Raw genomic sequence first — 487500 nt, forward strand, 5'->3', positions numbered from 1 at the left:
TGCAGGTCTCTTGAAATGCTGGCTTTTCGACTAATAAACAGTATAAAACAGCATTTTTTTTTTTTTACTTTACTTTACTGAGAGTATTAGGGACACATTTGAGAATAAAATGGTAAATTTATGAGAAACAAAGTTGTACATTTAAGACTTTGTTGTAATGCCTTTTATTACTAATACTAAAAAATGTTATTAATTATCACAAAGTATTAGGGCCACATTGGAAAACAAAAATATGAGATTTTGAGAATACAGTTGTAAGTTTACGAAAAAATAAACTTGTAATATTACAAGAATAAAGTCATACATTACAGTCATACAGTCTTACACTTATGACATATAATGTTACATATTATTCGCCTAAACTTACGACCTTATTTTTGTAATTTTATGTCTTTATTCGTGTAAATGTTCAACGTTTTTGCACGTAAATTTACGTCTTTATTTTTGTAATGTTGTGACTTTTTTGTGTGTAAATTTACGACTTAGTTCTTGTAAATTACATTTAAAAAAAAAAACTTAATTCTGGTAAATTTCCGAGTATTCTTGTAATTTTATGACTTTTTTTGTGAATTTATGACATTATTCTCAGAAATTATGAGTTTATTCTAGTAGATGTACAACTTTTTTCTCATAAATTTACAGCTTTATTTTCGTAAATTACGTTTTTTTGCTGGTAAATTTACAACTTTATTCTTGTAATTTTATGACATTTTTCACGTAAATTTATGACTTTCTCATAATTTTAGAACTTTGTCATATTATGATTTTATTCTCGTAAATTTACGACTTTGTTCTTGTAATACTATGACTTTTTTCGTGTAAATGTATGACTTTTCTTGTAAATGTAAAACTTTTTTGCTTGTAAACTCATGATTTTATTCTTATATTATTACTTTTTTGCACATACATTTTTTACATTTTTTATGTAAATTCACAACTTTATTCTTATAATTTTATGGCTTTTTCTGGTAAATTGATGACTTTACTCTTGTTAATTTACAATTTTTTTCTTGTCAATTTAGGCCTGTTTTAATTTACTACTTTAATCTCATGACTTTATTATTGAAAATGTTTTTCCATTTGTTTTTGTGTCAATGTGGCCCGCATTTCAACTGGACACCCCCCCACACTAATGCAAAGGTTAAGACTGCAAAAAGTGAAATGTAAGCAACATCGCACACCTGAAATCAAGGTTAAAAAGACTTATTTTTGACTTACGTTATTTTTTTTCTTATTATAACATTGCATGTTAAGCAATTATATTAAGTAATATCTACTAAAACCTGAGTTAGACTATTAAAATAGCAGGCAGACGGATTATTTCACCTAAAGTGACTTTTTAATGACGTTCTAACAGTGAAATGTTAGAGTCCGTAAGAAAAAGGCTCCACTTATGCAAAAGTATAAGTACTAAGGAAAGGGGCTGTAAAAAGTGTACCAAGTACACAATAGCACTTTTAGGGCATTGAACATACATCTGCTGTCGAAATGTCATCAATCACGGCTAGATTTTTGGCACTTTAGGTTATAGAAGTCAGATTCCAGGACATATATTACCGGTCTAGGATTAAAGTGACTGGTAATAAAAACCTTTTAGTCAAAAATGAACTTTTTTTTAAAAACCTTGATTTCAGGAATTTCAATTAGATTTGCACAAACTTACATACAAGTGAGAGTAACAGAGGAATATCGAGGGGAACATTCTTCAACGGACACAACAGGGAATATTTCAAGTGTTACACATTCTAGCTGGTGTATTCCGTAAAGGGGGACAGGGATCCGCTGAGGATGCCAGCTTTAGGAATATGGCTATGGTAGCCTCTGGCACTGCAGAGGACAAAGTGCATATACGGCTGTGTGACGTACCTCGCAGCGCTTTAAGCTTGAAGCATTCCTGCTCAGAAAGTGGGGGTCAGGGGGGAAAAAAGATCCCGTTTCCTGGGAGGGAGCGCGTACAGTATGTCGCCGTCCAGTTACAAACAGGCCTGAGCAAGATGGATTCATCAGGATGCTGGCAGGAGGTCACAAGGTGAGAAATCCAAGACAAAAGCCAATAAGAGGCAAAAGGATCAATAAGCAGAAGGAAATGGATATGGATGTTGGAAGCTGAGGCACATTGTGACATTTTGGAAAAGCACTGGCATAGAAATAGGAAACCATACTCGTTATGGGAAGAAGCATTGTCACACACACCTCTTTGAGTACTAAAAACAAAAACAAAAAAAGATTTAAGTCATACTGTATTAGACACACATGTTAAAGCTTGAGGTGGTGAGATGTTTGGGACTTCCAATGAAGCTGCCTTGCCGCTATCACAGTGTTCATATTAGATTTCTATTGCTTTCCTTTCAGCAATGATGATAACAGTCTGTTATGTTGCATACCCTATTTCCCATCGACAACACCTTTAAAAGTCACTTGGTCCAAAAATGAGATGGAAAAATGTGTTAAAACACTCATTTTGCTAACACAACAACAGTGTTTGTTGTCATCACCACAATGGATTTTAAATGAAATCACATTCTCATACAACGCGTATGGGTTTTCCTTCAGTATTGCGTATAATATACTTCCAACATTTCCGGTGTATAATATACATGGATAAATATAATAAAACAACACATAAAATGCAGTATTTGGATGTAAACAACCAGAAGTAGAGTGCAATGAAACACATTGCTAGCTAGCATAATGCTAGCATATTGCTTGCTAGCAACTACTTTTGTCTGTAAAAAGAAAACTTATAATAATAATTGATGGAACCAAAGAATAAAAAGATTTATACTATTTAATTAATGCCGTTTTGTGTGTGGGAGGTGAGCGACTTACACTATATTCCACCTGCGGTAGAAATCTTGTTGCCGAACGTTTTATACCGTAAATTAGCTCAACTGATGACGTAATTACACCTGCCTGACACGTGAGTGTCGATGTGTTCTGCACATGCGTAGAACCAATTGCATTTCCGGTACTGATTGCATACAGTGACAAGTGTCCATGTAGTTCACTGGAATGGCAAATGTGACCAGTAGATGGCGTTATATCCTCAGTTAATGTTGAGTAAACTTCTAAAGAAGAGATACAAGAGAAACATGGCGACACTTCCGGGCTGCAAAAAGTGTGACCCATAGTCTAGAAATTACGGTAATCTCTTTACCATGCTGTGGGAGAGCTAGAATTTTTTATTGGGGTGGCTAAGGTGAGACCATTCCTCACATAGGGGTGGCAATATGTTGATACCTGAATTGTTTGGATCCCCAGCAAGTAACAACTGGCCACCCACTAGCAGTAGCACTGAAGCACCTGAAGGGGGCGTACAAGTAAATCAGTACCGTATTAACCGAATATAAAACAAGTCTAGAAAAAGACAGGTGGGTTTATATTTGGTGTTTAGAGATTTATACCAACAGGTGGCGCCAAACACCCCTCGATCACATTGTAATTTATTTCAAATCCATTATGGTGATGTCAATTACTATTATGGTCGTTGTCTGTTGTCAAAAGAATTTAGTAGGATTTTGTACAAAAATTAAATATACTCTATTATTTCTTTATAATAATTTTTTTCCAAATAATTATACACCCTAACCACTAACCCTAACCAAGTTCACAGCAAAATATATATTTGAAGTTGGACTATAGTCCAATATGGGCTGGAATGCAGTGGAAACTTTAAATCTTTAAATCAAATCTTGGTTCAGGATTAACTGCATAGGTGTGTTTGTGGCTTTTTCTTTGGCTTTTTTTTAACGGGAAAGGTACCCGTGATGGTAGAGTGTGATGATAACCACAGAAACAGAAATACAATATGGCCAAAGAGGTGTACTGAGATGTTTACTTAATGTTTAGATACTTTTTAAACTCGTGTGACATCATGTTAAAAAGTTAATTCAAACGTTTCCTTATGATTTATATTTGTGTACTATATTATAAAAGGTTCTACTGCACGGTGCCCTTTTTTTATTTTGCACAATTTCCTACTACACCCTTGTGAAAACATATTAGGTGTGTCTGTGAAATGCTTTGACTCATAAGTACGTCCACAGCTCAAATAGAGATGCATCTCCGGTCGCTTCCCTCTTGTTTCATGAACGCTTTGGTCCATTTTGTACCGCTACAAAAAAACACTGCATGAGCAAAAGTCACAATAAGAATTGTAAAGCAACAAAACATAAAACATGAGCAGGTTATAAGCTCTATAAAAATACATACCATGGCTACTGTAAAAAGAACAGCCTTGGAGGCCTTTGAGGTTCTTCTCGATGGGGCTGGGGTGGGGTGGGGGGGCCGACATGTGCAGCATGGGGAGCCTCAAAAAGCAGAGGAAGTGGGCGGACCACCAGGGCTATACAGTCTCTTTGCTGCCTAGTGGATGGGGTTAATGTCTGTTCGGCTGTTGGCTTGTCCGTGCACATTGCTGCCCCCTACTGTTGTGGTGGAGGTGGTGATGGTGTTGTGCTGAATGACCTGCTGTTGCGTGCAAGCTGGAGATGGACTTCCTGCTGGACTGCTCTCAGGACCTGCGGAGGTGGAAGGGACATCATTAAAGAAACACTTGTGCTCTACCAGAGTTTGTTTATTTATTATTATAATTTTTTTTTACTTTTATTTTTTATTTAGCTTCTTTTTTTACTCTCTTGTCTCGTAGCTGTGTGGCCTGGGCGCTAACCACTTGTTCACCGTGCAACCTTCTTAAATGCTAATACAAATTTTTTTATAAATTTTATTTACAAGTTCTAGATGCCACTGGCCCAATGGTGGAATCAAACTCGGGTCTCCTAGCTGTGTGGCCTGCATGCTAACCACTCGCACACCGTGCATCCTTCTTAAATGCTAATACAAATTATTTTATAAACTTTATTTACAAGGTCTCGATGCCACTGGCCGAGGGTGGAATCGAACTTGAGTCTCATAGCTGTGTGGCCTGCACGCTAACCACTCACGCAGCATGCAGCCTTCCTAAATGTCAATACAAATTATTTAATAAACTTTATTTACAAGGTCTAGATGCCACTGGCCCGATGGTGGAATCGAACTCGGGTCTCCTAGCTGTGTGGCCTGCACACTAACCACTCGATCACTGTGCATCCTTCTTAAATGCTAATACAAATTATTTAATAAACTTTATTTACAAGGTCTCGATGCCACTGGCCGAGGGTGGAATCGAACTTAAGTCTCATAGATGTGTGGCCTGCATGCTAACCCATCGTCCACCGTGCAGCCTTGTAAATACAAATTATTTTATAAACTTTATTTTATAGAGTTTCTAGCGTGCCGTTAATATGTGACTGTGATGTTAGCATTGTTAGCATTGCACTGTGTTAGCATGTTAGCACTGTAGCACACATACAGCAGATATGCTCGTGTTGCATTATGCTGTGACAGTATGTGATACGTCTTAGAGTGTATATGTAAAAAGTGGATAAAGTGCACACAGTAAACACAGCTCATTTGCATTAAAGCTACACACACAGAAAAATACAGTAGTTACTTAGGAACTAGATAGACTACTGTGAGACCACTAAAACGTACTTCAAATAGTTGAAAATACTCTAATATTAGGGCGACCAGGCATCCTGCTGTCCCAGGACGTGTCCTATTTTCATGTCCTGTCCTGGCTGTCCTGTTATTTATTTTTTTTTTAATGATGAAAATGTCCTGGATGTCATTGTTTTTCATTGAGCCGTTAAATTGACCGCCGTCAAGTCGCATTAAGGCATGTGACAGAATCTCTTAGAGGATGCTGTGTGGGTGGCTTTTTGAATGAAAGGAAAACTGGACTTATGTGAGACATGAATATGTATTTCTCTTTTCTGTGCATTATAAAGATATAAAAACAGATAAAGAGACATGGGAAAGACATATTCCAATCCAAGGAAGAAAGTTCCGGTAATATATCAAAGTATTACATGTTATCATGAATGTACCTGTTAGTACTGTCTTCGGGCGAGAGGCGGGGTACACCCTGGACTGGTGGCCAGCCAATCACAGGGCACATATAGTCAATTCCTGTTTTGTAACATTATTAGAGCCCTGTAGATATGAAATAGCACCCCTATAGTAGCCTTTACACTTATATTACCCAATATAGTAGATATTATAGTAGATATATAGGGTGCTGGAGCCTATCCCAGCTGTCTTGGGGCGAGAGGCGGGGTACACCCTGGACTGGTGGCCAGCAAATCACAGGGCACATATAGTCAATTCCTGTTTTGTAACATTATTAGAGCCCTGTAGATATGAAATAGCACCCCTATAGTAGCCTTTACACTTATATTACCCAATATAGTAGATATTATAGAAGATATATAGGGTGCTGGAGCCTATCCCAGCTGTCTTGGGGCGACAGACGGGGTACACCCTGGACTGGTGGCCAGCCAATCACAGGGCACATATAGACAAACAACCATTCACACTCACATTCATACCAATGGACAATTTGGAGTGGCCAATTAACCTAGCATGTTTTTGGAATGTGGGAGGAAACCGGAGAAAACCCACGCAGAACATGCAAACTGGAATTGAACTCGGGTCTCTGAGCTGTGAGGTCCACCGTGCAGCCCGGATTAATGTGGGAGGAAACCAGAGTACCCAGAGAAAACACATGCATGCACGGGGAGAACATGCAAACTCCACACAGAGATCGCCGAGGGTAGAATCGAACCCTGGTCTCCTAGCTGTGAGGTCTGCGCGCTAACCACTCGACCGCCATGCCGCCCACAGCATGTATATAAAACCACAAAACCTTGTTGAAGGTTTTTGGAGGTGCTTTAATAGCGGTGCATTAATAAGCCGTGTCTTTTTTTTTTTTATCTGTTTTGATATCTTTAGAACACACAGAACAGAGAAACACATGTCTTCATGTCTCACATGGTCCATGTGTCATCATCCTTCTACAAAGTTGGGGCATCTGTTGTGTTTACATAGAAGATGGTAAGACTTTTACGCAGGACCACATGTGTGTCTTTTTTTTTTTTTTTTTTAACCAGACCATAAATTCACACCAAACATCCCACAGACCGTATCACCAACATGGAAAATAGAATCACTCAGCTCTGTAAACACACCTGACAGATTATGGTCACATTAAACTGGAAATGTGTACACAACCTAAGACTCATTGATGAATGTCTCGCCCAGTCTGGGACCCGCGGCTCCCTGCTTTATAAAAGAAACATTCAGCCAGGACGGATGTGAGCCTGATTTTCCTCGCTAAAGCCACACAGGGGAGGTTCCCTAATTCTAATTCAAATGTATCTGGTATCAAAGGGGTGGGGTCGTGATGTCATGGCTGACAGCAATCAGCAAGACGCAGGGTGTACGGACGCAGGCGTGCAACCTCATGACGTACTTCTCACGTCGTGTGTGTGTCTAGAAAACATCCCAGATGGGATTCAGACTACCGACTCCCAGCATGGGAGGAGTACTGCAGAGAAAATGTGGGAACTAGAGCGCAAAATCTCATCCTGTTTCAGTCTGTGGAGTTTTTTTTTTTTTTTTTTTCTGGCAAAACAATTACTCTGTAAGAATAAAGTGTTTGCGTGACTCACTGAGGTAACCTTGGGACTCTTTTTGCATAGTGGTGATGGGACAGTCCTTGTGTGTGAGGAGGAGCTGCTTGAGCTGGGTCACCTCGTTCTTTAGCATTGTCACTTCATTCTGAAATGAAAGAAAACAGAACCATAATTTAGCCTGACAGCTCAACTCACTGACAGATAGAGTTTCATTGAACACAATGCAAAGTACCGGTTTTCATGTATTATCCTTTATGGGGAATCATCTCTTTCCTTCTTAAATGCGAATACAAATTATTTTATAAACTTTATTTACAAGGTCTAGATGCCACTGGCCCGATGGTGGAATCGAACTCGGGTCTCCTGTACGCTAGCCACTCGAACACTGTGCAGCCTTCTTAAATGCTAATACAAATTATTTTATAAACTTTATTTACAAGGTCTAGATGCCACTGGCCCGATGGTGGAATCGAACTCGGGTCTCCTGCACGCTAACCACTCGAACAATGTGCAGCCTTCTTAAATGCTAATACAAATTATTTTATAAACTTTATTTACAAGGTCTAGATGCCACTGGCCCGATGGTGGAATCGAACTCGGGTCTCCTGCACGCTAACCACTCGAACAATGTGCAGCCTTCTTAAATGCTAATACAAATTATTTTATAAACTTTATTTACAAGGTCTAGATGCCACTGGCCCGATGGTGGAATCGAACTCGGGTCTCCTGCACGCTAACCACTCGAACACTGTGCAGCCTTCTTAAATGCTAATACAAATTATTTTATAAACTTTATTTACAAGGTCTAGATGCCACTGGCCCGATGGTGGAATCGAACTCGGGTCTCCTGCACGCTAACCACTCGAACAATGTGCAGCCTTCTTAAATGCTAATACAAATTATTTTATAAACTTTATTTAAAAGGACTGGATGCTGAGAGTGGAATCGAACTTGAGTCTCATAGGTGTGTGGCCTGCATGCTAACCCATCGTCTTTACTTTATTTTAGTTTGGAGTTTCTAGCGTGCCGTTAAGATGTGACTGTGATGTTAGCATTGTTAGCATTGCACTGTGTTAGCATGTTAGCACTGTAGCACACATACAGTCGATATGCTCGTGTTGTATTATGTTGCGACAGTATGTGATACGTGTATATGTAAAAAGTGGATAAAGTGCACACAGTAAACACGGCTCATTTGCATTAAAGCTACACACACAGAAAAATACAGTAGTTACTTCGGAAATTAGGAACTTAGGAACTGAGACCACTAAAACGTACTTCAAATAGTTGAAAATATTCTAATATTTCTTGTTGTCTTGTGTTGTCTTGTTTTAAAATAAACATTTTATTTTGAAGTTTGGACAACGACTCCACAAACGTAAACGGCAAAATTAGCACCAATGCTAATGCTAGTTTTGAAAGTGTGGGATGCCGTCAGAAAACACAAAAGCTATAATCCACCCAACATATACAGAAAGCATTGTAAAGATTACTACTATTAAAATTGTAGTGGTTCACATTAATGCGGGCTGCACGGCGGAAAAGTGGTTAGCGCACAGGCCTCACAGCTCAGAGACCCGAGTTCAATTCCAGTTTGCATGTTCTGCGTGGGCTTTCTCCGGGTACTCCGGTTTCCTCCCACATTCCAAAAACATGCTAGGTCACTTAGCGACTCCAAATTGTCCATAGGTATGAATGTGAGTGTGAATGGTTGTTTGTCTATATGTGCCCTGTGATTGGCTGGCCACCAGTCCAGGGTGTACCCCGCATCTCGCCCGAAGACAGCTGGGATAGGCTCCAGCACCCCCAACGACCCTCGTGAGGATAAGCAATAGAAAATGAATGAATGAATGTTGGTGTTCTGTAGTTGGCAACTGTTATTTTCCTGAAACTTACCAATGTTCAACTGCTCATTACTGAAGAACAAAAAAATGTGAAGACCAAAATTTTTTTTCTGATGATAGACAGGACTCTCATCTTTCTTTTGGTAGTTACCATGTTCTCTCCAAGTTTTCTCCGGTTTCCTCCCACATTCCAAAAACATGCTAGGTCACTTAGCGACTCCAAATTGTCCATAGGTATGAATGTGAGTGTGAATGGTTGTTTGTCTATATGTGCCCTGTGATTGGCTGGCCACCAGTCCAGGGTGTACCCCGCCTCTCGCCCGAAGACAGCTCCAGGATAGGCTCCAGCACCTTATATATCGACTATAATATCTACTATATTGGGTAATATAAGTGTAAATGTGACTATAGGGGTGCTATTTTATGTCTAGAGGGCTCTAATAATGTTACAAAACAGGAATTGACTCATCACGGGCCAGCTAGCTGTGATGAACTGTACATGTTTTATGATAAGTCTGAAACAGTTTGACACTGGAACTGACTATTTGTACTTCCAGTCCTCATAATGGAAAAAAATTACAAATTGGAGGATGACAACCGTAATTGGATGGATGTAATTAGACGTTTTTTTCAGATTTTTTACAATATTTTTTGTCAATTTTTCAACTCCTTTTGAGATTGGAGACCAGATCTTGTAGAAAATGAATGAATGAATAAGGCTGAATCCATCCATCTTTTTCAGCTTCTTGGAGGTCCAGGTCCACATCTGCACCGTGCATCACAAGGTGTTCCCAGGCCAACTGAGAGACATAGTCTCTCCAAAACGTCCTTGTCCCAACCAGCGTCCACGTATCATTCCATCGTGTACACGTAAGACACCCAAAGTGTACTTTTTGTACCTGAAGCTGCATGTTGGTCTGCGTGAGTTCTTCTGCTTTCTTCTCTAACGACATCACCCACACTTTCCTCTTCTGTCTGCATCGCGTCGCCGCCGCTCGGTTTCGTTCCAGAAACTTCCGCCGACGCTCATCCGGGTCTTCGTCCACTACCCTCCTACGTCGTCCGCCACTAGGGGGCGGGGACTGCAACGTCTGCGTGGGCTGCATCTGCTGTGTGGCTGGTGACATCTGAAACATAGCGAGAGAGGAGGCGTCGATTGGGTATGTCTAAAAAAGACGTTCCGTCTTGCCAACTTCCAACCGCATTTATAATCTCTGCGGCACACCTGGAAAACATCCATGCACCTGACTGCTCTCCGTACAAGGCTCCATACATTTGCCACCTAGAGCTATTTCAAGTGCTCCAACCGGTCTCAAAACAACATCTGCTTGAATGAGTGAGTGACTGGGCTGATTCACCAACCTGCCCACCTAGTTAAAGAGGTGTCGGGCACTTTTCCACCACCCATTTCCACTCAGACACAACTTTATGTGCACTGACAGATCTTGACACAGACTTGGCAAGGTCAAGTGTTTGCAGTTTGGACCATTACCATTTTTATGAGAAGCATGGAAAACACCGGCCGGCTTTAATGGACGCCGAGCATACGTACAGTGTGTTGTTTTTTTTTAATGCCTTAATGGTACGGTTGGAGCGCACAGTGACTTGTATCACTCCATCATCCAATAGGCTTATCAGAGTAAAGGACATCAGACAATGCAAGGACGAAGTGGTTGGCGTGGAGTTATTTTTAACGCTGTCAGGCGTAGTCAAACCAATTATGCAGTAGGGGCCCCCGTTTAAGTCAAGTCAAGGATTGGCTGGCGGAAGCGATTGTCGACATAACCGAAAAAAAATATTTACTTGTGACTTTCGCCAGAGACACAAAAGTTACGTTATTACGTTAACAATGCTACAACACATATCAACGTCAACTGTCAACATAAACAGCGTCGACTTAAACGGGTCCACTGTATTTGCAGTTATAGGTCGTAAAGAGCAGTGTCTAAAACAGCATGACGTAGTCAAACCAATTATGCAGTAGGGGCCCCCGTTTAAGTCAAGTCAAGGATTGGCTGGCGGAAGCGATTGTCGACATAACCGGAAAAAAAATTTACTTATGACTTTCGCCAGAGACACAAAGAGAAATTATTTCAACCTTGGTAGATTCTTCATAACCAGCAAATCTGCTTTTCCAAAAAAAAAAAAACAATTATGACGTTAACAATGCTACAACACATATCAACTGTCAACATAAACAGCATCGACTTAAACGGGTTCCACTGTATTTGCAGTTATAGGTCATAAAGAGCAGTGCCTAAAACAGCCTGATGTAGTCAAACCAATTATGCAGTTGGGGCCCCCGTTTAAGTCAAGTCAAGGATTGGATGGCTCACGTCGACGGAAGCGATTGTCGACATAACCGGGAAAAAAATTGACTTATGACTTTCGCCAGAGACACAAAGAGAAATTATTTCAACCTTGGTAGATTCATCATAACCAGCAAATCTGCTTTTCCAAAAAAAAAAATAATTATGGCGTTAACAATGCTACAACACATATCAACTGTCAACATAAACAGCGTCGACTTAAACGGGTTCCACTGTATTTGCAGTTATAGGTCGTAAAGAGCAGTGCCTAAAACAGCCTGACGTAGTCAAACCAATTATGCAGTTGGGGCCCCCGTTTAAGTCAAGTCAAAGATTCGATGGCTCACGTCGACAGAAGCGATTGTCGACATAACCGGAAAAAAAATTTACTTATGACTTTCGCCAGAGACACAAAGAGAAATTATTTCAACCTTGGTAGATTCATCATAACCAGCAAATCTGCTTCCCCCCCCAAAAAAAATAACTATGACGTTAACAATGCTACAACACATATCAACTGTCAACACAAACAGCGTCGACTTAAACGGGTTCCACTGTATTTGCAGTTATAGGTCGTAAAGCGCAGCATGACGACCACACTCTTTTTGCACCTGGGCCAGCCGAGCGGCGTAGACGGGCGTGGGGCATAGTTTCCAGAGGACAAGCCTTGAGGATCATTAAAAACAAAGCTCCAGACTTCTTCGCCGCAAAACAAGTTGACTGAGCTGCAGCTGACCAGCCTTAAAGGGATAGTTTGGATTTTTGAAGTTGTATGACACCCGGCCCCATAAGCAGTGGGTTCCGTGTCCTGAGAAGACTTCTGGTCGGATTCCGGTACCGAAAAAAGTAGTTCCAGCTAGTTAAAAGATTGCAAAACAATACATTTGCATCACAAGAAAATGTGTTACCTGTGAAGCAGAGTGCATTCCAGGATGTGGCGAGGTCTGGTGTGGGTGTCCAGGATGGAGGTGGGCATTGTGGGAGTTGTGATGGGGGTTGTGTCCCTGCGGGTGATGGTGGCCGCCCTGGTTGTGCCCCTGGCTTTGGTGGTGGTGGTGGTGGTGGCCGTGGTGCTGGTACGCGTGGGGAGGTGCTTGCATGTGCTGGTGCGGGTGCGAGTGCATGTGATGGTGGGTGCCTTGCTCTTGCCGCGACGACATCATCTCCATCATGTGGCCCATGGAGTTCATGTTCCCGTTGGCGATGGCACCCGGGTGGTGTGAAAGTGCAGCCTTCAGCCTCTGGGCGGAAAGAAGGACCAAAAGGTTTGTAAAATAACATTACTGTAACAAAAGTGGAGATAATGTGGAGATGGCAAGTGGTTAACGCACAGGCCTCACAGCTTGGAGACTCGAGTTCAATTCCACCCTCTGCCATTTCTGTGTGGAGTTTGCATGTTCTCCCTGTGCATGCGTGGGTTTTCTCCGGTTTTCTCAAAAACATGCTAACTTAATTAGCAACCCCAATTGGTCCATAGGTATGAATGTGAGTGTGAATGGTTGTTTGTCTATATGTGCCCTATGATTGGCTGACCACCAGTCCAGGGTGTACCCCACCTCTCCCCTGAAGACAGCTGGGATAGGCTCCAGCACCCTCTGCGACCCTGGTGAATGGTAAAAAATGAGTGAATGAACAAGTAAATTTACCTTAAATTACGTGACGTCTTTGAACGCAACCCCTCATTGCTTATAATAACACGTTTTAACGCGTGTTTCGAATCCATCCATCTATCCATTTCCTATGCCTCTTATCCTCACTAGGGTCACGGGTATGCTGGAGCCTATCCCAGCTGTCTTTGGGCAAGAGGCGGGGTACACCCTGGACTGGTGGCTAGCCAATCACAGGGCACATATAGACAAACAACCATTCACACTCACATTCATACCTATTGACAATTTGGAGTGGCCAATTAACCTAGCATGCTTTTGGAATGTGGGAGGAAACCAGCACCCCCCGCAACCCTCTTGAAGATAAGCGGTAGAAAATGAATGAATGAAAGTGTAAAAGTGACTCTAGGGGTGCTATTTCATGTCTAGAGGGCTCTAATAATGAAAAACAGGACCAGCTCGCTGTGATGAACTGTACATGATTCAAATCTTTTAGCTTGATTGACATATTCAGTTCATAATATACACATATATACACAATCCTGGCTTGTCGTTTATCTTTCTGTTCATTAAATACAGTAAAAAAAATGCATATTTCAAACACAATTGCTAAAGGTGATTAATTATGATTAATTAATTAAAAACTGTGATTAATCTGATTAAATTTTTTAATCATTTGACAGCCTCAGATAAAACAATTGTTGAGAAAAAAAAGTACTTTCCTCTGAAATAAACCCCAATACTATTCAGCAAGTAGAGTAAAACTCCAATGGACCAATTTTGCCTGTAGTCAGTGATGGAAATACATTTTCCATATTACAGATGCATATGACTTCCTATGTATGTTACAGCAGGCTGGTTAGCAGCATGGCTACATGCTCTGACTAGATGAGATGACGAAGAGCTCCAACAATCCATAAATCTGAGGAACAAATCAAAGCACTTAGTCCGTCCTCTGTCTCCCCTTCAGTTCTGTCTTTCTCCTCCTTTAAGTTCCCTCGTTCCCTCATCCCACGTCTTGCCTCTTCATATTCCTAATAACCTACCTACCTACCTACCGCTCATGTGTGTCTGGGTGTCTGCTTATAAGATGAGCCCTCTGGCAAGGGATTGACGCCGACGCTGTCCAACCAGTAGAAGGTTTGTTTCTTTAAGCGGTGGTCTACTTAGCCCTGACAGAGATGGTGGTTCTTTTTGGGACAGACCAGAAAAACACTCTCAATGTGTTCTCATGTTGTTTGTGTTTACCTACTTGAGTTTTCCTCAAGAGGTTGTATTTCTAGGCATGGCGTAAAGACAAGATAATACAAACACAAGTGGGCCACAGTGTGCAACAAGGGTTCTAATGTTGCAGTCAAACCCAGACATGAAAAGAAAGTCCTTGCTTCTTAATGCACAAGACACATAAACTAATAAACATGTCTAATAACCTCAGGTAGGGTTTAACAAGAAGATACTGATGTTTGGGTTGGTCACCTGTCCAGACACAGTCTCAACTTCTTGTTTTTTATTCATTTTCTACCGCTTTTCCTCACGAGGGTCGCGGGGGGTGCTGGAGCCTATCCCAGCTGTCTTTGAGCGAGAGGCGGGGTACACCCTGGACTGGTGGCCAGCCAATCACAGGGCACATATAGACAAACAACCATTCACACTCACATTCATACCTATGGACAATTTGGAGTCGCTAATTAACCTAGCATGTTTTTGGAATGTGGGAGGAAACCGGAGAAAACTTGGGGAGAACATGGAAACTACCAAAAGAAAGATTAGAGTTCTGTCTATCATTAGAAAAAAATTTTAGTCTTCACATTTTTTCGTTCTTCAGTAATGAGCAGTTGAACATTGGTAAGTTTCAGGAAAATAACAGTTGCCAACTACAGAACACCAACATTCATTCATTTTCTATTGCTTACCCTCACGAGGGTCGTTGGGAGTGCTGGAGCCTATCCCAGCTGTCTTTGAGCGAGAGGCGGGGTACACCCTGGACTGGTCACCAGCCAATCACAGGGCACATATAGACAAACAACCATTCACACTCACATTCATACCTATGGACAATTTGGAGTCGCCAATTAACCTAGCATGTTTTTGGAATGTGGGAGGAAACCGGAGTACCTGGAGAAAACCCACACATGCACGGGGAGAACATGCAAACTCCACACAATTGGAATTGAACCCTGGTCTCCTAGCCGTGCCGCCCCTGCACAAGATTAGACACATGCAATCCAGAAAATAAAAAAGTAAATGTCACAAAAAAGCGGGCTAATAAATTGACACACAAAGACTGCGGATTTCAGAAAATAACAGATAAAATGATACAGCACTCTACAAGAAGCAATGAAGTCTGTGAAATTAAATAATTAAAAATTAAAAAAATTAAAAAATTGTTAACTATAATGATGAAAATGGTAATATTAATGATGATTATAATGATGGTAATAATAAAGATTATAACAACAATAATAACAACAATAATAATAATAATAATAATAATAATAATAATAATAATAATAATAATAATAACAATAATAATAATAATAATATTACAATGGTGGCATGGTGGTCTAGTGGGTTTTCTCCGGGTACTCCGGTTTCCTCCCACATTCCAAAAAAAACATGCTAGGTTAATTAGCGACTCCAAATTGTCCATAGGTATGAATGTGAGTGTGAATGGTTGTTTGTCTATATGTGCCCTGTGATTGGCTGGCCACCAGTCCAGGGTGTACCCCGCCTCTCAGACAGCTGGGATAGGCTCCAGCATCCCCCGCGACCCTCGTGAGGATAAGCAATAGAAAATGAATGAATGAATGTTGGTGTTCTGTAGTTGGCAACAGTTATTTTCCTGAAACTTACCAATGTTCAACTGCTCATGACTGAAGAACAAAAAAATGTGAAGACCAAAATTTTTTTTCTGATGATAGACAGGACTCTCATCTTTCTTTTGGTAGTTTCCATGTTTTCCCCAAGGAAAAAGTGGTAGAAAATGAATGAATGAATGAATATTACAATGATAATAACTAATAATAAATAATAATAATAATTATTAAATAATGGAAAGTTATATTTTGATTGATGTAAGAAATGCACTGTAATGTTTCATATATTTGCCCAAATAAAGAAAAAAAAAAAGTCTGCACCTCATTCATCGGCACGAATAAGAGAGAATTTAGTTTAGTCTAAAGCGGCGCATAAATGCATTTAGATTGTGTCTGATTTACAACTTTTTTTTTTTTGTAAAAAATTCAATTCAAGGCTACTGCAGAATCCCACACTTTCATTCCTTCTCTGAACTCCCTTCCCCCTTCCTCCCAGCTGCTGTCCGTAAGTCCATGGAGCGTCCGGGGCTCCATATCTTTTAACAACCTCTGCATTCATGATTCCCACAGGGAACGTCATCCAGCTGGTCTGGATCACAATACTTTAGACGCGACCGGAGCACAACATCAGCTCGCCATCTCGTTTCTTTCACACACACACACACACACACACACACACACACACACACACACACACACACAGCAGCAGCCATAAGTGAAAAGCTTTTTTACCAGGAGTCTTTTCTACACGCGCTCAGTTCCTGCATCACGGCATGTTTGTCTATTTTAGAGAGACGGTTGCAAAACGTAATTGCGAAATGATGACCTTGCCGAGCTTGTTTTGGCTGAGTGCTTTCACTTTTGTCATACGAGAGATGCCTCACATTAGCCACATTTACATGAGGAGTTTTTTCTCTTTCCGAATGACCTTTCCGAAAGAAATGGTATACATGGAAAGGAATATTCCAATCGCGTGTCTACATGGGCCGCTATAATCAAATAGAATAGTCAATGGGGCATTTGCAGTAAAACGTAAACGCCAACATCACATGATATCCACTCTTTGAGTTTTTCTTTCACTTGTTGGAATAACTCCATATTGCCATTTTTTCGTTCGTCCAGTCTTGAAATTTAGTTTGAATCAAAAAAAAATTTCCGCAGCAGTCCAGTACCGATTGCTCGTCTCCATTTTTTAAAATTGAAGAAGCTGCGTGTTACATCATATCTCAGCATTCGCTGAAAGAACGCACCTGGGAACAGAAAAAAGATAGAGTTCAATCTTGCTAATATTTTATAATTGAACTCGGCACGGCGGCACGGTGACCTAGTGGTTAGCACGCAGACCTCACAGCTAGGAGACCAGGGTTCAATTCCACCCTCGGCCATCTCTGTGTGGAGTTTACATTCTCCGGGTACTCCGGTTTCCTCCCACATTCCAAAAACATGCTAGGTTAATTAGCGACTCCAAATTGTCCATAGGTATGAATGTGAGTGTGAATGGTTGTTTGTCTATATGTGCCCTGTGATTGGCTGGCGACCAGTCCAGGTTGTACCCCGCCTCTCGCCCAAAGACAGCTGGGATAGGCTCCAGCACCCCCCGTGACCCTCGTGAGGAAAAAGCGGTAGAAAATTAATGAATGAATGAATAAAACTGGACTTGTGAATGGCGTATGGAAGGGTTTAGTTTCTATTCCACAGATGGCGCTAATGCACACGAAAGCTGCTTGCCAACCGCCAATAAACAACAGAAGAAGAAAAACACCACGAAGAAGAACGCAGTCAACAACTTTCTGTTTGAGCGGGTACAAAATACCTCAATCGGATTAGGGAAAGGAATATTCCATCCCTGTGAATCCGATTATACAGTGAAGAAAATAAGTATTTGAACACCCTGCTATTTTGCTATTTCTCCCACTTAGAAATCATGGAGGGGTCTGAAATTTTCATCGTAGGTGCATGTCCACTGTGAGAGAGATAAACTAAAAAGAAAAATCCAGAAATCACAATGCATGATTTTTTAACAATTTATTTGTGTGATACAGCTGCAAATAAGTATTTGAACACCTGTGTATCATCTAGAATTCTGACCCTGAAAGACCTGTTAGTCTGCCCATTAGAAGTCCACCTGCACTCCATGTATCATCCTGAATCAGATGCACCTGTTTGAGGTCGTTAGCTGCATAAAGACACCTGTCCACCCCATACAATCAGTAAGACTTTAACTCGTAACATGGCGAAGACCAAAGAGCTGTCCAAAGACACCAGAGACAAAATTGTACACCTCCACAAGGCTGGAAAGGGCTACGGAGCAATTACCAAGCAGCTTGGTGAAAAAAGGTCCACTGTTGGAGCTATCATTAGAAAATGGAAGAAGCTAAACATGACGGTCAATCTCAATCGGAGTGGAGCCCCATGCAAGATATCACCTCGTGGGGTCTCAATGATTCTAAGAAAGGTGAGGAATCAGCCCAGAACTACACGACAGGACTTGGTCAATGACCTGAAAAGAGCTGGGACCACCGTTTCCAAGGTTACTGTAGGTAATACACTAAGACGTCATGATGTGAAATCATGCATGGCACGAAAGGTTCCCCTGCTTAAACCAGCACATGTCAAGGCCCGTCTTAAGTTTGCATATGACCATTTGGATGATACAGAGGAGTCATGGGAGAAAGTTTTATGGTCAGATGAGACCAAAATAGAACTTTTTGGTCATAATTCCAATAAGCGTGTTTGGAGGAAGAAGAATGAAGAGTACAATCCGAAGAACACCATCCCTACTGTGAAGCATGGGGGTGGTAGCATCATGCTTTGGGGGTGTTTTTCTGCACATGGGACAGGACGAGTGCACTGCATTAAAGAGAGGATGACTGGGGCCGTGTATTGTGAGATTTTGGGGAACAACCTCCTTCCCTCTGTCAGAGCATTGAAGATGGGTCGTGGCTGGGTCTTCCAACACGACAACGACCCGAAGCACACAGCCAGGAAAACCAAGGAGTGGCTCCGTAAGAAGCATATCAAGGTTCTAGCATGGCCCAGCCAGTCTCCAGACCTGAACCCAATCGAAAATCTTTGGAGGGAGCTCAAACTCCGTGTTTCTCAGCGACAGCCCAGAAACCTGACTGATCTAGAGAAGATCTGTGTGGAGGAGTGGGCCAAGATCCCTCCTGCAGTGTGTGCAAACCTGGTGAAAAACTACAGGAAACGTTTGACCTCTGTAATAGCAAACAAAGGCTACTGTACCAAATATTAACATTCATTTTCTCAGGTGTTCAAATACTTATTTGCAGCTGTATCACACAAATAAATTGTTAAAAAATCATGCATTGTGATTTCTGGATTTTTCTTTTTAGTTTATCTCTCTCACAGTGGACATGCACCTACGATGAAAATTTCAGACCCCTCCATGATTTCTAAGTGGGAGAAATAGCAAAATAGCAGGGTGTTCAAATACTTATTTTCTTCACTGTATATATTCATTCGGATTGGCATTTTTTTTCGGAATGAGGTGTATACGAAGGTTCAATTCTTTCTGTTTGAGCAAATAACCTGAATGGAATTGGAATATTTGTGTCCATGTATACGTGGCTAGTGTTATACACAGGATACATTGATTTTTACATGATGTCCCCCAATTAGATCCCATTCTAGACATCAGCCCCCTGGTAGCTGCTGTGACCACGGACCTCAACGGCTAAACTCCTCTGTGTCTTGACCACCGAGGGTTCAAATACCACAGAGGCCACACTAACACACAGCAGGCAGCCTCAGGCCTGCAGCTGTCTTGGTATTACACTCAGACACACACATCACACAAGGACATTATCCACAGTGAGATGAATAGCGATAAGGCAAATTCTTTTGGAAGAATCTAGACACGGTATTGAAATACCAACCCCCCCCCCCAAAAAAAAAATCAAATCGATCATGCTGCTAAGACAGAAAATGGATTAAATCGAGCTTACAGACATCCATCACGGTCACCGCTGTTGACGGGGAACTCGTCCGTGTATCACAGGATGAATTCTGAGGATGACAGCTCTCACAGAACACATTCCCATCAACCTTCAACTTGTCAGTCAGCACCAAGGGAGGTGAGTCCCGCCCCTCTTGTTAAAAAGGAAACCAATCAGACACCGGCTTTCTCGCAATCACAATAACAGCATGTGGAGTGGTTATCGCTTGCCAAACCGACATATATAACAGGATAGCAGAGTGGGAACCCACAGTTAGAATGGAGAGTGTGTGTGTTGGGGGGGGGGGGGGGGCTTTGACTCCTACTCTTTAAATGTTTATCAGTGTGTCTGAGAGGAGTCCAGCTGGCAGTGTGGTGCTGTCAGTTTCGTAATTGAATTATCCAATCCAAAACAGTCCCAGTGCAGGTCAAATAGTTGTTCGGATGCTGAGAGGTGATGATTAACGCCGGGATTACACTGACTACAGTGCAGCTCCGGTCCTGATCCGGTCCAGAAAGTGCCACTCACATTGGCTCCCGGTAGGAGCTCCGCTCAGGCTGCGGAAACCCACCCCAGATAGTTCAAACTCAAGCATATATGGCTTCCAAAAAAAAAACATTATCTGAGCCTACAACAGGGATTTCAATCTTACGGAATGCTTATTAGAGCTCTGTAGACATGAAATAACACCCCTATAGTCAACTCTACATTCTGTTATTCTTTGTTTACACTGCATTACTGCAGACACGAGTGCTTAGTGTTTCAAACAAAGTGGGGAAGAAGGACAAAGAAATAAGTCAAAAATGTACCACTTCCGCATGGTACAGGAGGAGACATTTTTTTCAGTCACTCCAGACATGACACGGTTGACTGCATGCAGTGTTAAGGTAATGCAGTCTGTGTCTTATCGATGTAACATTACTGATGCTGAGTGACTAGAGCGCTACATGTGATTTGTCTTGCAAAAAAATAAACAGTTTTGACTAATAACAGGCTACAGTCAACCACAAAACAGCAATCGTTTATTCAATAATTGATTTTTTGAAAAACCGCGAGAGAGAAAGGGAGCAATGTGGTGGGGTTCGACTGTACAGTCAACAGAGTTGCCGTGGTAATTTCGTTGTATGTCTTAACTATTCACTCATTCATTCATTCATTCATTTTCTACCGCTTATCCTCACAAGGGTCGCATGGGGTGCTGGAGCCTATCCCAGCTGTCTCCCAGCTGCGAGAGGCAAGGTACACTGGTGGCCAGCCAATCACAGGGCACATATAGACAAACAACCATTCACACTCACATTCATACTTATGGACAATTTGGAGTCGCTAATTAACCTAGCGAGAGGTGGGGCACACCCTGGAATGGTCGCCAGCCAGTTCTTGTCAGTTCCAGGGTCAAACTGTTTCAGACTGATTATAAAACATGTACAGTTCATCACAGCTAGCTGGTCCTGTTTTGTGACATTATTAGAGCCCTGTAGACATGAAATAGCACCCCTAGAGTCACCTTTACGGGAGATGTCTTCAAGCGAGAGGCGGGGTACACCCTGGACTGGTGGCCAGCCAATCACAGGGCGCATATAGACAAACAACCATTCACACTCACATTCATACCTATGGACAATTTGGAGTCGGCAATTAACCTAGCATGTTTTTGGAATGTGGGAGGAAACCGGAGTACCAGAAAATCCACAAATGGGCAGAATATACAAATTCCACACAGAGATGCCCAAAGCGAAGATTCGATTCGCCCTGAAGGTGCGATTTCTTGCAAAAATCTAATAACATTGCAAGTTTAAAGGGTCGTTATTATGCAAAATTGACTTTTTAATGATGCTCTAACAGTAATATGTGTTGTTTATGACCATACCGAATGTGACAAAAATGTATAATTTCCCTCACTTGGATGTATGAAAAATTATTGAAAAATTGCATAATATTTTACCAAGTGTAACTTTGCTCTCATCTGGGATTTACTTAAATGAACCATTATTTGTTTGACTTTTAAATCTTGTCTTCATTTCTACAGTAACATTTAAGCAATATCTATAAAAACCACAGAGAGCCATTAGGACTATTGATGTTCCATTGTTGAAACACTGATCCACCGTGCCAGACCATTCAGCCATCTTTTGTCCAGAGGGGAGCTGTCTAGTCTTGGACCTTTGTCCCCTGATCTCTCTACTCCCACTGCTTTTTTTTTTTTTTTAGTCCTTTCTCTTTTATGTGGTTCCAGCTGATCGGCCATTAATGATATTTATTAATGGCCACTTCCTGTCTGACACAGGAGGACTTGAGTGATGTCCTGAGAGTGCTCTGGGCTTCATTCTGAGGACACAAGCGGGTTTTTACACTCGACAAATGACTTCATATCTATTAACCCTGGGTGGAGTAACGGTGGAGAAGGTTTTGAGAGAGAGCACCAAGCCTGCCTCTGGGATGGTTAAATCAAGCCCAGTTAGGTCAAGGTAAGCACTTTTATTCCCCTTTCAAAGTGGAATAGTGTACACTATTATTTTGCTGCCCGTGGCCTTCTGGCGCCTCATCGTAGGATTCACCCAGACACGACATTGTATGGAGAGGGGAAAGTTAGCCATAGAAATAATTTAGATTGTTGCACGAGTGGTACAACTTGCAGTTCAATCGCTGGAAAAATAACTTCTCCTCCCATACCGTGTGGAAGTGGTACGTTTTTGGCTGTTGCTTCTTACTTGGTCCTGCTTCCCCACTGCGTTTGAAACACTTTCGACATTGTATGGAGAGGGGAAAGTTAGCCATAGAAATAATTTAGATTGTCGCACGAGTGGTACATCTTGCAGTTCAATCGCTGGAAAAATATGCCTCAAAAGTCAAACAAAATCAGGAATTCAAACCTCAACATCATCATGCCTGTCAAGGGAAGTACTGTTCAGTAGAAATGGACAAGTAAAGTCAGTCACGGCATGTCTGACATGACATAGTGAAAATACCTTCTCCTCCCATACTGTGTGGAAGTGGTACATTTTGGCTGTTGCTTCTTACTTGGTCCTTCTTCCCCACTGCGTTTGAGACACTTTCGACATTGTATGGCGAGGGGAAAGTTAGCCATAGAAATAATTTAGATTGTCGCACGAGTGGTACAGCTTGCAGTTCAATCGCTGGAAAAATATGCCTCAAAAGTCAAACAAAATCAGGAATTCAAACCTCAACATCATCATGCCTGTCAAGGGAAGTACTGTTCAGTAGAAATGGACAAGTAAAGTCAGTCACGGCATGTCTGACATGTGAAAATACCTTCTCCTCCCATACTGTGTGGAAGTGGTACATTTTGGCTGTTGCTTCTTACTTGGTCCTTCTTCCCCACTGCGTTTGAAACACTTTCGACATTGTATGGAGAGGGGAAAGTTAGCCATAGAAATAATTTAGATTGTCGCACGAGTGGTACAGCTTGCAGTTCAATCGCTGGAAAAATATGCCTCAAAAGTCAAACAAAATCCGGAATTCAAACCATCATCATGCCTGTCAAGGGAAGTACTGTTCAGTGGAAATGGACAAGTCAAGTCAGTCACGGCATGTCTGACATGACATAGTGAAAATAACTTCTCCTCCCATACCGTGTGGAAGTGGTAAGTTTTTGGCTGTTGCTTCTTACTTGGTCCTTCTTCCCCACTGCGTTTGAAACACTTTTGATACCGTAATGTGGTGTACACAAAGAATAAAAGAAGTGCGAAGGTGACTATAGGGGTGTTATTTCATGTCAACAAGGCTCTAACGATGGTAAAAATCAACAAACAGGTTTCTATGCTTTCAAAAATATTCTGGAAATGAATATTCAATTCCACTTTTCCAGAAATTCACTTATTGCAGTCGGCTCTGGAAGCAATTAACCGCAATAAACGAGGGACGACTATACAGTTAATTAATCATTAGTAATTCCAGCAATACTTAGCTACTCTCTGTTCTTTCGCTATTACTTGCTTAGATTTATTTGGGTTTATAATCCAGTGACTATTATACAGTGATTAACTTCTATTTACAGGCAATTTTAAATGATTAAATGTTCAGTTTGAGCTTGGAATTAATTAATTCTTTGGCTTGGAAATTACAAGAACTTGGAAGTCAACCAGTGTCCCGATTTGAAAAAAAAAAAAACAGTGTTCAACTTAAGAGGTTCCACTGCATTGCCTTCTGTTTATGACATACAGACTGCATAAGCGAGCACAACTTCCAGTGGTTATTTTTAATGTGAAAAGTGTCTTGAGTAATAATTTATCACAGTCATAACGTTTTTCCACAATATTTGTTCAGCCCAGTCCCCAAATTCAAACTCCGACCCCCACCACGGGTTCGCCATCTGCGGTTCAAAAGCAGGGAGTTTCTGTGTAGCTTTGCCAAGCGCTAAGAGGATCTAATTCCATCTCCATCACCCTCGCTACCCACTATGGGCCTGCCTGCAGAACCCACTCCACTCTCTGTCCCCTTAAACTCCACACCCCCCATTAGTTGAGTTTTATTAGATTTCCCTCTCGCCCAGAGAGGCAGTAACCCTCCACCTCCTCGCTCTCATACACCCTTCCTCCCCGGTCCTCTGCTTGCCAAGAACTGGGGACTGTTAAACTGATTTCCTCGGGGAATAGCGAGGCAGACAGTCTGATGGGAGAGCTGGGCCGTAATGTTGGGCCGTAATGTCGCCCCCTCTCTCTCTCTCTCGCTCGCTCTCTCGCTCTACTCTCGCGGGTCCTGAGCCAAGTCGATCATAGCCCACCCCTGGTTCACAGACACGGACAGAAAAAGGCTGGTCTATGGTGAAACTGGCAGGATGGCTAAGTCATATAGACTGTGATCCAAACACGGCTTCTCCACCCTGTCAACTTAATTGATGGGGCTTTTACGGGGTCTGTTCCGTGTCATGTAAAGCAGAGCGCTCAATAACCCTTCATGCTTATCACGACAACCACCAGCATAACAGAAGGGGCTAAGAATAACAAGGGTGTCTGATAATGAAACAACAAAAACGTATTATACAAACATTCATTCATTCATTTTCTACTGCTTTTTCCTTAAGAGGGTCGCGGGGGTGCCGGAGCCTATCCCAGCTGTCTTCGGGCGAGAGGCGGGGTACACCCTGGACTGGTCGCCAGCCAATCACAGTGCATATATAGACAAACAACCATTCACACTAACACATTCATAACCTATAGACAATTTGGAGTCGCTAATTAACCTAGCATGTTAGCCTAGAATGTTTTTGGAACCGCTTATCCTCATGTGGGTCCGGGCTCATGTTTTTGGAATGTGGGAGGAAAACCGTAGTACCCGGAAAAAACCCACGCATGCGCAGGGAGAACATGCAAACTCCACACAGAGATGGCCGAGGGTGGAATTGAACCCTAGTCCTAGCTGTGCGGTCCTAACCACTCGACCACCGCCTTATACAAACATACTTTTCCGTTTTTCTAACCTATAAATGTTGGTACAATGTTGTACTTGCGTACTCATACTGAGCATTTGTGCCATGGTACTTTAGATCGCTCAAAAACATACAGCGTTTTAGGTGTTAAGTGTGCCCGGGCACCGCGATTGGCCGAGTGTGAGTATGTCCTGACATCAGCATACATGTTTTGCGATGCGGGTTGGATGACAAATGTGCTGCAGTCAGCTCACTTAGAACTCTTGCTGGCCAGATAATACTGGTACCTGGTAGTACCTGCTATTGCTATGTACCATGAAGTAGAAGAGGTCTATTGGAGACCTCGAGGGGCATAAGATTCCTCGGAATCTCCAACATGGCAAAGTGACAAGAGAAGCAATCTATTCTTTCAACAAAATTGTTGTTCCGTGTAGAGAAAAACAAAGCGTGCCCACAGGGGATGGCCTGGTTGTCCATGTAGATTCGATATTGACCAAACTAGTCAATATTGACTGAACGTAATCAGAGTGAAATCTCTGCCCCAACAATCTTAATCCAATCACCTCTCCGGTGTTGGAGGGCTTACTGTGGAGTCCAGGGAATAACTCATTCAATGGTTAGTGTCTGGGGTGTGTTGGTTGTTGGTTCTCAGAGGGCGGGCGGGGTGGGGGTGGGGGGGCTCACGGACAGTGGGCCATGGGGTGATGGCAGCCGGTTTACCCAGGCTTGGCTTTGTCGGATCCCGTCCCATTGACAGGCCCTCAACCGTGACCAAATGGCCTTCGCATCATCAGCACAGCAAAAATCAACATGGAGCGACACTTTGCTACAAAACTGTCACCCCCCCCCATCCACACACTAACACTAATATTTCTATCTGTAAACATTCAAGTCACAAAAACTGATATTATGGGCATTTTGGGGGTGATTGGGACCACCCGCTTGTGATAAATACATAGAAAAATGTACAGTTAAGATAAGATAAGATATGCAGTTATTCGTCCCTCAGTGGGGAAATTTGCATTGCACAGCAGCAAGAGTCCAGAATCAGTTAAGCAGTACAAAATACACAATATAGAAAAATAATAAAATAAAAACAATAGGGAAGAACTACATTCGAACTAAATTTGAAACACTTAATGTACTGCAAAAAAAGGTCAGTAAGGATAATTCATAATGCCGCCTACAGAGAACATACTAAGTCCTTATTTCTAAAATCACAAATACTTCAACTTGATATAGTTCGTCTTCAAACAGCTAAAATAATGCATAAGGCTAAAAATAACCAATTAGCTAAAAATGTCATCCAATACTTCTTTACAAGAGAGGAGAAATATGACCTCAGGGAAGAACTACATTTGAAACACTTATATGCTAGGACTACGTTAAAAAGCCATAGCATTTCAGTATGTGGAATCAAACTATGGAACGGATTGAGTAAGGAACTCAAACAATGCACAACGATGAGCCAATTCAAGAAACAATACAAGCAGTTGATGTTTGCTAAATACAAGGATGAAGAGTCTTGAACCAGTCATGATGTGGTATATATATCACTATATTGACACTTACTATGGTACCCATTATGTTATTGTACGGTAATATCAACTTGTACTTTGGTATATGACAAAAATAACAATAAAAAAAATTTAAGAAATTAAAAAAAAAAAAAACTTAAACTATATTAGGAAAGCAGGAAGTGAACAAATGTAACAGTTACTGATTGTAAAAGTACCAGATGGAGGGGTAGGATTTAATAAGCTTTGCTTCTTCCTACTCCTTTTGGACATGTGGAACTGTGAACTGATTATGTGATGCATTCAATTGTAATCTGATGCATGTTCAAATGAAATAAAACCATTACCATTACCATTATATAAACAACCCAAGTATTAACAAATCAACAATTTTACCCACAGTTATACACAAATATAGTTTGCAGATAATATGAAATGAGATGAAATATATGACCAGTCTTAATACATGTGTTTGGTATCGTGTCTGTATCGGAAACGTGCATCTATATTGTTACCGAGATAAACTGGTAATCAAGGAGTGTCACCTCATCGTAAACACAACACAGTGCATCAATTTATCTTTTGACAAGTCCTAGAGACATCAAGTCTGGTGGTCTGAAAAAAAAAAACAACAACAACACAGTGGAAGCAGTGTGAGAAGGGGGGGGCCCCCCTCCTTGGTCGGAGTCCAGCACTGATAAACTCACAGCTCTTTCTCAATCTACCCACCTCCATGGTGAAACGGACAATTGCACATTCATCATCTGCATCTGCATGGCGGTGGTACATGTCGCCACGTGTCCCGTGTCGAGCTTTCATGTTCATACGATGTGCAAAAGTACACGCAAAGTGACCAAGTTGTATCGATGATTACATTTAAAATGATGCTTTGTTGTCGTCCGGTTCATCCACACAAATGTGTTTTGACTTCCAAGGACAATGCTGCCAATGGAATGAGTCATTTGCTACCACGTGCACCAACACACACACATGCTGACACAAATATATACAGTACACATACTCCGCCTGCAGATTCAGCTGTGCTCTTAGCTCACCGTCCCTCTTCGATGACATCACGCTCCGACAATGCTGTCATTCATACAGATGTTGCTTACAAAACCTGGAGTTCCACTTCTATTGTGAGTGTGCACTACTCCTCACAACAAGAGGCTTAGCCTGGTAGGCTCCACTAAAAAAAAATACCAATCTAATAGTTTAACGTCGCGGGGTACACCCTGGACCGGTGGCCAGCCAATCACAGGGCACATATAGACAAACAACCATTCACACTCACATTCATACCTATGGACAATTTGGAGTCGCTAATTAACCTAGCATGTTTTTTGGAATGTGGGAGGAAACCGGAGAAAACTTGGGGAGAACATGGAAACTACCAAAAGACAAGATTAGAGTCCTGTCTATCATCAGAAAAAAAATGTTGGTCTTCACGTTTTTTCGTTCTTCAGTAATGAGCAGTTGAACAAGTTTGGTAAGTTTCAGGAAAATAACAGTTGCCAACTACAGAACACCAACATTCATTCATTCATTCATTTTCTATTGCGTATCCTCACAAGGGTCGTTGGGGGTGCTGGAGCCTATCCCAGCTGTCTTCAGGCGAGAGGCGGGGTACACCCTGGACTGGTGGCCAGCCAATAACAGGGCACATATAGACAAACAACCATTCACACTCACAATCATACCTATGGACAATTTGGAGTCGCCAATTAACCTAGCATGTTTTTTTTTACCCGGAGAAAACCCACGCATGCACGGGAAAACATGCAAACTCCACACAGAGATGTCCAAGCTGAGAATCGAACCCAGGCTGTGTGGCCTACGTGCTAACAACTTTACTCGTCCACCGTGCGGCCAGTACTATGACACAAATATAAAAAATATATGACAATATTTGGCAATCTACTAATATCATTTCTACTATGTTACACTCCTCTGCACTCTGTGTGTATGCTAGCGGCCCCGTCTCCACCCACCCAGACAAAGAGACTGTATGACAAAAGGGCTCACTCCGGGCTCATGTTTTTGGAATGTGGGAGGAAACCGGAGTACCCGGAGAAAACCCACGCATGCACGGGGAGAACATGCAAACTCCACACAGAGATGGCCAAGGGTGGAATTGAACTCGGGTCTGCTAGCTGTGAGGCCTGCGTGCTAACCACTCTTCGCCGTGCAGCCGTAAAAAAAAGAAAAAAACTATAAAAAAAATTAACATAGAAAGTAGTCAATCGATTAAAATAATTAATTGTGAATAATTTCCCCCGTAGTTAACTCAATTAATTGCAGACAGACATTCATTCATTTTCTACCGCTTATCCTCATGTGGCTCATGTTTTTGGAATGTGGGCGGAAACTGGAGTACCCGGAGAAAACCCACGCATGCACGGGGAGAACATGCAAACTCCACACAGAGATGGCCGAGGGTGGAATTGAACCCTAGTCTTCGCTGTGTGGTCCTAACCACTCAACCACCGTGCAGCCCCCAGGTTTGACAATTGTTGCTGATAAACATATGATGCCCTCATACTTATTGCTAGTGTAAATACAATACAGAGTAAAATCACCTCAAATGACTATAGTATCGAGAGTATCGATATTTCAGTATCGGCCCGCACGTCACTAACCTTCATGCCCATAAAACCAAGTACCCTACAAAGGCTGTGTAAACAAAATTAAAGAAAAAGTACTTCAGCCCGTCAGAAAGCCTTTGATTATAGCTACTATGAAATATCTCTTTAAGAGAGGCAGTTTTTTCCCTCCGCTAAGTAAAAAAGGAGCACATTTAGAACATGCCAGGAATTATGTCATCGGCTCGTGGTGTGCCAGCTCCGCAGCCAAGAGCGCTGCAGTGGAGCAAACATATAGTATTGTTTACCTCATTAAACACTCAGCACCTAGCCTGATGCTTAGTGACACATTTATTGTCCTTAGTAACAATGTAAACAATATTTAATTGCATGCTAATAAATAACACATTTTCATGCGCCGGCACCAAAAAAAACATGAAAAAGACTTGGCTGTCTGAAATTGGCAGGCGTGCAGGATGTAGAAAAAGCCGAGAGCTCGTTTGAAAGGAACACAAAAAACAATGTCACCCACTTTGGAAACGGGCCCACCGACATGAGCTGAGTCATGTTGCACTCACATATGTTGTTTGGGACTAAGAGTGAACATCTACCTGTGAGTGTTTGTCACTGTGCAGAGATGATGAAACAGCACTGTGTGTATATGTGTGTGTATGTGTGTGTGTGTGCATATGTCTGTGAGTGCTCACGAGGCCCTGCGGAGAACCGGCTCCGAGCGGTGATGTAATGTATTGGCCGGCACGCTGTGGAACTTGGCCTCGTCTCTGTTTCCTTCACACTACCAGGGTCAACTATCCCACAACCTCTAGCCCACAACACGCACCATTCTGTTCCCTAGACCACAACAGAACAGGAACACAACCACACCCGGCACCACAAGCACCCGGTGCTTCACAGTAAAAAATCACTTGTACCAAAACTAATAAAAACAGTCGGATCTCAGCAAACCCTCCCAGACAACTAGAAGCAAAGACGGAAAACATACAAGTCCGGTGTCCCACTTAAACGCTGGTGACTTAGTGGCAAACAGTGGCGTCATTAGGCCTATTTTAGGGGGGCTTGAGTCCCCTAAAATGTTCTTAAGACCCCCTAAATAATTAGATATTTTTTCTTGATTTTTTTTCTTGATTTTTTTTTTACAAAAAAAATCTCTGACAAATTTCATATAATAGGGCAAAAGCAGGCTAATACTAGCCTACTACTAGCCTACTACTACTAGTAATAGTAGTAGTAGTAGTAGTAGGCTAGTATCCTGCTTATTGGCTTGCTTACTAGCCTGCTTTTGCCCTATTAGGGCAAAAAAAAAAAAACAAAAACAAAAACAAAAACAAAAAAAATAATATATATATATATATATACTACTATACTAATACTACTACTACTAGTAGTATTTTTGATTGAGTTTTTTTAATTGATTTTTTTTACTTTTTTATTTTTTTACTTTTTTCTACTACTAGTAGTAGTAGTAAATCAGAAAAATAATATTTAAATTATAATCATAATAATAAATAATAATAATTAATAATATTATTAAACATTATTAATAATATAAAAATAAAAAATAATATTTGTAATCATAATAATGATAGTAAAATAATAGGCTAATTAATAAAAATTTTTTTTTTTACTTTTTTTAACTTTTTTGTAAATCAGAAAAATAATATTTTAATTATAATCATCATAATAAATTATAATAATTAATAGTATTATTAAACATTATTAATAATATAAAAAATAATAATTATAATCGGAATAAAGGTATTATAATAATAGGCTAATTCATAAAATAATAATGATTATTATATAATTGATCACCGTCCACTGGACAGAATGGTTGCAGAGCTTAAGCAGTGGTTTTGCAGTGTAGATTGTGTGTACTTGTGTACATTTAAAGGTGGCCTAAAACAATTGAGTATCTCTACTAAATCTGTCCAAAAGTGGGAAAGTTATATCCCGGTTCTTGTTCCTTATTTGTGTTTTTGATATTTAGATTTTTTGGATTTTTTTAAATGTCTACTACATTCATTCATGTCGAGTCCTCAGAACCTAGTGACGCCCCTTATGGCAAAAAAGGGAGACATAAGAGAACAAAGATGGACACCGATGGAGAGATACAGTCTAGGGTCCACAAAGTCCAAAGAGAGAGGGTAGAGCAAGCTATGAGTCCCCGAGCGGCCACAACAGTCCTTGGGCTCATTAACTATTTACACCAGAGACAGGCCTCCCTGCTGCACTGGCCCACCACAAAATCAATTAGCCTTCATTAAGCCCAAGCTCTGGCCCCACACTGTGCTTTTTTTTCTGGCAGGGGGAGGGTTAAACCTGCAGAGGGTTACCACAAAATATCAAACAAAAGCAGAGTGGCGTAGGAAACTAGTTCTTTCAAGTGTTGAATTATACCAATTTCCCTTGTGTTTGGTGTCTGGGAATATCAGTGTCTCTCACTTGTCAACTCCCTGTCTATCTATTCCCCTCATGTCAGTCAAAGTCCCACTCAATCCCCCTTCCCCGGCTGCAACTATGTAAACTTTGGCGAGAGAGAGAGTGCACCCGGGTCCGTGCCTCAGGGGTGTGGGGTTACAGTGTGGAGATTTCCCATTGGCGGAACGTCAACATGGTTCGGGGTAATGCGATTAGAGCCGGATCGGGAGCGTCACAGGGGACACATGGGGCTGATCATGGTCCAAAGTTATACGATAGCGAAGCCGTATTTATCGACCCTGCCTGGGCGCGGATATTATGGAATTCAGACTCCTTTCTTTGCTTATGAAACACATACTTATATAAAGATGGCACCTTTGATAACACAATCGCCCCTACATAATTCTTTCTGTCTGTAATCGTGGAAGTCCATCAGTTGTGTTCCGACAATCCGAATCCAGCAGTTTGCTTTTTGGATGGCCGACTAAACCGGTGGCCTGTAGCCACTTAGTGACTGCATATGTTTATGGAAGGCCCAATGGAGCATTTACAATTCAATTACATAGATAGGAGGAGTACAAAAACGAGTAAGATGTGTCTGGACGAGGGCCAGAGGTAGAGATAAGCCTAATACGCCGATATTGTGTTACCCCCGCCACGTTACCATAGGAACCGTTGAGGAGATTCAAAAGACCACAAAGACGATCAATCTTGAGAGAGCGGGAGGAAGAGGCAGAATTAAATGCCCTGGGAATGCTCCCGCGCTCCTCTATCAGAGCAATAACTCTTCTAATGACCTCTACTACTCCTCTCTCTCTCTCTCTCTATCCTTCGCCCGCGTCCGCGTGATGTTTCTCGCCGACAAAGTCAACTATCAGCGAGTGTCTCCAACCCTTTCCATTACACCATTATCTTTCCCAAGTTGGAACGTTTTGCTCTTTGGATGGAGAACTTCCCGTTTTCGTTGTTACTCATCAAAATGTTGGATGACGATGAATGTTCCCACAGTATTAATCACGACATATCACTTCATGTGACACATTCGCATTAATCACAGTATGTCACCTCTCACATCTTACCAGGCTTTTTTTTTTATTATATATCTCCTCAAGGGACGCTATTATAGAATAGAAACTTGGATATGGCGCTTTTAGAGTTACCGTACACAACAGCTGGCAAAACAAGTGAGTACACGTCCAAAATGTGCCCCGAGTGACTTTACTTAATGACACCGGTTAGTTATCTGGCTTTGCCTTAATCCTCTTGGATATGAAGTTCACAAGAAATCCTCTTTTAGTCCTCAATGATGACATCGCTGATGGAGCTGAATGCCCCACAGATACAGTACTTCACCTGTTTCTGTTCATGAACCGCAGCTCCCCACTCATGCAGCCCCACACCATGAAGCTACGTACCGCCACGGAACTTTGGTATGGGCTTGTGTTGACTCTTTGTTGAGTTATTTTCACTCTTGGTAATGGTTTTATTTCATTTGAATATACATCAGATTACAATTGAATGCCTCACATAATCAGTTCCCAGTTCCACATGTCCGAAAGGAGTAGGAAGAAGCAAAGCTTATTAAATCCTACCCCTCCATCTGGTACTTTTACAATCAGTAAATGTTACATTTGTTCACTTCCTGCTTTTCTAATATAGTTTTTTGTTTTTATTTTATTAAATAAATTAATTAAACAATTATTATTATTATTAATTATTATAATATAATATAATATAATTTAATAATTTAATTTAATTTAATTTAATTTAATTTAATTTAATTTAATTTAATTTAATTTAATTTAATTTAATTTAATCACGTACCGAAGTATGATATGATATGACCATCCAATGACATAATGTGTACCATAGTAAGTGTCAATATAGTGATATATATAGTACATCATGACTGGTTCAAGACTCTTCATCCTTGTATTTAGCAAACATCAACTGCTTGTATTGTTTCTTGAATTGGCTCATCGTTGTGCATTGTTTGAGGGTCTTACTCAATCCATTCCATAGTTTGATTCCACATACTGAAATGCTATGGCTTTTTAACGTAGTCCTAGCATAGAAGTGTTTCAAATGTAGTTCTTCCCTGAGATCATATTTCTCCTCTCTTGTAGAGAAGTATTGGATGACATTTTTAGCTAATTTGTTATTTATAGCCTTATGCATTATTTTAGCTGTTTGAAGATGAAGTATTTGTGATTTTAGAAATAAGGAGTTAGTATGTTCTATGTAGGCGCCATTATGAATTATCCTTACTGACCTTTTTTGCAGTACATTTAGCGAGTGAAGATTGCTTTTATAGTTATTAGCCCATGTTTCCGCACAATAAGTAAGATATGGTAGAACCAGAGAGCAATAAAGAGTGTGGAGTGATTTCTGATTGAGAACAAATTTTGCTGCTATACAAGTTGTACACTGACTAATCTAAAGGATATTAAGTTTGATTTCTATAGTGAAAAGATGAACTGTGAGATACTGTGCAGGTTATTATTGTTCAATATTGTACAATTTTTTTTAATTTTGTAACTCCCCCCTCGCTCCATTTGTAAAGGATGACATCACTTGAGTTTTCCCTTCTTGTGCTGAACTAGTGCTAACAAGCTGCAGGACCTACAGAACATGTTCTGTACATTAAGATATACATCAGGCAGAGAGCGGGCAGCTGGGCCGCAACTACATAAAGACTTCTTTATTCCAGTCCCCCAGTGCTGCGCTGGCAAGTTGAGACGCAGCTTTGATTACGCACCCAATGATGAAATCCGCACAGGCCCAAGAGCGCGGGGCCGTGCTGGCAAAGCGCAGCGGAAAATAAAGCTGCTTTTAAGTTTGTGTATTCATAAATGAATATGTATGCATATACTCACCAGTTTGGCCTCTGAGTGCATGGAGGGAATGTGCGCGGAGGAACAGGGGCTGCTGTGGGTGGGACCTTGCATACCCATCATGTTGGCACCCATGGACATTTGTCTCTCCATCTGACGACACAACAACACGGCAACGGTTGTAAAAAAAAAAAACCAAGTGAGTCAATAAATCCAAAATATTTTAGCCAAAATGACATGAGCGAACACGAGAGTGTGATTTCACATGACAGGCCGCCCTGTGCACAGCTCTGTGTGATGATAACAGGAGCCGACCCCAAACAGGAAGCCGGTATGGAGAGACTTAACACAGGAAGCTGGTGAAACAGAGGTGTGTGTGTGTTTCTGACAGTTGCGTGGCGAGTGTCAGTCGCACTCACGCATCAAAACCGCAGGCCCCTCTTGGCTGCAGAATGCGCTCAGAAATTGAATGGACATATGCAAACATCGGGCGCTGGCGGGAACCACCTGCCGGCGAGCGACGCCGTTCGGTGTGGTCCTACGTGTTGAAATCAGCTGAGCGGGTGACAGGGGTGAAAGGTCAGCAGTACAGGAAAGAAGGAACCTTTGTGTGGGTACATGCGTGCATACATGCACCAATGCAAGCTGCTGCTGCTGCAGCTTCACAGCTGCTCAACTCTGGCTGGTGGTGCGTTGCGGCGGACCCCCCATCCCCCTTCCACTCCATATATGATCCCCATCCCCCCTTCACCCACAGAGAATTGTGGACTAGAACCTGACACACAGCCTTAATTGCGCTAAGTGTGTTTTGTGTCAAAATATCACCCTAACCTGCACCCCTTTCCTGAACCGTCAATCTTCCCGCAAAATGGCTTAGCTCTTAATTTAATAAATATGGGAGAGTTCTTTTTTTTTTTTCTCGTACCAAAAACACAAGCTGTGTCACGTTACAACCAGGACACATAATAAATGGACAAAAGTGTGGATATTGACGTGGATATTGAATTTATAAGACTGATAAAGGGGCTGCACGGCGGATAAGTGGTTAGCGCATAGGCCTCACAGCTAGGAGACCGGAGTTCAATTCCACCCTCGTCCATCTCTGTGTGGAGTTAGCATGTTCTTCACAAGTTCTCTCCGGTTTTCTCCCACATTCCAAAAACATGCTAGGTTAATTAGCGACTCCAAATTGTCCATAGGTATGAATGTGAGTGTGAATGGTTGTTTGTCTATATGTGCCCTGTGATTGGCTGGCCACCAGTCCAGGGTGTACTGCAGCACCCCCGCGAGCCTTGTGAGGATAAGCGGTAGAAAATGAATGAATGAAGGAAGCTGATCATTATATTAATTATTATTATTCCGGGCTGCACGACAAGTGGTTAGCGCGTAGGCCTCACAGCAAGGAGACCGGAGTTCAATTCCACCCTCGGCTATCTCTGTGTGGAGTTTTTGCATGTTCTCCCCGTGCATTTGTGAGTTTTCTCCGGGTACTCCGGTTTCCTCCCACATTCCAAAAACATGCTAGGTTAATTAGCGACTCCAAATTGTCCATAGGTATGAATGTGAGTGTGAATGGTTGTTTGTCTATATTTGCCCTGTGATTGGCTGGCGACCGGTTCAAGGTGTACCCCGCTTCTCGCGACCCTCGTGAGGATAAGCGGTAGAGAATGAATGAAGGAATATTTACTATATTGGTGTAATATAAGTGTAAAGGTGACTCTAGGGGTGCTATTTCATGTCTAGAGGGCTATAATAATGTTACAAAACAGCACCGGCTAGCTGTGATGAACTGTACATGTTTTATGATCAGTCTGAAACAGTTTGACCCTGGAACTGACTAGAACAGATTGGCTGGCGACCAGTCCACGGTGTACCCCTCTTGCCCGAAGACAGCTGGGATAGGCTCCAGCACCCCCGCGACCCTCGTGAGGATAAGCGGTAGAGAATGAAGCAATATTTACTATATTGGTGTAATATAAGTGTAAAGGTAACTCTAGGGGTGCTATTTCATGTCCAGAGGGCTCTAATAATGTTACAAAACAGCACCGGCTAGCTGTGATGAACTGTACATGTTTTATGATCAGTCTGAAACAGTTTGACCCTGGAACTGACTAGAACAGATTGGCTGGCGACCATTCCAGGGTGTACCCCTCTTGCCCGAAGACAGCTGGGATAGGCTCCAGCACCCCCGCGACCCTTGTTAGGATAAGCGGTATAAAATGAATGAATGAAGAATGACGGAGCTGGTCTATTATTTGCAGTATAATATTAACAAAGAGTTCACCCCCAAGGTCTTTCATGGGGTTTAGGTCATGACTCTTGGGTTTCTATACCAAACTCATCCATGCATGTTTTGTGCACTTCTGAAACATAATAGGAAGAAAAGAACTGTCCAATCCTCTAATCCTGGTGGACCATTCCACTCAGTAATGATGATTAAGAGGTATAACCAAAGACTATGTAAAGTAGTGAATTATTAGGGATCTCCAGAGGGATCTCTTCTTCTCCTTTTGGCATCATTTCAATACAATCTATATCTCACACCAAGATATGGATCTCCTCTTTTCTGCAGGAACCAACTTCCCTGTGCTGTGTCATTTTAATGGTGACAGAGAGCATCCCTGGGAGCACAATTTACGTGCAATGCAGGAGGCGCAAACGTATCCTACGCATAAATGTGAGCGAAGCACGACGTATGCGTGTCTATGAGTACGTGCATTGTGCTCCATTGTGTACTCACGGGCATCAACACAGCGGAGGAGCCGGGCATGGTGGGGTCTGGAAGCGTTCCAGGCATGGAGGCTGGCAGAGGCTGTCTCTGTCTGTTTCTTAGGTGCAACAATGAGGACAGAGAGCCAGGGACAGGCCTGTGAGAGGGACACACAAAGTAATTGTCAGGGAAGTAAATGAATAAATACATGGTGGGATCAATAAATACCACATCATGACTACTGAGATTTAGTGGATAAAACACTGTGAACGTATTTTTTCATTAATGAATGTTATGGAAATAATATGCCAAAACCCGCTATAACCACTTTTTTACGATTTCATGGCAATATGTCGCGTTTTCCACATGTTTGTGGAGTGAGTTGCAGCAGAACTTGCCAGGTTTTTTTTTTCCTTTTGTGGAGTCTGTCATTGAGAACGCACCGTGGAGCCTATGTTCATGGAAAAAAAATGATCCTTTCCGACTAAATTCCCATGAGAAGAGTAAAACAGTGGACAACATGATATCATAATAAAGTATGACAAGACAGTTCTTTAATACAGTATACAGTGGATCCCTGCACATTCATGATTCAGCGTTCAGAGCACTGAAAATGTGCACATTTAAGATCAAAAAAATATTTTTTTCATCAAAAATAGGACATTTTTTTTGCCACAGACGACACATCTCATTCACTCTAAGTCAATAAAAAATTATAAACACATGATAATACGGGCAGTAAAAATGGAACATACGGCAGAAACTGGTGAACAATGGCAGTTAAAGAGAGAAAGGGAGGGTTCTGTATAAAGACATTTCTGGGTGTATTCATTACTTGCAAATAACCCATTCAATCCCAACCCCTCCAGTACTGACAATTTTAGATGATTTTGACTGATCCTGCAAGACACATAAAGTATTGTATTTAAACATGGAACCTATCAAAAGAAAGATTAGAGTCCTGTCTATCATCAGAAAAAATTTTTGGTCTTCACTTTTTTTCGTTCTTTAGTAATGAGCAGTAGAACATTGGTAAGTTTCAGGAAAATAACAGTTTCAGACTACAGAACACCAACATTCATTCATTCATTTTTCTATCGCTTATCCTCACGAGGGTTGCGGGGGTGCTGGAGCCTATCCCAGCTGTCTTCAGGCGAGAGATGATTGGCCAGCCAATCACAGGGCACATATAGACAAACAACCATTCACACTCACATTCATACCTATGGACAATTTGGAGTCGCTAATTAACCTAGCATGTTTTTGGAATGTGGGGGGAAACCGGAGTACCTGGAGAAAACCCACGCATGCACGGGGAGAACATGCAAACTCCACACAGAGATGGCCGAGAGTGGAATCGAACACTCGAACACCGTGCAGCCCAGAACGCCAACATTTCATGCATAACTTTCACTATGTCGCAAATGTTTTTTTGCCTTTTTGACAGCTCTAATATGTCAACAACTATACCACAACATAAACAACGCAAAAAAATGTACCAATTTCTTTAATCAAAATAGCACCGTGAACTTTTTACAATTTTCACATTTGTTTGAACTGAGCCGTGTGTGTGCACGTGTTAAAAAAAATTTTTTCGTGTGGTAACAGCTGCCTTTATGCAAGTACTTCCTTCTCCTGGCCATTTTTCTGGCACTAAAATTGCTCTCAAGCCTTATCCATCGGTGAGGAGTTGCATCAGCACCTTCTTCAGCCTCCCGCAAAAACAAATATAAGACGCAGTACATATTGTATCATGCGTTCAGATTTATAAAAACATATATGTCTTTGTTTTTTGAATGAATGAATGAATTGCGTACAATTTTTCTACTGTATTGTATTAAACGTGAGTTCTAAAAGTGTAAAAAAACTACAATGACAGCTGGAGGTGAAGTGTGCGGCATGTGGTGCTTGATGGCTTTGGTGACCTTTTTAACTAACCGCATACTCAAAAGTGAGGCTGCCAAAGAGGTATTGATTGCCACATTCCTCAAGAATAAAGATTATGGACACGGGCTGCTAGTTTTTAAGGGAACAAAAGGAGAAAGCGGCGATTAGAATGGAACGGACAAATGGCTTTCAACACTGCGCCGCTCCACTTTTTTCCAGCACACAATTCATAACTCAGAAAGGAGTTATTTATTACACACAGCAGAGGAATAATCGAAAACATTTTTTATATTAGTCCGGAATGCGCCACGAGCCTAAGAATGAAGTTGTTAAAAAAGTGTGGTTATAACCCACAGAATATCATACTTTCTTTCTATGAGTAATTGCTCTATTTTATATTTTCAAAGCAAGAGTTTCTCTTGTGAGCGAGTCTGTTTTGAGATGTCAGAATGGAAAAGTCACGCCGCAAACGTTGAGGTATCAAAACATGGCTGACGGATGCGTTTAAAACATTCCACGCTTCATGCAAAATGACAGATACGCTGATGATGATAAAGGGATAGCCTTTATAAGAGTGATTCCCAATTCACAAACAGGAAAATCTGTGGGAAGAGAGTCACTGCTCCGGGTTCCTGTCACAGTCACTGGCTCGGATTTGCAGCAGCGCTAACACTCCGACGACTTCATCTAACACACACTGACATCATTTATACAGTCAACGAATCCACTGCTTGTGAGAGTAAAGATTCCCAGCTGCAGGGGTGCCGCTACGCACTGAATTACAGTAAAGTCTCGTTATATCGATATCGGTTATATCGATAGTACTGCTTATTACGATACTATTTTCATTTCCCAGCAAATTTCTAGTCATTTATGATATAATTGGTTCCGGTTAGTACGATACCCGGTTATTACGATAATCCAGTTACTACGATGCCCTTTTCATCTCCCGCCAGCCAATTTGGTCTGCTTATATCGATACAAAAGCAGCTTAAAGCTGAATCAATATTTGCTTAAGGATTTCAATACCACCATTAGCGAAATCTGTAAACGGCGTATTGTTTGATTTTCGGCTAACACCGTTTCGGCTTTTCCACCGACGGACGGTAATTAGAGGATTACAGGTAATTAATATGAGGTAAGTATTAAACAATCTTTTGAAGTAAAGGAGTAAATATTTGTATAATTTAGAGGGAAGATTCAGTGAATAGACTTAGTGTTTTCATGACGAGGATGACGAACCAACTGACATAGCATACACACCTATTCCAACAAAGACACAAGCGTACAAATACATGTATTTAATTGTGTTGTATTCAGACATCTTTTTATCGCTTGCAATAATCACTGTTTTTCATATGTACATGCTGGCGTTCGTGGTTTCTCTCATGTGTATAGAACAATGTCGAGTGCATTATTGCCCACTTTTAATGCAGTTCGGCACAGGATCGGATATATCGATAGTCCGGTTATATCGATATATTTTCCGACTCCCGAGAATATCGATATGACAAGACTTTACTGTAAGTCCTCGGTCCTTCAACCTAAAAAAGCACCATGATTCTTTAGGCGATCAATAATTGGATGCCGTCAGAATGAATGATGCCTGCCGTGCATCGATACAGCTCAATAGCTTTAAGCATTTAGGAATTAGGTCAAGTATTTAGCTTAGCTGTGTTCAGCAGGTTAATATAATCAATTGACCACATCATAGGCTGGTATTATGGTATCGGTGAGTCCTGTGGGGTGAGAGTGATGGTCGTTTAGAAGGGGCGGGGGGGGGCGAGGGGGGGTGCAGCAGCACGGCAAATGGTTCCGCACCTGAATAAATACCTGTATTTTTCCAAACCTTAAATATGTGCATTTACCTTCCAGACATTTTGGATTGCTCCGTACACACAGAACCATTACCATCCCCACCGACTGTGTGTCATTTCAGGCTAACACAACAATTTATCACAATCACACTCATTTAACGACGCATATGACACCTGAGCAGCGCTGCATATCCAAACATTTCCACATGGGGAAAAAAAAGTCATGAAAATACAATGAGGTAGGCAGTGTGCTTGTTGAACACAGGTTTCCCTTTTGCTAGTTGCCGTGAGCGTGAAATAACAAGGCAGTGGTAGGAACTACCTTTGGAGTTGATCTGGTGGATTTTTAGCATTTACAATTTATTGTAATGCATAAACATCTCAAATCAAAAATATCCATGTTTGTGTTTTATACTCAGTAGTTTGGAGTTTATCAGTCTCCGACGACGACCAAACATTCATTCACGCAAGGGAAGTGAAGAGTCTTCTTACCCAGGGACAACAACAAAAACAACAACCGCCAACCCAAACCGGTTTCTGGACGACCTGCTCTACCTCCACTGCCACCCAAGGGTCGCGGCTATGCTGGAGCCTATCCCAGCCTGGAGCCTATTTCTTTGGGCGAGAGATGGGGTACACGCTGGACTGATCGCCAGTCAATCACAGGGCACATATAGACAAACAACCATTCACACTCACATTCATACCTATGGACAATTTGGAGTCGCTAATTAACCTAGCATGTTTTTGGAATGTGGGAGGAAACCGGAGTACCCGGGGAAAACCCACGCATGCACGAGGAGAACATGCAAACTCCACACAGAGATGGCCGAGGGTGGAATCAAACTCCGATCTCCAAGCTGTGAGGCCTACACACTAACCACTCGACCATCGTGCAGCCCGGAATAATTCATTCATTGATTTTCTACCACTTTTTCCTCACGAGGGTCGCGGGGTTGCTGGAGCCTATCCCAGCTGTTCGGGCAAGAGGCGGGGTACACCCTGGACTGGTGGCCAGCCAATCACTGGGAACATATAGACAAACAACCATTCACACTCACATTCATACTTACAGACAATTAACCTAGCATGTTTTTGGAATGTGGGAGGAAACCGGTGTACCCGGAGAAAACCCACACATTCACGGGGAGAACATGCAAACTCCACACAGAGATGGCCGAGGGTGGAATCGAACTCCGGTCTCCTTGCTGTGAGGCCTGCACGCTAACCACTCACTAACCGCCCGAGTATGTCTTATATTTTCTTATTATGTCTGCTATATTGAGTAATATGAGTGTAAAGGTGACTGTAGGGGTGTTATTTCATGTTGAGAAGGCTCTAATAATGTTAAAAAAAACATATTCAGAGTGTTCTAAACAGGTTTTGTCGACATAAAACCAAAGACCAAATAGACAAAATATGAAAAACGGGTCCACTCATGTCAAAATGTGTTCATCCAAGTGACGTCATATTCAGTGCAAAGTAAGCTTCAGTATAAAAGCATGCTTGGATTCGACTACAGCACCGAACTAAAAGGCCTCAGCAGCTGTGTTAGATGAAATATATAAAAACAGAAGAATAAATGTTTCAGTTTTGGTTACTGTATGTCAATGACTGTCAGCCAATCAAAACGCGTGTCTACAGAAACAGGTTCCACTGTAATAATAAATGTTGTTATTTAGCACTTTGGCTTGAACAGGATTGTATATAAGACAGAAGCACTCTAAAGTGACGCTGTGGTGCCTTATGTGTTGTGTTCCTTTACATGTGTGTTTATGTGTGTGTAGCTGAGTGAATAATGATAGGCCGGGGCTCCTCTGAGGGGGATTGATAATAGCCTGGGCCAGGGGGGGGGGGCCCTGGGGAGTGCAGGTAGACACTCTACAGCCCTGCCTGACCCTGCACTCTCACATTACTGAGTGCTGGGCTCTCACCCTGGCTCTTTTCCATCCCAATCCCCACCCTGTGGAACCACAATCCCTCCACCCGCCACCCACCTTCAGTGCATCATGACATCACTGCTAGACCTTCTATCTTTATTATTTATTGTTCTTTATGAAAAATATTTAGGATTGATCCAAGTATCTTTGTGTTTCTTGTGGACCGCTTCGGCTCAGGAACGTCAAAATTGCAGAGTGCAGAGTCCCAACTCCAAGTGGAGAACAGTCAACTTCAACACAAGAGCCTTGGATGGAGTCCAAAAGGAGAGAGAGAAAGAGAGAGAGAGAGGCACAGGTCCACTGACTCATATCCTTCCCTCTCTGAGTCTACTCCAGCAATGATGTAATGCTTTTGGCTTTCCGCCCTCCCCCCACCCTGTGCCTGCCTACCCTAAGATTTGGTCCCTCCCACCTCGATTCCTCTCGCCAACCCCCACACCCCCACCCCAACATGCAGTATCATTGCGCGCTCGCCCGTGCTGGGGTGAAGTCACCGTACTTCTTGGGTTAGACATAGCAGCTAAAAACTTTTTCAAAACGTAACCAAAACATCCAACGTCCAAGTTCCAGACGCTCGAGAGAGACGGTGGTGCAGTCGCCATGGGAACAGAGGTAAACACAGAGAGAAACAAGGGCCTCAAACAGCTTACAGCTGCCTTGGCTCTCCGAGTAAACACTACACAGGACCTGCCCCTGATTTACCGCCTTTAATCACTGGTGGGAGGAGAGTGCCATGGGGTTTGGGCTTAGGAAATAAAAACCAATCTGATCAAATAAATCAAGCCCTAATGGGTTAAGACACAGGCTGACTTTTATTTGCTGGCTAGCGGAGGGATGGTGCTACGTTGTGAGAAAAGATGATTCTAGGATGGGGTGGGTGGGGGTGGTCTCAAGATGGTTGAGTGGTGAATGATAGTCTGCAATGAATTAGGGGATGGTGGCTCTATAATTCTACTAAATACGATGTGGCATTAGCTGACGACATCAAGGATTTGTCTTTTACTGTGAAAGAAAGCTTATGAAAGATTGTCAGTGGATTCCTCTTGCCGCTAAATCTACTGGCAACATTTGTGTCATCTTCATAAGAAACCCAATAAAGTGCAACTTGCAGTCCCGTTGCGTTGCATTTATAATACCTCCTATCCACTAACTGGTATGCTTTGGTTGTGTTAAGTGGTGGTGAAGTACAACTTTTATTGCATTTTTATTGCAAAGGTTCCACAATATCTGAACGGTTTCACTTTCAGTACCTCTTTGTCGGTCGGCATGGATGCTTCTATCCACTGATTGGCCAAATCAGTGACATTTAAAAGTAGATATTTACTTAATAATTACTTTTACTGACAGCATAACAGACCTCATAGACCCGGGTTCAATTCCACCCTCGGCCATCTCTGTGTGGATTTTCTCCGGGTACTCCGGTTTCCTCCCACATTCCAAAAACATGCTAGGTTAATTGGCGACTCCAAATTGTCCATTGTCCGTAGGTAAGGTTCTAGTAAAATTGCGTCTCTCAGCCAATCAGAGAACTTGGGTGGGCGAGTGTTTAGATCACATAAGCAATGAGGATTGGCTAAGGTTTTAGTAAAATTGCGTCTTCGGCCAATCAGAGAACTTGAGTGGGCGGGTGTTTAGAACCCATAAGCAACGAGGATTGGCTAAGGTTTAGTAAAATTGCGTTTTCAGCCAATCAGAGAACTTGGGTGAGCAAGTGTTTAGATTTCATAAGCAATGAGGATTGGCTAAGGTTTAGTAAAATTGCGTTTTCAGCCAATCAGAGAACTTGGGTGAGCAAGTGTTTAGATTTCATAAGCAATGACGATTGGCTAAGGTTTAGTAAAATTGTGTCTTCGGCCAATCAGAGAACTTGAGTGGGCAGGTGTTTAGATCACATAAGCAATGAGGATTGGCTAAGGTTTTAGTAAAATTGCTAATAGTTACTTTTACTGGTAACTAGTTACTTTTGTAGTGGAGTAACTCAGTTTGTAACTTGAGAAGTAACTAGTTACTATAAGTAATTACTTTTTTAAAGTCACATACCGGTCGAGTGGTTAGCGCGCAGACCTCACAGCTTGGAGACCAGGGTTCAATTTCACCCTCGGCCATCTCTGTGTGGAGTTTGCATGTTCTCCCCGTGCATGCGTGGGTTTTCTCCGGGTATTCCGGTTTCCTCCCACATTCCAAAAAACATGCTAGGTTAATTAGCGACTCCAAATTGTCCATAGGTATGAATGTGAGTGTGAATTGTTGTCTATATGTGCCCTGTGATTGGCTGGCCACCAGTCCAGGGTGTACCCCGCCTCTCGCCCCAAGACAGCTGGGATAGGCTCCAGCACCCCCCGCGACCCTTGTGAGGAAAAAGCGGTAGAAAATGAATGAATGAATGAAAGTCACGTACCCAACACTGCAGATAATCATGCACTTTCTTCTGTGTTACAATGGATTAGAACACAAAACCCTATTTAAAACAATACTGTGGACTAGAATGGAAGGAGAATTCAAAGCCACGGCACCGGCATCAAACTGCAATGTACTATGTTTAAATAATGGGAAAAGATATGTATAGTAAAATGTAATGTCACTCCCCCAACCTGCTGTGGAAACACAAGTCTTTTTTTGGGATCCAGAAACAAGCCTTTCAATTTTCTCCCACCAAATCTGACAGTTTATAGCTTTTGCACACTTGCCACCAGAATGATGATTCATCTTCACATTAATTTCCCAATCTGTCCCCAGTCTTTAATTCCTTTTTAAAACATGATCTTTCTTTTCCTTTTCCTTGTGCAAACAAATCTCTTATCCTCTCCTGCAAAACCCCACTCGCCGTCGTCCTGCTAAACCCATCCGATGCCTCCCCTCGCTGCTGAATCCTTCATTTCCTCTCCTCCATGCACCTCCTGCCCCCTCTTCCTCTCCTCCATCCACCTCTGATCCCTTTCTTCCTCCCCTCTGTCTATACCTCTGATCCCCCCCTCTTTTCCACACTTCCCCGTACCGTGATCCTCGCGAGGCGCGTCCCTGTGTGTGAGTTTTGCTTGTGCAGGAGGCTGCATGTGTGGTGGCCCCGGGGCAGGGATGACACAGCCCCGCTGGAATGAGAGGGAACAGAGACCGGGCGTTCCTCTGCAAACGCACTATTAAACGCAGCGCAGTACACAATGAGCTCATCTTAATTCAGGTCAGATGTACATCCCGCTTTCTTTTTTTTTCTCTCTTTTTCAACATGATTGCTTCTCCGGGACCTTTTAATTCATGCTCATGTTGAAGCTTAGCACCCCCCCCCCAACCCCAACAATCCCCCCTTGCCTAAAGTGTGTGTAGCTACAATGTATGGTTGACTTACGCTCATGTTCGCATGTGGAGAAGTGTGCCTGTCAAGTCGGGACATGAGGGGCCACCTCAGGCATTTTGTAGAGGTCTTGCTCCCCTGCACTCAGGAAAAGACCCCCCCCCTCTCTTTCTTATCTCTCCAAACCAATCATAAACAATAATAAAATGTGTTTTGTTTAAATTGTCAAGTCTATGAGGTTAAAGTTTATCTACAGAAACACAAAAAAGGCCAGTCTGGTGCGGAGGCTTTAAACTCCAGCATGTAGATATACGTATATAAATATATTTAAGGAACTCCAACAACACCAGACGCCCTCTGTGGGCACGGTCGTTTTATTGGAGGCATGGGGAAACGGTGTTCTGCAACGCATGAAAATGCACATTGCATAAACGATTAGAAATTAAAAGCCACGATACGGCGCCACTGTTGTAAAACTCGACACACTGACTTCAATTGTTGAGAAAGTGGCAGCCAATGTGAAGGAATTATCGGAGTCCCCCCCCCAAGGAAAAACTTAAACCCTGCATTATTTCGAGTAATATAAAATCGACACGGACGAAAGCTCGGAGCAAATGTGCAACCTTGCACATGTTTTGAATTAAAAGCAGCTTCTATTTCCTTTCAAAGGAAAGATAAGGACCGCAAATGGCTGGTGGCTCAAAGTTGTGAAAAATATTGAGCATTTCATGCAACAATGGAGAACAAACCACAAAATTGACTCGCTTTGGAGCTGTGATGTAACACACACGTTTGCACACAGTGAGGCATTGCTAAAGTCACCATTTTGTAACAATAATAATCAATCCCATTATTACAATTATTATTAGAGATGCTCCGATAGATCCACCGATTAGTATCATCCAAACATGTACAGTTCATCACAGCTAGCCGGTCCGTGATGAGTGAATTCCTGTTTTGTAACATTATTAGAGCCCTCTTGACATGAATTAGCACCCCTATAGTCACCTTTACACTTGTATTACTCAATATAGTAGATTTTCATTCATTCATTCTCTAACGCTTATCCTCACGAGGGTCACAGGGGGTGCTGGAGGCTATCTCAGCTGTCTTGGGGTGAGACGCGGGGCACACCCTGGACTGGTCACCAGCAAATCAGTTCTACTCAGTTCCAGGGTCAAACTGTTTCAGACTGATCATAAAATATGTACAGTTCATCACAGCTAGCTGGTCCGTGATGAGTGAATTCCTGTTTTGTAACATTATTAGAGTCCTCTAGACATGGAATAGCACCCCTACAGTCACCTTTACACTTATATTACACAATATAGTAGATATTCATTCATTCATTCTCTACCACTTATCCTCACAAGGGTCACAGGGGGTGCTGGAGCCTATCCCAGCTGTCTTGGGGCGAGAGGCGGGGCACGCCATGGACTGGTTGCCAGCCAATCAGTTCTAGTCAGTTCCAGGGTCAAACTGTTTCAGATTGATCATAAAATATGTACAGTTCATCACAGCTAGTTGGTCCTGTTTTGCAACATTATTAGAGCCCTCTAGACATGAAATAGCACCCCTATAGTCACCTTTACACTTATATTACTCAATATAGTAGATTTTCATTCATTCATTCTCTAACGCTTATCCTCACAAGGGTGCTGGAGCCTATCCCAGCTGTCTTGGGGCGAGACGCGGGGTACACCCTGGACTGGTCGCCAGCCAATCAGTTCTAGTCAGTTCCAGGGTCAAACTGTTTCAGACTGATCATAAAACATGTACAGTTCATCACAGCTAGCTGGTCCGTGATGAGTGAATTCCTGTTTTGTAACATTATTAGAGTCCTCTAGACATGGAATAGCACCCCTACAGTAACCTTTACACTTATATTACACAATATAGTAGATATTCATTCATTCATTCTCTAACGGTTATCTTCATTAGGGTCACTGGGGGTGCTGGAGCCTATCCCAGCTGTCTTGGGGTGAGAGACTGATCATAAAACATGTACAGTTTATCACAGTTTTATTATTAGAGCCCTCTAGACATGAAATAGCACCCCTAGAGTCACCTTTACACTTTCATTCATTCATTTTCTACCGCTTATCCTCACAACGGTCGCGGGGGTTGCTGGAGCCTATCCCAGCTGTCTTCGGGTGAGAGGCAGGGTACACCCTGGACTGGTGGCCATGCAGCCAATCACAGGGCACATATAAACAAACAACCATTCACACTCACGTTCATACCTATGGACAATTTGGAGTCGCTAATTAACCTAGCATGTTTTTTGGAATGTGGGAGGAAACCGGAGTACCCGGAAAAAACCCCATGTATGCACGGGGAGAACATGCAAACTCCACACAGAGATGGTCAAGGGTGGAATTGAACACAGGTCTCCTAGCTGTGAGGCATGCGTGCTAACCACTCGTCCACCGTGCATTTTTAAATTTGTATAAAAAGGTACTAGCATGGAATAAACAAATGAATATTCCGTCTAAGGGAATGCTGTAATACCAGGACAGGGGTGTGAAGTCATGCATCATCCGATTGGAGGATGTCATTTAATTGTGAGAACCCACAAAAATTTACAGTTACGGCTTTGATATGACTATTTTGCAGGACCATTGACTAAAACAAAAACAATAAAAACTCCAGTATGATATCATTGAAAGACACGCATATCTCTGACAAGGTGGAATATGGATCAGACATCTGTACTGTAATCACCACTGGCTTCCATTAAAGCTGATTGTACGATGTAATGGAAACAACTGGACGGAAATCCTCTCAGGAGTCGGAGCAGAATCATGTCATTTTTAATACTTTGTGCCCCCGCCCATGTCCGAGTGAAGAAAGTTGAGGTTGTATGCCATAGTTGACTAGTAACGTCCGATACGTTTAACTCTGACATAACTCAGATGTTTACAACTGGAAAATCAGAAAGTATTTAAATGTGTTTTTCTTTTGTACGATAATCACGGACGTGACTTTCAGATCTGTTGTTTTTTACTATGGGGTTTTTAACACTGGTTTGTGTCAGTGTCGCTCCCCGAAGACCATTTTTAGGGACACGGAGAAAGAGAAAGGCGAGGCAAAAGGAGGGAGCGGGAGAAAGAAGTCCTCGGGTTTCACAGCTGCAAGCGGCCCAGCTCAAGTCGAAAGTAAATGGACTTGAGGAAAGCCAATCCTAATTGATTCCAAGCCTCAAAGCTCTTTAGTAAACATTGTGGAGCAATGAAAATGACTTGTTATCCTAATTCATTGGATGCCCGCGTTGTGTGTTCCACAGGGTTGAGGAACAACAACAATAACAAAGCGAACGGCGCTGAGATTAAAATGATATTCTTTTTACCAATCATTTTACCAATGCAATCTCTGTGCGCCTATTGTTCCCATAAAGAATAAAAATTAATAAGTTTTACTAACTTCTAGACACATACCTCTCCATTCTAAATGAGGCTAGTTAGTTACAGTCTATAAAATTCTTTTAAATAAAGTTGCAGGGTTGAATACATTAACCTATCATCATAAACGTGCAAAATCCCCCCCAAAATATTCATTCATTTTCTACTGCTTTTCGTCACGAGGGTTGCGGGGGGTGCTGGAGCCTATCCCAGCTGTCTTCGGGCGAGAGGCGTGGTCCACCCTGGACTGGTGGCCAGCCAATCACAGGGCACATATAGACAAACAACCATTCACACTCACATTCATACCTATGGACAATTTGGAGTCGCTAATTAACCTAGCATGTTTTTGGAATGTGGGAGGAAACCGGAGTACCCGGAAAAAACCCACGCATGCACGGGGAGAACATGCAAACTCCACACAGAGATGGCCGAGGGTGGAATTGAACCCTCGTCTCCTAGCTGTAACAGTTGTAACATGTCTAGAGCCGTCTAGACATGAAATAGCACCCCTAGAGTCACCTTTACACTTTCATTCATTCATTTTCTACCGCTTGTCCTCACAAAGGTCGCGGCGGGGGAGGGGGTGCTGGAGCCTAGCCCAGCTGTCTTTGGGCGAGAGGGCCAGCCAATCATATAGACAAACAACCATTCACACTCACATTCATACCGATGGACAATTTGGAGTCGCTAATTAACCTAGCATGTTTTTGGAATGTGGGACAAACTCCACACAGAGATGGCCGAGGGTGGGACTTTCGTCATAAACGTGTTTATTTACAAACAACGAGAGTCGTTTTTAACAAAGACAACGTCGCAGGATATCAGTTCAGAACAACGGAATGAAAAGCTGATTTGCTAATTTCACTGTCAATCAAAAAGGGATTCCGCCTCAAACAGATCATCCATTCAACATGCAGAAGCCGAGCGTCCGGGCCAGCCCACTACTCCGTAGAACACCAGAGACGCTGAGCATCCGATGGGCGGGACAAAAATCAGCTTTTTTATCCAATGACCACCCAGACTTCTAGACACATACCTCTCCATTCTAAATGAGGCTAGTTAGTTACAGTCTATAAAGTTCTTTTAAATAAAGTTGCAGTGTTGAATACATTAACATAGTATTATCATACACGTGCAAAATACACCAGCAGTAATTACAAAAAGATGTGACCAAGGTCAAAATATGAATAGGACCTCCTGTAGGAAGTTCTAGTGTGAATGTTATAGGCCAGGGTTGTCCAAACTGCAGCCAGGGGGCCATTATTTATTGGTCCTCTGCATATTGTACAGATAAAATTAATTCATTATTAATGAGATATATTATTAAACATTTATTTTATGAGTATCATATATCTTATCATGTTCTCCCCGTGCATGCGTGGGTTTTCTCCGGGTACTCCGGTTTCCTCCCACATTCCAAAAACATGCTAGGTTAATTAGCGACTCCAAATGTGAGTGTGAATGGTTGTTTGTCACACAGTAGACTCTCAGTATCGGACTGTGCCTTAAAATTAAAATCGCCCTGTTACCTGTTTTAAGTAACCAATGGAGATGAAGTTATTTTGGATATTTGAGGTTGAAGCTAGCCAGTCTTAGAGCAACTGTCATTGGCTGAAGCTGGAGGATTAAACATTTCTTCACATCATCACATTTTTTTTTGCTATTTCTGCATCCTTAATTAAGTGATGCGTTCAGAAAGCATATTATGAATTTATGCTAGAAGTAACAGCACTAATGACACACAAGCTCATTATTATTAAGACAGCGAGAAGGTGAGGAGCTTTTAATGACAGGTAAACTCAGGTGAAGCAGGTCCGGCAAAGTTTCTGTTACTGGCCGTGATTGCGGCTGCTCCTCCAAAAGGAGATGAAATTCCATCCTTGTCCTTGACAAAGGGCCTGACAGGGTGTCACTCAGGCTTATAGTGATGGGCCTCCCATCCAATATTCACTAGCTTCTCAAGCTGTAAATCTACACAGGACAACCTCGACGCAGCACGCACCGATCCGCCGAGATGGGGCCGGTTTAAAGTAACACAGGCCTGGCACAAGTCTGCAGGTGGTTGAAGTTATAGGGATGAGGAAGCTAAGGAGGTCAGCGTAATACTAAGAGCGTGATGAGAAAAAACGGTACTTCCATGAAGATCTTTGTTCACGCACATTCAGCTCCAACACAGCTGAAAGATGTCAGTCTCGCTACATAAATTCCTTTATCCTTTTATGATGCGTGGAAGCGTATTTGGTAACTTAAGTGTTTAAAATAACCGCTACACTTTCATAGAAGTGCTGTAGAATATGCCGATTTCAGTCAACAAAAAATACAGAGTAGTTTTTTTCAAGAATAAAGTTGTAAACTTACGAGAGAAAACTTAATTTTAACACTTTGTCGTAACAGGCGTTGCCTGAGACAGCTATGAAAAGGGGACACTTATGTGACCTTTGGCATTGGGCAATAGTCTTGTAATGGACTTTATTTCTGATAAATACATTTTTTTATCAGAAAATTCACAACTTTATTCAAAAAAAATTTAACGGAAATGTACGACTTTATTCTCAAAATCTAGGATTATTTTAATACTAAGTTGTAACAGGCGTTGCCTGAGACAGCTACGTAAAAGGGAGACTGATGTGACCTTTGGCTTTGAGCAAAGATAATATTATGACTTTATTTCTCATAAATAAATTTTTTTTATCCAAAAATTTACAACTTTATTCTCAAAAAATTAAAAAAAATTTTTTTACGGAAATGTACGCCTTTATTCTCAAAATCTAGGATTATTTTAATACTAAGTCATAACAGGCATTGCCTGAGACAGCTATGAAAAGGGCAGACCTATGTTACCGTTGGCCTTGGGCAAAGATAATTACGACTTTATTTCTCATAAATAAAAATTTTTATCCAAAATTTATGACTTTATTCTCATAAAATTCACACTTTTTTCACATAAATGTTTGATTTTATTCTCAAAATCTAGGATTATTTTAACACTCCGTTGTAACAGGCATTGCTTGAGACATTGCTATGGCCTTGGGCAAAAATATTTATCATAATTCACCATTTTTTTCTCGTAAATTTACAACTTTATTTCACATAAATTCAATTTTTTATCTGAAAATTTACAACTTTATTCTTGTAAAATTCACACTTTTTTTCATAGAAATGTACAACTTTATTCTTAAAATCTCTGATTCTTTTAACACTCTGACGTAACAGGCATTGCCCGAGACAGCTATGAAAAGGGGAGACCTGCGTGACCGTTGGCCTTGGGCAAAGATATTACGACTTTATTTCTCAAAATTTTTTATTTTTTATCTGAAAATTTGGGACTTTATTCTCCTAAAATTCACCCTTTTTTCACGTAAATGTTTGATTTTATTCTCAAAATCTAGGATTATTTTAACACTCCATTGTAACAGGCATATTTATCATAATTCACCATTTTTTTCTCGTAAATTTACAACTTTATTCTAATAAATTTAAAACTTTTTTTCAAGTAAATTTTAAGACTTTATTCTCAAATCATGTGATTTTTTTACAATGTCAGTTGTATTATAGTATATGTATATATGTATAACAACAAAAAAAATATTTAAAAATATCTGAGGCAGGCCTTTTCAAAGAGAGGTACAGCGGCTTGAGAAAAATAAGGAAAGACATTTTTATTTTTACCGTCACTGAGTAAAAACAGTGTGGAGAAAAGTACTTATTTTTACACTTGTGAAATGTTAAAAATGCTTTACAGTTAATAAAAATTGCGACAGTTTAACCCTGAGCAGGATTAACTGTATTCCCTTTACTTCCAATGGGAATATTTGTTTTGTATTTGAACAAATTAGAGACGGACTAGCCTCCTGGGATGGAATGTGTTCCACCTTAGATGTTCCACTGTTGGTGGTGTTATTACACACCTGTGGAATGACTGAGAATCCCATCTCTACAGCTGTCATTCCCTCCGCAGTGAAAAGAGCAATATTAGAACATGAAATGTTAAACTATTGTTAAAGCCTCAGTCGTGTCTGCCGGGGCTTTAACAATGACTTCATCTTTGGTATGTTCCGCTCAGGGACAATGCCGAAACGAAGAGCAGAACGCAGACCCGGTTGCGTTGTGATGATATTTCAACTGGTGGTGAGTCACGTGATAATTCTTAATTAACTAAGAGATGATTGAATTCCTCTGGAAGTGTCAGCTACTCACCCAATCTGTCTGTTAGTGGATGGAGCCTGAGTGATGACGGAACTGGACTGGGGAGAGGGGAGGGCCTGCTGGATCACTATGCTGGTATCATGGTTGCCCATTCTTGAGTGGGACTGCTGGTGTTGGCCTTGGCCCGCCTGGCCGTGCAGAGAGATGTTCTGAAAAAGCAAAAATAAAAGAAAAAGAGAAAAAATATAGATATTTTTTTTTACTTTTAAAATTTTTTCTTATTAGTATTTTTTACTGTTATATATTTTTTTATACTTTTTCCACCAAGTGACACGAGAAAGCACAATGACACCATCCATCCGTTTTCTATGCCGCTTATCCTCACTAGTGTCTCGGGTATGCTGGAGCCTATCCCAGCTGTCTTCAGGCGAGAGAGGTGGGGTTACACCCTGCACTGGTGGCCAGCCAATCACAGAGCACATATAGGCAAACAACCATTCACACTCACATTCATACCTATGGACAATTTGGAGTTGCTAATTAACCTAGCATGTTTTTTTTTTTTACCTGGAGAAAACACACGCATGCACGAGGAGAACTTGCAAACTCCACACAGAGATGTGTCCAAGCGGAGAATCGAACCCAAGCTGTTTGGCCTACGTGCTAACCACTCGTCCACCGTGCGGCCAGTACAATGGCACAATATTTAGCAATCTACTAATATAATTTCTACTATGTTACACTCCTCTGCACTCTGTGTGTATGCTAGCGGCCCCGTCTCCACCCACCCAGACAAAGAGACTGTATGACTGACAGAAGTGCAAAAGGGCTCACTCCGTTCCTGCCATTGTTCAATGGAACAAAGGCGCCATGGTGCTGAAACCAATGCACAGAGTGAACCCTCTTCCTGAAAACAATTACTGTAATTAATTATTGTAATTTAATGTATTTACAAGTATTTATTTCATGTAATTTGTGACACTCTTACCGCATACAAAAAAACTAGATTTATTTGGCAAATATCTAACTTTTTTCACACATAATAAACAAATAGTTTTTTCTTTTCAGTATGTCCCTAAAAACTGTTCTGAAGTGATATATATATATCACAGATAAACATATAAAAATGAGCTGCGGGCTCCAAATGGCCCCCCGAGTCGCACTTTGGACACCCGTGTTTTCAACCGCTCACTTCTGTGTATTTTGCTACGAAGCCCCCCGAGAGTCTAGCTCTGTCTCACCTCCTGCTGACCGTGCACTGGCTGGCTCCCGTCATAAAGCACACAGACTGGGGAGGCTAGACGGGGTTGACCCGAGCACAGACAAGATCCAGAGTCAAAACACCTCCACAACATGCTTAGCAACAGCAGGTTTTCCAGACAGATTAGATAAGAGGTACCAATATGTCTTCTTCATCTGCCACATCTCCAAAGCCTTTTTGTATGATGATTGTTTTTCTCCAACGTACAAAGGAATCCCCCAAACAAAGTGTGCACTGTGTCTCCATGGCTTTTGTCAGCAGAAGCGTCCCGGGTGTTTTAACTTTTATTTGAAGTTACAAGCGGAGAACTGGATCTCTGGACTCATCTCCAGTAGTGATTGACAAATCTGCACCTGCTAGTCATGTCTGTCACTGTCAACAAACGTGAGAGGAGAAGGAAAACCGTTCATTTCAGTGAATTCAGTGATCATTCCGGTTCATTCAGTAAAAAGATCTGTTCATTTCGTTCATTTCATTCATTTCGTTCATTCCGTTCATTCTGTTCATTCCGTTCATTTCGATCAATTGGTCGTTAGCCTGTGATCTCCCCCCGTGCATCGACCCAGTCAGCCGTGTCGAGTCAGTCCGTTCACTCATGTTCACGTTCATTCCGACTCAACTGTCGGTCATGAATGAACGGCCGACGACTGCCGGTCAATCTCTTGGTTTCGGTCTGAACGGGTATTTTAGGGTATAGGGTATTTTCGTTCATGACCGACACACCACTAGAAGGAACGTATGTGAACTGAACAGTCGAGTCGAGTCAGTCCGTTCACCCATGTTCACGTTCATTCCGACTCAATTGTCGGTCATGAATGAACGGCCGACGAGTGCCGGTCAATCTCTTGGTCTCGGTCTTTCAGTAGGCTGAAAAAAATAACTAGTTCTTTTGACCCGTTCGTTCATGACCGACACACCACTAGAAGGAACATATGTGAACTGAAGAGCCGTGTCGAGTCAGTCCGTTCACTCATGTTCACGTTCATTCCGACTCAACTGCCAGCCAATAAAAAAAAGCATTTGCTACTGAACGGGTATTTTAGGGGCGGTGACCTTGTGCATTCCGTTCACAAAAAATAAGTAGTTCTTTTGACCCGTTCGTTCATGACAGACACACCACTAGAAGGAACGTATGTGAACTGAACAGCCGTGTTGAGTCAGTCCGTTCACTCATGTTCACCTTCATTCCGACTCAACTGCCGGTCATGAATGAACGGCCGACGAGTGCCGGCCACTCTCTTGGTTTCGGTCTGAACGGACTGAACCGGTATTTTAGGGGCGGTGACCTTGTTCATTCCGTTCACAAAAAATAAGTAGTTTTTTTGACCCGTTTGTTCATGACCGACACACCATTAGAAGGAACGTATGTGAACTGAAGAGCCGTGTTGAGTCAGTCCGTTCACTCATGTTCACGTTCATTCCGACTCAACTGTCAGCCATGGATGAACGGCCGACGAGTGCCAGTCAATCTCTTGGTTTCGGTCTTTTAGTTGGCTGAAAAAAATAACTAGCTCTTTTGACTCGTTCGTTCATGACCGACACATCACTAGAATGAACGTATGTGAACTGAACAGCTGTGTCGAGTCAGTCCGTTCACTCATGTTCACGTTCATTCCGAGCACGCAGATAGCCAATTTGACTCTCCAGCCAATCAAAAAAAAAGCATTTGCAACTGAACAGACTGAACGGGTATTTTAGTGGCGGTGACCTAGTTCATTCCGTTCACAAAAAATAAGTAGTTCTTTTGACCTGTTCGTTCATGACCGACACACCACTGGAAGGAACGTATTTGAACTGAACTGAACTCGGGTCTCCTCGCTGTGAGGCCTGCGTGCTCACCACTCGTCTTGCCCTTGCTATCTACTGCCTCATTCCTGTCAGTGCTGACGCGGCTGATTGCAGAAATAGCAAAATTTCCCGTTGAATTGGTCAGCACACATCACATGATTTATCAGACACAATTACTCAGAGCACACAAAGCAATCCCAGCATTGTAAACCTACCAAGACAAAGTGAACTAAACTCTCCCGCTCGCGGCAGAAAAGTGACATGATTGATGGCCAGAGGTCACCAGCACCTGACCTGACCTCTGTCGTGAGTGCATGTGTCCTTTGGGTTCACCTGTTTTAACCCGAGGCTTCTATTGGCGCAGTACCTGTTTGGAGTCCTCTTCTTCCTGGGCCTTGCAAAACTCCTGTTCAATGGAGCAGTCCAGCTCACTGAACAGTCCCACCTCCTCACAGTTCTTCAGGAAGCGCGTTGGCGTTGGCGTCTGGTCTGAGAATAAAGCAGAAGCAATAATAAGTACCGGCTTGGGTGTGATGCTAACGTCGAGCGTACGCGTTTGAGATGGACGGAATGAAAAACAAAAGCTTCATCGCTCGAATGTGGTTGCTATTATTTTTAAGAAAACATGACAATTTTCGATGGGATGGTGAGGGGGGGGGCAGTTGTGGGGGGGGGGGGGACTTCTTTTGACACGTCCGCTGCAGCTGATAAAGCACAGGACTCACCTACCATGCGGGAGTCTCATTTGTTGAGCTCACTCAAAGCTGTGGTATTCAACTTGGCTTTGTTGGGGGGGTGGAGGAGGGGGGGGGGGTGCACATGGCTCAGGTTTCAGACAGTCCAGGGTGATTTTCGGATCAGGGTTGTTTCAAAGGCTAAAAGCATAGCTCGGAGTTTGTTTATCTGCTTTCAGGAAGAGCAAGGCTCGTTTGACTCTGACTTGTATGTTGACCTATGAAGCCAAGATTCATATTTTTGGCATATTTTCATACTTACAAGTTGGGAAATTCAACGTGCTAACTGTATTTAGTTCATGGTAAACTCCTTGACGAAACAATTACAGGATATGGAAAAAATTAAGCAAAAAGTGAATGAAAGCAGGGCTGCACGGAGGTCGAGTGGTTAACGCACAGACCTCACAGCAAGGAGACCCGAGTTCAATCCCACCCTCTGTGTGGAGTTTGCATGTTCTCCCCGTGCATGCGTGGGTTTTCTCCAAGTTCTCCGGTTTCCTCCCACATTCCAAAAACATGTTAGGTTAATTAGCGACTCCAAATTGTCCATAGGTATGAATGTGAGTGTGAATGGTTGTTTGTCTATATGTGCCCTGTGATTGGCTGGCCACCAGTCGAGGGTGGACCCCGCCTCTCGCCCGAAGACAGCTGGGATAGGCTCCAGCACCCCCGTGACCCTCATGAGGAAAAAATGGTAGAAAATGAATGAATGAAAGCAAGAAGCTTCCATATGATAAAAAAAATATTAATTGTGTGTATGCTGGAGCCTACCCCAGCTGACTCCAGGCGAGTCTCCAGGTACACCTTGGACTGGTCGCCAGCCAATCACAGGGCACATATAGACAGTCTCTGTTCTCTTAATTAGTTGGAATTGTATAGTTAATTAATATGGCCAAGTAATGTAATCTAACTTTAATGGTGTATATTAAAAAAAACACAAAAAAACACTTACACATGATTGGCTCTGACAAGATCAGGGGTGTCTAAAGCTTTTTTAAACCCAAAAATTTTATATAAATTTTTACTAAAATATATATTTTTTATATTATTTTTTTAGAATATTTTTACTAAAAATAAAATGAAAAAATATTAATGAGATATATTATTACATGTTACACTAATTTGCTTTGTTACCTATACCACATAGCTAAGGTGTCAATTCATTCATTCATTCATTTTCTACTGCTTATCCTCACAAGAGTCGCGTTGGGTGCTGGAGCCTATCCCAGCTGTCTTCGAGCGAGAGGCGGGGCCCACCCTAGAATGGTGGCCAGCCAATCACAGGGCACATATAGACAAACAACCATTCACACTCACATTCATACCTATGGACAATTTGGAGTCTTTTTGGAATGTGTGAGGAAACCGAAGTACTCGGATAAAACCTATAATCAAAAGTTATCATTTTCATTTCTGTGCTCAGCAGATATGGTCCCATGTAAACTTGTTTTTATTTTATTAGCCATAGCAGTAGTCGTATTACTGTACGGTATTGTTAAACTAGCCGAGACTGCCCCAGAATTAGTCATCTGTGGCCTATTTTTCAATTTTCTTACGTCCCTCATGGGGTTAATAAAGCATAACTACAGTATTTACAGCTGCACTCCACATTATTCAACCCTCATTGCAAATGCCATTCATTTTCACAGTGACTGCAAGTTTGTAAACTTATAAATATAATTTACAAGTAGGGTAGAATCATCCAGAAGGCTACATAAACACCCAGGTATAAGATCAGCATTAATGATAGCCGAACCGCAAATCAAGCCAGTGTCAAAATATTCAATAAAGTTGGTTGTCTCAGTTGTATGTCAGCATGTCGCCGCCCCCCCCCCTGTGTGAGTCACATGACTGTAAACAAGACACACCGTGAAGATTACAGGCGACTGGCAAGCCGTAACTCACCTGATAACATGTTGTCGTTCTTTATGGAAGGAAACTTAAGGGTCATCTCATGTTTGTGTCGATGGATCATCAGATGGTCTTCGGTGGGAAAGCGCTTTTTTTTTGTGCATGATAAAGGAAAAACAAAGATGTGCAAGTATAGAAATTAATATCACGGCGAAAGCTTAGTTAGCTTCCTTTAGCTTTCTCCACAGACTCACCTGAGAACAGCCAGGAGCATTGCAAATGAACGGCCTTTCCAGGTCTGAGTTCATCACAACTTGTCATTAAACTGGAAAAAGGACAAAAAAAAGAAAGACAGGAAGTAAGTGGCGCATGTTTCCTCACCAGCATCCTTGAGGGGGAAAAAAAAAGTACATGTGACATAAAATTATATTGCACAGCTGCAAGGTAATTTCGATAATAAATGTTGTCTACTCACATTTCACTCTTTGTATTATATATTATATTAATTACAATTGGTCGGAGTTTTCAAGGACTGAAAATTACTGCTTCAGTAATGTCTCCTTGTGGGACACCTGACAGGTTAATGTGGAAACAAAGCTTATACGCAATCTGGGAGCGGAGCGCGACTGCTGGCCCGGGAAAATTGTTTTTCCTCTCAATTGTTTCGATAATTTGCCAGTTAGAGTGGAAAAGGGGGCAAATTGGCTAAGGCGGATAAATGTTACACTTAAATGTCGTTTTGGGGGTTTGGGGATTATGTGTTCAAGTTTCATCCACGAAGCGGTCATTTCACTGTCAAGTTCACTTAGTCGGTTCTAATGATGGCAGAAACATGAATGGCAAGTGACAACGCAACATCGCAAGGTACACTTTTGTTTTTAGTAAAACAACAATAAAAATTCGTTTTCTACTGCTTATCCTCACAAGGGTCAAACTAGCTGGTCCGTGATTAGTGAATTCCTGTTTTGTAACATTATTAGAGCACTCTAAACATTAAATAGCACCCCTATAGTCACCTTTACACTTATATTTCCCAATATAGTAGATATTCATTCATTCATTCTCTACCGCTTAATCTCACAAGGGTCGCAGGGGGTGCTGGAACCTATCCCAGCTGTCTTTGAGCGAGAGGCGGGGCACACCCTGGACTGGTCGCCAGCCAATCATTTCTAGTCAGTTCCTGGGTCAAACTGTTTCAGACTGATCATAAAACATGTACAGTTCATCACAGCTAGCTGGTCCTGTTTTGTAACATTATTAGAGCCCTCTAGACATGAAATAGCACCCCTATAGTCACCTTTAAACTTATATTACACAGTATAGTAGATATTCATTCATTCATTCATTCTCTACCGTTTAATCTCACGAGGGTCGCGGGGGTGCTGGAGCCTATCCCAGCTGCCTTCGGGCGAGAGGCGGGGTACACCCTGGACTGGTCGCCAGCCAATCCGATCTAGTCAGTTCCAGGGTCAAACTGTTTCAGACTGATCATAAAACATGTACAGTTCATCACAGCTAGCTGGTCCGTGATGAGTAAATTCCTGTTTTGTAACATTACTAGAGCCCTCTAGACATTAAATAGCACCCCTATAGTCACCTTTACACTTATATTACCCAATATAGTCGATATTCATTCATTCATTCTCTACAGCTTAATCTTACGAGGGTCGCGAGGGTGCTGGAACCTATCCCAGCTGTCTTTGATCGAGAGGCGGGGCACACCCTGGAATGGTCGCCAGCCAATCAGTTCTAGTCAGTTCCAGGGTGTCAGACATGTACAGTTCATCACAGCTAGCTGGTCCGTGATTAGTGAAGTCCTGTTTTGTAACATTATTAGAGCCCTCTAGGCATGAAATAGCACCCCTATATTCACAAATTTAGACTATTTTGACTGATCCTGCAAGACACATAGAGTGATAGTATGTGTAAAAGATTAGAGTGCAATACTACATTTTGTTTACTGAAATTCCACATTTGGTTACTGCAATTCTACATCTTGGTACTGTATATGTTATTGTGTTTTTGACTGTAATTCTACATTTTGTTACTGTATAGGTTATTGTTTTTACACTTATTTTGAACAGCACCTAGGGCGGCAAAGCGGTCCAGTGGTTAGCGCAGACCTCACAGCTAGGAGACAAGGGTTCAATTCCACCCTCTGCCATCTCTGTGTGGAGTTTGCATGTTTTCTCCGGGTACTCTGGTTTCCTCCCACAGGTTAATTGGCGACTCCAAATTGTCCATAGGTATGAATGTGAGTGTGAATGGTTGTTTGTCTATATGTGCCCTGTGATTGGCTGGCCACCAGTCCAGGGTGGACCCCGCCTCTTGCCCAAAGACAGCTGGGATAGGCTCCAGCAATCCCGTGACCCTCACGAGCATAAGCGGTAGAGAATGAATGAATGAATATCTACTATATTGGGTAATATAAGTGTAACGGTGACTATAGGGGTGCTATTTAATGTCTAGAGGGCTCTAATAATGTTACAAAACGGGACCAGCTAGCTGTGATGAACTGTACATGTTTTATGATCAGTCTGAAACAGTTTGACCCTGGAACTGACTAGAACTGATTGGCTGGCCACCAGTCAAGGGTGTACTCCGCCTCTCACCCAAAGACAGCTGGGATAGGCTCCAGCACCGCCCGCGACTTGTGAGGAAAAAGCGGCAGAAAATGAATGAATGAATGGACAGCACCTGCCACTTTTATATTTATATTGTTATTATTTATATTGTTATATTGTTATTTATATTCTTATTTTTACCTTCTACAAAATGCACCAAAGGGTTGCACTCAAATTTCGTTGTATGCAAGTCGATTCTGATTCTGATTCTGAAACGAGTAATTTGCCAAAAAAGTACTGAAATGAGTCTAACAAATCTGTGACAAAGGTTTTATAAACTCCTGTCCTTATGTTGTTGTACGATATATGGCATGTAAAAACAAAAAAAACAATAAATTATAGGTCTACAAATTCAGCGAATCTCTCATCCCTCTGTTCACTTACTGTAATTGAAATGTACACATGACCATCAGCACAAGAATACATTCTGCATTCAGCTAAAAATACATTTATGGCAGAGCATCAGAGGGAAAAACAGCACATGAAAACATTTTAACTGCTTCTCAAGATCAATCCAAGGCCGACATTGTGGCGTTTTTTAAAGGCTCAGAGGCCCCTGGCTGCGTTTAGGAAAAATACAACCTTGACTCGATGCTGCAAATGTGAAACAGCAAAACAGCAAACACGGACTTCTTGGGTAAAGCATCAGCCTTTTAATCTGAGGGTCAAGGGTTCAAGTACCCTGTTCGGGTGGTGTGTTTCAGGGTGGAAAGTGACTATCTCTGAGGATTTATACAAGATAATCTCTGCTTTGGATAAAAAAAAAATGAGGAAATGCTACAAAAGAAAAACAGTCAAATTTCTCCCTTGAGCAGGACTCTCAACTCCCCCAACTTCATGGGGACAAAAGATTGACCTGCCTGCCTTGTAAACACATTACAAAAAATAATTATGGAGGAAAATTCAAACTACTGCACAAAAGCTTCTTTCTTCGAGGACCCATTTCTAATTTCAACTCTTTCCGATCTGTAAAAAGGTTCCACCTGGGATTTTTAACAAGGAGTCTGCATGTATTATTGTACAACATTGGGACTATAGTTAAGTCGGGCTGCCTGAGGCTTCAATCAGGGTGTCAATCATTACAGCCGCAAAGTCATGTGTACTATGTGTAAAATATCAGCACTTTGGTAATGTGGTAATGGTAATGTAATTTTTTATTGTCTAATTTTATTGTTTTTGTATGAAGTCACACCCTGAAGTTTCATTGCTTTTGGGCTAATTTAGGGGCGAACTCAGCATCTGTTGATGGGCTCCCATTGTCAACTTGTTAAGAAGGCAAGGTGAGGAGCGGGGAGTAGCGAAGAGGAGACGTGAAAATAGGGGTGCTCTGCCACAATGTAATGAATTTCAATAAAAATACCTGTAAGTGAAGGCTTTCCTGAGCAATTTTTAGGTAAAATTAAAAAAGATGCACGGTGGTCGAGTGGTTAGCGCACATACCTCACAGCTAAGAGACAAGGGTTCAATTCCACCCTTGGCCATCTCTGTGTGGAGTTTGCATGTTCTCCCCGTGCATGCGTGGGTCCATAGCTATGAATGTGAGTGTGAATGGTTGTTTGCCTACATGTGCCCTGTGATTGGCTGGCCACCAGTCCAGGATGTACCCTGCCTCTTGCCCGAAGACAGCTGTGATAGGCTCCAGCACCCTCCGCAACCCTTGTGAGGATAAGCGGTAGAAAATGAATGAATGAATGAACATACAGGCTGCATGGCGGACGAGTGGTTAGCGCGCAGGCCTCACAGCTAGGAGACCCGAGTTCAATTCCACCCTCGGCTATCTCTGTGTGGAGTTTGCATGTTCTCCCCGTGCATGCGTGGGTTTTCTCCGCGTAATCCGGTTTCCTCCCACATTCCAAAAACATGCTAGGTTAATTAGCGACTCCAAATTGTCCATAGGTATGAATGTGAGTGTGAATGGTTGTTTGTCTATATGTGCCCTGTGATTGGCTGGCCACCACTGTGACAGCTGGGATAGGCTCCAGCACCCTCCGCGACCCTTGTGAGGAAAAGCGGTACAAAATGAATGAATACAAAAGATTAATTAGATCAATTAATTACAGATCATAGTTAATTCATGTCTAATCTCACTGTGCCGAACTAGGGTGTGATTTCCTTCTTTCTAGCTGAGCATTTGTGATGTAACCTGTTCTATGGTAGGATATCTCCACGGAGCCTGGGTAGCTCAGTCGGTAGAGCATCAGACTTTTAATCTGGGGGTCCCAGTTCAGGCAATATGACTTGTAAGGCAGTAGTAACCTCCCATGACCTGAACTGTGTCATTTAAGGGCGTAATCATAAGTAACAATAAAGTCCACCATGTTTGGTAGGTGTGAGGGTGCTGCCATTTTCTGAAGTTTGTTGACCTTTTCCTTTGGCGGAATTGGAAGAAGAGGCCATGGGACACGGCACGATTAGCCATGCACGCCCAACATAGACGAATCATTATTATAATGCAGTTCCTCCTTGTAAGGTCATGAGAAATAATGACAGATAAATAGAAAGACTGAAAATGGCACGTTCCCTCAGTGTACATTTCCTCTCACAAATAATTAATGACAGTCGCCACCTTGCTCAAGAGCAATTATCAGAACAACTCAAAACAATTTGAGGAAAATTGCAGTAATATAGCTTTGCATAATTGAGGCGTATGAAGACATAGACTTCAAACCTGTTGAGTTAATAAGAGTCAAAATACGTTCCGGAAAATCAACTGTATTGTATTCATTGTGCCGTACTTGAGAGCCGTTCGGTTCTCAGAGTGACCCCCCAGGGGTCCGAGAGCTACAGTTTGGGGTCTGCAGAATGTTTATTTTACACTAAATGAATTCAGTTATGGCATATTCTTAAAAAGGTGCATAGTAGCTATGAATAGGAACCACTAAGTTCGACCCTCTAAGGGGCTGCTTGGGAACTAAAGTCCCAAGTCTAAAGTCACATTCACACTAGGCCAACCTAAAGTCTGGCATGTTTGGCTCGTGTGTGAATCCGGGTTCTGATCATAAAAAGTCGTCCAACGCATGAATTGCGTGTTATTATTATTGTTGGTGCACTGAGTCGGATCTTTCAACTATATTAACAAGTATACGGAATATTATACAACACTGATAAATACATGTTTTATACAACCAACATTAATTCCACACAACACATTTATGATTATTTCACCAACACCAGATGTCACGTGTACGCTACTTAGCAAATATGCCTTTTTTTTTTAATGACTACAGACTATTTCCTCAAGCACAGTCAAAACACTCAAATATTGTGTTATGCTAAGCAGTGCTGTTTTTCCCCCAACAAGCTGTACTTCATGACCAAGCCTGCAGAACAGGGTCTGGACAGGGTCTCTCTGTCAGAGTACCAACTGGTCTCTCTTTCTGTCACTGGGTCGCCGTGGGCCCCCTGAAAAACTCAGCTGGTCCGACTTTGACACAACAAACAAACTGAGCTGAAGATGACAAGTTTCTGGTTTTTCCATTCTAACCTGTTTCTGCTTTTTGTCAAGCTCATTTGTCATATTAACTACTGTGGAAAACAAAACTAAAAAAAAAAAACGGGTATCTCGAGCTGAAACATTTGTCTTTCTGTATGTATTTCAAATAGACCTTTTGCACATTTGTTAGGAAATTCAAACCATATGAGGCTTAAAATGTGTAATCATTAATTCTGTATATTACCCAATGCCTCTCACACTCCACATAATCAGCGTTAAATATCCTTTGCTCAGAAAAAAAGCACTTGGCTCTAATTTGATATAGATGTTTGAATTTAGCAAAAGGAAATTTGGTTACACTTTGCATTAACTATAACCTGATGTCTGCACAAAAGGGGGAAGGATTAAGGGTCCCGAGTTCAATTTCAAGAAAAAGTAAAAGGAATGAATTCTCCGGGTTGAGCGCATATTTGAATTTCAACAGCACATCAAGGGAATGAGTGGCTGGGGTGCAAAAAAAAAAGGCGTACGGGGTTAAAGCAAGCAAAAACATGCACAGCAATTCAAACCCCCAGTTCCCCAACAGTCGGGGGCCTTTGACAGCACAGGTTCAAGGTAGGATCACAGAAATCCCCGAGGCGGGAAACGTGGTCTTCTTCGACAATGTCTGCCCGGAAACCTCAGTTCTCGGACTCAGACAAAGACAATGACTAAGTCTACACCTGAGTTTTTGGTGCCTTCTGGTCTTCTATACCGCCGACAACTGAATGTTTAAAACTATTGACTCAACTATGGGCTGATGACATTTGACCTCGCCCTACATTTAGGCCGTAATTAGGAGAGGATGGTTTTACATTAGACACATGTAACAACCATCAAGAAATAAGCGGACGGACTCAGGGTCACGTTTCAACCTGCAGCTGGACAATCATCAAGTTGATGACTTGACGTGAGAAGTATGCCAACAATTAGTTCTGCATTAAGAATAAGTGCGGTTTTCGATATGTAACAGTAGGTTGAATTTGTGGTATTTTACATATGGGGGAAATTGAAATGTTATTATTAAAAATACCACACTGAAATAAGATACTTAATTCATTCAAGAGCATGTGTTTTCCCAGGGTGAATATACGGGTGGTCTTATACTCGAGAGATTTATACATGCAAACCAGGGGGGGTAGCTCCAATGCAACTTCTCCCGGAGGGAGTCAGAGGTTTTTTTCCTGTCACTCACACATGGCAGGGACTTAAAGCCATGACCCGGCGACGTTAGGGTTGGAAGAGGAGGTTCTCAAAGGTTGTTAGCATGTTAGCAGAATCTGAGTTATGATGTGAATTTCAAAATAATGGTCGTCACTGAAATAGAGTCATTAAAGAACTGTTGAATTGTTCAGAATTTCGTATTGTTCCTAATGTGTTTGAATGGAGCATAAAACTAAGAAAATGACTTGTCTGTATTATATTATCTGACAGGAGGCCATACTTTGAAAACCTAGCGGGGGTAGACTTGGAAACACCCTGAAGAAGAGCCTGGATAGCTCAGTCGGTAGAGCATCAGACTTTTAATCTGAGGGTCCAGGGTTCAAGTCCCTGTTCAGGCGTGATGCTTTTAGTCGTGTAGTGACTTAGTAATCGATGGATTGTTGATGAATTGTTGTTCGCAAGGCATAATATGGCGAGGTTCAAGGTACTTAATTAACTAAATCAATCCCAGCCATTTTTCAAAAGTCGTCCCTCTCGGTGCCGACCATTTTTTTAAATGATTTTGACATATATTTCAAGGCACACAGACTATTGCGTTCTTGGGAAATATCAGTGCTTCTCAGTTATTTTCTGTCATGGCCCCTAAAGGACAGAATTATTTTCGCGCGGTCTAATTTGAAATAATGGAGAAACTGATCTTATTTATATTTGTTTATCTGTACTGTACAAACTGAACTTGAAAATGAAAGCAGGAAAATGCAACAAAATGGAGAGCATACAAGCGTATTCAAGAGTCAAACTGTATGTTGGGTACTTGTATGTATTTCAATGGCAAAGATGAATGCCAAGCTCATATCAAATCTTCTACTTCTACCAACTTTTGGTCATTTTTTCGGCTCAAAACTGCGCTCTTTGACTGTGGAGTTGCATCTTTGTGCCCTCTAGCGCTAAAAAAAAAAATGTATGAGCTGCTTACTGCTTTTTGATTTCTATTGAAATGCTACATAAATAATTTTTGCACAAAACATCAAAACAGAGCAGGCATATTGAGATATTTTGTAATAGTTTGTTGTAGCATTGCTGTCTTTGTATTAAAAATAACTGGAAATATTTTATACTAGATCCCACTTTTCGCGACTACCAGAATCCATAATTGAGATGACCATAAAAATTAAAAAAAAAATTAAAAATCCTCCAAACACACTTAATGTTAACATTCTCCTCCATCTACAGATCAACATTTGCAATAAAAGTGACAAATACACAGTGCTGAATCGTGAATACGTGGGCATCCACTGTACTTTAGGATGCTAACTCATGCTCAAAGGTACTCCAAAAGTACTGATTCAGACACAGTAATATTGTCCATCCATGCATCTTCTATACTGCTTATCCTCACTTGGGACGCAGGGGTCTCAGCTGACCGGATACACCTTGAAGTGGTCAACTTAGAGTTGCCAATTAACAGTAATATTGTAATATTAATCAAAAACACATTTAAATGACAGTTTTCAGTCACGGTTTTCCCTATAACACAGGACCAAACTCCCCCAACTGCTTGTCTGGAAATCAAGACAAAGTGAACACGTTTAGGTTGTGCACTTAAAGTAAACATAACAATAAATGGAGTACTAAGTCATGTTCTATAATAAATGACAATTAAATATATGACTCAGCAGCAGTTTTCTCTCATAAATGTGATTTTTTTTTTATAGGAGTATGCATCCCAGAAGCAAAGTCATCCATACGCTGCTCTCTCAAATGTAAGAAGTCTGCTAAGTGCTGAATAAATAATGGTGTCATCAAGCTTAAAGCTTTTATATGAGGCGTTTGATTACTATAAATAATTAAAAAGGGGACACACATATCCATCTATACAATCATTTATTACAGCAGCATGCACCGGGACACAAGTGCTTATTGATAGAGTGTCACATAAACGTAATGACACCGGGGAGTAATCAAATAATGTGTTTTATTATTTTTTTTTTGTTGTTGCTAAAACCTCCCTAGCACAACCTTGCTCAAAGTAAACCACCAACAACCTCAAATATCGACGGAGCTGCAGAATGACGTCATGATGTTCATAACGCTAATCAAAAGATAAAGAGGGCGTGTATTTATTGCAAAAAACAAGCATCGCTGTGTTTCTTTCGAAATGCTGGGAGTCCTTTAGTAGCGGACAAGAAGGTACGGGCCCCCCGGGAACCTACACCGGCTCTGCCTATCCCGAAACGGGACGGGCATGACAACGTCTACCGCGGCGTGAACAGTAAAGTATCCGATACAATAAAATACGTGCAATTATCTTTTTTTTTTTGCAAACTTAACAGTTAACAGACAGGACACCGGAGTCAGACGTCTGCAGCAAGTGACATTTAAATCCCAAGTAACGTGCATCAGTTAGAATAAAGCAACGAAAAGGAAACAAGCTGTTGCATTTTTTTTTAAAAAGTAGCCCGGGATGGCGCCCGGCTGCACGGCTGCATGCACTCTCTCCCCCCTGCCGAGGCTTTTTCAACTCACCAAACAAGTGTAGAAAATGTGAAGCAGCCTCTCGGAAGAAACCACGTTGGACTGAGGAAAGATTACAATACGTTCTATTTAGAGAAGCATCACGTCACCTCCCCGGGTGACGTCACGTGGGATTCCTGAAGTTCTAAATCATTGCGGTCCGCTAGGAGGCGGTGACATGGGCGGGGCTTGGAAAGTACACACACACACACACACACCCAGAGAGGGAGGGCCCCGAGACGGAGTGGGTGTGGTCCACGACTAGAGCTCCTGTACCAGCCAATTATGCATGATGCAAATAGTGGCACTGGAATTGGACTAAACTGTGTGGAATAGTTAGAATCACAGTCTCTGTTCTCTTAATTAGTTGGGATTGTATAGTTAATTAATATGGCCAAGTAATGTAATCTAACTTTAATGGTGTATATTAAAAAAAAAACAGCCTAATCCTAATGCCTCCTAGTCTTACACGTAATTGGCTCCAATAAGATCGGGATGTCCAAAGCCATTTTCAACCCAAAAAAATTATATTAATTTTTACTAATATATATATTTTTATATTATTTTTTTAGAATATTTTTACTAAAAATAAAATGAAAAATATTAATTATAACATATATTATTACATGTTACACTAATTTGTTTTGTTACCTATATCACATAGCTAAGGTGCCAATTCATTCATTCATTTTCTACCGCTTATCCTCACGAGGGTCGCAGGGGATGCTGGAGCCTATCCCAGCTGTCTTTGGGCAAGACCCTAGAATGGTGGCCAGCCAATCACAGGGCACATATAGACAAACAACCATTCACACTCATATTCATACCTATGGACAATTTGGAGTCGCTAATTAACCTAGCATGTTTATGGAATGTGGGAGGAAACCGGAGTACCCGGAGAAAACCCACGCATGCACGGGGAGAACATGCAAACTGGAATTGAACTCGGGTCTCCTAGCTGTGAGGCCTGCGTGCTAACCACTCCTCCGCCATGCAGCCGCTAAGGTGTCAATGTTTTTGCAAATATAGCTTAGCATACATTGGCTTACCTTGGACTTGGACTGGTTACAATATTCTTCAAGACCCAAGTGAACTCGAACCTATCCTAGCCGACTTTGGGCGAGAGACAGCGTACACCCTGGGCTGGTCACCTGTCAATCACACAACACATATAAACAAACATCAATATGGAAACAATAGTACCCAAAGAAAACCCATTCAGCAAGAACATGTAAACTCCACACAGGGTCCAATTAAAATTTTAACCAAATATTGCAATACTTGGAAGTACAACCCAATATTAGTGATGATGTCATGTGACACCTTAGCAGATCTTGTATGTTGAAGGGTGTGGATGAAGACACCAATGCCCTTAGCCATGCCTGTATGGAATACAACCAAATTAGCCTTTGGCCAAAAACATTGGCATCTCTGACATGCTAGTATGTTTGGCAATGACTTTAGATCTGTGACTGTCTGGCTAGGTTTTGGAACCCAACACTGGCACTAGAGTATTACTTTGACAATATTTTATGTACTGAAAACAAAGTGAAAACAGAGCTACATTTGTACCTCTACTTGGTACATTAGCTTTAGCAACATTCGACTGCACCTTAAAGGGGACCTGTTAAGCTAATTTTTTGGCCCTTTGTATTAAGTTGTGGACACCTATAGAGCAGCTCCACGCAATAAAAAATACCTAAAAAAAAACCTAGAAAGCTTTCTAGGTCTTCCAGAATCTGCACCTATTCCAGCTGTATTTCAAGTTGGCTTTCCAAAACATTCATTTTCTACCGCTTTTTCCTCACGAGGGTCGCGGGGGTGCTTGAGCCTATCCCAGCTGTCTTTGGGCAAGAGGCGGGGTACACCCTGGACTGGTGGCCAGCCAATCACAGGGCACATACAGACAAACAACCATTCACACTCACATTCATACCTATGGACAATTTGGAGTGGTCAATTAACCTAGCATGTTTTTGGAATGTGGGAGGAAACCGGAGTACCCGGAGAAAACCCACGCATGCACGGGGAGAACATGCAAACTCCACATGCTAACACAGTGAAATCGGGAATGCCCATATAAGGAAGTGCGACCACTGTGATGTCAAAGGGAGCTGGCGTTAGAAAAAACTCTTTGAAATGTAGCATTCAGAGCCAAGTGCTCACTTCCAAATGTGGACACCTCATTATGTGAAACTTTAGCATGGTTTAACTCGATAATACAACATTATAACAACATTTATAGGTCAGAATAAGTGAAAAAAAAAACATAATAGGTCCCCTTTAAGACGCTTAAATGGACGGAGTTGGTATGGTTGCTGCAGAGATGGCAGTTCAATTACCAAACCTATAATTCTTAAGATGATATAATAACACTACCTTTATATTACACAGTTGGATTACGCATTTATTTGAATAAAAACGTCTACAGACTTTTTCCATGTAATCACAGATTCTTCGCCTTGAAACCAAGTGCGGTTGCTCCACACCGTTTTAATGTGCGCCTTATGCAGCGCATAAGAAGAGATTTAAAGGGCTACTGAGTACCAGCCATTTATTTTGTCCCTGTGGTGCCAACTGGCTGTGATTTCTGGGGGTCCACAGACACTGCTAGCGAAGCCACAGCCCGGCTCCTGGGATTAATGACTCCTCACACACATTGAGAGATGTTTACCACTTGCCTGCGACCACTCGGCTAAGAGCACTGTCACCAAAACAATAACGCAGTCTGAAAAGCCCTCATAACTCAAGAGCTCCTCCGCCTGTGTCTTTTAACCAGAGCTTTAATCAACGTTTATGACATCCTTTTGTCTCTTTATTGCCAATATATTACCCAACCAGTCCAAACATTATGTTCTTAGAGAAGCAGACTATTAAGGCAGGAAAGCACCGATGCGGTTTGGGTCAGTGACCCACACTAAAGTCGATTTGATCTATATTATACTAAACCTTTTATTATTATGCCTTTGCGCAACACTTACGAGCATGTTCACCTTGGAAGGCATTGAGAGTGTTGCAGGAAGTGCAAAAGGTTAAGGGATCTATAAAGGCATTAAACATCAACAGTAGCTGTTGTAGATGATTCGATATTTGTGCTCGGACTTCAGCAGTGCAGGTTTTGTCTGAAGGGAAGGAAAATGTAACATGGAGCTGCCTGTCTTCATGGTTCTGTGGATTTATTTACGGTCCTATTCAATGTGCTTACCGCAGATCCATCCATGTTCAAGATCCGAAGCATTTCAGATGATTTTCTGAGCATTTTTAGGCATTTTATTGAGTATTGAGTTGAGTATTGAGTTGTAGACTCCTATAGAGCAGCTACACACAATAACCAGCACTGAAAGCTTTCTCGTTCTTCCATAATCTGCACCTATTCAGCTGTATTTTGTTGAATTTTGTGTATTTTCATCAAAGAACTTTTGCTAAAATTTTGGGCTCAGTTTTCGAGCAGCATTGCACGTAACAAAATCGCTAAATCCGAGTACCCAAATAAAGCGTCCTATGCGCTGCTGACTCACTAAATAACCCCCCACGGGGCCAAAGACAGCCGCATTGATAAAGAAGGTGAAAAGCACTACTGAATTCGATTTCCCCAGGGTGCACATGAAGTCAGTCTTTATTTTTCTACTTTGTTGTGGAAAAATGACTACTTTCTTTTACCAATATTTTGACTTCTTTGTCATAGATGAATATTTAATTATTGGTAAAATATTATAGTAATATAATAATAATTATACTCATACTGTCATACATACTGTCATATTATGACATATGACTTTATTTAGATTTTTGTTGTTTTCAGGGCTGCACGGCGGTCGAGTGGTTAGCGCGCAATCCTCACAGCTAGGAGACCCAAGTTCGATTCCAACCTCGGGCATGTCTGTGTGGAGTTTGCATGTCCTCCCTGTGCATGCGTGGGATTTCTCCGCGTATTCCGGTTTCCTCCCACATTCCAAAAACATGCTAGGTTAATTGGCGACTCCAAATTGTCCATAGGTATGAATGTGAGTGTGAATGGTTGTTTGTCTATATGTGCCCTGTGATTGGCTGCATGGCCACCAGTCCAGGGTGTACCCCGCCTCTCGCCTGAAGACAGCTGGGATAGGCTCCAGCACCCCCAAGACCCTTACTCTATTGACTAATATTGCTATAGAAATATTGCTATACTACTTTTGTGACAATTATATATAAACAGTTATGCCAATGTGAAAGTGAAGCTATTATACACTACAAATGTTATCCTTGACACTTTTAATGACTTTTATGAGCCCCTATTTTTCACCAGTTCCAACAGATATTGCAATGTAAGAGATTTATCAGTAATAGATTATTGCTATTGTGGGCGTTGTGACACCACCTCAAATGAAAGCCAATTTAATAACAAAACAGAGAAAATGATCACATATAAAACGATGAAATATGGATTGCCTTGCTTTTGTGTTTAATTGAAGTTCAAATAACCTATTCAAGTAAATCCCGTTTACTGGAAATAACAAATACATCTATTACCTCAGCTGCATTTATGAGCAAATTGAAAACCAGTGATTGGTTGCAGCGCTACTCAGCAGTAACAGCCATAAATAAATGATGCCAACATTACAACCAGAGGCTGTCAACCTTGAGTGCACAAAACAGCTTTCACCCAAGTGCTCAACAAGCCTAAAATGCATTCTACTGGCCCTCTGATGGCTTTCAGAAAACAAACAAAACTTCAGCGTCAAAATGTAAATTAGAACGAAGTCACGTTAAGCAGTTCAGTCGTGAAGCGTGGTTTTTACTTGCACGACACTGCCCCACTGTGGCTGTTGTTTTACATTGCATCCTTATTAGGTTCTCAACTCTAATCGAATACTTTTTTATAATTAGCTTAGACATGGTGATAGTAATGGTTTACTTTATTTCAAACATGCTTAACAAATTACAACAATAAGGATTATTTGCGTAATTCAAAATGCCTGAAACGAGTATATAATATATAAGTGTTTCAACATAAGTTTGTGATTTAAGTATGCTTTTATAATTATTTCCCCACGTCGCCACACATTGATGCAAAACTACTCTTGAGATTATTTTACTTGTTTCCGGACACCGCTTTTGTTGTGAAGGCTAGCCACTTTACTTCCGGTGTCGTTACCTGTCTCTGGCGAATTTGACGCTGCTTCGACCGCACACCGCCCCTCGCTTGCCTCTCCAGCTGTTCCCACCGCTGGTGCTCCTTCTGCCGTCAGCCCGCTGCTGTGCCGTGCCGTGCCGTGCGCCCGCATTTCCGATGCAGCAGCGACCATGACAGGCATCGCCGCTGCTTCTTTCTTCTCCAACGCTTGCAGGTTCGGCAGCTGCGGACTTCATTTCGACTCCCTGGCCGAGCTCATCGTGCACATCGAGGATAACCACATCGGTAAGAGCCGAACATGGGGAGCCACGGCCGAGCTAATTAGCCAGCTTGCCAGCTAGCACTAGCTGCTATGCTAGCGAGCTAGCCGGGTGGCTTCCTGCGCCTTGACAACCCTTGTTGCTAGGTGTGGTGTCAAGTGTTCGTGCGCTGCTACTGTACTTCCTGTCCATCACCCACGACGTTAACACTGTTTCCCCGTCCAGAAATATGTCGCGACGAGGCGACGACATCTTCACTCTTAACAGGAAGATGCCTTGTTGACGTTGCCCCCGCTGGCTCGTGCACATTATTGCGGCGCGAGGCCCTCTCGCCGAACTACCGGAAGTGTCTGTAGTTGACACGCAGAACATCACGCGGATTTAAACTTCTTGGGATTCCATTCGAAATAAAACTTTTAAACAATAAAGCACAAGTTAATGCCAAGATAATATCGCCGTATTTTGCAAAGTTATGATTTATTTATTTACCACATAGTATAGTGTAGTACTATCTTCAGGGATGTCCAAAGTGAGGGCCAGGGGCCATGTGTGGCCTGCTGCTTGTTTTTACTGGCACGCAGCACAAGAAAAATTAAGCAGTGAAACAAAATGTATAATGTAACTAGCAATTATATTACTACTAATACAAGTTATTAGTAATCACACTAATAAAAATCATCTAATAAGATGCTTTTACAGTGTACGCTATATATAATATACCTATTTTAAATTGTAAAATACATAATTTACCTGTCACTAATTAATGATAATAAAAGAAGAATAAGAACAGATGGAATTTGAATGGAATTGAAGTCAGTCTCCCCTTTAGCTTAGTTAGCGGGCTACTGCAGCAACCATGCTAGTGGTTGTACACTGTTATCACTAGTAGTCTGACATGATGCATGCATCCTTACAAACATATATTTAATATTTTTGGTCACCCTTGCTGAAATATTATATTAAATATTATTAATTAATTTTACCGCTTTTCTCACGAGGGTCGCGGGGGTGCTGGAGCCTATCCCAGCTGACTTCGGGCGAGAGGCGGGGTACACCCTGGACTGGTGGCCAGCCAATCACAGGGCACATATAGACAAACAACCATTCACACTCACATTCATACCTATGGACAATTTGGAGTCGCCAATTAACCTAGCATGTTTTTGGAATGTGGGAGGAAACCGGAGTTATTATATATTATATTATAATATATATATATTAGAAATATTTGAGGTCCCAGATTGTAAGAGTTGACTATCATCGCATATTTTTAAATTATTACTGACATACGGTGGATGACATGTCATTGTGAATCCACTTTGTGTAACTTCTTAGCATATCTACATTAGTTTTTTTGTGTGTTTATAAAATAAAAAACATCCTCTTCACCTTTTGATTTTTCAGTATGCGGCCCTGTATAGAAAACATATAGACACTCCTGGTGTACCGCAAGGCTAATATTGCCAGGGGGCCACATTTTCAGTGGAACTTCCACTATTACGCCTTTTGTGTATTTAATATTAATGCAATTTGACCTCACTAAACGTCTCATATAGTCATAAATGCTAAATATTCTACATGACAGGACCATTGTGCTGCAAAAATGTTAGCTAGTTTTTAATTGAACTTGTGGGCAAATCTGATGACATTTATGGACTGAATTTTCCGAATATTATTTCAAAATATATATTCACTGCAAACATCAAACCTGGGAAACTTGTTGCATGTGCTTCTACAAGACTGATATCAAAAAAAGCAATTAATAACGCAAGCCTTGATGAGGTTTACAGTATAATACTATATGTAGCGCCTACTGTTCTATGTTTCTATATGCCTGAATCGAATAAAGCTTAAAAAACACTCCAATGTCTTTTAGTTCCATGTAATGCGTAGAGTAAATTCCCTTGCTCACAGTTTAACAGCTAAGTTCCTACATCTGTTGCCTCCATCTAATATTTCAGTGTCGTTATTGAAGCTGACAAGGCCCCAGCTGCCTGTGTTGTTCTTGTTTGTTGCTTGAACGGCTTTAATATCCTTTCCCCTCTCACGGGGCGCTGTGTGCGTGTGTCTGAGGTGTTAGTCGCGGAGGGAAGAAAAACGCCTCAAAATGACTTATTGGGGAATAATGAGGCAATTAGTTTGCTCAAGAGTGGAAAAACTTTGCAAACCCAAAGTCCCCTTCCTTTGTGTGCTGGCCCTGTGTGCCCACTCGGAAGAAGTGCGAGATCTCGCGCACCGTGCCAAGTGCCTGTGAAGCGTAATTACAGACAGAGTGCCTGATTTGGCCGCTCTTCCTCCCTCATCTGGTGGCCTGCTGCATGAAGCACATTCCCCTTTGTAATTAGGTGCCTGGAAAACAAGCAATAACATTCTCCTTCCCAAGTTCCACGGCAACAAGACGGTCGGGTGAGGCTGACAGAACAATAGGTGGCGCTACCCTGCTGAGGTTGCTGCTCTCAGGAATATTGTACCCTAGCTTAACTTCAGTGTGAGTCAGTACTTTTGGACAATTTTATGCTTCCATTTTTTGGGAGAAACATTACAGTTTTCCATAACGTCCGCCCCATTACGCACCTTCGAGATAAACTAGAGGCACTTTCTGAGATCAAACATCAGCGATCTCTAACGTCAGAGATGTTCTTCTCAATAAATGGGCAAAATTTTCGATACTTTATATAATATACTTTAAGTAAGGATCGGGATCCAATGAGTAGCCTGTAGCCTTCGAGCCTGTAATGCCCCATTATATAATAATCATAATAATAATGTAATCTAATACATTTTCACGTCATTATGTAATGATGCTACATTTAAAAATTTAATTATTGAATGAATAATAAAATACATTTTACCGCATTTTATAATAACTTATTACTTATTGCAAAAGTTATTACAAAACATGTTGAAATGTACGCATTTTGTAACAAAGTCTACAATATGGCAGAAGTTATCACAAAATCTGTAAAAATTATGACAAAATATTTATGGGGTTGTGACATAATGACGTGAAAATTTGCAACATTATTATGTTGCAGAGCCACACTATAAGGGGACCAAAAAAATATGAAAAATTAATAAAATTTTATCAATTTATTATTGGCAGAATAAAGTAAAAAATAAATTATAATTGTAATTTTATGACAAGAAAATCAACAAAAAAGTAGTAATTAACGGGTACTGTCAAGCCATACAATATACCGCTCACTGTCATTTTAAGAATAGTGCGATTAATTAATTATGACCTGCAACTAATTGATCAAAGTCTCTTTTTTTTTTAATCTGACCTTATTTTGAAACATGGCTTTATAAAGTAATATGTTTTTAAACACAGTTGACCTTTGTATGATGTAATATAGCAGGATTCATTGTGGCTATATTAATAAATACTTATGAATTTCTATATTTTCAATTTTTTATTCCATAAAAGTTACTTAGTCTATTTGTTAAATAACAACAGTATCCCAGTATGGTGAGACCGGAAGCTGTGCGGGAAAAAAAAGAATCTGTCTATTTAATATTGTAAACATATTCACTCAGCTTAATCAAGTACTAACATTAAAGTATATCCTCATTGATCCAGTCATGTGATGCAGGAAAAACTTGATGGTGAAATATTTGCTTTGTTGCTAAGTAACCAGTCCTAAATTGACCAGAGGCACACTGCCAGTGTGTTTATTAAAGTGTGTGTGCGCGCTGTTGATGGCCTGCAGTGCCCAAAGCTTGGTCACAATCAGTCTGCTTGTTGCCAGTCGTCACTGCAGCCTCATTTAGAAGATTTTGCACTCCTTCACCCAAAAAAAAAAAACATGCGGAAGTAATAAATTTGAAAAGCACTAACTAGTTCCCTGATCTGTGCACCTGGTGGGCCTAATTACATTTCCCCATCCCCCGACACCACTGCTCCTGTTCCTGTGCACTGACTGTGAGACCGGAGGGGGGGGTCCAATGTCTGCCTTAACATATCACATATTGATAACACACGCTAGTTCATTGACTATTTTCATTGGTTCATTGGTTGAAACTAAAAAAGGAAGTAAAATTCATCCCTTAATCTACTTGAAATTCAGTTTTAGAATTAGAATTAATATTATGAACAGAACAGAAAAAAACTAATACTGCATGTAAAAAGTACTTAATACTTGCGTAAAGAGAGATAGATATTTTATCAACTCATTCAATCCCAGCCATATTTGATGATTGACTGATTTTTGACGGCACACAGAATATTGTGTTCTAGGGCTATATAGATATGGTATATAGGCTCTCATCTTTTATCAGAAGAAAAAGCTAGTTCATACATGTTTTTTCTTATTTAGTAATCAGCAGTAGAACGATGTTAAGGTTCAGCAAAATGTCCCAACAAAAGGGATAGAAACGGCTTTTTGTAAAAAGATACATTTCAAGGATAACTTTCAGTTTGACATAAATTTAGTCAAAATATATAAACAACTGTTCCTTCAATAACCCATACAAAAATGGTTGTTTTACATGAAAATAATAAAAATATTTCTATTTTATTTGGAACTAAACCGTGGGTGTGAATGCATTCAAATTTGAAATATTCAAATGGCAAAGTTGCAGACCGAGTTCTTATAAAATGCACTTCTGTCACCGCGTGGCTGTTTTCCCAGCTTAAAATTGCACCAAACATGCTTCTCTTCTCTGGTGGAGTTGCATAGACGTATCTATGGCAGAGATCGGACAGTTTAAAATAAAAAAATATATATATAAATATGAGCGAATGAGTTGATCTCCGAGACCTACTAACACCTACTATCTATAGCGATTGGTTGACCAACCTGGACACTTTTATAAAATGTATAGTGCCAGCCTCTGTGCTTGCATTGCTGTTCAAAGATAGTTCTAGCATATTTGCATGTACTTTAAAAGGGCTAATTTCTTTAGTTTCTGTGTCCTTTCTCCGTACCTAAAAGAATATTTTTGTCAAATAATTACATTTAACTACTGTGGAGGGAGCCTGGAGCATGTAGTATGAAAATGTCAAAATAAGTGCCTATATGAAAAATAATATCTTTGACGGATCATCTGACCTACCTCCTGTACATTCAGTAAGTTGCCAGACGGAGCTGGACTACTATGTTTCATTTCCTCCACATCATAATGAATGGCCTATGCCACCACTCCTGCTTGTGTCCCCCCCCTGCTGATCACAGCCGCCATAAACATGTCACCGTAATGCTCGCCACTCGCGCCCTACCCCACCGTGCATCTGGCCTTGAGGGTAGGATGGGGAGAGCCAGCCAGACGTTGCTGGAAATGAGAGGTGTGTGTTTGTCTGTGTGTGTGTGTGTGTTTGTGTGTGTGTGTGTGAGCGAGTAAGAGAGAGAGAGAGGGTATTGGATGCAAGGGTCGTGGAGGGCTTTGTTAGAGGCGTCACTTCCCCTCTGTTGCCATTGGTAGATTTGATGGCCACTTGGGTTCCTGTTGCACGCTGTCATAGGTGCACTAATGTGTGTGTGTCTCACACGCAAGCCCCGAGCCGCCATTTTAAAAAGTAACCTTGATACTACATTCATTCATTTTCTACCGCTTTTCCTCACGAGGGTTGCGATGGGTGCTGGAGTCGATCCCAGCTGTCTTCGGGCGTGAGGCTGGGTACACCCTGGACTGGTCGCCAGCCAATCACAGGGCACATATAGGCAAACAACCATTCACACTCTCATTCATATATATGGACAATGTGGAGTCACCAATTAACCTAGCATGTTTTTGGAATACTGTAGATTATTGGAGAAAATCAACCTAATTACAAGTCTGGAAATGATGGGGGCACCAAACTAAATCATTTCTATTAATTAATCAGTTATTTATATGCCAGTCACATGTGCTAACACGCTAACAAAATTTTGGCCACCAAGGTGGACCACCGATGGAGTTTGATTAAAGAGTTTCCCATCACGGCCTTCCTGGTCCTGCCGGTGGCGCCCCCAAAAGAATAGCAAAAGCTGTAGGGAATTGGTCCCCGCAGACCTTCCGTGTCCGCTGTGCCCAAGCGAGGTGTGTGTGATTTACGGTGTGTGGGAACAGATTGATCCACCGCTGTTGGGAGCGAGCTGACGTTACACTCACAGAGGCTCATTAGTGATCTTCTGGGGGGCTTGACACAACTATAACACGACTCCCTCGACCCGCCTCTAGCGTTTTGGCAGTCTTTTTCCATGACAGTGGATGGAAGGTGTCCTTCTCACGGCATGTGCAGCTAATGAAATGCATGCTTTGACGCTGTTCTCAGAGCTTTACCTGCCAGTGTCATAAAACTGTATGTTATCATCAGGGAATCAGTGCATGATGATGGGATGCTTCATTAGGTTCACAATACGTAGTCATTATAAAAGCTGCATTCACAAAGATGATAATGCAATGTTTTGAAATGATTACAAAAGTACATGTGCTACATGACCACTCCAGGGTGTACCCCGCCTCTCACCCAAAGTCAACTGGGATAGGCTCCAGCATATCCCCCACCCCATTTACCTACAGGTGTTGGGTTTAATTTCTTAAAACTTTGTGCTCTGTGGCTGCACGGCGGTCGTGTTGTTAGCATGCAGACCTTACAGCTAAGAGACCGGGGTTCAATTCCACCCTCGGCCATCTCTGTGTGGAGTTTGCATGTTCTCCCCGTGCATGTGTGGGTTTTCTCCGGTTTCCTCCCACATTCCAAAAACATGCTAGGTTAATTAGCGACTCCAAATTGTCCATAGGTATGAATGTGAGTGTGAATGGTTGTTTGTCTATATGTACCCTGTGATTGGCTGGCCACCAGTCCAGGGTGTACCCCGCCTCTCGCTTGAAGACAGCTGGGATAGGCTCCAGCTCCCCCTGCTACCATCGTGAAGATAAGCGGTAGAAAATGAATGAATGAATTGTGCAAGCGTGAAGAGACGTTAAATACAATCTAACGTACCCTGGGTTCCCAGCATGCCTTTATAAACAATAACTGTGTCATGTTTGTTGTTAGAGGTTCGTCAGTGTTACCCACATAGTATGTTAACTTATCTGTCCATTGTCATGATGTTTATTGTTTGTAAGCTAGTTGTTGGCTACTGCTTAAAAATGAAAGTACAGTGTTGTGTCTCTGACTATGCCGAGTTACGTTGCCATCTATTGGACGGTGTTGTAATGATAGTCCTAATATAATGTGACTGGGTCAGCAGATCTAAAATGGGAAACGCTGCGGTATATAAACCAAAAGCAACCTGCACTAGTTTCATCTCACAGCACTGATTTAGTTTTATCCAGAAAAGGTGGTATAAATGCAAAAAAAACAAGTGTCGTTCTACTCAAATTGACAGTTTAGCGAGGCGTTTGTAAGCTGCGGTGAGTAAACGAGCTAGCAGATGGATCCCAGCGTCGGCGTTCGACCACACGGGGGTAGCAGTCTTTCACGGGAGACGACGAGGCTGAGCTGCACACAGCAAAGCTTGAGTTTTTATGGGCCGTCTCTTCTCCCACGTGGACGCCGCTGTGAGGAGTGTTTGAAGTCAGGCCTGCTTCACCTCGGGGTGTGGAGATTGGCTATTGGCGCTTTTTTAGCACGGCTGGACGACGTTGGATGTCTGGCTCCTAGTGTACTGGACTCATGAATGAGCAATGCGGTGGCTGTGTTGAATAGTAGAACTGTTGTACAATACCTAACTAAAGGAAAACTCGCCTTAAGTGCGCTGCTGGGATAATTTCATGGTTTTGGTCTCAGACAAAATCACAGAAAATAAATTACTCAGTGTTATTGAGCCAAGGGACGTACAGTGTTTTTCGGTTAACAGAAAATTCATGCCATAATTTTGCCTCGAGTTATGTAGATTTTCCAGTTTGTGTCCAATATGAAGTGCATCTTGTTGTGTTGTTAATACGCTTCCTTATTAGCATCCTGTTAGCTTACCACCACATAGAAACAGAATTGATGAGACATGACATTATAATTATCATTACATGGCATGATAGAGTGAAAAACCCTCCCATTTGGTGTGGAAGTGGTCAGTTTCAACCCCCTTTCTTTAAGTTTAGTTCAGTTTGTTAGTTTAGTTAGCTGTAGGTTGCACATTGCCATTACATGGCATGATAGAGTGAAAAACCCTCCCATTTGGTGAGGAAGTGGTCAGTTTCAACCCTTTTCTTTAAGTTTAGTTTAGTTTGTTAGTTTAGTTAGCTGTAGGTTGCAAATTGCAATTGCGCAATGTGGTGTAAACAAAGAATAACAGGAGTGTGAAGGTAACTATAGGGGTGTTATTTCCTGTATGCAGGGCTCTACTAATGGTAAAAATATGCTAATTTTAGCTAGCATACCTGCATTTGCGCCGATAACTCCTCTCTACTCTGACACAAATAACTTGGTCTTGTCCAGAGAAACATCTACCAGGGTTCTGAAGCTAAACTCAACCTTCAAAACGACCCTTTCTACATTTCTGCTCGATTTTGTAGCCGTTTGTAGCTCTCTGGCATGATAGAGTGAAAAACCCTCCCATTTGGTGTGGAAGTGGTCAGTTTCAAACCCCTTTCTTTAAGTTTAGTTTGTTAGTTTAGTTAGCTGTAGGTTGCACATTGCAATTGTGCAATGTGGTGTAAACAAAGAATAACAGGAGTGTAAAGTTAACTATAGGGGTGTTATTTCATGTATGCAGGGCTCTACTAATAAAAATATCATAAACAGGATTTCTATGCTATAACTTATAAAAGTCGTCAGTTTAGTAATATGAATCTTACTCTGACTTACCGTGGTCAGGTCTGGAATCATTTCACTGCGATAAACACCACAACTCTATAACTTCTTAGCATATCTGCATGTGTTGGTTTACACAATATCAACATGGCCGTTGCATCCGCTCATTTGTGGAAAAAGTTTGGACTCGCCAGGGCTATACTATTAACTACATTGTTTTCTTCTCCTTGCTCAGACACAGACCCCCGCCTTCTGGAGAAGCAGGAGCAGCAGCAGCCCACCTATGTCGCCCTCAGTTATATTAACAGGTAAACAAATGCTATATATATGTATATATATAGTATATAAAATGTAAGCCATACAAAGGTTGTGTGTACATCAGTGTGTGTCTACCAGCATGTTTAGACGTCATCTGGCGAGTCGTAAAGAGGAGCCGCATCAGGATTCGGTAGCTGGTAGAGCCGGCAGTCAGCTTTGATAAGGAGTCTCACAGCCGCTACCTCCCAGCCTGCGTGAACACATGTTGGTGTGGTTATCACTTCATTTGAGGATTCCACTTTAGCTTTAACAATTTTTTTATGACAAGCATTTAAACCTACTGTCCATAAACCCCTTCTTGATGTCTTTTTTATGGGATTGGAGATGCTTTTTTTCCCCCCCAAAAAACCCTCAATGCACTAAAAACACATGTTAAAATTAGCGCTGTTAGTCAATTAAAAACATTTCATCCCAATTAATTGCATTTTGTCCATAGTTAACGCATATTTAATAATTTAATCATATAATAATAATAATTAATAATTCAATCATATGCAAATACGTCAAATTTTATGTAATGGGAAGTAAATCTTGGAAATATTTGCCATTATTTTAATCCCAACTAATATACACTTACACATTTTGAATGTGTAATGATAACGGCGATTTATCCAACTTTTTGACGGTGCTTGAACGCACCTTCGTTCTCTAACGCTGCCCATATGTCCTGCTATATTGTATTTAAGCCTGTTTCTTTCACCTTATATTTACTATATTTACTTTAAGTGCTGATACTATGTGGGAAATGCATAAAGGTAAGAGCTGATGACGGAATTCGGTGCTAATCTGCATATCTGTGGTACACAACCTCTCTGGAAAAAAAACAATGGCGGTTCTGTCTTCTATTAGTTGTTTGAATGTTTTAATATTCCGGTTATAGAGTTGCACAATCCATAATAATGAAAAATTAGACCGCTACAATGTACGTATGTTTTACTAACGTGTTGACTAGCTAGCTAGCGTACAAGCTAATGCTAATTAGCGCTATTGTCTTTGACATTAGCCTCCAAATAGCTGTCATCGGCTATGCTAATTTTAGCTAGCATACCTGCATTTGCGCCGGTAACTCCTCTCTACTCCCAGAAGCGACGTACTTCGTGACAGAAATAACTTACTCTTGTCCAGAGAAACATCTACCAGGGTTCTGAAGCTCAACTCAACCTTCAAAACGACCCTTTATATTCATTTCTGCTCAATATTTGTAGCCGTTTCTAGCTTTCTAACATCAGCTGCGGTTCCTTAAACTACGGCGTCTGCCGAGGGTCAAAACAGGATGTGCTCACGTTAATGGCGCGTCAAAAAATGGCGTCCTTAAAGGGAAATTGTTACCATTTATTGCGGCAAATTACACCAATTGTTTTGTTTGTGTGCATTTTCATGTCAAATGTCCAATTATGTAGCTGTAATTGTTGCAATTTCACTTTTTTGTTTGAATGAATGTATGAGAAACACTAGATGATGTGTCAAAATAGTCTTTTGTCAATATCATGTGAACATGGGATTTTTGGTCCCGCGTCTTTGCCTGCAGGTTCATGACTGAAGCTGCCAGGCGAGAGCATGAGGCTCTGAAGAAGAAGATGCTGCCCAAGTTGTCTCTATCTCTGACGGGCAGTCTGTGTCGCACCAGCGGAAACCTCACTCCCCCCGTCACACCTCCCATCACGCCTTCCTCATCCTTCCGCAGCAGTACACCCACAGGTGAAGCGTCCTTCTCCACACTGGCATTCATTCACACGAAGGCTTTTCTAATACACTCTCACCTTTTTCATTCCCCACACAGGTAGCGAGTGCGACGAAGAGGATGTAGACTTCGAGGAGTCCGACAGCGACGAGTCGTGGACCACAGAGAGCGCCATCAGCTCGGAATCCATCCTCAGCTCCATGTGCATGAACGGAGGGGACGAGAAACCCTTCGCCTGCCCCGTCCCTGGCTGTAAAAAGAGATACAAGGTTTGGGCTGTTGGTGTTCATTTTATTAGCATTAAGTCCTAATTAGCATAATGGAGTATATTCAACAAGAAAAAATTATGATAAGAAAAAATATATATAAAAAAAATAAAATCCTCAAAGCTATAAAGTGATTATTACAAAAATAAACTCATAATAATACAAGACATTTTGATGAAAAATAAAGTCATAACGAGAATAAAGTTGTATGGCTTCATTGTACAAAAATAAAATTATGATATTGCAATAATAAATTGGTAATATTACAAACAAATACATTGAAATATATAATAGAATAATGATTTTACAAATCCAAAAAAGCCTTATTTTACAAGACTACAGTCCTAATGTTTTTTTAGGTCGTAATATTAGTAGAAAAATTCCATAATTTAGTCCTCATTTTACAAGAATACATTCAAAATATTGCAAGAATAAAGTGGTAATATTGCAACAAAAATTTAATCTTTTTTGGACAAAATAAAGTAAAATAATAGCCAAAAAAATCATCATTATAGAAGAATAAAGATATGATATTTTGAGATTAAAGTCGTAATAGTACAAGAGTGGGAAAAGGCCTCATTGTACAAAAAGAAAGTTGTGATATTCTAAGAATATTTAGCAAGACTAAAGCCATAATATTAAAAAAATAATTAGTAGTAATATCAGGAGAAATATGTCACAATTTATCTAAAATAAAGTAATATTATTAGGGAAAAAATCTTCATTTTGCAAGAATAAAGTGGTAATATTAAGACAAAAATTTAATCTTTTTTTTTACAAAATAAAGTAAAATAATAGCAAAAAAAATCATCATTATAGAAGAATAAAGATATGATATTTTGAGATTAAAGTAGTAATAGTACAAGAGTGGGAAAAGGCCTCATTGTACAAAAAGAAAGTTGTGATATTCTAAGAATAAATTGGTAATATTACAACAAATTTATATCTTTACCAGAAAAAGAAGCCCTCATTTTGCAAGACTAAAGTCATAATATTATTTAAAAAAAATAATTAGTAGTAATATCAGGGGGGAAATGTCATAATTTATTTAAACTAAAGTAATATTATTAGGAAAAAAAGTCTTCTAAATAAATTAATAGTGTTGCAAGACTAAAATAGTAATATTACGACAAAAATGTCATCTTTTTTTGGGACAAAAAATACAAGAATAATGACATATTTTGAGATTAAAGTAGTAATTAAAGTAGTAATAGTACATTGTACAAAAAAAGTTGTGATATTCTAAGAATATTTAGTAAGATTGTCATAATATTATAAAAAATAATCAGTAGTAATATCAGGAGAAAAATGTCACAATTTATCTAAAATAAAGTAACATTATGAGGAAAAATTAATTTTACAATAATAAATTAATAGTGTTGCAAGAGTAAAGTGGTAATATTAGGACAAAAATAATTTAAATTTATATATTTTTTAAATTAATTATTATATTAAAATTACAGCCAAGTTGGTATTGCCAACTTGCTAATTGGTAATTTTTTTTAATTGGTAATAAATTTAATATAATTTTTTAAAATAAAAAGTGATGTACAGTCCTGATCAAAATTTGAAGACCTGTTGAAAAATTGCAAGATGCCCAAATGTTCTCAATTGGCTGTAGATGAAGAAAGTCTGCCTTTTGACGCCCCTGCACCAGACCACTTTGTATCCTAAGCACATGTCATCCACCGTGCTTCTTCCCAGAATGTCAACGGGATTAAATATCACGCCAAGAACGGCCACCGGACCCAGATTAGGGTCCGCAAACCCTTCAAGTGCCGCTGCGGGAAGAGCTACAAGACATCTCAGGGTCTCCGCCATCACACCATTAACTTCCACCCGCCCATCTCCACTGACATCATCCGTAAGATGCAGCAGTAGGGGGAACGAGGGAGCGCGCCCTTCTTCCTAAACGTCCACCATCACCAGCAGCAAACGCTGTTTCTTCTTCTCTTCACTTTGCTCCAACTGTGACACTAAGAGTCCATCATTATTTGCATGCTTTAAAACGCATACTATTTTTTTTGATGTTCTTAAAGTAGTCACAGTTTTGCGGTTTGCACATTTAAGCTATGAAAATGTAGAGTTTTTTTTTTTTTTTGTTTAAATAATTTTTTTGGACCTATGGTGCTTGTTGGCGAAAAGAAATCATGTCACGATGTTTTGCATTATTCAAACAAAGTGGATGTGCCAAAATCGGACCCCATTTGAAGGCAACATTAGCTACACCCGCACGATAACGATATAACTTATGCTGCACAACGCTGCCAACCACAATAACGAACATATTAATACACATGCCTAATAACGGGTGGCCATATTTTTATTTTTACATCACCCAACTCAGGTGACGTTTGCAAGCATTTCAGCAACGCGTTCTAACAGTGTTCAAACCCTCTTTTTTTTTTTTACATTCATTCCTAATACTGAAGTAGTTTTCTCCTGATTACTTTATAATGTGGGATTTTTAAGCACTTTTTTTTCTGTCTTAACAAGTTGCCAACAAATGAGCATTTTTGCCAAACTAACGTTCCTGGTGTATACGTATTATGTAAATAGAAAGTATACAAGATCTACTGTTAGGTGGTGTAGTCTTGTGATGTTTGTCCTTGCCTTGAATTATCAAATCATTCCAGATCATGACAGCGGAGGTAAATGGGTGTTAAGAGCAAGGGTGTCCAATATACGGATCTGGGAGCCTTACATCTTGCTAAAAAGGACTTTGTACAAGTTTATCATTCATTTTCTACCGCTTTTTCTCACAAGGGTGAAGGTGGGTTTCCTCACTTATGTTCATGAGCTTTGGGTCATACCGAAAGAATCGTAGCTGGACTCACCCTAAAAGATGAGTGAGGAGCCAAGTCATCCGGAAGGGGATCAGAGTAGAACCGCTTCTCCTTCACATCGAAAAGAGTCAGTTGAGGTGGCTCGGGTATCTCGTCCTCCCTGGTGAGGTGTTCCGGGCATGCCCAGCCGGGAAAAAAAGGCCACAGGGCAGACCTAGGACACGCTGAAGGGACTATGTCTCACAGCTGGCCTGGGAACACCTTGGTGTCCTCCCGGTGGAGCTGGGACCGGGAAGTCTGGGCTTCCCTACTGAGACTGCTGCCCCCGCAACCCGGACCCGGATAAGCGGAGGAAAATGGATGGATGGATGGGTGGCGGGGGGTGCTGGAGCCTATCCCAGCTGTCTTCTAGCGAGAGGTGGGGTACACCCTGGACTGGTGGCCAGCCAATCACAGGGCACATACAGTGAAGAAAATAAGTATTTGAACACCCTGCTATTTTGCTATTTCTCCCACTTAGAAATCATGGAGGGGTCTGAAATTTTCATCGTAGGTGCATGTCCACTGTGAGAGAGATAAACTAAAAAGAAAAATCCAGAAATCACAATGCATGATTTTTTAACAATTTATTTGTGTGATCCAGCTGCTAATAAGTATTTGAACACCTGAGAAAATGAATGTTAATATTTGGTACAGTAGCCTTTGTTTGCTATTACAGAGGTCAAACGTTTCCTGTAGTTTTTCACCAGGTTTGCACACACTGCAGGAGGGATCTTGGCCCACTCCTCCACACAGATCTTCTCTAGATCAGTCAGGTTTCTGGGCTGTCGCTGAGAAACACGGAGTTTGAGCTCCCTCCAAAGATTTTCGATTGGGTTCAGGTCTGGAGACTGGCTGGGCCATGCTAGAACCTTGATATGCTTCTTACGGAGCCACTCCTTGGTTTTCCTGGCTGTGTGCTTCGGGTCGTTGTCGTGTTGGAAGACCCAGCCACGACCCATCTTCAATGCTCTGACAGAGGGAAGGAGGTTGTTCCCCAAAATCTCACAATACACGGCCCCAGTCATCCTCTCTTTAATGCAGTGCACTCGTCCTGTCCCATGTGCAGAAAAACACCCCCAAAGCATGATGCTACCTCCCCCATGCTTCACAGTAGGGATGGTGTTCTTCGGATTGTACTCTTCATTCTTCTTCCTCCAAACACGCTTATTGGAATTATGACCAAAAAGTTCTATTTTGGTCTCATCTGACCATAAAACTTTCTCCCATGACTCCTCTGTATCATCCAAATGGTCATATGCAAACTTAAGACGGGCCTTGACATGTGCTGGTTTAAGCAGGGGAACCTTTCGTGCCATGCATGATTTCACATCATGACGTCTTAGTGTATTACCTACAGTAACCTTGGAAACGGTGGTCCCAGCTCTTTTCAGGTCATTGACCAAGTCCTGTCGTGTAGTTCTGGGCTGATTCCTCACCTTTCTTAGAATCATTGAGACCCCACGAGGTGATATCTTGCATGGGGCTCCACTCCGATTGAGATTGACCGTCATGTTTAGCTTCTTCCATTTTCTAATGATAGCTCCAACAGTGGACCTTTTTTCACCAAGCTGCTTGGTAATTGCTCCGTAGCCCTTTCCAGCCTTGTGGAGGTGTACAATTTTGTCTCTGGTGTCTTTGGACAGCTCTTTGGTCTTCGCCATGTTACAAGTTAAAGTCTTACTGATTGTATGGGGTGGACAGGTGTCTTTATGCAGCTAACGACCTCAAACAGGTGCATCTGATTCAGGATGATACATGGAGTGCAGGTGGACTTCTAATGGGCAGACTAACAGGTCTTTCAGGGTCAGAATTCTAGATGATACACAGGTGTTCAAATACTTATTAGCAGCTGTATCACACAAATAAATTGTTAAAAAATCATGCATTGTGATTTCTGGATTTTTCTTTTTAGTTTATCTCTCTCACAGTGGACATGCACCTACGATGAAAATTTCAGACCCCTCCATGATTTCTAAGTGGGAGAAATAGCAAAATAGCAGGGTGTTCAAATACTTATTTTCTTCACTGTATGGACAAACAACCATTCACACTCACATTCATACCTATGGACAATTTGGAGTCGCTAATTAACCTAGCATGTTTTTGGAATCTGGGAGGAAACCGAAGAAAACCCACGCATGCACGGGGAGAACATGCAAACTCCACAAAGAGATGGCAGAGGGTGGAATTGAACTCGGGTCTCCTAGCTGTGAGGCCTGCGCACTAACCACTCAACCACCATGCAGCCTCATACCTCATACATTCATTCATTTTCTACCCCTTATCCTCAAGAGGGTCGCGGGGGTGCTGGAGCCTATCCCAGCTGTCTTCGGGGCAAGAGGCGGGGTACACCCTGGACTGGTGGCCAGCCAATCACAGGGCACATATAGACAAACAACCATTCACACTCACATTCATACCTATGGACAATTTGGAGTCGCTAATTAACCTAGCATGTTTTTGGAATGTGGGAGAAAAACGGAATACCCGGAGAAAACCCACACATGCACGGGGAGAACATGCAAACTCCACACAGAGATAGCCGAGGGTGGAATTGAACTTGGGTCTCCTAGCTGTGAGGCCTCCGTGCTAACCACTTTACACCATGCAGCCGTTGTCAGTACATTCATTCATTTTCTACCGCTTATCCTCACAAGGGTCGTGGGGGTGCTGGAGCCTATCCCGGCTGTCTTCTGGCAAGAGGTGGGGTACACCCTGGACTGGTGGCCAGCCAATCACAGGGCACATATAGACAAACAACCATTCACACTCACATTCATACCTATGGACAATTTGGAGTCGCTAATTAACCTAGCATGTTTTTGGAATGTGGGAGGAAACCGGAGTACCCGGAGAAAACCCACGCATGCACGGGGAGAACATGCAAACTCCACACAGAGATGGCCGAGAGTGGAATTGAACCCTCGTGTCTAACCACTTCGTCACCGTGCAGCCCTTTTGCACAAGTTTTAATTGAAAAATCTTAACTTTCAAGTTGCCACCAATCATGTCTGAAAATGTATTTTCCACTGCATGGCATGGATGTTTGCATTTCAATGGAGAGTTGTGACAGTATTGTACTGCCAGATGTCTTTTAACAGTGTACAGTGAATGTATTACGCTTCAAGTGCATTAAAGTATATTTTCATATGTTTCTGGAGAGGAAAAAAAAAATTATGTAAAGGAGGTAAAATACTGACTGGTCTTGTATTTCCTCAAAAAAAAAAAGCTGCTTCATGTAAACTTTTGTTATGTTTGGAATAAAAACGTGTTCTCATGTTTCAAACTTTATTGGTTCACTTAACAGGTAAAACAAGTTGTGGCTAAAATAACTTAAGAGCCATAAAACCCGGCGAGGTGAGGGGAATTAACAGAAGCTATGAGCATGCAATGAATGAACGATGATAGATAGAAAAAGAATAAAGTCATACACCCGGCATCAAGGCATTGACAATAGAAATATTTTCGAAAATAAATTGTTTAGTAATGTTTTGCTGCACGCCGTTTTTCACGCGGCTTGTTTACTGATTACCGATTGCGTATTCTTGCAACGTACGCTAGATTAAATCATTTTTCTATGAAAGCGAGAATGGATTTTCACACCGGAGAAACATGCAAGGTGGGGAAAAAAGAGGATACAGGTACGGCGTCGGCTCTAATCGAAGCTGAGCATGTGGCCGTCAAAGTGGGTGAGCACGTGGTTCTCGAACGCCTTCTGGTCGCAGTCCAGCGGGAACTGCTCGCTGCACATGGGGCAGATTTTCCAGTGGCTCTCCACGTGCTCCTCGAACTTGGACTGGTCGTAGTTGGGCGGGAAGATGACCTCGCAGAGCGGGCATCGCTTCATGTCCATGCTACGCACACACACACACACAAAAAAAAAACACACACACACACACACACACACAAAAAAAACACACACACACACACACACACACAAAAAAAACACACACACACACACACGTTCGTTATTTAAAGGCTGTCTCGCAAGTGATGATGTGGGCAAAGCAGGAGCGCAAGCTAGTTAAAGCGCGTCTGTCTGATGCGACGTGGGTGGTCCCGCCGCTCTGCACAAAAGGCGAGTGGGGGTTTGTGCGTGTGCGGGCAGAACAAACACGTTACACATGTTACAATGCGTAGCTTATGGAAAAGGGGTGGGGCCGCGGGGTGTGGGGGGGTATTTATGACAGCGGGAGCGTGTTCTACCTGTGATCAAAGCAAAAAGGAGTCTGTCCGTCGTTCGCAAATGGGTTGGGGGGTTCCGTTGTGGTGGACTTTTCATTCACATTAACCTGAAAAGCAAAAAAAAAAAAATCATGAATAACTTAACACAATATCACAAATTTACTTTAGAGCAGGGGTCTCAAACACGCGGCCCGCGGGCCAAATGTGGCCCACAGGACACTAGTTTGAGGTCCCCGCCTTGATATGAAAGTTTAATGTTTGATATGGATGCTGTATGGTATCATGTACCCAGAAAAAAATATTACGCTTGATTAATGTTCATGTTAAAGGTTAAATAACTGTTAATAGTTATCCTCCCTATCCGTGTGGAAGTGGTAAGTTTTTGGCTATTTAAGTTTAAAGGAAATAACTTGAAGGCTACCGTTTAGGTCGCTAGCTCTCTAGTTTGCGAGTTAGCATGCGTCTCAAGACCCTGCAGTTGCGCAATATGTTGTAAATCAGGGGCCTCAAACACGCGGCCCGCGGGCCAAATGTGGCCCGCAGGACACTAGTTTGAGGCCCCCGCCTTGATATGAAAGTTTATTGTTAGTGCGGCCCGCGCAAGTTTGATATGGATGCTGTATGGTATCATGTACCCAGAAGAAATTATTACGTTTGATTAATGTTCATATTAAAGGTTAAATAACTCTTAATAGTTATCCTCCCTATCCGTGTGGAAGTGGTAAGTTTTTGGCTATTTAAGTTTAAAGGACATAACTTGAAAGCTACCATTTAGGTCGCTAGCTCTCCAGTTTGCGAGTTAGCATGTGTCTCAAGACCCTGCAATTGCGCAATATGTTGTAAATAAAAAAAGTATAAATGTGACTATAGTCGTGTTTTGTCATGTCTACAGGGTTCTAATAATGCTTTGTTCATTTTAATCTGAAAAAAATATTTTGTCTACCCACTAACTGTATGTGGTTTCTTAAGTTTTTATTATTTGCCGTTTTATTATTATTATTATATTTATTTATTACTGATTGATTGATTTTCTTTATTCTTGATTTGTTTATTTTTCATCTTATTTTGTGCAGAAAAATAAAATTAAGATATTTGAGAACAGTGAAATGTTTTATCAGAGCTTTTATTGTAGAAAATCGGAACCAAATCACTGAAATAGTTTGTATATAAATGCGTTTTTTTGTTTTTTTTTTGGAAAACCTGATGCGGCCCAGCCTCTCCCAGACCCTAGCTCCAGTGGCCCCCAGGTAAATTGAGTTTGAGACCCCTGCTTTAGAGTAGTCAGTGTACAGCCTGTATAGTACTATCCACAGCCATTATTGTCTAAATAAGTGAGCACTAAGATAATAATGGGTCTTATGAGGCATCATGAGACTGAGGCTGCATGAGTACTGCCAGCGCCGGGAAGTTGCGGTTCAATCGTGGGGAAGCATGAACCCTAACATGTACAGTAATAATGGCTACTACATGCGACGTAGTACTTGAATATCTAACTTCAAATACATGCGGACGGGTTGTTACGTTGTTGTTGTTGTTGTTGCTCGGTTTCTCCTCAGAGTCCTCGCGGCCTTCGGGCCGGGCCTGGTTGCGGGCGGGCTGGATACACACCACGTTGCTGTCCCAGGAGGGTGGGCCCACAGGGGGGAGACGAAGCAGCTGCTCAACTGAGTCATCCTCATCGTCGTCCTCGTCGTCGTCGTTGTCTGTGGGGGGAGCACATTCAGAGACGTAGCGTCAGAAGAAAGATCCTTGCTATAGTGTTCCATTTTGTCCAGTAGACAGTGATCAATTATAAAATAATCATTATTATATTATTAATTAGTTTAATTGATTATTATTACCATCATCTTTATTCTTCTTCTGATTATTACTACTACTAATAGTAGTAGTAGACTAGTATTAGCCTGCTTTTTGGCTTGCTTATTAGCCTGCTTTTGCTCTATTATATGAAATTTGTCAGATTTTGTTTTGTAAAAAAAATGTTCATTTTAATTTTAAAGTTAAAATGTTAGTGAATTTTAATTTTAAAGTTAAAATGTTAATGAATTTTAAAGTTAAAATGTTAAAGTTAAAATGTTAATGAATTTTAATTTTAAAGTTAAAATGTTAATGAATTTTAATTTTAAAGTTAAAATGTTAATGAATTTTAATTTTAAAGTTAAAATTTCATATGAATTTTCCTTTAAAGTTAAAATTTTATATGAATTTTAAAAATTTTAATGAATTTTACTTTTAAAGTTAAAATTTTAATTAATTTTACTTTTAAAGTTAAAATTTTAATTAATTTTACTTACATTAAAAAATTAAAATTAAAATTAAAATTAAAATTAAAATTAAAATTAAAATTAAAATTAAAATTAAAATTAAAATTAAAATTAAAATTAAAATTAAAATTCATTTTCTACCGCTTTTGCGGGGGATGCTGGAGCCTATCCCAGCGGTCTTCGGGCGAGAGGCGGGGTACACCCTGGACTGGTGGCCAGCCAATCACAGGGCACATATAGACAAAAACTAAAATTAATTAGGGGGGCTTAAGAACATTTTAGGGGAGCTGAAGCCCCCCCCTAAAATAGGCCTAATGACACCACTGCTTTAACTACACTTACCTGGGCTTAATGTTGTATTGGCACTCTCGCCACTCTACTGTACAAGGTGGTTTTATTCAGCTGTAGAAGTATTTTTTCCCCTTTAAAATGTAGTCATATTCAACTCTCACTTGTCTAACACTTTTCTATGCTATTATTTCATTGGCTCCCTGAGGATCGAACCAGCAACCATCAGGTCGGGAGACGACCTGTGTGACGTCTGCGTCTTTTTTTTGTCTCGTGCAAATGACATGAACAAACCTTTTGAGTCGGAGATGGTGTAAGGGTTCCCGAAGTGCAGCTTTGAGGGGCTCTGAGACACCAACAGAGGGGTGGGGGCATCCTGGGCATACGGGACGGGGTACTGCAGGAATAAAGGCACACTGGACTGAACATTCTCCAGACTGGTTTTCCCGCTGGCCCCCTGCTCTCCCTTCTTGGTGTTCTTCTGAAGCTCCTGGGGACACAAAGTGTTGTATTCAACAACACCCAAGACAGGGTGCACCACTGGATGTTATCCGATCTACCCTCGCGTATATTTCAGAATTTCAGAAACCATCAGTAAAAACGTTGAAAGTCGCAAACGAACAAAGGTAGTGCTACACAAGATGGCGGACTCGCGGCGACAAAAACATACGGCTCATGAGTTTTCGTAATGTAGTTCAGTGCTTTTAACGCGTGCACATACATAGTTCAGTTCCTAATGTGAAAATTGTTGGTATTGGGCTGCACGGCGGATGAGTGGCTAACGCGCAGGCCACACAGCTAGGAGACCAGAGTTCGATTCCACCCTCGGGTATCTCTGTGTGGCGTTTGCATGTTCTCCCCGTGCATGCGTGGGTTTTCCTCCCACATTCCAAAAACATGCTAGGTTAATTGGCGACTCCAAATTGTCCATAGGTATGAATGTGAGTGTGAATGGTTGTTTGTCTATATGTGCCCTGTGATTGGCTGGCCACCAGTCCAGGGTGTACCCCGCCTCTCTCGCCCCAAGACAGCTGGGATAGGCTCCAGCACCCTGCGACCCTTAGCTATGTGGTATAGGTAACAAAGCAAATTAGTGTAACATGTAATAATATATCTCATTAATATTTTTTCATTTTATTTGTAGTAAAAATATTCTAAAAAATATATATAAAATTATATATTTTAGTAAAAAGTAATATAAAATTTTTGGGTTGAAAATGGCTTTGGACACCCCTGATCTTATCGGAGCCAATCATGTGTAAGACGAGGAGGCATTATGATTAGGCTGTTTTTTTTTATATACAACATTAAAGTTAGATTACATTACTTGGCCATATTAATTAACTATACAATTCCAACTAATTAAGAGAAGGGAGACTGTGATTCTAACTATTCCACACAGTTTAGTCCAATTCCAGTGCCGCTATATGCATCATGCTGTGATTGGCTGGCGACCAGTCCAGGGTGTACCCTGCCTCTCGCCCGAAGACAGCTGGGATAGGCTCCAGCACGGCCGCGACCGTCGTGAGGATAAGCGGTAGAAAATGAATGAATGAATGTTGATATTAGCAAAAACTAAGCTGGTTTCCTGCACTTTCTAACTTGTCCATGGACTACTACTGATTACTAAAAAACGAAAAAAGGCGGCAGTCTTTATAAACAAACACAAGTCTGGGTTTTTTGTTTTGTAGTGTGAAAGAACACATAAAACATCAGATTTGAACAAAAAAAAAAATCCAACCCGGCCATCATACCCTGCAGTGTGAACGTAGCCTAAGAGACAGAACCGGTCTCTTTCTAAAGGAACGGGGGACATTTTAGTTTTATTTGCTCGTAGCAGACGCCAGTTGAATTTGCAGTCTCAACCTCAAATTGGGTCTTTCTGCTCCTTCAAGCTGCACCAGCATTATCTCCAAACTAGTCCTTGCTGTGGTCCAAACTAATGGAATGGAAAATAAGAACACGTTGACTTGGCTTTTACAATTAGGAGACATTTCACACTCGGGACCAGGCACTGGAAAGAGTCTATAAAGCAGAAAATGAAAGCGCTCACAAACCTCCAGTTTTTCCTTCTCTCTCACAACGAGCGCTAGTGTGTCCTTCAGGTCCTTCACCTCCCGCCCCTTCTCGGCTACCTGGCTCTGCGGTAAACAAAGAATAAACAATTCTTCTCCTTTAAATGCCATGTGGTGCTCATAGAAGACGACGCCGTTGAAATGTGTGCGTGTGTGTGTGACATGAACTCATTTGCACTACAAAAGATTCCTCTTTGCACAGCGTAGATTTATGTCGGGTCCCGCTCTTGAGTTAAACAACATGTTTGAGTTCCTCAGAGACACCATGGCAAATATCCGCCCGCCCCGAGCCAAGCGAAGCATTAGGCCGGCAACTGGAGAGGACGTGCGCGAGCCAAGCTTCACTTGTCTCCAGCGGGCGGATATAAACAGCCGTAAAGTGTTGTCTCGCAGACGGGGGGGCCGCTCAGAAACAACACTGTCACAAAGGCTCGGCTTACATTAGCCATACATTGAGGACACGACCGTCACATGACCCCGTGAAGCTAAGGACACGTGCGTTACTTTGTACTTATGTGCGCATAATGAGAATAAATATAGAGAATATTGTTTGAATAGTTTGGGTGTGGAAAAAGGCGACAAATATTTGTCTTTACCGTCGCACCCACCTTGCAGCGGTCTTCCTCAGACGCCAGCTGCAGCTTCAGGTTGTCGTTAGCCTTCAGTTGCTCCTTCAGTTTCAGCTCCATCTTGGAAAGCTCATCGGCAAACATGCAGCTCCGCTCCTTCTCCTCCTTAAAAAGCAATGACACATGAATTTGAAATATTGCGTAGATAACAGAAAAAAAATGATGTTTGTTTTTTTTTACCATTAACATCTGCTTGTATTTCCTGCATTTATCATTCCTGTCAGAGGCTTCTCTGCTGAGGCCTTTGAGCTTCTCCTGGATGATGGCCTCCAGCATGGGATCTGCAGAACCAGGACTCCCTAAGACGACCATAAAAGCTCATATCATAATCAAGTGTATCATACTACAGCAAGTACACTCCTTCAAATACCTGGCACTGACGTGTCTGGACTCACTGATGGCGGTACCGTCATCAGCTCTTGTGTTGAGCCCCTCTTCTGCTCCTAAACAGAAAAATCAAACATCAAAGCTCTGTGTTCATTCCCAGCGCCGTGCAATGTCGTGTTGGTGGACGGACCCCTTGCTGCTCAGACAGTTTCAGCACTTGCTTTTGCAGCCGCGTACAGTCCTTGTATTTCTCCTTGTAGTGCTCGGCGGCCATGTGCAGCCGCAGCTTAAGGTCCTCCACCTCTCTCTGCAGTTCTGCCACGAGAGCATGGTCTGTGCTGCACATATCTTCCTCTGCTTTGGCCTGTCAAGGTCAGACAAAAGAGATTGTTTCAAAATGATATTAATCAATTGAATAGTAGTAGTTGTACTTGAGAGCACAGAAAACCTGTCTATGACTTTCTAAATATGGATTTTCACACTATTAGAGCCCTGTAGACCTGAAATAACACCCCTATAGTAACTTTTACATTGTATTATTCACTGTTTATATCACATTACGCAGGCAAGGGATCACGGCATGGACAAAAGATGGTTGCCAATAGTATAACAATTAGATGACTAGTGAGCAGAACACTACATATAACTTGTCAACTAATAGTATAGTATAGTATAATACTATAGTATAACTTGTTCAACTAATAGTAGGCCATAGTTAACCACGAAACAGCTAGCATTTGTTTAAAAATAAATAAATAAAATACGGAAAACCTGTCTATGGCTTTCTAAATATGGATTTTCACACTATTAGAGCCCTGTAGACATGAAATAACACCCCTATAGTAACTTTTACATTCTATTATTCACTGTTTACATCACATAGTGCAGGCTAAGAGATTACTGCATGGACAAAAGACCAATAATATAGCAATTAGATGACTAGTGAGCAGAACACTACATATAACTTGACTTTCAATATTTTTCAGCTAATAGTAGGCCATAGTCAACCACGAAGCAGCGACCATTTGTTTAAAAATAAATAAATAAAATACGGAAAACCTGTCTATGACTTTCTAAATATGGATTTTCACACTATTAGAGCCCTGTAGACATGAAATAACACCCCTATAGTAACTTTTACATTCTATTATTCACTGTTTACATCACATTGTGCAGGCGAGCATGTGTTTAAAGAATATAATAATACAGAAAACCTGTCTATGACTTTCTAAATATGGATTTTCACACTATTAGAGCCCCGTAGACATGAAATAACACCCCTATAGTAACTTTTACATTCTATTATTCACTGCTTACATCACATTCTGCAGGCTAAGAGATTGCTACATGGACAAAAGACCAATAATATAGCAATTAGATGACTAGTGAGCTACATATAACTTGACTTTCAATATTTTTCAGCTACTTACAGCCTCTTGTTTGGCCTCCGCCCTCATCTGCTCCACCAGGCTCTCCAGGAGAGCGCAGTGAGCCTGAGCCTCGGCTTTGGCCTGTCGTAGGGCATCAGCCTCCAGCTTCATATGGTACAGCTCGGACATGGTGCGGTCGCGGGTGCTCGACGCGTCCCTCAGCTCGGCGGCCAGCAGGGAGGACTGCTGCTGGTTGGCCTGGAGCTGCTCCTCTTTCTGCCGCAGTTGCTCCTTCAGTGCCTTCAGATCTCCCTGTCAGATCAATGAACACGTTCTAGGCATAAAAAAATAATTCTCGAGTGTCATTTCTGGCTTGATTAAGTGTGTACCAAGGGGGAAACTTTGGCCATGATTTCTCTGTACTGCTTCTCCTTCTCTGTAAGGCACATCTGCAGGCGTCCCACCTCCTCTTTAAACTGAGCGATAGTGTTGTCTTTGTTTACATCCACCGACTTCAGCACCTGCAGCTCCGCACTTAGCTTGGTGTTCTCCAACTCACGGTTTTTCAGGTGAATCTGATGCACACGCACACACAAGGGAGAGCTGATTAATCAATATAAAAGGCGTTTGCCATAATTATTTAGCATGTGACAATCAGAATAACTGTACTGTGACTTTAATGACTACAACAAATAATTTGAGAAAGGACCAGCCAGCGCGCAAAGTGTTTTTTTTTTTTTTGTTTTTACATTTCCGTGGTGACTGTGTAGTTTGTGGCACTCCCATTTCCTGCGCCGTGCCCACCACAACAAAGATTCAGAAACACCAGACACAGCAGAAGACTACTCAATAAGGCAAGCCCACTTTCAACTGTATGTTTGGGAAAAAGTGTGCAAAATAATCACAGTAATAAAAAAAAAAAAAGGTTCAAAAACAGAAACAGGAAAACCCGATAAAGTGGACCTCCCTAACATTAGAACAAAAGCTGCCACTGAACATAGTTGTCAAGGAAACGGCTGCCAGTGACACATCTTGAAACCTTGCCATTGCAATGCTGCTTTTAATCTTTGGTGTAATGACACTGGTATCTGTAAAGCAGCCATCTTGATCCCAACATACCACACAACACTAGCGCCACATACGGTATTACCTTGTACAATTCCTTCTCATCTCTCTCGTTGTTGACTTGGGACTCAAGGGTTTCCTTCTCTGCAGTGAGTTTCTTCATTCTATCCTTCAGGCTATAAAACACAAAACCAAAACAGTTACCATATGACCTATATTTACATGGAAATGTTTTGGGTTTTTTTACCGCCAGTTGAAAACAAGCAAGCAAGCGCTGGTGGAATGTTTACAGCGACAGAAACTTTTTTTTATTAGAAGGTTCAAGACCCATTAAATAGTGTCCATAAGATGTAATATATATTAGCCACAACAGAAAAAGCCCATCTGTATTGCATTCATTCATTCATTCATTCATTTTCTACCACTTATCCTCATGAGGGTCGTGGGGGTTGCTGGAGCCTATCCCAGCTGTCTTCTGGGGTTGCTGGAGCCTATCCCAGCTGTCTTCTGGGGTTGCTGGAGCCTATCCCAGCAGTCTTCTGGGGTTGCTGGAGCCTATCCCAGCTGTCTTCGGGGGTTGCTGGAGCCTATCCCAGCTGTCTTCGGGGTTGCTGGAGCCTATCCCAGCTGTCTTCGGGGTTGCTGGAGCCTATCCCAGCTGTCTTCGGGGGTTGCTGGAGCCTATCCCAGCTGTCTTCGGGGGTTGCTGGAGCCTATCCCAGCTGTCTTCAGGGTTGCTGGAGCCTATCCTAGCTGTCTTCAGGGTTGCTGGAGCCTATCCCAGCTGTCTTTGGGGGTTACTAGAGCCTATCCCAGCTGTCTTCAGGGCTTACTAGAGCCTATCCCAGCTGTCTTCAGGGCAAGATGCGGGGTATACCCTGGACTGGTGGCCAGCCAATCACAGGGCACATATAGACAAACAACCATTCACACTCACATTCATACCTATGGACAATTTGGAGTCGCCAATTAACCTAGCATGTTTTTGGAATGTGGGAGGAACCCGGAGAAAACCCACACATGCACAGGGAGAACGTGCAAACTCCACACAGAGATGGCCGAGGGTGGAATTGAAATCGGGTCTTCTAGCTGTGAGGCCTGTGCGCAACCCACTCACTACTGTGCAGCCAATTTGTATTTCATTCACTAACAATGTTATAAAGTAACTAATAAAGTTGCAGGTGCTTACCAGTCGAGCTCAGTTTCCTTTTGCAGGCCTCTCTGGGTGACTCCAATGAGGTCTTCCTCCAATTGTAACACCCTGGATGTGGCCTCCTCAAGCCTCCTCTTCACTTCCTCCTTCTCCTCTTGCAGGGCCTTGGCAGAACTCTGCACCTCCTGGAAAGCATCAGATGTAGTCTGACGTTATTCGTCTTAATTCTTACGAACTGTGTCAAGATTATTGAATTATAAATAAAACCAGCTTCTAAGTATACATTAAAAATGTAATAAAGTAAAATCCCTATAATCATATTGTCAATATTGTTCATTTTTTTAATTTATATTCACATCACATAAAAAAACAGCCAGAAAATCAGCCATCACTCCCTCTTATGAATGCTGTTTTGAAACAAGGAAGATTTACGGCAGAAGACATCCAAATGAATTATTACTTTAAAGTACTTTAAGCGTGTGCTATAAAAATGTTGGATAGCGACACTGATAATACAGAGATACATATTTGTCTTGTCAAAAGTGCGATTTATGACGCCATTGGGGAGGCACACGTTTAAACAGGGCTGGATGTCTTTCACTAGGGGGTGCAAAGATACTGTTTGGCTCTGTGGAGTTTCCCCTCATTGTAAACAAAATAAGAAGAAATCACATGGAACCTTGTTTTTTGTTGTTTTCATTCATTCATTTTATACCGCTTTTTTTCCTCACGAGGGTTGCGGGGGTGCTGGAGCCTAACCCAGCTGTCTTCAGGCGAGAGGCGGGGTACACCCTGTACACTGGTCGCCAGCCAATCACAGGGCACATATAGACAAACAACCATTCACACTCACATTCATACCTATGGACAATTTGGAGTCGCCAATTAACCTAGCATGTTTTTGGAATGTGGGAGGAAACCGGAGTACCCGAACATGCAAACTCCACACAGAGATGGCCGAGGGTGGAATTGAACCCTGGTCTCCTAGCTGTGAGGTCTGCGTGCTAACCACTAGACCACCGTGCCGCCCTTTTTGTTGTTTTTTTCAACAGAAATTATTGCCACAAATATGTCTGGGTTTCTATACACCCAGATTGGTTGTATTGGTTGTCATAAGCACTGCACCGAACAATAATGAGTTGTTCAAACGCACTGCGTATGAGTATCTGTGCTTTTTGAATTCGGACAACTGCAAAAACAAATTCTGAGTGCTATAACTTTAAAAAAGATATCAAAGAAAGAAGTCGTAGCAAAATTCGCAAGTCGGGAAAAAAAGTGACATTTGTAACAGACTAGAATGAAACGTCCGTGTTGCTCGTCCATGCGTTCTCTTCGTCCCGCCACTCATCTGTGTTAAAGCTGAAAGTCATGTTTAATGTTCATTTCACTATTTGTAACGCGTCCATCCTTTTGGTACAAAATTAATGGCGAAAACCGTAAAAGCTCGACCGCCACCTGCATTGGAATCTTACCTGATTCTGTCGTTTGAGCATGGCACAGTTCTCCTTCTCCTGCTCACACTCTTTCTGCAGGCTCTCCTTGGCCGCTTCCAACTGCACCATCTCCTGCTGCAGCAGAGCCACCTTTTTGACCAGCTCGTCTTTGTCTCTCTGGGCTTCTTCCACTTTTTGCTGCACAGAGAATTTCACTTCTTGAGAAGCATTGTCGTTTTTTTCCCCAACGCTCACTGTGAAGCATGGTGGGTACAACATGGTGCTTTTGATGAGTTTAGTTTTATTGTGCATCACGCTTATTTTGGCTAAAAGATGCTGCAAGTCCATGTAAAGCAGGGGTCTCAAACACGCGGCCCGGTTTAATGTTAGTGCGGCCCACTCAAGTTTGATATGGATGCTGTATGGTATCATGTACCCAGAAAAAATTATTACGTTTGATTAATGTTCATGTTAAAGGTTAAATAACTTAATAGTTATCCTCCCTATCCGTGTGGAAGTGGTAAGTTTTTGGCTATTTAAGTTTAAAGGAAATAACTTGAAGGCTACCGTTTAGGTCGCTGGCTCTCTAGTTTGCGAGTTAGCATGTGTCTCAAGACCCTGCAGTTGCGCAATATGTTGTAAATAAAAAGAGTATAAATGTGACTATAGTCGTGTTTTGTCATGTCTACAGGGCTCTAATAATGCTTTGTTCATTTTAATCTGAAAAAAATAATTTGTCTACTCACCAACTATATGTGGTTTCTTAAGTTTTTATTATTTGCCGTTTTATTATTATTATTATATTTATTTATTACTGATTGATTTTCTTTATTCTTGATTTGTTTATTTATTTTTCATCTTATTTTGTGCAGAAAAATAAAAATTAAGACATTTGAGAACAGTGGAATGTTTTATCAGAGCTTTTATTGTAGAAAATAAAAGTTTGTATATTTTTCTGTTTTTTGTTTTTTGTTTTGGAAAACCTGATGCGGCCCAGCCTTGCCCAAACTCTAGCCCCAGTGGCCCCCAGGTAAATTGAGTTTGAGACCCCTGATGTAAAGGGATAAATAAGCCGTTTAACTGTTAAGCTATGTGTTTAAATACTTTTCCATAAGGTTTCATATTGAGATACAATATGGTTTAAGTGGACATGTCTTACGTCAGCGCCCGCAATTTAAGCATGCCGCATGATGGCGGCGTTACCTCTAGAAAGCCAGCCTTGGTGGTGACCACCAGGATGTCGGAGTTGCATTCGTCCTCCACAGTCAGCAGCTCTTCCTCTGAGGGGCTCTTGGCACGAAACAGGAAAGGTGTGCTGGCTCCCCGAATCTCCCCTTTGTGGGTCACATAGCAGAACTGGTAGAACTCGCCGTCATCATTGGGGACATAGTATCCTAGGAAAGGATGTGTGTTATGATTCAACACAAACTTATCAACTTGCCTTTTATCATTTTGTACTTTTTTTGTACTAAACAGTTAAACGGTCATCCATTATGTGGTTTATTAAAAGATATCAAATGGTGTAACGCTATAATCTTACCCTGAAAGACCACTGTTCTGTTGACTGCGGTGCCGTCCACATAGTTCTCAGGGAGGGGGGACCACAGGAATGTGTAATAGTCCCTTGCGGTACTCCAGCCGACCTGTGTGTGAGACATTGCGGGAAATCCAATCAACCAGACGTCCTCACCACATCAGTATAATATAATAACAATGGAGACGTCAAAAAAGGGAGACTCCCAAGTAGTTGCACACAGGAATCCTGCATTTGCTGAGGTGATAGTGTAACGAATATAGCAACTTTTGTGAAGAATTCTAACAAATAGAATTCTAATGATGCATCAACTCACGTTTAACTAACTAAAAATAGGGCAAAGTCTTGTACAATGGCGACCTGGAAATGCTTCAAGTGTATGCATTTTATGTGTTGGTAACTGATCTTGTTGGGAACGTCTGCCTGCCGCCATAAAACTGTCAAGATGAAGAGTCACATGTAGCGAACAGCCTTTAATGCACACCCTCTCACGTGCATCCGAAAACAAACCCCGCTTTCCATCCCACACTTTGTGACAAACAAGCGGCAAATGCGTCACTTTGCGGCATTTATCTGAGGACATATTGCCTGTGTTGTTTTTCTCACCCGTGTCCCAAAAGCCCGGAGCTACAATACAGCGATTATTTTCATCAGAGCCAGAGATAGAAGGCCCCGGTTGCGGCAAAACCCCCAGTTGTTAACCGGTGCAGTTCCAGCCTCCAGCAGTAAAGAACAGGAAGCAATTAAAACATGCACATAGTGAGTTTATGTCATTACTGAAGGCAAGCCCCCGCCAGTCCACTCATTAGTGGCGGTGGGTGAAAACTCCTGAGAGCAACTCTTTCACTTGCCTCAGACATGCCTACAATGCATATATACTATACTATACTACAATAATAATATATTTTAGTTATTTAGCTACATGAGAGAGTCAACAAAAGGTTTTAAGTACGATGCGGATCAGGCAGTGTTATCGACATGTTAAAACAAAAGCCAACAGGAGGCCGTCCAAGTGCCAGTCAGGCTGAACACACGCAGGAAGTGTTCATGAATCACATACTGAGTGAGACACGTTAATTACAAAGCTGTGCTAGCTTTCTCCAGTAACTCCCCCTGACAACCTGCCCAAACCCCAATCCTCCAGGAGCCTCGGAGCAACTTCTAGTCACCAAAGGCTGCATTCGCTAACGTGACAAGAACAACAAAATGTCTTGTATAAATTGAGATTTATGGTTGATATGATTTATGATGGTTCCTGATTCAACATTTTCACCTCAGATATGATTCTGATATTGCAGTCTTGATTTGATATCAGCACGAATCATACATTACTAGTGGTGCCACCGATCGGGATGGCCGTATAAAACTTTAAACGGAATATACCTAATACATACTTTTTGTTTCAAAGCATGACCCATTTACATTTTGGTGTATAGTTTTATCCACAATAGGCCTAATGTAGAGAGGCTAAAAGGTGCTCAATAAGGGATTTAAACCCGACATTACTCACCTCCAACACGGTCTGGCTCAAATAAGTTTTTGCCACAACGCGGGAGTTTCTCACGCTTTGCAAATTTGTTTCAGAAAGCTGCAAAAATCTTGTTCCAAATACGCAACGACATTGATCGGATTCAATTTCCCCGGTTCAAGTTTGGACATGACAGGCTTTGGACTAAACTGCATGTCTTTTTTAAGACTTTAAAGGGATAGTTGAGGATGTATGACATAACAGTGACTTTTCCCATCTGAACCTATTGTGAAGCACTTTGAAAATGTCTTCCAACATCAAGGCTAGATTTTGGGCAATATATTTTATTTACACTACTCAGAGACATCTGAGACTTATGTAAATTTGTTGACAAATACTATAATACGCGTGCTTTAATGGCATCATTCACTGTTACTGTGTAGTATATCAACAAGACACAATATCACCTCATTATTCATTCATTCTTGTACAAAGCAAAAATACTTTGATGGTTTCTCTTATATTGTAATACAGTGGACCTGAATTAGAGTCCGCCCTTATGAGCGCATTTTTTGGGTAATGTCAAAAAGTCACACAACAATTGCGTACACTCTCCAGTCATATAGGTATTTTATTATGTATTCTGTATATAAAACAGTCAATTTGTTCATAAACAAGCAGTGTCAATAAATGCTGAACATGGTTATTTACCTTGAAAATGCCAACCCAGTCCTTTGCGTGTGGTTTGATGAACTGTGTGAGGGTATAGTGACACTCCAGGGCAGCGTGAGGCAGGTAGCTCTTCCATACATTCTGGAAGATGACGTGAGCAAAGTTTGACATGTCCATGTTGTTGTCTAGTAAATGTCCGTCCCCAATCAGCGCCATGAATCAGTCAGCATCGGACAAAACTGAAATGACAAAATATTATCTGTAAGATTGGATCAATGGTACCTTAAAAAAAACATGCTATGTTAATTGGCGACTCCAAATTGTCCATAGGTATGAATGTGAGTGTGAATGGTTGTTTGTCGATATGTGCCCTGTGATTGGCTGGCGACCAGTCCAGGCTGTACCCTTTGTTATAGGCTTCAATGTTAATAACTTTGATATTTTTGTACTTGGAGCATAGAACATCTGTTTATAACTTACTAAATACATTTTTAACAGTATTAGAGCCCGAAATATATTAAGTAACACCCCTATAGTCACCTTTAGACTCCTATCTTTTACATCACAATACCATGCTGCAGGACTCGAGACGGGCGCTAGCTAGCAGGCTAAAAAGCTAGCAAGCTATACAGTTAGCCTTTGATCTTTTTCTTCTAAACTTAAAAAGCCAACTTACCACTTCCACATGGGATCGGGGGATAACTTTTTTTCCCACTTCATCATGTCAGACATGACATGGCTGACTTTGTGCGGTGTTTGTCCTAATGTTTTGTGGCATTACTATAGCCTTGTGACCAGAATGCTGCATAGCACTCGCATTTCAGTATGTTTTGACATTTATTACAATTACATAATTTTTAAAAGAACTGCAAGATTCCGAGGGACAACTGTATTGTGATACAAGCACTAATGTTTTTTTAACAGGCTCGCACCTTCATCTCCAAACCTTTCATCATTTTTAAGTAAATATGAGCAATTATATATTACTTCCTTGTAGCTAGTCGATAACAGTTGTGAAAACAGTGCCTCTGGCGTTTTAGTGGAGAATTGCAAGTCAAGCCGAAGAGCCGAATTGAATCCAAACTCCCTCTGAATGGCAGGCGTAGTGTCTACACTGTAGCATTGCCAAGCCTTGGGAGTTTCACGTTGCGTTGATGTCTTGGTAACTCATCCCTGTGAATATGGGTCAGGGTTCAGGAAAAGCAATCCTGTGAGAGGTGTTGCGTCTCAAATGTCAACAATTTTTCTCCAAGCCAACATTCAAACCAAACTCAAAACATGCACTGTCATTGTAAAAGTACACGTCTTTGCAACTCTTGTTACTCCTTGTTATGTAATGTTTGCTATTCAACAGGCTGTCAAGGACAACAACATGAAAAACGGTTATCACATTAAACAGTGTTTAAAACTGTTACGATTTCATCAAAGTGTATTTGTAGAGCTACTACATACTTGAACGTTAATGCAGTTAATGACGCAACGTATTTTTACACTTCAAGGCGACGCCTTATTACGTTTTGATCATTAAAGGAAAACTTATGAGGTTCAGAGTTTGCAAACACTCTTCTTTCTACCCAATTCAGTTGGTCCTCCAGTAGCTGACTTTTGTAAAAACATGATAGCTAAAGCTCAAAGTGTAAAAAGTGCCTCAAAGACGAAACTATCATCTGTCATGTACTGCACTTAACTGCAGGGTGAGGCCTACAGAGATTAGACTGTCAGCTATGGCTAACGCTAGCCATATGTTTTACCAAGGCAGGAGTACGCTTTCAATTTATACAATAACACAACTATTCAACGAAAACGTTACTCTACTACCGATTAAAGTACATTGTAGTAGCACAACAGTTTAACACAAAACTCATCGTCGGCACTGCAACGACTTACCTGCCAGTAGGAGGAGGACGGTTAGCTTAACGTCAACAGTTAGCAAACGCCGACTCCCGAGTTAGCTCTTCAAAGCCATATTTAACACAGCACATTTCAACAAAAAAACGCATTGCTCACAAAATAACTGAGAAAAAAAACCCTGCATACATACCCAGTTGCCATGTTTGAGCGGAGACTAAAATCCAAATTTATCATAAAAAGGAATGTTGACGCAGTTCAGTGCTTTCCCGTGTCCTCTTCCTGGAATAACAACAACACTGCGTCATTTCCGGGATAGGCAGCCACTTGGGAATCCCACCCATGTCAAAAAAAAACATGAAAAATATATTAGTAAGAAAAATGCCTTCATAGAATAAAACAAGTCGTATCAGTATGTTTAATCAATGATGAAAATATAATCAATGAAAATAATCAACGCGTATAAAATACAAGGCGTTCACATTCTGTTCGTGAGGAACTTATGACTTAACTAATATTTAGTGTAACTATATATTTGAGATGTGACTGTTTTGTAGACTGTAAACAAAAACAAAACAAAAAACAAAAATCTTGATTAATAATATTTTCAAAATAAATACAATTATTTGCAGCTAATTGTGCTTTGATCCTCCTACCAACCTCCACCCCACACAAAATAATACGGAAAAGATTACTGACACGCCCCTGCCACTCATTGGCTGAATGCGGGGGCCGTGCAGGGTTGGAACGCTTATTTGATTGGCTAAGGAATCTGTCATTGAAGAATGTAACATTACGTCAGCAGACAGAGTAAAGGGGAGACAAATATGGCGGCTGTGCTGAGGGGGACTCGGTACATGCTCAGTAGTCGGTGCAAGAATGTTGACTTTGCGATTGGTAAGGTTTTCTAACTTTACAGGTGTCGCATTTACTTGTTGGTTTTTAAACTTATTTGCTCATATAGGGCCCATTATTGCGAAAAATTGTTAAAGCGAAGTTTCAGTACATTTTTGACACACAGTTTAGCTAGTTTGGGGGTGATTCTGTTGTCATTCGGACATTTGTATGAGCTGTTTCCGTCTCAGTTTAAACTCGTTTGTAACCCAATGGTAGTTTCTCGAACCTATTCGAATGAACAGTGAACTAGACCAGCTATGGTAATGTTTTCAACTATTAAATGGCTAATGTGTGCTCTTGTCTGGTACTGCTGGTCTTGTGTTTCAGCAACATTATGTAATAACTGCACTCACTGTCGTAGGACTTTGCCCTCAGTGGCCTCTTCAGAAGGCCTGACGATTTGAGCGGGAAAACGTTTATCTACGCTTAAATGATTAAACACTTTTCTACCTGTTTACTGTTGTCGTCTGTTTATATATTCATTATTTTCATAACAAAGTAGGCAAGTTGTCTTTTAATTACAACTTATGTGTTATACTATTAACTGTATGACTGCATTAACTGCATGCTAGCTTAAATGCATAGTAGTATTTAGCCATGTTAGCTAATGATACAGAGCTAAGGTTTATGCTTTGTTCAATGAATTTGCAAAACAAATCTAGTATCCTGGCTTTATAATAAGTATTCACCCATTTTGTAAAAGCCTCCAAGAGGTCTATGGCCTCCAAGACACAGGTGGGCTTTATTGGCCTTGGCAATATGGGAAACCCAATGGCCAAGAATTTGCTGAAGCACGGCTACCCAGTCATTGCCACCGATGTCTTCCCCGAGTCCTGCAAGGAAGTTCAAGATCTGGGTGCCCAGGTGAGATAGTCAAAGATACAATCAAGCTTAATTTTTTTTACATTTTAAACTGTCTCCAACTTCTTGTTTGTGCGTTTCCACAGATTGTTGATAATCCTGCAGAGGTAGCAGATAAGGCTGACCGCATTATCACAATGCTTCCCTCAAATCCCAATGTAATTGAGGTGTATACTGGATCCAATGGTATTCTCAAGTATGCATTTCATTTGCTATATATTTGCACAAATAATTAAATTACAGTTTCCGGATTGCATTGTAACAATCTTTTTTTTTTTAACAGGAATGTGAAAAAGGGCTCCCTGCTCATTGACTCTAGTACAATTGATCCAGCTGTTTCAAAAGAGATGGCTGCAGCTGCTGAGAAGATGGGAGCAGTTTTTATGGACGCACCTGTGTCAGGAGGTGAGTTTTTTTTTTATATTCGTATTTGAACTTTAGGTAAAGTATACTATTCGATGTACAAACCCTAAGGTGCCTTTTAGGTCAGAATTTCATCTTCCCACTGAGCAACATGGTGTTTATTCTACATTATGGACATTTTTGAGGATGTGGTTTGGCTTGCTGCTGTGTTGTTATACAGTATAGGGTGGGTGGTCTAAAACTGCAGAGTTTAAATGTTTGTATTCTTTTTTTCATGTCATGGTCATATGACTGCCATTTTTGTAATATATAATTCTTCTGGGGTATGGCACACTATTGTCTCAATATTTAGCACATAAACATGTTGCATTTATAACCACAATACCTGTGTAATTGAAAGTATTCCAGTATATACATCATTATTATAGAGGATTATAACAGTGTTTTTTTGTTTTTGACTTAGACACAGGTTATTTCACTATAAGTAGAACAATATGGTTGAAGGAATGATTACACAATAAAACAATTCCATATGTGATATAGTGCAAAGTATTGCCTCACTACAAAAATAGTGGAAGTTTGTACACTTCTGGGTCAATTGAGGTCTGTGTAGATACTGGATGGTTTGATATGTCAAAAAATGTGCTTTGTAGAAGGGTTATGGGTTTTTGCCACAGTTGGACCCCACCTATACCATGAGGTAAGTTGCCATACGCTACAGCAAATGAATGGCACTTTGGTGCTAGGTGCAGAGATGTATAGTGAGGAAAAATAAGTATTTCATCCCCTGCATGGATTTCACTCTGGAGTTCTGATCTGAACTCATGGTCCCCCTGCTCAAGAAGGCAAATATGCAGTCCTGTCTGAAGTTTGCCGCTGAGGACCGTAACGCCAACCTTCCTGCAAACATTGAGGTGGAAGCGTTCTGTTTATTTATTTATTTTTTTATATTTTAAATCAAACTCCCTCCTGAAATCTGTGCAACCCTGGTGACCAATGACAAGAAACATCTGCAATCTAATTTGCCACTTAATCAGATTAATTTATAACCTTTTTTTTATTTTGTACACATATAATTCATCAAATCCCCTTTGCCAAGACTATGTCGGCCTGTTATGATCATCTATTTTCCCCACAGTCCTTGACCCAATAAAAACTGACCGGACCCTTTTGGAGACATTTGGGGAATGTTGCACTCTACTGAGCAGAAATTATATGAACTGTAAGACTATATTGCTTGAATAATATAGTCTTGTGCTTTTTTTGTTTGTTTTTTTTACAATTTATTATTTTTCATTACTAGCTTGTGACCGCTGTACTATGTAAAGTTGAAGTCCTATGTTGTTGCTTTAACTAGCATCTACGACTAACTAAAGTCATGGGACTTATTGACAAAGATGGCGACGAGGCAAGGGCCAGAGGAGGGACCTCCTTTTGTGTTTTGCTATGAGTGATTTCTTGAATTCAGTATTTTCTCATCCTTTTTAATTACTTTTGACACTTTCTTTGTATGTTATTTTGCAGCTGAAGATCAGAGACTTGGTTAGCATAGAGCTAGAGTCAACCGGTGATGACATCAAGACAAGTCGGGCCGAAAATGTGGGTTACGGTTTTTATCTTGCGACCATGCTAACGATGTGTCATTAAAAATGGTAATGGTTTTATTTAATTTGAACATGCATCAGATTATAATCAGTTCACAGTTCCACATGTCCAAAAGGACTAGGAAGAAGCAAAGCTTATTAAATCCTACCCCTCCATCTGGTACTTTTACAATCAGTAACTGTTACATTTGTTCACTTCCTGCTTTCCATAATACAGTTTAAGGGTTTTTTTTGTTTTTAATAATGCACCTCGTGCCGAAGTACGAGGCCATATGAAAAATGTTGCGAACAAAATAAAACTGAAAGAATTGCAATTCAAACTGAAAAATACGCACTCTGTGCTTTTCGCTAACTGATGTTCCACTTGCTTGAAATGTTGTACGTTAACCGGAGCGCTGTTTCTCGGGAGGTCCACGCAGAACAGAAGGTCTCTTCATCTCTTATCTCCTCAAATTAAAAGTTTGCCACGGCCTCACTAAAAGCGCACATAGTTTGAAGTGCGTCAGTGTCGTGTGACATAAGACTGAAATGTGCGTCTGACTTCAATCGCCAAGCTGTAGATCATAGGAGGGGAAACTTTTTTTTTTTTCGAGCAGCAATCAAAAGAAGTACAGTGGCTGGCAATTCCTGTATAATCTTGTATGGTTGAATCATAAACTTTAAAAGCGCACATGGTGTTGGGAACCTAATTGAGTCAGCATGTGTCTTATAGTTGATTCTTCATGTGAAATAATGTAAGGACCCGCCTAGTTTCAGCGGTTGTGATATCCCATTGACTGTATTTGACTTTTGATGTATAGGCTAATTCATTGATGAGTGTTGCCTTTCTGAAGTTTCAATCCCCATTGGCTTTTTTGGGGGGAATCTTCTAAAGCGATGATGTTTAAATGAGGTTATACATCTTCACCTAGAACCAAATTATATAGTGCCAGATTGCTCACAAGACCAAAGAACTGGGAAACCTTATGGAAATGTTGGCTTCTTTCCATTAGCTTCCTGTAAACGTTGATGACTGATTCCAACATTTCCTGGTACTCCTGTGGCTCGGGTTTTAACCCCGTATTAACCAGCATGATTCTGTCAATTTAGACACTTCGAAGTTTGCGTTCAAGTCTGTTTGTCGTAGATTTATGCTCCTTTTTATCGTTGAGCTTCTCTTTTGACTTGAAATTGATACCGTATGCCGTGATAACAGATAACTATCTGTTTTTTGGTTCCACTGTGAGTAAGACGTGAGCATGAGCCCACATGGCAGTTTTATGATCTGATTTTCCTCTGACTGCTTTTCATCCAGCCATGCATCAAAACTCTAAAGAACAATATTAAGCTCGGAGCAAACCATGACTGTCACATGATTTCCATTGTAGGTGTGGGCGCTGCCAATTCGGGAAAATTGACTTTTATGGTGGGAGGAGCCGAGGAAGAATTTACTGCTGCCAAAGAGTTACTCAGCTGCATGGGGGCCAACGTGATCTACTGTGGTCAAGTTGGAACTGGACAGGTATGAACTGACAAGTCTGTCTGGGACAAAAGAAAGCAATTTCTTTGCCTGTTTGCTGAACTTGTGTGCCAAGTTAAGATGTATAAACTTACGTCAAAGTTATTTTTACTCTTTTTTTCTGGATTCTAGGCTGCCAAAATCTGCAACAACATGCTCCTCGCTATTGGAATGATTGGGACATCCGAAACGATGAATTTGGGGATCAGGTAACACAATCTTGTAACAGGAAATTGATCATAAATGTAAAGGAATCAAATCACGGCGGCAAATGCATTCGTTTTCCTTTTACTCCCAGACTTGGTCTTGATCCCAAACTGTTGGCCCAGATCCTAAACATGAGTTCGGGGCGTTGCTGGTCCAGTGACACCTACAATCCTGTGCCTGGAGTGATGGAGGGGGTACCCTCAGCAAATAACTACCAGGGAGGCTTTGGCACCCAGCTCATGGCTAAGGTCTGTGTGTTCATTTCTCCTAATGTAACGTCCCATATACTGTTGGTTTGCCGTCTCCATGCATGCCCATAACAAACGGCAACACACGTCTTTCTTTGATTTTTTTTTATTATTTTTTTTACACTTTTGATCGCAGTCAAGTGGTTAGCGCACAGACCTCACAGCTAGGAGACCCGAGTTCAATCCCAGCCTTGGAAATCTCTGTGTGGAGTTTGCATGTTCTCCCCGTGCATGCGTGGGTTTTCTCCGGGTACTCCGGTTTCCTCCCACATTCCAAAAACATGCTAGGTTAATCGGCGACTCCAAATTGTCCATAGTTATGAATGTGAGTGTGAATGGTTGTTTGTCTATATGTGCCCTGTGATTGGCTGGCCACCAGTCCAGGGTGTACCCCGCCTCTCGCCCGAAGGAGGGAAATTTTTTACTCTAAATACTCTAAATTGAGTATTTTGAAGCATAAAAATATCGAAGCAAACTAAAATACATTCAAATTGTGAATGTAGTATTCTATATTGGTCACTAGGTGTCAGTGATTGGTTCGGTGAGATGAGCACCTGACTCGATCGCCAGAACAACAGGCTTTTATTGCAGCTCAAAAAACATGAATTTAATAATCATAATAATAACACAGGCTGCATGGTAGACGAGTGGTCAGTGTGCAGGCCTCACAGCTTCTCACCCGAACACAACTGGGATAGGCCCCAGCACCCCCGACCCTCGTGAGGATAAGCAGTAGAAAATGAATGATCAAAGCACCTTAGCTGAAATAGTTTAGTTAGACTGCGCATCTCCAAGTGTGTTCGATTTTTTTCCCCATAATTTAAGATACAATTTGGGAACCTATTTAACAATGAAAACATTTAAGGCGAAAGAAATCGGACCATTTTCTTGTAATAACAAGAAATTGTACACAATGTTATGGCGTATAATGACATGAAGGCTGTGAGTCAGTGTTTCTTTTAAGTTGTGATCTTTTCATTTCCAGGATCTCGGGCTGGCCCAGAACACAGCCACCAACACCAAGACCCCTGTGCCGCTCGGCTCTTTAGCCCATCAGATATACCGGATGATGTGCGCCCGCGGTTACGCCGCCAAAGATTTCTCCTCTGTATTCCAGTTCTTGCGTGAGGAGGAGGAGGGGGGACAGTAACGTGTGCCTCCTCCATCAGACAAAGCCTTACTAATACAGCAGGGCCTGCTGCCATAGCGGAGCGAAGGGGGTGCAGTTGTCGCCCCGCAAATGTGTCAAAAGACAAGAGTTACATGAGGTCCCTTCCCAATCAATCAACAGGTCAGGTCTTCTGGGCACTTTTTTTCCCCTTTTCATATTTGCTGAAAATGCAACACTCCTTCCACTTTCAGAGGCTACATAATCCAACATGCAGAGCATTGAAGACCGCCACAACAATGACACTTAAACACGAAATGAGCCAGGTGGGAATTTTACTAGTTACAAGAATGGGACTGTATTTACTGTTATCGCTTTTTTTCGTCATCATTTTTATGTTAGGATTTTCTCTGTTTATTGGGAATGATTTCTGAAGATTGGAAATGTGACTTTGGCCTAAAGGTGTCATCTTGCAAAGAAATAAAGACTATGTCTTCGACTTTGTTAACTTCATTAAACCTACACTACTAATTAACGTCCTATGGCGTCATAACTAAGTTTAATTTAGCTTTAGACATTAAGTTTCCGCTGCTAAGTTTATACAGCATCACTCATTCAGTAGTAAGCTAAGAAATAATCACCCAAGACCCAAACCAGGTTTGCAAATAATCCCCATTGGTACACAATAAACTTGATGCATTTTTCCCCAGAACATTTTTGGACCAGGATCTGTGGTCTTTTCATCCCCGCTTTTGGCTCGGGCATGTTTCTGATCTACTTCTCCAAAGAGCCACTGAGGGGCCAAGGTGCCACGGGTCATGCGATCACAAGACAACCCCATAAAAAGTCCATTAAGCACTGAAGGCTGAGAGGTTGTGTTGTCATCTGCTTGATAGGTACTGCAAACACAGCAGTACTTTGCTCTCAGGCCTGCATGGAAAACTGTCACGCCAACTCGCACCCGTTTTTGCTCAAAATGTTTCAACCATTCTAACAATACTTTTTCATGTATTTCGTTTTTGATGTAACATCGGTTGTAGACTAAGCTTTATCCTGTTAATCCAAATTAACAAAAAAATTTGACCATTTTAAGATTTTTAAATTAAATCATATCTCTTGAAAATTAATACATGTCTACAGACCAAAAAAAGATGGTGTTTAACTAATTTTTTATACATAAAGTCAGGCCTAAATGGATTTTTTATATTAAAGAATGTATTAAAATGGCAGAAAAATATCAACTGACACAAATTTTGTTTCCCCTTAACCTCTTAATAACATTCATTTTGATTCTAATTACTTTTTTTTTATATAAGAAAATACATTTGGTCATATTAACCCATTACAAGAATAATCACACAAAGTTAATCTATCGAGTTATTTTCCCCCTGAAATGTGCTCCGGCACTTCCCTGTACAAGCTATGAAGTCGCTCCATAAAAATTTATTGCCTCCAAAAGGTGGGAAAATTCTATTAAAATATATAAAAGGGTCCCCGATTTAGGTTAACATATATTCCTTATTGAGTCTGCAGAGTTGACTTCCTAAAACACAGAATGTTGTTTAAAAATTCAACCATAAACAGCTTTTTTTTAAGTTTATTTCACTATAACCTTGAAAGCTTGTATATATCATTTCCACACATATATATTACATTTGGAGAGAATACTTTTCTTGTACTGAAAAGGTCAATTATGCAGGATATTAAACTATTGTGCAGGTTTCAATGTGGATATTTAATGTTTTTTTTAAGATTTTGTTTTTTTGTGAAGCTTTTTCTTGCCATTTAACTGTGTCTTCTCTTCTGGCCTCTTGAGGGTCTTTTGTCTTTCAACTTGACTTTGGACTCCAGCCGCGTCCTGACCCCCCCCCCCCACCGCACCCCTACCCCTGTCTGTGGTGGACTGCAGCCAAATGCTGGTATGTTATTGCCCTTTTTATTATTATTATTATTTTGTGTGTGTTTGTATGCTTAAAGTATTTGTGGCCCCAAATTATGAATGCTGGTTTGATTGAATGTTGGGTTCAATTCACAAAATTAGGGTGATTGGATTATACCAACCATTTTAAAAGGGGTAAAATTTGTTCTACTTTTTGCTTTTGAAGCCATTAAAGCACCCCTGCAAAAAAATATAGTTGACATAAATAAATGGGTGCATAAAATGGCATCTTATTAGCAGTTTTGAGGCTATTTAATGAGAAATAGTATGTGCGGACAAGCTGCATTATCTCCTGCGCAGACCTTTATCATCTCCTTTGCATGTCACGTGTTTGGCCCGGGCCAATAACGTCGCTACGCTTCCGTCTACTGTGGTGGTATCGTTACCCTGCCACAGAGTCGGTGTCTGGGTTGCGTTCAGTCGTGCAGGGGGGGTGTTTCGGGGAAAAGAGCCGGATTCCGTGCATGTGGCGGGACATGCTATGACCGCGTCACTGCTGCTGCACTCGCACTGGGCCGATCCGGTGATGTTCGTGTATGACAGCAGCCTGGAGGAGCGCGGCAAGAACATGGACGGCTTCCCCGGGGGCAACTTTGCGCCAAGCCAGTGCAGGAATTTGTTGGCGCATCCCACCTCGTTGGCTCCGAGCACCGCCTACGCCAGCAGCGACGTGCCCGTGTCCGGTGTAGGGGAGCCGGGGAAACAATGCAGCCCGTGTTCCGCCACGCAGAGCTCCCCCAACGCGTCACTCCCTTATGGATACTTTGGCAGCGGTTACTACCCGTGCAGGATGCCCCACGGCGGCGTCAAGGCCTGCGCTCAGCCCCCGTCCTTCGGTGACAAGTACGTGGAGTCCTCCGTGCCCGGCGAGGACTTCTCCAACCGGGCCAAAGAGTTTACATTTTACCAGGGCTACTCCCCGGCTCCGTACCAGGGAGGGTACTTGGACATGCCCGTGGTCCCCGCGTTGAGTGCGCCATCTGAGCCGAGACACGACCCCCTCCTGCCCATGGAGCCCTACCAGCCTTGGTCCATCACCACCAACGGATGGACTGGCCAGGTTTACTGCAGCAAGGAGCAGTCCCAGGCCCCCCTGTGGAAGTCCTCTTTGCAAGGTAGACTATTTTTGTTTTGATTGTTTTACATTAATAAGCCGATATAGAGCCTATAATATATATATATATATATAATATATATATAATATGTTATTGAATATTCGGATATTTATTCTTAAATTGCAACAATAAGCAAGTTTTTTTTTATTAATTTACGTTTGTTTAGCACCACAATAATGCAAAATAATATTGCTATAATATATAAATAAATAAATAATATATAATATATATATAATATATAAATAAATAATATTGCTAATATATGCTTTTGTCAATTTTAGTGAAAATAGATGATTTATAAAATATGTAATAATGTACACCTTTCATCTGCAAGTAATTCAGGAAAAAATAAGAAGATATTTCAGTGTTTGCCTTTTTCGAACATACAAATTGTCTAGACTGACTTATTTTATGAAACTTTTTTTTAATTTGGGGGGGGGTGAAAAAAATATTGTGCAATAATTTAGGGATAATTTAGGAAAAAATAAGAAAATGATTCGTATCGAAAATGCTCATATTTTAAGTGCATCTCCGTGCAGAAATACACATATAAAATAAATACAATGTAGCCTTGATATAATATAATACAATATTAACAATTTTATGCGTGATATTTAGTTTTTCCCGTTTACAATAATGAATAATTTTCACAAACTGTATTTACTTGATTTGTTTCACAACGTCAAAAACGTTTACCCACATTATATCATATATTCATGTTTTTATTCAGCTTTAAATAAGATTAGTTTAAAAGTAATTAATACTAGTACAGTAGTACAATTTTCAGTAGGAAAGAAACATTTTGAAATGACCCCTCCAATTAAATACCAGCTGTGATTAAATGTGCCAACATGATACTTTATGATATTTGAGAAATATACGAATAAAAAAAAAGCACTGTAGGCCATTTCAGATATTTAATTAAATGTTTCTCATTCAATAAAATAGCATTTTTGGTTAAATTAATTAATTAAGAATGTTTTGTGTGTTCCAGCAGGTCGTTATAGTGTATAGCATTAATATTTGTGTTGCATTATTTGACTGTTTTAAGTTTCTATCCAATTACATTCATTTTTTTATGCTTTTTAATGCTTTTTACGCACATTATTTTGATTAAATGTGACTATTTTCGGCCAATAATGTACAATAAACGTACGCACGAATGAAATAATTTAGTATAATAGCTCAATGGGGATTTATAATGTATGTTTTTATTGTATTTCTGTGCGTAAAAAGGCTCAAACTAACGTTTCTCCAACGTTTACAGACAACACATCTGGAGGATGTGGAGATTCCCAAGTGCGCCGTGGAAGGAAGAAGCGTGTTCCATACACCAAAGTGCAGCTGAAGGAACTGGAAAGGGAGTACGCCACCAATAAATTCATCACCAAGGACAAAAGGAGGAGAATTTCCGCCCAAACCAACCTGACGGAGAGACAAGTGACAATCTGGTTTCAGAACCGGCGCGTAAAGGAGAAAAAAGTGGTCAATAAATTCAAAAGCTCCTGTTAGCTGCTCGTCGAGTTTGGACACGGACGTGCCTTGATCACAAATAAACTGACTTATAATTTATTACCTTAAATTGTGTCGCCAGTGTGCCTCCTTTTCCACCCCCTCCACCCCCCCCCCCCCCCTACCACTCTGGTTCTCTCCATTGCGCGTTTTAATTGGAAGCAGTCCACGGGGAGCGTTGACAGAAGCTCGGAACTTTGAGTTCAGCCGAGCCAGCATAAACTTCCACTTTTTCATCGAAATCACTGCCTTGTCACGCACGACATCTTTTACTGGTCTTTTAATTCAATCCCATTGGTTGCATGAATGTCACCGGAAATGTGGCTAAGTTGTATTTCAATCAACAAACATGTCACAAACAGGCCTTTGAGATAAATTTATATTTAGTTAGCAAAGAAACAGGCTGAAAAAAAATCATATTAATTCCCATTTTATCAACAGTCTCTTCTTATTGATTTGTATTTCTTTCGTTTGTCACTTCATGTCATTTTTTTTAAATAATGAATATCCTGGTTTTATTTAAATTGTAAATATTACAATTCCCTATTTGACTGCAATTACCAAAGTGTTTTTTTTTCAATAAATGTGTTAGAGCCTTTGACGTTTTCATAATTGATTAATTATTACTCCAGGTAAGTAATTCCATAAAGTTGTTTCCTAGTTTGGTTGTATTGAATGTTGTTGTTAGTGTTTGTAGCCATCTAGTGGCCACAGTGTGTAAGTACAGTCAATGCTTTCTTAATGGTGTGTATTCTTCTTTAACAGGTGACTTCATTCATTTTCTAGGCTTATCTTCACGATGGGTGCTGGAACCTATCCCAGCTGAGGTAGGGTACACCCTGGACTGGTGGCCATGCAGCCAATCACAGGGCACATATAGACAAACAACCATTCACACTCACATTCATACCTATATGGACAATTTGGAGTCGCTAATTAACCTAGCATGTTTTTGGAATGTGGGAGGAAATCGGAGCATGCAAATTCCAGACAGAGATGGCCGAGGGTGGAATTGAACTTGGGTCTGTGCACTAACCATGTGCACCAAATTCATGTTTTTGAGCTGCAATAAAGGCCTGTTGTTCTGGCGATCAAGTCAGGTGCTCATCTCACCGAACAATCACTGACACCTAGTGACCAATATAGAATACTACATTCACAATTTGAATGTATTTTAGTTTGCTTCAACATTTGTATGCTTCAAAATACTCAATTTAGGCCAGAAAAATGCCACAAAAATGCAGTTTTTAAATGACACCTTTTATGAAGGTACAATTACTGTAGAAAAACAACTGCAATCAAGTATTTTCGATAACTTGCAATGAGTCTCTTACAGCGCTGTGGAGGAATTTGGACCCACTCATCTTTGCAGAATTGTTGTCATTCGGCCACAATGGAGGCTTTTCCAGCATGAAGCGCCATCTTAAGGTCATGCCACAGCATCTCAATCGGATTCAGGTCAGGACTTAGACTAGGACTCTCCATTGTTTTCATTTGGTTTTTCTTCAGCCATTCAGAGGTGGACTTGCTGGTGCGTTTTGGATCATTGTCCTGCTGCAGAACTCAAGTCGGTTTCCGTTTGAGGTCACCAACAGGATTTTTGGGTAGACAGCAGAATTCATGCTTCTTCCAGGTCCCCAAGCAGCAAAACCGCCCCAGACCATCACACTACCTCCACCATATTTTACTGTCGGTATGATGTTCTTGATCATTTGTCTCGCAAGTATTTTCTCGAATATCTTGGAGAGCATCAAGATGTTTTCTGGCAAAATTGAGACAAGCCTTAACATTTTTGTTCAGCGGTGGTTTTGGTTTTTTGGTTTTGGAGCTGTAGTCATGAACACCGACCTTAAGTGAAACCTATAGTTCTTTGAATGTTGTTGTGGGGTCTTTTGTGACTTCTTGGATGAGTCATCGCAGCGACAGGGTTCACCACTGTTTCATGTTTTTGCCATTTGTGGATGCAGTCTCTCACTGTGGTTTGCTGGAGTCCCAAAGCTTTAGAAATGGCTTTATAACCTTTTCCACACTGATAGATGTTAATTAATCTCAGGTAAGTTGCTTTTTGGGGGCGGAGGCAGGGGGGGGGGGCTTCACATCTTTACACAGGTACTTATGTAGGTTTGGACTTAAGTGGAAAGTTTGACTTAAAAATTACATTTTGTGTTCAGTTGTGTTATCATTGATATATATATAATATAATATTTACAGTATTTATAGTATAATATTTAAATTTGTTTGATGATCTGAAACATTGCAGTGTGACAAACGTGAAAAAAATCAAGAAGGCGGCAAACACTTTCACACCACTATGTATGTATATATATATATATATACATATATATATATGTATGATATATATGCACCTAATATTGATATGCTTGATTCTAATTGATTCCATTTTCCTTTGCTATACAGTATTTCCAGGAGGCTCATGAAAAGGTAAGCTAAATGTTTCTTTACATAATTTTGGGAAATTACTTTGTTGTTGTTGATTATTATTATTATTAACCCTAGGGTTAATAACCCTAACCCTATTAATATATATCACTATGTAATATTCTATGATATATAATATATCAAAATATATTATTATTATTATTATTATTGATTATATTTATGTTTTATCGTTGTGATTTCCCTGGTTTACACACTAAATTATTATTCATACCATATTTCTATCAAGTTGTCTGGTTAGATACACTGCCTCGTTTCTTAGTTGTTGTTATGTCGCCCTCTATCGGCTGAGTAAGCGAATTGTTTGTGTGTTGCTATATAGTATGTAAGAGTAGAAGTTAAGTAGTATTTTTGCACAGAAAAAAAATATCAATGTTCCAGTTAAAATTTTTAAAAGAAAGTATTTGGAAACTATTACTTCAAACTCGAAAGCCATCGAAGACATTGTGAAGTTTTATAAAATGTTGTTTGCAGCTGGCGCTTTACTCCATGTAAAGACTTACAAAGGTCACATAGGTGAGGGATAAAAACCATTCCACTCTTTTATATATTTAGAGAAAAAACATATTCAGGCTTAGTAGTATTATCATATCAACATTATCAACTGCCTTTTTAAATACATTTCCCCAGTTATGGACTGTAAATGTCGCTGGGGCCGCACTTTAGACACCCCTGCTGTACACTAAACCCAAGAAAAAATTAGTTAGGGTTAGCAAAATAAAACAATCTGCATGCAACAAGCGACTAAAACGATGTCGTGAATATTCCAGCTGTTTCCTTGTCGATTTTTGGTCATCATTTGAAGTCCAAAGGTGTGGTTCTTACTTTACAACAGCCATGTTTGTTATGACTTCCATCCCAAATGAAAGCACCTCTCTGGGATTCATGGAATAACACGCATTATGAGGCTACGGTTAACCCAAAATATTTATTTGAAAACCTCTTTGGTGGGCGAAACGTGCCAAAAACTAGACCGCTCTAGAGGCTGAAACGGTTCACTAAAGAATGTAAAAGAACATTTCATTATAGGACTATAAGATTAGAAGATTCTTTCATGACTCAATTCATGTGTTTGCAGTCAATTGGGGACTATATTTAAATACAAATATTTTTACATTTGGACTTACTTATTAGATATAGTACTAACATATACAGGGGATGAAACTATTGACAATTTGTTATGAATTATTTGCATATACTTCAATACATTATTTTCTCCAACAATGATATAAGCTTATAAATATTTTTTAATTTTTGATTAATTAAATAGTAATTTAATTAGTATTTTAAATAATTAAAATATATAGTTGCATAGGTTAATTAATTAATTAATTAATTTTAAAAATAAATAATACTTATTATAAATAAATTAAATAAATAAATAATAAATATTTAAAAATATATAATATGCCCCATATATCAAACTTGGACATCCTTTTTTAATCATGCTATTATATTATTATATTTGTATTATCATTACATCACATTTTACCTAATTTTTTACTTAAATTATTATATAATTTCATCTTAAAAATTCTTTTTTGTTAATATTGGATAATTTAACAATACATAAACACAACAAGATCTCCCATTAGTTTTTCAACAATATAACTTTATTAACACATTTTGGAAAAACAGACAGGAAGTGATATATAGCGATCTTATCATGCTAGTATTGATCCTATACTGGTACTACACTTACGTAGTATCGCTGCTATCTTATATTTAATATTTGGATCTACCCCCCAAACCCCCCCTCATTCCCTGCCTTGTACCCCGCCTCTTCCTGCTTTGAATACATAAGCTACGCCGACATAACACACTCATTAGTTATCTTTATCACCGGCTAATGATAGCAATTTGGCTAAGTTTAGCTACGTCATAATAACCACACAATGACACTAAATTGTCATTGTTGGTTCTCTGCTGGTTTTGTGTATACTGCAGTACTTATTGAATAGTGTGTGTCTGTGGTGGTAATGCAGACCTACCAACATGTACACAATTATAGTACTCAACATGCAATTTGTAATATTATCAATTTGCCTTGTATTTCTAATCTGGACGGGTGGGGGGGTTATGTGTGTTCTTATAGGGAGGGGGGGCATGACAAAATAACGGCAAAGCATCGGCAGACAATAACATTTGCTAAGCAATCGCATACAGTCCCCTTTAACATAAGAGGTGTTATTGGTTGTTGCCCCCGTTGCCTTGGTAACCTCATCTTTAGAGCTCAACCTTTGCAGTGTGTCAGCTGCAGAGAATGCATTAAAGCAGGGTGCGGTTGGACTCTCAACCTGCAAAACACCACATGTCATTTAGGTTGCAGTGTTCTTCAGCCAAGGTCAGAAGCGGGACTTTGGCGTGGAGAAAAAGGAAAGAAGTCATATAAGTCGTGGAGTTAAGGTGTGTACTTCCTTGGGTGGGGGGGGTTCTACTCAAACTCACCTCTTTTAGAACAAAAACTGGACACAAGAGTCGGTTTAAGTACTAATGTGTACTAATGTGATGCTTTTATTTTGAAATTTTGTTTGTGATGCGCTCCACTCCATCCAAATTAATGACCTCTCTTTTCCTTTTTTGTTTTCCACGCTGCACTTTATGACAGTTCTGTCGTGATTTATTTTGGTCTTTAGGTCTCACATTACAGGACGGATCCACTTGGAAGCCTTTTTCAAAGTGGGGTGGTGTGTGTGTGTGGGGGGGGGGGGGGGGGTATGCACCTGTTTTACAATTGTCCTTTTGACAATTTAGATGTCGTGGTGTACATAAAGTTTTATTTTGTATACTTTCCCAACCACAATTAGTCCAAAGTGACAGTATCTGTTACTTAATGCCGCAGTATTGCGGTGATTTATGTTGGCGCATAAAATACAATACACACTAATACAAAGTAGCGTTAGAAAGTTGTAATAAATGTCAAGTAATACTCCCTGTTTAGTATTTAGTACTTATTCATGATCTTTAATCCTATATAGTAAAAAAAAAGGAGCGTGTGTACTTTAAGGACCTTATCCTGCGTAGGACTTTAGTATTATTACATACAGTGCCCTGCTAATTATGTTTATTAAAATTTATTTTGATATTTACATTTATTTTTGTTTATCTTAATTGTAGATTAAGCATACTTTTGTATAATTATAATACATGTTACTATAATAGTTCATGTTTTCGAGATAAGCTAACCGAACTTTGAAAAAGTAAACAGGGTCTCTTTTTAAAAGAAAACAGTGTTTTTCAACGAATTTTGACAATTTACTGTAAGAATAATGCAAAATAACGCCCTGCTAATATAAATATACTTAAATGTGAAGGCAGACGTTCATATGACACATATAACAATAATAATAATGCTATTTAAATATTACCTTTCAGTACAAACTCGGGGGTAAAAAACCGATATGTGACGCCCAAAACCATGAAAAACGTCCTTTATCATGCTAAGTCGGTTAAAGTTTCCAAACAGACGAACGAACAAAAAGCCTCACAGTAATAACTCAAAGCGTGGGAGTGTTTCAAGATGAGAAAAAGCTTCCAAAAACGGATCGAAATGATGCAAAATGTATTTTTCCTCCTGCCTTTGCAGCCAAGAGGGCGGCCATTGAGTCATGGGCCCCACACTAAAGGGCGATATGTCATGCTCGTGCCAGTGGTCACATGACTCCCGGACCCGACATGGCTCCTCACGTCAGCCTAAGGAGCAAAAGCGCTCAGAGATTCCGCCTCATTAAAGTCACTGCAGCCCAACCCGGCACAGCAGCGATGTGAGGATTATTAAGGAACGGAATATGGATTTGGATGCTTCGAATATGTATTTACCGAGCTGTACTTACTACGACTTCACGGGTCTGCCTCACTATCTCACGCAGGGGCAGTCCTCCTCTTGCCCGGTGGCTTACTCCTACCAGTCGGCGTTGCCTCAGGTTCCTTCCGTGAGAGATGTTGCGTTCAGGGACTACGGCATCGATAGTGCAGCTAAGTGGCACCACGGTAGAGGGAGTCTACCTCACTGCTACGCTGACGACGCCTGGACAAACGGGACCCCCAGAGGCGGGGATGTTCCCGGGAAAGGCGGGGGTGTCCACACCGGCTCAGGGGGCTTCCACAGCGGCGTGGGGAGAAACGGAGTCTTACCGCAGGCTTTTGATCAGTTTTTCGACTCGGCTTATGCGGGAGCTGAGCACGGAGTCACGCCGACTCAGCACGCGACACACTCGGATAGACAACAACTCGTAGTCGGCAAGACGAGCCCAGCTCCGGATCCTCCGGCACCGGGCTCCGTGACCGCGGACAGCTGCAGCCCCAAATCGTCACCCGAGCTCGGCGAGGAGGCGAGCAGCAAGGGAGGCAGTGAGTATACTACTGGAGGGACTCGAACAGCTTTTCCTCTTATAAAGACTTTTATATGCAATTTTATACCCTCCTAAGCTTTATGGTTACTTTTAACACACTGAAAACTATTTTTACAAATTCCACCACACCATGTGATTGGCGTGAAATTAGCCGTGAAATTATTATTATTATCTTAAAATCCTACTTTTTAGCCCTTTTTTAATCAGCAAAACTCCACTTTTTATTCAATTTTATTTATTTTTTCTGCCTTTTTTTGCTATAAATATCAACAAAGCAGTTAATCATTGACTTTAACTGCACAATATTCAAACAAGAACATTTTCTCACACTTTTTGTGATGTTTAACAGTTTAAAAGAGCAGTTCTAAGCATCATTAAGCGACTTAAACGTGAACTTTAACTAGGCTGGGCTCTTATTAACACTTTCTACCATACCTTGAACAACTTTACGCACCAAAAAATGCAAATAAGCACATTTTCTTACACTTTTTTTGTAATTGCGAGCCATTTAAAAGAATCACAGACTGAACATGAACTTTGTGTTCCTATCAACACTTTCTGCAATACAATCAACAACTTAACCGCAAAAAAAATACGCAAATAAGCACATTTTCTCACACCTCACAATGATTGAGCCTTAAAAAACAGCACTTATCCTCACATCCTAACAATAACCAGCGACTTAAAATGCAACTATTGGTGTTTTATTGTGTAATGAACAACTTTAACTTGCGGGAAAAGTGCAAATTAGCGCATTTGATTGCATTTTTTTTAGGCTCCCCTTTAAACTCTTGTAACTCCTAACGTGTTCTATAATATAATAATGTAATGTAATGACCAACCTCAGCTGAGAAAAACGTAAATATAAATATAAATATAAATATAAATATAAATATAAATATAAATATAAATATAAATATAAATATAAATATAAATATAAATATAAATATAAATAATGTAATGTAATTTAATAAAATTTTATAAAATATAATATAATATAATAAAATTTTATAAAATATAATATAATATAATATATATCTAATATGTAAATAATATAAATAAATATATATGTATAAATCTGCATCTTAGTCATACTTTTGTCATTATTAAAGGGCATGCACGGCCACGTGCATCACCTCAACATTAACTATTGATGTCCTGTAATATAATAAACATCAACCGTTATGAATATCATTCCAGATGATCATTTATCTCACGTTTCCACCATTTTTACGTGTTTTTTTTTTGTGTGTGTGTGCAAAAACTCCAACCCCACGCACGACTATATAGCCGGGCCTTTAATCCAGCTGTCAAGTGTTTGGGTTTTAAGAGCTGCTTATAATTTTAATGAGCAATATGTGTACAAATTTACTGGTTTTGCGGGGATTTAATATACCCACGCAGCTGCTAGAAGAAACCCTTTTTACGCACAGCCAAGTGAAAACCAAAACTGGACTATTTATTCATGTCTGACTCCGATTTTGATATCCATTTCAACCCCCTGAGACCACCTCAGTTTATGTAACAGTCACATCCTAGTCTTATGATATTATGATATTGTGTTTTTTTTATTTTATTTTAATTACAGGTGCGCAAAGGACTCGCAAAAAGAGATGTCCTTACTCCAAGTATCAAATCAGGGAGCTGGAGAGAGAGTTCTTCTTCAGCGTTTACATCAACAAAGAGAAACGTCTTCAGCTTTCCAGGATGCTCAACTTGACTGATCGACAGGTGAAAATCTGGTTTCAGAACAGGAGGATGAAGGAGAAGAAACTGAGCAGGGACCGTTTACAGTACTACACCAGCAACCCCCTCTTGTAAAAAAAAATGGACGCTTCCACATCACAACACATGGACCCCCAATGGGATTGCATTGTTATTCTTTCTTGCTTTATTATTATTATTATTATTATTATTATTATTATTATTTTATGCTAATATAATTATTTCCATGCTCACATTTACACGCACAAACAAAACTACCAACTGGAATCAGTTTATTTGTACAATACTTCATTTAATTATAGCGTGAAGAAAAGAAAAAAAGGGTTATTTTGTTTTCTTATTGACCTTTTTTTTCCAGTGATGCCACGCCCACTTTATGTCTGTTTTTAAACAGGCATAAAAGTTGTATTTATATTTTTTAAAGCACTCTGAATCCCCTCCAATGAAACATCATATATAAATATAAATATAAATATAAATATAAATATAAATATAAATATAAATATAAATATAAATATAAATATAAATATAAATATAAATATAAATATAAATATAAATATAAATATAAATATAAATATATGTAATGTAATTTAATAAAAATTGATAAAATATAATATAATTTAATAAAAATTGATAAAATATAATATAATATAATAAAATTTGATATAATATAATATAATATAATATAATATAATATAATATAATATAATATAATATAATATAATATAATATAATATAATATAATATAATATAATATAATATAATATAATATAATATAATATAATATAATATAATATAATATAATATAATATTAAAAATGGACGCTTCCACATCACAACACATGGACCCCAATGGGATTGCATTGTTATTCTTTCTTGCTTTATTATTATTATTATTATTATTATTATTATTATTATTATTATTATATGCTAATATAATTATTTCCATGCTCACATTTACACTACAAACAAAAACACCAACTAGAATCCGTTTATTTGTACAATACTTCATTTAATTATAGCGTGAAGAAGAGAAAAAAAGGGTTATTTTGTTTTCTTATTGACCTTTTTTTGCAGTGATGCCACGCCCACTTTATGTCTGTTTTTAAACAGGCATAAAAGTTGTATTTATATTTTTTAAAAGCACCCTGAATCCCCTTCCAATGAAACACTATCCCTTATTTTTATTTTTATATTGCAGCAACATGCCTGATATTATAACATACCCCCCCCTTCACCCCCCCCCCCCTCCAAGCAGACTCAGTAATAGGATCTGCTGCAGCTTTTAATTTGATATCCATTACAAAAGAGCTCAAGTCGTTTCCTGCAGGCTGAATTCTGACCTAACGTGCCTGTTATGGGATTTTTTTTAGTTGGGGGGGGGGGGGGGGTGCAATCTTTTTTTGGTCCCTTTGCACTTATGTGTTTTTAGCAAGTTTTTTTTTTTTTTTAAAGTATATTTGAGCACCTGAATGCTTCATTTTGGAGCTAAAAGCAGGCCTCTTTGAATGACCCCTGCAATAAGATCGTACGACTTCCTTATATCGTACATCCTGTGAGACTCCCCCTGGAATTCCGCTTTGATTGTTGCACATCCTCCCAGTTGCTCCAGTAACTTGGCCATAAAAAGGGCGGATTCGTCTGGAGCGTTTGGAGTGGAGTGCAATAAAGCGTCTGAGAACCAAGGTTATTAACTACGACGCCTGCGACAAACAAGAGAGCTGTTGCGCCATATCGGAGCATTCGGGCTGCAGCGTCAGCACGCAAAACTCGCAGGAATATTCCGGATTGTGTATATATATATATATATATGTGTGTGTGTTTGGTGTGTGTGTGTGTGTGTGTGTCATGGTGCAATGTAGGCCTGCAGCTTTTTCTCCCCACTGGAGGGCGCTAAACCGATCAATGTCATTGCCGTGAATCCCGTGGAAGAAGTTGTCTTTCAGATTTTAAAGATGTGACTCCACTGCACGATTTCAGCCTTCAAGGTAAGCACGACGATTTTCCAACAACTATTAATATCGAGTATTATGGAGTATTATTGAGATATAATAACAACAACAACAAAAGTCTTAAAAGGTCTATGTTATCTATCTGGTGACGTTTATTTGCGGCTTAAATCAGCGTCAATTCGTGTAGTAAAGTCAAACATGACAGCAAACGCATCCATCACGCACGTGGCATTAATATTCATAATATTCACCCAGCTGCAAATCATTACAATACATTCAAATGAGGCTGCATACTTTTTTTTGGTTTCAAACAACCATTCTCGATGGTATCATAAATAGGATTTGTTACTTAATACTTAATATATATATGTATATATAATCTATATGCTGTTGAATGGGAATAAAAAGCTTCTATTAGCAGGCGTAAAAACATATTTTTTAATATTTTTTCTGCAGTTTTTTTAACCTGTCTTAATTAATTTAGTGACATAAGTTGCAGTTTTAAAAATAGAGCAAATACTAACTGGTTATGTTTATGAAAGGACGTTATTAGGTTGTATTCTTTAAAAAATGTGGAGATTATTAATGAGTAAATGTAAAATAAATTAATAAAATATTTTTTAAAAATGTATAATTGCTTAAATATTTTCTAATGAATTAATTAAACCCACTCTGGTTAAATTTCTCAATAGAATGTTTTTTTTAAAAATGTAAACAGTTTTAATTTTAGGATTTTGCAAGTGATTGTCTTCTGAATTAATTATACGTATTTTAAAATTTGTTTTTTTTATTAAAAAAGTAAGCCAGTAACTGTAAAAAAATATTTAATTAAATTCATACATTGCTTAAAATAAATTACAACCTTCTAATATATTTAGTAGAACCTTAAAATACATATTTAAAAAAATGCAATAAAATCATTTTAACAATTAATTCTTCAATATTTTATTTCCATAATAATGCATTAAAAATATTATAATGATATGCCCATATTATGAAAAATAACAGATTTTCAAACTACTTTTCATTTCAAATATTTTTGAGCATTTTGGTCTTTTAAATTGCATTTTTAATGCATTTCCATGCATTCCAATTGCACGCCTCTAAACATTAGAAATAATGACAGAGCCCCCACTCCCACCCAAAAAAGGAGGTCAAGAAAGAAAGAAAGACCCCCCCGAGGAAGACCTTTTGGACGTATGATGCACCTTTACTGCTCCTCATTTTTTACAATGCTTGTAAAAGCGGCCATAAAGCAAAAGCATCGTCCAGGCAGGCGTGAGCCCCACTCGCTTAAAACTCTTGCTTCGGTTTGCAACAATGACGCGTTCACGTACGTGTGCTCCAATGATATTTTACCCACAATCCCCCAATCCGGAGGTGCGAACCTTTCTCTCCTTGCACTTTTTCCTCGACTTAACCTAAAAGAAAATATACGACGGTTGGAGCAGCGGGCTGGTCCGGGCTGGGAGGAGCCTGCAGCCCGCCTGCTGTTTTAATTGGCTGCGGGGGCTGCACGGAGAAGCGTGAGTATCGGTTAATTATTCCGCAATGTTTTGCACAAGAAATGTCGGCCAGAAAGGGCGATCTTCAGCCGTCGTCCGATTTTAGCACAGCCATGACATGCCCCAACAACCAGGCTGCGAATTCTTTTTTTGTGGACTCCCTAATAAACGTGAGGGGCGACGGGGGGGCTTACTACCACAGCAACGGGGTGTATCTACCACCGGAATACTCGTACGGACTCCCTGCCGGATCGTCCTGTTTCCCGGGAATCGGCAAGCGCACAGAGGGGACTTCTCAGAGTGGCATGCCGCCTTCCGCGCCCTACGCTCCGGGGATGGAGACCTGGCTTGAGGCGTCTCGGTCCTGCAGAGTGGAGCAGCCGAGCGGCCAACACATGACCCAGCAGTGCTCCTTCTCCGCCGCCATCAAAGAAGAGAACGCTTATTGCCTTTACGAGGCGGATAAATGCCCCAAAGGAGCCACAGTGGAGGACATCTCCTTCTCCGGTGTGTCTTGCCCCGTCACAGGCGGCGGCACCGTACCGGTTCCGGGCTACTTCCGCCTCTCCCAGACGTACACATCCTCCAGGCTTTACCACCACGACGTCCAGCCGAGCGTGAACACCTTCCCGCCGCAGAGACCACCTCGTGTGGATACCCAGCCCTCTCTCACCGCTCCTGCACCTTCCAGCGTAGCGGAGCCGGGACTCCGGGAGAGCAGGGAAGAAGCTCCCGCGTCTGAGCCCTGCATCCCGGCCAGAGACGAGGACAGCCGGCTCTCATCCGAAGGCTCCTCCTCATCCTCTCCGGAGCTTGTGGAGGCATGCCGTGTGGAGTCTGCAGAAAAGCCCATAAAAGGTTGAAAACTTGTTGTGTATTTTACTGCAATGACACGTAAACATCACATGTGTTTCTAGTATTTTTACGCGTCTCTATCATACCGAAATAGACAATCTTTGATCACAATCGCAAAGTCTGATTGTATGCTTGTTTGCCTTCTGTTCTCTGTCCCAGATTCCTCATTTCCTTCATCACATGCAGGCCTGCCTTGTAAATTTAATGTTTTATGTCTTAATAGGAGTGCAGTTGACATGGTTTTGAATAATATATGCGCAGAAATACACGCAGAGTGGAAGTAAACACAAACAAGATACTATTAGACACGTTGAAGCCATGTATGTATGTGTGGTAAGGGCATATCAGTCAATTAATATTTATCTCATACGAGTAAAATGTAAATATCTAGCATCTAATATCAGAAAAAATAAAAAATATTTTTAAAAAAGTAATTAAAAATTATGAATATAATAATAATAACTTAATAAAAAATAAAACATGTAAATGTGACACCTAAGTAAGCGTAGTGTTAAGTATACTGTACAAATAAAAGCAAAAATGAAATCGACAAAAGTTGACAATCCCTAAATTAAAGCACAATCCGTTGACAACGACTTTACATTGAAAAATCCGGCATTTTCATCTTTGCATCCACTCACCTGCCCCCACCTGTTGCCTCACGCCTCACCGTGTCTTTCCCCTTGCAGAAGACGTCAAAACTGAGAGTCCGGCTAACTGGTTGACTGCCAAAAGCGGCAGGAAGAAACGCTGCCCTTACACCAAGCACCAGACTCTGGAGCTGGAGAAGGAGTTCCTATTCAACATGTACTTGACAAGGGAGCGTCGCTTGGAGATCAGCCGCAGCGTGCACCTCACCGACAGGCAAGTGAAAATCTGGTTCCAGAACAGGAGGATGAAACTGAAAAAAATGAGCCGGGAAAACCGGATCCGGGAGCTGTCCGGCAGCTACGGTTTCTCCTGAGACTTTTTTTTTTTTTTTTGACCCGTTCCATCCCACTCACCCACCCACGGCTCGCCCTTATACAGTACAAACTGTGACCACCAACAGGACTCTATACTGCTAACTTATTCTTAAATGTTGATTTATTTTCAGCTTTTATTCGTCGTGGAAAATGTGTATTTATAAAGTGCAATTTGTAGCCATTTTTGTTGGAAAATGTACACCATGTGACTACACTTATAGTGAAAACCGTTACTATATGTGCATGCATGTTACCCTGAGGTGTTACATTTACATTCATAATCCCAGATTTCATGAATATTTGCACACTTTTGCTGGTCAAATTTAATAAAAGCAATCATGGACGTATTTTGTTTTTATTCCCATGCACTGCAAGATGTGTTAGTCATTATATTATTTATTTGTGTGCACCGTATTTTGGGTTAAAAGCTGCACAAAACCATTGCGCATGCTCAGAGCAAGCACACTTGCATTAATGCATCAAGATTTAATAAAGAGTCGCCCACTTTTGCTGGTGAAATACATACAAATCAACCCATATAAATGCAAACACCTTACTTCATTGACAATATAGAGATTTCTTAATTCCCTCTACAGGATGATAATTTTTTAATAATTTTTGGATGTGTGCAGTACAAATATAATGACAGTTGGGTTGGATCTTTGTATCGGCTTTGCACAAAAAGTGCAACCCAGAAGAGGAGAGAAGCTGTGGAGTGGTTTAGGTAGTCTCATGTTGTTGGGCTGTGTGACTTGTCCCACAACAGGAAACTGCCTTGATTACCTCAGTAAAAAGTCGTCGCATTGTGAAAAGTGACCATTTGCACGTATCAATAATGTGCTTGGTAGCGAATTAAAGGCGCCGAGTTGTGTTTTATTGTTGTGCGTAAAAGCAACCCTGGATATGGTGACGAAGTTCGTCCATTTAAGGCCATATTTAACTATTTTTGGTATAAATGCCTGTAATTTAGCCGGAGTTTTGTATGGGGTGGAGGAGAGCACAGACAAGGCCTCGGTTATGATCATTGCAGTCTGCCAGTTGCCTCGCCGTATAGGAAAACGCCGGATGCGTCTGCTTTGAGCCTCAGAAAAGACACAAAGGCCCGGCTTTATTGGAGGGGGGGATATTTAGCTTAGACAGCCAGGTTGTAACTTGAAGAAAAACAACCCCAATTGCCCCCCTGATAAAAGGGGCCGTTATGGCACCCAAATAACCTCGCCCTGCTCTGCTTTGCTCTGCTGAGTGAAGCCTCGTCTTGGATGAGTCCAACAAGCAGCAGTGGGGGGGGGGGGGGGGGGGACATCTTTGGAAACTGGACCCAAACGTGTTTTAGTAGCTTGAATCCAAAACAAAAGCCATTAAAAAAAACACTCTTTATTATCTTTATTCCAGTGTTTTAATACAATTTTAAAATAATAAATGTACAGTAAAGGTACACGTCTGAACGTATACAAATACTTTTTGCATTTTTTTTGTGTGTTTACAAATGAAAACCACAATAAAATACTACGTGTTTTGTGTTTTCTTAGAAATTTAAATACAAATACACAAAATATGAAAAATATATAAATATAAATACACTAAATATTGACAATTTTATTAAAGTTTTAATCTAATTTTGTTTGGAATTTAGGCCTATTTAAAAAAATTCGTTATTTTGTAATAATAATTATTAATAATTTTGTAATAATGTAATATATTTTTTAGATTTGTTATACTAAGAAAATAATTTTAAAAATAATAGTTTAAATTTAGTTTTTTTTAGTATTTATTTAGTATTTTTATATCGCTTGATAGAATATAGAAAATGTTTTTTTTGCAAAAAAAAATTAAAAAACATTAAATTACACAATTTAAACAATTTGTTTCATTAAAATTAATTTAAAAAATATATAATTTAATTTTTATAATAATGATAATTGTATACATGTCCATAATTGGAAAACAATTTATTTAAAAAAAAGCATTGCAAAACAGTATTATTAATACAGTTTATATTTCAATAAAATAAAATAAATATATAACAAAGTGATACAAAAGTGTAATATAAATATTCAGATATTTTTTTTTAAATTGTAGTTATTTTCTTGTCAAATATCCACCCTTAAAAAGCCTTTTTTGGTGTTTAAGTGAGGCCAATTAATAATCCCATTAGATGTTAATGAACACCAAATACGCCGGCCACGTCTCTCTTAGGAAGCTTAAAGCATCAACAAGCATTAATAAATAAGATCTCTCGACGAAAATCATGAGTTTTATTGCTTATAAAAGCGAAGTGCTGCTTGCAATAAAGAGGAAGGGGAATTTGCTATTAAAATATGGCGCTGAAAAACGGTGGCCATTGAGTTGAGCAGCAGCAGCAGCAGCAACAGCAGCAACAGTGGAGGGCTGATTTATTATTTATTGTTCTGTCCCACGGTGACGTGTTCAGGGCGCCCTATCCAATCTTGGACAATGTTCAACTTGCAGTGAGCGGCGAGGCTGCTGCAGGAAGAGGCGCAATACCACGCAATGAGACGCCTTTTGCGCCACTTTGCAGGATTCTAATATTAAAGCATTGTTTTTTATTTTATTTTATTATTATTATTTTTAAAAAAAAATCTCTTTGTAATGTCGACGCTGAGCTACTACGCGGACTCGGGTGTTGTCCCCGATCAGGAGGATGTACCATCGAGGTTCCCATCAGCTGCAGGGGTGGAGCAGGCGATGCTAAGCGAATATGGCGGACAGGAAGCTTGCCCTTTGCAGAAATCGGCTATTTTCGGCGCGTCCTGGGGTCCCATGGCGGTGCACCCTCCCAATCCTTCCACGCCGACTTACATCCACCAGCACTACGCCACCAGCGGGGACGGCGATGGCATGTTTGCGCGCTCCTGGACCCTGGAGTCCGTGTCTGCGCCCCTGTGCCTGACGGGACTACCGTCGACAGCCGTGCATTACGAGATCAAACCCGAGCCCCTGATTGGGAGTGGCGAGTGCACGACTTTGGAGACGCACACTCCTCTTTTGTCTGACGCAGAGAGCACCAGCACCGCGGCCCTGGCGGAGGTCCCCAGCGAGAGAACATCCACGTCCAAGCCGACTGAGGAGAGCCCTTCAACCGGGGAGAGGAGGGAAGTGGACGCGAGTAAGAAACGCCTTCTTTTGCGTTATAATGGCGGAATCGACACTTTGACGCAGACCACTGCAACCATGCACAAACAACAGTTCTATAATTTCCGATTTTTTTCTCCTTTATTGAATGATCTTATGTATATGTGTGTGTGTGTGTGTGTGTGCAGACAACCCGTCATCCAACTGGCTCCACGCAAAGCCCACCAGAAAGAAGCGCTGCCCTTACACAAAGCACCAAATCCTGGAACTGGAAAAGGAGTTTCTGTACAACATGTACCTCCCACGTGATCGGAGATACGAAGTGGCCAGAGTCCTGAATCTGACCGAGAGACAGGTTAAAATCTGGTTTCAGAACCGCAGGATGAAGATGAAGAAAGACAACAAAGACCGCAGGAGAGACAGTTAAGTGGCATTAAATCGTCACCTCGTGTGGTGCGTTAGAGTCTATAGGAAACCGGAGTTGAGTTCCTTGGGAGGGTTTTTTTTTTTCCAGCAAGGGGGGGGGGGGGGGGTGTATACTTATTATCCAGACCTGTTGTTGTGTCTAGTTTGTGTTGTCGAAGCAATGTTGTGTGTTTTTGTGAATTGTATTTTACGTTTTTCGTTTCGATGCATGAAATAATCCTCGACTACCTGAATGTCTTTCAGCTACCTATTTGCAACGTTTACATTCATTCTTATCACTATTATTATTATTATTATTATTTTTTAGGACTGTTTTGTACATGCTTTTTAGGTGTCTTATTGTAGTAAAAATGCACATTTAAAACATTTAGAATAATTTAATGGATTTAATGATCATGTTTAACGTAATGCTGTTTTTAATTATTATTTTTTAGAAAATCCAGTTGACCAAAATCGACTTCTCATTTCATGTTGTAACATTATGTTCGCCCCAAAGACGTGTTTTAATTATTTTTATCAACAATTACGTGACTGAACTAAGAAAAAAATGATGTATTAAAAGGAGTTTTAAAATAAAAAGAAAATAGGCTACTTTGATTTATTTTAATACTAGAAATAGAAACATTGTTTTTATTTGACTCTAAAAATTATTTTCTTTTCTAATTATTGTCGAAATGAAATAATATATTCAATTCTACACGTTTTGAAATTCATTGCATTGTTTTGTATTTATTTTCGGCCTTAGTAATCAGTCGTCTGGGCCTTTGAACGCCTCACGAAGACACAGATAAAGGCCAAAAACTCAGTCAGGACTGTTTTATAAAGTTTGTGACAGCAGTAAAGCAATATTTCTAATGAAATATTTAAGATTGTTGCAAGATAGGCCTTGAGGACTGGGGGAACACACACACACACACACACACACACACATACACATGGGGGGGGGGGGGTCAGTGGAGCCGTCTAATTACTTTACAACCATCTTCTAACAATTAGATAGTCGCAGTGCAGTAACATCCTTTCATTGGTTTTGTTTTGTTGTTGTTGTTTTGTTGCCACAGTGATTTCAACTGCACACCTCTAAAAAAAAAAATCTGCAAACACTTAATACATGACTAAACGCTTAAAGATATATTACACAAAATTATACACTATTAATAAATATTTTTTTTCAAGTAAAAGTTTTACAGTTAAATGTTTAGTTACAAACGACAAGAAAAAAAACGTTACTTGTCTTGGTTTTCTGTAGAGTTGATTGATGTTGCGCACAAAAGTGCCGGCAGGTGGCAGCAGCGGCTCGTCTGCTTAGATAATACGTGAGCAAGATGGATGGTACGTTCAGTGACATCAAGGAATTGACTCTGATACTTCACGGTGCCCCCAAACAACCTTTAAAAAAATCTAAATAGAATTGAAACCATTAAAAATATAAATATGTATATTATTATTAAGAATGAGTGCATTCAGTGACATAAGCATCTTTATTTAGTGTGTCACTACCCCCACCAACATTTTTTTTAATCGGAGTGTGCATATTTGTGCTTATTTATGCCTGTTATAATATTTACTTTTCGATAGTTCGCAGATATACGACTATGGTTGTTGCCTAATTGTTCGTTTCGATAAATTAATTGATGCTAGTCACTGCTCTCAATGTCGGGGGAAAAGCGACACAATTTTCTATCAACACAAAAACATCACAAATGTAAATGAGATGTCTGACCCGGAAGTGTTTGCATTTGTACTAGGCGTTTCCTAGCATACTTTGTTGTAGTGAAAATGCTCACTTTTGATTTTCGTATCACATTTTAAGGTGTTATTTTGTACGGATTGGGTGTATTAGATACATTTTTGTTGGGTTTTAGTCGTGTACCGTTGTATTATTCAGATTTAGAATTTGATTATAGCACCCTTATTTAAAATAGTAGAGCATATTGTGCCATATATACTAGTTGATTACCAGAAGCTATACGGTGTGAATTAAATTGGGAAGAAAATCAAGCCAACTAGTACGCAGTTTATACAGGCAACTAGGTAAGTAATCTTTTTGTTTCTAATGCAAATGTGATGCAATTTGACACCTATCCAATATAACGAGATGCCATGAAATATACAGTATTTTTTCTTTTCAATCAAACCACCAACAAATGTGTTTCTATTATTTGGTAACAACAACAACAACAACAAAGTTGCTAAGGCTAAGTCTCTTGGGTACAGGATAACCATTAGACCGTGCACGTGTTGTAGCAGCTGAGTGTAATTTCATTTCCTTGGGAATCAATCAAGCACACTGACACTTGCATGTAATGAACTTGAATTCTTAAAATGCCATCACTACCAACACACACACACACACACAGCCTCCCTGTTCCCTCCCCCTAAACCACACATGTATTGCTCATTAGCGTCCACACTGTATCTTATCAAACCAGGATGAAATTACCATTACTTTTTTTGATTGAGTATCAAGTATCCCGTCCTTCCAAAGCCGATCTGTATGCATGCATGCAAACAGAAAGTTCCTTTTAAATGTTGTTTGCATTGACCTCCGTGACCCCCCTACTCAATTCATCAGACCAGGTGACAACCAGTGCTGAGAGAGCCTACACGTGAACTCTGCAGAAGAAGTTCAGGGGAGTAGAGTCTTGAACATATGTAGTCCATTCGTCTACTGTACGATCCTTCCTGTCGGGGGCTGATGACATCCAAATGTGGACATTGAGGTTCCCTCCTGGACTTATAAGGTGTTTTCTCACATTTGTCGTACTGCCAGCTTTCACAGATTTTGTGTAAATCGGCAAATCTGAGGAGAGAAGTAGAGTAAAACACGACCTGTGAGGGTTGCTTGGCTGCACAACAAATAGCATAGCATTGGTCATCACCTTTTACTATCACTATGTGTGGTTTGTGTCATTAAACTTGGTGCAGTGACGAGCCCATTAACTTCTGTGATGAATGCAAATTAGCCCCCATCCCCAAAATTGGCATTTTTGGCCACTTTCAGGTATAATCTACCATTAGTATCACATAGATTCATGTTGCATTTAATGCACATTTACAATGATTTTCATCCATTGTGTAGAATTTCTCTTGAACGTCAGCATTTTTTCCCCTGTGTGATGCCACTTCAGCACTGAAGAATACTAGTGATGATAACCATAGAACATGGATTAAACATGGGAAAGTGGTAAACAGCAGATATGACTATCTGCTATTTACTGCATGCTACTATATATTGTATTTTGTGATTGTCCAAAGGAAACCATATTATGTACACTAACTGCTTAGGTACAGTAATCCCTCGTTTTCTTGGTTCATTGTTCCCAGCAGACCTGACCGTGATAAGTGAATTTATGTGAAATAAATGTAATATATTCACAGTTACAGCTAAAAAAAACCCTGTTTTTGTGACCTTCTAAATACAGTTTTTAACATTATTGGAGCCCTATATACGTGAAATAACACCCCTATATTCAAATATCAAAATTTAAGCAAAAACATGGGCATTTTTTTTACTAAAAAAGGCTGGAAATAAACAGAAAAACATAATTTTGTCACACATATATTACATAAATGTAATATATTCACAGTTAGAGCTAGGAAAACCTGTTTTTGTGACCTTCTAAATACAATTTTTAACATTATTAGAGCCCTATAGACGTGAAATAACACCCCTATATTCAAATATCAAAATTTTGGCAAAAACATGGACATTTTTTTACTAAAAATAGTCTGGAAATAAACAGAAAACATGATTTTGTCACACATATATTACATAAATGTAATATATTCACAGTTAGAGCTAGGAAAACCTGTTTTTGTGACCTTCTAAATACAGTTTTTAACATTAGAGCCCTGTATATGTGAAATAACACCCCTATATTCAAATATCTAAATGTAGGCAAAAACTTGGCAATTTTTTTTATTAATAATAGGCTGGGAAAAACAGAAAAACATGATTTTGTCACACATATATTACATAAATGTAATATATTCACAGTTAGAGCTAGGAAAACCTGTTTTTGTGACCTTCTAAATACAGTTTTTAACATTATTAGAGCCCTATATACGTGAAATAACACCCCTATATTCAAATATCAAAATTTTGGCAAAAACATGGACATTTTTTTTACTAAAAATAGTCTGGAAATAAACAGAAAACATGATTTTGTCACACATATATTACATAAATGTAATATATTCACAGTTAGAGCTAGGAAAACATGTTTTTGTGACCTTCTAAATACAGTTTTTAACATTATTAGAGCCCTATAGACGTGGAATAACACCCCTATATTCAAATATCAAAATCTAAGCAAAAAAATTGACATTTTGTGACCTTCTAAATACAGTTTTTAACATTATTAGAGCCCTATATACGTGAAACAACACCCCTATATTCAAATATCAAAATTTAGGCAAAAACATCGACATTTTTTTAACTAAAATAGGCTGGAAATAAACAGAAAACATGATTTTGTGACATTTTGGCATGTTGGTGTTGTGGTGCTACCCCAGGATGCAGAGACTAAGGCCTAAAAAGGCAACATAACAAGATTTATTTCATGTATTTTTTGGGGAAAAAAACACAATGAAACTGCAAAATTCTAACTGCAAAGTGACGAGGGGTGACTGCAGATAATTTGTCACTTCTTTTTACTCTTACATAGCAGTTAAAGCGGACCTATTATGCTCATTTTCATCTCTTTGTATTGAGTTGTGGACTCCTATAGAGGAGCTACACACAATAACCCGCATGGAAGGCTTTCTAGATCTTCCAGAAGCTGGATTTACAATTTTTCCATTTGTTTGACTCCAATCACACTCACTCTTATGTGATTGGTGACGGGGTGCACGCCCATATAAGGACGTCCCTCTGATTGTGACATCACAGGGAGACAGTTTTAGAAAAAACTCTCTGAAACCGAGCGTTTTTCAGGCCTTATTATCTGAAACTTTGGCATCGTTTAACAAGATAATACAACATTTGTAAGTCAGTAAAGCTAGCTCCCTAGCTACCATAGAATATGCTAATCCTATTATTAAAGTAATGCAGCCAATCACAGGGCACATATAGACAAACAACCATTCACACTCACATTCATACCTATGGACAATTTGGAGTCGCTAATTAACCTAGCATGTTTTTGGAATGTGGGAGGAAACCGGAGTACCCAGAAAAAAAAAACCCACGAGGGAGAACATGCAAACTCCACACAGAGATGGCCCAGGGTGGAATCGAACTCGGGATCGTCTCCTAGTTATTTCAACTAACAGCCTCACAATAAACAAACCTGTAAGTCATCGAACAAATCAAACACTCCCATCAACTTTTTCCACATTGTTTATTCCCCACATGAATATTGAAATATAGAACTACAATATTTTATATATACATATCCATACATAATCCACACGACTCAAGTCGGCCTTCTGGAATTCCCAGATGTCTCCATGTTGTTTGTGAGCAGACGGGAAAAATGTGTCATCCAGGCTGTATTTGCTGCCAACAATGCGGTGAAATATTCATAAAAAACATCATAAAAACACATTTATGAGTTTATATTAGAGTTTCCGGTGCAGGTGCTTGAATATGTGAATGAAATATTTCATTTGTATTTTTTTTGATGCTTTATATTAAATGAATTGGCATTTATATAGTCATTTATGATGATATAAAATATTATTAAAACTAAATAGTTTGGCTTCAATAATCAATTTAATATATAATTCCATAATTGAGAGTGCAAATATAATTAATAGGAGCAGTCTAGTTGGGTTTAATGTAGATTATTTTAGATTTGGCTCAGAGAAAATGGGATAAAAAAATAGAGAGAATGGGAATGGGAATGGGAATGCCCCCCCCCCACACACTCACCTCAACAAACAACACTAGAGCTGCTCCATTCGTTAAACAAACACAAAAATAATATTAAAAAATAAGTCCGTATTTCTTTGTCTTTGTAGTCCTCTTTAGAAAGGATTAATTAGCAAGAAAAACCACGTGATGCTAGAATTTCCCTCCATGCCGACTAGAGAGCAGCGGTCGTCCTCTCGTCTTCTTTCTCCTCTGGCCACCATCTGATGGAGGGAAACGTTAGATGCTTTAAATGTGTTCTCGGGGCAGGGAGCTGTCAAGAGCGTCGGCCGAGAAAGATTGATCACATGCAGGATGGCCGCAGGGCTCTTTGTTTATAGAGCCGTGCAATAAACAAGCCTTCACATCCTTCCTGCACCTTTTCGCCCAGCTTTCCACAGCCTCGCTCGGCATTTTTACGACACGTCGTGAAGATGCTGTTATTACTCTTTACTGCAGAAAACAATGCACCGGAATTGGGGGGGGGAAGTAGGCTCACTAAACAAGCCTATGTTAATAATAAAAATAATAAAAATAATAAAAATAATAAAAATAATAAAAAATAATAAAAATAATAAAAATAATAAAATATAAAATATAATAAAATAATAATTAAAATAATTAAAAATAATTCTAAAATAATAATAATAACAATTGTGCATATATTTATACCTTTCTCTGTATGTGTTGGGGGAGGGGTAGTCACGTGACACATGGTGCAACCCTGCAAGAAGGACTACATATAGGATGTAATAATAAGGACTGTGAAGTTGTATATATATATTATACCTATATATATTTTTTTTTACATATTTATTTACATTGAACACAATTTTTCTGTCTATGATTTTACTTTCGTAACACAACTTTTCTTGTTTACATTAAACTAAGATTTTGCTTTCATAATTGTCAGATCATTTTGTTTTTTTTTACAATTTTATAAATTGTATAAACTTTTATACATTTTATTATATATTCAAAGAATATTACGAATGTGTTATTTTATATAGGAAAATATATGCGGTTGTGTGTATATGTGTATATATTAGGCTGTCAAAAATGGCGGGAACTAATTAGTTCATGAATTACGTAACATTTCTTTGTGTAATTGACGCATGCGCACCACAGCAAGCACTGTGGAGTTTCCCCACGCAGCCACACAAGGTCTGACTCTCTTTTCTGACTTAATTCTAACCTGAACACATGAACAGCAGTACGAATACAACATCTTATAACTTATGTGTCACCAATCACACACGTCACTTCATCCTGGGAGCTACGCTTCCTCATTCTCATTACAAGCACGTGAGATGCATTCAGGGGCGCTTCGAACATCACAAAAACGACTTTAGCGTGTGTAATTAAACAGGAAAGATAAAGAAAAACATGTAGTGGATATTCTTATCACTCGTTTTAACTCTTAAATCGGATGTATAATTAGCTGTCTTATAATTAGCACCGTAAAAAAGTCAATGCACCTTAAATTGCTTCAAAAATATTGAACATTTTGAGTGAATTACTCCATAAATATGTTGTGTAAAATTAATATTTATAAGATAACATTGAGACAATTTACGGCAACAGCAAATGTATTTTTTGTTTTGTGTGAAAGAAAATATCACTAAAATATTATTGTGTAATCTGTTAAAACATTATTTTGGAGTTCTGTGAGTTTATCATGGTTTACAGTGTAATAATAATAATAATATATATATGTATGTATATATACTTTTGAGTATATTTTTGAGTTCTGTGAGCTTATCAGGATTTACATTGAACATTGATGTTTCATCTAATTACACAATAATATTTTAGTGATAGTGTACAGTGTTTACAGTGTAATATATATATATATATTACACTGTAAACACTGTATATATATATATATATACATATACTATATATATACATATATATATGTGTGTTAATTAGAACATCATAAATGACCCCCTTCCCCAACACACACACACACACACACTTTAACAACTGATGTGTTTATATATAAAGATATCCTAATAATTGTACTTGCATTCCCTCCCTTATCTGTGTGTTGGGGGAGGGGGTTTACTACAGCCACATGACATCACATGGTCGGAAATGTCTGTCTATTGACTGTCTATTGTACATTGTAATAATAATACGTATTATTTCATAGCATACACGTGTCCAAAGCATACCACATCACGTGATATAGTAAGTCACGAGACAGTAAGGGACAGTGTGTAAATAGACGATACAAGGAGGCGTTAACTCTCTGATTTCGATCAATCAGGATCGTGTGAAGAAAAGGGGGGTTGGGGTGGGGGGTGGGGGGGTAGTGTCCTCTTTTGATAAAAGCGCCAAACTGTCATTGGGCAGATGCAATCATGTGACAAGCTGCCACCCTATAGCTCTAATGTCTTCCTGAAAGCAACAGTTCCTGCAGCTTAGAGGTCCCCTAGCGACCATATCCACTTTAACAAGCCGATTATTCAACTTCAAATGCCTCACCTCCTAAAAACAGCTTATCTGAAACCAACGAGGACGAGATGAATTACGAATTCGGCCTCGAAAGCGGTTTTATCAACAGTCGACCGTCACTCGCCGAGTGCCTGACATCCCTCCCTCACCACCACCGCCGCCATGCCTTCCGAAGCGCATCCATTAAGACCTCAACGCTGGCTCGTCCTCCTTCTCCTCCGGCTGCGGATCTCCACGGTGGATCCGAGCCACAGCTGCCCGTCACCGGCTGCGGTAGCCCCGCTCACGGAGCAGCACCTTCCCCTGCCAGGGAGTACCCTTGGATGAAGGAGAAGAAAAGCACCAGGAGGCACCAGGCGGCTCCTGAAGGCTCCTCTGCACTGAACGCCTCCCCTCAAGGTAAGACAGCATGATTGATGACTTCCATGTTAATAACTTCCATATTCGTAATAACTTTCATGATGTTATCTGCATCTTTTTGACACTCGTCGGATTTTTGATTGAAATCCTCTTCATAGCCGACAATGCAGTGATGGATTGTGCATGTGGCGTTCATATTCAGCTCGTAAATCTCATCTTTACATTATATTTCTCCTTTTTTTCCTTCCACTGTAGCTTCACCGGAAATACACACATCAGATAGTGGATCCTGTGGTGGAACGGCGTCCAAGAGACCGAGGACGGCGTACACAAACACGCAACTTTTAGAACTGGAGAAGGAGTTCCACTTTAACAAATACCTGGGCAGACCCAGGCGAGTGGAGATAGCGTCCCTGTTGGATTTAAGCGAGAAGCAGGTCAAGGTGTGGTTTCAGAACCGCAGGATGAAGCACAAACGGCAGACGAACCGGGACGGTGGGGGTAAATGTGTGGAACATCTTCCGAGTCAAGAGGAGAGGTATTTCCAAACAAATTCTTTAAATTCGCAGCACAATGAGGTCAGTGAAGTGTCTTTGTGTGAAAATGAGAAAAATTCCAAACATTCCCACATGGATTCGTCTCCTACGGCTTCCGTGTGCGGGACCACAATAGGCCCAGACAATGATCTCTCCCCGGGCTTGCACAGTCATCTCTCCCCGGGTGCGGACGTCTCTTCCCGGGACTTCCATGTTTACTCACCGGCCTCTTCATTCTCAAGCCCAAGTCCGCTGCTTTTATCTCCACAAAGTTTGGACCTTTTCTCAGAAACGCTAACAACAATGGACATGCGCAGTTTAAGCTATTAAAAATAAGTTTATTATTACAATTAAGGTAAGTTAAAATAAAAAAAACACATTATATTTAGCTTATATATGGACCTTGGGCACTACATTTTTTTTTTCTATTTTCATTTTGTGTCAGAATTATATTTTCCTGCTAATAATAAATCTTTATATGGATTATAATCCATTTAATTGTCTTTTTTTATTTTTATTTTTTTATAAAAGATACAGCCAATGTAATGCAATAACTATTTGTCATATCTTCGCAAGTACATTTTTCTTGCTTTACTTTTAATGTTTAAACAAAAGCGGTTCGATTCCCCCTGTTTGGAGTCAAGACTTTTCTTGGCTTTGTAATTAAATTTTATTGGCAATAAAGCTCTCACCAGTGAGGGTGCTTGTTTACTGCCTCTTTGGAGATGAAATGGCTTCCTTGAATTACCAATCCTTGCTCCGGATTGTACTTCTTCAAACTTTTAATGAGCTACGGTATAGTTTGGAATGAATTAAATGTGCTGCTGCTATATATTATAAAATAGAAAGAAATATTTTCCTATGTTTAATTTGTATTTGTATAAATATTTACAATTTTTCAACATTTTATTTTTTTCTTATGAATGTTGTTTTTGTGCAGAATTTTGTTTCGACAATAAAAACGACTAATGGGTACCCCTGACCTTTAGTACATATCAAATTCCCATATTGTCCTAAATATTTCAGGTTGCAGTAGCAATAAATAGTAAAACCTTGGTTAGAGTACGCCCTTGTTAGCCTGTTTTTTGGTTAACATTCAACCAAATTTTGCCCTCAGCGTACAATGACTTGTTTTTGTTATTAATACACATTTTTAATCACAAAATGTCCATGTTAGCAGCTTGCTGTATGAAAACAGGAACCGGAAGTCCGCTCTGTTCTACGCCTATGATGTCATCAAACCTTGATTCTGTTGTTCCTTGCTAAATGTTAACACCAAACACGTTTTTAGAAGTTTACCATGAGGGTTTTACATGCGTGAAACAATTCAAAATGCATATGAATTCCAAATAAAAGGGTTTCTTTGACCTTCACTGAAGATGCATTGTTGCCAAAGACAACAATGCGGCAGCCATATGAATACAGACACCTCCTTCTTGTTTTGCCATGATATAATTTTTCAATCTAATAATGTTTCTCACCTTCTTTGGCATAATTTTGGCTTACTTTGCAGCCGTGATTAAAAAAAAAAAATCAGACATTTGAGGTGAGAAACACTTTCGAATTCAAGAAATAACTCATGGCAAAACAGGAAGGTGGTGTCTGTGTTGACCTCGCTGCCACATCACATCTTCAATGACGGTAAAAGTACTTACATTTTCAGTTGTGGCTTTCATTCATCATTTATATGCATTTTGAATAGTTTTCTGCATATAATGACATAATTGTAAAAGTATAGAAATTTGTTTTTTGGCTTCCTGGAATATAATAATAGATTTACATGAATCTGGATCGGAATCATGATGCTAACATATAGTTACAATATATACAATATATATTGTATATAATATAAATATTGAAACCTGCATACTGTTGAGCTATTTGTTGAAATTTTATCATAAGGAAGGATAATTTTTTTTAACAAAACAAAGAGTATGTCGATGGACTCATGCAGACACACACACACACACACACACGCGGTTCAAAGGTCAAGCTGGCTCTCCTTTCCTTCCAAACTGGGAGGAAGGGAGGAACTACTGCCAGGTCAGGAGGGGGTCACGGTTTAAATGGACGCAGAGGATTTGAGGATGAATGTAAACCTTATGCGACATTGGATAGTGTTTGGGATGCTAATGCATTTTAACACAAATAAGAACATGAACGAGCTGTATCGATGTCCTTGTAGAGGAGCGCTGACATTTGGACCTCATCGCAGCCCGGTAGTCTGGGGTCTCTTCATGCGGGGTCTCTTCACCTGGACTGTGGAATGCTGCCTGTCAAAAGATGAATAATGCGTGAGTGACATTTGGAGCAACAATGAGGCGGCGAGCTGCGTTCTTCGGTTGCGACAGGACAAATGTGTGTGACCTTTAAAGAAAGCCATCACAGGGTTAGTTTTCATGCGTATGCGTACTGTTTACATTTCAGATGCAAACATAGGATTTTGGGGTGGATGACAGTTGCCGAAAGGTGTGACACTATATTGGGTATTATGCTAGCCAATGTGTCATGTGACCCAACACAATAGCATTTAAAACATTTAAAACATTAAAAAAAATTCTACTTCCTGTCCTCCTTTTGGCCTTCTTCCAGTGATGGCTACATAGTGATAAATGGAAGGATGGAAGGGCAATTTGATATTTTAGCTATGCTAAAATGTTAACTATATTTAATTATTTCAATATATTTTTGCTGTTGTTTTTTTTTAAAAGATTTTCCAAATATTTTAAATAATCTTTATTCCTCTAGTATCATGACTTCATGCTAGGGGTTTCACTGGACTGCACACAAGATCGGGTCTATACGAGAATGAGATTTTAATTTTAATTTTATTTAATATTTTAACAAAAAAACAACTTTTTTCTCATAATATTATGTGTTTATTTTTGTAAAATTGTGACTTTTTTACTCTTAATTTTGACTTTATTCTTGTCAAATTAGAGCTATTTTTCAATTTCTGCTGTTGTTTTTTTAATTTCAATTTCCAACTATTTCAACTTTATTTTTGTGACATTATTCCCCAAATATTTTGACTTTATTAATTATTATCTTTATTTATTTTTATTAAATTTTTATCTTATATTAAATTTTTTATTGAATTTTATTTAATTATTATCTTTTACATTATTCTTGATTATTCATTTTTCTTGTAATGGCAGCCTTTAGTTTTGCTTTCTTGTTAAATTGTATTCTTACAATAAAAACGACAAAAAATATGTCAAATGGCCCTCGGGCCACACTTTGGACACCCCTGGGTTAGAATGTCTTCTTCACAGGTAGGAAATCCAGGTTCGCGTCACCCTTTGGAACATCTATATGTAGTTTTGTTGGTGATAACTGTAGATTTGACAGATTCTGTGTGAATAGATTGGATTTATAATGTTTACATACTGTAATTAAAATTCCCATGACCCCCTTTCAATATTATGTGTGACACAATGTGCAATGCATACACTAGATATGAGCAAGAATGAATGTAAAATATGACGATGGTATTGTGCCGCATGACTTTATTAGTGCGTCAAGCCCCATTAAAACATCAAGCCGTCAGCAGCTGTCTCATATATCCTAAGCATGCATACAAAGGTCCACTAGTAAATAATCACAGAATTAACTTCCGCGTCTCTGTGCGCGCGAGGCTGCCGCTACTTCCGCATCACGTGATTACTCTCCTCTCTGGACTGTGCTTGCCTGAACAAAATAGCCATGCGAGCTCTTCCCGACGAATTAACTACACTTCTGTCAGGTAAAACATTCTTTTAAACTACTTAACTATCCATAGTTGTTGTCTTTGTGACCCGGGGCTCAGACGCAGTCTTTTTTTTCGGACTACAGTTCGAAAAAGAGGAAGGAAAGAACCGACTGTTACTTTTAAGGTCCACGTACTTACATACACCTGCGTTTATTAGCATTGTTTATATTTCCTGTGTAAAATCAACCATTTACAAGGCGTGAAATGACACTTACTACCACTAATTATGTACTATTTTATTTCTATTTTTATTTTCAGACCTGGAGGCTTTCCTCTGTGATGGCCTGAAAGGTGAAATTCTGAGCAAGAAGGCTAAAGATAAGAGAGAAGCCTTCATTAAACGGATTAAAGAGGTTAAATTGGGGTATGCTAGCTATCAGTCCATTCGCTGATCTCCCTGTCAATCAACTTATTTTTAGCCTCAGTTATCATCTGTCTGATACTAATAGAGATCTACCCTCTCCAAAACAGATTCCCACATGATTTCAAGGATAAAAGTGAGTTTGAACATTTGTGCTCCAAATATCAAGAAATGATGTTCACACATTACATTTTTCTTCCACATTTGTCACTATATCCACTTATAATAATGATAATGTCAATAATACATGTTTGTCAATGTAAAAACATCCTCTGTTACATGTTGTCCTGCAATAAATAGGAAGTGTGTATATGTAAATGCAGCTTCTGTTGTGCTATCTATCACAGGGTAGTTCAACTGGTGGCCCACGAGCCAAAAATTGGCCTTTGAATGCCACCAGATTGCACATTTTGCAGCAGATTCCTAAAAACAACAGAGTACTCTTGTCTTGCAAAGGATGCCTTACTATCGTTTTTGCAGTAGTACCTTAAAAACCAAAACACTCTTGTCATATAAAGGATGTGTATACAGGATGTTTGACCAGTGTTACCATATTGATTTCGTTTTACTACTGCTTTAGGTCTATCTTAGTTGTTGTACATCGCTCTCCCAACAGGCGGAGATGACACAGGTGACGACGAGGACGAGGTGGACAGCAGCAACAACAACGATGGAGGCTCCCTGCAGTCTGAGCGCACAGACAGGGAAGAAGAGACGTCTGAGGGTAAACAAGCTGTAAAATGTCATTTCATGGAGTTTTCCTTTTTAAACAAAGAGTGACTCGGTGTGTCGTTGTGAAAGAGACATTCCGATTGTAACTTAGCAACACACATTGGGAGCGTCGCCGCTATTCCCCCGTCACCCGTTTTTACTGCACAAGTGTGTTTTATGGTTCAGAGATACTCTGACGTACTTTTCACAAAGTCTCCGAAAAATGAGCTGCACCTAAAAACAAAAGTATTAATGTTAAATTATGTTAATTAATATGGTTGGAGGGTGTAGTGTGAGGTAGATGTTATTGTCCCTTTAGGCTGCCGTCACAATATCATACAGACATAAAAATATAAAAGGCAGCACATTGCAAGCAAATAAAGCAAGAGAGTACACATCTGGTATAGCAATTATATAGCCGTGCATTAAAAAGAGCATCAATTTTACTTAGGAAAGTAAAATTTTAGAATTACACATAAAATTTATCCTGCTTTACATCAAAAGTAGTTTCGGAATTATCAAGTTATCATAAAGTGAAATCAGCAGTGGGTCGTACATTTAGTACCCGAGCCTTCATGGGGACTTAGTCCACTTTTAATACCATCAATCTCACATCTTAATTATACAATATAATATACAAAAATGCAATATAACAAGGTGTGGCAATTTTGAGAGGCATTTTGCGTATATTTGGAAATGGATACCGTTATTGAATAAAACCAAAACCAGTTAAATCTTTATCTTTGACTATGTTGTTGCGACACATCTGATTAACTGATTAATCTGATTAGCAAGGAAGCTGCCTGAAAATTTGTAAATGTATCTCTCGAGCATTCATTCATTCATTTTCAACCGCTTATCCTCACGATGGTCGCAAGGGGTGCTGGAGACTATCCCAGCTGTCTTCGGGCGAGAGGCCCATTCACACTCACATTCATACCTATGGACAATTTGGAGTCGCTAATTAACCTAGCATGTTTTTGGAATGTGGGAGGAAACCGGAGTACCCGGGAAAAAAAACACACATGCACAGGGAGAACATGCAAACTCCACACAGAGATGGCCGAGGGTGGAATCGAACTGGAATCTGCACGCTAACCACTCGATTATTTGTCATACATATACAGATTCAGATACAATGCTATGTTATGTTATTGTGGGCCAGCAATGTGGCCCTGTGAGGCCAATCTGAAATCTAAAAAAAACGCCCCTTTTTGCTAATATAATTTACTGTATGTCACACATAAGGCCCTGGGCAAAATACATTGACACGGCAACACATCTGATTGGACAAAAACTATACATTGTAAATGTAGGTCAGTGTTTCAAATGGTGTTCAGGCCGGCAGAGAAGGCCTTGCTGAAAGTAAAATCACCGCTGAGTAAAGAAAAGTAAGAGCGAGACACATTCATTCATAAGTCCAGAATATCTTTGTAATACTTTACCAATGAAAACAAAATGACAAAAAAAAAATCTTTCATGATGGGATTAATATGGTTTTCTAATGCTTTCCTTATTTAGCCAGGAGATGAGAAAAATAATACAGACTTACACACTTGGTTGATATAGCGTACTTGTGCTTAATGTTGTGGCTGGTGAGTGTACGGGCCGATATATTCCCATGTCAGGGAAGTCAAAGTAAAGCGGTGATTTGAGGTTGTGGGGGTTTACGGCCTGTAAGCAGCTGCCAATTTTATGGCGTCTCTTTCACACAAAGCAACTTTGACACAGCATTGAAGTTGCACAGGGCCGGGACGTCGGTGCACACGCCGCAACTTTTTCACAACCGTCATCTGGCTGAATGTTATGTCAGAACTCATTTGTCTGATTTTTTTCATGTGAAAACTCATAACACGTTGAACAGCAGCACGTTTGTGTTTTTGTACAAGGCACTAATTTCCCATAATGCTCTTTCAGGATGTCATCAGTCTCCACCGGTGGCGGCGCAAGACCTGCAGTCTGTCCTTATGTCAGGATACCTTGAGAAACGCAGGAAGGGTGTGTGGTCTCTAATAGGATACACATGGTACTTGTAAAATGTAGTGATGTCCAAGAAGACCCGTATCAGAAAATCTGTTCTTAATTTGCATGCTTAATTTTGGTTAAGACTGTCAGAGAAGTATTCACTTAACAATGTGTTGTCTGCCTTTACAATAAGGTACACAAAAGTACAGTAGTGACTGAGGAACTAATTAGTAGAGTGGATACTGAGGAACTAAGGAATATACATTTACAGTAGTTACTGGGGAACTAATGAACTGAGAAACTAATGAGTAGAGTAGTTACTGAGGAACTAAGACACATAAAGTTAGAGTAGTTACAGAGGAACCAATATGGTACTAAGGTAGATATAGAGTAGTTACTGAGGAACTAATGAAGTAATGAGTAACGAATGACTAAGGCACATACATTTAGAGTAGTTACAGAGGAACCAATATGGTACTAAGGTAGATATAGAGTAGTTACTGAGGAACTAATGAAGTAATGAGTAACTAATGACTAAGCCACATACATTTAGAGTAGTTACAGAGGAACTAATGAACTGAGGAACTAATGAGTGGAGTAGTTACTGAGGAACTAAGGCACATAAAGTTAGAGTAGCTACTGAGGAACTAATGGGGTATTAAGGTAGATAAATATAGAGTAGTTACTGAGGCACTAATGACTAAGGCACATACGTACTGAGGAATTAAGGCACATAACGTTAGAGTAGTTACCGAGGAACTAATGGGGTACTAAGGTAGATACATATAGAGTAGTTACTGAGGAACTAATGTGGTACTCGGGTAGATAAATATAGAGTAGTTACTGAGGAACTAATGTGGTACTCGGGTGGATAAATATAGAGTAGTTACTGAGGAACTAATAGAATACTAAGGTAGATAAATATAGAGTAGTTACTGAGGAACTAATGAAGTAATTAGGAACTAAGGTAGTCAATTTAGAGTAGTTACTGAGGAACTAACGGGGTACTCGGGTAGATAAATATAGACTAGTTACTGAGGAACTATTGGAATACTAAGGTAGATAAATATAGAGTAGTTACTGAGGAATTAATGAAGTAATTAGGAACTAAGGTAGATACATTTAGAGTGGTTACTGAGGAACTAATGATGTAATGAGGAACTAATGAGTAGTTACTGAGGAACTAATGACTAAGGCGCAAAAAATTTGTGTAGTTACTGAGGAACTAATGAACTGTGGAACTAATGAGTAGAGTAGGTACTGGGGAACTAAGGCACATAAATCTAGAGTAGTTACTGAGGAAGTAATGACTAATGCACATACATTTAGAGTAGTTACTGAGGAACTACTGAAGAACTAATAAGTAGAGTAGTTACTAAGGAACCAATGAGTAGTGTTTAGGGTTAGGTAGGTTCTGTCCACTTTAACTATTGTAATTACTGTAAATGTCACCCAATGTATTTATTATTCTGACTGTACTCTGCAGTGATCCAATACCGAGAGGTGTTTTAATAGAAGGTCATCAAAATGTCAGACAGGCCACCTCTTGTGTTGGAATTTTTCCTTAGATTTCACTTTCACTTTTCATTCACTTACACTTTTTCACCAGACAAAGTCTGTATGTTGTTTGAAGTTTGATGTTTCTTCTCCTCAACAGACCACAGTTTTTTCGGTCAGGAGTGGCAGAAGAGATGGTGCGCCCTAAGCTATCGCACCTTCTACTATTATGGCCACGAGAAAGGTATTGGTGTTTTTTTTTTCCCCCCACACTTTTGTCCAATTAAGAGCGACGCTGATGTTGACAGTGACATTGTTACCGTGTGACAGACAAGCAGCAGAAAGGTGAGTTCAGCATCGATGGCTACAATGTCAAAATGAACAACGGCTTGCGCAAAGACTCCAAGAAGGACTTCTGTTTTGAAATCTCAGCTCCGGACAAGCGAGACTATCAGGTATGTTTGACGTGCTTTTGTTTTTGGCAATATGGCGAACTTGGCAAAATGTGTGTTTTTCTTTGGAAAATATGTGTACATATTTGACACTGCTGCCTTTTCAATGTCAGCCTGTCAAGCATATTTAATTTTTTTTTTTTACCTTGCTTGTGGAACATTTTTCAGATTCATAAATGCAATATTTGTTTATGTTAATTGATACATGAATAATTTAGCTGTGGCTGTCCTATTCATATCTGTTCTTTCAATAGTTCTGTGCGTCATCAGCCAAAGAGGCAAAAGAGTGGGTCAAATGCATAGACCTCATTTTAAAAGGTTTGGATTATTAGAAGAACTTTATTAATAAGCAGAATTCACATTGGATCCAAATTTAAGTCTGATTATTTTAACGTGTGTGCAGACATGTCTGGTATCATCCAAGAAGAGGAGGAGGAAGAATATGATGTGGAAAAGGATGAGGAACAACTCATGTATGATGATGTTGGACTTGCACCTGATACAGATATCTATGAGGTGCTCCCAGGTATAAATACACACACAAAGATAGTATAACACTTTCTAAAGTATAGTACTAATAGTGGCTAGTATTTGCTATAATTAGGGAAGTGTATGCTTGTAGCTGTTTGGCCGGGGGTGGAGTAGATAACACAGACAGGCAGGAAACCCAAGGAAACATTGCTGGAAGAGGCGGCAGAGTCCGGAAGATCTAGAAAGCTTTCTGTGCGGGTTATTGTGTGTCGCTGCTCTATACTGTAGATGTCCATTGTCCCAAAAAGGAGTATAATAGGTCTCCTTTAAGCAGCAGAAGAAGAGTTACGCCGCCATGTCTCATTATCATGTGTTTATGAGCGAGGATGGACAAATGTATTTGTTGCGGGCTGCTTGAAATTCATTCATTCATTTTCTACCGCTTATCCTCACGAGAGTCGCGGAGGGGGTGCTGGAGCCTATCCCAGCTGTCTTCGGGGCGAGACTGGTGGCCAGCCAATCACAGGGCACATATAGACAAACAACCATTCACACTCACATTCATACCTATGGACAATTTGGAGTCGCTAATTAACCTAGCATGTTTTTGGAATGTGGGAGAAAACCCACGCATGCACGGGGAGAACATGCAAACTCCACACAGAGATAACCGAGGGTGGAATTGAACTATGAGGTCTGCACGCTAACCACTCAACCGCCGTGCAGCCCGCCTTTTCATTTCGAATAAAAATTTAAATTCTACTTTCTCTTCCAACAGCAGTGCAGATTCCTCACATAAAAGAAATAATTCCAATAGCTCCGATTTCTTTTCCCGCTCATGCCAGAACGTGCGGCCCACATTTTGAGCCCCAAATAATGTAAAAATCTGTATAAGCAAAAATAAAAACAGATCAGATATCAGATCACAATTTTTTCGGGCAGGAGTGGCAGAAGAGATGGTGCGCCCTAAGCTATCGCACCTTCTACTATTATGGCCACGAGAAAGGTATTGGTGTTTTTCAGCGACACACAATAACCCGCACAGAAAGCTTTCTAGATCTTCCAGCAATGTTTCCTGCCTGTCTGTGTAATTTACTCCACCCCCGGCCAAACAGCTACAAGCATACACTTCCCTTTTTCAGATAAAAACAGATATTACATCTCCAATTGTTAATACACTCCTCATGATTTAACTAGCCACTGCTCTGTATTAAACATAAAATGCAATACAGTTAGAAACCAAGAAAACAGTGCCGCCTAGTGGCCCCTGTACTAATGCAGTCACCCTGCATCAACACTTTTCGTAATTGACCACAAAGTGCAAGAAAGAAGAAGTGACATTTGCAGGGGAAGTTCCTAACGTGTGCAACGAATAGAAGTGAATGTGAAACTATAAATAGATTACGGCAATGTTAACCAAATTCCTTGAAGTAAATCAGATAGATTTACTGTCCAAATAAAACACCTCCTATGTTATCACGCTTTGTACAGATGCAAACACAGACTACCAGAACTACTACCAAGGCTTATGGGACTGTGTAGGCGACCACCCGGATGAACTGTCCTTCAAGCGCGGGGACACCATTTATATACTGAGCAAGGTAATCGCAACCTACTTTGTTTTATAAAAAGAGAATGTCGATATTTTTTTTTTAAATGCACAAACTCAACAGCAATGCAAGCTGTTGAGTGAGGACCACCTAAAGGGAGTTATTCCGAGGTCCTTGGAGGAACAGGCTGTTCGTATCCTTTACTGGCAGCACCTGGCCCAGCGCCTGGAGCTGCATGGCTGAAGGCTGGCTCGAGGCCGACTGGGCTCGAGTCTGCCTCTGGCTCTCTGATGGGGGATTAAATGTGTCACGACGGAAACCGTTTTAGTGCTGTTGGCTCGCCGCGTCGTTCCATCACGTCCATGTGGGGCGTCTCGCCGTGCTTCCGCCGCCTCCGCCGCCGCCGCCGTCTTCCAGCCCACACACCTATCAGACGTCTCCCTCACCTCGCCAAATAGGAATGTGTGTTCTCAGGAAACCCAGGCTCAGTCCGACACGCTATTCAGAGAGGGGCGAGGACGTGTAGTGGACGTCCAATTTCCGAGACTTGTCAGCTACACTGAGGGGACCTTCTTTGCTTTAATTATACAACCAAACAGGGGTGTTTTGTTCATAACCAGTCCATGTGAAAAAAGGACTTGGACCTGCTCATGCTACATTCAACACACTCATACTCCTGCACATTGCAGGACGAATGTGGAAAGTCAGGGATATGTTTGCACGTCAGTGGTTTGAGTTAAGCGTGTGAAATGTGCACCGCAGAGACGGGGATGGATCTTTGAGACATGTTGTCAACCACACTGGCTGACAACACGCCAGGGTCCTTTTCATAGTCTAGTCTGCCATCTAGTGGCGTTCACATGCAATCATTTAAAAAAAGAGATGCCAGGATAGTGAAATAGTTCATCAACAAAGTTTTTAATTAAATAATAACCTAAATCAATATCAAAATACACATGTGCAGTCTAATTAAGTCAGACAATAATAATAAATTTAGCCTTTACAGAGATAATAATGCTGAGTTTTGATGACACTGCTGAGAGGTATTAATGTCAGGATTGGTTTATCAAACTCAATTTACTTGGGGGGCCACTGGAGCTCAGGTCTGGGCGAGACTGGGCCGCATCAGGTTTTCCAAAAAAAAAACAAAAAACGCATTTATTAAAAACAGAAAAATGAATAAACTTTTTCTAAAAGAAAAGCTCTGATAAAACATTCCACTGTTCTCAAATATCTTAATTTTTATTTTTCTGCACAAAATAAGATGAAAAATAAACAAACAAATCAAGAATAAAGAAAATCAATCCATCAGTAATAAATAAATATAATAATAATAATAATAAAACGGCAAATAATAAAAACTTAAGAAACCACATATAGTTGGTGGGTAGGCAAATTATTTTTTCAAATTAAAATTAACAAAGCATTATTATTATTATAGTCTACATCTATACTTTTTTTATTTACATATTTCGCAACTGCAGGGTCTTGAGACACATGCTAACTCGCAAACTAGAGAGCTAGCCACCTAAACGGTAGCCTCCAAGTTATTTCCTTTAAACTTAAAAAGCCAAAAACTTACCACTTCCACACGGATAGGGAGGATAACTATTAACAGTTATTTAACCTTTAACATGAACATTAATCAAACGTAATATTTTTTTCTGGGTACATGATACCATACAGCATCCATATCAAACTTGCGCGGGGCCGCACTAACATTAAACTTTCATATCAAGGCGGGGGCCTCAAACTAGTGTCCTGCGGGCCACAGGTTGTTTGAGACCCCTGGTTTATTATTTGTGGTTGTAGTTTGCAGTGGTGTACTGTACGCAGGCGCACTGCATCGAAATGACCGATTTACCCTCATGTTCATAAAGGTAGGAGCTCCGTTGTATACCCCAATAATAATTACAGAGACTTATAAATTATATAACAATATATAGTGTAACATTTTTTGTAAATGATGCTTTTTTTTAATTCAAAATGAAGCACATCAAAACCTTACATAAGTGTTACTTTTGTTGCTCTACGGCAGTGTGAATCATTTCCGCCGATCAAGTCATTGAAGAATGCCCATTTCAGTGGTGTGAAGCAGCAAAACGAGACAAAGCAGACAGACGTTCCACTGCTCAATGGCCAAATGCTTGTTTATGACTCCTCTCTTTGTGTGTGGGGAAAAAAAAAGGGCCAAGAATCAAGTTGCCCTTTCACTCGGACTACGAGCGCCATTAGCTGGAACCTTGGTGTTGGGGGTTGCGGCCCGCTGCGAGGGCAATGACCATAAAACCTGTCTGGGCTGCAGCAGGAGGGACAGCCGACTCCTTGCTTCACTAACCACTCCCTCCTCCTCCCTTTTTCGTCCCTCCCCCATTCCACAGCTCAGAAATAGCTGTAGTGTTACAGCTGCGGGACACCCCCCTTTTACCCCCCCAGTCGGCCCTGAGTGTTGATTATAGGGCCCGAGGAGTGCAGGGCGGGGGTGCTTTGTCCAGATATGCTGCACCGACCCGCCTCCCCCCCTTCCCTCCTCCCCGGTTCAAGTCACAGCACATAAAACTAATGGAGAAAAGTAACGTCTCACTTCCTTTAAGTGGCTGGAATGGTTGATAAAATGTAAACACTGTCCCAACATAATGCTTCTTAGCGCGGGGTGTTACCATGACTTATATTCATCTCCCCGCTTAACACATGTTGTACAATTGCTGCTAGTAAACACATTGTTTCTCTTGATGGAGGTATTAAAGCGACAGGGCAGCGTTACTTGCTGACCGAGGCTACTGTGTGCTAAAGTGTGTGTAGTCAGTAAAGGGTGCCATTAGTTCCGTGCAGCTGTGTGTGTGTATGTGTGTGTGTGTTTGTGCTCTTGTGTTGTGTCCCACACCCACTCAAGAACAACTTATTTGTCAGCCAGAACTGCACAATGAGGTGTTGCCTTTTTTCAAAGGCTGGCGGCAGGAAGTTGTGTTGTGTATGCACACACACACACACACAGGTCTGTTATTACAAAGAAGCATGTGATATCATGTGACAGGCTTATTTAGTGGATGTGGCATTGAGCGGTGTTTCATTTGCAAGTGGTACAGGAAATGGATGGAAAAAAGAACGACAAATAGCCTTTTCCCGCAGAAATTGGGACTGAATACTAAGAGATGCTGTCATGGAGTAAAACTGTAGTTGACGCCTGCAATGCTTCTTATTGCATCACCGCAATTCCTAGTTACCGTGCCCCCTTATTGGGTGTGAGATGACACGCTTTCTGGTAAAAACATGACATACTTTTCATGTCCTTGCAGGAAAAAAATCCCATAATTTTGGATAGCGAGCAAAAACACAGGAAAAATAGTCATAAAATGTTTTGTTTCTTGGACTCAACCACTACATTGGTGTGACTGCTTGATTGTCAGCAGTAAGTGGACACAGATGCGTGTTTTTTTTAAACACTGTGCAGGTTCCTGCTCCTCACTTGATTCATGTCCCGTGAAGACTTTGATGTGAGGTCATGCTCTTGGTCAAAGAGAGAGTCTTACACGTCTCCTCAGTGTCCTAACATTTTTGCATCGCTTACAGCCACTCTGAGAGGAGCTTTAACTTTACTCTGTTGTGATTTATACTTGATGGTTTGGATGTGTACGCAATCGGGCAGTGAGGAGGAAACGTGAAGTTGATGATGAATGAGCAGAAAACATTGCAATGTGCTATTAAAAATGATCAAATACAGTGGAATCTTTAAGGTGGAACTGCAATCTGTTCAGGGACGCTGGTTAATCACAGATTTGTTGCATTTGGAAGCATTTCTTCCTCATAGGAAATAATAGCGTTAAAAAGGATCAGTTCCAGTGTCAAACTGTCTCGTCATAATATTTTTATTAACTGCTCAGGCAGTATTTAACATTGAAATTAATATTTAACAACTCACCCTAGCATTATATTAGGAGGCGGGGGCGGCCCCAAATCCCCCCCCCCTCCCAAGAAGGTCAAGTTATTTTGATTTTTATTTTGTTTTGTTAGAACCGACTAGAATTACACGATAGAAGTACTGTAGACTTAGACAGTACACTGTTATTTGAATTTGCAGGTTGCCTGGCAACCTTATCAGACACCCTTGATTGACACGAGCTTGGGGCAGTTAAATGCTACCACAGTCTGACACGCCGATCCACTGAGGAGAGAGTAACACGTTACATTTGTGGGCGGGACTCAAGCATAGCATAACCTAATAGGGACTTCCTAGTTCAGGTCTTCCTGGTTCAAACTTTGAGAGCAGAGGTCTGGTATGCTTTACTTTGTTCCTCACAAAGATTGAAAAGACAGAACTGTGTGTCAAAAAATATTTGTGTCAAAGTGAAACAAAAAGCTGGTTTTCTCCCTTTTCTAGTAGGGAACTGATATTTCCCTGAAACTTACCTTTTTGTTCTTCTGCTGATTACTGAAGAACTGAAAAAGGTAGACGAAAAGACGAAAGCGAGGTGGGGCTGCGCAGACCTCACAGCTAGGAGAACAGAGTTCAATCCCACTCTCGGCCATCTCTGTGTGGAGTTTGCATGTTCTCCCTGTGCATGCGTGGGTTTTCTCCGGGTACTCCGGTTTCCTCCCACTATTCCAAAAACATGCTAGGTTAATTGGCGACTCCAAATTGTCCATAGGTATGAATGTGAGTGTGAATGGTTGTTTGTCTATATGTGCCCTGTGATTGGCTGGTGACTGTTGCTTTTTATTATGAATGTGGATTGGAGATTGCAGGTGCAGGCAATCACTGCTACTGTAGTATAAATGATTTCAATCTCTTCTCATGTTCTTTACTTCATACCTTGTTGAGGTTTGTCCTTCTTTTGGATTAAGTGCAAACAAGTCCAAAAAAAAGCCAAACACATGCAAGTTAATCCTTTGAGGCTCAAGGAACTAAGCTCTCCTAACGTCTAGTCTGGCGTCACGCATGACAACGGCTCCAATTCCGAAGTTTTGTGTTATTTGATAGGCATATCCGTCCTAACAATTATTGGTAGAATTCCAAATTGTTTGACCTTAGGCCTTGAACTGGAGAACGGGGTGTCTAAAGTGCGGAGTGCGGGCCATTTGCCGCCCATGACTGCTCTTTTATTGGCCCTCACAAAAAAAAATGGGGAAAAAAGAGCAGCATGTTAGAATAAAGTCAAAATATGAATATACACATTTTTAACATTAAGACAAAAAATGTTACAAGTATAAAGTCAGAATACTATGAAGAAAATTGTTTTTTTTCTTGGCCTCTTTCCATCATACATCACCCTCAATGATTTTTTTTGCATCTGTCTTTCTCCAGGCATACCAGAACTATGGTTGGTGGGTCGGAGAGAAGAATGGAAATATCGGAATTGTGCCCAAAGACTACCTGCTGGAGCTCTATGCTTTATAAATGCATTCTATAATGGTAATAATCATTTTTTTCCACCGTTTGTTCAGTTCAAAAACATACTCATTAGCGACCTGACATGCGTTCCTTCTCATACTATCCACCATGGATTGAATTTGTGTTTAAAAATAAATATGTCGTTTGCATTATATATAAAATGAAGCCACAAGGTGGTAATAGTAAATGTCATGTCGCTGACATACATAAGTAACCTTTGCCCTTTTTTTTATCTAGCAGTCGAACACAATAGTACAATTGTCAATATCAGATGTTTTGAGTCAGTTTTCCGATACATTTGAATGTCTTATTGGTAAAAAAAAAAAATGATTCAATTCATGTGGTCAGCACTTTCAAAGGGGTCTGAGCGTATTTTATAATGCCTGTGAGACTTTGCCGGGCAGAGGATCACAGATGGTTGGCTGGGCTCTGTGCCTGAGGTGCACTAATAAGGCAGACAGCCACTCTGATAGCACAGATCCTTATCGCCCTCCGAGGGGCCGTTTGACAGCAGGCGAGGCAGCGTTTGCTCGGTGCGCGCTCTGCCGAGGTTACACACACACTGTACGTATCGTTTTACAGCCTTTCTCGGCTCAAATACCAAAGTTATACCACAGTGTTCTGGCAGGCAAAAGAAGCCCGCTCAAGGTTTTCTCAAGGTTGTGACACACGGCGGGAAGGAAAATGGACGTATTGTTCCTTCTTTTTTTTTTTTTTTTTTTTTTTGCGCCAGCATCTGGGGTTTGTGCCTCATGAGTGATGAGAGAGTCTTGTGTCCTCTGGGTGACATTCAAAGGCGACATAAATCCTGCTCTTTACAGTATGGCACAAGGCCGTAAAGCCTCTCTGCTAATTGGAGATCTAATGAATTACCATAATTAGTTATTGAATATGCTGCGTTGGATGACGACAGCAAATGCTTTGTTTTTAGGGCAGGAAATGGCCGCATCATTCGGTGACATATGTGTGACAACAATATGTCATCCAATCATTTTACATTTTATCTTTTGAGACTAACATTCCAGCAACAATGTGTCTACACAATCCTCCATTCACTGTCCGAGTATAGGCTAGGTAGCCAAAGGCAAGCAAGGCTAAATATTGCCTTACATTTTTATGTGACAATAATGGATTTCCTTAATGGATGTCAACTGTAGCCCCCATCCGTTTAGATGTAGACTGCCATATTCTGGGGATATACAGGTCCTTTTATTGCGATTTAACATGAAGATAAAAATGTTTCCCAGATAAATGCCAACCCACCATTAATCCACAGACCACTAAATTACACTAATGATACCACAATATCGCCATTTAATACTTGGAACCGCTAAGTTGCTCCGAGATAGACTACAATATGTCCAGAGTACTAGATAAACAAGCTTTACGGAGTAAGATGACTGAAGTATGAATTCATTTTTTCAAGCTAAGATGCTAAAGCTAATAGTAGTAGTATTGCTTTGGTAAAGTTTATATCACTGTCAAAAATAACATGGCTGAAATGTTAAACACATTTAACTAACTTTAAGCTAAGATGCTAATGCTAGTGTAGTATTACTTTTGTAAAGTTTCTATCACTGTCAAAAATAACATGGCTGAAATGTTAAACATATTTCACTAACTTTAAGCTAAGATGCTAATGCTAGTAGTATCACTTTTGTAATGTGTCTATCACCATCAAAAATAACGTGGCTTAAATGTTAAACACATTTCACTAACTTGAAGCTAAGATGCTAATGCTAGGGTTGTATGACTTTTGTCAAGTGTCTATCACCATCAAAAATAACATGGCTTAAATGTTAAACACATTTCACTAACTTGAAGCTAAGATGCTAATGCTAGGGTTGTATGACTTTTGTCAAGTGTCTATCACCATCAAAAATAACATGGCTTAAATGTTAAACATATTTCACTAACTTTAAGCTAAGATGCTAATGCTAGTGTAGTATTGCTTTGGTAAAATTTCTATCACTAGGCTCAAATACATTTAACTGACTTTAAGCTAACATGCTAATGCCAGCATATTTCTTTTAAAACTGTTGAATGCCCCTTAAAGCTGACATACTTATTTATTTTTCTATGAAAAATATAGTGTATATGAATGAGAAAATGTGAAACACTTTAGAATAACCTAAAGCTAACATGCTAATGCTAGCTTAATGTGTTAGCTGTTTTTTGCCATCAAAAATATGATATGACTTAAATATGACATACATATATGTGTCACAAATTATATTTAAATAATGTAAGGCAATCATGCTAATGCAAAAACAATAATTGCCATAGATTTTAATTTCATATAACAATATTTTTAGATACTCAAATGCCGTCAATTTAAATAATATTATATAAATTATAAATAATGTAGCATTCTATTTATTCTTCAGTATGTTGGCCGGCCATGTTTGTGCAGGAGGTTCTCTGCAGGGGTTTGCCCAGTAGTGGATTATCGTGTTACAGTAAAATAAGACCTTTGAGACGACTTCCACATAGCGATACGTGCTCACCATAGTCTAGGAATGTCTCGTCTATGCATCCTCATGTCCTATTATAAACCCCAGAGCCTTGCGCTTAAGTCTGAAGTCTTGATGTACGCCACGACGGAGACTTCATCTTGATCAAGCTGTCAGCTGTTCGTGCTGTACTTTCACCAGGTCGTTGTGACATAGATCAGCACGCGGCGTCGTGGAGAGTTTCTGTCAGGAATAGCACAGCCTTATTTATGTGCCATCGCCTGGGATTTCACAGCAAATGTATTATTGCCTCTCCAACTTGGCCTTTTGTCAGCATTCCATTAAAGCCTTCCTTGCTGCTCCACATCCTTAAATGTCCACGTAGGCCATTTTCAAAAGCAAGTCCATCTTAATTGAGGTCATCTCACGTTAATGTAACTCACAGAAGATGACAAATAAAGGTTTGGGTTACAAAGTTGGCTGATGACACCGTGTGTAGGTAGAATTAAAACCCTATTATGTAATGATCTGAGTCATATATACTGTAGTGGTCTACAATATAATGTACAATGTATGTGGTACAGTGATGTTCTGGTCGGATTTCCGTGCTTAGGAAAGTAGTCAGGCTAGTTGCTGGAGACAGTTGGCTTCTCGAAATAATATACGTTAAAAGCATCGTAAATTTGCATCACAAAATTGCCGACTGGAAAAAAATCAGACTTATTATGCCCTTTTGTATTGAGTTGTGGACTCCTATAGAGCAGCTACACACAAAAGCTTTCCAGATCTTCCAGAATCTGCACCTTTTCTATCATTTTCCAGAACTGGTTGTATCTAGGCTGCACGGCTTGTCGAGTGGTTAGCGCGCAGACCTCACAGCTAGGAGACCCGAGTTCAATTCCACCCTCGGCCATCTCTGTGTGACGTTTACATGTTCTCCCTGTGCATGCGTGGGTTTTCTCCGGGTACTCCGGTTTCCACCGACATTCCAAAAACATGCTAGGTTAATTGGCGACTCGAAATTGTCCATAGGTATGAATGTGAGTGTGAATGGTTGTTTGCCTATATGTGCTCTGTGATTGGCTGCATTACTTTAACAATAGGATTAGCATATTCTATAGTAGCTAGGGACCTAGCTTTACTGACTTACAAATGTTGTATTATGAATTAATGAATATCGATATAGTTGTTTAGATTTGTCGCAAAAGCAAAAAATATTTGTGTCAAAGTGAAACAAGCCGGTTTTCTCTCTTTTCTAGTAGGGAACTGATATTTCCCTGAAACGTAGCTTTTTGTTCTTCTGCTGATTACTAAAGAACGGCAAAAAGTAGACACTAACTTGTTTTTTTTTCTGATGAAAGGCAGGTGGGGCTGCACGGTGGGCGAGTGGTTAGCACGCAGACCTCACAGCTAGGAGAACCGAGTTCAATCCCACCCTCGGCCATCTCTGTGTGGAGTTTGCATGTTCTCCGGGCACTCCGGTTTCCTCCCACATTCCAAAAACATGCTAGGTTAATTATCGACTCCAAATTGTCCATAGGTATGAATGTGAGTGTGAATGGTTGTTTGTCTATATGTGCTCTGTGATTGGCTGCATTACTTTAACAATAGGATTAGCATATTCTATAGTAGCTAGGGACCTAGCTTTACTGACTTACAAATGTTGTATTATCGTGTTAAACGATGCCAAAGTTTCAGATAATAAGGCCTGAAAAAAGTTTAGCATGGCTCTGAACGCTCGGTTTCAGAGAGTTTTTTCTAAAACTGACTCTCTGTGATGTCACAATGAGAGAGACGTCCTTATAAGGGCGTGCACCCCGTGACCAATCACATAGGAGTGAGCGTGCCTGGAGTCGGACAATGGTTGTTTGTCTATATATGCCCTGTGATTGGCTGGCCACCAGTTCAGGGTGACCGAAGACAGCTGGGATAGGCTCCAGCACCCCCTGTGACCCTTGTGAGGATAAGTGGCAGAAAATGAATGAATGAATGAATGAATGAATAAGCATTGTGTTAGCATATCTTACACCTATTCAGCTTATGTTAGAACTTGCCTTCCAAGATGACGTAATGTCTGTTTTGGTCAAGTAGTTTGTAAAATAAATTACCCGCAAAAAATGCAACTTATACTCCAGTGCGACTTATAGTCCAGAAAATACGGTAACCGCAAAAAAAAAAAAAATCAAAGCAAGCAATTGGTGATGGTTGATGCGCTCTCATTTGTGTTCAAATTCTGATTCGGCCAACCTTTTTTAGAGGTTCGACTGTACTGTTTGTCCCTGTCAGGTTGTCATGCTCAGTTGAGCTATGTGCTGACGTGCCGCGACGGATAAATCAGTCTTATCGGCGTGACAGGTGTTTGTCCACCTGCTATAAACATCTCCCACGCCTGGCCCCCCCCCGCTCCATCTCCTAGCTGTTATTTACTGGGCTCCAGCCTCCATATTTTGGCTGTGTTTACTCTCTGCCTGGGGCTCTAATATGAGGTCAGAGCTCTGATTTACTCTACTAGTTAGTGAGCTGAGTAACGACCCCCCGAGCCGGATAGTTTACAGTGTGTGGCCGAGGCCGGTGATGCGGCGGATGCTCGAAGTGTAATTACACGCCGGTGGGCACGGTGCGAGCTTACACCTCACTGCAGCTGACCGCCCTGCCACTCTCCGACACTCTAAACACTCCATTCTTTTCTTTCCTCCTCCTTACTCCTTACTCCACTACATAGTGACACCTCCCCCTGCTTGTGGTGACCTCACATTCCAGGTGAAGTCCCATTTCAATGTCAGATCTTTATATAGACGCGGCCTACAACGGAGCAAGGGAAGGTATACGGGATCGAGTTGCAAGGCCCGCTAAAAAGCAGATTGCCGCCATTAATCTCATTTAGTGTTCGCTTTGGTATGTATGCAAACACGGTGGTGCCCCGGGTTTAATTTAGTGCGCCGCTTACACATGGAGGTTCACGCAGTGACCCCGCATGTATGACTAGAAGATTCAATACATAACTTTAAACCAGCACCACACAGGCTCATATGTATAAAGATGGATGACAAGGAGCAGGGCCGTGTCATGGGCCCCCCCTCCACCGACAATGGTTCTCAACTGGTTTAGCTGCAGGACTCACCATTGACAAGGAGTGACTGGGGAGTTGAATCAGCGCAACCTGGATGAGTCCAGTCCATATTTAAATATACAAATATTTAAATATGCAAATATAACTTAGCAGGTAAGCTTCATAATAATAACATCCAGGCTCATTTCTTTCCATAGACCATAACCCTGGCCTGGGCAAACTGGGAATGGAACCGACATGTCCTCTTTCTCATCATACCTCAGAGTCTTAATTCTGGGCGTAATTAACCCCATTTAACACATCATAAGCTGCAGCACGGGACGCTATCCCAATCTCTACGGACACGCTGTTCTCCCGCAGATATCTGCAGCTGTGTGTCTCGCCATTTCCTGCCCCACGAACAACATGTTAAGTCAGAGGTATCCAAAGTGTGGCACGGGAGCCATTTTCAGCCCTGTATTTTTTTTTATTACATTCTACAAATGTAATTTCGCAACAAAACTAAAAAACAGCAATAGAGGAAAATGAAAAATTGTGTAAGAATAAAGTCAAAATATTAAATGAAAAAACTTGTAATATAACAGATTTTTTAAAAATAATTTTCAAAGAATAATGTCATAATATGAGGGAAAATAAAGACATTTTAGTAGCATAATGTTAAAGCATTAAAGAAATATACTATTTTTTGTTGTTTTTTGTTGTTTAAGTTGTAATATTAAAAATAAAACAACAAATAAAGGTGGTGGAAAAAGTTCCAATTTTAAAAGAATATAGTCCAAATTTTATTTGAACAGAGAAAGAAAATTTACAAGATGTAAAAAAACAGCTGTAACTTTACAAGAATAAAGTCAAAATAAGAGAAAAAGTTGTATACTAAAGCAATAAATGAGTGGAATTTACGGTTACACTTATAATATAAAGAAAAATGATATAATTTAAGCAACATAGAGTTTAAATATGAAATAATGTGTTTTTAAGTTGTAATATTATGAGACACAAAACAAAATAGCATCAAGTATGAGCTTATGTAAAGCTTATGATGCTCATTTTGGGCCCTTTGTATTGAGTCGAGGACTCCTATAGAGCAGCTACACACAATAACCCGCACAGAAAGCTTCTTAGATCTTCCAGAAGCTGCACCTATTCCAGCTGTGTTTCCTTGGGAAATACAGGAACACCAGAAAAGGATGGATCGTGGTTAAGGGGGGGTCTCTTTATGCTCTAGTAAGATTCCAATGTTCCCAGTTCGTCCAGAGTAAACTCGATTTTCCAGAAGAGTCTTGTTTGTCGTTCAGCATCACGGTACAGTACAAACATGTGGAATGGAATGTGATGCAGGCCCATTAAGTTTCCATTACTGATAATCCTGTGAATTTAGGATGGTCATTAGGTCATGTGTGTTGCATGAAGAGCAGGTGGGTAATGGCAGTAATTTGTGGTTATGCGGAAGGTGGCATGATGAATGGGCTCTGGCGAAGACAAGCTGAGCTGGCCACTGGATCTACTGCAGAGTAAGGAGAATTTAGGCTCACCATAAAAGATTTCTCCTTGCCCCTTATTTCACTCGGACATTTTTATGTTTTTTTTATTTTCTACCTCATTGCAGCCGTGAGCCGCTTTTCTGATTTACGCACGTTGGCAGCCGAGCGCCGAGGCCTCCAGAGACGGTGCCCTCTCACACCTCCATCCTCCGCTCGCCATTCTGCAGCTTCGCCCGTCCTCTCGTTGTCTCAACATTTACTGAAGTGGGTCCGACCCCAAAGAGCTCCACCTCTATCCTCGTTCCTCATCTCTAACAAGACATTAGCCGAGAGGCGGTGTTATTCACAGCGAGAGGGGATGTTCCCCTGTGTCAAGACACAAATAAGGATGAATAGAAGCCGTCACAGACACTGATGCTATTTTACAATGCTCATGTTTCATAGCACGGCTTCAAGTGCTGTTTGTACCGTTTTATTGCACTGCCAACGCTGAGAGATGAGCATTCACGCTAATGCTATTCTTCTCTTTGTCTATTCTTATACCCAATAAATGACAGGAATAGAAATTAGTTTAGACCTTGAGCAATGACTTAAGATGGCTTTTATTTCATCCAAAGGAAGCATAATAAAAAAAAAGTTTTGCAATCACTCAGAATGCAAATGGTATGGCCCGTCTCCATGAACCAGGAAGTAGCTTGTGAACTAACATGGATAAATATTTTTGTTATAAAATTATGTTATGTTATATTTTCTTGTTATTTGAGTCTTAATAAATCAGTTTCCACCCACAACAAAACCCTAAATGGTCTGTTCCTAATCGTCCCCTGTGAACCAGGAAGTAGCCTGCTAGCTAACATACAGATGGAGAAACAAGTAAAAATACGCTTACTGCATTTAATAATCTTTTATACTTCCGTCTTACTTTAGCTTATACTTATATGTTGTAATATTATGAGTTACAATTTACCTGTTCCTCTGACTTAAAAATGGTACACTCCTGTCCTGACACCTTGCATCGTTCTCAAAACAGGAAGTAGCTTGCTAGCTAACAACTAGACAGGCAAACAAACACAAATATTACACTTTTAACACATTTTCTTTTTAAGGTTGGATTTATTTTCATATTTTACCATTTGAATTGCAATAAAACCATTCCCGCTTGTCTTTTGTTTTTTTTACATTCCAAACAAGAAGTCATGAAAATGTTTGTTCGACCGTCCTTGAACGCACCACTGCCCGTAAGATAACTTCCTCCCAAGCTGAACACATACTTCCATACTGGATTTTTACGTTTTTTATTTCCCTTCATATTTGGTCTCAAAGGCTGATACTATGTGGGAATGCATGAAGGTAAGATTGGTTAACAATATTGAATGCTAATGTGCATATTTGTTGGTGTACAACCTGAAGTTAGTTCATGCTAGCACACTTTTCACCAATCACATCAAACAGCCACGTAATGATCTTCTTTCTGAAAAACAAACTCCAGGCTCGACTTGGCCGTATTCATTTAGAATGATATAGATCACCCATAGACTTAGATATACGCCGCATGGAGTGGGTTTGTCCACTACTGCGATACGTCAACATCGCCGCCATATTAGATATGCCCAGGCTGCGCTGTATGTGAGTCAATATACTTACTTTCATAAAGCGCCTTTATACAAAGAAATTTTATTTCTCTCGTTTATACATTCACACAAGCACTAATATACTTGGGAAACAGACACAGGCAAAAACAGTTACAAGAACATTGTTTTTGGTGTGTTAGTATTCATTTAAGCAGCCTTGACACATCCAATATGGCGACCTTCCAGGAACCAGGAAGTGGTTTGCTAGCACACCCGGACAAACCAAAACAAATGCAGAGCTGTATGATATTTCTTAACTTTTGTTCACAACTTTGTTGAACACATTTGTGTTCATTGAATTGAAGTCCAATTCAAGCGTATTAAAGTAGCATAATAACTTTTTGTCCAATTTCCGACTAAAGACGTCGCTACACATTGCTAGCTTGCATGGAACACTAATATCTATCTCTCTGGACTGCCTTGTCATGCCGATTTTGCGGCCCGCTGCAAGTCAAAGGTCAGCTTTGGCATGAAAAGCGAGATAGCGTGGAAAAAATACTGGCGAGAGGAGGCGAGTATAATTAACAATTTAATTAATCCAAGGCTTCCACACCATTTAGCTTGCTCCCGTGGTCCGTCCCGCTTGAATGAGGCTGTACGGCTGTATAACAAAGCAACACATCAGTTTCGCTAGCCTTGGCCATTATCGTTTTTCGACCGCTATAGCGGTCTCATCCTCGCAACGTTCCTTCACTCTCATCACCTATCAATTGGCACATATCGACTGTTTCCACAGAGTTTCAGTCACAGAGATTTAGTACGGCAATTCTTGCCGAACTTCTATTGCTACTAATGGCTTCTGTATAATGTGGCACTTAAAATGCATGAGCAGCCACTGATTTATCTGTAATTTGCCTCCGGTGGAGCGCATCTCCCTCAGTACTTCCATTTGTTCTTGGAGATTTTTTTTTTTTACGTTTTTGAGTTTGAACACACAACATAAAAATGGCTTTTGGCCTTGATAGAAGTTAGACAGGCAGCAAATGACAGACTTGAGGTTTGAGCCGCCAAGCCCTAAGAGATGTGCGGTTTCGCTCTGAGGCAGATGGACCCCCACTTCCCCCAAAGGTTCCATTCACCTTTTGTTTTTTCTTTGCTGTAAACCCATGAGCATGTTAATTACCGTTTACAGAGCTGCAGTGATAAAAATATGATTTTTTATATCCTGTTTGAATAGTTGCAGTCTTCGCCAGCTGCAGTGACATTGAGCTCCCGCCCACCTTGACCTCACAAGAGAGCGGGAGGGCCGGGGAGCGGGGCGGGGGTCACGCAACATGAAGCAAGGAGCTGTTAGCAGATCGATGTGATGGGTTTAAAGGTGTCTGTGTTGTCATGGCAGCGGGCTAAGCCACCTCAGCTCAAGGTTAACAGCCGAGGGGGCGGGGGCCACTGTCGTAGACCATTAAAGGAAGTGGTCGATGCAGCCGGACAGGTCAGACTGACACCGGTAACGTTTTAATCGTGGCGACTTTAAGTAAAGAAACAAGCTTTTAATGCTGCAGAGATTTATAGGCTGTTGCCGAGCTATATGTGGCGAACTATAGAGTCATCTTTGCGTGATTTACTTAACCTAACCTTACGTTATGTTTTTAATTGCTGGCTACAAAGTGCGATATGATGACAACGTGAAAGAAACGTGACACCACAATGCATTAGCACTACCGTCTTTTAAGAATATATATGGCCTTTCAACAGCCATGAAATTCCAATCAAAAACGATACAATAATAATTCTTATTCTTATATTGTTGTTCTTTTAACCTCAGGTCAAATTATGGACCTAATTATGCATTTTTAGCAACTTATAGTCCAGAAAATACGGTAATTAGGTAGAAAAAAACATACATAAGCCGCACTAGAGTATAAGTCGCATTTTTTTGCAGGTAATTTATTTTAACTACTTGACCAAAACAGACATTACGTCCTCTTGGAAGGCAAGTTCTAACATTAATAAAAGAAAAGAGAACAGGCTGAATAGGTGTAAGATATGCTAACACAATGGTTATTAGCTACACAAAAAATAAACATGAACAGAAAAGGTGTCCGGTGTTTATGTAACATAAACACTTTTTTCATTTATAAGTCGCAGGAACAGCCAACCTATGAAAAAAAGTGCGACTTATAGTCCGGAAAATACGGTATATTATTTTATATTATTTTAGCTTTATGGAACCCATTATGTCATTGTATGGTCATATCACCTTGTACTTTGGTATGTGAGAAAAAATAAATAAATAAACTACAATTTTTTTTAAATTATACAGTAAAGTCTTGTTATATCGATATTTTCGGGAGTCAGAAAAAATATCGATATAACCGGACTATCGATATGTCCGATCTTTAAGCTTTAAGCTGCTTTTGTATCGATATAAGCAGACCAAATTGGCTGGCGGGAGATGAAAAGGGCATCGTAGTAACCGGATTATCGTAATAACCGGGTATCGTACTAACCGGAACTAATTATATCATAAAAGACTAGAAATTTGCCGGGAAATGAAAATAGTATCGTGATAAGCAGTACTATCGATATAACCGATATCAATATAACGAGACTTTACTGTATTAGGAAAGCAGGAAGTGAACAAATGTAACAGTTACTGATTGTAAAAGTACCAAATGGAGGTGTAGGATTTAATAAGCTTTGCTTCTTCCTACTCCTTTCAACAGCCTTGAAATTCCAATCAAAAACAATACAATAATAATTCTTATTCCTATGTTGTTGTTCTTTTAACCTCAGGTCAAATTATGGACCTAGCCTGACCAGGCCTAATCATGCATTTTTAGCGACTTATACTCCGGAGCGACTTACGGTTATGTCATTGTATGGTCATATCACCTTGTACTTCGGTATGTGACAAAAAATAAATAAATAAACTACAAAAAAATACAATAAAAAAAAAATTATATTAGGAAAGCAGGAAGTGAACAAATGTAACAGGTACTGATTGTAAAAGTGGAGGGGTAGAATTTAATAAGCTTTGCTTCTTCCTACTCCTTTGTGGAACTGTGAACTGATTATGTGATGCATTCAATTGTAATCTGATGCATGTTCAAATGAAATAAAACCATTACTATTTATTATAATACCAATATACAGTACACATTGAATTAGAACAGTATATCTAACAGAAAGAATCGTTATCATAAGAGCATGAAATGAATTTAATACACATTGTGACACGTACATACAAGTAACACTTCCCTTCACATATCAAACATCAACATAAGTGGATGCTTGAAGACACTTTACACCCGCACATCCTTCGCCCCAATTTGAGTTTTTGAGGTGACGATGCCATAGCTGTCCACCCACTCCGCTTCCTTTGTGTCTCCTCCTGCTCTGAATGCATAATGAGCTCATGTCATTATCTGTACAGATATGTCACAGCGCTGTCATTCTGTTTAGTGGCCATTACCTCTGCATGAGCACCTGCAAGCACTCACATGCATGCACAGCAAAGAGAGGAGATTAGGGGGGGGTTCATGCAAATGTTTAGAGGAGACAGGTAGCGGGAGGTGACTTGTCGGTGGAGCCGCAGGCCAGTCTTGATCCTGGCCTTTGAAGACGTGTTAAAAAATAATAATAATTCAGCAGAGACTTTATTACACGACAAGCGTCCCACACCTTATTAATAAAGACAGTCACTTGACTGTGTAATGTAGGCTACATTGGTTTATCTAAATTATTTGTACAAATGACTGTTTACGCTGTACATTGTTCATATTTGATGTAATTTATTTATTATTTATTATTTATTATTTATTATTTATTATTTATTATTTATTATTTATTATTTATTATTTATTATTTATTATTTATTATTTATTATTTATTATTTATTATTTATTATTTATTATTTATTATTTATTATTTATTATTTATTATTTATCTGGCGATGCTCTGGTGGCAGCTTGCGACAGCAGCTCTCGCTCATACAAATTTTCCCACTGAGGGACGAATAAAGGCATATCTTAATCTTATTTAAATATTTATTATTTATTATTTATTATTTGTTTATTGTTTATTGTTTATTGTTTATTGTTTATTGTTTATTATTTATTATTTATTATTTTACTGCTGTGTTATTGTGCAATGACAATAAAGAAAGTCTGTCTGTCTATTACAGTATGGCCATTAGATAGCTGTTACAACACTGCCACCTACTGGCTACAGCATACATTTTCCCCCATTTTCAAGCCGCCTCCGGGTTCCAGGCCTGTCGGATACACTTTTAAATTTCCCCCGTTGGGACTTTGTCATTTTTTCCACACTTTTCTTTATACATAGGGTACTCTACTGGAGCTTCTAGCGGCATTTTCCCCCATTTTCAAGCCGACTCGGGGCTCCAGGGCTTCGGCCTCACTTTTAAACTTCCCCCTGTTGGGACTTTTGGGGAATTTTTTCACACTTTTTTTATACTAAATATTTTAGTATAAAATATGTGAAGAATACAAGTGCAAAGATGCTAAAACCAATCAAATATAAACCAATATATCTCAGCCAGCCACAAGTCAAGTCTTTATTATGCTTCTGCGTCACGTCGCCATCCCCTCGGACGATGTCTTGACCCTGTTATAGCTATTCATCGGGGGGGTTGAGTGCATGTGCAAATATTGATCCTTAATTGGAGGAGAAGGCAGTTTACGAAGGTGAACGAGTTGTATACCCACAGGAAATAATGTGAGAAAGACGATCAATCACAGATTTTACAACCCTGGTGCCTTGACATGGGAGCACAGTCCAGGTTTTAGTTTTGTGTTACAGGTGACACACAGCAAATGACTGTAATATTTAATATTATATCTCATTATTCATTTCAGGGGCCCCTGGACCAGACTTTGGACACCCTTGCTTTCAAAGGGAACACATTACACATACAGTATATGCAGGCACTGATTCTTATTACATTTGACTTTGCATGCTTTACACAGGAATAACAATACTACAATACAGTATAAAGTTCACTGGGTAACAGTTTCCTAAATTCTCCCTACAGTTCCACTCGTGATGATGACGGGCAGACGCTCTCCTCGTGCTTGGTTCCCAAGTGATCCGATGAGGCTTTGGTTATATGGCGTCCCGCATCTCTGCACTCGGAGCTGGAAGCATAAACAGGTAAGACTACACTTCAATTTTTTAGATAGTGGAAATTAGGTTAGAACTATAAAGCTTTGTGTGTTGGTTATTGTGTGTAGCTGCTCTATAGGAGTCGATGACTCAATACAAAGGGCCGAAAAATATAACCTTACTTGTATGTTCATTAATTCATTCATATTCTACCGCTTTTTCCTCACAAGGGTCGCGGGGATGCTGGAGCCTATCCCAGTACACCCTGGACTGGTGGCCAGCCAATCACAGGGCACATATAGACAAACAACCATTCACACTCACATTCATACCTATGGACAATTTGGAGTCGCTAATTAACCTAGCATGTTTTTGGAATGTGGGAGGAAACCGGAGTACCCGGAGAAAACCCACGCATGCAAACTCCATCTCTGTGTGGAGGGTGGAATTGAACTTGGGTCTCCTAGCTGTGAGGTCTGCGTGCTAACCACTCCTCCACCGTACAGGACTCTGGAACATTCATTCATTCATTTTCTACCGCTTTTTCCTCATAAGGGTTGCGGGGGGTGCTGTAGCCTATCCCAGCTGTCTTGCGGCGAAAGGCGGGGTACACCCTGGACTGGTGGCCAGCCAATCACAGGGCACATATAGACAAACAACCATTCACACTCACATTCATACCTATGGACAATTTGGAGTCGCCAATTAACCTAGCATGTTTTTGGAATGTGGGAGAACATGCAAACTCCACACAGAGATGTCCGAGGGTGGAATTGAACCCTGGTCTCCTAGCTTTGAGGTCTGCGCGCTAACCACTTGACCACCGTGCCGCCCCCTTACTAGTTTTTGAAATGTTTTATGATGGAAACTGTTTGACTCTGGAACAGATGACTTCTATTTCGGTTATTTTACACCATATGGGGAAATAGATTCTACATAAAAAAATCTACTGAGGTTGACCAACATCCTGGAAAAAATTGTGTTTAAAATTGGAGATTCCACTCTAGCTTCACGGAGAACAAAAATCTGAGCCACAAAAATCCCCAGATGGGAGAAGTGGAAATGTTTCAACCTGCAAGTGGAAAAAGGAGCGCTGTGGAGTGTGACCAAAGTACATTGGAGCGATACCTGTCTGAATCTGAGTCAGCAGACATGCTGAAGTCCTTCTGCAGGGCCTCTTGTGATAGAAACCTCCTGAGGCCGCAGCACTGGACCGCCTGGGCCACGGAGTAATGTGTCCTTCCCGCGGCACAGTCCTCCATCTTGGCCACGCTGAGCTGGGACTGCAGGAAAAGGTGCAAGCAGCTGTCAGACAGCAGCAGGGGACTCTGCAGGATCCTGGATGGCGGGATGGTAAAACATGAACCAATGGAAAACATTCAGCTTATTCGTCTGTGAGTCTTACTCACTGTTCCAAGAACCTCTGGAGACCCGTCATGCGCTCTGAGATCTGTTGGGCGTTGTTCAAGCTGAAGAAGGGGTTCTTTGGTGGTAGGTTCGGTAGCTGCGCCCTGTTTGAGACAATTAAAAATGAGCGCAGAGAGCATGAAAAACTGACAATTTTTCACTGTTTCCACTCACATCAGCATGGAGTTGGCTTGCAGTCTTTGTCTGAGCCACACAAACTCGCTGAACCTCCGTCGTACTCTTGATATCTTCTTGGTGAAGAACACACTGTCTGTCTAAAAGACGTCAAGAAGTCAATTTTATAGCTGCTCAAGGAAGCTTAGGAATTAACAGCGGTAACAAAAATAGAAAAATTCTGAAACATTTCATATATTAAAACAAATTTTAGACTGCACGATGGTTGAGTGGTTAGCACGCACGCCTCACAGCTAGAAAACCGGGGTTCAATTCCACCCTCGGCCATCTCTGTGTGGAGTTTGCATGTTCTCCCCGTGCATGCGTGCTCAGCTTTGTGATCTAGGGGACCTATTATGCTAATTTTTGGCCCTTTGTATTGAGTTGTGGACTCCTATAGAGCAGCTACACACAAAGGCTTTCCAGATCTTCCAGAATCTGCACCTTTTACAAATGTATTTATTTCATTTTCCAGAACTGGTCGTATCTAGGCTGCACGGCGGTCGAGTGGTCCAAAAACATGCTAGGTTAATTAGCGACTCCAAATTGTCCATAGTTATGAATGTGAGTGTGAATGGTTGTTTGTCTATATGTGCCCTGTGATTGGCTGCATGGCCACCAGTACAGGGTGTACCCCGCCTCTCGCCCGAAAACAGCTGGGATAGGCTCCAGCACCCCCGTGACCCTTGTGAGGAAAAGCGGTAGAAAATGAATGAAAACAAATTTTAGACTGCACGGTGTGCGAGTGAATAGCACGCAGACCTCACAGCTAGGAAACCGGAGTTCAATTCCACCCTCGGCCATCTCTGTGTGGAGTTTGCATGTTCTCCCCGTGCATGCGTGTTTTTTTTTTTTCCCGGGTACTCCGGTTTCCTCCCACATTCCAAAAACATGCTAGGTTAATTAGCGACTCCAAATTGTCCATAGGTATGAATGTGAGTGTGAATGGTTGTTTGTCTATATGTGCCCTGTGATTGGCTGCATGGCCACCACAGTGTATAGTGCACAGGTACCTCAAATTAAAACATATGACGCAAAATAGCTGGTGAACGTTTGGTGCTAATAATTCAAGGAATTAATTATTTGAAAAAAATATTTTTAAAAATATTTTTAAAAATATTTAAAATATATTATTAAACGTATTTCAAGTCCTAACTTTTTTCCTAGTGCAAATAACAAAACTGCTAAAATGTTGATGCCTTCGGATGACCAGCCTTTTAGTATTTTTGAAGGTACCGGCTTGTATTGGCTATTAAACGCTTTGTCACCACGTTTTGTACTTCTGTACTATAAAAAAGTTTCTGTTCTGACGCTATTTTTTTTTTAGGCTATTATTTTAAAGCGCTTTACTCACGTGCAAACAAATTTCATAGTCCATGTATGCATGCCAATAGTCGTTCTTCTGGATGCGCGGGTCTCGAACCCACACACTGATGACTTGCTGCATGGAGGACTGAAGCTGCTGTCAAAACTGAAGAAAACAGGAAGCCTTCTTTAAAAAAAAAAAAAAAAAAAACATAAGGAGAAGTGACGACAGAAAAAAAAAATATATCTGGAAAATCCAGATTGTTTATTGCTCAAGCCCAGAAGGTCACAGTTAAATGTCACCAGGATGCCAGATCCTTCCCTCGTATGCCAGCTTTCTGTTTCTCTAACGTGGCTGATTGTGCTACACTTTACAATAGACTGGAGCCTTTTATTTACTATAAGTGCAAAAAAAAAAAAAGGTGCAAAGGTTTCAAAATATAGTCACAAGACTCCCCTGTGGCTCCTCCTATTTGCCCCTCCAAGTCTTGCATCAAATTGTTGAGTGTAGTTTGCCAATGTGGAGCTTTCATTTGTTCTGCAAGTGTATATAACATTTTGTCATTACAGAGGAGACGAAACAAAAGTAAAAGCAAAGTTAAGTTCCCGCTACTCAAAATAAAGTAAGCAAAATAGCCTCTTAACGTCCGTAGTGCTATCTAACCGCTCACGAACGGCTTTGTCAGCTTTTCCCAAGCTCGTGCTCGGGAACGTGGGGAGAAAAGAATACACGGTCAAGAGTAAAAGGTTGCACAATAACGGCTTTATTCACATATCTCTACAGTGTCTACGCACGAGTACAGTAAACAGCCGCTCAGTAGTCCAGGAGGTGTGTTTTTATTAGGAGGTTTAAGGTCGAGCGCCCATCCCATAACAGGATACGTCCCTTCCACGTGAGGAAGAACCGACAGCTGATAACATCTAAAGTGCTACATTAACATCTTTTCAAACAGCGTGCATGATTTTTTTTTCTTTTGTTCAGTTTTAATGTCAATATCTTCAAAAATGGCAACAAAAAAAAAAACAATATGCTGGGCTACAATTTGAAACGCCACACACAACTAATGAAGTAACTAAATACATATACTCAAGTACTTCAAATTTGACGCTGCGACGCTACTTCATTCCTCAACTGCCCACAGTGTGGTTTAATTTACCGTATACTACTATATGGTAAATATTAATATTAATCTTGAAGTGCTTGAATGATTAATGTAGCCTGTAAAAGTAAATAAAACAAGTACATATAAAACACACACACAAAGCAGTCAGGGGCACAAAGGTGAGATTCAAATATAACTCATAATACCCTAAATACAGCATCATACAGTACTGTATTAACTCGAATATGAAATATTTTAATGCAGAAAAAAGTCAAAAAGCTTTTCTTGTACAGTGGACCCCTTCATTTAGCACTTTGTAAATACTTTTGGGAAAACTCACCCATTCATGTTTTTTCTCTCCAAAATAGGCTGTTTTTTCATCCTAAGTCTGTAGTAATTTAGAGGGAGGAGGAGGAGGAGGAGGCGGAGGAGGAGGCGGAGGAGGTGCTACAGCAGACGGGAGCATGACAACCAGGCTAAAGGTGAGACAGTGCCTCCGATTCCATGTGTTATTTAGGGATCTCCATATCTCCTGGGGTGTTGTGTTCATGATCGTGGGGAAAAAAAATCAGATACAGATATCAACCAATATTGCATTTGAATGCTGATATTTAATAATTATTATTATATTTAATAATCATATTATTATTAAATATAATAGACATAATTATATATAATATATACTATTATATTTATATATAATTATTAAATATCAGAATTAAAATGCGATATTGGTTGACATCTGTATCTGATTTTTTTCCCCCGATCATGAACACAACACCACTGCTGATATTTAATAATAATTATTATATTTGTATTAAATATAATAAAAAACAATTATATATAATTATATATTATAATTATATATGTAATTATTAAATATCAGCATTAAAATGTGATATTGGTTTATCTGTATCTGATTTTTTTCCCCGATCATGAACACACCACAGCTGATTTTTTAATTATTATATTTAATAATTATATTATATAAATATATAATAATTATATTATATATATATTATAATATATATATTATTATAATAATATATATAATTATATATGTAATTGGTTGATATCGGTATCTGATTTTTTCCCCTGATCATGAACACAACAACACTGCTGACATTTAATAATTATTATATTTAATAATTATATTATTAAATATAATAATATAAATATTATATATATATATATAATTATTATATATTATAATAATATATGTAATTATTAAATATCAGCATTAAAATGTGATATTGGTTGATATCTGTATCTGATTTTTTCCCCCCGATCATGAACACAACACCACAGGAGATATGTCATATTACGCATATCAGTATTGTGGCGTACAGCTACCACAGGAATTGTAGTATTTACACTGCTGCATGTACTGGTATTGCGTAACACTTCTTGCACCCATACCTGAAGGTGCAGGGATGTTAGTAATGCTAAATTGTGCTACAACCCGCACACCGGAGGAGGAAAACGGTAAAAAAAAAGGAGTAAATAGTGAAATAACTACTGATAAAGACGCAGTCCACAGTGATTGTGTGCTACATGATGATGTAAAAAAAAGGCTACAGGTTCGTCAGCATCATTCTCCATCTTGACAGCAGCTGAGCGACGGCGCTCAAAAAGGAGGTAAGACGTACGTTCACCTCGGCCAACGTGATCGCACACGTCACTGCTCGTCGTCGCCGCCGCAGTGCCAGGTCAGCTTCTGCTCGTAGAATTCAATCACCGCTTGAGGACACCTGGCGCTCGCCTCGTGGGCCGACAGCAGTGCGACGTCGCCAGAGTTCTTCCTGTGGAAGAAAATAATATAATAATATGTATTAAAACGTCAAATTCTTTGCTTCATCAAAGCGACACCAAATTCCCCTTAAAAGGAGGAAGCAGTGAAGTTACCATTTGACTAAAAACATGAGCTCTCCCTTTCTGTCTGCGGAGCCGATGATGCATTCAGGCTGGGGGTAAGCGCTGTAGTCGGTGGGTGAATCTGGATCACCCACAATGTCGCCACCGCAGTCCTGATTGTGCCTCTGTGACCGGGAGAAAAGTACCATCAGTACACATGTACTCGTATATAGAGCGGTTGCTGAATTTTCCTAATTTAAGACCAAAAATATATAGAGCTTTTCTTCCTGTCACTCACACACAGGATGAGGGTGTGTGGGTCTTGTTGTACATTATGTTAATATGTAATTTTTGTAGATTTGATAATGGGAACCTAAATTAAGGTATTTTGTCGTCCGCTCACTCACAAATTCCATCTCCTCTCTCATTTCCTCTTTAGGAACAAACTCCTGCTCTTCTTCCTCATTGTCTTCTGAGAAACGGTTTCTCAGGAAGTCCTCGATCAGTTCCGGACAGTCCAGGTTGTCTTCAGGCTCCCATGTGTTGTCTGCACTGTAACCACAATAAACAAAAGGAGAGATGGAGCGCATTTACACACAGTGATAATAGGTAAGTCATGTGACATTGACATTTCCTTTCATGCTAAGTGATGCGATCACTATGCTTCATATAGCAATAGTGGCATCATTAAGCCTATTTTAAAATGTTCCTCAGCCCCCCTAAATAATTTTTTATTTTTTATAGATGTTTGTAAATATTTTATAGATTTTTATAAAATTTTTTTAGAGATTTTTAAAATTTTTTTGTATTTTTTTTTACAAAAAAAATCTCTGACAAATTTCATATAATAGGGCAAAAGCAGGCTAATACTAGCCTACTAATCAGAAGAATAATCATGATGATAGTAATAAGAGGCTAATTATTAATATAATAATGATTATTATATAATTGATCACTGTTCACTGGACAGAATGGTTGCAGAGCTTGATCAGTGGTTTTGCAGTATAGATTGTGTGTACTTGTGTACATTTAATTGTGTGTATCTACTAAATCTGTCCAAAAGTGGGAAAGTTCCTTATTTGTTTTTTGGATTTGTTTTTAATGTCTACTACATTCATTCATATCCTCTATATGCAGTATTACAGTATTTGTATTTTTTGTCCATGATTATGCCATAGATGCACAGAAAAATCCCACTATTTTGCAATCAGTCAGCATTAGAGCTGGGGAAAGTATTAAAGTACCTTCACATTGTGTTCTTTAATATTTAAATCCTTTGAGTGACAGTGTCACTATTGAGTCACGTGGTAAGGTTGGGGAAAAGATGACTCTTATTGTATATATGCGTTATAGAGAAGTAATACTCGGGGTCTAGAGGGATCAAACACCCCATACGAGTAACAGTAATAAATAGTAATAACCTGTAATAAATAGTACATTGTTGGTTTTGCCTGAATGCTTGACTTTTACTCACTCGGTGAAGCCTTTCCACTTAAGGAAGTACTCCACTTTCCCATTGGCGATTCTACGTCGAGTGATTTTCTCCACCACAAACTCCTGCACAACATCGGGAGTCTCTTCGGTTTTCCTCTGCTTGACGGTCTGCTTCTTCCGCATCCTGTCTGCAACAAGACGACACACAATGGAAGTGTTGTTTACAGGCGATTCTAATGTGCCCTTCACGCCGACATCGGCGCCACCTGCAGGATTATGGCGTTTTCCTACCCCGGAAAACAACACACTAGCATACAAACATGCTAGTGTCGTGTTAGCAACGTTTATGTCTTCGGGGTTGACTCGTGGTGAAAACATGAACGTACGCTTTCCGTGCTAACGCGTTAGTCCGCTTCGGTTCTGTTCGGGGGTTCGTGTCCGGAAATAAGTCACCCACACGCGGCGTTCTCCTCTGTTCGGCTTCGAGTAGCCAAGCTAGCCACTCTGGCGCGTTTCCATGAGAAGAATAACTTTTTTTTAGTGCGATTAAAGATGGCCGTTGGATGCTCGGAGGAAGGAAGTGGTTGCCAAGGGAAAAGGTCATGCCAGGAAAACCGGGAGGAGGCAGTCGTGCACGCGCACGGCAGTCGACCAATCAGAGGGCAGTCCGTCTCGGTCACGCAGTGGCAGGTCGCTGATCCGGAAGTAGCTCCGCCACCCATGGGTGTCACCTGGCTATGACACACACAACCGATATTGCATTTATATAACAATAATTTTTTATTTTTATTTTATATTATTACTAATATTCATATTTTTATGTAATTCTCAACGCCTCCCTTTTGTCGCCAGATGCGTTACAACAGAGGAACGATGTGCACTCTTCAACCGCCAAAACATCTCTGAAGACCCCCGAGAGGACAAGCCGGTAAGCTTTTTGATTGACAGCTCAATCACAGCCAATTGGAAAGTAGAACGCTTCTAATTGGCCAATGTAGAACTACGTCGCTTCCCACTTATTTAGAATATTTCCTCCACCGGTTTTAAGAGCAACCACTAGAGGGCAATGTCTGACCGAATCATCACTTCAATGGTTGGATAATACATGAAAAGATCGCTAGGGAGATATTGTAGATAGTTGCAATAAATCTTGAGAAATATAAGTATATATATATATATATGTTATATAAGTATATAATATAGAAGTATGTACTGTATTTTCCGATTTTCAGCCATTCGCAGTGAAATTCCACTAGGGAAGCCCAAGGGATGTGATTAAAAGTGTTTTTCATGACAAGCCTCCAAAGGAAGATGAATGATATGAGAGTACTATTCTCTGTAGAAAAAAAAATATTGATCACATTCATTCTCAGAGGGAATTCTCACATTCTCAAGCTTCCATACGTGAATCAATTGGTAGCTATACAATACTGGTCAAGTTCGGTTCTCATTGCAGGATGGATTTTAAATGACACACACTTAATAAATGTCTTTATTGAAGGTGGAAAGGTGATCTTTTCCTCCGTGTCCTGAAACTCATATTTCAAGTCACGCTAGAAAGTGTGATGACAACCACAGAACCAGAAATGGACATTTCAGCGATGTTATAAAGGGTCTGGCTGCTTGGTACAATGTGATTAATGCAATTAATTAAACATCAACACCATGCACAAATGAATTTAATGCAAACAAAACTACAACCAAGGTCAATATGTATTTTTACACACACATGCTTACTAATTCTCGACTAGGGCGACAGTAGTGCTCTGCAAAAACTTTCCTGTTAGAATGACTGAGTAGTTTTACTTTATTTTAGTTTTATTCAACAGTGGTTTAAACCCTGTAACAAATAACAACTTGGAAGTAAAGTGTTTTAAAAATCATATTTTTCTATCCAGTCCAGGAGGATTATTACAACCCCATACTTGTAAACATCTTAGCCTTCATCAGCATGACTAAATCATTGCATTATTTATGATATGTCTCAATAAACAAACATCAGTCAAACCCAATCATGACAAGTATACATTATATCTTTATCTACATTGTGCACAGATGTGCCTTCCCTGTGAGTTGTAGTGTCGGGTGTCCGCCGTGTGACCTTTGATCCCAGCTTGTCGCTTTTCTGGCATTTTAGCTGTCGTTGCCATAGTAACTCGGCAGCTATAGGCTTGAGTTGTCGCTGCAGGCGCTGGAATGGCAGCAAATGCATCCAGTAAGGTTGGATTTACTGGATTTACTGCTGCTGCAGCATGGCTACCTTTGGGTTCTCGAGATAAAAACACAGATATTTGTGAAAATAAACATTGATTACAACTGAAAAAAAGTTAATCTCATAATGCTAGTATTGATCCAATACCGATATTACCTTTGTTATCAATAGTATTGATAGTTAGACCCGCCCACCCTTAATAAATACATCAGGGGTCTCAAACTCAATTTACCTGGGGGCCACTGGAGCTAGGGTCTGGGCAAGGCTGGGTCGCATCAGGTTTTCCAAAAAAAAAAAAAAACGCATTTATTAAAAACAGAAAAATATACAAACTTTTTCAGTGCTTTGGTTCCGATTTTCTACAATAAAAGCTCTGATAGAACATTCCACTGTTCTCAAATATCTTAATTTTTATTTTTCTGCACAAAATAAGATGAAAAATAAATAAACAAATCAAGAATAAAGAAAATCAATCAATCAGTAATAAATAAATATAATAATATAATAATAATAAAACGACAAATAATAAAAACTTAAGAAACCATATATAGTTGGTGGGTAGACATCATTTTTTTCAGATTAAAATGAACAAAGCATTATTAGAGCCCTGTAGACATGACAAAACACGACTATAGTCACATTTATACTTTTTTTATTTACAACATATTGCGCAACTGCAGGGTCTTGAGACACATGCTAACTCGCAAACTGGAGAGCTTCCGACCGAAACGGTAGCCTTCAAGTTATTTCCTTTAAACTTAAATAGCCAAAAACTTACCACTTCCACACGGATAGGGAGGATAACTATTAACAGTTATTTAACCTTTAACATGAACATTAATCAAACGTAATAATTTTTTCTGGGTACATGATACCATACAGCATCCATATCAAACTTGCGCGGGCCGCACTAACATCAAACTTTCATATCAAGGCGGGGGGCCTCAAACTAGTGTCTTGCGGGCCGCGTGTTTGAGACCCCTGATTTACAACATATTGTGCAACTGCAGGGTCTTGAGACACATGCTAACTCGCAAACTAGAGAGCTAGCGACCTAAACGGTAGCCTTCAAGTTATTTCCTTTTAAACTTAAATAGCCAAAAACGTACCACTTCCACACGGATAGGGAGGATAACTATTAACAGTTATTTAACCTTTAACATGAACATTAATCAAACGTAATATTTTTTTCTGGGTACATGATACCATACAGCATCCATATCAAACTTGCGCGGGCTGCACTAACATTAAACTTTCATATCAAGGAGGGGGGCCTCAAACTAGTGTCCCGCGGGCCGCGTGTTTGAGACCCCTGATTTACAACATATTGTGCAACTGCAGGGTTTCGAGACACATGCTAACTCGCAAACTAGAGAGCTAGCGACCTAAACGGTAGCCTTCAAGTTATTTCCTTTAAACTTAAATAGCCAAAAACTTACCACTTCCACACGGATAGGGAGGATAACTATGAACAGTTATTTAACCTTTAACATGAACATTAATCAAACGTAATAATTTTTTCTGGGTACATGATACCATACAGCATCCATATCAAACTTGCGCGGGGCCGCACTAACATTAAACTTTCATATCAAGGCGGGGGGCCTCAAACTAGTGTCCTGCGGGCCACATTTGGCCCGCGGGCCGCGTGTTTGAGACCGCTGGTCGACATCATTTGCAGCCTTCCTCATTCAATAATAGTGCGGACTGAGGTTCTTTTTGTCTGAAGCCAAATGGAATTGAACCCGAGACCAGAGCACTAAAAATGAAATATATAGCTGTTGATGAAATGACACGGTAAAAAGATATATCACGGCCCCTTAAATCTGCCCCCCCCCTCCCCCCACACACATTCCTTTGGCGCTTTGTGAATATAACCCTCATATAGACGGACCCTGGGAGCCGCTGTCAGAGTAGAAGCAAGCCAAATAGATCCCGCTGCGAAGTTTAACTCGGGGGGTCTAAGTCTTGACTCAGCCCCCCCCCCCTCACGTTACAGAATGTAGTCTTGTAAATCGCTCCTCCAGCTCCTGCGACACAGGAGGGTTAATCTGCTTGAAAAAAGAGCAGCATTCACATCTCCTACAGTTTATTGACGGGGAAGTGATTAACGCGTACTCATTACGACGCCATTGATCCAGCAAATATTTACAAGGCACCTTTCCTTGTTGAACATTCCCAAATGAAATGCAGACATACAGTGTTTGGAGTGGAATCAATCCCGGACTACTCTAACCTGCCTTTAGTCCACTTTGTGTTGTTGTATGAATGATGCATTCATGACAGAAATTACATTATTATTATTATTAAAAGTTCTTTGAAAATCCCAACCCAAATAAGGGCGGCACGGCGGTCTAGTGGTTAGCGAGCAGACCTCACAGCTAGGAGACCAGGGTTCAATTCCACCCTCGGCTGTCTCTGTGTGGAGTTTTTATGTTCTCCCCGTGCATGCGTGGGTTTTTTTTCTCCGGGTACTCCGGTTTCTTCCCACATTCCAAAAACATGCTAGGTTAATTAGCGACTCCAAATTGTCCATAGGTATGAATGTGAGTGTGAATGGTTGTTTGTCTATATGTGCCCTGTGATTGGCTGGCGACCAGTCCAGGGTGTACCCCGCCTCTCGCCTGAAGACAGCTGGGATAGGCTCCAGCACCCCCGCGACTTCGAGTGAGAGGCGGGGTACACCCTGGACTGGTCGCCAGCCATTCCCAGGGCACGTAAAGACAAACAACCATTCACACTCACATTCATACCTATGGACAATTTGGAGTCGCTAATTAACTTAGCATGTTTTTGGAATGTGGGAGGAAACCGGAGTACCCGGAGAAAACCCACGCATGCACGGGGAGAACATGCAAACTCCACACAGAGATGGCCGATGGTAGAATTGAACTCGGGTTTCCTCGCTGTGTGGCCTACACCCTAACCACTTGTCCGCCGTGCAGCCTGTATGTTCATTCATTCATTCATTTTCTACTGCTTATCCTCACAAGTGTTGCGTGGGGTGCTGGAGTCTATCCCAGCTGTCTTCGGGCGAGAGGCGGGGTACACATTGGACTGGTGGCCATGCAGCCAATCACAGGGCACATATAGACAAACAACCATTCACACTCACATTCATACCTATGGACAATTTAGAGTCGCTAATTAACCTAGCATGTTTTTGGAATGTGGAAGGAAACCCACGCATGCACGGGGAGAACGTGCAAACTCCACACAGACATGGCCGAGGGTGGAATCGAACTCGGGGTGTTCTAGCTGTGAGACCTGCGTGCTAACCACTTGTCCGTCAGTGGAACTGGTTAAAAATAATCGGGTATAAAAAGAGTGTTAGCGTTTTTGTGTGCATTGCACAAATAGTGTTGTTGTACAGTAATTGTAAACAAACATGAACAAGCTGTTGTAACATTGATGTCATACTTGCAGCGCAGTGCAGTCACACTCCAGCACCGCAGGACGCTTGACTGAGCACGAATCCATTATTCATCTCCGTGTCATAACAATGAGGAGGCTTTGATTGTGATGGACGTGCCGACAATGGCGTGGAAACGGCAAGGAGAAAAACACGAAGCCATCCTCAGTCTCCGCATCGCTCCACGCCACCAACGGAGCTTTTCTCCAAAAAAAAAGCCCGAGGCACTTCTCTACAGAGTCCAAGTAAGTCCGCCAACTATGTTCGATGCCGTGGTTTCTCAGTCTCAGTCTTACTTTTGTGTGACTGACTACAGGTGGGGTCAAAGGTTAAACTCTACATCACCCTTTGATTTTGCTGTCATGATAACTGGGACTCAAACATCCAAACAACTTTATCTCCTGACCCAATGCCGCAGCTTCAAAGGTGTCTTTTAAAGGTGATGCTGAACATCCCTGTTCGGTCAATCATCAATCAGCATGTGGCTAGCCTCCTCCGCGTTTGAACGTCATGCACTATAAATAACAGTTCGAACTCGGGTCTCCTAGCTGTGAGGTCTGCGCGCTAACCACTCTTCCGCCGTGCAGCCCACTAACAGGTTATATATATATATATATATAGTATATAAAATGATTGAGGGGACCTATTATGCTCATTTTTGGGCCTTTGTATTGAGTTGTGGACTCCTATAGAGCAGCTACACACAAAAGCTTTCCAGATCTTCCAGAATCTGCACCTTTTCCAAATGTATTTATTTCATTTTCCAGAACTGGTTGTATCTAGGCTGCACGGCGGTCGAGTGGTTAGCGACCCGAGTTCGATCCCACCCTCCGTGGGTTTTCCTCCCACATTTCCAAAAACATGCTAGGTTAATTAGCGACTCCAAATTGTCCATAGGTATAAATGTGAGTGTGAATGGTTGTTTGTCTATATGTGCCCTGTGATTGGCTGGCCACCGGTCCAGGGTGTACCCCGCCTCTTGTCCGAAGACAGCTGGGATAGGCTCCAGCATACCTATGACTTTAGTGAGGATAAGTGGCATAGAAAATGGATTGATGGATAGTAATCAGCAGTAGAACAGAGGTAAGTTTCAGGAAAATATCAGTTCCTGACTAAAAAAAAAAGGAGAAAAAACGCTTTTTATGAAAAGATTTCAGCCATTATTTTCATTTGGACACAAATATTTTTATCTTTTGTGGAAATAGCTCAAATGTCTAAATCGCTATACCAACATAAACAACAACAAAAGGTGTTGTTTTACATCAAAATAATAATCTTCTGTGATTTGTCTGTTAACATGATCCAAATTAGCAAATACACGTCATTTTTTATGGCTTAAAAGTGCTCCGAAGTGAAATGCATTAGTGTAGAGTTGCATCATCACCTCTATTTCTACTTTATTCCCGTAACATTACTCATCTCTTTTTATTTTTCGCGCTGTCGTTAGTTTTCTTGTTTTTTTGTATTTTTAAACTGTACTGAAGGCCGATGAAAAATCATCCATGTGTCACAAATGACCCCCGGGCCACATTTTGGAGACCCCTGGATAATAGCAATAACATAGCATGTTTTTCCCTGTGCTGGATTATGTAGCTCAGTTGCTCATTTTACACTATGTAGTTTTACACAATGTAATTGTTCCACACCATGGGTCACAAATGCCCCCCGGGCCACATTTTGGAGACCCCTGGATTATAGCAATAAGATAGCATGTTTTCCCCTGTACTGGATTATGTAGCTCAGTTGCTCATTTTACAGTATGTAGTTTTCTACAATGTAATTGTTCCACACCATGGGTCACAAATGACCCCCGGGCCACATTTTGGAGACCCCTGAATTATAGCAATAAGATAGCATGTTTTCCCCTGTACTGGATTATGTAGCTCAGTTGCTCATTTTACACTATGTAGTTTTACACAATGTAATTGTTCCGCACCATGGGTCACAAATGACCCCCGGGCCACATTTTGGAGACCCCTGAATTATAGCAATAAGATAGCATGTTTTCCCCTGTACTGGATTATGTAGCTCAGTTGCTCATTTTACACTATGTAGTTTTCTACAATGTAATTGTTCCACACCATGTGTCACAAATGACCCCCGGGCCACATTTTGGAGACCCCTGGATTATAGCAATAAGATAGCATGTTTTCCCCTGTACTGGATTATGTAGCTCAGTTGCTCATTTTACACTATGTAGTTTTTTACAATGTAATTGTTCCACACCATGTGTCACAAATGACCCCCAGGCCACATTTTGGAGACCCCTGGATTATAGCAATAAGATAGCATGTTTTCCCCTGTACTGGATTATGTAGCTCAGTTGCTCATTTTACAGTATGTAGTTTTACACAATGTAATTGTTCCACACCATGGGTCACAAATGACCCCCGGGCCACACTTTGGAGACCCCTGAATTATAGCAATAAGATAGCATGTTTTCCCCTGTACTGGATTATGTAGCTCAGTTGCTCATTTTACACTATGTAGTTTTACACAATGTAATTGTTCTACACCATGGGTCACAAATGACCCCCGGGCCACACTTTGGAGACCCCTGAATTATAGCAATAAGATAGCATGTTTTCCCCTGTACTGGATTATGTAGCTCAGTTGCTCATTTTACAGTATGTAGTTTTCTACAATGTAATTGTTCCACACCATGGGTCACAAATGACCCCCGGGCCACACTTTGGAGCCCAGCTAAGCCATTAATTACCTTAACTATTGAGAGTACGTATGAATATTTAAAGCCTACCCAATATCACATTTGTATGGTGTTGTTGTTTAATAATAGATATAGGACATCGGTCCCTAATAGGCAGTAAATGGTGACTTCATTAGAGCATGCTTCACATCCACACCGGGGGGGGGGGGGTAAAAACATCAGAGGAAATAAATAACATTGAGGTTATTTTAATGTTGCATCATCTCTCCTTGAGGTGCTCACGCTGTCATGTGATGCAACGCTATGATAATGACTTGAATAGAAGTAAAATACTTCCTCTGTGGGAACCGGTGGAAGAAGAGATGGAGAGATGAAAGTCCATGAGGTTGGAAGTCTCTCTCTCTCTCTCTCTCTCTCCCTCTCTCTCTCTCTCTCTCTCTGGTGATGGTCGACCCCGTGAAGAATCAACTCAATCCGTGTTAAATTATAGATTAAGGCTCAGCTCTGGCTGGCTGGGTCCAGGCAGCTCCATGTTGTGCTAGAAACGGGCTTTACAGTGCGGCCTCACCTCCATGCCTTATTAACATCAACATCAAACAGCGCTCACAGATGAAGAAGAGACTCTAAAAGAGACTACGTGATGACGGACGGGCGCGATCTCGCTGTAATATGCTCTCTGTACGCCTCTTTCTTTACATTCATATGTAAGAGTTAGAACTAAGTTGAATGGGTCATTTGAATGTATTTTTTTTTCATGTACTTTATATTCACACAAAAAAGGTTTTCATGGCAAATACATCACTAGTTTGACCCCGTAAGTCTTCTTCTCATTGACTTGTAATTTCTCACACAGCCGTACAAAACACCCACTCTAACTTAACAACAATTCAATACAAAATTTGGTACCTGTAGGGCAGATTTCCGTTATTTTCTTTTCAAATACAAATGTTAGGCTACAGTGGAACCTTTGTTAGCGTAAACCTTGAAGATTGTTGTCATGGTTTTAATTCATTCAATCCCAACAAGCGACCATTTTAGAACATTTTGACTGTTCTTTCAAGGCGGATAGAATGTTGTGTTCTATGGTTATATGAAAATAGAACCTAGCAACAGAAAGATTAGACTCGAATCTTTTATCTGAAAAAAAAAAGTTTTTTTATACCTTTTGTTGTTCTTTAGTAATCAGCAGTAGAACATAAGCCAGTTTCAGGAAAATATCAGTTCCTGACTAAAAAAAAAAAAAAAAAAGGGAAAGACGCATTTCGAACATAACTTTTACTTTGACACAAATATTTTTTGCTTTTGTGACAGACAGTTCAAATATTTTAATAACTATGCCAATATAAACAACACAAAAAATTTTGTTTTTTTCATCAAAATTTTCACATTTGGAACTGAAATATGCATGTGAATGTTTTAATATTTTTATTTGTGCTCAGTGCGTGTTTGACGCCATATTAGTCTACTTCCATGCAAAAAAGTAGCAATCCCAAACGGTGTATTTTACACAAGACGAACAAATAAATTACTTATTAGTAGTAACTTAGTAGTAACCTTAAATGTTCATTATCCCGTGCATATGCACTCTAATAAAAATGTGCTTTGTGGTAAGTCCCACCCGTTCCAAAAAGGTTTTACTTGTTGGCAACAGTAGCATCATTAGACCTTTTTTAGGGGGTCTTCAGCCCCCCTAAAACGTTCTTAAGCCCCCCTAAATAATTTGATATTTTTTATAGATTTTTTTTTTTACAAAAAAATTTTTTGTACATTTTTTTTTACCCAAAAAAATCTGACAAATTTCATAAAATAGGGCAAAAGCAAGCTAATAAGCAAGCCAATAAGCAGGCTAATACTAGCCTACTACTACTACTACTACTAGTAGTAGTAGTAATAATCAGAAGAAGAATAATGATGATAGTAATAATAATAGGCTAATTAATAATATAATAATGATTATTCTATAATTAATGACTGTCCATTGGACAGAATGGTTGCAGAGCTTGAGCAGCGGTTTTGCAGTGTCGATTGTGTGTACTTGTATAAATTCAGTATTGAGTATCTCTACTAAATCTGTCCAAAAGTAGGAAAGTTATATCTCGTTTTTTGTTTGTTATTTGTTTTTTGGATTTTTTTGAATGTCTACTACATTCATTCATATCCTGTGCATCTCCAGGGGGCTCAGCCCCCCCCTGTACTTAGAACCTAGTGACGCCCCTGGTCGGCAGGCAGGTTTTGGTCAGAGAATGAAAGAAATATCACTTCTCAAGTATATGCCAATCTCAAGTATTTTATTTCCAATTGCCACATTGACACCAATCAGAAAAATATAGCATCCAGCGGAAGAAAATTTTATAAATTTAGTAATTATAGTGTAAAATATATATGTTTGTTATTAAAAAAAAATCTATTCTCAACACCAAGCAGCAGAAATATTGTCATCCTTGAGGGAAATGTCATGCAAAGCCAAATCTCATCAGGCAGTTAAAGGCATCAAGTCCGGTATCAAACAAGAATCAGCATGCAGTGCACTGACTAAATACAGAAAACAACTCTACTTTTTTGTTACAGAGACGGTTTTCAAGGAAAAACAGCACATATTCAAATAAGTCACCTTTCTCATTTATACAACGTTTTCAGCTTGAAGCAACACTCACAGTGGTTGAGGAAAAAGAAAACAACCTTGAGATCTACAGTACATAAAAAAAAAACATAATGTGGTCCATTGTGTTAATTCTTTATGCAGCTTACATACATGCCTCACAGTTCTAGAGCTGATTGAAGAACATGCTGTTTACACAATAGCCAAAGGCTCAGTTAAGCTGCAGATATTCCCAGCAAGGCCATGCAGCAAAAGGTAAGAAAGCAAGGCAACAAATTCATCACATTCAGGAACAAGATCTATACATTCGGGATGGGGGAAAAAAAAACCCCCAACACAGTCGATCAGGGGTGTCCAAACTTTTCCAGCGACGGACACATTGTGAAAAATGATAGGCTGCAAGGATCACTTTCATTGGTAAAGGAAAACATGAAGATATGCTAACAGGTTATTCAATTATTCATTCATTTTCTACTGCTTATCCTCACGAGGTTCGTGGGGGGGGGGGGGGTGCTGGAGCCTATCCCAGCTGTCTTGGAGAGAGAGGCTGAAGTCTTTTCATAAAAAGCGTTTTTTCTTTTTTTTTTTTTAGTCAGGAACTGATATTTTCCTGAAACTTACCTCTGTTCTACTGCTGATTACTATCCATCAATCCATTTTCTATGCCGCTTATCCTCACTAAGGTCGCAGGTAGGCTGGAGCCTATCCCAGCTGTCTTTGGTCGAGAGGCAGGGTACGCCCTGGACTGGTGGCCAGCCAATCACAGGGCACATATAGACAAACAACCATTCACACTCACATTCATACCTATGGACAATTTGGAGTCGCTAATTAACTTAGCATGTTTTTGGAATGTGGGAGGAAATCGGAGTACCCGGAGAAAACATGCAAACTCCACACAGAGATGGCCGAGGTTGGGGTTGAACTCGAGTCTCTCAGCTGTGAGGTCTGTGCGCTAACCACTCGACCGCCGTGCAGCATGCTAAAAACAACGCATCTCAGCTTTGTGATCTAGGGGACCTATTATGCTAATTTTTGGCCCTTTGTATTGAGTTGTGGACTCCTATAGAGCAGCTACACACAAAAGCTTTCCAGATCTTCCAGAATCTGCACCTTTTCCAAATGTATTTCCTTCATTTTCCAGAACTGGTTGTATCTAGGCTGCGCGACGGTCGAGTGGTTAGCGCGTAGAGTACCCGGAGAAAACCCACGCATGCACGGAACGTGCAAACTCCACACAGAGATGGCCGAGGGTGGAATTGAACCCTGGTCTCCTAGCTGTGAGGTCTGCGCGCTAACCACTCGATCGCCGTGCCGCCCTTTCTACCGCTTTGACTATCTTTAAGCTAGCCTAGATGTTCTTCATGGGCGTGTGGCTGAGCTCCCACATAAGTCGAACTGTGCTTTCGTTTTACTTTGAAAATCGATATCAAGCATGCAGGAAACGATTAGACCCACCTGCAACTTTTTAAAAATAATTTCAGTAATACCAAACCTAACATTCCTCCTTTGCTCCAGCTGTGTTGTGTGGCTCCAAATTCCACACCTGATGACCCTTTGACCCCAACTTGGTGTTTTCCGCTTGTTTGACAGTAGACTCCTTCCTGGCTTCCACAGCCTCGGGGTTCTGACCGTGTTCATTGCTCTCATTGTTCACCGAGGCGTCACGTGGGCGCTCGTTAGACGAGCACAGCTCCTGCCACCTCTTTCGGTTGGCGTCGATCCCTTCCACCATTGGCTGCAATTTCCTGTTAAGCTTCAGCAGTGACTGAGGGGAAAAATACATTTGAATTTGACTAGCTATGTTAATAAAACAATAAAATGCGTGATGCCTTATGTGTAAAATACCTGATAAAGAGGTTTACAGATGCCATCTATCCAGTCTAACTGCAGGGCAGGTAACTCATCTTTGCGATTGCGGTCAAATATGGCCTACAAATGCACATCAGTTGAACAATTTTTGGTCCCGGTATTGACCCCTGGGGTACTCCGCACGTAATATATGAACTTCTCCTAGCTTTGCGTATTGCTTCCTGTCATGATTGATTGTAGCAAAGGCTTTTGTCAGATCCATGAATACTGCGGCTTCACACTTTCTATGATCTATAGCATTAGCGATTTCCTCCGTAATTTTGATTGGCGGTATGGAGAAATATTAACTCTGTATCCATACTGACTTTCTTATAGTAATTTGTTTGTATTAATAAATTTATCCAGCCTATTGTTGAATAGCTTTTGTAGAAGTGTTGTAGTAAGGAGAATGAAATAAATATAAATAAATACATAATGTAAGTATACAAACAATATAAATATTGGTGTCAGATTTTTACAATTTATATAATTGTACAATTAATATATTCAATAATAATTGCGTCATGGCTCAAAAAAAAGTAACAACAAACTTGAGTGAGGAGTGGGTGTTCTTACCGCTGGGGTCAATTTCAGCTCTGACCTCTCCCTGTCACCTTGTTCAAAAAATTCACTTGTCACCAGCTCGGCAACCTGAATGGACACGTTACATAAGTGCAACAAAATATACACTTAAAGACGTCAATAATATTTCATTGGTACATATCAGGCATAATTACATGCATATATGGATTTGCTGTATCGCAGATTTTTAAAATGCAAATGTTTGTTCTGCGTCCTTGTGGTGTATTAGAGCGATATATTTGTGCTGTTTACTACTGCTATCAGCAGAGGGTGTCTCAGTATGTGTTTATGTGCATGTACGAACCACAACAGTCCTGATTGGCTAAGGGAGAACCCACCCATTGTCAATCAATCTCCTTCATGCCACTTCCTGTTTTGCGGTCAATGGTTGCTAGTAAACTGTGTGAGCCATAGTCGTGAGTTGCTTGCTAACCGCCAATAAACAATAGAAGAAGAAGCTAACTAGACTAAGGTTAGCTTCTTCTAACTTTAACAAGGATACAAAAATGCTACAGCCGAATGGTGCCTCAGGGAGAACCCACCCATTGTGTTCTGCGTCCTAATTGGCTGTAGATCATTGTCAATCAATCTCCTTCATGCCACTTCCTGTTGCGGTCAGTGGTTGCTAGTAAACTGTGTGAGCCATAGTCGTGAGTTGCTTGCTAACCGCCAATAAACAATAGAAGAAGAAGCTAACTAGCCTAATGTTAGCTTCTTCTAACTTTAACAAGGATACAAAAATGCTACAGCTGAATGGTGCATCAGGGAGAACCCACCCATTGTGTTCTGCGTCCTGATTGGCTGTAGACCATTGTCAATCAATCTCCTTCATGCCACTTCCTGTTGCGGTCAGTGGTTGCTAGTAAACTGTGTGAGCCATAGTCGTGAGTTGCTTGCTAACCGCCAATAAACAATAGAAGAAGAAGCTAACTAGCCTAATGTTAGCTTCTTCTAACTTTAACAAGGATACAAAAATGCTACAGCTGAATGGTGCATCAGGGAGAACCCACCCATTGTGTTCTGCGTCCTGATTGGCTGTAGACCATTGTCAATCAATCTCCTTCATGCCACTTCCTGTTGCGGTCAGTGGTCGCTAGTAAACTGTGTGAGCCATAGTCGTGAGTTGCTTGCTAACCGCCAATAAACAATAGAAGAAGAAGCTAACTAGCCTAAGGTTAGTTTCTTCTAACTTTAACAAGGATACAAAAATGCTACAGCCGAATGGCGCCTCAGGGAGAACCTACCCATTGTGTTCTGCGTCCTGATTGGCTGTAGATCATTGTCAATCAATCTCCTTCATGCCACTTCCTGTTGCGGTCAATGGTCGCTAGCAAACTGTGTGAGCCATAGTCGTGAGTTGCTTGCTAACCGCCAATAAACAATAGAAGAAGCTAACTAGACTAAGGTTAGTTTCTTCTAACTTTAACAAGGATACAAAAATGCTACAGCCGAATGGCGCCTCAGGGAGAACCTACCCATTGTGCTCTGCGTCCTGATTGGCTGTAGATCATTGTCAATCAATCTCCTTCATGCCACTTCCTGTTGCGGTCAGTGGTTGCTAGTAAACTGTGTGAGCCATAGTCGTGAGTTGCTTGCTAACCGCCAATAAACAATAGAAGAAGAAGCTAACTTGACTAAGGTTAGCTTTTTCTAACTTTAACAAGGACATAAAAATGCTACAGCTGAATGTTGCCAGGACGAGACACAGTCAGAGGTGTGAAATATGTGTGACTCACTTAATAATTTCTTGTGTCCAATTAATTTATAATTAAAATTCAAAAGAAATTTGAACTTTGAGAGTGTTTAAATAAGAGAAATGTGAGATAATGTTAATGCTAGTCTAGGAAAAGTATGATATGGTGAGTATGGTGATTGGTTTTACAGCCTTCAGACATATATAATATTTTTAAAAATTGGGAATTATTTTGGGAACCTATCGGCCGCGATAAATTACCGCAACCAAAACCATGCAAAGTAGTGAAGTATTTTGTAAAAAAAAAACGGAACTAAGCAACATGATTGAGTCTCTAACCTGTTTGGATATCTCCCAAGGCCGAGTGACCGCACCCAAATCGCAAGCCGTCATCAACATGGATCTGCCAAAGACCAACAAAACTCATTCAAACTATTGATTTCTACTCATTACATACTTTTACTTTCTACAAAATACCTGAGCACCTCTCTGTGTTTTTCATCCGTCCAGCTGAATTTTCCAGCAAGAACACATTCAAAGAACTTGCTCCTACGCCTTTCAAATCGGAGAAAGACAGTCAAGGATGTTGGGGGGGGGGGAATAAAAAAGCAGCAAGACTTTTTACATAAACATGTGGAATAAAAGAAGTGAATAGATAACTCAATCTTTCCCGCTTTGGCTTGTGAATGCCCTGAAAGGACTACTTACTCAAAGTGCAAAGTGAGGTCTGTGGAGAGAATGGCCTGCTTTAATAGTTGCATCATGTTGCTGTATTCTTTGGAGCAGAGGTTGGCAAAGATATTGTGACCCTGAAACATCAATTATGGAAAAAAAAATAAAATAAATCCTATCGCAGGCAAGGATGAGTAATAGCAGCTAAAATGTCCAGTGTATCGGCTAAAGTCATCGCTCACTGTCTCATCAACTTGTCATTAGCGATAGTTAATTAGCAACATGTGTATGTGCTATGGTCAGATGAATCCATAGAGAAGGCTGCTCTTGATAATGGACAAAGAGACTCTTGTTTATAAGAAGTCAAATGCACCTCAACCTCTATTAGATAACCAATCACTGTCAGGAATTGAGTACATTGGGAGTCAATTTGTGTTGCTTCGGGTTCAGTCCGCACTAATATACCCCATAGGACCAATTAATGAACTCCGAGGTTACAGTATTAGTTTGACCTCTGAGGAAAAAGTCATTGTACTTCGAAAAGTCTATTCATAGTGAATATGAGTTAATCGCTAGATTAACTATTCTAAAACAGAAGAATAACTCTTAGTAGAGTGCACAAGGAGTTTGCATTTTCACATGGTTTGGGCTGAGATTATTTTAATTACCGGTTAATCGTCGGGCTGCACGGCGGTCGAGTGGTTAGCGCAGACTTCACAGCTAGGAGACCGGGGCTCAATTCCACCCTCGGCCATCTCTGTGTAGGTTTGCATGTTCACTATACACTATCATGCTCGGTGTTAGCATTGGTAGCATGTTAATATTAGCATAGTAGCATTTTTTGGCATTTTCATGGGTAGACACATATGACCACTTAGCACTATACTGCTAGGTGTCAGCATGCCAACATTAGCATGTTAGCATTGCTAGCATGTTAATATTAGCATAGTAGTATTTTTTTGGCATTTTCATGGGTGGACACATATGACCACTTAGCACTATACTGCTAGGTGTCAGCATGCCAACATTAGCATGTTAGCATTGCTAGCATGTTAATATTAGCATAGTAGCATGCAATGCTATTTTCATGGGTGGACACATATGACCACTTAGCACTATACTGCTAGGTGTCAGCATGCCAACATTAGCATGTTAGCATTGCTATCATTTTTAGCCATTTTCATAAAGAGACACTACTATGCTAGGTGTGGCTGCATGGCGGTCGAGGGGTTAGCGCGCAGACTTCACAGCTAGGAGACCAGGGTTCAATTTCACCCTCGGCCATCTCTGTGTAGGTTTGCATGTTCACTATACACTATTATGCTCGGTGTTAGCATGTTAGCATTGCTAGCATGTTAATATTAGCATAGTAGTATTTTTTTGGCATTTTCATAGGTAGACACATATGACCACTTAGCACTATACTGCTAGGTGTCAGCATGCCAACATTAGCATGTTAGCATTGCTAGCATGTTAATATTAGCATAGTAATATTTTTTTGGCATTTTCATGGGTAGACACATATGACCACTTAGCACTATACTGCTAGGTGTCAGCATGCCAACATTAGCATGTTAGCATTGCTATCATTTTTAGCCATTTTCATAAAGAGACACTAGTATGCTAGGTGTGGCTGCATGGCGGTTGAGGGGTTAGCGCGCAGACTTCACAGCTAGGAGACCAGGGTTCAATTTCACCCTCGGCCATCTCTGTGTAGGTTTGCATGTTCACTATACACTATTATGCTCGGTGTTAGCATTGCTAGCATGTTAATATTAGCATAGTAGTATTTTTTTGGCATTTTCATGGGTAGACACATATGACCACTTAGCACTATACTGCTAGGTGTCAGCATGCCAACATTAGCATGTTAGCATTGCTAGCATGTTAATATTAGCATAGTAATATTTTTTTGGCATTTTCATGGGTAGACACATATGACCACTTAGCACTATACTGCTAGGTGTCAGCATGCCAACATTAGCATGTTAGCATTGCTAGCATGTTAATATTGGCATAGTAGCATTTTTTGGCATTTTCATGGGTAGACGCATATGACCACTTAGCACTATACTGCTAGGTGTCAGCATGTCAACATTAGCATGTTAGCATTGCTATCATTTTTAGCCATTTTCATAAATAGACACTAGTATACTAGGTGTGGCTGCATGGCGGTCGAGGGGTTAGCGTGCAGACTTCACAGCTAGGAGACCAGGGTTCAATTTCACCCTTGGCAATCTCTGTAGGTTTGCATGTTCACTATACACTGTCATGCTCGGTGTTAGCATGTTAGCATTGCTAGCATGTTAATATTAGCATAGTAGTATTTTTTTGGCATTTTCATGGGTAGACACATATGACCACTTAGCACTATACTGCTAGGTGTCAGCATGCCAACATTAGCATGTTAGCATTGCTAGCATGTTAATATTGGCATAGTAGCATTTTTTGGCATTTTCATGGGTAGACGCATATGACCACTTAGCACTATACTGCGAGGTGTTAGCATGCCAACATTAGCATGTTAGCATTGCTATCATTTTTAGCCATTTTCATAAATAGACACATCCAGAAACACATATATACATACAACACATTTAGAAAACATCACCCTTTTGCCTTGTGTTTAGTTATTATTATTTATATTATTATTATTCATTCTCATTGCTCATATTAGACACATTGGCCTCACCTCGCTTTGCAGGATCATGACCGCATGATTGAAGTGATGGTGTTCCAGTGTTGCTGACGTCCCGTAGAGCAAGGCCAAAGCGGAACCCGTTCTAAAGGAACAGCAGCGTCATTAAAATTGCACTTTTTAAAAAATAGCATCAACGTTGTAAGACTCAGGTCTTACTTGGCTTGAAATGCATTATTGGTGCCACGATGGTCCAGATCATGGCACAGACAGCCAACCATCAAAGCCAGAATCTCAGCTTCGGATAAAACGTCCTGGAAGCTGGCGGACTATGAACAAATAGAAGTAATGGAGGCATTAAGATCTAAAATAATACTGATCAAAATTTTAAGACCGGTTGAAAAAATTGCAAAAAGGTACAAGTCTTAAGGTCTTAGATCTTAACTTTTTTTTTTTCAACCCGGCCACTTGCTCCCAGGTAAAAGACCTGTAAGGTGTCTTTGTGTTAAACTACACACTCTCAGATATTTGTCTTCTTGCACAGTTGTCTGCGTCGTTTTTCTGTCCTTGTTAGACCCAGTTTGTGCTGCTCTCTGAAGGGAGTAGTTAACAGCATGGTAAGAGATTTTAGTTTTAGTTAAGATTTTTTAGATGGGCTTTCTTATAATCTATAATTTTATAATCTTATAATTTATTAATTGGTAATGGTAATGGTAATGGTTTTATTTCATTTGAACATGCATCAGATTACAATTGAATGCATCACATAATCAGTTCACAGTTCCACATGTCCAAAAGGAGTAGGAAGAAGCAAAGCTTATTAAATCCTACCCCTACATCTGGTACTTTTACAATCAGTAACTGTTACATTTGTTCACTTCCTGCTTTCCATAATACAGTTTAAGGTTTTTTTGTTTTTTTTTTTAATAATGCACCTCATACCAAAGTATGAGGTGATATGACCATACAATGACATATAATGGGTAACCATAGTAACTGTCAATATAGTGATATGTATAGCACATCATGACTGGTTCAAGACTCTTCATCCTTGTATTTAGCAAACATCAACTGCTTGTATTGTTTCTTGAATTGGCTCATCGTTGTGCATTGTTTGAGGGTCTTACTCAATCCATTCCATAGTTTGATTCCACATACTGAAAAAACTGATAAAAATGTTACAGAAATGGAAAAAAATTGTTTGTGAAATGCATGAAAATTTGTTTTTCTTTGCAAAACAAAGAAATTTGCAAGTGAGCGGTTGTATTGTTATACATATATATATTTTTTTTTTGAACAAGAGGCACAGAGAGGTGATGATGCAACTCCACAAATTAGGAGCTCACACTTGGTGCATTCACAGTCACATTCATATCTACAGGCAATTAACCTAGCATTTTTTTGTACTGTAGGGAAAAAAACACACATGCACTGGGAGAACATGCAAGATTGCAGATTATAAAATGTAATAAAAATTTTCATCAGAGGTATATGTCCACATATTTTTGCTGCTTTGTGTGTAATATGACCTAAACTGTTGAAAGAACACCAATGGGGCATAAGAAAGAGACCACAAGCAATAACAAACGAGATGGGGGGCAGTCGGGCAAATATCTCATGGGTCAGCTCAAGGGAAGCTAGACGCTGGAAGGGCGCATAAATCCTAAAATACAGCGGTTTGTTTTGAGAGCATTTATGACTCACCGGTGAACGGGTCACATGACTTCACGTGTTAATTGATTAGGACAACACAAATAAACCGTTGAGGGTTGACGGCCATGTTGCAGGGGGAACTTACTGTGATCATAGCGAACATGCACTGGGAGACGTTGAAGGCGTGCCTCCAGTTGTGATAGGCCACAGTTCTGTAGTTCTTTCTCACTGTGAGAAGCCAGCGGCACAAAACCTGATAAAAGACAGGTCAGATCCACGATAAGTCAAAAATATGATTATGATTTGAATTCAGAACACCTTTAAAAATCATTTTGACGGTGTTGTCATGTTCTGAGGGGCCTTATTTACTCTTATTATGTCTACTATATTGGGTAATATGAGTGTAAATGTGACTATAGGGGTGTTATTTCATGCCTAGAGGGCTCTAATGTAATACTTTTTTTAAAAAAAGTAATAGTAAGAGCTAATCAAATCTAAGTTTGAAGCATCTTTGGATTTATAAAATGGCTGTGAAAAAAACCAATACTATTTGTAAGCTAAATGTAATATCTGGAGTATTTTGATATAGGGGTACTATTTCATGCCTAGAGGGCTCTAATGTAATAAAAATTTTTTTAAAAAGTAATAATAAGAGCTAATCAAATCTAAGTTTGAAGCATCTTTGGATTTATAAAATGGCCGTAAAAAAAACAATACCATTTGTAAGCTAAATGTAATATCTGGAGTATTTTGATATAGGGGTACTATTTCATGCCTAGAGGGCTCTAATGTAATAAATTTTTTTTAAAAAGTAATAATAAGAGCTAATCAAATCTAAGTTTGAAGCATCTTTGGATTTATTAAATGGCCGTAAAAAACCAATACTATTTGTAAGCTAAATGTAATATCTGGAGTATTTTGATATAGGGGTACTATTTCATGCCTAGAGGGCTCTAATGTAATAAAAAAAATTAAAAAAGTAATAATAAGAGCTAATCAAATCTAAGTTTGAAGCATCTTTGGATTTATAAAATGGCCGTAAAAAAAACCAATACCATTTGTAAGCTAAATGTAATATCTGGAGTATTTTGATATAGGGGTACTATTTCATGCCTACAGGGCTCTAATGTAATACATTTTTTTTAAAAGTAATAGTAAGAGCTAATCAAATCTAAGTTTGAAGCATCTTTGGATTTATAAATTGGCCGTAAAAAAACAATACCATTTGTAGGCTAAATGTAATATCTGGAGTATTTTGATATAGGGGTACTATTTCATGCCTAGAGGGCTCTAATGTAATATTAAAAAAAAAAAAGTAATAATAAGAGCTAATCAAATCTAACTTTGAAGCATCTTTTGATTTTATAAATGGGCGGAAATTATAGTAGTATGTAGTAGTAGGAAATTGTAGTATTAAAAATACTACACTCAAGCTTACTATCGTGACGACAGTTTGAGAGTGGGGTTGTTTACTTTTCCGCGCTAACGGCTATTTCGCGCTATTTCTACTACAACAGACCCTCACCTCATAGTCTATTTTGAAAGTCTGGACCACCCCGAGTTCCAGGAACATCCTAAGCGAAGCTGTGATCATAGCATCGTTGTCCAAAGAGAAGTCGTTGAAATGAAGCTCATCGATACCCAATTCGCTGCTCAGGGGGATTTTAGCTGCCTTTTAAAAGGAGGGGAAAGATGGCTGTCAGTCACATGGTAGATGCCAAGAACGTTTGTTAACATTCAAATACGTCATGTCGTGTTGATTACCTTGAGACGGTCTACTTCTACCTTTGAGCAGGTAGCGTGGTAGGATAACATCTGGCAAAAAACAAATAATGTAAATGAATGCAAAGCACAATATCTATCTATCCATTCATCCATCCATCCATCCATTTCTCTCTCTCAATCTATCTCTTTCTATCTCTGAATCTATCTATCCATTCATCCATCCATCCATCTCTTTCTCTCTCTCTCTCCCTCTCTCTTTCTATCTATCCACCCATCCATCATCCATCCATCCATCTCTTTCTCTCTCAAGCTATCTCTTTCTATCTATCCACCCATCCATCCATCCATCATCCATCCATCTCTTTCTCTCTCAATCTATCTCTTTCTATCTATCCATCCATCCATCCATCCATCCATCTCTTTCTCTCTCTGAATCTATCTATCCATTCATCCATCCATCTCTTTCTCTCTCTCTCTCTCTCTTTCTATCTATCCACCCATCCATCATCCATCCATCCATCATCCATCCATCTCTTTCTCTCTCAATCTATCTCTTTCTATCTATCCATCCATCCATCCATCCATCCATCCATCTCTTTCTCTCTCTCTTTCTCAACCTATCTCTTTCTCTCTCTGAATCTATCTATCTATCCATTCATCCATCCATCCACCTCTTTCTCTCTTTCTCTCTCTCTCTCTCTCTCAATCTCTCTCTTTCTATCCATCCATCCATCCATCTCTTTCTCTCTCTCTCTCAATCTCTCTTTCTATCCATCCATCCATCCATCCATCTCTCTCTCTCTCTCTCTCTCTCTCTCTCTCTCTCTCTCTCTCTTGCTCTCTCTCAATCTATCGCTTTCTCTCTCTGAATCTATCTATCTATCCATCCATCCATCCATCCATTCCTCTCTCTCAATCTATCTCTTTCTATCTATCAATCCATCCACCCATCCATCTCTCTCTCTCTCTCTCTCTCTCAAGCTATCTCTTTCTCTCTCTGAATCCATCCATCCATCCATCATCCATCTCTTTCTCTCTCTCTCTCAATCTATCTCTTTCTATCTATCAATCCATCCACCCATCCATGTCTTTCTCTCTCTCTCTCTCTCAAGCTATCTCTTTCTCTCTCTGAATCTATCTATCTATCCATTCATCCATCCATCCACCTCTTTCTCTCTTTCTCTCTCTCTCTCTCTCTCAATCTCTCTCTTTCTATCCATCCATCCATCCATCTCTTTCTCTCTCTCTCTCAATCTCTCTTTCTATCCATCCATCCATCCATCTCTCTCTCTCTCTCTCTCTCTCTCTCTCTCTCTCTTGCTCTCTCTCAATCTATCGCTTTCTCTCTCTGAATCTATCTATCTATCCATCCATCCATCCATCCATTCCTCTCTCTCAATCTATCTCTTTCTATCTATCAATCCATCCACCCATCCATCTCTCTCTCTCTCTCTCTCTCTCAAGCTATCTCTTTCTCTCTCTGAATCCATCCATCCATCCATCATCCATCTCTTTCTCTCTCTCTCTCAATCTATCTCTTTCTATCTATCAATCCATCCACCCATCCATGTCTTTCTCTCTCTCTCTCTCTCAAGCTATCTCTTTCTCTCTCTGAATCTATCTATCTATCCATTCATCCATCCATCCACCTCTTTCTCTCTTTCTCTCTCTCTCTCTCTCTCAATCTCTCTCTTTCTATCCATCCATCCATCCATCTCTTTCTCTCTCTCTCTCAATCTCTCTTTCTATCCATCCATCCATCCATCTCTCTCTCTCTCTCTCTCTCTCTCTCTCTCTCTCTTGCTCTCTCTCAATCTATCGCTTTCTCTCTCTGAATCTATCTATCTATCCATCCATCCATCCATCCATTCCTCTCTCTCAATCTATCTCTTTCTATCTATCAATCCATCCACCCATCCATCTCTCTCTCTCTCTCTCTCTCTCAAGCTATCTCTTTCTCTCTCTGAATCCATCCATCCATCCATCATCCATCTCTTTCTCTCTCTCTCTCTCTCAATCTATCTCTTTCTATCTATCAATCCATCCACCCATCCATGTCTTTCTCTCTCTCTCTCTCTCTCAAGCTATCTCTTTCTCTCTCTGAATCTATCCATCCATCCATCATCCATCTCTTTCTCTCTCTCTCTCAATCTATCTCTTTCTATCAATCCATCCACCCATCCATCTCTTTCTCTCTCTCTCTCTCTCTCTCTCTCTCTCTCTCTCTCTCTCAAGCTATCTCTTTCTCTCTCTGAATCTATCCATCCATTCGTCTATCCATCTCTTTCTCTCTCTATCTCTCTCAATCTATCTCTTTCTATCTATCCATCCATCCATCCATCTCTCTCTCTTTCTCTCTCTATCTATCTATCTATCTATCTGTCTATCGAAATCATTTGAAAAAAATATTTTTATATTGTGGACTTATTTTTCCATTAGTGGGTCTTGAAATCTTTATGTTTGTGACCCAAACCAGACCTTTTTCTCTCCATAGTTTACTTTTCCTGCCATACGCTTGGTCATAAAATGGGCTTATTATGATTATGTAGCACCGTGGTGGTGGCCATGACATTATTGTGATTTATTTAACATTATGGCTATGTTTTGTTGCAGTTATTATCTTTCTGCAGTAACATAGCACAAAAAAATGTAAAGAAAATACTGGAAAAAGGAAATATCAATAAATCTTGCTCACATCCAGCGCTACCGACTGCTTGGCCCACGTCTTCTTCACTTGATTGTACATCATAGTGTTGTTGATGCCCAGTCCACAGAAAATCACAAACGCCTTCCAACAAAATGACAAAAAAAACAAAGAAAAATTAACAAAAAGATATATTTTGCATATCTGTAAGTGTTTAATCCAACATTAGGAGGCAGGTACACAGCTATATAGACAAACAACCATTCACACTCAATTTTATCAACCTCAATGTAAACAATACAGTATGCATTCAGTGTTTTGATTGATTTAATCAATGATTTGATTAAAAACCTCAAACAGTCTCTGATCTGCGTCATTGAAGGTCTTCCTGTCGAGGCGATTCAAAATTTGTGCAACCCCTGCAGAGGAAAATGAAATATGAATGAAATATAATTTGAATAGATAGATTCAACATGCTGTTGATCAACACCATGAGTTCAAGGGACTCAATTATAAATGCCACATTGACCGACCTTGGACAATTAATTAGAGACAATAATAATAATAAGAGACAAAATACATATTGTGGATATCTAAAAAAAACAGATCAGATGATTGCTTTATAAGAATTTCTTGAGTATATGGAATTTTGCCCTTTTTGCCCTGAATGGGATTCAACTGCTGACTTAATAATGAATTGCAACCAACTAACCAGGTAAGACCCACTAGTTTATATATATATAAATATACAAAAAAATGTAAAATAGTATATAATATATAGACTACCCCTACCAATAACAACATTTTTTACAATATATAATAATTCTGATCAAACCTACCAATAATCTGATGAGTTATATTCCAGATAGGCACACACAACACCGATCGGATATGAAATCCTGATGCTTGATCCGCCTAGAAGCAGAAAAAAAAGTGTGTGGATATGACGGTGACAGAAAGCAACAAACCAAATCATAACTAGAAAAGCACCTCAGACCTCAGACCATAAATATTGTTCCTACATTTATTTTATCTTCCGCACATATTTCGATTCCTTGATCATGAAAACATACCACGGAGGGGTTTGAATGACTTCAAGAATACTAACAACTCCAGCATGCCGATGTTAGCATGACAACATTTAGCATAATAGCGCTATGTGTTTGTATAAGGGCCTACTTCCGCAAATGCTAAAAATGTTAGTATATTTGTTAGCATGCTAACACCTAGCATGATAGGGACGAATGATAGCTATCATGATAGCATAGTAGTGAAGGTCATATTCATGAAAAATCGTAAAAAATGCTAGTATGGTCGTGTTAGCATGCAAGCTAACTAGCAAGCTTAGACCTAGCATTCATTCATTCATTTTCTACTGTTTATCCTCACGAGGGTCGCGGGGGTGCTGGAGCCTATCCCAGCTGTCTTCAGGCGAGAGGCGGGGTACACCCTGGACTGGTGGCCAGCCAATCACAGGGCACATATAGACAAACAACCATTCACACTCACATTCATACATATGGACAAATCTGGAGTCGCTAATTAACCTAGCATGTTTTTGGAATGTGGGAGGAAACCGGAGTACCCGGAGAAAACCGGGTACTCATGCACGAGGAGAACATGCAAACTTCACACAGAGTGTGGAATTGAACTCGGGTCTCCGAGCTGTAAGGTCTGCGCGCTAACCACTCGACCGCCGTGCAGCCACACCTGGCATACTAGTGTCTATTTTTGAAAATGGCTAAAAATGCTTCTATGCCGATATTAGCATGATAGCAATGCTAACATGCTAATGTTGCACTATACTATACACTATACTAACTTAGCACTATACTGCGAGGTGTCAGCATGCCAACATTAGCATGTTAGCATTGCTATCATGCTAATATCAACATGCTGACACCTAGCAGTATAGTGCTAAGTGGTCATATGTGTCTACCCATGAAAATGCCCAAAAAAATGCTACTATGCTAATATTAACATGCCAATGTTAGCATGCTAACACCGAGCATGATAGTGTATGTGTTTATTTGTGTCTACCCATTGAAATAGCAAAAGTATATAGCATCCTGGATTCAGACGGTGACTCAGATCACCCCCAAAAATTTAATCGGTTCTTCCATATCCCAATTCCAACATTTCCTGAAAATTCCACATAAATCCATTCTAAACGCTTGTCGTAATAACGAGAGAACTTCTAAAATAACCAACTTCTGAATCAAAGCGCGGGTCCTGGCACACGTCGCTGATGTTAACTGGGAGTCCCGTGGAGGCCACCAGTTCGGCGATGCTGTTATTGATCAGCCAATCAGAGCAAGACAGCTTCTCCATGCTGATATACGGATGAGGTGAGACAAATGAAACACTCGAGTCAGAATACAAATAATCACTGGAGGTTCCGTGGTCCTCCATTGTCATTCATCCATCACCTGATGTCACGATCCATATTACTCAAGGGGGACATCAGCTCAAACGTCTTGGAGAACTTCACAACCTAAAGAGAGAGACACAAAGGCATCATCATGGTAAGCAAACTGACCTTCTTATTTGGCTTTACTGGTGAGTTGATGTCCTCGAGGAGAAGCACAGAGCAGCGTTCGCACTGCAAGAGAGTGAGCGCTCGCTGCATGATCTTCCGCACGATCTTCTCCAAGTCGGTCTGCTCCTCAAACAGGTCGTTGACCACCTCCAGTAAAGCCTGAGAAAAAAACATGGACGATCTATAAGTCATCTCACATTCACATTCAATATATTCAATATATTATTGTTTAATCTCTCACCCGACTCCTTTCATACTCCTTGCGAGATTCAGAAAACAACTTGGCGTTTGATATGGATATTCCACAGAAGGGTAGATACATCTGCAGCACCTGATTGTCAATAAAAAAAAAGGCATTAAACATGTTAAAATACAAAATATATATATTTGGGTTATGGGTGTGGAACACTTAAACAGACTGAACCGACTCTTTACATCACTCAATGTGAAACACACTTCCTGATGCTGGAGCCTATCCCAGTTGTCTTCAGGCGAAAGGCGGGGTACACCCTGGACTGGTGGCCAGCCAATCACAGGGCACATATAGACAAACAACCATTCACACTCATTTAGAACACCTTTTGTGTTGTTTATGTTGGTATTGTTGTTTAGCCATTTGAGTTATTTGCACAAAAGATACAAATATTTGTGTCAAAGTGAAAATAATGGCTTTTCTCCCTTTTTTTTTTTTTAGTCAGGAACTGATATTTTCCTGAAACTTACCTCTGTTCTACTGCTGATTACTATCCATCAATTCATTTTCTATGCTGCTTATGCTGGAGCCTATCACAGGTGCATTTGGGCGAGAGGCGGGGTACACACAGGGCACATATAGACAAACAACCATTCACACTCACATTCATACCTATGGACAATTTGGAGTGGCTAATTAACCTAGCATGTTTTTTTTTTTGGAGTGTGGGAGGAAACCGGAGTACCCGGAGAAAACCCATGCATGCACGGGGAGAACATGTAAACTCCACACAGAGATGGACGAGGGTGGAATTGAACTCGTGTCTCCTTACTGTGCACTAACCACTTGAGCGCCGTGCAGCCCTCAACACAATACATACAATACACACTTACTAACTCATTTGTGACAGAGATTTGTGGAGATTCGAACCCCGATCTCCTGACTGTGGCCAACATGTCAACCACTCAACCACCGTGCAGCCTGTTTATTTAGCCGTAGTTTGTCTTGATCAGTGAAAATTGTCTAAAATTAACCTAGCATGTTTTTGGATTGTGGGAGGAAACCCACGCATGCATGGGGAGAACATGCAAACTCCACATAGAGAGGGCGGAATTGAACTCGGGTCTTCTAGCTGTGAGGCATGCGCGCTAACCACTCATCCACCGTGCAGCCCCATGGTAAAGTATTACTTATTTTCCTTCATGTTTACTTGTGTGAGAGAGAACTGAATAGCATCTTGTCTGCTGTCAGAACTCAGTCAGGATGCATTCATGGTCTCACAAAAAGTTGGATTTTTAAAACTCATTACAAAGACATGCATTTTCCCCACACAGGTGTTAAAATATTCAAACATTGCAAAGGGAGCCACAACAAAGAGGCTGAAAAGCCACATGCGGCGCTGGAGCCGCTGGTTGCTGACCCCCGGTATATACAGTACTGTATGTACTCGCTATATTACATCTCTATATTGATTTGGATAATAATGTAGGCTTCAAGGAGGTTTAAATGCCTGGTCTGGTCTAACCTTTCTACACAACTTCATTCTGCCACCTAGTGGACAAATGCTTGAACATCGCTGTGAGACCAGGGGTTCAACTTCCCAAAGGGTCTGGAGACAGTTGTGCAATATACAGAATGTAATATAGCGAGTACATACAGTACTGTATATACCAGGGGTCAGCAACCTGCGGCTCCAGAGCCGCATGTGGCTCTTCAGCTTCTTTGTTGTGGCTCCCTTTGCAATGTTTGAATATTTTTTAACACCCGAGTGGGGAAAATGCATGTCTTTGTAATGAGTTTAAAAAAATCCAACTTTGTGTGAGACCATGAATGCATCCTGACTGAGTTCGGACAGCAGACAGGATGCTATTCAGTTCTCTCTCACACAAGTAAACATGAAGGAAAATAAGTAATACTTTACCATGGGCTGCACGCCGTTCGAGTGGTTAGCGCGCAGGCCTCACAACTAGAAGACCCGAGTTCAATTCCACCCTGAGTTTGCATGTTCTCCCCGTGCATGTGTGGGTTTTTTTCCGGGTACTCCGGTTTCCTCCCATATTCCAAAAACATGCTAGGTTAATTAGCGACTCCAAATTGTCCATAGGTATGAATGTGAGTGTGAATGGTTGTTTGTCTATATGTGCCCTGTGATTGGCTGGGCACCACTGAATGGTGAAGTAATACTTTCCCAGAACTACTTGATAATTCCAAAAAATATATTAGAGATCATTTTTAAAAAAAACTGGTGGGAACTTGTTTGCGCCAGAGTAAGCAAATCAGGTAAGTTTACTGTACTTTACACATATATTTATGTAAGTTTATCTCCAATACTAGCAAGAGTACTCCAACTCGTCTTTTGTTATCTGAACTACTTTGATACTCCCTAATTGTTTTAAACATATGTTTTGCGGCTCCAGGTTATTTTTCTTTAGTGTGCAAGAGGGTAAAATGGCTCTTTTCATAGTAAAGGTTGCCGACCCCTGGTGACCCCGGAAGTACTGGAAGAGTGAGGTAAATTTCTTTACATTTGGGTGTTTTTTTGTTGCCTTGGTGTGTCCTATCACATGACTTATTCAATTTATAAATACCACTGAATGTCGACGTTCAGTTTTCGGATTGTTTAGGATCGGTTTTGTCTGTGTTGACCACATCTAGAAGCAAAAACTTCTAAAAAGAACTAAATTTGAAACACTTATATGCGAGGACTATGTTAAAAAGCCATAGCATTTTAGTTTGTGGAATCAAACTATGGAATGGATTGAGTAAGGAACTCAAACAATGCACAACGATGAGCCAATTCAAGAAACAATACAAGGATGAAGAGTCTTGAACCAGTCATGATGTGCTATATATATATCACTATATTGACACTTACTATGGTACCCATTATGTCATTGGATGGTCATATCACCTCCAAAAAAAATAAAAATAAATAAATTAAAAACAAAAACAAAAAAAACATAAAATAAAAAAAATGAAAATTAAATTAAAAATATAAAAATTAATAAAACAATAAAAAAAACTATATTAAAAAAAACAAGTTTTAAATTTTTTTTTACAAATTATATTAGGAAAGCAGGAAGTGAACAAATGTAACAGTTACTGATTGTAAAAGTACCAGATGGAAGGGGTAGGATTTAATAAGCTTTGCTTCTTCCTACTCCTTTTGGACATGTGGAACTGTGAACTCATTATGTGATGCGTTCAATTGTCATCTGATGCATGTTCAAATGAAATAAAACCATTACCGTTAAAAAACAACCAAAAACCAGAGAGCCGTCTATGCGGGAAAAACGAGTAATTGTGAATCTGACAGAAGATGGGAAGTCAATCAGAACCGTTTAGAATGTCCTGAAGAAGAAGAAATACATCGCTGTTTTACTAAATAAAATATATCAAAAAGGGAAACCGGTGAAAACATCAAAGCAGGTGATTACGGAACAATTGTGAGAGCTGTTAAAAAAAACAATTGTGCCATCATCAACAACCTGCAGAGGGTCAGGGTGAAGGTATCATTATCTGTTCATACAATGAACAAAAGTACAATAGCTATACAAACCACTCATTAGCAACAAGAATATGAATACCAGGATGGAATATACCAAGAAGTACACAGATGTGTTTTTCACGTTTTCCCCTCACCTTCTCATCGTCCTCAGTGAAAGGTGTTCCGGTGGGATTTTTATTGATTGCCTGTACGACGCCAATGACCTCTCCGTCACTATTACAGATAGCCATACAGAGAATGGACTGAGTCTTGTATCCTGTTAACTTGTCTATCTCGTCACTGAAGCGATGGTCCTGGGATGAAAGGCACACAGTTACATATATCATAAACCATTCATAACATTATCTTTGACCCGTGTTTTGTACACTGGCATTACACACAACAATGAGCACAGCTATTGAGCATGACATAATGTGTCATAATAATTACTTCAGTCATGTCAAAAATAAGGACACGACAGAAGAATAAGACTCTATACAGGGCTCACCAGTAAATAAAAGCCATGTACGTAGAGCAACATGTATGTGTATATAAAGATAAAGAAAAACAACAACCATCCATTATAAATACTAAAAACTCAAACAATGCACAACGATGAGCCAATTCAAGAAACAATACAAGCAGTTGATGTTTGCTAAATACAAGGATGAAGAGTCTTGAACCAGTCATGATGTGCTATATATATATCACTATATTGACACTTACTATGGTACACATTATGTCATTGGATGGTCATATCACCTCGTACTTCGGTACGGGACAAAAAAAAAAACAAAAAAAAAACCTTAAACTATATTAGGAAAGCAGGAAGTGAACAAATGTAACAGTTACTGATTGTAAAAGTACCAGATGGAGGGGTAGGATTTAATAAGCTTTGCTTCTTCCTTCGGTATGTGACAAAAAAATTAAAATTAAAATCAATATTACAATTAATATTAAAATTAACATTAAAATTAATATCGAAATTAATATTAAAATATTAAAATTAAAAAAATAATGTACAGTAAAAAAAGTAAAGCAAGTAAAAAAATACTTAAATTATATTAGGAAAGCAGGAAGTGAACAAATTCCTGTTACAGTTCCTACAGTAACTGATTATAAAAGTACCAGATGGAGGGGTAGGATTTAATAAGCTTTGCTTCTTCCTTCAGTATGTGACAAAAAAATTAAAATTAAAATTTAAATATTAAAATTAAAAAAATAATGTACAGTAAAGTAAAGTAAAGTATTATATTAGGAAAGCAGGAAGTGAACAAATTCCTGTTACAGTTCCTACAGTACCTGATTATAAAAGTACCAGATGGAGGGGTATGATTTAATAAGCTTTGCTTCTTCCTACTCTTTTCGGACATGTGGAACTGTGAACTGATTATGTGATGCATTCAATTGTAATCTGATGCATGTTCAAATGAAATAAAACCATTAGCATTACCATAAATACACTACATCCGACACAACCCATAATAAAGCCCTCTTTTGTGATTAAGGACAGTATAAATAAAGTTGCAAAATGCAAATTTGTTATAGTGACCATACAGATAATGGAAGGTAGTGGAGATGTCCAACAGGAAGCTGTAGTGTCTAATAAATACACATTATATAAAGTAAACAATATACAAAAACATGCAGAAACTGTATTTAACCTCCACATTTGCGTGACTTAAAGTATTTGCAAACAAAATGTGTTAAAATCTGCATAATAGTGCATATATTGTAATAATATAATACTCCATTGATTTGACAGATGATAACCAGGTACTGCAGTACTTCCAACTGGATGATACAATGGAAGTATTTTACCTCATAAGCGTTGGAGATGTTGACGGTCTCTCCATGCTCCGCCACGTATCCAATGATGCCCTTTCCCCAAGGCACCTGCACCTCGTTGGAGTTGAGGGTGCTGGATGAAGGTCTGACTGTGGTGCCCGAGTGCACGTCAAACAACTTGGACACCAGAGTCCTCTTGTGAGCAGGACCCTCCACTAGGAAGAGGGAGCACCTGTCCGCTTCCACTAGGATGCACACGTTGATCAGGATTTTATAGCTCAGGTTGGTCAAGTCCAGATCGTTGGAGATGTCCTTCACCAGCTCCAGGAAGAACTCCCTTTCATTGGTCTCTCTGAGTCGACACTTGTGGTCCGTGGCTGTGGATGCGTACTGGGGTACGCTGACTCTGGACTCCAGCAGGGCGCTGAGGATGTGCGCGGTGGTGGGAGGAAGGGAGCTGGCTTTACGCAGGAGCGCGCGTCGCCTCATGCTGGACTGGGGGTCCTGCTGGCTGAAGCTGGCGTGCTCGTCGTAGGTTCGGTGCGCCGTGGTGGCTTTGGACCGGGCGAAGTTGCGCCGAAGCTCCAAGTGAGACGATCTCCGACGGAGAGCGTCCGGATTGGCCGGCCAGAGAGTGGGGTCCTTCGCTGGGACGCGTCTCTCCTCGACTGTGGATACTTTAGGGGCTTGGTGCTCCCTCATCCACCTGCTAATGTGCTCGCACTTGGCTTTTCGAACCAGATACTCCTCAAAGAGGTCCGGGTGTCCGTCCAAGAACGCCTCGATGTCAGAGAAGTCAGAAGCCATCATGGTGGGAGATGCTGTGAGGAGCGAACGACGCGCTCGAATGCCGGAACATAACAGTGAAGCTGACGTAGGGGCTGACCTCCTAACGTGGATCCATTCATTACCAAGGTGATCGCCGTTTCATCAAGTAGCAGCTACAGGTGGCGAAAACGTTCAATTCCATCAATAACCAAATCTATCGATCGTTTCAAGTTACCTTCATCGGGTGGGTATAAGCGTATACAAAACTACTTCCAACAATTGCATTGTTGGAAACTTTTCAGTATGAAAAGTAGCTATTGGCTGTCGTAGACCTCGCTACATGACGTCATCTAATTTGCATATTTCATATGACGTTGTATAATGCTGTAGACAAAATGCGTTACAAAGTAAAGATGAGCGAGTACAGTATATCTAATCGGAGTGGGCGGGGCATAAACCGGAAGTCAGTGTTGTTTACCCGGAAATTGGGGCTTAAAACTGCATTATTTTATGTCTGAAATTAATTTGGATTAATCAAAAGTTGTAATATGTATCGTATATTATTCAGTGATCCTTGAGACTTTATTTATTTATTTACATATAATTATTATAGATATGAGCTGAGTTGGCGATTAATGCAAACATGGCAATAAACGTAACAATAACTATATTTTCCAACTGACTTTAAATCACCAGCCAAACCACCCGATGTTAAACAGGAAGTTGCTTTGTGTTTTTTTTTTTTCAAAGACGCATATATTCTTGAACAAATCGTTAAAAAAAAAATCCAGAAAATTGTCCCTTATATAACCCCGTTTACGGTACTTGATAATATGATATGGTGATAACCGCTTGTGGCTTCCCCGTGGGACAAAAATGAGCTCCAAACTAACCACATTGCTTGTTTGTTTGAAAACCAAAATGTCACTGTGTGTCACATTCGGAGTCTGAAGACCAGGTATTAGGTGGATAACTAGCTAGCTAGCTACAGTAGCGATAGCTTGGAAGGACCCAGATGCACTGACACTGGCTGAGTTTGTGCTCTTCCTAGCTGCAGTTAGCTAGCCAGCTGCCGCTAATGCAAAGTACAGCCAGTGACAGTTAGGCAGACGGTGTAAACAATGGTAATGGTAATGGTTTAATTTCATTTGAACAAAAAGGAGTAGGAAGAAGCAAAGCTTATTAAATCCTACCCCTCCATCTGGTACTTTTACAATCAGTAACTGTTAATTTGTTCACTTCCTGCTTTCTTAATATAATTTGTTTTTTAACGTTATTTTATTAATTTAATTTTTTTAATTATATATATATTTTTATTTTTATTTTTATTTTTATTTTTATTTTTATTTTTATTTTTATTTTTATTTTTATTTTTATTTTTATTTTTATTTTTATTTTTATATCACGTACCGAAGTACAAGGTTAAAGATGCAAGAATTGTGGAACGGCAGCAGGTTTTGGTCAGGGAGTGATCAAACACGCTGGCGTCGATTGGCGTGTGGGATGTCCGGTCGGTTTCTGTGATCGGCTTAGAAAGATGCAATCGCTCGATATTGATTGGCGGATGATCTATCAGAGCATCCCTGCTTTCTAGTGTGCATTACTACCGGTCAGGAGTGGAACACTTTAAAACCCACTTCTACTTGTAGTAAAGTAGATCGATTGATGCAATCAAGTAAAATGGCCAGCAGGAGACACTCTTCTTGTTTTATCTAGCACCTTTAATACCAGTCTAAGGAATCCAGATAATTAAAGCGAGATGAAAACAGTCAAATGTTATCATCAAATTACAAAGAGTGAATAAACAGGTTTATATATTGTCATCATTAATAATAGCATCATGTTTATGGTTGCCCTGCTGCACAGTACGATGTTAGTTGTTGCAAAATTACTTGCAATCAGTTTCTCATGTACTACATTAAACACAGCTAGACTCCCTTTATTGTCATTGCACAAAACACAGTAGTGAAATTGCCAACAAAATGTATAACATTATATATATATAAGTATAACAATCTCATGTCACGGTTCTATAGATAGATAAGACTATCACAAGTCCAATAATGAGGCGTTATCTTAAAAAAAAATACAAACATAACCCATAAGAGCTCATGTCAACAACACTGTCAATGTATGCATGATGTGCAGAAGCGGTGTCGTTCGTTTTTGATCCTCACTGAGCCTCAAGCTTCGCTTTAAGACGGTGAAAACATCTTTTCCAAGGCCAACTTTGGGAATTCCAGCAGTTAAATCCCAGTTTGCTTATACAACCAATCTTATAAAAGTAATCTTCACTGGCTAAATGTACTGCAAAAAAAAGGTCAGTAAGGATAATTCAGAATGCCGCCTATAGAGAACATACTAACTGCTTATTTCTAAAATCACAAATACTTAAACTTGCTGATATAGTTCATCTTCAAACAGCTAAAATAATGCATAAGGCTAAAAATAACCAATAAATTTTTTTTATAATAAAATAAAAAAAATACATAAATAAATACATAAATTAAAAAAATATAATAATAATAACATTAATTTAAAAAAATAATTAAAAAATAATTAATAAAATAAAGTAAAAAAAACTTATATTAGGAAAGCAGGAAGTGAACAAATGTAACAGTTACTTATTGTAAAAGTACCAGATGGAGGGGTAGGATTTAATAAGCTTTGCTTCTTCCTACTCCTTTTGGACATGTGGAACTGTGAACTGATTATGTGATGCATTCAATTGTAATCTGATGCATGTTCAAATGAAATAAAACCATTACCATTATTACCATTACCTCAAGATAATCCAAATTAAAAAGCAAAATGCAGCATAGCCTTTTGGAACAAAAACATGAAATTGCCAGAGATGTTTGTTAAATAAAGATGTTGAAATGTTTGTTTCTTAGTCACGGTGCAATGGAGACCGTGAAACCCTAACCATTGTAACCAAACCCTTACAAGGCAGTATCTGGTGTCAGGATGTGTCACCACAGACGGCATGAGCTTCACTCTGTCTTATATTGTGATTTCATCAATCTGTGGTGCTGCATTATTATTATTATTATTATTATTATTGTCAGTTTTTTTTTGACAGGCTGCTGTATTCTTTGGATGACCTTCAGGCCCCTGCTTGATGCCTCATGCTGCTCTCTTAAGGAAACACTATCCATTACGTGGACACACAAGGACTGAAGGTAAGTTGGAGTAACATTTATGGAATAGTTTTCATAAAAATGTCATAAAAATGGTATCCATCTCATGATGCATGACACTTTGTAAACATCCTATAGCCTTAAATGATGCAAAAATTGTTTCATTTTGAAAACTTACTGCGGTTAGCGCGCAGGCCACACAGCTAGGATACCCGAGTTCGATTCCACTCTCGGCCATCTCTGTGTTTGCATGTTCTCCCCGTGTTTCTCCGGTTCCTCCCACATTCCAAAAACATGCTAGGTTAATTAACGACTCCAAATTGTCCATAGGTATGAATGTGAGTGTGAATGGTTGTTTGTCTATATCTGCCCTGTGATTGGCTGACCACCAGTCCAGTGTGTATCGCGCCTCTCGCCACGAAGACAGCTGGGATAGGCTCCAGCACCCCCGTGACCCTCGTGAGGAGGATCATATAGAGGGCACATATAGTTTGTCAACACAACTGAACACAAAATATAGTTTTTAAATGGAGAAAAGAAATCTTTGGGACTCCAGCAAACCACAGTGAGAGCCATTATCCACAAATGGCGAAAACACGGAACAGTAGTGAACCTTCCCAGGAGTTACCGGCCAACCAGTATGACCCCAAGAGGTCACAAAAGACCCCACAATAACTGCAGCCCCAATTTTCCTCAGTTAAGGTTAGTGTGGGGGGGGGGGTGCAGCCTGCATGGCAGAGTTCCAAAAGACCTTTATACTCTGTGGTCTGATGAGACTTCATGCTAGGTGTGTCTCCCATTACAGCTGGTAAAAGTAACACCGGTAAAATATGGTGGTGGTAGTGTAGTGGTCTGGGACTTTTTTGTTGCTGGAGGCACTGGAAGACTTTCTGTGATAAATGTCACCAAAAAATCCCGAAGGAGAATATCCGGCCATCTGTTGGTGACCTCAAACTGAAACCAACTTGGGTTCTGCAGCAGGACAATGATCCTAAACACACCAGGAAGTCCACTTCTGATTGGCTGATGAAAATCAAAGTGAAGACTATGGAGTAGCTTAGTTAAAGTCCTGACCTGAATCCTATTGAGATGCTGTGGCATGGCAAAGATGAGTAGGCCAACATTCCTCTAAGAGACTCATTGCAAGTTATCACAAATGCTTGATTGCAGTTGTTGCTGCTTTCGGGGGCAATCACTATTTCACACATGGTAATAAATAATAATTCATTCATTCATTTTCTGCCGCTTTTCTTCACGAGGGTCGCGGGGGGTGCTGGAGCCTATCCCAGCTGTCTTCGGACGAGAGGCGGGGTACACCCTGGACTGGTGGCCATACAGCCAATCACAGGGCACATATAGACAAACAACCATTCACACTCACATTCATACCTATGGACAATTTAGAGTCGCTAATTAACCTAGCATGTTTTTGGAATGTGGGAGGAAGAAAACCCACGCATGCAAACTCCGCACAGAGATGCCAGAGGGTGGAATCAAACTCGGGTCTCCTAGCTGTGAGGCCTGTATTATTAATTAATTCATTCATTTTCTACTGCTTTTTCCTCACGAGGGGTGCTGGAGCCTATCCCAGCTGTCTTCGGACGAGAGGCGGGGTACACCCTGGACTGGTGGCCATGCAGCCAATCACAGGGCACATATAGACAAACAACCATTCACACTCACATTCATACCTATGGACAATTTAGAGTCGCTAATTAACCTAGCATGTTTTTTTTGGAATGTGGGAGGAAACCGGAGTACCCGGAAGAAAACCCATGCAAACTCCACACAGAGATGACCGAGGGTGGAATTGAACCCTGGTCTCCTAGCTCCTAACCACTATACCACCGTGCCGCCATGGTAATAAATAATAATTAATTGGAAATATCGGTTCTCCTGTTTTGATCTTCTTATCAGAGTCCCTGCAGCCAGATGGAGTCAACATGGTTAAACAACATCACGATACCGAAGTAAGCATATGGAAAAATCATCAGTGGATTCAAGTTATCCTAATTATGCATTTTTTTAGTCGCCATGACATCGCCGATGCCACAAAGAAAAGCGATGTGCGCCTCAACGATCAGCTGTGGGTAATCCTGTTTGCATCAACATCAGCGTCACCCTTGCAACAAGACAGCGACACGGAATGATGACCATGATGCGTCTTTTCACAGCATACCCAAACCCACCCATGTAAATTTAGTGTAAGTACGACTCCTTATATGGAAATGTTTGCAACTTGTATCCCGAATTTTTTTTTTTTTTTTCAAACACAGGGAGAAAATACTAAAGTTTCCAAGAACTCCAAAAGAACATCCGTATGCATCCCACATCTCCCGTTTTGCCATGTTCCCGACCTTTCGATCTTCAGGTAGTTCAGGAAAGCCTTTCCCTTTTATCAGCCCCATCGTTCCACCTCCACCGACAAATGTTATTCTGCGCAGTAAAACTAAAGGTACAGTGCAAATATTCAAAATAAAATGTCTCTGTAAATAAACTTTCATTCTTACATACAGGGGGTCCATACAGGCATGAGGTCTTGGAGATGCCATCAAGTGAGGATGCAGCCATAAGTACAGAAGACTACGGCTTCGTAGATGTGAATAAGTACAATATTCTGTGTACTTGTATCTACATGCACTTTTTTAACTTACGCTTACTGATTCCTTGCAGCTTCCGAAACCAGCAAAAGGAATAAAACATGCAATGTACCCGGCTCCCGTAAAGGCGGTGCTGCCCACCCCCAAAGTCGAAGGGGATTTGACGGTGTCTGAGCGATCGCACAACATGGCAAAAAGCTTTGAGAAGATGCACTGGATGACGTCTTACCAGATGCACTACAAAGGTAATAATCGCTTAATTAATGTTGCTTGTAAGAAGCTAAAATAGATACTGAATTGCAACGATTGCAACGTCACGGACCTCCATATGTTCAGAAGCACTACTGGTACTAACCAATACTCCCCAAAGCAGGGGTCTCAAACTCAATTTAATTGGGGGCCACTGGAGCTAGGGTCTGGGTGAGACTGGGCCGCATCAGGTTTTCCAAAAAAAAAATTTTCTACACAAAATAAGATGAAAAATAAATAAACAAATCAAGAATAAAGAAAATCAATCAGTAATAAATAAATGAATATAATAATAATAAAAACCACATATAGTTGGTGGGTAGACAAATTATTTTTTTCAGGTTAAAATGAACAAAGCATTATTAGAGCCCTGTAGACATGACAAAACACGACTATAGTCACATTTATACTTTTTTTATTTACAACATATTGCGCAACTGCAGGGTCTTGAGACACATGCTAACTCGCAAACTAGAGAGCTAGCGACCTAAACGGTAGCCTTCAAGTTATTTCCTTTAAACTTAAATAGCCAAAAACTTACCACTTCCACACGGATAGGGAGGATAACGATTAACAGTTATTTAACCTTTAACATGAACATTAATCAAACGTAATCATTTTTTCATATCAAACTTGCGCGGGCCGCACTAACATTAAACTTTCATATCAAGGCGGGGGCGTCAAACTAGTGTCCTGCGGGCCATACTTGGCCCGCGAGTCGCGTGTTTGAGACCCCTGCCCTAAAGCTAATAACTGCTTGAGCCACCCTGAACAACAACTGCAATCAAGAGTTTGCAATAACTTGCAATGAGTCTCTTGTGGAGGAATTTGTGCCCACTCATTTGTCATTCAGACCATCACACTACCACCACCGTATTGTACAGATAATATGATGTGGGGTCTTTTGTGACCTCTTGGTGGGTTCATCGCACTACCACCACCGTATTGTACAGATAATATGATGTGGGGTTCATCACACTACCACCACTGTATTGTACAAATAAGTATGATGTGGGGTCTTTTGTGACCTCTTGGTGGGTTCATCGCACTACCACCACCGTATTGTACAGATAATATGATGTGGGGTTCATCACACTACCACCACTGTATTGTACAGATAAGTATGATGTGGGGTCTTTTGTGACCTCTTGGTGGGTTCATCGCAGTACGACCACCGTATTGTACAGATAGTATGATGTGGGGTCGTTTGTGACCTCTTGGTGGGTTCATTGCACTACCACCACCATATTGTACAGATAGTATGATGTGGGGTTCATCGCACTACCACCACCGTGTTGTACAGATAGTATGATGTGGGGTCTTTTGTGACCTCTTGGTGGGTTCATCACACTACCACCATCATATTGTACGATAGTATGATGTGGGGTCTTTCGTGACCCCTTGGTGCGTTTGTCGCACTACCACCACCATATTGTACAGATAGTATGATGTGGGGGTCTTTTGTGACCTCTTGGTGGGTTCATTGCATTACCACCACCACCGTATTGTACAGATAGTATGTTGTGGGGTCTTTTGTGACCTCTTGGTGGGTTCATCACACTACCACCACCGCATTGTCCAGATAGTATGATGTGGGGTCTTTTGTGACCTCTCGGTGTGTTCATCGCACTACCACCACCGTATTGTGACCTCTTGGATGAGTCTGCGCTGTGCTTTGGGGTAATTTTGATTGGCCGGCCACTTCAGGGAAGGTTAACCATTTGTGGATAATGGCTCTTCCTGTGGTTGGCTGCAGTCCCAAAGCTTTATACCAGGGGTGGGCAAACTTTTTGACTCGTTGAGTTCACAAAATTGTCTGGGGGACCAGAACATATATTTAATACTGACGGTATAAAACTGGCGGGCCGGATTCAAATGCTTGGTGGGCCGCATGTGGCCCCCCGGGCCATAGTTTGCCCACCCCTGCTTTATACTTTTTTCCAGACAGATAGATCTCAATTACTTGCGGGGGCGGTTGAAGTTTTTATCTTTTATGCCTAATGCCTCATTTCTATCAAAAGGCCATACGGACGATGCCGCCACCACCCTGGATTACGAAGGATGGCAGCCAGATCGTCAACTTTTTAATCTTAAAATGAATAATATCATGGAAAACGCGCCCAACACTACCGGGAGACCTTCACAATCTGCACCACTGCGAACAGAGGTGAGCAAATAAATAACCACTTCCACATGAACGCCACTCCTCCTAATGATGGTGTTTCCTTGCAGAGAGACAGGAGCCTTTATGTGAGTCTTCCTTCCAAAGTGAGACAAGGAATCAAGAAAAGACAGGAGAAAAACACTCGGAACGCTTATGCCGATGTCTATTCAAACGCATCTCCAGCTCCGAAACAACGTTCCGCTAGAAGCCAGCAAAGTTCTCGCAAGATCGCGAGTGACCCCAAAGAAGCAACAGCTCCACAAATTGCCCCTCAAGTTCCCAGTGGACCAGAACGTGCTGAGTCTTCAGGCACAAGTCGAGTGGCGGGGAACATTTGTGGCGATTATGAGAGCAAAAAAGCAGCAAAGGTGCGTTTTAACGAAACCCAAACACGTGAACGAGAAACTGAACCGCCACAAATCCCGCCTCGGCCTCCTGTGCTGCCTGAAATTGCACCAGTCAGAAGAGCTGTTGGTAGTTCGGAAGGTGCAGCTGGTGACCTTCTGGGCCTGCAAGGTTCTTATACAAAAACAAAGGCCCATCAGGACTTCAACAGCTCTATTAATTATGATTCAGTCAACCTGAGGGACAATGTGGTGAGTGGCAAGAAACATAACTTCTATGGCATCAACTGTAACTACATACACGGATAATAAACTTTATTTATGATTGATAACATACACTACAAAAACACTTATTAATTAATCCAAAAAAATCAAACAATTCAAAATACCGTTATTGTATTTGTCAAATTTAATAGATTATGACATTTTTTAGGGCTGCACGGTGGTCATGTGGTTAGTGCGCAGAGCCTCACAGCTAAAAGACCCGGGTTCAATTCCACCCTCAGCTTGCATGTTCTCCCCGTGCATGCTTGGGTTTTCTCCGTGTAAAAAACATGCTAGCTTAATTAGCGACTCCAAATTGTCCATAGGTATGAATGTGAGTGTGAATGGTTGTTTGTCTATATGTGCCCTGTGATTGGCTGGCCACCAGTCCAGGGTGTACCCCGCCTCTCGCCCGAAGACAGCTGGGATAGGCTCCAGCACCCCTTGTGACCCTCGTGAGGAAAAGCGGTAGAAAATGAATGAATGATATAGTTAGGGCTGCACGGTGCTCATGTGGTTAGTGCGCAGAGCCTCACAGCTAGGAGACCCGGGTTCAGTTCCACCCTCAGCCATCTGTGTGTGGAGTTTGCATGTTCTACCCGTGCATGCGTGGGTTTTCTCCTGGTAAAAAACATGCTAGGTTAATTAGCGACTCCAAATTGTCCGTAGGTATGAATGTGAGTGTGAATGGTTGTTTGAACATAACATAACATAACAGTTCTGTGTCACCGACTCAGCTCTCCTGGTGTGTGAGTGACAGGAAGAAAAGCTCTGACAGCCTAGGAGAAAAGGTGTTTGGAACCACTGACTGGACCCTGAATCTTAGGGCGACTGACTTTTTTGTACAGAAAAAATGAGCGATGTCCGATATTGTCCAACTCTCAATTTTCGATACCGATATCAATCGATACCGATACCTGTAACATGTGGTGGAATGAACACAAATATGTTGTATACAGCATTTTTAAAATATTTTTTTCATGATCGGGGAAAAAAATCTGATACCGATATCGACTGATATCACATTTTGGTACTGATATCGGCCGATAATTACGGTTACCGATAATTGTTGCACATACCCATAAAAAAATATATAATATAGCGGTGTTTCGGAATTGAGTCAAGTGAGTCACAAAGCTGATTTCAGCTGGTCGCGAGGTCCCCACAAAAATTGTGTAATGCCCCGATGTCCATGAATGCACCTCGCGCTAGTGCTATTCACTTGGTAGTCACCACAAGATGTGTACAATATTTATGGGCAACTTACAGCGCTCACAAAAGTAAAGGCGCTGGCAACTATGCACAACAGGAAAAGGAAATACCAAAATAAGAGTCTCAAACAGGAAATCTATGAGAAATCCATTGGAAATACATTTAATGTCCAACGCCTCATCAAATCCAGTACATTTAATTTAATTTCATTTATGTGACTTTTACAAGTCCACATTAAAATTGACATTCAAGGTTCTAAAGATATTATATTCTTGTAATATTATTAAGGTTTATAATACCCAATATATTATATATTTGCGATATTTGGACGAAAATGAGTAGAACACAATCACTATCTTATATAAGGCTTGCAGTGTTTGTCTTTCTAAAACTTAACTCCTGCTGCAGTAACCTTGTATCTTAACACCGTGAAAAGGAAAGAAATGTTGTTTTTTTTCTGCTCACCGCACTCTAGAATCTTTTGCTTTCAAATCGTCGCCCTGTAAAACGATGCTTTTGACACAAAGTCCTTGAGGCCCCGCAGCCTCAGCTTTGAATGATGTAACATTCTTTCATTTATGCTTTCAGAACAAAAACAGCGGGCCCAAGGTTGCAACTTTTATATCTATAAGGCTTAACATTAAGACATCGGTTTGCTGGTTTTGCAGCTTAAATAAACTGTTGCCTCCATTGTACATTCATTTGTGCGTACCATTTTATTTTGCTGGAGGCAGGCCTATTGTTTAAACATGATAGAACTCATCTGCATCATGCTGAATGCTTTTTTAATATTTAGCTTGCCCTCTAGTGACAAAATAGTGCAATCACAATACTGTTAAATTATGCTTTTCTGACTGTTTCTATGAAAAAATGAACGTTATTATCTCTTGTATTGCATCCCATTAGGTCGCTAGTGTATACAACTGCTACAACTGCTACAACTCAAAATTATGAGATTAAAAAATCAAAATTATGAGATAAAAAGTCAAAATTATTAGATACAAAGTCATAATTATGAGATAAAAGTCATAATTATGGGATAAACTCAAAATTATGAGATAAAAAGTCAAAATTATTAGATACAAAGTCATAATTATGAGATAAAAAGTCATAATTATGGGATAAAAAGTCATAATTATGGGATAAACTCAAAATTATGAGATAAAAAATCAAAATTATTAGATACAAAGTCACAATTATGAGATAAAAAGTCATAATTATGGGATAAACTCAAAATTATGAGATTAAAAAGTCTAAATTATGAGATACAAAGTCAATTATGAGATAAAAAGTCAAAATTGTGAGATAAGAAAGTTGAAATTATGAGATAAAAAGTCACAATTATGAGATATTAAAATTATGAGATAAAAAGTCATAATTATGAGATAAAAAGTCATAATTATGGGATAAACCCAAAATTATGAGATTAAAAAGTCTAAATTATGAGATACAAAGTCAATTATGAGATAAAAAGTCATAATTGTGAGATAGGAAAGTTGAAATTATGAGATAAAAAGTCACATTTATGAGATATTAAAATTATGAGATAAAAAGTCATAATTATGGGATAAACTCAAAATTATGAGATTTAAAAAGTCAAAATTATAAGATAAAAAGTCAAAATTATTAGATACAAAGTCATAATTATGGGATAAACTCAAAATTATGAGATTAAAAAGTCTAAATTATGAGATACAAAGTCATAATTATGAGATAAAAAGTCAAAATTGTGAGATAAGAAAGTTGAAATTATGAGAACAAAAGTCACAATTATGAGATATTAAAATTATGAGATAAAAAGTCAAAATTATGAGATAAAAAGTTGGTTTATTTACTAAAATTACATTAGACTATCGTGTTATTTATTTTACCTACAAATCTGCAATTCCACAGTGTAGCCAGGAGGAGGCAGTATAACTTCATATTAGCTTTTCCCTTGCACGAGAGCCCTTTGCTCTCGTGCAGGGAAGCTAATATGAAGTTAGCTACTTGCTACTTTTTGTTACCCGTCTCTCCTCATTATCAAGCGAAAGTTGTATAAATAAATGAATAACATTAACATAAATATAACGAGCGACAGGTTTAGTTACTCTATATTAATTATGTCCGTCATCGGGGTCCCCTAAGGACGTCACGAAACTACACGAAGAGACCCATAAAGCCCCGCCCTCTCTCGCGTGACGTCAAGTGCTTCTTATCTCTAATTGGGTACTTTTTGGCTGAGTGACAAGTCTCCGCCTCCTGCACGCAGAGGTTTTTTTTTTTTTCATGAGTGGAATCTTAGCTTCATTTGTGTATGTCACGCTTCAGGAGTGAGTCGTTTTTTTAATTCTTCCATTCAATTTGTTCAGCCGGCAGTCATATATTCTTGTTATTCTACTAACTCCCGAAGCGTCATCACCTGAAAAAAAAATCACAACTGTAGCCGTTCAAGGTGAGTGTACTCCTTTAAATCAACATAAACATCAAGCCTCGTTGCTTCCTGTTTGAAAAGGCATAGTACAAAGTTGATTATGGTGCCGTTTTATTTGTAACAGTAACGCTGCGTGTTTTATTAAAAATACCAAACGATGTGATTTTAATTAAATAGAGTGCTCATCATCCGTGTAGAGATGTACAGGAAGTCACAAGGTGACACCAATGTACTGTAATTTCACATTTGACATTTCTTTGGACTAACACAAAAAGCTCAGTTGGTGTGGCTAGCTTTTTTTTCAGGGTGTAGAATCCCACAGAGAGGCCTTTCAGGTGCGGCTAGTCGGGCTATGTGGGCTAGACGTGGACAGGAGGCTCACTGTGGGTCACCTGGGATGTCACTTCCTGATTGATGTGTCAAGCCACAGTCAGATACTGAACTTATTTTGAAGGGTCTGACGGGAACCTACTGCGTTGAGTCCAAAGCAATTAATTCCAGCGGTGCTGTTTTTAACACTAGTTTTTGTTGTACTTTAATAATGATTTAGAGTGCATGAGAAAGTCAGACAGGAAACACAGCTCTCTGACCACATGGTGCTTTATTAACGGCTATATTGCATAACACAGCGTCAACAGAACCAATGCTATACCAATAGTGCAGGTAGCATTAATGAGCATGTGATTCAGCTGAGTAGCGCGCAAAGCTGCTGGATGCTAGTCATGATGCTGCCATCTTGTAGAGTTCATTAAAAAAAAACAGCTGTTTTGACACCGCCCCGTTCAGATACTTCCTATTGTATACCGGCATAGGACACTCGAGAGTGGGAGTGTTTAATTTCAGAATCAGAATCGCCTTTATTGTCAAAAAAAAAAAAATACACCAAAAAATTTTAAGTATAAGAATATAAATAAAAAAAATGTCAGGTGCTGTTCAGAATAAATGTAAATATATGTCATAATAATAATATATATCAAAAACAATAACCTATATTGTACCTGAATTTCACTTGAATTTCCAGTATTCTGACTTTTTTTTTACGGGAATATCTACAATTTTTTTTATATATTATACATATATAATATTTACAAAATTATTGGGTATTTTTATGCAACTAACTGAAAATTTTGTGGGGTTTCATCAACCCGAAAAAGGTCTAACTCGCTAAAAGTAGGGATGTTCTGATCGGGATCTTGTGGATCGGGATCTGCCGTATTTTGAAGATCTGATAAAAAGATCGGGCCGATTTGGTTGCGGTATAATGATCGTAACTCACCGCATCGCACTCCAATACGTTTGGCGTCGTAGCTACAGCCATAGTTCCCCCTCACTTTGAAAAAAAAAAATACACCAAAAAATTTTAAGTATAAGAATATAAATAAAAAAGTGTCAGGTTCTGTTCAGAATAAATGTAATAAATGTAAATATATGTCATAATAATATATATCAAAAACAATAACCTATACAATAACAAAATGTATTGCATATATTGTACCTGAATTTCCAGTATTCTGATTTTTTTTTTTAACGGGAATATCTATGTTTACAAAATTATTGGGTATTTTTATACAACTAACTGAAAATTTTGTGGGGTTTCATCAACCCGAAAAAGGTCTAACTCGCTAAAAGTCTGATCGGGATCTTGAGGATCGGGATTAGCTGCCAATCCGCTGTATTTTGAAGATCTGATCGGGCCGCAACTCACCGGCATCGGACTCCAATACGTTTGGCGTCTTAGCTACAGCCATAGTTCCCACTTCTCACTTTGCCCACACTGCTTTGTTATGATGCAGGGAGCTCACACAGGATTAGTCCTACCCTAAATAAGTAATTTGCACGGCCATTTTTTTTTTTTACAATTTTATTCTTTATTGCATCTTTTATTGGATTAGATAACCATAATCTTTATAAGCATATCCGATTTTGATAAGGATCGGTACCGGATCGGCAAGACTATAAAAAGCCAAAAAATGTGTCTCCCGACCCCAAATTCTTAAATGAATTCAATGTTTATGTTATTTGGTTCAATCCAGCCTTCAACCCTGTGGCCCTGAATATGCATGACAGCTCCAGCCGTGTATTGGTTTCCTTTTTAAAAAACCCATCAGCGCCCAAGCTGTCAAAATCAACCGTCCGTAGAGTTGACTGTATGTGCTCAAAGCAAATGGAGCTTAAAAGAGTACATTCTGGCAGAAATAGTGTATTTAGTCAGAGTGATATATTTGTACACATCATGCTTCATTTCCCTGGAGATTTACAATTCAAGTGATTTATCCACTGTGGGACCGTGCCAACACGCAGCTTCCTCCTTTTAATGCCCGGCCGGGCACGCCATTCTTCCACTAAGGTTCTCCTTTTATTTGGCACCAATTTCTGTTCCTAATGAAACCCATAAGGAGAATCAGTCCAAATCGGTCCATACGTTACGACTTGTTTTTCCGTTTGTGGATTTTACAGGCTTATCTTTGTTTTGATGCTACTTTAATGACATCATTCGTCACAGGGGGATGCAAGTGCTGGGAGACAATGAGACAACACAAAGAAGAAAGCTTTCCACAGAGCTTGGTGGCTGGGCTTGGGGTGACAACCAGGGGAGGAACTATGAAATTATGGTTCAATTCAACAGATTATATTTCAATGAATTGGTATGTTAGAAATGCTTTGGAAAAGGAATAAGTGGAATAAAATATAACAATTAAACAGTCAGTCAAAAAAAACAATTATGGGATATGAGATAAAAAGTCAGAATTATGAGATTTGAAAGTTGAAATTATGAGATGAAAAGTCAAAATTATGAGATAAAAAGTCAAAATTATTAGATACAAAGTCATAATTATGAGATAAAAAGTCATAATTATGGGATAAACTCAAAATTATGAGATTAAAAAGTCAAAATTATGAGATAAAAAGTCAAAATTATTAGATACAAAGTCATAATTATGAGATAAAAAGTCATAATTATGGGATAAACTCAAAATTATGAGATAAAAAGTCAAAATTATTAGATACAAAGTCATAATTATGAGATAAAAAGTCATAATTATGGGATAAACTCAAAATTATGAGATAAAAAGTCAAAATTATTAGATACAAAGTCATAATTATGAGATAAAAAGTCATAATTATGGGATAAACTCAAAATTATGAGATAAAAAGTCAAAATTATTAGATAAAAACTCCTAATTATGGGATAAACTCAAAATTATGAGATTAAAAAGTCTAAATTATGAGATTAAAAAGTCTAAATTATGAGATACAAAGTCATAATTACGAGATAAAAAGTCAAAATTGTGAGATAAGAAAGTTGAAATTATGAGATAAAAAGTCACAATTATGAGATATTAAAATTATGAGATAAAAAGTCAAAATTATGAGATAAAAAGTCGAAATTATGACATATAAAGTCATAATTATGTGATAAAAAGTCAAAATTATGACAAGAAAGTTGAAATTATGAGATAAAAAGTCATAATTATGGGATAAGAAAGTCGAAATTATCAGATAAAAAGTCATAATTATGAGATGAATAGTCAAAATGATGAGATAAGAAAGTTGAAATGATGGGATAAGAAAGTCAAAATTATGAGATAAAAAGTCATAATTATGGGACAACAAAGTCAAAATTATGAGAGGAAAAAGTTCAAATTATGACATACAAATTGATTTTGAGTTTTTATCACATAATTATGACAAAGAAATTATGAGCTAAAAAGTCATCATGACTTTACACAGCAGATTATTATAATCACCATTAAATGACGTACGTATTATGCCATTTTTAATTAATTTTTTTTATTTCTCAGCTAGCTCGTTATAGTGACATGCTGACATTTTTAATAGCAGCTTGCCGCGCCAGTCTGCAGCCACCTCCAGGCATCAGCGAGGCAGAGGGAGGCTCAAACGTACTCCAACAGAAACCGCCATGAATTTTTAACCCAGGCAACGCTCTCAGATCTTTTTCATGTAAAAAAAAAAAAAAAAAAAGCCAACAAAAATTGTACATGGAAAATGATTACTTACAGAATATTTATAGTTTTTATACCTGAATTATTTACAGCGTTCAGCATGTTTTTAAATGGCAGCACTCTAAAAAAAAAAGAGACTCTTTTATATATTCAGGTGCTTCAGCAATGGGGGTCGATTTATTACAGGAAATTTTATTTATTTGTTTTGCCATGTTAGCATGAAGCAGCTAACAATGCACTTAATGGGATTCGTCTAATTAGCCTACAAATTATTGTCAATAATCGATATTATGCCTGTGAAAATTTTCGAACGTTTGAAAATGTTCCCAAAAATTTTCAACGTAGCAAGCGACACTGCCTGTGAGCGCGCACCATTTTGCCGAAAAACACCCCGGTCGGTGTTGACTGTCAAAACGAAGGCTGTGTAGCACCCCCACACCGGGCTACGGCATTGGACTTAGAAATGGCTTTTGTTCCGTCATCCATTTTGGTGTTTGCTTGCTAACTTGCTAACTGCTAGCACTCTGTCTGTGTATCCAATCAGTAGTAGCCCCGCCTCCACATACTGGAACCACACTATAAAACCAGAGTGAACCCTCTTGTCATCCAGCCTGTGTGGTACAGAGTGACAAGGAGTGATCATTTTTTTAATTTGATTAATCGATTAATTCTGTGATTAATGCCTGCGTCTTTCAGCAAAATATTTCCCCATTGAGGAAGTAATTTCAGCATAGTCCTCAGGTTAAAAAAAAACGATCACCTCTAGTAGCTAACGCTACCTCTTGAGTCGCTACACCAGCAAAACAGAAAAGTAGTGTTAGCTGTGTTAGCGGTGTTAGCTCCTACAATAACGGTAGCTTGGTTAATATGCAGGTCATGTTATGTAAACAAAATATTGTTGCCATTTTTTTAGAGGGCTTCATTGTCAAAATACGTGCTTACCATTATGTGCATTGTTAGCTGTTAGCCTGTGCTAGCTAATGACGCGCAGAAAATGGAAAATAAATGTTTAATGTTTCAAATAAGAATTGTGAATTATGGGCAAAATTACAAAAAAGTGCAGTTTTACTTTAAAATGAATTTCAAACACAGAGATGTATTGTTATTCTTATGTAAGGGGACAAAATATTAGGTAAATATAAACGGTAATGCTATGAATGTAGGCTAGCTCTGTATGGCTAAACCCAGACAGCTAATTTGTATTTATAAGTAATCGCACAATATGTCTAAAAGTTTTACTTAAATGTTTACTGTAAAATAACATTAACACTGAGTAGTATTATTATTAAATTATTATAGTATTGAGCTAACAGTTTAGCACTATACCTGTCTGTACAGCATAAAAGTTAATCAGCTATGCTAATTGCTACAGTACAGTTGGCATTGTTTTATTAGATTACACATCATAACTAAATACAAAATAGAACAAAACACAGTAATTAAAGTCATCAGAGGGGTTCAAATCCCAATGTTGTCAGAAGAAAGACTTTGGTAATGTTTGGTAATGTAGGCTAGCTCTGTATGGCTAAACCCAGACAGCTAATTTGTATTTATAAGTAATAGCACAATATGTCTAAAAGTTTTACCTAAATATTTACTGTAAAATAACATTAAAATTGAGCAGTATTATTAAATTATTATAGTACATATTAGTATTATTATAGTATTGAGCTAATTGTTGCTAACTGTTTAGCACTATACCTGTCTGTACAGCATAAAAGCTAATCAGCTATGCTAATTGCTACAGTACAGTTGGCATTGTTTTATTAGATTACACATCATAACTAAATACAAAATAGAACAAAACACAGTAATTAAAGTCATCAGAGGGGTTCAAATCCCAATGTTGTCAGAAGGAAGACTTTGGTAATGTTTGGTAATGTAGGCTAGCTCTGTATGGCTAAACCCAGACAGCTAATTTGTATTTATAAGTAATAGCACAATATGTCTAAAAGTTTTACCTACATGTTTACTGTAAAATAACACTAACATTGAGCAGTATTATTATTAAATATTATAGTATATATTAGTATTATTATAGTATTGAGCTAATTGTTGCTAACTGTTTAGCACTATAGTTGTCTGTACAGCATAAAAGCTAATCAGCTATGCTAATTGTACAGTTGGCATTGTTTTATTAGATTACACATCATAACTAAATACAAAATAGAACAAAATACAGTAATTAAAGTCATGAGAAGGGTTCAAATCCCAATGTTGTCAGAAGGAAGACTTTGGTATCGTTCAGGCTAAAGTAAACAATTCCAAAGAGATGTTGATGATTTATTCATGATTGCACTTTAATGAAGGAGGAAGGCTTAGTTGATGCAGCTGTCAGAACTGAGGAATCAATAAAATGCCTCTCACCGTCGGGATTTATTCTGCTACTTTATCAGTGTTTGTGGAAGAAAGCGGAAGCAGATGTCTGTGTTGCCTTTACAAAGAAAATAACGCTCCGTTTTAGAGCGCTTAATGTCACAATATTGTGTTTAGCACCCTAAATTAGCACGCTTTCTAAGCAGCGTGAAAAAACAAAAACAAGGTAATTACAATGTAAAAACTAGCAAGCTAATTCTTGTTTTTTTTTTTTACAGATTATTATTAATTATTACGGATAAACCAATTATTTTTAGACAATTTTTTCATTAATAAAATGAAATAATTAATATTGTAAAATAATAAATAAATAAATAAAAATAATAACTAAAATAATAATAATACATAAAAATAATAAATTAAACAAAAAACTTTTATTGTGGCGCTCAACCGCACTAGCATGCTCTGCTAAACTAAGCTAACCCCGCAAGCTTTTGTTGCCGCCCCTTTTGACATGTTTGTGATGAGATTCCGCCACACCTGGAGTGGTCCGTCAGGGAAATACTTCCCCCACATCAATAGCTACGTATACATGGACTAGAAAATGAATGAATGTCATCTTTCGCTTTTCATTGGCATTTTTTACATGTTTTTTTTTCTTACAGGTAATTTGTAATGACTGTCAAACATTTGCAGCATTTCTGGAAATGTTTTTTTCCCCCTGCGACCCTTGTGAGGATAAGCGGTAGAAAATGAATGAATTCATGAATGAATTACCATCATAGGCCATTACACAACATTAAAATGTGCACACAGTGACTTCCTGTTCAGTGCAAAGTAAGGTTCAAAATGTCGTTGTGGTCAAGAAGAATGGCTAGTTTTGTTCTTGATTTTGGTTATGAATGGGTTGCACTGTATTGATGTGCAAATGTACCGAACGATTCTTTTTAACCACATTTACTCATAGAAGTGAACATTGTTATGATCCACATTTTGTATTGAACGTAAATCGTACTTAGAGTTGTTTGTCTGCGATTCAAGTCCATGAAAATGACTTGAAATGCGCCTTTCATGATATCTTATTCAGCAACAGCATCGTCCCTCCTCCGGGTCATCAGTAACGGTGGAGGTTGGCGGCACTCGAGCATTATTCTCTTGTATTTGGCTGGAAAAAAAAAAAGGAAACCGTGGCATTTCCAGCCGGGCACATAATGACAAGCACTTTGCACAAGCTCTGAGCTTTTGCCCACGAAGGTTCTGACTCCTCCTCAGCGTCTTAATGAGCTCCTGTTGAGCTACGAGGTCGTCACGGTCCCACACTCGTGCAGTACGTAAGAAAGACAATTGTGTGTGTGTGTGCGTGTGTGTCGTTTTAGAATCGTCAGGCTTCTTTTATACCGCTGAAATTGTACGATTCCAGAATTCGAGCAGCATAATCTGTTATTTGGATGGCCTCCCTATGACTTTGGCAGCACTAGACCGCCATGGCTTAAGCAGATCTTGGCGAGGCGTTTGAATCCGTGTGGCCTTTTCTTAGAAGGTACGATTGATGCACACTCAAGGATGGTCCTGAAGCCATCGTATCCGACTACAAGAGGGTCATACTGGATAAATATATATATTAAAAGCACATGAATTTGCAAAATGCTCAGGGACTCCATGGTATATCATTATATTCACTAATTGCCATGATTCATCGGAATAAATGTTATGTTACTTTCACAGACTTTCGAGGAAATGACTCATGAAAAGGTTACTGCCCACTGTGCTCGCCTTTTGATGGACAAAATGAAGAACACTAGTTGGATGCTTCCCTTAGTGCAGGGGTCTCAAACATGCGGCCCGCGGGCCATATGTGGCCCGCAGGACACTAGTTTGAGGTGCAAGTTTGATATGGATGCTGTATGGTATCATGTACTCAGAAAAAATTATTACGTTTGATTAATGTTCATGTTAAAGGTTAAATAACTGTTAATAGTTATCCTCCCTATCCGTGTGGAAGTGGTAAGTTTTTGGCTATTTAAGTTTAAAGGAAATAAGTTGAAGGCTCCCGTTTAGGTCCCTAGCTCTCAAGTTTGCGAGTTAGCATGTGTCTCAAGACCCTGCAGTTGCGCAATATGTTATAAATCAGGGGTCTCAAATACGCGGCCCGCGGGTGAAATGTGGCCCGCAGGACACTAGTTTGAGGCCCCCACCTTGTTATGAAAGTTTAATGTTAGTGCGGCCCGCGCAAAGTTTGATATGGATGCTGTATGGTATCATGTACCCAGAAAAAATTATTACGTTTGATTAATGTTCATGTTAAAGGTTAAATAACTGTTAATAGTTATCCTCCCTATCCGTGTGGAAGTGGTAAGTTTTTGGCTATTTAAGTTTAAGGGAAATAACTTGAAGGCTATCGTTTAGGTCGCTAGCTCTCTAGTTTGCGAGTTAGCATGTGTCTGAAGACCCTGCAGTTGCGCAATATGTTGTAAATAAAAAAAGTATAAATGTGACTATAGTCGTGTTTTGTCATGTCTACAGGGTTCTAATAATGCTTTGTTCATTTTAATCTGAAAAAAAAAATTGTCTACCCACCAACTATATGTGGTTTCTTAAGTTTTTATTATTATATTTATTTATTACTGATTGATTGATTTTCTTTATTCTTGATTTATTTATTTGTCATCTTATTTTGTGCAGAAAAATAAAAATTAATATATTTGAGAACAGTGGAATGTTTTATCAGAGCTTTTATTGTAGAAAATCGAAACCAAAGCATTGAAAAAGTTTATATTTTTCTGTTTTTAATAAATGCATTGAGTTTGAGACCCCTGCCTTAGCGGGATGACATAAGAGCTTCTGCAGTGGTGTGGTGGGCTTTCAATGCAACCTCATTAAGGTTATTTCTTTTTATTTGAATTTGAAGGGTGCTGAACTGGAGGTTGAAGTGTCTGATTTTTTTTTTTTTTAATAAAAAAGCGATGTAGCTTTGCTGAGTGCTTGACAGCTTTGCTTGCATATTAAAAGAAAAATGACTGTGAAGAAAAAAAGAGGAAGTGAAATATGTTGTGTCATGAAAAAAACAAACTATAATGATGACGCCAGATTATTTCTGTCAGACCGCTTTCTCTCTTCTTGGCTTGTGGTGTTTTCGGTCTTTTTTTGCTTGTGTCGCAGTGCCCTTGCGGAGAACTTTAAATTGTCTTCTAAAGTCACTGTACCATTATTCTTCGAGGAGGTTGCTTTTATTGAATGCGGGGAATTTACTATGGTGACTATCAGGGCGAGACTGTCCTTAAAGATTGCATAGCAGCGGCCTTAGGCAGGTCTTACAAAAGAAAAAGTCAAAGTCATTTAAGCTTCTGACCGATGCTTACCCAGATGGATGCATGGCCATCAGCGAAGTGAAGATGAACGACAATTAACAACAATAGGAGGAGCTTTGATAGTTGGAGATGACCCTCGTGCGTGCAGAGATAAGGCGTTCACACAACAAAGCCTCGCATTTATATCTGTCAAGCTTGATGCGATGAATCGGAGGTTTCAAGCAGTGTTGCCATGCATGGTAAATATAGATTAAATAGATTTTCTTTTCAGATATTATGTGGCATGTCTTAGGGATATGATTATATCATCAGAATCAAGGCTATTCTTTAATGAATACCAAGGAATCCTACGTTCTTTGGTGGGGTTTGAGTATTTAGAACAGTTGAACAGATTATCGGAATTATGGATGGAAATTTCACAATAATTCCTTTGAACAATTATTGGGAAAATAATTACCAATCCATTGATTATAACCCTGGGTGCCTAAAGAGTAAGGGATAAAGCCGGGATATCTTGGTTATCCTGGTTCAACTTATCGCTGATCCGCTTGCACAGATAGTGGAAAGTAGGTTTGTTCTAAGTTACCATGGAGATTTATTCTGTAGAGCTAGCTCTACCTTTAGATCCTTTATCACGAAAAGTAACCGTATTTAAAAAAAAAAACGATTTCCAGAGTGGGAATATCTGAAAATGCCGGCTTGCTGTTTCCGTATGGACTAGCAACAATTAAAAAACGATAATGTCACTGAAAGCGACAAGTAGGATTGGGTGATATATCGACATATTAAAAATATCTGTATTTCTTTTAAACACGATATAGAAAAACAACAATATCATTCATATGGATACAAACTGCTGCATTTTTTTGTTTAATATTCCTTTATTTATTACTTTCGTATTGTTTTTATGTGCCATACCGATCCCTTAAGCAAGTGTTTAGCTATGGATGTTCATCGTGTTTCGGTTTGTAGTCTGACGTTTACTCCATTATTTACACTCGGGAGCAACTGTTATCTTTGAGCACCCCTTTGCTGCGCGGAGCCATCGGAGATCCTAGCGACGATATGAAGGAGGAGAGGCTGCATAGCAGAAGTGAACATTTTAAAAAAATAGTATAAAGGTTGCGGTATAAAGACGGTATCAGCCATGTTTGGAAGCGCTAATGGCGCTAACCCGGCTGCAGAGAGACTACCGTGAGTGCACTTACAACTTTTATGTGTAGCCATGTCAATGTAATCTGCTTAGGGCTGTTTTTTTTTGACCAATCACATTTCACATTCACTCTGTATGTGTTATATGAAGAAATAAGTGAGTTTACATATGTAAGTACAGTATATTTTATATACGGTGGAGTATTTGTTAGCATCCGCTCCAAAATTTTGCCAGTTTATCACCAGTTTGGTGCTGATGTTGTCATGCATACGATCATCTAATGGCAGGATACAAGTGATAAAAGGCACGGGCAAATGAATGCTTTCTCTGTTGACACAGCTATGATTTCATAAGATCTCTATGAGAGGCTAATATGAGGAAATCCGGTCTGATTTATAAAGTACCCGAGTATTTGTGATGAATTATAGCGCATTGAGTGCTCGGAGGTGCCTACATGCTGTCATTTTTTTGCAAACATGACTCCCATTTCCTTATTGCAGGGCTTCATCCATGATGTGCTTAGTCTTGTGACTCAGATACTAATGATGCCTAAAAGCCTGTTGGATCTGTCAATCCCTTTGGTTAGACTCTGGAGACGGTACAAGGCAGAGAAACATCTGCAACATCAAGTGCAGAATGTAATAGAAGGGCTTTCAGCTTTTGTCGATCTAGTTAGCGCAGATTAAAAAGACATTATGTTATCTCAGCTGAGATCATTAGCTTGGGTAAGATCTGTTGAAAGGTCACAGAGCAACTGCAAGGAAATGACTTGAAGTCATTGAAATGTTTTTTTTTTATGTTATGTGTTTGGTGTTTCCATGGCGCCAAGAACTGCACGTGGTACCACGCATCATTCTCATGTCCTTGAGTGGAAGATCCCACGTCTGATTGGGCTGTCACCGTGATGAAAGCCCGGGAAGTGGCCATGTTGTTTGAGATGAAAGGGCTCCCTGAAGGGTGACGGCGTGACAGACCTGGCGCAGCACGGGTGTGATCAATGGAAAGTGGATGAATAAATCATAGGAGAAGTGGAGTGATGCGTGCTTTCGGACACTGTAAATGACGGTCAAGGCACTGGGTTACGGCTGAGACCTTGGCCAGACGGAGGTTTCAAATGACCGCGCTTTTGTTCATCATCAGACAGGAGCGGCTGGGGACATTATACAGTACGACCCTTGCAAATGCAGAGTAGGTAATGTCATTAATCTCCGTGCTAGAAAACTGCAAATATTGGGTATTGATTCTAAACCAGGTAAATACAGGGAAGTACTTCCGATACCGACACGATACCAATCCGTTTTACTGTACTTGACAGAAAAGAAACATAGAAGAGAACCAGAAAAAAAAAATGAGCTGCCATTGTTCAACTAGCTGGAACAAGTTGGAACTAGTTGGAACTAAAAGCCAGCATTTCCAGAAATGCTGCAAATGTTTGACAGTCATTACAAATTACCTGTAAGAAAAAAACATGTCAAATCGCCAATCTGTGCTGATAAAGAATTGAAGATAACGTTTAATAATGTTTCATAAAGGGCTGCACGGTTGTTGAGTGGTTAGCGCACAAGCCTCACAGCTAGGAGACCCGGGTTCAATTCCACCCTCGGCCATCTCTATGTGGGTTTTCTCCCACATTCCAAAAACATGCTACAAAATGTGCTAACATAGGAATGAATGTGAGTGTGAATGGTTGTTTGTCTATATGTGCCCTGTGATTGGCTGGCCACCAGTCCAGGGTGTACCCCGCCTCTCGCCCGAAGACAGCTGGGATAGGCTCCAGCACCCCCCATGACCCTTGTGAGGAAAAGCGGTAGAAAATGAATGAATGAATGAATAATGTTTCATACAGGGCTGCACGTCGGTTGAGTGGTTAGTGCACAAGCCTCACAGCTAGGAGACCCGGGTTCAATTCCACCCTCGGCCATCTCTGTGTGGGTTTTCTCCAGGGACTCCGGTTCCTCCCACATTCCAAAAACATGCTACAAAACATGCTAACTTCGGCGACTCCAAATTGTCCATAGGTATGAATGTGAGTATGAATGGTTGTTTGTCTATATGAATGAATGAATGTCAGCCAATCACAGGGGCACATATAGACAAACAACCATTCACACTCACATTCATACCTATGGACAATTTAGAGTCGCCAATTAACCTAGCATGTTTTTGGAATAGGGGGAAGAAAAACCCACTCATGCTCGGGCAGAACATGCAAACTCCACACAGAGATGGCACAGGATGGAATCGAACTCGGGTCCCCAAGCTGTGAGGCCTGCTTGCAAGCCACTCCTCCACCGTACAGCCTGGGATCACCATTACTGCTACAAAAAAACATATCAGTCAACTATGGACACAATCTAACATGACATTCTACTATGAAAATCCTTTGTCAAATACGGCCATGATTGACGCTTGATCTGCCCACCTCTACTCCATGTTGCTTCAAAGTGGTCCTCAACAAGTAGCCATTCGTCTATTGGAAGGAATATGAACAAGCCACTTTGATTCCTGTTAAGTGGGAGTACCATAACAGTAAGCTCAGTATCTTGTATTGCTTAGGCGGCTCCTCATATTCTTTTCCCCCCAAATGATCACTCCCAGTGGGCCAAACAGCTGTTAGCATACAAAGCAATTAATGCCCCGTTGTTCATGCGTCACCCACCCTTCCAATAACAAGCCACCACTGTGCCACTGACTGCATCAACAGAATGTGGTTTAATGTGTTGACATGATGAGCCACGCGAGCACATACTGTTAATGAGGCCGTGTGAAGTGGAGCACTTGACTGAAAGGCTCCCGTCTCCTGAAGAGGCCCAATTATTTTTACACTATGGTGAAGTGATGATGTGGTTTTTCTCTGTCGACGGCTCGCCTCACGACATCCATGTGACAATTTTTAGACTTTGAGGATACTGGGAAGCGTTTTAACCCAAAACGGTATTTTCATTGAATGTATGTAAATACATTTCTAGCTGGCTCAATTGAACAAATAAATGAAGGTTGACTGTTCTAATAATAAAATTCATTCATTCATTTTCTACCGCTTTTCCTCACGAGGGTCGTGGGGGGTGCTGGAGCCTAATAATAAAATTAAATATTTGTATAATTTTTTTTAAAATTCTAAACATCAAAGGACAGCTGGACAACCCGACTAAGACAAAAAAAATGAGCTGCCATTGTTCAACTAGCTGGAACAAGTTGGAACTATTGAAAAGCCAGCATTTCCAGAAATGCTGCAAATGTTTAACAGTCATTACAAATTATCCGGAAAGAAAAAAAAATGAGCTGCCATTGTTCAACTAGCTGGAACAAGTTGGAACTATTGAAAAGCCAGCATTTCCAGAAATGCTGCAAATGTTTGACAGTCATTACAAATTATCCGGAAAGAAAAAAAAATGAGCTGCCATTGTTCAACTAGCTGGAACAAGCTGGAACTATTGAAAAGCCAGCATTTCCAGAAATGCTGCAAATGTTTGACAGACATAACAAATTACCTGTAAGAAAAAAAACATGTCAAATCGCCAATGAAGAGCGAAAGATGACATTCATTCATTTTCTCAATTGAACAAATAAATGAAGGCTGACTGTTCCAATAACTAAAAATTAAATATTTGTATAATGTTTTTTTTTATTCTAAATATCGTAGGACAGCTGGACAACCTGACTAAGACAAAAAAAATGAGCTGCCATTGTTCAACTAGCTGGAACAAGCTGGAACTATTGAAAAGCCATAATTTCCAGAAATGCTGCAAATGTTTGACAGACATTACAAATTACCGGTAAGAAAAAAAAACATGTCAAATCGCCAATGAAGAGCGAAAGATGACATTCATTCATTTTCTCCATTGAACAAATAAATGAAGGCTGACTGTTGTAATAACTAAAAGTTAAATATTTGTATAATGTTTTTTTTTAATTCTAAATATCAAAGGACAGCTGGACAACCCGACTAAGACAAAAACAAGAGCATTTTCCATTGTTCAACTATACAAGCTGGAACTATTGAAAAGCCAGCATTTCCAGAAATGCTGCAAATGTTTGACAGTCATTACAAATTACCTGTAAGAAAAAAAACATGTCAAATCGCCAATGAAGAGCGAAAGATGACATTCATTCATTCATTTTCTAGCGCTTATTGGGTGCTGGAGCCTATCCCAGCTGTCTTTGGGCGAGAGGCGGGGTACACCCTGGACTGGTTGCCAGCCAATTGAAATATTGCATTGTTATGATTGTTATGTTCTATGACGCCTCTCCTCATTCGGGTTGCAGGAGTATGCTGGAGCCTATCCCAGCTAATTTTGGTTGCGAGGCAAACACAGGGCACATATTATTGTAATCATTTATTATCATAACAGTTTATTTTGGCTCAAATGTGCGGGACTTTTTACACAATTTAAAGTCTAATAATGCACATATAACATTGTACACACTTGAAAATACTATAAGCCAAGAAAATACTATAAAAGCCTCAGATATTTGGATTCTATCACGTTCTGTAAATGTGTCAATGAATTATTTAGAGTTCATTTAAATGCAGCTTTACGACCCGTCTTGTCTGTCAATTTCGTTTTTTCGAATTCTCATTGCGCCTCATATTAGGGATACAAAAACAAATCACTCTAAGTGACCTAATGTATTTTTCAGTGAGACTGAGCTGAAAAGCTTTTAGGGGCCCTCGACTATTAAAGCCATCTTTTTCCTCCACCTTCTCATAACCTCGTATCCATTTTTTGTTTTCTCACTAGACGACAGGAATGTTGCTGCAGTCACTCCAGTCACGGTGAATATTGAAATGGACTCGGAGGAGCGTACTTCAGCCATGTCGCAGAAGATTTTAACCTTGTCGCGCAGCAACAGCAGCTGCTCGTCCAAATTTGACAGCCGACAGGTAAATGCCAAGGACACTACCAAGCCTGGTTGGGCCCTTCTTTCTTTTTCTGGTGTGTTTGTGTGCTTCTTTTTATGTATGTGTGTACGTACTGTAACTCCTAGTTTCCTATACAAAAGACAACAATAATCATCATGTTTTTAAATTTTTTTTTTGAATTTCTGTAGTTTTACTACCACAAATTATTGAAAGTATGAATAAAATGTCTGGTAATTAAATGCAGATTTTAGGGATGCCCGATATCAGCATAAAAATACAATATCGGTTGATATCGGTATCAGAGTTTTTCCCGATTATTAAAAAATGCTGTATGTGTTCATTCCAACACAGGAGATATGTCATGTTAAACATGTCGATAAATTGAGAATTGGACAATATCGGCATATCGGTTTTCCGCAAAAAAGCCAATATCAGACATCCCTAGAAAAAGTCCTTGCATTTATTAATGCAGTACATTTTGCTTTTTTTTTAAAAAATGTATTTTATTTACTTATTTTACTTCTTTATTTTGAAGGCCTGACTTTCCAGGCTACAGGATGTAGTACAAGCGTCTTAAAACCTTTAACATCGAAACTAGGGAAGTCCGATAATTATCGGTATCAATAATTATGGGCATAAAAATGCAATATTGGTTGATATCAGGTATAAAAACACACACGTATGTGTTCATTCCACCACAGAAGATCAGTCATGTTACACATATCAGTATCGGCTAATATCGGTATCGGAAATTGAAAATTGGACAATATCGGCATATCGTTTTTTCGCAAAAAACCCAATATCAGACATCCCTAATGGAAACTGTAGCCAACAACATGACTTACAGTGCTATTATGGCACGCTTGAGCTGCCATAATAGCCGCAAGGCATGCTGGGTTGCCTGTGGTACTCTTTCTCCAAACATTTTATTGTGTTATATTGTGCATTTTTGCTCGATTACAAAATATATTGAGGAGCTCGTCAGATGCAGTATTCTTTGTAGTTCATATTGTCGTTGCGGCTGGACTACCCAGCATGCCTTGAGGGCGTTTGGGACAGTTTTAAGTTACATGTTATGTTTGATTTATGTGATGCATCAACTTGCTGTGGATGAGTTTTCGTGAGTTTTGTTGCACCGTGAGCAAGTATGCTGTTCTGTTCTGTTTGACGACACCTATACATGGACGGACCCTCCACCAATTTTGTTTAACCCAATGCAGTGGTAAAATTTTTTTGTTACACGCCCGTGATATAGTATGTCGATGTTGCCAGATTGTTGCTGAGCGGACCAGAAGCTATTTTTTAGGCAACAGTATGGTAGTTTACCCTTTTTTCTTTCGAAAATTACAACATTCTGTTATTCCCTGAACCCACCACTCATGTCCTTTCCTGGATATTGCTGTGTTTTGACACTAATCTACTCTTCATTTGTGAAACTAAGCGAAAATCGATATAAGTAATAACAACACTTTACAAAAAAGCATGGATTCAATGACCCCAAAACAACCTTTGCACCACTGAATGCACCAATGAATCATCTTCTCAATAATGTTTCATGTCGTATTACTCCATTAATGCTATTTCAATCCACATTCTCAACCTCATTTCTCATGTTTCTCCAGATGACTGAAGATTTCGGCATCACGAGACAGCTTTTATTGTCGTTGTGCCAACTCGCATGTCATTCATTTTTCATAACCCACAAAAGCTTTTTCCATTTGTAAATACGAGGAGTACAAGATTGCAACTGCCGTTCTGCCCACGTGTCACCCCACCAACGTAAGGTTTGGCTGTGGAGATTCTTAGTTATGAGGGTCATGGTTACCCATGGCAACTGGACTTTTCGTGTTTGCAGAAGACGTTTAACCTTTTAATCCGAGAGGCTTCCTATTCAATGTCTCTGGTGCGTCTGTGTGGTCACTCTGTACGTGGAATGAGACAATCTTTGGAGTGTTGGATAGGTCTTTGGTTCGGTTTTGGCTCCTTGTGCAAACCGAGCTAATTACCTAGCGCAGGGGTCTCAAACTCAATTTACCTGGTGGGCCACTGGAGCTAAGGTCTGGGCAAGGCTGGGCCGCATCAGGTTTTCCCAACAATAACAAAAAAACGCATTTATTAAAAACAGAAAAATATACAAACTTTTTCAGTGCTTTGGTTCCGATTTTCTACAATAAAATCTCTGATAAAACATTCCACTGTTCTCAAATATCTTAATTTTTATTTTTCTGCACAAAATAAGATGAAAAATAAATAAACAAATCAAGAATAAAGAAAATCAATCAATCAGTAATAAATAAATATAATAATAATAATAATAAAAATTAAGAAACCACATATAGTTGGTGGGTAGACAAATTATTTTTTTCAGATTAAAATGAACAAAGCATTATTAGAGCCCTGTAGACATGACAAAACACGACTATAGTCACATTTATACTTTTTTTTATTTACAACATATTGCGCAACTGCAGGGTCTTGAGACACATGCTAACTCGCAAACTAGAGAGCTAGCGACCTAAAAGGTAGCCTTCAAGTTATTTCCTTTAAACTGAAATAGCCAAAAACTTACCACTTCCACACGGATATGGAGGATAACTATTAACAGTTATTTAACCTTTAACATGAACATTAATCAAACGTAATAATTTTTTCTGGGTACATGATACCATACAGCATCCATATCAAACTTGTGTGGGCCGCACTAACATTAAACTTTCATATCAAGGCGAGGGGCCTCAAACTAGTGTCCTGTGGGCCACATTTGGCCCGCGGGCCGCATGTTTGAGACCCCTGACCTAGCGGGGGTCATCATTATGTAACCTGCATACGTCACAAGCTGGAGACGTCTATATGTGTAACTTTTTCTTCAATATACGTCACTGATGTCACTTTTGGCCTCGAAGACAAGTGACTCACGATGTAACTGTGTCACGGGGGTCATGTGACAAACCCTCAAACGGGTAAACACGCCTTTTTACTGCTTGGTTATTTTAGACAGATTGACCCCACTAGTCACTCTCAGTTTCTGGTGCTGATTTTTAGACACTGACTTTTAGACAGCCTTTGGCAATGTCATAATTTGTACATCATTTGCTTAAATTGCTTATATTTCTCACACAGGACAGCTGGGAAATTGTGGATGGTCTACGTGGAGGCTTCAGTAGCGCCCTGGAGCCCCAAAAACAGGAGGGTTATGTGTTAAAGAAGAGAAAGTGGCCCCTCAAGGGCTGGCATAAGGTATCTAACACCTGTCTGATGTTTAAATATGTACCTTGTAATATTTTTTTCCTCAAGGAAACCTTATATAAATATTGAGAGGAATTTTTAGTCTTTAGCTATTATTAGCCTGAATTTATTTATTTATTTATTTATTTTATTTTTTTTTTTTTTTCGTTTAATGGTTCACATGCAGTGTCACACTTAAAAGTCAATGACAACACAACTGAACACAAAATGCAGTTTTTAAATGAAACATTTATTATTAAGGGACAATAAGTGTGGAAAAAAAAGTGATTTCCCACTAAAGCTAATAACAGGTTGGGCCAACATTAGCAGCAACAACTGCAATCAAGCATTTGTGATAACTTGCAAGGAGTCTCTTACAGCGCTGTGGGGGAATTTTGACCCACTCATCTTTGCAGAATTGTTGTCATTCAGCCACATTGGAGGTTTTTGTGACCTCTTGGATGAGTCGTAGCTGCGCTCTTGGGGTCATTTTGTTTGGCTGGCCACCCTTGGAAAGGTTCAGCACAGGTTTTTGCCATTTCTGGCAAAAACAACCCCAGACCATCACACTACCTCCACCATATTTTTGGTGTGATTTTTTTGTTTCCTGCAAAAGTTCATCTTGAGTATTTTCCCAAAGGTCTTGGAGATCATCAAGTCATGGACACTGACCTTAACTGAGGCAAGTGAGTTCTTTGGATGTTGTTGTGGGGTCTTTTGTGACCTCTTGGATGAGTCGTCGCTGTGCTCTTGGGGTCATTTTGTTTGGCTGGCCACCCCATGGGAAGGTTCAGCACTGTTCCATGTTTTTGCCATTTCTGGATGGCTCTTACTGTGGTTTGCTGGAGCCCCTACAAATGTTTTTTTGATAGCTCCTATTATTTTCTTTGTTTCTGAATTTGTTTTGATCTCAGTTGAGAACGGGTGTAGCAGTAATCAGACCTGGGTGTGGCTACAGAAATTGAACTCAGGTGTGCTGGACACAGTTAAGTTATGCATTTTGTGTTCAGTTGTGTTGTCACTGACTAATATTTCAAATTTTTTGATGATCTGAAACATTTAAGTGTGACAAACATGCAAAAAAAAAATCAAAATATTACTTTACTATACATGGATATCATTTTCCAGGTCGCCTTTGAAGTAATAAATGAAGCTTACTCTATGCAGTTAATGATCCCACCCGCTGAAGACTTGCATGTGACCTGTTGATGTTCTTCCTCTGAGCTGCATCCTGGTGTTTCTTTCAGATGCATTAGCTGATGGCCTGCTGGTTAATAGAGCTGTATATATTTAGTATTGACATGCAGTCTCAGCCCATGTTGTTTTAGTGCTTCCGCTCGGCAAATGCATCAGCACCAACGGTCATGTGGAGGAAGTGATGCACAGACTTTTTTATAATAGCAGACGAGGGAGACTGTGTCTTACTACTGTATATTGTCCTTCTTTGTTTTGATAGAGATATTTTTCCCTGGACAAGGGCATCCTGAAGTATGGCAAGTGCAAAGCGGATGTGAGTGTCTGCAGTTTCATTGTGTTTTTTTACTTGTTAATCACATATAATATATAATCATATATTTAAATGTATGATCCAATGTCATGCAGATTGAGAAGGGGAAGCTTCACGGCTGCATTGATGTGGGTTTGTCTGTTATGGCCATTAAGAAGAAAGCCAAGTGCATCGATCTCGATGCTGAGGAGAACATCTATCACCTGAAGGTAAACCACTAAGCTAGTTAATAGCTTCCATTCAATGATTTATGGGAAATTAGCCACAAAAACATGCACTTATTCCCATTCTTTTCCTTGCTGGAAGCTATGTCCTAGTATGCTTAAATGAATTCCGAACGACCTTGTGTTGTGCGTTTGCGTGTGCGTGACAAGGCATTGTTTGTGCCGTCACCTTCACTTGTCCTTGTGCTGATCTGCCGTCCAGATCAAGTCACAGGAGCATTTTGATGAATGGGTGTCCAAACTACGTCACCATCGGCTCTATCGGCAAAATGAGATTGCCATGTGTCCCAGCGAGAAGCCCTTCCACTTCCCTCATTTCCCTTCCCCGACCTCTCCGAGTTTTGCTGACGCTGCTTCTGTTCGGAAGGTATACATACTTGAATTAATCTCACGGAGTTGAAGATAAAGACTGTGGAACATTGGAGGAATTGTTATTGGACTGACATTTTGGTTTCTTTGTGCAGTGTGTGCCGATACGCAGGCAGTCTACGGTGCATTCTGCATTCGGCTGCAATGGCCAAGCCAAGGTAGCGGCATGGCTGCAGTCGTCTGATGACATGGATAAGTGCTCCAAAGGTGACGGCCCGCCAAATGTCAATTTAAATCCTTTTTAAATATGTATTTGGGCGGCACGGCGGTCGAGTGGTTAGCGCGCAGACCTCACAGCTCGGAGACCAGGGTTCAATTCCACCCTCGGATATATCTGTGTGGAGTTTGCATGTTATCCCCGTGCATGCATGGGTTTTCTCCGGGTACAAAACATGCTAGGTTAATTGGCGACTCCAAATTGTCCATAGGTATGAATGTGAGTGTGAATGGTTGTTTGTCTATATGTGCCCTGTGATTGGCTGGGTCCAGGGTGTACCCCGCCTCTCGCCCGAAGACAGCTGGGATAGGCGCCTGCGTCCCTCATGAGGAAAAAGCGGTAGAAAATGAATGAATTAAATATGTATTTGTTAAGCGACAATATTATATTGCTATATATGCTAGGTTAATTAGCGACTCCAAATTGTCCATAGGTATGAATGTGAGTTTGAATGGTTGTTTGTCTATATGTGCCCTGTGATTGGCTGGCCACCAGTCCAGAATGTATCCCGCCTCTCGCCCGAAGACAGCTGGGATAGGCTCCAGCACCCCCGCGACCCTCATGAGGATAAGCGGTAGAAAATGAATGAATTAATGAATATGCTAGGTTAATTAGCGACTCCAAATTGTCCATAGGTATGAATGTGAGTGTGAATGGTTGTTTGTCTATATGTGCCCTGTGATTGGCTGGCCACCAGTCCAGGGTGTACCCCGCCTCTCGCCCGAAGACAGCTGGGATAGGCTCCAGCACCCCCCGCGACCCTCATGAGGATAAGCGGTAGAAAATGAATGAATGAATGAAATATGTATTTGTTAAGCAACAATATTATATTGCTATATATGCTAGGTTAATTAGCGACTCTAAATTGTGCATAGGTATGAATGTGAGTGTGAATGGTTGTTTGTCTATATGTGCCCTGCGATTGGCTGGCCACCAGCTGGGATAGGCTCCTGCTTGCACTATTATGATGGCTGAATGCTAAATGTCTTCCTTTGGACAGACTTATCGGTTTGTGAGGCGTATCTATTAGAGCTGAGCCACCTCCTTCAGAGTATGGAGGTCATCCATCGTACATATTCTGCTCCATCTATCCAGACTCTTCAGGTGCGTTGCTTGTTATATTTGATATTTAGCACTTTTAAATTGAGCGTTATTTCCTTCCAGTGTCAAATAAGTTGACTATGTTGTGCTCAAATCCCCAAGGCATCTACTTTTGACAGCCCTAAAAAGGAGAAGAGGCTTCAGAGAAAATGGCGTACAAAGAACTACAACAAAGACGCGAAAACAACACTGCAGGTAGGTACTGTATAATATAGATGCTTAATTGCTTTCTTTTAATAACCGTCTTACCAGGCTCCATTTTTGTTCTTCTGTAGGTTCCCAGCTGCATCTCCTCTAGTTCTATCCGCCTCCATGCCTCGAACCCCAACCTCTCCACTGCTGCACTGTGCAATGACAAAGTCGACCAGGAATCTGTGGAGTCTCCTTTTGACGTGGCCAAGCTGCAGGAGGATTTCTGCCGCGTCGCCACTAACCGTGAGTCAAAACATGACGACAACACTTGGATTTTCACATCACGGACAGTACTATAATAGTAATACTAATACTAGTATTAGTACTAGTACTAATACAAAGCTAGGCCTTGATTGATATTATAGTGTAGCTTTGACATATCGTTATGTATGATCTATATAGCCTAGCTAAAGCAACATCCATACATACATTTTCTGTACCGCTTATCCTCATATGGGTCGAGGGGGTGCTGGAGTCTATCCCAGCTGTCTTCGGGCGAGAGGCGTGGTAGACCCTGGACTGGTTTCTAGGTAATCACAGGGCACATATAGACAATTTGGAGTGGCCAATTAACCTAACAATGTGGGAGGAAATCCATGCACGGTGAGAACATGCAGTGGGGAATCGAACCCAGGTCTCCTAGCTGTGTAGAGCTAACCACTTGACCACCATAAATCAAACACTTAAAACACACTCTGTTTTTTGTCTCTTCTAGGTTGTATTTTATTCATTCATTTTCTACCGCTTATCCTGACAGGGGTCTCGGGCATGCTGGAGCCTATCCCAGTTGTCTTTGGCTGAGAGGCGTAGTACACCCTGGACTGGTTTCTAGCCAATCACAGGGCACATATAGACAAGTCGCCAATTAGTGTGGGAGGAAACCCATGCATGGGGAGAACATGCAGAGATGCCCGAGCGGGGAATCGAACGCAGGTCTCCTTCCTGTGTGGTGCTAACCACCGTAAATCAAACACTTCAAAGACACTCTCTGTTTATTGTCTCTTCAAGGTTATATTTTATTCATTCATTTTCTACCGCGAGGGTCCCGGGTATGCTGGAACCCGTGTGATCTAGCTGCGTGGCATGCTCGCTATCGCCACTTGTCCACCGTGAATCTTCTAGGTTGTATTTTATTCATTAATTCATTCATTTTCTAACGCTTATCCTCACGAGGGTCGCGGGTATGCTGGAGCCTATCCCAGCTGTCTTTGGGCGAGAGGTGGGGTACACCCTGGACTGGTGGCCAGCCAATCACAGGGCACATATAGATCATTTGGAGTCGCCAATAAGCCTAACCCCTGCAGAGATGCCCAAGCGGGGATTCGACCTAGCTGTGTTGCGCTCACTACTCCACCACCATAATCAAACACTTGTCACTGTTTTTTTTTTTTTGTCTCTTCTAGGTTGTATTTTAGCACTTAGAGACCCCCCCCCCCCTTGGGTCCCATTCTGTCAGGCACTCATGCTAAGTCATTGTTGTGAAAACGCTTCCAATTTCCAATCCCAGCTTGCTGTCTCCCCTCTGCAGTTCACACCACGATGAAGTCGGCTCTGAGCTCGCTCACGTCAGAGAGGGAGCGATTAAAACAATGCGTGGACCACGACACCTGTCCCCCTGCATCCCCGCAGGTGGTCGGTTTGAAGAATGCCCTGACAACGGTACGTGGGATCCATTACCGCCGTCAGACATTCCACTCCCTCTCACTCTTCTTAAGGGCTTTACCAACTGAGGGGCACCCGCCCACCTTCGTGGTGAGACCGTCGTCTCACCGACATTGATTCCCACTCAGGTTTTTGTCAGCGTTAACATCGACCGTCACGCTGATGACACAGTGGAAGTTCTCAGTTCACCACTCCAACGCATTTCTTCTGACAATAATAGCCTCCTGTCTGTTAGCTTTTCCTCCAGATGACTCAGTCTACCTACGCGACCACACAGACGGGCAATAATAGGCCACGGATGTCGTACAATGTGGGCTACTGTGGCTTCCAGTGAGAATATTTAGCACAAAATGAGCAACAAATTGTGTACATGGTAATGCATGTAACCATACGTTGTAACCAACCATGTAAAATAACCATTTTAATCACTAGGGCTCACTTTTTGGAGCCACTTCCTGCTTACGACTGAATTTTATCATTAACATGAAGGCACGAGGATGACGTAAAAAGTCATTTTTTATTCTACATACAGTGGAGGTTTCCACTGACGCCATCATGCAGGAGTGTCCCAACATCTTCCACAGAGGGCCACGGGTTGCAGGGCTCACTTTTATCACCTTTTCTTAGTTTAACATGCAAAGAGTAATACAATGTAGGTTGAAGTATGTTAGATAAATTAAATCAATTTAAACTGTAGAAATCCTCCTCCCTGAAGACTCTAAGTGGGTTTCGAATAGAGGATAATGGAATCTTAAAGAACCAGATTGTTTATTCCTGACAACAATACCTAATACAGACGTCCGGGCTTATCTGCAGTCCCTGTATGCCTACAAGTAAGCGTGTCTTATTACAGTGCAGCTGCAAAAAAAAGCACCCTTCCTTTCCCTGCCCGGTCTTTTATACACTCAAGGCTGGAGTCCTAAGGCTGGAGTCCTGGACCAATCAGCTTTCGCCAATGCCCTTGCCTGAACCGCTTTCATGGTGTTTCTCCTTTCCTTTGCAGGGGCATCGGGGCGTCTTTTCCTTTGTTGCAAAGACTGGTATTTCTTATTTTAGTGGTAAAAGCATCATACAATCTGCTGTATGTGATCCTGTCCCCTTTTTCAGGAGAGCTTTGCACAACAAAACAATGACAGACCACCTTGAAACCAAAATGAAATTTAATTTTAAATACCTATTGTGCTTATTTCCAGACCTTTGTGTTGAGTTGCGGACTCGCACACATAATAACCAGCACAGAAAGCTTTCTAGATCTTCCAGAATCTGCACCTATTCCAGCTAAATTTTCCTTTGATTTCCAAAACGGTCTGTTTTAATTTATTCCGCCCACGCCCACTCCACTGCGACTGGTTCTACTCAGCTGGTACAGCTTGTACCCAGGCACGCCCATATAAGGAAGTCAGTCTGAAAAGTGGAAAAAGCACAATAGGTCCCCTTTAAAGTTTACTCAATAAGACAGCGTTGTGTAATTTACAATATGAGCTCCGAACACTAAAACATTGACTATCAATAGAATGTGTGCCGTTTTTTTTTACTTCCAGGATGACCTCATGTTTTCTAATCAAGCCAAAACATCGCAAAAATGCAACATTTACTGAAAAAACAAAATACAAAACACCCAAATACCTGATAGAATATCACTTTTCTGCAACTTGGTCGAAGAAATCTTACGTCGATGTCCCTCTCCGTCACATCTGACACTGCCTGTTCAATGCTCAGATCCGTACCCACTCAAAGACTTCCTGGAGTAGCGAGGATGTAGACTAGGGGTGGGCAAATATTTTGACTCATGGGCCGCATTGAGTTAACAAATTTGTCCAGGGGGACCAGAACATACACATTATTTTATGCTTATAATTTTAATTGAATTATTTGTCTAATTTAATCTTTAAAAGTGTTATATTATCACATGTTCTCATGTTAAACTATCAAACTATGTCATTTAATTTTACAGTTATTTTGTTTTTTTTTTTTACTAAATAAGACATCCGACTTGCAAGTCAGGTTGCTAGTTTGTGTGTTAAAAGTTTAAATACTTAGAAAGCAACTGGCGGGCCGGAGTCAAACACTTGGTGGGCCGTATGTGGCCGCCGGGCCACAGTTTGCCCACCCCTGATGTATTGAGATGCTCTATATTGACTCAGCATGCTTTATGACGGGAAGATTTGAGTATTTGGCACCACGAGTAAAGTGGTTAGCTGGATCACGGCATATAAAAACAAATCAAAACATTCTAAATACTTAAGTTTTATTGGTAGTCGGTTTATGTGGTGAAGTTTTATTTTAAATACTTTCAAAGTATCTGACTGGACCTTAAGTTTGCCCACCCCTGATTTAGACACTACTGCCATTGTGACTCATATTGACTGTGGGATGGAAACAGGAAGTGAACGGGCGGGAATGAACCGCATGTGGTCCTCCCCCGTGGAAATGGTTTGGAACATCCCTGCTTTCCCACCATGTTGACGCTGCTTATTTTCTTCCAGGCTTTAGCCCAGAACTCAGAGCTGCGAGAGCGCCTGTGCAAGATTCATGCTGACTCCCACATCATAGAGCCCACACTCCTAAATCTCACTGCCCCTGTGCAGGTGGGTGTGGGAATGCAGCCCCTCCCTTACCCCCCCCCCTTCGTCAGTACCAGCATGACGATTATTAATTCCATCTTTATTTGCCTCCTACAGAATTATTTTTGTTCACACCATGTTGCTCTCCACCCGCCCACTCGCTAATGATAGCCAAAAAAAAAAACACATTGTGGATTACAGCGTTGTGAATCATTTGCATTGCCGCCATGTGTTTACACGGCAACGCCACATGGAAGCTCTCGGCTCATGTAATCAGATTTACTGGCCGCACGGTGTGAGCTAATCAAACTAATCATTTTCCCAGGAAATTTATTAAACACCCACAGAACCCCCCCCCCCCCCCCCCCCCCCCCGTCTAATGCACCGCCTCTGATTTATCTACTGGGAAATTAACAATACAAAGGCTTTGATTGCAATGACTCTTAATATGATACACTACTATTGTGATGTCTTATATGGCTGTTTTTACCATATTACAAAATACACTGATATCTATTGTTGGTCTATATATAGCTGGATATTAAAATAATACACTTATTATCCTTAGCTCCCACCACAGGGCCGTTATTGGCATCGTGTGATTGCGGTATTGTGACAAACATCGTCGTCGGCCACCGCTCCTGACAATGGTGATTGGACGCATTTCCCTTGTGTATTTATTTATAGACGTGAATGTTGTGTCTCCTAGAAACAGGAGTCTGCATCTGAATCCCGGCCGCTGGTGCATCAAGTGTCCAATGAGAGCAGGGCGTCAATTGCGGAGTCTCTGTCCGAGTTCTTTGACGCGCAGGAGGTTCTGCTGTCTAATAGTTCTTCAGAAAATGAGGTAAATTACGGGGATTCGGTTTTTAAAGCATCTTACAGTAAGGACATTTGTATTGACAATCAAGGCCAAATTGGTCAATTTGGTGTTTGGGTATGTTGACTAGAAATTACACAAGTGCTTGATTGTGGTAGAGTCACAAAATATACATACAGTACACCCTGAAATACCCTGCCGAGTGTGTGGAGTCGGTCCACAGTTCCACGACCGGGACCATTCAACTATCCGACGGATCCTTCTCTCCAGAGCCCAAAGCACACAATACACAAAATAACCCGCACAGAAGGCTTAGTCCTATTCCAGCTGTATTTCCTGAATTTAATTTCCTTACTTTATTACCCCATGGCCTGCCTCTTCTGGACATGCCACTCGGCTGTGATTGGTCCCACTCAGCTTGTACAGCTCACAGCTCAGAAATCGAACAGTCAGAACCATCCCAAACGTCTTTCAGGGTTCACTTCCAAATTCGGAAACCTCATTGTTTCCGAATTTGGCATTGTTTAACATGAGAATACAACATTCTAACAACAACATTATGTGGAATCAAACTATGGAATGGATTGGGTAAGAGCCTCAAACAATAAATAAAAAAAATAAAATAAATAAAATAAAATAAAATAATCAAATAATAATAAAATAAATTGATCAAATAATAATAAAAATAAATTGATCAAATAATAATAAAATAAATTGATCAAATAATAACAAAATTAATAAAAATAATTAAAAAAACTTGAATTATATTAGGAAAGCAGGAAGTGAACAAATGTAACAGTTACTGATTGTAAAAGTACCAGATGGAAGGGGTAGGATTTAATAAGCTTTGCTTCTTCCTACTCCTTTCGGACATGTGGAACTGTGAACTGATTATGTGATGCATTCAATTGTAATCTGATGCATGTTCAAATGAAATAAAACCATTACCATTACCATTCAGAAAAGTGGAAAAATGCATAACCAGTAGCATCAGAGCATCAGTATCACCCTGATAAACAATAATATAGCTGCGATATCAGTTTCTTCTTATTAACTCCTACCTTTTATACCATGTGTTTATAAAGTGCATTGAAACACACATTTTAACTCCTTTTGAAATGCTGCGTCACAAAACAAGGTTGCACTCTGCCGCTTCATTCGCTTTCCGTTTCATGTGGTTGATCAGATAGCGGCGGGAGCGGAAGCGATGTAAAAATGGAAGTTAATTACTTTTATCCAAAAATACAGCTGGAGCTCAGGTTTAATTTTGTTAGCGTGTCCTACGGGACATTCGTCTCGAAATAAAGTGACAGCTAAATAAAGATACCTGCTGTCACGTTTATTTCCTCTACTTGAGCTCTATTTGCTAAAAGTGCGTGTCTATTTTTAGGTATCAGAGGATGACTCCTACATCAGTGATATTAGTGACAACAATTCCATGGACAACTTCGGCAACGACACAGAAAGTGACAGGCAAAACTTAGGTAAAAAAAGTGATAAAACATGTCATTTATGTTTAAAAAAAAAAGGACCAACCCCCTTATGTGTGGTGTTGTCAGGTTTGGGAGAGAGCGGCGCTGTCCCCAGTCGACGTAGATCCCACCTATCTTCACCCAGCCCCAGCAGTAGCACCATCAGCCTGTGGAACATCCTCAGGAACAACATCGGCAAAGACTTGTCCAAAGTGGCCATGCCGGTGCATCTCAATGAGCCGCTGAATACCCTGCAGAGGCTGTGTGAGGAGCTGGAGTACAGCGAGCTGCTGGACCGGGCGGCGAACACGCACGATGCCTTTGAACGTATGGTGAGAGGACAGCGATACTTGGTGCTTGTGTGTTTTTTTTCCTTTCTGTTTGTATTTCATATTTAATACAGAGCAGTGTTTCTCACAGGTGAAAAAAACTGTGGGAAAAGACAGAAAGCAGAACTGGAGGTAGCAGAGATGAGGATGCTGAGGTTCTCATTGGGAGTGACCAGGATGGATAGGATTAGGAACGAGTAGTACATCAGAGGGTCATTACATGTTAGAGACCTTGGAGATCTCATCAGAGAGGCCAGACTGAGATAATTCGGACATGTCCAGAGGAGAGATACTGAATATATCGGTAGAAAGGTGCTGCGTTTAGAGCTGCCAGGTAGGAGGCGTAGAGGAAGACCCAAGAGGAGGTAAACAAACTGCATTGTTTGTTATCGGAATAGGCCAATCACATGTTTATCACGGATATCGGTGTCCGATCAATCAAAATAATCAGAAGCGGCCGGTAGTACTGAAAGAAACTTTTATACTTTGCACTTCACTTTGTCTTTTATATGGATGTTTGTGCAACATAAAAATGTGCAGCTTTCCCAATCGTATCAATAATGTTGATAGTCGGAGGACATGCTATAACGGTTAGCTCATTCATTCATTTTCTACCGCTTATTCTCACGAGGGTCACAGGGGGTGCTGGAGCCTATCCCAGCTGTCTTCATGGCGAGAGGCGGGGTACACCCTGGACTGGTGGCCAGCCAATCACAGGGCACATATAGACAAACAACCATTCACACTCACATTCATACCTATGGACAATTTGGAGTCACCAATTAACCTAGCATGTTTTTGGAACGTGAGGTCTGCGCGCTAACCACTCGACCGCCGTGCAGCCAAGCTTTGAATGTTATTACATAAAGACAGTGGAGCCGAAGTCAAGGCAACAGCCAATCACAGGGCACATATAGACAAACAACCATTCACACTCACATTCATACCTATGGACAATTTGGAGTCGCTAATTAACCTAGCATGTTTTTGGAATGTGGGAGGAAACCGCAGTAAACCCACGCATGCACAGGGAGAACATCCACACAGAGATGGCCGAGGGTGGAATTGAACTCATGTCTTCTAGCTGTGAGGCCTGCGTGCTAACCACTGAACCGCCGTGCAGCCCGGGAAAACGAGCATTACCATATTAAATTGACATTTAAAACATGAATACTGATGGTGTACTATTTTATTTATACGTTACTTTAGCTTTAATTCAATACTGAAAGTCTTGCAAAATATTTTCATGTGTTTCTCGTCTCCCACCTCCAAACAAGCAAGAAGAGGGTTCACTCTGTGCATTAGTTTCAGCACCTTAGATAGAGCATGTGTTCCATAGAACGGAATGAGTCATTGGCTTAACTTGTGTGTGTGTGTGTGTGTGTGTGTGTGTGTATAGGTCTACATGGCTACGTTTGTCGTATCAGGCTACGCATCCAGCTACTACAGAACTGGCGGGAAACCTTTCAACCCGGTTTTGGGAGAAACCTATGAATGTGACCGCCCAGATAAAGGTTTCCGGTTTGTTGCAGAGCAGGTACGGTTACATCAGCAAGTTTATTCACGACACAATAACGCAATGAAGTCTTTTGTGTTTGTTTTCACATTTAAAGGTTAGCCATCATCCGCCGATCTCGGCTTGCCATGCAGAGTCGAAAAACTTCATCTTCTGGCAAGGTGGGTGCTATAGCATACTCCTGTGTCGGGTTTAAAATAATCCATTTAAATTCATTTGTTTTACAGACGTGAGATGTAAGAACAAGTTTTGGGGGAAATCGATGGAGATCGTTCCTGTAGGCAGCACACACGTAACTCTGCCTGGGTAGGTTCTACGCTAATGCTCGGGACAAGAATGAAAGTAGTGTGATGATTTGGTAATGGTTTTATTTCGTTTGAACATGCATCAGATTACAATTGAATGCATCACATAATCAGTTCACAGTTCCACATGTCCAAAAGGAGTAGGAAGAAGCAAAGCTTATTAAATCCTACCCCTGCATCTGGTACTTTTACAATCAGTAACTGTTACATTTGTTCACTTCCTGCTTTCCATAATACAGTTTAAGGTTTTTTTTTGTTTTTTGTTTTAAATAATGCACCTCGTACCGAAGTACAAGGTGATATGACCATACAATGACATAAGTTTTTTTTTATTATTATTTTTTCAAACAAAATTTTTTTATTTATTTATTTTTTGTCATGTACAGAAGTACGTATTTGTTCACTTCCTGCTTTCCTAATATAGTTTGTTATTTTATTTAATTTTATTTAATTTTAGTATGTTTACAATCAGTAACTGTTACATTTGTTCACTTCCTGCTTTCCTAATATAATTTTAGTTTTTTAAAAATTATTATTTTTTAAAATTTATTTATTTATTTATTGTCATGTACCGAAGTACGTATTTGTTCACTTCCTGCTTTCCTAATATAATTTTAGTTTTTTTTAATTATTATTTTTTTTAATTAAATTTTTTTTTTATTTATTTTTTGTCATGTACCGAAGTATGTATTTGTTCACTTCCTGCTTTCCTAATTTCGTTTGTTATTTTATTTAATTTTAATTTTAATAGCACATCATGACTGGTTCAAGACTCTTCATCCTTGTATTTAGCAAACATCAACTGCTTGTATTGTTTCTTGAATTGGCTCATCGTTGTGCATTGTTTGAGTTCCTCACTCAATCCATTTGCTTTTACACCTGCAGGTTCGGAGACCACTACGAGTGGAACAAGGTGACGTCCTGCATTCACAACATCCTGAGCGGACAGCGCTGGATTGAGCACTACGGCGAGATCTCCATCAGAAACTCAAACAGCGACGCCTGTCAGTGCAAGATTACGTTTGTTAAGGTGGGAACTCACACTTTTTATGGATATATCAGAAATGTAAACTTAAACTTAAAGTGTGTTTTCTGGGCTGCATGGTGTACGAGTGGTTAGCACGCAGGCCTCACAGCTAGTACACCCGAGTTCAATTCCATTCTCTGCCATCTCTGTGTGGAGTTTCCATGTTCTGTGGGTTTTTTTCTGAGAAAAACTCTGGTTTTCTCCCACATTCCAAAAACATGCTAGGTTAATTAGCGACTCCAAATTGTCCATAGGTATGAATGTGAGTGTGAATGGTTGTTTGTCTATATGTGCCCTGTGATTGGCTGGCCACCAGTCCAGGGTGTACCCCGCCTCTCGCCACGAAGACAGCTGGGATAGGCTCCAGCACCCCCGCGACCCACATGAGGATAAGCGGTAGAAAATGTCTGTCTGCGATTAATTGAGTTAACTATGGGGGAAATTATTCACAATTAATTATTTTAATCAATTGACTAATTTCTATGTTATTTTTTTATTTTTTTATGGCTGCATGGCGTAGAGTGGTTAGCACACAGGCCTCACAGCTAGGAGACCCGAGTTCAATTCCATCCTCGGCCATCTCTGTGTGGAGTTTGCATGTTCTCCCCGTGCATGCGTGGGTTTTTTCCGGGTACTCCGGTTTCCTCCCACATTCCAAAAACATGCTAGGTTAATTAGCGACTCCAAATTGTCCATAGGTATGAATGTGAGTGTGAATGGTTGTTTGTCTATATGTGCCCTGTGATTGGCTGGCCACCAGTCCAGAGTGGACCCCACCTCTCACTTGAAGACAGCTGGGATAGGCTCCAGCACGCCTTCGAAAATGAACATCTATGAGATGTTTGTGTCTTCATATACAGTACATCACTGCCATATTAGTGCGTTTATTACTCAATGACCTTTGCACACGGTCGGTGTTCTTCACCTGCACGCCAGCAAGAAGCTCAGGTTTGATGTATGGAAACCTTTCCTGAGCCGAGAAGGTTAATTGCTTAAACAGTTCTCATTTCAAAGGTCTCTGCAAGCCGTGCAGGTTGCCGAGTCAAGGAATAAGTGATTTATATATCTTCACCTCCCATTAAACACACCATCCAAGCAAGAGAAAGCAAGCAGATGGTGGCAAGGACCAATATGAGCTCCTCTGTGATGAAGAACCATTCCAAATAATGTTCCGTCGTGATGATGGATGTTCTCCAATGTTTGTCACAGGCTAAATGGAACTCAAGTGCCAACGAGGTGGAAGGAACCATCATGGATCAGAAGGGAAACGTCATCCACAGGCTCTTCGGGAAGTGGCACGAGGCGGTTTTCTGCGGGGAACCGCCGTCGGCCACATGCGTGTGGAGAGCAAGTATGACCATTTCATTTTATTCACAGCGTTTGTTGCATAATTAGTTATGTCCGATGCTTGGCCGTGCAGATGCGATACCACTCGACCACGAGCAGTACTACGGTTTCACAAAGTTCGCCATTGAACTCAACGAGCTGGACACGCCCCTGAAACTGCTGCTGCCGCCCACTGACACCAGGCTACGTGTGGATCAACGGTGAGAGACTAAAGTCAACGCTAGAAACAATTACCAAACAATTAGTAAGTTAGTATGTACCTCATGAATGTGGTATCTACTTCCCTGGGACAAAAACGAGCTCCAAACTAACCGCATTGTTTGTTATCGGAATAGGCCGATCACATGTTTTTCACACATATTGGTGGCCGATCGATCAAAATAATCAGAAGAAACTTTTATACTTTGCAATTCACTTTGTCTTTTTATATGGATGTTTGTGCAACATAGAAATGTGCAGCTTTCCCAATCGTATCAGTGATGTTCATTCATTTTCTACCGCTTATTCTTATAAAAAAATTTAAAAAATTATTGATTATTGATTTAAAAAATTAACATAGAAATTAGTCAATCGATTAAAATAATTAATTGTGAATAATTTCCCCAACAGTTAACTCAATTAATTGCAGACAGACATTCATTCATTTTCTACCGTTTATCCTCATGTGGGTCGCGGGGGTGCTGGAGCCTATCCCAGCTGTCTTCGGGGTGAGAGGCGTGGTACACCCTGGACTGGTGGCCATGCAGCCAATCACAGGGCACATATAGACAAACAACCATTCACACTCACATTCATACCTATGGACAATTTGGAGTTGTTGATTAACCTAGCATGTTTGAGAGTGGAATTGAACACGGGTCTCCTACCTGCGAGACCTGCTCGCTAACCACTTGGGTGCCGTGCAGCATAACAGTTAACTCATTCATTCATTCATTTTCTACTGTTTTTTCCTCACAAGGGTCGCGGGGGTGCTGGAGCCTATCCCAGCTGTCTTCATGGCGAGAGGCGGGGTACACCCTGGACTGGTGGCCATGCAGCCAATCACAGGGCACATATAGACAAACAACCATTCACACTCACATTCATACCTATGGACAATTTGGAGTCGCCGATTAACCTAGCATGTTTGAGAGTGGAATTGAGCACGGGTCTCCTAGCTGCGAGGCCTGCTCGCTAACCACTTCCGCACCGTGAAGCATAACAGTTGGCTATTAATGACTATTTTGTAATTAGTACTATAACTTAACAACTATAATATTTCATATTGCCGTATTTGTGTTATTTTCCACAACCAATACATGCAGTGACATGATAGTGAAAGAATTGCACACCATGTGACCTGGCCTGGACAACATGGGTTTATTGGATATCGGTAAGAACGCCAATACCCATCAGCTCTAGTTAGAATGTTAGTTAAAACGTGATTTCCATTGGGAAATGACTTAAAAACCAATAACAACAGCGGATTGTACTCCGGTTTTGTGGAGTTATTTTTACACTGATTAGCTGTCAACGCTTAAAATTGTGTTGACCTCACTTGCTGTGTGCTTTTGACACTGCATTGCACGCTAATGATCAAACCTCTGAAGGCAGACGCAGCTAAAAATAGTCACTGCACAAATCGCTTCGGTACATTTCTCAAAGCTAATTTTAGCTCTTTTTGTAAGGTTTGTGCCTTCAATAGTCCAAATTTGGGGCATACTAAAATAGAACTTATATGAAATATTAAATGTTAATAGCAATGTGCAATACTGACTCATAGCAACAAGGGTAAACCAATGTATTAGTACATTATTTAGCATGTAAAAAGCCCAGAAAAGAAGCTGCACTCAAAAAATAAACGTTTCCATTAGTCTTTCTCAGTTATGACAACTTCATTTGAAATTGCTTTGAACCAACAAACAATATTGCGTTGCACAAATTAGCTTTTCCTCTTCACTCAAAGCTCATTTTAAATAATGCTTACTGAATAATTGTTTTCATAGGGACAATATTTTTGAAGTTTGTAACTCAAAAAAATATGTTAAGTCAACTGACTTAATCATTTTATTCAAAGTAGTTTAATTTGTTGTCTACTTAATTATAATAACAATGCACACAGCTTTTTAAGTAGCAGTAACTATATATATATATATATATATATATATATATATATATATATATATATATATATATGTGTGTATATTATGTTACCAAGCTAATTTTATTAAGTCATGGCAACTTGAATTGTGTTTTAAGCTCACCAACAATAAAATGTGAGTGTATATATTTATATATATATAAATATATATATATAAATATAAATATATATATATATATATAAATTAAGTTCATGTAATAGCCAACATTATTATTTGAACATAACTTAAAAAAATAAAGTTAGCAACTTAGAAAGTTTATCTAAATCAATTAATTACATTTATGTATTAAATCAAGTGGTGTCAACAGATTATGACTCTGAATGACTTTTTTTAGAGTGTGTTTATGTTTGTTTATGTTTTGTTTATGTGCTGCACATCCAGACTGCTGGAGGAGGGAAAGTTAGAGGCTGCCGAGGAGCAGAAGCAAAGGATTGAACAGCTGCAGAGAGAGAGAAGGCGAGTCCTTGAGGAGAGCAGCATCGCACATCAACCAAAATTCTTCAGGTAGCCTCCGTTATACAGTAGTTTGCGTATTCCGTATGGGATCCCAATGTGCAAAAAGTTGTATAAAAATGTCTTCCTTCGGTGTTATGATGCTCCATTTTTTCTTGTTGCATCCTTTAGCAAATCCAAGGATGATACGTGGGTGAGCAACAACACGTACTGGGACTTGAGGAAAGATCCAGGCTTTGCCCACATAGATTTCCCCACATTGTGGTGACCTGAACTCCCATCTCCGTCAACGCATTCGCAGTCTAAAACATCCACATTCGATGCCGACTTTCTGTATCACTGCCTTAACAAGTGCTTCTATAAGTTGTGTGAACATGTTATGCACTGCGAGAATATTGCTGTATTTAAGCCCATATTTTGGAGAAATGTGAAAAGGATGGCCTGTTCACATCATAACGAGCATCTTGAGTGTGAGCTCATCTTATCGGACAATGTCTACCTCAGATACAGTAGCCTTGATATGCCATTGATTAACATCTAGTATTTATTCTGCACATACCTGATGCCTTATCTGTAGTACTGTCATTTTATTTGTTGCGTATTTTAATGAATGTTACTTTTTTTTTTTAAACACAGATTATAACGGTGTGCTAATTAAAACTGTGTGAATGGTGCAAACATAAAGAGCTGTAGCAAAAGATCGTCCATCTTTTCAACCTCATCTGGTGTACCTTTGTTTACGCCTGCATCACGGTGCCACAATGTGCTCCCTCGGCTCCAATAAATGCTGCGATGCTGCCCTCTTGTGGGTGTCTTGTGTATATGCTCAAGTCGACTGAAAGAATTATATTCTAATTTAAACCGGTGATTTATGTAAAACTTCTATTTTAAACTTGCTTTCACAGAAACTTTGAATAATTTGATATTTTTTTGTCTTACTACCTACCAAAATAGTAATTAAGTAGTATGCAGTTTGTAACAATATTAACAATTTGGTTAATCAAGATGTTAACATGTTTTCATCCCAATTGATCAGTACCGTGGTAATATAGATAATTTTGGTCATAATTATAAACAGTAGTTTTTTTTAAGAAAAACGGTTTGTGTTAAATAAAAAAGTGAATTAATTTATAATTATATATTTTTGATAAAATAACAAAATATGTATTATTTAATATGCTAGTGATACGGAAATGCAAATACAGCATAGCAAACGAAATAATGTTATTGGCTGTGTTGTTGTTTGCTTCCGGAATGGGCGGGGCCAAAGTATGTCTTTTGTGACAGGAACCTTCTTGTTGCTGACTGTTGACCTCCGTGGTGAGTCCCTGTTGAGTCGTAATTTAGTCGTTGTAAGTCCGTCGTCCGGTTCACCGATACATCGACGAAAAGGTGTGAAAACGGTAACTTTCATATTTTCCTCGACATTTTCACGTCGGTCGCTAGTGATGCTGCTAGCTTGTTAGCCATTGTCCTCGTGCACGGTTGGTTATTATTGACGGGGACTTACTGCTTGTTTGCTGTCACGTGCTTGACACGGAATAATATATATACATATTTAATAGAATTTAATTTCCAAATGAAGGAGGAGTCTGACCTTCTCCAGTCGGGAGATGTTTGCTACAGCCACCAGAAACTTTGTTGAGGAGGTGGACCCAGGAGGTTTGTTGATCCCAGTGAGAAGCCTCAATGACGTCATCACTCTGCTCACTGTGGTGGTGAGACAGAAACGTTTCTGGTTCTGGCAGAAGCCCAAACATCTCCCAACTGACTTTACCCTCAACGACATCCTCACAGGTGACACTATAACCCCAGGTATGCTGTGCTAACATGCGTATTTATGTACATATTTGTTTACTTTGAAGCTGATATTTATTCCCGATCCGTAGGCGTAATCGAGACAGACTTCATCAAATACAATGGCACATACGGTGACAACATTCAAGGCACCATGGATGCCAATTTCATCCATTCCAACGTAAACATGGAAGGCAAAGAGTCTTCCAAACTCCAGTCGTCTTTCGGCAGTTTGAAGAAAGATGAAGTGGATGTCCGGAAGCTGCTCCAAGACTCCAAAAACAGGTTTGCTCCCCATCTATACATCTTAACACTCATAATGCAAAAAGTCGTCATAAAGAAAACATCCATGCTAATGTATGGCAAAGGTCTCCAAACAGAAGGATTGATCTTTGGACAACCATAAAGTTGCAGTGAAAACATAACACGGCAATTACATTTTCTTTACATAGTCACTTTGAAAACAAAAGTCGGTGTAAATAAATTAAATAATATCCATAATAATAATAATACATCCATACCTATACAGTCATACCTATTAAAAGTCAGTGTAAATAAATTAAATAACATCCATAATAATAATATATCCATACCATACCACATTTCATACAGTCATACTTATGGGTGATTTATATTCTCCAATTAACCTAATATAATTTTTAATATTAAATATTTAAGTCCATATTTCTCCTCTCTTGTTGAGAAGAATTGTATATTTTCCACTAATATTGAATGAATATGCATCCATTTTCTATATGCTAGCTGACTTCATACCAGGATATTTTGTGCTACACTTTCATTTTCCGCTATTATGTTTTTTTTCGTTGCTGCACGGAGTCCAAGTGGTTAGCACGCAGGCCTCACAGCTAGGAGACCTGAGTTCAATTCCACCTCTGTGTGGAGTTTGCATGTTCTCCCCATGCATGCTAGGTTAACTGGTGGCATACCAAATTGCCCATAGGTATGAATGTGAGTGTGAATGGTTGTTAACCTAGCATGTTTTTGGAATGTGGGAGGAAACCGGAGTACCTGGAGAAAACCCACTCATGCACGGGGAGAACATGCAAACTCCACACAGAGATCGCCGAGGGTGGAATCGAACTCGGGTCTCCTAGCTATGTAGCCTGTGAGCTAACCACTCCTATAGAGCAGCCTATAGTAGACATAATAAAAGTAAATTAGCCATTTAAGATGTAAATAAACCTCCTGCTCATGTGGGAGGAAACATGCAAACTCCACACAAAGATGGCCAAGGAGGGATTGAACTCGGGTCTCCTAGCTGTGAGGTCTGCGCTAACCACTGCCCCACCGTGCAGTTGTGGCAGTCCAAATGTATCAAAACACTTGATGCAGTTTCATGCTTTAATTTTCGTTTATAATGAATGTGATGTTTTTTTCGTATTTATTTTCCAATCCAATGTCCCACCAGGGTCCTGGACATGTCCCACTGTCTGATCCAGCAGACTCGAAAGAACCGTCAGGTGTTTAGTATCGTGAAGGAGCGCATTGTGACCTGCCAGCCTTGTTGTGTCATCGAGGAGGTGCAGCAGACAGGACAGTGTGCAGGGACGCTCAGCCTCTGTGGACCCAATAGTCCAAAGGTGCGACTGGAACACTCCCAAACATGTTTACTACTTAATGTAACCATATAGAGGGACGACTCGAAGACACGTCAAAATGGACTATTTAAAAAAAAAAAAGACACAACTTGACTTGTTTTGTTTGCAGCTTTCACTGAAAGACAACGGCAGCCTCAGCAAAGACAGCAACGTTACCATGGAGATTCCCACTAACACCACCCTGGCCTATGCCCTCATTGAGCTGGAGGTCAAGCATGATGGTCGCTATGGTAAGCGTAAAAAGAAACGACCTTCTGCTGTGTCGCAGACTTTGTGACATCTTGTCCCTTTTGAGCAGAGCTGTGCTTGATGTCAAACACCAAGGGGGGCTTCGAGGTGGACAGTCCGGCTGGACTACAAAGTGTCACCGATTTAGCATCTGTGCTGAAAAACCCTGAAATCAGCCGTCTGAGACAAGGTCAGTTGTTGTCAAGCCTTCCATATTTACCTTTACTTCACGCCTGTCAAAATAAAAGAACCTGTGACTCAAACGCTTTGTGGTTAAAATCCCATTAAATCCTGACGCAAGCTTGTATTGATGTTTGCCTAATACAAGGATGAAGAGTCTTGAACCAGTCATGATGTGCTATATATATCACTATATTGACACTTACTATGGTACCCATTATGTCATTGGATGTCATATCACCACGTACTTCGGTATGTGACAAAATTAAAATTAAAACTATATTAGGAAAGCAGGAGGTGAACAAATATGTACTTCGGTACATGACAAAAAATAAATAAATAACAAAAAATTAATAAAAAATAACCTTAAATTATATTAGGAAAGCAGGAAGTGAACAAATGTAACCGTTATTGATTGTAAAAGTACTAAAATTAAATAAAATAACAAACTATATTAGGAAAGCAGGAAGTGAACAAATACGTACTTCGGCACATGACAAAAATAAATAAATAAATAAAAATTAATTAAAAAAAATAATAATTAAAAAAAACCTTAAATTATATTAGGAAAGCAAGAAGTGAACAAATGTAACCGTTACTGATTGTAAAAGTACCAGATGGAGGGGGAAGGATTTAATAAGCTTTGCTTCTTCCTACTCCTTTTGGACATGTGGAACTGTGAACTGATTATGGGATGCATTCAATTGTAATCTGATGCATGTTCAAATGAAATAAAACCATTACCATTACCATTGCAACCTCTGTTGCCTTGGCAACCAATGTAAACATATGCTCGGCCACATTTGCAAATAAATTCTAATAAGTAGACACAAATACATAAAAACCTCGAACTGAGATTTTGAGTCAGCAGGCCTTTTTTTTTTTGAAGGTCCAAAGTCTGTGACCTCACTCCAAAATTGGTTCTAATTATGTTTCAGACAATTAGACACTTATTTTTATGAGTGTATATATATTATTGAGTCTTTTGAAGTGTCCCCCCCCTCTCCACACTGCAGAATTGGATGGGCTGCGTGCTCACTTCCAGCGACTTGCGACTCTTCCTTCCTCCATCAAGTCCTCCCTGCTGCAGGTCATCACGGCCGTGCTGGAGGACAGAACGGCTCTCGGCGCTCTTCAGAGCACGGTGAGACGTTGCCGACATGTCACACTTGCTCCTCGTCCTGCCGCTTGACTTCTTCATTCTTTCACTCTCACAGCTGGACCGCATGCTCCTGGATAAGAACGCCGACGTCGCCGATGTTCCGTTGGCACATAAAGAAAACATTCAGACTGTACTGGACGTTCTGGCGGAATCGGATAAAGGGTCAGAGGAGTCCGCAACAGTCCTCAGTGCGGTTCACCTTGTTACCAGTGCTTTGGACGGTGAGGAGGAATTGTGTTAATAATCTTGGATATTTTCCCCATCGGAAAACCTGTCATCCATGCTTGCTGTGGAGGAATATAAACTATTAATAAATTAACCTAATGATAAATTAATTCATTCATTCATTCATTTTCTACCGCTTATCCTCACGAGAGTTGTAGGGGTGCTGGAGCCTATCCCAGCTGTCTTCTACCCTAGACTGGTGGCCAGCCAATCTCAGGGCACATATAGACAAACAACCATTCACACTCACATTCATACCTATGGACAATTTGGAGTCGCTAATTAACCTAGCATGTTTTTGGAATGTGGGAGGAAACCGGAGAACCCGGAAAAAACCCACGCATGCATGGGGAGAACATAGAGATGACCGAGGCTGGAATTGAACTCGGGTCTCCTAGCTGTGTGGCCTGTGCGCTAACCACTCCCATTGAGCAGCCTATAGTAGACATAATAAAAGTATATTAGCCATTTAAGATGTAAATAAACCTCCTGTTCATGTGGGATGAAACATGCAAACTCCACACAGAGATGGCCAAGGGTGGAATCGAACTCAGGTCACCTAGCTGTGTGGCCTGTGCGCTAACCACTCCTATAGAGCAGCCTATAGTAGACATAAGTAGACGGCGCGCTCTATTATTAAAAAATATATTTTAATACACTGCTTGACGGCTGCACGGGCGTCCGAGTGGTTAGCACGTAGGCCTCTCAGCTAGGAGCCCCGAGTTCAATTCCACCCTCAGCCATCTCTGTGTGGAGTGTGCATGTGTGGGTTTTCCCGGGGTGCTCCGGTTTCCTTGGCAACTTCAAATTGTCCATAGGTATGAATGTGAGTGTGAATGGTTGTTTGTCTATATGTGCCCTGTGATTGGCTGGCCACCAGTCCAGCGTGTGCCCCGCCTCTCGCCCGAAGTCAGCTGGGATAGGCTCCAGCACCCCTCAGTAGAAAATGAATGAATTTTTTAATACAATGCTTGACATATAACCTGCACAAATCATCTGAAAACGTAAAAAATTGCACTAAAAAAAATGGACTTTCATACATTTCCATGTAGTTACGTTGTAAAATATGAAATGATTTCTCATCCATCCATTTTCTATGCCGCTTCTCTTAAGTGCATCTTTTATCCTTTCAGAACTAACAACTGATTGCCTTGCTGCACTGCGACTCTGCTGCAGTGCCGATGTGTTAAAAATCCTGGATCTTCTGGTTTGTCATCAAACATCAGCTCCACACTCCAGTGTGTGTGTGTGTGTGTGTGTGTGTGTGTGTGTGTATGTGTGTGTGTGACAATCACAAATTGTCGTCCTTTTACTTGTGCAGGTCAAATCTATAACAGCAAGCGAGGAGTCGCCAGCAAGTGGAGCGGACCCGGCTGCGCTGACGGAGGACATCTTGTCCAGCATCGAACATCTGTTGGCGTCCTCTAAAGTGACCCTGAGGAACGACGGTGACGCATTGAGGACGGAAATAAACCATAACCCGGGTAACCGTCCTCTTATTATGTGTATCGCTCTGAGAGGCCTTTATTCTTTGGCCCATTGTCTTTGACTCCCAGAGTCTTCTTTACTTTTAGAAGCTCAAACACTGCATGTACTTTTTATCATATTTGCAATGAAAAAACCCTAAATTTTGTGTTTTTTAGTAATCTTCAATAGAACAGGTAAGTTTCAGGAAAAATTCAATTCCAGCTTTTTTGCGAAAAGATACATTTCAAGCGTAGCTTTCACTTTAAGAGAAATATTTTTTGCTTTTGTGACAGCTCAAATATCGAAACAACTGTACCACAATATAAATAACACACAAAGGTTGTTTTACATAAGAATTATGTATTTACAAATCTAAACACTATTAACTAGCTACTAACTAACTAATTAACTATGAATGCTACACTCCCCCACGCTCGCTCACTTCCTACTTCCTGTCATGTGTGATTTTGTTTCCGTCCACATGATATCTTCTGCCACCTAGTGGTCGTTTCTATAGCTTAAAATTGCTCTGAGGTGAAATACATTAGTGAGGAGTTGCATCATCACCTCTTTTTGCCTTTTGAGCAAAACGTTTATAAAAATGTACTGTATGTCTTCGGTATTGAACGAGTTAAATGTTTTTTTTTACTAAAGCACTGAGGTTTATGTGTAAATGCACTTTGTAAAAGCCTTTTCTACATTCTAAATTAAGCACAATTTATTTTTACATTGGGGGCTTAAATCTTTGCCCGTTATATAGAAATGTAATGTTGCTTTTATTGTATTTCATTATGAATCTTATCTCTCGTCACTGATTGGCTGAGAGAAATCACATGGAAGCTTGAGACTACAAGGCTCATTTTGGAACACTTAACAAGCAAAAGAAATTGAACTGCATGCTTTATTCTTGGATGTGCATATAACATAATACCACTTCATCTTTTTACCTTCTCTACCCATCTTTGTATGTTATGAATTATGGGAAAATATGATTAAAAAAATACACGTTCCATTTTAAAACATTTGTCTCTTAATTCCAAATGTATTTTTTCCATACATATACATGTAAAAACAGCACAGTTCATTAGAAAGAAGAAAACAAAAAAATTGACATCTGAAAATACAGTTATTTGAAATATAAGTAAAATTCACTAAATATTTGAATTAAAAGTTTTAATCACATCAAACGGGACGGTTCATTGAGACGCAGCACCCTGTTTAATCCAAAACAATGGCGTGGAACGTTTTAAGGTCTTAAATGCAGCACTGCATGGAAGATCTGTACACACACAGGATCCGATGGAGAACAATGAAAACAGTGAATACGGTAGTTTCACTTCTTGTTCCCCCACTATGGCCACCAACCCACTGACACTTGGCAAAATGAGACGTGTGTAAACACACACACACACACACAGAGTGAGGTAATGAGCAAGCCCTCGTTAGCAGAATAAATACACAACCTAACTTGCATACGAATGTAATATTAAATAACAGGATATGGCAGCAATAGTTCCTTTTTTATTATTTTTTTCTTTTTTATTAAAACATCCTGACACTAAAATGCATGTGGTGACTAGATTAAAACAGTTCTGCCAATAAATAAGTACACTTCCTGTTTGTGCTGGCTTGCATAGTGTGTGCGATGCAGTTTTGAGTCCCCCCCCCCCCCCCGGGTGTCCCCTCTTTCTTCTTCTTCTGTTCACTTCACTGGCATAGCAGCTCAGGACAGTCCGATCCGTTATCAGTAGACCCAGCTGACCGGCACCCATTGGGGCTCCACGAATAGTCTCTCTACTGCCTCCTGCAGCTGATCGAAGGCCTTGTCCAGGTTGTTGTTGACAATGGTCAGGTCAAAGAAGTGGCTGTAGGCGCGGCGGATCTTGGCGCTCTCCTCCACCGTCTTTTTTAAGTCGTTTTCCTGTTGGGAGTTGCATCAAATGATGAGTCTCAGGTCAGTCGAGTGTTTTTTTTGTTCGATGTTATGAACTTACAGTTAGTAGTTTGGTTGTTAGCCCGGCATCTACGACAGCTTTGTGCATGTCTCGTAAGGTGTCCAGCTCTGGAGCCGCGATGAAGACCACGAAGGGCATGAACTCGGCAGTCTTCAGCACTTTCAGAGCCTAAAAAAAAAAACACACAGCGGTGTCAAAAACACATCCGGTTACTCCCACAGCAAGCGGTATTGTCACCTGAGGGTTGACGTCCAGGATGCACGTGCGGCCCGCCCCCACCACTTCGTGGATGGAGTCGATCTTGGTGCCGTAAAGGTTGCCGTCGTATTCTCCGTGCTCAAGGTAACGGCTATCTTTGATGTCCTGCTCCATCTGCTGACGCGTCACAAAACAGTAGTTCTGGCCGTCTCTTTCTTCTTCTCTGGGGCTGCGGGACGTGACTGGAATAGAACGGCATTGAATATGCTGTACTAATACTCAACTGCAGAGAGTCATCTGTTTAAACCACTTTTTAGTAGCTAAGAAATAGGATATATTTTGTACTGCCATCTTCAGCTACTTCACTGATACTACAAACATGATTTAAATATATAAAATAGATATAAGATAATATGTATTTATATTTATTTGTACACACAGTCAATGTATATTTTTTTGAAAAAGTGTCTGTAATAGACAAAAAATATGTTGTACAATGTGTATTTGAAGTGTTTCAAACAGATTGGTGAACAAGGACAAAATAAGAAGCCAAAACCTTACCACTTCCACACTGACTGGGAGGTGTATCGGAGACACTATGGCAAACTACACGCAATGTGAAGGTAATCTAACCTCAATTAACATAACTGACTAGCCAGAATACTACAATTAATACTACAAATCAATACTGCGAGGGTCACTTGTTGATTATTTGAGGCATGGCATCTATTGCTATTGAGTAAACGTAATGTGCTAAACGAGTTAGCTGACAGAAGTGAAACTCACTTACAGGGTACAGTGGTTCCATATCTCAGAGGATTCAAGACGACGAGTCTGTTCTTTAGGCTCCGCCTCCCAACACCCTGCGCGCCAATCAGAACCAGCGTTTTCCTCTGGAAGGGAGGCATCTTGGCCACCTCCTCGTAGATCTGAAGCTCATAGCGGTCAAATTCTGCAGGATAAGCACGGATCTTATCGTACTTTGTGTACGTGAAGAGTGGAAACCAGCCAAAGGTGACACACAAACACACACCTGCGTTCTTTGCAGTGAGATACATCATTTTTTTCTTCTTTTTTTTCGCCATCATGTTCCCACACAGCATCCCTGTGTCGTACACACATGGCGTCAGCGCAGTTTACACAGGTAAACATCTGATACAGCTACTGGTACTCACCTTTACCCGAAAGATCCCAGTCTTTTCTCACAAACGCTTTCCTCTTCTCCTCTAAGAACTGACTTGGAATGAGACCGGTCGCCCCGCCTACGACTTTGCGCGCCTATGAGGTAAAACATAGCATTGGAATGTCAACAGGTAAATACACAGGTTAATTATGTAGTACATTGTATGTTTGTACTTTGGCCAATAGGTGTCACTGTTTAGCGAGACAAGCAGAACAGGCATTTATTGCAGGTTTAAATGATCAATGATTTGTCCGCCTGGGGAACACATTTATAGTGACACACATAAGCAGGAGCTTTATTTACATCTTAAATGGCTAATTTACTCTTATTATGTTTACTATAGGCTGCTCTATAGGAGTCGTTAGCGCGCAGGCCACACAGCTAGGAGACCCGAGTTCGATTCCACCCTCGGCCATCTCTATGTGGGTTTTCTCCGGGTACTCCGGTTTCCTCCCACATTCCAAAAACATGCTAGGTTAATTGGCGACTCCAAATTGTCCATAGGTATGAATGTGAGTGTGAATGGTTGTTTGTCTATATGTGCCCTGTGATTGGCTGGCCACCAGTCCAGGGTAGAAGACAGCTGGGATAGACTCCAGCACCCCCTGCAACCCTCATGAGGATAAGCAATAGAAAATTCATTCATTCACGAGGGTCGCGGGGGTGCTGGAGCCTATCCCAGCTGTCTTTGGGCGAGAGGCGGGGTACACCCTGGACTGGTGGCCAGCCAGCCAATCACAGGGCACATATAGACAAACAACCATTCACACTCACATTCATACCTACGGACAATTTGGAATGGCCAATTAACCTAGCATGTTTTTGGAATGTGGGAGGAAACCGGAGTACCTGGAGAAAACCCACGCATGCACGGGGAGAACATGCAAACTCCGAGGGTGGAATTGAACCCTGGTCTCCTAGCTGTGAGGTCTGCGCGCTAACCACTCGACCGCCGTGCCGCCAGCAATAGAAAATGAATGATTTAATGTCTATACTCTATGAGTGTAAAGCCATAGAAAGCCACCATTCCAATACATTGTTAATACATTAGGTAATACACAATATAAAGCTGACTATTAGGATGTTTATTGTTTTCTATGCCATAACTATGAGAATATTCCACTTATTAATATAGAGTCCTACTTAGCGGAAATTAATTAAGTTTTAAAGAACACAAACACCTGTCAGTGTACATATCTGTTAGCAGTATATATATATATATTCACACTTGACCAAACAAACCGTACTACGAATGTCGAGCTTAGCTCTCGCCTTCATAGATCAGAATGTGTCACCTGCCACCAGTTGGGGTCCTCCTTGTTGACGATGTGCAGGATGTCTCCCTTAGAGAAGGCCAGGCCCGCCTCTTTACATGGAATCAGGTTGTCTGCGGCGGGGTTATAGTTGAAGTGTGGCTTCAGATAAACCTGCCGAGAATGACAGAAGATTTAAAGGGGAAGCAACTAATCACGTGAAGGCTAACAACTACTGAAAGCTAACATGTTCGCCGTTGTTTAAGATCCCCATTAGCAGATTAGCAAACTTTGATCATCTGATCCTTTGCCTCGCGAGAAGGTCATACGGTGACATGACGCTGCTGTTGGACCCTCAGCTGCCGTGCTGTTACAGTAAGGAGGAGATGGCGTGTTATTAATAGACCCCCGCTGAGCTCGGTTTACAGAGGTTTGGCATTCTGAGATCACACAGGTCAGGACTCTCTTCCAGAAATTATCAGGTACAGTACAGAATATTAAAAAAAAAAAAAAAGCAGCTTCACGTGCTCACCTGCGGAGGCGCTGGTGAGTCTCTGTAGCTTGGCAGCACCTTGAGGGTGACGCTGCCGCTGCAGTCCCTCAGCAGCTCCTGCAGCTCGAGCGGGTCGCTGCCCACTTGGCGCCCGTTCACCTCGCGGATAATGTCGCCGGTGTGCAGCATGCCCTGGCGGTCGATGAAGCTGTCGTGCAGGATTCGCGCGATCACCATCTCCCCGTGCTCCACGCGGAACGTCACTCCCTGGAAGAAGTCCTTTATTATTATCTGCGTCCGTCGCATGGTGGATGGCGAATGAACCAGGAACCAGGACACGGGAATTTGACTTACCAGCGGTTCTCCTGTTTTCTTCTGGATTCCGATCATTCTGATAGCATCGGCGGGCATCAGACAGCTGGCTAACGACGCAGTGCAGTCGTCAGAGGCGTTGGGCATCTCATAGCACTTAGCGGCCACTTTGTCATGAGCCTCTATCAAAGACTGCAGCAGATACAAGTCAGTTATAGGACATCTAGGTAATACTTCATCAAGCGACCTGTACCCAAATCTGATTAATCATGAATAACCTTCATGGTCTTACCCCAGCAGCCACTACAACATTGGTCCGAAGCTACAAACTGCATCAGCAACTCCGAAGATTTACTCACACTGGAGGTGAAATAGTGCTCGCCCCCTCTCTTTACCCACACAACTAGGCCTGCCATTGGCCCAAGGAACTACACCCCCCACCACCCCGCCACAGCGAATAAGCAGCAGAGAATGTAAGGAACCTGGCCTAACATGCATTTAGCTGGAGCAAAAAACGTTCTGACAAGCATTCCCATGTTCCCATGTGTTGAGAAACAAGTGGGAGTGTTGCCTCTCACTATTTATCTTTGTGTGTGTGTGAGGAAACGGAGACCTTAAAATGAGGCTCCTGAAGGATTCGGGTGAGCTCGGCAGTGGCAGGGTCTTTTTCAGGCAGGGCGTTGATAGAGTCCAGGATCTCTGAGATGAGCTGAACGTTGTCATCTCGCACCGCTTCTAACTTGACCTCCTCGAGGCGCTCGTGGGCCTATGAACAACGTCATTTGGAATAATATATAAGGGGTTCATTCTTCTTGGAATGGAATGGAATGGAATGGCCTTTCATTGTCATTATACAAGATGTTCAACAAGATTGGAGAGCTTCTCATTTCAGTGCAGTAGTCAAGTTTAAAAAAAAATAAAGTATATAAAAGTAGAGTAAAAAAGACAATTTAACAAGATATATACAAGATACACATAGAATTGCACAGGAGGACATGCAGGAGCAGACATATTGCAGATATATTAATTTTAGTGCAATGATAATGGGTCATAGTTCAAATAATGACTGGTGTATACTGGTGAATATGAGTGTATTGTATTGGGTTGTTAAATAAATAAATATATTTAACAACCAACAAATATATTCTTAATACATCATAAAGAGGACAAAAGCAGAATTAGCAGCGCAGATTCAAACATTTAAATAAATATACACCCTGCATACGTGCCACGATACCAGGAATGAAATGTTACATAAGCGCTTTTCTTATAAGTGGGGGGGGGGGGGCACGCTTTTCTTAGTGCAGCATGCTCCATTGTTCTATGAATAGATTCGGGTGGTTGAACGTGATGACCTGCAATCTGCATCAGATTTTTTTTTTATTTTTTATTAACAACGCCTTTTTATTAACAAGTGCGGTGCTCACATTTTTGAACACATATGTGTTACGGTTCTGTTACTAGGATGGTCTTCACAAACCATGAGCTGTTCTGTGTTACTCTAATCTACTTATAAAGAACTTTATTGTGTTTGATGATTTTGACTATTCCATTGAGAATCCATAAAGCTGTGAATTTCAGTATGTACTCTGTATGTGTCACCAGGGCCAAAGTGATGCAGTAACCAATCAGATCCAGAAGATGGCGCTACACCTACAGGGTTGCAGTGGAAGAGTATGGCTTTGGAACTTCACAAGGTACAAACATACACTTAAACACACCATCGGCTTTAGTGGAGGTCTGGATTCTACTTATTAATTTAGCACTGTGGTTTGTTGTTGTTTTGTTCATTTCCTGGTCATTTTCAAAGGTTATATGAATTTGTGGACTAGTTTTTTTTCTTTGCTAAACTAAATAAATAAATATACAGAATCAGTCACAACTTTAGACCTTGTTTAATAATAATGTTGATAGTATTAATACTAAGTGTAGTATCAATATTTGTCAATACTAATAATAAGGGCTGCACGGCGGTCGAGTGGTTAGCGCGCAGACCTCACAGTTAGGAGACCCGAGTTCAATCCCACCCTCGACCACTTTGCATGTTCTCGTGGGTTTTCTCCGGGTACTCTGGTTTCCTCCCACATTCCAAAAACATGCTAGGTTAATTGGCGACTCCAAATTGTCCATAGGTATGAATGTGAGTGTGAATGGTTGTTTGTCTATACTGTATGTGCCCTGTGATTGGCTACCCCGCCTCCAGCGGCCCTCGTGAGGATAAGCGTTAGAAAATGAATGAATAATCCTAATAAATTATTCCTGGGTTGTAGTATTAGTGGTACCTTGGCAAGGGAGCGAACGATGCGGCTCTCCATGACGCCACGGAGGAAGATGAGGTCAATGTCTTTGGCCCCCGTGCCAGTGGGCATGTCTTTCAGGTTGTCTAGAACCTGCTGCATGGCTGAAATGACACAAAAATAAACAGAGTATGAAGTTCCCGGCTAATCAAATGCTTTTGAGATGTAGTGTTTTTATGATTGGCGAGCCGATGAAAACAGTGGAACAATGTGGGACAGTCAATCAATCAATGGGGCTGGTTGGCGTTCCCTTGTGTCCTCGCACGCAGATTGACAGAGAGAGAAATGCCTTGTGGTGACAAAGCACACACAGGAAAGTCTTCTTTTGAATAAAAAAAAAAAAAACCTTGCAAAATTCAGGAACCTGTAAGCGGTTTCTTAACACTGAAAGGCTTTCAACAGTTGAACAGCTCAAGAATTCAATAATTTGCTTTTTTTTTTAATGTTTTATCTGCACTACTAATAGAAAACATCAAATCAAACACGCCAAACGAAAGGGTTTGTGTGAACTTTGGCTTACCTGAGCCTGATTTTGCATTGGCCACAGTCATGTTGTGCACTCTTTGAGTGTGTGTGATGGCGAAACCGTCTTTGCACAGTCAAACTCCGTCCAAATGCCCGCCTACAGTGACCAGAGCAACTGCGGGGCTAAAGAGAAGGCAGGAAAACCACTCAAGTCAGTCAATAATCGGACATTGTGACATAAATGTTTACTGTTACTCGAGTTTATGTCAGCACAGAAGAAAAGAGGACGTTTGACATTGTTGCTACACTAAAACGGCAGGGAGGACAAGGAGTGGTACCGGGTGACAAATGATGACTCTTTCTCCGGCTAAAGTTTACACACATGGAGGGAGAGAGGCTTCCTGGGGAAACGCTGCAAACAGAGTGAGCCAAACGCTGACCACCGAGGCCCAAGTGGGAGGGTGAATAAACACGAGTATGGATTCTTTTTAACCCCATGAACTTGGCTATTTGGCAAAGGAAATAGACATAACGTTTGTGCTAGTCAGCTTTTGGGCTAACAGTGTCACACCAGAAATACAGAGAGGGTGGAACAGTCACACATTAAGTTTCTATGCACTAATCTGATTTTTTTCTTTTAAGTCACTTTTAGGTTGTGCAAAAAGTACTGAAACATTCAACCGTTGGACATATGCATGCAAAAGCCGCAGGTAAAAGTTATTATAGTGTATTTAGCCTTGTCCTGAATACTTCTGTGTGTATTTAAAATGAAATCTCACCCACAAACTGTGTTCAGATCATCTGTGCAGCACCCCAACATGGAGCCTCACATCTTCTACACGCATCTGGAACGTCTACATGGCAGAAGGATGAATGCGATTATGATTAAGGTCAATAACAACATGTAAGACACTTTATTTTGTCGTTGTAGTTAAACAAGAAAAACATTCAGACCAGCAGCAATCAGGTTACACTAGCAGCGCTTCTCAAATAGTGGGACCGGGCCCCCCTCCCTGGGTGGAAGCGAGAGGCTTTCATTTTAACACAGACCTCCCAACATGCACAAATTTATAAGACTCAACGTGTAATTTGACTCTTGAATATTCCACTTTGTTGCATTTTCCTGGTTGCAGTTTCAATTAACTGAATAAATATCAGTTTCGCTTGTGGGGGGGGGGGCAAAAATATTTCTGTCCCACACAGAAAATAATTGAGAAGCACTGCACTACTAGTAATATAGAATAAATACCAAAATACTGCATAAACTTAGTGTGGCTCATTACAATAATAAGCGATTCCCATATTTCCACATTTGTGTCGGCCTGCCACAGATGTATTTGGACCACCACAAATAAATTTGGCGCTACGTGCTCACCCTCACTCATAAACATAAATTATAAAGCATCTTTTCTGCCAGAATAAGAACATGGAGCAAGAGGGACATTTCATGAAATAAATTGATTTTTCTTAATTTAAAGTACAAAAAGTAAAAGTAAACAAACTTTTTGGTGCAATTTGGACAAAAATGAAGCATAGTCAGAGGAGAAGTTGGGAGGATTTGGGCCCTACAGTTTGTCTTTTTTTCTAAGTAATATTCAAATGTGGGCTATTTTTAGGCCAGTTGTTTTCAAACTAGGGCTGTGTTGAGACAAGATGATACATGAGATTGGGATTGAGATTTTCCCAATGTTTTTTCAGTCCAATTATATTTTCTCTGAACAAGAAATCTTGTCACGTTTTAATCTCACGAGATCTTGTGCCACCCCCTCATTCAACCACACAGAACAATATGGAACTTGGTAAGGTAAATAGAGAAGTTTATCTAATATTAAGTCACGTAACTTGTATGAGCTCTTTACACCACTCAACAGACGTTTTAGTTCTTGAAATGTAAACTATTGAGTCGGTTTTGTACAAACATTCCAACACAGTAAACATGAATGAACTTTTTTCTACACGCCCGCCTCAGGCGGCAGTGAAGACGACGCGTAACAACCAGTTCATGGAGTCGACAGGGTTGTCGAATTAACTGTGGGGATAGGCGAAACTCTTACAATACTATGAAGATAAACAAAATGTACATTTAAATGATGTTCTACAAGCTCACTGCGCGCATATAAACGAGAGGCGGCGTGACCTCATCCAAACTCGCTGCTCGCCATTGATTATTATTATTCCCGTGAGAAGCACATCTGCCGCCATCACGAAACAACGCGACACTTTAAAAAGCATCTCGTAGTCAATGTTTATCCCGACATTGACTGTCTTTTGAATGAACCATTTCGGTTAGCAATTTGTTAGCTGTAACATGTTAGCGTTACCGAACGAACACTCACGTGTGTTGTCCACGCGTTTTGTATATCGCGTGTCCTAAATACGCCCTTACAATGTGTTGAATTAAATCACACGTCTGATAGAATTGCTCCTAAAAGTAGAGGTGAGTATATATGCTTTGCATTTAAGACATAAATTAGTTGCTAGCAAACCATTAGCTGAAGGCAAAGCGTGTGCGCGTGCTGGACTGGAAAGAAGCTAGCAGGACGATGCTAACATTGCTGTGAAATGAATGACACTACCTGGCGTCTTCACTGCAGTCCGCTTCTTCTATCCCTTTCACACAACATGTCCATTGCCGTGCGTTCGTGTAGTACTAGTTAAAGATGGGTACTTGTTAGTGTATTATGTTCGGTCAGTGTGCACGGCTGGCTGGCTGGCTGGCTTGGCTGGTTGCGCCCCGTCCCTCGGATAGTAGTCCTTACAGAGCTCCACTGTGGATGGCACACAATGCCATTCAAGATTCATTTCACTACTAACAATGAGTCAAAATATGAGAAAAACAAAAAAAAATTAAATTTACTGGTTACTATTAATAACTATACTGGAAATCCTAACTATACTCGTGGCCACGATAGCAAACATTGCTTGTGCTATATAAAATTATTATTATTATTATATATAATATTACTAATACCACATTAACTTTGTTGTCTGATGATGAATATCAGGGCCGCAAATAACATTTTTCATAACTGAATAATCAATCTATTATTTTTTGGATGAATCGGACTTAAAAAACATTTTTTAATGTCTGTTCAAGACAGTAAATAACTTAAAAAGACAAAAACACCTTAAACATGTTGGAATGAGCCATGAGGGGTTGCGTTCAAAGACGCCACGTTGTTCCGCGTCTCCAATTTACTTCATATCATGCCGGCAAGAAAAAAAGGAGCCAAACTTACCATCGGCCGCCGCTGTGCACGGTACAAACGTGCTGAAATACAGCTCCTATTTCTGATAAGTACAGATCAACTAAGGCACTTATATTTAGAGTAGTTACTGAGGAACTAATGAGTAGAGTAGTTACATAGGATCTAAGGCACATATTTAGAGCAGTTACTGAGGAACTAATGAGTAGAGTAGTTACAGAGGAACTTCGGCACATATATTTAGAGTAGTTACTGAGGAACTAATGAGTAAAGTAGTTACTGAAAAACTAAGGCACATATATTTAAAGTTGTTACTGAGGAGCTAATGAGTAGAGTAGTTACAGAGGATTTCAGGCACATGTATTTAGAGTAGTTACTGAGGAACTAATGAGTAGAGTAGTTACAGGGGAACTAAGGCACATATATTTAGAGTAGTTACTGAAGAACTAATGAGTAGAGTAGTTACTGAGGAACTAAGGCACATACATTTAGAGAAGTTACTGATGAACTAATGAGTAGAATAGTTAATGAGGAACTAAGGCACATACATTTAGAGTAGTTACTGAGGAACTAATGAGTAGAGTAGTTACAGAGGAACTAAGGCACATATATTTTGAGTTGTTACTGAGGAACTAATGACAAAGGCACAGTTACAAGTACTTTCTGAGGACCTAATGAAGAACTAATAAGTAGAGTAGTTACTGAGGAACTAATGAGCAGTGGCTATGGTTAGCTTAGCTCGTGAACAACTGTAATTTTGTGTATATATGTTTGCCTAAAACATTAAATGAGATTGATAAAACCAATTTTTGCTAACCTTTAAGTCCGTAATAGTATGATTGTAAGCTACTATTCTGTGTATGTTTGTGGGTGGTGGTGGTGGGGCAATAACTGGCTACCTTTTTTTTAGATTTTCAACTTTATTTAAACATGGAAACACACTGACAAAAACACTGAAGATGAACCAAACATCCAGGACATACACATGTTGACAGTTCTTCCAATTTTTTACAGATTCTTCACTGATTAATAAATCAGGTCTGAGCCATAATATGTATTAGCCATATAAAAATGAATACACTCAATTCTTACACAAAATATAGTTAATATATTGTATCCTATTCTACTCCCGCACAATACCAAAATAAGCTTTACATATGTTCCCCGCTAGAGAGCGCTGTTTAGTAAGAGACGCCACATACAGTAAGCAGAAGTGGGTAGGCATTTACAATACATTACATTGGTATGTCTTTACCTAAATAACACGGTATACAGTATACAGTCCATGCAACATAGGTCCGTTAGCTACACATGAAAAGGTAAGCCAACTCCGGCATCATCATCATCACCACACGGGCAGTTCATCATACCTACAACACATAAACACAGTACTGCATTGGGATGGGAAGCCATGACAATAGATTGAATACCAATAGAATAGAATAAAACAATTTTAGTAGATATTATAAAGCGGTACAGTACATGCCCACCAAAACAGCAGAAAATAGAAAACCTATGTACAATTAATACTAATACTACAACCAATAATGTATATATACATATGTGTCGCAGACTACAACACAGAAAAAAGTGAAAAATTATAAATAAATGATTAAATAATGATTAATAATGATTAAATTACACAGATGTTTCTGTTTGCTTGTAAATGTTTTTTAGAGTGACAACAAAAACAATATAGATGCATGCATTATAAGGTGATCTAGTATTGTTTTTTTAAAACATAATATGTGATTATTATTGTTATTATTGTTTATCATTGCTGTCATCCTGCTTTACTAACCATATAAATATTAGAAATAATCTCAGAAAGGGAAAAATAAAAGTACATTTCCCTCTATGGGATTAAAAAAATGTAAAAATAAATACCTAAGGAACCTATAAAGATGTTTGCACATAAGATACATAATATTGCAATAATTAGTATTTACAGCTAATCCGGAAATATGCGTTATTATAATGATGCTCTAATGTTGTAGTTGACTAACATCTAACATTCATCTTACATTCCTAAAAGAAATTCTTTCAAAGTTGTCTAAGCAATTATAAGAAATGTGAAAAGTCACTAATAAACTAATTTTGAATAAGTTAATAATAAATGACATAAGTTAGTAAACAGCCAATTAGAAAATGTATTCAAAAGTATGAAGGATTCTTACCTGACGTAATCAAATTCAGGAATCGTTTCCGTGCTCTCCTTGACAAAAACATCAGAAAACACCGTGTCTGGGCTGTCTCTTTTCCCGTACCTGCGCATGGAAAAGAGCCAATAGCGCGTCAATACCGTCAATAAAAAGAATAACCCGACAAATCTCACTCACCTCTGCCTCGTAATGAGATTGATGTAGTGTCTCAACGCAGAGTAGTATTTAGCCATCTCCTCAGGCGGCGCTCCTTCTTTGGGACTGGCGGGCTTACGTGGATATGCATGAATGCCCGAGTGGACACAAGCCAGCAGGCACAGAAGCACAACCAGAGACATCCCAGCTGAGAATCCTGGAAAAGCCAAAACCAAAGTTTTACGGTGCTGTAGCAGCAATTGATAATCACGCAATAGAAAGCAAAAAAAAGTAAGCAACGTACGTTGTTAAAGGCTGAAAACGCTGCTTGCTGGATGACTTCCACTCTGTTGAACGCTCCTCTGTCTGCCTTGTGTGTTTTATGCAGGGTGTGTCCAGCGGGGAAGGCAGCCTTTCACTTTTAAAGCTCCCCCGAGAAACATCCACCGCCTCATTTGATTAGTAATCTCTGGCAGTGATACAAATGATGCTATTTTATGACGCTTATGGCTAATGAATACATGCGTAAGCTACTAAATGAGGCAGAAACTAACTTTAGATGAAAAACCTCACATCCGTATACACACTCTACGCAATATGTCACGTCTGACTCACGGTTGTCATCGTCAGTTTCGGATGAAGACCAAGCAGGGGTGGGCTCGGGGGGAAGGGGGGGCATTCGGGACCGATATCACAACATTATCATGGAGGAAAAAGTGGAAAAAATTGGGGACTTGCATATTTCCGTAACCACTTCATCAGTATATAAGTTCAGAAATTAAAGTAGCCTGTGAATGGTGGTGGTGCATGAGTGCCGCCGACACTGTGGAGCCACGGTTCATTGAGGGAAACATGAATGCAGTGAAATGTGTACTCACATTTACTGTACTGTATACATTTTTTTGATCTATACATACTACCCTGTCACGTTCAGCTGTGTTTTTGCGTACAGTACAGTACAGATAGACTTTATATATATTAAATAAATAAATTAATATTAAATAAATAAATTATATATATTATATGACTTTATTGTCATTGCACAAAAACACAGCAGTGAAATTGCCAACAAAATGTTGTTGCCTGTGTCCCGTATAATAATAACAATAATGTGCAGAATAAATAGATATACAGTACAGGAATCCCTCGTTTATCACAATGATTTGGTTGTCAATTTCCACAAAATATTTCAAAAACAAAATTTCAACATTAATAAACTGAATATTTTTGTATTGAGACCATAGAAAACCTGTTTGTGACCATTATTAGAGCCCCCTAGACATGCTATAGCACCCCTATAGTCACCTTTATGTTCACATTACCCAATATTTTGTATATAATCTGAGAAAATAAGTAATTTAAGACATTGATAAGACTTGAATAAAAAAAAATTATTATTATATTATTATTTTGCCAGAGAAATAATAATATTGGAGATCCACTGTCGCTTATTACTAGTGACACCTAGTGGCCAGTATATATAATCAGAGAAAAAAAGTAATTTAAGCCAATAATGCGTAACATTGACTTAAATATGATGAATAATAGACTGTCGTTGAATTAAAAATAAATAACCTCACATGGAGCAGCAGGATACACTAAAAGTTAAAGTACGAAAATAATGAAAACAAGACCAATAGTTTACCCTTACTGTCCAAATACTTCTGCCCCTTTGTGTACAATGCAATAGAATAATATGCGGATACACTGCAGGGTATAAGTGCATTAGAGTGCAGCGTGCTTCAGTGATCAATACCTTTTCAATGTTGCAGTTTTACAACATGATGGGCTCCTTAGCAACCAGCGCCGACTTCCATTAAGACATTAAACTTCAATGAATTGCATAAACACTCACAGGCTGGCGTATCATTGATTGCAGTCTTTAAATAATAAATAAGAGCAGTCAGCGGAGAGATTCAATCGTTTTTAATGCCGACACGACGTACGTATATGTGTCAAGTAACATTTCAAACTCAAAACGGTGTTCGATAAATGCTGCCGAAATCACTCAAACCTTTCAACTTTTAGAGCTGTACTTCACAGACGGCTCCGAAATGGGGACGCTTTAACACCGCTTTCCCAGAATTGCAGTAGATTGGCGGGGAAAGTCTTTGAAGGATGTGGCAAAAAACACAATTTGTTATGAAATATCAAAATTAAAAGGACATTAAATGGCAAAAAACAAGAGAAGAATCTGTTAATGTAATGCTAAAACAACAAAAAGTAGGTTTGGTGATGCATTCATAAAACCAGAGTAAAACAGGATATTAGGGCCACATCGAGAAAAATAATAATGTGAGATTTTAAGAATGAAGTTGTTAAAAATGTATATGTTTTTGTTTTTTTTTCAACTTGCTTCTAATGAACTTTTCTGGTCAAAAACACAGGAAAAACCTCACACACACTCAACAGGGGCCCCAGAAGCACCCAAAAACGGCAGAAAATGGCAATGTTCGAGGACGATGATTTTTGACAAAAAACGTAAGAGGTTAGTATGTCGTTTTTTTGTTTTTTTCAACTTGCTTCTAATGAACTTTTCTGGTCAAAAACACAGGGGAAACCTCACACACACTCAACAGGGGCCCAAGAAGCACTCAAAAACGGCAGAAAATGCCAGTGTTCGAGGACGGTGATTTTTGACAAAAAACGTAAGAGGTTAGTATGTCGTTTTTTTTGTTTTGTTTCAACTTGCTTCTAATGAACTTTTTGGTCAAAAACACAGGAAAAACCTCACACACAGTCAACAGGGGCCCCAGAAGCACCCAAAAATGGCATAAAATGCCAAAATGTTCGGGCGTCGATTTTTGAAAAAAACGTAAGGGGTTAGTATGGCGTTTTTTTCTTTTTTTTCAACTTGCTTCTAATGAACTTTTCTGGTCAAAAAGACAGGGGGAACCTCACACACACTCAACAGGGGCCCCAGAAGCACCCAAAAATGGCATAAAATGCCAAAATTTTCGGGCGTCGATTTTTGAAAAAAACGTAAGGGGTTAGTATGGCGTTTTTTTCACTTTTTTCAACTTGCTTCTAATGCACATTTCTGGTCACAAAGACAGGGGGATCCTCACACACACTCAACAGGGGCCCCAGAAGCACCCAAAAATGGCATAAAATGCCAAAAGTTTCGGGCGTCGATTTTTGAAAAAAACGTAAGGGGTTAGTATGGCGTTTTTTTCATTTTTTTCAACTTGCTTCTAATGAACTTTTCTGGTGAAAAAACCACGGGAAACCTCCCTCACACGCATCGGGGGCCTCAGAAGCACCCAAAAATGGCATAAAAGGCCAGTGTTTGAATTTGGTGATTTTTGAAAAAAACGTAAGGGGTTAGTATGTCGTTTTTTTCATTTTTTTTCAACTTGTGTCTAATGAACTTTTCTGGTCAAAAACACAGGGGAAACCTCACACACAGTCAACAGGGGCCCGAGAAGCACTCAAAAACGGCAGAAAATGCCAATGTTCGAGGACGGGGATTTTTGACAAAAAAACGTAAGAGGTTAGTATGTCGTTTTTTTCATTTTTTTCAACTTGCTTCTAATGAACTTTTCTGGTCAAAAAGACAGGGGGAACCTCACACACACTCAACAGGGGCCCCAGAAGCACCCAAAAATGGCATAAAATGCCAAAATGTCCGGGCGTCGATTTTTGAAAAAAACGTAAGGGGTTAGTATGTCGTTTTTTTCATTTTTTTCAACTTGCTTCTAATGAACTTTTCTGGTGAAAAAACCACGGGAAACCTCCCTCACACGCATTGGGGGCCTCAGAAGCACCCAAAAATGGCATAAAATGCCAAAATGTTCGGGCGTCGATTTTTGAAAAAAACGTAAGGGGTTAGTATGTCGTTTTTTTCATTTTTTTCAACTTGTTTCTAATGAACTTTTCTGGTGAAAAAACCACGGGAAACCTCCCTCACACGCATCGGGGGCCTCAGAAGCACCCAAAAATGGCATAAAATGCCAAAATGTTCAGGCGTCGATTTTTGAAAAAAACGTAAGGGGTTAGTATGTCGTTTTTTTCATTTTTTTCAACTTGTTTCTAATGAACTTTTCTGGTGAAAAAACCACGGGAAACCTCCCTCACACGCACCGGGGGCCTCAGAAGCACCCAAAAATGGCATAAAATGCCAAAGTGTTCGGGCGTCGATTTTTGAAAAAAACGTAAGGGGTTAGTATGTCGTTTTTTTCATTTTTTTCAACTTGCTTCTAATGAACTTTTCTGGTGAAAAAACCACGGGAAACCTCCCTAACACGCATCGGGGGCCTCAGAAGCACCCAAAAATGGCATAAAATGCCAAAATGTTCGGGCGTCGATTTTTGAAAAAAACGTAAGGGGTTAGTATGGCGTTTTTTTTCATTTTTTTCAACTTGCTTCTAATGAACTTTTCTGGTGAAAAAACCACGGGAAACCTCCCTCACACGCATCGGGGGCCTCAGAAGCACCCAAAAATGGCATAAAAGGCCAGTGTTTGAATTTGGTGATTTTTGACAAAAAACGTAAGGGGTTAGTATGTCGTTTTTTTCATTTTTTTCAACTTGTGTCTAATGAACTTTTCTGGTCAAAAACACAGGGGAAACCTCACACACAGTCAACAGGGGCCCGAGAAGCACTCAAAAACGGCAGAAAATGCCAATGTTCGAGGACGGGGATTTTTGACAAAAAAAGTAAGAGGTTAGTATGGCGTTTTTTTCATTTTTTTCAACTTGCTTCTAATGAACTTTTCTGGTCAAAAAGACAGGGGGAACCTCACACACACTCAACAGGGGCCCCAGAAGCACCCAAAAATGGCATAAAATGCCAAAATATTCGGGCGTCGATTTTTGAAAAAAACGTAAGGGGTTAGTATGTCGTTTTTTTCATTTTTTTCAACTTGCTTCTAATGAACTTTTCTGGTGAAAAAACCACGGGAAACCTCCCTCACACGCATCGGGGGCCTCAGAAGCACCCAAAAATGGCATAAAATGCCAAAATGTTCGGGCGTCGATTTTTGAAAAAAACGTAAGGGGTTAGTATGTCGTTTTTTTCATTTTTTTCAACTTGCTTCTAATGAACTTTTCTGGTGAAAAAACCACGGGAAACCTCCCTCACACGCATCGGGGGCCTCAGAAGCACCCAAAAATGGCATAAAATGCCAAAATGTTCGGGCGTCGATTTTTGAAAAAAACGTAAGGGGTTAGTATGGCGTTTTTTTTCATTTTTTTCAACTTGCTTCTAATGAACTTTTCTGGTGAAAAAACCACGGGAAACCTCCCTCACACGCATCGGGGGCCTCAGAAGCACCCAAAAATTGCATAAAAGGCCAGTGTTTGAATTTGGTGATTTTTGACAAAAAACGTAAGGGGTTAGTATGTCGTTTTTTTCATTTTTTTCAACTTGTGTCTAATGAACTTTTCTGGTCAAAAACACAGGGGAAACCTCACACACAGTCAACAGGGGCCCGAGAAGCACTCAAAAACGGCAGAAAATGCCAATGTTCAAGGACGGGGATTTTTGACAAAAAACGTAAGAGGTTAGTATGGCGTTTTTTTCATTTTTTTCAACTTGCTTCTAATGAACTTTTCTGGTCAAAAAGACAGGGGGAACCTCACACACTCAACAGGGGCCCCAGAAGCACCCAAAAATGGCATAAAATGCCAAAATATTCGGGCGTCGATTTTTGAAAAAAACGTAAGGGGTTAGTATGGCGTTTTTTTCATTTTTTTCAACTTGCTTCTAATGAACTTTTCTGGTGAAAAAACCACGGGAAACCTCCCTCACACGCACCGGGGGCCTCAGAAGCACCCAAAAATGGCATAAAATGCCAAAATGTTCGGGCGTCGATTTTTGAAAAAAACGTAAGGGGTTAGTATGTCGTTTTTTTCATTTTTTTCAACTTGCTTCTAATGAACTTTTCTGGTGAAAAAACCACGGGAAACCTCCCTCACACGCATCGGGGGCCTCAGAAGCACCCAAAAATGGCATAAAAGGCCAGTGTTTGAATTTGGTGATTTTTGACAAAAAACGTAAGGGGTTAGTATGGCGTTTTTTTTCATTTTTTTCAACTTGCTTCTAATGAACTTTTCTGGTGAAAAAACCACGGGAAACCTCCCTCACACGCATCGGGGGCCTCAGAAGCACCCAAAAATTGCATAAAAGGCCAGTGTTTGAATTTGGTGATTTTTGACAAAAAACGTAAGGGGTTAGTATGGCGTTTTTTTCATTTTTTTCAACTTGCTTCTAATGAACTTTTCTGGTCAAAAAGACAGGGGGAACCTCACACACTCAACAGGGGCCCCAGAAGCACCCAAAAATGGCATAAAATGCCAAAATATTCGGGCGTCGATTTTTGAAAAAAACGTAAGGGGTTAGTATGGCGTTTTTTTCATTTTTTTCAACTTGCTTCTAATGAACTTTTCTGGTGAAAAAACCACGGGAAACCTCCCTCACACGCACCGGGGGCCTCAGAAGCACCCAAAAATGGCATAAAATGCCAAAATGTTCGGGCGTCGATTTTTGAAAAAAACGTAAGGGGTTAGTATGTCGTTTTTTTCATTTTTTTCAACTTGCTTCTAATGAACTTTTCTGGTGAAAAAACCACGGGAAACCTCCCTCACACGCATCGGGGGCCTCAGAAGCACCCAAAAATGGCATAAAAGGCCAGTGTTTGAATTTGGTGATTTTTGACAAAAAACGTAAGGGGTTAGTATGTCGTTTTTTTCATTTTTTTCAACTTGTGTCTAATGAACTTTTCTGGTCAAAAACACAGGGGAAACCTCACACACAGTCAACAGGGGCCCGAGAAGCACTCAAAAACGGCAGAAAATGCCAATGTTCGAGGACGGGGATTTTTGACAAAAAACGTAAGAGGTTAGTATGGGGTTTTTTTGTTTTTTTTTAACTTGCTTCTAATGAACTTTTCAATGTTTTGGTTACTTTGTGAAATGAATTAATGACGCTAACCAAGTTTCCATTGTATATTTAGATTGACCTTTGCACCCCTGGTGGCCAGTGAGTGTATTACAGTGGTTTGAGCTAAAAGTTAGTGAAGTTGTGACGTAGCATCCAGAGGGTAATGGAGTGTGGTGTCCAAAGTGAAGACAGCTGATGTGTCTTAGCAGGATGCTCATTAATGGTAAAATGACTACGCTACTGACAGCGTGAGCCACAGCAGAAGAAAAATGGCGTCCCATAATGACAAAATAGTATGTATAATGTATGCACCTGTTATTGTCCACTCATTTCTTTCCTTTTTGTCATCAGTCATCTTGACAAGCGGCATGGAGGCACGGACATGTAAACATGGCTTCCTAATCGCTTTCTTCATTATTTCTACATTTGGTTCACGTTGTGCTGTAGTGTGACGTACGGGGATGCTCAATGGCACGCAACGCTCACTTGCTAAGTCAAAGACCATTGGCGGCGTAGTAGGATGTTGTTAGATCCCCAAATAGGGAAATAAATAGTATTTTCTGTCTTAATATCACAAAACCATGCTAGCCTTTTGCTTGTGTTCAAACAGAACAACCTTCTCATGTCAGCCACCAAAGTCCCCACATCGCCGTGGTTGCCTAAATAGGTGTCGTCCATCCGCAGGGGCTTCATTGGGTCTGGAGGAGACGCCATCACCTTGATCATCTCGGAGGTGCGTTTGGGCTCGGCATCATGTTGGAAAGACCAATTTCTGCTTCGTAATGTCACAGAACATTTTGGACTTCATAGATGAACCACAGCTCCTCGGCGCCGGCAGCACTCATGCAGCCTCAGACCATGATGCTTAGAGTAGTTACTGAGCAACTGGCGTAAAACTAATGAGTACTTACCAAGGAACTAACGCACATACATTTAGAGTAGTTACTGAGGAACTAATAACACACATACATTTAGAATAGTTACTGAGCAACTGACGTAGAACTAAAGGGTACTTACAAGGAACTAAGGCACATACATTTAGAGTAGTTACCAAGGAACTAATGAATTGATGACTGAGGCACATCCACTTAAAGTAGTTACTGAGGAACTAATAACTAACACATACATTTAGAGTAGTTACTGAGCAACTGATGTAGAACTTGTGAGTACTTAGAAGGAACTATGGCCCATACATTTGGAGTAGTTACCAAGGCACTAATGAAGAACTGATGACTAAGGCAGATACATTTAGAGTAGTTACCAAGGAACTAATGAAGAACTGATGACTAAGGCAGATACATTTAGAGTAGTTACCAAGGAACTAATGAAGAACTGATGACTAAGGCAGATACATTTAGAGTAGTTACTGAGGAACTAATGACCATTTGTGACACATTTGTGCATGTGTTGCCATGGAGCGATATGTTCCGGGGTTGGGGACGGAAAAGGGGTGACGGACAGGAAGTGACGGAGGAAACCGCATGTCAAGTTGTAGCCCTTGTAGGAATTGTTGCTTCTTGGACCTTCATAAAAAATAAAAAAAACACAGAGTGTTACAATATTTGAGTCAATTTGACTGTACAGCACTGTACAAAAATATAACTTTATTCGAATAAGCGAACAGGAACAAAGATACATTAAGTTATAGGACAACAGAATGCCGGGTTAAGTCACGCTTTGGCGTCTTCAAGGTCATATATAAAATCTTCCGGGAGCTTCTCAGCAGGGATTCGGCTCAGTTGTTCATCGTGGGAGCGCAGAGTCCACAGTTTCTCCAGTTCGTACACTTCCCTGGTCTCCGGAAGCATGAAGTGAACCACCATATTCCCTGCAGGATAGACAGACACAGCTCATGTCTAAGCATGACATCCGATGCTTGTTTTACATACCAAAGTCAATACACAGCCAGTCTTCTGCAGTCTTTCCTTCAATCTTCACATGAGGATTGTGATCCCGTCTCACAAATTTGTACTAAACGGAGGACAGAAGCGATGGTTCAAGATAAAGAGCACAGGTTTTATGTGTCAGAGGAGGGGAAATTGCAGGTCATTTACCACTTTGACGGCGTAGAGGGCCATCGCACGGAGGTGTCTGGGTGATACGCCGCTGACGACGATGATGTACTGGGTGTATTTGATGTGCTCCGCTAATTTAATCACACAGATGTCGTCTGCGTTCTCCTGTCGCAGCAAAGACACCAAAACATCCAGGTTGAACGTCTCGGTCGACCCTGGAAATGAATTAAAAGATGTATCAACTAAATTATATATAGTATTTATTTCATAATACAGTACAGTTGCCATTGAACTTTTCTGGTGAAAAACACAGGGGAAACCTCACACACACACTCAACAGGGGCCCCAGAAGCACCCAAAAACGGCAGAAAATGCCAATGTTCGGGGGCAGTGATTTTTGACAAAAAACGTAAGAGGTTAGTATGTCATTTTTTTTCAACTTGCTTCTAATGAACCTTTCTGGTAAAAAAAAAAAAAACAGGGGAAACCTCACACACACTCAACAGGGGCCCCAGGGGCACCCAAAAATGGCATAAAATGCCAAAATTTTCGGGTGTCGATTTTTGAAAAAAACGTAAGGGGTTAGTATGTCGTTTTTATCATTTTTTTCAACTTGCTTCTAATGAACTTTTCTGGTCAAAAAGACAGGGGGAACCTCACACACACTCAACAGGGGCCCCAGAAGCACCCAAAAATGGCATAAAATGCCAAAATTTCCGGGCGTCGATTTTTGAAAAAAACATAAGGGGTTAGTATGTCGTTTTTTTCAACTTGCTTCTAATGAACTTTTCTGGTCAAAAAGACAGGGGAGACCTCACACACACTCAACAGGGGCCCCAGAAGCACCCAAAAATGGCATAAAATGCCAAAATTTTCGGGCGTCGATTTTTGAAAAAAACGTAAGGGGTTAGTATGGCGTTTTTTTCATTTTTTTCAACTTGCTTCTAATAACTTTTCTGGTCAAAAAACCAAGGGAAACCTCACACACACTCAACAGGGGCCCTAGAAGCATCCAAAAACGGCAGAACATGCCAATGTTCGAGGGCGGTGATTTTTGACAAAAAAACGTAAGAGGTTAGTATGTCATTTTTTTTCAACTTGCTTCTAATGAACCTTTCTGGTAAAAAAAAAAAAACAGGGGAAACCTCACACACACTCAACAGGGGCCCCAGGGGCACCCAAAAATGGCATAAAATGCAAAAATTTTCAGGTGTCGATTTTTGAAAAAAACGTAAGGGGTTAGTATGGCGTTTTTTTCATTTTTTTCAACTTGCTTCTAATGAACTTTCCTGGTCAAAAAGACAGGGGGAACCTCACACACACTCAACAGGGGCCCCAGAAGCACCCAAAAATGGCATAAAATGCCAAAATTTCCGGGCGTCGATTTTTGAAAAAAACATAAGGGGTTAGTATGTCGTTTTTTTCAACTTGCTTCTAATGAACTTTTCTGGTCAAAAAGACAGGGGGGACCTCACACACACTCAACAGGGGCCCCAGAAGCACCCAAAAATGGCATAAAATGCCAAAATTTTCGGGCGTCGATTTTTGAAAAAAACGTAAGGGGTTAGTATGGCGTTTTTTTCATTTTTTTCAACTTGCTTCTAATGAACTTTTCTGGTCAAAAACACAGGGGAAACCTCACACACACTCAACAGGGGCCACAGAAGCACCCCAAAACGGCAGAAAATGCCAATGTTCGAGTACAGAAATGTACACTGCAAATACGTCATAGTACTTGTGTTATTTCTTGTGTGCTGCTATCCACTTTGTTATTAAACTTGATTGAACACACCACCGACTAAGTTTATTGTATGACTTTAAGTTACGCCACCTAGTGGTGAAATTGGTACATTACGTTTCATCAACGCTTCAAAAAGTCCATTAATTTATGTAAATTATGTCATTTTTTTAGGTCTAATTATCTCTTAAATATACACAAAGTGGAAATTACTCGGTTTCAACACAATTCATGAGAAGATGAAACTCGAAGTAAAATGACTCTATGGTTATTAATGCAGCAATTTGCATGATTTATCTACAGTCGCTGAAATATGAACGACTATTTTCCAAAGCTGCTTCCCTTTGTAGCACACAATGACATGGAATTAATATCTCACTTATGACGATCATATTGCCTCCCGGAGTTGATCTAATTGAATCAAATAAAGCTGCTTTAACTCACTTTGGCTCAGGTGACGGTTGTCATTAAAGTCGGTCTCCGGCTCCGGTGATTCATCCCGCATAACGTCGCTGTTCGTCGGTGCCGTCCTGGTCCCAACGTCGGTGTCCGAAAAACATCTTTTTGTTAAAAAGTGGTCAACAGAAGCCAAGCGTCGAGGCGGACATAAGGTTACATTTGTAGCCGTGTTTCGATGAATTAACTGGCTGTGGCGCAGAACTTTGTAAGCAGAGCAAACTCTACGTTTACATAATAAAGCGTTTATGCGTGTAAAAATATTCATTATCACGAATGAATACAATGTGATAGCTAGCACCTTCACGCGTGGTAGCAAGGACTCAAAACAGGAAGTAAAAAAAATCGTCTTGAATTTTGATTGGGTTTCACGTCTTCTTCGTTTTCTGTGCGGTACACACACTACATCGCCACCTAGCGATGGAATAATATATTACGCTACATTTTGATACCGTAATTATACAACAAAATATATACTATAAATACGTTTCACGTGTTTTTTAAGAATATGTTTATTAAAATGTCATATCAGGCGCCATAATTACGGTTGTGGTTTTGAATCATTGTGTGGCGTTTGCATGTTTATCCGACTTCCTCCCAAAAACATGTATGTTAAAAACATGCATTATGTTTCATAGTTGTACAGAGTGTGAATGCTTGCAGCAAAATGGCAGTGATATGTGATATGTTGAAACTAATATTTTCTGGTAATTCTGCCCTAAAATGATGAATGTATTTAAATGAGATATATGAGAATCACAAGATAACGCTGAGGTTTTAAATTACATTGGTCTACATAATTTTTCAAACTAATTGTGGGGCGATGATGTTGCGTTTGATGTCCGTTTTTTTTTCTCGTATCAGCCTTCATTTCTGGTAATATTATGCTCACTTTTCTTAAAAAGCCTAAAAATGGCATGTAGCATATACGCAAAAAAAACCAAAAAAAGTCTGTCTTCTGTAGGTTAGATGTGCATCAGATTCTTGCTGAAACTAAAAATTATGCATAAACGGTATCAGGGAATATGGAAAGTCAGTGAAAATATGACGCCAATATCATTTCAGAAATCGGGGCCCTGCAACTTTGTCAAATTGTATAGACTTTGCGTTATTTACATTTATTTCTGTAGGGAATTACAAAAAAAACATACATATAAAAAATCCAGAAGAAGCCTATATACAACATGGGGCGTATCCAGGCAAACCCATATATTTATTAAATTTAAATACCACCTGAGATATTTCACATACGTCAGATATGTGAGTGCATCAGCAGCAAATCCCATTTTAAATGATGTAAACATTTAAAAATTATGGCTTTTTTTTTTTTTTTAGCAATGTAAACGCGTACATTTGGTCCCTTTGTGTGAACCTGAACACAACACTATGTCCCCACACCATCACAAGTCCATGGTTACATTTAGTCTCAAGCCCACAGGGATGTGGTCTGTTAGGCCAGCCAGCTGGGTAATAAACGATACTTCTTCCACTTCCTAAAATGACAAAGTCGACGTTTTAGAAAGGTGACAGACAAACCGGTTGGAACCGGTTTAAGAAAGAAAGAGAGCAGCCACGTACTGTTCTGCAGTGCTTTGAGATGGACTTTTCCCGAAAGAGGATATAATCAATCCGCCGTCCGATCCACGGTTGGTCGGTTTCAGGGTAAACCAACGGCGAGCCTGATGCGGGGACGGGGGGGCAGATGTAACGCTTTCTGAGCAACTCGCTCTCCAAAGTCCTGCACAGATACACAATTCTGTGCCGGTTATGTTGACACTGGTAAAGTGGGCGACTTAACTGCACCTTTGGAGGTTTTCCGGGGTGTTTACACACTCGTCGTACAGCGTCGGCTGCTCTAGTAGAGTACCTGAAACACAGACATTTGCATCGGATATGCAAATGTGTTCCCGCACGCGCTCAGACTGTTTTATTACGCACCAACGACCCAGGGCTTCTCTTTCCCGGGCCCCGCCCTGCAAGGGTCTTTATATTCCTCAAAGAGACAGTGATTCTGTTCCAAAGTGTCATCTGGAAAAGACAGGGAAACAGCTCTGCACTAAAGTGGATAATCCCAGGGCGGAATTGAACATAAATTGCAAAAGGAGACACGCAAAAATCACCTGGCGAGCAGTTGTCGAAGTTAAAGTCGCCGCAAAGTACATCGAAAGCCACTTCCTCGTGGGGTTGTCTGTTGGCGGCTTGGAAATCCCCGATCCACTTGGTCACCATGTTCAACTGCTCGCAGCGGATCTCTCCTTCGCCTGAATTCAAAGAGATGCTCAGGACTCGGAGTTGATGAGGACTTACTTGGTTTCTCCTCAAGCAAAACCACGTTCACCTTCTGGTGCGTGAAGGTGGATGCAGTTGAAATAACCAACCACTTCCCTCTGCTTCTGGTTCTTCCCAATCACCACCTGAGAATAAAAGTGGGTGTTAGTGGGTGTAAGTGGGTGTTAGTGGGTGTTAGAAGTCCGACATCTCCATCAATAAGAAAAATTTAAAGTATTAATATTGCTTAATATTGCAATATTGTAAACTAGGGTACCAACAATACAATACAAACAAATGAACCAGAGGCCCAGAATGGATTGGATTTGATCTTGGAGGTTCCATTGTCAGTCTGGGACAGGGGTGGCCAAACTGCGGCCCACCGGGCGTCTTAATTTCCAAATTATACCCCCCCCCCCCACATGACTTGCAGTGCTATTGTGGCACGCCTGAGTCGCCAAAATAGTCAGATACACTGTGTAGCTTGATATCCAATGTTTTATTATTCTTCTACCCAGCATGCCTTGCGGGCATTTGGAAGTAAGAGTTTTAAGTTATGTGTAGCACTTAGACGTTGTTTATCGCTCACATGATTTATGTGATGCGTTAGCATGCTGTGGATGTTTTGTGGTTTCGTTTTGTTGCACCGTGAGCAAATATGTCATTCTGTGTGATTGACCATCTATATATATACATATAGCTATATATATATATACATACATATAGATGGTATATATATAGATGGTCAATCACACAGAATGACATATTTTAGTTTTTGTTTTGTTGCACCGTGAGCAAATATGTCATTCTGTGTGATTGACCACCTATATATATATATATATATATTGATGGTATATAGATGGTCAATCACACAGAATGACATATTTGCTCAGGGTGCAACAAAACAAAAACTAAAATATGTCATTCTGTGTGATTGACCATCTATATACAATCAATATATATATATATATATATATATATATATATATATATATATAATATATATATATAGGTGGTCAATCACACAGAATGACATTTGCTCACGGTGCAACAAAGCAAAACCACAAAACATCCACATATGTATATATATATATATATATATATATAGATGGTATATATATGGTCAATCACACAGAATGACATTTGCTCACGGTGCAACAAAACAAAAACACAAAACATCCACATCTATATATATAGATGGTATATAGATGGTCAATCCCACAGAATGACATTTGCTCACAGTGCAACAAAACAAAAACACAAAACATCCACAGCATGTAATGAATCGCAGGTCACATTGGGTTAAAAAATTGGCAAAAATTGGTAGAGGGGCCGTAAATATATATATATATATAATGAGGCATTTATGCATGTAAAAATATTCATTATCACGAATGAATACAATACCAAGGACTCAAAACAGGAAGTAGAAAATTGTCTTGCCAATTTTTGAGCCCAATGTGACCCGCGATTGATTACAATCCTGTGACTTGACTTTGACTGGTGTGAAAGTAAACACTCCATACAACCAGGAAAGCCCGTACCTTCGCAGCGAGGAGGCCCTTGGCAGCTAAGGCATCTTCTCCTCGGCTGTTGGGAAAGCAGTGGTACTGGGCCTCCTGGATGGGGAAGCGACTGGCAAGGAAGAGGCCGCTGTTGAAGAACTTGAAAGTGGAACAGCTGCACGGCGGCTGGCAGGCATACCCTCCAATGTCGTAGAGAATGTGACCAAACAAAGGACTTAGCGCTCGGGTGAGTTTCTGTGCGGCCCTCTTATCGAACACTTCCTCTAAGCAGAGAATGTCCACATTGGCGGGGAAAAATGTCGACACTTCCCAGGGGACATCATCCTGCTGGCCAAGACCACGGGAGAGCAAAGCGCGGGGGGCGCTGCGCTGGCCCTGCTGGTTGGAGTTCTGGTTGGAGTTATGCTGGATGGGCGCCACCTCAACTTGGTTGCTAGGCTTTCCTCCCGAGACATCAGTCTCTGGAGGTGGAGCCTGGCGGTCTGTAGCGCTAAACGAATTGACCGCGGGGACGATGCTATCGGAGGGGCTGACGGTACTGCAGCTGCTGGGGGAGTCGATAAAGATGCGGATGTTGGGTCGGCTCACGCTCATGGCTATGCATTCGCCGATGGCTAGCGCCCTGCGTTGGGTGTGTCCCAGGTTATTGAAGCGAGCTAGGCTATCCGGTAGAAGACACAAATTGGCCGATGCAAAACAAAACGACGCCTTTCCTTCCAGCTCAAAGCCTCGGTGTGACTCACACTGCAACGATGTCGCCTCCCGGTGGTAGCAGAAAGGTCTGCGCCACGCTTGCAGCGGCGCCCACAGCAGGAAGCCCAGCAAGGCTACAGGCGCCGTGAGGAGAAAAAGAATACTGAAAGCGACGGAGCCAAACACAACTTTCAGGGGGCGGAGGTAGCATCCTTCTTCGAGCCTCTGCGTCTTCTCAAGGGTGGTAGACTTGCACACGGCGATGAGTCGGTCAAGAAACCAGAAGCAGGGTAGAATCAACGCCCATCCCGCCGCGTGGAGGCCTGCAGCGCATCGGTTGGGAAATGGGGACATCTCCATGGCCACGCCAGGAGGACACTTTCTTTAAACTCAACCAGAAATCGGGCGCAGCTTCATTCTTTCGTGGGACCCGGTGGGGCGCTGGAGACAGGAAAAAGAAGCCGCACGTTACGACACCACATCACAGTACAATCTGGTTTTACAAGAATGACGATGGCTTCATGCCTGCACATGCGCTTGGATTCACTGACACGCTTCTGGTATGTGGAAGTCAGACAAATACAGAATGTAGTGCAACAGAATCTTTTACAGAAAAGACAAAAAGAAAAACATAGTAAATATGAAATATTCCATTTCATTGTAATTAATGCTTTTTGTCAGATCCATAAATACTAGTTACCCCAAGTGATGAGTTCATGCTCCGCTTCCGAATGTCACAGAATGTATGCTTTCCTCAATGAACCGCAGCACCCCCATGCTGGCAGCACTCATGCAGCCCCAGGCCATCACAAACCCCACTAGCTGCCTGTCGGGGATGCTTAATTTAGTATTTTTTTCAGTGCTTCCATCAAAAAGATCTTCCTGAATCTGCACCTAATCCATTATATTGTATTGTAGTATTGTATTGCGTGAGGGCTTAACAATGGAAGAATTTCTTGTGTCCGAAGAACTTAAAGGGGACCAATTATTCAAATTTTCTGTCCCTTTGTATTGAGTTGTGGACTCCTATAGAGCAGCTACACACAATAGCCAACATAGAAAACTTTATAGACATAGAAAACTTTATAGATTCCACCCACGACCCGCCCAATCCTCCGTGATTGGTCCCATTCAGCTCTACAGCTAACAGCTTGCACACTGGTAAGCCCATATAAGGAAGTCCGGACCACTGTGACATCACAGAGAGCACTTTTTAAGTGAAAAGCAAAACTAAAAGTAGAATTAATGGCTGTTTTGGTGGTGCGGTTCAATGAATGAAATGCTTGTTAAAAGCATGCTATTAGTAGTAATTGAACCCTCGTCAATGCACATACATTTTGAATTGAAAACATTCAGTGTACTCAGAACGATACACGTAACTAAAAGGTTTCGTTGGTACATTAGATGCCATCATGTCGGCAGCACTCATGCAGCCCCAGGCCATCCCAAGCCCCACTAGCTGTCTGTTGGGGACCCCTAGCTTAGCAGTCTTTTTTGCATAATGTCACCAAGCAATATCCGTATTGGGGTCATTATAAATATTAATTTAATAAAGTCAGTCACATAAAATATGCTTTAAAAAGAGAACAGCTGTGATTGTTGTGTGTTTAAACATCATTTATTTTGTCAATACTGATTTTTAATGGATTTAGCTTTTAACAGGAGTCAGCTGGACTCAGGGCGGAACATTCAAACAACCAGGAAGTTGCACATTACGGGCTGCCCTATCGAACAACGCATTAGCGTCCATTCATCATTTTGAAGGAAAAAAACAGATAATAAACTATTATAATCTGTATTATATCAATATAGAGACACGAATGGGAAGTGCTTGTTGTAATTCGGACATTCATAGTCAAATGTTTGTATGCTAACGTCTTCGCCGGTGTGTCCGTATGCTAAGCTAACAGTCAACAACAAATATTAAACACACTCTTATAAACACACTCTTGTGTACGTACAGTATGTAGCCGTATGCTAAACCCAGATTCGTATAACATACATACAATATTCAAGTACGTTGATATTATTGTAATTCAAATCAATATCGCATCTGTTTAGCTAGCCTCGGCTAACTCAAGACGGTCTTATCTAGCTAGGAAACCTGGGCGTATATGTCTCCAGCTTTAGTCCATCTCTATAAAGTTGCTAACACATTCACGTCACAGCTTATTATGTAACCATATCACGTATTAAATTAATAACCGCCACATTTTAAGCACACCAAAGAAGGAACGAAGTAGTCCAAATAGACACTTACCACGTCCTCAGTCTCTCATTATTATTATTAAGCCAGGCTAACCCCCAGTGACGTCACCGTCTGCCACGTGACCTCACCTGTTCACACGTGACACAGCACAAAGCCACTAACACTTCCTCACTTACCAATTTCTTCACCTACATTGCAATCCGGTACAATAACGACTCAAAATAATATATTTTCTTTAAAAAAACGCAAAATTTAAGTAAATTGCATGCAATATGTTTTTGTTTCTCGCCTCTACATGCTTGGCATGACAATTTGTGATAAGAAATGAGTTATGATCAAAATACAAGCTAATATTCCTTTCCTTTCTTGCAGATTACATGAGATTAAATCTCCATTTCATACACACTGTACAAGATTTACAATGACATGGTTAATACCAAACTGGTTATAGCAATCATATACTGCAGGTACCTTTGTTTGCATAGTCAAATCCACTATAGCTGTTCACGCCTTGTTTTATTATCTACACACAGTAACGAAACCTAACTTCAAGTAGCCACTAGATGGCGGTAAAAGCACATCTTCAAATTAAGTGTAGTCACTGCTGCTGCTGGAAGCTATTACTGGAAGCAAAATACACAAGTTTAAACTTAAATCTGATTTAAATTAACATAACATAGAAACATAGAAAAATTTTTAGATTTTCCTGAATCTGCACTTAATTCAAATCGCCCAATCCTCTGTGATTGGTCCCATTCAGCTCTACAGCTAACACCCTGGTAAGCCCATATAAGGAAGTCCGGACCACTGTGACATCACAGAGAGCACTTTTCCAAGTGAAAAGCTTGTTATTGTAGTAATTGAACCCTCATCAATGCACATACATTTTTAATTAAAAACATTCAGTGTAGTCAGAACGATACACTTAACTAAAAAGTTTTGTTTGTACATTTCCTTTTATTTCACATCCTACACGTTTTAGTCATGCATTAGAAAATGCAAAGCAAAATCAACCCTTGCATTTCACATTCAACGTCAGATGCCATCAAACGGTTGGAAAAAAATAACATTCTTTGCTTTATCAAACTGGTAAAGTATAAAAAAAAGGTACATTTAAGAGTCCACAAGACAAATATAATAAAGTTATTGTTAGCTTTCCTCTCGTATTCTTTATACAAATTGTAGCGTTTTCTTTTTAACATCCACAGTATGAACGTTGCAGTGGAACTAACTAAACACACAAACACAAAAAGAAAGGGTTTTTTATTGTAAGCTTCCATAATAATAAATAGTAAATAATTTAAAAAGGCACATTCGGAAAACAAAACAAGATTCACATTTGACTTTTTTTTTTTTTTTTTGCTGAGCTTGCTTTTGAGGCGCATTTAAATGAGGAAGGCCAGTGCTTTACACCCCCCCAGCTTCAGTCTCAATAGTTTGTCTCATTTGCTGTGAAGACATGTTTTTTTTTTTTAACTAGAGAAGGGCTGTAGTCTGCATAGATTCACTGGATACAAATACTGGTCCAAAAACTGTGAAATACTGAAGAAATGCACATGATGCATATTTTGGTATACTAGTAGTAGTCGGGGAAGACACCTCATAAGACATGAATGCACTTTGGGAATATATCATATAGTATACAAAATACACTGAAATCCTGTTTGTAAATATTTTTTTGTGGTGTATAAATATTAAATATTTAACAGTGGGGGAAAAAAAATACTGATGTAATTAAAATAAAATACAGTATTTGCACTTTTGGTGACATTCTTCACTTTTCAAGTTAAAAGCTGGTGCTGAAAACCTTCATTCTCGATTCTTCCGCCTCTTATAGTAACTTCCTGTGACCTGCGTGGCTCCTTTGAGGTAATATATATATATATATATTTATATATATATATATTGTTTACTGCATGCGATCTGTTTGGAGTTGCTGAGGCTGGTACTGGCTGAAGGCTGCAGCGGCGGCACCAGGGGTGGCGGCAGTGGCGAGCGGCTGCTGGACTGTGTAGCCGTAGCCGGCTGTGGTCATGTAGCCCGTCGGCGCCGGGGAAGCCGCGTATGGATACTGTTCGTAGGCGGCGGCAGCTGCGGCGGCGGCGGTGGCCGCCGCGGAGTACTGTGCATACGCTGCTCCGGTGTAGTCAAGGTAGGGCGAGGTGGCGGCGGCTGCGGCAGCTGTTGCCGCCGAGGCGGACGACGGTTGTACGTGAGGGATGACCACACTGGGTTGCACGAAAGCCTGAGGGTAGACATAGTGAGCCGGGATCCTGCGGGACACAAACACACGCTAGGGGTCAAAGGTGATTCACGGCGAGTTTATCCATTTAAGCGAGCAGGCGCCAAAAAATACTTCAATCCAGTCCTCAGAGCACAGCAAATCCATTCATTAACTGAACAACCTGGATAAGAAAAGTTAAAGAAGCAGCACAAACAATTTAAAAAAACACAAACAAAACAAAAGCAACGGAATCTGAAAAAAAAAAAAAAAAAAAAAAACAGCGCCGCGCCAACCGAGATCCATCAGGACAAAATGCCAGCTGACCGCACAACAACACCACAACGTCAAGAAACAAAGTGGACAATTATCGTGTCCACCAAACACTTGTCACGCCAACAGCACACGTACAGGCATGCCCACACATGTTAAGTCCTTCAACACAAAGCAAACCAACTGCAAACAAATCCACTTTTCCACTGTGTCAACTGTGCATGTGACGTCACAGCCTATTTCTAATTCTTTTTATATACTCGACACCGGAATACCCGGAATGTTGTCAGTGGAATTTTAAAGGCATTTTCACATAGGAAACACTGGCAAATGCAAATGATGCGTTCAGAGTCAAACTGTCAAACAATTTCAAGGTAACTTTACGTGAACTCTATAGTCTCTCGCCAATATAGCTTTCGTCACTTATCCCAAATAGGTGCCGATTCTTGTTCGATCATAATTATCTCTGGTGGCATCACACAACACACTGAAGCCAAAGAAAAAGCACACACACAAACACACAAGTCCATATTTTAGATCCTCACCGAACTCAACATTGAAGCTATTGTGTGACTTTGCTGTTTTTTTATAGTACAGTAAGTCCTAGGAGTGTTGTTGTACTCCCATGATACCAGCAGGAGGAGCCAAAGTGTACACTCGAGCCCTTCTTTGAAGTGTTTACGCATTGTTTACTCAATTCGGGACGGAAAACGGTATGCCACCCTCCCGCGTCACTTATTTACGCCTACGTCAAGTACTGTTTACATCTAGTAAAAGCAGTAGTTGGTCCCGCCTGATGCCAGACTTCATTAACGGCTCTCTTTGACCTACAAGATGTTGAACTCCATAGAAGCTTAGAGAATAAATTCGAAAAAAGGACAAAAAAAGGGAGGGAACACCGCTTCGGAAATTTAATTACAGGAATAACTCCCACTGACTCGTCCCAAAAGGTGCATAGTGGAAAAAGTCAACCCAATGAGACGTAAATTATGTGTACCGGAAATGATTCCACATACTTGACACGTGTTTACAACCAAGCTAATCATCGCTACGCAAAATTTCACATCACTGCGAGAAACAAAATGCGTAAACTCGGCTTTAGTCACTCCCAAAAATATATAGAGGAGCAGGTGTGAAGGGGGTTATATCTGTCCCTCATTTGGACATACCACCCCCCACTCCCACACCCACACACACACACACACACACACACACATAAACATACGCATGCCAAGTTGATTGACAAGGGAGGCTGGAGGCAAGGCTATTTTTGCTGCCCTTGTCATGTCCAAAGGACGCGCTGATCTCCTTCTGTAACACATGGCAGGGCGCTCGTCCACTGGAACGACTTTTTGTCTGCGCCGCCCGTCTGTCTCCGTGACCTCCCCGAATTGCTCTCAGATAGGAAGCGGAGCACAGAATGTCGGCAAATGATCACGTCGCTGTCCTGTGTCATACAATGTCGATAGATTAGGTCAAATGTGGCTATTTGTTTTATTATGTAAGCAGAATGGGGTTGCAATACCTAATAATTACTGTAGCTCAGGGGTCTCAAACACGCGGCTCGCGGGCACTAGTTTGAGGCCCCCGCCTTGATATGAAAGTTTAATGTTGGTGCGGCCCGCGCAAGTTTGATATGGATGCTGTATGGTATCATGTACCCAGAAAAAATTATCACATTTGATTAATGTTCATGTTAAAGGTTAAATAACTGTTAATAGTTATCCTCCCTATCTGTGTGGAAGTGGTAAGTTTTTGGCTATGTAAGTTTAAAGAAAATAACTTGAAGGCTACCGTTTAGGTCGCTAGCTCTCTAGTTTGCGAGTTAGCATGTGTCACAAAACCCTGCAGTTGCGCAATATGTTGTAAATAAAAAAAAAAAGAGTATAAATGTGACTATAGTCGTGTTTTGTCATGTCTACAGGGCTCTAATAATGTTTTGTTAATTTGTCTATCCTTGAACATTGGTATCAAAGTCAAGGCTCGGGGGCTAGATCTGTCTAGATGTGGCCCACTGGAAATAACGTATGTGCAAAAAGACACAATTTCTTTACATTTTTAACAAACTTTGATGTGGCGCATGATGAAATTCAACACCCCGTCCTATAATAATGTTACTTTATGATTCCTACACCTATTAGATACTGTATGTACACTCTAATACACTCCAAAATATGTTTTCTTTTACATTATAAAGAGCTCTCTGGACGCTAGCACCCCTATATTTACCTTTACACTATTTGTTTGTTTCTATTCGGGATGTTTAAGATAGACACCTTTTGTTCCGGCAATCAAATCTGGTGCTTGTGTGTCTCACCGCATATTGATTTATATGAATTATCACACAACGACTATATCATAAAATATGTCAGTCTCATCATATTGTGTTGCTATCCCTATTAGACATGTATAGACTAATATGATTACTACACAATCGCTGTATATTGATCGGTATCGCTACATATTGTTTCATATTTATACTCGATTATTCGTGACACCATCGATACCTCAGGCATTTACTCATATGATTAATGGCTTTATGACAGTAGTATCATTTTTGTGGTCGAAACATTGTAATATCGTATCATGTGTGATTCTGATTCCCAATATTCGAGATGTATTATAATTTGCCACACAGCTATTGTATTGGGGAAGATGGATAGCGGCACGTGAGTATTTAAAATACAGTACTTTTTTAGCCATGTTGTTTTAGTTTTAAAGCAATTCAAATATGAGCTATGCGCTTTCCTAAATGGACATTTTTTCCAAGCGCAGAGCTAAATAAAGGTGCTTTGTAAGCGAGCGGGATGCATGGTAATCCGCAGCATGGAACCCAAAGGCTTCCACCTGTTGAGCGCCAGCTGAGCGCCAATGCCTGCGCTATGCATTATTAACAGCGCTGCTCCCATTTTCCATCTGAAATTGAGAGGCCACAGAGATCATTGTAGCGGACAGCTGCTGCCTAACAGGCAGATCTCATGTCTGAACATTTGTCCGTCGAGGCCCCGAGTTGCTTGAAGTTATTTTAAAGGCTTTACAATGGAGTTGGAAGCAATGGGTTAATTGAAAGAAAAAAACTCCCACATGCAGGCCAAGTGTTTGTTTTGTTGCAGGGGATCCAATTAGTTTTTTTTTTTTTACAACAAAACATGATCACCTTGAGGTTAACTTAAAAACAGACGGGGGAGGAATGAACAAAGCACAAATTTCAAATAATCCCATTGTAGAGTTAAACCTTCCCTACCAAAAATCCACTCCCCCGGCCCCAAATAGAAGTAGAAATCAGCACACAAGTTAAGCCGAACACCACATCATACTAAAAAAAAAACAAAAAACAAGCACACACCAATCTATGTGCTATGAAAACCAACAACAACAAATAAAACAATAAATAAAAAAAGACACCCATGCATCTAGTCACCATTTCTGCTCGTTTGTGTATGCCACAGTTTACAGGTAACATTTCTGCCCAATGCAGCTATTCCGAAAACCATCTGCTATTTTAACCGTTACCCAGCCTGTCGGATCAGAGAGAGACACAGACAAACATCAAGTCAATCCGGCAGTTGGCTAAGGGAGAGGAAGGAAGGGGGGGTGAGGGACACATGTTCAATTCCGTCACAGTCGCTCATCAGTTCTCATTCAGCAGGTGGTGTACACCAGGGGTCCCCAACCAGCCCAACATTGTTGTGTTTCTGTAAATTCAAACTAAGGCAAATTCAACGTATAGAAATAATAGTTTTGATTATTGACGCGGACGTCGCAGTTGGACTGAAAAAGTTACAGTGCGCCTTTTTCCCCCGTTTTCTTGTTTAATTGTATTTTTGCTAAAAACAATTCAGTATGTCAACAAGCATTATCTACGATGCCAATGTGAATAAATGGGAGACAAGAAAGCTAAACTACAACAGGAGTACTACTACTATGAAGTCCATTATTCCATATATATATATATTTTAAGCCAATATTACGGTAACCTAAACAAAAAGCAAAAATTGATGGCGCTATCTTCAGGGGGAAAAAAATGCAGCAGAAGATGGGGTGCCTTCTCACAATTTTCATTTTCCAGCAAGAAGATGCTTTGACAAATCTACACTGAGTGAGTACAATACTGGATACTGTGTTTTCATGTGTACAACCGAATTTAAAAATTGTTACGTAACTGTAAGAGGAATATTACAAGGTTTACAGTTTTAAAAATGGCTATTGTTTTTATGGATTGCACCCAAAAACAACATTGAAGATGTTATTTCAATTAAAGTATTTATTCTATTATTATTTATTTTTTATTTTTCATTCATTCATTTTCTACCGCTTTTTCCTCACCAGAGTCTCTGGAGCCTATCCCAGCTGTCTTCGGGCGAGAGGCGGGGTACACCCTGGACTAGTCGCCAGCCAATCACAGGGCACATATAGACAAACAACCATTCACACTCACATTCATACCTATGGACAATTTGGAGTCGCTAATTAACCTAGCATGTTTTTAGTTTTATTTATTTATTTTTCATTCATTCATTTTCTACCGCTTTTCCTCACGAGGGTCGCGGGGGGTGCTGGAGCCTATCCCAGCTGTCTTCGGGCGAGAGGCGGGGTACACCCTGGACTGGTGGCCAGCCAATCACAGGGCACATATAGACAAACAACCATTCACACTCACATTCATACCTATGGACAATTTGGAGTCGCCAATTAACTTAGCATGTTTTTAGTTTTATTTATTTATTTTTATTTACCAAAAACAGACAAAAAAAGCTGTGCCTGATACTCACACTCATTTACTCTGTAGAAAACAAACTCCGGGCACCAAAAGTGAGCCAGTATTCATTTTTTACAGCGTCCTAATTTGGTGTTGTTGTTGTTTTTGCTTAGATCGGTGCAAAGTATGAGTTCTGAAGCAAATGTCGGAGGCTTAACGTGGGCTCAAAAAGGTTGGGGACCACTGATTATCGACAATTTGAAGAAAAGATAATAAAGAGTTTTTTTTAGGAGATACTGCAACATACCCATACGGCCTTTGAATGAATGCTGGGTGGATCTGAGGCACGCCAAATGCAAAGCCTAGAAAAGTAGAGATGTTGTTGATGAAATGCTATACATTGTTCCACAATCAGCATCACTTACCTGGCTGTATGACCCTGGGCTTGGCTCCAAGGTAGGCCAGGTTCACATTGGCTTTCCTGCCATCGATAATGGGGTTGGGGTCTTTGCAGGCTCGGTCAGCAGAGGCCCGGTCTGCCATAGTCACCTAGCATAAAACCACAAATAGAAATGAATACTGGGACTAACCACAAGGAACCACAACATAAACACAGTATTATTTTTCCGAGGAAACAACACTCACAAATCCATAACCCCTGGACTTCCCAGTCTGGCGGTCTGTGATGACCACAGCCTCCTCGATGTCCCCAAACACCTCAAAGTACTTCCTGAGACTCGAATCCGTGGTATGGTAAGGCAGACCTCCCACGAAGATCTTAGTGAAAGTGGTGTCTTTCTGTGCTGAATGCATCTTCTTGCTGTGGACTTTTTTTTTTCTTGTAAAAAAAAATAAAAAATAAAGTCTTTGGTAGCTCAGATGAGGTGAAGAAACGTCTGAGTTGAATGACTATGTGAGTGTGAGTGTGTCTCGGACAGGACAAGCAAGTCCCCCGGCAACGCCGTGGAGCTAGCAAAACAGCAGTAGGAGGAGGAGGAGGAGAAAAAGGAGGAGTAGGAGGACACCTGTTAGTTTGTTGCCCACTTGTCAAGAGTGTCAGACACTAATATCTCCACCCAGGTAGCGACCATCTTAGAACTGTCTCACAACAGCCCAAAAAAAAATCCTCCAAAACTACGAAAAAAAAATGTCTGTCAAATATCCAACTCAACTTGTCGTCAGTTACATTGTGTTTTGTTTTGTTTTAATTAGAGTCGCGGTCAAGGCGGGCCTGTGCGCGCGGCGCCCTCTGCTGGCCGGAGGTGGCCGAACACAGAGGCGTTTAGTGACACATGCATGCGCCCTGTTGAGCTCTGCTTCGGAGGCAAAACGTGTGCGCGCACGTAAGCTTTCATTTACTGCTGCCGGGCACGTAGATATGACGTATAAGGATTGTTAAGAGTGGTAAAAAGCAGTTACACGAAACACACACATGGCGGACGTATACACACACACACACACACACTGGCCACAATATTAGGCACACCTACAAAATGTACATGATACTCGTTTGTAGCGGTATCGAGGAATTTATCACATTGTGGAATAAAATTCCTCAAAAATGAGCATAATCTTAACAAAGGCGGAACTCCTGACCCAGCTTGTTAGTGCGAGTGTACCTAATATTGTGACTGGTGAGTGACCCCCCCCCCCCCTCCCCAATAGAAATGTGACTCGAACCCTCTCCTGGTGCAGAATGAACAGCTGTCACACACACACACACACACGTTGGACACACTCCAGTCTCAAAAGTATTTTTCTTACACTTAAATATGGATTTTGTAATGTTGAATAAATAAGAACTGCTTCGTCCTACTTATTTTCGGACATTGAACTATCCAGGTATACAATGTGATGTAAACCACGACTAACTCGACTTGGGGTTAATGCTATTTCATAAGCAATGTATACTATTTAGATCATATATTTAAAGTATTTTCTGTAAGTTTTACTGCTTTGTAGTATATTTGATTCATATTGACGCTTTAATAGCTTGTTCAGAAAAGTTTCTATGAAAACATTCATTAGCATTTCTGCAGCTAATGTCATATAAATGAGTATTACACTTCCAGTAGGGATACTTATCGGTAATAGTGGTTAAATTTAGATTTACAGAAGCTACAAATACAGCTGGATCATATTTTATGTGTGTTGAGTGTGTATGTATTTCACTGTGAAAAGTCACAGTGGGTAAAGCACAGGTGTGCACAATAAAAAGAAACCCACAAATAGAACAGTTATTGTTAATGTTAGGGGTGACACCTGTGCTTTTCCTATTATGAGTGATATGATGTGCTGTTAAAACACACACACACGCTACACACATGCATGACCTCTTAAGTCCTCTACGGCAGCTGTGTGTAAAAATCAAACATGCAAACACGTTTGCTTGTTTCGGCAGTGGTAAAGCGAAAGATTATGCCTCTTTTCAATTCCACTTTGAGAGAAAAGCCACAACAGGATGTCAAACCAGGGATGTTCAATTGGTCTGCGGGCCACAGTTCCACCAAGGTCAGAACCTTTTATTTTCCATGTGTGTAATTAACCTCAATAAATAGCTAATATAGAATAGTCTTACAATAAAACAAGTAATATGTCAAAGATCTTCTACGTGACAGGAGCGCTGTGCTGTTTTGCAGGATCTACAGCCAAAAGAATAGTCCGAGATCCTCTTTCTGACCCATGAGAACTCCTTTTGGTGTTTACTTGTCAGGTGTCGCCACAGCCAGTCAATCGCATGATTCGTTTTTCCCTCCCTGACACCAAGGAATCAAACCCACCTCCTCTGTCATGAGAGGCAAGAAGCCACCGGAGATTCAAGGATCCTCTGTTCTGCAAAAATTGAATAAAAATAACAAACTTCACCATTTGCATTTTGTGGTACTTGCAGTATAGAACAAAAAAAAAGTCAACACCGAAGCTTGATTGTAAATGTTCTATTCTAGAACATTCTTGTACCAAACAGCGATACACCATAAATACAAAATCTGTACATTTATAACAGCGTAAATACTATTTTCAAAAACCTGTATTTACATCTCCATATAAGGGAGAGCAGCTTTGACCTTTAACGAATGTAAGATCGTGTTTTTTTTTCATTTTTACATACATACATACAATATATGTATTTATACGTCATTATTTCTAGTCCACAGTTCACCACATGTTCATAGAGCGTTGTTTCTGTGTCACATGACACTCTTCATCACACAGTCATTTGATCCTAAACAGGACACATAATGCATTATTGAGTACCTGCTAACATGTGGTGTGACGTATCAGTCAGCATATAAAATTCACATGGACGGTCAATGGAAATAAAAACACATAAGTCAGTGGCATTATGAACAGCCATTAATAAAACACACACACATCAACAGGTACACACTTTTTTAAAAGATAACATGTCCGCCTTTATGGAAGCAGGTAAATAAGGCATTGCTCACACAGCCTGGAAAATTGTAATTCCAAAAGAGAAAGCTGTTATCATACGGAAGACCGTCTCTGAGGATCCTTTTCCAGTGCAAGCGTTCCAGCAGCACCACTTTCATGCTGGATATTTTTTTTTTTGGTGGGGGGGGGGGAATCCACGGCGTTACAGTACTTCAACAACAGGACAGTCACAGAAAAGTGAAGGCAATACAGGTTTTGAGGATATGTGGGATTATTCCATATAGATGGGATTATTCCATATAGAGACATGGCACTGAGGTTAAACACATATAAACAATGTACTCCCCCGTGTCGAAAAAAAAACAGTACAGCATTGACCCCAATATAAGGCCGTATTAAAAAAAAAAATTATACATGCAGAGGTTTTTCTTCCTGTCACTCACACCACCCACAGGAAAAAAAGTGTCTTAAAAATTGTTAGACAACAGCGTAGTTCTGATTCTAATGCTGTCTACGTAACACGCTTGATACGCACCTGGTCTGCCAGAGAATAAGAACATGTAGCAGGAGGGATCGGCAACTTTGTCACTACATATATTTCGAGAGCAGTTTATGTTGCACTCGGAGGATTTATTAAACCCCGGCAGTCTTTTGTATCTCATAACACATACAGTAACTGTGTTGTGTTCAAGGGACCACCGAACAAAGTGCGAAATCTTAATGTTTGACAAAAAAACATTAAGAAAAGAAACCAATATATACATTAAATGGCTCTTCTCAACGAGCAGCGGGTCCTCCTGTAGTCGTGTCCACCATTGCAAAGTCATCACAGGTGACTGTCTTGTTTGTAACGTTAAAAATAAAATAAAATAAGAAGCCAGAGCCAAAAAAAAAACTACTCACTTTCTGTTATTCCTCTCTTCTAAAGCGTCCATTAGACGTCATTATGCACCGACTCACCACTGAAGTCCTGTCAGAAACACTGACGTCTTATATTCAGGTCAATACGGAACTTAAAACAAAGGTTGAAATACTATTTTCAGGAAAATTTAGTGGAATTTATGTGTAATTAAGTCGAATCCAAAGATTCAAATCAAGGAAGTTGTGCAAAATGACAAATACGTCTATTAATTTTTAGCATCATTTGGTTAAAACAACATTTTAATGTTTAATTTCTACCCTGCATTTTTGTATTCTGTTCTTTTTCCTCACGAGAGTCGCTGGAGCCTATCCCAGCTGTCTTCGGGCAAGAGGCGGGGTACACCCTGGACTGGTCGCCAGCCAATCACAGGGCACATATAGACAAACAACCATTCACACTCACATTCATACCTATGGACAATTTGGAGTCGCTAATTAACCTAGCATGTTTTTTGGAATGTGGGAGGAAACCGGAGTACCCGGAAAAAACCCACGCATGCACGGGGAGAACATGCAAACTCCACACAAATATGGCCGAGGGTGGAATTGAACCCTGGTTTCCTAGCTGTGAGGTCTGCGCGCTAACCACTCAACCGCCGTGACGCCACTGTATTCTGTTCTTGTTCAATTAATTGCCATAAATTCCTATTAATTTCCATGAAATTCCTTCCCCCCCCCCCCCCCCATTGCAACCCTTCTAACAGCAGATATGAAACTCTTTGGTTGCCCCTGATATATCACATATTGATGAAAAAATATCAATGCTTATTATTAACAGTAGTACATTCTTCATCTTCATATCCCAGATGAATCATCATATGAGCCTCGGGGAATAATGAACGGAAATAGAAAAATAGGATACTTGGAAGTGGCGATAATATTCCCACACTCCAAAGTCATCAACATATGAAAAAAGTATGTGCATGAAGAGCATGTGCATATTCAGTGATTAGATTGTAGCTTCGTTATCTTATCTGATGAGTGTGGCCGCTTCTGTGTCCATGGAAGGCGGGCCTCTTGCGAGACGAGACGGTTTCACAAACACGCCGTGACCTGGCGGGCATCGAAAGTACACCCTCCCCTGGACTGTACCATTGTGCTTACCTGAGGAAGGGTTAAACAATTAGTATTTTGAATAAAATACTAAAAATACTTACATGAACACCTCTAAATGTGTCTTACTGTAATATTTAGGTAGTACTATGCTTCAATTCAATCCCAGACATTTTTCAAAAGCGGCCATTTTTACTGATCTTTCAAGGCACACTGAATTGCGTTCTATGGCTATATAAACACGGAACCTACCAAAAGAAAAACTTCATCACAAGTAATTTTGTTTGAGATTTTCATAATAAAATTTGTGCCTTGGCTAAAAAAAAAAAAAGTTTTTCAGAGCTTTTCTTCCAGTCACTCTCACACACAAGTACACACTGAATTGCGTTCTATGGCTATATAAACACGGAACCTACCTAAAGAAAAATTGGACTCCCGTCTTTCATCACAAGTAATTTTGTTAGAGATTTTCATAATAAAATTTGTGCCTTGGCTCAAAATTTTTTTTTTTCAGAGCTTTTCTTCCAGTCACTCTCACACACAAGTACACCCTCCCCTGGACTGTACCATTGTGCTTACCTGAGGAAGGGTTAAACAATTAGTATTTTATTTTATTAACATGGAACCTACCAAAAGAAAAACTGGACTCCCGTCTTTCATCACAAGTAGTTTTGTTTGAGATTTTCATAATAAAATTTGTGCCTTGGCTAAAAAAAAAAAAAGTTTTTCAGAGCTTTTCTTCCAGTCACTCTCACACACAAGTACACACTGAATTGCGTTCTATGGCTATATAAACACGGAACCTACCTAAAAAAAATTGGACTCCCGTCTTTCATCACAAGTAATTTTGTTAGAGATTTTCATAATAAAATTTGTGCCTTGTCTCAAAAAAATTTTTTTCAGAGCTTTTCTTCCAGTGACTCTCACACACAAGTACACCCTCCCCTGGACTGTACCATTGTGCTTACCTGAGGAAGGGTTAAAAAATTAGTATTTTATTTTATAAACATGGAACCTACCAAAAGAAAAACTGTATTTTCATGAGTCAAGATTTTCATAATAAAATTTGTGCCTTTTTTTCAGAGCTTTTCTTCCAGTCACTCTCACACACACACACACACACACACACCATATTTTGTTTAGTTTGACTTAACTTACCCACTGCCAGGTCCAGTTTCACACCAACCCAGATCCCCTTAGCGAACTCCACCCCTCCGACATAGTGGACCGTTCCTCGTCTCTTCCCGACCCACACCATCTCCCCGGGCGCCATCCAATCGGGAAGCTGGGCGACGGGTGTGCTCTCATCCCCGCTGGAGTCCCCGGAGGGCTCCGTGCTGCTGGGGTTCGGGCTGGGACATGGGCTCCCGTGAGGGGGCACGTCTCCTTGCGCTGGCTCCCGGACCAGGGGGTCTCCTCCTGTGAGGGTTTGGACTTTGGACAAAGTTGTGCCACCGGGTGGTGATGCTGATGCTGGAGGAGGAAGTGATGCACAGGTTGGAGACGGGGTGATGGCCGGAGGTGTGACTGAGGCGCAAACTACAGTGGTGTTACTTGCAACAGAATGTTTGTGTGCAGCAGCCGAGGCGTCGTCGGAACTGCTGATAATACCAGCAACATCAAAAGAGTCTGGCTTATTCCGTTTTGTGCAGATCTCATCAGCGTCCTGCTGCCATCCTTCTGTGAAATGGTCCAAATCCTCTTCTGTGATCGTATCATCAGCTCCTTTAAAGTCGGTGAACTCCTGGCTACAACTGAGGACACAGTTTTGAGGGAACGTTTTCTGCTTCCCACATGGAACGCTGATAGGTAAAGAAGCAGGGGGAGTGACAGGAAGTGGCTCTTCACTACCGGGGGTAGTAACACCTTTCATTTGTGCGGAACCCCTTCCGGAAGAACATCCTAGGGGGTCATGGGAATCTCTGGAAGCGCAGCTGAGATGATCCGAGCTCTCGCTGGAAGTGAAAGGCATGTCGGACAGCGTAGCGTTCGAGGCGCTGTGGGAAAAGTAACCGCTGGTGCAGCTGCTCGTGGTGGGGCTGCGAGACACCTCTCTCCTCTCCTTGAAATCAACGCGGCTCTCCAGAGTGGCGTTGTAGATGTCGAAGTTTGCAAAGTCCTCTGGGATGAACGCCTGGAAGTGGTCTTGAGGGCCCCGGTCCAGATTGAGAGTCATGTCCACATCAGTCTCCTCCTCATCGGACTCATGCTGTTTAAAAACAAGCAAGCATCAGACAACGCTACCTGTAACTGTCAATGGCGGCCATTAATTGATGCGATCATGTCACATGAATTTGTGTTTTGTGCTCATTTCAGAATTGGTGTGAACCCATTCTGGTTTTAGTTAGGAATTCTCAGATTTGAATCAGGCCTTGACCGTATGTAATGGTAATGATAATGGTATTATTTCATTTGAACATGCATCAGATTACAATTGAATGCATCACATAATCAGTTCACAGTTCCACATGTCCAAAAGGAGTAGGAAGAAGCAAAGCTTATTAAATCCTACCCCTCCATCTGGTACTTTTACAATCAGTAACTGTTACATTTGTTCACTTCCTGCTTTCCTACCCCTCCATCTGGTACTTTTACAATTAGTAACTGTTACATTTGTTCACTTCCTGCTTTCCTACCCCTCCATCTAGTACTTTTACAATCAGTAACTGTTACATTTGTTCACTTCCTGCTTTCCTAATATAGTTTAAGTAAAAAAAATATAAAAAAATATATATATTTTTTCTAAAAAAAATATATAAATAATAATAAAAAATAAATAATATATATATATATAAATAATAAAAAAAATATATAAAATAAAAACATAAAAAAATATATTTTTTTGACATTAGTCAAACCAACCAGACCTGAGGTGTCAAGCGTGTCCAAGCGCGATACAGATTTCCCGGTATGATTTCACCCCGCCGTGACAATTTGTGCCGTTACTTCCCGTGAGAGCCAACGTGTGTGTAGCAACTTACAGCACCGCGTGGCAGTGTGTGGCTGAGCTGTCTGCAGGCGGGGGTGGAGGTGGAGGTGAGGGTGGTAGGCTTGCAGTGGCCCTCGCTGCCTGCCCTGGGTCTGCGCCAGGGGCAGGGAGGGGGGAGCAGTGCAGGGCTGTCCACACATGAGCGCATGCTCTGCGGATGGGGTCAGAACAACAGCACAAACTTCACACTCACGCACACGCATACGATACATGCATGCATGCATGTTGGGCAGGTTACACAGTTAGTTAGTTGGCATGCTTTTTGCAATGTTAGTTCGGCAATGATGTATGTATATTATTTCATGGAAGCAATATGTCTGTTCTCTGTTTTGGCTATGCATGGTTGTGGACAACCAACAGTGCACTCTTGACAAAACATGTTTGTCAACACGCACATTTACAATGTTGTGGAAACGTTTGTTGAGATGATGAGTGACACAACACAAGGAATGATGAGCACATTTAAGTTATATATTTCAATTGTTCTTTCTTGCCTCTTGTCCCAGCAACGGACGCGCCTCCAGGACTTTCTTCACCTTGTTCTCCTCCTTAACAGGCAGCAGGGACTTGAGGAACTTGGACGGCTGAGGGGACAGAAGCTTGAAGGGACTCGAGTTGAAGAACGTCGGACTCTCTGGAAGCAAACCTGTGCGGAGATGATATCAAGTTCCCTATTATGTAATATTCATTCATTTTCTACCCGCTGGAGCCTATCCCAGCTGTCTTCGTGGCGAGAGGTGGGGTACACCCTGGACTGGTAGAAAGCCAATCACAAGGCACATATAGACAAACAACCATTCACACTCACATTCATACCTATGGACAATTTGGAGTCGCTAATTAACCTAGCATGTTTTTGGAATGTGGGAGGAAATCGGAGTACCCGGAAAAAACACACACATGTACCCGGAGAACATGCAAACTCCACACAGAGATAGCCAAGGGTGGAATTGAACCTGCGGCTATTATGCAATATTGATATTTTAATTATATAACAGTAGAATGTATCCATGGAGGGCCACACAGTCAGGAGATCGTAAAGACCTGGGTTCGAATCTCAGCTTGGACATCTCTGTGTGGAGTTTGCATGTTCTCCTCATGCGTGTGTGTGTGTGTTTTTTCCGGGTACTCCGGTTTCCTCCAACATTCCAAAAACATATTCATTATCCATAGGTATGAATGTGAGTGTGAATGGTTGTTTGTCTATATGTGTCCTGTGATTGGCTGGCGACCAGTCCAGGGTGTACCCCGCCTCTCGCCCTAAGACACCTGGGATAGGCTCCAGCATGAGGATAAGGAATGTATCCATGTAGCCTCCTCATGAGCACCAAACTTGAGAAAAATCTGTAATTTCCCTCGCTTCTTTACTTCACTTTTGAGAGATAAGACGCTTAAATGTTTACTTCTTATGGACATGATACGCCTCTGCCCAGGCTGTCCCACTTAGATAAGCCCACTCCATGTAAACCCACCCACCACCTCACCAAAGAGACTTATTTTAAAATAGTATTTAGAAAAAAACACCTAATGGAAATACAGTATATTCTCTGGAGCTATTTACCTGGACCCTCTTTGTTCTTCACTGGTGTGCTGCAGAGAGAGCCATCCTGAGGATTGCAGCTGTCAACGTGATCACAGTGGTCCTGGACATCAAACACACACACAGCTCATATTAGCTCATATTGAGTATATTCATATATTCATTTAATCATATTCAGTTGCTAACATGAAATATGAACAGCTTTCCTCTCTCTGGGTTTATAAACACACAGCTTTAAAGCATGCCTCACATACCTTGCAGTCTTCATCCTCACAACCCGTCAGGTCTGTTTTACTGCAGGACGACTACGGAAAACAGGAAGTGTTATTTTTATTTTTTTTTTTACACATCTCAGAACTATTTCTATAATTCCATTTATATTCCATACATTTTGTACATTTGGTGTACTGATGCTTCTTCTGAGATGTCGTCCTTTTGCAGCCAGTGCTTCCTTTACTGTCACGGCCTGTACAGAAAAACATATATTCATGCTTTTAGATTCATTATTTAAGAAAAAATAATTTACTGACCTCCAATTAATCTGTGATTTCATATACAAAATAATCATTACAGTAATCACTTGTTTTTTGTGGTTAATTGGTTCCAATGTGAGTGTGAATGGTTGTTTGTCTATATGTGCCCTGTGATTGGTTGGCCAGTCCAGGGTGTACCCCGCCTCTCGCTTGAAGACAGCTGGGATAGGCTCCAGCACCCCCGTGAGGAAAAGCGGTAGAAAATGAATGAATGAATGATTACAGTAATCACTTGTTTTTGGTGGTTAATTTGTTCTAATGTGAGTGTGAATGGTTGTTTGTCTATATGTGCCCTGTGATTGGCTGGCCACCAGTCCAGGGTGTACCCCGCCTCTCGCTTTGAAGACAGCTGGGATAGGCTCCAGCACCCCCCGCGACCCTTGTGAGGATAAGCAGTAGAAAATGAACGAATGAATGGTTCCATACCCGACTGTGATAAATCAAAAAGCTTTCTAGATCTTCCAGATTCTGCACCTCTGTGTGCACAATTTCCATGGATTTCCTGCTTCTGACCCAAACGGTCTGTTCGATTTATTCCACCCACGGCCCGCCTCCATTCACATCCACTATGCTGTGATTGGTCACAGTCCCAAGCACTCCCAGGGACTTCCGGACACGTATAGGTCCATGTTTACTGAGTGCTAACAATCTGCAGCCCATATAAGGAAGTCTGGATCACAGGTGTTTGAAACTGAGCGTTTAACCGGCATCGTTGAACATGAGAATACAAAAAATTAAAATAAAATAAAATAAATAAATAAATCACATGAGAATACAGAATTCTAACAACGTTAATAGCTCAGAACAGTCGAAAAAGCACAATACGTCCCTTTCAACGACATGTACTTGTACTTGTACGGTACCTGTCGTAGCCTCTCTAAACTGACAATGTTCTCCACTTGCAGGACTCCCCGAGTGTATTTCTCGATGTAGGTTTCTCCGTCCTGAGTCTCCTCACTGTCGGCACGAGCCGCCATGAGTGCCAAAGTCTCTCTTTCTTCCGGCTCCTCTGAGGCCTGACATTAGAGGGCATATAAGGAAAGGTTGCTTTCATAGTAAATACAATAAGGGGAGAAATATTTTACCTTTGGTATGTTCGAAACAATCTCATAGGTCACACCGCAGGAGTGAAGGGTGTTCTTGAGGGACATTCTCCTTTTGAGACTCTGTGTGAAACTCTGAATAGAGAGAAGGTCAGTCAAGTAAATCACATACTATACAATAAATCATCTTTAATCACGGACCTGTTTGTTGTAGATGTTGACAGCTACTCTCTTACGGAGGACCAGCTCCATGGAGGCAGGATGGCTGAGCTGCACCGTGGCTTTGAGGATCAGATAGATGCGCTCGTGAGGGGACGTGACCCGGTTGAGGTGCACAGAATCATGGATGGACGAGTCCCAGGAGCACACTGCTGACACCTGGACAAATGTATTGTGTGTATTTTCAAATACTTGAAGTACAGTCGACCCTCGCTACATAGTGGAATATTGCTCCTCCACTCTAGCGACATTTTTTCAAAAATGTAATAATCAATTATCGTTGACTACGGGCTACTATTAGCAAAAAAAACACAGATCAGACACTGATGAGACATGACCAGCATTAACTCAGCCATGAATTAAGTGTCTGACACCTCCTCCCATTCTGTGTGGCAGTGGTACATTTTTACCGATTCTTAAATTTTAAAATCAAAATTTATAATCCGGGCTACTATTACCATAAAAAAAAAACACTGATCAGACACTGATGAGACATGACCAGTATTAACTCAGCCATGAATTAAGTGTCTGACACCTCCTCCCATTCTGTGTGGCAGTGGTACATTTTTACCGATTCTTAAATTTTAAAATCAAAATTTATAATCCGGGCTATTATTAGCAAAAAAACATAGATCAGACACTGATGAGACATGACCAGCATTAACTCAGCCATGAATTAAGTGTCTGACACCTCCTCCCATTCTGTGTGGCAGTGGTACATTTTTACCGATTCTTAAATTTTAAAATCAAAATTTATAATCCGGGTTACTATTAGCAAAAAAAACACTGATCAGACACTGATGAGACATGACCAGCATTAACTCAGCCATGAATTAAGTGTCTGACACCTCCTCCCATTCTGTGTGGCAGTGGTACATTTTTACCGATTCTTAAATTTTAAAATCAAAATTTATAATCCGGGCTATTATTAGCAAAAAAACATAGATCAGACACTAATGAGACATGACCAGCATTAACTCAGCCATGAATTAAGTGTCTGACACCTCCTCCCATTCTGTGTGGCAGTGGTACATTTTTACCGATTCTTAAATTTTAAAATCAAAATTTATAATCCAGACTACTATTAGCAAAAAAAAAAAACCACTGATCAGACACTGATGAGACATGACCAGTGTTAACTCAGCCACGAATTAAGTGTCTGACACCTCCTCCCATTCTGTGTGGCAGTGGTACATTTTTCCAGATTCTTAAATTTTACAATCAAAATTTATAATCCGGGCTATTATTAGCAAAAAAACACTGATCAGACACTGATGAATTAACTCAGCCATGAATTAAGTGTCTGACACCTCCTCCCATTCTGTGTGGCAGTGGTACATTTTTACCGATTCTTAAATTTTAAAATCAAAATGTATAGTCAATTGGAAGCTAACTATTTAGCTCGGTAGCTTAAAGCCCTGGTCGTTTCTTACTCTGCGCATAAGCGATGCATAATGTAGCGTAAACAAAGCTGGCAAGAGTCAAGAATATGGCTACGTATGACAGATTGACGATCAAGTGACAAATGTCAGAGTGAAGCTGGGTGTGAATAAAAAAATAATAATAATTTTTGCCATGTGACCAACCCACATTATATTCCAGATACAACAAGAAACAACTGTGCAGTTCCACTTTTGAACACCAGAGGTCAATAGATCCAAAGTCATTTCTCACCTCTTCATCGCTGTGCTTGATGATAGGAAGATAGAAGAACTGGCTTCCGTGCTCCTTGGGAAGGATAGAGTTAACGCCTGCAGCATGCGGGCCTGTCAGCTGCTCATTCACTGTCAGATTATCAGCTAGTGGATAAAAAAAAAAAAAAAAACGCAAAATACTCTTTACGCTTCTTTAGGTATGCTTGTATAATCCCGTACCCGTTAGCATGCAACTTGCTGTCATTCGTTTTTCATGCTAGGTATGTTTCTGTCCAAATACATTCCCAATAAACGTCCCCATGAAGTTTGATCTAGATCTGATCTGGTTTCTCTCACCGTTCAAATCCAGGAAAAGGACTGGGATGTGAGCCTCCATTCCAGCAGGTGGGGTCCTACAGGCAGTTGGAGGAAAGAAGCAAAGCTATAATCAATATAAACTTGTAGCTGTGGGTGTGTAGTCTAAAAACATTTAATTTGCATGAGTCAAAAAATAAAGATTTGAAATATCATAAGCAGCTTTATCAACCTCTGCATGCGCTTTAAAATGCTTAGTGTTACACTTGTGTGCAATAAAATCATCAGCTTTATCAATGCTGGTGCATCAGTCTGCTCATAAGAGTACCACATTGGTTCTGTCGCTGCTGTATTGTGCAATATACTTGTTTATAACTGACCACATAATCAAAATGAGCTGTTTCGCTTCACAATTTCTCATGCACTCCAAATCATTATTCAAGTATTCATACGTGAGAGAGTAAGAATAAGGTATGCATATTTACCAGTCAGCAGGAGCTCCAGGGATGCCACTTCCAGGTGCAGGTACAAGAACAGCATTTCTCTCCTCAGTGAGGCCGACCCATTGTTCCACCAGCCGGGCTTCACGCTCAACATCCTCCTCTGATTTCTCTGAAAGGATGGAAAGCGAACGAAAATTTAGCAGAACAGGGCCCTACAATTAAAAACAAAAATGACTTGCCTCTAATCATCTATTTTTTGTGGCATCACACGAGAATCTCAAATAAAAATGAAATGATTATCATTTCTGGTGGTTGTTTTCCTACATAGATCATAGATCGTTGCATGGAAATCTGGATTGTCAAGAGACTTCTAGGCAGTTTGCATTGATAAATAAAAGTACATTCATGAGTACAAACATTGTGCTAATTAAATAATGAATGACAACACAAGTTATTGGGTAAACCGTTCTTTACTATTGCAACCTGAGTCAGATCAAACTAACAGCTTTAATCTCTGACATAAAGTAAAATAAACATCACATTTTATCACTTTTTGGTGTTTTTTCCTTCAGAAGTTGTTGAAGAATTAAGACGACGTTGGCAGGGACGCCATGATAGATGTTTTCGTAGTCAAACGATCGCTGATTGGTTGATCGAGAACAAGAACGGGTGTGGGTAAAACGCGGAATGTGGACTACGGACCGCGGTCTAAATACAGTAAAGTCTCGTTATTCGATATTCTCGGGAGTCGGAAAAAAATATCGATATAACCGGACTATCGATATATCCGATCCTGCTCCGAACTGCATTAAAAGTGGGCAATAATGCACTCGACATTGTTCTATACACACACACGAGAGAAACCACGAACGCCAGCATGTACATATGAAAAACAGTGATTATTGCAGGCAATAAAAAGATATCTGAATACAACACAATTAAATACATGTATTTGTACGCTTGTGTCTTCGTTGGAATAGGTGTATGCTATGTCAGTTGGTTCTTCATCCTCATCATCCTCATCATCCTCATCATGAAAACACTAAGTCTATTCACTGAATCTTCCCTCTAAATTATACAAATATTTACTCCTTTACTTCAAAAGATTGTTTAATACTTACCTCATATTAATTACCTGTAATCCTCTAATTACCGTCCGTCGGTGGAAAAGCCAAAACGGTGTTAGCCGAAAATCCAACAATACGCCGTTTACAGATTTCGCTAATGGTGGTATTGAAATCCTTAAGCAAATATTGATTCAGATTTAAGCTGCTTTTGTATCGATATAAGCAGACCAAATTGGCTGGCGGGAGATGAAAAGGGCATCGTAGTAACCGGATTATCGTAATAACCGGGTATCGTACTAACCGGAACTAATTATATCATAAAAGACTAGAAATTTGCCGGGAAATGAAAATAGTATCGTAATAAGCAGTACTATCGATATAACCGATATCAATATAACGAGATTTACTGTAAACGATTCTGATTGGCCCATTACAAGTTTTTGCAGTATGGCATACCAAAGTTCACTTGCCCGACGGGAATATCACTGATTGGATTTTCTTGCCTGAATTTTGTTTTAACTTGCCCCGGGCCATCGTTACATCGTTGTTGTCGAGCCACTGAGCTCCTTTCCATCAGGGGAGGAACCATGGCGGTACAAGAAGCCCAAATAAGGTCCAAACTCACCCTGCTTGTTGATTATCTTCTTAATTTGTTCATCAAGGTACTCCCGTCGTTTGATGAGAGCGTCCGACCATCGCTCTCTTACACAGCTTAGATCTTCCTCCTGGAAGCACACATACAAAGGAATCAGCGCCAGTTTGTCCAGAGCCAACAACAGTGAAGTAGCCTGCATGCAGTTAAGTAAGGGTTACCACGGGGGGGGGGGGTGCATCTTATGGAAGGCCATATCTGTTTCTTTAGACAACATCTAGTGATATTTGATTTGCTCTCCAAGTCATGGTCTTTGGTGGAAAGGCCATTCCCAGTCATGTCCACACCTACGGACTAAGTCTAAGTCTAAGTCTCCAATTAACCTGTCAAAGGAAACTGGGAAAACCCATGCAAGCACGAGAACATTCAAAGTCCAATAACGCAATGAGGTCAGAGTTGAGATTCAAACCCAGAACCTCCTAGCTGTGAGGCAGACATGCTAACCATTTTTCACCATGCTGCTCGTTAATATTGCATAAAAATAATTCCAACCTATGCTGCAATCTCACCTGTTTAGTGTTAAGAGAAACAAAAATACCCTCCAAAGCCAACCACATCACACCTTTGGCATCGAGTGCACATCCACCATGCAATGTAGTGCCCGCCATGCAGCATCCGTGTAAGTAGGTATCGCTTAGCAGTGACAAGCAAACAGTAGCGTTAGTGTACATAAGTCTGGAGGCATATGAGTGGCCAGCTCAGCCGCGGTGTGGAGCTGTGTTTTTGCCACAGAGGAATGGCCGTTGTGATATGCAATTACTGAATGGTGCGTGTTTTGTTTAACAAAGCCAAGTCGTTTTTAGTAGGCGGAGGCACAACCCTCTTCTGGCTTTCTCGCAGGCTTCTCAGACAAAGGGGGGCCAAGTCGCCGAACACACAATACATCATGCTGTGGGGTGCATTACAGCAGGATGGCGGTACCTGGTAACTATCCATATCGTCTTCCACCTCTCTCTGGCAGGAGAGAACACAGTCAAATGTGTGTGTGTGTGCATGTGTGTGTGGGGGGGTGCAGATGACAACTCAGAGCAATGTACAAGTAATAATAATAATAATAAAGTAATGGTAATGCTAATGGTTTTATTTCATTTGAACATGCATCAGATTACAATTGAATGCATCACATAATCAGTTCACAGTTCCACATGTCCAAAAGGAGTAGGAGGAAGCAAAGCTTATTAAATGCTACGTGTCCATCTGGTACTTTTACAATCAGTAACTGTTACATTTGTTCACTTCCTGCTTTCTTAATTTAATTTAATTTAATTTAATTTAATTTAATTTAATTTAATTTAATTTAATTTAATTTAATTTAATTTAATTTAATACAGTTTACTTTTACAATCAGTAACTGTATCATTTGTTCACTTCCTGCTTTCCATAATACAGTTTAAGGTTTTTTGTTTGTTTTTTTTAATAATTATTATTATTAGTGATATGAGCATCCAATGACATAATGTGTACTATAGTAAGTGTCAATATAGTGATATACTATATAGCACATCATGACTGGTTCAAGACTCTTCATCCTTGTATTTAGCAAACATCAACTGCTTGTATTGTTTCTTGAATTGGCTCATCGTTGTGCATTTGTTTGATTTCCTTACTCAATCCATTCCATAGTTTGATTCCACATACTGAAATGCTATGGCTTTTTAACGTAGTCCTAGCATAGAAGTGTTTCAAATGTACTTCTTCCTTGAGATCATATTTCTCCTCTCTTGTAGAGAAGTATTGGATGACATTTTTAGCTAATTGGTTATTTTTAGCCTTATGCATTATTTTAGCTGTTTGAAGATGAACTATATCAGCAAGTTGACGTATTTGTGATTTTAGAAATAACGAGTTAGTATGTTCTCTGTAGGCGGCATTATGAATTATCCTTACTGACCTTTTTTGCAGTACATTTAGCGAGTGAATATTGCTTTTATAGTTATTAGGCCATATTTCCACACAATAAGTAAGATAGGGTAGAACCAGAGAGCAATAAAAAGTGTGGAGTGATTTCTGAAATATTTCTGGCCACCTTATGTTGTATATTTGTAATATGAGGTAAAGTATAATAAAGTAGAAAAGCTTATGAAAGTTTGCTTGTTTACCATGGCCTGCCTACGATCCACGATTAATGTGTTTCACAGACCTGGTAGGTGTCAAGGGGTCTCTGCAGTTTGGAGGATCGGACGGTCACACAGCCGATGGACACAGACAGGAACGCTTCCACCAGCAGAGGCAGAGTTCCCGAGTTTTGGACGGGCTTAACGCTGACATGTAGCCTTCTGGAGTGACCCTGTTTGGATCAATCATCAAGTTTACATTACACGAGTTACGATCTTGTTTAAATGGTGGGAACATTTTTCTTGTTTGTCTCCGACCTGCCGCAATTGGAAGACTCCTCCTGTGCTGATGTCTTTTCCAGGATGCAGCTCCACTGCAGAGTACTCTCCCTGCTCATTCAGCTCCTGGATGGAGACCCACAACTCGATCCTGCGAGACACCTCGCTCCATCTTCAGGGAATATGCGCCAAAATTCAAAAAAACTTTTAGATTCTTCCCGCCAATCAGCACAAAGTCTACCTGTACCTGTCTCGGAGTGTCTGGGTCTTGGATTCCAGTGCATCTAACTCCCAGGGAGAGCGTCCACTCTTGGCACAGCAGTGACCCCACACTTCTATTGCCAACGCTCCGTCTGATATGAACTCCAAAAAGTCATCCGTCACATGTACAACGTAGTCCTGTGCAAAACACATTAAACATTAAGACATTAAAACATTTGTCACCAGCAAAATATACACAATATGTAGTACATCAAATAATTGGTGATCTAAAAATGAGATTTCTACTGCTTATCTTCAAGAGGGTCATGGTGGTGCTGGAGCCTATCCCAGTGTACACCCTGGACTGGTGCCCAGCCAATCACAGGGCACATATAGACAAACAACCATTCACACTCACATTCATACCTATGGACAATTTGGAGTCGCTAATTAACCTAGCATGTTTTTGGAATGTGGGAGGAAACCGGAGTACCCGTAGAAAACCCACGCATGCACGCGCAGAACATGCAAACTCCACACAGAGATGTCTGAGAGTGGAATCGAACTCGGGTCTTCTAGCTTCTAACCACTCTTCCGCCATGCAGCCTGTAATATAACCCAAAAACCCAACCCCTTTAAAGTTTTCCCATAATGCCTTGCATCTGAGCAATACATTCATTGGTGCCTGTAAGGGTGCTGCAATGGGGTATCGTACTAACCGGAACTAATTATATCATAAAAGACTAGAAATTTGCCGGGAAATGAAAATAGTATCGTAATAAGCAGTACTATCGATATAACCGATATCAATATAACAAGACTTTACTGTAAACGATTCTGAGTACCTGTAAGGGTGCTGCAATGATGTCAGCCTCCTTCTGGGAATCGAATTCTCCTTCTGGTGGAAACAAACTTGGGTCTCCTAGCTGGTTGGTGTTTACGTTTTACTGGGCATGCCCCATTGACTATTCTGTTGGATTATAGCGCCGCATGTAGACACGCGATTGGAATATTCCTTTCCATAGATACCATTGTTTTCGGAAAGATTGTTCAGAAAGATTCCATTCGGAAAGAGAAAACCCCCTCATGTAAACGTGGCTATTGTGTGGAGTCTTACCAAAATGCAACATCCATGGAAAAAATAAGTATCGGTCAGACTAAGATGCAACTAAAAACCTAACCTTTCTCACCTTGCAGTGGTCAAACTGGACCGTGAAGTGCATGTCTGGACTCAAATGGGACGGCCTGTCCGGGCTCACCATTGGAGGAGCCACTGTGGGCTCGCCATGTTCCCAGAAGGTGTACTGACAAAATACAAAGTTGGACAGGTTGACAGGCAGCCCTGTCGCTTCCCTGATGCGAACCTGCAACACGGACAAGAAATGAAGCCTCAGGGCATACATTTCAAAGTAACAATATTTTGTTCAGATGTGGAGTCTTGAGTACCCTGATTATGAGCCTCTTGGCCATGTGGACGATCTCCCCATTGGTGTCCATGACCTCGTAGCAGCTGCTCTCACTGGAGTTCTCAGAGGAGTCGTCTCCACCGCATAGACTTTCGGGGACAGCGCCGCTGACTCGCATCAGCTCCACGTGCAACCTTCCTGCTAACTGTTCACAAAAGAGAAACAAACATCATATGTAGGGTGTAAAAAACATTCATTCATTTTCTACCGCTTTTTCCTCACGAGGGGGAGAGGCGGGGTACACCCTGGACTGGACACCAGCCAATCACAGGGCACATATAGACAAACAACCATTCACACTCACATTCATACCTATGGACAATTTGGAGTCGCTAATTAACCTAGCATGTTTTTGGAATGTGGGAGGAAACCGGAGAAAAGAAAGAAAACCCACGCATGCACAGGGAGAACATGCAAACTCCACACAGAGATGGCAGAGGGTGGAATTGAACCCTGGTCTCCTAGCTGTGAGGTCTGTGCGCTAACCACTTGTCCGCCGTGCCGCCGTGTAAAAAACATTCATTCATTTTCTACCGCTTTTTCCTCACGAGGGTCGCGGGGGTGCTGGAGCCTATCCCAGCAGTCTTCGGGCTAGAGGCGAGGTACACCCTGGACTGGTGGCCAGCCAATCACAGGGCACATATAGACAAACAACCATTCACACTCACATTCATACCTATGTTAGCACATTTTGTAGCATGTTTTTGGAATGTGGGAGAAAACCCACATAGAGATGGCTGAGGGTGGAATTGAACCCGGGTCTCCTAGCTGTGAGGCTTGTGCGCTAACCACTCAACCACCGTGCAGCCCTGTATGAAACATTATTAAACGTTATTCTCAATTCTTTATCAGCACAAATTAGGTTGTTTACATTACATTCATACCTATGGACAATTTGGAGTCGCTAATTAACCTAGCATGTTTTTGGAATGTGGGAGGAAACCGGAGTACCCGGAGAAAACCCACACAGAGATGGTCGAGGGTGGAATTGAACCCTGGTCTCTTAGCTGTGAGGTCTGCACGCTAACCACTTGACCACCGTGTAAAAAAACATCCAGGGTCAGATACACGTTTAGACATGGAGACGGGTGCGCTTACCTCCCCCTGTTGGCTGATGATGGGAACCGCATATTGCAGTTTGACGTCATGGAAAAGGCACTCCAGAAAAATGTTAGCCACTCCTATAAGGTTGTGGTTCTCTTGTGCGTCGTAAAATGGGTCACAGTGTTTACCGTTAGCCTTGCTGTACTGCAATAACAACACAATAATTCAATCAATAAAGTTAATGGAGAAAAATGCTTTTTTTTTCTTCTATTACTTACAACCTCCTCTGAGCCTTCCTTCCAGTCCCGGTAGTGGTCTCTCATGTCCACTAGCTTATTCTCCAGCTTGTCAATTGTCCACACCTGAGTGCCTCTTCCCTTTCTGCGCACCTGGATGGCTGGCTCACTCACTATGGCTCCACGCTACATGAAATAAAACACTTTTAATTAGAATTGAGCATATGGAGCAGCGGGAATTATGGCATTGCGGCGGTTCAGACGACTGACCTTGCGGTTAGCGCTAAGGTTGGCTGCAGGAATCTGAAGCGTGACCTGATAGTCGGTCCGTTTGCTCATCTCCTCTGCCAAAAAGTTGGCCTCTCGCACCAGCGTGTTGGCTTTCAGGACCTGTTCCCTCAGCCGAGAAAGACTCTGGCGGAAAAGTTCATCCCTGATGAACACATACAGAAAAAAAACAGATCATTATAAATACAGATCATCATCATCAGAACAGTTTCATTCATTCATTCATAGTCTACCGCTTTTCCTCATGAGGGTCGCGGGGGGTGCTGGAGCCTATCCCAGCTGTCTTCAGGCGAGAGGCGGGGTACACCCTGGACTGGTGGCCAGCCAATCACAGGGCACATATAGACAAACAACCATTCACACTCACATTCATACCTATGGACAATTTGGAGTCGCCAATTAACCTAGCATGTTTTTGGAATGTGGGAGGAAACCGGAGTACCCGGAGAAAACCCACACAGAGATGGCCGAGGGTGGAATTGAACCCGGGTCTCTTAGCTGTGAGGTCTGCGTGCTAACCACTTGACCGCCGTGCCGCTGTGTAAAAAAACATCCAGGGTCAAATACACGTTCAGACATGGAGACGGGTTCGCTTACCTCCCCCTGTTGGCTGATGATGGGAACCGCATATTGCAGTTTGACGTCATGACAAACAACCATTCACACTCAATGGACAATTTGGAGTCGCCAATTAACCTAGCATGTTTTTGGAATGTGGGAGGAAACCGGAGTACCCGGAGAAAACCCACGCATGCACGGGGAGAATATGCAAACTCCACACAGAGATGGCCGAGGGTGGAATTGAACCCCAGAACAGTTTCACAATTTAAACTAAAATAGAAGACAAGCAGAACAAGTCAGTCGTGAAATATGCAAAATTGGAATTTGGTCTCTGTGCAAAAGGATCCTTTGAGACAGAATCCAGGATGCAACGCTGGCAAAGTTTCACTTAGTGGTTTGACCCGACCAGAACCTTGAATCTGACCCAGAACTTTGCTTCACTAAAGCTTTTCCAGTGACAACTTTTAGAGGTGGTTATCTTAATTCCAGGAGGACAACTGTAATTTGACATCTCTCCCTACCCTAAACACCGTCCTTGCTGTGTCTTCATCTTTATGATGGGGTGGAATATTTTATTTATGGTAAAACACTGCATGGGAAAAAACCAGCAGAGCAGGACATGGCGGACTGTCTGTCGCACCCTCGCTCAGTAGCGCTTTTTCATATTATTAATAGATGAAAGGTGCAGGTTCCTTCAGACCAGAGGTGGGCAAACTACGACCCGGGGTCCACATCCGGCCCACCAAGTGTTTGAATATGGCCCACATGTTCTTTCCAAAGTAATTCATTTAAACTCAACATACAACCTGGCATCATGGCTTTAGCCAACCTTTTGATTTTGATCAATTTCGTTATTTGATGTGGTCTGTTGTTTACAAATGCTAATAATAATAATAATAATAATAATAATAATAATAATAATAATAATAATAAACCAGTCCAGGGTGTACCCTGCCTCTCGCCCGAAGACAGCTGGGATAGGCTCCAGCACCCCTGTGACCCTCGTGAGGATAAGCGGTAGAAAATGAATGAATGAATATTGGTACATGTTTGTATATTTCTCAGTTATATCGTTTCAATCGACTCTAAATTGTCCATAGGTATGAATGTGAGTGTGAATGGTTGTTTGTCTATATGTGCCCTGTGATTGGCTGGCCACCAGTCCAGGGTGTACCCCGCCTCTCGCCCGAAGACAGCTGGGATAGGCTCCAGCACCCCGCGCGACCCTCATGAGGAAAAAGCGGTAGAAAATGAATGAATGAATGAATATCTTTTCAATGTTAGGTTGCTGTGTGATGAGTTTAGTGTTATTTGTAAGATGACAACGTGAGTCAGTGTTATATATAATGACCTAGATAGGTAGAAAATGAATGAATGAATTAATAATAATAATAATTTTAATTTATAACGCACTTTACATCAAATAAATCTCAAAGTGCACATATAGCAGATTGCACGACACTTTTACGTGTAAAATATGTGTAAAAATATATGTGTACAAATGGACTGTTAAGTGTAAAATACTACATAGTCCGGCCTCCCCCGTCAATTTTGTTAAATCAATGCGGCCCGGGAGTCAAAAAGTATGCCCACCCCTGCTTTAGACTGTATTTTAGCTCATTTAGAACACCTTTATAAAGATCTTTATAAACATCTTTACAAAACTAAAAATAGTCAATAATGGACCATGAAACAGCCATCATTTATTGAGCTCATATACAGTATACGTGTGTAGTTTATGTGTGTGTACGTCTCACCAACCTTTCCTCTGTCCAGAGTCGCAGCTTGCTGTGTGGTGTGTGCGTCTGAAACGTGAGGCGTTCACTGCTGCTGCGGTGGTGCTGTTGTGTTTTCTCTGGAGAAAGCTGTTGTCGTAGCGATTCCAGCTCTCTTTCGTACATCATCCTCTGCTCCTCCAGAGCCGTGCGCTTCTCCTCCAGGTACTGCTTCTCCAAGACCTGGACGGCATTCTGCATGGGGTCTAGATGCAAATGCAGATGTTAGGGGCAGTGCCCCACCATATTCATTTCCGTGTGGATCGCCTCTAAAACAAGACAATATCTCTTGTTGGTTTCAGCATCTTGGTGCATTTGTTCCATAGAACAACGGCATGAATGGAGTGAGACCATTTGCATCGGTGGGTAGAGGCGGGGCCGCTAGCATACACACAGAGTGCAGAAGAGTGTAACATAGTAGAAATTAGATATACGTAAAACATGTTTTTTCATTGTACTTTTCTTAAAAAGTAATGTTAAAATATATGACTGTTGTCGGCCATCTTTGTATTGGGCTTGTGGACACAAATGTGCCCAGCAAGAAATCATTGGCAATAGGATAGGTGTCAGCTAAATTATTACAAATTACCGTTGTTCCCTAGAGTCTTCATTATGACCTCCATTTGGGCAAACTCATAACTGTAGTCCTGCTCAGAAGATGCCTCACTGGCCGTCTCCACATCCACCTCCACAAAGCTCTCCCTGGGAGAAGCCCTCTCCAGCTCCTTCAAACGGTCCCGCCGCTTTCGTTTAGGGAGATTGATCCTGTGACACATGGGAACTTTAGTTTTGTTCATAGCCAGCGATGTGCAAGATGAAGTGTGCCATACCGGAAAAAGTGGTTGTTGCCCCATAAGATACGGTCTCCGTGCCAGAGGTGCACCAAAGAATCGATCATCGTTCCGTTTACACAAGTCCTGCAGAAAACATGTCAGATTGAATTGGAACCCAAACTGATGGAGGATGCAGCGAAGGGGAAACAAGTTTGTGAAATCAAAACAAAAATGGCCGTGTGGAGGTCCAGTCATCTGTGAAGGATGTAGAGCAGGGGTCGGCAACCTTTACTATGAAAAGAGCCATTTTACCCCGTTGCTCACTAAAGAAAAATATCCATCCATCCATCCATGTTTTTCCCCACGTGAGTGTTACAAAAATATTCCAGCATTGCAAACGGAGCCACAACAAAGAGGCAGAAGTGCCACATGCGGCTCTGGAGCCGCAGGTTGCTGACCCCTGATGTAGACAAAAGTAGCAGCAGTCCTACAGCAGCTCACCGGGCATTCCCTATGGGCATCAAGGTGACATCACCGTCCTGGCACAGCTCCAGGACACAGTGCTGAGCCTGGATACCGATCCCAAAGAGCTGGATGTCTTGAGACGTGTCAGCGCCGACATGCGTGAGCTCCTACACACAGGTGGAAGACACATTAAGGAGACAGCAACAGCAGGCCTGCTATTCATCGCCGAGCGTTTGGCCTAATTTCTCCTGACAAAATGAGTCAACAAAACGACCCCTGCAAGATAAAAAAAGAGCACAAGAAAGTGAAAAAAAAAAAAACCATGCAGCACTTTTTCTCTGGGAGTGGGCGTTGTTAAACAAACATCTCCTTTCTCGAAGGATGTCCAACCCAGCGGTGAGCCGGCCCACGCCACATTGCCGTGGTCATTCCACACTAAAATGGCAGGATGGGGCTGTGGAATCCAGACAAAGGCCTGTTGTTCGGCCCGCTGCGCTGGCCGCTTCCTCACACGCCTACAAGGTCTGACTTGCAGGTGAATGCATGACTTATGTTGAATGAAAATCTCACAACATAGCAACTTTTCCTTGCTATTCAAGGAAGGAAACTCCAGATAGAAATCTTAACTTCTAACAAAACCCTATTTCTTACTTTGAAGGATGCAATGCATGATGATGGATGATGAAAACTAGCCCTCACTTCCATGCATTAAACTCCTCCACTCCTCTGATTTCACCAGGCTATTTCAGTATGGACACCTTGCCTGTGATCAATGGAAAGTGAATATACCGAGGTCATGCAATGTTGCTGCAGTCATATTTTTTTCGATGGTGGTATGATTTTCATCTACAGTATTGGTCTATCTTTAAAAGTCACATGTTTTTCCTCTAAACGTACCCAATAAAAAGATGTTGTGATTCATTATGGGTGTTACTTACAGTACGTCTTCTCAAGAGACAAAACCTGGATTTATTTTAGAGTAGTCAGTGTACAGTTTGTTGGGCAGTATAGATTTGCTGTCCTTGACAAACAAAATACATTTCTAAACAAATACAAAAAATTTTATGTAAATGTATTTACATTTTGGAATTACGGGCCATTATTTTATTCCAATAGTAATACACAGTTAGAATTCTCCCAGATGTTGCATGTTTATTCAGTTTTGTATCATTGTATGTCATCACGGCTGCACAGTGGACAAGTGGTTAGTGCGCTGCCTCACAGCTAGGAGACCGGAGTTCGATTCTACCCTCAGCCAACTCTGTGTGGAGTTCTCCCCGTGCATGCGCGGGTACTCCGGTTTCCTCCCACATTCCAAAAACATGCTAGGTTAATTGCCGACTCCAAATTGTCCATAGGTATGAATGTGAGTGTGAATGGTTGTTTGTCTATATGTGCCCTGTGATTGGCTGGCCACCCCGCCTCTCGCCCGAAGACAACTGGGATAGGCTCCAGCACCCCCTGTGACCCTTGTGAGGATAAGTGGTAAAAAATGAATTATGTAAAAAAAAAAAAAAAAGAAAAAAAAAATGTATTTCACCATGAAATGACCCATCCCACTTTGTCCGAAGGTCCTTGAATGCACCATAGTCGTGTTTGTGTGTGCTGTACCAGCTTTCTACCGCACTGCACAGATAGACTACTATACTGAATGGTTAAAGGTAAGGTTAGGGACCGCTGGCTCTCAATAAATTCCAACACAAATGACTAGCCAGTGCTGGGCTGCATGAGTGCTGCAAACACTGGGGAGTTGCTGTTGAGGGGAAAAATGAATTCCAACATGATATTCTGAAGCAGAGGAGTGCTTTTCCAACATGATAAGGAGCCAAAACACACCTCTGTGATGGCAAGTGTCTTGTTAGGCAAGCTGAAGGTGATGGAGTGGACAATTACGTCTCCTCCAGACCTGAACACCATTGAACACCTGTGGGACACCCTCAAACAAATGGGAGGAGAAAGAATGCAAGGTGTCCAACAACCACCAGGTCTACCAGTGATGTCAGCTCTGATATTCAAGAGGATTAAGACAGCGCTAGGTAGACCACCTATACAGATTTCCAAGCTGTCCACTGACTACTCTCCAAGTCCAAGTTTCATGTCCATGGTATTGATACCTTGAGAAAACATAATAAAATTGCCAATACTGAACCTCCATCAAAAGAAGAAGATACCAAAACAATAATACCTTGAGGTAGTAAACCAGTAGCTCATTCAAGGCCGGATCAGCATTCAGATTGACCAGGAAACTCTTGTCTTCACCCACTTTAATGCCAGATGTTTCCAGAGAGATTCCCATGCTTTCCAGCTGCTTCTGGCGCTCCTGTGAACGCAGTTGACATCCACTCAATCTTGTACTTTCATTTTTGACAGAAAAATTCTTATGTGCTCACCGTGGCAATCTCTTCAGTCTTTCGTAGCTTCTCCTCCCAAGTGACGGTCATCTCCATGATGAGTTTCTCAGATTCATGTAGCTTCTCTTTCAGCTCAGGTGCCTTCAGGGACTTCAGGGGAGAGAACAGATCGGGTTCGCGACAGGACCATAGGAAACTGGCAGTGATGGCTTTTGGTTTTGGCTCACCTCTGCCTGCGACAGCTGAACTTTGAGCTTCTCCACCTCCTCTCGGAGCTCCCGGATGATTCGAGCATTGGGGTCTTCGTTCACCACGGCATGGTTGACGATCCTTTTGGCTCGATCAGCGTAGCGCAGAGTGGAGAGAGTCTCTTCGTAGTTATCTGCTGCAGGACTCACCGTGGCTATCATAGCTGTTTTACTGTTTCCACCAAGATTGTCCTAAAGAGAAGAAGTCAAAATGTTGTGTTTTTGTAATGGATGCTGACAGAATCGTTTCCTTTGAAGGTGCATAGAAATCGCAACAATCTGGACAACAAACCTTAAGCAGCCAGGTGAGGACAGAGTCTCTGTAAGGCACAAATTTGGCTTTCCCCTTTCCTGCTGACTGGTCAGCCAGCGCAGAAATCACACAACCTAGCGTAGTCAAAGACCTACAACACACAACAAGTACTTATTTCTCACATACTGTAATTTCTGATGTATAAGCAGATACTTTTTTCATAAATTTTGAACCCTCTGGCTTATACATTTGTGTGGCTAATTTACGGATAAACTCTTTTACTTCAGAACTACTACTAATTGTTTAAGCCAGTGAGCAAACAGTAGCTCTTTCTTTGGCAGGAGCCAATCACAAGCTGCCAGTGCCCTCATGACGAGCTTGTCAACCCACTGCAAATCACAGGTAATTATATATAACACGTTATATATATATATAACACTAAACTCACCACACAGCAACCTAACATTGAAAAGTTAATTCATTCATTCATTTTCTACTGCTTATCCTCATGAGAGTCACAGGCGTGCTGGAGCCTATCCCAGCTGTCTTCGGGCGAAAGGCGGGGTACACCCTGGACTGGTGGCCAGCCAATCACAGGGCACATATAGACAAACAACCATTCACACTCACATTCATACCTATGGACAATTTGGAGTCGCTAATTAGCCTAGCATGTTTTTGGAATGTGGGAGGAAACCGGAGTACCCGGAGAAAACCCACGCATGCACAGGGAGAACATGCAAACTCCACACAGAGATGGCCGAGGGTGGAATTGAACTCGGGTCTTGCGCGCTAACCACTCGCCCGCAATGTAAACAATATTATTTTAAAATAAAAAATAAAAACCCAACCCCTTTAAAGTTTTCCCATAATGCATTGCATCTGAGCAATACATTCATTGGTGCCTGTTAGGGTGCTGCAATGATGTCAGCCTCCTTCTGGGCTCTGGGCTCCCTCTGTTGGGCAGAGGCAGCACTGCGGCACCATTCATTCATTTTCTTGTCCTCAAATGAAATGCAGTGCTCAGATGAAATGCATTGTGGGAAGTTATCATCAAATGGTTCCACTGTATTATGTTATGATAAGAGTTCTTGTATTGTGTGTCTTTCCTCACTTGTTGATGTTGCTGCCTTCTTTGAGTCGCTCCCCCGCGGCTCCTGTCTTGGACACTCGCTCACTTCCTGCCAGGTCGACTAAACTCATCTTACTCACTTTCTCACCGGAATTCTGTACATAAAACCGAAAAAAAAAAAGATTAGATTTATAAGACCATCATAAATAGCACATTGTGTGGTCTTTATATAGTGAAAAAGATGACCCCAGACTGTAGGTCGTAGAGCGTCTGCGTGACAATAATACTGAAGACGGCGTGAGATCGGCTGCTCTCCTCATTCATGTTGGTGGCTGCCACTGTGCGAGATTTATTCCCCTCCGACATGAGCACCTCGATGTCCTAAAGTCGATGAAAAAAAAAAAAAAAGAGATGCATATTTGAAATGTGAATGACTTCCAAAGCAAACCGCATAACAAAACATCTTGAAATGTCAACGTATACGACAGGGATAAGGCGTCAATCAAAACCTGGCATTCTGGAGGCAGATTTTTTTTAGATGTTATTTCTGATCCTACAGACACTTTGCATCATAAAAAGTGGAAATGATGTACAATGAATAGGACTTAGTCATTCCAGTCTAAATAAAGTGTACAAAAGACAATTCAGTGTGTTATGAATTTCTCACACTGGTTGCTGGTTATTGCAGCAATACTGGCAACACTGATGAAATTCATAGGTTTTATAGTACAACACAGCAGATTTTAGTGGATTTAGTGGGAAAAAAAATGTGTGCAAATGGATCCTTTAGAGAACAATAAAAAGTGTTCCAGTGTGCACACACGCGGTACAGATGGGTCACACCAGTTTTTGGGAAATCTACTGTATTAATATCAGGCAAAAAGAGCCCACAGAAACAGGGTGGAGATGTTTTAAACTTAATTAAGGGAAGCCCCACCAATGCTTGGCATACAGTCCGCACAAAACCACGCAAGTACATTCCACATTCTCTTAATACGTGTCATTAGGGGCTTATGAGGATTTGAGCCCACATTGTTAGATTTGATGTAATTCCACAAAAACGTGAATGTATATGTGTAAATTATTTTTTGTATTTGAGAAATCCGAGGGTTTGTGCAGCGTTGTGAAAGACATACCTCAAAGCTGGTCACGGCCAGCTGAGACAAACCATCCACGTATGGACCCAGGACTTTGTGTTCCCGAACCTTCAGAGACTGTCGGCTCCTTGGGACAAAAAAGGGTAAAGAAACCCGTCAGTAAAAGGAATGGAAATGCCTTTCATGCATGTTTAATTTCCTCCTTCTCTGAAGCCATTTTTATTGCACCAATGGGACTTTTGAGAGTAGGAACAATCACTTTCACATTTAACATCTCATTAGACTGAAGGACTTTTTAAATAAACACTTCTTCTTACTGAAGAAAAGACATTATAGCTTCTAAAACGAATGCACAGATCCGGATAAGTCCGGATAATATAGTTCTTCAGGAGACAATGAAAGTATAATAATGTGATGAAAAAAAACAATTCTGTTAGTGTAATAGATATTCATTCATTCATTTTCTACCGAATATCCTTACAAGGGTCGCAGGGGTGCTGGAGCCTATCCCAGCAGCATTGCAAATCGCAGTAGGTCATTATATATAACACTCTGACTCACGTTGTCATCTTACAAATAACACTAAACTCATCACACAGCAACCTAACATTGAAAAGGTATAAAAAAAAGAAAAAAAAGGTATAACCGAGAAATATACAAACATGTACCAATATTCAATCATTAATTTTCTACCGCTTATCCTCATGAAGGTCACAAGGGTGCTGGAGCCTATCCCAGCTAGGTCATTATATATAACACTTTGACTCACGTTGTCATCTTACAAATAACACTAAACTCATCACACAGCAACCTAACATTCAAAAAGTATAAAAAATTTTTAAAAAAAAGGTATAACCGAGAAATATACAAACATGTACCAATATTCAATCATTAATTTTCTACCGCTTATCCTCATGAAGGTCACAAGGGTGCTGGAGCCTATCCCAGCTAGGTCATTATATATAACACTCTGACTCCCGTTGTCATTTTACAAATAACACTAAACTCATCACACAGCAACCTAACATTGAAAAGGTATTAAAAAAAGGTACAACCGAGAAATATACAAACATGTACCAATATTCAATCATTCATTTTCTACTGTTTATCCTCATGAGGGCCACAAGGGTGCTGGAGCCTATCCCAGCTGCCTTCGGGCGAGAGGCGAGGTACACCCTGGACTGGTGGCGAGCCAATCACAGGGCACATATAGACAAACAACCATTCACACTCACATTCATACCTATGGAGTCCAGAGCACAGAAGGAGGCTGACGTCATTGCAGCGCCCTCACAGGCACCAATGAGTGCATTGCTCAGATGCAATGCATTATGGGAAAACATGCAAACTCCACACAGAGATGGCCGAGGGTGGGATTGAACTCGGGTCTCCTAGCTGTGAGGTCTGCGCGCTAACCACTCGACAATCGTGCAGCCGTGTAATAGATATGATAAAAGTAATCATTTCCCCATTGTACATTAATACATTAGTTCTTTAAGAGTGCCCCCCCCCCACACACACATATTTCTTGTTGGCTGCCTGCCACTTGGTTTTTAAAATGAAATCCAATAAGCTCAGGAAGAGTCACTCTATCCAACTTTGTGGATACACACCTACTCAGGTTCACAGTGACCGGTTTTCTGTTTCCATTCTTGTAACCTACCACCTTCCGTAGGTGCACTGACTCTGCAGTCATATCGTTTTCAACAGCTACTGCATTTTTATTTACATTAGACCTCAATGAAATAGGTCTAACTGCTGTAGATTAGGGGTGTTTTCCATAGTCATGCAGACATTGCATTAGTCCGTTGATCTCTCAATTTACCGGTCGATCTAAGTTCCAAAATGAGGTTTCTCCGCAGGGTGGCTGGACTCTCTCTTAATAAGTAATAAATAATAAGAATAATATAATAATATATAGCATGGCGGTCGTGTGGTTAGCGCGCAGACCTCACAGCTAAGAGACCAGGGTTCAATTCCACCCTCGACCAACTCTGTGTGGAGTTTGCATGTTCTTCCCGTGCATACGTGGGTTTTCTCCGGGTACTCCGGTTTCCTCCCACATTCCAAAAACATGCTAGGTTAATTAGCGACTCCAAATTGTCCATAGGTATGAATGTGAGTGTGAATGGTTGTTTGTCTATATGTGCCCTGTGATTGGCTGGCGACCAGTCCAGGGTGTACCCCGCCCCTCGCCCGAAGACAGTTGGGATAGGCTCCAGCACCCTTGTGACCCTCATGAGGATAAGCGGTAGAGGTAGAAAATGAATGAATGAATATTGTTACGTGTTTGTATATTTCTCAGTTATACCTTTTCAATGTTAGGTTGCTGTGTGATGAGTTTAGTGTTATTTGTAAGATGACAACGTGAGTCAGAGTGTTATATATAATGACCTACTGCGATTTGCAATGCTGCTGGGATAGGCTCCAGCACACCCGCGACCCTCGTAAGGATAAGCAATAGAAAATGAATGAATGAATAAAATAATAAGATAAGTAATCCAGGAGAAACCTGCCTCCCGGACACCTCCCTGGGGCCGTGTTCAGGGCAGGTCCAACCGGTAGGAGGCCTCGGACCCAGGAAAGACTATGTCTCTCATAGTCTCTCAAGTCGGGATCCGCCAGTAGCCTGGGAGAAGGAAGTCTGGACTTCCCTGCTTCGGCTTCTACCTCCGGGACCCAACCTCAGATAAGCGGTGGAAGATGGGATGGATGGAGCCATGGTGTGAGACTGAGCCCTCCATTTTGCCTCAAAAATCAACACCACACAATTGACCGAATCCTTAACAAACAATGAATCAAATAATCAGTGATTACTAAATGATTCTTTCCCCCTTTTCGTAACATCCTCAAAGATCCTATCCTCAACATCTATCAGTGAGGGGCAGTGGAAAATACCATGTTGCTCATACACGTTATGGTCTCCTGTTTCAAACAGGACAATGCCACTCAAATTCCGTCATTCAAACTTGGGGAAAGTCCATCTATCCATCCTGAATGGAGATGCAATTGTGAGACAAGTCACAACAACAATGGCAGCAGCCTGAAGACTCCCAGTGTAAATAGTAAAGCAATCAAGTGTGGGAAACGGAAGAGGCTTAGTATGCTTCCTCCTTGGCTCTGTCACCGCCTTGACTGAGGCAGAAAGCGCCACCAACAGCCAAGATGGGAGCAGCCAGCAAGGTCACTGAAGTTGGAATTCGGAAAAATGACACACAGCAGATTGTGCACGCAGCTGTGTGTGTGTGTGTTTGTGTGTGTGTTTGTGTTTGTCTCCCAAGCCCACAGCATTACCTCACCGACTTTATGGAGCAGATTCAGGTCACAAGTGTGTTTACTACAAGAGAAAATCATCAAAGACCACATGTTGGACTCACCCCTTGGGATCCAATAGATCGCGGACCTTCTCGTTGTAGATTTCCATGTAGGACACTTCCACTTTAAAAGTATGGGCCTCGTTTGAGTCTCTGTGGACCCTCTCGAACAGCGAGCAGCACAGTCGAGGGATCAAACCCGGCTGCTCCCCGTTCCCCATCATGGAAAATGACTTGCCAGAACCTCGGAGGGTAGCAGAAGTTGCTAAAATTGTTTTCATCTGATTTGAAGTTTATGAAAACATGTGTTGTACTATAGAAACCATAATGAAGACACCATTGTGTTGGATCTCTATTGGTCAGTTTGATGTATTCATGCATTCTATTAACCTAATTAGTCACCCAATTACCTGTTTGTCCATAGGCAAATATGCAGGCATTATATCCCTGGAATGCATTTTCAAGTATTCCCTCTCCAAGGCACTTGAACACCACCTCTTGACCTTTTAGACAAAGAAGCAGTCGTCATGGAGATGAAGGTAAACACATCAGCTTGGTTTGCATCTTTGAGTCAGTATGTCAAAAATAGAACAGTGAAACGTTAACAACAAATGGCAAACAAGAAATACGTACACACAAATGGAGTAAAAAGTGGCCAATTGCTACTTTGGTCATGTTGAAAATATTTGGCCGTGCAAAGCAGTCTCTTGTGTCGTGCTACTTCTGGATAGAACAGCTGTTTAATAAGCTAAATAAAGACGTGGCTTGGAGGCTGGAGGCGACCGCATCGGTGGTCAGATTGTCTCGTCTTGTCACGTCAATCTAATGCATTTCCATGACAAAACCAGAAATTTGCACAATGTTATGAAAATCTGCCTTGTGCTTGCAGTAATAACAGTAGGAAGTCTTGTGTGTTGCATTCATTAGGTAAATGAACAGGCTAACTAGTAGAATAATAATATTCATTCATTCAGAATAAAACATAGCAGGGGTCCTCAATAGGCGGCCCACTGGCCTCTGTTCCGCAGGGGGCAACAGCGAGGCGTACACGTCACAATGAAAACATACTACAGTAATCCTTTGTTTATTGCAGTTAATTGCTACCAGACACAACATTATAAATATACACTATTAGAGACCTCTAGATGTGAAGTAACACCCCTATAGTCACATTTACACTTGTATTACCCAACAATCATTCATTTTCTACTTTTCCTCACGAGGGTCGCGGGCGTGCTGGAGCCTATCCCAGCTGTCTTCGGGCGAGAGGCGGGTTACACCCTGGACTGGTGGCCAGCCAATCACAGGGCACATATAGACAAACAACCATTCACACTCATTCAAACTAGGAGTGGAATCGAACTCGGGTCTCCAGGCTGTGTGGCCTGCGCAGAGGCGGGGTACATCCTGGACTGGTGGCCAGCCAATCACGTCGAGGCTCATGCAGCCCACTCACGTCAGTTCAATTCCACCCCAAGTTTGAATGTGAGTGTGAATGGTTGTCTGTCTATATGTGCCCTGTGATTGGCTGGCCACCAGTCCAGGGTGTACCCCGCCTCTCGCCCGAAGACAGCTGGGATCGGCTCCAGCACGCCCGCGACCCGCGTGAGGATAAGCGGTAGAAAATTAATAAATGAATGACTCTACTATACTGGGTGTTAGATTGAAAAGGTGACTATAGGGGTGTTAATTCATGTCTGGAGGGCTCTAATTATGTTAAAACCATATTTAGAAGGCCGTAAATTACAAAAACGTTCAATTTAGAAATAAGGAATCGATAAGGAACCAATTGACACGGTAGAATCCAGTTATTACTGCTATGTTTTTATTTTTGTTGTACTTTCACTAAACAGGAAGTCACTCTGTGTATGTTTTAATGCTGTAAACAGTAGCCATGTTGTTGTTTCACACTGCTTAGCAATAATTTGTGATTGTTTGTTATTGTTTTGATATGATACAAAGATAGACATTGTGCTTATATTTCAGTGTAATCACTCGGAATGTTTAGTCATGTGACCCAAAGATCTTCACTGACACAAAGAAAGTGAATTCTTTGGACAGGAAGTGCTTGGAACTTTTGTGGTGAGGAGTGAGTAGTCAGCACGTGTGACTCACCGGCATACTTGGGAATGTTGGAGTCATCCATGGACCAGAAACAGTGGTCAAAGGCGAACACCTGCAGAGAAGACAACGAGGGGATCGTAAACCCACTTTGCACACCTGTCCAAAAGTGTACAGTCCAACAAAACCTGATCCTTTTTTTTTTCCTTACAGAGTACAAATCCAGGCTAACTTGGCTGTGCCATGCATGTAAATCAGCAGGATGGAGCTTGTCTGCGAGAGTAAGATGCAGTCTAGCGTATTGTTCACAGTAATGCTCATTAAGACAGTCTGCACAAATCCACTGTTAGCTGTTTTGTCATAGTGGCTGCAGCTAAATGAATTCATAAATCAGGGTCAGCGCTCCCCCAAGAAATTCCAGCACTCAATGACCCTCGTCTCCAAGGAAACGGGGCCGGAGCCGCTTCCCGGCGGTGCATGCTGGCTCTCAGCCCTCAGTGCCGGGTTTCACAACACAGAATTGAGCAGAAGAGACCCCGTGCTTTATCCCAGAGGCACCTGCACGAGATCTGGATGAATGACACAGTGAGGTGCCCTCTGGGGAATCTGTTACCACATCAAATTATGACACTGTGAATGCTCTAAATCAGGGGTCTCAAACTCAATTTACTGGGTCTGGGTGAGACTGGGCCGCATCAGGTTTTCCCAAAAAAAAAAACACGCATTTATTAAAAACAAAAAAATTTAAAAAACCTCGCTTTGGTTCCAATTTTCTACAAGAAAAGTTCTGATAAAACATTCCACTGTTCTCAAATATCTTAATTTCTATTTTTCTACACAAAATAAGTATATAAATAAACAAATCAAGAATAAAGAAAATCAATCAATCAGTAATAAATAAATATAATAATAATAATAAAACGGCAAATAATAAAAACTTAAGAAACCACATATAGTTGGTGGGTAGACAAATTATTTTTTCAGATTAAAATGAACAAATGACAAAACACGACTATAGTCACATTTATACTCTTTTTATTTACAACATATTGCGCAACTGCAGGGTCTTGAGACACATGCTAACTCGCAAACTAGAGAGCTAGCGACCTAAACGGTAGCCTTCAAGTTATTTCCTTTAAAGTTAAATAGCCAAAAACTTACCACTTCCACACGGATAGGGAGGATAACTATTAACAGTTATTTAACCTTTAACATGAACATTAATCAAACGTAATTGTTTTTTTCTGGGTACATGATACCATACAGCATCCATATTAAACATTAAACTTTCATATCAAGGCGAGGGCCTCAAACTAGTGTCCTGCGGGCCACATTTGGCCCGTGGGCCGCATGTTTGAGACCCCTGCTCTAGATAATACCTTTTTTTTAAATGCAAAAGTGCATTTTATAAGAGGTTGGACTGCATCTCTCCCATAGAAATACATGCTACGCAGCAACCAGGAAGTGCTAGCTTCGCTCCTCTAATCCTCAAAATAATACTTTATTGATTATACGCCACACAGTTTTTGGAACCTGGGTATTCAACACATCAGAGGTGTGGACTTCAGTCACAATTTTGATGACTTTGGACTCGACTTGACAGTATAATCAAAGACTTGCGACTGAATACAATTGCCAGCAATATACCTCATTGAATGCATCTATTAACATCTGATGTTTTATTAAAAAAATATAACAATTCAAAATGCATTCATTGTGTTTGTCAAATTTAATCAATAAAATGACATTTTATGTGGGAGACTTGCAAAACACTCATTTGCTTCCACCTCTGCACCACAGCACTACAACCTAACTCTTAACTATCATAAGAATAGCTATCTATTAGTGTCAATCAATAGCCAAAACAAAATAGCCAATAGCCAAATCCCAAAATGATCCAACACCTCACCAATCACAATAGATTCTACTGGTTACTGTGTTTGCACAGTCAGCACAAGAAGCAGTGTGATCAGTGAACGCTTTGAAAACAAGACCTCCTCTTCTTGTGACTTCAGTCAAGTGAGTCGGTGCCACTGAAAGGAACAAAAAGTGCCATCATTCTCAATTAGAGCTGCTTTACTAAGTAGAGCCGCGCAGTCTCCTCTAGACTGGCCCGCTGCAGCCTGAAAGCAAGTCTGCATTAAAAAAAAAATGTTCTTTACATCTCTTCCAGTCGGAATGTAATCAGATTTAAACCGATTAAGATAAAAGCTCCAAATTAAATGATATTTTGTTTATACTACCGCTCAAAAGTTTGGGATAACTTGCAAATTTATTTGCTTTCCAAAGAAAAACACATTTTTATGCTATACTACTCCCTTCAGAAAGCAGCACAAACTGGGTCTAACAAGGACATAAAAACGATGCACAACTGTGCAAGAAGACAAATATCTGACAGTGTAATAGATTATTAGAAAGCCCATCTAAAAATCTAAACTAAAACTAAAATCTCTTACCGTGCTGTTAACTACTCCCTTCAGAGAGCGGCACAAACTGGGTCTAACAAGGACATAAAAACGATGCACAACTGTGCAAAAAGACACATATCTGAGAGTGTAATAGATTATGAGAAAGCCCATCTAAAAATCTAAACAAAAACTAAAATCTCTTACCGTGCTGTTAACTACTCCCTTCAGAGAGCAGCACAAACTGGGTCTAACAAGGACATGAAAACGATGCGCAACTGTGCAAGAAGACAAATATCTGAGTGTGTAGTTTAAGGCAAAGACACCACTATTATATAAAATTTGTCAGAGATTTTTTTTGTAAAAAAAATCAATAAAAAATATCAAATTACTTATTTTATTTTTAATTATTTTATTTATTAAATAGGCCTAATGACGCCACTGCTGTGACCTGAGAAACTGTGGTATTTCTGTGCGCATTTATATTGAATTACTGAGTTTTTACTGAGACAACAATAGTGAAGATAACCCCTGGAGGAGACGGGCAAGTGGTCTGATGTCATAGTGACTCGGGTCGACTACAGTGAACGAGCACTACATAATAATTGAGCCCATAAAGGACTTTGAAGTTAGCAGACAGCCACATGCTCGTCTAACTGAAGAGTATTAGCGGGTAAATTCAGGCTACAGGCCCAAGAGGCCCCCGGGTCCCCGTCAAGTCCACTCGACACAAATCCGGTCCCCAGTGCGTGAACAGTCTCTGAGCTGGTCACTAGTGTGTCGTGAAGAGGAAGAGGTGGTGGTGGTGGTGGGGTGGGGGTGTTGAGGGGGGTGTGTGATGGCAAAACAATGCAGCTTTGAATGTGCGCGCACACACTAGCCCAGTGTCCACGCTCATCCCTGCTCTCATTGTAGAGACCTTTGTGGGTGTTCGGCACCATCTTAGAGCGCTGACACGTTCACACGGACATCTATCCGGCTCCTGCTGAACCAACCAACCAAACGACTGAAAACGCCTTCAATCACTGCCATTGTGCACAGAGCTGTGCGGGATGCTTCTCACATCCTCAAGGAAACCGTCTCCATTTTTTTTACCCCCCAATTTGAAGGCTCCTTGCAGTCATATGGCTTCTGTTGACCCTCATAGGGGGGTCGTCCACACTGGGGGCTGTGTCGGGTATGCTGAGGGGGTGCCATCCTTGGGTCAATTCGACCCGGCCGGCTCGGGGTCCGCCCGTCTGTCGGAGTCGGGAGGCCCGGGTGCTGGTCCCCCGATGGCACGGCCTGCAGCTCCTCCCAGTGTGGACGGCCCCAAAGGTGGCGTTTCCTTGATCCTCAGTGCCATGCCATGTCTCCCTACTGTGTGTGATTGTGTGTGTGTGTGTGTGTCTAGTATGGAGGGTGGGAAGGAGGGGCTTTCTTTTGTTACTTTGTTTTTTTCTTTTAATTGTAGTACAGTAAACCTCGGATATATCGGACTCGGATATATCGGAAATTCGCTCACAACGGACAGATAAAAAAGAACCAATTTTTCTGTAATGCATTTCCAATAAAAATTCATTGCATATATCGGATTTCCTATTTCGGACAAAATCTCCAGTCCCGTTCCAATTTCCCTCGCATATATCGGATGGCCGCATCGTGGCCTTTGATCCATCTTTGATCCATGTTCACAGCCAAAGCTGAAGACTATAACATCTTTGTATGAATTACAGATATGTACATGAGCATGTACAACGAAATAAAAAAAAAATCTCAATAAAGTTCATTCATTCATTCATTTTCTACCGCTTTTTCCTCACAAGGGTCGCTGGAGCCTATCCCAGCTGTCTTCGGGCGAGAGGCAGGGTACACCCTGGACTGGTCGCCAGCCAATCACAGGGCACATATAGACAAACAACCATTCACACTCACATTCATACCTATGGACAATTTGGAGTCACCAATTAACCTAGCATGTTTTTGGAATGTGGGAGGAAACCGGAGAACCCGGAGAAAACCCACGCATGCACGGGGAGAACATGCAAACTCCACACAGAGAGGGTGGAATTGAACCCCGGTCTCCTAGCTGTGAGGTCTGCGCGCTAACCACTAGACCGCCGTGCCGCCCCTCAATAAAGTTAAATTCTCATTACCTTACGTCTCTTTTCATTGCCCAGTCCAGGTACATTGGAAACATAGTCAAGGAAGTGCCTTTTTATAACGGATAAAATCCGATATATGTGTAAAACGGACATTTTCCGGTATACGCATATAACGGATTTCGCTTATATCGGACAAAACCAGTGGGAACAATTGAATCCGATATATCCGAGGTTTACTGTAATTGTTTTAATTCTGTAAAGCACTTTGTGTTGCATGTCTTTGCAGGAAAAGTGCTATACAAATAAAGTTGATTTGATTTGATTGCTGACGTTCATTGTAACAACACAGACAGGTGAAGTGTGAGGTACATACCTTCGGTTGCTTCCTGCTGAATGACAGAAGAATTCCCATGTGAAGAAAGAGAGAGAGAAAAGAACAGTTAGTACTCAATTTAACTTGCAAAATGTAGTTTTTCAGTCTGCTTCCTAAGCAGCATTTCCCGGTGCTGTGATTGGGTTGATAACTGGAGCAGTGGAGCGCGAGCGAAAGGGAAGAGATTTAGTATTCAATGTCCCACTGACTCTGTTGAGTAAATAGATCTTATGCCTGTGGACTGAACAAAGAGGACAAGTTGGGGTGAGCTTAGCTCGGCGTACCCAGATGCCGGAACTAAGGACAAAAGGTTAGCGCAGTATGTATACGTCCTCGTGTCATATAGGATTATTCTCATGACTTCCCTAAAGGCAATAACGCAGTGGTACCAACTTAATGTTGACAAGCTATCTAGTCGATGTCGACATACGTGGTACAATTTTGTCAACATGAAATCAAAGGGGGTGATTTCTATGAAGAATCAGGCCGTTTATGTTGACATATGTGGCAGGGACAGTCATCCCTCGCTACATCGCTCCCTCAAATTAATAACCAGGTATTTAATAAATGATCGCTGTCCTATCTAGTCTGACTGGTGTGTGACCCATCGTGTCGGATGAGAGGCGAAACGTCTTCTAAAGACAACCTGAACAATGAATATTGGTACATGTTTGTATACTTCTCAGTTATACCTTTTCAATGTTAGGTTGCTGTGTGATGAGTTTTGTGTTATTTGAAGAATCAGGCCGTTTATGTTGACATATGTGGCAGGGACAGTCATCCCTCGCTACATCGCTCCCTCAAATTAATCACCAGGTATTTAATAAATGATCGCTGTTTTGTGGTTTACTATGGCCCATTATTAGTCAAAGAATATTGACTGGGTGACGCAAAATAGTTGATGATACATCATTTGCACTGTAGGAGGTACTTTTACATTTGCTGTACTGATCGTCAGATCCGCCGTATAAGCATCTGCTGGTATAAAGCATCAAGAGGTCATCACCTTCACACAGTAACTAATACTGGGCTTTAATAAGGCTGGAAACACGACACCTGAAGGCCACTCATCTCTGGGATGCAACATTGCACATCTAGAAAGCTCTGTTGCCTGCACACGTTTATACAGTTACTGTTCTGTTTTTCTCGTGAGGATAAGCGGTAGAAAATGAATGAATAAATATTGGTACATGTTTGTGTATTTGTCAGTTATACCTTTTCAATGTTAGGTTGCTGTGTGATGAGTTTTGTGTTATTTGTAAGATGACAACATGAGTGTCAAATTGTGATTTGCATTAAGCACAAGCGGTAGAAAATGAATGGTGTGTGTCCACTTAGTCTTTGGCCATAGACTGGATTGGACAGCTCTAGTCTAGAGGACAGTTGTCCTATCTAGTCTGACTGGTGTGAGACCCATCGTGTCGGATGAGAGGCGAAACGTCTTCTAAAGACAACCTGAACAATGACTATTGGTACATGTTTGTATACTTCTCAGTTATACCTTTTCAATGTTAGGTTTCTGTGTGATGAGTTTTGTGTTATTTGTAAGATGACAACATGAGTGTTATATATAATGACCTACTGTAATTTGCAGTAAGCATAAGCAGTAGAAAATGAATGGTGTGTCCCACCTCGTCTTTGGTAAAAGACTAGATAGGACAGCTCTAGTCTAGCTCTCGCAAGTGGGACAACTCTAGTCTAGAGGACAGCTGTCCTATCTAGTCTGACTGGTGTGTGACCCATCGTAGACAACCTGAACAATGATATTGGTACATGTTTGTATATTTCTCAGTTATACCTTTTCAATGTTAGGTTGCTGTGTGATGAGTTTTGTGTTATTTGTAAGATTACAACGTGAGTGTCATTGTACAATAACACAGCAGTGAAAATTGCCAACTCCACATGGTAGCGCTGTTATTCAATCCTAAAGTGTGACCCCCAGAAGGATTGAAATTTGTTGCACAGGTCTACAAAAAACCCCCACTAACTTTAGGGGGGTTACCGGAATCATCATGAAATTTGGTACACAGTTTCGGGGGACTGACAAGCACATGCCTGTAAAATTTGAGGAAGAAACGTTGAGACTTCGCAACAAATTCCATGTCACTGACCATTTGCCTAATGATACAGTAAAGTCTCGTTATATCGATATCGGTTAAAACGAATTACTACTTATTACGATACTATTTTCATTTCCCGGCAAATTTCTAGTCTTTTATGATATAATTAGCTCCGTTAGTACGATACACGGTTATTATGATAATCCGATTACTAGTGCCCTTTTCATCTCCCGCCAGCCAATTTGGTCTGCTTATATCGATACAAAAGCAGCTTAAATCAATCTTTGCTTAAGGATTTCAATACCAAAAAAGAACACGGCAAACGGCTGCTTCCAGTCAACTTTATTTTTCACACTTCCACCACCAGAGTGCAGCACACACAGCGGAAAACACCCGTCCCTCGCGCCTACCCCTCCGGGTGGCAACACCTTCCCTATCGATAGTTCCGGGGTGAATTATGTCCCGGTAACCGGTAATCACTACAGCGTAAGTTTATTTTTATTTACTGTAGTACAAAATGTATTATAGTACAAAAGCATGCTAGATACACAATCCATGAACTCAAGGAGAAAATTACATGCCATATCAAAGATCCGCCCACTTTTAATGCAGTTCGGCGCAGTTCGGATATATGGATAGTCCGGTTATATCGGTATTTTTTCCGACTCCCGAGAATATCGATATAACGAGACTTTACTGTATATATGTATATATTACATTTATGCTAGTATGTCTTCCAAAGCATTTTGAGCACAGCCGATAGGTTCCAATTTATAGTCATGTGAAAAGATTAGCCCACCCCATGGGGTTACTAAATGTGAACTTGTTCCAAACAAAGCCGTTCAGACAAATAATGACAATCCATTGTATCCCGGTGGGATATTCCATGAAGGAATATGGGGAGGGTCCATCATACAAACACGCAAGACTAATGAGAAACAAATAGAAAGCCAGCACACATGGGAAATATGCTACAGTATAACTAACTCCTGCAAGCATTCCCGCTTGGTTCGCTTGCGTCCATACAGTATACACATCTGGAATGCCGGGAATGCAGCACAAGACAATGGAGGGAATTATACACAAGTGGATATGTTTAGAACTTGATGTCATTATTATTTCCTCACTGAAGACAAAAGGTTCACTCACGTCTTGTACGGAATATGACGTGACTTTGTCTTTCTTGTCTTGATCACTTTAAGAACCCCCTACATATGTTCCAGTATGTTAGGCTCCGGTTCTCCCATTCAAGCTCCCGATGTAATCTTTTAATCTCAGCAGAAATCTGTCTCCTTCTTAGCAATGTCATACCTTCTTCCTGTTGGAAGGATTTCTTTCAATGCATCATGGTTAGATCAACAGTAGATCAACAATACAGAGGCTATTAAGTTAAGAGTATAGCTGTAAATATGAGCATCTGATTTTTTAATATGGCATGAAATCAGTCAGCCTAAATGCTAAGTGAAGTGTATTCACAATATTCCAGTGACAGCAGCGGGCGTCTCGCTCACAAAAGCTTCCACGTTTCTGCCCTGAGGACATTCTGATTAAATTCAGCGTGTACGACATGTTGAGGTTTGAGGGTTTCTGCTGCGGTTCAGCACACACAGACCACAACGGCTGGTTCTGTGCGTTTTGAACGCGAGTCGCGTTTCGTCAACGATGCTCATTCATGCTCCCAGCCTTCAGGATCCTTGCGATAAGACACCCGTAAAATGCGGCAATGCTTCACCCAAACGCTCCATCCACGACCCCCCATACCTTGAGGCCATCTTATCGACTATATCTTATCATCTCATGTAGAAAATACCTCCTTTGATATTGAGATTGAAGTTAAGAGTACACATAATTCATTGGAAAAGCCTTTTTCTGCAGCATCCATTTTTAGATTTGACACCCAAAGGGAAGTTATGAAGAGTGGGTGGGAGAGCAGCAGCAGCGGGAATCCCCCCCCCCCCCCCCCTGTGGTTACAAACCAGGATTAAGGCCACTGGGTCATGATGCCACCGAAAAATGTCCTCTTCTAGCCCAGCAGGCAACAAACACACAAGATTATGATTAGATTATGTCTCACCCAACACTACAATCTGCATACTACAAATAATAATGTACTTTGGAACTGTTACAAATAATCTCAGCAGCTATGTTGCAAATCTAATAGTGCTCATGATTATATATTTCCTTAAACAATCTCTGCTATGATACACATCATCATCAGGGTTACATTACGGAGGGGTTTTTACAGCATTTCAGGCAGGCACCGCACAGTGTTACGTATTTCATTCATGAATAATTGCAAGATCTCTTATATGTATGAGGTATGTTATCGCTGGTACTTGGAAGTTGGTGCTGAGCCAAAATGTACTGTCAATAAAACTGCTCAATAATTAACGGTGCAGAAAAGTAAGTCCAAATCTGACAAATCTTGAAGTAGTAGTACTTAGTAGTAGTAAGTAGCAAGCAAGCGGCCAGCCAAATCCTATTATTTATTATTATTTAATATAATCACTGGCTGCACGGTGGATGAGTGGTTGGTACACAGACCTCACAGCGAGGAGACCAGGGTTCAAGTCCACCCTCGGCCATATCTGTGTGGAGTTTGCATGTTCTCCCCATGCATGCGTGGGTTTTCTCCGGGTACTCCGGTTTCCTCCCACATTCCAAAATCATGCTAGGTTAATTAGCGACACCAAATTGTCCATTTGTCTATATGTGCCCTGTGATTGGCTGGCCACCAGTCCAGGGTGTACTCCGCCTCTCGCCCGAAGACAGCTGGGATAGGCTCCAGCCCCTTTGTGACCCTCATGAGGATAAGCGGTGAATGAATGAATATTGTTACATGTTTGTATATTTCTCAGTTATACCTTTTCAATGTTAGGTTGCTGTGTGATGAGTTTAGTGTTATTTGTAAGATGACAACGTGAGTCAGCGTGTTATATATAATGACCATGATCATTAGACCGTACTCCTATTAGAAGCCTGGTACGGTGTAGTTTGAGTACATAAACGGTCATGAGGAAATATGGTAATGAGTAATTGTTGTTATTTTCTTTTCCAGAGTGTCTACACCCACAAATGCACATGTGGCGGGTCCAAATTTGCAAATGAAATAACGTCAGATTAACAGTTTAGCAGGCTTTGCAAAGAGGTCCTCATGACATAATCCTGCTGCTGAAATGGAGTCAGTAGGAGTCGAGCAAATTCACCCTGATTGCTACATCTACATCTCCAAGCCATTTAACCTTAATTTAACCACACATAAGACTCTTTCCCCCTGCTGGCCTGTCAACGTACTTCAAGACAATTACAATTCCAAAGTCATTCCACAGCCAAAACACGACGACTGTCTTTCTCCCTCGGTGTTGGATTACAGCACAGTTCGCTCCTCTGGACTGCAGGCTAACATTTCAAATATTCCCCTCGTATGTTTAGAACAGATCAGGCCCCGGTCCTCTCCACCCACTCAAAGCAAGAGGGCACCCTGCTGTATAGACACACAGGAAAATGCTGAGTGGGTTTCTTCCTGGAAAACACTCAAAAGAACTCCGAAACTCAACACAACACAGTAGTGAGCAAAAGTATTTGGGCAGCATTATAATGGCCATCAATGAATATCAATGAGTGGCAGGCAGCACAGTGGCCTGATGGTTAGCCAAAATGAGTATAATATTCATTCATTCATTCACTATTTGTTTAAATATTGTGTCGCTTCCGAGCCAGTGAGCAAACCGTAGCTCTTTCTTTGGCAGGAGCCAATCACGAGCTGCCAGTGCCCTCACGATGAGTTTGTCAACCCACTGCAAATCACAGTTGGTAATTATATATAACACATTATATATAACTAAACTCATCACACAGCAACCTAACATTGAAAAGGTATAACTAAGAAATATACAAACATGTACCAATATTAATTCGTTCATTCATTTTCTACCGCTTTTCCTCACGAGGGTCGCAGGGGTTGCTGGAGCCTATCCCAGCTGTCTTCGGGGCGAGAGGCGAGGTACACCCTGGACTGGTGGCCAGCCAATCACAGGGCACATATAGACAAACAACCATTCACACTCACATTCATACCTATGGACAAATTTGGAGTCGCCAATTAACCTAGCATGTTTTTGGAATGTGGGAGGAAACCGGAGTACCCGGAAAAAAACGACACACAGACATGGCCGAGGGTGGAATTGAACCCTGGTCCCCTAGCTGTGAGGTCTGTGCGCTAACCACTCGACCGCCGTGCCGCCTCATCATCATCATATAATATTATATTATGCTATGCTATGCTATGCTATGCTATGCTATGCTATGCTATGCTATGCTATGCTATGCTATGCTATGCTCCACAAACTCCACACAGAGATGGCCGAGGGTGCTGAGTATTATGTGTCCATTTTAATCATTTAGGTAAGAAAATGCAGATTACTGTTGCATAAAATATTTAAAATTACCACAAATGTGCCAAGCAGAGCACAAAAGAAGGCAATGTTTACTTTTGTAACACACAGCCGGAGCGTGTGACGTCACTTCCTGGATGCTTTGCGTGCACACTGACAATTTTTTGGGTAATGTGAATGACTCACAAAATGTTGGGCATCACACACCGCAGTGTGAATGTAGCTGGACTTCTCAAAGATGTCGTCATCATGTACTTCTTCAGACAGCAAAACGGTTGAAGTTGCAGGCATAACATGGAGGACAGGACACATGTTTCCTACTCTTAAAGGCGAGCGTGCATCATTCTCATCGTTCTATTTCGGAACAAACCATTTGTGTGGTTGTGACATATTTCACATTTGGTCGTTGACATAACTCCTCTGAGTCCCTTCAACCACTGTTGCTAGGCAACCGGCTGCAAACACGGAGCCAAGACAAATGACCGGCCTTGTGAGTCAAAGTTCCGATATAAAAGCCAAGCTGAGAATCTCAAAAACAGTCCTGGTGAAAAGTAAAGCGGCGGATGTTGTCTGTTTTGGTAATGGTGATGGTTTTATTTCATTTGAACATGCATCGGATTACAATTGAATGCATCACATAATCAGTTCACAGTTCCACATGTCCAAAAGGAGTAGGAAGAAGCAAAGCTTATTAAATCCTACCCCTCCATCTGGTACTTTTACAATCAGTAACTGTTACACTATATTAAGAAAGCAGGAAGTGAACAAATGTAACAGTGCACGGGGAGAACATGCAAACTCCACACAGAGATGGCCGAGGGTGGAATTGAACCCTGGTCTCCTAGTATATTATATTATGCTATGCTATGCTATGCTATGCTATGCTATGCTATGCTATGCTATGCTACGCTACGCTACGCTACGCTATGCTATGCTATATTATATTATATTAGAATCGTCTATCACCTTGTACTTCGGTACGTGACAAAAAAAAGAAAAAAATACTTACACTATATTAGGAAAGCAGGAAGTGAACAAATGTAAGTATTTTTTATTTTTTTTTGTCACGTACCAAAGTACAAGGTGATAGACGATTCTAATATAATATAGCATAGCATAGCATAGCATAGCATAGCATAGCATAGCATAGCATAGCATAGCATAGCATAGCATAGCATAGCATAATATGATGATGAGGCGGCACGGCGGTCGGGTGGTTAGCGCGCAGACCTCACAGCTAGGAGACCAGAGTTCAATTCCACCCTCGGCCATCTCTGTGTGGAGTTTGCATGTTCTCCCCGTGCATGCGTGGGTTTTCTCCAGGTACTCCGGTTTCCTCCCACATTCCAAAAACATGCTAGGTTAATTAGAGACTCCAAATTGTCCATAGGTATGAATGTGAGTGTGAATGGTTGTTTGCCTATATGTGCCCTGTGATTGGCTGGCCACCAGTACAGGGTGTAACCCGCCTCTCGCACGAAGACAGCTGGGATAGGCTCCAGCACCCCCGCGACCCTCGTGAGGAAAAAGCGGTAGAAAATGAATGAATGAATGATGATGATATGATTCTATATAATATAATAAAATTTCATTCTATATAATGTTATATTTTTTTCTACATTTTTTTTGGGTAATTTTGTAATTTTTTTTATTTATTTTTGTCAGGTTTTGTTTTGTTTTTTTTCCCTTTTTCCTCTCAACAAATGCCAAAAACACAACAAATGATGCATATCACATCCAATGGAGTCATGTCAGGCATTTTGTGTCACAGTGGTGACAATGTAGTCCATTGCAGTCTCGCTTCAAGCATTAAATCAGTTTCACAGACAAGCGTTCTAAGAAAAGTTCATCAATCCGTTGATTTTTAGTTTAACTCTCCATCTCGCCGAGGTAAATTAGGTGACATTTACAACCAGGACCCCCCCCCGCCCCCCCTCTTCTGACCCCATCTACTTGTACGTGTCACATATTTGAATAGCTGCGACATGTCTCTGCACAAAAGCAGCACCTATTAGCATAACATGGCTGAAGACCGATACACTGAGAACACAACAATCGTTATGGAACATCCCAAACACTCTTGAAAACTAAATTGTCAGCTCACACACAAAGAGGAACCACATCTGAGGGTGATGAGACACAGACAAAAATGCAAGGCGCCATCTTTTCCACCGTTCTGGCTCAAAGATGTAAACAATAACCCACGCTCGAAAACTTTCAGGAACAACACACACAAAGCACTTCATGTCAACGCCATGTTTGATTAAGAATATATGTTATTAGTAGATGCTAACCATTCCTTCCTACATGGAAACGTTGATTAGTGGCACAGGCGGTGGAATAATGGAAAGACAAAGAACATTCCTGAGACAGCCTTGTCATTTTGTTAACGCTTAAAGGGATAGTTGGTGTGTAGCAGTGTAGTGCATCAACAGTGACTTACCCACCACTTTGTCCTGTGAGTAGAGTTCTGGTCACATTTTGGTGATGAGTAAAGTAGTCCTTTTTAGTCGGTGGGGGGCCAATGAAGTAAAAAGTTTGGTTTCTCAGAACTCGGCTAACGGAATAATATGGGGGGGGTAAGTTACCGCTGATGCGCTACACTGCTGATGACGACGTCATATTACATCCTGTGAAGTTTTGAATAAATAAATTGACATTTCCGGGATCCTGTAGTCTGCACATAAGCGATATGGTCGGAGTGTAAGTCTAGGTTCGACTACCTGTCTTGTATATCAATCATGTGACAACGTCACAGACAGGAGAGGATGCATGATAGGCCAATGCTAATTTTAGGAATACAAGCCCTTAACTGGGTGGTGTGCGGTACCAGCAAGGCCTTCTCTGCAGGCCTAACCATGACCAGAAGCACTGACCTATATTTCAAACTTGTATATTTATTCAATTTAATTATATTAATTAATACCCAAGACGGGGCGGTTAGCGCGCAGACCTCACAGCTAGGAGACCAGGGTTCGATTCCACCCTCGGCCATCTCTGCGTGGGTTTTCTCCGGGTACTCCGGTTTCCTCCCACATTCCCAAAAACATGCTAGGTTAATTAGCGACTCCAAATTGTCCATAGGTATGAATGTGAGTGTGAATGGTTGTTTGTCTATATGTGCCCTGTGATTGGCTGCCGACCAGCACCCCCGCGACCCTCATGAGGAAAAGCGGTAGAAAATGAATGAATGAATATTAGTACATGTTTGTATATTTCTCAGTTAGACCTTTTCAATGTTAGGTTGCTGTGTGATGAGTTTAGTGTTATTTGTAAGATGACAACGTGAGTCAGAGTGTTATATATAACCATTTTTTAGCATATTTCTTGGCTGCATGTATGTTAGATGCTTCTGTCCAATCAGATTTCAGCTTCTTTGTGTCTACCCACAATGTGAAGTATGTCACAATGGGAATAACATATATCATATTATCAATTACATAGTGTTAATATCCTGTTATAGTACACATTTACCATGATTATTGACTGTTATTGATACTGACCAAAATTCTGGCCGGCCCACTGAAGACCGGGGTACCAAATGCACTCCCCACCCCTGAAAATACAGTAACATATACAACACTCGCTACCAAGCGTCCAAAACAATACAATCATCACAAATCTTGTCTAACCTCTGCGTTCAGCATTCAATGGTTTTGTTGGCAGGCAAGCTGAGACATGACAGATTATAATAGGTGCCCCCTAGTCGAGGGTTTGAGGGGTATTTTCTTGTCATTAAGTCGCCTCAGGAATTTCTCTGTCTGTCCCCCCCCCCCCCCCCACCCCGTCTAAACTATTGTGTCTGAAGCACCCTGCAACAAAACCGCCATTCCCACGTCAAATATGCTGATTACGTGCAGATGAAAGCTGAGATTTGGAACTTAAGGAAACTGAACCTGCCGCCTTAAGGTCCCACACAAGGAAAGGAATGGGGGGGGTGGGGGGCATCAAAGTAAATCCCTCATATTCCACTCACATGTTTTGTTCATGATGTGTGGTCTGTAGAAAAACATGATTCTTATTTATCAGATTTTTTTTTCACATTACGACACAAAAAGTATCCGCACATGTCTTTTCTGTGTCGTGTTCCCACAAGAGAGAACAAGTTCCCATGACTGTCGTGCCCCCCCCCCCCCCCCACCCGCACAGCCATAGTTGCCTCTTAATACCCGCTAAATCCGACACTTTTCCAACAGGTGTCTTCAAAACAAGGCAGTGGACGGAGAAGAAAAAAAAACTACAAACTTTTGTTGTCGCTCCAGCAGCAAAGAGCAAAATTATATGTTTTCATAAAACCACCACAGTCTAAACACAAGAAGCCAAAACAGCAGCAGAAAAGAGCACTGACATGTTAAGTCATTACAATATACGGAGAATAAAACATAGCAGGGGTCCTCAATAGGCGGCCCGCTGGCCTCCGTTCCGCAGGGGGGCAACACCGAGGCATACACGTCACAATGACAACATACTACAGTAATCCTTTGTTTATTGCAGTTAATTGCTACCAGACACAGCATTCTAAATATACACTATTAGAGACCACTAGATGTGAAGTAACAACCCTATAGCCACCTTTACACTTGTATTATTACTCAACAATCATTCATTTTCTACCGCTTATCCTCATGAGGGTCACAGGGGTGCTGGAGCCTATCCCAGCTGCCTTCGGGTGAGAGGCGGGGTACACCCTGGACTGGTGGCCAGCCAATCACAGGGCACATATAGACAAACAACCATTCACACTCACATTAATACCTATGGACAGTAACTACCGTGAGTAGTTACTGAGTAACTAATGAAGAACTAATAACTAAGGCACATACATTTAGAGTAGTTACTGAGGAACTAATGAACAAATGAGGAACTAACGAGTAGAGTAGTTATTGGGGAACTGATGCACATAAACCGTGAGTAGTTACAGAGTAACTAATGAAGAACTAATAACTAAGGCACATACATTTAGAGTAGTTACTGAGGAACTAATGAACAAATGAGGAACTAACGAGTAGAGTAGTTATTGGGGAACTGATGCACATAAACCGTGAGTAGTTACAGAGTAACTAATGAAGAACTAATAACTAAGGCACATACATTTAGAGTAGTTACTGAGGAACTAATGAACAAATGAGGAACTAACGAGTAGAGTAGTTATTGGGGAACTGATGCACATAAACCGTGAGTAGTTACAGAGTAACTAATGAAGAACTAATAACTAAGGCACATACATTTAGAGTAGTTACTGAGGAACTAATGAACATATGAGGAACTAACGAGTAGAGTAGTTATTGGGGAACTGATGCACATAAACCGTGAGTAGTTAATGAGGAACTAATGACTAAGACATACATTTAGAGTAGTTACTGAGGAACTAATGAACATATGAGAAACTAACGAGTAGAGTACTTATTGGGGAACTGATGCACATAAACCGTGAGTAGTTAATGAGCAACTAATGAGGAACTAATGACTAAGACACACATTTAGAGTAGTTACTGAGGAACTAATGAACATATGAGGAACTAACGAGTAGAGTACTTATTGGGGAACTGATGCACATAAACCGTGAGTAGTTAATGAGCAACTAATGAGGAACTAATGACTAAGACACACATTTAGAGTAGTTACTGAGGAACTAATGAACATATGAGGAACTAACGAGTAGAGTACTTATTGGGGAACTGATGCACATAAATCGTGAGTAGTTAATGAGCAACTAATGAGGAACTAATGACTAAGACACACATTTAGAGTAGTTACTGGGGAACTGATGAACATATGAGGAACTAACGAGTAGAGTACTTATTGGGGAACTGATGTACATATACCGTGAGTAGTTACTGAGCAACGAATGAAGAAACTAATAGCTAAGACACATACATTTAGAGTAGTTACTGAGGAACTAATGAACATATGAGGAACTAACGAGTAGAGTATTTATTGGGGAACTGACGCACATAAACCGTGAGTAGTTAATGAGTAACTAATGAGGAACTAATGACTAAGACATACATTTAGAGTAGTTACAGAGGAACTAATGAACAAATGAACTAACGAGTAGAGTAGTTATTGGGGAACTGATGCACATAAACCGTGAGTAATTAATGAGCAACTAATGAGGAACTAATGACTAAGACATACGTTTAGAGTAGTTACTGAGGAACTATTGAACAAATAGCGTGAAGCCATGAAATCGGAACCGTAAAGTTGTTAGCTCCAGTTGTTTTTTTAAATATGAGGATGCTAGGCTCACCATTTCTCCATTTTGGAGTTTGGGTGTCCAATATGTCACCCAGCACCCTTAGCTTAAATTAGCAACACCGGAACCTTGAGACATTTATCAGCTAGGTTCAAACATTATTATGCTGTGTGTTGGAAAAACATAACATCACGGGAGTCCAAAATGTGATCCGGGTGCCATTTTCAGTACTAATTTGACATATTGTATACATAATGAATGATTTATTGATATATTACACCGACTTGCTTTGTCACTTTAAACACAAGCTAAAGTTCAGTTAGCTTAGCTTATGTTGAACTACAACGGATTAGTTGCTAGCGTAGAAACGACGATAAAAGCAGAGTTTGATGCCTATCATGTTGTACACGGACGTGGTAGTTATTTCTGCACTTGCACCGGGGTCAGACCTTTACATAACAGCCCCCAGGAACCCCCTGGGGGCTCCAAATACTCGGGGGGTTTGCAATAGCGGACACCATGTGTATGATGTAGCATCATAAATAGTGTAACAATGTATCTTATGCATAGAAAATATAATATATATTTTTTTTACCTGTTGTCTCCTTTTGAATTGGAAGGCGGTGGGTGTAGAACTGTCTGGTTGTCCTCCATGTCCACCACGCATTTTGTATTCAGCTCAATTTCTGCAGAAAAGAATTGCAGTCAAAAACAAAAAAAAAAAGGCGAGATGCGACTTTAATTATGCAAAAAAAAAAAAAATCAATTCCTAAAAGCGAGACTCGACTTAAAGAGGAAAAGTTTCTAAGTTAAAACATTTCGAACACTCACCTCTACGGTTCATAGGCCGAACTCTCACTGCCACTTTCACCTTTGTATCCGACATTTTTGTCCACTTTTACACTCGCAGACTGTCTGAGCTCAGTGGGAAAAAAGTCATCGGACAACAAGACGAAGCACACACACACACACACACACACAGACAGACACCCAAAAAAGGCGACAGCCCCCTGGCTAAAACCGCCAAAAAAGCGTCCGAACCTTAACAATAAAGTACATAAAAGCACTCATTGTTGTCCTTTAAGTCCATCGAGGGTGGTTTGGTGTGTAAATCCGGAGATCGGCTCCTACTTCCAGACAGCATCCCCACCGCCATCTTCCACCGGGAGCTCGACTGCTCTCCTCTGGCAGGCTGGAGAGGCTGCACCAAAGAGGGGGCACAGGATTTAGCAACACGCCGCTCATTGGGTGGGAAGCAGCGGACCAGACATGTGATGGAACACGTTGATTTTACGTGCAGCCTTTTCACGCGATAAAGAACAACAACAACAACAAAAAAAACACTACACGAACAGAACGTTACTTTTAGTATACCATCCAAAATAATGGCGGTCTAAAAGTGGTAGGCAAGCTGCGGCCCGCGGGCCACATCATGCACGCAAAGCGTCTTAATCTGGCCATTTCCAAAGTCCTTTTAAAAAAAAAAGCTGTATCCTGCAGCATGACTTGGGTCGTACAGGAAATAGTCAAGAGGCAATCTGTACAAAAAGATGACCCAAATAACACAACACATCAACAAACATGACATACAATGTAACCCAGGTGGGTGTCAAACTCATGCCATGGAGGGCGGTGACACCAACACAGGTGGTTTTATTGATCAACACTACCTTCAATTTGAAGGAAGGAGCTAATCAATCTAATCACCTGCTGGAGAAAAACTGCAGGGCTTCAGTCCTCCATTGACACGTATAGTTACTGAAGAACTAATGAAGAACTAATGAAGAACTAATGACTAAGGCACTAGTTACTGAGGAAGTCATGAAAAACTAATGAGGAATTAATAAGTAGAGTAGTTATTGAAGAACTAATGAGCAGGGTAGTTACTGGGGAACTAAGGAACATAGGTTTAGAGTAGTTACTGAGGAACTAATGAAGAACTATTGAGTAGCTACTGAGGAACTAGGGCATATTAATTTAGAGTAGTTACTGAGGATCTAACAAAGGACTAATGAGTACTTACCATGGAAATAAGGCACACACATTTAGAGTAGTTACTGAGGAACTAATGGGTAGAGTAGTTACTGAGTAACTAATGAACTAATGGCTAGGACATACATTTTGAGTAGTTACTGGGGAACTAATGATGAACTAATGAGTAGAGTAGTTGCTGGGGAAGTAAGGCACATCATTTTAGAGTAGTTTCTGAGGAACGAATGAAAAGCTAATGAGGGACTAATAGCTAAGGCGCATACATTTAGAGTAGTTACTGAGGAACAAATGAGGAACTAATGAGTAGAGTAGTCACTGAGGAACTAATGCTGGGGAAGTGAGGCACATACATTAAGAGTAGTTACTGAGGAACTAATGAACAAATGAGGAACTAATGAGTAGAGTAGTTACTGAGGAACTAATGAGTAGAGTAGTTACTGAGGAACTAATGCTGGGGAAGTAAGGCGCATACATTAAGAGTAGTTACTGAGGAACTAAAGCTGGGGAAGTGAGGCACATACATTAAGAGTAGTTACCGAGTAACTAATGAACAAATGAGGAACTAATGAGTAGAGTAGTTACTGAGGAACTAATGCTGGGGAAGTAAGGCGCATACATTAAGAGTAGTTACTGAGGAACTAATGCTGGGGAAGTGAGGCACATACATTAAGAGTAGTTACTGAGGAACCAATAAACAAATGAGGAACTAATGAGTAGAGTAGTTACTGAGGAACTAATGCTGGGGAAGTAAGGCACATACATTAAGAGTAGTTACTGAGGAACTAATGCTGGGGAAGTAAGGCACATACATTAAGAGTAGTTCCTGAGGAACTAATGCTGGGGAAGTAAGGCACATACATTAAGAGTAGTTACTGAGGAACTAATGCTGGGGAAGTAAGGCACATACATTAAGAGTAGTTCCTGAGGAACTAATGAACGAATGAGGAGCTAATGAGTAGAGTAGTTGCTGGGCAAGTAAGGCACCTACATTTAGAGTAGTTACTGATGAACTAATGAGTAGAGTAGTTACAGAGGAACTAATGAGTAGTTGTTAGGGTTAGGTATCAAATCTAAATGTTGTCCCTGCGGTAAAGTTATCTGTGTTTCGTGTTAATGTGACTAACAAGGATTACGCTGTTTATAATATCAACTGTGGCTAGCTTATTTTTACACCTACTGTGTGATACAGAGTGCATGACCTAGTTCTCTCTCACATCACCTCATTAAAGGCCGAATACACAAATATATTGTTTTAAATATATAAGATTTAATCTGTTTTAGGTAACATGTAAGAGATTTAATAAGACAGTATTTACTTGTGGGGAATATTTAGAGGTTTTTTTTGACGTTTTTCAATGATATCACGATACAGTTTATAGATGAATTCATAGTTGCTGTGTTGGGATGTTACACTTTACACTGTCAATCTAACCAAACAGGCGGTCAAGAGTAAACTTTGACTGTATGGTCTCCACCGTCCACAACAATGAGAGTGTTGTTAAGTGGAACCAGTCCAACAGGTCTAATTAGATGGTCTGACACCAGAGGAGTGAGGACCGGACCGCTTTGCATATTCCCGAAACTCCAAATCATCCCCTGTTGGGAGTCGAACACAAGCAGATGTCCATTTGTGTCGAACGTCACACCTGACATCCTGACAGAGGACATTAACTTGAGACCGAAACTATCCACACGGTAGAGAACATGGAAGTCCTCGGTAAAGACTGTGAGATGCTGCGTGTCCTGTGTCACATGCTCCATGACTGCCGTGTTGCCGGTACGCCCACTGCATGCCACCGACTTAGGATGCTGCAGGTTTGAAACCACCACTCCCTCCTCCTGGGTGACGCCATGTTTGTAGTCCACTTTAAAGCGGGACAGTGTTCCCGCCTGGACATCAGTCACCAGGATGTGTCCACTGCTGTTTGTGTCCACGCCCCACGGCAGAGAGAAGCGGGCCTTGATAGTCAGCACGTGGCGTCCCCTGGAGGTGAACACCTTGACCGCTTTATCTCCTGCGTCCGTCACAACGACATGACCACAGCGGGTCACCGCCACATCCACGGCAAAGCAAACACCCTCGCCGGCGTGTCCCCTCGGTCCGAAAGTGTGCTGCTTCCGTCCCTGCGGACTCAACGCCACCACCCTTTCCTCACCATCATGCACCACAAACATCGTCCCCGAGGACCTCATCACTGCCAATCCAGAAGGGTTGATAAGAGCCCCCCAACCACCAAAGGTCATGCAGAGGTGCAAGGCTTTGCTCCCCACACCCGCAGCCGCCTCTTCTTCTCCTTTCTCCGAGCAAGGAGCGTCGGGAATGACGAACAGCATCTCCTGCAGGTCGCACAGGGCCTGGCAGTGGGAGGTGGCATCAATGCTGCACAGCTGTCGACAGAAAGGGCACTCGAGCTTCCTCAGGAGAGGGTGGGACAGGGCCCTGATGCATTCCAGACACAGGACGTGACCGCACGAGAGGTTCTGAGGTCTGCGTTCGACTTGCTGGGTGTTGAACTTCTCAAAGCAGACTTTACACTCCAGCAAGTTGACTCGGATCTCTTTCAATATGTCCTCGGGACTCAAGAGGCCACCACCACGGTTGGGGCAGCTCCTGGCCATGGTTGCATGCGCAATCCGGATCTTCTGAACCGACCGCTCCGCTGCTGACAGGTTGATGCAGGAAAAAAAAACCCAGAAAGGCGGTTTTGGTGCTTCTGATCAGGGGAGAGAGGAGGCAAAATAAGCAGACATGCTAGTGAGGCACTGCAAGTAGGCCCAAGTCACGTGATGTTTTGCAGTGGATATTAAAATTCTATGCTGCCCTCTTCTGGAGAGAAAGTACATCACATGCAGTACTTCTCTAAATTATTCATTCATTCATTCATTTTCTACCGCTTTTCCTCACGAGGGTTGCGGCGGTGCTGGAGCCTATCCCAGCTGTCTTCGGGCACGAGGCCGGTTACACCCTGGACTGGTGGCCAGCCAATCACAGGGCACATATAGACAAACAACCATTCACACTCACATTCATACCTATGGACAATTTGGAGTCGCTAATTAACCTAGCATGTTTTTGGAATGTGGGAGGAAACCGGAATACCCGGAGAAAACCCACGCATGCATGGGGAGAACATGCAAACTCCACACAGAGATGGCCGAGGGTGGGATTGAACTCGGGTCTCCTAGCTGTGAGGTCTGCGTGCTAACCACTCGACAACCGTGCAGCCGTGTAATAGATATGATAAAAAAAAAGAGCGGGGGTGCTGGAGCCTATCCCATCTGAGGCGGGGTACACCCTGGACTGGTGGCCAGCCAATCACAGGGCACATATAGACAAACAACCATTCACACTCACATTCATACCTATGGACAATTTGGAGTCGCTAATTAACCCAGCATGTTTTTGGAATGTGGGAGGAAACCGGAATACCCGGAGAAAACCCACGCATGCACGGGGAGAACATGCAAACGCCACACAGGAATTGAACCCTGGTCTCCTAGCTGTGAGGTCTGCACGCTAACCACTCGACCGCCGTGCTGCCCCCCAATGCTATATTATTAATCAGCAATTTTAAACAGGTGGACTGGAAGCTCATAAACAGGCTTTCCTTATTGTTGGAATATCACTATGTTCCGTCCTTAGAGGTTTGATGACCTCCCTCCCAGGAGGTACAGAATTCCAACATCTCCTTGTGAGTCCACTTCACATTCACACAAGACTTTGCCCTTTCCCGCAATGTCACATTTCCTTCGAGGTAGAGCTTGGCACGAGGAAGCTATTTTCGTTTCATGATGTGCAGTGAAATTGGATCCCACTCCGGTCAGAACTCCCAAGTCCACCAATCCCGTGTCGTCTTTGCTTGAGGAGTCAGTCAATCAAGGTCATTCACGGTTCCCGATATCCAAGAAGACAAAAAAAAAAAAATCCTGTACAGATATGACATTTATTTATTGAGTTATGTAAGACAAATAATGCATCGCTGAGGTTGAAAGAACATGTAAAAGCTTTTAATGTGGTTCCAATAGTTCACAGTGATATAGAAGATATAGAACAGCACAAGTCATTTCCAATGATGAGAACATTTTGGCAAATTATTTCTAGGAAACAAATAGAAGCCGAGACATCTGTACCGTTTAATCGGAACCTCACCGGCTCAGGTGCTGGTGAAACTAATGTTTGATTTGTCAAGAATTGGAAATTAGGGAGGTGAAATCGTCACTCGAATGTCACGTCGTTCAACAAAACAAAGTACAGGCCTCAAAAGGAGAAAATGGAGTCGGTAGCAAAAGTGTACGAAACTGAAAGATTGAACGACATGCAAAGATTTGGAATCAGTGTATCATGCAGACAGCACAGTGGAAGTCCATGGAGGGGGAGGAATTTTCGTGCTAAACGCCCCCCCCCCCCCGTAAATAAGATCTCTATGACACGTTCTCCAAACCCGCCGAATAAAAATCTATCAACGCATAATTAACTTAATAATGTTTTATCTGTGGCTGCACGGTGACAAGAGTGGTTAGCGCGCAGACCAGGGTTCAATTCCACCCATGGCTATCTTTACGTGGGTTTTCTCCGGATACTCCGGTTTCCTCCCACATTCCAATTGCCGACTCCAAATTGTCCATAGTCATGAATGTGAGTGTGAATGGTTGTTTGTCTATATGTGCCCTGTGATTGGCTGGCCACCAGTCCAGGGTGTACCCCGCCTCTCGCCCGAGGACAGCTGGGATAGACTCCAGCACCCCCCTTGCGACCCTTGTGAGGAAAAGCGGTAGAATATGAATGAAAGAATGAAGTTTGTATAAAAAATATAAATTATAGAGTGAAATAAGGGCTGCAAGGCGGTTGAGTGGTAAGCGCACAGGCCTCACAGCTAGGAGACCTGAGTTCAATCCCACCCTCGGCCAACTCTGTGTGGAGTTTGCATGTTTTCCGGGTACTCCGGTTTCCTCCCACATTCCAAAAACACGCTAGGTTTAATTAGCGACTCCAAATTGTCCATAGTCATGAATGTGAGTGTGAATGGTTGTTTGTCTATATGTGCCCTGTGATTGGCTGGCCACCAGTCCAGGGTGTACCCCGCCTCTCGCATGAAGACAGCTGGGATAGACTCCAGCACCCCCCTGCGACCCTTGTGAGGAAAAGCGGTAGAAAATGAATGAATGAATAAATGAATATTGGTACATGTTTGTATATTTCTCAGTTAGACCTTTTCAATATTAGGTTGCTGTGTGATGAGTTTAGTGTTATTTGTAAGATGACAACGTGAATGTTTTATCCACGTGTAATAATTTGGAGCCATCGCAGGTGGTGTGTGTTAGAAGCAAATCAGAAGGCGTTCAAGGCACTTCTCACGCGACTCATATTGGATTTCGGTTCAATAATGTAATGTCCATTTCACCTATAAGTATTTCATAAATATACAATAAAAGATATCTGCAGGTTTGGAGAACGTGACGTGTTCGCTGTCTCAACAGTGAGTACACCCCTCCCATTTCAGCAACTATTTTCATTATAGTATATCTTCTCAAGGGGCAATACTAAGGAAAACTGCATATACTTTAGAGTGGTCAGTGTACAGCTTGCATAGCAGTACCAGTCTTGCCAAGCATTCCACTTATTTTCAGGGGGGGAGGAGCGTTCACCTGTGTGTGAGTTGACTCATTTTCAGGTTATAGTTCATACAAGCTGTACACTGTCTACTCTAAAGTATAGCTTTGGTTTCTATGTTATTGTTCCTTATGCTGCATATCAAGTTCTGAATGATCCAAGTGATATTGCACACGGGCTGTTTACTGCATGAGATGAAATGAGAAGACATATTTCAGGGGTGGGCAAACTCGTGGGGAGGGGGTGCAAAAATATCTTCAACACACACACTATTTTACATTTAACTCTAACATTCTGCATTGAATTAGCTGTCTTATTTTAACTGTAAAAGTTAGGAGCACTTTAAACATCAGACCACATCAAATTACGAAATTAAATTTTACTTTTTTTTTGTTGTTTTTTTTTTAAATCTGACTTGCAAGTCATGTTGCCAGCTTCAATGTTAAAAGCTGAAATACTTAGAAAGCAACCGGCGGGCCGGATTCAAACATTTGGTCGGCCGCATGTGGCCCCCGGGCCGCAGTTTGCTCACCCCTGACATATTTATATAAGTAAAGCACTCAAGGGCAAAACACACAAACAACGACAAGTAAGTCTTAATACACACACACAGGAGTAAATATGAAATATGAAGACAGGCACAAAAGGTGAGTTAAAGTTGACGAGGACGGTGAAAGACACAAAGAAAAATGCCCCCCCCCTCCCTCTCCACCCCCCAAATGGTGTGTTCCGAGTGTGTGCCACGACCGCGCACATGTAACAAATATTGATGACCAAGCTGCATCTAGAAGATGATCGATTTGAGTATCTGCCCTTCGTTACCAACAACATGGTAAACATAAACAAAACAAAATTAAAAAAAAAAAAATAGCAGCCATGAACAGACGGGGAGTATAATCACTCACGATGCTTCACAATGGTACTCGAACGTTCCGAATGTACACTTCTTCCGAGCTTTGCAAAGTGCTTTTAGCTGTGTGTGCTTTGCTTTGTTCCAGGTCAAAAAAAAAGAAAAAAAAAGGGTGTGGAAGCCCCGCCCACATTCAAGTTATTGTCACCAAACAGTGCAGAACTTACACAACATATGCAACTATTGTAAACTGACAACAGATCATTATTATTATTATTATTATTATTATTCTTAATAAAAGACACGAGGCTCAAAAGGAATATGATCAATTCTATATAGAAATGTCTGGAGCCACCATTAATGGATGATATACTGCTTCTGTAAATGATTGACTACATGGAGCATGCAATTCAATCTACGGTTGGCAGTTACTTTCTTTTACACACACACACACACACACACACACACACACACACACTGTGTATTTACACATGCGCACACACCTGTCAACAGTGGAAAAGGAGCTTTTTATGAGTGCAGCACCTTGGTTGCACTAACAAGAAACACTGCATGGACCCGTTAGTCGCTTCTGTAATATCATATATCTTAATGACCCCCCTGGCCCCAAACCTTTTTGAGGTGTGTTTACTGGCTCTCCACGCCGTTAGTGGACTTCAGTTTCCCCAGTCTCTTTCCTCTCGGTCTCACTTTTGGGCTGTCGTCGTCGTCTTTCATGTCTCCTGCAAGACACGGAGCCCGCTCGGCATCGGTGAAAAGAGTCATGGAGGATAAACGTGTCACTGTACCTTTAAATCCTTCTGATGGGCTGAGGTCGGCGAAGTCTGTGTAATTGCTGTCCTCGCATTCTGAGAGGCTCTGCCGGGGAAGAGAGAGACACATCCTGTCAAATGCACCAGGAAATCCACCCTGCCATTATAACTGATATCAGTAAAGTTAATATTGGCCATCTTTAACATTTAGTGCTCAGCGGCGGTCTCTAACCACCCTCGGTCACTGCCATCTTGGCTATGTACAAAAAGGTGAGGGGCTAACTCCGGTGGTTGCAATTCACCATTAAAAAGGAGAAAAGGACGATCGTTAATACCGATGGTACGAGGTATTGCCTTTGAAACCTAGACAAAAAATGAGCAATAATTGATGCTACTAGCGATGGTCATTTTTTGCCTGAAAACCATTGTGAGCACAAGGAATGCTCCCCGATAGCGCCCCCCCCCATTCATCGTTCTTCTCTGTTATTGTAGTGAAAATGACTGTGGCATCAGATCGAAATATTATCATTATCATCAGTATCCTGCTTCAAAAGTGAACCAGCTTCGTAATACGGACTTAGTCCTCAAATACATCATAATAAATAATAATAATACATTTTATTTGTATAGCGCTTTTCACAATACTCAGACGCTTTACAGCAGGGGTCTCAAACACGCGGCCCCCGCCTTGATATGAAAGTTTAATGTTAGTGCGGCCCGCGCAAGTTTGATATGGATGCTGTATGGTATCATGTACCCAGAAAAAAATGATTACGTTTGATTAATGTTCATGTTAAAGGTTAAATAACTGTTAATAGTTATCCTCCCTATCTGTGTGGAAGTGGTAAGTTTTTGGCTATTTAAGTTTAAAGGAAATAACTTGAAGGCTACCGTTTAGGTCGCTAGCTCTCTAGTTTGCGAGTTAGCATGTGTCACAAGACCCTGCAGTTGCGAAATATGTTGTAAATAAAAAAACTATAAATGTGACTATAGTCGTGTTTTGTCATGTCTACAGGGCTCTAATAATGCTTTGTTCATTTTAATCTGAAAAAAATAATTTGTCTACCCACCAACTATATGTGGTTTCTTAAGTTTTTATTATTATTATTATTATAATATTTATTTATTTATTACCGATTGATTGATTTTCTTTATTCTTGATTTGTTTATTTATTTTTCATCTTATTTTGTGTAGAAAAATAAAAAGTAAGATATGTGAGAACAGTGGAATGTTTTATCAGAGCTTTTATTGTAGAAACTTGGAACCAAAGTGAAGTTTTTTTTATTTTTTTGTTTTTAATAAATGCGTTTTATGGGTTTTTTTTTTTTGAGAAAACCTGATGCGGACCAGTCTCACCCAGACCAGAGCTCCAGTGGCCCCCAAGTAAATTGAGTTTGAGACCCCTGCTTTACAGTGAAGAAAAATAAAGTTGAGTAGTAAACATTAAAATTCATACATTCATCCAGAGCTAAAAACAAGGCTAAAAGCGGGGCACAGGAATCGGGTATAAAAAGTTAGACATTAAAAACGGATACAGGATGAGGAGAAATCCTGCTTTGTAGTACAATCCCCAGAATGTGTTTATTATTATTTCTTATGTGACATAACGCTATGAACGTACCTTTTCTCTTGGCCCGTAGGTCTCTGCACACCACACCATTCCATACAGACACAGGAATGTAATGAAGGCCTAAAACAATTGAATGTGTATCATGAAAGATGCAATAATCAAAAGGAAAACCCCAAAGAAGGCTAACACTTGTTAGCACATAATAGTAATCAAGCCATGTTCATATATACTGTACTGTATATGCCCCCCTTTGCAGGAAAAACCAGTGACAAAACACAAATAAAATCGTTCTTGTGATGCTGGTCTTACCAAACACAGTAGCCACAGGATCACATACAGGACCTGGGTTTTGGAGAACAAATCCTGTCCAAATTTAATACACGCCAAGGCCTCCAGGAAGGCGATGGCTCTGCATTGATTAACGGCAAGGCAAGAGAAACAAAAACAAGTTCAAAGCCTCCAACCGTCTGCTATAAACTTGAAATAAAACATCATGAAGTTTGATGCATGATAACAAATCCAAGTACGGCTAAACTGTCGTCCAGCTATGTTTATATAACTTTCTAGACTAATTCATCATGGTAAACATCAGCACATTTTTTCTATATTATATATTATTTTGTGTATTTGTATACGTATATGAAGTAGGGGTGGCCGACTTACCCAAACACCCAACACTGCGTCCCAACTCTTTTACACTGTGTGTCTGTGAGGTAGGCGTAATACTGCCTGGAGCAAAAGCAAGCATCATGTTAGTGAGGCCAAAGGACCGGACGCATAATAATCATACCTGTCAACCCTACCGTTGTACCTGGGAAACATCTTCTTTCCCGTCGCCGCCATGTTTAAATAGCTTCCCATGAATATCCTGTGTTCATTCATTCATTTATTTATTTTCTACCGCTTATTCTCACGAGGGTTGCAGGGGATGCTGGAGCGTATCCCAGCTGTCTTCGGGCGAGAGGCGGGGTACACCCTGGACTGGTGGCCATGCAGCCAATCACAGGGCACATGTAGACAAACAACCATTCACACTCACATAATATCCTGTATTTTAACTTTAATTATTATAAGACATAAAATCCTCTCCCCCGGTACTGCTGGGGGCGGTGAGAGGGAGCAGACAGCTTACGGGCGTGGCAGGGTGGGAGATTTCCCTTGTTTTGATGAAAACGTCCCTTATTTGGGCCCCGCCCCCTGCTTTTACTCATGTTTTAACTGTGTATAGACGAATGAATGTTGTATTTTAAAGTATCTTTTACTCTGTTTACTTGTTTTTATTCAACTCCATTTTTCTGTAAAGTGTTTTTGAGTATTTTGAAAAGCGCTATACAAATAAAATGTTTATTATTATTATTATTATTTGGGCATGTTACTGTAAAAAAGTAATTAGTTATAGTTATTTCTCAAAAAAAGTAACAGTTACTTCACTACAAAAGTAACGAGCTACCAGTAAAAGTAACTATTGGGCCGCCCAATACGCCCACCCACACAAGTTCTCTGACTGGCTGAAAACGCAATTTTACAAAACCTGAGCCAATCCTCATTGCTTCTGTGCTCTAGAGACCCGCCCACTCAAGTTCTCTGATTGGCCGAAGACGCAATTTTACTAAACCTTAGCCAATCCTCATTGTTTATATGCTCTAAACACCCACCCACCCAAGTTCTCTTATTGGCTGAAAATGCAATCTTACAAAACCTGAGCCAATCCTCATTGCTTATGTGTTCTAAACACCCGCCCACTCAAGTTCTCTGATTGGCCGAAAACGCAATTTTACTAAACCTTAGCCAATTCTCATTGCTTATGTGATCTAAACACCCGCACATTCAAGTTCTCTGATTGGCTGAAAACGCAATTTTACTAAACCTTAGCCAATCCTCATTGCTTATGTGGTCATCTGACCCCCTCCCTTGTGATTATATTTTTAGGCGGCTTCGGTAACGTGCAGTAACAGGGTGTCAAACATGGTAACGGCGTAATGCTGACAGTAAAAGTAATTCGTTAGACTACCCGTTACTGAAAAAAGTAACATCGTTATTCCCATCATTGCAAAAGGCACATGTTGACAGGTATGATAACAACGATGAACGTCATATGTTTCACCTGACTGTCGGCGCCGTGATAATGCCAATGAACAGGATCCGACACCAGCTGAGGGCGTGGCTCGCCGGAAAGACGAATATGTGCTTGAGGAAAAATGTGTTCAACTCTGTTAGCTGTAAAGACATGCAGAAAGAACAAATACATCATAACATGAATATATCATGAATGTTGGTTCACTGTTTACGTAGTCATCAATGGTCATTTTCATAGACTATGCATGGGTATTTTTTCGATTTTCAGTGCCTCTCATTCCCACGGAAAGATAGCGAAAGGAGACCGGCTACAGCGTTATTCTCCCAGCTCAACTGCCCCCACGCTGGGCTGATCTCAATGCAAGGCCTGGTAAATACAGCCTGGATCTGGGTCATATTGTTACATTATTGCACAAATAACAGAGAAAGCTCAGCGTGTGTCGCGACGGCGGCCAAATGCTAGCGACGTGGTAGCCTGGGTGCGGATACGGAGCGATGGCGCACCCTCCTCAGCATTAATTGCTCCTGGGTAATCCATCTTGGCTTTGCCTCTTTATGGGATTAGCCTTTAAAGCGCAGACAGCGGGACACCGTGCATTAAATGGATCCGAGTGAGAAGGGTTTTAAATTTGAGCCGGGGAGGAGGCAATTAGATTAGCGGGGGAATTAGCACGCAGAACACACAGGATGATCCCCCCCAACAGCCAGAGAAGGACTGACCCACCTGCCAAATGATCATGAAGAGATAGACGCCCATGACTCGCTGCAGGGAAGACTTGGGATCCAGCCAGCGCACGTAGGTCCAGCTCGCCGGCGTGAACTGTAACACGGCTCGCTTGATCTTGCCTGTGGTGGTGTGGATGTCCCTGGATGACAGGCGCAAGCAGAAGTATAATAATAATAATAACTAGAAAATTCCCGCGGAAATTTTGATGGGCTTGCCACCTGTGCTGTGGACCTCGGGCCCGGTGTGCCAACGGCTACCGTGCTAGCACCTAGCAAGAAAGTCTCAAGTACCGAAAAGGTTGATGCAGTCCCATAGTGTCCCCACATAATGCCATGTGTCTATTTGCCTTTACACAGTAAATTAGCTTACATGCTAACATGCTAACGGCTACCATGCTAGCACCTAGCAAGACAGCCTCAGGTTCCGAAAAGTTTGGGGCAGTCCCATGGTGTCCCCACATCATGCCACGTGTGTATTTGCCTTTAGACATGAGTAAATTAGCTAAAATGCTAACATGCTAACAGTCATCATGCTAGCACCTAGCAAGACAGCCTCAAGTCCCAAAAGTGTCCAGGCAGTCTGATAGTGTCCCCACATCATACATGTGTATATTTATATCCAAAAATCTGAAAACTGTCAGAGATTTTTTTTTAAATCAATAAAAAAAATCAAATTATTATTAATAATAATAAAATAATAATTATTATTATTGTTGTTGATGTATAATATTATAATATATAATATAAATTAATAATAAGTATTATTATTATAATTAATAATTGTAATAAATATAATAATTACAAAGAATAATTAATAATAATTATTGTTATTTTTATTGATACATATAATATACATTAATAATATCATTATTAATAATAATTTGATATTTTCTATTGATTTTTTTTACAAAAAATCTCTGACAAATTTCATATAATAGGACAAAAGCAGGCTAATAAGCAAGCCAATAAGCAGGCTAATACTAGCAATAATACTAGCAATACTAGCAACAATAATAATAATATATCAAACAGGCCTAATGACGCCACTGCTCCAAGCAAATCAGAGCTTTTCTTCTAGTCAATCGCACACTGAATCAATTCCATACAATACCAAATTCATAATTGACTATAATACACTAATACTCATATTAATACTCCTAATGTTATGACGTAATATAACGTTCACGCTCCATGACAACAAATAAAATGGATGACATACTTAATACTGGCCCAGTGGTAGGTCCTCATCTCCAGAAAGCGGCACACCGTCATGCCCAGCCAGATGCCTCCACCGTTACACAGCAGAATGTCCAGAATCACCTGGTCCCACCAGCACTCGGCAAAGTTGGGCAGGAGATGCATGAAGAACAGCTGACGGAAGCACAGGTGATGTGAGATTTCACGTTTCCAAATGCGGACCAGGACCAGGTGTGTCACTATGCGTGTACCTCGGTGAGCTCCCAGGTAATACTTATGGTCCAGCACAGGCCGTAACTTCGGATGAGGAGCGCTTTCATGCCCCAGCCCCAAAAATGACTGAAGGCAAAGATGTCAAAATGGCTGAGGATCCTCTCCCAGGTGATGACGTGGCAGTTGACGGCATACTCCTACAAGACGCCAGCACAGACACCCTCAGCGGCTGCTAACGGCCACAGAACCATCAACCTGACTTACCATGATGTCTGCCTCTCTCTTGGCGTAGCGCAGGTTTGGATCCAGCCAGTACATTAACTGTTTAACCTGCTGCCAGTTCAGGAAGATGAGGAAAACCAGGAAGAGGAAGTAGAGGACGCTCAGGCCTTAACAACAATAGAACAATAAATACATAAAGATACCTTATCAGTTTAACTGCTGCACACAAAGGAGTCAAACTTTAAGTTAAAATGTAATTAATTAAAAATAATATAAATAAATAATTAAATTAAAATATTTTTTATAAATTATTACAATAATTAAATAATTAAATAAAATAAAATAAACATTTTTTAAAAAGTCAAAAGAATGTTACACTCTTCGGCACTCTCCCCGCCTCCTGTATGACTGACAAAAGTTCTCACTCCGTTCATGCCATTGTTCTACGGAACAAATGTGAAACCAACTCACAACGTGGACCCACTTCCTGCCTGTTTGGGGGCGGCAGATGGGCATAAGAGCCATGCATGCACATTTGGCAAAATCTTTCCTTTTCATTTACTCTGCGACTGATTAATTACCTTATTATTGTCCCGCGCCTAGTGCCAAAGATACTTTTTTTGGTCACGTTTTACATGCACATCTGTGGATGACTAACAACAAATTTAAAATTATGAAAATTATGAAAAAAAAAAAAAAGCTGTACGCATAGAAGACACTATACTCACCAAAGACTATCCTCCATATTGCTGGATGTGGTCTAGTAAATGGACCTGCAATGAATAAATCCAGTCAATAAATTGTGTCAAAACTGGCAAATAACGGCTTATAACATAATATAATATTATAATTTGAATGAATAAATGATGAATGAATGGGCTCACCATTGGGAAATGCCAAAACACTGATGACCAGGAAGAAAGAGATGACCAAAATGAGGCCCACCCATAGATTACTATCAGGATTTCCATCATCTCTGTAAACAAATCACACATTAAACCACACAATATACTTTTTTTGCTGTCACTATATTTAGAAGGATTTATAGTAAAGATTAGGGATGGTAAATACCAGTACTTATTACTGAAATATTGAATCATATGTGTTATGATTACACTTGGCTATGGTAGTGAACGCCTCTACTTGTGACTGTATTGTAGCGAATACAGTGTAGTTCCTTGTGTTGTTTCAGTTAAATATTTACATGTTTAATGTTAAAAATATTTAGATTAAAAGCCGCGTAAAAAAGGTCGTGTTCGCTCGTCGACGAGTTAAGTTTGTGTGACGGAAGCTACATGCTAACTAGACGTCCAAAGTGAACCTGCCTTGTGACAAGAGCATCCCTGCCCGTTAGCCGTTAGCATGCTAGCTCCCCACTAAGCTAACCCTTTTCGGTCGACTTTACCTTGCGAAGGCGAAATACATCAAACTCAGCACCGTGCATGTCAGTAGAGTAATGGTGTGGGGCCGATAGAAGAACTCTATCGTGATGTCCTCGACCTGCTGTTCGTTTATCATTCGGAAATGCATTCTGTAGTTCACGTCATCCTTGCTGAGAGTATGGGACCCAGCGCTGTACACTGACGCCATAGCTGGGCAGTGACGCAACGGGCGGGTAACCCCTTCACGGCTCAACTCCTATCCGGACACGCAAAGGAGGCGAGAGCGTATCGAGTGGAAGGAACGCACATAACTCGTGTAGCGGGGACGTGGACAGAGAGTGACAGGGGACATCCGAGGAGGGTTAGCGGTGGATAAAATGAAAACAGGATCCGGGTGGTGAGCTTTGATTGGAGTAAAGATTGACAGGGAGGGTCTCCAAGCGGAAGCGTTTGTTCGCTCTCCTCCATCATTACATAGTCAACATTTTCGTCAATCAACAACAACTTAATTTATGTATTAGTACATGTAATAATTACAAAATCAACATAGAAATATATTAAACTAGTAATGTCATTTGAATGTCAACTGAAGTAGTCCCTCTTTTTTGACGGAGGCGTAACTTGACACTTTTTATCTTTGTCTCCCTCTAGTGGTCATTTTTGGCCCATTGTACCGTACATTATACTATATACGTACACCTTAAATTTGGAAGGTAATATTAATCATATTTTTACCATCTTTCCCACACATGTATAATGATGCATAATTAAATATTTAATTGAATATTAAATTGGTTGAGTATATATTATGAATTAAATTATGTAATATAAATATAGTATGCAGTATACGTAAACATTTAAATTTTTTATAGTAATATTCAATAATTTTATATATTTTACAATTTTTCCCACAAATGTATAATGATGCATAGTTAAATATTTAATTAAATATTAAATTGGTTGAGTATATATTATGAATTAAATTATGTAATATAAATATAGTATGCAGTATACGTAAACATTTACATTTTTTATAGTAATATTCAATAATTTTATATATTTTACAATTTTTCCCACAAATGTATAATGATGCATAGTTAAATATTTAATTAAATATTAAATTGGTTGAGTATATATTATGAATTAAATTATGTAATATAAATATAGTATGCAGTATACGTAAATATTTACATTTTTTATAGTAATATTCAATAATTTTATATATTTTGGCATTTTTCCCACAAATGCATAATGATGCATAATAAAATAATTAATAATAAATAATTAGTTGCATTTTACTGTATATATAGTTTATATTAGGGCTGTTAATAGATTAAAATATGCAATTGCTATTAATCGAATTTTGTCCATAGTGAGCTTGTAATTAATTGCAAAAAATATGTTTTATCTATACGAAATGTACATCTGAAAGCCCATTTTGAAATTATTAATACACCTAGCAACAGGAGACTGGATAAATTGTTCTTTTTCCTTTTTTTTTTTTTTAAACAGCTCAACACAAAATAGACTTTTAATGAATAAAAAACAAACCCAATGTACAACAAGTGGACATTGGTAAGGTAAACTGTCCATCACTCATATTCCAGCAATTCATAGTTACTTGCACAATAAGACAATAAATAAGATAAAAATCAGTACAGATGCTGATCACATTACAAACAGACAAAAACTTGCTGGTGTGTTCAAGTGCATCAGTCCTCGTGTTTCAGCTGAATAACGGGCTGCAGGCAGAAAGTCAAAATGTTAAGTTTCAGGGCATGGACTGCGGTGATGTGGAGGCCATCCTACCAGGGTGTTGAAATGTTGCCTGCAAACAGCTTTACTCTGCCTGTAGATTAGAAACAGGGCGGTCAGGTTCTCCACAACCAGCAGGCTCACGGTCGTCACCTTGACGGCCACGTGAAGCTGCCGAGAACAGAAAAGGTGTTTTGTTTTGTGTCGAATTCCGGATTGGGCTCTTGCCGTTATACCTTGTTGAAATGCTGAGACGAATGGTAGTCCGTGACGGAGAGACAAACTGCCACCACCGACCACAAGAAACCGATGATGTTCAGACACAATGACGCTTTGATCTGTCAAGACAAAAAAAAATGGAAAAAGTACTAAAGAACACACCAATTGTAATGTTTCCCCACTTTTGACCTCATACCCACCACACGCATGTTTGGGACATGGCCTGCAGCAAAGGTCAGCATTCCACACAGAAGAAACTAACAATGGCACAACACACGGCAGTGTTACTTCCACAAATCCCCCTCGCTGGGACTGATTCCACAGCACGGAATAGAATATATTTACCGGAATGTTGAGAAAGATGTGGAACACACTTCCTGTCTGAGGAAATATCAGACCAAGAATGACAAGCCAAAGTCCAGTCAGGCATTGTGCTGCCTGGAAAAGAGGAGAAACAGTGGTCCTTCGTAAAGTCCAAAATTCTGGCTTTTCAAGTACAGTTGAACCAATTCTATTTCCTGTAGGAAATCACGTAAAAGGAATCAATCCGTTCCAGGGTCAAAGCTTCACTTAAGGGACTTTAGGTCTTGTTAAAAAAATTGTGTGGATGTTTTGAATAAATATAGGTGAGACATTAGTGATTTGTCACACAATATTCTTTTTTAAAATTGTCATCTGCTTTATAAATTAGCCTAAAATAGCAATAGCAATTTGTATCATTGAATCTTTTGGTCTATGGTCGTCATCACATGTGTCCTGTTTGCCGTGGCTGGTTGCCTACCGTGGTGCCGTCACAAAAACACAATGCAAAAAGCCAAATACATTTTCCCTTGCATGCATGTCGGCCTGCATGTCGTACCTTTCATTATATATTATTATATACACTATATATGTATAATCATAAGCTGTCAGCAACTTTTATTTACTGCAAAAGCAACAGTCAAAGATGATCATGTCTATAATGACCTAATATAAAAACACTTTTAAAAGATCCTCTATATGACAGGAGCACTCTGCTGTTTTTAGGAATTTTGTGGAAAAAGCACTAGTTAAAGATCCTCTATACGACAGGAAAACTCTGCTGTTTTTAGGAATTTTCTGCAAAAGCACTACTCAAAGATCCTCTCTAAGACAGGAGCACTCTGCTGTTGCTAGGAATTTTCTGCAAAAGCACTACTCAAAGATCCTCTATGCGACATGAGCAGTCTGCTGTTGTTCGGAATTTTCTGCAAAAGCACTACTCAAAGATCCTATATATGACAGGAGCACTCTGCTGTTTTTAGGAATTTGCTGCAAAAGCACTACTCAAAGATCCTCTATACGACATGAGCAGTCTGCTGTTGTTAGGAATTTTCTGCAAAAGCACCACTCAAAGATCCTCTATACGACATGAGCAGTCTGCTGTTGTTAGGAATTTTCTGCAAAAGCACCACTCAAAGATCCTCTATACGACATGAGCAGTCTGCTGTTGTTTGGAATTTTCTGCAAAAGCACCACTCAAAGATCCTCTATATGACAGGAGCACTCTGCTGTTGTTAGGGATTGCTGAAAAGCACTACTCAAAGATTCTCTATACGACAGGAGAACTCTGCTGTGGGGAATTTTCTGCAAAAACACAAGTCAAAGATCCTCTATACGACAGGAGAACTTTGCTGTTTTTAGGAATTTGCAGCAAAAGCACTACTCAAAGATGCTCTATACGACAGGAGCACTCTGCTGTTTTTAGGAATTTTCTGCAAAAGCACTAGTCAAAGATCCTCTATATGACAGGGGCACTCTGCTGTTGTTAGGAATTTGCTGCAAAAGCACCACTCAAAAATCCTCTATATGACAGGAGCACTCTGCTGCTTTTAGGAATTTTCTGCAAAAACACTAGTCAAAGATCCTCTACACGACAGGAGCACTCTACTGTTTTTAGGAATTTTCTGCAAAAGCACTAGTCAAAGATCCTCTATACGTTAGAACTCTGCTTTTAGGAATTTTCTGCAAAAGCACTAGTCGAAGATCCTCTATATGACAGGAGCACTCTGCTGTTGTTAGGAATTTGCTGCAAAAGCACTACTCAAAGATCCTTTATATGACAGGCACTCTGCTGTTGCTAGGAATTTTCTGCAAAAGCACTAGTCAAAGATCGTCTAAATGACAGCAGCACTCTGCTGTTTTTCGCAATTTTCTACAAAAGCACAAGTCAAAGATCCTCTATACGACAGGAGCAGTATCATCCTGTATCATCCTCCTCATATGGGATATGTGTGTGGTTCAGATAAAGATATCCCACACTTACCCCGAGAGGTTTTGGAAATCCCCTGATAGCAAAAACCTTGAAAGTATCCCGGTACACACACTGGAACTCTCTGGGCATCACATGACCGCGTGCGTCCGTGCGTCTCCCGATGGGAATGGTGATGATCATGGAGTCATCGCACACAAAGGTTTTCCTCATGGTCCTCCGACGTTCAAAGATGACTTGAAATCAATCAGTGATCTTCTGCTGTTGAAGGAGGAAGTGAGGGAAGGAACCTTCGCCTCCCTCTTGTCTCTTTGGCACGCACACACACACACACACGCACACACACACACACACACACACACGATAAAGCTACTTTACAAATTAAATAGGAGACAGGAAGTTCTCTTTTTCGCACTTCTCGGAGGCGACTTGAGAGAAGAGCACATTCTGAACATTGTAAGTAAGAGAAACACCTTTTTTTATTTAATCTCATGCTAGTATGTTTTATACACTTTGTTTGTATCTACTAAATAACGGCAACGTACCCCCCAAAAATTAATAATTGATTACAAATAGAATGTATTAATGTCATATATTAATATTAATTCCAGTTCCAATTCATTTAACAGTTATATTGTTGTTCTAAATACACTTTATATTTTATGTAATCTAGCAATTCATTATTGTATTTAACTAAGTGAAAAAAATATTTAGATTTATTTGATTAATAATTATTAATCAATAATAATTTATAATAATAATTTAATAAAAGGAAAAAGTTTATATTAAATATGGAGGATCTTAATTTGATCCACCAAAATTAAATAAAAACAAGAAATTTTATTCTTTTATTCATTAAACATGTGATCCTAGCACTGTGTTATTAAATATGACATGATGTATTTTTATACTATTATATTCCTACTCAATATTATGTATATGATATACACATATATAATATACAAAAACTATTAAAGGGAATTCAATGACTCCAAAATATAAAACTTACTTATTTCAAAAATATTTGAGATAATCTCACAACAAAAATAAAATGGCAAAAATAATTTCCAAATTAAAATTATTTATCATCTAAAAGAATAACAATATCATACAAAAATATTGAACCTTACTTCAGTTGTAATTTTGTGATTTCCTGTTGTTAAATTAATTTATAATTAAATCTTATTTATATAAGTTAACATAGTATTACATAAAAATATATTCAAAAGGTAATTACAATTGTTTGTTTTAAATCCTTATTATTTGTTTGTGCCTTTGTTTTGATGCATTAAGGTATTTTTACTGTTGTTGTTTGTGCCTTCATTTTGATGCGTTACGGTATTTTTACTGTTGTTGTTTGTGCCTTCATTTTGATGCATTAAGGTATTTTTACTGTTGTTGTTTGTGCCTTCATTTTGATGCATTAAGGTATTTTTACTGTTGTTGTTTGTGCCTTCATTTTGATGCATTAAGGTATTTTTACTGTTGTTGTTTGTGCCTTCATTTTGATGCATTACGGTATTTTTACTGTTGTTGTTTGTGCCTTCATTTTGATGCATTAAGGTATTTTTACTGTTGTTGCTGTGGGCATAACAATAAAGCCAAAATGATCATAATCATTTTCATTTACTTTTAGCTGCAAAGCTCCTTGAATGACCGAGTCCGGCATGGCTTGTGCAAATGTTGACATGGACATCTGTGAAGAAGAAGAAGAAATGGAGAGCCTGTGGATGCCTGACGTGCAAATATCAGATGATGAGAGACCTTGCAAAGAACACAACCGGAAGTTGACCATATTGAGACAATACCAACCTTCACATCATTACCTGGACGATGATAGTGGGGCAATGCACAGCCTGCTGCAGACAAATCTTGCCGTGTTGGGGGTAAGGACCAGTTTCAGTTTGAATATTAGTTTGAATTATCAATGTATGAGTTTAGACAAAAGTTTAATTAAAATGTCAACAATCTTATCGTACAATAACCGCTGAATAGCAGCTACTCCCGAGTGTAAACAATGAATGCAAGCGGCAAGCTACAAATATAAAAAGATGAACATCCATAAGTGCACACACATTTGCTTAAGGGGTAGGTATGGCACAAAAGACCAAGAAAAGTAAAAAAATAAAGCGCTATTAAACACAAAAAAACGCCGCACAAGATACGCAGCTAACGTAACTAGCTTGCACTAGGGCGGCGCCATTTTGAAACATTAGACCTCCGCATCAAATCCAGTCTATATAAATATCAATTATATGTTTTTTATTTATTTTTTATATTTTATATCGTGCTTCAAAGAAATATCGTAATTTTACAAATATTTACATATCTCCCAGCCATACAACGAACCTTTAACACTCGTCCTATTCCCAAATGCCGTCCGTCCCTTAATGGCCGCCGTACTTTCCTGTTAGCGACCTGTTTGCTAACTAAACTAAGCTAACTCAACTCTTGTCGCGTAGCTTGTGTTTTATCTCAATTTTTTTATCACAAATAAACACAGCAAGTTGGGTTTAAAATATTAACGCTACACCCAAAAAATCACAGCTTTGAATTGATTCAAACATGAGCGATAAAGAACGACTGTACCGTTAATAGAGAAGCGCCACGCCACGGGGTGCAATGCATTGTGGGACTTGGAGTATCACTGACCAGCAGCGACATTAAAAATTGATATTAGCGCTGATTTGAGATAAAAAGCACAAATATATTAGTAAAGAGAGTAGGTTAAAGGCAACAACAGGAAAGACAGAAGGTGTTTGTGGTCTTCCTCTTAAGTGGTATACCAAAAAAAAAGGGGGGGGGGGGGGTTTCGTGTGTAAGGAACACAAAAAGTTGACATTGTTTTCAGACTGACCTACTTGTTAAATACAAGTGAAACAGTTACAATAATGTTGCATCATATCAATCAACCAAGTACAAAAATATATTGTAAGCATAATGTTCATGTTTGACTCCTATTTTATTATGATGCAATTGCAGACCCTCCACATTGTGAGCGGGATCTTCAGTGTTGGATTGGGAGCCTTTTTTGCTGTAAACCAGGACATGGCCAAGTCTCTCTTTACACTCTTTAGAGTTGCACTCTTGACTGGAACGCTTGTAAGAATACAATTTTATGTTTATTGTCTTCCTTTTTAAAAAAAAAAATGTTTTAATCCTTCATAGTGTTGCTTTTCAGTTCACATTTGCAGGGGTCGTGTCCGCCATGCTGCACAAACATCCGGAACTGCTACCTGTAAGTAATGTTTATTTGAAGTATGACAATAATATGTAATATATATAATGAATGTTATATGAATTGAATGTATTTGTTTCTTTCAGGTGTCCCTTGTCATCCACAGAGCTTGTATTGTTGCTGCATTCGCTGCCGCTGGTTTGATAATCACCGACCTGACTGGATGGGATGAAGAAAATGTGCAGTATTTGAAGGTAATGCAAATACTCTACACTCAGTTATTTTCACATTTTCATTTGTTGGTAATACTCGGTACACAAAATGATAGTAACTCAACCAACCTAACTGACGCTAACCATCAGCTACTCATTCGTTTCTCACTGACTACATTTTATGTGCCTTTGTTCCTCAGTGGAGTATCTAGTCATTAGCTACTCAGTAACTACTCTAAATGTGTCTTAGTTCCCCGGTAACTACTCTTTAGCTTGTTAGTTCCTCAGTAACTACTCGTGTGCCTTAGTTCCCCGGTAACCACTCTAAATATGTGTGCACTAGTTTCTCAGTAACTACTCTAAATATGTGTGCCTTGGTTCCTCAGTAACTACTCTAAATATGTGTGCATTAGTTTCTCAGTAACTACTGTAAATTCCTTCGGCTTGGTTCCTTCGTAACTACTTGTGTGTCTTAGTTCCCCAGTAACTACTCATTAGTTCCTCAGTAACTACTCTAAATATGTGTGCATTAGTTCCTCGGTAACTACTTTAAATTCCCTTGGCTTAGTTCCTCATTCGCTCCTTCTTAGATCCTCAATAACTGCTTGTGTGTCTTAGTTCCTCAGTAACTACTCATTAGTTCCTCAGTAACTACTCTAAATATGTGCGCATTAGTTTCCCGGTAACTACTTTAAATTCCCTTGGCTTAGTTCCTCATTCGCTCCTTCTTAGATCCTCAATAACTACTTGTGTGTCTTAGTTCCTCAGTAACTACTCATTAGTTCCTCAGTAACTACTCTAAATATGTGCGCATTAGTTCCCCGGTAACTACTTTAAATTCCCTTGGCATAGTTCCTCATTTGCTCCTTAGTTCCTCAATAACTACTTGTGTGTCTTAGTTCCTCAGTAACTACTCATTAGTTTCCCAGTAACTAAGTTACTTTCAAGTGCTGTGTTCCTCAGTAACTACTCATTAGTTCCTCACTCGTTCACTTGTTCCTCAGTAACTATTCTAAATTTATATGCTTTAGTACCTCAGTAACTATAAATTTGTGTGCCTTAGTCCCTCAGTAACTACTCATTAATTCCTCAGTAACTACTTTAAATTCATGTGCCTTAGTTCCTCAGTAACTACTCATTAGTTCCTCAGTCACTACTTTAAATTCATGTGCCTTAGTTCCTCATTCGTTCATTAGTTCCTCATTTGTTCCTCTGTAACTACTCTAAATTCATGTCTTAGTTCCTCAGTAATTACTCTAAATGTGCCATAATTCCCCAGTAACCACTCATTTGTTATTCATTAGTTCCTCAGTAACTACTTTAAATGTGTGTCTTACTCAGTAACTACTCTACCCATTAGTTCCTCATTTGTTCCTCAGTAACCACTCTAAATTAATGTGTCTTAGTTCCTCAGTAATTACTCCAAATGTATGTGCCATAATTCCCCAGTAACCACTCATTTGTTATTCATTAGTTCCTCAGTAACTACTTTAAATGTGTGTCTTAGTTCCTCAGTAACTACTCTACCCATTAGTTCCTCATTCGTTCTTTATTTGTTCCTCCGTAATCACTCTAAATGAACAATGTATGTGCCTTAGTTCCTCAGTAACTACTTTAAATTAGTGTCTTAGTTCCTTAGTAACTACTTGACTCATTAGTTCCTCAGTAACTACTCTATTTTTGTGCATATTTGTAAAGTAAGACTTTAAACTCTTTAAAAAAATATTTCTTCAAAGATGGAGGTGCTGGAGCTTTGTATGTTGGGACTTCAGGTGTCCATCGCCGTGATTGTCTGCTTATGGATCTCCAAAAAGAAATGTGCAAAGTTTGTATGTTAAATTCATTCATTTGGATCATACATTTTTACATTATTACTATTTTTTTAGTTTAATAGGATCCTGGTGTTTAGTAGAAATAAAATGTGGTATGGGCCGTTCTCTTTGTGAAACTGTCTTTGCGGTTATCATGGTGCTCACGGCGTACCTGCTGTACGTGTCTCGACGGGACGTAATATGACACACTCGGCTTATCTTTTCATACAAAGCTTTTAATCATCTGTACAGGACACCACGGTTATAATACCACAATATGACAGCTAGTCCGTGCTTTGTAAATGACACCATAATTCTCATAATAACAATAAAAAAAAACATCTACAGTATAAACAGACTCATAGCTAGAATTACTTTTGAAAGGAAATCACATGAGTACCATATCATGCTATGATCATGTCCAATTCTTTTTATTAATAATACGACGCGGCCTTTAGTGCTCCAACGTGGTCGGTAAAGTGGAGAACTTTACAGCTGAAAAGAGAAAGGAAATGTTTTAGAGACAATGCATGCTAATGCTAATTGTCACTTTGAAGTGCATGAATGAAAAAAGAAAAGCCAGGAGGAACTCCTTGAGTGCATCGAAAAGTCAAAACGGTGCAGTCGCATGCATGCACAACGATTCCAAAATGCGACACAAGAGGAGAGCCACGAATGCATCATCATCATCATCACCACCATGCAACACGTGTTAGTAATGAGGCCACGTGTGGTTAACGAGGTTGTTCACAATGGTGACGCTGATGGCTACTTACTGAGCTAAATGTCACACCACTGTGGAGAGGCCTATGGCTATATGAGAGGTCTTGCTCTGGTAAAAAACAACAACAACAACAAAAGCGGTAAAAATGAAAATAAAGATAAAAAGGCAAGCAACTGTATTTGGGAACTTCAACCCGAGTGGATATGCATGGTATTGTGCAATACAACCATGTGATCTCTCCCAGCCAATCAGCAATAAAGGTAACAATAATATTGCAAAGGTTATAATTAAATAACAGAAGAAAAGCTATACAGTTTTTGTTGGTAAGCAGGAAAGCGGCTTGTAGAATAATCACATTAAATAAATAAGAAGCCAAAATTAAATAAATAAAAAAAAATAACATAAAAAATGAAATAATATATAATATAAAAAATAATATAAAAAATACAAAATTAAATATAAAACAAATGACATAGAACACTAAAAGTATTAATTTAAATTATTTTTTAAAAATAAATAAATACTTGTAAAAAATTATAAATAAAAAAAATAATTTTACATTTAAATTTAGATTGTCCATTAATGAAATTATTATTTATTCATACATTCATTCATCTTCTATGCTGCTTCAAGGTCAAGGGTTATGCTGGAGCCTATCCCAGCTGCCAGTCAATCACAGTTCTGATGTGCAGACACAGGAATTGAACCAGCAACCAAACAATCTACCACCTCTAGTCTTATTTCCTGTTTTTTTTATTGACTTGATCATGCTGCAAAATGCACTGGAAATGACTTCAAATTTATTACTAATTAATGATTTTATATTTATAATAAATATGTTTTATTTACTAAATAAAAATGGGAATGTGAAATAAATATATGTTTTTAATTTGAATAAATACGGATTTTTGGTGGCAAAACTACTTTTTTTGTCCATTGATTCATGAATTTTTCACAGTAATTGTACTGAACATTTTAAAAATTATTATTTTTTCACGACCGATGTGGTTTCAGGACCAATTTACATATCTTATTAAAAATTATATTTATTGTCCTTTTATTTCATTCAACCGTTACTGGCCAGTATCGGACTTATTAGACCGTTCCTAATAAATATGTCAATGAATATGAATAAATAAAACAAAAAATAAACCAAAGAATACTTACTGCTGTGATGAACTTGTTGTCCTGCTGTGGGAGCTCTTCACCTTTGGGGAAGATGGAGGAGGGTTCCATGGAAGACGGAGGAGTGGAGGAGCACCGGAAGGAGGAGGATTCATCATCATTATTATCATCATCGTTATTGTTGTTGTTGTACGAGTCCAGGACGATGTCGGGGGGGCCGGGTAAGGTGAGCGTGCTCAGGCCGGTCACGCTGTCGTTGGAGGTGCACTGGGAAGACGTCTCGGAACTCTCTGTGACTGACACGTTCAAATGTCACTACCGTTGCGTAATACTTCTTGCGGTCGCACGTCGTCACTTACTCATGGAGGGCTGCCCGCTGGAGTCGTGCTCCAGCTCGTCTTCCTCGATGCAGTCGTACGGCCACTGGGCGAAGGAGGGAACGCTGGCCAGCGGGTGAGGGTGAGGGTGCGGGTGAGAGTACAAGTGGAGGTTGAGCGACCCCAGCAGGGAGGAGGACGACTGGCTGCTGGAGGAGGAGGTGCTGCTGTTGGAGATGGTGGAGTGAGGTCTCTTGATGGAAGCGGAGTACTCGTAGGAGGGCACGGCGATGGACGCTCTCGTCCTACACTCTGTTATATAAACATCATAAAGACCCATATTAATACAATTTCAAATGGTATGAATAAAATAAGTAAATAAATAAGTAATCTCACCAGACCCCTTCATGATATAATCGATGGCTCTGTCATTGATGGCCGCATCACTGGGCTTAATGTCCATGAAAGGCTTGCTTCCGATTCCCATGGAGACCATCTCTTGCATACGCAGCTCTACGGAATACAGGAAACACTTTTTTAACGACACAACGCATAGCGTTAAATGTTAACCTTCCTCTTGTGTTAGCTTTATGCTATCATCTCTTATGTCAACAACTCCGTTTTGACCCGTGTATTAAATCAGCTATAAAATACACTAAAAACAATAATTTACCATCAAATTTGCTTCTCATGTCTTGGTTAGCGCGCAGACCTCACAGCTAGGAGACCAGGGTTCAATTCCACCCTCGGCCATCTCTGTGTGGAGTTTGCATGTTCTCCCCCGTGCATGCGTGGGTTTTCTTCCCGGGTACTCCGGTTTTCCTCCCACATTCCAAAAAAAACATTCTAGGTTAATTAGCGACTCCAAATTGTCCATAGGTATGAATGTGAGTGTGAATGGTTGTTTGTCTATATGTGCCCTGTGATTGGCTGCATGGCCACCAGTCCAGGGTGTACCCCGCCTCTCGCCCAAAGACAGCTGGGATAGGCTCCAGCACACCCGCGACTCTTGTGAGGATAAGCGGTAGAAAATGAATGAATGAATGAATGTCTTGGTTACCTTCTTAGGCTTCCTCATCCATTTTTGGTGTGGGCATTTTTTGTCACTATACCCCTCGATTTCAATTTCCAAAAATGGTCAAATGAACCTCAAAAGAATCATATTCATAAATTGAAGGTTCTTTTGTTACCTGGCTATTACTGAGGGATATAGAACATTCATTCATTCATTCATTCATTTTCTACCGCTTTTTCCTCATGAGGGTCGCGGGGGGTGCTGGAGCCTATCCCAGCTGTCTTCATGGCGAGAGGCGGGGTACACCCTGGACTGGTAGCCAGCCAATCACAGGGCACATATAGACAAACAACCATTCACACTCACATTCATACCTATGGACAATTTGGAGTCGCTAATTAACCTAGCATGTTTTTGGAATGTGGGAGGAAACCGGAGTACCCGGAGAAAACCCACGCATGCACGGGGAGAACATGCAAACTCCACACAGAGATGGCCGAGGGTGGAATTGAACCCTGGTCTCCTAGCTGTGAGGTCTGCGCACTAAGCACTTGACTTGACTTGTTGTGGCTAAAAATATTGCTTTATAGTCCTATTATTATAATAAATCCAAACCGACCATAACAATACAGTGGTCATAATTTCAACCAGACCATTTTAAAATGTAGTAAAAAATTATTGTTTTGGTTTTTATTTATTTAATTTCCTGACAAAGTCAAAAAGCCTTGATGCAATAAACAAAGGTTATGTGATTCTTTTGATGCATTAAAAAGTAAAACACAAAGAGAAGGGAACACACCTCTATTCCTGAGCGCCTGCCTCCACAGGATCTTCCCTATGATGGACGTCCACACAGCTTTGACCTCCACGGATCCGGCTTGGAGGATGAACGTATCCTGGGACTTCCTTCGTCGGAACCAGATCTCAAAGCGGAGTCCACTATCGCCGACATTCTCAGTCATACCGATCTCCGCTGTCTTCAATGTTGAAAACAAAGACAACGTAAGATGTAGAAAGTACAAGCCAAGCTCCATTTAACGGACTCTTACTTTGAAGGATTGTTTGTAGATGTAAATGTCATATCCTCCTTCGATCTTTTTGGTCTTGCTGAAGAGTATGAGATCTTCGAACAAGAAGACGTGCCGGAGGTACTTCCTGCGTCCGCACCAGACGATGAACTCATCCTGGCAGCGCAGTTGACCCTGTTCCTTTAAGTTCACCTAGACAGGAAACAGCCCCCGTTCGCATGCGTCACTCACAACAATGGAAGGGTCGCTGACCTCGCTCCGCTGTATACAAAACATCAGCGTAACATCCACTTTAAAAATACTACATGTTTGTGTTTGAGGGCTGCACGGTGGACAAGTGGTTAGCGCGTAGACTTGAGTTCGATCCCACACTCGGGCATCTCTGTATGGAGTTTGCATGTACTCCGGTTTCCTCCCACATTCCAAAAACATGCTAGGTTAATTAGCGACTCCAAATTGTCCATAGGTATGAATGTGAGTGTGAATGGTTGTTTGTCTATATGTGCCCTGTGATTGGCTGGCCACCAGTCCAAGGTGTACCCCGCCTCTCTCACCCGAAGACAGCTGGGATAGGCTCCAGCACCCCCCGTGACCCTTGTGAGGATACACAGTAGAATATGAATGAATGAATGAAACTGACTTTTGGGGGCTGCACGGTGGTCGAGTGCTTACAGCTAGGACACCCGAGTTCAATCCCACTCTCGGCCATCTCTATTTGGAGTTTGCATGTTCTCCGGTTTCCTCCCACTTTCCAAAAACACGCTAGGCCAATCCAAATTGTCCATAGGTATGAATGTGAGTGTGAATGGTTGTTTGTCTATATGTGCCCTGTGATTGGCTGGCCACCAGCTAATGCTATGTATTGACATTGCTATATTGTTTACAAACTCATGTGATCCTGGGATAGGCTCCAGCAATACCCTGCAAAAATGAATGAATGAATGAATGAATGGTTGTTTGTCTATATGTGCCCTGTTATTGGCTGGCGACAAGTCCAGGGTGTACCCCGCCTCTTGCCTGAAAACAGCTGGGATAGGCTCCAGCACCCTCCGCGACCCTCGTGAGAATAAGCGGTAGAAAATTAATGAATATTTCAAATATATCTTATTATTACATTGCTGGTATTGTGATTCGGAACTACTGCTATATTGTTTACAAACTCATGTGATCCTGGGATAGGCTCCAGCAATACCCTGCAAAAATGAATGCATGAATGGTTGTTTGTCTATATGTGCCCTGTGATTGGCTGGCGACAAGTCCAGGGTGTACCCCGCCTCTCGCCCGAAGACAGCTGGGATAGGCTCCAGCACCCCCCGCGACCCTCGTGAGAATCATCAGTAGAAAACTAATGAATGCATTTCTGTTTGATACACCGTCCAAGCCCATGAATGATTATGATTATGACAATGTGTCTGTGACATCAAACTATGAATCATGGCTCCCAGCTTACATCACAGCCCCGGATGGCGTCCATAGCCAGCAGGTCGTTTCCATGGCGAAGCTGAAACTTGACCATCTCCTCAGCGGTGCGGAGGTCACTCAGCTCCTGCGCCTGGGACTGGCTGCACTCCTTGATGAGGTCCTTCAGCAGCAGAGCGTATTTACTCATCCTCTGGATGGGCTTCAGCAGGTAGGACGCCAGGTCCATCTTGTCCCCCAGATCCAGCTGTTTATTCTGGGATGCCACAATAGCATAATTATTATTATTGTAAACATGTATTTCTCTGATAACACTTATTAGTCATGTCACTGTGGGTCAGCGCTGACCTTTGTGTTACTAACGCCGTTAAGCGTGCAGCGCAGTGAAAGTGTTGCAAAGTGACAAGGGAGGGGTGAGCTAACCACATAAGCAATGATGATTGGCTAAAGTTTTAGTAAAATTGCGTCTTCAGCCAATCAGAGAACTAGTAGGCGGGTGTTTAGAGCACATAAGCAATGAGGATTCTTTCAGGTTTTAGTACAATTGTGTCTTCAGCCAATCAGAGAACTTAAGTGGGCGGGTGTTTAGCGCACATAAGCAATGAAGATTAGCTAAAGTTTAGTAAAATTGCGTCTTCGGCCAATCAGAGAACTCGAGTGGGCGGGTGTTTAGAGCACATAAACAATGACGATTGACTAAGGTTTAGTAAGATTGCGTTTTCAGCCAATCAGAGAACTTGGGTGGGCGGGTGTTTAGAGCACATAAGCAATGAGGATTGGCTAAAGTTGAGTAAAATTGAGTCTTCGGCCAATCAGAGAACTTGTTGAGTGGGCGGGTTGTTTAGAGCACATACGTAATGAGGATTGGCTAAGGTTGAGTAAGATTGAGTCTTCAGCCAATCAGAGAACTTGGGTGGGCGGGTGTTTACAGCAAGTCCAAACAGCGTTTGCCAAATGTAAGTACATACATTACTTTAACCTTGTTGATGTCAAAGGTAAAATGTACATAATGTCCCCTAAAAACAACTTTGTCCACATGTTGGTTACTAGTTACTTTTGTAGTGGAGTAACTCAGTTAACTTTTTTTGAGAAGTAACTAGTAACTATAACTAGTAACGTGCCCAACACTGACCTTGAGGTATGCAACTAGAGTTTCCAGACGCACCTTAAAGAATTCATTGCCATGGCTGCTGAGCAAAGAGTCGGACCGGGGTTTATTCTTGCTGTACAGGGCATACATTCCAAACTGATCCTCCTGCAAACACGATTAACAAGTTAGAACATTCTAGAAACTGTGACTCACTCAAATTATATAAGAGTATTTGATGATAATGAGCAAGATAACCAGTGGCAAGTTTGCACTGGGATAAATGGGACAGCACCATGACCTGGAAACATCGTATTTAGTTAATAAAGTTAAACGTCTACAGGTCACGACTGCGGACGGAGGATGAGCGTCTTAGCATGCTGTCCTCAGGGGGGGGGGGGATTTTGTGCGCGTGCACTCACGTGTCGAAGAAAACAGCTGCTGATGGACAGCGGCGAATGGGCGCACGCCTCCAGTTCCTTGAGGAAATACTGGCTGTGGAAGTCCCACAGCTTCTCCATGTTGCCAAAAATGATGCTGCGTTTGCCCCTCAGGTCCTGCGGCAGATCCAGGCGTTCCATCTCCGGGAAATAATGCTCAATAACGTAGCTGAGAGAGCGAACGTACTCTCTCTCCGTGGCGATCATCTCATCCATGATGTGCTGTACTTTGCTGGGGAAAAGAATGACATCATTTCATTACATTGAATAGATAGATAATGCTACGTATGACATTGCTGTTGGTTGATATTGTGATTCGGAACTACTGCTACATTGTTGACAAACTCGTGTGATCCTGGGATAGGCTCCAGCAATACCCTGTAAAAATGAATGAATGAATGATTGTTTGTCTATATGTGCCCTGTGATTGGCTGGCGACAAGTCCAGGGTGTACCCCGCCTCTCTCGCGAAGACAGCTGGGATAGGCTCCAGCACTCCCGTTACCCTCGTGAGGATAAGCGGTAGAAAATTAATGAATATTTCAAATATATCTTATTATTACATTGCTGGTATTGTGATTCGGAACTACTGCTATATTGTTTACAAGCTCATGTGATCCTGGGATAGGCTCCAGCAATATCCTCCAAAAATGAATGAATGAATGGTTGTTTGTCTATATGTGCCTTGTGATTGGCTGGCGACAAGTCCACGGTGTACCCCGCCTCTCTCGCGAAGACAGCTGGGATAGGCTCCAGCACTCTCCACGACCCTCGTGAGAATAAGCGGTAGAAAATGAATGAATATTTCAAATATATCTTATTATTACTTTGCTGCTATTGTGATTCGAAACTACTGCTATATTGTTTACAAACTCATGTGATCCTGGGATAGGCTCCAGCACCCCAGCGACCCTTGTGAGGATAAGCGGTTGAAAATTAATGAATATTTCAAATATATCTTATTATTACTTTGCTGGTATTGTGATTCGAAACTAATGTTATATTGTTGACAAACTCATGTGATCCTGGGATAGGCTCCAGCACCCCCGCGACTTTCGTGAGGATAAGCGGTAGAAAATTAATGAATATTTCAAATATATCTTATTATTACATTGCTAGTATTGTGATTCAGAACTACTGCTATATTGTTTACAAACTCATGTGATTCTGGGATAGGCTCCAGCAATACCCTGCAAAAAAGAATGAATGAATGGTTGTTTGTCTATATGTGCCCTGTGATTGGCTGTCGAATAGTCCAGGGTGTACCCTGCCTCTCGCCCGAAGACAGCTGGGATAGGCTCTAGCACTCCCGCGACCCTTGTTAGGATAAGCGGTATAAAATGAATGAATGAATGAAAAATAACTAAAAACCAAGGTACTACTGTAGTAATAGTATATATTTAAATATAATGTTTATGTATATTATACGTTAGACGGATGGTTATATATATATATATATATATAGCATCCATATAGACAGTACAGTCCCTTACCTACTCTGTTTCTTTCCGTCACCTTCGTTGTGTCTGTTATGTGTCCTGGAGGGCGTGGACATGCTACGACTCCGCCCTAACGTCGGGCTCGTGACATCGGGTCTTTGCAGCTTCTTTTCCACAGACACGTTATTGGCCACCTCCAGCCCTTTGATGTAGACGCCCGTGTATCCGTGCACATGGCTGACGTCCGAGTGTCCGCCGTCTCGCTGCGTCAACTCATAACTCAGGGTCTTCTTCATGATCTTCTTCATTGGTGGTTTACGGACTCGGGACGCCGCAGAGTAGATGGGCTCCGAATGGCATGAGATGGTGGAGTCAATAGTGCAGTCGCTGTCCGTGTCATCGAACGAGGACGGGCTCAGCGTGGTGTCGGGCGGGAAAGTGAAGCGTGAGGAGGAGATGGAACCGGAAGGGCTTTTGGATAAAGGTTTTGATTCCTCGACATGCAGTGAGGTATGAACGTCCCTGCTGGAGCAAGTGGACCCTTCAGGAAGAATCACACATCCACGCTCTGGTGTTCTAGTCTCTTTCTCTGTAGGCTTTACTGCATCGATCAAGTCAGACGCCATGGAGTCTGAAGACGTCCTCGTGGCACGGGATAACGTGTCCTCCAGCTGGTGCTTGGTCTGCTGACACTTTTGCCGAACGGCGTTCCACTGCTGCAACTGCGGAGGACTATCTAAGGACAGCACCATGTCGTTTAGTGTGCTGAAGTTGTCCATGGAGAACTTGGAGGCCTCTGTGCAGTAATCCTGCAGGATCTGGACCACGGCAGGTGAAAGTGCTTCCCCCGAGGTGTTCAGGTGACTGACATAGTCCTGACAGTGCTCCGTCCACCGATTCACCTGTAGATATAGAATATGTAGATGATTATAGAGCTATTTATTGATAGATCCTACATACAACGATGCTTACAGAGTCATAGAACTCATAAAGGTTGCTCAGAACGTCCAACTGTTCCTTCCTTCTCTCTGCTCTGCTTAGGATGGAGCCAAGATGCTGCTTGAATTCCTGAAAAACCGAGCCTGGAATGGACTTGGGAGACTTGTTCACCATCTGTAGGGCATGTCTCCGCTGGTGCTGATCAGACAACATATGGACCGTAGTTACATTAGATTGATAATACATAAACACGTGGACAGATGTTTTGAAGCATCTGCTCATCATATTTACAGTCAAGATATTTACCACCGCTTCTTCCAGAAATTGGTCCAAACTCTCCTTCGTGTCTTTTATTGTGCTGACAGACAAAGTTAGCGATTCTAAAGGTGTGAGATGTTTCTCTCCCTCCACATTAAACCACAGTTTGACCTGAAAAGATCCAAATCACACGTGATTACACAGAAGTTTATATACAGTTTATTTATATAGCACTTAATCACAAAAGAGCCTCAAAGGGCTTAACAGTAGATACAGTAGATGATAGACAATAGACGACGTCCCTGATCTGAACCTATAGTTAGAAATACTACCAGGGTCAAGGCTTGAAAATGATAGATTAATCATTTTTAAGATCGAGGGGGTTCGAATTGTGAACAACTCTTTATCAAGTTTCCCAGGAAGCAGGTCAAGCAGACATGTTGTCTGTTTTGTAAGCCCGCCAATAGATACTTCCTCAAAGTAGGAAAAGCTGGGAGGACAGAGGATGGAAGTAGTCCCAGCAGTGGTCAAAGCGGCCGGCACGTTTAACCGGTCTGGAGGTAGGGGGGTGTCCTTTATTTCCTTCCTGATGAGCTCAACTTTATTTGTGAAAAATCGTAAGAACTCGGCGGCTGAGAAAGGTGAACTAGTACTTCTGAGTTAGCAATGCAATTGTGTCGAATAAGTACCGTATTTTCTGGACTATAAGTCGCTCCGGAGTATAAGTCGCACAAGGCTAAAAATGCATAATTAGGTAGAAAAAAATTACATGAGTATAAGTCGCACAAGGCCAAAAATGCATAATTAGGTAGACAAAAATTACATAAGTCGCACTGGAGTATAAGTCGTACAAGGCCAAAAATGCACAAATAGGTAGAAAAAAATTACATAAGTCGCACAAGGCCAAAAATGCATAATTAGGTAGAAAAAACATACATAAGTCGCACTGGAGTATAAGTCGCACAAGGGCAAAAATGCATCATTAGGTAGAAAAAAAACGTACATAAGTCACTCCGGAGTATAAGTCGCACAAGGCCAAAAATGCATAATTAGGTAGAAAAAAATTACATAAGTCGCACTGTAGTATAAGTCGCACAAGGCCAAAAAAAACCATACATAAGTCACTCCGGCGTATAAGTCGCACAAGGCCAAAAAGGCATAATTAGGTAGAAAAAAATTACATAAGTCGCACTGTAGTATAAGTCGCACAAGGCCAAAAAAAACCATACATAAGTCACTCCGGCGTATAAGTCGCACAAGGCCAAAAAGGCATAATTAGGTAGAAAAAAACATACATAAGTCACTCCGGAGTATAAGTCGCACAAGGCCAAAAATGCATAATTAGGTAGAAAAAAATTACATAAGTCGCACTGTAGTATAAGTCGCACAAGGCCAAAAAAAACCATACATAAGTCACTCCGGCGTATAAGCCGCACAAGGCCAAAAATGCATAATTAGGTAGAAAAAAAATTACATAAGTCGCACTGGAGTATAAGTCGCACAAGGCCAAAAAAAACATACATAAGTCACTCCGGAGTATAAGTCGCACAAGGCCAAAAATGCATAATTAGGTAGAAAAAAACATACATAAGTCACTCCGGAGTATAAGTCGCACAAGGCCAAAAATGCATAATTAGGTAGAAAAAAATTACATAAGTCGCACTGTAGTATAAGTCGCACAAGGCCAAAAAAAACCATACATAAGTCACTCCGGCGTATAAGTCGCACAAGGCCAAAAATGCATAATTAGGTAGAAAAAAATTACATAAGTCGCACTGGAGTATAAGTCGCACAAGGCCAAAAAAAACATACATAAGTCACTCCGGAGTATAAGTCGCACAAGGCCAAAAATGCATAATTAGGTAGAAAAAAACATACATAAGTCACTCCGGAGTATAAGTCGCACAAGGCCAAAAATGCATAATTAGGTAGAAAAAAATTACATAAGTCGCACTGTAGTATAAGTCGCACAAGGCCAAAAAAAACCATACATAAGTCACTCCGGCGTATAAGTCGCACAAGGCCAAAAATGCATAATTAGGTAGAAAAAAATTACATAAGTCGCACTGGAGTATAAGTCGCACAAGGCCAAAAAAAACATACATAAGTCACTCCGGAGTATAAGTCGCACAAGGCCAAAAATGCATAATAGGTAGAAAAAAACATACATAAGTCACTCTGGAGTATAAGTCACACAAGGCCAAAAATGCATAATTAGGTAGAAAAAAATTACATAAGTCGCACAAGGCCAAAAATGCACAATTAGGTAGAAAAAAAACATACATAAGTTGAAGAACTAATATTAGGAACTAATATTAGCAGCAATCAATCAAACAAGGCTCACCTGTTGCGTTTGCTCCTCAAACCTACGCACTTCCAGCAGGCTTTCTAAGTCCTTCTGAGACTTGTTGGAGAGGATCACAAGCTCGTGGACCTCCTCATCCAGTTGGTTGTACAGTGCATTCAGCATGTCTACAGCATCCCTGGAGACAAATATGAAGAAGTTGGTTGTCTCCGCAGGAAGCGTGAGGCCTCTCCATGGGCGGTACCTGTAGCTGTCATTCTCACAGGCCTCTTCCTTCCTGATGCGGGCGAGGATGGTACCTCCTTCCAGACGTAACCTATTGAGGTGGGTGTCATCCAGGACACACTTCATGAGATGCTTCTGCTGCGTCATCATCCGTGACACCTCCTGAGATGAGCAAGAAACTCTCATTGTCTTACAGCTCGAAGCATATTTCATATGTCATAAAATATTTAGTCCAGTTTCCATTAAAGAAGAAGAGATGAGAAGGTCCAACCTCAGATGTCTTGAGGTTGCCACTATTGCTTAAAGTGGCGATAGACTCCTGGAGAGAAGAGATGGCTTCGCTACAACTGCTGGCAAATGGTTCAATTTTCTGTGAAGGTCAAAAAAAAAATGAAGATCATTTTCAACACTTTGGGATGATGCTAAATATGGTTATGGTTTTATTTCATTTGAACATGCATCAGATTACAATTGAATGCATCCCATAATCAGTTTACAGTTCCACATGTCCAAAAGGAGTAGGAAGAAGCAAAGCTTATTAAATCCTACCCCTCCATCTGGTACTTTTACAATCAGTAACTGTTACATTTGTTCACTTCCTGCTTTCCTAATATAGTTTTTATTTTTATTTATTTATTTTTTATTTTTATTTCTGCTTGCCGTCACAACCCTGTACAGCCGGTAACAGTATGCATCGTAACTCAAGAGAATAAGAAGACGTTGCAGGAGGGACTGGTGTTGCCAACTTTAGCGGCTTTGTCGCTAGAGTTGTGTGTCGGTCATGAACGAAGGGGTCAAAAGAACTAGTTCTTTTTTGTGAATGGAACGAACGACGTCACTGCCCCTAAAATACCCGTTCGGTCAGTCAGTTCACCGTTCCTTTTGCAGGGCGGGACTATCTGCGTGTTTGCCTGTCTTATCCTATTGTCGCGCCTCGCTCTATGGGTGGGTGGGGTTAGCTGACCGAAAGACCGAGAGATTGACCCGGTCACGGAACGAGGTGTGACGATAGGATGAGACTGACAATAATGGTGTGTCAGTCAATTTGACCAACACCCGTCGGCCGTTCATTCATGAACGACACACCACAATTTTTATTATTGTTTTTAATGCACCTCAAGATAGTAAGAACCATTAAAAACCTCATAGTTTTTGTGAGTCCTACTAGAATTTTATATTACAAGGAGTGCAGCACGATCGCAGTTTTAGGGGGGGCAGCACAATCCCGGCATCGAACCGAGTGTGGGGGGGGGGTTGGCAATCAGATTTCAATGTACGTTATCACGTGTTTGTTGCGCTGTTGAGTCGTAACTAACGTGAACCTGATTGAACGGACTGACTGGGTCTATGCACTCTCCGTGTGTCCGTATGGGTTTTCTCCGGGTATTCCGGTTTCCTCCCACATTCCAAAAACATGCTAGGTTAATTAGCGACTCCAAATTGTCCATAGGTATGAATGTGAGTGTGAATGGTTGTTTGTTTATATGTGCCCTGTGATTGGCTGGCCACCAGTCTCGCCTGAAGACAGCTGGCATAGGCTTCAGCACTGCTGCCACCCTCATGAGGATAAGCAGTAGAAAACAAATGAATGAATGAATTATGAGACCGTGGTCGTTATATGTATTTATAAACCATGCACCCATCGACTATAGAAGACTTAAATTGCATTTACTCCACTAAGTATCATTTCATTTCAAACAGGTTGTGTAATGTTTGAGTAATACTGCTGACTAACCACGCAACAAATGGAAATGCAAACAACACCTCTCGGCTTTGCTCTTACAATCTTGGCAAAGTCAACCGGGATTGCGCAAACAGCTTGAATAACACTAAGGCGACGTGCAAAATACAGTATTCCTACACTGATTTGCATATACAGTATGTTAGAATATCGGTTTACCTGTCTGAAGAGGATCCAGTGGTTGTGGTCGTAATAGAAGGTTCCCTCAAGGTCAGGGGTGAGCTGGTTGTGCTCGATGTGCTTCAGGAGGGCCTTTAAAGATGACAGCGTCTCTGTCTGTGTTGACAAAAACACAAGATTAGTAGTTCAAGTCGCAGTAAATTCAAGGCCGAACTCAGCAGGGAGGGGGTAACAATGCAGTCACTCTATTCACAATGACAATATTGACTCACTTGGACGTTGACAATGTCTCTTTCAGGTTTGCCGGCCGCCTCCTTGTCCACCAGGAACAGAACCGAGTAAAGTGCATTTGGTACCAATGTCTGAAAAAAAACACATATTCTATAGTCATTTAAATCATAATCATAATGAAATATGTCTTTTATATACGGTATGTGCAGTAAAAATGTTCAGTGACTCAAAAAAGCAATACATGGGCTTCCAGACAGACTATCAATCTGTGCATCACTAAGCACAATTCAGAACATAATGATACGGCTCCTGCAAGTGGACTGAAGCCAACCCACTCCCACTGTGTTCAAAACAGACAAGTAAGCACAAGTTACCCCTGAGGCCAGCCTATTCTCAGAACAAGTGCAGTCATTACAACTTTAAGGTGTGCTTCTTCAAAAAAAAAAAACTCAAATTGAGAAGTAGAACACAAGGAAAACATGGAAGGAATGCCGTAGAGGAATATGGATAGCATTGAAGCTTAAAAACGGGAGACAGGGCACATATGGTTCTATTATATCTTACTTATTGTGTGGAAATATGGGGTAATAACTATAAAAGAAATCTTCACTCGCTAAATGTACTGCAAAAAAGGTCAGTAAGGATAATTCATAATGCCGCCTACAGAGAACATACTAAGTCCTTATTTCTGAAATCACAAATACTTCAACTTGCTGATATAGTTCATCTTCAAACTAACAGCTAAAATAATGCATAAGGCTAAAAATAGTAGATTAAAAAATGTTTTTTTTAAATTACAAAAAAATATTTTTTTAATGAAAAAAATATACGACCCTCGTGAGGAAAAAGCGGTAGAAAATGAATGAATTAATGAATATTATATTAGAATGGTCATATCACCCCGTACTTCGGTACGTGACAAAAATAAAATAAAAAAAAATACTTAAACTATATTAGGAAAGCAGGAAGTGAACAAATGTAACAGTTACTGATTGTAAAAGTACCAGATGGAGGGGTAGGATTTAATAAAAATAAAACTAAAATAAAACAAAAATAAATAATTAAAATAAAATAAAATAAAAATACTTAAACTATATTAGGAAAGCAGGAAGTGAACAAATGTAACAGTTACTGATTGTAAAAGTACCAGATGGAGGGGTAGGATTTAATAAAAATAAAACTAAAATAAAACAAAAATAAATAATTAAAACAAAATAAAAGAAATCACTTAAATTATATTAGGAAAGCAGGAAGTGAACAAATGTAACAGTTACTGATTGTAAAAGTACCAGATGGAGGGGTAGGATTTAATAAAAATAAAACTAAAATAAAACAAAAATAAATAATTAAAACAAAATAAAATAAATCACTTAAATTATATTAGGAAAGCAGGAAGTGAACAAATGTAACAGTTACTGATTGTAAAAGTACCAGATGGAGGGGTAGGATTTAATAAGCTTTGCTTCTTCCTACTCCTTTTGGACATGTGGAACTGTGAGCTGATTATGTGATGCATTCAATTGTCATCTGATGCATATTCATATTCAAATGAAATAAAACCATTATTATTATTATTATCGTCTGGGCTTACCTGAAATTCAGACAGCGATGACGAGAGCGCAGGAACAGACTGCTGCCTCCTGCTGTCTATGACGACTGTTAGGCCTTCATCACGTCTTTCTTTCCTACAAAACAAACATCATCTGGTTGCTTTGACTTGTAATTGAATTACTGTACTAATGGGACTAACAGTACAAACAGCGGGAGTGATTAGCTTCTTGCCAAATAGTGAGCCCGCATGAAGCTAAGTGCTTTGCTGTTTTGACAGTGATATGCTCGTACCGCAGCGTGGAGTGGTAGTAGGCCAGTAAACAGGTGAGGTCATGGACCGTGCAGCTCTCACCAGCCCACACCTGAGATCTGGTACACACCTGCAACACCGCCCTCCCACCGCGATCTCTGCTTCCTGGAGACCAGCAGGAAACAGGATACATTTCAAATGAAAACCAAACCACTCCTGTCAGATCAATCTCGTCGTCCTTACCTGGCAAGATCACTGCGCCCGACGCAAGCAGTTCCTGACTGACCTCTGACACCCGCTTGGGTAAGGACAGGTTTCTGTTTTGAGATGAGCTCGATGATGATGGTACCACTCCGATGGCTGACCCGTTGGCAGTTTTTGGACTGTGGGACTCCTCCTCCACAAGTCTGGACCTCCTGCCGTCGTTGTTGTCATCTTGCTGCCCTGGTGACATGGAGCAAAACACACAAAAGCTTCCATTTTATCAGTGAAAATAATAATCTTCAAGTCACACTGACTCATCCTGCAGACCAGGTGTATGATATCGTCAGCGTGAGTCATGAGTCATGTTTACAATTAGAGAATTTGTCTCCTCCTGTACGACAATCCCCAGGGGCCATTTATATAAGAATCCTGCTGCTGACATTTCCAAGTGGTACAGCAACTTTAATACATGATCCTGGTGTGTGCATGGAAAACACTGCTAACTCGAACTCAGGAAACTTGTTGCTTTTTTAATTTTAATTTTAATTTTAATTTTAATTTTAATTTTAATTTTAATTTTAATTTTAATTTTAATTTTAATTTTAATTTTAATTTTAATTTTCATGCTTAATTTTAATTTTAAAATTAATAAAAATAAAATTAATAAAAATAAAATTAATTTAAATTTAAATTTAAATTTAAATTTAAATTTAAATTTAAATTTAAATTTTAATTTTAATTTTAATTTTAATTTTAATTTTAATTTTAATTTTAATTTTAATTTTAATTTTAATTTTTAGTTCAATTTCTCTACCCCAGGGGTAGGCAAACTTTTTGACTCGCGGGCCACATTGAGTTAAAACATTTAGCGAAAGGGCCATCTATATATCGGTGGCATCAAACAGAACGACTTAAAACTGTTAGTTCCAAATGCCCGCAAGGTATGCTAGGTAGTCCAGCTGCAACAACAACATGAACTATGAACAATGCAACATTGGATACATTGGAGTATGAGCTCCATATTGTGCAATCAAGGGAAAATGCGACAAACACTGCAAAATGTTAAACTGCTAACTCTTACTCAGGAAACTTGTTGCTTTGTTTATTTTTATTTTTATTTTTATTTTTATTTTTATTTTTATTTTTATTTTTATTTTTATTTTTATTTTTATTTTTATTTTTAGTTTTAGTTTTAGTTTTATTTTGCTAATCACACTGAAGTAAATTTTTTTCCAAAGCTAACAATAATACATTATATCACAAAAGCTGTTCATGCTGCTGTAATCATTTTATTTCTTTATTATCAAAGCAAGCATGTTTCAAAGAAAAAAAGAGCAACCCACAGTCCTGTGATGGCAGGACAGTCACCGTCATAGCCCAGCATGAGCGATAATATCGTGAAAAGGTCGATAATTCTCCATCTGTCTGACAATGTTGTGTTTTTCTACAGTTTGAGGCCTCTTTTTTTAGCCCGGCTCGGTTGTGTGAGAGTAAACCCCGCCAGCTCAGCCTCTATTGTTTTCCAACAGCCACTGTGTTTCCTGTGCCACTGCGCGAGCAGGCTTGTGTTTGCCGCATGTTTCCTAAATTGCTTTGTTTTCACAGGAAGTGACAAACGTCGAGTAAAGCCTGCCGAGTATTGTCCGGTGTGAAAGTCTGCTTTTTTGTGTCCAGTTGTTGGACACATCACACTCTCTTTCTCTCTCTGACGGATCAGAGACGACATGTATTAACTGTTTTTTAGGTTTGAAATGCTTTTATCATCTCTGGAGGATTCCAAAGGAGACTTTTGTACATGAGGCAACCCATGTGGCTCATAGCACCCCCAGCTCCATCCCTGGAAGTGCGATTTATATGCCTCTTATAACGTGTGATTGCTTTACACAATCTTTTATTGTCTTTTAAACACAGTTGTGGGAAACCTGCTTTGCAATGGCCGTAATGTAATCCCCGCTGAGGTCATCTTAGGAATGCAACGGTGATCTGATATCAAATTGCTTCAACTGCTGTATCGTTGTGTTTTGTTGTTGTTGAGACGCTGGTGAGTTGACTAACAAAAGTTACACCAAATAAAAATATTATCACGGTATTTTACTGCAATCATGGAATATTTATTTATTTTTTATTTTTATTTTTTATTTTTTATTTTATTATTTTATTATTTTATTATTTTATTATTTTATTATTTTATTATTTTATTATTTTATTATTTTATTATTTTATTATTTTATTATTTTTTATTTTTTTATTTTTTATGTTACTCCAAAAGCTGGAATATTATATTATTATTTATTTATTATTATTATAATTTATTTTTATTTTTCCAATTTATTTCACTATTTTCCCTTTATTTCATTCATTTTCTACTGCTTATCCTCACGAGGGTCGTGGGGGTGCTGGAGCCTATCCCAGCTGTCTTCGGGCGAGAGGCGGGGTACACCCTGGACTGGCGGCCATGCAGCCAATCACAGGGCACATATAGACAAACAACCATTCACACTCACATTCATACCTATGGACAATTTGGAGTCGCCAATTAGCCTAGCATGTTTTTTTGGAATGTGGGAGGAAACCGGAGTACCCGGAGAAAACCCACGCATGCACGGGGAGAACATGCAAACTGGGGTTGAACCCAGGTCTTCCATCTGTGAGGTCTAGGCGCTAACCACTAGACCGCCGTGCAGCCATTATACAAACTTAAGTTACCAATTAAGGTTCCCAATAAGGAGCTACAGTACATAAACATAGTGCATATATAAATATAATCAATGGAAGACACTTTTTCTGCAAATAACCGCAAGACGTCACCATCAGGTTATATCCGTTACCTCAGTTACCCGGCATGAATCAACACAGGATCAAATAGACACAGAGTGCAAAAGACAACACACAGATGTGACTGCACTTCACTTTCCAGGGTAGGGCGGAGCCCTCCCACCCGCTGCCAAAAAAAAAAAAAACCCAGCAAGTGGCCCCTGAAAAGCAATCTGTCAGCAGTGATGGCATTAAAGTTTCACAGTTGTGAGCCGTCTCATGGCAGACTGATGAGTTGTTGTAGCTAGTCTTGCTGCAGGCTATCATTACTAAACCTGCCCACATCAGCCTGTCTTGTTTTCAAGACTCGCTTTTTTTCCTCTGCCTTGGGTTGTGTTTTTTTTGCGAAATGACACAAACCACAGAACGCCACAGTGAATCATAACAATACTGTCACAGTATTTCGTAATAAGTATACTTGTTTCAATGTAGTCATGGTTTACATGGGGGCATTGTGAAGGTCAGGTTTGAACCCCTTGATCGGCATAAGGATGTGTGTGTGACATTCCAAGCCCTAACTGTGATGTTGCGGGGGTGCTGGAGCTTATCCCAGCTGTCTTCGGGCGAGAGGCGTTGTACACCCTGGACTTGTTGCCAGCCAATCACAGGGCACATATAGACAAACAACCATTAATTCATTCATTTTTGCAGGGTATTGCTGGAGCCTATCCCAGGATCACACGAGTTTGTAAACAAAATAGCAGTAGTTTCGAATCACAATACCAGCAATGTAATAATAAGATATATTTGAAATATTCATTAATTTTCAACCGCTTATCCTCACAATGGTCACGGGGGTGCTGGAGCCTATCCCAGCTGTCTTCGGGCGAGAGGCTTTGTACACCCTGGACTTGTCGCCAGCCAATCACAGGGCACATATAGACAAACAACCATTAATTCATTCATTTTTGAAGGGTATTGCTGGAGCCTATCCCAGGATCGCACGAGTTTTTAAACAATATAGCAGTAGTTTCGAATCACAATACCAGCAATGTAATAATAAGATATATTTGAAATATTCATTAATTTTCTACCGCTTATCCTCACGGGGGTCGCGGGGGTGCTGGAGCCTATCCCAGGATCACATGAGTTTGTAATAAATATAGCAGTAGTTCCGAATCACAATACCAGCAATGTAATAATAAGATATATTTGAAATATTCATTAATTTTCTACCGCTTATCCTCAAGACTGTCACGGGGGTGCTGGAGCCTATCCCAGGATCGCACGAGTTTTTAAACAATATAGCAGTAGTTTCGAATCACAATACCAGCAATGTAATAATAAGATATATTTGAAATATTCATTAATTTTCTACCGCTTATCCTCACGAGGGTCGCGGGGGTGCTGGAGCCTATCCCAGGATCACATGAGTTTGTAAACAATATAGCAGAGTCACACTCACATTCATACCTATGGACAATTAGGACAATAGCCGAGGGTGGAATTGAACCCTGGTTCCCCCCACTAGACCGCCTTGTCATTTCATGTAATACCAATAAAGTTATTGTAAAAGACAATTTGTACTGTTTAAATGTGTTTACCACTTACCAGCTAATGTCTATTACCAGTACAAAAACAATTACCAGAGAACAACATGAACATACCTGACATACCCTCTCTGCTGCTTCTCCTCTCAGAACCAGGAAGAGCGGCCTCCACGTCCAACTTCCCAAAGCGAAGAACATATCCGTTCATCAGCTTTTTAGGCGAGATGCTAGCTGAACCGCCGGAAGAAGACCTCTCTCGGTGAGCTTTAACCTGTCCCGCCTTGTTAGTCCTCTCCAGCGACTTGGAGCGGCGTTCCGCTCGCCTCTCGGCGCTCCGCAACCCTCTTTGTAAGTAATGCAAAGGTGTGCTCGGCCTGGAGTCGTCACCGCTGAGCCATCCTCGGCTCCCCAACCTCCTGGCTAAATGTTCTCGAGAAGAAGTGCGCGTGTCCGGGCTGCTGCCCGGTGTGACGGAGCTCTCTGTTAAACCGCCGTGTTCTGGACTTTCTTCCAGAATGGACTCAGAGCTGGATCCGAGGCTCATGGGATTCTGCAGGGCTTCCATGTAGGATTTTCTAAAGAGTCTTCTGCTCTCAAAGGCCATAGAGTCTCTCGGGTGTCGTCTACGTGGGCCTGGATTGCTGAGGTCTGTACTGAAAGAAAGCATCTTAGATGCTTGGCTCCTCTCTCTTGAACCAGAGTCCTTCCCTCTGTGGTCCGTCCCACATTCGTCACCGGAATTGAACTTAACGACAGGTGTTGTTATGTCTCCTCGGTTTGTGCTATGGCTATTCCCGCTGGCATCCGTGTGACTTCTGTTTAACGAGACGGGCTCTGAGAAGGTGGAGTCCGCCCCCTGAGATTGGAGGGACTCCCTGGAGCTGCGGTGGCTGTCCAAGGTGCCCGTGGATCCGCTGGTGCTGCATGCGCTGAGCTGTCCGCGGAAGCCGCCCCCGCTGCAGCGCGCTTGCATGATGGCTTCCGCCGTGTTGCCGACAAACAGAGGGTTGACCACGTTCTTCCACGGGGTCCTGTACACGGACGTACCGGTCGTAAGCAGGCAGTTCTGGAGCGGGTGCAGGTTCCTTTCAAGCGTTACATTCTGCAGGAACTCGGCGGTGAAGATGCTGCCGTACATGCTCTCCGCGACCGGGATCTCCACGATGGCCTGGCCGCTGGGCGACAGGCATTTTATCACAAGTTTGACTGTCTTTCGGCCTAAAGGTACGACTTGTAGGTAGAAGTCTCCTTGCTTTAATCTCACTTTGTGCAAGGGGCAGAGCTGCAAGACCACTTTGTCATTGATGCACAGAGGCCACCCTTCGTGGTACAGCAGCAGACCTCTGAACCTTATCTGTGAAAGACGAGACGTATTGTTAGAACCACGTTGCTTATGAGACCTGCGTCACTAGCCACGTTTACATGGACCAGAATATTCCAATTCCATTACGGTTATTTGCTCAAACGGAAAGAATGTAACCTTTGTATACACCTCATTCCGAAAGAAAAGTGCCAATCCGAATGAATATATAATCGGATTCACAGGGATGGAATATTCCTTTCCCCAATCTGATTGATAGATTAGATAGATGGATAGATGGATAGATGGATAGATGGACAGATGGATAGATGGATAGATGGATAGATGGATAGATGGATAGATGGATAGATGGATAGATAGATAGAGGGAGAGAGATAGAGAGAGAGATGATAGAGAGATAGGCAGAGAGAAAGGGAGAGAGAGGGAGAGAGATAGAAAGAGAGAGATGGATAGAGAGATGGATAGAGAGATAGAGAGAGAGAGAGAGAGAGAGAGCGAGAAAGAGAGAGAGATGGAGAGAGAGGGAGCGAGAGAGATGGATAGAGAGATAGACAGAGAGAAAGACAGAGAGAAAGGGAGAGAGAAAGGGAGAGTGAGGGAGAGATGGATAGAGAGATAGATAGAGAGAGAGAGACAGAGAAAGAGAGGGAGAGAGGAAGAGAGAGGGAGAGAGAGAGGGGGAGAGAGAAAGAGAGAGATGGATAGAGAGATAGACAGAGAGAAAGGGAGAGAGAGGGAGAGAGGGAGAGAGATAGAGAGAGCAAGAGATGGATAGAGAGATAGATAGAGAGAGAGAGAGAGAGAGAGAGAGAGAGAGAGGGAGAGAGAGGGACAGAGAGAGAGAGGGGGAGAGAGATAGAGAGAGAGAGAGATGGATAGAGCGATAGAGCGAGAGAGAGAGAGGTCGGAGAGATGGATAGAGAGATAGACAGAGAGAAAGACAGAGAGAGAGAGAAATGGATAGAGAGATAGATAGAGAGAGATAGATAGAGAGAGAGAGATGGATAAAGAGATGATAGAGAGATAGATAGAGAGAGAGAGAGAGAAAGAGAGGGAGAGAGGGAGAGAGAGAAAGAGGGGGAGAGAGAGAGAGAGATGGATAGAGAGATAGACAGAGAGAAAGGGAGAGAGAGGGAGAGAGAGGGAGAGAGAGGGAGAGAGATAGAGAGAGCGAGAGATGGATAGAGAGATAGAGCGAGAGAGAGAGAGAGGGGGAGAGAGAGAGGGAGAGAGAGGGATGGATGGAACAGTGTACAGTGTAAACAGTAATTTGTACAAATAATTCAAATAAATTAGAATAAATAATAATAATTGAAAGTTTTAAAGTATGATGCTTTGACACGGCGCTGACGGCGGTCCAAGCTTTGATTTGACAACAAAAGGAAGGTTGAAATCATTGGGAAAGAGTAGAATCTCCTCATGTAAACATGGATACTGACTACAACACACCCATGAATCCCTTACTCTAATTCTGCATCTTAAAAGGAAGACCTGTCTAATCAGGCCTGCTTTCACAGCAACCGCAACACAAATCTCCACTGTGATGAAACATACAGTAGAAACATCTAAAGTTCCCTACTCTACAAAGACTCCCGTGTAAAGCAGCTTGTTCTCCGAGGCCAGGCTTAGGTTGAACCTAAAGGGTTTCTAATGTAATCACCAAAGGAGATGAATGCAGCAGGAATAAAGTTTCATTGCTTTGGTCGTAGAAGCAGCGCCCACAAAGGACGGGTGGGAGAATATTGAGTTTCACATCGGACTATGGCCGCCTCGCAAGCCGACCACAAGATTGCGGCTTTTCATGTTGTTGTTTTCTGCATCTCACACAACATTCCTTAGCATTTCTTAGTCTTTCTTATCGCCACTTTGTATAACTTTTCAAGGTAAAACTGATAAAGTAACCACTCACGCAAGTTTCTTGTTGGATGATCTGAAGGATCCTCTTAGCAGGAAGCAAGAAGTCAATAAAGCAGCGTAGCCCGTCTCCACGGTACTGTCTTTCCACCACGCTGAAAAGCTGCCACAGGACGGTGGAGGCGGTGGCGCTGAAGGGATGGTACAGAGCCGACAACGTGCTCTGGATGCAGTTGTCCAAAGACTCAGCGTCCTGCAGAGAAAAAAACAGAAATGTCAGATGTTGTTGTAGAAGAACCCACAGTAGACTTAAAGGTCCCCATGTTATGCAACACTGACTTTTCTATGTTGTTTTAACAGGAAATGAGCAAAAATCTCCTTCATCGTGGACATGGTGACACCTCTGACCTGTTCCTCGTGAGATGAGCTGGTTCGATTTTTACACTCAGCTTTGAAGAAAAATAAAAAATAAAAATCTTAAACAAAACATGAAGCTCCACCCACCATCTGCTGAAAGTGTTTTTCTTCATTTTTCTTCATGTCATAAAGCTATGCTACTGTTGCTAATGTTGCATTTTTTGTTTATGATATACCGCATCTATTATGTTGGATAAGAGTTACAGTGTCTTTGTAAAAAAAATAGATAACTTCATCAAGGCACTTTTTGTAGTGTGGAAAGAGGCGTGGACAAACACAGCTCATTAGCATTAAAGCTACATACACACAAAACAGCGTGTTCACTGTACATACACTTCCAATACACTATAGTGGGACCTCTGACACTTATTTAAAATGGATAAAAAATAGCATAACATTTGCCTTTTAAAGATTAGTAAGGGTATCACATTACTGTAATGTACGGACAATATAAATATATATATATTTTTTTTTATGCTTTGTGAGGTGGCTACTTCCTGTATTTTTACACATCGGACCAATGATGTTAACTTAACATGAGCTATCTAAAGACATATGGAAAATAGATTGTAGTAGATTTGTTTTATGTTTATGCTAAAATAACTACATCTCCCATAATGCTTAGTACCAGTGTGAAGAAGACACTACCATCACAGGTTTTGATATTGTGATCTGACAAATACTATGTAAGTTTAATCAAGTGTACAATTAGCTACAGTTATATACTACGGCTTATATTTGTTTTGTTTTTAAATTTTGCATTCAATATTCAGGCGTAGCTGCACGGTGGGCGAGTGGTTAGCACGCAGACCTCACAGCTAGGAAACCAGGGTTCAATTCCACCCTCGGCTATCTCTGCTATATATCTCGGCTATATTTCTCAGTTATACCTTTTCAATGTTAGGTTGCTGTGTGATGAGTTTTGTGTTATTTGTAAGATGACAACGTGAGTGTTATATATAATGGCCACCCTCTGTGTGGAGTTTGCATGTTCTCCCCATGCATGCGTGAGTTTTCTCCGGGTACTCCGGTTTCCTCCCACATTCCAAAAATAGGCTAGGTTAATAATTGGCGACTCCAAATTGTCCATAGGTATGAATGTGAGTGTGAATGGTTGTTTGTCTATATATGTGCCCTGTGATTGGCTGGCCACCAGTCCAGGGTGTACCCCGCCTCTTGCCCGAAGACAGCTAGGATAGGCTCCAGCACCCCCCACGACCCTTGTGAGGAAAATGCCTAGGACCAGTGTGTAGAAGACACTACCATCGCAGGTTTTGATATTGTGATCTGACAAATCCTAAGTAATTTTAATCAAGTGTACAATTAGCTACAGCTATATACTACGGCCTAATTTGTTTCTTTTTTAATTTTGCGTTCATTATTCAGGCGTACGTATTAGTCCGGATATTACGGTAATTGATCTACATCCGATTTGTTTTTGGTATACTTCCAATAGCTACTGCTAAAGCATTGCATGAAATTTGTTTACTGTATTGTTTACCCCCCCCCCCCCCCGCTAAAGCAAATACTACTCATAGCACAGAGTGAAATAAATATGTACGCACTATTGAATGAGCAGTATTATAACTACAGACAAGCCTGCTTATTTACTGACTGAATATGATCTCATTTATTCAGGAAGTTATATCGTGATAGGAAACATCAGCCGTAATGCTCTTTCCATCAGACAAAGGGGAAACACCTGGACTGAGGGACGTCACCGTCGGTGGACACAAACAGAAGAACAACTGGAAAAGTCCGCCCAGGACTCGGGGGGGACGTGACCCTCTAATATCAGCCATGTCACCGTCGATGCTTATCTAGCCTATGCATGACCTGACAGCTTAGTGTAGGCAAACGGGGGACATGTCCGACATGGGACACTGGGGGATTGATCTGCAGTGGTAGTCATGTTCACAGCCCAAGCGTGGGTGCCCTTTCAGGAGGCCGTCAAGGCCAAACACGCTTCTCCTATCTGTCCTTCCCGAATGAACACAACAAGCGGAGGAGACATCTGCCTCCAGTGATAACCCACACAGAAAGACAGCAATGTCAGGGAAAGTCCCACAATTTGCTTTTTGGAATATTTTCACTCCATATTTGCGTGACAATGTGAAATAAATCAAAGCATGGCATGAGTGGATTGAGTCAGACAGCGCTATGTAAGAACTGTTGATCTAAGCAGCTCAACGACGTCTATTAGAGGAGATTGAGTACAGTTCACTGCGTTGGTACACATGCCACAACCGGGCTACAAGGCGCTCATTGTGATCGCCGCCTCTCAAAGTGGTGAGCGCGGTACAGGGTTGGACTCTCCAAACAAAGCGCCCACCTCCATTAGCAGTCAGACAGCACTTAGTGGGACAGAAATGTCTCTGGGCTTTAGTCACCCCAGCAGGAGAAGAACAACGTGGTGTTTTATGAGGAGAATGCAAACAATGGAAGGAAAGACTTCATGACACAGTGAAGACGGGTCACAAGGTTCTTTTTTTTCAGTTCCCAAGGAAGGAGAAAAGATGCTAGTATGGATAAATCAAACACTGACACATCCTGTATCCATACTGTAACCACGGCATCATCGAATTAGATCCAATACAACAGCTACCTAAGCCTAGTACTGTATTTTCTGGACTATAAGTCACATTTTTTTAATTTTAATTTTAATTTTAATTTTAATTTTAATTTTAATTTTAATTTTTTAATTTTAATTTTAATTTTAATTTTAATTTTAATTTTAATTTTAATTTTAATTTTAATTTTAATTTTAATTTTAATTTTAATTTTAATTTTAATTTTAATTTTAATTTTAATTTTCCAAACTACTTGACCAAAACTGACGTTACTTCATCTTGGAAGGCAAGTTCTAACATGAATAAAAGAATAGAGAACAGGCTGAATAGGTGTAAGATATGCTAACACAATGCTTATTCAGCTACACAAAAAATAAACATGAACAGAAAAGGTGTCCAGTGTTTATGTAACATAAACAGTTTTTTCATTAATAATTCGCTCTGGAGTATAAGTCGCAGGAACAGCCAACCTATGAAAAAAAGTGCGACTTATCGTCTGGAAAATACGGTAATCAATTCATTTATCCGCCTGAAGTCTCTTGATTGTCTCGAAAATAAGACTGTAATAAATGATATGTAGAATGAAACTATATAAAAACAAACAAAACAAAAAAATGGACCTGGAAGTACATAAAACTAACTAATTAATTATGCTCAGTATTAGAAGTTAATTATCATTAAAATGTTAATATTTTTTAAGCGTGTAGGAGTTGGGGGTAAGAAAAAAGGTAAGCAAAATACTAGAAAATACGAGTGTGGTACACTATATATAGTATACATAATTATACAATAACTACATAATAATAATAACAACAACAACAATAATAATAATACATTAATAAATAACAATTGGAATTTTGGTGCAAATCCAGATAAAGAACATTGAGGAATTCTCACCACAGTCAAGATACCATCTTGTGTCATCCTCTGTGAAACAGGAAGTCGCTCGAACAGATAAACCTAGTTGTACCTAATGTTATGGTCATGTGCACGTTTCAGCGGAATGACGAATCTCATCAGTTGGACCCGAGCACATAGGAATGCAAAGTTTGTGTCCGTCGCCCCTCAGCCAGGAATGGGAATGGGAAAATGGGAAATCCCATCCTTTTAGGACGCCAGGTCTTTTTGTAAGTAGAGGCTTGTCTGTGTGATGGCGGAGTACGTTGCTAATTAGTGGCCTGTGGAACCAGGTGGGACACTTTTTGTCTGCGGTGTGGTGTGGTGTGTAACAGCTGTTACAGAGGTAAAAAAAAAAGTGACAGAAAATAGAATGAAAGAAAAGGGTGAATCCCACCGAAAGATGGGAGAGTGGGAGAGTGATGAAGGGGTGCTCACTGACACATTTAGTGGGTCACGAACACAAAAGGCTGCCTACCAAGCGTCCAGTGGAGCATGAAGCCACCGGGGGAGTGTAACAGGAGAGCCCCGGAGCCCCCCGTGTACGCTACTGAAAGCCTCAAAGGCAGCGGGATGATCGCAAGGACAGGCAGTTTGATGCAGCTTTTGATCCTGTATGATGACCGTCACCACAAAATATACATATCTGTGTGTACTATTTCTATTTCAAAATAAAAGCTGATTACAACAACAAATCAACACTATTAACTTTAACGACTTGAAAGTGAAAGCAACATCACAACAATGGTGTAATGGTACTGTAAAAAAAATGTTAATAAGGATTATCTCTGCATGATAAACTTTAACCTTTTAGGGGTCACACACACACACACTAAGATCAACAATGAAGGAAGTCTAGAGTGGAAAAACTGACCACCCTGAAGTAACCACATAACATATACAGCTACATATGTCTAGGAATAGTTTGACAATTACAGCTTTTATGGTATAATATATTGCATGTATTATCCAGGGAATCCATTGAATTCGATGAATCCCAGTAAACGTTGATTTATGTTGTCATCGGGGAAACCGATGTCTTTGTCTGACAGGATGTAAACAGCACCGACGGCAGGATATTGTTCTTAAGCAGTCCGCACCGACCTCTTTGACTCTATGTGTTGTTATTGCATGACATCCCTCAACAAATGTTTCTGTTACGTAGATCAAATTTTAAAACAGAACAAATAAAGTTAGTTTGAAAAGTGATTCTTATGCAGGGTAAATATAGAATGGGTGCATACCACAACAAGTCAGGAGTTGATAAAGGAAAAGCGGCTTATCACAGAGACTACAAAGTTGTGTACTTCACTGACCCCAGCGGTGATTTTAGTTATTTTTGTCATCCGAGGAAGGACTTTGTGGGATAATTAAGTGTCATTGTGTCTCGGATAGGAAATCAAGTATTAAAAGCAACCATAGTAATGGTAATGGTTTTATTTCATTTGAACATGCATCAGATTACAATTGAATGCATCGCATAATCAGTTCACAGTTCCACATGTCCAAAAGGAGTAGGAAGAAGCAAAGCTTATTAAATCCTACCCCTCCATCTGCTACTTTTACAATTAGCAACTGTTACATTTGTTCACTTCCTGCTTTCTTAATTTAATTTAATTTAATTTAATTTAATTTAATTTAATTTAATTTAATTTAATTTAATTTAATTTAATTTAATTTAATTTAATTTAATTTAATTTAATTTAATTTAATTTAATTTAATTTATATTTTTTTCATGATGAGTATGCCACAATAACACACATGCCCAACCTCTCCCAATAAATACCAACACTAGCTAGCAACTCTCAAAGCACATGTCAAATCCATACCTTGATACTCAGGTAGTTGTCACAACTGCGCGACTTTGCTCTGGAGTGCATTTTGCCAAGTGACAACATTTAGGCACCAAAGCAAAATCCCCCAAAAATCTAAAAAAAATGAAGCGTCAAATCCAAGCAGTACAATCCAGTGTATGAGCGCCCCTGCGCTTCCCTATCAACAGGTCCATTTCCAGCTCTTGTGCTCTGTGGCAGCTGGAGTTGTCTAAACTCCTGCTGGGGCGTGAGAGAAACAGCGTGCTGGCGTCCCCGTCACTCACCCAACCCTCACTTCAAAATAACCTCACCCCCCCCCCCCCCACCCACCACCACCACCCAGAGCCCCGCCCCTCTCTGCTGAAAGCCTCCTCCAGCTGGATAGAACACATCATTCAGAAAACACACACACATTACCTGCTTTGCACACACACACACACACACACACACATACCCAGCAGGGGTCGGACTCTGACTAACTCCTCTCTGGCCCACTGACCCCTTGCACCCCTACCTCCACAAGCAGTTCCCCACACCCCCCCATGGCCACAATGGGCTCTCTTTTGTCCCGACAATACAAATGGACTAAAGTTTCAGCTTATTCTGCTGCTTTTCAAAGGGGCCAAAAGAAAGGAAGACATCAGCACAGGATTGGTGGTTCAGGTCACTCACGACAATAGCATTCCCATTCAATTTCATCCGAGGGGGGAAAACCCGATCCTTTAACTGGACCTTACAACCTTGCGACACATGTGGGACATATACTTGTGTTGCGGGAGATAAACATGACGACTTGAAAACAGATGAATGAGCCAGAAAAGTGGGGTTAAGGGCACGACAATTAGTTCAATTATTCAAAATATGGACACTTTTTAGACTTTTACCTGCTTAATTTATTCACGAATGTACACATGATCGATAAGGATGCATACTTTCAGTTCAAGATCATGCTCTCTGGTTCCACCATATCTTACTTATTGTGTGGAAAATATGGGCTAATAACTATAAAAGCAATCTTCACTCGCTAAATGTACTGCAAAAAAGGTCAGTAAGGATAATTCATAATGCCGCCTACAGAGAACAAACTAAGTCCTTATTTCTAAAATCACAAATACTTCAACTTGCTGATATAGTTCATCTTCAAACAGCTAAAATAATGCATAAGGCTAAAAATAACCAATTAGCTAAAAATGTCATCCAATACTTCTCTAAACTATATTATGGAAAGCAGGAAGTGAACAAATGAAACAGTTACTGATTGTAAAAGTAAACTGTATTAAATTAAATTAAATTAAATTAAATTAAATTAAATTAAATTAAATTAAATTAAATTAAATTAAATTAAATTAAATTAAATTAAATTAAATTAAATTAAATTAAATTAAATTAAATTAAATTAAATTAAATTTAGTACCTCGTACTTTGGTACGTGACAAAAATAAATAAAAATAATTACAAAAAAATGTTTTATGAAAAAAATATAAATTAAATTAAGTTAAATTAAATTAAATTAAATTAAATTAAATTAAATTAAATTAAATTAAATTAAATTAAATTAAATTAAATTAAATTAAATTAAATTAAATTAAATTAAATTAAATTAAATTAAATTAAATTAAATTAAATTAAATTAAGAAAGCAGGAAGTGAACAAATGTAACAGTTGCTAATTGTAAAAGTACCAGATGGAGGGGTAGGATTTAATAAGCTTTGCTTCTTCCTACTCCTTTTGGACATGTGGAACTGTGAACTGATTATGTGATGCATTCAATTGTAATCTGATGCATGTTCAAATGAAACAAAACCATTACCATTACTTTTACCATTACTATTTAGAGAAAGCCTTGTGAAAGACACAAACAACAAACACATATAAAGCAAGTATAAATATTTCAAAAATCCATAGTCGGGAGGATATAAATAACTACTTTAATGGCGCATTTAGTCTCATTTAGATAGCTGCTGTATAATCACTTGTTTAAACAGAAGCAGACATACCTCACATTCACATTCTACAAATATACACTCCTCCTCCTCACACAGTCAACCTGTAATTTCTTCTGCCCGGATCATTTGCAGTGGCTACACTGGGTGGATTCCCCCCCCCGAAGTAGTTTTCTCTTCTGCCTTCTTCTTAATCCTCACTTATCTAATTACGTCGGAATTGCTGCACATGAGTAGGAAAAAAAAAGGGTTCAAGTGGGAGTCAGCGAGCATTCTAAGGTTGGGGCCCAGAACGAGAGATGCAATCATGTCACGTCAAAGTGAGCTCAAAGGATGCTCTCTATGGTGGCGTTTAAGTCCACATGTGTAATTTGGTGGAGAGCGTGCAAAAATGCAGGCGTGTCTTTTCCAGGCCACATCGGAGAGAAGTTATGCGAAGTTTGCGACATTCTCAAACAGCAATACTGCAAAAGGAAAACTAGTAGAGCAGATGTGGACTTCATGCTGATCTAGATATGTGATGGTAAACTATGGAACATGAAACACATATTGCTGCTTCCATGTGCAACCAGTGTGCACACATAAGGATAAAAACAATAATTAAAATAACAAAACTATATAGAAATAGATTATTATTTATTACGATTAAGTTTCTAATCATTTATTTGTCCATTTTCTACACCCCTTGACCTCACTAGAGTATGCTGGAGACTATCATGGCTGACTTAGCACAAGAGGCTACGTTTCTAATCATATGTGGTTGTTTTCTAGGCCGCTTATAGTCATTGTGGGTTTGCTGGCACTAGGGCTAGGCGATTTATTTTATTATTTTAAAATTAAATTAAATTAAATTAAATTAAATTAAATTAAATTAAATTAAATTAAATTAAATTAAATTAAATTAAATTAAATTAAATTAAATTAAATTAAATTGCACTACATACACACAAATTAAAATTAAAATTAAAATTAAAATTAAAATTAAAATTAAAATTAAAATTAAAATTAAAATTAAAATTAAAATTAAAATTAAAATTAAAATTAAAATTAAAATTAAAATTAAAATTAAACTATTATAGGAAAGCAGGAAGTGAACAAATATGTACTTCGGTATGTGACAAAAATAAAAAAAATTAAGAAATTACAAAAAACAAAAATAAAATAAAATTAAATTAAATTAAATTAAATTAAATTAAATTAAATTAAATTAAATTAAATTATTAAAAATATCGATATTTCTGTTAAGCACGATATCAAAAACAAGCATATCGTTCATATTGATATAGACTGGATTTTATGTGGAGGTCTCAGGTTTCAAGATGGCGGCGCCTGAGTATAAGCTAGTTACGACAGCTCCCTGTCTTCTGCAGTGTTTTTAGTGTTTAATAGTGCTTTATTTATTACTTCCTCATTATTTTATGCCATACCGACCCCTTAAGAAAGTGTGCAGCTATGGATGTTCATCTTATTACGTTTGTAGCTAGCCGCTTCCACCATTGTTCACACTCAGCTGTTTTAGCAGCCGTTAGCAGCTGTTAGCATCCCTTCGCTACGTCGAATGATCAGATATCCCTCAGAAATATGGAGGTGGAGAAGCTACATAGCGGAAATGAACAGTGAAAAGACAGTATAAAGGTATTCAAAGACGGCATCAACCATTTTTACTGTCTGTCGTCATGGGGAACGTGATAGGGAAACTGGAAGATGGTGCCTTGGTGTGCCTCGCTTCCATGTCATGTCTTTGGGAACACTCACATCAAGAATCACGTCTTCAATGAAGGTAAACATAACCCTAAAAGTCAATTTTTTTGCATGTAAAAGTTTAAAAACTTTATGTTAAAATTTTGAGAGTCAGCTACTGTTAGCTGATTTCCGGTTCTGGTTACCATTTTGTAACTTAGCAAGCTAGCTTCTTTGTTAGAAGCTTCCGAAGTTTTGTGATATAAATACATTAAGAACACAGTTGGATTATTGGATTATTGATGACACGATAAGACACACGTCGTGTTGTATGCTAACCGGAAAATTGTACATTAACCAAGGCAACATTTTAAGGGTAAATTTTCGACATGCTAACTGAGGTTCCACTGTGTAGTGAATACACTTTTGGAAACTTTGATGAACACGAATCACTCAACAGGTTACTCCCGTTTTGTTTGTGAATTTTTGAAAAAAAAAATCTGTAGTCGCAAACAAATTTGTGTTGTTTTTCATGTTTATTACCTACGTTTTGCAGATGTACCACCACCGCAAATATATTGCAGCCCTGTGGGAAACACTGTTCTACATGTTCTCTCTCTCTAACTAAATAAAGAATTTATGTAACCTCTAAAGTAAAGTAAAGAAAGAGAGACAAAAGGATGCCATGACAGTATTGCCTAAAACTAAATATATGTACCATGACTTGAAGCTGTGTTTAAATTCAGGATGATTTATCTCTCCCAAAATAAATGTTTGTGTCGACTGCAGCTATTGTGCACCATAATTACCAATATGTTATGATTCAAACAATGACAGCCACTACAAGATCATCTCTCTCTCTCTTTCTCTCCTTCTGCTAATATTGTTTGTGCATCGACACAAATTAAACTTTTCCTGTTGTTTTTCCACGCGCGGCCGCAAGATTTTAAAATAGCCACACATTTACGCAGGCTTCTGGTCAGCGTTATTTATGTGATGTGAAGAAACGATAAGCCGGTCTCTGGGGTGGCAAGACATTCGATAAAACTATCATGGGAACATGGTAGCCAGATGTCACATGAGGAGGAGTTTTCATCATTTTTTTTTTATACTCGTATCTTACCCTAGTGATACCAATACAAACAATTGGTTAAAGAGCTGTAAATATGTTGTTTTTGGACATGATTTACATCACTGCAAACACAAATATAAATATAAATGTATTTATTTATATAATACACAAATAAATAAATAAATTACAAATAAATAATTTAATAAAAAAATATATATTAAATTAGATAAAATTAAAATTACATAAATAACAATATAAATTAAATTATATAGAAAATTAAATTAAATTAAATTAAATTAAATTAAATTAAATTAAATTAAATTAAATTAAATTAAATTAAATTAAATTAAATTAAATTAAATTAAATTAAATTATTTATTCATTTTCTACCGCTTATCCTCACAAGGGTCGCGGGGGTGCTGGAGCCTATCCCAGCTGTCTTCGGGCGAGAGGTTGGTGGCCAACCAATCACAGGGCTAAACTAAACTAAACTAAACTAAACTAAACTAAACTAAACTAAACTAAACTAAACTAAACTAAACTAAACTAAACTAAACTAAACTAAACCAAACTAAACTAAACTAAACTAAATTAAATTAAGAAAGCAGGAAGTGAACAAATGTAACAGTTACTGATTGTAAAAGTACCAGATGGAGGGGTAGGATTTTATAAGCTTTGCTTCTTCCTACTCCTTTTGGACATGTGGAACTGTGAACTGATTATGGGAAGCATTCAATTGTAATCTGATGCATGTTCAAATGAAATTAAACCATTACCATTACCATTACATTATAGCACAAACGTAGCTTATGGATCGGAACTCTCAATTTTCGATATGTGAATTACGCTGATGTCGTACCCAGACCAGATTTCTGTTATTATCATTGTAAAGGCAGTATTGAATCCAAATATTGTGCAATTGTTTATGCTACATTTACTGCATATATATATATTATATAATATACATAATATATACACAATACAGTATCTATTTTTAAGTGGCAAAAAATGAAACAGAAGAATGATTTTTTTTTTTTTATTCAAGTAGAGCCAAATGTCCTTTTAGGTGTAAATGGGTGGGTGGTCATTTGTAATTAACCACTACACACACAGAGAGACACACACACACACACTCACATACAAACACACACCAAACTGTGGAATGTGACACCTTCATCCTATCTCACTTCGGAGCGACCTCATAGTGCCACACGGGCCACCCATCAAAACGTCTTCATCTTCTCTCATACACCAGCACCACTTTTTCCCAGCTCCAATTGCCATTGAATGCATCATTTTCGGAAAAAAGAATACCAAAGCCGCTTTCCCCAGGACCGACAAGGGAACATGTGAGAGACAGTCTTTGTTCTACTTACAGGTCACATTTTTGGAGGATCAGAGTGGATCAGTCATCGTTTCCCTTTCCCTCCAAAGCTTTTAGATCTCCCATCCCATCATGCATCCAGACATCCAGACTTCCAGACGCACACGCAGCTCTCCCTTCTAACCGACGCACACTTAAGAACCCATGAGAACCGTTCCTCCTCCGTTTGAAGCCGTGACGTCACCACTCAAATGCAAACACACACACACACACACAATTTTTGGGGACTCTCGCAACAATGATTGTGACGCAGCTGTTGGAGCAGGAAGAGGAGGACACCACCTGTCGTACCCCCCCCCCCTTACTATAATGTACCTTAGGCCCCCTGCTGTGTGGACGTCTCACTCCAACACAAAAGCCAGTGTTTTCTCTGAGCACGCGAGCACAGGTGGCTGCAAAGTGGGGCAAGGTCGAGTTACAGCGACGGCTCCCACACTCTGAGCCCCTCAAAAGGGCGCGACGGAGTTCATACGCGGCGTGCATAGTTGCAGTATAGTAAGGGAATCTGTACACAAATCCGTACTGTATGTGTGTGTAGTGCAAGAATTTAGGATTTATCGCATTATTATCACATTAACTATCATTGCAATGCTTGTAATCATCTGTATAAATCAGTGCCACAAAATAATGTCACGTGACACGTCTTTATAATACATGCTCTTTAGTGGTTGACCATAATTGACACTTTTTTTTGGTAATGAGAGCATAAAATCACATGTTATATGAGTAATAAAAAAAAAAAAACATCCAAATTTAGATGATCAGCACTCACCTCCTTCCACGATGTAGCTCCGCAGTGTCATTGTCTCGCTTTCAAGGCTGTGTGGGTCTGACAGCTGTCTAACCAGAGAAGAAGACCTGCCCCCGATTCCTGCAGGAACCTGACATGATCCATCAGAAGCTCTGCCTCGGCTGGCCTGAGAACAGTCACAATATTAGGGCAAGGCTAGACAGAAAAAAAAAAAAAAGTTGTCGCAGCCCACCACCCCCCTACCTACCCCCACCCCCTCCAGGCATCCCAATTCCTCGGCGGGGCGTAACCCTGTCGTTTTATCTGCGCCCATCTCCTCCTGTGTGTACACTGTGATTGGAGGCCGGAGTGGGTTGCCGTGTCAACAAGTGCCTTATTTGCCTTGACACACTATATTTCGTCCCATATACAAAAAATTTGACTTCCTTCAAATCTGCTATACAAACAAAGTACTAATAAGAACGAATGTGCTGATAAAACATACAAAAGATTTCCCACTCAACATCACACTGCTGGCTCAAAAAAAAAAAACACAATGCAGCACCTGACAAGAGTGGAAAGCGCAGATGTCCTGATTGTTATATGGATTACTACGGCCACCTAGCAAACACCTCCAGGTGTGCATTCCACACCAAAAGCGGAAAAGGTGGGAGCCGCTCCTGTGAATCAATAAAAAACTTCTGTCTCTGTCTTTCTTGCATACCTGAGCTGAGGAAATGGTTGCAGGGGCTGACTTATGTCGAGCTTCTTTCCACAGTGTTCATTTGGCTAAAGGGTTAATGGTAATGGTAATGGTTTTATTTCATTTGAACATGCATCAGATTACAATTGAATGCATCACATAATCAGTTCACAGTTCCACATGTCCAAAAGGAGTAGGAAGAAGCAAAGCTTATTAAATCCTACCCCTGCATCTGGTACTTTTACAATCAGTAACTGTTACATTTGTTCACTTCCTGCTTTCCTAATATAATTTTTTTTTAATGTAATTCATTAATTTAATTTTTTGCTATATACTGATTTTTTATTTTATTTTATTTTATTTTATTTTATTTTATTTTATTTTATTTTATCGCTTTTCCTCATGAGGGTCGCGGGGGTGCTGGAGCCTATCCCAGCTGTCTTCAGGCGAGATGCGGGGTACACCCTGGACTGGTGGCCAGCCAATCACAGGGCACATATAGTAGACAAACAACCATTCACACTCACATTCATACCTATGGACAATTTGGAGTCGCCAATTAACCTAGCATGTTTTTGGAATGTGGGAGGAAATCGTAGTACCCAGAGAAAACCCACGCATGCAAACTCCACACAGAGATGGCCGAGGGTGGAATTGAACCGAGGTCTCCTAGCTGTGAGCTCTGCGCGCTAAACACTCACATCCTTTATTTTATTTTATTTTATACCATTTGTCAACATATATGTGGTTTTACAATTTGACGTGCTTAAGCATCAAGCCTCAGTGTCCAATGTAGGTCAAGAGATGCTAAGCTATCTGAGCAAAACATCCTAGCTACTGGCCTGGCATGCATATTGCAGTGCAGTGCTTTTATTTAGTCATTCCCCTTTAAATATAACCACGGATTCAAACAAAACCACACCAACTTTACCCCCAGCTGTGTTGTGTAATGCCTTTTTGTGACCCCTGTTGTCAAAAATGTCCCGAAAAGCCTGTAAGCGGTAAAAGCTGCACCTCACAGAGTTGTGTAACGTTAGCAGGGGGCGGGGCTGGGTGCTGCGGGGAGAGAGGCGGCTCACCTCAGGTCTGGACGGTACACCTGGTCTACACCGAGTCTTTAATTTTGGAAGGAAGGAGCAGAAATTAGAGACTCTCACTGCCACATCCCCACATACTGGACCGAGCTACCACGCTGGCATGTTGGAGACATGAATCACTGGCATAGTACCGTATGAGGAGACACTGTCATGGTGGCACTGGAAAGCAGGGGTGGCCGAACTGTTTCCACGGGGGCCATATGCTAAAAAAAATTCTATAAAATGGCTGAAAAAAAATTGCCTTTTTTGCACTAATTTTAATTTTAATTTTAATTTTAATTTTAATTTTAATTTTAATTTTAATTTTAATTTTAATTTTAATTTTAATTTTAATTTTAATTTTAATTTTAATTTTAATTTTAATTTTCCACGTCCCAATAAATAATGGCCGACACTTTGGACACCCCAACACCACCTCAGAATGGTAAAAACCCGCCATTCGGTTATTGAGAATACCCGTGAAAATGTCTGTGTTTGCCACTGGTTTTGATTTTGGATCAACATTTGCAATAAGCGTGACTGTTTTCTTAATTATTAGAGTAGATTCAGCTACTCCCACATTCCAAAAACAAGTTTACACTGGAGCTGTATCTACTCTAATAATTACAACAGTCACTCTTATTGCAAATGTTGATCCGAAATCAAAACCAATTCCAAAAACATTCATCCATGTTTTTGGAATGTGGGAGGAAACCGGAGTTCCCGGAGAAAACCCACGCATGCACAAGAAGAACATGCAAACTCCACACAGAGATGGCCGAGAGTGGGATTGAACTTGGGTCTCCTAGCTGTGAGGTCTGCGCGCTAACCACTCAACCACCGTGCAAAGCATTCCAAAAACATGCTAGGTTAATTGGCGATCCGCTATTTCTGAAATAATGAAACATCCTTTTGGGGTTTTTCCATAGAATAGTTTAGAATGACAGCAACCTGGTGAATCATATACTGCATGTATATACATTACACACCATAATAACACAAAGAGGAAGACAAAAAAGTCAACCTGGGAGAACGGGGGGCTGAGGAAAGAGGGATGCAGGGGGAGAATGATAGGGAGGGCGAGGTGTTTCCTGTTTCCATTGCTCTAATTATACCGCTCTCATGGGGACGGGGCCCATCACTGAAAGGAAATTTGTCACTGAGGAGCCCCTGAATACGAATGCACATTACCATGTAGGGATGGTGCCTTCACTGATACAGTTGGAATCAGTACCGATACTAATTTTCAGTACTTTTATGTGTGTAATACCATCATTTACTATATTTGAATTCAAGATTAGCGACTCCAAATTGTCCATAGGTATGAATGTGAGTGTGAATGGTTGTTTGTCTATATGTGCCTTGTGATTGGCTGGCCACCAGTCCAGGGTGTACCCCCACCTCTCGCCCCAAGACAGCTGGAATAGGCTCCATCACCCCCTCAACCCTCGCAAGGATAAGCGGTAGAAAATGAATGAATGAATGAATGAATAGTTCATAAAGTAAAATATAGTGGAGGTAGCGTGATAGTATGTGCCCTGTGATTGGCTGGCCACCAGCCCAGAGTGTACCCCCGCCTCTCACCCGAAGACAGCTGGGATAGGCTCCAGCACCCCCACAACCCTCGTGAGGATAAGCGGCAGAAAATGAATGAATGAATATTATATGGATAAAGTAAAATATGTTGGAGGTAGTGTGATGGTATGTGCCCTGTGATTGGCTGGCATAAGCGGCAGAAAATGAATGAATGAATGAATGAATGACTGAATGAAAAGTTCATAGAGTAAAATATGGTGGAGGTAGTGTGATGGTATGTGCCCTGTGATTGGCTGGCATAAGCGGCGGAAAATGAATGAATGAATGAATGAATAGTTCATAGAGTAAAATATGGTGGAGGTAGTGTGATGGTATGTGCCCTGTGATTGGCTGGCATAAGCGGCAGAAAATGAATGAATGAACGAATGAATAGTTCATAGAGTAAAATATGGTGGAGGTAGTGTGATGGTATGTGCCCTGTGATTGGCTGGCATAAGCGGCAGAAAATGAATGAATGAATGAATAATGTTCTGGGGCTTTACTTTGTCCCCTTCTTGTTGTACCTTTTGATTTTACGTGAATCGGTGCTCTGTAGTGCCGACGAAATCCTGTAAAAGTACCGAATTTGCTACCCGACTGTGTATAATAGCATCATTTATACGTACATGCAAAAGACAGATATTAATACAAATACTGTAGTTATATACATAAAGTTATTTTTGTCCGCCGGTGTAAACACATTTTGTCCATGACCGCAATTGCGAGGGCCTTTTTTTTTTTTTTTTTTTTTTATAAACGAAACTTGTGCCACATCCGTTGTCACAATAATGACTCCTTCCTGTTTAAGTGATGGCGACGAGATAAATGTGCGAAGCTGTGATGCTGCATCCCGGACAACGCTCCGAGCTTGTTAGGGCACGGCGTAAACATTTTTATAAATAGAACAGCAGTTGAGAAACTGATGGGAATGGGGAGGAGGTTATTGTGTTGAAGTAGAACTGGGGTCCACTGCCCCCCCCCCCCCCCCCCACACCACAACACAAACTTCCACAGTGCATAATGCAACAACATTCATCAACTGTACCCAAAAATGTCTTTTTGTGATGTTTTCATTTTCGGGATCTGTCTTTAGTATGCAGAAGAGGCGCTGAGAACAGAGGTGGGGGGTTGCCAGACAGAAAAAAAAAAAAAAAAAGATGGAGAGTGAGAAGCTTTAAGGGGGGGGGGTAATTTCAGCAGCCTTCATCCAGCGGCTTTCACTGCCTAGCAACCCCAACACCCGACACGCTATGCGAGTTGATTCCAAATAACACCGTTATCCGTCAACATCTGCATTTCCCCCATGAGAAGGCGGGACAAAGAGCCGCTTAAAAGGTGCCTGATTTGTCAATGCATTATCATTAGCTGTCAAAGCACTGGAGCTAAACCTACGTATGTACACGAGTGCCGTTTCTTTTTTTTTTTTTTATTAATGAAGCTGCCGACGCTACCAACGATGACACTTAGGAGAACTCAGATGACTTAAACACTCCGGTTCATTCCTTGAAACTAACTAAAACTAACTCCCGTCAACTAGCATCAGGTCAAAATGCATAGCTGTGGCTGTGGGCAACCTCCTCAAGTACTTCTTATTTACGTTTGGATGGGAAGCATCATGAGCGGTTGGAATCCAGCAGCTTTATCTACCTCTGCATGCGCTTTAAAAAGTCTCCATCACCAGTTTGACCTTATGAGTTACTATTACAAATTAATTACTATTACAATAGTAATAGTAATAGTAATGCAGTACCGTATGTGGAGACGCTGTCATGGTGGCACTGGAAAGCGGGGGTGGCCGAACTGTTTCCATGGGGACCACTTTCTAAAAAAAAAAGGCTATAATAAGGCAAAAAAAAATTTTTTTTTTTTGCTCAATTTTTTTTTGGGGGGGGGGGGGTGATTTTTTTCTGCAATGCGCCACATCCCAATAAATAATGGCCGGCACTTTGGACACCCCAACACCAACTCAGAATGGCAAAAACCCGCCATTCGGTTATTGAGAATGTCCATGAAAATGTCTGTTTTTGACACTGGTTTTGATTTTGGATCAACATTTGCAATAAGAGTGACTGTTGTAAATATTAGAGTAGATTCAGCTCCAGTGTAGACATCATATCTATATTCATATATATGTATTATGTATATGTTTGGTTGCATGGTGGACGAGTGGTTAGCGCGCAGACCTCAGCGCTAGGAGACCTGAGTTCAATTCCACCCATGGCCATCTCTGTGTGGAGTTTGCATGTTCTCCCCGTGCATTTGTGGGTTTTCTCCGGGTACTCCGGTTTCCTCCGACATTCCAAAATCTTTCATTTTCTACAACTTATCCTCACAAGGGTCACGGGAGTTGCTGGAGCCTATCCCAGCTATCCCATGCTAGGTTAATTAGCGACTCCAAATTGTCCATAGGTATGAATGTGAGTGTGAATGGTTGTTTGTCTATATGTGCCCTGTGATTGGCTGGCCACCAGTCCAGGGTGTAACGCACCTCTTGCCTGAAGACAGCTAGGATAGGCTCCAGCAACTCCCGCGACCCTCATGAGTATAAGCAGTAGAAAATGAATGAAAAAATTACCCCCCCCTCACTTTTTCCACTTTGTGTTGCACTTGAGAGTCAGAATTAGTCAACCATTTTCCCTCCAGATTCAAGCCGAGGTCGCTCAGCTCGGGGCTTAATCAAGTGGAAATTGGAATAGGGGGGTTTCAGAGAGAGAGGGGGGGGGTGGCGGTCAGGATTGTGGGGTGCAGGGTAGAATGGCGCAATTGTTCACATAAAGGCCTCATGTTGAGCCCACTTTGAAGTTAGACTTTGGGAGGGTGGGCTGGTTGTATACGGACGGGAAGGGGGTGCTGGGATTTTACAGTAGCAATACTTGATTGCTTTTTGTGCAATGGCGACAAGGGGGAGTGGGTGCAAAGTGGGACCCGAATTTATAGAGTAGCACGGGAACAACAGAGGCAAAAACCACACACAAGTAGGACCCTAATATTTCCCCCGCCCCCGGTTATTGCCCCCTCACATGGACACCCGGCAGCATCAACATTCAAGTGAGATTCCCCTCCATTTGTCCCACTCCCATACAAGCAGACAGGCTCCCACTGATCTATTATGTTGCAAAGCCTTTCTCATGCATGTCTTGAATGCTGCAGGATAATCACGTTTTCCTGAGACAGGCTAAGCTGCACATGGAGGGGGGGGGGTGTAAAATAAATGTGCAATGCTATAAAAGTTGCAAGCATTCCTGAAAAATGTGCATATAAACAAATATTCCTACCTTTCTCTTTCCCTTGTTTGAGCAGGTGTATTTCAGTGATGCTGCATCCAGTCACTCCCAGTAGACACTTGTTGCACCTCCGTGGCGTGGGTGGGTGTGGGTGGGTGCTCCAGGCTAGTTGACAAACACAAATTTTTACCCCCACTCCAAAAAAAAAAAAAAGCAACATATAAAAAGTGCATAAACTGTAGTGCACACTTGCAAGAGAAGCTGGTGTCAAGAGTTTAGAGCTTCGGGTTCTCCGGGGGTGCGCAAAGTGGATATTTGCATTAGATGGACCCTCCCCTCGCTTTTCATAGCTGCCATTGTTTGTCGCAGCCGGGGCTCAGTCCTTCCCTAAATCCCTCACGACTAGAACAGGGAATGCTGCCCCCCCCCCCCTCTCCTTCTGACGCCAATTAACAAAAGAAAGTTACACAACTTCCATTTTTATAGTGCACTATATCAAAACAGTAGTCATGATTATAAGTGTATTGAAAAAGTTACCAAACTTAATTCATGGTTCGAACACCATCGTAATGAATTTTCATATCATAGTGATGGAATTGTCAAATTCAAACAAGGAAAACGGTGCACATGCATCTTTGCTGCCATCTAGTGGTGAAAGGATTGATTTGAAAATGGCGTCCACCTAGAGAAAATTAGTTACGGTACATTAAATTACACAATTAAACCATTAGCACTTCTTACTTCAAATGAAGCACTTAATTTCATTTGATGAAATAAGTATTTAATTTAGAGAAAAACCTAGTAGATGTGTGTTAAATATAAATATAAGTTAACTAATCGCTTACCTTGATCGCCAGTTAGCTAGGTAGCCGGCTAGCCTACGTAGCTTGGTAGCCGGCTGAAGCTTGTAATAAAATAAAAAAAAAAAACCGAAGACACACTACCAGAAAAAAAGAAAAAAAAAAAGCTTGGTAGCCGGCTAGCCTACCCAGCTAGGAGGCCGGCTAGCCTACCCAGCTAGGTGGCCGGCTAGCCTACCCAGCTAGGTGGCCGGCTAGCCTACCCAGCTAGGTGGCCGGCTAGCCTACCCAGCTAGGTGGCCGGCTAGCCTACCCAGCTAGGTAGCCGGCTAGCCTACCCAGCTAGGTGGCCGGCTAGCTTACCCAGCTAGGTGGCCGGCTAGCCTACCCAGCTAGGTAGCCGGCTAGCCTACCCAGCTAGGTAGCCGGCTAGCCTACCCAGCTAGGTGGCCGGCTAGCCTACCCAGCTAGGTAGCCGGCTGAAGCTTGTAATAAAATAAAATAAAAATAAAAATAAATAAATAAATAACAAAAACTGAAGGCACACTACCAGAAAAAAAATGCTTGGTAGCCGGCTAGCCTACCGAACTAGGTAGCCGGCTAGCCTACCCAGCTAGCCCAATTTTAAATGTGATTGACACCATGTAATATGAATTGACATTCTTGACTATTTGTCTTAAGTACAAAACTTACATTACAGTACATTACATTGAATTAAATTAATGCTATTTTTAAAGGTAACTTAGAACGTGGTTTGATGGCAGCATGTGTAAGGAAAAAAACAAAGATTACCGCATCCAGCAGAGGGCGCTCTCACAGGGAAATTCTTCAAGTTTTTCCAGCTGGAAGATGTTTTGTAATTACAATAATTTACATGTATAAAAAGCCCTAAGAATATTAAATGTGATATTCTTTTTTTATGAATGTGTTCATCATTTTAGGCGCCAGCAAAAAACATGGCAAAAACACGATCTATAATGTTTATTATAATATATAAAGAACAACATACATATATGCATAATTATATCCATGATGACATATACAGTATTATAATTATACAGTAAAATGTGTTTATATTTATATATATATTTATACATATAGCAGGATATTTTTGCATAAAAACCGGCAGTGGTGATTTCATAACCCTCCCTCTCGCTCTCGCTCTCCCTACCCCAGATATTTCAAATCTACCCCCCCCCCAATCCCACCCCCCCCCCCAGTCCACAGACAAAAGAGGCCTCTGTGATAAAAGCAGCACCTTTACACCTGAGATCCATGTGACAAATAGCTTCCAGGGACCATCAACAGCATCAGGAGGGGGGAAAAAGGTGTTAAAGTTTTCCCGTGTTTTGGCTTTCTGTTGTGTGGTCCCCATTTGTGAAAATGGCGGCAGCAGTCCCAGCAAAGATTTTACTAAAAAAAAAAAATAAAAATGATGTCACACATCATTGATGTTGACACGCTAACTTCAGAAGAAAACGTCAGGTCCACGACGGCTGAGTGTCACGATACAAACTCCATAAAAGTCAGGATAACTGAAAAGTGTATAGCTTGGGAGAGTCCTGGAGATCCCGGACTGGGAGTGGTGCTTGGTCCTGTACACTTGACCCGAGTGGAGGCGGTCATGTCTGGTGGTAATGGTGGTAGTGGTGGTGGTGATGGTGTTCATGGTGGTGGTGGTGCTCGTGGCGTTGGACCACAGGAACCACAAATCCCGGGCTCCCGGGTGGGCCGGACATTTGCTCTCTCTCCAGGCCCGGCAGTGTGGGCGGCAGCTGCTGGGGGTGAGGCTGAGGGGTGAGAGGTGTTTTGCTCGGAGACATGGCTTCCCTAGTTTTGGCCCTCATACGTTTGCTGTGACTGTACTGTAGAGGGTGCTGGTGGTGGCTCTGGTGCGGTAAGTGGTACACGTCTTGGCCCCCGTGGGTGGCCGCGTGGTAGCCGTGGCATTTAGTGGATTTGCCGCCGCTATTCCCTCCTTTGTTGGTGCCCTTGGGTGACTTCAGGAACTGTGCTCCTTTGCCTCGGAGCTCTGCCGGGTTGTAACTATCGCTGATGATCTGAGAGCGCCGCTGGTGAGTAATCTGGGCTTCCGGCTCGTGGGAGCGGGAACGACTCTGGCTCTGCGAGCTTCGATTATGGCTTTCCTGGGGAGGGAACGCGGGGCTTGTTGTTCCTGAAAGACAAGTCGAGGAGGTACTTAAAAACAATGCATCCTTGTGTGAATGCTGACAATCAAGCATTCATGGTATAACAATGCTGCCTTGCTGGCTGCCATGGCAGTTTTGGAATTAATTCATAAATGATGACAGTTTTATGGTTGACTATGGCCTGTTATTAGTCCAAAAATATCTTATGTAGTATTCTGGCCATTGATGAAACATTACATTAACTTCAAACTGCATGTCCGACACGATAGAGTAAAAAAAAAAAAAGTTATCCTCACATTTTGTGCGGAAGTGGTAAGTTTATTTGGAATGAATTAATAAATGATGACAGTTTTGTGGTTGACTATGGCCTGTTATTAGTCCAAAAATATCTTATGTAGTATTCTGGCCATTGATGACACATTACATTACATTCAAACTGCATGTCCGACATGATAGAGTAAAAAAAAAATTATCCTCACATTTTGTGCGGAAGTGGTAAGTTTATTGCTTCTTACATTGTCCTTCTCCTCGTTTGAAACCCTTTCCTAAGTTTAGAATAAATTAAGTTGGAGGCTAACTAGTTAATTTGGAGTAGAGTCACTGCAGTGTTGCGCAATGTTGTGTAAACAAAGATCAGTAACAATGGATTAGATTTTTATTTTATATTTTAAAAAAAGTCAACCCAGCACCGGTGCCGCTACCTAGATCCGTGGACACAGCTGCCAAAGTGAAAATTATGCTTGAAATGTATCGTTTCATAAAAAGCTGTTGTTGGACTTTTTGTAGTTGGGAGCTGATATTTTCCTGAAACTTACCTATGTTCTACTGCTGATTACTAAAGAACGGAAAAAGGTAGGAACAAAATTTTTTTCCCTGACGATAGACGGGAGTCTAATCCTTCTTTTGGTAGGTTCCATGTTGATATAGCCGTAGTACACAATAATCTGTGTGCCTTGAAAGATCATGGCCACACTAAATAAAAGGGATTGTCTCTTAAAAAATGGTTAATTACCCCCAAATTAGCACCATAACTCCCTTTAAGGGCGAGTGGTTAGCGCGCAGACCTCACAGCTAGGAGGACCAGGGTTCGATTCCACCCTCAGCCATCTCTGTGTGGAGTTTGCATGTTCTCCCCGTGCATGCATGGGTTTTCTCCGGGTACTCCGGTTTCCTCCCACATTCCAAAAACATGCTAGGTTAATTAGCGACTCCAAATTGTCCATAGGTATGAATGTGAGTGTGAATGGTTGTTTGTCTATATGTGCCCTGTGATTGGCTGGCTGGCCACCAGTCCAGGGTGTCATCGTGTGTCGTCACAGTCCACTTGTATTAAGGTTAAGTGTAGCAATGAGCAGTTAGCACCCACTACTACTGGAGTGGAGCACAATTTCCCTGGTAGACGTCTGCTGAATGAAAAAAAATGAGCTTACCCTCAAACCTGGAGGTATAGTTCTCTATACCAGCCAAGTCCAGGTAGTGATTCCTCCTCTCGGTGTTCTCATCCACACAGTAATGCTGGCCCTCAGTGGTTGGTGCTTCATTGTTTTGTCCCTTGCTGTGTCGGTGAATGAGAGCGTCTGTAATATCCTACATTTGTACATACGTGGCATGTACAGACTAACAAAGTACTCACCTGATATAGGCGGAGATGCGCTTGTCAGCTGAACGGCCTTCTTCTTGGTGACAGCGATCTGGAAAAGGAAAGTGAAACTAATCAGATGTAAGCCTATCCCAGCTGTCTTCAGGCGAGAGGCAGGGTGGCCAGCCAATCACAGGGCACATATAGACAAACAACCATTCACACTCACATTCATACCTATGGACAATTTGGAGTCGCTAATTAACCTAGCATGTTTTTTTTTGGAATGTGGGAGGAAACCGGAGTACCCGGAAAAAAACCCACACATGCACGGGGAGAACATGCAAACTCCACACAGAGATGTCCGAGGGTGGAATTGAACCCTGGTCTCCTAGCTGTGAGGTCTGCGCGCTAACCACTCGTCCGCCGTGCAGCCCTACATCTTATTTATTTGATGTTTTGTTGTTATGCAAATTTTGTTGTTATGCAAAGATGCAGGATCGGAGCAGGAGGGGATAGAAAAGAAAAAAATTGAAAACAGAGAGAGGAGGAGTGCGGGGACAGGAGGAGGACAAAAAGAGACCATAACAACAGCAACAACAACAATTAGGATGACAATAACGGAACATTAGAAACAAACAGAACGACATCAGCAAATGTCTAAGTGTTATAAAAGACCATAATGGAGAGGACAAATTATTAAACAGTCATACATATTAGTAGTAATAGCAATGAAAATATTAACCATGATAGTAAACAAAAGCTTTCTTGTGACATTAATAAGTATACTTAACTTACCTGTGCCCGTTTCTCTTTTATGGCATCGAGGCTCCGGTGTGACGGTTAGCTTGACACGTAGCGTCTTGCTTTTGTTATTGCAGGAATGATTGACCGAGGCGTCCACTACATCATAGATGGTGTGCATCAGGCTGGACATATCCTGCAAAGGAGGGTGTGTCAAATGTTGACACAGCGAGACAAATTTTGCTACAAAAAAAACAAACAAAAAAAAACATGTGCGAGCAATCGTCACCTCTTTTGTCACTTTGCCGCTGTTGTCAAAGTCGTAAAGTGTGAAGATCCACTCCTGACGGTTGTCGTCCTCAACTGAAACGTCACACTCCAAGTCCTGTGTATACATGACAACGTGCTTAATAAAAATAAAAAAATAAAAATAAAAATAAAAATAAAAAAAATAAAAAAAAAAAATAACGCTACCTAAAAAAAACTCTGGTTTCCTCCCACATTCCAAAAACATGCTAGGTTAATTAGCGACTCCAAATTGTCCATAGGTATGAATGTGAGTGTGAATGGTTGTTTGTCTATATGTGCCCTGTGATTGGCTGTCTAGAAAATGAATGAATGAATAGAGTAAAAATATACTCATAGAGTAAAATATGGTGGAGGTAGTGTGATGGTATGTGCCCTGTGATTGGCTGGCCACCCGTCTCTCGCTAGAAGACATCTGGGATAGGCTCCAGCACGCCCGCGACCCTTGTGAGGATAAGTGGTAAAAAAATGAATGAATGACTAGTTCATAAAGTAAAATATGGTGGAGGTAGTGTGATGGTATGTGCCCTGTGATTGGCTGGCCACCCGTCTCTCGCTAGAAGTCATCTGGGATAGGCTCCAGCACGCCCGCGACCCTTGTGAGGATAAGTGGTAGAAAAATGAATGAATGACTAGTTCATAAAGTAAAATATGGTGGAGGTAGTGTGATGGTATGTGCCCTGTGATTGGCTGGCCACCCGTCTCTCGCTAGAAGACATCTGGGATAGGCTCCAGCACGCCTGCGACCCTTGTGAGGATAAGTGGCAGAAAAATGAATGAATGACTAGTTCATAAAGTAAAATATGGTGGAGGTAGTGTGATGGTATGTGCCCTGTGATTGGCTGGCCACCCGTCTCTCGCTAGAAGACATCTGGGATAGGCTCCAGCACGCCCGCGACCCTTGTGAGGATAAGTGGTAGAAAAATGAATGAATGACTAGTTCATAAAGTAAAATATGGTGGAGGTAGTGTGATGGTATGTGCCCTGTGATTGGCTGGCCACCCGTCTCTCGCTAGAAGACATCTGGGATAGGCTCCAGCACGCCTGCGACCCTTGTGAGGATAAGTGGTAGAAAAATGAATGAATGACTAGTTCATAAAGTAAAATATGGTGGAGGTAGTGTGATGGTATGTGCCCTGTGATTGGCTGGCCACCCGTCTCTCGCTAGAAGACATCTGGGATAGGCTCCAGCACGCCCGCGACCCTTGTGAGGATAAGTGGTAGAAAAATGAATGAATGACTAGTTCATAAAGTAAAATATGGTGGAGGTAGTGTGATGGTATGTGCCCTGTGATTGGCTGGCCACCCGTCTTTCGCTAGAAGACATCTGGGATAGGCTCCAGCACGCCCACGACCCTTGTGAGGATAAGTGGTAGAAAAATGAAGGAGGATAATAATAATAACACTTTCCACCAAACCAAAACCTGGCATAAAAAAATCAGAGAAGCCCTTAAAAGGGGTTCTTTCCAAGCATAAAATAACAGCTAAAAGTGTGTTGACGTAAAGCATATATCTTCCTTTCTTTGTTCTGTATGAGACCACAAATAAAGAGTAGCAGTGAGCCGTGACTACCTCTTGATGACCTCTTTTTCCAGCTACAAATGTGTGGTGGTAGGGTGGTAGCTTTGATTTACGCATATCTAATAACAACACGGAAAATCAAAAAGCAAACATATGGAGAAGTGGTTGAACACGTTTGAAGAGGCTAGCATTGTATTTAAGGCTTGGCTTAGTTTAGGATTGGTTTCTTGATAGTATTGTAACAATCAACACTGTGAAGACAGGTTTGATTGACAACTACTCACATCCAGACTGATGCGTTTCTTCCCGGAAGCTTTGATTTCCCGCTCTCCGTCGTCTGCGTGAAGGTACTGCAGGTAGTTTTCGCAACCCTCGGCTTTCTCTGGAGGCAGAGCCACTGTCATGACATAAAACAACACGCACATTTAGTCACAATTTAATGTGTGTTACTTCATAATGAGTGTTTTTCTTTGATGCAAGAGGGTTACGAGGGTCACAGGGGGTGCTGGAGTCTATCCCAGATGTCTTTGGGCGAGATGCGGGTGGCCAGCCAATCAAAGGGCACATACCATCACACTACCTCCACCATATTTTACTCTATGAACTATTCATTCATTCATTTTCTACTGCTTATCCTCACAAGGGTCGCAGGGGGTGCTGGAGCCTACCCCAGATGTCTTCAGGCGATTGGCCAGCCATTCACATGGCATATACCATTACACTACCTCCACCATATTTTACTCTATGAACTATTCATTCATTCATTTTCTACCGCTTATCCTCACGAGGGTCACGGGGGTGCTGGAGCCTATCCCAGATGTCTTCGGGCAAGAGGCGGGTGGCCAGCCACCATTACACTACCGCCACCATATTTTACTCGATGAACTATTCATTTATTCATTTTCTACAACTTATCCTCACAAAGGTCGCGAGCGTGCTGGAGCCTATCCCAGCTGTCTTCAAGCGAGAGGCGGGTGGCCAGCCAATCTCATGGCATATACCATTACACTACCTCCACCATATTTTCCTCTATGAACTATTCATTCATTCATTTTCTACCGCTTATCCTCACGAGGGTCACGGAGGGTGCTGGAGCCTATCCCAGATGTCTTCGGGCAAGAGGCGGGTGGCCAGCCGATCACATGGCACATACCATCACACTACCTCCACCATATTTTACTCTATGAACTATTCATTCATTAATTTTCTACCGCTTATCCTCACAAAGGTCGCGGGCATGCTGGAGCCTATCCCAGCTGTCTTCGAGCAAGAGGCGGGGTACACCCTGGACTGGTCGCCAGCCAATCACAGGGCACATATAGACAAAGAACCATTCACACTCACATCCCAAAGACATCTGGGATAGGCTCCAGCACCCCCACGACCTCATGAGGATAAGCGGTAGAAAATGAATGAATGTTTACATCGTAACTTTGCTCCAAATTCCAGCGTGGCACACATTAAAAAAGACAGTGACAAAGTGTTTCTTTTGTCGTGCACCAGCTTTAAAGGAATAATAATCTTTTAGTTTCTAACAGCACAGTAAGATAATAGGAAAAAGTTCAGCGTGAGCAGAGCAGGTCCCAACTTACCCTCTAGGGGGCAGTGTTGATCTGCAAGATGTCCCTCCTTGGAATGGCCGTTTGGAAAGTCCTAAGTGAAGGAAAGAGAAGAGAGGGATCAAAGATGGAAGTGAATCTTTAGTTTAGAATTCAGACACAGGGAAAAACAAACAGTTCCAGCGAAAGCATTGAGTGCAAAGAGAAGGCCAGGATTTGAACATGTGGACCAGGCTATTGTGTTTCACTGTCTGGCATACAAGCCAAAGAGTTGAGATTCCTCCAAACCCTCGCATCCATCAAAAAAAAAAATAAAAATGCAATTTATCTTCCGAGCTCTCTTGGAAGACGTTCGTTCTCACAGAGCATGTCGATGATTGACGCCAAGTAGTTTAAAATTTGAATTAATGCAAATATTCATTAGTGGTATTGTTGTGTACAGTTCAATTCCAAGTGTTGCTCTTCTATGTGAATACTATGTAAAACTGATAATGCACACCAGTGATGGGTCATTCACAAACGAAGCATCTCTTAGAGCCGGCTCTTTGAAGTGCCGTCGTTTTTGTCAGTGAAGATTAAAAACCCATATCTCCTGACTGTGTGGCTAACATGCTAACCACTCTCACACCGTGCGGCTGGTATGACAACTTTGATTTGTTGATTTGTCCTAATAAAATATCATGACATTACTAATGGTCGAGTGGTTAGCGAGCAGACCTCACAGCTAGGAAACCGGGGTTCAATTCCACGCTCGACAATCTCTGTGTGGAGTTTGCATGTTCTCCCCGTGGGTTGCGTGGGTTTCCTCCCACATTCCAAAATCATGCTAGGTTAATTAGCGACTCCAAATTGTCCATAGGTATGAATGTGAGTGTGAATGGTTGTTTGTCTATATGTGTGCTGTGATTGGCTGGCGACCAGTCCAGTGTGTACTCCGCCTCTTGCCTCGAAGCCAGCTGGGATAGGCTCCAGCACCCCCGCGACCCTCATGAGGAAAAGCAGTAAAAAAATGAATGAATGAATGACATTACTAATACATCATCACTACTATCAGGAGAACCATCCCAGCAAGGTGCACTGTATTCGGGCACATGTTCCGAGCAACTGGTGTGATGCCACAGAACTCTCCGGGTGGAATGTTTGTTTACAACTGATCTCGGGAAGTTACGACAAGCCGTGCAAGTCACAGGTAGGAGGAAAAAAAAAAGGAGCGCTTGATTTGCTCACCCGCATAACACAAATTTTGCCTCATTGGAGTTTTTTTCTTTTAATGGATGAATCGGTGTATGTCGTAATTCTCTCATATCGACCAGATTGTTACCGTGGTATGTTACCGAGTTGATTCCGTCAACAAAAGCCGAACTTCCCATCACCAGTACGCAAAAAAACAGTCACTCAAATTGCTTCCTGGATGGTGGAAAACAATGACAATGAAATGAGCTGCAAGAATCCCGACAACAAAATGATTCATCTTATTATTGACGTCATGTTCAAGTTCTCATTTCTTTGAAATCAAATCCGGAGGCCCGCTGCAAATACAAAACAGACAGATGCGCGAAAAACAAAAGAACTGCATGTACCCTCAACGGAGCGAGCGAGGGTTTGAACATCTGCATGCGTTTAGGTGCAGGACCCCCCCCACCCCCCCACACGCCCTTCTCCTCCACACTTCACCCTCCCCTTCCTCTCCTTCTAATGACAACAGCAGGGCTATGTGGTTCTATTTAACAGTCTCACGGCCCCCGTGATTATTCCTCACTTCACAGGACGAGTCCTCCAGCCTCTAATCTAGACCTGACCTTCCCAGCCAATGGGGGGGGGGTGAGTCTCAGGGTCAAGGTTTGAATACCCGCTGCAAATTGGCCACCTGAGACTTTTTTGGAGAGAAAACAGAACAGTCAAAGATCGGGAGTTGAGCCTTAACGGAAGGGGGAGGGGGAGGGGGAGAGAGGCAGGAAGTCGGGAATAAAGAGAGTGAGGGCACAAGGGAGGAAAGGAGGGAAGGGATGATAAAAGGAACAAAGATTGTAGAGGAACAGAGGATGTGGTTTGCCTAAGAGGAGCGAGATAGCGCCTATCTAGCGCTTACTGGGAGCTCAGTGTGAGAACTGGGGGAGGCTTTCTTACTGGGACGACTGGTACCGCTCCAGTCCTTAATCCCCACCACTGTACAGTACGCACGCTTGAAAGCTCAGAAGGAAGCCATTTTCTATCTGTTGTGTTTACTTTATGTTAAGGAGACACATTTGACTAAAAATTAATAATAATAATAATGGAATTTTATAGGCTGCTTTCTATATGTTAATTGCTGTGTCAGAATCCAGATAAATACCGCCATTTTTTTAAAATTCTGATGCTTACTTTGCACTGAACAGGAAGTGACTATATGCCACTTTATTGACATAGCCAGCCAATCACAGGGCACATATAGACAAACAACCATTCACACTCACATTCATACCTGGACTTTTCATATTTGGAGTGGCTAATTAACCTAGCATGTTTTTGGAATGTGAGAGGAAACCGGAGTAGCCAGCCAATCACATACCATCACACTACCTCCACCATGTTTTACTCTCTGAACTATTGATTCATTCATTTTCTACCGCTTATCTTCACAAAGGTCGCGGGCGTGCTGGAGCCTATCCCAGCTGTCTTTGGGCAAGAAGCGGGGTACACCCTGGACTGGTGGCCATGCAGCCAATCACAGGGCACATATAGACAAACAACCATTCACACTCACATTCATACCTATGGACAATTTGGAGTCGCTAATTAACCTAGCATGTTTTTGGAATGTGGGAGGAAACCGGAGTACCTGGAGAAAACCCACGCATGCACAAGGAGAACATGCAAACTCCACACAGAGATAGCAGAGGGTGGAATTGAACCCTGGTCTCCTAGCTGCGATGACACTGATGCCAGTACCTGTGCTCCTGGCACGGCTTGGTGTGGTATCGCAATCATAATGCCGGACACACGATGGGCTGCAATATTGCAGGAGGCGCAGGTGCGCTGTCCAACAGGGTGTGGCCAGAAAAATGTCCTGTGAAAATGTCTGTGTTTGACACTGGTTTTGATTTTGGATCAACATTTGCAATAAGCGTGACTGTTGTAATTATTAGAGTAGATTCAGCTACTCCCACATTCCAAAAACAAGTTTACAATGGAGCTGAATCTACTCTTAATAATTACAACAGTCACTCTTATTGCAAATGTTGATCCAAAATCAAAACCAATTTCAAAAACATTCATCCATGTTTTTGGAATGTGGGAGGAAACCGGAGTACCTGGAGAAAACCCACGCATGCACAAGGAGAACATGCAAACTCCACACAGAGACGGCAGAGGGTGGAATTGAACCCTGGTCTCCTAGCTGCGATGACACTGATGCCAGTACCTGTGCTCCTGGCACGGCTTGGTGTGGTATCGCAATCATAATGCCGGACACACGATGGGCTGTAATATCGTAGGAGGCGCAGGTGCGCTGTCCAACACAGTGTGGCCAGCGCACCATGCAATTTTCGTGAAAACAGGGACAACCCCATGCACATTACATTATAAAAAGAGCTTGAGTACACATACGTTATTTTAAGAAATCGAACTTCCACCGATTCTACTTCAGGTATATTTTGCTGATTGAGACACAACACACGGCTTCAAACTACCAACTGCACCAACCCCCGTCGTCACCTCCTCGTTACATCCGCCGAGGGAGCTAATGAGAGAGCAGGCCAGTGTCTGACCGCAGTCTGCAGTTTAACATCTAAACACATGGCATCTCCATCTACGTCGCCCACGGTGTCGGGGCCCAAAAATCTGCCTGCCACATGTGTGTAATTAACCGCTTTCTGGCATCTCGCCGCTATCCATTCTTTCGGTATCGGATCGCAAGCGGCGGCTCTGCGGGGCTTTCTCGGCGAAAGGTCTTGATGCACACGTCTTGGGAAGACATAACATGGAACTGACAGGAAGTGGTACCGCTGTCAGAAGAGTCGACGCTAGCATGTAAACAAGGTAACCAGGAGAAGCTTTCATAGCTTCCCAACCAGGTGACATCAGACAGCCGCCCCCTCTGCCTGGGTCCCCACCCATACATCGTCCCGCTGGAAAACAGTGCTCATCTTTGTTCTGGCATCTAACCCATGCACACATTCCCCCCGTGTCTGTCGAAACATACGCTGCTGGAGAAAATACTAAACAGGATTTCATCCCGAAATTCCGCAATTAGTATCCATACAACCGAGCGTCCAAGAGTCTCTAACGTGACACATATAAAAGTTACCCAACACCTTCAGTAAGGCGCCGAGGGAAATCCTCAAAGCCCTCCATGTGACTTATTAATTGTGCATGATTGCGGGGATTGCTAATTGCTAACGGAAACACGGCCGGGTTAGCGTCCGTGTAAAGAAAGGAACGCCGCTTGGTAAACATACGGTGTTAGTCGCCGCCGCAGAAAAGAAACCGGATAGCCGGGAATAAAAGACCGCCATTGCAGGAGAAAACCAACCTGGCCTTGACTCAAAACCAGCTGTAAGTGGTTAAGCTGCGGAGAGCCAGTGAAAAGGATGATGTTTTAGTGTGTGTGTGTGGGGGGGGGGGGGGGTGGGGGGGTCCTCCCTCTCCTGCTCTTACAAGACGGGAAAAGAACAATGAATGGATGGCGGGCATGTAAGCCGTCTTTCCTGGTGGTTTACCAAGACCTTGGTCGGGGAAAGTCATTTTTGTGGAAAGTCAACCGACTTCAGCTAGCATTGAGTAGCTAGCTTTACAGCGGTGCCTCCGACATCAAACGCAAGCCATTCTGGGAGGCTTCTTACTCGGATTTAGAAGCAATTTGTCCCATAGGAAGTGAAATATTCTGTTTCAGCGTCAAAATGTTGCCACCATATTAAAGGGGACCTACAGTAAAGTCTCGTTATAGCGATATTCTCGGGAGTTGGAAAAAATATCGATATAACCGGACTATCGATATATCCGAACTGCATTAAAAGTGGGCAATAATGCACTCGACATTGTTCTATACACACGAGAGAAACCACGAACGCCAGCATGTACATATGAAAAACAGTGATTATTGCAGGCGATAAAAAGATATCTGAATACAACACAATTAAATACATGTATTTGTACGCTTGTGTCTTCGTTGGAATAGGTGTATGCTATGTCATCCTCATCATCCTCGTCATGAAAACACTAAGTCGTTTACAGATTTCGCTAATGGTGGTACTGAAATCCTTAAGCAAACATTGATTCAGCTTTAAGCTGCTTTTGTATCGATATAAGCAGACCAAATTGGCTGGCGGGAGATGAAAAGGGCATCGTAGTAACCGGATTATCGTAATAACCGGGTATCGTACTAACCGGAACTAATTATATCATAAAAGACTAGAAATTTGCCGGGAAATGAAAATAGTATCGTAATAAGCAGTACTATCGATATAACCGATATCGACATAACGAGACTTTACTGTATTATAATCATTTTTGGTGGCCATTACCGATTGTGGTACAAAAAGGCTACTAGCAACTCCAGACATCGGTGAGCTTGTAATTTTCATTCCATCCCAAAACTCTCCACTCACTGTAGTGTAATGAAAAAAAGCGTTAACATCTAAAAAAAAAAAACATTTGCATGACATTACATGCAATGTCAGTCCATTTTTTAGGAATAACAAATGCCACAAAAGGCAAATATTTGTTGAGGAATTTTATAAATGCATCACTTTGCCGTGATGTCTTTTCCCTGAGTGGCACCGAGATGACACAATTCCGCACTGTCATCCGGACAGACCCCATGTGGCCGAGATGGCCCACATACGCCTCTCCCGGGCCAGCGGGACTCTGTTTGAGGTCAAACAGGAGGCAGAACCTCTCTCTTGGCAGGACATGAATCACAGGGGTTGAATCCTCTTCCTAGTCCTAAACCAGCAGCTGTGGGTTCGGGGAGGAGGAGGTCGGAGGAGAATGCTTGTCCAGTGACATAACAGCAGCACCTAACCCATAAAAAGGCACCTGCCCCTTCCACAATTGAAGAGATCTCCTAATACCAGCGCCCGCCCCCCCTTTTCCCGAACCTGATTATCCCCCTCACTTTGATTTGACCTGCTGGATGGTATAAACAAAGATTAGCGCCGCTAGCTGACCACTCTGCATCTGTCGGCGATGCTGTAATCAGCTGCACTTCATTAAAGCAGCGTTGATAGCAGCGTGATGTAATGGAGGAGCCTTGCCTCAGCTGCCGCGCTGCCGCTACTCGGAAACCACGCGTCTGATTCCGGGTGTTAAATACTGTAGCAGTTGACCACACAATGTATTTCATCGATACAAATACGCCGTTTTCATGGTTGATGGCATTTTTCCGTGTGAGGTTGCCACAAGTGGTTAGCACGCAGACCTCACAGCAGGGAGACCCGAGTTCAATTCCACCCTCGGCCATCTCAGTGTGGAGTTTGCATGTTCTCCCCGTGCATGTGTGGGTTTTCTCCGGGTACTCCGGTTTCCTCCCAGATTCCAAAAACATGCTAGGTTAATTAGCGACTCCAAATTGTCCAAAATGTGAGTGTGAATGGTTGTTTGCCTATATGTGCCCTGTGATTGGCTGGCCACCAGTCCAGGGTGTACCCCGCCTCTCGCCCGAAGACAGCTGGGATAGGCTCCTGCACCCCCTGCGACCCTCGTGAGGAAAAAGCGGTGGAAAATGAATGAATGAATGAATGAATAACTCAATCACAGGGCTGCACAGTGTTCAAGTGGTTAGCATGCAGACCTCACAGCTAGGAAACCCGGGTTCAATTCCACCCACGGAAACGGCGTTCTGGGTGAGTGCACTGAAAAGGGTATTTTTTTGAAAACGTTGGCTGGTCTTTGAAAACTATGACGTCATGTGACCGGAAGTCGACTGGCGGGACTCAACCCTTATCTTCCAAAATGAGCAACGCAAGTTCTGGAAACCTTCAACCCACTAAGACAAAAGGGATCCAGTCACGCCATTGTTGTATAGAACATATGTGCTGAAACCGATGCACAGAGTGAACCCTCTTCCTGCCTGTTTGGAGGCTATAGAAACGAGGAAAACAGCCAATGGCAACATAGTGAAACTTTACAAGTCTGGAAGTGGACAGGAAAAGGGGGGTTGCTCTGGGGTCAACGCCAAGCCCGATGAGTTTTGGACATGCATTTGAAACCGGCAAAATTAGCAAGTTTTATTTATTCATTTATTATTATTATTATACCAACAGTTCATCTTTTGACGCAAATGTTGACTTAAGTAGGCGGCGCTTTCCTTAGACACTCGGCAAAGAATCCTTAAGAACAAACCCTAAAGATATTTAGACTAATCAAACAATACATTCAAAATGTATCCAGAACAGGGAACACACACACATAACATAACTGAACACACACACACACACACACACATACCCTGTTAAACAAGAAAGTCCGCCAGGCGACGGAACAGACTCAAACAGGATGTGCCTCTGTTTGTGGTCTGCATGTGAAATTCTGTACGCGACCGCGCAAGCCCCTGGCTCTTAAGCCCGGCCAATGGGAGAGCGTCCAGGCTGATAAAGCTGAATGGATTTGTTCCACATTCCACAAGTCCTTTAAACAACACAGAGGACCTCTCGGACTGCCAGGTTTGTGGCCGAGTCGGGTTTTGGACACCAATCCCATGAGGGCAGGAAGCGACTCCACCTCTTTGTGAAAGTTATGTAGAGACTCTTGTGTCGTTTTTTTTTTATTTGAAACTGTGTGCCACTTAAGAGTAAATTGGATTGACATAGCGCTGCCCTCAGCATGGCGCATCTTGGAAAACAAGCTCAAGACGGACATACGACAGTCCAATAGAAAAGATACAATACCGCTGTTTGGAGGAAAGCAACAAAGTAAACAAAGGAGGAAAACAATGGAGATGACGAGTTCTACCAGAAGAAAAGCACATTTTGCACTCTTCCAATTCCATTCCTATTGTTTGCCCACCTTGCGACCTTCATTGATAACAGTTATATTGAATTAAACTCTTACCAAAGACAAAATGTGGCAGTGAGATCAACCACCGCCAACTTCCTGTTAACCTTAAGTCGTCATTTAGCTCTTTCAATCATCATTTATATCATTTATATATCATGAGGGTTGGGGGGAGGTGTGCTGGAGCCTATCCCAGCTGTCTTTGAGCGGGAGGCGGGGTACACTCAGGACTGGTGGCCAGCCAATCACAGGGCACATATAGACAAACAACCATTCACACTCACAGTGGAGTCGCTAATTAACCTAGCATGTTTAGGAAAACGGAGTACTCGGAAAAAACCCACGCATGCACGAGAAGAACATGGAAACTCCACACAAAGATGGCTGAGGGTGGAATCAAACTCGGGTTTCCTGACTGTGGGGCCTACGCCCTAACCACTCAATCACCGTGCAGCTTGTATTTTCATTCATTCATTTTCAGCCGCTTATCCACACGAGGGTCGTGGGGAGTGCTAGAGCCTATCCCAGCTGTCTTTGGGCGAGAGGCGGGGTACACCCTGGACTGGTCGGCAGCCAATCACAGGGCACATATAGACAAACAACCATTCACACTCACATTCATACCTATGGACAATTTGGAGTCGCTAATTAACCTAGCATGTTTTTGGAATGTGGGAGGAAACCGGAGTACCCGGAGAAAACCCACGCATGCACGGGGGAGAACATGCAAACTCCACACTGAGATGGCCGAGAGTGGAATTGAACCCTGGTCTCCTAGCTGTGACAAACAACCATTCACACTCACATTCATACCTATGGACAATTTGGAGTCGCTAATTAACCTAGCATGTTTTTGGAAGAGGGAGAACATGCAAACTCCACACAGAGATGGCTGAGGGTGGAATCGAACTCGGGTTTCCTAGCTGTGTGGCCTACGCCCTAACCACTCAACCACTGCGCAGTCCCATTATTTTTATTTTTATGTATGTAAAATTCCTAAAATGTGTTTTGCGTTGACATTTTTGGCTTTCTGGAACAGATTGATTGGATTTATGTTATTTCTTATGGGAATTTTTTTTTTTGGTTAACATCCGTTTTGGTTAGAATTGAATGTTCTGGAACTAATTAGTGACGCTAACCAAGGTTTCGTCTTTATTTTTTTTTTCACCATGATTTCAGATATTTAATATTTGAGTTTTGGTACTTTGTCATGTAAACAGTTATATCACAAGGTGTGACGGGCATCGGTATTTGTGTTGATCTCCATCTGATCTGGAAACATGATGTGTCGGTTCTTTCGTGATCGATGACCGGGAGATTCCTAGCACTGGCGTGGAATTTGAAAGCGCGTTGTTGTTTTACGTTTCCATATCAACAACAAGTGTATCCAAGGGATCCTCAGTCAGTCGGAGTAAACAAGGATTTGCAAGCGCTCTCATCCGCCTCTGCTGCGTTTCAACATGACCACTCTCACCCCGAAGGACGCCGCCGCCGAGCGGGCGATCGTACGTGTCAGGTTGCCAGCTGTCTATCTGACACGCCAATGTCACTTCTAATTGCTCTCACCTGCGAGATAAACGCCGACACCACTGTTTTCGCCGCTTGTTTTGTTAAGCCGCGTGGAATTCCCAGCCCCGGCTTTGAAAACCGGGCCTGATACTTCATAGGGGTGAGGCTCTGCGGTTTTTGGTGGCTGCCGGGACTACAGGCGTTACTGTGCTCCTGCGGGTGACTGAGAAATGTAAACAAACAAGGACAGCTGCGTGCGGATAGCAGCTATGCTGTACATGCAGCACACACACACTGGATAGACGCTTGTCCGTCTAATCCAGGGGTCTCAAACACACGGCCCGTGGTCCAAATGTGGCCCAAATGGTCTAATCCATTATGACTTTTTTTTTTGGTTGCGGCGCTCCCGCTGTTAACGGCTTGGAGAATTTGTGGATAAACTTCCCGCTGGCTTTCCGGTGCATGTCTTCCAAGCGGGATAAGAGCGGCTTCAGGGTCAGATTCAACCACAGCTCTACAGTCCACCCGTGACTGTTCCCGAAGGGTAGCTTCCAAAGAGAAGGGCAAGATCCAAATGACTGCCAGTGATGAGAGGAGCTTATGCAGCCGTGACCAATCAGCGAGTAATGTAGCATGAACCCCCCACCCACTCTCACCCCCCACCCACATCCATCAGTGAGGTACACTATGCAAATGGCTGGTAGCGGGGTGCTATTATGGTTCAGCCGTTACAGACAGGATGCAACAAATAGCCAAAATAAACAAGGAAAGTGTCTAATAACTCAAGTGCCAACATGTTTTCGGCTAAAAATAAATAAATAAATAAAATTTCCCAGCACCTGTTTTGTCTCTTGTCTCACTTAAAGTTGCGGTGTAATTCCCCGGCTGTCTGCTACGACTGCCAGTGCGGGGAAGACCACAGGAATTCTTGACACTACAAGAACAGGCTTAAGTCCCGGCTGCGAAGTTCCTCACAAGTCTGGAAGTGGACAGGAAAAAAAGGGGGTTGCTCTGGGGTCAACGCCAAGCCCGATGAGTTTTGGACATTCTTGTCGCAGAGCGGAGTGTAATGATGTGAAGAAAGACTACATTCATTGCATATTTGCAGAGCTCATTTTCCCCAAGAATACAAAGAGTGTGAATGGTTTACTGATGCAACAAAATTATGTAGCTCATCCAGGAAAAAGGGGGTTCCTCTGGGGTCAACGCCAAGCCCGATGAGTTTTGGACATTCTTGTAGCAGAGCGGAGCGTAATGATATGAAGAAAGCGTACATTTGTTGCATATTTTCAGAGCTCATTTTCCCCAGAATACAAAGAGTGTGAATGGTTTACTGATGCAACAAAATCATGTAGCTCATCCAGGAAAAAAGGGGGTTGCTCTGGGGTCAACGCCAAGCCCGATGAGTTTTGGACATTCTTGTAGCAGAGCGGAGCGTAATGATATGAAGAAAGCGTACATTTGTTGCATATTTGCAGAGCTCATTTTCCCAAGAATACAAAGAGTGTGAATGGTTTACTGAAGCAACAAAATCATGTAGCTCATCCATATTTCCTGAATTATTCTCGAAGGAAATTACTGGAAGATAGCATAAAAAGATGCATTCAAACCATGAATCAAAATTTTAAACATGACGCCGATTTTTCTGAGCTTCTTCTAGCTGCGTGTGCACTTTCGTGACCTGACCAAACCCCCCCCCCCCCACCTCCCCGTGTGTGAAATTCAGGAACGTAATTCATCCACGCCACAAACCGAGATGAAAAAGCAACTGTGCAGAGCGCAGTTCAGCGCAGCGGCGCCTCCTTCTCGGCTTTTTTCGTTTTAAAGCCTCGATTACTGAACATCGGGCTAGCAGGCTCTCCCTGGCGTATTCTTATCTTATCTCAGGTGTTAAAAACCACAAGAGCCACAGACTCCGGCTCTGTGCACAAAGTCTGAAGGCAGTCCACTTGAAAGCACAAAGTGAGACACTCACCCGGCGCTGATAAAAGCTCTTGAAGGCGGATTTGTGCTTGAAAAAGGCAAAAAAAAGGTGCTGATGTGAGCGAGCGAGAGAGAGAGAGCGAGAGAGGAGCTTAAGCTTAACGGTGGTGAGATAATCAGGTACCAGGATGGAGTCGTCAGAAGCAAGAGTATGACACCGAGGGGAAAAGTTCAGATATTCTGATACACTGACATTCTTGAAAATGATAGCTTCGGTTGGGCCCCCATCAACACAAAGAAGTAAGTACTGGTTATACACACAGACCTTACTGGGACTACATTCATAGATAGCAATACCCCAAGTTAAACTTTCTCTGAAAAGGTCCCTAATAGGTCTCAGGGAAGAACTACGACTAGGACTACATTAAAAAGCCATAGCATTTCAGTTTGTGGAATCAAACTATGGAATGGATTGAGTAAGGAACTCGAACAATGCACAACGATGAGCCAATTCAAGAAACAATACAAGCAGTTGATGTTTGCTAAATACAAGGATGAAGAGTCTTGAACCAGTCATGATGTGCTATATATATATCACTATATTGACACTTACTATGGTACACATTATGTCATTGGATGGTCATATCACCTTGTACTTCAGTACGTGACAAAAATAAAAAATAAAAATTACCAAATAAAAAAATTTTTATGAAAAAATATGAATTAAAAAGAATTAAATAGAATTAAATTAAATTAAATAGAATTATATAAAATTATATAAAATTATATTAAATTAAATTACCTGGTACCTTGGTACGTGACAAGAAAAAAATCTAAATTAAAAATAAACTTAAACTATATTAAGAAAGCAGGAAGTGAACAAATGTAACAGTTACTGACTGTAAAAGTACCAGATGGAGGGGTAGGATTTAATAAGCTTTGCTTCTTCCTACTCCTTTTGGACATGTGGAACTGTGAACTGATTATGTGATGCATTCAATTGTAATCTGATGTATGTTCAAATGAAATACAACCATTACCATTACCAGTAAAATTACCAATCAAGTAATCATTGTAGGCCACTCAATGATGGAATGAACGGTGACTGAAAATACTGAGGCTACATCCCTCAACTATCATCTCGATTGATTCTACTCCCAGATGACCGAGCTCACCCTGGACTGGTGGCCAGCCAATCACAGGGCACATATAGACAAACAACCATTCACACTCACATTCATACCTATGGACAATTTGGATTCGCTAATAAACCTAGCATGTTTTTTGGAATGTGGGAGGAAACCGGAGTACCCAGAGAAGCGCTAACCACTCGTTCACCGTGCAGCCAGCTTGTAACATGTTCCTTTAAAAAACCCTGAATTCTTAGAAACGTCATCCTTATTCCACATTCCTGAAGCTACCGCCCCGCTATGTTCGAGACATGGAGAACGATACCACACACCACAATCCCGTCGTCTTTCTCTTTTGATTGAAAAACCAAAAAATGCGTCCAGACCTGCCGGCTTTGTTTGCTTATGGTGCTACTTTTGAAATCAAGTCCTGCATAGGTGATCAGATATCACTAACATCCATCCTGTATTTTTTCTCACAAGATTGATGACAGGCGGCACGGCGGTCGAGTGTTTAGTATGCAGACCTCACAGCTAGAAGACCAGGGTTCAATTCCACCCTCGGCCATCTCTGTGTGGAGTTTGCATGTTCTCCATGTGCATGCGTGGGTTTTGTCCGGGTACTCCGGTTTTCTCCCACATTCCAAAAACGGGTCGAGGTTATGCTAGAGCCTATCACAGCTGTCTTTGGGCAAATATTACCTAAAATTACAGACCTGGGTTCGATTCCCGGCTTGGGTATCTCTGTGTGGAGTTTGGTTGCTTTGGTTTTCTCCGGGTACTCCCACATTCCAAAAAAAAACATGCTAGGTTAATTGGCGACTCCAAATTGTCCATAGGTATGAATGTGAGTGTGAATGGTTGTTTGTCTATATGTGCCCTGTGATTGGCTAGCCACCAGTCCAGACAGCTGGGATAGGCTCCAGAAAATGAATGAATGAATGAAGATTGATGACACGTTTGAAACCCTGTGTAGGTATCGTTTTTTTTTTTTTTACTCGTAAAATGCCACAGTCCTCATCTGAAAGCGGTTAGCCGCCGAAGCACTCGAGCGCCTTCAAAGCTTGGAAAGGGTGGCCGTGCAGACAGCGCAGGCCTGGCCGGCTTTCCGCACATCACTCCAAACTTTTGTTACACGAACCTGTTCCCCGTCATCCAGGCTCTCAATGACTCGTCATTGAGAGGAAGTGGTTTATTTTTGTCCCTGGTGGTCATTTTACAAGGGATTTGAATTTTTTTTGGAACGGAGGAGAAGGACTTTTGAAGAACAGAGAGGTTTTTGCGATACTCTATGATGATATATTAATATACCAGAACACTTTTGTGCTCTTTCTACGTACATTTATGATGAATGAAGCCTCTGTTCTCATTTCCTCTGAAGGGCAGCCTTCTTTTCTCCCCCCCTTCCCACTCCCACCCACTTCTTTCCTGAAGCGCCGTCCACTTCAAAAGCAGACGGAGCCCCTGTGCGCCGTGTAACGTGTTTACTTAAAGGCTCGTTTCAAATAAACAGCAGTTCTACGCTAAAGGACGCCCCCCCCCGCCCCACTCCACACACCCCCCCTGACTGAGAGCCTTTCACAGATACCAACTGGAAGCTGCTCCACAAACAAAACATAGTCTTCCAAAAAAATAAACAGCCGTAGCTTGGGAGGTGAATGGCGTTAAAAACGTCACAACGTATAACCTTTTTATTTACTATAGAATACTACACTAGTTACATATGGCGTTTTTGGGTACCGGGATTTTTAACTTTTTACATTTTATTACCGCACTCGGGCTGTAATTTGCGTTTTTTTTTTTTAGGTATGAATTTGAGTGTGAATGGTTGTTTGTCTATATGTGCCCTGTGATTGGCTGGCCACCAGTCCAAGAAAATGAATAGAAAATGAATGAATGTTTGTCTATATGTGCCTTTTGCTGACAACCAGTCCAGGGTGTACCCCACCTCTCGCCCGAAGATGCTGGGATAGGCTCCAGCACCCCTGCAACCCTTGTGAGGATAAGCATTAGAACATGAAGAATGAATGGTTGTTTGTCTATATGTGCCCTGTGATTGGCTGGCCACCAGTCCAGGGTGTACCCCGCCTCTCGCCTGAAGACAGCTGGGATAGGCTCCAGCACCCCTGCGACCCTTGTAAGGATAAGCGGTAGAAAATGAATGAATGTTTGTCTATATGTGCCCTTTGCTGACGACCAGTCCAGGGTGTACCCCACCTCTCGCCCGAAGATGCTGGGATAAGCTCCAGCACCCCTGCAACCCTTGTGAGGATAAGCATTAGAACATGAAGAATTAATTGTTGTTTGTCTATATGTGCCCTGTGATTGGCTGACCACCAGTCCAGGGTGTACCCCGCCTCTCGCCTGAAAGCAGCTGGGATAGGCTCCAGCACCCCCGCGACCCTTGTGAGGATAAGCGGTAGAACATGAAGAATGAATGGTTGTTTGTCTATATGTGCCCTGTGATTGGCTGGCCACCAGTCCAGGGTCTACCGCGCCTCTCGCCCAAAGACAGCTGGGATAGGCTCCAGCAACCCTTGTGAGGACAAGCGGTAGAAAATGAATGAATGGTTGTTTGTCTATATGTACCCTGTGATTGGCTGGCCACCAGTCCAGGGTGTACTCCGCCTCTCGCCTGAAGACAGCTGGGATAGGCTCCAGCATGCCTGCGACCCTTGTGAGCATAAGCGGTAGAACATGAATGAATGAATGTTTGTCTATATATGCATATGCTGGTGACCAGTCCAGGGTGTACCCCGCCTCTCGCCTGAAAGCAGCTGGGATAGGCTCCAGCACTCCCGCGACCCTTGTGAGGATAAGTGGTAGAACATGAATGAATGAATGTTTGTCTATACGTGCCCTTTGCTGGAGACCAGTCCAGGGTGTACCCCGCCTCTCGCCCAAAGACAGCTGGGATAGGCTCCAGCATGCCATTTCCATAGTTTAATTGATAGTAACCAAAATCACCTTTTATTGAACAGTACTGCCAAAAACAGTGCATGTTAGACATTAAAATGATCAGAAATGAAAGAAACAAGGCTAGCTAGCTACTATAGCGTTGGGGTAGAGTGTGGTGAGTGCCAGTAACTGGTGTGAGTTGCGGCCGACAGCAGCTCCTGTGTGAATGATCACTGCAGCTGTCAATGTTAGTCTACGTCATGTCTTATTTTCCTTTATGACGTCAACTATATTGGGTTTTACAAGTCTAAATGTGACTATAGGGGTGTTAGATCATGTCTAGAGGGCTCGAAAACCTTAAACATGCTCTGAAATATTTCACTTATCGCAATTAATTGTGATTAACTTTGCACGTCACCCAAAGCTCAACCCATTCGGGCACCACAAATGTCGTTTACAGTCAGGCGACAAAAGATCAATCCCTAAGATTTACGACTGAGAATGCTATTTTGTTTCCCTGAAGCTTCCATTGCGGATTAGCTGTGGAGCCGACGTTTTTTTCCACTGCCCTCATTCATAGAAAAAACACATTTATATTCAAGAGAGGAATCCCCGCACCTTCTAAAAATAAGTAAGAAACCTCCATTTCCAAATATTTAAAGAGACGACATGCAAGGATGTAAGGTGATGTGAGTGCATCATTGAAGATGGTGTATGCTCAATTACAAATGCCCATAATAACATAAATAAACAAAAAAAAAAAAGAATATTCCCATGACTGATCCAAGGATTGCGAAATGAAGTACACTTGGAAAAGAGCTGCTGCCTTCTAAGAGGGGCAGAGGAGGGGGGGGGGGCAGGGGGTTTATGTGGAAACATACCTTACACACTAAAATGTAATAACCTTTGAGTCTCCCGGTGTTTTGCTTGGCCGGGAGACTCAACATGATCAAACACAGACTCGGATCCAGACGTTTTTGCCAAAAAATGTCAGCATTAAGCAAAGGGCTCCAGATTCAGGTATTTTCTTTCCCCTGGCAGCAAAGCAAGAGCACAGACGCAAACCGTTAACCCTGGACGGGGCTGTCCTAGCATACCCCCCCCCCCACACTATCATCATTTTGGACAAGTCTATGCTTCCAATGTTGTAAGAAGAGCATCGTTCAAAGCTTGAGTTGATAAAAAGTCCTGCATTAAGTTGGTTAGCCACAAGTCAAAATGGAGGAATGTCCCATTTTGGCATAAAAATGACATATAGGTGTCGTTTTTTCCTGCTGATAATGATGCTGACGTAAAGCTCGCCATTGTTTCCAAATTTTGCCTTCAGATTGTAACTATGCAATTCAGAAGGCGTTTGTGCCATATAGAAATGTGCAACTTTCACACTTATATGTTCATTCATTTTCTACCGCTTATCCTCACGAGGGTCGCAGAGGGTGCTGGAGCCTATCCCAGCTGTCTTTGGGTGAGAGGCGGGGCATCTTGTGATGAAAAGATGAGCATCTAATCTTTGTTTTGGTATACACCATGTCTATATAGGTTAGTGCTTCTCAAATAGTGGGACGGGCCCCCTCCCCCTGGGGGGAGCGGGAGGGAACAGTCGGGGGGACAGACCTACCAACATGTACAAATTTATAGTACTCAACATGCAATAATCAGTCAAAAATGGGCTATGGAAAAATGGCTGGGATTCATTCATTCATTCTCTACCGCTTAGCCTCAAGAGGGTCGTGAAGGGTGCTGGAGCCTATCCCAGCTGTCTTCAGGCGAGAGGCGGGGTACACCCTGGACTGGTGGCCAGCAGCCAATCACAGGGCACATATAGACAAACAACCATTCACACTCACATTCATACCTATGGACAATTTGGAGTCAGTTTGAATTAACCTAGCATGTTTTTGGAATGTGGGAGGAAACCGGAGTACCCGGAGAAAACCCACGCATGCACAGGGAGAACATGCAAACTCCACACAAAGATGGCCGAGGGTGGAATTGAACTCTGGGCTCCTAGCTGCGCGCTAACCACTCGAACCAAAATGTTAGTTACTTAGTTTTTTGGGGTATTTGGGGATCAAACATTTTCACCCACCATTTTTTTCCCCACTTATTAGTGCATTCACACGCGATGTCTTGACAGATGATTGACATGCAATCATTTGATTGTCACATACTCGTCTCGTTCTCGTAGACCCAATATCATGTGTCGTCTGGAGTGTTTGTGACCGCTGAAAAAGTATCCAAACCCCTGATATACGGGTACAATATAAAATAATTAGGGCTGTCATTCGATTAAAATAGTTGGCGGTGATTAATCACATTTTGTCCCGAGTTAACTCACAATTAATCATATTTAATCACAGATGGAAATACGTGTACAATATAAAATAATTAGGGCTGTCAATCTATTAAAATATTTGATTGCAATTAATCACATTTGTCCCGAGTTAACTCACAATTAATTACATTTAATCGCAGATGGAAATACGTGTACAATCTAAAATAATTAGGGCTGTCAATCCATTAAAATATTTGATTGCAATTAATCACATTTGTCCCGAGTTAACTCAATTAATCACATTTAATCGCAGATGGAAATACGTGTACAATATAAAATTAGGGCTGTCAATCCACTAAAATATTTGATCGTGATTAATCACATTTGGACCCGAGTTAACTCACAATTAATCGCATTTAATCGCAGATGGAAATACGTTTTTATGTGCCGCTGTTAAAGGGAACTTTGACAGGCCTAAAAATAATATAATACCAATACTGATTTATGAATATAACACATATATCCTGTGTATTTTCTGTGTTTATAGTAGGAGGTAGATGTTTGGGATACGATACAAATCTGTTTGTGGCTGTTTACAAGCATGCATTTCTTCCATTTTCAGTTCCCGGAGGTGTCGCACATTATCCACATCTCACATATCATCTAATGCTCGCCTTGCTATTCAGGCACTGCTGTGTGCAGGCCGAAAAGTGTGGGAATATGTCACAAACATCATGAACATCATGAAAAGAAGCGCCATGCCACTTCAAAGTGGCACTGAAGGCACAGAGAGAGAGAGAGAGAAGGCGATGCGACGTAATTCTGTGAGGATAACAGCTCCGATAGTAATGAAAGCGTGTCTCTTGTCTAAAAATATTCCCCTTTGAGCCGCCTGTAAGAACTTCATGCTCTGACGACTGTCACACAGCACATCAAAACTTGATGAAACAACATGTAGTCGATGGACGTGACGTAGAAAGTAATTGTTGTTTTAATAAATACAGTTAGAACGGGACGGGGCTAGTCTCTGAACGTCATGAACTCCTGTTTCCATGCTAGTGTTGATGCTAGTGAAGATGAATCGAAACCCCAGAGGCACCCCGGATGGACCAAATGCTTTAAATCGGTCACTTTTAAGGGTAATTGTGTGACTTATCATCCCTTATGCAGTTATGCAAGAGATTTGCATAACTGCAGACACGCTTTACCTTAGGGCGTCCTCCCATTTACTCCCATTATAACCGCCTATTTCTTAATATGCTGTTAACCCGCTTTAACTGGGAATAGCTAATAAAGCGTAGCCTCCAACTCCAAAATACAGGAAAAACAGGTTCTAGGTGTTCTGGGGTGCCCGTAACAAAAAAGGCATCAAAACATGAAAAGTTGATTAAAAGTGATACGTCTTTTACATTTTTTTTTTTGAGCAAGAGGCACAAAGAGGTGATGATGCAACTTCACAATAGACGAGAGCACTTTGGGTGCACTTTCCGGATTCAAAAGCTTAGTGGGCCGCATGTAGCAACCCGGGCCGTAGTTTGCCCACCCCTATGCTAGGGGGTTGGTACATACTGTAACTCCAGGATCTATTAGTTGAGGTTCAGGTACTAGGAAGAACAGTTTTGTTGACGTTTTTGGGCTCTCCTTTTGCTGCAGTTAAGAGTGTCAGTTCTTGTCGAACAAAAAAATTAAGTTTGCTCCTGCAAAATTCGACAGTCCGCCTACGACTCCCGTTCTTCTGCGCTTCAACTGTATGTTTTAGCATAGCATTTAGCACAGGCGGAAAATACGGTACGGAATGGTATGGTACGGAAAACACGGTAGTTCATGGTATGATTGTTTAAAAAAAAAAAAGTTATTTTCATGTAAAACAAAAATGTTTGTGTTGTTTATGTTGTTATGGCATCATTGTTTCGATATTTTGGCTAAATATATACGGCAAAATTTGTGTCAAAGTGAAAGTTATGCTTGAAAGGTATCCTTTCACAAAAAGCCTTACTGATGTTTTTGGTAAAACTTACCTATGTTTTACTGCTGATTACTAAAAAACGGAAAAATGTACAAACAAAATGTTTAATTCTCCTGAAAGATTAGAGTCTAATCTTTCTTTTGGTATATGCCATGTCTATATAACCCAAGGACACAATATTCTGTGTGCCTTGAAAAATCAGTCAAAATCATCAAAAATGGCCGCTACTGAGAGGGATGGCTTTTGAAAAAATGGCTGGGATTGAATGACTTCATTGGACTTTTCAATTGCTTTGTCGTTTATGTTGTTATGGTATAATTGTTTCAATATTTTGGCTAAATATATACGGCAAAATTTGTGTCAAAGTGAAAGTTATGCTTGAAAGGTATCCTTTCACAAAAAGCCTTACTGATGTTTTTGGTAAAACTTACCTATGTTTTACTGCTGATTACTAAAAAACTGAAAAATTTACAAACAAAACGTTTTATTTTCATGAAAGATTAGAGTCTAATCTTTCTTTTGGTATATACCATGTCTATATAACCCAAGGACACAATACTCTGTGTGCCTTGAAAAATCAGTCAAAATCATCAAATCATCATGGCCGCTACTGAGAGGGATGGCTGGGATTGAATGACTTCATTGGACTTTTCAATGACTTCAAGGCTACTTCATCACATTATTAGCCCGAGTGCCCAAAAATTAAACAACCTATTTCCATGAAAAGCATAGGAGGTGACACATACGGTGTTACAGTCAACTTGCACTGGTGCCAACTGGGGCAGTCACTCTGTACCTACAAGGCTGAAAACCACGGCCTTCCAATTTGTCAACCAAACAACTCTTACGGACACAGTTAGGGTCGGTTGCCATGGTGGGCGTCTGGCACAGTGGCACCGCGGCACAGTCCCAAGCGCCGCATCATGATGGTTCTGCCCTGGTGAGTGTTAGTCAGCACTCCAAAGAGTTCCAAAATACCCTCATGGACATGTAATGCTTCTTTTTCCATCAAACACACAGACCGGGGTCAGACTCGCCCATCTGACTCAGAGGCGACACGGCGACGCTCACGGCAACGCCGGCGACATGAAAGAGCGGCTATGTAAGCATCTCGCACCGGCGATGAGTGCGGAGGCCGCCCCGGCGATGATGTTTACACTGAGAGAGAGAGGTTAGCATTCGGCAAATGGCAAACCAAACAAAAAAAAAATGGAGAAGATAAACAGAAGTCTTAGACGTGTGGAGTGATGTGCCTATTGAGCCGCCGCTGTTAATGCGGGTGATCAAAAAGCATGACTCAGGAATCAAACATTCAACAACCTTTGTGTTCTACCAAGGTAGAACAATTGTAAAAGTAGTGCGTTACATGCTAATTGCAACATACGGCTAACAAAGTAGTTTTTGGGTATTACTACATATCTGTTAGCGGTACTACATTCGTACTTTTGAAGCACTTGTTCAGTCGGCATTTAACATCAAAATTAGGCAACCATAGCGACTCTTGTTTTACAATCAGTAACTGTTACATTTGTTCACTTCCTGCTTTCCTAATATTTTTTTTGTTTTTTATTTTTAATTTTATTTTTTAAAATTTTATTTTTGTCATGTACCGAAGTACGAGGTGATATGACCATACAATGACATAATCAGTACCGTAGTAACTGTCAATATAGTGATAAAGTAATTTAGTATTTTTGCAGTACTTACTGTACTGTATGTTCTCTGATTAGTTTATCGTTGCCAGCGTACGTATTCCGTCCTTGCGTCAGCGGGAAATGGTCCGACAGTCGATCAAGCGGAGCGCTTACCAAAGTAGAAGAACATTTTTTTTTTACAGATTTTGGAACTTATCAGGTTTTTAAGTGCGCCTTAGTGCAGAAATTACGGTAATTGGTACTTCCTCGACATCTCATGCGATAACTTATGTAGTCGTTATATTAATGCGTCATAGAGAACGTTGGCATTTAACTTTCAAATCTTTCATTCATTCATTTTCTACCGCTTATCCTCACTGGTGGCCAGCCAATCACAGGGCACGTATAGACAAACAACCATTCACACTCACATTCATACCTATGGACTATTTGGAGTCGCTAATTAACCTAGCATGTTTTTTTTGGAATGTGTGAGGAAACCGGAGTACCCGGAGAAAACCCACGCATGCATGGGGGAGAACATGCAAACTGGAATTGAACTCTGGTGTCCCAGCTGCGAGACCAAAGCACTAACCACTCCACCACTGTGCAGCCCCGATTATGACAAGAAAACGACCAGTCCAGGGTGTACCCTGCCATTCACCAGAAGACAGCTGGGATAGGCTCCAGCATGCCCGTGACCCTTGTGAGGATAAGTGGTATAGAAAATGAATGGATGGATACATGGAAAAAAATGCATTCCGAATGCAACTGAATGAAGCCGTCACGTGGAAACAGGGCTATATCCCAAAGTGATGCAGATGTTGCCCCCCCCCAACCCCAACCCCCCCTTTTCCCTTCTCAATTCCTCTAAACCCCCTCAAACATCTCCCCAAAGAAGAAAAAAAACACCCTTAAATCCCCACTCCTCCTCTTTTCCTATTCCACGGCAACCTTCCCACCACGTCTAACCCCCCCCCCACCCCCACCCCCCATCTCTTTTTCTCCCTGCTCCAGGATTTTTCAGCACAAACCAGGAACAGATGTCTGCCGGGGCCGTGCTGAAAGACCCCGCTGTTCTGGATGCCAGCCACATGCTTTTCATTCAGAGATGAAGGCTCACAGCTCGCCTTCTTGTGAAGCCATTTTCGGTGGGGTGGGGAGGACGGGAGGGGGGGGGGGGGAGTGGAAAAAAAACAGACCTTCCAAATGCCTTCAAGACTGTTTAAAAAGGAGCTACATATACCAGCGCACCTTTATGTCTCCTCTACGCCGTGTTTGCCTCTCAGGCGGCGTCGCTTGCGCTCTACAATCACAAGCAAGGCAGTAGAAAGGTTTCTTACCCTGATGGCCAACATCTATCCATACAAGGAGATGACAGGTGCTGACAAAGTTATGAAACACTACACTTAAAATTGGTCAAAACATGTATCTCCACTTGGGTTGCCTGTAATATAATTTTTCGGACAAATTCACAACATGGTGGTACGGTTATTAAACCACAAAGTTAAATCCGGTTAGTCGAATGGATTTGAAATTCAGCCACTCTGACTTGAGGGTCTTTAGTCGAATCAGCAGAAAATTTAGTACACACATTTAGAGTCTTACTGTCCTTACTGTATGTAAAATAACAGCAGGATTGGATGAAAAACATGGCCGCCATCAAGCAAAAATACCTTTGTAGACCCATGGGCGGGACTGAGTACGTACTGTATGTCATTGACTCCTTTGGCATTTGTGTCATGATTAAAAAACTTCGAAAATATAGCCATCTGTCGCCATGTTGCGCTTCGAATTTTGCAGCTTCACAATGTTATGGTTATGGTTTTAATAAATCATCAAAAGTAAATTATGATGTGTCTTGGTTGAATAAGGCCTAAAAATTGTACACGTGTTTGAATAACCTCACTCCAGGTATATATGATATAAAATAAGTCAGTAACTCACGCCAAGCTGAAACTCAACTCTTAACACCCGGGGTCCTTCCTGCCGCCCCCCCCCCCAAACACCGCCCCACCAATCAGCTCCCCAAAACGCCGGAGCACATTTACCGTAACAAACTCATCGTAGACTCATTCTTGTGTGTGTCACGTGACACCCCTGGTATTAGATGTCTGATAATTAGCGATCCGGTATTAGCATAATAATGCAATATCGGTTAATATCGGTATTTGATTTTTTCCCCCCCAATTATGAAAAAAGTCGATATCGGACATCCCTACCTTGTATACCGGACAGAAGTTCATTAATTCATTTTCTACCGCTTATCCTCACTGGGGGTGCTGGAGCCTATCCCAGCTGTCTTGGGGCGAGAGGCGGGGTACACCCTTGGACTGGTGGCCAGCCAATCACAGGGCACATATAGACAAACAACCATTCACACTCGCATTCATACCTATGGACAATTTGGAGTCGCTAATTAACCTAGCATGTTTTTGGAATGTGGGAGGAATGTCTTTTAAAAATGGAGGCGAGCAATCGGCACTGGACTGCTGCGGAAAGTTTGTTTTGAAAAACTGGCAACACAGGGAAAGAAAAAGTCAGGGAAGGCGACATCACGTGATGTTGATGTTTACGTTTTACTGGGCATGCCCCATTCACTATTCTGTTTGATTATAGCGCCGCACGTAGACAAGAGATTGGAATATTCCCTTCCACGGATACCATTGTTTTCGGAAAAGTCATTCGGAAAGATTCCATTCGGAAAAAGAAACTCATGTAAACGTGGCTACTAATATCGGTGGCCGATCGATCGGAGCGCCCCTATAGAGACGTTTTCTTCGGTTTTAAAAATGGAGTCGAGCAATCGGCACTGGATTGCTGCGGAAAGTTTGTTTTGGATCCAAACTAAATTTCAAGACTGGACGAACGAAAAATTGGCAATACGGATATTGCCGATATCACGTGATGTTGATGTTTACATTTTACTGGGCATGCCCCATTGACTATTCTGTTTGATTATAGCGGCGCATGTAGACAAGAGATTGGAATATTCCTTTCCATGGATACCATTGTTTTTGGAAAAGTCATTCGGAACGATTCCATTGAAAAACTCGTCATGTAAACGAGGCTAATGTTAGATAGATATATCCCATCCGGAACACATGCTAAACACAGATCCATGTAGTTGAATCATCGGAATATAAATGGACGCACGGCTGTACTGAATAAACCCTTAGACCCCAAATAAAAAATGGTTAGTCATAATTCCTGCACATATTGTGCTCGGTCATGGCCGTGCTGCTGCATCACGTCCCCAATAACTATTTCTTCTGCAGCTTGCGGCGGGATTACAAGGCGGCGGCGGCGGCGGCAACCCGCCAGCTGCCGACTGGAATCACGCTTTGCCCAAAGATCAATATTTAAAGTCGTCTGATTTGCTGTTATTCCTTCCTTAAAGCAAAGCCTTTGCAGATTGCCGGGGCGAAAATTAAAGCTTTATCAAGAAGCTTTCGAAGTTTACACAGGCTCACGTTGGGCACAGGCCATGTTTGTGCTTCTTTTCCCGGCAGTACATCATCCCCCTTCCCCAAGACGGAGGGGGGGGGGGGGGGGGGGGGGGCGAGGGTTCGGAGGTTCCGCTGATATCAGAGCCCTTTTATAACTCTCAGCGCTGCACTTTGAAGTTGCAGCCAGACAGCCCAGGAGTCCTACTCCCCCCCCCCCCCCCGCCAGTTCGACAATGGGGGGGCGGGCGGTCGCAGCTAAACAGCAATGTTTGGCCAATCTGCTTCCCCCCCCTCCCTATGAAGTCACAAGTAATGCTATCTGTCCCTGCAGCTCATCATGCAGGGCACCTAGCTTAGCAAGCAAGTCAACTTAGCATCTTCGGCATGTCAAAAACTTTATTACTCATGACAATTCTGAACATTATTTCAACATTTTAATTACACGCCTGATTGCGTGGATGCAGTTATCATTAATAACGGGCGGGGTAGAATGAACTGTTTTGGTGCTTTTTTAGTTTACATAAGCAACGGGAAGGACAAAGTCGGAGGATGCAATTAAACAAAATGTCTTCCGCCTTGTCAGTCACTTGTTCTCGTGTTGTACCGTAATTGCCACGTGTGTAAAAAGGTGGTTAGACAGGTTGTAATGACAAGTACATGGCAGCCATTAAGCAACATCCTGCTCTCCAGTGATCACTTGTGATCCAAAACTAAATAAACATATTCATAAACATAATGTTGGCTGATCATAGTACAGGATTTTAAAGATAAACCCAATTTTTTTTTTACGTTTTTTGGCTCAAGAGGCAAAAAGAGGTGATGACTCAACTCCACACTAATGGATTTCTCCTGCAGAACAATGTTAAGCCATATAAACGACCACAAGGTGGCAGAATAATATACGTAAACAAGCAAAATTGATGACTGCGTGTCAAGGCGGATATATAAGATAGTATAACTATTTAAATTTCAGACTCGACTTTGAATCAATCATATTAATGAGTGGTTAGCGCGCAGACCTCACAGCTAGGAGACCCGAGTTCAATCCCACCCTCGATTACTTTGCATGTTCTTGTGGGTTTTCTCCGGGTACTCCGGTTTCCTCCCACATTCCAAAAAACATGCTAGGTTAATTAGCGACTCCAAATTGTCCATAGGTATGAATGTGAGTGTGAATGGTTGTTTGTCTATATGTGCCCTGTGATTGGCTGGCTGGCCACCAGTCCAGGGTGTACCCCACCTCTCGCCCGAAGACAGCTGGGATAGGCTCCAGCATACCCGGAACCCTGGTGAGGATAAGTGGTAGAAAATGAATGAACGAACGAATGAATGTACCTAATAAGTCTGCACGGTGGTGTAGTGGTTAGCACACAGGCCTCACAGCTAGGAGACCCGAGTTCAATTCCACCCTCGGCCATCGCTGTGTGGAGTTTGCATGTTCTCCGGGTTTTCTCCGGGTATTCCAGTTTCCTCCCACATTCCAGAAAACATGCTAGGTTAATTAGCGACTCCAAATTGTCCATAGGTATGAATGTGAGTGTGAATGGTTGTTTGTCTATATGTGCCCTGTGATTGGCTCGCCACCAGTCCATATGTGTGTACCCCGCCTCTCGCCCGAAGACAGCTGGGATAGGCTCCAGCACCCCCTGCAACCCTTTTGAGGATAAGCGATAGAAAATGAATGAATATTAAATAATGGAAAAGGTAGAAACAAACTTGTGTTCATATAACCATAGAACACAATAATCAGTGAGCCTTGAAAGATCAGTCGGTCCGGGGGTTGTCTTTTGAAAAAAAATGCTACGCTGCGGCATCAAACAAAATAAATGAGCAGCGACACTAAAGATTCAGCTGAAACACTAAAACGTTTCTAAACAGTCCCTTTTTTAGGACTATATGTTCAGTATTGCATACTTATTTTGCTGTGCAAAAGAAAACTGAATCCATAAACTCCTTTTTTCGCCAGATTGAGGCGACGGCTCACATGCGTCAAGAGTGAAAAAGGGCTGAATATGCAGATGTGGTTGAAAGTGTGTGGGGGGGGGGGGGGGTGGAAATGTATGGGAAAATGATTATTCCTACTTAACCAGCAGCTATAGTATAGCCCATGCGGTCACATATACGTACGCTATGATGGCGTAGTCAGCTCTGTGTCATCCCTCATGGAGGTTTGATGAAAAATGACCATGGTACGTACGCCTTTCATGATGTAAGCAAGCAATGATAGCAAATAAATCAGGCCCTGATGGACGATGGCGGTTTCCCTGAAATCGACCACCTTAAAATTAGCCACCCACCTTAGCTAGCGCACCCCTATGTGAACTTATAGTGGACCCCTAATTGAAGTGATGTCATGTTATACTGCTGTACAGAATGGGAGGCATTGATAGGAGACACGGGCTCCAAGAGCAAACTTTGCACCCCTCTTTTGGGGGAGACCACTACCTTTCCGTCCACTATGCGTGCCCGTAAGGCCGTCATGTCCTACCAAGGGACGCCGGATCGGAATAATCGACTCGCTGTTGCGTCGAGGGAGGCAATCGACGTGTCAGGAAGAACAAGACACTTTTTGCCTGTCGTCTTCACACACGTGCTCGTCAAGACACTTTAAAAGTCAAGAAGGGCTCGGCTCATCTTACATGGGGTTGGGGGCGGAGGGGGTTGTCACGGCTCCATCCGGACTACTTTCATGTGTCTGACACACGCGTCCAATCACACGCTTTTTTTTTTTTTTTTTTTAGGGCTTCACTGTTGAAATAAGTGTCCAAATGCATTGTTAGCTAGCTCTTATTAACTAGTTTTCTCGTGTTATAATGCACAGAAAAGGGAAATAAATGTGTTCATGTTTAAAATACGGCTTGTGAATGATGGGTAAAATCACCCCCACAACAAAAAAAAGTGCAGGGGGTGTCACAGCTCCATGCGGACTACTTTCATATGTCACACGCGTTCAATCACATGCTTTAATCTACTGGAAAACGTCGACAACAAGAAGTTTGGGGTAGTGTTTTAAATCATCAAAATAAGCTAAAATACTGCCAACTATTACATGTTATCATCAGTGTACGGTTAAAGTATAACGTTTTTTTTAGTTTTTTTAATTTTTTCCAGGGCTTCACATTGAAATAAGTGTCCCAATGCATTGTTAGCTAGCTCATATTAACTAGTTTTCTCGTGTTATAATGCACAGAAAAGGGAAATAAATATGTGTTCATGTTTAAAATACAGCTTGTGAATGATGGGCAAAATCACCCCCCCCACACACACACAAAAAAAAGTGCAGGGGGTGTCACAGCTCCATGCGGACTACTTTCATGTGACTGACACACACATACGGCGAAAAGCATAAGAATGTGTGAACATTTCATCTGATTTTTATCATTTGCAATCATGACTATTTTTCATGGAATATTTTGTGGAATTATTTGTGTGAGATATAATTTTTTTTAATAATATTTACAGTTTTTTTAATTAATATTCTTAATGTATGACTTTTTAAAAACATTATTATTCAATTATTAATTAATCCTTCATAGAAAATTAAGGTTTTTGGGTCAGTTTAAATCATTTTGTGCCCATTGAAGTTGCATACACAGATATCCATCCATGCCACCTCTACTCACAAGGGTCTCGGTGTATGCTGGAGCCTATACCAGCAGTTAAATATTGCATCAAACAACAATGCATGTGATATTTGATGTTCAAATGGGCAGATAATAAATGTATTGAAAAATAAAATACGACAATTGGGTTTAACTGTGATTCAAGTATTGAATTAAAACCACACCACACGTATATTTCAATGTATATATTAATATGAGTTACCTGCATGTTCTTCATCTTGTGATCCATCCCTCCATAGCGCTCACATTCGTCCATGCCTCTCCGGAGGAAGGCGTTCACGACAAAACTGTCGCCTAACACGAAGAGAATATGAAATAAACTTGTTGTATTACGACCCCTGAACGTGGCATTGTTCGCTAAGGTCCTCACCTTCTGGGTTCTCTCTGCGCTTGCACGCTTTTGGGGGGGAGCATTCAAAAACAACACATAATTGTTACTTAATCAATGAAGTTGACATTGCATTTTTAATTCAAAACATCTCTTACCGTGTTTGGATTGAAGTTTGCCCATTCTTAAGTCCCCCCCCCCAACGTCTCAGGATCGATAAAAGATACTCGTAAATCCGACAAGGGAGAACAGTCAATGCTTCAACTCAGCATGGTCACATTGTTGTGCAAGCCAAAAACTCCCAACTTCATCCAAAGTCCAAAAATTCAATCTGTCGTTCATTGAGGGGGGAAAGGAAATCCAGAAAGAACACCGTGAAGTAGTCAAAAGGGGATGCGATGTGGAGAGCACCTTCAATTTTGCAGTGCTCCTCTCTCCCCGAGTACACCTCAGTCGGACTGAGCTTAAACACACCACATGCGCTCGATGTGTGTCGAGTTAGAGAGCGTAACTTGCAACCGCTTCCGGTTACGCCTTTAAAATAAAAGCATGCAGTTGAGCGAATACATTCCGGTAATATTTTCAATTCGGTAACTGCTTTAAATATGTTAGTTCAAAAAATGAACATTGACAGTGATAAAAATAATGATAATATCACAATGGAGTGCTTTACTTAATAAATATATATTTGTTCTTACATGGGTTAGTTAATATTTGGCCAGGCTACTAGAGCTAGGCTAAGCTAAGCTAAGACAGACTAGATAATGCTAAAAAAAGACTCCCAAAAACCCGTTTTCGAAACATACAATAAGCATTTTGTAGTTCATATGTATTTAATTTTTTACAAGTTGTTGAGTCCTGCAAACAGGGCAACCTTTCTTGGGCGTTTTTCCTCATATAGATCGAGGCCTGAGCCGTACGTCAACGTCGCCGCCATATTGGATGTTGTCAAGGCAGGACTGTAAATGAACACGCGTCAATTTAAACCTACAAATAAATGTAAGTGATTGTTTTTGGAGACTGTTTCCCAAGTATATTAGTACTATTAGTATTTATAAATAAAAAAACATTGTTCAACGAATCATAATGTCTTCATTTTTACATTTGTATACACTGAAACTGATGCTAGCTAAAACGTTAAAGACATCCACCAAAGATTAGCTCACTTGCGTTCCCCCCAATAAGTTTACGCGTATTACTAAAAGCGTGCGCCGCATGTGCTAAAGATAAACCGCTGTTTGTAGAAGCAAACCTGGAAGGACACGCTGTACTTTGAACGTTCTTAAGTTCAAAAAAGCTCCTCCGCACTTTTATGGTTTGTTTCTCTTGGCGCGCGTTAAAATAAGAGTCTGGCTGCAGAACACACGCCTCCTAATGTTATGACTATGTAAGGGCCATCGTCCCCCCCCCGCTGCGTGAACTCATTAATGTGTATTTTGTAAACAGCAAACTCCTGCGAGATCATATTTCAAAAATGAGCCAGAGATGCTTTGCACACCATTCGAATAAGCAGGGACTGATCTGCCTTGGAGGGGGGGTGGGGGGGGGTGCTCATTTACTGTTCCATTCCACTTCCTGTCTGTGAGAGTGGAGCTGATTAATCCTCAGTGAGGAAATGCAGTTCTGGAATACTGCGGCTCTATCTGCTGTTTGACCATTCAGACATTCAGAGGACGTTCAGATGTGTCTGCGGCTGACAGGATGAGCGTACATTTGCATATCTCATTGATGTCAGCCTTCTCTCATCCTGCCTTGCCTAATTATTGCCTTCTCTTCATGCAGCCCCGGCTCTGCTGCATCCTCCTCACAAGGTACACAGCCTTCTCTCTTTCCCCGCTGCTACATCAGATGCTTTTCCTTCAAGGGATGAAAAAAAAAAACATAGTTGGGGGAAATATCAGAATGCAAGCAAGAAGGAAGAGATTGTGCAAAGACAACAGTGGAAAAAACCTATCTGAGGCTGTCAGTTGCAGGTGATTACTTTGGCAGAATGTTATGCCAAATTGAGGGCATGTAAACACAAAAACAACCTAGTAATAAAGTTTCATGTAGATGAGAGCCATACATTTTCATATTTACAGTGTAGCCATTTTTATCACATTATTCATTTTTATAATAAGACTCATGCTTGTGTGTGTTGCTATAAATGTGAACAGGAAGTGATGCAATTTAAACACAATTTGCATATGTTTTGACTAATAACAGGCCGTATTCAACCACAAAACAGCATTCATTCATTTTCTACCGCTTATCCTCACGGCAAGAGGCGGTGTACACCCTGGACTGGTGGCCATGCAGCCAATCACAGGGCACATATAGACAAACAACCATTCACACTCACATTCATACCTATGGACAATTTGGAGTCGCTAATTAACCTAGCATGTTTTTGGAATGTGAGAGGAAACCGGAGTACCCGGAAAAAACCCACACAAACTCCACACAGGGATAGCAGAGTGTGGAATTGAACCCGGGTCTCCTAGCTGTGAGGTCTGCGCACTAATCACACAAACACCGTGCAGCCATGAATTAATATTTATTCATTCATTCATTTTCTACCGCTTATCCTCACGAGGCGGGGTACACACATATGAACTGGTGGCCATGCAGCCAATCACAGGGCACATATAGACAAACAACCATTCACACTCACATTCATACCTATGGACAATTTAGAGTCACTAATTAACCTAGCCGGAGAAAACCCACACATGCACGGGGAGAACATGCAAACTCCACACAGAGATAGAGTGTGGAATTGAACTCGGGTCTCCTAGCTGTGAGGCCTGCGTGCTAACCACACAACCGCCGTGCAGCCATGAATTAATATATGTTTCAAAAATTGTCAAAAGACGAAATTCAAACCACAAAGTGGTGACGGACGACTATTGTGTACAGTGACATCGCCAACAAGTGGCCTGGTGTACACATTACAGCATATATATTATCTATATATAACATAGATATAAAAAAACAAGATGTACTGCTAGCACCAATGGATTTCTATGACATCCTATTCAGTTGTATTATTATTATTATATCTATAGAGAGTAGACAGGGATATTGTTGTGTCAAGGGTCATAGGACAAAGTTAATTTGGCCAGAATGCGGTCGTTAATAAATTATTTATTACCTCTGTGCTCCACGGACTATAGAACTCCTGGTATTCGTTTTTGAGCTGTAAATACGTATCATGTCAACAGCCAATGTATTTGGTATCCAAAACAAAATGAGTGTTATTTTCCATTGTTTTGTTGCATGAATGTTCCTCCCAGCATGCCTGTAGTGTGTAAATGAATCACCATTGGCACATGCACTGATGTTCCACTGCTTTCAGCAATTTACCTGAAACATCATACTGTTTTGTTTTCTTTGGGGTTTTCTGTCATTGAAAAAAAAAAAAATAGAGACTATAACAAAAAAAAAAAAGTCTTTTGACTTTTCTTCCTCCTCTCACTTCATTGCCTTTTGACAGCTGCCTGCTTTTGGACAGACAACAGTCAGAAGAACACGGCCTCCAGACAGAGCAATTATGGTTTTATTTACTGTACTGTAGTCTTTCTCCATCTCCTCTATTTTTCTCACTTAACACAAGCATGTCAAGGGACTTTTTTTTTTAGCATAATAGAAACCCAATCCAAGATTTCTTTTTTACAACCTTCTCTATGATTAGACTCTTGATCCTACTGACAGACTTTGGATAGTAACGCACTGTTTTAGCATAGCAACCGGAGGTTCTTTTTTTAAAAGGTGACACTGTTACGATTGTACAGGGATTAAAGATGAACTGCACTTATGCATTCTGGTACAAGCTTTGAAGTTGTGTGAAGAAGCAGAAGAAGAAGAAAGAAAAAAAAGCTGTTGGCCAACAAACAAAGAGTCCATTGTTTGCGCTCAGCAGCTGACATGTAAAAGAAGCCGAGTATTCACAGAATGCGAGACATGCTTCTATAAACAATGGCACCACTGATCTCTTCATATAAACTCTGCTTATGACAGATACGTATCAGGAGCCTCCTGACAGTTGTGCTTTCAGGTCGAGGAGGCGGACGAGTCCTACTCGCGCTTCAAGAACTTAATCTAGGCGAGGGCATTCGAGTTCTTGCATTTAAATATTTTCCTCACCTCCAATCCTGTTTGATTATATATATATTATATATTAGAAAGACAACTTACATTCAATTTGAGACATTGGGTTAACTCTGCATACTTTACTTTGTGAACAGCATTATGGCGCCATCTGGTGGCCACAATAGTTCACTCCATCTGTAAGCCAATACAAGGAATATTTATTTCAAAGTTTTGTACAACATTCAAAGAAAGAAATGCTTTGCGTGCATAAATATAGATTTCATATTACATTATAGAGAATATTATTTACTGCACAATGACAATTGTCCCTTTTTTTAACCACTGAAAAATGGATTTTTATTCATTCATTCATTTTCTACCGCTTTTCCTCACGAGGGTCGCGGGGGTGCTGGAGCCTATCCCAGTTGTCTTGGGGCGAGAGGTGGGGTACACCCTGGACTGGTGGCCATGCAGCCAATCACAGGGCACATATAGACAAACAACCATTCACACTCACATTCATACCTATGGACCATTTGGAGTCGCTAATTAACCTAGCATGTTTTTGGAATGTGGGAGGAAACCGGAGTACCCGGAGAAAACCCACGCATGCACGGGGAGAACATGCAAACTCCACACAGAGATGGCCGAGGGTGGGAATTGAACCCTGGTCTCCTAGCTGCGAGGTCTGCGCGCTAACCACTAGACCGCCGTGCCGCCAAATGGATTTTTAATTGTCAGGTAATGTCGTTTTTGGTATTTAGTCTGTAAGTTGATGTTTTAAAAAGGTATACAAATTAGAATTGACCTTGTTGTTATGTAAGTGGTGCCAATTTGCATTGTTTTCACGGTCTATACAATGCCATCAGACTTTATGTCAGGAGGAAAATATCCAAGTCATCCTTGTAAAAAAAAAAAAAAAGTCATTAAGCAGTTGTGGTCAGAGCTGCAGTTAAAAGGCTGCACACGATGAAGGCTTCATAGAGTAACTCTTAACAACAAGCTTTGTAAACAATGCCGTTTCGAGGGGGAAATTAGCACCAACAATACAAAGACAATTTACTAAAAAGAAATATAACAAGAAACAAACACATTTTGTAAACTTTCCGCACCAAGTTACCTGATGATGCTTGATAAAAACCAAATTGTGGGGTGTGTTTGTTTTCCAAACTACTCATAAAGACGACAACAAATGTGTTAGACACCATTCACCAGGTTGGCTTTTTCCTCCTTTTGTTTATCTACCGCTTGATCCATGGCCACTAGAAACATTTCCAAAGTCACCGAAGGTGCCTGCAAGGAAAGGAACCATGACGATACGACACAATCTTACTTTTGTCTCTTTTTTTCTTACCTTTACAAAAAGCGCATGAGCAAGAAACGGTACTTTTCTCAGAGCTCGTCCGCTCAGACCTTTGCTTTTTCTAGAACGTACACACCAAAACAAGACAATGTATTATGTGAAGAAGAGGACAAGCGCAGGTATTGGCGGCGTGTCACTCACACGGCGATGTCCCTCAGTGTTAGACTGTGTCCCGACACCTCGCTCTTTGCAAAGCCCATGGTCTCCAGCTCGAACATGGTGAACAGCTGCTGCCGCGGGTAGATGATCTGACACTGAACACGTAAATCAAAATTAAAATCAAATCAACTTTATTTGTACAGCACTTTTCCCTGCAAAGACATGCAACACAAAGTGCTTTACAGAATTAAAAACAATTACTAAGAAAGCCCCTCCCTCCCACCCTCCATACTAGACACACACCCACACAGTAGGGAGACATGGCATGGCACTGAGGATCAAGGAAACGCCACCTATGGGGCCATCCACACCGTACAACATAATTTATTGAAACACACTTAAGCACAAATCTTATCTTAAATGGCTTATATTCTTGATTATATTTGCTATATTGGCTAATATGAGTGTTATGTTCACTATAGGGATGCTATTTCATGTATAGAGATCTCTAATATAATGGTAAAAATTATAATTTATTGAAACACATAAGCACAGGTCTTATCTTAAATGGCTTATATTCTTGATTATATTTGCTATATTGGCTAATATGAGTGTGAAGTTCACTATAGGGGTGCTATTTCATGTCTAGAGATCTCTAATATAATGGTAAAAATCATAATTTATTGAAACACACATAAGCACAGGTCTTATCTTAACTTGCTTATATTCTTGATTGTATTTGCTATATTGGCTAATATGAGTGTATAGTTCACTATAGGGGTGTTATTTCATGTCTAGAGATCTCTAATATAATGGTAAAAATCATAATTTATTGAAACACACATAAGCACGGGTCTTGTCTTAGTTGCTTATAGTAGGCCGCAGGCCGTGCCATCGGGGGACCAGCACCCGGGCCCCCCGACTCCGACAAACGAGCAGACCCCTACATCAAAGGGAGGAACCCCCAGCCGGCCGGGTCGAAGGGACCCAAGGACGGCACCCGCCATCAGCAGACCCGACACAGCCCCCAGTGTGGAGGACCCCCCCGAGGAAATACTGGAGTTAAAAGCTAAAGACTAAGAGCATAAAATAGGAGTTTAAAATATTAGTTAAAAACCTGATTAAAAAGGTGTGTCTTTAATCTCTCTCTCTTTTTTTTTTTAAATATCAACAGTCTCCGCAGTCCTGGGGCTCTCCGGCAGGCTGTTCCACAGGTGGGGGCCATAGTGGCTAAATGCTGCCTCACCGTGTTGATTATTGTTAAAAGGCCAGTGCCGGAGGACTGGAGACCGGAGGACCGGGGGACCGCAGGGTCCGCGGGGGTTGATATGGTAAAAGCAGATCAGATAAATGAGAAGGTGCAAGACATTTAAAAAACACTAAGAGAATCTTAAAATCGATCCTGAAGCGGACGGGGAGCCAATGGTGTAATGTGCTCCCGCCCTCCGGTCCTGTTCTGTAATAATTGGAGATTTAAAATACTTTTTTTTGGGAATGCCCAGAGAGCAGGGCATTACGGTAATCTAAGCGACAGGAAATAAAAGCATGCATTAGCACCTCCGTACTGGCCGTACATCGGGCTCACTTTCCGACTTACCTTCATGAGCTCCTCCAGGCAGGAGAGATAGATGCTGTAGATGCCTTTCTCCGACGGTGGCCCGATGTACTGCTTGATGTCCGCTCTGTCCACAAAGGCTAAGTCGATCTTTTCTGTCACGTTGGAGGTAGTCAGGATGACCACGTTGGAATGTCTGAAACACGACACCGGAAGGAAACATCACATACAACAACATGATGAGCAGCATAAACAAGAAACTGTAAGTTCAAGTAGTGCAACCGTTTGATTTGGTCCAGCTGAGTGAGGACAGAGTTGACCACGCGGATGGCATCAGACGGTTCGGTTCCCGCTTGAGAGGCGTTTCTTGCTGCTGTCAGACTCTCTACCTATCACCGGGACGACAGACGTTCATTTTCTCCCACTTATCCACAACACAGGTACATTTTACTGCATTGTTAGCATTTTTAGAGCTTGAGGACCATTGTTGTGTTGCTCATCCAAACGCAGGGTCTATATCATATCACCTTGATATTTGGGATTAGGGAACAATACTTTTGTGTACCGTACATAGAAACGGTTTTAGATCCTGTGACTTCATCTCATGAATACTGGGAGCAAAAAAAAAAGTGCAGCAGTTAACGTGCATGTTTTTGGTGTCTCTAACTCATCGTAAGATATTCACAATATACACAAGTACTTTGGCATCATAACTTTTGACAGATTAAAACTAGGTAAGAGCAGAGTTCAGGGTTTTGGGGTCAGAACATGAACTTTACAGCAAGTGTCATCTGCTCTGCTGCTTAGCTTCGATAGTGATTGCCGTTAACCTTCAGGGGGCGTGCCTAAGTCAATAGTAACAAAGTCAACATAGTATATGCCAATGGCTTACCTAAAGTACTATATATATATATATATATATATATAATGTATACCGCATATGCACGCTAAACCTTAACGCCGAGTGACACACAAATGAGAATGTGGAGTGATGGTTGGTTATTTACCTCATCAATAAGAACAAACACAATAGCTTCTTTATCATCAATAAGCTGCTGGATCTTCTGAAACATCTTGGTGACCAGCTTTCCGCTCTGAAACAAAGAAGTTTAGTTAGCAACCAAAGACAGACCTTTGTCAGTATATTTAGCCAGTACTCATTACTCCTTTTCAAAAAAAAGTACTAGCGACTCTGACATGAAAGCATGCATCGCTCTTCTCCCCCCCCCCACCTCCTAAAAAGGAACTACAGATGGCTCTGTCTTGTTTGTGACATTTAAAAAAAAAAACAACAAAAAGAAGCGAGAGAAAAAAACTTCATCTGTATTTTTTAAACATGCAGTAATCCCTCGTTTATCACTGTTACTTAGTTCCGGGGCTCAAACGTGATAAGTGAATTTCCGCAAAGTAGGATTCAATATTAAAAGACTGAATATTTTCATAGTTAGAGCATAGGAAACCCATTAAAGACTTTCTGAATATGATTTTTACCAGTATATTAGAGATCTCTAGACATGAAATAGCACCCCTATAGTGACCTTCTCACTCATATTAGCCAATATAGCAAATATAATCAAGAATATAAGCCATTTAAGATAAGACCTGTGCTTATGTGTGTTTCAATAAATTATGATTTTTACCATTATATTAGAGATCTCTCGACATGAAATAGCACCCCTATAGTGAACTATACACTCATATTAGCCAATATAACAAATATAATCAAGAATATAAGCCATTTAAGATAAGATTTGTGCTTAAGTGTGTTTCAATAAATTATGATTTTTACCATTATATTAGAGATCCCTAGACATGAAATAGCACCCCTATAGTGAACTTTACACTCATATTAGCCAATATAGCAAATATAATCAAGAATATAAGCCATTCAAGATAAGACCCGTGCTTGTGTGTGTGTTTCAATACATGTCTTCCTGGACAGGAAGTTGAAGTAGTCAACCGCAAAACAGCAGTTATTTGTTAATTAATACATTTTTGAAGAACCGCGATAGAGTGAGGGAGCAATGTTCAAACCGCGACGGAGTGACGGATGACTCTGTTTGTTTAACTTGACCTTGTCTAACTCCCAGTGTCCTGTACAATTCCATGCACATGCGTTGTGGCTAATTATTCAAATTAGAAGATGATGTCATCCAGCGTCCCCCAAACACACCAACACAAACAGATAGCAGTGCTGTGGAAAAAAACAGTGTTGCATCGACAATGCACTTCAGTGAAATGTAGAAAGCTCAATACCTCAGAGAACCACTTTGAGAACAAGCTGTGGCTGTTTATCTCTACAAATTGTCCATATGTGTATCTACAGGGAGATAGAGCACAGAAAACATGGGAATGCAAAGATGGGAGAGAAAAAAAAAGTGCAGGTGCTAAACTGGATTTCATTAAATGAGGACTTTACCGACTTGACAGTCTGATTGACAGTTTCTGGGCCAGAGCTTTGCACAAGGATGTTTTCCCTGTGCCTGGGGGTCCTGAATGTGTGAACACACAAAAGGTCTTGACAAGCTGCACATGAGGTGAGATATTTGGATGATTCTTCTTTAGTTACCGTGAAGTAGCACCACGCGATTCCAAGAAATCAGGTTGCTGTCTACGTTTTTGTCTGAGAAGTACATCGTCGTTGTGACATAATCAAGCAGCTGGAGGGAATTTAAAGTAGTATGTTACCTGCATAGTCATGTATCCATGATGTAATGAAATTGAGACAGAATTGGCACATGCATCTTACCTGAGTTTTAACCCCACTCTCATACACCAGACTCTCCCAAATCCCATGGAAGTCAGCTGTTTTCATGGAAAAAAAATTATATTCAAGACCACGGTAGTACTGTGGGAGCTAAAAACGAACTACAGGAAGTTTAGCAAGTTCTAAGCCTGACATGACTTAGTGAAAAGATGTTCTCTTCTCATTCCGTGTGGAAGTGGTAAGTTTTCGACCTCCTATTTTGTCCTTCCTCACTTTGGGTGGAGTTATATACACATATACATAATACAAAACATTAAACGAGGATATGCTAACTTCCATAGCACTAGCTTGGAAACAACATATTAATGCAAAGCTGCCATATCACATAAACAGACATTTATGATGCAGAGTGGAGCATATCAGTATAATAATTGTTATATACTGTACATTGTTATATTCTCATGTTCCTACTTAGCCTATGCATTACAGTTACGTAATGTGGTGTAACAAAGAATAATAGGAGCGTAAATGTTAAAAATAATATTTAGAAAGTCATAAACAAGCTTTCTATTCTCTAACTACAAAAATATTCAATGTATTAATATTGAATGCTACTTTTGGAAATGTACTTATTGCGGGTCTGGAACCAATTAACTGTGAGAAATAAGAAACGTCTCTGTAAGGCATTTGACGAGGACTTAGGGGTGTCCGATATTGATATCGGGCTAATATCAGTAAAAAATATAATATGAAAATATATCTGCCTGCATTTAAAACCTCATATATTGGCACTCTGATATAATCACTTGATATCCTATTGATATCAGCATTGGTCGATATTACGGGCTGCAATATCGGCATTGGATCCGAAGTGAAAATGTTGCATCGGGACACCCCTAAATGCTATGTTATACAACTTAGTATCCAATGTTGCACAGTAGATCACCTGCTGGAAGCAACCAGTGATTGGCAGCTGAAAGCTCCTCATCGTCTTCCAAACTGAGCGTGCTGGGCCCCTCCTCGCTGAGGGTGAATATGTGAAAGGAAACTGTGCAGCTCGTCAAATCGAGGGGCTGGGCATTGAAAAGCGGAAATGACAAGATGAACAAAAACTGTATCGCTCTTAAATGCGATACACAAATTTAAGTGATATGAAATAAATGACAAGAGGGGAAAATAAAGCACCTGTGTCGCCATTTCCTCCAGATCAACTATTGCCACGGACTTGACATGAGTGCGCAGGAAGTCGTCATCAAACTCTGTCCACTTGTAGTTTCCAAACAACATGCTGTGGCGATTTAGCAGGGCCTGGACATGCAACCTCACCTCAGACAATTTCACTCCGCTGCAATGTAAACATGATACAGGATTTTTATTACAGTACATCTTCTAAAAGGCTAAATGTAAATTTAAAGGCAGTGCTCACACTAAATATTCACACCAAGGACACAAACATGTTTACAGTAAGGTTTAATCACTTGCACTGCCAGCTATTTAGACAATAATGGCAGTGTGTTGAGAATGAAGCTATACTGTTAAACATGATGTGCACTGACTACTTTTAATAATTCAACAAAATCACCGTGGCTTCAATATCTTGACTGAAACAAAATACATATACCAACCTTTGTGAGTTCAGATGTACTTCTAAATGGATGTTTTTTTGATGGTTCCCCACATCCATTCTGTCAATTTCCATTCCTGTTGACAAATGAACAGCACTGTCACAAACAGTCTCTACTTATCCCGTACCTTATTACTGTTGTGCTTCGACGGTATCACCATAATTACAAAATAACACATATTAAAATGTTAATATGTGTTGTGATGTACAACTCTTGCGCTTCGAGTTCGACGAATGGAAATTCCATCTCGCTCTAGTTTATGTATTAGTCTACAGGTAAGGGCCAGAAAATTAGAATATTTTCATAAACTTGATTTATTTCAGTCATTGTGTTCAAAAGGTATAACTTTTACATTATATTTAATCATTGCACACAGACTGATGCATTTCAAATGTTTATTTCTTTAATTTTGATGATTATAGGTGGCAACAAATGAAAATCTGAAATTCCGTGGGTCAGAAAATTAGAATATTACCTAAGGCCAATACAAAAAAAGGATTTTTAGAAATGTTGGCCAACTGAAAAGTATGAACGTGAAAAATATGAGAATGTACAGTACTCAATACTTGGTTGGAGCTCCTTTTGCCTCAATGACTGCATTAATGCGGCGTGGCATGGAGTCGATCAGTTTCTGGCACTGCTCAGGTGTTATGAGAGCCCAGGTTGCTTTGATAGTGGCCTTCAGCTCTTCTGCATTTTTGGGTCTGGCATTCTGCATCTTCCTCTTAACAATACCCCACAGATTTTCGATGGGGCTAAGGTCAGGCGAGTTGGCTGGCCAATTGAGAACAGAAATATCATGGTCCTTAAACCAGGCACTGGTAGATTTGGCGCTGTGTGCAGGCGCCAAGTCCTGTTGGAACGTAAAACCCCCATCTCCATAAAGCAGGTCAGCAGCAGGAAGCATGAAGTGCTCTAAAACTTGCTGGTAGACGGCTGCGTTGACCTTGGATCTCAGGAAACAGAGTGGACCGACACCAGCAGATGACATGGCACCCCAAACCATCACTGACGAGGTCCCAGAGTCTGGAGGAAGAGAGGAGAGGCACAGGATCCACGTTGCTTGAAGTCTAGTGTGAAGTTTCCACCATCAGTGATGGTTTGGGGTGCCATGTCATCTGCTGGTGTCGGTCCACTCTGTTTCCTGAGATCCAAGGTCAACGCAGCCGTCTACCAGCAAGTTTTAGAGCACTTCATGCTTCCTGCTGCTGACCTGCTTTATGGAGATGGGGATTTTACGTTCCAACAGGACTTGGCGCCTGCACACAGCGCCAAATCTACCAGTGCCTGGTTTAAGGACCATGATATTTCTGTTCTCAATTGGCCAGCCAACTCGCCTGACCTTAGCCCCATCGAAAATCTGTGGGGTATTGTTAAGAGGAAGATGCAGAATGCCAGACCCAAAAATGCAGAAGAGCTGAAGGCCACTATCAAAGCAACCTGGGCTCTCATAACACCTGAGCAGTGCCAGAAACTGATCGACTCCATGCCACGCCGCATTAATGCAGTCATTGAGGCAAAAGGAGCTCCAACCAAGTATTGAGTACTGTACATTCTCATATTTTTCACGTTCATACTTTTCAGTTGGCCAACATTTCTAAAAATCCTTTTTTTTTATTGGCCTTAGGTAATATTCTAATTTTCTGACCCACGGAATTTCAGATTTTCATTTGTTGCCACCTATAATCATCAAAATTAAAGAAATAAACATTTGAAATGCATCAGTCTGTGTGCAATGATTAAATATAATGTAAAAGTTATACCTTTTGAACACAATGACTGAAATAAATCAAGTTTATGAAAATATTCTAATTTTCTGGCCCTTACCTGTATGTACTAGCTAGCGAGGATAGCCTCGTGTCGTTTCAGCTATACAATAAAGCTAACCCTCACAAACTAAATATAATTAAAAAATATACAAACCAAAACATACTTTACAGTATCAACTTTGACAATGTGACAGTAGTTTATCCAGCTGAACACAACCCGGTGCGGTGGTGGGTGAAAAAAAAATGTCACTCGAATTCAGCGCGCTTGTTTGACCCGGAAATACATAATATTTCCGCTGGCGTCATTTCCGCTTAGCGGTCACTCTCGTGCTAAAGCCAAAGCTAGCGATAACGTCTGGCACACAGAAGGAATAAAACTATATATTTTGCACTCAAATATCACACAATGGGGAAGAAACACAAGAAGCATAAACCGGAGTGGAGAACAGTTGATGGTATGATTTAATTTTGATAAATTTTAAGCCGCCTCAGTTTATGTTATTGTTGTATTTGTGCTGGCTTGACTTGCTGGCAAAGCTAGCTAGCTGATACCTGGTGTTAATTCATATATAATTACACCGTTAATTGAAAAATAATGGAATAACCTGCTATATCAACAAATGTATGTGACGGTTTAGTCCAAAATGCATAATTTTCGATAACTACCGAGAGCGTAGTTTTTAACATTACCAAAGTTTCTTGGTTATACTAGTGTTTATACTAAGAAATTTCCACTGTAGTACATTTTCGACCTCGTTTAATGACCATTAAAGTAACTCCCAGCATCTGATAATGCTCACCTATTCCATTTTCAGACTACGAGGACAAGGCTTTGGAGAAACCACTGAAGCTTGTGCTTAAAGTTGGAGGGAGTGAAGTAACAGAACTCTCTGGTTCGGGTCATGACTCCAGCTACTACGATGACAGATCCGACCATGAACGCCACAAAGAGAAAAAGAAGAAGAAGAAGAAAAAGTCTGAAAAAGACAAGGACAAGTATGTGGACGACGAAGAGAGAAGACGGAGAAAGGTTGGTTTCCTACAAGACTGGGTGTTTCTTTGTTTAATTCCAAGTTGTTTAATTCTTTTTGATCAAACCATTTGCAGGAGGAAAAGAGGAAGAAGAGAGAGCGAGAGCAGCATGAATCTGAAGGAGCAGCTGCCGCCGTTGTCACCGGTGGACCCATTGAACCTTTTACGATATCAAAAAGTGCTACTTTAGTGATAGAGGTGTGTAATGCTAATTTAATGTGATAGAATAATATTCAGAATTTCATCTCAATCACGCATGTGTTGTATTCCCTCAGCCTGAAGAGAAAAAAAGGAAGAAGGAGAGGTTTGAGATTGAACCAGATATGGATGAATTTCACCCCAGCATGAAGGTGGAGGTGGAGCACCAAGCTGACAGGCCTGTGCGAGCATGCCGGACACAGCAAGGTAGTCACCAAATGTAGCTATATCTATTAACACTCAGCTCAGAATGTCATTATTATTATTATTATTATTATTATACAGAGAATGAGTCCACGCCTCGTCAGCTTTTACTTGAGCACTTCCTGCGCCAGCTGCAGAGGTGAGACACTCTTGAGAGCCTCCATTATGAGAGCAAGACTATACTGAACGCATGTTTATATTTTCTCCCCGCAGAAAAGACCCCCACGGTTTCTTTGCATTCCCAGTAACAGACGCCATCGCTCCCAATTACTCCATGATCATCAAGCATCCGATGGACTTCAGCACCATGAAAGACAAGATAACCAACAACGAGTACAGCACAGTCACGGAATTCAAGGTGGGATACGCGAGTATAAATTGAGTCAAGCCGAATTACGTGGATGTTGTTTGAATGCATTGTCTTCTTTAGGCGGACTTTAAACTGATGTGTGACAATGCCACGGTGTACAACCGACCTGAGACCGTGTACTACAAAGCAGCCAAGAAACTTCTCCATACAGGGTTTAAGATGATGAGCAAGGTAACGAGTTTGATGGAATATTGTTTGGCGGCTGACTGGGATGCGGGTATTGATGCACACCTGATAGTCAGTCATTCTGAGATTAAATTATATATGCATTTATATAACATTAATATAATTGCATTTATACGTGCCATGGCAATTTCAGTTACTATGTACTGTTTTGTTTCTTTTTAAACAGGATCGCCTGTTGGCGCTGAAGCGCAGCATGTCTTTCATGCAGGACATGGACTTCACGCAGCAAGCCGCCATTTTGGGAGACGAAGAACTTACAGCGGATGTCCCTCCACCAGAGATAATTCCCGTCCCGGTGGAATCGGCCAAAAAGTCTAAAAAACAACCTGTGAAAGACATGAAGTAAGTCACTAGTTTTCCATGAGATTTGACAGGCCCGTAATCCCTCATTTATCACTGTTAATTGGCTCCAGATCCGACTGCGATAAGTGAATTTCCCCCAAGTTGGCATTAATAGGGCTGCACGGCGTCCGAGTGGTTAGCACACAGACCTCACAGCTAGGAGACCGGGGTTAATTAACGACTCCAAATTGTCCATAGGTATGAATGTGAGTGTGAATGGTTGTTTGTCTATATGTGCCCTGTGATTGGCTGGCCACCAGTCCAGGGTGTACCCCGCCTCTCGCCGGAAGACAGCTGGGATAGGCTCCAGCACCCCACGCAACCCTCTTAAGGATAAGCAGTAGAAAATGAATGGAATTAATAATTTTGTAGTTAGCGCATAAAATGACTGAATATGATTTTTAGCATTATTAGAGCCCTGTAGATGGTAAATAGCAACCCTTTAGTCACCTGTTTACACCATGTTGTGCAACTATAATGCGCATGGACAAGCTTTAAACTAACAAACTAACTAGTTAGCCTCCAATGTATAAATTCTAAACTCAAAGAGAATGTGGAAGAAGACGGAAAAAGTAAGATGTTCCAACTGTATAGTATATAGAGTGCGAGAGTGGAAAGTATATAACTCAAGAGAGTAAAGACACAATGTACATAGACACGCATATGAAGAGTCACTTCAGGGCTTCTCTGTTTCCAGCTACCTGTTTGAGCCAGAGGGGAACGCCTGCAGCTTGACTGACAGCACGGCAGAGGAGCACGTTCTGGCTCTGGTGGAGCATTCGGCAGACGAAGCCCGCGATCGCATTAACCGATACATGCCAAACTCCAAGGTTTTCTGCTTAGCATCAATAAAGAGTTATGATTTTGCAGTTTACCGGCACTATTTACATTGCTGTAAATATATATACTCCATGATTTCAGATAGGCTATCTGCGCAAGGAGTCCGACACTTCCCTTTTGTACACTGTTGTCAATCAGCTTGATCCCGATGCAGAAGGTTTGATACGTTTGCATGTTTGCCAACGTTTGCCAACAGGGAAATTGCATCCTTGTCTTCACTTTTGCAGAGGAGGAGACCCATAAAGTGGACCTGAGTTCGCTATCAAACAAGCTTCTCCCCGGATTAACAACACTTGGTTTCAAAGATGACCGGAGACACAAGGGTACACCATCTTAAAAAAAAAAAAAAACTTTCCCAGCTAAGAACAACTTCCACATGAATGCATTGTACTTTGTTTTTTTTCATAGTGACATTCTTGAGCAGCGCCTACAACATTCAGACCCTTCAGAAGAACTCAGTCTTTCCCGACCTTCTACCTGAGGAGTCAGACTTGCTGTGCTCGGCATATGGAGACGACACAGGGGTACAATGTGCTCTAAGGTAAGAGGGGGAGGGGTTCTTATGACGCAATAGTGATAAAACTGTCACCAATTTCAACTTGTACTTTTTTTTACCTGTGCTCTAAGCATACTGGACTTTGTGAAGGGCTGTGGAAATGTCACCAAGCATTGGGTTGATGGTCTTCTGGATAAGATGACAGCAGGCGATCACACTAAAGCAGTCAGTCAAATCAGACAGGCATGTGACACACTGTTCTATTATCTCACTAAACATTTCAGCAACCATTTTATCTTCTCAAGGGACAATAGATGTTGGAAAACTCCCATGAGGCCCAGTTTCCCAAGCGAGGGGACCCTGTCACTCTACATGTTTAAATTCATGTTTCCTTCAATGAACCACAGCTCCCCAGTGCCGGCAGTACTCATGGAGCCCCACACCATGACGTTACATGTTGACTAATTTTCAGTGGACAGTAAATATATGGCATGGCGGTCAAGTGGTTCATGCGCAGACCCGAGTTCAATCCCACCCTTGGCCATCTCTGTGGAGTTTGCATGTTCTCCCCGTGCATGCGTGGTTTTTCTCCGGTTTCCTCCCACATTCCAAAAACATGCTAGGTTAATTGGCGACTCCAAAT

General features: G+C 40.8%; 31 protein-coding genes, 2 long non-coding RNA genes and 1 other non-coding gene across 68 annotated transcripts in view; 17 read left to right on the forward strand and 17 right to left on the reverse strand.

Moving 5' to 3' along the window:
* cpvl (carboxypeptidase vitellogenic like) overlaps positions 1-15 on the forward strand; it is a 6858-nt gene extending 6843 nt beyond the window's left edge. Inside the window, exon 12 of the mRNA XM_058085599.2 lies at positions 1-15. This exon is cut by the window's left edge and continues 1054 nt beyond it. The gene's annotated coding sequence lies outside the window, so the exon portion shown is untranslated.
* Positions 1-70507, reverse strand: part of creb5b (cAMP responsive element binding protein 5b) — a 71178-nt gene extending 671 nt beyond the window's left edge. The window contains exons 1-12 of one of the 3 annotated variants that reach the window (XR_013630191.1): positions 69421-69526; positions 59889-59959; positions 59689-59782; positions 57417-57538; positions 54052-54209; positions 37548-37674; positions 34850-34960; positions 12576-12908; positions 10258-10485; positions 7551-7659; positions 4213-4520; positions 1-4127 (exon numbers count right to left, since the gene is read on the reverse strand). The exon at positions 1-4127 is cut by the window's left edge and continues 671 nt beyond it. Coding sequence is in view for 2 of the 3 variants with exons in the window: in XM_078798118.1 (XP_078654244.1) it covers positions 4366-4520; positions 7551-7659; positions 10258-10485; positions 12576-12908; positions 34850-34960; positions 37548-37674; positions 54052-54209; positions 57417-57538; positions 59689-59782; positions 59889-59942 (1491 nt within the window). In the remaining variant the exon portion in view is untranslated. Of the gene's footprint in view, positions 4521-7550; positions 7660-10257; positions 10486-12575; positions 12909-34849; positions 34961-37547; positions 37675-54051; positions 54210-57416; positions 57539-59688; positions 59783-59888; positions 59960-69420; positions 69527-70457 lie in introns of those variants that run through there. The other 2 variants (XM_078798118.1, XM_058085598.2) reach the window with 2 other exon arrangements.
* Positions 67220-67292, forward strand: trnak-uuu (transfer RNA lysine (anticodon UUU)). Its single transcript has one exon. It is a non-coding gene; the product is annotated as a tRNA-Lys (tRNA).
* Positions 70508-74559: 4052 nt separating the features above from the next.
* Positions 74560-89053, forward strand: jazf1b (JAZF zinc finger 1b). The gene is made up of 5 exons (XM_058085602.2): positions 74560-74806; positions 83694-83766; positions 85305-85474; positions 85557-85726; positions 87428-89053. The coding sequence occupies exons 1-5, from the start codon at positions 74692-74694 to the stop codon at positions 87602-87604; spliced, it is 705 nt and encodes a 234-aa protein (XP_057941585.1). The 5' UTR covers positions 74560-74691; the 3' UTR covers positions 87605-89053.
* Positions 89054-91822: 2769 nt separating this feature from the next.
* tax1bp1b (Tax1 (human T-cell leukemia virus type I) binding protein 1b) lies at positions 91823-109214 on the reverse strand. 3 transcript variants are annotated; one of them, XM_078797805.1, is made up of 18 exons: positions 109056-109214; positions 107054-107253; positions 104881-104983; positions 104544-104734; positions 103380-103538; positions 101944-102092; positions 100840-100930; positions 100079-100264; positions 99750-100001; positions 98510-98683; positions 98363-98435; positions 98173-98291; positions 97972-98097; positions 97346-97429; positions 95583-95685; positions 94258-94439; positions 92758-92843; positions 91823-92405 (listed from the first exon to the last, which is right to left on the reverse strand). In XM_078797805.1, the coding sequence occupies exons 2-18, from the start codon at positions 107228-107230 to the stop codon at positions 92207-92209; spliced, it is 2454 nt and encodes an 817-aa protein (XP_078653931.1). In that variant the 5' UTR covers positions 107231-107253; positions 109056-109214; the 3' UTR covers positions 91823-92206. The 3 variants fall into 3 exon arrangements, with proteins under 3 accessions (XP_078653931.1, XP_078653929.1, XP_078653928.1); XM_078797803.1 differs by having other exon boundaries at positions 94345-94439; positions 95583-95778; XM_078797802.1 differs by having other exon boundaries at positions 95583-95778.
* Positions 109215-109635: 421 nt separating this feature from the next.
* On the forward strand, positions 109636-116147 carry hibadhb (3-hydroxyisobutyrate dehydrogenase b). The gene is made up of 8 exons (XM_058085306.2): positions 109636-109759; positions 110463-110623; positions 110707-110816; positions 110904-111025; positions 113955-114088; positions 114218-114294; positions 114384-114540; positions 115526-116147. Exons 1-8 carry the CDS (start codon positions 109690-109692, stop codon positions 115688-115690), a joined length of 996 nt encoding a protein of 331 aa, XP_057941289.2. The 5' UTR covers positions 109636-109689; the 3' UTR covers positions 115691-116147.
* Positions 116148-117528: 1381 nt separating this feature from the next.
* On the forward strand, positions 117529-120311 carry hoxa13b (homeobox A13b). The gene is made up of 2 exons (XM_058085307.2): positions 117529-118702; positions 119970-120311. Exons 1-2 carry the CDS (start codon positions 118069-118071, stop codon positions 120212-120214), a joined length of 879 nt encoding a protein of 292 aa, XP_057941290.1. The 5' UTR covers positions 117529-118068; the 3' UTR covers positions 120215-120311.
* A 1246-nt stretch (positions 120312-121557) lies between these two features.
* On the forward strand, positions 121558-129055 carry hoxa11b (homeobox A11b). 4 transcript variants are annotated; one of them, XM_078797795.1, is made up of 4 exons: positions 121558-121672; positions 122633-122656; positions 126258-127021; positions 128612-129055. In XM_078797795.1, the coding sequence occupies exons 3-4, from the start codon at positions 126460-126462 to the stop codon at positions 128842-128844; spliced, it is 795 nt and encodes a 264-aa protein (XP_078653921.1). In that variant the 5' UTR covers positions 121558-121672; positions 122633-122656; positions 126258-126459; the 3' UTR covers positions 128845-129055. The 4 variants fall into 4 exon arrangements, with proteins under 4 accessions (XP_078653921.1, XP_078653922.1, XP_057940610.2 ...); XM_078797796.1 differs by lacking the exon at positions 121558-121672 and adding an exon at positions 121822-121907; XM_058084627.2 differs by lacking the exons at positions 121558-121672; positions 122633-122656 and adding an exon at positions 124984-125077.
* Positions 129056-130625: 1570 nt separating this feature from the next.
* Positions 130626-134027, forward strand: hoxa10b (homeobox A10b). Of its 2 annotated transcripts, XM_058084602.2 has the most exons (3): positions 130626-130735; positions 132407-133062; positions 133749-134027. In XM_058084602.2, exons 2-3 carry the CDS (start codon positions 132510-132512, stop codon positions 134021-134023), a joined length of 828 nt encoding a protein of 275 aa, XP_057940585.2. In that variant the 5' UTR covers positions 130626-130735; positions 132407-132509; the 3' UTR covers positions 134024-134027. The 2 variants fall into 2 exon arrangements, with proteins under 2 accessions (XP_057940585.2, XP_057940584.2); XM_058084601.2 differs by lacking the exon at positions 130626-130735 and having other exon boundaries at positions 132096-133062.
* Positions 134028-136609: 2582 nt separating this feature from the next.
* On the forward strand, positions 136610-137634 carry hoxa9b (homeobox A9b). Its single transcript, XM_058084710.2, has 2 exons — positions 136610-137151; positions 137306-137634. The coding sequence occupies exons 1-2, from the start codon at positions 136635-136637 to the stop codon at positions 137542-137544; spliced, it is 756 nt and encodes a 251-aa protein (XP_057940693.2). The 5' UTR covers positions 136610-136634; the 3' UTR covers positions 137545-137634.
* An 8145-nt stretch (positions 137635-145779) lies between these two features.
* hoxa2b (homeobox A2b) lies at positions 145780-147650 on the forward strand. Its single transcript, XM_058084666.2, has 2 exons — positions 145780-146259; positions 146476-147650. The coding sequence occupies exons 1-2, from the start codon at positions 145929-145931 to the stop codon at positions 147084-147086; spliced, it is 942 nt and encodes a 313-aa protein (XP_057940649.2). The 5' UTR covers positions 145780-145928; the 3' UTR covers positions 147087-147650.
* Positions 147651-150358: 2708 nt separating this feature from the next.
* skap2 (src kinase associated phosphoprotein 2) lies at positions 150359-170715 on the forward strand. Of its 3 annotated transcripts, XR_009131754.2 has the most exons (13): positions 150359-150501; positions 150766-150871; positions 150979-151004; positions 151485-151592; positions 153497-153577; positions 155202-155285; positions 155372-155496; positions 155748-155811; positions 155897-156019; positions 157456-157565; positions 162817-162924; positions 169877-169937; positions 170033-170715. XR_009131754.2 is itself a non-coding variant. In XM_058083532.2 (12 exons), the coding sequence occupies exons 1-11, from the start codon at positions 150462-150464 to the stop codon at positions 162907-162909; spliced, it is 960 nt and encodes a 319-aa protein (XP_057939515.2). In that variant the 5' UTR covers positions 150359-150461; the 3' UTR covers positions 162910-162924; positions 170033-170715. The 3 variants fall into 3 exon arrangements, 2 of the variants coding, with proteins under 2 accessions (XP_057939515.2, XP_057939514.2); XM_058083532.2 differs by lacking the exon at positions 169877-169937; XM_058083531.2 differs by lacking the exons at positions 169877-169937; positions 170033-170715 and having other exon boundaries at positions 162817-163117.
* A 4944-nt stretch (positions 170716-175659) lies between these two features.
* snx10b (sorting nexin 10b) lies at positions 175660-179897 on the reverse strand. Its single transcript, XM_058083535.2, has 5 exons — positions 179541-179897; positions 178187-178287; positions 178015-178116; positions 177734-177943; positions 175660-176637 (listed from the first exon to the last, which is right to left on the reverse strand). Exons 1-5 carry the CDS (start codon positions 179631-179633, stop codon positions 176529-176531), a joined length of 615 nt encoding a protein of 204 aa, XP_057939518.2. The 5' UTR covers positions 179634-179897; the 3' UTR covers positions 175660-176528.
* Positions 179898-181667: 1770 nt separating this feature from the next.
* cbx3b (chromobox homolog 3b) lies at positions 181668-184500 on the reverse strand. 4 transcript variants are annotated; one of them, XM_058083537.2, is made up of 5 exons: positions 184269-184500; positions 183923-184066; positions 182850-183000; positions 182500-182633; positions 181668-182396 (listed from the first exon to the last, which is right to left on the reverse strand). In XM_058083537.2, exons 1-5 carry the CDS (start codon positions 184484-184486, stop codon positions 182273-182275), a joined length of 771 nt encoding a protein of 256 aa, XP_057939520.2. In that variant the 5' UTR covers positions 184487-184500; the 3' UTR covers positions 181668-182272. The 4 variants fall into 4 exon arrangements, with proteins under 4 accessions (XP_057939520.2, XP_078653744.1, XP_057939519.2 ...); XM_078797618.1 differs by having other exon boundaries at positions 182856-183000; positions 184269-184495; XM_058083536.2 differs by having other exon boundaries at positions 183923-184070; positions 184269-184407.
* Positions 182867-225890, forward strand: spmip4 (sperm microtubule inner protein 4). Of its 4 annotated transcripts, none has more exons than XM_078797614.1 (15): positions 182867-183057; positions 184735-184810; positions 189521-189751; positions 210456-210579; positions 210688-210756; positions 216980-217153; positions 220089-220188; positions 222064-222116; positions 222176-222232; positions 222321-222350; positions 222423-222601; positions 222663-222745; positions 222820-222991; positions 225017-225162; positions 225228-225890. In XM_078797614.1, exons 8-15 carry the CDS (start codon positions 222079-222081, stop codon positions 225810-225812), a joined length of 1290 nt encoding a protein of 429 aa, XP_078653740.1. In that variant the 5' UTR covers positions 182867-183057; positions 184735-184810; positions 189521-189751; positions 210456-210579; positions 210688-210756; positions 216980-217153; positions 220089-220188; positions 222064-222078; the 3' UTR covers positions 225813-225890. The 4 variants fall into 4 exon arrangements, with proteins under 4 accessions (XP_078653740.1, XP_078653741.1, XP_078653743.1 ...); XM_078797615.1 differs by having other exon boundaries at positions 189526-189751; XM_078797617.1 differs by lacking the exons at positions 182867-183057; positions 184735-184810; positions 189521-189751; positions 222064-222116.
* Positions 194437-217364, reverse strand: pde11al (phosphodiesterase 11a, like). 2 transcript variants are annotated; one of them, XM_058083515.2, is made up of 20 exons: positions 216272-217364; positions 214606-214764; positions 211012-211101; positions 210789-210929; positions 210661-210725; positions 210443-210563; positions 209071-209146; positions 208583-208650; positions 208283-208375; positions 205627-205677; positions 205388-205534; positions 204008-204115; positions 202429-202538; positions 202264-202354; positions 199608-199708; positions 199377-199454; positions 199239-199302; positions 197201-197275; positions 196622-196705; positions 194437-196541 (listed from the first exon to the last, which is right to left on the reverse strand). In XM_058083515.2, the coding sequence occupies exons 1-20, from the start codon at positions 217046-217048 to the stop codon at positions 196269-196271; spliced, it is 2772 nt and encodes a 923-aa protein (XP_057939498.2). In that variant the 5' UTR covers positions 217049-217364; the 3' UTR covers positions 194437-196268. The 2 variants fall into 2 exon arrangements, with proteins under 2 accessions (XP_057939498.2, XP_078653739.1); XM_078797613.1 differs by lacking the exons at positions 197201-197275; positions 199239-199302 and having other exon boundaries at positions 196402-196541.
* Positions 225891-229303: 3413 nt separating the features above from the next.
* osbpl3b (oxysterol binding protein-like 3b) lies at positions 229304-266239 on the forward strand. 4 transcript variants are annotated; one of them, XM_058085152.2, is made up of 23 exons: positions 229304-229413; positions 244877-245019; positions 248119-248235; positions 249680-249733; positions 249826-249939; positions 250157-250321; positions 250419-250530; positions 251541-251644; positions 251744-251836; positions 251917-252076; positions 253362-253492; positions 255982-256083; positions 256769-256906; positions 258270-258363; positions 258439-258683; positions 260080-260217; positions 260294-260357; positions 260424-260502; positions 261387-261531; positions 262738-262879; positions 262949-263075; positions 265398-265520; positions 265641-266239. In XM_058085152.2, the coding sequence occupies exons 2-23, from the start codon at positions 244924-244926 to the stop codon at positions 265735-265737; spliced, it is 2640 nt and encodes an 879-aa protein (XP_057941135.2). In that variant the 5' UTR covers positions 229304-229413; positions 244877-244923; the 3' UTR covers positions 265738-266239. The 4 variants fall into 4 exon arrangements, with proteins under 4 accessions (XP_057941135.2, XP_078654017.1, XP_078654018.1 ...); XM_078797891.1 differs by having other exon boundaries at positions 256775-256906; positions 258270-258683; XM_078797893.1 differs by having other exon boundaries at positions 229305-229413; positions 258270-258683.
* Positions 266240-266712: 473 nt separating this feature from the next.
* On the forward strand, positions 266713-273670 carry gsdmeb (gasdermin Eb). Of its 4 annotated transcripts, none has more exons than XM_078798246.1 (10): positions 266713-266872; positions 267055-267284; positions 267359-267551; positions 268696-268867; positions 268995-269115; positions 269184-269303; positions 270310-270437; positions 270511-270676; positions 271814-271918; positions 272002-273670. In XM_078798246.1, the coding sequence occupies exons 2-10, from the start codon at positions 267083-267085 to the stop codon at positions 272106-272108; spliced, it is 1314 nt and encodes a 437-aa protein (XP_078654372.1). In that variant the 5' UTR covers positions 266713-266872; positions 267055-267082; the 3' UTR covers positions 272109-273670. The 4 variants fall into 4 exon arrangements, with proteins under 4 accessions (XP_078654372.1, XP_057939798.2, XP_057939797.2 ...); XM_058083815.2 differs by having other exon boundaries at positions 271814-271887; positions 272002-273669; XM_058083814.2 differs by having other exon boundaries at positions 266713-266861; positions 271814-271887; positions 272002-273669.
* On the reverse strand, positions 273204-283150 carry pals2a (protein associated with LIN7 2, MAGUK p55 family member a). Of its 2 annotated transcripts, none has more exons than XM_058083811.2 (14): positions 282880-283150; positions 281083-281157; positions 280359-280486; positions 279824-279942; positions 278155-278307; positions 277584-277733; positions 277269-277496; positions 276779-276910; positions 275476-275578; positions 275334-275405; positions 275091-275252; positions 274340-274542; positions 274142-274270; positions 273204-274068 (listed from the first exon to the last, which is right to left on the reverse strand). In XM_058083811.2, the coding sequence occupies exons 3-14, from the start codon at positions 280387-280389 to the stop codon at positions 273892-273894; spliced, it is 1659 nt and encodes a 552-aa protein (XP_057939794.2). In that variant the 5' UTR covers positions 280390-280486; positions 281083-281157; positions 282880-283150; the 3' UTR covers positions 273204-273891. The 2 variants fall into 2 exon arrangements, with proteins under 2 accessions (XP_057939794.2, XP_057939795.2); XM_058083812.2 differs by lacking the exon at positions 282880-283150 and adding an exon at positions 282640-282659.
* Positions 275550-286026, forward strand: LOC131136681 (uncharacterized). Its single transcript, XR_013630222.1, has 5 exons — positions 275550-275585; positions 279147-279238; positions 280946-281013; positions 281100-281207; positions 285913-286026. It is a non-coding gene; the product is annotated as an uncharacterized LOC131136681 (long non-coding RNA).
* LOC131136680 (peptide YY-like) lies at positions 284457-286472 on the reverse strand. Its single transcript, XM_058083822.2, has 4 exons — positions 286111-286472; positions 285849-286023; positions 285687-285776; positions 284457-284879 (listed from the first exon to the last, which is right to left on the reverse strand). Exons 2-4 carry the CDS (start codon positions 286007-286009, stop codon positions 284855-284857), a joined length of 276 nt encoding a protein of 91 aa, XP_057939805.1. The 5' UTR covers positions 286010-286023; positions 286111-286472; the 3' UTR covers positions 284457-284854.
* Positions 286473-288364: 1892 nt separating this feature from the next.
* On the forward strand, positions 288365-294306 carry LOC144894444 (uncharacterized). 3 transcript variants are annotated; one of them, XR_013630220.1, is made up of 7 exons: positions 288365-288461; positions 289198-289299; positions 290371-290471; positions 291209-291309; positions 292546-292646; positions 293373-293926; positions 294033-294306. It is a non-coding gene; the product is annotated as an uncharacterized LOC144894444 (long non-coding RNA). The 3 variants fall into 3 exon arrangements; XR_013630219.1 differs by lacking the exon at positions 294033-294306 and having other exon boundaries at positions 293373-293957; XR_013630221.1 differs by lacking the exon at positions 294033-294306 and having other exon boundaries at positions 291209-291302; positions 293373-293957.
* On the reverse strand, positions 294236-297235 carry malsu1 (mitochondrial assembly of ribosomal large subunit 1). The gene is made up of 4 exons (XM_078798247.1): positions 296886-297235; positions 294743-294918; positions 294578-294659; positions 294236-294516 (listed from the first exon to the last, which is right to left on the reverse strand). Exons 1-4 carry the CDS (start codon positions 297163-297165, stop codon positions 294359-294361), a joined length of 696 nt encoding a protein of 231 aa, XP_078654373.1. The 5' UTR covers positions 297166-297235; the 3' UTR covers positions 294236-294358.
* An 840-nt stretch (positions 297236-298075) lies between these two features.
* Positions 298076-303731, reverse strand: smpd5 (sphingomyelin phosphodiesterase 5). The gene is made up of 8 exons (XM_058084624.2): positions 303645-303731; positions 300710-301825; positions 299236-299311; positions 299018-299158; positions 298836-298925; positions 298701-298764; positions 298476-298635; positions 298076-298390 (listed from the first exon to the last, which is right to left on the reverse strand). Exons 2-8 carry the CDS (start codon positions 301742-301744, stop codon positions 298298-298300), a joined length of 1659 nt encoding a protein of 552 aa, XP_057940607.2. The 5' UTR covers positions 301745-301825; positions 303645-303731; the 3' UTR covers positions 298076-298297.
* Positions 303732-304536: 805 nt separating this feature from the next.
* rbm24b (RNA binding motif protein 24b) lies at positions 304537-312143 on the reverse strand. The gene is made up of 4 exons (XM_058083513.2): positions 311432-312143; positions 311212-311335; positions 311094-311148; positions 304537-305866 (listed from the first exon to the last, which is right to left on the reverse strand). The coding sequence occupies exons 1-4, from the start codon at positions 311597-311599 to the stop codon at positions 305503-305505; spliced, it is 711 nt and encodes a 236-aa protein (XP_057939496.2). The 5' UTR covers positions 311600-312143; the 3' UTR covers positions 304537-305502.
* A 1564-nt stretch (positions 312144-313707) lies between these two features.
* On the reverse strand, positions 313708-364619 carry kif13a (kinesin family member 13A). Of its 6 annotated transcripts, none has more exons than XM_078797980.1 (40): positions 364470-364619; positions 364234-364324; positions 350989-351001; positions 346181-346241; positions 344476-344568; positions 344129-344309; positions 340791-340878; positions 339901-340035; positions 339697-339809; positions 338622-338733; positions 338309-338521; positions 338121-338231; positions 337916-338050; positions 335767-335897; positions 335323-335409; positions 335082-335257; positions 334479-334698; positions 332139-332301; positions 331911-332054; positions 331687-331836; positions 330569-330733; positions 330313-330486; positions 329169-329320; positions 328961-329093; positions 328729-328875; positions 327510-327542; positions 326562-326661; positions 324912-325038; positions 324469-324524; positions 324152-324276; positions 322460-322636; positions 322301-322393; positions 322079-322231; positions 321071-321148; positions 320937-320987; positions 320704-320785; positions 319637-319788; positions 319135-319293; positions 317312-318362; positions 313708-316204 (listed from the first exon to the last, which is right to left on the reverse strand). In XM_078797980.1, the coding sequence occupies exons 1-40, from the start codon at positions 364522-364524 to the stop codon at positions 316071-316073; spliced, it is 5814 nt and encodes a 1937-aa protein (XP_078654106.1). In that variant the 5' UTR covers positions 364525-364619; the 3' UTR covers positions 313708-316070. The 6 variants fall into 6 exon arrangements, with proteins under 6 accessions (XP_078654106.1, XP_078654107.1, XP_078654105.1 ...); XM_078797981.1 differs by having other exon boundaries at positions 319637-319776; positions 350989-351004; XM_078797979.1 differs by having other exon boundaries at positions 350989-351004.
* A 94-nt stretch (positions 364620-364713) lies between these two features.
* On the reverse strand, positions 364714-380675 carry ptdss1a (phosphatidylserine synthase 1a). Of its 2 annotated transcripts, XM_078797983.1 has the most exons (14): positions 380272-380675; positions 379751-379842; positions 379595-379639; positions 378909-379033; positions 378683-378841; positions 378454-378605; positions 377233-377374; positions 376537-376649; positions 375096-375161; positions 374742-374841; positions 374484-374552; positions 372898-372967; positions 372722-372831; positions 364714-364839 (listed from the first exon to the last, which is right to left on the reverse strand). In XM_078797983.1, the coding sequence occupies exons 1-13, from the start codon at positions 380454-380456 to the stop codon at positions 372737-372739; spliced, it is 1413 nt and encodes a 470-aa protein (XP_078654109.1). In that variant the 5' UTR covers positions 380457-380675; the 3' UTR covers positions 364714-364839; positions 372722-372736. The 2 variants fall into 2 exon arrangements, with proteins under 2 accessions (XP_078654109.1, XP_057939494.2); XM_058083511.2 differs by lacking the exon at positions 364714-364839 and having other exon boundaries at positions 370741-372831; positions 380272-380673.
* Positions 364856-368562, reverse strand: LOC131136550 (E3 ubiquitin-protein ligase NHLRC1-like). Its single transcript, XM_058083512.2, has one exon. It carries the CDS (start codon positions 368247-368249, stop codon positions 367074-367076), a length of 1176 nt encoding a protein of 391 aa, XP_057939495.2. The 5' UTR covers positions 368250-368562; the 3' UTR covers positions 364856-367073.
* Positions 380676-381893: 1218 nt separating the features above from the next.
* LOC131137039 (uncharacterized) lies at positions 381894-386378 on the reverse strand. The gene is made up of 8 exons (XM_078798030.1): positions 386265-386378; positions 386083-386148; positions 384507-384761; positions 382568-382660; positions 382374-382479; positions 382240-382286; positions 382058-382174; positions 381894-381990 (listed from the first exon to the last, which is right to left on the reverse strand). The coding sequence occupies exons 3-8, from the start codon at positions 384663-384665 to the stop codon at positions 381961-381963; spliced, it is 552 nt and encodes a 183-aa protein (XP_078654156.1). The 5' UTR covers positions 384666-384761; positions 386083-386148; positions 386265-386378; the 3' UTR covers positions 381894-381960.
* Positions 384792-389726, forward strand: LOC131137038 (uncharacterized). Its single transcript, XM_058084528.2, has 6 exons — positions 384792-384908; positions 386089-386338; positions 387435-387554; positions 387634-387690; positions 387777-387884; positions 389579-389726. The coding sequence occupies exons 2-6, from the start codon at positions 386105-386107 to the stop codon at positions 389678-389680; spliced, it is 621 nt and encodes a 206-aa protein (XP_057940511.2). The 5' UTR covers positions 384792-384908; positions 386089-386104; the 3' UTR covers positions 389681-389726.
* A 142-nt stretch (positions 389727-389868) lies between these two features.
* plekhg4b (pleckstrin homology domain containing, family G (with RhoGef domain) member 4B) lies at positions 389869-419507 on the reverse strand. 3 transcript variants are annotated; one of them, XM_058084525.2, is made up of 24 exons: positions 419264-419507; positions 413605-413802; positions 410501-411728; positions 406110-406310; positions 405908-406031; positions 405657-405750; positions 404107-404196; positions 403874-403990; positions 402245-402343; positions 401993-402135; positions 401788-401926; positions 399492-399614; positions 399219-399383; positions 398301-399148; positions 396791-397040; positions 396447-396536; positions 395313-395537; positions 393884-394054; positions 393634-393811; positions 392216-392332; positions 391862-392131; positions 391545-391798; positions 390430-390485; positions 389869-390148 (listed from the first exon to the last, which is right to left on the reverse strand). In XM_058084525.2, exons 1-23 carry the CDS (start codon positions 419330-419332, stop codon positions 390441-390443), a joined length of 5238 nt encoding a protein of 1745 aa, XP_057940508.2. In that variant the 5' UTR covers positions 419333-419507; the 3' UTR covers positions 389869-390148; positions 390430-390440. The 3 variants fall into 3 exon arrangements, with proteins under 3 accessions (XP_057940508.2, XP_057940510.2, XP_057940509.2); XM_058084527.2 differs by having other exon boundaries at positions 410492-411728; XM_058084526.2 differs by lacking the exon at positions 390430-390485 and having other exon boundaries at positions 410492-411728.
* Positions 419508-434655: 15148 nt separating this feature from the next.
* Positions 434656-470943, reverse strand: nkd2b (NKD inhibitor of WNT signaling pathway 2b). Its single transcript, XM_058085358.2, has 10 exons — positions 470159-470943; positions 470043-470069; positions 469875-469966; positions 441328-441388; positions 440020-440132; positions 438198-438293; positions 437963-438104; positions 437219-437276; positions 437016-437140; positions 434656-435611 (listed from the first exon to the last, which is right to left on the reverse strand). Exons 1-10 carry the CDS (start codon positions 470181-470183, stop codon positions 435058-435060), a joined length of 1293 nt encoding a protein of 430 aa, XP_057941341.2. The 5' UTR covers positions 470184-470943; the 3' UTR covers positions 434656-435057.
* A 3675-nt stretch (positions 470944-474618) lies between these two features.
* Positions 474619-481555, reverse strand: trip13 (thyroid hormone receptor interactor 13). Its single transcript, XM_078797807.1, has 13 exons — positions 481421-481555; positions 480981-481140; positions 480742-480868; positions 479838-479893; positions 479658-479748; positions 479508-479580; positions 479345-479408; positions 478096-478182; positions 477371-477477; positions 477131-477284; positions 475576-475688; positions 475426-475495; positions 474619-475364 (listed from the first exon to the last, which is right to left on the reverse strand). Exons 1-13 carry the CDS (start codon positions 481492-481494, stop codon positions 475269-475271), a joined length of 1272 nt encoding a protein of 423 aa, XP_078653933.1. The 5' UTR covers positions 481495-481555; the 3' UTR covers positions 474619-475268.
* A 1918-nt stretch (positions 481556-483473) lies between these two features.
* The window catches only part of brd9 (bromodomain containing 9), a 5668-nt gene continuing 1641 nt past the window's right edge, over positions 483474-487500 (forward strand). Inside the window, exons 1-13 of the mRNA XM_058085209.2 lie at positions 483474-483644; positions 484005-484219; positions 484297-484419; positions 484497-484626; positions 484705-484762; positions 484837-484981; positions 485054-485164; positions 485346-485521; positions 486219-486351; positions 486443-486518; positions 486589-486684; positions 486770-486902; positions 486989-487100. Coding sequence (XP_057941192.2) covers positions 483596-483644; positions 484005-484219; positions 484297-484419; positions 484497-484626; positions 484705-484762; positions 484837-484981; positions 485054-485164; positions 485346-485521; positions 486219-486351; positions 486443-486518; positions 486589-486684; positions 486770-486902; positions 486989-487100 — 1557 coding nt within the window. The 5' untranslated portion in view covers positions 483474-483595. The remainder of the gene's footprint in view (positions 483645-484004; positions 484220-484296; positions 484420-484496; positions 484627-484704; positions 484763-484836; positions 484982-485053; positions 485165-485345; positions 485522-486218; positions 486352-486442; positions 486519-486588; positions 486685-486769; positions 486903-486988; positions 487101-487500) is intronic.

The sequence above is a fragment of the Doryrhamphus excisus genome, linkage group LG17 (assembly GCF_037039965.1).
Source record: "Doryrhamphus excisus strain RoL-2023G ecotype Guam linkage group LG17, RoL_Dexc_Guam_v1.1, whole genome shotgun sequence".
In the NCBI taxonomy this organism is placed as follows: Eukaryota; Metazoa; Chordata; class Actinopteri; order Syngnathiformes; family Syngnathidae; genus Doryrhamphus; species Doryrhamphus excisus.

What these genes read in the sequence shown, in the direction of transcription:
- jazf1b (XM_058085602.2), top strand. Translation starts at nt 74,692, where the DNA reads ATGACAGGCATCGCCGCTGCTTCTTTCTTCTCCAACGCTTGCAGGTTC. An exon ending in CATCGAGGATAACCACATCG is followed by an intron (nt 74,807 to 83,693) that starts GTAAGAGCCGAA and finishes CTCCTTGCTCAG; the next exon opens with ACACAGACCCCCGCCTTCTG. An exon ending in GCCCTCAGTTATATTAACAG is followed by an intron (nt 83,767 to 85,304) that starts GTAAACAAATGC and finishes CTTTGCCTGCAG; the next exon opens with GTTCATGACTGAAGCTGCCA.
- tax1bp1b (XM_078797802.1), bottom strand. Translation starts at nt 107,230, where the DNA reads ATGGCGCTGATTGGGGACGGACATTTACTAGACAACAACATGGACATG. An exon ending in CTGAGGAAGACCGCTGCAAG is followed by an intron (nt 97,430 to 97,971) that starts GTGGGTGCGACG and finishes TGTTTACCGCAG; the next exon opens with AGCCAGGTAGCCGAGAAGGG. An exon ending in CACCATCTCCGACTCAAAAG is followed by an intron (nt 94,440 to 95,582) that starts GTTTGTTCATGT and finishes CTCCCCCCACAG; the next exon opens with ACAACGACGACGACGAGGAC.
- hibadhb (XM_058085306.2), top strand. Translation starts at nt 109,690, where the DNA reads ATGGCGGCTGTGCTGAGGGGGACTCGGTACATGCTCAGTAGTCGGTGC. An exon ending in GGATCCAATGGTATTCTCAA is followed by an intron (nt 110,817 to 110,903) that starts GTATGCATTTCA and finishes TTTTTTTAACAG; the next exon opens with GAATGTGAAAAAGGGCTCCC. An exon ending in ACGATGAATTTGGGGATCAG is followed by an intron (nt 114,295 to 114,383) that starts GTAACACAATCT and finishes TTTTACTCCCAG; the next exon opens with ACTTGGTCTTGATCCCAAAC.
- hoxa13b (XM_058085307.2), top strand. Translation starts at nt 118,069, where the DNA reads ATGACCGCGTCACTGCTGCTGCACTCGCACTGGGCCGATCCGGTGATG. An exon ending in GTGGAAGTCCTCTTTGCAAG is followed by an intron (nt 118,703 to 119,969) that starts GTAGACTATTTT and finishes CAACGTTTACAG; the next exon opens with ACAACACATCTGGAGGATGT.
- hoxa11b (XM_078797795.1), top strand. Translation starts at nt 126,460, where the DNA reads ATGGATTTGGATGCTTCGAATATGTATTTACCGAGCTGTACTTACTAC. An exon ending in GGCGAGCAGCAAGGGAGGCA is followed by an intron (nt 127,022 to 128,611) that starts GTGAGTATACTA and finishes TTTTAATTACAG; the next exon opens with GTGCGCAAAGGACTCGCAAA.
- hoxa10b (XM_058084601.2), top strand. Translation starts at nt 132,267, where the DNA reads ATGTCGGCCAGAAAGGGCGATCTTCAGCCGTCGTCCGATTTTAGCACA. An exon ending in TGCAGAAAAGCCCATAAAAG is followed by an intron (nt 133,063 to 133,748) that starts GTTGAAAACTTG and finishes TTCCCCTTGCAG; the next exon opens with AAGACGTCAAAACTGAGAGT.
- hoxa9b (XM_058084710.2), top strand. Translation starts at nt 136,635, where the DNA reads ATGTCGACGCTGAGCTACTACGCGGACTCGGGTGTTGTCCCCGATCAG. An exon ending in GAGGAGGGAAGTGGACGCGA is followed by an intron (nt 137,152 to 137,305) that starts GTAAGAAACGCC and finishes GTGTGTGTGCAG; the next exon opens with ACAACCCGTCATCCAACTGG.
- hoxa2b (XM_058084666.2), top strand. Translation starts at nt 145,929, where the DNA reads ATGAATTACGAATTCGGCCTCGAAAGCGGTTTTATCAACAGTCGACCG. An exon ending in ACTGAACGCCTCCCCTCAAG is followed by an intron (nt 146,260 to 146,475) that starts GTAAGACAGCAT and finishes CTTCCACTGTAG; the next exon opens with CTTCACCGGAAATACACACA.
- skap2 (XM_058083532.2), top strand. Translation starts at nt 150,462, where the DNA reads ATGCGAGCTCTTCCCGACGAATTAACTACACTTCTGTCAG. An exon ending in ACATGATTTCAAGGATAAAA is followed by an intron (nt 151,005 to 151,484) that starts GTGAGTTTGAAC and finishes CTCTCCCAACAG; the next exon opens with GCGGAGATGACACAGGTGAC. An exon ending in CCATTTATATACTGAGCAAG is followed by an intron (nt 157,566 to 162,816) that starts GTAATCGCAACC and finishes GTCTTTCTCCAG; the next exon opens with GCATACCAGAACTATGGTTG.
- snx10b (XM_058083535.2), bottom strand. Translation starts at nt 179,633, where the DNA reads ATGCAGCAAGTCATCAGTGTGTGGGTTCGAGACCCGCGCATCCAGAAG. An exon ending in CAAGCCAACTCCATGCTGAT is followed by an intron (nt 178,117 to 178,186) that starts GTGAGTGGAAAC and finishes TGTCTCAAACAG; the next exon opens with GGCGCAGCTACCGAACCTAC. An exon ending in GCTGACTCAGATTCAGACAG is followed by an intron (nt 176,638 to 177,733) that starts GTATCGCTCCAA and finishes TTATGCTTCCAG; the next exon opens with CTCCGAGTGCAGAGATGCGG.
- cbx3b (XM_058083537.2), bottom strand. Translation starts at nt 184,486, where the DNA reads ATGACCTTTTCCCTTGGCAACCACTTCCTTCCTCCGAGCATCCAACGG. An exon ending in AACGCGTTAGCACGGAAAGC is followed by an intron (nt 184,067 to 184,268) that starts GTACGTTCATGT and finishes TGTTGCAGACAG; the next exon opens with GATGCGGAAGAAGCAGACCG. An exon ending in AAGTGGAAAGGCTTCACCGA is followed by an intron (nt 183,001 to 183,922) that starts GTGAGTAAAAGT and finishes TTGTGGTTACAG; the next exon opens with TGCAGACAACACATGGGAGC.
- pde11al (XM_058083515.2), bottom strand. Translation starts at nt 217,048, where the DNA reads ATGATGGCTTCTGACTTCTCTGACATCGAGGCGTTCTTGGACGGACAC. An exon ending in AGGAGTATGAAAGGAGTCGG is followed by an intron (nt 210,930 to 211,011) that starts GTGAGAGATTAA and finishes TTTTTTTCTCAG; the next exon opens with GCTTTACTGGAGGTGGTCAA. An exon ending in CAGATCAGAGACTGTTTGAG is followed by an intron (nt 208,376 to 208,582) that starts GTTTTTAATCAA and finishes TTTTGTTGGAAG; the next exon opens with GCGTTTGTGATTTTCTGTGG.
- spmip4 (XM_078797614.1), top strand. Translation starts at nt 222,079, where the DNA reads ATGGAGTCAACATGGTTAAACAACATCACGATACCGAA. An exon ending in CCCACCCATGTAAATTTAGT is followed by an intron (nt 222,351 to 222,422) that starts GTAAGTACGACT and finishes TTTCAAACACAG; the next exon opens with GGAGAAAATACTAAAGTTTC. An exon ending in AAGACTACGGCTTCGTAGAT is followed by an intron (nt 222,746 to 222,819) that starts GTGAATAAGTAC and finishes GATTCCTTGCAG; the next exon opens with CTTCCGAAACCAGCAAAAGG.
- osbpl3b (XM_078797893.1), top strand. Translation starts at nt 244,924, where the DNA reads ATGGACTCGGAGGAGCGTACTTCAGCCATGTCGCAGAAGATTTTAACC. An exon ending in ACGATGCCTTTGAACGTATG is followed by an intron (nt 258,684 to 260,079) that starts GTGAGAGGACAG and finishes GTGTGTGTATAG; the next exon opens with GTCTACATGGCTACGTTTGT. An exon ending in CATCAACCAAAATTCTTCAG is followed by an intron (nt 265,521 to 265,640) that starts GTAGCCTCCGTT and finishes TGCATCCTTTAG; the next exon opens with CAAATCCAAGGATGATACGT.
- gsdmeb (XM_058083815.2), top strand. Translation starts at nt 267,083, where the DNA reads ATGTTTGCTACAGCCACCAGAAACTTTGTTGAGGAGGTGGACCCAGGA. An exon ending in CAAGCATGATGGTCGCTATG is followed by an intron (nt 269,116 to 269,183) that starts GTAAGCGTAAAA and finishes CCTTTTGAGCAG; the next exon opens with AGCTGTGCTTGATGTCAAAC. An exon ending in TAAAAATCCTGGATCTTCTG is followed by an intron (nt 271,888 to 272,001) that starts GTTTGTCATCAA and finishes TTACTTGTGCAG; the next exon opens with GTCAAATCTATAACAGCAAG.
- pals2a (XM_058083811.2), bottom strand. Translation starts at nt 280,389, where the DNA reads ATGACTGTGGCCAATGCAAAATCAGGCTCAG. An exon ending in ACTCACCAGCGCCTCCGCAG is followed by an intron (nt 276,911 to 277,268) that starts GTGAGCACGTGA and finishes CATTCTCGGCAG; the next exon opens with GTTTATCTGAAGCCACACTT. An exon ending in TCCTGGACGTCAACCCTCAG is followed by an intron (nt 274,271 to 274,339) that starts GTGACAATACCG and finishes TTTTTTTTTTAG; the next exon opens with GCTCTGAAAGTGCTGAAGAC.
- LOC131136680 (XM_058083822.2), bottom strand. Translation starts at nt 286,009, where the DNA reads ATGTCTCTGGTTGTGCTTCTGTGCCTGCTGGCTTGTGTCCACTCGGGC. An exon ending in AATCTCATTACGAGGCAGAG is followed by an intron (nt 285,777 to 285,848) that starts GTGAGTGAGATT and finishes TTCCATGCGCAG; the next exon opens with GTACGGGAAAAGAGACAGCC. An exon ending in CCTGAATTTGATTACGTCAG is followed by an intron (nt 284,880 to 285,686) that starts GTAAGAATCCTT and finishes TATGTGTTGTAG; the next exon opens with GTATGATGAACTGCCCGTGT.
- malsu1 (XM_078798247.1), bottom strand. Translation starts at nt 297,165, where the DNA reads ATGAATATTTTTACACGCATAAACGCTTTATTATGTAAACGTAGAGTT. An exon ending in CAACCGTCACCTGAGCCAAA is followed by an intron (nt 294,919 to 296,885) that starts GTGAGTTAAAGC and finishes ATTCATTTCCAG; the next exon opens with GGTCGACCGAGACGTTCAAC. An exon ending in CCCTCTACGCCGTCAAAGTG is followed by an intron (nt 294,660 to 294,742) that starts GTAAATGACCTG and finishes TCCTCCGTTTAG; the next exon opens with TACAAATTTGTGAGACGGGA.
- smpd5 (XM_058084624.2), bottom strand. Translation starts at nt 301,744, where the DNA reads ATGGAGATGTCCCCATTTCCCAACCGATGCGCTGCAGGCCTCCACGCG. An exon ending in CCACCTTCACGCACCAGAAG is followed by an intron (nt 299,159 to 299,235) that starts GTGAACGTGGTT and finishes CTTTGAATTCAG; the next exon opens with GCGAAGGAGAGATCCGCTGC. An exon ending in ACCCCGGAAAACCTCCAAAG is followed by an intron (nt 298,636 to 298,700) that starts GTGCAGTTAAGT and finishes GTATCTGTGCAG; the next exon opens with GACTTTGGAGAGCGAGTTGC.
- rbm24b (XM_058083513.2), bottom strand. Translation starts at nt 311,599, where the DNA reads ATGCATTCAGCACAGAAAGACACCACTTTCACTAAGATCTTCGTGGGA. An exon ending in AGTCCAGGGGTTATGGATTT is followed by an intron (nt 311,336 to 311,431) that starts GTGAGTGTTGTT and finishes GTTTTATGCTAG; the next exon opens with GTGACTATGGCAGACCGGGC. An exon ending in TTCATTCAAAGGCCGTATGG is followed by an intron (nt 305,867 to 311,093) that starts GTATGTTGCAGT and finishes TGTGTCCCGCAG; the next exon opens with GATCCCGGCTCACTATGTCT.
- kif13a (XM_078797979.1), bottom strand. Translation starts at nt 364,524, where the DNA reads ATGTCGGATACAAAGGTGAAAGTGGCAGTGAGAGTTCGGCCTATGAAC. An exon ending in GAGTCTTCCAATTGCGGCAG is followed by an intron (nt 328,876 to 328,960) that starts GTCGGAGACAAA and finishes TGATCCAAACAG; the next exon opens with GGTCACTCCAGAAGGCTACA. An exon ending in CCTTTTCCTGGATTTGAACG is followed by an intron (nt 324,277 to 324,468) that starts GTGAGAGAAACC and finishes TTTATCCACTAG; the next exon opens with CTGATAATCTGACAGTGAAT.
- LOC131136550 (XM_058083512.2), bottom strand. Translation starts at nt 368,249, where the DNA reads ATGGCCAGGAGCTGCCCCAACCGTGGTGGTGGCCTCTTGAGTCCCGAG.
- ptdss1a (XM_078797983.1), bottom strand. Translation starts at nt 380,456, where the DNA reads ATGGCGTCAGTGTACAGCGCTGGGTCCCATACTCTCAGCAAGGATGAC. An exon ending in AGAGAGAGGCAGACATCATG is followed by an intron (nt 378,842 to 378,908) that starts GTAAGTCAGGTT and finishes GGCGTCTTGTAG; the next exon opens with GAGTATGCCGTCAACTGCCA. An exon ending in CCCATCAGAAGGATTTAAAG is followed by an intron (nt 372,832 to 372,897) that starts GTACAGTGACAC and finishes CGTGTCTTGCAG; the next exon opens with GAGACATGAAAGACGACGAC.
- LOC131137039 (XM_078798030.1), bottom strand. Translation starts at nt 384,665, where the DNA reads ATGAGGAAAACCTTTGTGTGCGATGACTCCATGATCATCACCATTCCC. An exon ending in GATTTCCAAAACCTCTCGGG is followed by an intron (nt 382,661 to 384,506) that starts GTAAGTGTGGGA and finishes CCTCTTTTCCAG; the next exon opens with GCAGCACAATGCCTGACTGG. An exon ending in CGTCTCAGCATTTCAACAAG is followed by an intron (nt 382,175 to 382,239) that starts GTATAACGGCAA and finishes TGTTCTCGGCAG; the next exon opens with CTTCACGTGGCCGTCAAGGT.
- LOC131137038 (XM_058084528.2), top strand. Translation starts at nt 386,105, where the DNA reads ATGACCGAGTCCGGCATGGCTTGTGCAAATGTTGACATGGACATCTGT. An exon ending in CAAATCTTGCCGTGTTGGGG is followed by an intron (nt 386,339 to 387,434) that starts GTAAGGACCAGT and finishes ATGCAATTGCAG; the next exon opens with ACCCTCCACATTGTGAGCGG. An exon ending in CACTCTTGACTGGAACGCTT is followed by an intron (nt 387,555 to 387,633) that starts GTAAGAATACAA and finishes GTTGCTTTTCAG; the next exon opens with TTCACATTTGCAGGGGTCGT.
- plekhg4b (XM_058084527.2), bottom strand. Translation starts at nt 419,332, where the DNA reads ATGTTGTCACTTGGCAAAATGCACTCCAGAGCAAAGTCGCGCAGTTGT. An exon ending in CAGCGGGCAGCCCTCCATGA is followed by an intron (nt 391,799 to 391,861) that starts GTAAGTGACGAC and finishes TGAACGTGTCAG; the next exon opens with TCACAGAGAGTTCCGAGACG. An exon ending in ACAACAAGTTCATCACAGCA is followed by an intron (nt 390,486 to 391,544) that starts GTAAGTATTCTT and finishes GTTTTTTACCAG; the next exon opens with AGCAAGACCTCTCATATAGC.
- nkd2b (XM_058085358.2), bottom strand. Translation starts at nt 470,183, where the DNA reads ATGGGCAAACTTCAATCCAAACACG. An exon ending in GCGCAGAGAGAACCCAGAAG is followed by an intron (nt 469,967 to 470,042) that starts GTGAGGACCTTA and finishes TCTTCGTGTTAG; the next exon opens with GCGACAGTTTTGTCGTGAAC. An exon ending in GCGGCAAAGTGACAAAAGAG is followed by an intron (nt 438,105 to 438,197) that starts GTGACGATTGCT and finishes CCTCCTTTGCAG; the next exon opens with GATATGTCCAGCCTGATGCA.
- trip13 (XM_078797807.1), bottom strand. Translation starts at nt 481,494, where the DNA reads ATGGAAATTGACAGAATGGATGTGGGGAACCATCAAAAAAACATCCAT. An exon ending in TCAATCAGACTGTCAAGTCG is followed by an intron (nt 479,409 to 479,507) that starts GTAAAGTCCTCA and finishes ATCTCCCTGTAG; the next exon opens with ATACACATATGGACAATTTG. An exon ending in TCTCAAAGTGGTTCTCTGAG is followed by an intron (nt 478,183 to 479,344) that starts GTATTGAGCTTT and finishes TCTTTGTTTCAG; the next exon opens with AGCGGAAAGCTGGTCACCAA.